Genomic DNA, 482583 nt, shown 5'->3' with positions numbered 1-482583 from the left:
GCAACCTGGTCAGGCTGAACACCTTAGACACACTGTCCAGTGAGTGCAGCAAGGTTCTCTGCTGTTTTGGGGTGGCATTATGTGGGGCTGACGTATGCCACTGGTGGTCATGGAAGACGCCGTAATGGCTGTACGATACGTGAATGTCATCCTTCAACCGATAGTGCAACATATCTTCATGGACGACAATTCGCGCCCCATCATGCACATGTTGTGAATGACTTCCTTCAGGATAAAGACATCACTTGACTAGAGTGGCCAGCATGTTATACAGACATGAACCCTATCGAAAATGCCTGGGATAGATTGAAAAGGTCTTTTTATGTATGATGTGACCCACCAACCACAGGCATCTACACCTAATCACCGTTGAGGAGTGGGACAATCTGGAACAACAGTGCCTTGATGAACTTGTGGATAGTATGCCACGATGAATACAGGCATGCATCAGTGCAAGAGGACGTGCTGCTGGGTATTACAGGCACAACAGTCTGGACCACCATCTCTGAAGGTCTCGCTGTATGGTGGAACAACAGGCGATGTGTGGTTTCCACGAGCAATAAAAAGGTCGGAACTGGTGTTTATGTAGATCTCTATTCCAATTTTCTGTACAAGTTCCAGACCTCTTGAAACCAAGGTGATGCAAAACTTTTTTGATGTGTATACCTTCTTAGAACCATCATTGATACCTCAAGTACAGAATAGAGAAAAAATTCTCTTGTTAACAACAGTGAGAACAGAATTTCATAAACTTCTGAACTGCTGTTTTGGAACAAAAGTGCTGTTAGATTATACAAACTGAAAGCAAGGATCATTACTTTTGAAAGGTTGGCTGCACATGCAAAGTGAAAGCAAATATCATTACTTTTGAAAGGTTGGCTGCAACTTCTGGTAATACCTGGAGAAAATGAATTAATTTATTTACCTGGAAAAATTTTCATGGTAAGGAAACTATTCCATGATTGTGACTGTAGTTCAGATTCATAATGTGTAAGTTATGCAAACAATGACCATCTACAAATATTCTCAATGTAGCAAGTGAATAAACTATTACAGTAAAACTAAGGGTGAAGTAATAAAGCTACTAAATCATCTTCCTCTAAAGACTGAGTACTCCTTGAAGCTTCAAATCATTCTCCATATTCTTTTCGCTGTCCTCTTCATTTCTTGATACTTTTGACACTCTGGTACTTCCATCATACCTTTGATTTTATTCTTTCTTGGCCTCTCCATAGTTTTATTTCCCAATTTTTTTTTCTCACATTATGTATGTTAGAAACTTATTGTGCCTCAGTATATCCAAAAACTTATGCTTTCCTAGTTTGGATTTATGCTATGAGGTTTTTCTTCTCATTGACATCTTTATAACCCCTGTCAGTGTTCTCTATAGCCATATTTCAATCACTTCTAAGAGTTTTCTGACTGTTTTCAACAGTGTCCAACTTTTACATTCATATAGGGGAGTACACTCAAGATGAACATGTTGATGTACTTTTTTTTCTGCACTAAATGCCTAGAAGTTGTCTTCAATCATTGAAAGCCTATATAGTGGTTACAATTTTTTCTGATTTCCATGCTTCCCCAATACTAAAATCTATCAATTTTTTTCAATTTCATTTCTTTCAGTTTGTAAGTTGGGTGTCCTAATTTTTTACTTGGCTACTATCATCACTTTTGACAATTTCAGGTTCAAAATTTTTCATAATTGCTGAAGATTTTGAAAGTATGTTTTGCATATGTTTTTCACAGTAGCTATTTAAGGCAATATCATCTGCAAATGTTATGCAGTGAATAGGAATTTAACTCACTTTAATGTCAAATGTTTTTCCTTTAAAGACAATCACACTTTTGTCAATAAAAGGTTAAACAAATTGGGAGCTAATGAGCACACTTGTCTTACCCATTTACTAATTTTTACTATACATTCTTATCTATTAATCTCTATTCTCACATTTTAGTTTCTATGCAAGTTTAACAATGATCTTCCATATTTACAGTCTAGATATGTGTGTAGCAAGGTCTTTAAAACTTTCTTCCAGCCATTTCTAGCTCAATAAAGAAAATTTGACTATAACAGTGCTTGATGACTTCTCTGGTCCATTTTTTTTAGACTTAAACCAAACTGATCATCAGGTTCTAGTTCTGTTTTACATTTTATTCTGTTGTATATTATGGAGGTGAGCATTGTTGTTGCATGTGGAATTAGGATTATTATTCTGCAGCAGTCCATTTTATCCACTGTTTTTATGAATGAGTACTGTCTTAATTCCCACAAAATCATTGGGAACAATAATTGTAATCATAACAGCAGTTAATAATTTTGAGGAGTTCATTTTTTTACTACACAGTTCTGCCAGAGTTTAGCTGGCACTTCACCTGGATCTGGAGCTTTCTTTATCTGTTCATTCAGTGCTTCTTGTAATTCCATTTTCAAAAGTGGTGATTAGATTAGATGTATTTTTTGTTCCAATTTACCCATAGTGAGGAGACTCTCCAGGATGCAGAACATGTCAGAAGATCAATAATACCTAATAAATATTTGCAAAAACAAATGTGCTAATGTACCTTCCACAGATCCCAAGTGGAATTATAATCATAGACGAGGAATGAATCAAAAAATTATTAATCATACTTTCATTTGTGAGGTAATAAACACTAAATCGAAGAACTATTTTACAACACTTACACTTATTGCATTGCTGCACTGAATTTGTACAGAAGTCAGATTGTACCTCTTACATTATTAGTAACACACTCCCATCAGTTGTTTCTATGATGAAATTCATCAGTGGAGTAGGAGGAGTTGGCGACTAATAAATCCTTTAGGCCCCTCTTAAAACTGCACTTTATTGGTAGTTAAACTTTTTACGGCTGCTGGCAAGTTATCGAAAATGTGTGTTCCGGAATAATGGACACCACATTTTTAATGACAAATTTCATTAATGAATGAATATATTGGAAAAAATATATAATATCTCTAGTTCCCTAAACAGGCCTCTGCAGGGTGTCATTGAGTTCATAGCACAAATAAGTCTTATTACATGTTTTTGTACCTGGAAAACTTTAATTTGGCTTGATAAGTTACCGCCAAAATAATCCCATACAGCATTATAGAATGAAAGTAAGCATAGTATGTCAGCTTTTTCATTTTTATATCCCCTGTGCCTGACAATATTCACATTGCAAATAGAGAATTGCCTATTTTAGGCGTATATTGGTGGGAAACCTCTTACAAGTTCTGAATTGCACTAGTGGTCTTCCCCCCCCCCCCCCCCCCCCCCCCCCAAAAGTTCGGTGACAAAGAATTGGCTAGGAACCATTTACCAATTTCCATGAAACTTTCGTTAACCATCTTTCTAAGACTACACTTGATTTGCTATTTATTACAATGTGTGTATCGTCTGCATACAAAAGAAACTTGGCATCCGGTAATGTTACCGATGAAAGGCCATTGATATCCATAAGAAAAAGAAGTGCCCTATGATGGAATATTGTGTGACGCCACATGTAATTAGTTCCCAGTTGGATGATTCCTGATAGCTTAATACATATATTTTTCCTAATGACACCCTTTGTTTACTGTCAGATACACAGGCTTGGAACCATTTCTGCAGAAATTTCTGTTACACCGTAATATTCTAATTTACTTAAAAGGATATTGTGATTTATATAGGCAAATCCCTGTGACAAATCACAAAATATAGCAGTAGCCTGTAATTTATTGTCTAATACAGGGGTTCCCAACAAAATTTTCTCGAGGACTCTCTCATCGAGCATGATTGGTTCCTTGTCACATCACAGTAAATGCAAGTTTCTGTGTAAAGTGACTTTCAGTTGTCAGCTGCAAAGAGGCAGCACGCGCTGTCTAACAGCATACAGCAGAACTATTTGTCTCTATCTAATTCTAGTTTTGTGCTAGAGTGTGCTAGTGTCAGTAGGCTCTAGGGAGACTCTAGATGCAGAAGTTAGCGTTCGCTAAAGCTCTGCTCATGCAGGAAGTGTCCAAAAAAAAGATTTGTCATCATGAGAAATATATTTAATATATTTTTTACTCTAATAGCATCTTGCGGACCCCTCTGGCATAGCTCGCAGACCCCTGGGGGTCTGCAGACCACCTGTTGGGAGCCACTGGTCTAATGATTAAGTACTTTTTCACTCTATGTGCAAATAGCCTTCTCAATACCAGAACTCTTTAGAAATCCAAACTGAGATCTGGATAATTTATTATTTGCTGTCAGATAGTTAAGAAGCCGACTGGATATTACCTTTTCTAAAGGGAAAGCTGCTGAAATTACAACTGCATGGAAATTTGACAGTATTTCTTTATCTCCTATCAAGCACACTCTTTAATTAACTTTTTTTTATATTTTATCCCCCACCCCAATGAACCATGGACCTTGCCATTGGTAGGGAGGCTTGCATGCCTCAGCGATACGGATAGCCGTACCGTAGGTCCAACCACAATGGAGGGGTATCTGTTGAGAGGCGGCCTTGTAACATTAACCAAAATGGCCTTGCTGTGTTGGTACTGCGAACAGCTGAAAGCAAGGGGAAAGTACAGCCATAATTTTTCCCGAGGGCATGCAGCTTTACTGTATGGTTAAATGATGATGGTGTCCTCTTGGGTAAAATATTCCAGAGATAAAATAGTGCCCCATTCGTATCTCCGGGCGGGGCCTACTAAGGAGGATGTTGTTATAAAAAGAAAGAAAACTGGTGTTCTACGTATCGGAGTGTGGAATGTCAGCTCCCTTTATCAGGCAGGTAGGTTAGAAAATTTAAAAAGGGAAATGGATAGGTTAAAGTTAGATATAGTGGGAATTAGTGAAGTTCGGTGGCAGGAGGAACAAGACTTCTGGTCAGATGACTACAGGGTTATAAATACAAAATCAAATATGGCTAGTGCAGGAGTAGGTTTAATAATGAATTTAAAAAAATAGGAGCGCGGGTAAGCTACTACAAACAGCAAAGCGAACGCATTATTGTAGCAAAGATAGACACGAAGCCCGTGCCTACCACAGTAGTGCAAGTTTATATGCCAAACAGCTCAGCAGATGACGAGGAGATTGATGAAATGTATGATGAGATAAAATAAATTATTCAGATAGTGAAGGGAGACAAAAATTTAATAGTCATGGGTGACTGTAATTCGATAGAAGGAAAAGGAAGAGAAGGAAAAGTAGTAGGTGAATATGGAATGGGGGTAAGGAATGAGGTAGGAAGCCACCCGGTAGAATTTTGCACAGAGCATAACTTAATCGTAGCTAACACTTGGTTCAAGAATCATGAAAGAAGGTTGTATACACGGAAGAGGCCTGGAGACAGTGGAAGGTTTCAGATAAATTATATAATGGTAAGACAGAGATTTAGGAACCAGGTTTTAAATTGTAAGACATTTCCAGGGGCAGATGTGGACTCTGACCACAATCTATTGGTTATGAACTGTCGGTTAAAACTGAAGAAACTGCAAAAAGGTGGGAATGCAAGGAGATGGGACCTGAATAAACTGACTAAACCAGAGGTCATAGAGAGTTTCAGAGAGCATTAGGGAACGATTGACAAGAACGGAGGAAATAAATACAGTAGAAGAAGAATGGGTAGCTTTGAGAGATGAAATAGTGAAGAGAGCAGGGGGTCAAGTAGGTAAAAAGACGAGGGCTCGTAGAAATCCTTGGGTAACAGAAGAAATATTGAATTTAATTGATGAGAGGAGAAAATATAAAAATGCAGTAAATGAAGCAGACAAAAAGGAATACAAAAGTCTCAAAAATGAGTTCGACAGGAAGTGCAAAATGGCTAAGCAGGGATGGCTAGAGGACAAATGTAAGGATGTAGAGGCTTGTCTCACTAGGGGTAAGATAGATACTGCCTACAGGAAAATCAAAGAGACCTTTGGAGAAAAGAGAACCAATTGTATGAATATCAAGAGCTCAGATGGAAACCCAGTTCTAAGCAAAGAAAGGAAAGCAGAAAGGTGGAAGGAGTATATAGAGGACAACATTAAGGAAATGGAAGAGGACGTAGATGAAGATGAAATGGGAGATATGATACTGCATGAAGAGTTTGACAGAGCACTAAAAGACCTAAGTCGAAACAAGGCCCCAGGAGTAGACAACATTCCATTAGAACTATTGATAGCTTTGGGAGAGCCAGCTCTGACAAAACTCTACCATCTGGTGAGCAAGATGTATCAGACAGACTAAACACCCTCAGACTTCAAGAATAATATAATAATTCCAATCCCAAAGAAAGGAGGAGTTGACAGATGTGAAAATTACTGAATGATCAGTTTAATAAGTCATGGCTGCAAAATACTAACACGAATTCCTTACAGACAAATGGAAAACTGGTAAAAGCCGACCTTGCGGAAGATCAGTTTGGATTCCGTAGAAATGTTGGAACACCTGAGGCAATACTGACCCTACGACTTGTCTCAGAAGATAGATTAAGGAAAGGTAAACCTACATTTCTAGCGTTTGTAGACTTAGAGAAAGCTTTTGACAATGTTGGTTGGAATACTCTCTTTCAAATTCTGAAGGTGGCAGGGGTCAAATACAGGGAGTGAAAGGCTATTTACAATTTGTACAGAAACCGGATGGCAGTTATAAGAGTCGAGGGGCATGGAAGGGAAGCAGTGGTTGGGAAGGGAGTGAGATAGGGTTGTAGCCTATCCCTGATGTTATTCAATCTGTATATTGAGCAAGCAGTAAAGGCAACAAAAGAAAATTTTGGAGTAGGAATTAAAATGCATGGAGCAGAAATAAAAACTTTGTTTGCCGATGACATCGTAATTATGTCAGAGACAGCAAAGGACCTGGAAGAGCAGTTGAACAGAATGGACAGTGTCTTGAAAGGAGGATGTAAAATGAACATCAAAAAAAGCAAAACGAGGATAATGGAATGTAGAATAGGAAATGAGACACTTAAAGTGGTGTTGAATTTTGCTATTTGGGGAGCAAAATAACTGATGATGGTCAAAGTAGAGAGGATATAAAATGTAGACTGGCAATGGCAAAGAAAGCGTTTCTGAAGAAAAGAAATTTGTTAACATCGAGTATAGATTTAAGTGTCAGGAAGTTGTTTCTGGAAGTATTTGTATGGAGTGTGGCCATGTATGGAAGTGAAACATGGACGATAAATAGTTTAGACAAGATGAGAACAGAAGCTTTCAAAATGTGGTGCTACAGAAAAATGCTGAAGATCAGATGGGTAGATCACATAAGTAATGAGGTGGTACAGAATAGAATTTGGAAGAAGAGGAATTTGTGGCACAACTTGACTAGAAGAAGGGATGAGGCATCAAGGGATCACCAATTTAGTATTGGAGGGCAGTGTGGAGGGTAAAAATCGTAGAGGGAGACCAAGAGATGAATACATTAAGCAGATTCACAAGGATGTAGGTTGCAGTAGGTACTGGATGGTAAAGAAGCTTGCACAGGATAGAGTAGCATGGCAAAACAGTCTCTGGACCGAAGACCACAACAACAACATATTTTAGCACAACCATTAGAATTCTTTGATTTTAAAGATATTATTATGGACATAACTTCTGCTTGAGGAGTGAGCGTCATACTGATGTTAGTGAAATTATGTGTACTGTCTTGTCTGAGGTACTCCATGGAGGCATCTACCGAGTATGTACATCATCTTCTAGTACAAATTCTTTTTCTTCAATGTATTTTTTCTCAGTGATGTCTGTCCTTTAATAAATAAAGTTCTTCAAAATAATTCCTGCAATCTATTAACTATTACATTTTCCTCCAGTAATATGCCTCCTTGTTCATCTCTTACTGCAGATGGTCTTGTCCTGATCTTTAATTCTAATTTCTTAATCTTTCTGTACACTTTACCAGTCATTCCATTTCTCATGTCCAATTGTACATCCACAAATATATCATTCATCCACTACTTCTTAGCTGCTCCGAATTTTTATATGTTCTTTATGACACTGTGGGACCCAAATCAAACATGACTAATGGGATATTGAACGTACACAAGTGAAGGGCAACACAAGTGGTCACAAGTTTATTTGACCCTAGGGGAGTGTCAAAGATCTGTCAAATGAACAGAACTGGCAGATTCTTGAAGACAGTCGTAAACTATCCTGAGAAACTCTGATTACAAGGTTTCAATACTCTGCTTTAATAAGTCTAGGCATTGGCTACAACCCTGTACATACTGCTCCCATAGGGATTGTGGGGAAAAGATTAGATTAATTACATCACATGCAGAGGCAATTACACAGTGTATTCTTCTCACACTCTATACATAAATGGAACAGGAAAAAGCCTTAATTAACTGCTACAATGGTACGTACCCTCTGTCATGGACTTCTCAGTAGCTTGCAGAGTATGGATGGAGAAAGAAAGAGAGAGAGAATTGTATGGTGATGATGAGGCTGCCAAGTTTAACGCCACAGATCACCGCCAACAGTGTCACATGCCCTCACTTCATGAGACACTGCACAGAGGTTCCATATTTAAGCAGAACACTGATATCTGGTGATCATGGATGGAGAAAGAAAGAGAGAGAGAATTGTATGGTGATGATGATGAAACAAGGGAGAGAATATGGGATCCGTTACCAGGCACATAGCCTACTTCTCACGAATAGCACCAAGGAGGCTGCCAAGTTTAACGCCACAGATCACCGCCAACAGCGTCACATGCCCTCACTTCATGAGACACTGCACAGAGGTTCCATATTCAAGCAGAACACTGATATCTGGTGATCATGAACTTTACACCACCACCACCTCTCCTCCTGTTGCCAACCAAATACTGAGAGTGAAATTTTTTTCCACTACAAGGATTCAAACCAGCTTATCCCCTGGGTAGAGCACCACCACACAAGTGTGCATTAGCAACCTCAGCCACAGAGGTGGGTGCATTACTATTGTTTATCTCTTTCTATAAATATTCCTTTCCAGAATCAAGTTTATTACATTGTCAGTCCTGCATCACTTTTTTACACTGCATTTGGTTTTTTTCCAGCACTTCATCTGTTTTTTTTTGTTACAGTTTCTTTCACTGTATTCCATGATAAGGAATAACTACCACTTTTAAGGATGTTTGTTCTTGTAGCACATTCACTGATGGTTCTTCAATTTTTGTGGAATAATTTGTCTTTATATCTTGCTTCATCCGTGTTCTTACTCCATAGTTCTTGATTTGTGGCACTAGGTTGCATTTTGTAGTTACTTTAAAATGAACATGTGATGGAATAACTCTATACTGTAGTTCTTCGATTCTTTTAATATTCAACTTTTTTTCCTTAATCTTCTTGCTACTTTTGAATCTTACATTACACTTTGCTAAGACTGGCACGAGTGCTGTATATCTCTAAAACTGGAGAGCTATGGTTAGACTTTGATTCTATACCTTCTTGTAACTTATACAAGGATATTATCAGGAGTGCCCCAGGGAAGTATGATAGGCCAGCACATTCTCTATATACATAAACGATCTTATGAGCAGTACTCTGCAGCTGTTTGCTGATGGCACTGACATATGGGAAGATGTGATGCTCTGAATGTTGCAAAATGTAAGTTAATGCAAATGAGTAGGACAATCATGCAGCGTTCGAACACAATATTAGTGTTGTGCCGCTTGAAACAGTCACGTCACCTGCCGGTGTGGCCGAGCGGTTCTATGCGCTTCAGTCTGGAACCGCTACGGTCGCAGGTTCGAATCCTGCCTCAGGCATGGATGTGTGTATTCTCCTTAGGTTAGCTACGTTTTAGTAGTTCTCAGTTCTCGGGGACTGATGACCTCAGATGTTAAGTCCCATACTGCTCAGAGCTATTTGAACCATTTTTGAGAGTCATGTCAATATCTATGCCTGACGTTGCAGAATGACACGAGACGGAAAGAGCAAATACAGATGGTAGTAGGGAGAGCAAATGGCAAACTTCAGTTTACTGGGGCAGTTTTAGGAAAGTGTAGCTCATCTACAGAGGAGAGCACTTGTGTGACCCATTCTTGATAACTACTAAGTTGGTTGGTTTAGTTGCAATTTTTTGTCCTTATTAAAACATCATTTAAATGATAGCTGTCCATAACATTATTTATCTTTTTCTTTCTCTAGACACTAGATATGTTCGTTTTAATGTGGGAACAATCAATTTTTGCCAATTTAGTTCAGGATGCAATGGTCTCCGCGTTTCAAAATTAAATTACTTACGAAGACTACTGTACAAATTAGCTTCTTGAGTTTTATTCAGATATAAACTAATAATATCCTATATGAAATAGTATGTCAGAAGAGATGTTCTGTTGATATTTACTTCCACTTCTGGTTTGGAATTTGTACAATATCTATGACCTGAAGATATAAAAGATGTGCCTGAAAATGAAGCATTCTGACTTAAAAAATTCGTGAAATGATTATGTAAACTGCATCTGGTTACCAATAAAACTAATTTTTACAATAGTGTCTCACAGAATCATTTAGGCCTAATCTAACATACATTTACAAGGTAGTTGCATCACACGAAAGTGCACTATTTAAGGTAAAACTTTTCTTTTATGTTTGTGTCCCTTCAAATACCAGTCAGAAGGTTATATACCATAAATATGTTCACAATGACACTTTTCAGTGCATTCTACAGTATCAGCAGAAAGAAGCTACATTGAAATTGCATAATTTTACATACAAAATTAACTTGCAACCAAGGCAGCCTAAACTTCATCATCACTGTATAATATCAGTAGGTGACACTGTTCCTCTAGTAGAACAGTTCTTACAAACTCTCTATAGAAGATTTGAAATTATTCATTTACCAGGGAAAACAGTGGACTATAGACTACTTAGTGTGAGAGAGAGAGAGAGAGAGAGAGAGAGAGAGAGAGAGAGAGAGAGAGAAGATGGGTATAGAAAAGTAAAAATAATTATAGCCTATTTTAAAAGATCGCCAGGAAATATAAACAATGTTAACAAATGGGTAATAAATTATATTTTATTGGGAAAAGTTTGATTACAATAGAAAACATATATACAATATGTGTAAAACGCATTCAAAGTCATCAACTTTAATTTCAATCATCATCCTCATCAATTTCCATCACTTCCTTTTCTGTACCATTTTCTGTACTACCCTGTTCGGCGTTTTCTTTCAGCATCATTATCAGTTGTTTACGTTTCGCGGTTGCATCTTTCTTTTCCTTCTGGAATTTCTTGAAATCTGAAACAGGCATTGATAAATTTATATTCCGTTTGAACAACGTCACGTAAATTTCAACCTTTTAAGAGGTGTACGTTTCAGGCATTTAAAGAAGATGTATGTATCCACAGGCTATATACTCACTTTCCAAAGCTTCTTCTAAAGGTTCTATGAAGTCAACGAATTCTGTATCATGCATAGCATTTATAACATCACTGCCACTAATCGTTTTCTTGTTATTTTTCATTGCTATCATGTTTGCTGCTGATGTTATGTACAGTACAAACACTGAAGCTGCTTTTGCAATTGCAGTTCTAGATTCTTTCGACACATTTATACCACCAGGCAAACAGTCTTTAACAATTCTGGCTACAACTGCATTCGGCAAATTAAGATCTTCTATCTTTTCAGCCATACTGAGTAAACTGTTCTGAGTTTATGATAGTGTTACTCTTCCCCTAAGACAAACACCGCATACGTTTATCTCCAACACATTCGAACACGACACCGACACAACCTGTTTAGCTGTAAGTCCGGCGTCCCAACTACGCGCCTCCTGCAGGTCAGAGAGAATCTTTCTATTATTCTTTTACTAGAAGGCGGTGAAGCAAAGGGTTACAATGAGTAGCGATATCTGAAAAACCCGCTTGAAATGCTCTGAAGAATTTTATACAGTATATAATTGCATGTTGGAAAACTCTTTAAAAAACAACCATTATTTCAGTCATTTAAATAACGATAATCATTAAATTCGTTCTACGTTTAAGGTATTGTAGAAAGAACATTCAGATATTCTTCCTTTATAGTCTGAACTGACTTCTTTTTTTAGTCATTTTTGTGATTTGTCGCAAGGCATGTGGTCTGTAGAATTAAGAATTCTGATCTTACCAACTTGACTTCGTTATGGCTAAAACTAAAGTAATCGGGCATATAGAAAAATGAAAAAAATAACTGTTGTTTGCTTGTTATGCCTAAGAAGTGGCATGAATGACATAAGTTGTCTATCGATTGGTAGTACTCAAATTCTATCGGCTAAAAACAGTAACAATACGATAACGGCTGACGCTGTATTGCACTGTAAATACTAAATACCCATTTCTTAAATTCAGTCGGTGGTCTCAGTTGCCATTCCACATTAATCAACTTCCATCGGTGTACGCACTTAACGGCCATCATAAATATCCGTGTAATAACGTCGTTAGGTCATCAGACCACACCCTCTCCAGCTGTGTTTGTCAGATGATTCAGTTATCTGTCAATTGATTGGAAAATGTAGTCACATACTATGTCCATAACCATTCAGATGTTTCATCAGCTGTCATCTTTGGCACTTACGCTTACGTACGGTGCTGCCCCGTTCGTTTACTGCCGAAACTAAATAATCGACGTTGATATGTCAAATATGGCGGATTGAGGTAGCGGCTATGTTGGTGACACTGTAGTAAACTGAACACTGTGAAGGAACTGTGAGAGAAATAGTGTTAAGTATTGTTGTGTGTGACTGCTTAGTGAGGACAGAAGTGTAAGAAGTAATATGTATGGATGAAATAGTGTAAAACCTTCTTCAGTACGTCTCGGCGCGTATAGGCTGAGGCCGACTGGGGAATGGTATCGAATCATGGGCGCTCAGCAAGCTAAGGAACGCGTCGTATCGGGAAGCAATCTCAATGTTAGAAATACTATTAGAAGCAAACCAAGAACTCAGAAGGATGGTCGACAGCAAGGATCTAACATTTTCACGGAACATAGTGGTGAGCAGAGTAATAGTCATACAAAATCACCTTTTAACCTAGGAGCCTTGTTTCCAGATGTGTGCTTATTTTCTGTGTCATTGGAATGTGATCTTATTTCAGTCATTTATACTCACATGTATGTCGTCTTGCACATGGAGACGTGAAAGTTTGCGCACTGTTACAGATCGTTGACAGATCACTGTCACATAATGGGGAACTTAGTTACAGGTTGCTCTGCAGTGCGATTATTAAGTGCTTGTCAGCTGTAATGCAGTGAAGGCCCCGTGATATTTCATTTTGTATTGTAACTTTCAGCCACGTCTTATAAATGTGTGTGTCCCAAAATTAGTACTGAGATTAGAAGGCGCCCTAACTGCATTTCTGTACTTCCATTCCAGAATCGATGGCTCTGATTGGGCGTACCTTTAATACTTTAAAATGTAGAGAGACCGCAACAACTGATATAATTAATGATAAGCCAGTGTAATGTCATCGTGTTACTGTATAACTTAAAATATTTTTAGATGATGTGTGTTCGGTAAGCACTGTATTGGTTTGTGGATGATAAATTATGTCTTTATCTTCGCTGTAAGGGTAAGGTTTTTATTCAGAATTTCGTGTAAAACATATTTATGCAGTAGAATATTTAAAGAGAACTGCTCCAAAGGACTAACATAATTAGATCTAAAGTAAAAGGAGCAAGTTGAATTAATTGCAATGTAGTACTTGTCCAACAGCGCTAATGATCAGAGTGGGGTAGTTCGAAACACATTTTTAAACTTTGAGTCAATCTCTTCACCTAGCGCTTGTGATACATACTGTGCAGTGATCGGCCTTCCATAATAATGGTTACCATTACTGGTTGTCATGTCCATTCTTTTCTTACCTCTGCGTCCTCTTGGCAGCATTTTGATGAAACGTATAAAATTTTCTCGTCAGAATTTGAACGTCTGTTTTCTTGACGGGAGTAGGGTTATCCTGATTACAAAAGTGTGTCAGAAACTGTTTTCATTTTAAATTTGGTTTTCTCACAATGTTGCCTATCAGAGGATAGTTGGCTCGGATAGTAGCCTACATCATGGTTCATTCTGTGAAGAAGAGATCGTTATCGTTGAATTATTATTATTATACCCTAACTCCCCAATTTCTTTATAATTACGTTCGCTGCAGGTTTTTTTTTCGGTCTCGTAGTGTTAATCGTCGTCGTCTTGAGAAATGAATTTTCTGTGCTTAAATATGTAAACGTTTTTGTACTGTTATTTCGATATTTTATTGCTGGTACTTGATTTCCGATGACGTGCATGTTTCCGTAATTATTTTTGTGGAATTTCAAGAGTTAGTGTCGCTATTCAGGTTCTGGCGAAAGAAAGTAGAAAGGAAGAGAGGTTTTTCACCTGCTATCGATCTATGAAGAGTGAAAACTTAAAAGTTGTAAGTTACTGGTATTTAGATGGTTTTGGAAACGCCCGTCATCATTAGCAGTTTATATAGTTTTCTGCTTTTTCGAATCGGTTTCTTATAGAAGGCTAAGACCTCAAAAAAGACTCAAATGATTGTTGTTACTTAATGTGGGCAGCTGATAGTGATGGTGTATTATTATTATTATTATTATTATTATTATGAGTTCTAAATTCGTTGCGCAATTCGTTCTGCCCTTAGGTTGTTAACTGATACTCAATAGCGTATAGTTTCACTCTGGACAATTTCTTTATCTGAGTTGAAATTAATACGGTCTTACATTTTCCAGAATACTCTTTACTTTGTATAGTTACAAAATTTAAACTGCAAGTTAATTGATTTTGAGCCTGTCATTCAACTGCAGGCCAAGTAAGAAGATCGTCGCTCACAAGGGATGAATGTGCGCTCGTTACAAAACCGGAATCAGTCGTTACGAAGTCGAAGTGCAGGGAGGGTCAGAAAAAGAGTTGCGTGATTTGTTTACCCAGCACGGAAGTATTTCATATGTCCTCAGTGGTTAATAAAAGACCTGAATGAAGGAAGGGCGCTACATGTTTCTTGCCATCGCTGAATTAGTTTTGTGTGGGTAAATATTAAAAGAAAATTGAGCAATTGTTTATGTACTAGTTGGGCTTCCTGGTTGAGCTGCGTGAGATTACAGTTGACGTTTTTCTAATTAAATATAAATTACATATTATAACTTGCCTGTTATATCCTTAGGAATGTAGGAAAGACAGTTTATATAAACTCGCGTCAATTTCGAATGAGTTCTGGCCATTGTGAGAATTGTGCTCTCTCAAGTTCAGTGTTCGTAAGATGTTTTATTTTTTATATATTTTGGTTACGACAAACCTTTTATAATATGCTATTTTTTAACCTCATGACAACTTGGCGTGAAATCTAACGTAAAATGAACGTTTCACAATGAAAAGTTGTTAACACCTGAAGATGACCAAATTCTATCGAAACCGGTTGTATTAAATAAAGAAACATGTATGCGTTCTTGCTTGTAGATTTTTTTAAACAACAGTATCGGATATACGTATATAAAATACCAGCAAAATAGGATAGAATTTGGCGAGGATAGGGTAGAATGAGATGTTATCCATTTAGGATGTTGATTGTCATTGTGATTGTTGGTTTACATACGAGAAACTGTATGGTAATGACTGATGCAAATTTAAGTATCCTATCAAATCTCTTTGCTGTGTACATTGCCCGCACTAAACGGAGCTTCAGATATGCGGTATCGTAGTGCCAACCATTTCCACATTACTAAAAATTACTAAAAAAAGCAAATAACCGCCAGTATCCAGTTGTACGTCGTTGCTTCGCAAAATATTAGTCGTTATCACTCGTCTCTAATGCCTATGCCACTTACCATTAATCAAATCATATTCGACTTTGTGCTTGCGAGAGACCCGAAATATGCATATGTGATATACCTGCAGAGAGATTATTTTGCTACTTTCCGAATATGCTAATCATTTGCATATCAAGCCACTCCTGAAACTTAAATCCTAGGGCTCCATGAGATGGTTCAAGTACAATAAAAGGTTCTGATGCGAGTCTGTCGACCATATATAACAATAATTTGCCCTGCTGATTTGCGAATTGTAAATAATATATTGTGACCTCAGAAAGAGCATCATTGCAGAAAAACTGCAAAGTATTTCTGACGGAAGAAAAGTTTTGAAACTACTTTAAATGCTCAGCAATCTGCGTTACCCCTTTTACTAGCCACTTTTGTGACGATTATTCGTTTATTTTATTGATTTTGTATAAAGTAAACAGATAACCGATAAAAAAACTTTCAAGTAATAGGAATAAAAGATTGCTGAGCAAAAAAAAATGGTTCAAATGACTCTGAGCACTATGGGACTTAACATCTGAGGTCTCAGTCCCGTAGAACTTAGAACTACTTAAACCTAACTAACCTAAGGACATTACACACATCCATGCCCAAGGCAGGATTCGAACCTGCGACCGTAGCGGCCGCGCGGTTCTAGACTGAAGCGCGTAGAACCGCTCGTTCACACCGGCCGGCTGCTGAGCAATTAAAGTAGTTCCAAAACTTGTGTTCTTTAAGAAACACCACGCAGTTGTGTTCTTTCTGACAAATAATATATTTGTGCATGATTTGTAAGCAACATCTCATTTCATACCATTGATGAAATAAATAAATCTCACCACTGAACGAAAGCTGTAAAACATATTCTTAAATATTGGCGCTCTGGTGAATTAGGGAGCCCCAGTGTAAAAAGTTCCAACTGTAAAACAGGAAATAAACACACAAACAGTGTTAAATTTCGTCGTTGCTATTTTCTAAGTCGTCTCATCTCCAAATTATTTATTGATGACGCCAAGAGTCAAACCATCCCTAGCACAACCAGCGAGCAAAATACTATAAAAGAAAGCATATAAGGGGGAAAAAACGTAGAAAATCGCGCAGAAAACGCAAATTGCCTGCATTGGCAGGCTACTGAAACTTAAATCCTAGGGCTCCATGAGACGGTTCAAGTACAATTGGTTCACTGCTGCGTGTCTGTCGACTATATTGGCTGTCGCCCTAAGGAACTGCTTTCGGAAATTTTACCCTGTTTACACAGTTTATCAGCGGCACAATTGAACTGGCTGAAAAATAATCATTATGATTAGTGATGATGTGTACTATTGAAAGCACTAGCTTTGTAAGCTGGCAATTAGAAAAAACATAATCATGACATTTTGGCTCTGTTACCGACAAGACACTTGCTGCCAAGATCTCACCGCGATCAACGCATTTGACGTTCATTCGGGCGGAGCGGAATTCATATTCGTCCGTCGACCTGAAATTTCTCTAAAGCAAATCACACGAAACCAAGATGTTTCCGTCAATTCTTTCTCACATTTGACTAGCTCCATTACCACTCACCCCCACAATACCCTCGTTGTGGATGAACCAACTTGAAACCGTCCTTTTACTCACATTATTTGGAGTAGTTTGCTATTAAATCTGCGTATATTCGTCCTTGCCTTTGTTTAATTTATGTCCTCTTTGTCGTTTGTTAGCGCTTTGTTCAACACACTTTCGGCATCGGGGACATTAGATAAACTTAACTGTGATCTTCTTAGAACCAGTCACAAATATTCCAAGAACTAGCCACTAGCATCCTTTTCACAGGGAGAAAAAAATCGTAATTACAAAAATGAGATCGCGAACCTTAATTATATCGGAAGTCGGTTTCTAGCTCTTCCGCGGTGCACAAATTCAATACCTTCAATTCTTTGTTAGAATTGTGGTCTTGATAAATTTTATAGGCCTTCTTGTAATTAATCGATGATATTTGGTTTGTGGGGCGTTCAACTGCGCGGTCATCAGCGCCCATACAAAGTCCTAATCTTTACACAACCCAATCTAGCCACTTTCACGAATGACGATGAAATTATGAGGACAACACAAACACCCAGTCCCCGGACAAAGAAAATCCCCAACTAGGTTGGGAATCGTACCCGGGACCACGTGATCCAGAGTCAGCAACGCCACACACTAGACCACGAGCTGCGGACTAATTAATAGAGTGTGCGTCATTATATTCTTGACGCCGTTCGCTGTTGCGTTTCCCGAATGAAATTGCATAGTGAAGCTAGAATCAGTATTTATTTCGTTTTAAGGTGTTTAAATGTAGAGCATTGAGTGCTGCAGGAACATCATCATGAGAAACTAGTGTATTAATTTTCCTTCGTGGGAATTCAACGTCGTGAACTGAAGACAATATAAAGATACATAATGTGATCCAGTCCATTTTCAGGGACTCCAAATATTACGTTTAAACGTGACGAGAATGATTGGAGGAAAAAAGATTGACGTTCCACAATTGGGATTGGCAGATAATGGCGGTGACAAGGGTTGGGAAGCGATATTCTGTGATTCCGTTCGTAGCTATTATTATCGTTGCTGTTGAATATCCCGTCCTTAAAAATAAATTAGATTTGGCTGTAAACATCACTAAAAGTGTAGAATTTGAAATTAGGCCTTAGAACTATCGGCTCAAGATCACGCACCGGGAAAGAGCATCTTATAGATTTCCTACGTTTCGCAGTTACAATGGGCTCATCTTTAAGCAGACATTGCATAAATTTCCTTTGAAAGTAATGAATACGTGGACTATGTCTCACATCCTTTTACACTGTTTTCCAATTTCTGTAGCACGACAGCGTGAAAGAGTATAATTAGCACTCTGTGGAGTCTGCTAAATCCACGTCGAGATGGTTACAGAGATCCTATCAAAGTGTCAGTAAGGCATTCTTTAGAAATGAGATGGTATACTCCTAATAGAAAATAATTTTCCACACATGCACCTAGCGTGTCTGCTGTTGCTTTATACCTCCCGATATACAGGGGTTGGACAAAAACTTGAAAACACCGCGAGAAATGTATACTTGTTGCTGGTGCTAGCCAAGAGGCTGCACCTTTGCATCTGACCACAAACGTAACCTGTGCAATGTCCTCAATACGTTCAAAGTGCCAGTCAGGGTCAGTATTCTGTGTACTTTTGAGTGCTTTATGTCGGAGCCACTTGAATTCAAATGTGGGGAAAATTGTTGGTGAGCGTATGGTGGATGCTTCCCTAATTAATGGAGCCGAAGTGTTCGCTATTTCAAGAGGCATTGTATCAAAGATTCATACCACAGACAGTGAAAGCGGAAAAATATCCGCCAAGTCACAGGGGGGACATTGAAGAAGAGTGTGACGAAGAAGCTGCAAATCACTACAGGACTGGAATGTCGCACTCGCGAACACCATCGGCGCCAAACAACACGAAGGGAGTTCTATAGGCAGAGAATTAAAAGGCGAGTGGGAATTCCGAAACCACTTATCAGTTATGGAAATGCCTGTAATAGGAAAAAATGATGCTGAAGCCATAAAATCTGGACTGTAGAGGAGCAGAAGAAACTCATTTGGTCGGATGTGCCTCCTTCTGGCCGAGTTTACACGCCAAGAGTGAAACAAGGCGGGGGTTCAGTGAGGATTTGAGCAGCCTTGGTTACTCAGCAATGTCCCGTCAACTGTCGAGAATTATGTGACCATTTTGGCCGATCAGGTCCATCCCATGGTACAGTGTTTGCCTCCAGTGATGATTCTGTGTTCGAAGACGACAGGGCTCGCATCGTCATAACTTGTTTTGTGAGGATCAGGATGAACTATCGTGTCTTCCCTTATCATATCTCAGTATTATTGCGCCATTGTAGTGTATCCAAGAAAGAATGGCCCCTAATCTCTATCAGCTTCCCTCATACTTAACCTGAAGTTGCCAGTATTTTGCAGGAAGAATGGCATAAGATTTCCTTGAAGAAAAAGGGGGGGGGGGGGCTGTATTTATCCATTCCGTAGACTTGGAGCTGTTTTGAACGCTAGCAGGTTTCCTACGCCGTATTAGGCATGGTAAAGTGTTTTTGGTCCATATTTTTGTCCCAGCACCGTATCAGATTCCTGAGTACCTGTGTCATTACACTGCTAGGCCGAGCTGAGCAGCGTAATAGCGAAACTAAACATATGTTTCCATGCGCGAGACAGTGGTGTAATGTATGATTTAGTAAGACAGATTTGTAGGGAAAAATGGTGTGTGTGTGGGGGGGGGGGGGGGGGGAGACATTGACTCACCTACTCAACAATCCACTGGTTATCATGCCTAATTTTACATAATCGAAAGTCTACATTTTAATACCCACTCAGCTGTCTCATGATGGAGATTTTGGACTCGTGCACCGAAGAAAAAGAAAATCAGATGTGCATGTTTGTTAGTACATTCGTTGAGAAAAACCTGGAAACCCTGGTGGTAACGAATAACCCTGTATATGTAAATTCTGGAACACTGCAACGACTCGCTGTTGCTTTATCATCATCAAGAAAAAACAGCTTTTGTTGTTGAGGTAGCACCAGTGTTGGAGACGAGATGTTTCGAATGTTCTTTACATGGTTACGAGAGATTACCCAAAGAAACAGAACTTATTTATTCATATTTTAAGCACAAATCTTCAATTCCCTTCAAAATATTCTCCACTTGCACTAATACACTTGTCTAATCTTTTATTCCATTTTTCGAAACATCGTTTAAATTCATCTTTTATTATTCTTGACAGCTCCTCCGTCCTTTTTTTCTTCACCACGGGAACATCAGCAGAATTCTTTCCTTTCATGTGTCTTTTCATTCTAGAAAACTAAAGTCGTATGGGGTAAGGTCGGGAGAGTATTTGGAGAGGGGGGGGGGGGGGTGAGAAACAGGGTCATACCACTTTTGATCAAGATCTGTGGTAAGACAGAGCTGTGTGAGCAGGGGCATTGTCGCGATGGAAAAAGCAGTCGTCCGACCGCCACAAATCACGCCGCTTCCGCTCCACACAGTTGTGCAAACTACTTAGAATATACAAGTAGAAAGCCTGGTTAACTGTCTATCCATGCGCAGCAAACTCTGAATATTCGACTTCTTTCACATCGAAAAAGAAAAACAGCAAATCAGCATTGTTTTAATGTTTGATTTCACCAGATGAGCTTTGTTTCAGGGAGACGAACTTGGAAGTTTTCTACTGGCTCGGTATTGCTTTGATTCAGGATAGTAAGCGTACCACCAAGTTTCGTCATCTGTTATAACTTTTGGGGAAAAAAGGTTTGGATCATTTTGGAACTTTCCTTTCAAAACGCAGCATGCTCCCAAACGCCTTTCTTTCTTTCTTTTTTTTTTTTTTTTTTTTTTTTTTCAACAGTCTTGGCACGAATTTGGCAGCCACTCTTTCACCCCCAAACCTTGTAGTAAAATTCGTTGCACTGAACTCCAAGTCATTCCCGACAGCTCCACAATTTCTCCAGTGGTCCGTCGTCGATCTTCGTTGATGATAGCACGGTGGTGGTGTGGTTAGTACATCTGCCTAATAAACAAGAGACCCGGGTTCGAAGTCCTGGCGCTGGCACAAATTTTAATTCGTTACTTCAGCTCCTATACTTATCGAAGATAAAGATGACTCATATGTCTTCAGGAAAATGTTTACAACAATGTCATGTGTTCGGGCTCGTTATTTGACAACCAGGACGAGGTTTGTCATCAGTTGACATTTCACCATTTTTGAAACGTGAAATCTACTCCAACAGTTGAGTTTTCTCGTAGCATCGTCCGTGTACGCCGTTTTTAACATTTCAAGAGTTTCTGTTCCGCTTTTTCCGAACAAAAGGCAGAATTTCACCTCCGCACACTGTTCAATAAAATCAGCCATTGCAAAAAGGACAGTCACAGAACTGTTGTCACTATAAAATCTGCCGACACTAGTCCTGATCTCCTTCGGCGACGGCACTCGCCTTACTGGCTGGAATGTTTGCTCTGTGCGCTCCAAGCGTCAAAACACTTTACTACAAAAGTTCCGCCCACCAGAAAATTAGTGCGGTTTCTTTTGGATACCCCCCTCGTACATTTGTAGGCAAGGTATCCAACACAAAAGTGAGTAGTGACTCCCAGAACGGCGACATACATACTGGTCTGAAATGCAGACGTTGCGGGAATCGGCGTATTTTAATATATTTTTGACGTACTTTTAAAGTGTCTTGTTATCTCTTCCGTTACGAATTCCACACATTTGTCGTCCCACCTTGCTGCTGTGATCGCATCTCGTGCGAAGTACGTCGTTAGCTGCCTGTTTGTGTTTTGCGGGCGAGGTGATTGCCCTTATGAAGGAGCAGCTGCCTGTGCCGTGTCGCTTCCAGGAGAGCCCTCGTACTCCAGGCGGGGTGCTCCAGTAGCGGCTTCTCCAGACAGCTTTATCGCCCTCTTGGTGCGAGACTTTGTGCTGTGCTTTGCTGCTTTCAGAGCTCTCTTGACGGAGTTGCAGTGTCGGGTTGGTCTACTCACCAGGCTGGAAATCCTCTTGTGCCCTAAATGTCCCAGATTAACATTTCCTTTGTTTCACTTGGGGAGACTAGGCCGACACCTCGCTATATGCTCCGCGCGGCGCACTTTTCCTCTCACAACTCGAAGGGTGATGTCGCAAACTCCATTTGCGTTTTTGTAGAACTACTTCAGTTTTGCTCGAACAGTCCACTGGTATACTGCCGGTTCATAGTGTGCCCATTGGACACTATGAAACGGCAGTATACCCGTGGACTGTTCGAGCAACAAATACGCCGGGAGAAACTGAAGAATTACTTCAATCTTCTTCGCTATAATGACTCCCGAGCGTTTTAATTTCAGCTCATCTTACCTGTGATTGTTCCTCTTTTGGCTCTTGTGTCGTCGCAAAGCGTTGCAGTTCATTTCTGAGATGCAGGAAACGCACCCCTAATCTTGCTTTATGTGGGTAGTTCGTTTCTCCACCTTTATACACTGCTGACTCGTGCTTTCTTTAGCTTTTAACGTGAACCTATTTATCTTTCCCAAGTACTGATCAGCAAAATGATGAGTTCAGATGAAGCTAAACAATGGGCTACCGCAAGGATCTGTCCTGAACCCTGTCCTGATCCGTTTGTACATATCATATATGCCTGGAACCGCATCAAAAAAAGGTTGATTACGCTGAAAATTCGGCACTCATAACAAGGTAAAATGTCTCGGAGCTAGCGAGATCGTATTGACTAATTTTCTATCAGCTATTGTCAAATACACCAACGAAAAAAAATCAAAGTACTAAAAATAATTAATGTAGTCATGAAATTTCGGGAATATATTTGTCTAGGTAACAAATATAACAGCGCAAAGTCACAGGTTAATGTAAGCGTTAAAAAGTCATTGCAAATGTAAAATGCTGGTACATTGTATACGGTGTAACCATCAAAATGTTGAATTCAAGACTATAAACGTGCGTGCTTTGTGTTGTGCAGGTGCCGGATGTCAGTTTGTGGGATGGAGTTCAATGCTTTTTACACTTGGTTGGTCAATACAAGAACGGTCACCGCTGGTTGTGGATGACACTGGAGTTGTCCGATTATGTCGCATATGTACTAGATTGCAGACAGATCTGGTGATCTAGCAGGCCAAGGCAGCATGTAGACACTCTGTAGAGGATGTTGAATTACAACAGCGGTATATGGGCGAGTGTTATCCTGTTAGAAAACAGGCAGGCAGGTTGCTTGCAAGGCCCTCAACCGGCCCCTCTTGTAACCAACACACAGCCATCACTGGCATCGAGGCAGAACCAGCTTTAAACAGAAAACACAACAGACCTCCACCGTGCCCTCTAATAAGCTTTCGCTTGACACCACTGAAGTTGCAAATGTCGGTGGTTTGGGGTCAGTGGAATACACGATACAGGACGTCTGGCTCGGAGCTATCCTTGCAATAGCCGACTTGTAACAGTCCGTTGTTACTATGGAGCCAGCTGCTCCTAAAGTTGCTGCTGCAGATGCAATACGATGGGCCAAAGCCATACACCAGGGTGTATACGAGCCGGGACAACCGGGAGATCCAGGAAAAACCCGTGAATTTTTTCTTCCGGGAGAATACCGAAAAAAACCCGGGATATTTTTAGAATTCCGGGAATTTTACATTGTTTTAGTTTTCAGTTAAATTTTTGTAATTTTGATTGGTAACAACCGATACTCTGTTACAAAGGATATTACTGTACACCGCTACTGCAGAATAATTCAACAATAAAACATAAACGAGAGAAAAAAATGAAAATAACTTAAATTGCAAAGGAAATGCGCCATATTAAACAATGACACACAGTGCTCATGCAAGCATCTGCCAATTGAAAATGTGTGAAAGGCTTTAGGAAGACTATGTAGTGCTTCATAAAAACAAATTGCCTCCAATAAGCGTGAAGTCCCAACTGTTTACATTTGATTTGTTTTAGCAGTTACTCGCGGACCCTTGCGCAAGGGCAGTTGAGTCACGTTTGAGTAGCAGATTCTCCCGCTTCTGGGTACAGGAATGTGGCTGTTGGCTGTGCAAGCAGTCGCAGCAAGCAGTTAGATACTACCGGGAAAAGGGGGCGCCAAATTCATATTCTTGAGGAAAAAAACTTGTTTCACAAAGCGCCTAGCATCCAGCGCACGCGTGTCTATCGATTATTCATATGATTTTGAAACAGATCCCTGTTGGTTTTTGAACACATTTTAAGTTGATTTCTGAATGAATCATAAGTTGACTTTTGAATGCATGCATAGTGTACGTGATGTATCTGTCAGGAGAATCCTCGTCGCATCTAGAAATGAACTTTCCGCAGACAAAAGGGGACGGGGGGATATACGAGCTGAGGGAGTAAAACCGAACGGTTGAATGTCAATCGCAGTCTGATTATATGGTTGATTGGGTTTGCGAATGATCAGCGTTGTTATAATTACTAGTGAAACCCATAGATTCAGACTACCAGAATGGAAATAAACGACTGACGGGCATAACAGGTGAGAAAGATTATGTATTATCTTCTCAGCGTATCCAAGGAAACGAAATTTTCACAGAAAATTTTTGGCCAGATCGCTACACTAGTAAGGACCAGTTGTACAGTCCCCAGCTAGCAGCCGCGTGTAAGTTCTATTCTGGAAGTGACGCAGAAAACGTGTTGTTCGAACACGTAATAACGCCTAACCGGAAAATAATCACGGGATAACTAAACCTGTGATTCTGGCAGTGTTAGTGAAGTTAATCGGCGAACAAATTTTGACAGTGGCAGCTACAGAATTGGTGATGGCGAGATTGTTTGTTAGAAGGAGGAAGAAGGAGAAACAGGGACATCACACAAATTATGGAAGAATAATGTTGTGGATTGGCAGGAGACCAACCCACTAAATTTAGAGGAAGCCGAAAGGCACGCGTTTTAGCTCACGCAGGCTGGCGTGAGGTCTGGAACAGGACAAGGAAATTAGAACTTAGAAAAACGGACGCAGATGGTGGAATACTTAACTTTAATCCATAAATGTTGAACGTAGCTCTTGTCTGTACATTATTTACAATATCAATAGCAACTGATAATGGCGTCTTGCTAGGTCGTAGCAAATGACGTAGCTGAAGGCTATGCTAACTATCATCTCGGCAAATGAGAGCGTATTTTGTCAGTGAACCTTCGCTAGCAAAGTCGGCTGTGCAACTGGGCGAGTGCTAGGAAGTCTCTCTAGACCTGCCGTGTGTCGGCACTCGGTCTACAATCACACAGTGGCGATACGCGGGTCCGACGTATACTACCGGACCGCGGCCGATTTAAGGGGCTCCGGAAAGACTCAAAATCATGAAAAGTTCAATTTTTACTTTTTTTGCGTTTTCTGAATCTGCAGACTATTACCTTTTAATAGATATATAATTTATTCAATTCCGAAGACTACAACTATTTTTAAATTTTTTTTGAAATGTGTTGCCGGCCGAAGTGGCCGTGCGGTTAAAGGCGCTGCAGTCTGGAACCGCAAGACCGCTACGGTCGCAGGTTCGAATCCTGCCTCGGGCATGGATGTTTGTGATGTCCTTAGGTTAGTTAGGTTTAACTAGTTCTAAGTTCTAGGGGACTAATGACTTCAGCAGTTGAGTCCCATAGTGCTCAAAGCCATTTTTTTTTGAAATGTGTTCTACATGGGCGTGACCCACTGTGACTCTGTTAAACTGCTGTTAAATGGTGTTATTATTAACGTCCGTGTTCATCAGGTACATTTTAGTGATGTGAGATAAAGTATGTGTTGTGGCTAACCTGTGATGGTTCAATATATATCGCTGGTGTGATTGTCGATTGTTTCATGTTTATTTACTCTGTCGTTATCTCGAAAATATTCGTAATTAATTCTGTTTCTTGAGTCTCTGTTTTGTTGAAGTATAATAATGAGTAAAAGTAAAGTTATTAGAAATCCTCTGAAGGCTTTTAAGAAAAGGAGAAATGTTGGAAAGCCAAAGGTGTGTGTTATTACTGTAAACAATAAAGACGGTAACCAAGTGAGTGAACCTAACCTCTCAAGTACACCTGCCCATAGCAGTCAAAGTGGGAAAGAAAATACTTCACAGAAGCAGCTTGGTTCAATGAGTGAAAACTATGAATGTTTTATGGGCGAATCGGATGTGAATGAAATAATTGATATGTCGGTTCTCAAAGGAATTTTTTCAAACTGTGTAAGATGTATTCATTGTAGTGAAGTTGGTCTGGAACTCTCCATAATAAAGCACGTAGGACTTGCTAGTGAAATACAACTGAAATGTGATAAGTGTTCATACATGACCACCTTTTGGAACAGTGTTGCAGTAACTGCAACTGAAGAAAATGGTAGCAAAATCTACGAACACAACAACGAGCGATCCTTGCTTTAGACAAGGAACGCCTTCGGGCTGCAGACAGGGCTGTAAAGAGTCTAGAAATACAAGCAAAAGTAAACAGGAGGAGGAACAAGAGGAAGCTGGAGGAGGAGTTTGCAGAGGATGAAGATAATCCATCCTATGGACCTGGAATGCACTAAAAAGTTAATCCAATCTTTGTCGCTCGATTCCCAAAACTTTTATTCTCTCATACTAATTACAAGTTTTCTAAGGATCTTCCAAACATATTTGTTTCAAACTTTCAGTAAATGTTACACAGTACCTTCTGCATAATTTAACACAGCCTTTTTCCAAGAAACTGTATATTTTTGAGTATATAAATAAAAAATTGCAAAAAATGTTGTGAATTTTCATTACAATTGAAAAAAAAATCATCTTTAATAACTGAACTAAAAATTTGTAAAATCCCTGTGTTAAGTTGTAGCACATATTCCAATAAATAATCTGTAAAAAGTTCAACTTCCTACCTCAAATACTTTGTGAGGAAAGATGTAATTTATAAGCGTTATTTTAACATTGCAAGTATAGGGCGTTCCGGAGCCCCTTAAAGGCTACCACCTAGCAAGTGTGGTGTCTGGCGGTGACACCACAAATAAGACGATTCCAAATTTATATAAAAATTTTGTAATACTACTTTTCGATCTCATGCTTGAGAAGCTGGTGCGTATGAATGAAATGTGAAACAATTTCCTAACATAAAGCTTTTTGCTTGTAGTAGACCTAATAGGCATTTGATATTGGTACTTCGTGGATTATTCTGTCGTGTTGTAAAAATGGCCATATGTGCCAAAACAGTCTTTTTTATTTGGTGTGTGTGACAAAATTGCTGCCATATTAGAAAGGCCTATTTTGTTTTATCTAGCAGACAGTGACAAAATAGACGTCATCAGATCGAGAAACCACACCAGTCTTGGATATTATTCGTATTAACAGCTTTTTCAGTATTAGATAACGACATTTCGATTTTTCATGTGGCAAAACGTTTGACGAACTTTGATGAGGTAATAGATTCTTTCACAGAAAGGAAAGCACGCCATGTAAAGCTGTAGCAAGATTAGAGAGAAAGAAATGCTAGGAGCTAAGGTTTGAAGAAATGTGTAATTTCTTGTTTATCTCTTGTCAGTATTGCTTTTATATATCTTATATTTAATTTTATGTCACACAAAACAGCACATTATTAACTAATAGGCAATAAAGAGTTCAGACTTTCTGAAGAGTTCTTCTTCTCTCGATTACAAATAATCACATCCGCTATTAACTACGAGATTTTTTTTAAGAGGGGCAGACTGTCAAACCAGCCGACTGGGAGCAGGAGAGGCACCACAGGACATTTCAATTTCCACTCTCCTGAATAGAGTTTGGACGTGCGATACAAAAATGCTTTATGAAGAGGCGCGGCACTGCACTTTGGCATAGTTAAGACCAAATAATGTCTTAAATTTCCTCGAATACGTACGTTTTATGCTTCAGACTTTTCAGAAAGATGTGCGCTACAAGATGAACATATTTTGAAAATTCGATTCTTTTTAGTATTGACTCGGTTCGCAAATGTCGTAGATCCGGGGCTGATGCGTAGAGCAGTCTGAGTTATACTGGGTAGTCTCCACGTGACCCGTGTTTACATTTAGTGATTTTGTTGTTTCCCCTTCGTTTACTGTCACGTCAAATGAAAACAAAACGGATATCTGTGGCCGGGAGCTATCAAGTGAATTAAAACACATTCACATAATTACGGAAGGCTGAAATATGTCATTTGTTTCAGATTTGATTTTGTTTCCGCCTTTCTGACGGTCAAGCATTAATCACCTTACGCAGCAATTATTTTTGCCTGTTTGCTGAAGAAATTTGACTTTTGTTAACCTTTTCCGCAGAGGCATTATTAAATCACAGAGCGTTTGACTCTCATTTAAAAATCAACTCTTTGATGACGAGCAATTTAGAAAAATTTCGAACCCTGAAGATCAGACATTTATGTCATTATTAAAAACTTTACTGGCGCAATTGTGTGATATATCTTAAAGTGTAACACGCGCAAAAATATCAACAGTGTATGCGAAAGCTTAGATTCCCTATTTGCAGCTTGAGATCAATATTATATGTGAAAGCTTTTCTTTTCTTGTAGCAACACAATGTATATTAATTTAAACTATTACCTTTCCCTGTTTGTGTGTTCGTGTTACTTAACAGTGATGTTGCTGTTGGCTGATTACATCACGTGTCCTATGCTCTGAATACACGCGTCATCGGCTGGCGAGATCACGTGACATGAGCTACGAACGGCTTACAAAAGCGCATCGAAATCTCGGTTTCAATTATTCGGTAAGTAACATGCGGTGTTTGGTGGAATTCCATTGTATACTTCCGTAATATGAAAATACGCACCGTACATGTTGCTGCACATCAAAGATATTTCCAAAACGTGTCTTTTTCCCTGAGTTTCGTTTTCTAAAGTGCTGGGAAATTGTACACCCGTATATAAAACCATAACCATTCAAAGGATTGATAAGGGAAAATACACTGTCACCCGGGAGAAAGTGTATTTTTAACTGGGAAAAATCCGGGAATTTTTTTTTCCTTGTCCACGTATACACCCTGTACACCGAACACGATGTTCTTACCTCTCTGTAGTGCCACGTGGCCGTCCGGAGCCCGGTCGTCTTGCGACCGTACATTCTCGTGACCACCGATGGTAGCAGACATGTACAGTAGCTACAGTATCGCTGAAGGAGCATCCAGCTTCTCGTAGCCTTATTATAAAACCATTACACAACCTCGTTCAAATTCACGGAGGTGTTGGTAATGCCATCTTAAAGGCATTCTTGACTAACCTTAACTCACCATGTCCAATTTTAAATGTGACTAACGTCCGCGCGACCTTTACAGCGTGTATTAAAGCAAACCTGATTTGGATCCTCATAGCGGCGCTTCTTCGCCACCATTATGCGATTGGCACGAAATTTGAACATCTTTCAATGTAGAAACACGCCTGCCAACTTTCGTTTATGTCGCAACAGCTCCACCGTGTTGCTGCGGTGGAGAATGCAACCAAATGCTGCAAAGACAGCAGTCCCAACTTTTCACCTAAACAGTAAGATGGCCAACAAAGAGATCACTATCCGCCTTGAAGGAAGAGTACTCAGATATAACAAAATTCCAAAATATCTAGTGGTCACTCTTGATAGAACACTCATTTACAAACATCATCTATTAACAATAGCCGTCAAAATCAAAACTCGAAATAACATCCTCCAGAAACTTTATGGCATATCTTGTGGATCAACATCATCAATCCTCCATACTTCGGCTCTCGAGTTGTTTTACCCAGTTACGGAATACTGCTTACCAGTCTGGATAAATAGTTCGCACAAAACTTGTTGATACACAGCTCAGTCATACCATGTCTTATAACCGGTACCATCAGACCCAACTACTTTCTGACTGCCATACTTAGCGACATGCCACGTCTAGTTCTGCGGCGGCAAAATGGACTTGTACGGGAGTAATAAATACAGGAAAATTTTTTACCTCCGTGTTAACGGAGACATTCCGAGCATTAGTAAAGCCAGGTTTCGCTCTTGTGAACCACCCCTGGAAACTGCAAGAATGTTAGTTGGAAACTGTTTTAATACTGACGACTGCTAGAGATACAATGTAGCAGATTGTCACGACCGAACGACTTTAAGGTGCAGTACATATCGACCGAACGACTTTAATATGCCATGCATATCGACCAAGCCACCTGGCTTTGAATTGCGACGGAAGATCTGGTCGGTTCTTAACCGATCAGAACCAAAACTGGACGGTGTGTCGACCCTTTGGCAAGTGGAAGAAAATAGCTTCATCAAATAGTGACTGTGACGTTGAAAAGCGGACTTCGCCATGTGATTCAAGAATGTCCTCTGAGAGTTTTCACCGTACATCATCCAACAGAGCTCGTGGTGATGCCGGAGGGATCAATAGATCATATTCGTGGCCTAGATATTAGAGTGTAGTTTGAGATAACTGCAAAAGTTAAAAGGGGTGAACAAAAATATGGAAATACAAAAACGCGTAACGATGTCTAATTACGATGTAGGAAACCCATTGTCATTCAGAACAACTTCCAGTCGTCTTGGAATGAGTAAATACAGGTCCTACGCGGTCTTCGAGGAAATCTTACACCATTTTTCTTTATGTAAAAAGGTGTGCAAGTTCAGATAACGATGACGGGAATGGATAGCGTTCACATACCCTTCTCTATAAAGTACATAAAGGCTCAATAATAGTACGATCTGTTGACTGTAGTGTCCATGGGAGAGGCGAGAAGTCCTCATCGTGCTCACGAAACCAGTCGCGGACGATACGGTCGGTGTGAACACTGGTCTGTCGTCTTGGAACACAGTATCCCCATTGAGGAACAAACGTTGTACCATGGGACGGACTTGGTCAGCCAAAATGGTCACATAATCCTCGGCCGTAACGCGACCTTGCTGAGAAACCATGGGGCACGTGGAATCCACGATATGGCCGCCTAAATCATCACTGAACCCCCACCATGTTTCACTCTTGGGAGGTAAAGAAAGCCAGAAGCTGGAAACAGTGTGAAACAAGACTCATCCGACCGACTGAGGTGGCGCAGTGCTTAGCACACTGCACTAGCATTCGGAAGGACGACGGTTCATATCCACGTTCGCTCATCCAGGTTTAGATTTTCCGTGATTTCCCTAAATAACTCCAGGCAAACGTCGGGATCGTTCCTTTGAAAGGGCACGCTCGATTTGCTTCCCATCCCTGAAACATTACGAGATGTGCTACATGCCTAACAACCTCGATAATGAGGGACGATAGATACTGATCTTCCTTCCTTCAAAATTCATCCGATCAAGACGTTCTTCCATTGCTCCATGGCCCACATTTTATGACTTCGGCACAGTTTTCCTGTTACGGGCGTTTGCATCACTGGTAAGTGGTTTTGGAATTTCAGCTCACCCTGTAATTACCTGCTTCTGGGGCTCCCTTAGTGTTGTTTTGGTGCTGAGATGTTTCGCGCGTGCGACATTCAATTCGGCAGTGACTTTTTCAGCTGTCATCCCCTTATTTTTCATAACAATCCTCTTCAGTGACCGTCCATCACAATCATTCAACATATTCTTTCGTGTGCGTTGTGACGGATGATGGATGACGTTTTTCCGCTTTCTCTGTATGCGGTGTAAATCTTTGATACGGTGCCTCATAAAACACCAAACACTTCGGTTCTGTTGATTACCAAAGCACTCAAAATACGAGCACCAGCAATTTCCCCAGTTTCGAATTCACGTAGCTCCAATATAATTCACTCAAAACTACGCAGAGTACTGTCCTGACCAAGACTAACGGTTGCAACGTTTTGAGGACATTGCACAGTTGCCGTTCGTGGTCATATAAATCAGCGCAACCCGAATGCATGGCTAGTATCTGTAACTATGCATTTCTCGCGGTGCGTCCATATTTTCGTTCAACCCCTGTAGGTTCTGTAGGAACATCTTTACGTTATTGTATCTGACCTCATCTGCAAACTCATCGATTGTGGAAGTACGCGCAAAAACAAGATACATAAACCTCCTGACAGATTAAAACTGTCTGTTCGAACGGGACTCGCACCTCTGGGACCTGTTTCGTTCGCAAGCAAGCGCTCTACCGACTTAGCTATACGCTGCATACTGAAAATTCATTTATGAAATCATTCCATTTCTCCGGAGTATACTTTCGTCCAGGAGTGCTTGGCACACATCATGTGCAGGACTTCTGTGAAGTTTATAAGGTAGGAAGAGAGTTGACGGTGAAAGTGAAGCAATGAGGGGGGCTCATAAGTCGTGCTTGGATAGCTAACTATGACAAACGTCCATCAAGTTTTGCGACCAAATGGAAAATTTTTCCCCGACTTTAAGCACGACGCCTTTGCATGTCTTGTTGGATGCTTGGCATATTTTCTCGCCAAACTCAAAGGCACTGAAATACAAGAATTGTCATTGCAACATTGGGAAATTCATTTGCTAATTAGTTATTAACTCAATGAGCAATTCGTGCTTGTGATTCTCGAACATGTTGAGAAAGGAATCGTGATGAATAGTAAGTCATTAATACAATCTCCTGATGGAACAAGACAGTTCGAAAACCCTGCTAAGTTACACAGAAAAAAGTTAATTGCAGACTGCTTTCTGTCTGCTTGAGAGATACAGGGTAACAGTTATTCAACTATATGAAAAAAAGAAGCACAAATTAGTTACAAACTACGGCGTGCACACACTTCATTCAACATGTAAACGTCACGGATTTAGGTTATGACATGCTCGATATGTCTGCCATCATTGGCTATGATGTGGCGCAGACGAATAGCGAAATTCTGCATGACCCAAGTGTCGTAATATCGATGCTTTCGATGACCTCCCGAATGGCTGTTTTCAGCTCAACAATTGTTTTGGGGTTATTGCTGTACACCTTGTCTTTAATATAGCCTACAAAAAAGGAGTTGCATGTGTTCAGATCCGCAGAAAATGGCGGCCAACCGAGGCACATGCCAGTGATCTCTGGGTACCCCTGAGCCAGAATGCGGTCCCCAAAGTGCTCCCCCAGGACATCACTCTCCTGTTTCGATGGGGTCGAGCACCGTCTTGCATGAACCGCATCTTGTTGAAATCAGGGTCACTTTGGATAATGGGGTGAAAGTATCTTCCAAAACCTTCACGTACCGTTCGGTAGTCACCGTACCGTCAAGGAATATCGCACTGATTATTCTGTGACTGGACATTGCCTACTACACAGCCACCCCTTGAGGGTGAAAAGACTTCTCGGTCCCACAAATGAGCCAATTTGGCTTATTGGCGATTCCATCCAGAAGAAAGTGGGCTTCGTCGCGAAACCAAACCATCATGCCTCTCGGCCAACCATGCTGTTTGAACATCCTAGCGCAAACCGTTCAGAATTTGACTATTTCGTTTCATATAGTTCAGTAATTGTCTCCCTGTATTATAAATGGCGTGTAAATGATAAAAATTGAAGAAATCGCTTCGTCTACTATAAATTTGAACAATTTATTCCCATTACAAATAAATATCACATGTTTATTGTTTATAATACATGCGAAATTCATACTTTGGGAAAAACTAAATCCCTGCAGCATTTTTTGCAATTCTGCTGTTTAATTTCTCAAATTTACGTATAAAAGCAGAAAAACACGTTTTTTTGTTACGCTGTTGTAGACCCACAGTGTACGGTACTGTAGTCTGCAACTTTATTATTACCTGAATAAGATCTGCTTTTCCAAAAGTGGACTGTCACATGCATCTTATCATCGCCTGTGTTGGGTGTTAGGGATGTAAGTGCAGATATCGTGATCATTGGTAGCTTAATGTGTAGCCATTTCAGTGTGTTAGTTTTTTCTCTGCGTCTAACAGTCATCCCGGAAACACGTCTCATTAATTTACTACCTGATATTTTCTGCACGGTCGTGTCTGCACCACTGAGTTGACTACACCTGTCAGCATAGACTACCGTATTGCGCCCACACTTCAACACGTGACCTGCTGCCCAGGGAAAAATGATCATTAATGGCTTGCTCTTGCCACATTTACTTGGAGGTACTAACCAACCTAAAAGATGCTACTCCTAACACCTGTAATATTAGTATACAGGCGAAGTATTTACTATGTAATGTTTTTAGTACCCTATCCTCACTCACCACTTAATACTGCAACAACCTGTATATATCGTTCTCAGCTGGAACACATCTCTGCCACAGCACGATACTGGAGCATTCGCGAACAACTTAGTACATTCTACAACATTCTAGGGGGAACGTTCTGGGCAACCTGGGCCACTTCACTACTCGATTCCCAGCTACTTGACCGATTTCCCACAAGATCATTGGTGCATTGCCCACTTTTGATACCCATATCATCGAACACAACCCCTGCAGTTCCAAACCAAAACCAAACCTCCCCCTTATGGGACTGGAGGGGTACCATACCATATATCCGTCTTGGGACTGCGGAGTTACAGCGGCACATATGAGTAAATGCATTTGATGTATATATATTGGTTAATTCCTTGCATAATGCAAACAGTTTGAGGTATACAGCGATGATGGTTAAGCTATACATCAGCATTTGTAAAACTTCGTATTAGTTGTTTTTCAGTGCAATGAAATAGTTTAGAAAAAAAGGCTCAGTTGGTAGGGCATTTGCCCACGAAAGCAAAGGTCCCAGGTTCGAGTCCTGCAGAGGCAAACAGTTTTAATCTTCCAGGACGTTTCACTCCACAGCAGAGTGAGAAATCATTCTGGGAACAAGATACGTGTTTTTCAAGAACCAAACTAGTAATTTACACTTTTTTGAACTGCACAAAGCACCTTGGTTATGTTGTTGCTGTTTGTTTTGTGAAAAATTTAGTGTTATTGGAAGTTAATGCTCAAAATAGTCGCAAATGAACCGACTACTCGCAGACTGGAGTCTTTCACGTATACTTCCGTATACAGTTTATATTCACAAACCTCTCCGTGTACGTCAGATAGACGAACCGTTGCTCGAAATAATAATACTAGCCGAGATACGGAACTCATTGTTCCGGACGATCATATTAGTCTTCGTAACACCCAACCATCCGCATCGATTTTCAGTGCTGTTAACAGGATATCGTGTGAAAACACTGTTCTAATAAACTTGATTGAGATCGCAAACGTGTTGACATGAATGCATAACTATCTTTGACCGCCTACACCAGAGCATTCCCTCGCGTACAGTATCCTGTTGTCTAACAAAAGTTCTAAAGGCCACAATGGTACTAGCAGTTCGACAGCACATGAAAAGCCTAAGTCACTGACTATTCGATTGACTTGTTTCACTGACCGGTCCTCTGCTCGCCCCCTCCCTCCCACACCCCTGAATCTACTCCACGTTTCATTGACGCGTCTCCCTCTTCTCTCCGATTTGTTGGCCCAGCATCTCGCTCAGTGGGCATTATGTATTGTCAGACAAGTGGTACTCTTGAGTTGTAAAGTGTTCCGCTTCTGTTTCCGAATAACTTGCTTGCGTTACGTGGTCATTGGTCAATAAGTGCCCAGTTACTGGATTTTGTGGTATTTGATAAAACATGGGTGACAAGTTAGGCACTTCCTGCTTTATATTACGCCACGTCCTTACTGCATTAGTGGAAACCATTCCAGAGATTTTTGCACTATAAACATTTTATGGGATCCATTCAGTTTCATTCACCGCTGGTGAAATTGAGTCGGTTCAGGCCTGTATCTTACCCTGCTGCAAGGGATACACAGTGTGATTACAATTAATGTTCCAGTTTCAAAACGTTGTCGGTGCTCGGCATGACTGTCAATGCAGGCTCATGCGCTGTTGATAAAGGTTTCATACAAGAACGGTGACTGCGCAGCAGTAGCTCTGCAGAAGTTCTGGACATTCAAACGTATGAAATAAGGCGTTGGTCAATTCGAAAAGACAGGTTCTTTTGAAATGCAGTGTGGAAGGAGGAGGGAAACAATTGGCCAACGTTAGTAGATTATGTGCAGATATGGTCAAAGCACTACAGGAGGAGTCGAGAGGTGTTGTGCAAACATACAGTGCACGGGGAATTGGCCGCACGTTGGCCATGTGGTGAGAATGGTAGGTACGAAACGTCTTGCAGTGCTATCCATACAAAATTACCCACGTTCAGGAGTTGCTTTATGCTGACCTGCCAGTAAGACAAACGTTTGCCCTAGAATTTCTTGCTCGTGGAAGTGGGCAATCAATGGCCGTGGAACATCCTGTGGACAGATGAAACCCATTTCTGTCTCCAAGGACATTTCAAAGTAAAGAACTGCAAAATGTAGGCAACAGAAAATCCGCTCATCAGCCGATGCCGCTTTAATTCTGTCATGGAACATGCTGTTTCTCCATTTCAATTCGGGGATGAAAACGGTGTACAGATGTCTTGCGCAGGTGTCACGACGATTAAAACCGAATTCATGCTTGTTTCTCACGCTGTTTTTGGCCTTGGGTCAAATAAAAACGATTTTTCCATCTGGTGTAGCACGACCTTTCGTGGCGAATGGGCTTATCTAGCAAACAGTGCCACAACTCCTGAACACCAATGATGTGCGCTTATGAACATTACACAGTACTGTTGCTTTAATGTACGTCCACACCATAGCCGTCGTATTGCGATTCATCTGTCATTTGTAGCCGAACTCATTAACTTTATGATACTGACAGCGCTATCTCATGGGAACGTTTTTGGTTTTTTATTTTTCAAATAGTTTCTCCCTTCACCGATAATATTCTGTTCAAATTTGACGTCATTCTGAGCAGCGATTCTTTTTTTTAATTTTAATCACCCTGTACGTGAAAGTAATGAAATGGACTTCAGTAAAACGTATGGGGATGAAATATGTGAAGATTTAGTGATATAAAAGTAATAACAGTGAAAACCATTTAGAAATACTGAACCTGTACATAATTCATTTCATACTGTAAGTTTTTTTTATTGCACCGCCATACTTCGTATTGGTATGTTTATCAGATATTGTAACGGAGTGTTGTTTCTCCGAAGGTGTAGAAAAGCTTCGTAAATCGTAGCTTACATGATGATAGAGATGTGGTGTGGTCGACTATCCTTGACTGTTTGATGTTTAATCGGGTTTGACCCCTGTCATACTAGCTTGTAGATGACTGGTTAAGATCGTATGCAATAGCTTAGTTCGCCTGTTCGTTCAAGACAGTGTGTGACTGTCTTTGTAAATATACTGAGCGAGGTGGTGCAGCGTTTAACTCGCTGGGCTTGCTTTCCGAAGGAGCGTATTTCAAATATCCGTCCGGCTACCTACATTTCGGCTGTCCATGGTTTCTTTAAATCACTTAAGACGAATGCTCGGATAGTTATTTGAAAGAAACACGACCAATTTTCTTTATTTTTAGCCAGTCGGAGCTTATGCTGCGTCTCTTTGCAAACTCGCGGCGCTACGTTAAATCCTGATGTTATTCATTCCATCCTTCGGAATATACCAGTGAATAACTGAATAACGGATTAGTTGACCAATGTCGATAGCAGTTACAAGCCAGTGCGGCCACTAAATAAATATACAAAGTGAATGTTGATTCGAAAGCCGTGTTGGCTTCAAGCTGGAAATTTGCAGAGTCTATTGCATCGAATAATGCCGCTCTCGCGTTACGACAATGGAAGTCAGTGACCGTTGCCGTAACTTGACATAGTTTTGTAAGTTATTCATAAAATACGGTGCGTGAAGTTTGGGTCCACCTTGCAGTGTGTGTAGATGCGTATTCATAGTATTTGTTACTAAATTAAGAAAGTGGGACATTTAAACAAGGTAGTAACTACGAGGGTAAGTCATTATCCGTAAAGTAGTTATAAAATTTAGTTGTAATCAAATCGGAAACTTACAAGAGCATCATTTTTCGACATAGTCTCCTAGTGTTTCAACGCTCTTGGTCCATCATTGTACACAAGCTTCCTGATGCCCTCATAAAAGAAGGTCCTCGGTTGAGCTGCGAGCCAGGAATGCACCGCTTCTTTCACTGCTTCGTCCGAGGCAAATCGACAGCCTGTTGGGTCTTGAAATTTTTTTTTTTTTTTTTTTTTTTTTGCACGGCGAATTTGGATCTTTCCATTCCATACTCTGCTCGTAATGATTGATCCATGTTTCGTCACCAGTAATGATCCTGTCTAAGAAGTTGTCCCCTTCGTTACCATAGCGATCCAGATGTTTTTTGCATATGTCCAAGCGCGTTTGTTTATGCAACTGTGTGAGTTGTTTTGGGACCCATCTTGCACAAACTTTATGCAACCCAAGTCTGCTATGGATGATGTCGTAGGCAGAACCGTGACTAATTTGCAGACGATGTGCCACTTCGTCAATAGTTAATCGTCTAAGAGAATCATTTCACGTAAACGCTCAATGGTTTCTTCATGTGTGGCGATAAACAGTCGTCCGGCTCCTTCATCGTGCGTAACACTTGTGCGACCATTTCGGAATTTTTCAGTCCATTCATAGACGCTCCTTTGTGGCAAAACACTCTTCCCGTACTGTACCGAAAGTCTTCGATGAATTTCGGCCCCTTCCGACCACAAAGAAACGGATCGCTGAACGTTGCTCTTCTTTGGTGCAAATAGACAGTGGTGCAGTCATGATTAACAGCACGGCAGCGATAACGAAACTAACCTAGCAGCTTGAAAATTGCAAAGATATAACAAGAAATAAACAAAGCATTCGTCGTCAACGTAAAACGACAGTACTACCAAAATAAAGAAAAATATAACTAAATTGCGGATAATAATTGACTTGCCCTAGTACAAGAATAGACAAGAGGAATAACCCCTAGTTTTTTTGTACAGGAGTCATTATTTCTATGTCGATTTTCCTGCCTTTAACTAACGCTGTTTTTTTTTTTTTTTTTCTCTCCAGTGTAATGTTGCTGTGAGTTGGGCATTCAGCTGTAGATTCCCGCCATTATCATTATTACACCAATTACGTATCATGGAAACAAAACATTTCTTTCGTCACATTTACTTCGTTATTTCAGGTCACTAGGTCTGTGGAAGCTGACTCCCTCCCGTTTTATATGTGCATACATAGTGACATACATTTTAAGAGCCTTACACGTTTCGGTACGAGAAGCGGTTAAGCTATCCCTTTCCATTACGTTAATTGAGGTTAATCTGTTTCTGACGACCTGCCTCTTTGTGGGTCGTTGAACTCTTAATTACTCGTTCGAATTTTATTTTCCCGTAAATCTTCGGGTGAAAGTTAAGAGACAAAATCAAAACTAGCAACTGCGACTGAAATTAACTACTGATGTCTCGATTTCGTGGCAACCAATGCATTGGTATGAATTTAGTGCTTGAATCGTAATCCAGGGATAATTTGCGAGTTCCGTACAGTATTCTTCGTCGCATTTTCTCAGGAACGGCTTTGCTAAGCGTTTGCATGTAGGCCCGAACTCGGTTTTTCATTATTCGTATTCTAACATTGTTTTTCGGAACTACTGAGTCAAGCTTCGTGGGAACTCGCCTCCACTTTTCTTTTTTCTTTTATCGAGCAGACTTAAACCACTGCACCAAGCTAAATTGAATTACAGCAGCAGATCGACAAAGTAATTTATGAACGAAACTGCTGAGGTGGCCCGTAAAATTCGCTGATTGCAGATATATGAGGATCCTGACGCTGCAGTTGAGAGATATACGTACACATGAATATCATGAACTAGAGAAGCGAGCGCTTCGTTCATGTTCTTAGCTGTTAAAACATTCAAAAGACCCGTAACCCGAAAAGTGCCTGCCATCATTAGAAGTAGACAAAAACGTCAGAAAAGTTAGTGCCCGTGATAAAAAAAAACCTTTCGGATTCTCTTTTCTTATTTCAGATTTCCTTTTTGTTTAGACATTCGTACCTGTTAATTTATTGCAGAATCTGGTTGATACCGTGAAAGCACTGGAAAATTTATGTAGGGATTGAACTGGAACATGGAGGCAACATTTTAAAATTCTTGATGAATGACTCCGTGGCTGCTTGTTAGTCAGTATGTAGTCCGTTTATCGGATAAAGCAAGTAAAACAGTTCTCAACCCGAAGGTCACTTTCAACATTGCACTCCATTACCTGCTTTTGAAGCTGGTATGCCCATCCCTTTCTCCGAATTTGGAACTGATTTACCGAGCAATTTATAAGGAGACCTACAGTTCAACGTAATGCAGTGCTGTTTCTCATTTTTCACATTAACAAATATTGCCGGATGTGAAGAAGCGATAAATAATAGGAAAGAATCGTTGGACGAAATAGTGATTAAACCCCAGGACACACTGTACCACCAAACCACACTTACATCGAATACGACTTGTAAAAATTATGAAGATAATTACTAACAGTACGACGAGTTGCACATTTTCTGAAAAGTTAAACTACACTCATGCATGTTTTCTGTGATGCAACGAAGCAAAAATCGATATGTTTCACTAAGTGCGTATGTGAAGCATACCGAAAGTAAGTTTCGTTGAATACCTATAGCGCTATTAACCAGGACGATTTATGCGACGTAATGGTAATGGCAGTATTCCCATACTAAAAAAAAAATAAAAAATAAAAAAAAGACACTATACAGGGAAATCGGACATAATCATTAGAAGATGCATTTGCCGGTTGTCTCTTGCACTATGTCTCGCGATATTTAGCTGACATTTGTTTAACGCATTTTATGACTATCGTCAGCCATACATACTGTCGAAAAGTTAGGAAAAACGATAATACGCCAACAGGTGGCCGCGAGAGCTTTAGCGAATTGATATGAAGTGGTGTATTTGGGATATTGAACAGTAAAATGCTGCTGAAAATCGGTTGAATGAAACACACAACGATCAGAGGTGCGGCGCCAGTCACATTTTTAGATGGGACAGGGAATGGAAGTAGCAAGTTCTTCTCCACATTAGGTGGTTGCACGTTCTGCGATTTTCTTAAGTGGCCGGGGACGACGCCAGATCTTTCTCCACCAAATTGTTTGTGGCGTTGTCTAAACCGCGAAATCTACATAAGTTCAGGAATCTTAGAGATCCGCGAAACACGAGCCACGAGGATGACACGTACACTGCAAGTAAAAGGTGCTTTCGTAAATTTGTAACTCGTGATATTAACTCGCGATACTATGTACGTCGAAACACCGAACAAGGGTTGTGGTTGTAGGGTGTCCATCCGTCGGTGGCATACGGAACCTCAATATGGCGTGTGACACCATATTGTCCCAATACAGGTTGCACAACGGCTCCCTGTATTGTATCGAAAATCTCCTATCGTCCGTGCTTCGGAACTTCCCTAGTGTTGCGCCAAGTCCCGCTTGCAAACGCGGCCAAGAGTCGCGTACTCCAACTGTGTGCAGTGCGCGAGATAAATTGCGCGACATATGGCTCCGCAGTTTTAGTCGGAAATATTTATAGTCGGACCCGAATTTATTCTTTGCGCCACTACACCTATAAAATCAGTCCAATGAGGGCTCCTCTCGTTCACTTTGACCTGTGAGACATAGTTAAACCTCTCACTACTCGAAAACTATTCCTGGAACCCCTGTAGCTATCCTGTTACTTTTAGGAAAACTCCCTGATCCGGCCCCTGGACTGGGAAAATGCACAAGGCTAACAGTTTTAACAGCTCCTCCAGCTGGCCTCTAGCAACTTCCTCTGTTCATGTCAACAACAAAAAAACACAGTTTGATGTAAATAGAAAAAAGACAAAAACATCGCTCACCAGCTTTCACAAAAGCAAGTGTAATTTATTGGCTTCAATCAAATATAGCCAAGTCTGTATGAAAACAGCACAAGTCATGCACTGGCTGTAGGTCTTCGGGCACGTAAAGGAAGGTAACGATCCCGACGCAGGGTTGTAGCACCTGGTTGAACTTGTTAGGAGAGCCGCTGAGTTCCGCTCTTGAAATTTTATCAACAGCCGAGATATAATGCTGCGAGCGACGAAAGTGCAGAATTCCCGACTCACCTAGCGCGAGTTGTGGCCTACCCCAAATTTCCAAACGACCAGCAGTGAAGCATTGTAATTTCGTGGATCTCGAAGATCACTGACTTTTTGTTTTGGAAAAAATTAGTACAATTACACTTGGAATTGCTTTTTTTAAATACTCGTATCCAGACATGCCCTCACAGCTTTACCCCGGTTGGGCGTAATGACAAAGTTTAATTATTTAATTGTTCAGCTAATTCAACCTTTACCCGAAGATGTACCTTTTTTATCTTACTCTAAGAAATACAATTTCAGTTGCTATTGCCTTGTCTCTCTGTCTCCTGCTGTCCCCTGCCAGTTGAAGCTTGTGAATTCCTTCAGTTCCTTATTCCAGCGGTCGGTTGTTGTCTGCCTTGTCTCTCTCTCTCTCTCTCATTTTTGTTAGTCTGTAACCGTTCCACAGCATCCTGGACTCCTGTGTAACAACGAACGCAGGAAACATATTGTACCATTCAGGAGAAGGGGATGGAAACTTTTTATATCACCTCGGAATAATAAAGTATATGTAATTAACTTTCTATTTGTTTGCAAATACATTTTTGCAGTCGCGGTACACGTTGATATTCCCCCTCCCGGTAGTACCATAGCACGCTTCGAAAGGAAACAAAACAGAGTGGAGAAGCCAACTCATGTTTTTGTCCCCCTGGCGGCAAACTACGTTACTGTGGCGTAGGAATTTCACTGCGTAACAGGACTACTGAGAAGTGCCTGCAAACAAACAAATTAATTACCTAACTTAATTTTTAGATGTGATACTTAAAACTTTGACTTCCATACGAACTTTCCCAACTTCACCGAAGCTCGGGGCATACTTTGCAGCTGTACCACTCCAGGAAGAAGGCTATTTATGGAGAAATGCCATTTCTTCAGGATTTCTAGTCCTGTAAGGTATATAGGTAGGAGAGAATGCAGAAGCTGTGTGGGATGGTCGTGAGTCACGCGTCACGCACAGATAGCTCAGGCGTAACAATATTGTCCGCGAAAGGTCTGAGTCCCAGTCTTACATTTTATTCTTATTTATTGACTGGCTGTGCCTGGCGTACATGTACACAAAATACAAACATTTAATGTACAAAATAAATTAAATGCATGTTGTGAATCTTCTGGTGGAAAGGGATGATTTTTGTGCGTTAAATAAAATTTGAAAAAGTTAATTCGCCTGCTTTCGGATACACAATACATCTGGTCTTTCCGTCTTCTGCAAAAATTAATACATTTTTTGGTTGTCCCGCTTATGAGGCGACTCTCGTGTATGCCAAATTTAATGGAAATAGCTCAAAGTTCTCCTCAATTATGCTTTCTTGTAACCCGTTTTCACCTCAAACCTTCCGCCATTGAGGTGCTGGAGGTGTATTACAGTAAATTTTTGCACGAAGGTAGTAGTGCTTGTGCCAGTTTTGGTAGAAATTCCTTCAGGTGTTACAGAGATACGCTGATACGTTACTATCTTTGCGCTCTCTCCCCCAACCCTAGGGAAGAAAAAGGTCATCGCGACTGTAACCAATAAGTCTAGCGGCCACTATAACTATACATTTACATTCTTAAATAAAAATTTATCGAACGTTTTTATAAGAGGCAGTCAAATGGAAACCGAACACCCGCTACAGCGGCACCTTGGAATGGTTCCATGCAAAAGTTCCTGGTTCTTTGAACGCGGTCGGCTGCTGACGGCTCCACAGCCGCACCCACTCTTGTACTTCCTCGTTCGACTGCAACCGACGTCGACGCATGTCTTCCTTGAGGTCGCCAAGGGTTTGAAAATCACGCACTTAAAGATCAGGACTGCACGGAGGATGCTGCAGTGTTTCCCAACCAAATCGCTGTAGCTTAGCCATCGCCCGATTGGCAATGTGGGGCGTTTGCTATCGTGCAACAGGATGATTCCATCCGACAGCACTCCTGGGCGTTTAAACTTTATGATGCGTCGCAGTTTCTGCTGAGTGTCTACATAGTGCTGCACGTTGATCGTGGTTCCACTCTCGAGGAACTTGACGAGCTGAGGGCCCCTGCAGTCGACCACCTTTCGTGGTGCCACCATTTGGAGCCCGAGGACAAACAGTGGAAACATCGCACATTTCCCACGCCAAAGACGTCCAAAGCTGTTCACGCAAGTCCTAGTAGGACCATGATGACCTCTTCCTCCTCCGACTGCAGGGGTTCTCTGCTCGTCGAGCGTCGAACCACTCTCAGTGCGCAGCGCTATGAAGATAGCAGAATTTTTTGCGGCGTGCCATGAAGTCAAAATGCCTAGGAATGTTGTCGGACGGAATCATTCTGTTGGACGATATCCCTCGCCCCCATACTGGCAATCGAACTAAGGCTACGCTTCAGCGAATCTCTTCAGTCTGCACAGCCCGGATCCTTTATCTTGTTATTTTCATAACTTTGGTGACCTGAAGAAAGACATACAAGGATGTCGGTTTTAGTCGGCGAGGAAGTACAAGAGTGTGCGCGGTTGTGGAGTCGTCTACGGCCTACTGCGTTCTACGAAACAGGAACTGATTTTCTCGTCTCTCAATGGAATAAATATCTTTGTGGTAAATACTTTTGAATGGAACCATTCCATGGCCCCGTTGGGGGCGAGTATCCGGTTTTCATTTGACTACCGCCCATACATGGCACGTCTTTTCACTCTACCCCTAGCGGGGGTTGAGGTATATTACCCCACAGTATTTTTATACAAATAATTAGAACTATAATAAGTCATGTACGTACAAAATTTTATCGAAATTGCTCCAGACGTTCTTGAGCTGATCTTGTCACCCCCCTTTTTGCCCCGCCCTATGGATGATGTTACCGCCACAGAAATATCTGCGGGCGCGCACGCAGCAGCTCACCTAGGTTTAATAGTAATCGTATGGAAGGCATAGGAACGCTTAGAAGACGAACAAACAAATATTAATTTTTATGTATTAGATTTCTACCAGGTTCGTTTCCTCGCATTACGTACTTACTGAGATTCGCCATTCACACACTGGTCAGTATGTACTCAGAGCTCCGTTGTTCCTAACATAAGAACCTTTGCTAGTAACCGCAGCGCTGTACTTCGCCCTACTAGCTGCCACCGCTTCGCGTCCCACAGAGCAGATGCAGGCAGAGAGATGCGCCGGCCCAAAATACGCGCGCGGCCGGGTCTCTTCCGGTTCCTCGAGGTGTTCCCGCCGGCCGCCAGCTGTGTTAATTGAGACTGCGATCAATAGGGCGCGCCGGACTCACTGCCATTCGCGCTCCCGCGGCCCGCCCCGTATTTTACGCTGTGACCCCATACTGCGTGCGTGGTGCTCGGCAGCCGCGTGGAAGAGCGCAACCTGACACCCAATGCAGCGCTACATTTTCCAGTTCCGTACTCTGTTCGTCGTAATTTTAACATGAAAGTGAACATTGTGAAAAGTATTCTTCCGCATGTGTTGTTACGTCATCGGAATCCTCTTCCGTGGGATGCAAATGACGCCCTGACGAATGCAGTCGCGCACTTTGTGGTATGTTTGCTCTCAGCTCGCACGTCGATTTACTTACACATTTCACTATCGATCCGTGCATGACAGTACACGGTACCAACATGTTCCAAAAAACCACGCGCAAAAATACAATTTTTCAGGAGTCAAATGCCGTGTTCTAATTGTTACAGAGATAAGGGATCAAGTGTTATCGAATAGCTGTTGGCCTAGCGACCATTTGCATACCCTCACTTATAGTAACAAACAACTAGCGTACCCTAGCTATCCTACAGTAGAGGGTCAAAACTGAAACATTGCGCACTTCCTCCAGGCCAGACAAATTGAGCAAATCAGTTGGTTCTTTTGCCTAAGGCAGAGGTTCCCAACAAAATTTTCTCGAGGGCCCCCTCATCGAGCATGATTGGTACCTTGTCGTATCACAGTATCAAGTACCTAAAAAAGCCAAATTAAGTTCTCTTTATACATTTTCTATTTTTTGTACTTAGAAAAAACATTGACATATTCATTATTGAAAAAATATTGAGCAGCCAAAACAAAAAAATCTTATCATACGAAATATATTTAATGTTTTTTATTCTAATAGCATCTTGCGGACCCCTCTGGCGCAGCTCGCGGGCCCCTGGGGTCCGCGGACCACCTGTTGGGAACCACTGGCCTAAGGTATAGTGTAGGGCGGACCTCAGGCGGCTTGTAAAAGCACCATTTGTTCATGGGTGGTTCCTGAGAATTGTGTACGAATAGTTCCAGTTGTAGGGATGGCCACTTTCATATAATTACTGTTCATGGCAAACCGTCGTAATTTTTGCCATATATTCTTAAGATGATCTCTGGGAATCTGGATACGTTGTCCGTTATCATTATTAGTTACCTTTGCCCCGGTATCATCAGTTACGGAGATCCCTAGGTTCAAAGCTAGAGTACTTATGCACATAATATCCGGTCTGGGGCGTAAATGTAGTTTTAACTGACGTAGTGAACGCGTGACAAGGGTTCTGGGGTCATAGCAAACGTTCTGAGGTCTCCAAACGATGTTTTTAGTGGCCATTTTTTACCACTAAAACTTGAACGCTCGTCGCTGTATAAAGGGAACTTCACCTCTGTACAAATACGCTCAAAGTGGTACTGCTGCAAAGTGGGCAAAAAAGGATCTTCACAATCCTGAAAGGAACTTAAAATCACTGCCAAAAATTATGTAAAACTGTGGAAAGGCAGCAAATTCTGTAAAATATTTCTCATAACGTTTTTACTCTTTTAAGATATGAATCATAATCCAGGCGTTTTCGACTAACTGCGATCGATGATCGAAGTTTCAAGAAAAGCATATAAATCAAACGATTTTGTCTTAACCTTATATTTTTCGTACTTGTATCAGAGTATACAAACATATCGAGTATAAGTAAACTGTCAAAACGTTACTTAACTGTAGACTTCGTTTTATATCAGCCGTACACCTTGCTGTAACGGGGAATAACGGCAACCAGCGGAAAAATGCTCCTGTCGGAGCGAATACGTTTCTCTTTAAAACTCTAATAGAAAAGTGGAGAACTAGCTGCCTCAGTCCACATTCCCCACCAAAAAAATTTGATATTTGAACATATTGCCGCATTGTTTTGCTGTAAGAGAGTAGCAGGGAGACACTGGCGGTGGATGAGAAAGGAAGAGGAGGAGGGTGTTAGGGGATATATATATATATATATATATATATATATATATATATAATGAAAGCCGTAGCAGTGGGTGCCAAATAGAGATATAGGGAGATATTGATGGCCAGTGAGGATTGACAGTAAAAGAAAAGAGAAATTGATGAAGATAAACGTAGTGGGGCCAGAAGAGAGGGCAGAAAGAGGAAATAAAATACATGTTAGTGGAGCCCATGCATAGGCTTGAGGGGTTGGGGCCTGGACCCTCCCAGACCGGCATACTTCAATATCGAGGTATAAGGGAAGGCGCCATTTGGGCCGAAGTTTGAAACACATGCACTGATTCGTTTAGGAAGGCTGTCAAAAAGCCGTTACATGCTCTCCTCAAAAGCTTGCCCCTCAGTGTGGGGGGAAAATTGGTTGGCTGCTCCCGCATCCCAGAATTTTTGAGCTGCTGGGATATGGTATAAACAGTGGCAGTGGGAAAGAAAGGCGAAAGGAGACAGTGTAAACGGGGGGGGGGGGGGGGGGGACAGGGGACAGTGGCAGTGGGAACGAGACAAATATTTATAATGGCAATTAGAGGGAGATGCTGAATATGAAGGCTCAACTGCGTAGAGAGTGGGTGAAAGGATTTAGAAAGTTCTTTCTTAAAAGAACGCGAATATATTCACATGCGAAAATTTTTGGAGAGGGAGGCGAAATGAGGATTGAGGCAGCTGCCCACCCTCCCCCACCCCGCCCCCTTTGTCAGAATCTCTTAAAGAGAAACAATTTCGACTTCTGTTGTGCTCCAGCAGGAACATTTTTCCGTTCCTGTAGTATAAACATTGCCAATATCTCACCCAACGCACTGGAACAAAGGTTATACACATGCGACACTGTATATTGGTGCCATGAAGAGGAAACAAAAAGCATAAAACAGTATTAACATGCAATACATCAGCATACTTTAAAACCGGCTCAGTCTATGACTCATAAAATCTAATGCGCAAAAAAAAGGCAAGAAATAAAAAGCATCGGCAGAGTCGCCTAAAGTTACACTAATTTGGACATGAATTAACACCAAAAACGAAAGCTAAATATCTCTTGCCTCTCTCTGAATACTACACAGTCATGGAAATTTCACGTAGATGACATCAGCAAGATCAAAACTGATTATAGGACGCATTAACGTTGCTTCATGCGAAATATTAGTCCATACATACAATGCATTCATTAGACCAATGATCGAATAAGCAGCGCCTGTCGGGATGGCTAATAACAAACCAAACAAAAACATTATTTTGCGTCTCTAAAAATCTGAGAGGACTAACAACAATATCTAGTACATATACGCCAAACAATGTCACATATGAAACAGACAATATAAAACCTTTAAAATACCGAATCACGAAACTTGCTAGTAAAAGCGGACTGAATAAAGTACCAATACACTGACAAAGGACCCACTTAAAAGATAAAACCATTATTTTCAATTTTCAAGTTACTCGTCACACATAATAGCCCAATTTATAACGGAAGCAGGCGAAGACTACAACTATAGAACTGCAAACAGGTCTTGCCAGCAACATCAACCACCTTTTACAAGAAAACAAAAACAAAAAAAACGGAAAACAGTCAAACCTCATGTCCACAACATAATCACAGTTTTGGTTTTAGTGGGCTTCCCTTACTTGTAAGGCGAATGCCGGGATTTATACCACACCCCCTCAAAACCAAAAAGGACATTAAGCACAATCTGTTTATTGATGCTCTCTAACGATTTACCACGCCTGTAGTTCACAACAGAACAGGAAGTAACTTAGAGTATACGAACGACAAGGCATGTGAGCCAGATTGCCGGGTCAGAGAAAGCAAATGTTCAATAAAATTTAAAACAAGAGCTACTTTATAACTTTTATTTTTTAATTTTACCTGTCATGCTGTGTGTTGCAGTTGTGGCTTTGTTACTTTCGTAGAATATGGAAGGAAAACTACTCTTATAAATTTTATTTTTTGCATTTCTAGCCCTGACAGCTTATCCGCCGTTGTTCAACAGAAGTGACGAAAAACGGTCTGTGAATCTGAAGAACTTTCAGAACTCTAGTTGCATCGTGCAACTCTATAAAAGTCATTATTCATGTCAGAAGGCGGAGCTCCTACTTTCCAACTGTTATTTTATTGTTATTATCCTTGTGTCATCTGTACTTTTCGGTTAATACGCTCACTTTTTGTAAGCGGCACCTACCTTCTTTGGCTTCATGGCGAAGTTCGGATTGTGATAATTGAAGAAAGCTTCACGAGTCACGATCGCTAAAAAAAGCAATTTATTGGCTGACCGGTTTCGACATAGCTACACTGTCGTAATCGGATCTTATGCTTTAAAAATTTTACAGCATATTGCTCATCAGTGTTGCAAGTCGTTTTACATTGCATATGCAGTTACCACTACCATGAAGATAACTACACATCCGCATGTCACACATAAAAGTATTATGTACAAACATAAACATAGCAGTTGCCAGCTGGTGGTAAACATGAGTGATTGGGCTCAATATAGTTGCCTGTATGTTTCTATATAATACTTTTATACTTGAAAAGCCGATGTGTAGTAATCTTCATGATGTGAAGCGACTTGCAAAACTGATGGACTATATGTTGTAAAAATTTTAAAGCATAAGATCCGATAAGATAGCTTTGTCGAAACCGGTAATCCAATAAAATGCTTTTTATTAGCAATATTGGCTTGTGAAGTTTTCTTCAGTTATCATACATTGTAGATCGCCCTCAGACTGACTATGCCAGGAATATATGAAGTTCCGATTGGTATTGAAAGTCAGCCGACACTGGTATCGTGTATCGAATCAGAATTTCTCTAGGACGGCTAGCTACTATGTGTAAATTATAATTATTGTGCGGTAATCGGTTTCCTTCTCTGTTTTACTGTGAAATATCATGCGTTTTATGCAGTGAGTGTGTACCTAAGCGAAACGTCGTTGACACTCAGATTACAGATCTGAATTATGTCTACAGTAAACCACGTAAAAAAAATTAAAAAGTTACATTGCATGTGCACTTCTACAGAAAGCGTTTATATGTTAGAGTTGAGATATGTATGTGTTCTGTAAATGTTGGAGGGCGAGACAGTCCCGTGTATGATATTAAGTGATTCGTCAAGTCTTATTCGTCTTTGTCGTTTCTTTCGTAATTTTGAATGTTTCGTTGAGTTGTTTCAGTATCCATAGGCACAAACGACCTTATTATAGAAGGCGCAGAAGGTGGTTTATTTTTAGAAAAAGGCTTTACAGTGACAAATTATTGTCGCCTCCGGTGAAGTAATCTCAGTGAGCTGGCAATATGTTTCGCTCTGTAAGAACCAGCTTTCCGGTGTTCATTTATCCAACAGACAGAATCGAACTGGGGTTCTCTGGAGGGAAAGCTCCCTGCCCGTATGCGGACGCCAACCCCGGACACTTCAGCCTCGGGGATCCATTGTCCAAGGCTCTCTTTTTTTCCCCCTCCGGGTGCATTAGAATGTCTCATCCCACGAACGACTGCCGCCCCTTGCTTTATGACACGACTGTAGAAAATATTACCGTCTGGCCATCCGAGTCTCTGTGTAGAAAAGCGATAACTATGGTGGAAATGATTGATTTCGGTTATCGAAAAGGACGTTTCCTTTTTTTGTAATTATAAAAATATGATTGGCAATAATAACCTTGACTGTAGCTGCTGGATTAGTGATTTTATACAGGGTGTTACAAAAAGGTACGGCCAAACTTTCAGGAAACATTCCTCACACACAAATAAAGAAAAGATGTTATGTTGACATGGGTTCGGAAACGCTTAATTTCCATGTTAGAGCTCATTTTAGTTTCGTCAGTATGTACTGTACTTCCTCGATTCACCGCCAGTTGGCCCAATTGAAGGAAGGTAATGTTGACTTCGGTGCTTGTGTTGACATGCGACTCATTGCTCTACAGTACGTTTGGGCAGGCATTGTTGGTGATGTCTTGATTGGGCCCCATGTTCTTCCACCTACGCTCAATGGAGCACGTTATCATGATTTCACACGGGATACTCTACCTGTGCTGCTAGAACATGTACCTTTACAAGTACGACACAACAGGTGGTTCATGCACGATGGAGCTCCTGCACATTTCAGTCGAAGTGTTCGTACGCTTCTCAACAACAGATTCGGTGACCGATGGATTGGTAGAGGCGGACCAATTCCATGGCCTCCACGCTCTCCTGACCTCAACCCTCTTGACTTTCATTTATGGGGCCATTTGAAAGCTCTTGTCTACGCAACCCCGGTACCAAGTGTAGAGACTATTCGTGCTCGTATTGTGGACGGCTGTGATACAATACACCATTCTCCAGGGCTGCATCAGCGCATCAGGGATTCCATGCGACGGAGGGTGGATGCATGTATCCTCGCTAACGGAGGACATTTTGAACACTTCCTGTAACAAAATGTTTGAAGTCACGCTGGTACGTTCTGTTGCTGTGTGTTTCCATTCCATGATTAATGTGATTTGAAGAGAAGTAATAAAATGAGCTCTAACATGGAAAGTAAGCGTTTCCGGACACATGTCCACATAACATGTTTTCTTTCTTTGTGTGTGAGGAATGTTTCCTGAAAGTTTGGCTGTACCTTTTTGTAACACCCTGTATAACTTCTTTTGTGAGAGTACGCACCGTCACGTCGTACAGGTACCCCTGAGGGGGGAAAACCCCTAGATTTTTGAGATTTAACATGCTCGAACCTCTGCTGCAATTGGAGAGTTTTATAACAAGTGTATGATCAAAGTCGCAGGTTCGAATCCTGCCTCGGGCATGGATGTGTGTGATGTCCTTAGGTTAGTTAGGTTTAAGTAGTTCTAAGTTCTAGGGGACTGATGACCAGAGATGTTAAGTCCCATAGTGCTCAGAGCCATTTTTTTTGTATGATCAAAGCTTTAAAATAACGTTTTAAGAAGTCAAAATTTCAGTAACACCGTCATTTTCCAGAAGCGAAGTACAACTGTGAAGCCTTGTTCGAGCGGATGTGAGGATATCTAACAGAGTAAAAGAGCGATTGTACAAATACCTGGATTAAAATTTTAGTTCTTCAGTAATCCAAGTTGTTCCAAAAATTTATGTACTTACCATCTTGTTATTCCTTACTTTATTAAGCGTCCTAAACACACCAATTTCGAAAGTCAACTAAAGGAATCGAACACAGGTCCTCCGCTCGGCCGGTGCCGCTTTCTTTGAAGGACGATTATCTTACGGATACATAAGTGGAAGTCGCAAAAGTTTCTTTTCTTAATTTCTCGGAAAATATGCGTTTGCAAATGTATATGATTGTGACAAGTGCTCAGTATTCAATTATCCATTGATCCCATCAATTTAGAGTCGAGAGCGCATAATGAACTTCAGGGATAGTTTTCTCGAAAACGGCGGCATAAAGGGGTGGTATACAAGCGACATGTGTCAAACATGAGCCGCAATCGGTTGGCCGTGTATGAGTCTGTTACCTTTTTCTGAACTGTTCATGCCACTGCTTTTTTTTTTCATCCATCGTGTTCCCACAACCGTAGGGTCTATAGTTCCGAAGAAACATTGTGACGAACTATTTACGTTAATTTGCCCATGAAGGATGGCCAATGCTTGCGCAGGACACTGAAATGATAAAGGATTTGATTCAAAGTCATTTAAATCATTTTTTTCGTTCTAATATGTGCGCAGAATATTTGTATTTGGACACCACGTTTTAACATCATTTCTCTGCTGCATTTGGCTTTCCTGAAGACAACTTAACGCTTTTATTACGCACTGTCTTGCCCTACTAAATATCGTACAGCCAATGTTCTGAGCTTTATTCATGTCTCATGAGGCGGTTGCTCAAATAAAGTTCCTGTCCGATAAGAGTAAGATATGACCATAAACGAGGTTGTTACGTAGGGTATCTTCGATGGTTTGTGCCAGCGCATCGTAAACACACACATCACTACTGAAAAACAGGATGACGTTGAAGTGTCCGATTAGTTTGAAGTGGTAATAAATTAATGTAGTTATGCTTGCTGTGCAGCTGGTAATAAATAGAGCTAACTACTTTCGGGGCAATAGTCTATCACCAGTGTTCAATACAGCAATTTGTAAGCTCGATAGTGTTAACATATTCGTGGTAAGTCTTGTTGTGTAAGTCCCACTGTTTCTGTGCATAATCTTTGACGGATCAAAGTTGTCTCAGATACATTTCTTCCTGCAGGGGAAGTGACTGTTACAACTAAGTATTTGAAAACAGCTTCAAGTCGCACTGACTGTACAAAAGTACTTGTAACGTCCATCCTAGGATAATTTACAACTGCAGGAAACAAAATTTACACTTTAATCGCCTCTCTTACGGGTGTTTGTATAGACGTCTCATATCTGTACACATCTACTTATCTTTCAAAAAATGAGTACTTCTTTAAAAATTAGAATATCTTTCAAAATACGTTACAAAAATACATATTTAAAAATGTCTATATAAAAATGCATTCAAAACTAACGTTTCAAAAATACTTCTGTTAGGATAATACGGCAGGTATTATATTTTGGTTGCTTATCCACAACACTTCAGGAAATAACTGGAAGAACCCATGTAAATTTAATTCGTTTTGTTCATTTAATAAATTTTGCAGATCTTTCCTCTTTTCTACGAAAATTTCCAATTCTTGCAAAACATTTAACAGAGGACAATTATCTGCGAACAAACTGTAAAAGCAATCTTTGATGCTGTCAACCAACTTTAAACATAAGTTGCTATACTGGAAGTAGAATATGTTCTTTACGTAATGCCAATGTAAGTTTTCCGTATTATCTCAATTTGTATCTTATACAGTGTATTTACTGGTGATGCTCTTCTTCATTCGAAGAGAAAAACGTTCAATAAAAAATACGGAGCGCGACTTGGGGCTGTTTTCAAAACCTTACTTCTTCAGAGGTCATTAGTTCCATTTTTGAAATTTAAACAACCAGAGCTGCTCAACTGTTGATGGTGAATCTAAGTGCTGGATGATTTTTTGTTGAGCTGAGCGGTATCATTATCTAGTTTGCTTTGTTTCAGCGACTTCGACGACAGTCCGAGGGATTTCATTTGACCAGTTACTGGTATGGTTTCGCGAAGGTCATCTAATGACATTGCAGTCCATCCTATGCCATCAAATCTGAGCCCTCGCCTCGTAAAGGTGGCACAGTCCCCGAAGATAACCCTGTATGCCGCACTCACGAAACTGCCCGCAGTTTAGTGGCACACTTTTTGATTTGGCATATCAAAGAGCATTAAATTTGTCAGGTAAAAAATAATGCTATCGTTTCGCTAATATGAAGAAATTCCAGTGTGACGTACGAAGTACCTGAGAATGTTTCATGTAATGATAATAGTGACGAATTTCTCGGTGCCCCATAGCTCATGGCTACCACAATTTCATCCCGCAAACACTTTAGCTGTTCGATCGTGGCAAGCGTCATATTTTACTTTGGAGAACGTTTTATTGTGTTTCGGGAGATATGAAACCACGGAGAGAGTCTACCGAATCTGTCATCCAGGTGGGGAAAAGCATTAAAATTACAGGTAGTTGGCTGACAGATTTGTAATACCCTTTTATTTAACATAAGAGTTAATGCAATAAACTCAAAAACACCAGCATACGAGGGGCATGTTGCGGAAACAGGATGCCTTACAACGAATGGAATCAGGCTATATTGCTACCATAAATGGTAAACTATAAACCATGTTTGTTCATAAGATGCCCCATTAAAATTTTGTATTGTCCTTTGCGAGGAATATGATCACACTTTTGTCACGATGGCCAGGCGATGTAAGTCTTGACTCACTTCTGGAAGTAATGATACGATTTTGTGCATTGAAGGCAATGAGAAACGCTATATACTTTGTAAGAGATAAGAAAAAGTCGCTACCATAATTTCGAGAAATTGGCTTCTACGAGAATCCCTTCTGTGAATAATGCAAAGACGTATTTAGGTGACTACTTCATCCACCAACGTAAGTTTGAAACGTCGTAAATATGCATAGAATAGGAACATCGTCAGCGTTTTCATCGCTCTTTAATGTTAAGATGTCAGATAAAAGCGATATTCTTAGAGATTATTTACCCATGTAAATTAAGTAATACATATTTGATGCAACGCAGTCTGTGTTACGTGAGTTTGATTAGAATCGAAACAGGCGCCGTGGGGTAGGAGAGACATTTGTCTATCGATGCATTCGTGAAGCCGCCTAACTGCCCTCTGAGCACCGTATAAAGTTTCCCCTACAATTCCCCTGCAGCTTAAGTCGAAGGCAGCTCCAGTTTCAAGAGTATAATGTGACGGCGCGTCCAGATAAGTACTTTGTTTTCGCCGCCGCAGCCGAGAATCCGCGTCAGGAAGCTACAAAGCAAATACACTACCAAACAATCGGTCTGTGTAGTAATTATGAAACTTCGTGGCATGCGAGTTATCACGTTCAAATCTCGAGCTACTTCAGGAGAGACGACAAAACGAGGGCACACTACAGTGCGAAAGTCTCTTCCATTAATTCTGTACATTGTGCAAGCTCTGAAGGAAACAAAAGAAAAATTTAGAAAAGGGGTTGAAATTTGAGATTGCCTATAACTGTTGTCAGAGATGGCGAAGGATTTGGAAGAGCAGTTGAAGGGAAGGGTAATGGCTTGAAAAAAGGTAGATGATGAGCTTCAACAAAAATGAAAGGTAATGGAAGGCAGTAGATCTAAATCAGGAGAAGATGAAGGAATTAGATTAGGAAATGAAAAAGTAAAAGCAGTACACGGGGTTTGCTATATGTGTAGCAAAATAACATAATCAAAGTAGAGAGGATATAAAATGCAGATTAACTGTAGCAAGAAAAGTTTTTCGGAAAAAAATTAACACAGAGTATTAATTTCAATGTTAGGAGGCATTTTTTGAAGGATGGGGTGTAGACGTGTTTGGAAGTGCAGCGTGGTCGTAAATAGTTCACATTAGAAGAGAATGGAAACTTGTGAAACGTAGTGCTACAGGAGAATGCTGAAGACCAGACAAGTGTATGCGGTAACTAAAGAGAAAGTAATGAATCGAATGAGGAAAAGAGAAATTTTTGGCTGAACTTTACTAAGAGCCATGGTCACTTGGTAGACACAACCTGAGACGCGATAGAATCGTTAATTTGGTAACGGAGGAAAATGTGTGTGGTAAAAATAATACATGGAGACCACAGCAAGGAGGTAGAAACGGTCTTTGGTTGCAGTAGTTACGCATAGATGGAAAGGCATGCACAGCATAGATTGCACAGCTAGAGCTGCATCGGATCAGTCTTCGGACTGAAGACAACAGCAACATCAGAATTTAGAGAAATTGACGCATAACTGTGTAACTTGTTCTGTGGCATTGTCTTTCTGCGAGAATCCCTTGTAAGAACAGTGCTCAATATGACGAGCTGCTTCACCCATGAACAAGAGTTTGTTCTGACGAACTGGAGACAGGCCGGTGAGTTAGAGATGTGGATGTCCACTCTGCGACGCAGGAAGTGGCTATTTACTGAATAGGCCGGCGTGTGCTCAGATGCTGTGTCGCAGTCTACGAGGAAGCGCGTTTTATCACTGTGACGCGTGCGTCCCGCTCCAGTTCCCTGACTTCTGCAGAGATTCCGATAAACGGCGGACGCAGCTGGCCTCGCAAATACTTTTCGCTGGACAGGGACGTGTACAGTGTGTATGCAGCTCCTGTAACGACGCGCATTCATTTGTGTGCACCATAGTAGCATAGTCATCAATCTGAAGAATGTTTGATGCAACTGTCCACCATAGAATATACTGTGCAAGCCTCTTCATTTCTGCATAACTATTCCGACGTACAACCATTTGAACCTACTTATTGTAGATAAAACGCGCCCAACAACCAAAATCGTCTTGTAGTTAAACCTTGATGCCCCTCTATAGTTTTCATTCCTTACCATTCCTTTCATTACTGAAGTGGCCATTCTTTGATGTCTCGGAATGTGTCGTATTACAAATTCCTGCTTGTAGTTAATTTGTGCCACATTTATTTTTTCCGTGCTTCTATTCTAGACCTCTTCATTAGTCGAAAGTTCATACCCATCAAGCCTATAGCATGATTTTGTAGCACCACATATCAACAGCATTTACTCTTTTCTTATCTAAACAGCTTGTCGTCCACGTTTCACTTTCATACAAGGCCACACTTCATACAAATACATTTCAGAAAAGACCACCTAGCATGTAAATTTATATTCAATGTTAACAGATTTCTGTTTCAGAAAAGACACATTCATATCTTCTCCGATGGTTCCATGTCTAGTACAGAATTGCAGTGCTACAACCAATCTCTTGATTTAAAAGTGTTCTACCTCATAGTGATTTCCTCGTAAGAAGACATTTAGCGTTCTCTTATCTATGAACAAGATTGTGATAGTTTACACACGTCTTTGGGTCACTCAGCGTTGTTGTCGTTACCATCCTTAGGCAAATATTAATATGCTAACGTAATTTAAACAAATAAACAGCAATCGTCGATGAAATAAAATCCCTTTTTTCTATTTTTATTTTCCATTGCGCATGTTGTTATTGTCATTCAAAAACTAGTCAGTCCTATACGTCGACTGGCGTGAAGAAGATACGTGGTGCACGAAATAAAATATGTGCTATTGGACGATAAAGGGAAGATACAATTCAAGCTAAAAAAATTAGGCTGATATTATTTCTCTTTTTATGAATAAAACAGCATCGGTCTGATTTGTTTCGTTGTTGTTTTAAGGTTAAAGTCGCCATTGCATTTCCCTCCTCCGTAGTCTCTTCCCATTCAAAACATGACACCACCTTGCTGCTTCCCATGGTTCGACACAGTTCTCCTTTTCACAACAGAAAGAGAGCCATAAATAGAGAGAACCTTCAAATGCAGAATTCATAAGTTTCTTTTAAGTCATTCCATTATTGCTTACATTTTGAATAATGTGGCATCTTAATTATATAGAGCAACAAAACATTCATGAAAATATTTGAAACATGAAAAGTCGAAAACAAACGAGTGGATGAGGGGAGCGAGAGGCGAGCAGTCATTGGGCTATGGCGCTGCAATTTGTAAATCCGGTTCCGGATTGAGCTGATCATGAGTCAGTATTCCGTATTCCGAAGTGACAAGTTTTAGACCTCAAATTCCTTGAAATCACAAGATGCAAAGGGAAATTCGTGGAAGAATTTTCAGAACCGTTTAGTCAAAGCTGGGGTAAGACTAAGACTCTTTCCATCAATATTCAATTTCGTGCTTGATAAAGCAATACCAGAATGGCGCAAGGACAATTCTGTCCTTAAAATTAACTCACATTAGTCAGAGGGAAGTTGAGAAATACATTTCCTTGCTTTTGCATCCATGCCTCTTGACATCAGTCCGAGCATGGTGACGGAGTTGCAAGACACTGCACTCCTATTCGGGAGAACGGCGGTTCAAATCACCTGCCGGTCATACAGATCAAGGTTTCCCTTACTTCCCTTATCGCGTCGCGCGATTGCCGGGATGGTTCCTGTGTAATGGGCGCGGCCGGTTTCTTTACTTATCCAGCTACAATCCGAGCTTGTGGTCTGCCCCTAACGACCTCGTCATCAACCCTGATGTTCCTTCATTCTTTCATGACATCCCAGATTGAACGGTTAAGTTGCAGAAAAATTAGAGTTTCAGATTTTATATCTTGCAAGAAACAAGCACCAAAATAAATGGATACAAAAGATAGAAAGAAGTGAACAGAGGGGTCAGATCATTGAACGACGCAAGACTAGAAAACGTGCCAGTGTTTCTGTATGCACCCACGAAGTGTAACTTCTATGCGATGCAAAAATTTTACAGGCGGCGAAGCAATAACCAGACTGCCCTCCCTCTCCCTACCACCAAAAGAATATAACATTTTAGTGCAAGAATACGTTACATCAGTCGTTCATAAATACTTAGGCGTAAGTTGACGAGACAGGCAGTGCTTTGGCGGGAAAGTCTCACATTGATTTGATAAGTGAGTTAGTAGATCCTCGCGAAGTAACGGACGTGGAGGTCATACTGAACGTTGGCTCATCTTACGTGTAACGAGTTGCCCTCTGTGATGAAATGTCGTACTTCATCATCGAAATACACATTGAGCGTGTGTTGCAGTAGTAGCATTTTTTATTCATATCTGACAAGAAAAGGAATCTGTTTCATTTATGTGACATTAAACTAATTTCTGTATCAGCGAAATATCTTTGTGAAATAAGAGATGCGTTAGGTAGCTGTAGAGTAGTCGGAGAGACTGAAACAAATTATTTTATTAAAGCATGTTTTGAAAGAGAATGTGACGTGTCTGAGTACGTTTCCTTTGGGCGACGAAAACGCTGCCACATTGCCCTACGTTCTGCACCCTCCAAACGTTGAATATACAGGAAGCACCCCGAAGAAGATTGGCAAAATTGTGTCATAATAACTTTTTATTGTTCTTCAGGGTACATTTGTTTCGGTACAAAAACTTGGTTAAAATGTACATAAGATTCTATGCTTCCGTTAGCAAAATTTGATATTTTTTATATCGCTTCACTGAATAAACAATATTCTCTTTGTGTTGTTGTGGTCCTCAGTCCAAACACTGGTTTGATGCAGCTCTCCATGCTACTCTATCCTGTGCAAGCCTCCTCATCTCTGAGTAACTACTGCAACCCACACCCTTCTGAATCTGCTTAGTCTATTCATCTCTTGGTCTCCCTCTACGATTTTTATCCTCCATACTTCTCTCCACCTTGAGGCCTCAGAACGTGTCCTACCAGCCGACCCCTTTTTCTAGCCAAGTTGTGCCACAAATTCCTCTTCTGCCCAATCCTGTTCAGTTCCTCCTCATTAGTTACGTGATCTACCCATCTAATCTTCAGCATTCTTCTGTACCACCACATTTCGAAACCTCTTCTTGTCTATATAGAGATAAAAATTAATAATGATTAAACAAGAGAACTAGGTGTTCACTCCGCCACCGTCTATTCGAAAGTGGAACGACCAAGAAATAGTCTGAAAATAGGTTTCTGTAAAACTTCTCCAAACACGTAAGTGTGAATTTCAGAGTAATCTATATGCGGATAGATGACAACACTACATACATATTGAATAACATGGGAAAAAGGCAACAAGTATTCCTCACTCGTTTTCAGCTACTGTCGCCCTTTTCATGTACTTCGACTCTTATAATTGTACAAATTGAAGATAAACCTTTCGATCAGAATTTCGAAGGATGTATTAAAGCCAATATTGCCAAATGTCTTTTTCTATTGCGCAAATTATGTAATAAAAAGTTGGTTTCTTGAGTAAGTAGTTGATACTAATGATATTTATACCGGGCTGCTAGAGTGATAGGAATTCCGGTTTTTCGTTATGCAGCTCGGAGGTTGTTAAACTCGGTGTGGCGAAGCTGCGGACGTAGAATTCGGGTAGGAAAGCGCACGTGCTGGGCTGATTCATGAGGCGCCGCCGTCAGCTGTACGGCCGTCAGCGGTACGCCGAACAGGTGACTCGCTGGACGCTGACGCCGGCTGCTGAGACAGTCGAACGCCGAGGATGGCAGAGCAACGGCACAGCTCTCCACTCATAAGTGTAACGCGTATCTCGGCCAGCTGCGAAGGAAAGTAAGCAGAAATTTGGACAGGAAATTACGTGCAGGGAAAAAAAGTTAAAACATTGAGATTTGCCTATGACACTGTAATACTGTCAAGAGGCGGCGAAGGGCTTGGGAGAGAAGTTGAACGGAATGAATAGTGTCTTCATGAAAACGTAGGCCATGGATTAAATTCGAGCGCAATCGGTTGGTGACTTAATGGAAAAGTTTACTTTTTCAATGTCTGCCTCCGTAGCTGGTCAGTGCACATGGCTACTATGCGGTGGACACAGGTTAGATTCCCGCTACAGCCAGGGAACGGGGTGGACTCGGCTTCGTGATTGAATTGAGAAGCTACTTGAGTAAGAAGTAGCGGCTCCAAGGTAGAGGAAGCCAGCGACGACCCGGAGAGCGGTGTTCTGACCCGACATTCCTCCAAACAGTATCCAGTGACGCTATTGGCAGAGGACGACAAGGCGGTCGGTCGGTCGGTCAGAACGCGGAACTTCCCTTTATCCTTTTATTTTCCAGTACGTTTGTACTAATTAGAACAATAACTCCTACTGGAGTCGGTAGCGGCTCGTAACCACACAACCGCAGTTATCTCACAAGTGTCTCTCGCGGGCCCGTGTTTGCTGAAACGTTTTTGCTTCTGTTGTCATGTATTTTCACTTTCCACTATTAATTTTGGTACACCATATACAAGCTATGCGCGCGGACGCAACTCCTAACATGGCCAGGACCGAAACAGGCTTATGGGGAGTGTGACTTACATATTGTTAAGAACTTCAGAATGGTAGTGAAACAAGAGACTTTAGTCTTGAAAATAAAATTGAAAGCACCTCGATATACCGATAACGACTGCGATTCTTTTCCTGTGCGATATGAGCACACTATCACTGTCCCGTAGGTCGTCTGTCGTGATATCTGTAGTGATGTGGACAACTTAAGTCTTTTAACTTGGTTAAGTATTGACTCAAAATACTATTGAAAATCCGATTTGTGGTTATAATGCTTTTGACTAATTATTGCAAAAGAGAAAACAATAGTGTTAATAAAGTATATTCAGAGAAAAGGAAAGACTCGTAGACATTGTGGTCATGAAAAACGAAATGAAGTAATATTAGTATTTAACATCCCGTCGACAGCGAGGTCATTAGAGATGGAACACAAGCTCGGAGCAAGGAATGATGAGGAAAGAACGAAATCACCCTTGCCCTTTCAGAGGAACCGTCCCAGCATTTGTCTTATGCGATTTAGGCAAGTACGGAAAATCTAAATCTGAATGACCGGACAGGGATTGTAACAATCGTCCTCCCAAATGCGACTCCTGCGTGCTGATCACTGCGTCATCTCGTCGGTCAGGCGCAGCTCAAGCTCGTTTTGAGGAAGGAGATCAGTCATCTTTCGGGAAGAACATCCCCACATTCACTTTACCCGATTTGGGACAATCGTCGAAGACGGCGGATGGGTAATTTGAATCACCGTCCTTCTGAATGTAAGTGCAAAACTCAGCAATTGCGCCAATTCACTCTATTAAACGGAATCGGCCATCAGCCCGAAGATGCATTAGATTCATAATTACAGTTTGAAAATAATAAACATCGAACACTTACATAAATAACTTATTCTTGAATCTGAATTTCCTCCATTGCTGTATTGTCTCGGACGTTTAACCTTTAATTCTAGCGTGCACTTTACGTAGGGTATCTATTAATATGAATATTTTAATGTAATCACTGATAAAAGCATAACAGTACGAATCTTCCACAAGTTCTATCCAACTTGTAGTGACATTAAGGCAAATGCACAAGGCAAGAATAAGAATAATGTACTGCGTTCTAGTGTGCCTAAAGTTGACGCTTAAGTCGTAAGAGTTTTGTATAAAAACTTTTTTGATGGAAACCTTCCGAATAATCTGCACGTATTTCTTCTTGTTATTATTTTTCAGTACTTATTCGTTACCATGGGAAACGACCACGAAGTAATCCAGCACAGAAAGGTGGTCAGCATTGGTCGTAATGTCATCCGTCTTTCTTATTGCCATGCAGGTCTAGATTTCAACTGACAGTGCAGCTATTATCAGTGCGTCATTAGCAGTCATATAGACTAAACGTAGTTATAACGATACGTATTCCAGTCTAACTCAGGTGTGTACCAGCATTAGTCCAACTCAGATGGGAGTTGAACTAATGCTTATATATGCTTGAGTTAGATTGGAATACGTACCGTTATAATTACGTTCGACCCGCCGGGTGATCAAAAAGCCACTATAAATTTGAAAACTTAATAAACCACGGAATAATGTAGATAGAGAGGTAAAAATTGACACATATACTTGGAATGACATGTGGTTTTATTAGGAAAAAAGTTCACATAATGTCCGACATATGGCGCTAGACAGCAAAACGTCAGTGACTGCGCATGACAATCGTGTATAAAAGGAGCTGTAATGAGTATCAGATGCGCCAGCAGTCGCAGCATGTTGACGTTACCTGAAAAGGCGCTTTTAGTGAAGCTGTATTATCAGAATGGGGAATGTGCTAGTTAGCGTTACGATCCAATCGCCATAGGAAGGGGATTCGAACGGGTAAAGATCCGTTGACAAGTGCAGCTGTGGCGAGAATGATTTCGAAGTACGAAGCCACGGGTTGTTTAGACGATAGACCCCGTAGTGGCCGACCGAGCACAAGGCGTAATGCTGTTGAGACAGTTGAAGAAGAAATGGAGACTGTAGCGAGTTCGTCTATGCACGGAAAAGTCAGCGCTCTTGCAGTCGCACGTCGCACCGCCATTCCATACACTACTGTTTGGTTGGCACTGAGGCGTACCCTCCGATGCTATCCGTACAAAATCCATCGTCATCATGTACTGTTACCTGGCGATTTAGTGAAGCGGAGGGCATTTGCGATGTGGGCGTTATAAAAGATGGCGGAAGATGACGATTGGTTGAGTAACGTGTTGTGTCTCGACGAAGCTCATTTCACGCTCCGAGGGTCTGTCAACGCCCACAACTGCAGAATTTGGGCTACCGAAAATTCTAGAATTGTCGTGAAAACTCCTTTGCACGACGAGAAAGTCACGGTATGCGTTGGATTTACCACATCTATCGTTATCGGGCCTTTTTTCTTCGAGGAAATGCGTGATTTTGGTTTTGTAACTGCTAACGTGACGGGTGAGAGGTACGCCGATAAGTTACAGAATCGTATCATCCCCAGCCTGGCTGATAAACACCTGCTGGAACGTACGGTGTTTATGCAAGATGACGCTCCATCCCATATTGCTAGACGCCTGAAAGATCTCTTGTGCGCGCCGTTTGGTGATGATCGTGTGCTCATCTGCCACTTTCGTCATGCTTGGCCTCCCAGGTCCCCAGACCTCAGTCCGTGCGATTATTGGCTTTGGGGTTACCTGAAGTCGCAAATGTATCGTGATCGACCAACATCTGTAGAGATGCTGAAAGACAACATCCGACGCCAGTGCCTCACCACAACTCCGGACATGCTTTGCAGTGCTGTTCACAACATTATTCCTCGACTACAGCTATTGTTGAGGAATGATGGTGGAAATATTGAGCATTTCCTGTAAAGAACATCATCTTTGCTTTGTCTTACTTTGTTATGCTAATTATTGCAGAAGAAGCGCCATATTTCGGACATTTTTGAACTTTCGTATTTTTTTGGTTCTGATAAAACCCCATGTCATTCCAAGCATGTGTGTCAATTTGTACCTCTCTATCTACATTATTCCGTGATTTATTCAGTTTTCAAATTTATACTGACTTTTTGATCACCCGGTACATGACTACTTACAACGCACTGATGGTAGCTGCATTGTCAGTTGAAGTCTAGATCTGCAATGGAATAAAAAAGATAGATGACTGTGCGACAGAGGCTGACCTTCATTCTGTCCTGAACTTAGTTGTTAGTTTTATCGGTGAGAGTTCCGGTTAAGGTTGACGCATGTTCGTTAATTTATCGGTACAAGTTGCGGTTTTCTCTGACACTATCATTCTTTACTTTTCATTATGTATTAAAGTTTCCAGTCGTCATAAGGACCGGAGAAGTTTTTAGATGCGGAAATGTGCCAGTATGACACAGCATAGGTCCTACATAGTAGAACATGCGTGCACACCACCACCATCATCCAACAACAACAATAAGTAAACCATCACTGAGTGGTTCTGCCCTCAAATATTTTGTTCTCTCCCTCATTTCTTTGGCCAACTGATCAGCAGTTCTCGTTGTTTTGGCTAGTTTAGCAGTGAGTTTGGTTTTCTGATATCCTTCATTCTTGTTACATCCTTTCCTTTTGTTCGTATACTTCATTTACTTCTTTCAAATTTTTAATATGTTTCTTACGTAATAGCTTCATTTCTTTCGTTATCAACTAATGTATAACTGTCCGCTGCTCTCAGAAAACTCATCTCTGCACTACCTGTCGTTTTTATCTGTCGTTTAGCAAGTGTTCTACATTCACATATTTAGAAGACTTGGTACAACTGACAGAAAAAAGACAAACCGTGAGGTTACAGCCTCACCAGTTCATTAAACCTCCACAAGCACTCGTAAGACGGACAGGAAATATTTCCTAGAACCATCTAGCTGTCTCCGACAAGACTGATGGAAAAGGGGGGAGGGCGAAATTAAGGGAACGTTGATGTGGGAGCTAATGTAAATCTGAAGACCTATAATGGTGTCACCTGATCATCTTGTTATATTCACCCTTGTAGGGAATCAGTAGAAAATTGTCCTACAGCCAGACAAATGCAGTTACGTTTGGTCTGTCACATCTAAAGCGAGCCTTACATATATTTTTGTCTTGACATAAAGACGATTACATCTCTTGCTCTATACTCGTATTTTGCACTTCATAGGAACCCTTGAAGGAGCTGAGACAGCGGCTTCGTTAAATTCTGTCCCACGTGGAGTGCAGTGTGCTGTGCTCGGGAGGCCGTAAATTTGAAGCTGACAGGTCAGGGTAAAAGTTAGCGAGGGTGTGTGAAGCCCCGCTGGCCTGCTGTCGCGAGACTGGGGTAGGGCTGGGGAGGGGAGAGCAGACCCCGGCCTGGGGTCGCGGCGCTGGGGGAGCGCATGCACAAAGGCAGGCGCCGGCCCGTCTGCTTGGCCGAGCGGCACGCGATGCAGTGCTGGCTAGTCTACCCGTATCTGTCCTAGAGCTGCTGTCGGCAAATTCCACGCCCTCGGCCGTAGGAATTTGCAAAATCATTTCTTAAACTAAGCTTTTCTATAAAAAGTGCATGAGAATTTTAGCGTGCTCAGGCATCGCCTGCAGGGGGAACAGCGACCGTTAGAAATTGAAATTCTGTAGCAGCTACAGGTTGTATATAGCATTCTTTTTCGAACTTGTATCACTCGTCTGTCGCAAGCAGCTGCAGAAACGCTCGCTTCTGGCGAGCGAAACGTGTCAAAAAAGGAGAGTTGCATGCGATTTATGGCTGCTGCAGTGAAAATGTTCTTTGATCTGAACTACGCGTCCCGTGGAAAGCTTCCAACGTCAGGTATCTTTACATTGCATCATAGTCACAAACTTCTATAGCCATTTGTATTCTATGCAAACTGAAGAGTGAGCGGGCGAGTACCTACTCTCACTACCTAGGTACGCTACAAAGGTATACCGACCGCAATCCGGCGCCTTTTAAATTAATGAAGGCGCAATGCGTAGACATGCCCCGGAAGTGTTTATTTTCTTCAGAATACGTTAACACTATACGGAACATAAAAATTAGAGACTAGTATAACTAACGCAAATAAATTAACAGGAACAGAATCTACGTGAACCACCGCACGTTTCACTGCACTGCTAGACGGAAAATTGATTCTTAATCATGCACGGCTACTGTGGCGTTCTTCCGGGAAATACCATTACACCAAATACAAGCGCTACTCTCTCTCTCTCTCTCTCTCTCTCTCTCTCTATCAGTTTTCTCAGACACGTACACCACTCACTGCTTCGCGATGTCCTGAAGAACGTATCAAGAGGAGACACAAAGACCCACCGCTCGTCAGTGGAGTTGGAGTTTCAGCCTTAGTACAATATTAGTCGTTGCTTGATAAGTGGGCACGTCAGAACCGAAGCTCCAAAATGACAAATAACACACGTAGACACCTGCCAACACACAGTGTGTTCGTAATACAATTTTGGGGGATAAAAGTGCTAATGTGGTATTGGAAGTTCGTCACGTAAGTGCGAGGAAGAAATTGAAAACTAAACAAAATGAAATGGATACATCATAGGGAACGAAGTGATATCAGTGCAAACCGATCTGCCCCGAGCTTCCAATGTAATGAGTATACATTGCAGCTGAAAATTTGTGCCAGAGCTTGACGTGAAACCGGGTAATTTGCTTGGCACGATCTGTCGCCCTATCCATAACGCCGTCTCAGCACCTCTCCATAACTGACTCAGACTTTCACTGTCCTTCATGTTTCCACATATCGCTTCCTAACACCAACCAATTTTCGTTGATTTCATTCCCCATTGATTCCGTCATTTCAACGAGTTTAATTCAATTCATACATATCCCTTGATACATGGTAAGCCATGGTCGTTCACTGTTTCCGTTAAGCTAGAGGTGCTGTTTTCACACACCCTGTGGGAGAATCTCCAGTAATAGTTTTCAGAAATTACAGGTAGAAACCTCAGTGACAATTGAAGTTTGAGTTTCGCGAGTTGGTGTGCTCGGATACCCTGATGGTTAAGGCATTCTGGTTTCGATTCCCGGTACGGCGCATATTTTCGCTTATCATTATGAATTCATAATGCTGAAAAGTTTCATACAGTGAACCATTTGCGCACCAAGAAAAATAGATATGGAGTTAAACTTCGAACCCTAGAAGGCTAAGAGCCAGTAAGTAGGTTGCCAAACGTGCAGCCTCGTGGTTTCCCATAATTATCTACGACGAATGTCATGGTGATTTCCTTGAAAAATGTCTTCTTCTTCTTAGCGTGCCTGTCCGCTTCGGAGATCATCATGGCCCTTCTGTCTTTATCAGTTGCAATGCGAAACAGTTCCTCAGAGCTAATATTAAACCAAAATCTAAGGATGTCGAGTTAGGAAATTCTTCTTCGTCCCGGAGGTCTCTTTCCTTCGATTTTTCCTTGCAGGATACATTGAAGCAGCTCATATCATTTTTGATTGCTCATGAAGTGCCCAAGGTATTGCAGTTTGCGACACTTCAATGATGTTGATCAGCTCTGGGTTCTCGACGGAGAACCTCGAGGTTTTTGAGTCCTTGATATTCTCAACGTTCTTCTGATATCCAGAGTTCAAAGGCTTGGAGTCCGGCAGTGGTTGCCTTTGTAAGAGTCCATGTTTCCACGCCGTACAAGAGAATTGAGAACATACAGCACCTGAGGAGCCGCATTTTTGTGTTCATGGTAAGATCGTGACTCTTGAAGGCTGAGCTCATAGCGTTGATAACACTCCGCGCCTTTCCGATGCGACACTTTATCTCCTGCGAGTTGTCCCATGCTTCGTTAATGATGGTGCCCAGGTATAGGTACTGTGAAACTCGCTCTATTCTTGTGCTATTGGTGTACAGATTCAAACCTCGAATGTTCTTCCTGCTGATAATCATAAATATTGTTTTGTTTGTGTTGATGTCCAAGCAGTATTTCATGCTTGTCTCAAAAATTTTATCAGCTTCTGCAGCCCTTCCATTATATCCGCAAACACCACGTTGTCATCAGCATGACGAAAATTGTTGAGGGTGACCCCATTCACTGAGATTCCTTCTTCCACATCAAGTAAGTCTTGTTCGAATATGTGTTCTGAATACAGGTTACAGAGTATTGGTGATATTATACAGCCCTGCCTGAGGCCACATTTTCTCACTTGTTCTGATTGGTCTTGATCTATTCTCATGACTGCAGATTGGTTCCAGTATAAATTGGCTATTGTTCTTAGATCTTTCCCATCAATTCCTGTTTCCTTTAGTACTTCTATCATTTGTTCATGCTTCACACGGTCAAATGCCTTCTGATAATCAATGAGGCAAGCAGATATCACAATTGATGTCCCTACATCTTTGGAACAATACTTGTACACTAAATACGGCTTCTCTTGTGCCAACTGCATGTATAAACCCGACTAGTTGGGCGCTATTTGGTCTTCACAAATCTTGTATATCCCGCTTGTGGATTACTTTATGAAACAGTTTTAGCAGTTGGCTCATTAAACTGATGATACGGTAGTCCCCACGTACTTTGGCATTCGGTTTCATAGGTAGAGTAATGACCTCTTATGTAAGCCATTTTGGAAGGATTTTGCCTGATGAGTAAATGTGGTTGAATATTTCTGTGATGATTTTTACTTTTTCTTTGAGTAGTTTGAGGAATTCTGCTTGTATGCCATCTGGCGCAGCTGCTTTCCCTTCCTTCATTTTATGTATGGCCGCTTTCACTTCACTTACTAGGATATATGGTCCCTCTGTGTTTAATATCTCTGGTTCTTGCCTCCTCTGGCCATATTTGAATAACTATTCTAGATATTTCTCCCACGCTGTCTTGTTTTTCAAAAATGTACATTCGATTTTCTTCTCCATCGTCGTAAAACAACTTCAGCATGTGCTCCAATTGTAATGATCACATCATCGACGGGACGTTAAAGAACGTTCCTTTTCATAGCGTCTTTGGCGTACGTTTCTGCCTTGAAATGTATCCAATTCCTGCAGTACTATTATGGAAACGGCTGGTCAATGAAAACATTTTTAGAGTAACAGTATCTAATATTGTACTTCTATTAAATTGATTCGAGAAGAGCACGCCCAACAGATAATTAATAGTACTTGCCTTCAGCATAATTGTCGTTGGGGATATCTCTTCTGAAATCATATTAATTTTCCGGGTTTTATTTCAAAATTAAAACACACATCGTTTTTTCCGATCGAAAATAACTCTTGTACATTCGATATTGACATTAGGTTTCATCTCTGTATTAATTACACTCAAAATCCACTTGGCTCTGCATCGTCATGACTCAGAACAGATTGTTTACAAAGCTGGTCATAACATGACTGGCTCTCATAGACTAACCGGCCATTGGCCTCCTCCTGTGCGGAAGCACACGCATTGCCTGAACTCTTACGGGACTCGGTAAGATTGTCTGCCGCGAGTAATGAGTGTAGTGGGCATGGCCACAACGAATGTAGTGTGTGGACAATATGTTGGGAATGTGGGTCTCACGGGAAGCGTGCGAGGTATAAATCCCTGCAGTCGCACTATCCTCTGTCGTCGGTGGCTCAGATGGATAGAGCGCCTGCCATGTAAGCAGGAGATCCCGGGTTCGAGTCCCGGCCGGGGCACACATTTTCAGCTGTCTCCGTTGCTGTATATCAACGCCTGTCGACAGCTTAGGGTCTTGATTTTATCATCATTTAATTCTTCAGAGAATCCATTTTCTTGTGATCTGAGAATATCAAATATTCCTATTGTCTTTAAATAGGGTAAACAAATATTTAATAAACCAAGTTCACCAGCATAAATTGAGAATCGCGCAAATACAAACATAACGGTATCGGTAACACTAGTAGAGAAACCAAACATCGATTGATTCAGTATAGAAAAGAAACAACCCGAGCTTGTTAGAATTTATAAATATCATTCCAAAGAAAACCAAAATAAATTCTAATAACCTGCAGAAATTGGATGTGATCTGCAGTGTGATAAGAAGCCAAGACGCGATCACAAAATTTGGGTAGCATTACCATATCCTCCTTACGACTTTGTACAGTGTGACAAACGTAAAGCTGGTAAAAATTAAGAATATCTTCACAGAATGGGACTCGAAGATACGCGCTTGTGAGAGCTGCAAAATTGAAGCTAAGACGCTCCGAACCAGATTGTTACCGTACTAACGTGGGGCAATCGTTTCATGGTGACTGGAGCAATCTAAAAGAACGGAGATTGTATGAAGTAATCTTTTTATTCTGAAGCATGTGTCAAAAACAGGCGTGGGTGTAAAAGTTGAATAAAAAAAATCGTCGAAACTTGTTGTAGCTCGCTGTATCTCTGTAGTATGACTTTTTTGAACTCAAACCATCACCATAATGTACACATTTGCCAGAAAAGTGACCAAGTGCGTTGCATAATTACATGATTGCGTAATTTTACTCATAACCATAGTGATTGACTACGTGGTGCTTACAGTTCGAACATCGTGATATATCGGGTCATGCTTTGAGCTGTACACATAATACCGGTGTCGTCCGAACAGATCGATTGTGCCGGTGGCAGGTGAAGTGTCCCACTTATTGATATTTCCAGGAACTACTACATGTGACGTAATTAGTCAGCTGTGTTGTTACAGCCGCTTGTCTCCTGAAACTTTTAGGACATGGCAGTAATATCTCCCAATTGACATTGTTGGCAACTGTAACGGTTTTGGTTACACCATAGAATTGTTAGCACTTTCAAGATATTTTGGTACACGTCGCCAAAGCTGCAGTCACAGTCTAAAATTTAAAAAATGTCGTCGTCGTAGTCTGCAGCAGCTGCAGCTAGGTTAAGGTGATGTTAGAAGAAAATCCGGAGTTTTATTTGAAGTTAATCATTGTCGATAAAACGTTTTGATCCTGAAAAACAGCAAAACTCAGTATAGAAATCTCCATCACCAATCCCCAAAAAGCAAAAGTGGTTCCTCTTGCAGTTAAATTTATCATCTCGTTTTGTAATACTCGGGGTATGATTTATCAGTGTGGTGTAGTTGCACGCACATCAATAACTGAACAATGCTATAGGGATGTCGGAAAAACTTTGCAAGTCCAGATCAGGCGCAAGCATTTTCTCTCATCAGAAGCAGTAGTGAAGGTTGCATAGGCGATGCTGAAAACAGTTCAAAGCCTATCTTTGCAGACTGGCAGAAGTGTTGGGACTAGTGCATCTTATTCAAAGGAGGGTATTTTGGGAAGGACCATCAAAATTATGTGGGGGAGTAAAGGTCAAAAAAATTAAGGTCATTCTTTATTGACACAGCGCTCACGTTTGTCTAGAAAATGTGATCTCAAGCCGCACGTTGTGGAAAACTGTTGTAGCTTTCTCCATCTCGCAGAATTTTGGGCTTTACAGTTCTTTTGGGAAACAAGGATCTTTGCTTCATTTCGGGAACGATTTGGCGCGATTCTCAACTTCCTAGTTCGCCACAGTGTAGAATTCCTTATTGACTGTCATATCTCTATCTTTCAGTAGATTAATGGCTTGCTCTACCACACATTGTCATGTTTAGATGTCAGTCGAGTGTTTTATCTTGGAACAACTTACGTGTACAATGATCAGCCAGAACATTATGACCACCGACCTACTATCGATATAAACCCGTCCAGGCGGTAACAGCTTCACCTGGCAAGGAATGACTGCTAGTCAGACATGCACGGTGCATGTGAACGTGCTGGAATGGAAAAATCGCGCGATCTGTCTGAGTTTGACCGAGGACAGATTGTGATGGCCCGGAGACTTGGCACGAGCATTTCGGAAACTGCGCGACTTGTGTGTTCGAAGAGTGCTGTGGTAAGTGTCTTCTACACGTGGCGAAACCGAGGTGAAACCACGTCCAGACGTCGTGAGGTTGGGTGGCCACCCATCATTATAGATGTCGGACGTCTTGGGCTGGGCAGACTGGTAAAACAAGACGGGAGGCGAACTGTGGCGAAACTAACATAAGGCTTTAATGCTGGGCAGAGTAAAAGTGTGTGTGAACACATATTGCACCGAACACTCCTAACGACGGGTCTTTGCAGCCGACTATCCATGCATGTGTCAATGTTTACACTACACATCGGCAAATACGACTGGAATGGGCTCGTTTCACAGGCACGTTGACGTTATCTCAGTGGCAGAGCGTTGCATTATCTGATGAATCCCGACACCTTCTTCATCACTCCGATGGGGTAGCACCAATCCGTCGTCTTCCAGCGAAACAGCTTCTTCGTACCTATACTGCGTAACGGAGACAAGGTGGCGGTGGCTCCATTATGCTCTGGGGAACATTCACGTGGGCATCCATGGGTCCAGTGTATCAAGGAGTATCGTGCACTGGTTGCAGACCATGTATACCCCCTTCATGACACGTTTCCCGACGGCAGTGGTGTTTTTCAACGAGACAATGCGCTATGTACAAGACCAGATGAGTGATACCGTGGTTTGAGGAACACAGTGGCGAGTTCCAATTGATGTGCTCACACACACACACACACACACACACACACACACACACACACACACACACACACACACCCTCGGCTCGCCAGATCTGAACCTGATCGAACACGTCTAGGAGGTGAATCAACGTTGCATCAGATCTCGGAATTTACGGGAATTGACTAGTGTGCAGATTTGGGCATATCCCTCCGCGACTTACCAAGACATCATTGCTTCCATGCCACAACGCGTCGCCGCTGTTATCCGTGTCGAAGGTGGACATTAAGGCTGTTGTGTAGATGGTAATAATTTTCTGGCTGATCAGTGTGTCACACCACATGTCTCTATTACTAAATCGCAGATTGCCAATCTAACGGTTTCCAGGATAAAAAGAAATTGATTTTAAATATTTCGCGTGATTTTTGGCTGCATTTAAAAATTTAAAATGCTGTCGTAATCTACTAATTGGTTCAAATGGCTCTGAGTACTATGGGACTTAACTTCTGAGGTCATCAGTCCCCTGGAACTTAGAACTACTTAAACCTAACTAACCTAAGGACATCACACACATCCATGCCCGAAGCGGGATTCGAACCTGCGACCGTAGCGGTCGCGCGGTTCCAGACTGTAGCGCCTAGAACCGCTCGGCCACCACGGCCGGCCTAATCTACTAATTAAGAGGCATAGTCTTATTTTAAAAGTTTAACACAGTAAGACAAATAATAGTCAGAAACACTGCATAGTACGTCTTCAGGCAGCATAACTCACTCCATGCAAATACACGGAATATATTCATCCAGTATTCGAGACTGAGAGCACTTAGCGACTTACAACAAACCTTAGACAAAATTTAAAACCTTTACGAAACCTTTTTTTCGCTGAGACTCCACACAAAATTATGAAAGGAGAAAGTTCATCTCGTACGTTATTAGTTCTTTACTACTGACACTCCACTCCTAACACATTTTGCAAACAGTACCCACATACACCACTGAGTATACCTGCAAAATTGTCATTGTGCGACACACAGTTCAGTTAAACATTGTGTTGCATCAAAAACTTGATTTTGCTTAAAATGAAGCTCAAATCACCCAGACTAAATTCATCCATTATTTCATAATGATAACACTTAGCTATTTCCAGAAAAGCTGTAAACGTAATTTCAAACCTTTCTTAAACACTTTCTCCATTATATGCTTAAAGTCAAATACTTAACACATTATCTCATTTGTATCGTATCAGATGTTTGAAGCTGTTTTAGACATGGGAGTTATTCTTTAAAGAATCGAGTCTTTACTGGTGATTCCTAAAATCTTCGCGAAACTGGGACATTTTGTGCCGTGACATCAGTATCACGTGTTCGGCCAAGTCATTCCATGTATAGTCTTTACCTTCTTTAATGTATCTTTCAAACGCGAGATTCCTCGGGCTAGTATTGTAAAACGCCTTGCCCTTTCACGTTAATCCCAAGCAGCCAAGTCGCGAATACAGTGTGAGGACTTAGCGTGTGATTTATTGAATCATTGTGTTACGAAGCCCTGTAATTCACTTACAGGAATGTTGCGGAAGTGTGCACTCTTGATTCATTCACGACGACACAAAGGTGACAGTCCTGATTGGAAGTTTCTGATTTTCATATGGCGGAATCGGACTTGGCACATCTGTTCAGCATAGTGGTGCATCTGGTATAGCCAATATCAATAGTCGTGAAATAACAGATTTTTGGAATTGTTTGAGGATGGTTGTGACCGATATTTGAAGTCGTTCGGATACTGTTGTTAGCTGCCAATTCATACTGAAGTTTACTTAATACCTTCTACATTGATATCATTCTACAGTATCCTTAATAATAATAGCTGACAAATACTGCATACAGCAATGCGTGATCCGCATCCAGTCAATCTGTATATCTTGAGAAGAAAATTGGCGTGGAGTGAAAGATACATATCACTGGTAGCATTTGCGCGCAATGTGTTAAATTGCGCGCAGTGTGTTAATATGCGACTGCAGAGTTCCTCTCGCCTTCCCTCCCCCCTCCCGTCTATCTCTATTCAGGTATTGCCATTAGATGTTACTCGTCAGCTTTTCTCACGTATTACTTTAGCGTTATCTGTAATGCACTTATGACAAAAAATTTATCGGACTTTATATAGCGTTTGGTGGTTGGAACCACAAAAATACATTTCAAGACGGCGAGTCCGCTTGAAACGTCCACATTAGTTGAACGGCGTTCTGTTATTCTTTTTTTTTTAGTTGCTGAAGGCGAGAAACCGGTGGATATATACTGTGGAATGTCTAAAATGTATGGTGAAGGTCGTATGAATCGTTCAAATTTCTACAGGCGGGTAGAGCAGTTAAAAAGTGATCGCGACTCAGTGATTGACGAACACCGTTCTGGCCGACCAGTTGCAATTTCAGCTCTCACTCTTGAAAGTCTAATTGATGGCGTTATTCGTGCCGACTGCCGTGTGACTGGAAATGATAGTTGCTAAGGTTCGGGTTAGTACTGGTACAGTTCATAACATAATCTGTAACAAGCCGAAGTACCGCAAAAAATTTGCAAGATGGGTCCCAAAGGAAACCAACGTTATGAAAGATAAGGTGAGCACTTTCTCAACAAAATTTTAGCTTGTGATGAAACTTGGGTTCACTATTATGAGCCAGAATCAAAAAGACAAAGCGTGGAGTTGAAACACACCAATTCACCTGTCACGAAAAAAATTCAAAATCCAAGCATCAGCAGGAAAAGTCATGTGGACGGTGTTTTGGGATGCTGAAGGTCCAGTTTTTTGTGTTTATCTCGAAGAGCAGCCTACAATGAACAGCCAATACGACTCAGTAAGTGAAGGTGAAGCCATCCCGAGACGTCCTGGATCTCAAAGCAGAGGTGGGATTCTCCAGCTAGACAACGCACGTCCTCATATTGCTCAACTAACCCGTCAAACCATCGACAAAATTGGCTGGGAAGTACTTCCTCATCCCCCTTACAGTCCTGATGTAGTATCTAGTGATTTCCATTTGTTTGGTACACTGAAGGAGGCACGTGGGAAGAGGTTCCAGGACAATGAGGACGTGGAAAAGTTGTGGGTAATTCGTTCAAACATCAAGATAAAGAGTTCTTAGAAGCTGGAATAAAAAAGCTTGTAGCCCATTGGGACAAGTGCATAAATATTCAAGGGAATTGTTGGAAAAGTAGAAAAAGTATTGTTTTGTAAAAATAAACGCTGTTTTCTCCTGACCAGTTTGTCTCTCTAATTGTTGAATGACCCTCGTAATATATTTTTTATCGATGTTGAGGAGTATTTACAATTGTATAGGCTGTCTTCGCTGAAAATCTCAGCTGCATACATTTGGAACACGAGAGATATTAATAACTATTTCGTACGTAATATGTGCATCTGTGGCCGGCCGCAGTGGCCGTGCGGTTCTAGGCGCTACAGTCTGGAACCGCATGACCGCTACGGTCGCAGGTTCGAATCCTGCCTCGGGCATGGATGTGTGTGATGTCCTTAGGTTAGTTAGGTTTAAGTAGTTCTAAGTTCTAGGGGACTGATGACCACAGCAGTTAAGTCCCATAGTGCTCAGAGCCATTTGAACCATGTGCATCTGAACGAATATTCATCTGTTTTCTCTTGAAGTAGCTTCCCATACAAGTCTCGTCGAGAGCATCGCTATAATCATGTTTATCTCTCTCCAGTTGTGAATTTTAAAATTTTCCCGGCGAATTGACTGTTCAGACAAATTTCGGGCTTGCAGCCGGTCGTCGTTCAATACTTCGCACGATATTTCAACTGGGCACTTGCCAGTCATCTTCAGGTGAGCCGTCGCAGACTGAAACGGCTCACCTGAAGATGACTGGCAGGTGCCCAGTTGAAATATCGTGCGAAGTATTGAACGACGACCGGCTGCAAGCCCGAAATTTGTTTGAACTCTCTCCAGTTTCTTTCTTTCCCTTTTCAGCAGATGGTTTGTCTTGTCTCCTCGCCTCATACTTCAACTGTTCTACACGTTCGGAAAAAAATTATTACAACCTATTAGAGGTTTCCAGTTCGCTCAAGATGTATTGTTCCAATGCTGCGTATGGAGTACATGAAATGATAACATTTACCGATCAATAACACATGCGGTTCTGAGGTATCAGGTACCGACCCACGCCGAAACACCCAAATTAGTCCGTGGTGTAGTCTATTTGGGCGATAATGCAGTCACGGGCTCTGGAATCCAATCGATCGCCGAGCTGGCGAATAACAGTCCTGGGATACGTTATTCCATGCCTGCTCATCCTGTCAATTAGTTCTGTAAGAGTTGTTGATTGACGAGTCATTTCTTGTCCCATCATATCGCGCACGTGCTTGACTGGAGGAAGTTCGAAGATTGTGCTGACCAGGGAAATTGCTGCACGTCATGGAGGGCACGTTGAGTTTCACGGGCAACGTGTGGACGAGCATTGTCCCTTTGGAACAACACATCACCTTCCTGCTGCAAGAACGGCAAAAGAAGTAACAACATTCTGCACGTACAGAGCGCTATCTAGCGCCCACTTCACAAACATCAAAGGTGAACGAGAGTTGAAGCTTATCACACTCCAGACCGTAAGGCTTGGGTGGGGCCAGTGAGTCGGAGTATTGCACTCTGAGACAGCGCTCAGTAGGTCTACGTTGTACATGCAAACGATTTTCACTTGAAGACAGAATCTGCTTTCATTGCTGAAGGCCACAGTGCGCCATTCCATCCTCGAAGTGATCCTGTGACGGCACCAGCCGAGCCGTGCACGTCTATGCCGTGGTTTGAGTGGAAGACGGGCTAGAGGTGTGCGTGCCACTGCTAAGAGCGTCGTTGTACAACTGACGCAGCACGTCAAACTTGTGTGGCATTTCTCCGAAAGGACCATCCCGCCACTCGGAAGGCCACTATTTGACGTCTTTCAAATTCGCTCATTTGGCTGTAGGAAACACGAGTGCATCTCCATAGCATGATTGCATCCTTGCTTCACACTTTTACGCACTACACCGAGCCTTCTGGCTGTGAGCATTCCATATTAAAGGGTAGAAGCAGTTGCCGTTCTGGTAGCTATGCTACTACGCTATCTATTGCGGACGACCTGGAAACCATTATCAGTACATCTACACTGCTGGCCACCGTAAATGCAACACCAAGAAAGACAAGAGGTAGCACAACAAAATTTATTTTGTAGATAACATGTTGACCAAGTATCAAATGATTACGTTTACAGACGTCTGTGACATGTGGTTCCTGCCAGAATCGGTAGCCAGAGTAGCCGCCATTGTTGGAGATCACCGCTGCCACACGTCTCAGCATTGAGTCAAAGAGACGTTGGATGTGTTCCTGGGGTACAGCAGCCCAAGCAGCTTCCACACGTTGCCAAAGATCATCTGGTGTGGCAGCTGGGGATGTAATCTGGGTCACTCGTTGAGCAACCATGGACCACATGTTTTCTATCGGCGAAAGATCCGGAGAGCGAGCCGGCCAGGGAAGCAATTCAATCTGGTTATTGACGAAGAACCTTTGGACAATGCGTGCCACGTGTGGTCGCGCATTATCCTGTTGAAATATGGCTGTGGCCGAGCCCTGAAGTTAAGGAAGGACAACTGGATCCAGCACCTTGGATATGTAGCGCCGGCTATTTAAAGTACCGGCAATGCGTACTAGAGGCGTGGGAGAGTAATATCCAATACCGCCCCATACCATAATACCCGGTGCAAGACCAGTGTGGCAGTGCATAATGCAGCTGTCCAGCATCCTCTCTCCACGGTGTCTCCACACTCGAATCCGACCATCGTGGTGCTGCAGACATAAGCGTGCCTCGTCAGTGAAGACAACGTCATTCCATTCTGCCGTCCACATCCGTCTGTCATCGCACCATTGGCGACGGAGACGTCTGTGGTTCTGCGTCAATGGTAGACGAAGCAATGGACGTCTTGCGGACAGACCACTCTGCTGTAAACGGCGTCGAATGGTACGCGCAGACACTGGATGATGCGTCACAGACGCAATGTGCTGTGCTATGGTTCGGGATGTCACTGAGCGATCCGTCACTGCCATGCGCACAATTTGCCTATCAGCACGTGCAGTGGTGCACCGAGGTGAATGCGATCGACCACGTCGGTCCGTCGTACCCTCCTGCATCCAACGGTCACATATCCGCATTACAGTTATTTGGTTTCCAACACGACTAGCGATTTCTCTGTATGATAATCCACAATCTCGGTAAGCCACTATCCTTCCTCTGTCGAACTCGGATACTTGATCAAAAGATGTTCGCTGTTGTCTACGAGGCATAACTGATAGTCTTGTGAAACAACCACAAGGTAAACACACGTGCCGAACGTACACTCGTCGAAATCGCCAAGCCTTAAATGGCGCTATGAGGTGGCGCCACAGGCGCGCGTGATGTGCGTCTGCGCTGAAATTCTAATCAGTTGCATGTCTCATCGCTGCAAACCCATGGTGTAAGTTTCACTTGATTCGGATGCTTCCTTCCGGGTGTTGCATTTACGGTGGCCAGCAGTGTACTATCCGCCAGATGGCATATGCCGTTATCGAATCAAAATCGATGTTTTTTTTTTTTTTCGAAGTGTATTAATTTTTTCCAGCAGTCTATTCAACACAACAACAACAAAATATATCGAGCAAGGTCGAGCTGCGACGGATAATGTTTCAAATTCTTGTCTGAGGGTAGCCACCCTAAATAACTTCAGGCGAATATCGAAACGTTCCTTGAACATTTTCATAGCAAACTATTCCTTCCAAACCAAACCAATCAGACTCGTTCATAATATCAATGTCGACTGGACGTCGTATTGTTATTTTACTGCCTTCTGTAGGAAAAGTGGTCAATTGTATTTCAGAAGTAGCAGATAATTTCTTGACTGGGAAATGTCGTCTCAGAAACTACCATGAACGGAGACAAAGATCAGAAGGTTATTTTCCGGCTTATAATTCTGGAGCTAGTTGGCTGCAACGCACGGTATTTGGACTTGTTGCTGTTGTTGTTGTTGTTGTTGTTGTTGTTGTGGTCTTCAGTCCAGAGACTGGTTTGATGTAGCTCTCCATGCCACTCTATCCTGTGCAAGCAAGCATCTCCCAGTACCTACTGCAACCTACATCCTTCTGAATCTGCTTAGTGTATTCATCTCTTGGTCTCCCTTTATGATTTTTACCCTCCACGCTGCCTTCCAATACTAAATGGGTGAGCCCTTGATGCCTCAAAACATGCCTTACCAACCGATCTCTTCTTCTAGTCAAGTTGTGCCACAAATTTCTCTTCTCTCCAATTCTATTCAATATCTCCTCATTAGTTATGTGATCTACCTAACTAATCTTCAGCATTCTTCTGTAGCACCACATTTCGAAAGCTTCTGTTCTCTTCTTGTCCAAACTATTTATCGTCCACGTTTCACTTCCATACATGGCTACACTCCATACAAATACTTTCAGAAACGACTTCCTGACATTTAAATCTATACTCGATGTTAACAAATTTCTCTTCTTCAGAAACGCTTTCCTTGCCATTGCCAGTCTACATTTTATATCCTCTCTACTTCGACCATCATCAGTTATTTTGCTCCCCAAATAGCAAAACTCCTTTATTACTTTAAGTGTCTCATTTCCTAATCTAGTTCCCTCGGCATCACCCGACTTAATTCGACTACATTCCATTATCCCCGTTTTGCTTTTGTTGATGTTCATCTTATATCCTCCTTTCAAAACACTGTCCATTCCGTTCAACTGCTTTAGAAAGTCCTTTGCTGTCTCTGACAGAATTACAATGTCATCGGCGAACCTCAAAGTTTTTATTTCTTCTCCATGGATTTTAATACTCACTCCGAATTTTTCTTTTGTTTCCTTTACTGCTTGCTGAATATATACACTCCTGGAAATGGAAAAACGAACACATTGACACCGGTGTGTCAGACCCACCATACTTGCTCCAGACACTGCGAGAGGGCTGTACAAGCAATGATCACACGCATGGCACAGCGGACACACCAGGAACCGCGGTGTTGGCCGTCGAATGGCCCTAGCTGCGCAGCATTTGTGCACCGCCGCCGTCAGTGTCAGCCAGTTTGCCGTGGCATACGGAGCTCCATCGCAGTCTTTAACACTGGTAGCATGCCGCGACAGCGTGGACGTGAACCGTATGTGCAGTTGACGGACTTTGAGCGAGGGCGTATAGTGGGCATGCGGGAGGCCGGGTGGACGTACCGCCGAATTGCTCAACACGTGGGGCGTGAGGTCTCCACAGTACATCGTTGTTGTCGCCAGTGGTCGGCGGAAGGTGCACGTGCCCGTCGACCTGGGACCGGACCGCAGCGACGCACGGATGCACGCCAAGACCGTAGGATCCTACGCAGAGCCGTAGGGGACCGCACCGCCACTTCCCAGCAAATTAGGGACACTGTTGCTCCTGGGGTATCGGCGAGGACCATTCGCAACCGTCTCCATGAAGCTGGGCTACGGTCCCGCACACCGTTAGGCCGTCTTCCGCTCACGCCCCAACATCGTGCAGCCCGCCTCCAGTGGTGTCGCGACAGGCGTGAATGGAGGGACGAATGGAGACGTGTCGTCTTCAGCGATGAGAGTCGCTTCTGCCTTGGTGCCAATGATGGTCGTATGCGTGTTTGGCGCCGTGCAGGTGAGCGCCACAGTCAGGACTGCATACGACCGAGGCACACAGGGCCAACACCCGGCATCATGGTGTGGGGAGCGATCTCCTACACTGGCCGTACACCACTGGTGATCGTCGAGGGGACACTGAATAGTGCACGGTACATCCAAACCGTCATCGAACCCATCGTTCTACCATTCCTAGACCGGCAAGGGAACTTGCTGTTCCAACAGGACAATGCACGTCCGCATGTATCCCGTGCCACTCAACGTGCTCTAGAAGGTGTAAGTCAACTACCCTGGCCAGCAAGATCTCCGGATCTGTCCCCCATTGAGCATGTTTGGGACTGGATGAAGCGTCGTCTCACGCGGTCTGCACGTCCAGCACGAACGCTGGTCCAACTGAGGCGCCAGGTGGAAATGGCATGGCAAGCCGTTCCACAGGACTACATTCAGCATCTCTACGATCGTCTCCATGGGAGAATAGCAGCCTGCATTGCTGCGAAAGGTGGATATACACTGTACTAGTGCCGACATTGTGCATGCTCTGTTGCCTGTGTCTATGTGCCTGTGGTTCTGTCAGTGTGATCATGTGATGTATCTGACCCCAGGAATGTGTCAATAAAGTTTCCCCTTCCTGGGGCAATGAATTCACGGTGTTCTTATTTCAATTTCCAGGAGTGTAGATTGAATAACATCGGGGATAGGCTACAACCCTGTCTCACTCCCTTCCCAACCACTGCTTCCCTTTCATGCCCCTCGACTCTTATAACTGCCATCTGGTTCCTGTACAAATTGTAAATAGCTTTTCGCTCCCTGTATTTTACCCCTGCCACCTTCAGAATTTGAAAGAGGGTATTCTAGCCAACATTGTCAAAAGCTTTCTCTAAGTCTACAAATGCTAGAAATGTAGGTTTGCCTTTCCTTAATCTATTTTCTAAGATAAGTCGTAGGGTCAGTATTGCCTCACGTGTTCCAACATTTCTACGGAATCCAAACTGATCTTCCCCGAAGTCGGCTTCTAATGTTGTTTAAGTTGCCCAAAACTGTTACGGTTATCGCATCGAAAATGTTAAGACATGTTTTCTCATTATCGGTACGAGGTGGTCAATTCCATCAACATAGCGATGATTCCGTAAAAAGTATGAACCTAAGAAACCTTTTTCGTGGAATGAGAGAAAAATAGCTCCGCCTTGTGAATACACGGGGATGGTAGACTGTGCAGCGAGACAGTTTGACTAGCGATTGAGGAAGGTAAAAAGGAGTTACGTCCTCGTGTTCACGTGGTCGTAGCCAGGTGCCTCCGTATCTGCGGGGGCCCGAGCGGTCGTTCCCACCCGTCAGCAACCGCCAAGGCCGGCCGCAGCCTCCCACTGCATATAAGCGCCGCAGCCTGCTGCTGGCTGTCGAGAACGAAACGCTCAACAACACTACCAAGATTCATCTCGATCTTCGCATTAGTCGCTTTAAGTTAGCACATTGGTGACATGAACTATTGACAATTGAAATTGCAACACTCATAAGGTGGCATGCAACAAACGTCAAATTGGCATGAAGTGTGCACTGTCTATCCGCACCTCTCGCCACACGAGGCTACGTAATGCACACAGATACATTTTAGAACATGATCCTTTTGGTGGTTTGGTTACGATGTGGGGAGGCATAACGTTACACGGGCCTACTCACCTGCAAATCTTCGAACACGGTACGCTCACCAGTCATATGTGAAATTGTACTGCTTCCCCATGTACGTCTTTTCAGGGGTGTGTTCGGCTCTGGAGCAGGTGGAGCTCTTGGAACGAAAGGATATTAGGCTATCGGACTGGCCTGCCCGTTCACCCGTCTCGAACTCCATCGAGCACATTGGGGACAGCGTATTGCAGCACGTCCACATCCACCAAAGGCTATCTACCGCGCTGGTGAAGGAATGGAACTCTCTACCATAAGTACTTCTTACCAACCTTGTGGCCAGCATGGGACCACGGTTCAAAGCAAGCATTGCCGTCCGTCGTGGTCACACGCCGTATTAAGAGCCATGTCCCGCATTTTTTAATGTCCAGGGCACCATCATAAATCGCAGTGACTTCAGTGTAATTATTATCTTTCAATAGAATTGTCTTTTCTGTTCGTCTAATTGCGCATTTCTCTCAACTGCTTTGTGCACTATACAGGCTGATTCTTATTAACGTTTAAAAAATCCCGAAGCGCCGTAGAAGTCGCTGAGACAAGTAATTTAATATAAGACGCATAGGGCCGCAAATGTAGGAAAGTACACCAAAAGTGGATAAAAAATGTTGAACATGTTACGTCACTATATGTAATCGAGGAAAAGCTGTTCTCATTTTGGGTTTCTTTCCTTTTCTCCCCTTTTTTCGGACTTTAAGTAAAGAAGACGTAGCCATTTACTGGTAACGACGCAGTTCGGAAGCTTCTATTGATTTACTTGTGATACAGTAGGTAGGTTTTTGTTATACTGCAGTTTGCAATAAACAAACGGAGACCACGAGACTGACAAATAAAATAATAAATGTTATCTCAATGTGCACACACAATTACCTAACGCAGTGAGAAATTACTGCCTGCGAGACGCAGTACTCGAATCCTGAGATCCACGCGCTGAAGTCGCACACGTAGGACGGTCACACCGGCGTGAATACTTGACTTGGTTCAGGATGATCAGGTATAACAGATAGATAGGCTCTACCGATGCACGTGCAGCGAGGTTGCCCTACTGGGGACGTCACATGTTTAACATTCATAATCCATTTTTGGGGTATTTCTCGACATCTGCGGCCCCATGTGCCATGTGTTAAATTACTTACCTCAGCGTCATATACGTCGTTTCGTGAGGGTTTTAAACCTTAATAAGAATCAGGATGTCAAATTAAACACTTTTCAGCCGTCTAGTTTCCAAACTACTTGTATTTGGCTACCAGTTTCAGCGTTTTACTACGCCATCTTCAGGCCCCTAACCGCCGTGGAGTAAGATGCTACTTCGGTCCTGATTAAATCAGGGGGCAGCAATACCAGCTGAAACTGGCAGCCAAATGAAACAAGTTTGGAAACTAGACGGCTGAAAGGTGTTTAATTTTACATCCCGTATCGAAAAGCCGAGTCCCGCAACCGTCTCTAAAAAGATGGACATACGGAGACTTAATAAAAATCATCATATAGTGTAGCAGTTCTGTGTATGGTCCGAGTGTCATAGAGCTGTGTTACTTGGCAGTGAAAGATCATGCGAAGGTACTTTCCTCGTTAAGTTTTGCACACCAGTGCATAGATCTTACGAGCAGATATAAATTGCCTGAAATGTAAATACATTCAGTGGATTGATTGGCACCATTCTTCCACACTAACGATTTTATCTAGTCTCGTTTGTATTTGACCATACAGTCATATAAATTAACCGTAAAGTATAAATTCTTGATTTCAATGTGCTTAGGTACTTCTCAACACAAAACAGCGTCTCGTACTAGTATCACAACTATAATTAGACCTTTGTGTTACTTGTCCCAGTTTGAAGTATTTCGGATTGCATCCGTAGCAGCAACAGTTATTCACCGTTGCTGGTACTAATAAATAAACATGTAAGAAAATGCAAAAAAAAAAAAAATGGTTCAAATGGCTCTGAGCACTATGGGACTTAACTTCTGAGGTCATCAGCTCCCTGGAACTTAGAACTACTTAAACCTAACTAACCTAAGGACATCACACACATCCATACCCGAGGCAGGATTCGAACCAGCGACCGTAGCGGTCCCGCGGTTCCAGACTGTAGCGCGTAGAACCGCTCGGCCACCGTGGCCGGCAGAACAATGCAAATGTATGTTTAATATAGTAATAAAGGTTTTGTTTTACAGTAAAATGTAAACAAACAGCGTTATACAGAAATCGTCACAGTCTGGTTTGATGAGGTACTGACGGAAGTAAAGCAGTGAAGGCGGGTGGTAAATCGGATAGCTCAGTCGGTAAAGCACTTAGACATGATAGACGAATGTCTCAGATTCGATTCCCGATACTGCACACAATTTTTAATTTTCTTGGAAGTTGCAAACATGCGTGCATTTCGCCGCAGAATTAGAATTCATTCTGGAATCTGGTTTGATGTTCGCGACATGTACAGTACGCTATCCCAACGCCATATCCTGTGGTTTCAAAAGAAAGTGCACAGAAGAGTGATAAGTGCTTTGACGACTCCCTAAAGCCAAAGACTTCACCATTCTGATTCTGATATTACTTGTGATATCAGAGCAACAGCTTATTGTCTTAGCGCGCTATACTGCAGTAGCCTTTTTCTAGTAAATTAATGAGGGATGAGGCTCTTGATGCATTATAGCAAGCCGCTTAATTGGAGAGAAATAATTGTGTAGGTGGCATACTAACTAACCCAACAGAGCCCCTCCTGTCAGGAATGTTGTTTTGCCCCAGCTGTGTTGGTTTGGGGGGAGGGGGGGCGGGGCGATCAGCAGCCTAGCTCACTCATGGTTCCTTGCGGCCGCTCTGCCGGCGTTTTTTGTGGCGCTGGTAATGTTTCCCTGCGGGAGGACGAAAAAACGTTGCGCTCATGCGGCTGGTTCAGTAAAGCTTTTTTAGATCGTCGCGTGCCATTACAACAGCTTACTCATCATTATTTTGAATGTCGGTATCAGAACGCTAGTAAAAGTAGTCATAGCACATGGATAAAAGGGCTGACACAATACAACAGCAGCTGCTAGAATATAATTTATTACAATTACTGTTGCTATGTAATTTGTTAGTCACGGGTTTTATGTAAAATAGATGATCACAAATTTCAAACGGATCGTCTTCAGATCTTGTTAGCCTGATAACAGCATAACACGTCAACTACGTCGCCGTGTTACAATGTAACGCAGCATAAAAGTCAAGACGATCGCTCATAACGTCAGAAGCAGGTTGCCTATAACAGTGATAAACTGTTACAAACATCAATAGGCAGACACCATAGTCTGTTGTTGTCGGGCATTTCTGTACTCTTTCGGTCTTTCCTGTTCGCAATTTTAAAAAATGCGTTGGAACTCTATAGCAGAAGGGGGTGAAAAATGGTTCCGACACTGTGCAAGTAGGCAACCCGAAAGATCGAGGGGTGAAGTGGGGTCCTTCCTCCTCCCCTCCCCCTCGCATCCTTTGCTACCGTCGACCGTTTATGGTGAGTGGTATTGGCCGTCAGAAACATAATTATTGCCCTGTTACTAGACTTCATTGTCAGCCGTGACGTATCCGCATTCGATTAATGTATGCATAAAAGGGCGGGCACTTCATGGTTTACAGTGATTGATATGAACAGTTTATTCGTAGTAATAACTGTGTAAGTTGCTAAATTAGGGTTTTTTGACATACACGTTTCCTGTTATTCGCTCAAGAGTGTGGGCAGAATGTCGCTTGACATCTGGACTAAATGCGTGTAACAGTGTAAGGTGCTAAAATACTTAGGATCTGAACCTCCCAGACTGATCTTTGATACAGCAGTAGTACTCCTCGCATAAATTGCAAAGTGATAGCTACGTAATTGCCACCGGGAGGAACATAGACTCTACGTTGAAGAGTTCACTCTCCGTGTTCAGTAAAGAACGATGGCAGATACCGCTTTGGACGAGCGATTAATGACAAGTGTGTGGGTCCATGAAAGGAAGCACGACAACGAAAATATGACAGTTCGTGGATGGGATTTGTGAACGATTCGGAAAGGAGACACAAAGTCGTCAGATTTTAATACCGTGTGATAAGAATGCTTTCTCCTGGGAAGTGTTTTGGGTGGCTCCCCGCTGTGGTCGTCCACCACCCCGAAGGGGATCGGGACGAAGCTAGAGCGTCAGTGATGCGTTCACTTTACAAGACAGCCCGAAAGCGTGCTGCAGAGCTTGGAATTAAGAGAGAGCACAACGCAACTATACATGAAAATTGACATAACTGCCATTAAGTGGATGAGCAGGAGCATATAAAAGCGTATCACGTTGTGGTAGAATAATCTACATCTACATCTACATCGATACTCCGCAAGCCACCCAACGGTGTGTGGCGGAGGGCACTTTACGTGCCACTGTCATTACCTCCCTTTCCTGTTCCAGTCGCGTATGGTTCGCGGGAAGAACGACTGTCTGAAAGCCTCCGTGCGCGCTCTAATCTCTCTAATTTTACATTCGTGATCTCCTCGGGAAGTATAAGTAGGGGGAAGCAATATATTCGATACCTCATCCAGAAACGCACCCTCTCGAAACCTGGCGAGCAAGCTACACCGCGATGCAGAGCGCCTCTCTTGCAGAGTCTGCCACTTGAGTTTATTAAACATCTCCGTAACGCTATCACGGTTACCAAATAACCCGGTGACGAAACGCGCCGCTCTTCTTTGGATCTTTTCTATCTCCTCCGTCAACCCGACCTGGTACGGATCCCACACTGATGAGCAATACTCAAGTATAGGTCGAACGAGTGTTTTGTAAGCCACCTCCTTTGTTGATGGACTACATTTTCTAAGCACTCTCCCAATGAATCTCAACCTGGTACCCGCCTTACCAACAATTAATTTTATATGATCACTCCACTTCAAATCGTTCCGTACGCATACTCCCAGATATTTTACAGAAGTAACTGCTACCAGTGTTTGTTCCGCTATCATATAATCATACAATAAAGGATCCTTCTTTCTATGTATTCGCAATACATTACATTTGTCTATGTTAAGGGTCAGTTGCCACTCCCTGCACCAAGTGCCTATCCGCTGCAGATCTTCCTGTATTTCGCTACAATTTTCTAATGCAGCAACTTCTCTGTATACTACAGCATCATCCGCGAAAAGCCGCATGGAACTTCCGACACTATCTACTAAGTCAATAATGGGGATAGACGTACGGAGTTTCAGGATAAATAACTGTTTCTAAAGTGACAGTGAAATAATTGCATGTCTAAAACGACATACTAGCCACCCGCATCTTCTGTTTCTAGTTGACGAAGGGGCTGTTGCCTATTTGCACATTTTAGACAAATTTTGCCCTTGATACTTGTTTTATTGCCCATTTTTAGATCTCCGTACCTCAGTCGGTGAAAACGGAACCCTTATAATCTGTCTGTCCACCAGGCCGACTGTTAAAAACGCATTTACGCTGCTTTGCAATTCGCTGTCAACGATAGACAGCTGCAAGGTGTCACATTTACCAATCCAATCCCTTTATCCTCCAACACTACATAGTTAAAACGTTACACGTACAAGTTACACTTATGGATCGTATTTTACGTAGTAGCCCACTCAACAATCGCAAATGAGTACTCAATAAAGTGAAAATAGTTCCACTTCATAAACACGAGGTCTGTGAAGTTATTTTGTCTACTCACAAAAGAGAACTGAACAGGAGATGCTTAGCAGATACAGTCCGCCTGTAAACTGAAAAACGAGCATCCCTCATAGCGGGGAAGTTGCCTTTCCTAGGAGAACACTACAGCTGTCGTACCAGATGACCAAGAACCAATTTCCCCTCCAGCGGTGTAGAACAGTGTGCAGAGATTCTGTCCATATGCATTACCTGTGTTTTATTAGTATTATTGCATGCAGCTGGGGACCTAGAAACGACGGAGAGGCTTCGTCCCCGCCGTAGCCCTCAGTGGTACGCAACCCCACAACAGGCCACAGCAGTCCACTCACCTCACCGCCCCATTGTGCGGTTTGGCCCCCCCAATGGAACACCCCCCCCCCCACCCACACACCCACACACACACACACACACACACACACACACACTCGCACTCGCACTCGCACTCGTGGAAAGTTTCACACCAGACGAGTGTAACCCTGTACCCTGTAACCGCAATGTTTGTGTGGTAGAGTAATTATCGTGTACGGGTACGTGGAGAAAGTGTTTGCGCAGCAATCGCCGACAGGGTGTAACTGAGACGGAATAAGGGGAACCAGTCCGCATTCGCAGAGTCAGATGGAAAACCAAAATCATCCACAGAATGGTTGGCCGGGCGGATTCGTGCCGGGGACCGGCACACCATCTCGCCTGGAAAGCAGTGCGTTAGAACGCACGGCTAACCGGGCTGGCGTGTTATTAGTTACTCGTATCTGTATTCCATGTGTGGTAATGCATTTTGTGCACTATAAGCACTCCCCGGGCGTGTCTACGCACATCTTCGCCAGCGAATCATAAGGCGCACTGTGGAAGGCACGATAACTTTATGCAACACCTTCTTGTGACGTAGTAGGGCAAATAGAGTGGGGAATGACCAGTTCGACCCGCAGTCTGCAGATGTATGGAGGGGGGGAGTCCTTAAACACAATCCGGCGCCCACCCTTCCCTTCCCTTCCGCTACTACTCCACACACCTCCTCCCACTTCCCCCTCCTGTTGCGCCCTAGGAACAGAATTTATTGCTCAATAAGGCTGTACTGCACTTAGGTGTGACTCAGTCATTGAATATTTGTTTTTAACCCACTTCATTTATAGATAAAGATTAATTTTATACCGTTAGTACAATATTTTAATTATCTGATATTTTTCCATTCCTTGAAAGCGGAACTGTTAGTCCTCTACAAAAAATGAATAAAACATTTTTGTAGGGAATTTAATGTAATTCGATCTTATACTGGGTAACATTTTCGCTAGAAGACGCTGTTTTCGATTTATTCGAGAAAAACAGAAAGCAGAGACCATTTAACCCATCCCCAACCAAACGATCACACCCCACCTGACAGGATTTTTAGTATGTTGCCGATGACACACTCATCTACCACTGAGCAAAAATGTGCGACCACACGATGTTTTTCGCCTCATTTTCCTTCGTTAACAGAACTAAACAGGCGTCATATGCTACCGTCTTTCTGCCACTCTTGTTGCACAGTGGAAGAAGTTGCCGTAATGTTCGTTCACTCCTGTAGTCACAAACACTTGCTTATCTTGCAGTCGTGATCACGCTTTTGAACTTAATCATCGATTGATTGGTAACAACTAAAGGACCAATTACGCTGTCACAGATGACAAGTATAACAAGAGGGATCATTTGGAGAAATTAGTCCTGTGTTAGAACCGATCTAAGAATCAATACTGTGATTCAGTTAAATTAGCTGCATTTTGTCTCTCCTTCTCCCCTCCCCCTTTCTCTCTCTCTCTCTCTCTCTCTCTCTCTCTCTCTCTCTCTCTCTCTCTCTGTCTGTGTGTGTGTGTGTGTGTGTGTGTGTGTGTGTGTGTGTGTCGATATCAGGTGTAATTAGCAGTTTACGCAGACGGGTATACGCGTTCTTTGCCCTCGTCCTCTTTCTGTCTTGTCTTACTCAATGGCCTGCGAGTTGCCTATTCTGCTTGTGGAGTTAAGAACCTTGTCCGATTAGTTCTCAGCAGCTACGTTCAGTCTGTGAATGGGCGCCTTTTATTGGCTGTAATGTTTTCTGCAGCCGGTCAAGCCGTAAGTTCATCCATGCGGACTAGCCTGCAGCCAACTAGTTGGGAAGTAACTCTATTAAACATAGTTTTGACTTTGAAATGTCAGTCTTCCAAGTTAACTGCTAGTATTTTTATTATATTTTGCAGAAACTCCTATCTCGGCGGTACTGCTTTGTCAAGTACACATGCTAATTTTACGGTTTGGAATACCTTTGCTATATTTCTATACGGAGTTAGCTGTATATACATGCTTTACGTCTAGCCGGACGAGACGTATATATTGCATCATCGATGAATCCCTTTGTCAGTTGTTGCTGTTTTGTGATGGTAAAATAGCCACGTAGTAAATGGCAGCTAGTTGACAGTCCTCAGTGATGCTGTATGTTTAGAAAGTGATTATAGCTAGTCAGCGATATTATTTGCGTTACAGATAACTTATTTATGTAATATTTGGTTATTTATTTTTTGTCATGTTGGAGAACGTCAATAAAATTCTCCAGGCAATACTTACATTTAAATTCGATTTGTTTGTTTAATGTGTCGCGTGGATAATTTTTCAGTTTTGTACTGTTTGTCCAAGGTAAAATTTATTACAACTAAATTATCTGTAACTCAAACAATATCGCTGACTAGCTGTAACCACTTTCTAAACGTACAGTATCATTGAGAACTGTCAACTAGCAGGGAAATCACTACGTGACTTCGTTTTACTATATAAAACAGCGACAACTGACAGAGGATTCATCGATGATGTAATATGTACGTCTCGCCCAGCTAGACGTATGTTTTATACTTATACAATTAACTCCTATATACAAATACCGCAAAAGTAAATGAAATTGACGAACTGTAAAATTCGCAGGTATACTTGACAATTGCAGTACCGTCGAAATAGGCATATTATACCAAATATAGCAAAGATATTAGGAGCTAACTTCGAAGATTCCATCTTAAATGTCATATTACGACGTGTTCCATGCTGCAGAGCAAGAGCTACAGAAAAATAGCTTGTAAATATCAAGAATAATTTTTCGAGACTTGTAATTTTAATTGCAGTTTATTGCCCGAAAGTGAGTGAGATATTTCGAAATTGATATACGTAAAAGTATAAACGCTTCTTGTGTAATATTTTGGGAGCGAAGGGTGTCATGAGCACCCCGACGACTCCACACCCAGACCGCTTGGATGTGCTTGTACTTAAAGGACGAAATTAGGTAACTTGTATAGAAATGATACATAGAGGTTGAAGAAGATAATGTAGAGCAGCGATGTTGCTTGCAGTATTGTTTTTCCAGTAAAAAAGTTTGATACCGAAATTGCCATTTTATGACTTGCCTCCTACGTGTGGTATATACTGGATTACTTTTGCCCTGCTTTACCCGCCGGATAGCACGGAGCATGTTGGGAGGGGCGTGCCGATGTCACGAAGGGCTTCCGGCTACCCCCTGCGGCTAACGTTGCCAAATCCAGATTGACATGCCGACCACTCAATGATACGGGGTAGGAAAATGAAGTATAGGTTATGCCCTGCTTTCGAACGATGTGAACGGTGATATCGCCGTGTTTTGTAGCCCGGAGATGATAAAAGCGGCACGCACAAGCTACTACCGGCGTTGGCTGTTGTAAACGCGGCGGACAGCCAGTCCCGGTTGTGGAGTGAACTGAGAGTGTCGGCAGTGGGCGACGAGTCGGGCATCCGCCTCGCGGCCGGAAGCGGCGCAGGACAATGGTGGTCGCGCCGCGCCAGCCCGAGCTTGCCTTGGCTCGCGCCGCGCCGCTGAACGCCTGGAATCCTGCGGCACCGTGCGGCGCCTCGCACGCTCCCAGCGGCGCAATCCGTAATTATGCCGTTCTCACGCTGCGCTGCCAGCGCTCCGCGACCGCCCCACCGCACACTGTCAAATGGGACAGTTTCCACGACGAATTCCAGCGTGAATTCCGAAAACATCGGTCTCGGAGTCACATCGAAAGGCACGAATCAAAGCAGTTAGTTAGATGCAGTACTTCTTCCGAAAAGTATTTGATTACATACCACACACACGCTTATTATCGAAAGTATGATAATACGGGATACCCAACGAGATTTGTGACAGGATTGAGGATTTGTTGGTGGTAGGATGCACTATGTTATCTTGGATGAAGATTTATCGGCAGATGTCATAGAAGTAACTTCAGGCATGCCCCAGGGAAGCTTGTTGGGACTCTTACTCTTCATTTTTATGTTAGTGGCTCTGAGCATTATGGGACTTTACATCTGTGGTCATCAGTCCCCTAGAACTCAGAACTACTTAAACATAACTAATCTAAGGACATCACACACATTCACGTCCGAGGCAGGATTCGAACCTGCGACCGTAGCAGTCTCGCGGTTCCGGACTGAGCGCCTAGATATATTAATGACTTGGCAGACATAATGTATAGTAACGTCAGACTTTTCGCTGATGGTGCAGTTATCTTTTATGAGATACTGTCTGAATAAAATCTGCACAAATACAAATGCCGGAGATTAACAATTTATGGGGGTATGAAATGGAAAAAACTCACATGGCTGAGTTGTAAAGTAGGTGGCAGGCTGCAGTTTATTTCTAAAATGTTAGAGAAATGCGTTCAGTCTACAAAAAAGACAGTTTTCAAAACGCTTGTGCAACATCCTAGAAGTATTGCTCAAGTGTGTGCGACCTGCAGCAGATAGAATTAACAGGCATTGAATGTATACAGAAAAGGGCAGCATGAATGGTCACAGATTTGTTTGACCGGTGGGTGAGCGATATGGTGATGCTGAAAGAACTTAAACTGCAGGCACTTGAAGACGGAGATAAATCACTTTGTAGGTCGGAACCACATCCGTTTCCCCAGCGAGGATGGAAACCAGGAAGACAAACGTTCTTACATAAGACAGCAAAATCGTTGCCTCAGGTTGGTTGGAGATAAATCTACATGCTCTTATTTGTAGTCAATTGCCGATCTCTCTCTCTCTCCATAGAGAGTGCGCCAAATATGAGACTTCAAATCACTCGCGCGGTTTAGTGTGTGTCAGATGAACTTAATCGTGAGGTAATACACTTACGGCTACATATTTTTGCTAAGTGATGCTTTACAGCTAATATATGCTACATGAAACTTCCGTATACGCACACCGACGGCTGATAGGTGAACTGCTTTTGTTTTACTTTACCCAGTTTAGGTTTTTCTCGTCACCTTAAGGTACAAAAACATCAGCACGATATACAAGTTTTTATCAAGTCACAATCTTGTTTGGACAGAAACTTCACACTAGATGATACGAGCTGCTCAGTACCTTTGTCATTGTAGTACATGCAGTACATTGTGATTTTGCTAAATGGTGCCAAACTGCAGTAAACGTTACCAGGCAGAATAACAAGCAATGAAGGTCGTATGAACATATGGCTGGAAATTTGTTCCAAGGGAGGTACACCCGCTTTAAAGTGGAAGTATCAGATCTTTGACACTGTAGGTTTCTGTGGTCGAAAGTACACATAAGAACACACCAGACAAGTGGAAATGTTCTCCCTTTACCAGTGTCTTAGCTCCACACTGAAAAGATCAACGAGCTGGAGCATCACCATGCAGTAGCTACATTAAGCTTTATATCACCAAGGGTACATATTCCAGCAGGGGAGATAGGGCCAAACGCTGGCAGTTATATCTCGCCTTTGAGGCGTTGTGCAAGCACGACTAATCCCACAGGCTGTCGCCAATAAGCCCCTCCCCCACATTGATGCTGGACCGATGCTTGCTGATCGTTCGCTGCCAACGTACCATGAGGATTCTCCCTAGCTCACAGGTGGTTGTTATGACGGTGAGCGATACCACCCCTCGTAGAGGTAGCCTCATGTGTGAGTATAGTGGGTGACAAAATACCAGCACCGTGATGGCCTAGGCGTCGGAACGGCGACAAAACCGTCGCCGCAGGGGAAAGTCCGCAAGTAGTATGGCCTGCACGCGTTGCAAGTGATACGAATAGTGCCAGTTGTCTTGGAGATTGTTTCACACGGTCGTCTGGCTTATTACATGGTAACGGGCCATCTGCCTCGTGCTGAGCCCGGGGTCACTGTCCAGTATCTTTCATTTCCTCCTCCAAGTGGGTGTACCTCTCTTGGAACGAATTTCCGGCCATTGCCCGTATGGTCTCTTTTTGCTCCTTCACCTCTCGAGGATCGTTTCCTGCATTTTTGTCGCCATTTAACAAAAATCAACCTGTATATTGTCGGAAACCATAACAACCAGCATGTTGTTATGGCCGACTTATGTTCTGTTGGCTCCTATAAAAGTTCTCCCATCTACTGACAGTGTAAGCTCATGAATTTTGGGATTTTAAGGAACTTTTGACACCGATTGACATCTTCGGAAATCATTACGTGAACTTGAGTGTATTGTAGTGATCTTTTTGTAAAACATGATCCCAAGGAAACTGCTACAAAAAAATTAGATTCGCCTTGCAGCTGTTAGTGTGACTGTAAGAGCTGAATACAATATGACTAAGTACTGGCCGCACGGTTTGAGGCGCCATATCACGCATTGCGCGGTCTCTCACGCATGGGCGCGCGCGCCTGTGTGTGTGTGTGTGTGTGTGTGTGTGTGTGTGTGTGTGTTGTTCTTAGCGTAAGTTAACTTAAGTACTGTGTAAGTCCAGGGACCGATGACGTCAGCAGTTTGATCCCTTAGGAATTCACATACGTTTGAACTAAGTACTGTTTCTAGCCACCGTTGTTTGTGTGCCCAGGGTTAAGAAGGGTGCAGTGGCGTCCAAGTAGAATTGTGATTAATCTCTAAATGTTATTCCTTTTTAGAAATTGAAGTAGACTTAGAGTGTCGTGGAACAAAAGTCATTGACTGAGAACCGATTTCCTCCAGGAAGTCGTGCCTCGAAGTCATACTGTTGCTACTCACTTAAAGATTTTTCGGTTCAGGAACGCTCTGTTGGAATCATTCAGCAATTTAAACAATGACTACAACGCCCTGGAATAGCTTATTTTTAGCTTTAGACGGATCGTATAAGGTGATTAAGACCATTTTTAACTTCCTCACTGCACGCTGTGCTACAGTAACTGATAAAATGAATGTTCATATTTTCGTAGCATGTGGTATCATATTAAGTTATTTGCTCATATCTGCACAACAGACATTTCACTTGTTACATTTTGTATTTCATTCCCTTAAATACGTGATAACGACGTGAGCTTTCCCGCCTGACCCATTTCATGTATGGGCAGTAACCTGGAAATGCCTACGACTTGTAACGAGATACAGAACTCAGCCCCATTGTGTTGCCACACGGTAGTGAATCAGCCTGAGACGATATCACACCTTTGTGTGCTACGCCAACTCTTCAGTATGACGCGCTGATAAAAGTGTGAAATGTGTGTATCTGACAATGCTGCCACGTAGTACTAGATTGTAAAATAAGAGCAAAACATTTTAGGTCGTAAATGATGTTCGCTCCTCAATCATCTCCGCAACAGTCCGGCAGACTTTGTCAGGGGTATGGTAGAACACGTCGAGGAAAATGTTTTCCAGTGGGCGACTGGAAAACAACGTTGTTAATGGTTTGGACTTTCGACAGGCAGCTCTCTTAAGAAATCTGAAAGAACATTTTCATGAAAAATGTGCAAAAGTACGTGTTTGTGAAAAAAAATTTTACGTCATGAATTTGAAAAGAAATTGTAGATTCAACGTGCCGTCGGCGTACTATAGGACGCGAACTAGCAGTGTTCTACGTAAACATAGCACAGAGGACGGGCAGTCTTGTGAGAATTTTACAGCTTCTGTAGGATACCACGCCATTCATTAACTGTTTCACAATATTTCACCATCCGTCATGCAGCCCTGACCTGATAAACGAATACTTTCTCATTTTCCATAAATGAAGTCTGATCTATGTGTAGGCAAATTTAAATCCCGATGGTTGTCAAGCTACGAATCGTACACATTTTAACTGAGGCTGAAACACTGTATTTTCATAGGTTCAGAAGATTCTACCACGTGTATTAATTTGATATTCTTTTACTCATTTTTTAGAAGCTAAAGGCCAAATAGGTCTACCACTGTTAAATCGATAAAAATTCCTTTCGAGACATTGCAAATTAGCATTTCGACGACGCTGAGGTCATTAGAGACGCAACAGGAGCTCGGGTTGTACAAGGATGAGGAACCTCCCGACATTCTCCCACAGAAGCTTCTCTCGGCTTCCCTCTTCAGATATGTACGACGATGATTTTGCGCAACACTTCCTTACATATACACCCCAAGAACTTTCCAGTACATACTGTGCATATCTTCTATGTTTAAAACTACTCCGTTCTTCAGAATTACTTATCAGAACTCCCCCATCCCTCCCCAACTGCCTCAAGTGTTCTCTTACAGTCCGGCACAGTCGTCCTTCCATAGTACATCGAATTATTTTTCGCTTTTCGAAGCAAATCTGCATACTATTATGTGGTGAAGATTTTTCAAGCCTAGTGGAGTTAGATATTTAAAGTGGATGTTTTGCTAAATATTTGACAGCGCGAACAGCCAGCTCTCGATATTGCACAGGTGGCCTTAAGCGTTAGACTCAAAGACAAGCCTTGTTCCGCGCATAGCTTTTCTTTCGGTAACCAAAACGACGATACAGTACATAGTGAATTTTCGGTCTGCGTCAGTAGCAGCCTTCTCTTCAAATATTCTGCCTGATTTTAACCTAGTTGATCCATTATTGTAATAAAGATAAGTATCGTGACCCATGACAACGCTGTCCTTATTAACAGGAGATACAACATTCTATTTGTGTCGACATTTCATTACACCAGGAGACCCGAAATGCTAGCTGCTGCGTTGTCAAAGGATGAAGTACCCAACTGACTAAAGCTTTCTTGCCTTAAGCGGTCTTGCACTCTTGTAAAATTAAGGTGTTGACAGGGCCGAAGCTTCTCTCTCAGCTGATACCCCTCACTGTGATTCTCCTCCACTCATTTCCGTATTGTAGAAACATTCCCTTTTGAATACTATGGAAAAAGTCGATCAGAGCACTTAGCGTCCTCGGTGGTGAACCGAATCTGATCAAAAGTATCCGGTCACCTACTAGTGATTATTAATATGAGGTATATCCATTCTTCGTCTTTCCAATAGCTTGAACACTGTTGGAACACTTTCAGTGGAGTATCTGAATGTCTGTGAAGGAATGGCAGCCCATTCTTCCTCAAGAGCCGGAACCAGAAAAGGTAGTGATGTTGGACGCTGGGGTCTGAAGCGAAGTGGACGTTCTAACTTATCTCAGAGGTGTTACATTGGTTTCAGGTATGACTCTAGCCAAGCCCGTCCATTTTAGACATGCTTTTGTGCACGAATATTTGCCTCATAGATGTTGCTTCGTGAAACGGTGCATTATCGTGCTGATAGAATCAGTCAGTATCTCCAAACCATTCCCCTACTATAGCCAGTACATAGTGGTGTAAAATATATTCATATCCTTCCGCAGTTAGCGTATTCTTCAGCGCAATAAGGCGACCATACCCAACACGAAAAACATCCCAATACTATAACACCACCTCCGCTGTCCTTTCCTGTTGGCACTAAACATGGTGGCAGGTTACATACTCTGGACAATCTCCAAACCCAGATCTTTCCATCGGAGTGGATTGTCCCAGGAAAAAGCGTGATTCATCATTCCAGACCACTCATTTTGAGCCATCCACTGCCCAGTGGCGTCGTTTTTTTTTTTTTTTTTACGTCACATCAACCGTTGCTTAATATTGACTACAGAGATATTTGGCTTATGAAGATCTGCTCGGTAATTGTAATCCGTTCTTCGTAACTATCTACGCACAGTAGTTGCGCTATCTGGATCTTGGAATTCAGCAGGGTTTCCTTCCGCTGACTCATGCGATTTGTACAATTACCCTCAGCAATGCTCGACGGTCCACGTCCGTCAGGGCGTGTCTGCCTGCGTGCTTATTCGGCAGCTCATTGGGCAGCTTGAGGAGGGTTGAAATGTCCCTGGTGGATTAGCTACTTAGATGACGTCCAGTGACTAGATCGCGTTCGAAGTCGCCGTATCTCTCCTGACCGACCCATTCTGCTGTTCCTTCTCCTGTATTGGCAGCACGGTACTCCCAGCTTCGTTTCGTACTGGCAGTTCCACCAGTCTATGATGCCTAGCCGTCAGTTCTGCATTACATAGTGGTATCCGGATACGTTGGATTAGATAGTGTGCTTGAGCAGTGACAAAGCAGTGGAGGCATTTACGCAAAGCGCTGCTAAACTGCCTGGGTACCATAAGTAATACTGTTCGAAACAGTCCAATCGTCACTTTTATTCGTTGGTGCTAAGATTGATGGCCAGATTGATGAAGTGAATCGGAGCTCTTGGCTGTAGTGCAAGTAATAACAGATGTTAAGTATGGACAGGAGCATGTCTTCCTGGAATCTGATGTAGGAAAACTTTCCCATTGCTCCATCCACAGGGCATTCGAAAGGTGATACCCAATTCTGATTGCTCATCATTTGTGTTTTAATTGCTGTCAGTGGAACAACGTTGTAACGTGTTCGAAACATCAAGGTATCGATCACATTTCCTAGTAAGCAAGCCCCAGTGACGTCATGTCTGTACATTGGGTTGCGCCATGAGCGCCATTTATATGACCGACGTCTACCAATGTAGAGACCCAGAAACCGAATATAGAAAAAGAAATCTGTGTTGCTGTGAGAAATCAACAAATAGAAGCAAATAATAGCAGAACAGAATCTTATAAGTAGTCATTCTATCAGTGCTTCCTCTAAGGATGGTACAGGAAGGATGTTAATAGATAATTCAGTAAAACGTACCCTCTGCCATGTACTGAAGAGCGATTTGTAGGTTACAGCTGTATGTACTCTTGAGGTAATGACTTCCATGTGTCCTTTGGACACACATTGTTCACACATAAGAAACGTCATCAGTTCATGATGTTGACCAATCCCCTATTCTGCATCTAAATCAATACTGCGCAAGCCATCTTACAGTGTGTGTGGTTCCTCCATCTCTTCCCTTCTTTCCTTTTCTATTCGCGAATAGCACATGGGAAAACTGATTGTCGGTAAATGTCTGTGTAACATCTAATTTTTCTAATTTTGTTGTGGTCATTTCGCGAGACGTATGAGGGAGAAAGTAATTTGTTGCCTGACTTTTCTTGGAACGTAAGCTGTCGAAATTTCAACATTAAACCCATCCGTGATGATGCTCAACGCTTGTCTTGTAGCGCCTAAAACTGGAATTTGTTGAGAATCTCCGTGACCCTTTCCCTCCGAGTAAACGATTGCGTGACGAAATGCGCCGCCCTTCTTTCGATCTTCCCTACATTTTTCTTAATTCTGTTCGGGAAGAGTCTCAGGCTGACGAGCAATAGTCAAGAATCCGTAGAAAGTGTTTTGTAGGAGCTTCTTTTGGTTCAATTACATTTCATTTCCTTAAGATACTTCCAACGAATCTCAACGTGTTACATGCTTTTCCAAATATTTTCTTTTTGTTCACTTTAGGTCGCTTCCAGATGGTTACTCGCAGGTACTTTGCGGTAATAACCCACTGATTTGTGTAATCGAACAGTGGTAGATCTCTTCGCCTATTTATGCGGTTTCTCTGCATTGCTTGTTGATAGCATCCTGTTAGGGTAATCTGTGATTGTTAAAACATAAAATCAACTACTGTCTATATGCACTTTTTGGTGACAGCAAATACCAGGTACATCTAGTTTCCTCTGTACATGTATGTTACAATACCATAATTTAGAATTATGTTTCGAATATAGGTCAGTGATATAGGTTGGTACTTCCGAAGATCACGACGCATGAATTCCATATTCAGCGCTTCACCCTGTATCTGTGTGTTCCACAGATTCTGTGGGTATTACTACAGGTAGCAAGTCATCAGTGGGGCAAACAATACAAAAACTGGACATACCTGACTGGAGGCGTGTGTTGTTGACCGACGAGTCGCAGTTTTCTCTCCTTTGAAGTGATGCAAGGTGTCGAGTGCACCGACAGTCCAGTGAGGCGTTTAACTATCCATGTTGGGGGTTTTAGTTCAGACAAGATGTGATGCAGTGTTGTTTTGGAGATGGTTTTCGTACCGAGACCTGTGTCCTCTCGTGAACGTTACATGTATGTGAACTACGATGATTATTTTATCATTTTCGTTGACCAACTATTGCCCTTTCGTCTACATTTTCGTGAAGAAGTGCTGTGGATACGCTTGCCCTCCAAGGTAACAACATCTGTGTTCAGAGGCTGCACGCATACAATCTTGTTTTGACGAACAGTCGGGCACCCTATCACACCACAACCGGCTCGCCAAATCACCTGATCTTAATACCATAGGAAATGATTGGGGCTATTGGAAACAACAGGTGAAACTTAGCAATCAATATCCCGTAATTTGATGGGTTTGCAGGGTCTATAATCAGCCAGTAAACCTCCTTCCCCGACCCTATAAAGACTCAAACTTCCGTGTCTAAAAGGTTCCCAACGTCTGCGTACTTTTACGAATAAGCGCTTAAGCAATAAAATTTTTGAATCAGATTTAAAATACATGTTTATAGATGGCAGAATCGCTACGTACTCTCACTATCAAACAATGGGTGAGTGTAGTCCGCGTAATTTGCGTTTCGTTTTAAAGCTAAAGCTGGTGTTCGACACATCTCAGTGTTTTTGACCTCATATCTTCAGAACGGTGTGTCGTACAGTGATATGATTGTGCAGGTACATTCAGTGATATCTGTAGATACTCTCTGCAAAATGTGTTGCGAGTAGTCGATAGTAAACAAGAAATCAATTAAAACACCATGCCAGATGCTGAAGTATTACTGCATAGGTAGCGAAGATGAACGTTTTTCTTTTCACCATTTTGTGTGAAGAGTCAGCGACTTACAATGACTTTCTACATAATTTTAAAATTTTTCAAAACTTTTTCTTGCTAAGTGTAGTCATTTTCAAATGCTGTATGAATATAGCTTGGTAATTTGCGTGCAGTAAGTTATGCTGCCTCAAGATATATACACTGTTTCTATCTGTGATACTTCCTTGCCGTGCTAAGCATGTAAGTATATATCTTAATGAGTAGATCATTCATAAATCCGATCAGTTAATATATGAGCTAGTGAAAATTAAATTTTTGGTGCTCTGGAAGTCATCAGGCAGGTAACCTGCAGCGAGATCGTGCACCATGAATGAGCTCCTCGCCAGGCCGTGAAGGCCAAGGGATGTCTACCAGCCCCCGTGTCATCCTTTGCCTTGCGCAGTCATACGGATGCGGTGTGGATGAGCATGTCGTCAGTACACCGCTTTCTTCCGTTTTGCAGACTTTTCCGACCTTGGAGCCGCTCCTGCTGGGTCAAGTAGCTCCGTAATTAAGATTATGAAGCTTAGCAGTCGCGGGAATCGAACCCAGGTCCCCCGCATAGCAGCCATCTACGCTGACGACTCAGCTGCGGAAGTGGACTGAACCGGGTTAGCCGTTTAGTAAAACGGATTAGTGACTTCAGCTAGATATGGCATACCAGAAGAAACTTATGAATTCACTTCCTCACCGAACTGAGTTCATTATTAATGCTAGAGGTAGTAGTATACGTTGTTGTTGTTCTGGTCTTCAGTCCTGAGACTGGTTTGATGCAGCTCTCCATGCTACTCTATCCTGTGCAAGCTTCATCATCTCCCAGTACCTACTGCAACCTACATCCTTCTGAATCTGCTTAGTGTATTCATCTCTTGGTCTCCCTCTACGATTTTTACCCTCCACGCTGCCCTCCAATGCTAAATTTGTGATCCCTTGATGCCTCAAAACATGTCCTACCAACCGATCCCTTCTTCTAGTCAAGTTGTGCCACAAACTTCTCTTCTCCCCAATCCTATTCAATACCTCCTCATTAGTTACGTGATCTACCCACCTTATCTTCAGCATTCTTCTGTAGCACCACATTTCGAAAGCTTCTATTCTCTTCTTGTCCATACTAGTTATCGTCCATGTTTCACTTCCATACATGGCTACACTCCATACAAATACCTTCAGAAACGACTTCCTGACACTTAAATCTATACTCGATGTTAACAAATTTCTCTTCTTCAGAAACGATTTCCTTGCCATTGCCAGTCTACATTTTATATCCTCTCTACTTCGACCATCATCAGTTATTTTACTCCCTAAATAGCAAAACTCCTTTACTACTTTAAGTGTCTCATTTACTAATCTAATTCCCTCAGCATCACCCGACTTAATTCGACTACATTCCATTATCCTCGTTTTGCTTTTGTTGATGTTCATCTTATATCCTCCTTTCAAGACACTGTCCATTCCGTTCAACTGCTCTTCCAAGTCCTTTGCTGTCTCTGACAGAATTACAATGTCATCGGCGAACCTTAAAGTTTTTATTTCTTCTCCATGAATTATAATTCCTACTCCAAACTTTTCTTTTGTTTCCTTTACTGCTTGCTCAATATACAGATTGAATAACATCGGGGAGAGGCTACAACCCTGTCTCACTCCTTTCCCAACCACTGCTTCCCTTTCATGCCCCTCGACTCTTATAACTGCCATCTGGTTTCTGTACAAATTGTAAATAGCCTTTCGCTCCCTGTATTTTATCCCTGCCACCTTTAGAATGTGAAAGAGAGTATTCCAGTCAACATTGTCAAAAGCTTTCTCTAAGTCTACAAATGCCAGAAACGTAGGTTAGCCTTTCCTTAATCTTTCTTCTAAGATAAGTCGTAAGGTTAGTATTGCCTCACGTGTTCCAACATTTCTACGGGATCCAAACTGATCTTCCCTGAGGTCCGCTTCTACCAGTTTTTCCATTCGTCTGTAAAGAATTCGCGTTAGTATTTTGCAGCTGTGACTTATTAAACTGATAGTTCGGTAATTTTCACATCTGTCAACACCTGCTTTCTTTGGGATTGGAATTATTATATTCTTCTTGAAGTCTGAGGGTATTTCACCTGTCTCATACATCTAGCTCACCAGATGGTAGAGTTTTGTCAGGACTGGCTCTCCCAAGGCCGTCAGTAGTTCTAATGGAATGTTGTCTACTCCCGGGGCCTTGTTTCGACTCAGGTCTTTCAGTGCTCTGTCAAACTCTTCACGCAGTATCGTATCTCCCATTTCATCTTCATCTACATCCTCTTCCATTTCCATAATATTGTCCTCAAGTACATCGCCCTTGTATAAACCCTCTATATACTCCTACCAACCTTTCTGCCTTCCCTTCTTTGCTTAGAACTGGGTTGCCATCTGAGCTCTTGATATTCATACAAGTGGTTCTCTTCTCTCCAAAGGTCTCTTTAATTTTCCTGTAGGCAGTATCTATCTTACCCCTAGTGAGACAAGCCTCTACATCCTTACATTTGTCCTCTAGCCATCCCTGCTTAGCCATTTTGCACTTCCTGTCGATCTCATTTTTGAGACGTTCGTATTCCTTTTTGCCTGCTTCATTTACTGCATTTTTATATTTTCTCCTTTCATCAATTAAATTCAGTATTTCTTCTGTTACCCAAGGATTTCTATTAGCCCTCGTCTTTTTACCTACTTGATCGTCTGCTGCTTTCACTACTTCATCCCTCAGAGCTACCCATTCTTCTTCTACTGTATTTCTTTCCCCCATTCCTGTCAATTGTTCCCTTATGCTCTCCCTGAAACACTCTACAACCTCTGGTTCTTTCAGTTTATCCAGGTCCCATCTCCTTAAATTCTCACCTTTTTGCAGTTTCTTCAGTTTCAATCTGCAGTTCATAACCAAGAGATTGTGGTCAGAATCCATATCTGCCCCTGGAAATGTCTTACAATTTAAAAACTGGTTCCTAAATCTCTGTCTTACCATTATATAATCTGTCTGATACCTTTTAGTATCTCCAGGATTCTTCCAGGTATACAACCTTCTTTTATGATTCTTGAACCAAGTGTTAGCTATGATTAAGTTGTGCTCTGTGCAAAATTCTACAAGGCGGCTTCCTCTTTCATTTCTTCCCCCCCAATCCATATTCACCTACTATGTTTCCTTCTCTCCCTTTTCCTACTGACGAATTCCAGTCACCCATGACTATTAAATTTTCGTCTCCCTTCACTACCTGAATGATTTCTTTTATCTCGTCATACATTTCAATTTCTTCGTCATCTGCAGAGCTACTGTAGTAGGTGTGGGCTTCGTATCTATCTTGGCCACAATAATGCGTTCACTATGCTGTTTGTAGTAGCTTACCTGCATTCCTATTTTCCTATTCTTTATTAAACCTACTCGTGCATTTCTTGATTTTGTGTTTATAACCCTGTAGTCACCTGACCAGAAGTTTTGTTCCTCCTGCCACCGAACTTCACTAATTCCCACTATATCTAACTTCAACCTATCCATTTCCCTTTTTAAATTTTCTAACCTACCTGCCCGATTAAGGAATCTGACATTCCACGCTCCTATCCGTAGAACGCCAGTTTTCTTTCTCCTGATACCGACGTCCTCTTGAGTAGTCCCCGCCCGGAGATCCGAATGGGGGACTATTTTACCTCCGGAATATTTTACCCAAGAGGACGCCATCATCATTTAATCATACAGTAAAGCTGCATGTCCTCGGGAAAAATTACGGCTGTAGTTTCCCCTTGCTTTCAGCCGTTCGCAGTACCAGCACAGCAAGGCAGTTTTGGTTAATGTTACAGGGCCAGATCAGTCAATCATCCATACTGTTGCCCCTGCAACTACTGAAAAGGCTGCTGCCCCTCTTCAGGGACCACATGTTTGTCTGGCCTCTCAACAGATACCCCTCCGTTGTGGTTGCACCTACGGTACGGCTATCTGTATCGCTGAGGCACGCAAGCCTCCCCACCAACGACAAGGTCCATGGTTCATGGGGGGGTAGTATACGTTATGACAATGATTTCAAATGCCGGGGAGGGAGGTTGACCTTTTTTTTGTGCTTACGTTATAATGTGAGGCAGTAGCTCAAGGTGTTGAATGCGTAACCCCCTTAGTTTTTTTAACACATACGCAAATTCGAATACAAATCAGTCAGCGCTGTTTTGAGACCTCTTCTATGCTGTAGCTGGCTGGCGTGCGCCGGACTGGAAGTCTCGCGGTGGCAGGTAGGTCGCGCCGTTACTACAGCCTCGCGGCTCGTCTCTGTAACGGTGTAGCCCCCGCGGCTCTGCCCTGGCCCGGCCGATAAGGCAGCGTGCCCGTTACGTAAGCCGACGCCTATCAGCTACAGCTGAACTGCACTGCATCTCACCTCCCCTCTTATGTCATACGCGTTATCTCACGCCTTGTCACGTGCATTTCACATCGTACGAAATAATGATACGCTATGGTGTGCCTATATCTGCTATGTATACTCTTACAGCGCGCTTCATTTACATTCGTTGCGGTTGTCTACGACCATTGCTTCTGCTACGTCGGGGTGAATGAACTTGGCTGTAAAGAGCATTTATTAAACGGCGCGTAGCGTGATATGCTAACAGTAGGTCACATATTCCTAGATTCCCGGATAGTGTTTGACACGGTGCCCCACCGTAGATTGTAAACGAAAGACCGAGTCCCGAAACAGGTTCCCAGGTCTACACCGAGGTGACAGAAGTTAAGGGCTGGCGATTTGCACATACACGGGTAGCAGTGCTTTGGCGGAGCTATCATCTGTAATCAGGTGATTCACTTGGAAAGCTATCCTACGTGATTATCGGCGCACGACGGGCATTTGAAAGCGGAATAGTAGTTAAGAGCTAGACGCATGCGACATTCCATTTCGGAAATCGTTAGGAAATACAATTGTCCAAGGTAGACTGTATCAAGAGTGTTCGCAGAATACCGAATTTCAGGCATTACCTCTCACCATGCCGCGCCGAGTGGCCGCGCGGTCTAGGGCGCCATTTCACGGATTGCGCGGCCCCTCCCGCCGGAGGTTGGAGTCCTCTCTCGGGCGTTGGTGTGTTTGTTGTTCTTATTATACGTTTGTTTAAGGGGAGGTTCACTATCTTTTGGTTCAAAATCAATTTCTTTAATTGCATTTTTGAGTATATAAAAGTTCAAAATGGTTCAAATGGCTCCGAGCACTATGAGACTTAACTTCTGGGGTCATCAGTCCCCTACAACTTAGACTACTTAAACCTAACTAACCTAAAAACATAACACACATCCATGCCCGAGGCAGGATTCGAACCTGCGACCGTAGCGATCGCGCGGTTCCAGACTGTAGCGCCTAGAACCGCTCGGCCACTCCGGCCGGCTATATAAAAGTGTTTAGAATCCGCTCCTCAAATGGTTTTTCCGAATACGGAACGGAAATGATTATTATACACGGTTGAACAAAAGTATGCACCTGCATGAAATCGGCCTTCTTCACGCACCACTTTTTTTCTTTCGGAGGACGAGCTGTTATACCGGTGCTTGGGATTTACTGACTGACTTACTAGACCCTGCAAACCCATCAAATTACGGGATGTTGATTGCTAAGTTTCACCTGTTGTTTCCAATAGTCCCAATGATTTCCTAAGGTATTAAGTTCGGGTGATTTGGCGAGCCAGTTGAGGTGGGTTACGGTGCCCGACTGTTCATCAAAACAAGATTGTATGCGTGCAGCCTCTGAACACAGATGTTACCATGGAGGGCAAGCGTATCCACAGCACTTCTTCACGAAAATGTAGACGAAAGGGCAATACCTGGCCAATGAAAATGATGAAATAATCATCGTAGCTCAAATACATGTAACGTTCATGAGAGGACACAGGTCTCGGCACGAAAACCATTTCCAAAACAACACTGAATCACCTCTTGTCTGAAAGCTTGAACGCGTGTGTTTGTAAGTTAGCCCCCCAAGCATTTGTATTCTGGTGCGAAGACTGTGCAGATAGTGACTTTCCTAGCAGTGAGCAGCTTCAACGAAGGGTATTCAGCAATTCTGTAGACCATGACAACGATGGACGTCACCCTGGGACTGTATTCGACGCAGTTCGCAAAGCATTCGGACGACCACCGGATTCAAGCGGCCGAAATCCGCTTGTCACCGGCCGTACGAACGGCTCTGGAGGAGCGCAGGATGGCCCAGATCGAGCCGAACGCCCTCTGTGAGGAAGAGGGAGGATTAGTTTATGGACCCGGAATAGCAGATTGAACGTACATTGCATAATATTGCATTTATATGTAGTCAAAACTACAAACGCGTTTTTCTCGAAACGACTTTTTTTTAGTGCGCGGTGTGGTAACTTCAAATCTACTGAACCGATTGGCATGATTCTTTGTTTCCGACGAAGCTAACTAAATTGTCTAGGCCTTGTGCCACTTTTATGCCGATCCATCAACTATAACTATTTTTGCTTGGCCGACGAAGACGAAAAATCGAGGAAAAAATCGTATTTTTTCAAATGGCCGCCATTTTGTTTCCTATGGTCCAAATAAATTATGCGAGATACAACTCCCAAAGGATCTTATATACTTCCCTAACGTCAACTCAATTTTTGTTTCAGACGAGCCGGCTGACCTGTGACATACCGCGCGTGGTCTACATCGAAATTTTGTTTCGTTCCGACTGCACTTCAGCCTTTGCTCTTAGGCATTTCCGGTCGAAAAAATTCCAGTTTGTAAAGGAAATATCAATAAACATTTTGACCAAATTTGACATTGATATCTATAACACATCCCGAGAAAAAAAATTCTCAAACAACATGCTTTTTTCGGGCCAAAGATAGTAAACCTCCCCTTAAGTAGTGTGAACGCCTAGGAACCGATGATCTCAGGAGTTTGGTCCCGTAGTAATTCACACACATTTGAACCTCTCACCACGGACAACGCAGTGGCCGATGGCCTTCACTTAACGACCGAGAGCAACTGCGTTTGCATAAGTTGTTAGTGTTAACAGACAAGCAACATTGCGTGAAATAACCGCAGACTTCAGTGAGGGACGTACCTCGAACGTATCCTTTAGGACAGTGCAGCGAAATGTGGCGTTTAATGGGCTGTAGCAGCCTTTAATAACAGCACATCGTCTGCAGCGTCTCTCCTGGGCTTGTGACCATGTCGGTTGGACCTAGACGACAGGAAAACCTTGGCCTGGTCAGATGAGTGCTGATTTCAGTTGGTGGGAGCTGATGGTAGGGTTCGAGTGTGGCGCAGATTCCACAAAGCAATGGACCCAAGTTGGTAACAAGGCACTGTGCAAGCTGTCGGGGGCTCCATAATGGTGTGTGTTGTGTTTACAGGCAATTGACTGGATCCTCTGGTGCAAGTGAACCGATCATTGATTGTAAATGGCTTCGGCTACTTGGAGACCATTTGCAGTCATTAATGTTCCCAAACAACGATGCATGTCACCGGGCCACAATTGTTCACAGTTGGTTTGAAGAACATTCTGGACAATTCGAGCGAATGATTTGGCCGCCCAGATCGCCCGACATGAGAATCCCATCGAACATTTATAGGATATAATCGAGACGTCAGATCGTGCACAAAATCCTACACCGGCGAAACTTTCGCAAATACGATCGGCTATAGAGGCAGCACTGCTCATTGTTTCTGTAGGGGACTTTCAGTGCCTTGTTGAGCCTATCCGACGTAGAGTTGTTGCACCATACCGGGCAAAAGAAGATCCGGCACGATATTAGGAGGTATCCCATGACTTCTGTCATCTCAGTCCATGAATGAATGGCTCGGAGACTTCTTCAGTAATAGAATCCAAACGTCGTAATAGAGTCCAAACGTCGTCCTCGACGGCGCGTGTTCATTAGAGACGTGGGTATAGTCAAGAGTGCCTGAGGCAAGTGTAATACGACCGCTCTTGTTACCTATATACATAAATGATATGACAAGATACGGTGGGAAGCGATCTCAGACTGCTTGCTATAGTTAGCGGGAAAGTATCGTCATATAATGAGGAGGGGAGGTGGGCACAGTCGTTATACCGGTGATGACTGTGAGCTGGGGTTTTTAACGCTCTCAATACCTATTCCGTGCCATAAATATTTGCTGGTAGAAATACAGTATAAATATTGCATCATTTGTGAAACAAGGTTCTCCGTTCACTCTTGGATGCAAGGTAATTCGTGTAGGATGTGGCAAGCAAGTATCAAATATAGCCCTGGCGTAATCACGTTTTCTTGTAGAATAATAGTTAGCTGTTAATGCAAAAGATCTCAAACCTGAGCCACATCTTTTAAGAACGACAGAACCTGTAGTCTTCGCAGACAGACGTGATAACAACTGTCCATTTACATATGACACAACTTTAAGCACCGAAACACTCGCTTCATCTATGTAGTTATTGTACAAGGCTGTTGTGGCACCATTCAAATTACTATCGCCTACTTGAATCGACAGCTTACCCGCAGAAAGTAGTTGATTTTCTTCCTGTATTGCGTATCTACTTCACACACAGTGTGTCATATGATACGAACAATAGTATCATGAGGTGGTTTGTCTAGTTTGAGGAGAATCTTTTTGCAACAAAAGAACACGAACAGATGCATAAATAAGAAAATTGGCAAAGACATCAAGTTTTTAATGCACAAAAGTTACCACTACCTTCCAGAGAAGCGGTTCCCGAGACGTAGAAAAGTATTCCACTTAACAGTTAACACAGAATGAAACAATAGATCCGCCTCCGTAGATCAGTGATTGCAGGCGCGGTAGCTCAGCGCGTTCAGTCAGGGAGCTAGCCATCGTCCGTAGTAAAAAATCGAGTCAAGATATCACCGGTAGATTTTGCGAGACGTCATGCGACGTCTGCGCAGGACTGCTCCCACACAGAAGAAAGACAACGAAGAAGAAGGGGTAAAAAGAAAGAAAAAGAAGTTGTCATCGTATCTGGCTTCTGTGCGGTAGACCCGGGTTCGATTCCTGTTACTGCCAGGGATTTGTTCTTGGTGTGAGGACTCGAAATGGGGGTGGGGGGAGACGACGACTCGGCATCACGAGGCTTGTTCAGGATTTACTTGACTGAGAAGTAGCGGAACAAGGCTGACAACCAGTGGGAGAACGGTGTGCTCGACCCCCTGCCTCCCCATCTCACATCCAAATGACGCCATTGGCAAAGGATGACGTGGCAGTCGGTCACGGTTGGCCCGTCTGGGCCAAAACGCGGAACTTTGTGAAAAGGGTAAAGTTATACAATGCACACACCAAAAAGAATTCATATATTGACAATATTAAATGAATGGATTGTTGTCTGCTCATAACATTAACTCTCTGGATTATCTAAATCGTAAACATTGAAGTAAATTACACAAGCATGGAAAACAGCTGTGACAACAGTGGCAACAGCAAAGGAAAGTAAGTCAGAACATCAAATTTTGTCAAATAGGTATCATATACTGAAGCATTATACTCATTTAGAAAACATTTGCGCAACTTACATTCTGCATATATGACGTAAATGAAATAAACATTTAAGGCACTTCAATGTCTGTGATGCGATCTCATGACTGACGTTAGATCAGTGTCAACTTCGGAGAAACGCTCTGAACATATTGTCCTGTATTTTCTCACAATGTCTTGATACACAAACTTTTCCTTGTGTTGTCCTTCGTGAGCTTTTAATCATAATCTAGTGAACTAAACGAAACGGAGAGCCCATATTTAAACCAAAAGTATCAGTGTAGCTAAAGCATTTAGCTGTAGAAAGTAACCTGATTTTCCGCTTGTGTGCCTAAGCCGGTTACTCCCATCAGATTAACTTCCCAGTCCCTAGATTTCGACCTCGATTGAAAGGGGGATATAAGTTGAACATCAACAAAAGCAAAACGAGGATAATGGAATGTAGTCGAATTAAGTCGAGTGATGTCGAGGGAATTAGATTAGGAAATGAGACACTTAAAGTAGTAAAGGAGTTTTGCTATTTGGGGAGCAAAATAACTGATGATGGTCGAAGTAGAGAGGATATAAAATGTAGACTGGCAATGGCAAGGAAATCGTTTCTGAAGAAGAGAAATTTGTTAACATCGAGTATAGATTTAAGTGTCAGGAAGTCGTTTCTGAAGGTATTTGTATGGAGTGTAGCCATGTATGGAAGTGAAACATGGACGATAACTAGTATGGACAAGAAGAGAATAGAAGCTTTCGAAATGTGGTGCTACAGAAGAATGCTGAAGATTAGATGTGTAGATCACATAACTAATGAGGAAGTATTGAATAGGATAGGGGGGAAGAGAAGTTTGTGGCACAACTTGACCATAAGAAGGGATCGGTTGGTAGGGCATGTTCTGAGACATCAAGGGATCACCAATTTAGTATTGGAGGGCAGAGTGCAGGGTAAAAATCGTAGAGGGAGACCAACAGATGACTACACTAAGCAGATTCAGAAGGATGTAGGTTGCAGTAGGCACTGGGAGATGATGCACAGGATAGAGTAGCATGGAGAGCTACATCAAACCAGTCTCAGGACTGAAGACCATAACAACAACAACAGAGATTTATGTCGATTGCAATACACACTCCCCGTGCTAAGACGTCTAACATGTTTCTCGATATACATTCCATGGCTGGTTATATACACTGATCAGTCAGAACACAAGACCACCTACCAACTACTAAAATAAACCCGTCCAGGCGATAGGAGCGTCGCCTGGCGAGGAATGACTTCTAGTCAGACACTTGCTGTGCATACTCGTATCAGTGAGCGTGCTGTCCGTGTAATGGGCAAGGCGCGCCATATGTTTGTTAGACCCACGGCAGATAGTGATAGCCAATAGGATCGGCACGAGCATTTCGGACTTGCTCGGTGTTTGCGGAGGGCTGTGGTGTCTTCAACAAAGTTGAAACGACATCCAGGCGCCGTGGGGTTGGGCGGCCACCCCTCATTTCAGGTGAGGGACGTCTTAGGCTGGACAGACCGGTAAAACAGGACAGGCGGGAACTATGGCGGAACTAACATCAGACTTTAATGCTGGACAGAGTACAAGTGTGTCTGACAAAACAGTGCACCGAACACTCCTAACGACGGGTCTTCGCAGTCGACGACCTATGCATGTGCCAATGTTAACACCACGAATCGGCATCTACGATTGGAACGGGCACGTGACCATAGGCACCAGATGTTGGCGCAGTGGCAGAGCGTTGCATGGTCTGATGAATCTCGATACCTTCTTCAACATGCCGATGGCAGGGCGCACTTATTCTGCGGAACGGAGACAAGCTGGCGGCTGCACCATTATGCTCTGGGGAACATTCACGTAGGCATCCATGGGTCAATTGGAGCTCGTGCAAGGCGCCATGATGTCCAAGGAGTGTCGTACACCGGTTGCAGACCACGTACATTCCTTCATTACGATCATGTTTCCCGACGGCAGTGTCATTTTTCAGCAAGATAATGCGACATATCTCAAGGCCAGGAGTATTATGGAGTTCTTCGAGGAACACAGTGGCGAATTCCAATTGATATGCTGGCCCCCTCAATTCGCCAGATCTGAAGACAATCGAACAATGTGCAGATGTGGTTCCAACTCCCTCCAGCGACCTACCAAGGCCTCATTGCTTCCAAGCCATAATGTTTTGGCTGGTCAGTGTATTTCGGAGCTTTCTTCGTAGGGTTTTATGCAGCTCTGTATATAGTGTAATTTGAGGGCGACAGTCTTCCTGTGTGTGTGTGCGCGCGTGGGGGGGGGGGGGGGGGGGAGGTAAATGAAGGGATTTTGCTACGACTGCTTCTGTAAGTTACTTTTAAAATCTTGTCTTTCGAATGTGTTTATTTTGTACGCAATGTGGTTTGGCTCTCTGCGTATATGTGTATAGACCTGCTCAGAGGTCCTCTAACGATCACCTACCTTAATAACCACCCATGTGGATTGGTGAATTTCACAAGTACTCTGCTAGCCTAGTGACAACTGCTTCTTTTGTGTAGTTCAAGAGGAATCCTACATTTCTCCACCCCATAATGTATGTTCAGACATCAGCAGTGCCGGCCGGAGTGGCCGTGCGGTTCTAGGCGCTACAGTCTGGAACCGAGCGACCGCTATGGTCGCAGGTTCGAATCCTGCCTCGGGCATGGATGTGTGTGATGTCCTTAGGTTAGTTGGGTTTAATTAGTTCTAAGTTCTAGGCGACTGATGACCTCAGAAGTTAAATCGCACAGTGCTCAGAGCCATTTGAACATCAGCACAGGCACAGAAGCAAGCTCACAGTAAAGTCATAGTTCAACCGTATTTTTGATGCTTAAGAAGTCTACTATGTCCTTTTCTGCGTTATTTTTGTTGCGACTATTTCTTAAAACTCGTCTTTCGAAGCGTTGAAATATCCGTTTTTGATACTGCTGTGAGGGTACAAGACTGCGTATCGTGGCAGCATTGTCGTATGCCACAAAAGCTCAACAAGTTTCTCAATGGCACGGCCGTACGACAGCAGTGCGAATATGCAATCTATTCAGGTTCACAGAAGCAGTGATTTGTGAGGAAGCGCAGGGCTATTGAAACCGCCCGCAATGCCTTCTATCAGCAATCCTTGGCTCAGAGGAGCAGTTAATGAGCCTCGTTTGGCTTGTTGGAGAATCGCCCGGTAGGAAAGTCTCCTCTCACCGCTCAGTGCCATTGGGTTGACAGAAGATACTGTGCTTCGCCTGAGCGTTGAGTGAAATGCCTCGAGTGCACGGGAACTGTATTCTCAAATAAGGAAAGGAGGTCGCTGAATCCTTTACTTCGACAAACTTATCTGTTACATCATTATAACTTTTTCCTACGCACACTCTTTTCTTCGTATTCTATTCTGATCTAGCGAACGCAACGAGTTTATTACTAAAACTTCCAGGACTTTGATTTAAGTCACTTGTACTTACATCCCGTACACTGGGCTGCTGTCGTTCTTGTATTAGGGAGGAAAAAACTGATTTGTGATGACTGCTCTTACTCATATATGATATTCAAAGCTGTTGTGTAACAGGTTGGTCGCTATATCTGTTCAAATTGTGTTGCATGTCTCTTATTTTATTGATAGCACCTGAACAGATTTGGGCCTTCGAAGTCCCTCGCACATCAGACTGTGGCTTTACATACGCAGTACTTTTTAATTACGTTATTTGATGACGATTTTAATATGATACATAGTGATACACTGGCAGAGATATAATTACAAGTGATGGCAGAGATATAATTACAAGTGATGTAGAACAAGATTTTGATACATCTAAAGACATTGTGAATAACAATACTGTCTGCAAAGTAATAGCGTTAATAGCAGCGGTGTTGTTATTCCTTTCCCTGGGTGTACAAAAGTTACATTTTCTGACGTAACGAGTTTCATGGGAGACAAGTTACGTAGGTTGGAAAATCAGGAAATCAGTTAGTAAAGAAGGATATTTAGCTAAAGTGGGGCAGGCATTCGTACAGGGCAAAGACAGACATTAATGTTGTTTCAGAAGCTGTGTCACTAACTGTCTTTTAGAAATGGAGATGTGATTCAGTACTCTGGTATTGTGAGGGAATTAGGGAGATCATTCTAGAGTCGGGTTCGTTCCACTGAAAAGGATTTATAATTAGAAAAGGCGCTTGAGTGATGGAATGCGGCAGGTTACTCATGTACACAAGAGAAATAAACGAACAGACCCGCATAATTACAGACCAATATCTTTAAACATCGGTCTGCTGCAGAATTCTTGAAGACCTCCTGAGTTCGAATATAATAAATTTCCTTGAGACAGTAAAGCATCGTCCACACTTCGGCTTGTATTCGGACTGCATCGCGCGAAACTCAGCTTGCCCCTTTTCTCACATGATATCGTATTAACCATGGAGGAGGGTAACACGAGATTCCATAATTCCAGATTTCCGGAAAGCATTTGACACGGTGCCCCATTGCAGATTATTGAAAAATGTCCAGCATACTGTTTAGGGTCCGAGATATGTGACTCGAAGACTTTTGAAGTAATAGAACCCAGTACGTGGTCCTCGACGGCGAATGTTTATCAGAGACAAATGCGTCGTCAGGAGCGCCTCGGGGAAGTGCGATATACGATGTGTTCAATCGACCCCACCCCCATCGTCCGCGTACTCAGAATAGTTTTAGAGAGTTTATCAGTAAGTTTTTTTTTTGCATGTAAATTATTTATTTCATTCGTGCGAACAATAACAGTACCTAAAGACCAGCCTTACTGCCCTCCTTTGCAGTACCTTAGTGAAAGTGGTTTGCCACAGCAGACAAAAGCCGGACTGCTACGTCTGCCTCCCAGTCCTACTGAAACCTACAGCAGACAAAAGCCGGACTGCTACGTCTGCCTCCCAGTCCTACTGAAACCTGCAAGGATTGCTTTTCTCAGCTATCAACTTTTTCTTCCGCGCTGCAGCATTTGCGATATTTCGCCGTCCACATTTCAAATTTTATACAGACATACAGTGGTTACTACACTGTGGTGTAGGTTTGCTTGCCTGGCTGCAAGAACTGCATTGTGCCGGCTGACGTGTTTCTTGGCACAGCCTGGCCACGGGCGGAAGCTATGCCTTATTACAACCGCTCCGCTCAGTACGATGACCAGCTGGCCCCGTTATGCCAGCTGCGCGCATCGCTCTTTCGCGTGTGTGCGTCTTTTTTGTCCCCACAGTCATATGCAGACGCCATTGCTATTGATGGCATGTGCCCTGATGTCTCTTCCTTTAGACGTTTGACATTCCTGAGAGTCATACAGAGCGACAGTGTACCATAAACACTTATTAAACTGGTGTTAGTTATGTAGTTATTGGAAGAAGACAGCCAAAAGTCTTTCATTATATAGCATACGTTAATCTCATGTGTTAAGTATCATATGCAGGGAAAAATAACATCCACCGCTTGAGTAAGACGAAAACTCGCTGCTAGTGGAATTAGTAACAGCGTCATTTGGAAAAAATTTCCCAAATGTTCATGTGCAATAAACTGTGACGTCGAAATTAAAATTTCAAAATTTATCACCTGTAGGCTGGCACAAAGAATTGCCAGTAATGGTGGAACAAATGGACGTCTGTGACCGCCGTTGCCATCGAATAAACTCGTAAATCTCCAGTCGTCCGCTTACAACGTCTTAGCGTATCGCCGTCATTAATCATAATTTTGGGCGCCTATTCTGCTTCTGCTAAATTTAGACACAAATGCGATCATTCATATACTGCTACAGCTTACAAAACGTTGGGGAAAATCCCATCTACTCTGGAAGCTAACTTAATGCTTGTCGTAAAAACACCATTCGCATTTCATTATGAGAAGCGGCCGTTTGGTGTTAAGACACACTGTCGATTGAGGATACCAAGATGAGGTGATGTACATACGCTTGTATCAAGAGTTGCCCTGTAATTGAATGCTTGTTATGTGAAGTTAGTCACACTCAGACGCTTAAACAAGGTGTAGAAGACACGAATTAAATGAATGTCACAACTCAGACACCTAAAACCTCGTTTACACATCACGCCGTGCATGATTTAAAGTACATACGAGGGTACCCGTACACCAATTTCCGCTGTTGTGCAGTTGACGCGAATTGGTTCTCCCACGCTAGTCTCATGCGAAATGACATTCTTGTTTTAGCTGAGCTCCTTATACAAAAAGCTGCGAAAGCCGAAGGCGAACACAGCTTCTGTGCGGTAGGGAAAAGGGAAGAGCAGACCTTAACCACACGTAGGTTAGACTCAAGCGTAAGACCATGTCATCGTTAATGTGAGTGGCAGGATTAGTAGTTGAGAGTGTGTCCCATCGAAATTGTATATAAGGACTTAATCTAAATGAAGAAACACTCGCACCATGCATATGCTCTTTGACAGAAGTGGGTAGTGAGCTTGTGAAATTTTCCAAAGACATTTAACCCTTGGAAAATTCTGTTCAAAGACCTCATCTCTATTATTAAATACGAAGTGAAATTATATTGAGAGCTTGGGCAGAAAAGCTTATCACTAGGTGAAATTATGGACTTAATGTTGCTTATTTATCATTTCACATACCCTGATGACAAGCACAGTTGTAAATTTTCTGTGTAATTCAAATAGTACTTGTAAAGGAGGTTAGTGGCCATGAAATTTTAGCATCAGATTTACCTATCAAGAAATTTGTCCACCTTTGTATCATTTTCTGAGTCATTCCGCCTCGTGCATTGCTGTTTTAATCAGAAAGGCTACAGTTTCGCAGTTATGACGTCTACTGGCAGGGTTCGATCTTGATACCATCGCATTCTCGTCATTTATCGTGTGTCATTAACAAAGCCAAACGATTTTTTAGTTTATTTTAATGTGTACCCATTTACTGTCTCAAAAACACTCAATCTGGGTTTTAGTTACACCCACTGTTGATGCGATATGTCTGCATGGTGTGTTACTGGCGGTAATATTAGTAATTCGCGTCGTCGTTCACAGACGTGGGAAACTTGATCTTTGGAAACACTAGTAGGAAAAATAACGTGATCTTGGACACGCTAAAAATCAACAAAATGTGAAAAGAGCATACTGCTGCAACATGTCCAGTTGTATAATTAAAGTTTCTTCTGAAAAAAGAAGAATGAGCCAAGAACGCATCCATCGAAAACATGACACACATTTACTTCAGGGCAATCGTTCACCATTTTCCCTACAGCATACGTGTTGGTTGTTCATCACTGTACCCCAGCCGCGAGAAATGAATGGCTTTTCAGTTTAATCAAGACCTTACCTATAACAAAGAGAGAGATCTCCATAATAATTTACAAGATCAATGGTAAACACCTTGAGCAAGTCACATCGTGTAAGCATTTAGGCGTAATTCTAAAGAACTATATTAATAAAATGAGACAACCAAGTAAAATCCATCTCAGCATGGTGAATGAAACACTTAGACTTGTTGGAAAGGTTCTGGGAAAGTGCAGTGCTTCTGTGAAGAAAATGAAAATTGCATACAATACGCTAGTGCGGTCAGTTTTAGAGTTTTGTTCCAACGTTTGGAATGCTTATCAATTACGCCTGGCAGCAGATGTCGAATTCAGAGACACAGGATGACAACAGACCACTACAGCCAACACGAAAGCATAACAGAAATCTCGGGGGATCTTAAATAGGAATCCTTGAAACAAAGGCAAAATAGTGCTCGATGTACCTTGGTAGGAAAACTGCATCTGTACTCGAGGAAGACAATACGATACTACTGTATCCATTATGTAGGGATCATGAAAAAGTAAAAATTAAGACGCTTCTATAGGATCACAAACTGAGGTGGCAAGTGTCATGGGATAGCGACAGGCACATGTACAGGTGACGGTTGTATCGCTTACAGAAGTTTTAAAAGGACAGTGCATTGACGAGGCTATCATTTGTACTCAAGTGATTCATGTGAAAAGTTTACCGACGTGATTATTGCCGCTCGGCGGGAATTCACAACTTTGAACGCAAATGGTAGTTGGAGCTAGACGCAAGGGGCTTTTCATCTCGGAAATCTTTACGGAATTCAGTATTCCGCTATCGACAGTGTATAGTGTGTGCTCAGAATACCAAATTTGAGGGATTACTTCTCACCACGGACAACGTAGTGCGCGCGGCCTTCACTCGCAGACCGAGAGCAGCGGCGTTTGCGTAAAGTTGTCAGTGTTAACAGGCAAGCAACAAATTGCGTGAAATAACCGTAGAAATCAAAGTGGGACGTACGACGAAAGTATCCGTTAGGACAGTGCGACGAAATGTGGCTTTAATGGATTGCGGCAGCAGACGACTGATGCGAGTGCCTTTGCTTAATAGCACGACATCGCCTACGGCGCATTTCTTGGGCTCGTGTCATGTCGGTTCGACCCTAGACGTCTGGGGAACTGTGGCCTGGTCAGATGAGTCCGGGTTAGAATGTGGCGTAGTCTGCGCTAAGCCGTGGACCGAAGTTGTCAACAAGTGACTGTACAAGCTGGTGGTGGCTCCATAGTGATGTGGGCTGTTTTTACATGGAATGGGATGGGTCATTGACCGAAAATGGTTATGTTCGGCTACTTGGAGACCATTTGCAGCCATTCGTGGCTTCATGTTACCAAATAACGATGGACTTTTTATGGATGACAATACACCATGTCATCGGGGCGCAGTTGTTAGCGATTGGTTTGAAGAACATTCTGGACAATTCGAGCGAATGATTTCGCCACCCAAATCGCCCGACATGAATCCCGTCTAACGTTTATGGGACGTACACGGGAGGTCAGTTCGTGCCTAAAATCCTACATGGGCAACACTTGCAATTATGGACTGCTATAGTGGCAGCATGGATCAATATTTGTGCAGGGGATTCCAACGACCTAAGTCCACGCCACGGCGGATCGCTGCACTACGCCGGGAAGGAGCTTCGACATGATATTAGGAATTATCTTCTGACTTTTTTCATCTCAGTGTGGACGGCCTTTTTGCGTCACTCCGTGTACGGGTGGAATGAGACTGAGAATATCAAATACTGATGCGAAGTACCGTCAGTCGCGCACTGCGGAATATGTACACTGATAAGGCCAAAAGATTATGACGGCCGCCCACCACCAGACTGAATGCTGGTTGTTGGCGTAGAGGTCTTTTGATGTGCTCAGGAAAGTGTATAAGCCAAACAGAAACGAACGTGGGCAATCATTGTACCGACGATTCGTCTTAACGGAACCCAGTGGAATAGTCCCCGGACGCTATCGAATGTCCCCCCTGCGGGTCCGGGGTAAGAATAGGCCCGAGGTATTCCTGCCTGTCGTAAGAGGCGACTAAAAGGAGTTTCAACCGTTTCGGCCTTCCATGTGATGGTCCCCCTTGGGGTTTGACCTCCATTTTTCAAAATTCTACAGAAGTACGAGCCTTTTGGGGAAGGACGCCTTACGTGGTGTACCACTGGTCCTCAGTGCACTAAGACCTTGGCACTCAGCATTGTAACGGCGTTGTAACTATACCCACTATTCCTCATTTATTTTATTTAGCTTATGGCATATAACACTTCATATAGAAAAGACATAAAAATCATAAGACACAGAAATAAAGAGTAGTCACAGTGTGTAACATATAGTTGTAGATATAAAAATGTTTAAAAATAGTGTATATAACAAACAAAAGTTCACAACCAAATATCCAGATTTGTGACATAGTCTATTGCACTTTCAGTCGCGGTCAGAAACTCATTGGGGTCTCCTGCAAAACGTCTCAGAGGGCAATCTTCCACGATGTGACGAATCGTCTGCTGGTCCGCACCGCAGTCACATCTCGGGGTGGTGATTTTACCCCACCTGTGGAGGCTGTCTGCACATCTGCCGTTATTTGTCCGAATTCGATTCAGGGTCGTCAAAGTTTTCCTTGGCAAATTGAATCCTGGTAGTTGGACATTGATGCATGGCATATTCTGCAGGTTTTGGGGCACAGATTCTCTCCACCGCGTTTTCCAGAGGTTGCCATAATCCGGGTTGAGAGGATGCGTATTTTTTGCCTTTTTTAAAGAGGGGTGTCTTGAGCGCAATCTGTTCATCTCCAGGGCAGGAACATCCTTATGGATTGGCAGTTTTTCGTTGTTGAGCACTTTTCCATACTCGCGTAAGAGAGCGTTCTCTCTGCGCAGGTCCGGTGGGGGAATGTTGCTCAGTATAAGTAGCCAGTGTAAAGGCGTTGGCTTTATTGTTCCTGATATCATCCTCATTGTGTAGTTTAGTTGAGCATCGATCAAGCCTGTGTGTTTACTATTTAGCCATACCGGTGCGGCATATTCTGCTGTTGTGTAGACAAGTCCCAGAGCCGAAGATCTCAGTACAGCCGCGGAAGAGCCCCACGTGGTCCCACATAGCTTCTGTATGATATTATTTCGAGTTTTAAGTTTTACGGGTGTATTACGTAGGTGTTCCTTAAATGTTAGGGTTCTGTCAAAGGTGACGCCTAGATATCTGGGGTAATTATTATGGTTTAGCTGCCTGTTTTCGAAATGAACGTTGAGCTTTCTTTTTGCTTGGGCATTGTCGAGGTGAAAGCATGTCACCTCCTCAAGTTGGGCCTAAACGCCTGATGGGTTGTACAAGTTACGCCCATAGTGCGTCCCCATCTGCACCTATGATCATGATGGACTTTTCCATGGCACCAGAAATCCAGCACGGTAGCCAGCCCGTTGTGGTGGGGTCGTCATGTACCCTCTAGGTTGTAGCCCCCTGACAACACAGGGATCGTACTGCCGATACCTGAGCTGCACCCTCCCCACGTCGGCCAAGGAGTAGATGCCCGTCGCCTTGGGGCATCAGGACTCCCAGCAACGGTCATCCTGCCAGGTGGCCCTTGCTGAGGCTGGGTGGCGCCTGTGGGGAGAGCCCCTGGTCGGAGTGGGTGGTATCGGGGCGGACGTTTCGCAGATGAAACGTCAACACGTATCAGGTCGCTCTGCGGCCGAGTCTTTCAAAAGGAAAGGTACTGTCTCTGGTTCTGGTTCTCCTGGTCTTTCCCCCTTGGCCACTCCCTGGGAGGAGGGACAGGCCCGCCGGCTTGGGGCGAAGTACTTCCCCCGCTATTTGGTCTGTTCCCGAACCGATGGGGGGACGTTCGCCACCTCCAAGCCCATGTTCTTTGTTCAGCACATTGAGGACATCTTCGGGGACCTCCTGCTGCAATCTGATGAGGAGCTCAGGGCCAACCTGGAGCGCCGAGGCGTGCATTTCGTCCGGCGAGTCCAGCGCGGCCCCAAAGACCGTCGCATCGACACCGGGGCCTTTATCCTCGCCTTCGAGGGGGACGTTCTCCCGGAGAAGGTAAAGGTGATGTGCTACCGGTGCGACGTGCGACCTTACGTCCCGCCTCCTATGCGCTGTTTTCGGTGTTTGCGCTTTGGGCACATGTCGTCACGGTGTGAGGCTGAGCCCCTTTGTGGCGATTGTGGACGTCCTCTTCGTGAGGAACATACATGCACCCCACCACCTAGATCCTTAGACTGCCCTGCGTATCAGAAGGAGAAGAAGATTCAAGAACTCCAAACTTCGGATCGTCTCTCTTATTCTGAGGCCAGGAAGAAGTATGACTGCCTCCATCCCGTGACGTTGACCACTTCGTTTGCCTCAGTTGTGTCCACTCCTTCCACGGTATTCTCACCCCTCCGCCTCCTCCCCCCATCCGGGGTCTATGCCTCCGCCTCCCAAATCCCTCCCTTCCAAAGCGATCCTCTTCTCAGGCGTCCATCGAGGAAACGTTCCGGACCCCAGCTTCCGAGGTCCTGCGTTCCAAAACGGACCCCGCGCGTGAGGACCTTCTTCGGGTCCAGCCCACCATCCCTGTGCCTCCTCGGACTTCCAAGAAGGCCTCCAAGAAGTAGTCTTTGTCCCCCTCTCCACCCCGGCGCGTTTCGTCTGACGCTCCATCCGTGAGTCGCTGCTCCCGGCCGTCCTCAGTTTCGCCGGGACGCTCTGCTGCCAGGCGCTCAGCTGGCCTCTCGTCGGCAAATGATGCTGCCTCTCCTACACAACCCGGGGCAGCGGCCACAGCTGGCGACGACTCGATGGAACAGGATCCGCCTCCCGCCGGTTGTCCCGTTGTTCCCTCGAAACCTGGCCCTCCGCGGCCGTCGAGGTGACCAGCTCTTCCCCTGTCTCGTTCCCCCTCTTTTTTGACTAGCGATGGCCTTGTTACATTGAAACGTAAGAGGTATTCGATCTAATCGGGAGGAATTACAACTGCTCCTCCGTCTGCACTGTCCGCTAGTCCTTGGTCTCCAGGAAACCAAGTTGCGCCCGACTGACCGTATTGCCTTTACCCACTATACCTCGGAGCGGTATGACCTCACCCCTGTGGACGGTATCCCAGCTCATGGTGGGGTCATGTTGCTCGTTCGGGACGATGTCTATTACCATCCCATCCCATTGACCACCCCACTCCAAGCAATAGCTCTCCGTATTACTCTTTCTGCTTTTACTTTTTCTGTTTGTACCATTTACACTCCATCGTCGTCCGCAGTTGGGCTGACATGATGCACCTGATTCTTAAGCTTCCCCCGCCGTTTTTATTGTTTGGCGACTTCAATGCCCATCATCCCCTTTGGGGCTCTCCTGCATCCTGTCAAAGAGGCTCACTCTTGGCGGATGTCTTCAACCATCTCAATCTTGTCTTCCTCAATACTGGCGCCCCGACTTTCCTCTCGGACTCTACTCATACCTACTCCCACTTAAACCTCTCGATCTGTTCTACCACTCTTGCCCGTCGGTTCGAGTGGTATGTCCTTTCTGACACCTATTCGAGTGACCACTTCCCCTGTGTCGTTCGTCTCCTGCACCACACCCCATCCCCACGTCCTTCGAGCTGAAACATACCGAAAGCTGACTGGGGACTTTACTCCTCCCTGGCGACCTTTCCGGACCACGATTTTCTCAGTTGTGACAGTCAGGTCGAATACCTCACGGCTGTTATCATCAATGCTGCCGAACGTTCCATTCCTCGTACTACCTCCTCTTCACGTCGCCTTTCCGTCCCCTGGTGGAACGAGGCTTGTAGAGACGCTATCCGTGCTCGACGACGTGCTTCACCTTTCGCCGCCATCCTACGTTGGCGAATTGTATTGGATACAAACGACTCCGAGCGCAATGCCGTAGAGTCATCAAAGACAGCAAAAAAGCTTGTTGGGCCTCTTTCACCAGCTCCTTTAACAGTTTTACTCCCTCTTCTGTCGTCTGGGGTGGCCTGCACCGGCTGTCGGGCATTAAGGCCCACTCCTCGGTACCTGGCCTGACCTCAGGTAATGAGGTCCTCGTTGATCCTGTGGCTGTCTCCAACGCCTTCGGCCGGTTTTTCGCGGAGGTTTCAAGCTCCGCCCATTACCACCCTGCCTTCCTTCCCAGGAAAGAGGCAGAAGAGGGTCTGCGACATTCCTTCCACTCACTGACTCTGGAAACTTATAATGCCCCCTTTACTATGCGGGAACTCGAACGTGCGCTTGCACTGTCCCGGTCCTCTGCTCCGGGGCCAGATGCCATTCACGTTCAGATGCTGACACACCTTTCTCCGGCGGGCAAAAGCTTCCTTCTTCGTACCTACAATCGCGTCTGGACCGAAGGTCAGGTCCCCATGCGTTGGCGTGACGCCGTCGTTGTTCCTATACCCAAACCCGGGAAGGATAGACACCTTCCTTCTAGTTACCGCCCCATTTCTCTTACAAGCTGTGTCTGTAAGGTGATGGAGCGCATGGTTCATGCTCGGTTAGTCTGGATTCTTGAATCTCGACGGCTACTTACCAATGCCCAATGCGGCTTTTGTCGCCGCCGCTCCGCTGTTGACCACCTTGTGACCTTGCCGACATTCATCATGAACAACTTTTTGCGAAGGCGCCAAACGGTAGCCGTGTTCTTCGATTTGGAGAAGGCTTATGATACCTGTTGGAGAGGAGGTATCCTCCGCACTATGCACAGGTGGGGCCTACGCGGTCGCCTGCCCCTTTTTATTGATTCCTTTTTAACGGATCGAAAGCTTAGGGTACGTGTGGGTTCCGTATTGTCCGACGTCTTCCTCCAGGAGAACGGAGTGCCTCAGGGCTCCGTCTTGAGCGTAGCCCTTTTTGCCATCGCGATCAATCCAATTATGGATTGCATTCCACCTAATGTCTCAGGCTCTCTCTTTGTCGATGACTTCGCGATCTACTGCAGTGCCCAGAGAACATGCCTCCTGGAGCGCTGCCTTCAGCGTTGTCTAGACAGCCTATACTCATGGAGCGTGGCAAATGGCTTCCGGTTCTCTGAAGAGAAGACGGTTTGTATCAACTTTTGGCGATATAAAGCGTTCCTTCCGCCATCCTTACATCTCGGTCCCGTTGTTCTCCCATTCGTGGAAACAACTAAGTTTCTAGGGCTCACGTTGGACAGGAAACTTTGTTGGTCTCCGCATGTCTCTTATTTGGCGGCCCGTTGTACACGTTCCCTTAATGTCCTCAGAGTTCTTAGTGGTTCATCTTGGGGAGCGGATAGCACTGTCCTGCTTCGCTTGTATCGGTCCATAGTCCGATCGAAGCTGGATTATGGGAGCTTCGTCTACTCGTCTGCTCGGCCATCCCTCTTACGCCGTCTCAACTCCATCCACCATCGGGGGTTACGTCTTGCGACCGGAGCCTTCTACACTAGTCCTGTCGAGAGTCTTTATGCTGAAGCTGCCGAATTACCATTGACCTACCGGCGCGACGTACTGCTGTGTCGGTATGCCTGCCGGCTGTTGTCTATGCCCGATCACCCCTCTTACCAGTCCTTCTTCGCCGATTCTCTCGACCGTCAGTACGGGTTGTATGTGTCTGCCCTGCTGCCCCCCGGAGTCCGCTTCCGTCGCCTGCTTCGACAGTTGGATTTTGCCCTCCCTACCACCTTCAGAGAGGGTGAGAGCACGTCACCACCTTGGCTCCAGGCTCCGGTTCATATTTATCTCGACCTCAGCTCACTCCCGAAGGAGGGTACTCCGGCTGCAGTGTATTGCTCACGGTTTGTCGAACTTCGTGCTCGACTTGCCGGTCACACCTTTATTTACACCGATGGCTCCAAAACTGACGATGGTGTCGGCTGTGCCTTTGTTGTCGGGGCCGCCACCTTTAAATACCGGCTCCTCGACCAATGTTCCAGCTTTACGGCCGAGCTTTTTGCTCTCCATCAGGCCGTTCAGTATGCTCGCCGCCACCGCCATTCATCGTATGTACTCTGCTCTGACTCACTCAGTGCTCTTCAGAGCCTTGGAGCTCCCTATCCGGTCCATCCCTTGGTTCAAGGGATACAGCGGTCCCTCCATTCTTTCGCTGATAATGGTTCTCCTGTCAGCTTTCTGTGGGTTCCCGGACATGTAGGAGTGCGTGGGAATGGGGCTGCAGATGCTGCAGCCAAGGCCGCAGTCCTCCTGCCTCGGCCAGCCTCCCATTGTGTCCCGTCATCTGACGTTCGTGGGGTTGTTTGTAAGAGGCTGGTGCCGTTGTGGTGGGATGCGTGGTCATCCCTCCAAGGAAACAAGCTCCGGGCAGTAAAACCGCTCCCAACTGCTTGGACAACCTCCTCCCGACCATCTCGGCGAGAAGAGGTCCTTCTGACCAGGTTGCGGATTGGGCATTGCCGGTTTAGCCACCGCTACCTGCTCTCCGGTGACCCAGCCCCGCAGTGCCCTTGTGGTCAGGCATTAACAGTGCGCCATGTTTTATTGTCGTGTCCCCGCTTTAGTCAATCTCGTGTTGTCCTGTCCCTGCCATCTACTTTACCGGATATTTTAGCTGATGACGCTCGAGCAGTTGCTCGTGTTCTGCGTTTTATAACTTTGACTGGCTTGTCCAAAGACATCTAACTTTTTTACTTATTTTATCTGCATCTTTGTCAGGCCTTTCTGGTGTCCCCCCCCCCCCCCCCCCCCCTTGAGTTTTACTAGATTCCATGTGCTCTAACAACTGTGACTGGGCGCTAATGACCTCAGTAGTTGAGCGCCCTTAAACCCGCCCCCCCCCCCCCCCCCCCAAAAAAAAAAGCTATCGAATGTCAGCTCCGCGTCCACAAACCACCAGCCCGTGATTTACGGAAGTTATGCAACCTGCACGTAGGCGTCTCGTGCCGCGTACATCCTGAAACCTATGAAGGACTCGTCATATCCAAGGCACACAGAACTGCTGCTGGATTGAGTTCCAAAGGTAGACCGTAACGCTATTCAGTAGGCGGTCATAATGTTTCGGCTCATCCGTACACGTAGATGGATGTTTCCCATGCTGCACACGTGCAAAGATGATTCGCCTGAATATATGTGTTGTCGGAAATCAACTGTCTTATTTAAAAGTCAAAAATTGCCTTTTTCTATATAACTTGTCAAGCATGTATACAGCAAATTGCATTCGGTGAACTCTGTACACAGTCGACTTAGGAATTTGGAGCTCCTATAACACCTCTCATAAAGATTAGGTTCGTGAATTATACCCGTATGCCTGTCAGATTCACATGTCCTTGGTCGGCCAGAATCACACTTCACATGCACACTGTCTCTCTACGTAAAGGTGTTGCACAACTGATACATTAACTTGCGGAAGAGATCCATTCCATATCAACTTGGGGAGGGGATCTATTCCATATCGTTTCTGTTTATGTCAGTCACGTTAGTCAGAAACCGTCCATATATAAAACGTACGACGGGACTTTACGGCATGGCATCCTTTGATTTTCTTCGTATTTATAGTATTTGATGGTCGTTGATTGGACATTAGTTTCGCAAAGCAATACGATGCACTTTTGAAGACCACTCGAAATAAAATCATCTCTGAAGATCCTAGCGCTGTTAAATGTAAAAAATTTAGAGATTTTGAAAAGGGGCGGCTGTAGCAGAGTGCAAAGCATTATAGTCATGTAATAGCAAAGTAGCTGATTCGGTTCTTCCAAGATAATTTTTTTGTCCAGTTTATTTGAATTCTGTTGACATTATTAAAAACTAAAATATAAATTGGCAAAGATTGATACATGATTTCGGTTATCACATCCTATAACCTTAACGAGTCGGTGTACATAAGCGGACTGACGCGACGATCGAAAATTTGTACCAAGGCCGGAAGCAGGTATAAATTGTCATTCTTCGCCGCAGTCTGTCTGCGTATATACATCATAGATGTTTGAGTTCTCGGGAACTATATAGTTTCATTGGCTCGACAATTCGGATAGTTCCATAAATATTTATAAACACAGATTATGTAATAACAGTTCGGATGCAAATTTATAGAAAACTTGTTCGCTATTAAACACGTCACTCTCAGGCCTGGATGTCTATCGATAAAGCACATACTTGATAACAGAATGGTCGCGTCATCGAATCCCAGCCGAACTACGGGAATTTTCAGTCCACCTTTATTGTAGCCATCACCTCTCAACGATTTGCTCTGTTTCCAGGAACGACACATGGCCACTGAGCCACACGAAATTACGACAGTGGCCGAGACCGCAACGGCGAGAGGATCGGCTCGCTATGGGTCTCTCTAGGTTCCGCAATGGCTAACTCGTCTAATTTAAAGCCACACATTGTCGTTCAAAAATGTTATTCTTTATTATATAATCATGGTTTCATTATTTGGTAATTAACATCTCCGTTTGACAATGTAGAATTTGAATAAAAGGTACTACTCTGGAAGTCCGGATAAACATTGACGACCCTGACTACGGTACCTTGGCAAGCTGCTAGAGTAGCCGAAACAAAATGGCTCAACCTGTTGATAAAGTGTTTATATATTGTCTCTGCTCGTGTAGAGGAGTGGTACGATATTATGGTGCAGGGACTTCAGTTTGTACCATGACAGCAGACAGGTGCAGGGTTTGGACAAAAATGTGGAAGCACCGCGTGAGATGCTTGCTTGAACGTAAATGCAGATATTAGCCAATCCTGCGGGTTGCGCTTTTGTACGTGACCACGAGTGGCACCAGTACAGTGTCCTCAGTACATTGCAGGTGTCAGTCGTTCTCAGAACAATGTTCTGTGTAGTTGTGAATGCATTATGTCCGAACTAAGTGAATTCGAAAGTGGGCGAATTGTTGGTGCTCGTGTGGTACGTGCTTCCGTAACCAAGGGAGTCGGAAATCATTTGTGATTCAAGAGGCATTGGAAAAATATCAGCTCCTAAGTCACAGCGCGAATCGAAGTGCATGTTGAGTAATCGCGACAGACGTCCATTGAAGAGTATTGTGACGAAAATAAGAGGACGACGCCTGCAAACGTTCCTGCAGAAATGAATGTCGCACTCGCGAAGCCTGTCAGCATCAGGCTCCAGAAGCTGCGAATTCCAGGACGAGCTGGAATTCTAAAATCGCTCATCAGTGACGCAAATACCAGTAACAGGAAATCGTGGTACCGAAGGCATAAAACCTGGACTATGGAGCATTGGAAGAAATTCATTTGGTTGGATTAAACTTGTTGGACACAGTTTCTAGCTTTCGGCTGCGTTTACGCTCAAAGAGTGAAACTTGGTGGGGTTTCAGTGATGACTTGGCAGCCATATCTTGGTGTTCCATGGGCCCCACCATTCCTCTGCGAGGTCGCGTTAGTGCCAATGTAACCATTTTGGCTGATCAGGACCATCTCATGGCACAATGATAATGATTGGTTCGTGGGGCGCTCAACTGAGCGGACGTCAGCGCCCGTACAAGTCCAAATTTTTACGCAGTCCAATTTTTTTCGCAGTCCAATCTAGCCACTGTCACGGATGATGATGATGATGATGATGATGATGATGATGATGATGATGATGATGATGATGATGATACAAACACCCAGTCCCCGGGCAGAGAAAATCCCAAACCGGACCGGAAATCGAACCCGGGCCTCCTGATCCAGAGGCAGCAACGCTAGCCGCTAGACCCCATGGCACAATGTTTGTTCCCCAGTTCCAGTGGTGATACAGTGTTCCAAGACGACAGAATCCCTGTTCAAACAGCTCGTGTCGTCCAGGACTGGTTGTGTGAGCGTGTGGATGAATTGTCGCATTTGACCTGCCTTGGCCTCAGTCACCAGATCTCGATATTATTGAGAATTTGTGGTCTACGTTGGATTGATTTGATTTTAACAGGAAAGCTAAAACAGATTACGTATAACCCGCCACTGCCCGCACCGAAACTAAGTTTATTGTGCGGTATCGCTCCCTGTATATCTAGTAAAGCCAACCAGTGCTCTTAAATAGTGCAAGGAGTCCCTCTACCAGTTTTTTTGTTAGACACAGTTTCTTCAGGTTCCGATGTCCCGAAGATTCTGTAGGTTTACTTTGGAGAGAAGGGTGTGAGATCGCTATCCTCCTCCATCATCTTTAGCTCAACTTGCCACTATTTTTCTGAAAAACTGATGTAAGATTACCGTGAAAACCACATAAAATGTGCATTTATCCATTGCATTTAATAATTCATCGTACGGATTCAAGTTTTGACAAAAACGAGTGGTCGCTTACTACGGAATTATTTGTCGTGCCGTATTAGTGCGAGATAATTTTCATCACAATTGATCGACGGCAATGGACAAGAAGTTTATGTATTAGGTGCGCTACTTCCTGTCTGCACAATTCTTTCTCGCGCTTCTAGAGCAGATTTTTAGGGGTTGTGTGAAGACACTCTTTCCGGTTCCTAGACGGAGGAAAGCGGCGATTCAGAAGTATCACGGTTTATGAATGATCTCCTCTCTCTTGCGATACATATTTCATGGAGCCCTTCGCGACTGGTCCCCTCCAGTTGTTTGATCATACTTCGAGGATTAGAAGGTCACTGCCCGGACATCGTTTCTGAAGCAGTGAAAGCTTCGGAGCGCCGTTACGTATAAAAAGTTCGAGATATTTAATACAGCCTCCCGCTGCGTTCTAGTCTTGTTGCTGGTTTTGTTCTTGCCAGATGCAACCTTTTTAATTTGCATAGTATATTAATCATCAAATTGAAATGTTAATTAACAGATATTGAATCCTAATCCATAAATATTATAAAATTGTGCGCGCACTGTACCGATTTCAATCAAACGCGGTATACATACCACTTACTGTCTGGAAAGAAACTCTGCGGATGTGAAAACCACCTACCAATCAAACGAGCGAGGGTGAGAAAGTAGTGCAGCTCACGACGCGCAAATACCCAGACTTCGTTCATCCACTATAGAGATCGAGAGCACTTAGTGACTTCTGACAGACTTTACACACAATTTCAGGCTTTTAAGAAACTTTGTTCTGACAATCCCACAAAGCGATGAAAAGAAAAATTATCGCTTACTACATTTACGCTGTTCATGTCGTTAAACTGCCGCATCGGGCATGACGTTTAATTTATTTCTTCTTGACTACTGAATGTATCCACGGAAAATTTTGCATATGGTATTGACATATACCACTGAATACACCTGCAAGATATATCATTATACGACACATCATCCAGGAGATTTGACGTCATGAAGATAGAGCTGCGTGAAAAGAAAACTGCAGGCGAATTTAGCTACAGACATAGGTGAAATATGTGTACAAGTACTCGTGAAATACGTTAATATCTGTAAAATACTTGGTCTGCGTACATTAGCAAAACAGCGGCTAAAAAACTGCACCTAAACCCATGGATCGATTTCAACCAAACTTGGTACACGGATTACTTATTACCTGGCAAGAGGTACTGTTGGTATGCACGCAGAGCGCACATTGGATTCCTTTCCGTCCTTGTCAGCCTTATTCCTAAAGTGCCTTATTGCACACCTAACGCTGGAGCTCCAAATTGCCAGTAATCCCACTCTGTGACTGCCCAGATCTTGTAGGCCGAGAAGTTTCGCCTGAAACGGCGCAAGTGACTCCGTCTACTTAACGATGCGTGACACAGACAACGTCTGAAACCTTTTCGTCTAACTGGGAAGGCCCTTCGATTGCTGGCCACCCCATCTCCGCCCGAACAACCCGTCCCCACCCCGGATTCACAGCCTGCCATAACTTGCGGCGACCTCCTACTTGACCACGGGTGATGGGTCGAACTCAGTGCGGGCAATACCTGGGGTGGCCACGGTAGCGACCGATTGGGGGGACATGTGAGACGTGCTGGACACCCCTTGGATCCCCATGTCCAGTCCCCCACCTTGGTGTCCGTTGGTGCCAGTCTCAAACTGCAGGACCGAGGCCACCGGTGCCTGGAGCTGTGAGCGAAGTATCGCCAACTGAGGTCGCATCTAAACACACCAGTCACAGTCCTGTCCATACTAAAGATGGCAGAAATATTGTATAGACAGTAAAACTCGAAACTGCGCCTGTAATTTAGAAACACGCAAGAAATTTAAGAGTTTAAATTAAAGGGCACAGAGGAAACGCAGAAAAATTCACTTTGTAAGAGAAGCTGTGTCAACTTACAAACCAAACGGTATGCTTCGGTGCGCTATTACTGTGAGGGAAGCTACCAGTCACCTGAAGGTTCTAACAACTGTAACGCGCACTCCAAGAAAAACAGCGGTATTATGCACTACACAGGTAATAATTACACACTACCTGTTTGTTACATGGATGCTTGGGTACTTAACCAAAAAACAGGGGCCGAGCCATCCGCTCAGAGTTCAGTGACTCTGTCTGCCTAACACTTTAGATAGCAAGCCTGACTCTTGGTAAAATTTTAAAATTTGTGTCACACAACTTCCTTTGTCAGGTAGTATGGCGGACACGTCTCCAGGTAAGCAAGAGTGGACCCATTGTCGATCCCTGTGCTACAAGTGTAGTGATTGTCTCTCCATGTAGACAGGTGTTCTCCGAAAGAAGTTGATAGCCTTCTGGGTGCAACTGAGAGCGCGGTAGTTTTTATTCGCGAGAACAGGCGCACACGGAGAGTGGCGCAGTTGCCGCCAGCTTGCTCAACGGCGCGGCGCGTGCCTGGGCAGAGCGGCGTGGCGGTCCACTCCCGAGCGCCGGCTGGCCGCCACATCCGTTGCCTTAGGCCGCGTGACGCAACCTTGGAACAGCGGCCGCCTTATCTGCCCGCCCGCGGCACAGCCACCCACGTCCCGCGCCGCCGGCCACTTCTCTCTCAGCGCGCGCCGCTACTCGGGCCCACAAGTGTGCACCTCCGCGAACAGAGCCGCTGTGTGCCAGAGACCATACGCCTTCACACTGTCGTTGTCATACCTCAGTGACAGCAAGTTACAACGGCTGCGAAAATAAACGATCCCATTGCTTGTGAATTACGTTCGGTCTTTAGTTTCTCCTGGCGTATGCAATGTTCAAATGACATTGTCGAGTGACGCCGTCGCCAACTTCCGATATCTCTACGGGAGTACACCCTGCCATTTTAAAGGCAAAAGTGCAACAAGTAAGCTCTGTGCAACCGAATATAAAATCCCGGTTTTCAGAGAAACACACACACACACACACACACACACACACACACACACACACACAGAGTAAGCACCAGTGCCATCACAAACCAAAGATAACCGATGTTGGATGGTACATTAGGGACATGCCGTTTATATGAAGCCTACTCTTACTGACTTGGCTCTGTAGGCTGTTGGTTGTCACCATCCGGTGCAACGTGTAATAGTACTTCGTACCTTCGTTCACAGGCCTATGTCATCTCAGACACTGAGAGTTTGTCAGCGAAGATAACCCATCTCGATGTCACATTTCGTTAGAGTCGTTATAGTGGAAGACAGATTAGACGTACGTTGCTCTATCGACCAACTGCGCTCCGGGTCAGTGATAATAACGATGTGACACCAAAGTCTACAGCCTTTTTTTTCTATACGGAGGGAGCATTTCGAGCGGGATTGGTCTTATTTTGCCGATATATGATGTGAAGTATGGTTTTCGACCAGCGTCTAAAATCAGGATCCTTTCATTTTCCGTAAAGGATGAGTTTGGTTTGCGTAAGGCAGGTGTCTACTATAAGCCTTGCAGGTGAGGCACACCATATACTGATCAGACCATCTGAACTGCGGACGACCGGTGTACTGAGCATAAGCGGCACACACGCTTACAACAGCCGAGCAAATCCGTCGTTGTTGATCATAGTCTTGGCAGCGGTGATCCTATGGAATATAACAATATGTAGATTGTGGCATGTACTTCCAGCTATTGGGATAGTGTTATCGGAAACAAGGGTATGGTTCGAAGTGCCCCAGGGAATTGTGATAGTACCGCTGTTGTTCTCTGTATACACAAATGATTTGGCGGTCGGGGTGGGCAGCAATCTGCGGTTGTTTGCTGATGATGCTTTGGTGTACGGTAGTGTCGAAGTTGAGCGACTGAAGGAAGGTAAACGATGACTTAGGCAAAATTTCGTATTGGTGTGATGAATGGCAGCTAGTTCCAAATGTGGGAAATGTAAATTGATGCAGATGATTAGGAAAAATAAACCTGTAATTTTCGGATACAGCATTAGTGGTGTACTGCTTGACACAGTAACGTAGTTAAAATATCTGGGCATAACTTTGCAGAGTAATACGAAATGTAACGAGCATATGACGACTGTTGTAGGGACGGTGAATGGCCGACTTCGGCGTATTGGGAGAATTTTAGGAAAGTGTAAATCTATAAAGGAGAGCGCATATAGAACGCCTTGCGATCTATTCTTGAATACTGCTCGAGTGTTCGGGTTCCGCACCAGGTCGGATTGGAGGAGGACATAAAAGTAATTCAGAGGCGGGCTGCTTGATTTTTCACCGGAAGGTTCTAACAGCACGTAAGTGTTACGGAGAAGCTTCGGGATCTTGAATGGTAATCCGAGGGAAGCTGACTGCCGAACGATTCGAATGCTGCCAACATGTTTCGCGTAAGGACTACGAAGATTATATAAGAGAAATTAGGGCTCATCCGGAGGCATGTTGACAGTCCTTTTTCCTCTCGTTCTGTTTTCCAGTGGAACAGGCAAGGAAATGACTGGTAGTGGTACAGGGCACCCTTCGCCACGCACTGTACGGTGGTTTGCGGAGTATCTACGTAAATGTAGACTGAAGCTGTTGAAATTTAAAATAACAAGTAACCGTATGAACAGAGATGGTGGCTCTTGTTTAAATTCTGCATGGAATCCTGCTCTTACCACTTGTCGAAGAAAAAAAAAAAGGTGGACACCCGTTGATTATTAATTTCACTGTCGATAACTTCTGACGTCGGTCATCTTCGGTTTGTGATGCCGCTAGCGTTTACGGAGTCTCTCTCTCTCTCTCTCTCTCTCTCTCTCTCTCTCTCTCTCTCTCTCTCTCTCTCTCTGTGTGTGTGTGTGTGTGTGTGTGTGTGTGTGTGTGTGTGTGTGTGTGTTTTATCTTTACGTAGTTTCTCTGAAGACCGAGGTTTTAAATTCCATTGCACAGTGCTACATTACTGCCGTTTTGCCTTGAAAATGATAGGGTGTTTTCCTGTCGAAATATCGGCGGTTGTCAAAGATGTGACCCCACTACATTGTCGTTAGTTATTTGAATGTTCAGTCTTTATCACTCGTAATTTAAAGGGACGTAATATACATGAAATTACCCTTGTACTGTGTTAATTTAATGCTGTTCGTCTTATACATAACTGTTACTCGTCTTTTAGAACATAATTTTACTACAGTTTTATCAAACTCGTTTACAAAAATTGATTTAGAAATATTCGTTGGTGTACTGCGACTTAAAGGAAGTAACTTTTTGCTTGATTGTACGAGGGTTGACAGAAAATTAATGCCTCCACCTTCGTAACTCTTCAACAGTTGGCAGCATTGGTATGCGGCAGGTACTGGCTTCTTCCGTAGCCTCTTCTCTACAGCTTCAGTTGGCGGGAAGCCTTAGCATTGAACGGTTGTGTTGTTACATTGTAAAGTATGGAACCCTGCGCAGTCGGTCGGTCAGTGCGATTGAAGATGTTGAGGCGGGAACATTCGAGCTGCGTGACAAAGGGTTGGACGTCCTGTGACAGCAACCACCGAGTTTTACTAGCAGAATGTTAAGATTGATTCAGGACGATCGTCGTATCACTCGGAGAGAAATTGCAAGCACAATCGGCATTTCACAAGAACGTGTAGTTCACATTATTGCTTTGCTTGGCTATCGGTAGATCTCTCCACGATGGGTACCCCGGATGTTGAGTCCTGAAATGAAAGCGTAGAGACTTGAAATTTGCCAGGAACTCCTCTCGGCGTTATGAGAATGAAGGTGACGCCTTTCTCCATTCAACTGTTACAGGAGACGAAAAATGGGTACGCCATTACGACCCGGAGACGAAAGGTCAGTGTACGGAATTTCGACACAAAAACTCGCCCCAGAAAAAGAAATCCAAGACGCAGCCCTCAGCTGGAAAAATCACGGCCACAGTGTTCTGCGATGCAGATGGCGTTATCCGTGTTAATTTCCTTGATCGTGGAACAAGAATAAATTCAGAGCGTTACATCACAACGCTGCGAACTCTGAAACGACGGCTAACAAGGGTCGGAAAGGAAAAGGGAAATGATTTCCTGCAGCAAGACAATGCCAAACCACACACTTCACGTGCCACCACAGCAGAACTTCATACACTGAATCTCACCACCGTGTACGGCATCCTCCATACGGTCCAGATTTAGCACCGTCTGACTTCCATCTGTTCCCGATAATGAAAGACGATCTGCGGGGACATCATTATGCTTCTGATGAAAACGTTGAGAGAACTGTGCGACTGTGGTTGAGGAAACAAAGTGTGGACCTCTTCCGTGAGGGCTTCAGAAAACTTGTTCATCGTTAGTAGAAATGTATCTAATTGGCTGGTGATTATGCAGAGAAATGAATACTGGTAATTAAAGATCACATTCTAAGGATTATTTCTGCGTTTGATTTATTAAAATATTTCCATCATAACGCAATTAACGAAGGTGGAGGCATTACTTTTCATTCAGTCCTAGTAAGTACTGGGATGCTACGAATGATTCATCTGTTTTCAGAGTTGTGTATTTTTTAGGTACAAACAAGATTGATGCATGAATAGAACCATAAACTCACCGAGTTTGCATTGTGTCTACCAGTTGGCGTTAAGAATGCAGTGCCTTGACAAAATGATGACAAAGCAAGAAGGGTGTGTGTGTGTGTGTGTGTGTGTGTGTGTGTGTGTGTGTGTGTGTGTGTGTGTTGGTATATGCGAGATGTCCATCTGTTACAGTAGTGCAGCGTGCATTCAAAAGGAATTATGGAAAAGAACCGCCATGTAAACAGAGCATTGTACGTTGGTATCGACAATTTAGGGACACTGGTTCTGTCTGTGAACAGAACAGTATTGGTCGATCACGTGTGCCAGGTGCATCTGTGGAAAGGGGGAGGCGAAACTTTTGTTGGCTAACCACAAAAAAATTTAAAAAAATAAAATTCATCCCGTGCAGCGACGCAAAGTATATTTCAGACCGTACCATCTGCAGCTCATGCAGCAATTAAAACAGGAAGATTGTGGCTGGCGCCTTCAATTTTGTATCAAAATGCAGGACGCTCTTCAGGGTGAACATTTCACCTCCAAGCCGATATCCAGCGGCAAAGCAACATTCCATTTATTTGGAAAGGTTAATCACTGCAGTGTGAGTGTGGGATATGGAAATTCCTCATGAAATTGTGGTGTGTGAACGAGATTAGCCGAAGGCTAATGTTTTCTGTGCGGTGCCACAGACGAAGCTGTATTGGCCGTTTTGCTTCTCTCAGAATACTGTAACGGGTATCTTGATATGTTGCATTTGTGATTGTCTCTACAACTGATTGTTGATTCCAAAAATTTCATTCTCCAACAAGATCGGGCACCCCCTTATCGGAGCATCGATGGTCGTCGCTACCTAAACAACGAATTTCCGCATAGCTGGATTGTGCGTAGCGGTGAAGATGTCGTAGCTGTTCTGGCTTGGCCTCCCACTTCGCTTGTCCTAACGTCCTGTGACTTTTTCGTTTTGGAGTACGTTATCGACCGTGTTGGCGTATCCCCACTGCCAAGAACACTGGAACAGCTCAGAGAATGCATCAATGCTGCTGTGGTGACCATTGACAGGATGAAGGTTTGGAACGAGCTTTGACTGCTGCTTAGACGTGTGTCGTGTGACCAGAGCGGCACTCGTAGAATATTTGTAGAGTGCCAGACTTAGTGAGTTTACGGTTTCATTCATGCATTAATCATATTTTTGGCCTACATATAATACCCCAGAAAATATAGAGATTTTAAAATGACTCATTTGTAGTTGCCATGTATTTTGTTTTGAGGTACCTGAGTTCTGTATGTCAGCACATTATTTACAAACAAAGGTTTTAGACTGAGCACTTACCGTTTGGTCGCCTATGTTTAAGGTGCCCATTGGCTCTTGTGTAAGTACGATGGGCTTCTTTGCTTAGTTTTCACGTAACTGCCTGTTACAGACGTTATGTTCGCACTGTATGACATTGCTGCTAAGCTGACTGACAAAACCATGGGAACTGTAGAGAACCACAGCAGAATATGTAAATATAGGGTGAACGAGAACTCTAAAGATATTTGGTACGTTGTTCAGGGGCATTTGTCTGATTATTTAATGTAATTATGATTTATTCGGCTTTGTTATCAGAATTATCTGGTGCTTCTCTCAGAGGACTGTGACGGGTACCTTTTCCTCGATATGTTGCATTTGTGGTTGTTTCTACAACTGATTGTTGATTCCGAGAGTTCCATCTTCCAACAAGACGGGGCACCCCCATCCCGAAAATACTTTTCACAGTCTTACACGTGATCACCAAAACCTAGTAACGTGACACGATCCGTTTATTCGTGGGTGCCTATGTACAGTTGCAAAATTACTCTGGTGTTGCAGCCACTGTTGAGACAGCTGTGCATAGTGTCGTGTCGCTTTTTCATTGCGTTCAGTAAACCCGTACACAAGGTGCCTATCGCTTAACTCATCAGTTATTTCCATGCTGCTGGGTATCACTGTTAACGTATATCTAACACTATCGGAAAAACAGAGCCGAGACTGAACCGAGCAGTACTGAATGCAATCGTCATGACCAAGAGTAAATAGGCGTCACTGTTGTCAGTAGCAAATGCCGTGAGTGAATTGTACAAGTTTGTTAGCAAATAAGACACACAGCACATCTCCCTCGACATTTGTATTATTGTGCAGATATTTTCAGTGCAGTGGCGATGCAAGGGGTAAGTGAAAGAAATAGGAATATTCAGCCAGCTTTGCAACAAAGTTTCGCATCTTGAGCTATCAAAAAATGCTAGGAACCAAATGTACCTACAAAATTTCAACCATCTTCTGTAATGCCGGAGCGGTAGAAGGAATATGTATACTGCCATAGCTAGCCCAGAGATAAGAACATGTAAAAGACTTTGTTTACATTGCCACTGTTATGCATGTTATATATATAGCGTCCATAAAAACCTAGGCTAAAAAAAAAAAATCTCTGCAACAGTATACATTAAGTATGCCACTACTGCACTATCTTATTCTTGGATGCAACTAATCAGATCACTAGCTGATGTGACGTCCGATATACACACATTTGTCTGCTGTCTTGTCTTTAGTCAAGGTCACGTTCAACATGCTCCATGTCATGCATGGGAAGACCTTTCCTCAAATGATTACAAAGATGAGACATGGATAATGTAAAAGCTTTTGTAAACAAGAAAATAGTGAATATTTTGTTACATTGTAGGACGAAAACAATGTGAATCTGCACAAGAAATCCTGTCTGCCGTCTGGCGTTCGACTCAGGCCCAAAACTTGGTACGGCGAAATAAAATATTCATAAAAAAATGTGGCTGGTTGCTGTTTCATTCATCAGTGATATTTAGAAATAGTTTGTCTTAGTGATTTAACCTAGCGAGACGCCTTAGTGTTTGCTATTTCGGAAACTGGAGCGGCGAGCTGGTTATAATGCTCATCTAGCCTTCAACGTGTATAGAAACCACACTACAATTATAAAAGCCGGAAGACATGAAAAGGAAACAGTGTTATTCAAACTACACATTGAGATAGCAGTAAAGAAAACCATGGAGAAATTTCGAAAGGGAGTTAATTTTTTGCGAGAGGAATTATAGCTGTAAGGTTTGCCGATGACCTTCTAATGCTATCATAGATGCCAAAGGACTGGGGAGATCAGTTGAACTGAATGGGCGGTGTCTTGAAAAGAGTTGGGCCAAGTCTTTAGTACAGTAAGCAGGACGATAGGACATGTTTTAAGACATCAGGAAGTAACTGCCATGATACTAGAGGGAGATGTAGAGCATAATACTGGGGAATCAGAGTACGAGTGCTACTCTGAGATGAAAAGATTGGCACGGGAGACGAGTTCGTGGCGGGCCACATCAAACTAGTCAGACGACTGATGACTTAAAAAGAAAAAGCAGGTTCAAGTGGATGTAGGTTGCAGTAGTTACGCAGAGATGAAGAGGCTTGTAGTGTGTGGAATAGCTTGGAGAGGTGCATCAATCCAGTCTTCGGACAGGAGACCACGACTGGTGTCAGCCTCACAGAGGTGTGTTTTCCGTAGATTCCATAAATATGTTGAGGCGAATGGTGGCATGGGAGCGAGTAATTGTTGGCTTTAATGCAGCGGTCGTCAAACTTCCTTGCCCGAGAGCCAGTAATGACATTAGGGGATGGCACCTTGGGCTACATAGCGTATATATGTACCGATGTTACTATTGATTGATAATCTTCGTAAATTATTGTGTTATGAACCCCCTGTGGACTAGTTACAGTAAGAGCGCGATAAGTTGGCCATCGACAGCCCCCCCCCCCCCCCCCCCCCCCCCCCCCCCCCCCCCCGCGGTACTGATCGTTAAGTCGGCACCATTCGGTAACTTCGTGTCGAGTGGTGTCTGTTTCAGGTTGCTGCCACTGTCAGCGTGCTCTGAGCTCTATAATTGTTGTGACTCCGTAATTGTCCGACGAAAAGTTGTCTGTGTGAGGAGATGATACATTTATTAATAATGGTAGTTGTACTTTTATTTGAATGACCGTCTCTGTAATGCGTGTTCACGAATCCGTATTATTTGTGTGTCAAAATTTATACCCTAGCGATTGACCGGTACGCTCGTTAATTGTCAGTACTGGAAGACAAACACTATGCCCAGAGAGGTTAGTGGCCAGTTCTATTTAGCTCACGCTCAAATTCACCGTCAGTTTAAATTAAGTATTTTTGTGTGTTACTGAGGAGCAAAACTATGCTCTGAACGTTAGTTGGTATTTCTGGCTGTGAGTTGCCAGATGCATATTATTATAAAAGACGGCTGAGAACCGCAGGCTACACGAACACTTTATTCCTGCCGCAAACGGCCCTTGAGTCGCTGATTGATGACCATTGCTCTAATGGAAAGCTTTCTCTAAGACTTGAAAGACTCAGATCTTGTTATTTAAGCGAGATTGTATTTTGTTTGGAAGTAAGATGATCAAGAGTACGAAGCGCGAGGTTTTAGCTTTCCTTTGAGAAGTCGTATAATGCTGTAGGTGTCCTGTTTGTGAAGGTTAAGTCTTTCATGTCGCTTCATTTATGTTCTATGTCATAATGCAGTTAGTTGACGGCAGTTCTTACCTTTGTCTCAGGCTACTAAGACTAGAAGGTCGTTATTTTCTCGAAGCTCATTAGGAGGAAGATACATCTTCCATTTAGAGTAGGAAATGAGAGGGTCAGCTGTCAAAGAACTATACTGCAGTTTAACGAACGTAGGAAACTCTCTCTTCTTTTACACATAGTTTGTAACTTCGCTATTTGGCTCTATCTTGGTGGAACACTGCTATTTATTCTTCAGAAATACACTGAATTGACATTAGCAGTTAGGATGCGATAGTACATAAAATTCTGCGATGATGTTGATATTCTAACAATTTTTCTCGATGATCAAGTAAATTTTACCGTAAGACTAAACTAGATTACATTTTATGTATATTACCTTCCTGGACACAAAACAGTAAACACTTTGTATATGATGTTCACAGAAATTGTCTTAAACATGAAGCATCTGCAGAGGCATTCCGTGGATTGCAGTCCACAATGAGCTTCGTTATTGTCTGTTAAATAGTTGATGTGTCTATGAAGGAACCGCGTGCCTTCCGTGCAGTTTTCGCCCCCGGTAGCTGAGTGGTCAGCACGACATACTGTCAATCCTAAGGGCCCGGGTTCGATTCTCGGCTGGGTCGGAGATTTTCTCCGCTCAGGGACTGGGTGTTGTGTTGTCCTAATCGTCATCACTTCATCCCCATCGACGCGCAAGTCGCCGAAGTGGCGTCAAATCGAAAGACTTGCACTAGGCGAGCGGTCTACCCGACGGAAGGCTCTCGTCACACTCCATTATTATTATTATTATTATTATTATTATTATTATTATTATAGCAATGGCCCGAATATACGCCGCGGTTTTCCACAAAATTGGGTCACAATGCGACTTGTCAGTACTACGCTAGAGAACCTGACAGAAGGTATAGTTTGGACGAATCTGGATTTCGTGGGGTTTTCCGTTGGTGCCGCAGGTTTATGAGCAGAAGTGGCCTCTCTATGCAGCGAAGCATTCCACTAGGGTTTAGACTTCCAGAATATTTTAGGTGAAACCTATCTTCCAGGCGGACAGTATCTCCAGATTTCATCAGATCTGCAACGCCGACAAGTCGTCCGTCGCTAGCGATATGTTCAGCAACACAGCTGTAAAATGGCGAAAACTATGCATTAAGAACAGTTGGCAATGAAAACCAAGCAATTGCCGTGATGTAGCAGTTAATGCAGAGGGACGACAGCTGCCCTCTTAGGTTATTGTGAAGCTTAACGCTTTGCCCTAGGAAAATTTCGTTAAGAGATAAGTGATTCGTTGCCAAGAAAAAAGTTTAGTGATAACTGAGTTAACGGTGAACTGAACTGACTGACTGACTGGTGCTTGGAATCGAAGACCTTGTGCGTTGGTCAGTTAGAGAGCTATGCTAGTTTCGGTTGAGTTATCGCCTCTCACTTCAAGTAAAAAATATAGTTTCTGCGTTGAAGACAGGCCTATTCGTAATCCCAAGTAGTACGACTTCAAGTCTGCAGGTACTTCGACGGTGTCTGAAAATATTATTTCGGTCGGCGATTGTAATGGGATGATGCACTCGTTCCATCCGGCAAGATTAGAAAGCCATCAGTCACATTCGTTTGTGCGTGGAGTCTCTGCTCATGGCGCACGGTATCTTCAGATTCCACCATTAAAGATTTCAAGAAATGTTGCGTGTCTAGTGCCCTGGATGGAAGCGAGAACAATGTACTTGGCGAGACGACTGAAGAAAATACCGACAGTGATGAAACAAATACTGGTAGCGAAGGTAACAGCAACATCAAAGAAGACTGTGACTAGAAGCATAGTATTTTAGTCTAATTTGCACTCACTACAACATTAAAAATTGATTAAAGGTGACCATATTGTGAACAGTTGTTGTAAATGTGACATCATTTTCATTAGGCATTCTGCCTATTAGCAAATTTCTGACACCATAGCTGTCTCCATCTGGTCTTTTACCCGACCAACTCTAGGTATTTCCAGACCAACTTTTGGTAGTCTGATATATTCTTCTTCCCACTTCATCCGGTATTTTTATTCTTTTCGTTCCTATTTTCTTATGTGCTTCCAAAGTATTTTCTATAGCTGTTGTTGAAATACTTCACAGTTCTTCACTTTATTCACCCATTTTATTTTCTCAATTCTCCTCCAAAGCCACACTTTGACTGCTTCAGTTTTATCTCTTTCTTTTTTTCTTCAGTGTCCACCTTTCGCCGGCCGAAGTGGCCGTGCGGTTAAAGGCGCTGCAGTCTGGAACCGCAAGACCGCTACGGTCGCAGGTTCGAATCCTGCCTCGGGCATGGATGTTTATGATGTCCTTAGGTTAGTTAGGTTTAACTAGTTCTAAGTTCTAGGGGACTAATGACCTCAGCAGTTGAGTCCCATAGTGCTCAGAGCCATTTTTTGTCCACCTTTCGTGGCCACATAGAAAAACTCTCCGCACGAAGCATCCTTCTTAACACCAACCAGTTTCGTTACATGATTAGTTTGCTTTGACATTGCAGTTCTTGATCTTTCTTCTTTTAAAGAACATTGTTCACGATTTACAGCTGTTCGAAATACAAGGGGCGATCATAAAGTTTCCGTTTGAGGGCGTTGCTCCAGCATATAAGCAACGTAGCACGACACCGATACGTTTACATTACCTCCGACATGTAGGCAGGGGATTAGTGTGCATTCGTGTCTTTCCAACTTACGTTCGGTAAATGCGGAAACGATAATAAATGCGGAAACGTGAACTGTGGCAACGTATTTATTTTTATACGTTGCGTATGTGCCATAATTTTTGTCCTCTTTGGATCTCTCTTAGTCCTCCCTCCCCCCCCCCCCCCTTGGCTTATATTCGGGCCAATATCAGGAAAAACAAATTGAAGCCTTCGATCGAACAGTACGCGAAAATCTTCTCCACTTTCTCTTGGCGCCGGAATCATGGAGAAGCGCTACAGTGGCTTGATGACAACGAGCATTTTAAAACAGCTTTGTAGGCCGCCTTATAAGCCCGCGGAGGCAAAGGGGGGCAGAGGCCGAGCCCCCCGGCTACTCCTGAGAGATTGCGGGGCCGCAGAGATTTACGGTGCGGGTGCTCCTGTTTACAGAACTGAATGGGAAGGCGCTGCCGTGATCTTTGTGCTTGCCCGTGCCCGAAATTCAGCGATACTCCATAGCCATGGCGCCTCTGAAGAACTTTAGTCACAGCGCATATTGTTGAATATTGTCGAAAACAACTCAGCGGCAGAAACAACACAGTTATATAAATCAACCACGTAAAATGACATACACCGCACTGAGTTAACGTGGCCGACACGGGTCGCGTTATGCAGTAACCATGCCCCGATACTTGAGTAATCAGTGACCAATACAAACACTCAGATCAAAACTATCTGGCCACTCTTCTAATGCGGAATTGAGACTAGATATATCGCGAATCATACTCGCCAGAAAAAAGGAGGTGGAGTTTCGTGTTGTTAGAGAAACAGTAACAGCAGGATGAGTCGATCAGGAGAGCTCATTGACTTCGAAGATGGACCAGGCATCGGATGTCACCTGAATAACAAACGCATCAGGAACGTTTCAACCCATCTAAAGCTGCTCAATGGACTGTTGTAACTGTGAAAAGGAACAACCCTAACTAAACCAAGACCAGGCAGACATCGTGTACTGACGAACAGGGAACCACCGAACATTGCGGAGGGCGGTTGTGAAAAACCACATGGAATTAGCGGAACGTATCAGTCGTGCGTTCCAAAGTGCTACCAGCAACCCAGCTAGTACGATGACCGTGTGTAGAGAATTACAAAGAATGGCGTACATCTTTTAGACCAGCCTTTTATAAAACAAACAGATTTGTAGTCAGTGCTACACGACGCTTGAGGTGATGTAAAGAGCGACGCCATTGCACAGTGAATGACTGGGAGCGATTGATGTAGAGCGATGAATCATGCTGTATCCTATGGCAGCCCGATGGAAGGGATTGGATTTGTAGAGGGACAGTTCAGGTACGATGATTGATTGTATCAACCATTAAGTCATAAAGCAGCATATGCAAGGAAATGGTTTGTGGACAATAACATTCCTGAAATGGCCTGACCCGCCCAGCGTCTCGGCCAGAACACAAAGGAGCAGCTTTTGGATGAGTAAGAACATAGACTTCGCTCCTCGCCTAAGCTTCCAACATCACTACCTTCTGTAGTTTATTGATGAAGACTGGGCTACAGTTCCTGCACAAACATTGACACACCTCATTGAAAGTGTCCGCAGCATTGCCCAGGCCGCCAAAAAGGTGAAGGGTCGACACACCATAATGTCCACAAATAGGTGTCTGACGTTAAAAGTACACTATTCTACATCTACATCCATACTCCGCAAGCCACCTGACGGTGTGTGGCGGAGGGTACCTTGAGTACCTCTATCGGTTCTCCCTACTATTCCAGTCTCGTATTGTTCGTGGAAAGAGGGATTGTCGGTATGCTTCTGTGTGGGCTCTAATCTCTCTGATTTTATCCTCATGGTCTCTTCGCGAGATATACGTAGGAGGGAGCAATATACTGCTTGACTCCTCGGTGAAGGTATGTTCTCGAAACTTCAACAAAAGCCCGTACCGAGCTACTGAGCGTCTCTCCCGCAGAGTCTTCCACTGGAGCTTATCATCTCCGTAACGCTTTCGCGATTACTAAATGATCCTATAACGAAGCGCGCTGCTCTCCGTTGGATCTTCTCTATCTCTTCTATCAATCCTATCTGGTACGGATCCCACACTGCTGCGCAGTATTCAAGCAGTGGGCGAACAAGCGTACTGTAACCTACCTCCTTTGTTTTCGGATTGCATTTCCTTAGGATTCTTCCAATGAATCTCAGTCTGGCATCTGCTTTACCGACGATCAACTTTATATGATCATTCCATTTTAAATCACTTCTAATTGCATATTCCCAGATAATTTATGGAATTACCTGCTTCCAGTTGCTGACCTGCTATATTGTAGCTAAATGATATGGGATCTTTCTTTCTATGTATTATATCACATGTATGCAAAGAATGTTTTTCTGAACTGTTAACTGCGTCATATTGTAAAAAATGATATGCCGACGTTTCGGCCGCCGTTTTAAGTCCTTCGTCAGGATATGTAATATTACCGGGCAATGCAACTTTAAATGTTAATAAGCGAGTAGTAGTCAGCCTCGTAAAAATTAAGTTACATAGTTATTTTTTCCGTTTGCTGCCCTTGTACTCTTGGACATTGCCGCCCACAGTGTGTAGCAGGCCACTAGAGAAGCTGAAACGAAATGGACAACCGAATGATGAAGTGGAATATAGTGCGGCAACTGGTTTTCGGCAGTAGCGGAAATGTTGCAGTTGTATCCCGCAAATCCAGCTGATATCTTCCTTTAACCGTCTGGACGATTTGACGCAGCTGCAACATTTCCACTACTGCCGCAAACCAGTCGTCGCACGATACACTGTATTATCTTTGGGCTGTACCATTTCCTTGTGGGTCTTCTTCTAGCGGTGTGCTACAGTACTGTGGCTATAGAGGCGACTTACCAGATAGTTTTGATAAATCCTTCTCAGTAAATATAACCTTCGAATGAAAAATAAGTATGGGAAACTGATCACTTTCAAATTTCCCGAATGTGAAGGTATGCGCAGAACGGAGACAGTGAGCTCTGTCGTACGTGTGCTACAGCAGTCAGTGGCACGGGCAGTGTTTCGTGTACTCGTCGTCGGGTTCTTTTCTACCTGACGAAGGACGTCCACTTGAAAGTCGAGAGTGCTGTCCGAACCGCTCAGCCACACCGGCCGGCCCGTTCTTGCAGTCGGACGGAAATGGTATGTGATATCGTAATTACAACAGGGACGGACTTCTCACTTTGTGCGCGTACCGTGAGGCGGCAGATAAATTAACCCGATCCTCAAACTTAAATCAAAACGGTGTGCATGTCTAAATACGGATTCCATGTCAAAATAATATCCTGAATCCCTTCTATAACCCTTAGAAGCAAGTAATATGAATAATGAAACAGGCCAGAACAAAATGGCGCAAGTCATCGATAAAGCGGAATATCCTGCTCTAATTCGTTTCGGTAGCAGCGAAAATCTTGCAGCTGTAGCAGACTAATCCAAATGACTTCTTTAACCGGTTCGTGAACAGTGTTGTGCCAGCAGCTAAAAGCTAAAGTTGCAGACGGAAGCTATTAATCGATCAGCAAATATTGCTGATGCATGGTATATCAGTGCCGTGTCAACCCTTCCCTCTACCGTATGGTGATGCTGCCTGAGAGAACGATCGTGCCGTCTTAATTATTACACAAGACGTCTGTGACAGGAATTAAGCCCTCTCGTAACGTACGGTATTGAAATTTTAAGAGTAAGGCTTCACGCCTCGTGCGGTGCTTTTCCTGCTGTGAGACATGCTTTTCTATCATCTTTTCGCATTGAATAATAATGAAATGTAACGCGTCGTGCAACTCTTATTTCAGTTTTTTGTCTCCTCCTTAATCCAGTTTGGTATAGGTCGCAGGCTGACATAACAAATACTCCCAATGGGACGGATGAAACTTCTATGAACGACCTCATTCGTGGTGTTAGAGTATATGTAATGTATAGAAAGTATTTCAAGTCAAAAGAAAGTTTTACGAGCCTATTTTTAACTGTAGGCATATTTAGTGGAAATGTTACCCCTAAAGATCGAAAGTCCTTAATGTGCACATTATCTAGGTAATCCGCATATTAACTGATTTATTACGTTTACGTGCGGAATCAACAGTTTTCCGCATTTTACATAGGTAATGTGCTCATTAACATTTCCTCATAGTTGAAAAGTTTGTTTCATTTACTTTTCCTAGTCTATCGCCCACCCCACACCCCTCCCATCTACATTTAGTTTGGTTTTGACAGCGTCTTGTCGTCGGTGGCTCTTTTCCTTTCTCATAATTTGACTCGGCTGCCAGTGCACGAATTTGTGCCGTGATTTTTCTGAAGCAGCTAAATTTAGCTCCTAGTACACAAGCAAGCAACGAATTGTTGAGTAAAATGAAGAAAAGGTTCTTCACAAATCTCTTCTGCGAAGATTAAAAATATAATAGTGTTTTAATGACAAAACAAAAGTATAATTCCATAATTAAAGATGTAATACAAATATAAGTTTCCAACAGAAAAACTCTATAGATTATCGAATTAATCAAAGGTGTGATGCGCTAACTGTACAAGGCTGTGTAAAATGCTTTGAGTGGGTACATGGGCGCGAGAAAATGTGAAAAGTTTGTCCATCCCGAAGAATTGTATGACGTATTCTACTCATTTAAGTGGCCACTGTGGAAGAGACAGAAATATCAGGCAATTAAATACACTTCAAAAAACATAACCCAAGCTCAAAGAAGAAAGTTTTTGGATTTATGCGAACCTTGTCAACAAAAACAAAGTGCGAAATAATGGGCTTACCATTATTTCATCGCATTTCACTAACATGTGCATACCAAGTCCACTTAACAAAATATGTTGTATTGAAGCCACTCACATCTGAAGGAGCCTACAACTTGTTTGACATTTTTCTCCATTTTGGCGCTCCAGGTATTTTGCATTCTGATAGTGGACTCAAATTTTGTAATAAAATCTTAGAAAGTTTTAACACAGTTGTGGCCAGGAACCAAAATGGTTAATGGCAAATCTAGACACAGCCAAAGTTAGAGAAGTATAGAACGAGCAAATCAAGACAGTGAAAAAAGTTCACCATTTGGATGGCTGGTTAGTGATAACAAAACCCAGCAAGTGGAGTGAGGGCGTACGATTTAAAAATACAGCGTGATGTAGCCAAGAAAGGCTTAGAAAAGCCAGCAAAGAAAATTTTCGCATTGTCTAATGCAAAGCACCCAAATTTCTATGAAGCTATCACTGTCTGAATTAAAGTATCCAAAGTAGTCAGCAAAAACTGCTCGGTTTATTTTGGCTGTCGTTCTTAGTAAACCAGTTGATGTCTCTTATAAACTTAGTACTAAAATTGGTATTGTAAAACAGTTGTATGCAAAATCTGAACTCAGTGTTTGCGTAGAGAGATTTTTAACCAAAGATAATGTCCTGCTGTGGAAATATCTTTACGTCGAACGAGAAGAAGACAATCCCTAGCTTCCGGGCAAGGTTTCAGAAAAAGTGATTGCAAATCTAAATATACCACAGATAGGTGTGCTTGTCGCAAAAACCAACTGCTGTGTAATTCAAAGTGTCACCAGTCCTTAGATTGCACTAATAGGGAATCATTCTATCAGATAATTTGCAAATTCATTTCCTTAATTGTAATAACATTTTAAACCGTTTGATTGTTTTTAATATAGTTTCGTAATTGATTGATAACTGACTATCAACTAATTTGTAGGCTTTTTAACTTGATTCTTTAGATATCGAAAAATAAATAACTTGATGTTAATTTAAGCGTAGAGAAACGTTGCTGTTGTTTCACCAAAGATCTTAGTTTCCCTTTAACGGTTGGCTAGTAGGTAAGGTGCAAATTATCTAGATAATTGAGAAATGAAACAATTTTCGGCTCTTTAACAGATCATACGTATCAAATCACGAGACAAAGAGTGAATTCGAACGGTTGCAGTTCGATGAATCCTCCATGCTCCACTCGGAGCGATAAGAATTAGTGCTAGTGCAGCATTATAAAGTATAAGCAATTACCAACGAGTGGAAAAGAACACATTACCAGAACTATATTCGAACATCTTTTAAAGCAAATAAACCATTAGTATATTTGTGTTCGACCATCTGCTCACTGTGAATGTCGCTTCTGTGACGTTGAGTTTATGGTTATTCCTGAAGAGTTACTCTATACCTGGATACTAAGACATACATCGGTTCTGACGAATGATTGTAGCATTTGAGTATATGCAGTCTAGTCCAATTACCATTCTTTTTGTCGTCACTTCTAAGAGTTGTAGCAAGTTTTCAAGTTCACAGTTGCTAGGCTGTATATTTTCTAAATAAATAATGGCTTCACAGAGCATCACGCCAATAGTTCTTCTGGTATTACTGCGTGCAGTGCATCCACGACAACAGCACTTGCTAACATAATTCTGCGAGTATTCAGTTATCACTGTAGACGAAATGAAAATTAGACTCTAATAAAGTGTTATTTGTTATTGTTTATCCAAAACGTATCGATGAGCCCATTGTTTCCGGAGGCGTTCTCTAGTTGGTTTATCCAGCACGTATGTGATCATTCCACATCGTAGCAGACGAAAGTGAGTTACGGGGACAGTAATTAGCACACTAGTACTAACGCCACAATGGCTGTGCCGTCATTCGAACTGACGATCGATGGGCTCTCGCCAGAAAGAAGAAAGACTAGGGTTTTAAATCTTCTCGTTGTCTAGGTCATGTAGAGTCTCAAAACAAACTGTTATTGGGAAAGGACGAGAAAGATGCCCTTTTCCAGGCATTTGCCATTTGTGACGTAGGGAAACCACGGAATATGAAAATCTGATGGATTGGAACAGCTGCCCTTCCGCACGCGTGTCCATGAACTTAAAATTGCACCACCTCGTTCACCTGCGTCGCTAGAGCAGGATCACTGATGTTCTGTGGGAAGTTTACTAGTGCTCCTTGAAACAATATTAATAACGTAGCGGTTTCCTCGACATTTTTTTAAATGTGTTAGGATTCCGTGTTAGTTATGATTTAAAACTGAAATAATCAACGAATAAATGAAGATTTTTCTCATTTTTGAAATGTTACCAATTTTACTAGCTTTCAAAATTAACAAGGTATTCCATCAAAGTACCAGGATTCTCAAAGTATTCCGTCAGAGGAAAAGTTTGGGAATCCCTACGCTAGAGGCACACGAAATGTGTGTTGTCCCGTGCAGCTGTCACATAATTACGTCCTGTGCCTAATTTACGAAAGTCAGCAACTTTGTGTATTCCAGTTCAAATTCCTCTGCCTGGTTCGTGCGTCTTTAATCGCCACCGAGGCATAGAGATCTACCATGCAACGTTGACTGTTGCCAGACAACGAGACACAAACGTCTGCTGCTTCTCCACATGGCTTAACACAGTTTTAAACCAATAAGGAAATACAGTTTTATTCTAGTACTTGCGACAGGAGCCACTACTATGAACTCACGTTTACTCTCAGGCGATATTCCGTTCCCGAATTTTGATTCCTACGTACAACTTCGGAGGTACTGATTACCTATCTTCGCACTATTTAGTTTGTGGGTTTCAACAAGAATTTGTACCGTCGTGTGTCACAACTCATCTGAATTATGCAAATGTTCACAGTCAGAAAGGAAGAACTCACACAGACTTTATTGTGGGTGGAATTCCTTCACTGGGCAAACCACAGACCGCCTGTTAAGAGTAAATATCCTGTGTACCACCACCTCCTCCTCTTTCACCTCGTCTGCTAACGTTCCCATACACCTTTCGGCAAGAGAGCACACGAAAACGCTAAGAAGCATTCACAGCAACCGGCAAACTGCATATCGTCTCAGTGGCGTGTCACACCTTCTAGGGACGTCCAATTGTCCCTTCCGCCCCTTTATCTGATACTTCCAGCTCAGTCTTCTCAAATCACTGTAACTCCTCAGCTGTGGTGGCTTGCTATGTGCGCGCTGTAAACAGGTCCCAGAACGCTTTTTTTCCTAACTGTATTTTCCTCTCTTCCGGATTTACACCGTTTGGCCATTTGTGTACCTCCAGTTTGTTAAAGGTGTCTGTTTCATCGTAAGACACCATCCGCAGTATCGCACAACAGCAATCTCGGGACTGAGAGGCCACGTTATGGCCATTCTGATTTCTACAGAATTACAGGTAAAGCGTTATTTTGTCCGTGATTTAACTCTTCACCATAGTGCATGTGTACCTTACAGAAATCTTTAACTGTTAACTGGTAACCTGTAACGTAAAACTTGACTTCAGGTTTATTGCGCTATTTGGGCCACATATATATGTTAAAATCCCGTAGGTATAATTCTCTAAATAGCGCACGCTCTGAAGTTTTGAATCATTGACATTTCCTTCGCGATGTTGCAAAGGCGGGGTGATCGAACTGCTAGGCAGCAAGGTGGCTGCAGGGAGCGAGTAGCAGCTGTGGAGGTAAGGCGGCTTGCCAAGTCACGCCCCCACTCTGCCCGGATAACCTGTTCGGGCACCTGTTGTCAGCTGGGGCCAGCTGACTCAGGACGCTGCTATGCGCTTTCGTCGGCTCGACTTCGCGTAGGCGTTTCGGGGTCCTGCAAATCGTTACTTAAGACAGACGAATTTTGGGCATCTGTCAAAGGACTAGGGATCTCGCAGACCTTATCGCCGCTATTAAATTCCAGTCTCGAGCAGTTAGGCCGTCAGCTGGCGAAATAATGTGTTGGTAGCGCCACAACTTAGCTTCGCGTAGGCGAACCAGTGCTTGTCTGGTTCCGAACATGACTAGTGTAAAGAATGCTGGGCGCATGTCCAGATATTACCCTCAGTAGCGCATTCCTGCCAAAGTACAGCGGGTCTGTAGAAGACTCTCAGTTATAAATTACAATAGTATAAATGTAAGAGTTGTAGATTGTTGGTTCAAGGTCACAATTAAAGAGTAACTCAAACAGTTTTAGATAAGCGAATGCGCGGGTTCTGCTTTGTCGATTTCCCGCGCCCTGGGCCACATACACAGAATGGCTATTTCTGAGCGTAAAGAGTTGTGTGTTCTGCAGTTTGCTAAGAGTGAACTTGTAATTTCTTCGTTTAAAGTTTAACTGTGATCCCCCATGTGACGGAAACATCCACCGATGGTGTAGTCAATTCGAAACGACTGGATGTGTGTGTAAAGGGAATAGCATGGGACTATCAAAAATATCTGAAGGGGGATGTTGACCGTGTCAGAGCATCGTACCTTAGTAGTCCTAGACTTGTTCTGAAAGTAAGTCTTGAACATCAGATGTCAACGACGGCAGTGTTGAAAGTTTTAAGGAAACTTTTACAAATGCGTCCATACCGTAGTTTTCTGCTGCTCCACATGCGCATACTACACAAATGACTGTTTTCGAGAATCAAATTGGCCGTTATTTTTCCTCGCCTATCGTTTTATCAGGTCTATCACGTTTTAATGCATCCATGTTATTGACTGCTGAACTCCATTGCCGTGGGTCAAATTACATGAAAAAAGCAGCAGCTAAAGACGAATGAAAGCCCGAAGTGCTTCATGGCAGCAATAAAAATTTGTGGTTGGTTGCTATACCTCTTAAAGCTATAACATCACGTATTCAGATGACCTTCAAGAGACGTGTAAATTACGGCGGAAAGTAGTGTGCGGGCATACCAGTGGTTGCCAGAGGTGTGAAGAACACTTAAGAGTGTACGCCCAGACATCTGTGCTGTAGAACGGTCATCTCAGTTTACACCGTGACCCCTGCGTCTTCATTGAAGTACTTGTGCAAGTGCAGGCTTGCTTAAATCGTGATCACCTACTACAAAGGAAGACGTGTCAGCCTTACATGAATTGTTCCAAGTTTTGGGAGGCTTCATACTTAGTGACTGCTTCTTTCTGCTTTTGTTTAATACAATTCTGACCAATTACACTTACACTAAAACCTGCTCAACTGACAGGACAACATAATGCAGGGAGTAATATTATCTGTGTTGATGATATTGGTCCAGGAGGTCTGCCAAAATCAACTTTGTTCAGAAGTCAACTAGTTTTTCAGCAGTTGGAAATATTCCCTCAAGTGGTGGCCTTATACAGCACTTTCTTTTTCCCAAGCTTGACGCAAAATTCGATGTAAATTCGTTAGCACTTCCTCATCCCATACGTGGTGTATTAGAACGATGTACAGTATGGACTTGTGTTCGTGACTACCATTTACACACAAGCTTCAGGTGGATAAAGTGTTTAACGTATATATGTACCGTTCACTCTCATACTCTACTGTTTTTGGTTAACTTTATGGGCATCGTTTTGTAGATAAAACTGCTCCGCGAATTTTCTGTACCTATGGGATTTAAAACTGTGATGATGATGATGATGATGATGATGATGATGATGATGATGGAAAAGCAGAATTGAGAATACGACCAAAAATAATATACAGAAACAAAACTCACCTTATTTCTAGCATGTAGAATTACCTAAAAGCGAGTAACTTTTCACATTTTGTTTTGTTCAGCGTCTTGACTAATTTTTCTGTATCCCATAATAGGGAACCAACTACAATCTTTCCTTCTGGATGCCTGTATGTCGACATCTAACTTTCTGTCGCCCAATATGGCTCAAATTAGGTGGATTATAGTATACCACAACACCGCCACGAAGAAAAATGAGAAGTATATATGAAAGTAACAGGAATTAACTTTTCCTCTAGAACCTTTCCTCCAATAACTGCAAAACACTGAAATCGACGTTACGTGCCTCTCAGATGTAGTGCTCGTTACACTGTGAAAACTAATTGCAGGTGCGGGACTAATTCAACGAGTCAGTGTGAAATTTCGCACTGAAAGATATTGCAGCCTCATAACTGAGTATATTGTAGAGACAAGAAGTGCTAAACAGGCATCATTCGTTTTATACAAGAACACCTTTTTATGATTTATTTTTAGATGGTTCTGAACATCGGAACCAAATCCGTAATAAAATTAGTCGCTAGCAGGCACTTAATGACACCAACAGTGCACAAAGAGTTTTGTGTTTGTGTCCATTAACAAATGTGGAATATTAAAACTTAAGAGTAGAAAACTGGCTTATAATTTCGATATTTGTTTACGACGTAATTCCAATATGTAATTCTACTTATATGGAAATCAAGCAATTGAAAGGAATGCATTCGTTCAAAAATGAAATTGGTACAAATTTCATAATGGCTGAGCGAGAATGGCTAGAGGACAAATTCACGCTGTAAGGAGCACATATTGTCGCAGAAGAAGCTGAGTAGCTCCGTATTGTAATGGTTATGATACATTGTGAGTTCAAAACTCACTTGGACTGTACAATTTTAATTTCTATATTCGGTGCGAGTACATTATTGAAGTACCCACAAATGTCAAGAGTCATTGTACTGGAATGTTCTGTAGCTTTATATACACTGTATGTGTTCTGGCCGGAGGCAGTTCGCTCCGCGCTCTTGATTGTGCAAGTGCTGAATAAACCTTCGTAAAGTGAAGTTAGTGTTCGTCATTCATGTAATTACACCTCCTCCTACGTGACAATATAACTAAGGTGGAAAGATAGATACCGCCAATGGGGAGATTACAGCGACCTCTGGAGGAACCAAAAGCAAACGTATGAATATCAAGGGGTCGGATGGCAAGCCAATACTAAGATGCCAGGAGTACATACGATTAGAGAGGCAGTACAAAAAGAAAAGCACTTGAAAGACATTATTATAGAACGTGAAGAGGAAGAACATGATCAGATAGGGCATATGGTACTTAGAAAAGAATTTGACGGAGCACTGAAATACCTAAAACAAAACAAGGCTCATGGAGCAGGCGACATTTCGTTAGAATTATTGAGATCTTCAAAAAGAGCGAGCCAAGACCGTCACACTTCAAAAGGAATGTAACAATTCCAATTCTAAAGAAAGCATGTGCTGAGAGGTTTGCATAGTACTGAGCTATCAGTTTATCTAGTCATTGTGCAAAATACTGACAGGAATTATTTACAGAAGAATGGAAAAACTGATACATCAGTTTTTCTCTGGGGTAAATGCGGGAAGACGCGAGGCAATGCTGACCCTACTACTCATCCTAGAAGATAGATTGAGGAACATGCATACCTACATTTATAGTAGACTGAGAGAGACCTTTTGGCAGTGTTGATTGAATTACACTTCTTGAAATTCTGAAAGTAGTGGGGATAAAGGACAGGGAACGAAAGGTTACTTACTGATTGTACAAAAGCGAAACGACAGCTACAAGAGTCGTAGGACATGAAAGGAAAGCAATAGTTTTGGTGGTGTGAATGTTATGGTGTGAGGAGGCATAATGTTGTATGGGTGTAATGATCTCCTAGTCGCCGGTTAACGTTGTCACCGGTAGAGGTACTCAAGGTACCCTCCGCCACACACCGTCAGGTGGCTTGCGGAGTATGGATGTAGATGTACTCCTTCCCCACGAGCGTCTTTTCAGGGGTGCATTCGGCGCTGATCTCATTGATATGGATGACAGTGGGCGACCGCATCGAACTGCGCAGATGGAGAAGCTATTGAACGACAGAATATTAGGCGATTGGAGTGGCCTTCCCATTCCTTCGACTTAAATCCTACCGAGCACGTGTGGAGTACGTCAGGAAGATGTATTGCAGCTCGTCCACATGCAGTAAGGACCATCCAGCAGTTCTCAACCGCGCCGGTAGACGAAAAGAACACCTTACTACAAAAAACATTCTTGATCTTTACGGCCAGCATGGGAGCACGTTGCAGAGCATGCAGTGCCATCAATGGTGATCTCACACCCTATTAAGATCCACATCCCACCTTTCGTAATAAATCCCGTTGACTTCACTGTAATTATAGTGTTTGAATAAGAGTGTCTTTTCTGTTTGTCTCATTGCGTATTTCTTTCAGTTGCCGTCTTTATTATACTGTAGCAGTTCTTTCTATGTATAACCCAAGATTCCTCGAGCTTCCCGGTTTTGCAGTGAGACGTCATGCGAAAGCTACTTTCGTTTTTACGTTTTGACGCCGTATACGTTTTGGTTCCTTAACAGCATGTTACCGTAATGTGGTAGGGGAATCTCAGTGTATACCAGGATTACAAAACTGTATCAGCAAATAAATAAACAAACAAAAAATTAATTATGTAACCTTCAGGGAGGAGCGATAAGTAACAGTGTAAGTTAGACACTACAGGGTCTGGAAGTAAAGGGTATAAAGGCCTTTATGGACATGTGTTGTACGTGGGACCAAGAGAAGCAAGCAAGCTGTGTTTTTGGCAACAGAGAGAATCAGCATGGGACGCTATCGACGCTGGCACTTCTGCCTAGCCAACTCAAAGGGGCCGCGGGCCAAGGCCGCGCCGCCGTTCTTCTTTTTTTCCATATCTTTCGGCTCTCCGGCAGATGTGCGGCGTTCTGCCGAGGGCCAGTAGTGCCGCTAATAGAGACGGGCGCATTCCAAACGTGGCCGCGCTGCTTCAGCAAAATAGCGCTGTGGCTACTTACAGAGCTGTCCTTGAATTATAGCATATAACGTCGACGCAATATTGCCATAGCTGCAAGACTAATAATAGAAAATTTCACTCAACCGACAACATCTTTCTGAAAGCCAGTACGAGCTGCTTCCTTCGGATCACCGGCTTCTTATCTATTGCGACTCCATTTTGAAAAAAGAAAACTATTACGAATACACACATTACTTCGCATTAAATCCAAATCCACTAGAACTACGAAAATAAAAGTTTAATTTGCGACCAGTGTAGTAAAACGAACATCTGGAGAATTTACAGACTCACGCAAAAGGGGAAAAAATATTTACAGGAAAATAGTCCGGAAACGAAATGTAGACGGTAACAATTCAGACGAGAAGAGAATATAAGCTTTTTAGATGTGGTACTACAAAAGAATGATGAAGTGTAAGTGGGTCGATCGAGTAACTAATAAAAAGGTACTGAATGAGACGTGCCGGCCGGTGTGGCTGATCGGTTCTAGGCGCTTCAGTCTGGAACCGCGCGACCGCTACGGTCGCAGGTTCGAATTCGGCCTCGGGCATGGATGTGTGTGATGTCCTTAGGTTAGGTAGGTTTAAGTAGTTCTAACAAGGGAAGCTCCCCATTGCACCCCCCTCAGATTTAGTTATAAGTTGGCACAGTGGATAGGCCTTGAAAAACTGAACACAAATCAATAGAGAAAACAGGAAGAAGTTGTGTGGAACTATGAAAAAAATAAGCAAAATATACAAACTTAGTAGCCTATGCGCAAGATAGGCAACATCAAGGAGAGCCTGAGCGCAGGAGTCCCGTGGTCCCGTGGTTAGCGTGAGCAGCTACGGAACGAGAGGTCCTTGGTTCAAGTCTTCCGTCAAGTGAAAAGCTTTGCTTTTTATTTTCAGACAATTATCAAAGTTCAGACACTCACACATAATCAACTTCGCTCTCCAAAATTCCAGGACACGTTCAGATTTGCTTGGACATATGCAGGATTTGACGGTCTACACACGGAAAAATTTGAAACCGTTAAAAACATATGTTTTAACAGAGCACAGGGAAAACTGCGCGACTGTGAAACTGTTACATTCATTTGTTGCAGTTTATGTGACAAACTCTTGTTTTCATCATTGTTTTGGGAGTGATTACCACATCCACAAGAAAATCTAAATCGTTCAAGGTGAGGTATCTTTTTACCCATTCGCCAAGTGTACAAGTTAGGTGGGTCGACAACATATTCCTGTCATGTGACGCACATGCCATCACCAGTGTCGTATAGAATATACCAGACGTGTTTTTCTGTGGAGGAATCGGTTGATCTATGACCTTGCGACGAAATGTTTTCGGCTCCCATTCGAGAGGCACGTCCTTTCGTCTACTTATCGCACGGTTTTGCAGTGCAGTCGCAAAACACAGACACTTATTGCAGTGAATAGAGACGTCAATGAACGAACGGACAGATCATAATTTTGCGAAAATAAAAAAGTAAACTTTTCACTCGAGGGAAGACTTGAACCAAGGACCTCTCGTTCCGTAGCTGCTCACGCTAACCACTGGACCACGACGCTCCTCAGCTCAAACTGTCCTTGATGTTGCCTATCTTGCGCATGGACTACTCATTTTGTATATTTTGCTTATTTTTTTCATAGTTCCACACAACTTCTTCCTGTTTTCTCGGTTGATCTGTGTTCAGCTTTTCAAGGCCTATCCACTGTGCCAACTTATAACTAAATATGAGGGGGGTGCGATGGGGAGGTTCCCTTGTAAGTTCTAGGGGACTGATGACATCAGATGTTAAGTCCCGTAGTGCTCAGAGCCATTTGAACCATGTTTGAATGAGACGTAGGTAAAGAAAAACGCAAATATCGCGTACTCTTCTTATAGTGAATGCCACCGCTGAAGTGCGATTCTGTAAGGTCTGCAATAAATGTAGAGTTGCGCTTGAAAAATCCTGGTCTCGGCATTTCACACGCGTCTCAACCACAAGTTTTAAGACTTTATTGATGTTGGTGTTTCTGGAAGTCATAGTTTGCAAAAACTAGTGAATGGGGTACATGTTCTTCTAATACGGTCATTACACCTTTTCGTTTTTCTGTTCCAAGACACCCTTGTGGGCCGTTGTATTACTCTATGAAGAAAATGTTTTGTTCTAATCTAGAACCTGTTTGCTTATTTTTTTCTTTCAATCTCCCACCCACTGGTTTGATAACTGTTACATGTCTGACGTGATATGGAAGAATACTACGTTGAAAAAATCTTTATTGCATATGCCTTTGTTGAATTCTGACCAAACTATACTTACATCTGTAGGAAAGATGTATATTACTCTTCGTTCTGATGGAGTCAGCTATTTCGTGTACCGTTAATCACCAGTCGACCACTACCGTGCATGTTGATGTTGTGATAGGATTGCAGTTGTGGGAAGACCTTGAAGTACATCATTATCAACACAGGTTTGAATTTAACCGCCGATTTCTCAACAGCTGAAAATGAAGGAACGGTCGTTTTATAAACCAGCCGGCATTGAGTTGAATTCCTGTAACAATAAATTGTGAAAAGCTTAACTATTTGAGTAACGCACGCACAACGGTGAGTGTATCAAATAGCCAACCAACCAAAATTGTTCTGTAGATCAAGATTACACATGCCTTGCATCATTGCATAAGGTGAACCAACATGAAAAAAAGAAAAAAAAAGGATTTTCCTAATACGTATGTTGTTCTTGCACTCGAATATACAGCATTTCCTGCTCCAGACCCGTAGTCGCAGGACAGGAATAGACTGCCACATAGTTAATACTGGAGGGCATTAGTAAGCTATTAACTACCTACTAGGGACTGAAGGAAGCAGTTAGACCCCTCACATCATCTTCTTAACTTCTCGAAGGCACGGCAAAAAGTGTCGACAGACCACAGTCAGTAAAATTTTTTTCCACTAATTGAAATTGCGCAGCGTATATTCAGAAGTGATGGAGACCAAAAAGTTCCACTGAAGAGACTGAGGAACGTGTAACGTACATTGTTTCTGTTGCTGCACAACCCCACCCCCTATTTGAGACTGTAAGTGATGCGACAGTTGGTTTTAATTCGTTCGCTTCGCCATCGCAGCCAACTGTAGCAACGTTTCCTCGATGTATGTGGCAACTGCTAGCAGCTGTAGAGAGCTAATTTCACTTCGTGACGAAATACGAATATTACACAGTAGCTATACAGAGATTTCTATACCTCTCTAATCATTTCATAGCATTAAATGCGTGGAATGTAGAGCGTGTGTGTCCGTTATCGTAGAGGGTAAATACAGTTAACGTTATAGGTTTCGCCTGCTCCCTTCCTCACAGTACAATGAAGCTGGAGCAGAGGAAATTACTCTATGCCAATGATTGTATTGCAGTATCTTTATTAAAAAGACAAGTTTTTCATCAATTAACAACAGTGCAAAAATACATTTCACTCCGCCTTTTTCGCAATATCTGTGCCTTGCTTTTTAGATTACAGACGAATGCTCCTCAGAATTGTAGCTTTGCAGTTTCATTGAGACACAGTGGACTGTGAACATTTGATGGCTACTGCTTCAGGTAAGGGGTATGTGGCATGGCGTTTACACACACGACCCCATCTAAGGAGAATACAAATGAAACGATAATCGGGATGTGACAATTTTTAATTTTTCTGATTGCTTTAGATGCTATTGTCATTTTTGTGTATATGTATTAGCAATCGGTTTATTCGATTCATAACTTGAACTATTGGACAGAGGAATCATTAGAATACGGTTGCAACACTGCATGGTCTTCTACCTTGAGAGAGCCTGGGAGTCAGTTAACACAGATGAGACAAGAATTTCAATAAATCATCTTCAGGAGTCGCTTCTTTCATAGCGGATATAGACTTTGTCTGACATTCGTTGAATTTTAAATTTCGAGTCTTGTCTCTTGTATCAAAATTTAAGAAGATACACAAGCGATCTGTGGGGCCTGAACCTCACTGTTGATACACTTGTCCTGGTGTAGGTCTCAGTCATGAATGGATGTTTAGTACGTACATTTTTTTTTTTTTTTTTTTTTTTTTTTTTTTTTTTTTTTTTACCGACGTGATCCTGTACATCAAACAGATGCTGATTCAGAAGTGTGTGTTCTTCCATTGAGAGAGCGCGCACAATATTGTCATTTTGGTGATAATTCGTTTATAAATAAGTACTTAAGCCACCAGAGTACGTTATAATTTGTTTACTCTCTTTCTCCTGTCTGTACCTCGAATTCCTCTTCATCTCGTAGTAGAGTAAAGTAACTATTCGTTTTTCACTACTGCGCATCGAACGCGAGTATTCAGCGCTTTTATGATGGCACTAGCTTTTTGTCTGTAGCCTTGATGTGGGCTGATGCCGTCATCTCTAATTGTGAAGCTCGTTACGTGTGCCGTGTGCTGGCAATTGTCATTGTGTTCTATCTGTGATGGACAGATCCGAGCAGGGTAAGTCTTTCGCATAAGCATTTGTATCCTACAACAGTAATATGCCGAACTTGCATGCGTACTATGCATGTTGATGTAGAAGTAGTGTCATATGCAGCAGTCCAGTCGTTATCCGTTCCTTGAACAACATTGTACGATTCCTTCCATTGTCTTCTATTTCTTCTTGTTCAGTAGCCCACCCCACTCTTCCACAAGAGTGCCGACGTCTTTTAGACGCTTCAGTTTTTGTCCCGTTCTAACGGGTCATAAAACATGAAATAATCGTGTAGAGTGGTCATGCGTTATCTATTGACGAAGGCCCTCTAATTGGAAATATAGTTTTAAAGTGCAATATATTACTTAATCATTTATTGTTGTTGCTTTATACATTGCAGATTAGTAGATATATTTGGTATTTGTAACCTGTTGTGTAGCTCTTCTGTGATCGACAACACAGTCGAGCTACTGAACACTGTAAAAGTTACTCATTTCAGAATCCATTTCTGTACCGCAGAGTTTTTACAATGACATATTTTAACATTTCTATTGCAAGAAACAATCACTTGTACCTGTTCACATACGCCTATGACGCCGTTGTTGAGGTCTTCAGACCGAAGACCGGTTAGATGTAGACCTCCGTATAAGTCTAAGCCGCACAAGCATCTTGAGCTCTGTATGACTACCGCAACCTACATTAATTTAAGCCTGGTTACTTCATTCACCCTCTACGATTTTTACCCCACACACATCCTTCCATTACCAAGTTGGAACGATTCCTCGACGCCCCAGAATGTGTCATGTAAACCAAAACACTTAAGACTCAAGTTACGCCATAAATTTCTTCTTTCACCAATTCGTTTTAGTACCACCTCATTAGTTACTCAATCTACCAATCTGTTCTTAGCATCCTTCTGTAGCACCACATTTCAAAACCTTTTATTCTCTTCTTGTCTGAACTATTTATCGTCCACGATTCCCTTCCATAAGACTACATTCCGGGCAAATACCGTTTTTCGAAAAGCTTTTCGTGGTATTAACAGACTGCATCTTATGCCCTTCACATCGGCAATCGGCAGTTATTTTGCTGTCCAACTCGAAAAATTCGTCTACTAGTTTGTGTCTCACTTCCTAATCTCTTTAAGCATCGCCTGTGTAAGTAGGCTACATTCAGTTAACGTTGTTCACTTTTGCTGATATTCAGTTTGTAACCGCTGTTTCTCATTGTCCATCCCTTTCAATTATATATAGTTTTTTTAATTCTATGCATTCACGCAATACTATTTGCAGTGTTTATTATTCCTTTTCAGTGAGTTAAATATGAATATTTGCAGTGATGGTCGAAACGTATCAGCTGCGAACAGGTAAGTATTTATGTCTGCCAATAGAGATTAAAACAGTGTCTCAGTCATGGACTAATCCGTTGACAAATAGTTCGGTTTTTTTTTCATGATACTTCTATATGAGTAAATTAGGTAAAGCGTCTGCCAGGAAACCGAAAGACCATGGGATCAAATACCGATGGGACCACGGATTTTTCAGTCAGCCTTTTAATGCGGCACTCACCTCTTAGTGATTTGGAGACTCACCATAAATGACACGTGGTTCAGATTTCACATTAAAATATAGGCCCTCTTTCTCCTGTTGCTTAGGGACACACAAGTCGCCAAAGTGGGGTCCCTAGGCAAACTTGCACCAGGCCACTGAGCCGCATGAAGTAATTATGATAGTGAGTTAGCAGTCTTTCCTTACCTCAGTGAAGGCTTCTAAACTGATCTTTCGTACGTCAACACATTCCATAATGCGTTTGAAATGACGGCGTTCATACGGGACGTCAACGTCGAGGTTTCTGTGGAAGTTTTCTTGATGACATGGATAGAATGAGGTTCACTTTGGCGTCGTCTGCTAATATCAGAAGTTAATCTATTTGTGAGCGCTCACTTATGTTACAAAAGTATTGTGTGGTTTTTGCATCAGCATAATATTTATTTTATCATTTTCTTTGTTATCGATAAAAGAGATTGCAAAAGTTTTATCACTACTTGGCTATTTTTCCTATGTTTTTTTTCCGTTCACGAAAGAAGCCAGATATCTGAAAGAGAAAAATGATTTATGTCCCACAATACTTGGGCAAAGGAAAACCTTAAACTGTGCATAAATAAGAACATTAATTCATGAAACAATTTTCGTTGCATAACTTTTCTCTAACACGAAGAAATTAGCCCCGTTGACGGAGAAAAATACAGTTATTTGACGTTACTTAGTACTTAGGAATAAATAAAAGCAACAGAGTAAACAGGCTTTGTTAATTACCTTTTAAAAGTGTACCAGGAGAAATGGTAAATATTCAGAGATATGACAGGAACATTCATTTGAAGCAAAAATTTCATATGGACATATGCCCTATTCAGAACGGTTTCCGAGATAGATCAGATTCAATGTACATCGTTATTTGTGGGACTCCTGGCTTTATACACAAATGGTTTGAATAATACTTCACGAACAGAATGCTAAATGTTGTGCTGAACAAATCAAACAATGTCGGAAAGGCAGAAAAACTCAGTGACGAAGGAGAAATCACAAAGGGTATCCCACAGTATTCAATTTAGAGCCCACTGCTATTTGCATAGTAGAAAGACGTTCCGACCAAAGAGGTTGAAAGCAGTGAGGACAATAAAATATCAAAGAGGTTGGGTGGATAATACACATTAACCCTGAAACAAATGGACATTAAATGTATCTCGGAAACATTCGGAATAGGGCATATGCCCGCGTTAAGTTTTTTTTTTTGCTTCAAATGAGCTTCCTTGTCATTTCCTTGAATACTGACCGTTCCTCCTGAGACATCTTGCATATTTTTCTCGATAGCTCGAAATATTTGTACGACTCTTTCCCAATTCTTTTACTTTTCAACAATGTGGATAATTTACAAAACAATCTTTTTATCAAGAGCATCCGTTATGAAGAATGAGAATTTCATTCTGCAGCGAAGTGTGCGCTGATATGAAAACTTCCTGGCAGATTAAAATTGGCAGAAGTAAAGCTGTGAGGACGGGGCGTGAGTCGTGCTTGGGTAGCTCAGTTGGTAGAGAACTTGCACGCGGAAGGCAAAGGTCCCGAGTTCTAGTCTCGGCCCGGCACACAGTTTTAATCCGTTATGAATTTTGGCTGGACATCAATAAACTACATCATTGGTAATTACTTGCCTCTGATACTGTACTCCGGCATTTTGTATCGCGAATGGTATATCGTAACCTCACTTTCACCGTGTAGTACTAGCGTGTGCGAAGGGACGTTGTGTTGACGTTCGGTGTTGGGTGAACACTCCATTATTTGGCGGTGACGTCGCCTTCTGGTCCGTTCCGTGGTCGCCCAAAGTGAACTGACCTTCTGTGGTGACAACTTGCTCTTGGGACATGAACAACGAATGAATTGGCAAGTGAGACTGATTTCGACGACTGGCGACATGTGTCCGAAATGAATGGGAGGAACGCGGGTGGGGGTGGGGAGGGGGGGGGGGGCTGCAATCTCGGAGTGGCACTTGTGAAATCTGGCCGCCGCACCGGCCCACGGCGGGCAGAACAATGGCTCCACGGTGTGCTTCCGTCACGGCGCGGACTGCGCGGACACAGGATTTCCTGCCCTGTCCTCTCCGTGGATACGCTGCCTCCGCAGCGCAGCGCACCGCCGCCCCGCGCTCGCGCCAGGTGGGTCTTCTCTTCGTCCGTCCAGTTCCTCCTCGAGCAACTGATGTTTCCACATGCAGAACGCTAAGATAAAGAAAATTGATACTTTGATGAAATTAAGGCTCGAACCAGCACCGTCCCTTCCCGTTACCGTGACGAATGGCCCGCGGGAAGAACAGTTGTACGTAGGCATCTACATCTACATCCATACTCCGCAAGCCACCTGACGGTGTGTGGCGGAGGGTACCTTGAGTACCTCTATCGGTTCTCCCTTCTATTCCAGTCTCGTATTGTTCGTGGAAAGGAGGATTGTCGGTATGCCTCTGTGTGGGCTATAATCTCTCTGATTTTATCCTCATGGTCTCTTCGCGAGATATACGTAGGAGGGAGCAATATACTGCTTGACTCCTCGGTGAAGGTATGTTCTCGAAACTTTGACAAAAGCCCGTAGCGAGCTACTGAGCGTCTCTTCCACTGGAGTTTATCTATCATCTCCGTAACGCTTTCGCGATTACTAAATTATCCTGTAACAAAGCGCGCTGCTCTCCGTTGGATCTTCTCTATATCTTCTATCAACCCTATCTGGTACGGATCCCACACTGCTGAGCAGTATTCAAGCAGTGGGCGAACAAGCGTACTGTAACCTACTTCCTTTGTTTTCGGATTGCATTTCCTTAGGATTTTTCCAATGAATCTCAGTCTGGCATCTGCTTTACCGACGATCAACATTATATGATCATTCCGTTTTAAATCACTCGTAATGCGTACTCCCAGATAATTTATGGTATTAACTGCTTCCAGTTGCTGACCTGCTATTTTGTAGCTAAATGATAAAGGATCTATCTTTCTGTGTATTCGCAGCACATTACACTTGTCTACATTGATATTCAATTGCCATTCCCTGCACCATGCGTCAATTCGCTGCAGATCCTCCTGCATTTCAGTACAATTTTCCATTGTTACAACCTCTCGATACACCACAGCATCATCTGCAAAAAGCCTCAGTGAACTTCCGATGTCATCCACAAGGTCATTTATGTATATTGTGAATAGAAACGGTCCTATGACACTCCCCTGCGGCACACCTGAAATCACTCTTACTTCGGAAGACTTCTCTCCATTGAGAATGACGTGCTGCGTCCTGTTATCTAGGAACTCCTCAATCCAATCACACAATTGGTCTGATAGTCCATATGCTCTTACTTTGTTCATTAAACGACTGTGGGGAACTGTATCGAACGCCTTGCAGGCTCGAATCTCACAAATTTTACCCTCACTATTTTTCCTCGGGGTATGCACAGGAGCAAGCAATACATTGATAGATTGTTCTAGGAACGGACGCTCTCGGAACCACACTGCATTGCACTACACCTCTGTTGTAGCGTCTGCCACAAGAGCGCATGAGAATCTACGTGTCACTTTCGCACATACTTAACGAAGCTGTGACGGAAGGCACTGTTCTGCATTGGTACTTTATCAGTTCTGTCTAGTAACAGTAGAACGAGCCTTTTGTAGGCTACCTACTTGTTCGGGAATTGTGTAACCACACAATGATAGGGATTTCCGCCTATTTATGTGCAACATGTTCTATTAGTTTATGTTGAGGATCAACCATGATTCCCTGCATCAAGTGTCGATTTTGTACAGGTCTTCCTGCATTTCGCTACAGTTTTCTAGCATTACTACTTCTCTGTATGCAGCGTCATCCGCGAACAGCCTCATTCAGCTTCCCTACGCTGTCGTCTGTCATTTATATATAGTGTGAACTAGTGTTACACCGAAAACGTGTTGGAAGTTGTTCAGGGGTATTTATTAAGTATCTTAATGTAAAGAACCTTTGGTTTTCGGTATCTAGTTAGAGTAATTCCATTTCTTTTGATATCTTACCCACATTTATGTTTGTAACTTTATTACACTTCATAAAGGTGCAGTTGTCGACGTTTTGCACTGTGTACTCGCTGTTGACAACAAAAATACCCGGTTTACTCTTCGCCCGCACGTTTACTTTCAGTATTACTAAGTTCTGTCTCATCTTTATTTTCCGGCAGTGTCGGTTGTAAGTTAACAGTGGTTCACAGCAGTATGGATAGATTTACTGATTAAGAGTTGGCCGATGTGTAGCTCCTGTATGGGTTCACTAAATGTAATGGAAGAACGGCGCAACGACGGTATTCTGAGATAGCCCTGCAGCGACAGCAGTCACATTACAGAACCTTTGTATCTGAGGGTTGTTGCAGTACTCTGTATTTTATGTTGTACATTTGATGATTGTATATCACACGCTTTTTTGATACGCTGGAGGTATTTTCGCAGAAACAAAGGTAATTCGGGTAACAGATCGAATAGATCATAATTGCCCGTATCATTCTGTGTCGAGCAACTGGAGATCACTGATATCATACACCAAAATCCTTAGACAATATTCCATAACAAATTGCGAAGTTTTATCGGTGGGGTTCCGATTCACTGTGTATATTGTAAACTTTAATGAACCTGTAACGTTCTCTTATGGGGATCGCCCGAAGTTCCTTTTACGTCTGAAACTTTCTCTCAAGTAAGAATGGCGTATTGTCTTCTGTTTGCTAGGAACTCCTCAATCCAACCACGAAACTGGTCTGATATTACGTACGCTCGAACTTATTGTAGAATGCATTTATAAATTGGTGTCCGTAAATGTAATAATGTGTTCCTGACATGAAAAACCTTGCAAAAAGTCCTCACGAACATGGGTCCGAGAATCCTTCGTTAGTGAGTTTCATGTGATACATTTAGCTACATATACTTACAAATATTGTTCGATGTGACCACCTCCTGGAGCGATGCATGCCCTTAGCATTTGTGCCACTACAGGTAATTCATTTCGTGACTCACTAACGAAGAATTTTCGGAGCCATGTTCGTATGAACTTTTTGTTATGGTTCGGTGGCAAGAACACACTCCTCCATTTATGGACACCAATTATAAACATGCTGTGCGTGGCTTTCCGACTGCTAACGCTGCCTGCAGTGACGAGCAATGAATGGTGGCCTCAGATGCAGACTAACTTCACAGATCCTTCTGCCCACAGCATTCTATGAGTACGCTCTTCCTATATTTCCAGTAAAATGCTGATCGTAATTAGGTTAGTATCATTGTGCATATTAGTCAACGGCACGCCTGGTAGCCCCTGTCTGAATCTTGCAGGTGTCGAAACTGTTAGATGTAGTATTCCCACCGTCAAGAACAACAGAACTACGAAAAATTTACTTCATGTCAACTTCTATTTAAATTTAGCCCGCCTCCCAAGTTTTCAATGGCCTTCCACTGTAGTGTTTGGTTGGTAGAAGATGCCTGGACGCCATTCTCCCAGGTTTCCGTATTATCATTATTTTTTCTCATTCTCATAAGCATCAATTGTCATATCATTCTCAACATACTATTTACCTGCAGTGTTCATTGTACACTTGTGCTTCTGATAACTTTGTTACTCCGTCATGTTTCATTTTTGAGTAAATTGCTATCTGATTAATAGTTGTTAATCATTGTGTGATTTTTAAATTATTAGTAACAAATGCCGGTAATGAGCGACTATTTGTTAACACTCTTTCGCTTGAATTGTTGGAATGTATCGATACAGCAGCAATACTTTCCATTCCTGACACCCGCTACATTGTACGTAACTGTGAACTCATTAGCGTGAAAACTGGTTATAAACCAAATATTCGACTTTATTCTGTAGGTGATTAGTGAACTGCAGTGCACAGTCGCGTGTAAAGAGATATAGAAATGTAGCCCTTGCAAAATGTAAACTTTCACTGCTGGAAATGTTGCCATTGATAAACTGTTCCCGGCTTTTATGCCTTGGTCGAATGGGTTTCATATTGAAACCCAACGTTTCGTCGTCCCCATGTACTGAGCCAGGATGTGAATTGGACATTCAAAGAAGCTCCGCAGATGGGAACGACACGTTGAGATTTAATGTGAAATCCGTTCGACCATGGTATAATAGCGCGCAACATTTTATTAATTGTAATTTACCCCCTACATTTAATTTACGTAGTTGCCATATTTCCTCAAACAGTTATTCCATCGGCACGCTAAGGGATGTATGTAAGATAAATCTGCATCACGTTTCTACAAACACGTCATTGTGGTGCATGTAACACCCTTATAGGTTGTGAATCGTCTGGTGCAAGTGGTTGTTGGGCAGAGTGAAGAGAGATACAGGGGGTGGACCAAAATATGGAAACACCAAAACCACACCATATTACCGTGCCTAATATCGTGTAGGAAACAAGTAGGCATTCAATACCGCATCCAGTCGTCTCGGAATGGATAAATACAAATCCTTTTGGTTTTCGAGCGAATCTTACACCATTTTTCCGGTAAAGCAGTAGCAATTTCAGGTTACCATGGTCGAAGATGATAGCGATCACACACTCATCTCTCCACAAAGGCTCAATAACAATTAGATCTGGCGATTGTGGTGGCCAGGGGAGATATGACAGTTCATCCTCGTGCTCACAAAACCAGACCGTGACGATGCGAGATGTGTGAACAGGGGCCCGTCGTCTACTAACACAGCATCACTATTGGGATATAAGCATTGTACCATAAAATGGATTGGGTCAGTCAAAATGGTCACATAGTCCTGGTCCACAATGCGACCTTGCAGAGTAACTGTGGGAACCCATGGAATATCACAATATAGCTGCTCAAATCTTCACCGAACCCCCGCCATGTTTCACTTTTGGGAAATAAACTCATCCGACCAAATGATTTTCTTGTATTGCTTGCTCCATAATCTAGGTTTTATGACTTCGCCACCACTTTACGCTGTTAAGGGTATTTAAATCACTGATGATGAGCTGGAATTCCAGCTCGCCCGACCATATCCAGCTTATGGAATTCTCTTCGTGTTGTTTTGGTGCTGTCGGGGATCGCGAGTGCGACATTCAGCCCTACTGTGACTTTTGCAGCTGTCATTCCGTATTTTTCGTTGCAATCCTCTTCTATGACCATCCGTCGCGATCACTCAACACACACTTTCATCCGATTTAGGACTTAGCAAATGTTTTTCCGCTTTCCTTGTCTGTGTTATAAATCTTCCATACGGCGTCTCTTGAAATACCAAACACTTCTGCTCCCATGGTTACAAGCAGCAACAATTTGTTCACGTTCGAATTCACTTGTCTCCGACATAATGCACTCACAAGTACACAGAACACTGTTCTGACCACGACTGACCCCCAGCGGATCCGGGGCTAAGAAAAGGCCCGATGTATTCCTGCCTATCGTAAGAGGCGACTAAAAGGAGTTTCACACGTTTCGGCCTTTATGTGATGGTCCCCTGTAGGGTTTGACCTCCATTCCTCAAAAGATTCCCGAAGAGCGAGCAAATTGGGGAAGGGGGCCTTACATGGTGCACCATGTCCATCGTGCATTGAGATCTTTAGCCCATTTTCCCGTCGTCCCATTTCAGTCCCGCTCATTCTCCATCCCTTGGGCGAGGACACCTAGCTGGGTGCGTTTTCCACCATGCATTATTCAGTGTCGCTTTCTGCGTCGACGATGGCCACGGACTTCTTTGAACCTTGTATCCAGCATGATAGCCAGTCCATGTAACCTGTTGGTTGTAGCCCCTTGACCACACAGGGATCGCTCTGCTGATACCTGCGCCGTTAACTCTCCACGTATGCCAATGGGTAGATGCCCATCCCCCTGGGGCATCGGGACTCCTGGCAAAGGCCATCCTGCCAGGTGGCCCTTGCTGCAGCTGTGTGGCGCCCATGGGGAGGGCCCCTGGTCGGAGTGGGTGGCATCAGGGCGGATGACACGCAATGAAGCCTAGTTCGTCATCTCTTGCTGGTGGTGAAACACCAGCAATCTCTAGGCGTTCACGAGCTCAATTCAACGTGCAGAAGTAAAATCCAAATCGTTACCCTCCCTGGCCACACCGAGGGAGGAACGTCAGGCTAAGGATGGCAGCAGATCTTATTTACCCCAGTACCTTGTATGATCAAGGGCTGATGGGGAATCTTTCATGACGATGGAAGCCACAGTTGAGCATTTAGAGGACAAGCTGAGAAGGTGGAGGGATTGTCCAAAATGCGATCTGGCTCAGTCTTGATCAAAACAGCATCCTCTGCCCAGTCACATACGTTACTCTCTTGTGACAAGCTGGGGGATGTTTGCGTAACCATCACGCCCCATAAGAGCTTAAATATGGTCCAGGGTATCATATTTCACAGGGACTTTCTTTTGCAGTCTGACGATGAGCTGCGCGCCAATTTAGAGCGGCGAAGTGTAAATTTTGTCAGGCGTCCGAGGGTTAATCATGTTGCCACTGGTGCCTTCATTTTGGCCTTCAAGGGTGATGCATTGCCCAAGAAGGTCAAGGTGATGGTCTACCGCTGCGTTGTAAAGCCATATATCCGTCCCCCGATGCGGTGCTTTAAGTGCTGGAACTTCGGTCATGTGTCTTCCCGCTGTACTTCCAGCGTCACATGTTGAGATTTTGGACGTCCATCACATGCCAATACTCCATGTATCCCGCCTCCCATCTGTGCCAACTGCGAGGAGCACCATTCGCCTCGCTCGCCAGACTGCAGGATTCTCCAGAAGGAAAGGAAAATCATTGAGTGAAAGATCCTGGACTGACTGACCTACACTGAGGCCAAGAGAAAATTTGAACGCCTGCACCCTGTGCGTATGACATCGTCTTACGCCGCCGCTACAACAATTCTGGCACCATCAGCTCCGCCAACCCAGGTCACCTCCCAGAGCCGGAAGACTACACCTACCCCCTTGATGGTGGGGGGCATTTCCCTCCCTGTTGCTCCTGCACTATCTACTTCGGGACCAACCCCCCCCCCCCCCCCCCCCCACCACACCACCACCACCACCACCATCGGGGACATCCGTCCCCACTTTTAAGCCGGGGAAGCGTAAGTCTTCTTCGGCTTCTCTCGCTAGGAAGGAGACCCTTGGGTCACTCCCTTCCGAGGTTTCTGCTAGTAGGAAAGATGATACCCACCAGTGGCTGAAGAGCTCAAAAGCAGCTGGTTGTAGGGCTTCACGCTCATCCGCAGTTCCGGGAACTGAGCCAGTGAAGTCCTCCCAGACAGGGAAACCAAAGTAGCAGCGAGAGAAATCCAAAAAGACGTCTAAGACCAAGGAAATTGCGGTGGCACCCACACCACCACTGCCTACAAGCTCTGCGTCTGAGGATGAGGTGGAGATTCTGGCGTCGGCTGAGGACCTAGACCTCACCAGACCCTCAGACACAACGGATATAGACTGCTAAGGCAATAAATCGGTGGGAGCAGGTGACTCTGAGGCGTAAACTGCCTCATTGAATGTTCCATGCCTTCCCAGTCTCACGACGACGTGATCCTCCAGTGCAATTGCGGCAGTTTTTTCCGCCGCCTGGCTGAGCTACCGAGACTGTTAAGATTTACACCTCCTATCTGCATTGCCCTCCAGGAAACCTGGTTCCCGACAATGCTGACCCCTGCCCTCCGCGGCTGTAAGGGATATTACAGGAACCGTAGCGACTATAATCAAGTATCAGGTGGAGTTTGCGTTTATGCCCTAAACTCGGTCTATAGTGAACATGTGCCCCTTCAAACCCCTCTTAAAGCTGTGGCTGTCAGAGTAATGATGACGCACGAATTAACTGTCGGCAATGGATATCTTCCTCCAGATGATGCAGTACCCCTGAATGTATTAGCTGCACTGATTGATCAACTCCCTAAACCATTCCTACTTCTGGGAGATTTTAATGCCCTTAACCCCTTTTGGGGTGATACCATTCTTACTGGCCGAGGCAGAGATATCGAAACTTTACTGTCGCAATTTGACCTCTGCCTCTTAAATACTGGGGCAGCCACACATTTCAGTGTGGCTCATGGTAGTTAATCGGCCACTGATTCATCGGTTTGCAGCCCAGAACTTCTCCCATCTGTCCACTGGAGAGCACATGACGACCTGTGTGGTAGTGACCACTTCCCCATCCTCCTGTCACTGCCCCAGAGTCAGGCACACGGACGCCTGCCCAGATGGGCTTTGAACATGGCGGACTGGGTAACTTTCACTTCTGCTGTCACCGCTGGATCTTCCCCACACGGTAACATCAATGTGATGGTTGAGCAGGTGACTAACACAATTGTTTCTGCGGCAGAAAACGCGATCCCTGTTAGGGTGCCAAAGGTGTAAGGCAGTCCCTTGGTGGTCGCCGGAAGTCGCTGAAGCATTTAAGGAGTGTCGGCGAGCTCTCACGCTGTAGTGAATCCTTTAACGCCCCATTTACAGAGTGGGAGCTCCTAAGTGCCCTTGCACATTGCCCCGACACAGCTCCTTGGGCCTGATCGCATCCACAGCCAGGTGATAATACATCTCTCATCTGACTGCAAGCGACATCTTCTCGTCATCTTCAACCGGATCTGGTGCGATGGCGTCTTTCCATCGCAACGGCGGGAGAGCACCGTCATTCCGGTGCTCAGACCCGGTAACAACCCGCTTGATGTGGATAACTATAGGCCCATCAGCGTCACCAACGTTCTTTGTAAGCTGCTGGAACGTATGGAATGTCGGCGGTTGGGTTAGGTCCTGGAGTCACATGGCTTGCGGGCTCCATGTCAGGGCGGCTTCCGCCAGGGTCACTCCACCACTGATAATCTTGTGTCCATCGAGTTTGCCATCCGAACAGCCTTTTCCAGACGACGACACCTGGTTGCCGTCTTTTTTGACGTACGCAAAGCATACGACACGACCTGGTGACATGATATCCTTGCCACATTGTATGAGTGGGGTCTCCGGGGCCCGCTCCCGATTTTTATGCAAACTTTTTTGTCGCTCCATACTTTCCGTGTTCAAGTTGGTGCCTCCCATAGTTCCATCCATATCCAGGAGAATGGAGCCCCCAGGGCTCTGTATTGAGTGTGCGTCTATTTTTAGTGGCCATTAACGGTCTAGCAGCAGGTGTCGGGCCATCCGTCTCACCTTCTCTATATGCAGACGACTTCTGCATTTCGTACTGCTGCTCCAGTACTTGAGTTGCTGAGCGGCGCCTGCAGGGAGCCATCCACAAGGCGCAGTCATGGGCTCCAGCCCGCGGCTTCCAGTTTTCAGCCGCAAAGTCGTGTGTCATGCACTTCTGTCGGCGTCGTACGGTCATCCAGACCCAAAACTTTAACTTCATGACGATCCATTCACTATAGTGTAGACATACCGATGCTTAGGACTGGTTTTACACGCTCGATTGACCTGGCTTCCTCATTTTCGTCAGCTTAAGTGGAAGTGCTATCAGCACTTCAATGCCTTCCGTTGCCTGAGCAACACCAATTGGGGTGCAGATCGCTATATGCCGCTGCAGCTCTACAGAGCCCTTGTCCAACCCCGAATTGGAGTGTGGTTTACGGTTCGGCAGCGCCCTCAGCGTTGCATTTACTCGACCCTGTGTACCACTGCGGGGTTCGACTAGCGACAGGAGTTCTTAGGACGAGTCCGGTGACCAGCATACTGATGGAGGCTAGGGTCCCTCCATTGCAGATCAGATGTGCACAACTGCTCGCCAGTTACGCTGCACACATTCTTGGTTTTCGTGAGCATCCGAATTACCGTCCCCTTTTCCCGCCCGCTGCGGTCCATCTCCCGCATCGGCGGCCCAGGTCGGGGCTAACGATTGCGGTTCGCGTGCGGTCCCTTCTTTCCGAACTGCAGTCCTTCTCTTTACCACCACTACTTGCGGCCCGTTCACGTACGCCTCCATGGTGTACGCCTCGGCCGCAGCTTCGTCCGGACCTCCTGCATGGCCCTAAGGACTCCATTAATCCCGCCGCTCTCCGCTGTCACTTCCTCTCGATTCTTGACGTGTTCCGGTGCTATGACGTGGTTCACACCGACTGCTCGATGGCTGATGGTCACGTAGGCTTTGCGTATGTTCATGGAGGACATATTGAACAGCACTCCTTGCCAGGTGGCTGCAGTGTATTCACTGCAAACCTGGCGGCCATATCTCGTGCTCTTGAGCACATCCGCTCATGCCCTGGCGCGTCATTTCTCCTGTGTACTGGCTCATTGAGCAGCCTGCAAGCTATCGACCAATGCTACCCTCGCCATTCAGGAGTCCATTTATGCTCTGGAACGGTCCAGTCGTTCCGTGGTGTTTGTGTGGACCCCATGACACGTCGGAATCCCAGCCAACGAACTTGCCGACATTCTGGCCAAACAGGCGCCGCGGAAATCGCTTCTGGAGATGGGCATCTCCGAAGCTGACCTGCATTCTGTCTTACGCTGCAGGGTTTTCAGACTTTGGGCGACCAGATGGCATAACAGTATGCACAACAAGCTGCGTGTCATTAAGGAGACCATGAGTGTGTGGAAGTCTTCCATGCGGTCCTCTCGCAGGGAATCAATTGTCCTCTGCCGGCTCCGCATTGGCCATACGTGTCTAACGCATCGTTACCTACTCTGTCGTGAGGACCCACCTCAGTGTCGCTGTGGCTCCCAAATGACAGTCGTCCACCTCTTGTTGGACTGCCCACTTTTAGCTGCTCTTCGGCGGATTTTTAAACTTTCCCAGCACCCTACCTTCGGTGTTGGGCGACGATGCCTCAGATGCAGCTTTAGTTTCAGTTTTATCCGTGAGAGTGGGTTTTATACTTCTATGTAGGTTTTAGCGCATGTCCATTGTCCCTCTATGTCCTCCACCCTAGTGCTTTTATGGTGGAAGTTTTAATGTGTTGCAGAGTGGCTGGCTTTTCCTTTTTATTCTCGTGGTCGGTCGGCCATTGTAATCTTGTTTCTAATGTCTCTGTTGTTTTCTTGTCCTCTTTTGTTCCTTTCAGTGTTCGTTGTCTTTCCTTCGTTCTTGTGGTATTTCCTTTCTTTCCGTTTGGTGTTATATGTCTCGTCTGTTTTATTCTCACACTTGTGGCATTGTTTTATTAGGAACAAGGGACCGATGACCTCGTAGTTTGGTCCCTTCCCCACTCTTTAAAACCAACCAATCAACCAAGCACGACTGACACTTGGCAACCTATAGAGGACATTTCACGGGTGCCGTTCCTGGTCAAATACAACAGCGCAACCTGCAGGCTTGGCTAGCATATGCATTTATGCTCAAAGTTGTTGTGCAACCTCTGTGTATTACAGAACAAAATGTGTTTGCTGGTCGAAGGTTTAGTCTTTCCCCTCCGCAAACGCCTGCATCGTCCTTCCACAGTCATAGCACGTCACGCAATATATGAGTCTAGCTTTCTAACACGTCCAGATTTGTTTTGTGTCTGGGATGTTTGGTTATTTCGTGGTATACTTGTCTGCGGAACGTTTATATCGTTTCAACAGAACGCAAGTCGACTTGTGCTTCCTCGAAGATAAGCAAGGTTAACGTTCGCCAGAACCTGTTCTGTCTGCAAGGACGTGTATCGAGACATGATCGCTAGTGTCCTGTTCCTTAAGAAGACACCACTCGTGCACAGCAGGCAGGCCACTGACATCGGCGCGACGTTGTGACAACATTGGGGTTGCGCACTCTTAAGTTAATGGAGAAGAAACAAAGATCAGGAAATACAGAGTGAGAAGAGGTAGATGACACGTAAAGTGCAAACGAAAAACATAACGTTCTGTGTAACAGCGATAGGCTACTTTGAAAACGGCTGTCATGGAAATTTAACTTGGTTACCAGATTAAATACTCCTAAACCGTGGATTAAAAGTGCCTTCAGTATATTATATAAAACTAAAGGGCTAAAATTTTGTCTTTTCACATTAACGATTCATTCTGTCCAAATAAATATAAGTGTTCAGGTGGTGGTACTTCTTGAAATCCGTACCGTTTGCTACTGGGAATCTTCTTTCTGTTACGAGTCTTCAGTTTTTTTATGCATGATCAGAAGTTTTTGAGAAATTGAAAGCATTGATTATTTCTTACTGTATTTATTTCCTTTTTGAGAAGTGCTCTGAAAGCATCGTATTTCAATTTCTGAGAGAAAACATCAGTCTGGGAAATTTCATTACACAAATAACCTAGTAAAAAAAACGATAATTTTATTGCTGACATCATAAGTACAACATTTATTTTGTAGAGAATTGATGACACTGAAAACGTCTTCTGAAGTTGCAGGATGTCGGTGATTTTATCAAACTCGTGTTTGGGCTCTTTTATTAGGCTCAACTGGACGTAAGATGTCAGAAATGTCAAAATTATTGACATCTTACAATGAGTTTTGTAGGAGTAGTCCGGAGGGTGATAGCTATTCACTTACTAACCTAAGGGGCAAGAACTGAATGTGTGTATAAACAGAAGCGAAGTATGTAAATTTATACCAAGGCGGGTATTTTGACCTGGGTCTCCTGGTCACTAGGCATATGCGCTAACAATTACTCCACCCTGGCGTAGTGGTTTTGGACAACACGGGCTATGCCAGCACTCCTCCCTCCTCATTCCAAATTACGCATCAGCCCACATGGTGTTACCCCTGAACTCGAACAGCATCGCCGAGGGTCTCCAACTGTAGTGGAACAGCACCTCAGCATCGGACTCAACGGAGTATCGTGCCTGAACCACAGGTATATGAGCTTTAATGAATTGAAACTTTGTTTCCTGAGACCTTCTAAAGTCTCAAATTTCTGTGATTTATATGAGTAGGCTCAAGCGTCAAATCAGACTGAATTCGAACCTGTCTGCATATGTACATTATAGCTGAGACTTGAAAATGTCTCAAGAACCAAATAGTTCCATTTGATGAAACTGAACATGACCAAACAAACTTAAATTTCAACTTTTGTGTTCGATTATTTGTAAATGGAAACAAAATTACGCCAGGGACATGGAGTAGTCGCGGTTTTTCAACGACGGAAGCTGCGTGTCGCTATTTTTGTGTAATGGCTATCTCATGGCGCCTTTATTATGAAGTCTGCTACCACGGGCAGCTTTTATACACAATATTATTCTGAAAGTCTTTCGTTCTCATTTTCATTAATGCTATTTATGCTTGTTTGATTTGAAGATAAACATTTATACTTCGTTTTATGTAACGTGACTGGGGTTTGTCCCTGAGGTAAAATATATAAATACAGCCCATCTGGCGAGTAGTTTCAATTAATGTTCATGTAGCTGCTTCATTAGATCATACGCGATGCCATTTCGTTAATTACATCTTAAGATATATTTAGGCACTTGGCTGTTTCGTACAAAGTCAACATTTTTGTTGCAGTGGCCTATCGTCTTCCTGTGTCGGTGACAGAGTTCTGTAAACCTTGAGAGATTGAGTGAGTCAGAAACCCAATGTTACGAAATAGCGGACAAAAAATCTGCATGAAAGAACTCAGACGAATTCGACATTGGTTCCTGTAATGAGTTCACAACCAGTTTCGTCCGTTACCTTTCTCGAAACTAGCCAGTGTTTCACTTTTAGTGATACGGTGACATTGAAAATTAAAATGGAATTATAAGAAATTTTTTTCTAGGAACAAGTATCTCAGCCTTCATAAAACACGGAATATGACATTTCAGAGCTCTGGAAAAAGAATTTGAGTATACTGAACTTTTATGCGTTGATTGGGCATTCCAGAAGTTAATTGGACATTGAGGTAAAGATTGTGCTGAAAGGAAAACAAGGTCCCTTTCTCAAAGCCTATCCACCTGTTGCTTATTCCTTACAAGAGCATCAACGTATCGTATAAAAATAAGATAACGATGTTTCCGCGTAATTTTTTCGTTGGTGCCACTGTTTTTCCTATTTATGAAATTAAAAATTCGTTAACTATTATATATTATTGTACATTAATATAAACAATTTCTCATTTTACAGGTAAGCACGGAAAATATTTACAACCAGCGTGTCTAGAAAGCTGTAGCCTCAAAGGTATTTGTAATACAAAATATTGTCATTAAATATCCGTCTTTGTTGCTTTCCTGTCCTAGCGGAGTCATGTGTGACTTTGATACCTGATTCCGTTGAATAGTGATTAATCATATTTTTAACTCAAATGCAAAAATGTAGCAAATTCAAATGGTTAAATAAAACTTAAGTCCGAAATACAGCCGGAATATTTGTTATTGTAGTCCATAATTGTGGCAGATGTGACATGTTCCCTTGTAATGCCAAATTTTAAGCGTTCTGACGTTTTTCATGATTTAAATTTTTTCATAGAAGCAGCTAGACCTTGCAGACACATTTTTTAATTTCTTTTGGTTATTTTACACACACGGATGTATGGACGCTGTTCTCTGTTACACCTTTATAGAAGCGTGCTGCTTCATTATAAAAGACTAGATGTTGCCTTTATGGGAACAGCAAAGGGCTCTTTTGAGCTGAGTAAAATGTCTTCATAGTTCACCGTAAATTGCTACAATGATGAACCCATCGTCAGTGATCGAATATGACCACAACTGCATGTCTGATTATTTGTAAATGTTTAAAAAGTCTACGACGGCCTACTTTTACGCATACACAAATGTGTTGCAACAGACTTGACATTTGGACCACGTTCAGATAATGAATGATAAATAAAGGAAATTGTGATAAAATTTATAAAGTTTAGTGTTAAAAAAGTATTTTGTTGAAAATCCATTGTAACTGGTATTACGATGTGTGGAAAAGATTAGTTACCTGCAATATGAGCCGTCGCCTAGGAATGTCTGAAGCTCTGGCCACTTTACTGTCCCTGATTCTAATACATGCTATGTGTGTGTGTGTTTGTTATATTTACTGTCGCTGACTCGTAAATAATTTTTCTTTCCTGCATTTTTTACTTCAAAGGCAGAATTATCGCGCAGCAATGATTACCGTATTTCACGTAGTAACTATTTTTTAAGACGGCCATCGTATACATTCGGGTGACGCAATGTCGGGTAAAGATAAAACAAGATTTTCGACTAGCAGTATTACGTGAAAAGACGAGTATTCTTATTTTTCATCTATCATGATACTGAAGCAACTGTGCTTCTATGTTAATGAAGCAATTTCGAGGAACAATGTTCCGGAAAGATCTTTATATTGCGAGCACATTCTTGCATACCATTGAAGTGCGTAGCATACGTTTTTTGTAGACATACACGAGAGCTGAATGCTGTCGAATCACACACCGCACGTTTTCAGACCTAAGTTCAAGCCTTTTTTCCTGGCAAATTCCTTCAATTTACTACAAGAATAGTTTAGCTCCTCTTACTTGTATTGTCAACATTTAATTCAAATAAATGGAGTTATGGGATTAGAAAATTCTGTTCATATAATTACGAGAACTTTAGATCCGATCGATCGCACTATTGTAATCTACATAGTGGTCTGATAACGACGAAAAACTGTTCATGGAGGGGAGGTACAAATTTTAATACGTGATGCAGCGGCTTGATTTGGGATTTTGTGGTTTTCCCAAATCGAAAGGATGATTTCTGGCATGGACGACATCTTCTTTCGTTGCCCATTGTTAAGAAGTGTATATTCGTGCTACATTACTATTATTATTGTTATTATTGTTGTTGTTTATTTTCATTAAGGAATTTAATAGCTGTAAGTTTTATTATTTGCGTCTTTATGTTGTGTTATTTTATAACATGTCCTCCATAACCTTCGTTTACACTGCAACCACAATTACGTCATTTCTTTCCTTTCCCATTTTTTCTCGTCTGTGTCGTGATAATTCTCAACCTGCATCTCTCCAGTGCTTATTGAGCAATCCGCCGTTTTTAGGCCTCCCCCCCCCCTGCCCCGTTAAAAGTCCATGTCCGATTTCCATAAGCGAAAGCTGGTAACGAACATCAAAAGCTTGGTTACGGAATCTCTCGTTCGTTTACCAAGAACGCCTTTTATTTTTCTGTTTATTATTTTGCTGACCAACTGCCGTAAATAAAAGAATCGTCAACTGATTGAATGCCGTGATTGTTCAGTAGTACTTTTTTCATTCTGACGTGATAGTTATAAACTATTTTAGTCTTATCATAATTGATAATTACAACTTGCAAACTTTTTCTATGCCCCTCCTTTCGTTGTGGAAGTTAATTTTCAGTAGTACAAAGTATTTACAATTTAACTTTCGCCGCTTGAGCCAGCGCGGACGGAAAACTATTTACCGTATGAGTACCGTACCCAATACTATAGGAACGATGTTCAGACTGCGCACTACATATTAGTAGCTTTAGTGTCATGACCTGTCGTTAGGTGCCGATGCCGGTACTGGTACGGCGATCAAACATCAGTGTGGACTACACATGCAGACAGTTAATATGGGTGTGGACAAAGTGAGCAGTGCCTTACTGGTAAAGCTATTGCATCGTAACAACGGCATTAATTATGCTGCTCTTCGCGGGTATCGACGATGGAGATCCGCCTCAGATTGCTCGTGAGGTCTCTCGGTTACTCCGTAACACATTTGAAGAAAACGGAATCATTGACCGATCGTTCCAAAGTGCGTGGCCGCTAAAGATCATCAGATTTGAAGCCGTGTGATTTCTGGCCATGGAATTACCGGAAGGATAGGGTTTATCAAGTAACACAAGTTAGAGGTTGAAGGTCAGCATAGGAAGGGAGATACGCCAACATCCCACCGGAGATGTTTCGGGCACCCTTGGAGCAATCTCTAGTGCGGTTCCAGGCTGTCTTGGATGCAGATGGTAGTCGCGTTGTGCAACGTTTGTAACCTGGAACGTAAACATGGAACACAGTTAACAAATATTACCACTTGATGTAGAAATTAAAATATTTCTTTCAGTGGTTTATTCGTTATTTCTTTTCCACATGCCCTTACAAATATTCCCACAGTTTCACTGTCTTTTTTTTTTATGGAGGCCCTCCATGTAGCGAAAGTTCTAACCACTCTGCAAAACAAAAGTGGTTCATGTTTATTTGTTCCATTAGGAGAACGTCATGATTTATCGCCAAGAGCTGCTGTTGAAATGTCTTTCTTGAACTAGTTTCGGTCCACAGGCCATTGTTAGGTTCATATAAAACATTTACACCTTCGTACATTTAATCGGAAACCTAACAGAATGATCATTTGCTAGAAGATTTTGTACATGTTCAAACTCAAAGTTTTATTCTGAATTGAGAGTGGGGAACAATGAAATCCGTGGAGTTCTGCTCGTCTACATGCGCCAGAGAAGTCGAAATTCCAGTGATAAAAAGTATTTTTTTAATATTTTGTAAGATGACTAAAGTTGACGTGATCAGCCATCGAATCCATGGTTCCTCAAGTTGGTATGTTGCGACTATTTTGTCTACGAAAACGTGAAATTGCTCGCTGAGAAGACATTCATGCCAAATCAAGAGACCAATGCTGAAGCACTTCTATGTTGCATAGCAGGACGAACTAGAACGTAGAAAACTCTAGTGAGTGGGAAAAATGCTCCACTACAGTGATGTTTTAATCGTTTCTTTGTGGGCTTGTTAGATACTATGAGACTTACTTCGTGTGCCAGTGTTCCATCGCTACTTTGCGACTGTCTCGGCAGAGCGCTGCATAACAGATAAGGCGCATTTGTGTGCGGCTCAGCGAGTCAGCGGCTTCGCGCGTGCGAAGGACAACTCAACTGGCCTCCATCGCCAAGCATATGTAATAATAACTACCGCAGCCGCCGTAGGGCAACAGACCAGTCGCTGATTACGCCAGATTTGTTTCTTCCTGCCGAATGGACGGTTTTGCATGACAACGTCTCTGGTATAATCTAGATTCACGAACTGAAAGAACGCTGAAGTATTAATTTATACAGCAGTTACACATTATCTCTCCTGTACGTCGTTTCGCTTCTGGTTCCCAGGTAAATCAGCAGGGCGCAAAATTAAATGCATACTAACTAATTAGCACATTTTTTCTTGTATGTTTAAATTTATGTAACGACTGAGGTGTGGACGACACTCATATTTTCGTAGTAGTTCAGCATCTTTTGTTCAGAATACAGTGAGGTCATTTATAAGGATGGATAAGTAGAGACACAAGGGCTTCGCCACCTAGAAAATATGACAGAAGTCAGTGAAACCTTCATGTATTTTCAGCGCAGGGATGTAATTAAATGGGAATGTTGCCCTGGGGCGGTTATTGTCAGCGGTGTACAACAGACAAAAGTAAAACACATTCAACTGGTTATTGTATATATTAGAAGAGCACTAAAACATGAAAACAATGTGCAGTTGTTTCACACCTCATAGTTCTTTTTAATCGTAGATTTTTTTGTCGGGAAAATTGTTTTTCTGTACGATGATACGTTGATTAACTAACGTTCATTAATTGCAGCAACAGTGCGGAGCCCCTGTCATTTCAGTTGGCACATAGAAAATCGAAGAACTTCGGTTATGTCGTGAGCTGCATGAAAGTGGGAACAAATATTTAGGAAGATGAAGTAAATGGCCATCTCATATGTAAAATCGGCAGTTATGCGTTTTTTTATTTTTCAGACGTTTAGTATAAAAGTTAGTTTTCTTTTCCAAATGAAGATATGAAATTAGATGCAAATGCAGTTGTGGTGGAGGGTAGGGGGGGGGGGGGGAGTTCGTCCGTATTTCGAACCAAAGTCGGTCATCTTCATGAACATTTCTTGTTGTAAGTGGGCAACTCTAGTTCAATCCGGTATGTTTCCTTAACAGGGACTACGTTCTGGTTGTTCCTGTCAGGGCTAAGCTATTAATGCACCTTTTCAAATCCTCGCTCTCGGCGAGTCGCTGCGTGCTAACGAAATAATCTGATACATTCGCTAAACAAGATATTCAAAAGCACTATGAGGGTTTTGAGAATAATTACAATCAGGTCTTATGCTGTGGTCTTAAGGCGTGATAGTCTTATTGAAACTAATTGATTGTTGTATGAATATTATTGAAAATGGCACTGTATTCTTAGTCGTGATGAGCGTAGTTGCGGCCAGTCGTGCGGTTTGAAGGCAAGCATTGCTCGACGATGAGTTTTATGATTTCTAATAGGGATGGATGCGGAGGCAGGAGTACGCATCTTGAGAGAAGAACGTGACTGTTGGGATTTCATTGGTTCAATAAATTCACACACGCCCGGCATCAGGCGCTACCGAAGAAAATGTGTTTCGTAATTGGGGGGGGGGGGAGGGAGGGGGGCAACTTGCTATTCTCACCAGCGTATTTAGTGTACTTTTAAGGCTGGATCGGTCACCACAGCTAAGATTTTGCGCGAATGTCTTCATGCCCAGATGATTTACAGTCGATGCATATCACAACGTATAATCAACGAACAGGTTGGCCAGCATTTAGACTTTTATCAACAGGGCAGCAACGGCATCTTGATGTACTGAATTATACCTGAGAGAGAATTTGGTGACAGCGCTCAGTGTTATTCATCTTGTAGTTCAAAGCCGTTGTCAGCTTCCAAGTATATAATTATGGAAATATGGTTTTGCCTTGAGCAAACGCAATTTCTATTTTTTTAAATTCCAAAACATGTTTCGTTGATGTTTCACCATTGTTAAGAGGACTTACTTATAATATTTCAGATAATATGTAAAGAAATTTTGTATGATAAAATGCACATTAGTGAGAGTATTGTATTTACATTCATATACGTAATTAATAACAGAAAATGTATACCTTAATGTAACATATTGACGGTTGTGTGACTGTGAGACGTTTACAGTACACCTAATATTTTGTATTAGTTTCTTATACGCAGTTAACCGCGATTTCTCGATTTACTTATCTTTCCCGAAATGTTAGGCCTAAAATGAACTGTTGCTTTTTTATTGCTCCACTTTGCTAGTGCTAAACTACAGTATTGCCATTATTTTATATTCTGCTGTCAACGTTGATTAGTCATTATATTCTTCAATTGTCGTTTTCGAGGTCAAAATCATAGTTTTCGAGAATTAGATAATGCTGTCTTGATTTATTTGTGAATGGCGGAGGAGGGTAGGCTATGTATGATATGATTTGTATGCACTCTTTGTTGATCCCTGTATTTTCAAGTATATGTAAACTGTGCTTTCTAGCTCGTACTACGTCACTGTCTATCACATATTCACCAGTTGCATCATCTTGTTTTAAGTGCTCTGGGCGGAAGAGTTAATATGGTATTAGAAAGTACAGTTTCCATAGAGACATGCAAAAAGTGGACTCAACAAAATGTAAGTACATACAAATTGAACACACAGCTCACCCCGCCGCACCCACCCAATCATCAGTTTATGAAATCACTCGTCAATAACATATCCCCACAACATTTCTCGAAAACCATTACTTCAAGCATACAACCAATAGTTAAAGACAGAATAACAGATCAGTGTTGACAGTAAGATATGAAATAATGGCAGTACTATAGCCTAACATTAGCGAAATGGAGAGAGAAAACAGAAGTGTTTGTTTTAGGCCCCGCAATTCGGTAAATACGTCTAACATAATAATGAGAAATCCTTATTATTTGCCGGCCGGAGTGGCCGTGCGGCTCTGGGCGCAACAGTCTGGAGCCGAGCGACCGCTGCGGTCGCAGGTTCGAATCCTGCCTGGGGCATGGATGTCTGTGATGTCCATAGGTTAGTTAGGTTTAATTAGTTCTAAGTTCTAGGGGACTGATGACCTCAGAAGTTGAGTCGCATAGTGCTCAGAACCATTTGAACCTTCTTATGTGCAGAAATCAGTTGGACTGTAAATTTCCGACGTTTACACAAATGTCAGTAAGTTTCATTGAAGGATATATATCCTGTTACTAATATTATTAATGTGTATACTACAATCTGACTACTGTCCATATGACTGTGCAAAATTTCTTTATTTATCTCCGTACAGATAATAAATGAACCCACAGACGATGAAGAAACTTAACCGAAAGATGTGTGGGAGTTACAAAAGAAGAAATTCTTTGCTCAAGACAGAACTATATTTTCCTAACTATAAACGTGTTGTTTCCACGTGAGAGTTTACATTTCACCACGATAGCGCACACGCCCACGGGCCACAAGCTTTTCTTTACGCCTTTTTTTGTGACACAAGTAGGTCTCGTGCGATCTGTCATTCAAAATTTCTACCTACGAAGTGTTTCTGAATATCGTTGTGGAGCTTCCAGTAGGTAGATTGAGAGGCACTACCATTTCATGCAGCATGAAAGATGGTCATTTAAGAATCTGTCTCCCCCCCCCCCCCCCCCCCCCCCCCCCCGGTTGCTCAGTGGCCAGCGCAACAGAATGTCAATCCTAAGGGTCCGGGTTCGATTCCCGGCTGGGTTGGAGATTTTCTCCGCTCAGGGACTGGGTGTTGTGTTGTCCTAATCATCACCATTTCATCCCCATCGACGCGCAAGTCGCCGAAGTGGCGTCAAATCGAAAGACATGCACCCGGCGATCGGTCTACCCGACGGGAGGCTCTAGTCACACGTCATTTACTTTTACATTTATGTATGTGTGAAGATGGCTTTCTTGAAAGTAGAAAGTTGGGTTATATTGTTGCTTTTTCTGAAACGTTCAGAGTGACACTCTGAATTATCAGGAGGATGTCAATTAGATGAGGCGTCTCACTGTACGAAGAGCTTCGTCAGCCTCTGCAGTCAGGTTCAGTGTCATGTCACGCGAAACCTCTGCGGCCGTGCTGATCGCACGGGAGCTTATCTGTATACATCCCCTTGCGTCACTCACGCACGAGTGCGCAGTCTCTCATTCTCGGAATGCTCTTCGCTGAAAATCTTAGAGTGGCAGCAGCTACAGCTTATTAAGAAGTTACGATAATAGTTGATATTCTTGTGTATGTTTAGGGTGTATAGCGAGCGGTGTCACGGCCAGAAAATAGAAACAAGAGAGGTAAAAGAATACAGAGAGAAAGTAGTAAAATAAAATACGTCAAACAGATTTTCTGGAGTAGAAATGTCATCGGAAAAATCTTTAGGGAAATGTCGAAAATTCTGGCTTAAAAGAAAAAACAGACGACTAGATGCAAAGGTGCAGATTGTGAGCATAAAACAAAAGGTCTTCAATTGAAGAGGGAAGAAGAAAACCAGCAGTTGTGCTTTTAACATGTAGCAGAACATTATGAAGTTCATCGGTGTAGGAAAGATCATATCAACTATTAACCTGAAAGATGTCAGCCCTTGGAACAAGACATCCTGTAAGATGAATACGAATATTGACGGGAATTCCATCAGGGCAGTGCCATTAGATATGCTCGCAATCAATGCCAACAGGTCTGGAGAGCTCGATCAAGTGAATAAAAGATATAAGTACTCTTCCCGTTCCGTAGAGAAGGCTATTTTGACTTATTCAGCTGCTGGACGGGGTCCGCATTCAGTGTTTCATAAGATACTTCGGGGGCAATTTATGGCTGGTCACTTATGGAGAAAGCGTCAAATGTCTGCTAGTTTCCTGATTGAATTTGTGTTAAAAATTCGTATTACAATTCTCTCTCTCTCTCTCTCTCTCTCTCTCTCTCTCTCTCTCTCTCTCTCTCTCTCTCTCTAAGGAAGTTTCCGTGTACTCCATGAAGTTTGGAAAAGAGGAGGAAAGTACTGGCAGAATTGAAACTATGAAGACAGGCCCGAGATGTGCTTCTACAGCATATTCTGTAAGAGCATTTGTCAGTAAAGACAAAGGCACGGGTTCAGGTCCCGGTCCGACATTCAACTTCAACCTGTAATTAAGTTTCACAAAAGCATACATTCCGCTGCAGACTGTAAGGTCCATTCACAGTAACCTGTAAGTTTCGAATTGTAGTGTACTCTAAGCGGATAATCTAACGGCAAAACAGAGTTAAATGGTTCCTGGAATAATTAGTAAATTACGGTACGTGTTAATGTGCAAGGTGTCCATAAATTATCGTTGCAACTTAAGACTTTAATACCTTTAAAACTATACTAGATATTAACAGATGGTTTTTAAGAGGTGATAAAATAACTCCTAAAGTTTTGTTTCCTGATTCATGCACATCAGTGTGTGCAGCCTCAGTGACACGGATATTGTCTCGTCGGAATTTATTGCTCCCTACTTACGACTCAAGATCTCCTCGTTGACATGTTCAAATGCATTGCGAATGCGTACCTTCAAACCCTGTAGGTCACTGACGTTGATTCGGCACATAAGAACCTGTACAAAAACCCACAGGAGGAAGTCTAGTGGTGTGAGCCAGGGGATCGTGGCGGCCATCGAATTGGACCGTCTCATCCAGTCCAGCTGTACGGAAAGTTTTCATCTAGAAATTGACAGCCATTTGGGGACCAGTGGTGAGGTGCCCATCCTGCTGGAATATGACATCATGTTGCAAGTGTTCCAGTTGTGCCACGGCAAAATCTTGTGACGTGTCTAGGAAAACACACTGTTGACTGCAGACTCGTTGAAATTGTGCAGCAGTCCGCGCCAAACTCCGATCTTAGGAGTGTCTCTTCACGTGAACGCCATATACTAACGTTATAACGATTCAGTTTGCTAGATACATGAAACGTTGTCTCACGGGAGAAACAAATGTTTGTTTTCCAAAGTGTCATTGTTTGCGTCTGTCTTGCCTAGCGTATCCGTAGGCTTTAATACTTGAAGCAGCTGCATCTTGTAAGGATATAGCTGCAACTTCTTATGCAAGACACTGTGCACTGTTGAGCGTTTCATTTCCAACTCTGGCTGCCGTACGCTGTCCACATTGGCGTCCAAAACAGATGGGCGATCCTACCCCTTTTTATAGAGAATACTACCTTTTTCCATAAATGACGTAGTACGCCAAGCCCGAATACTTGGTCGGGCTGGTGGCTGCCTTTCATACCGCTTCGAAAGTTTTGTTGCACTTGGGTCACGGACGTCATCTGTATGGACCTGGCCACACACTAAGCTTTCACCTGTGTCGTCCTAATTTTATCGGGTTTTCTAGTCCAATTTTTCGTCAAAATTGTCACCTGGCAGGTAATTAAAAAAACTCAGAGTTATCACATGTTGAAAACCATTTGTTAATATCTAGTATAGTTTTACAGTTACCAATCTTTAGTTGTAGATCACCTAAGATGTAAATTGTAGTCTCAGGAAAACACACAGGGGAGGTGTACAAAACGTGGAATCACCAAAAAACAATCTATTGCCATGCCTCATACGGTTTAGGAAAACCGTTTGATTTCAAAACAGCTGGCCGTCTCGGAATGGGTAAAACAGGTCCCGTGTGGTTTTCAAGGATATGTTGTACCATTCGTCATGAAAAAGGATAGGAAGCTCAGACAACTATAATGGAGTTGGATAGCGAACATGCACCCTTCTCTCCAAAGTTGACCGTAGAGGCTCAGTAATATTGAGATCTGGTGACTGTTGTGGCCAAGGGAGATGCGACAATTCATTCTCGTGCTCACAAAACCAGTCCTGAACGATGCGACCAGTATGAAGAGGGGCCTTGTCGTCTTGGAACACAGACTCACCATTGGGGTATATCATTTTACCTTGGATGGACATGATCAGCCAAAATGGCCACATAATCTTTGGCAGTGATGCGACCTTGCAAAGCAATCATGGAGGTCATGGAATATCACGATATGGCTGCCCAAATCACCACTGAATCCCCTCCATGTTTCACCCGTGGACCCGACCAGAGGTTGAAACAGTGTGCAACAAGATTCATCCGATCAAATGACTTTCTTCTGTTGTTCCATAGGCCAAGTTTTATGGCTTGGGCACCGCATTTTGTTGCTACGGGCATTTACGTTGCTGGTGAGTGGTTTTGGAATTCCAGCCGGCCCTGCAATTTCCTGCTTATGGAGATCACTTCTTGTTATTTTGGCGCTGACAAGGTCCGCCAGTGGTACATTCAATTCTGCAGTAACTTTTGCACTCATCGTCCTCTTTATTTTTCGTCACTGTCCACTTAAGTGATCTTCCGTCACGTCACTCGACACACACTTTCACCTGCGTTGTGATTTGTCCAATGTTGTTTTCCACTTTCCTTGTATGTGATATAAATCTTCGCTACGCGTTTTCAAACATCAGGTACTTCGGCTACCTTGGTTGCATACGAGTACCAGCAATTTGCCCACGTTAAAATTTAATAGTACTTAGATGCGGCATAACGCAGAACACCATTGTCACCACGAATGTCACTTGCAGCATATAGAGGACATTGCACAGGTGCCTTTCGTGGACAGATAAAACAGCGCAGCCTAGCACCTGCATTTGGGTTCATACATGGCCTTCTTGCGGTGTTTCCATATGTTCGTACAGCCCCTGTATTTGCGAGCTATGGAAGATCGATTTGTTGACTAGAGAGCAAGTGGATATTGATAATGCCTATTGAGAGTACCACGAATTAGGCGTTCTATCTTTTTAATTGGCTACTCATGTGCTTAGACGTTATTAACAAATTTATTGAACTCTTTGTGTCCGCAGCTCGTGGTCGTGCGGTAGCGTTCTCGCTTCCCGCGCCCGGGTTCCCGGGTTCGATTCCCGGCGGGGTCAGGGATTTTCTCTGCCTCGTGATGACTGGGTGTTGTGTGATGTCCTTAGGTTAGTTAGGTTTAAGTAGTTCTAAGTTCTAGGGGACTGATGACCATAGATGTTATGTCCCATAGTGCTCAGAGCCATTTTTTTGAACTCTTTGTGCGCGTGTGAGAAACAGTTCTTTTTATGTTCGAGTAATTTTAGATACGAACGTCATGTTCTCGACGTAAATGTTGAAGGTCATTAGTTTTCCAGTTTTGTGTGTTCCTTTTCTATCCTGCTTCATCACTCTTGTGACCTTGCGGTCGGGTCAATGTGCATCTAACGAGAATCATTATGATGCTAATAATGCCCTTGTTTTAATTCTTCGTTGTGCGCTGAACGGGGTTCGACGTAGTTGCGTAAGTCCCGATCATTGCTCCTAATTGGCATACTGAAATTGTGTTATAGAAGATGGTCGTAAGAAGAAAATTCACTTAAAATTGTGTACTATTTTCTGAAGGATGCTGTTGAGACTGTTGTGATCACAATGTCTCATGTGAAACGGGCGGTTTGTACAACCCTTTTGATGGATAATGTGGTTTGTAATTCATTTAGCTCACGCTATAAAAATATTAAGTGGTAAGATTTTTCTGTATTGTTTCCTCCGTTTTGCAAGATAGTTTTTCATTACTTTGTGAAACTGAATGCCAGTCAGTGAAATATGCGTGTTCCGGCTGAGCAAAGGTTTCAGAAAGTAGCTTTTAATCTTAATTTGTAAAATTTCTGTGTCTTATTCATGCAAACAGTTTTCGGATAAAATTTCAGGTTATTGACAAAAAGCACCCTTTGAAAAATAGTGGATGTGTGTATAATATGTCTGGGTCGTAATGAAAAGAGTAAATAATGTTTTTTTTTTTTTTTGTAAGGTCACACTTCTAATATACTTTCAGTTTTCATTGCCAAAATAAAATCATTTATCAAGCTACTGCTTGTATCGTCGTTATAACGCTGTAGAGGAGCCGTAGCAACTCATTGGTTCAAGTGCTCACGGCTGCCGTCAGCACTTAACAACGATCGCCGTTTTCCTGATTGGCCCCCTACAATTGTAACTAATTGCTCATTCTGCCGATGGAATACTTTCCGACACTGCCGTTGTCAGTGAGAAAAGACTGTTATCTTCTCCGCGGTGTGAAACATAATTACGTTTCCCTTTAATGCTGCTTTTAGTTTCCCGCTCGTTTGATATCCAGATACCTTGTTGATCAACGCAGGTATCCACTTCAGCGTTGAGATTATCAGTGCCGGGATAACCGCCCACAGCTGCCTGAGCCTGTACAGCTGCCTGACGAGTCATACTTTCACAGAGATAACCAATCGATGACAAAAGATGGATTCTGTGTTGGTGCATTTCAGACGGTTTTAATATCGTATAAAGGGAGAAATGTTAGATTCAGTCTTGCGAAAGTCGTTTGATGCAGCGTAATAAGAGCGAATCTCTTTTAAAAAATGAAGATAAATCTTCAGTACATAGTTTGTCAAACAACCTACAGCTAATTACAACTGTGTGTGTAGGACGGGGTGTAGAACCCAGACAGCTGCCTTTCGCCATCAGTGCTCATTCCAGCTGAATCCTGGACCGAGGCTGAACCTTAAACTTTCATTATAAATTACGCAAAAGTTTAATCGCCAAAAGCGGGATTTTTCACCATGACGTTAAGGATAGAGGGGAGAGAGACAAATCAGAATCTTAGTTTGCCAAGAGCACGCAACGCCATTTTTTCTCGTCTCTTTATCTATCTTGCTATCCATGCGGTTCTTGTCAAACAATAATTTCATAGAGAAATCGGAATTAACACTGCGGAAACTTCCAGGAGTGGACGCTACAGTTGTAGAAATCGGTGTTTTTTTCCTCTTTACTTTCCAGTTGCAAAGTAGTGTCAAACAGAAATTTCTCCTCAAGTGGAGCAAATTCTAGGAGTCTTAAAAAACAGTAATCAGAATGAAGGATAGTCGAACGACGAGATGTCACTCGTGGGATTCCATTGTTGGAGGGCAATCTAGGAAATAGCTTGTCACGTTGCAAAAGCTGCGCATTTGTAACGTGCATGACGTGACAGTCGTGTATATAGCCAATTGCTGTTTCCGATCTCTGCGAGCATGATTTTATTTTTATCCTGCCGTGTCTAGTGTATGAGTTGGAAGCCGTCTGGATGCATTGTTGGTTCAGACAATTTTCCGAACTCGTCAAAATGTCCGGGTGTCGAGAAAGTAGTGGGCAGTCGTTCATCATCGATGACCTGGTGAGCCGATGCTGTACCGTCTTACAGAGGCCATCGTTTGCCATTATGGAACTCGTTTGCCGTTTCCCAGCAGATAGTATGTTCCTGGAAATTTCAGCCGGGCACATCAATTTCACATGTATAGGGGACGTTTCGATAGTACTAATATGACACATACTGTAGCGACATTGATAACAGCTATTACATAATTTGAGAATATCATAAGAAGTATCGAATGATGTGGAGTAAAATAACACCCCCTTCCCTACTGTTACGCGTGTTCAAATGAAAAGGTACGAAACGTCGTAACAACCAAACCGGTTGAAATTTCCATATGCCGCGTTAGGATAACGCAGTGAGACATCTAGGGACGCGAATGTAGTGCAGTGGAAGCATGCGTCGTCACATCCCCCTATTAGATTCAAAGCCTCAGCAGGCAAAGTGGTGCTCAGTCTTTTTCGACGTCCGAGATCTGATACTCGCCGGGAGCGCATTCGCCCTACAGCCTGGACGTGTGGCCCTGCAACTTCCATGTGTGTGGTTCGTTAAAAAAAAAGTCTCAAAGGGTAGCGCTTCAACTCGGACGACGGACTAAAGGACACAGTGGAGTTCTGGCTTCTGTCAGTCACAGTCACAGGAATTGTTGAAACAGGAATTCTTCGGCTCGTGAAACAGTTGGATAGTTGTGCTCAGGTCTGTGGTGATTACTATTAAACAAATGATTCACTTGTACCCACAAGCATTGTTTCATGCCTATTATTCTTTTGAGCACCCCTTGTAGTTCAGTGAGATTTAAAATATTAGCAGTATCTGCTTATTATACAGGAAATCCAAATGCAGTAGCAAATAGTACATACCATGTGCGGCCTATGATGAACATATCATTGTAGCAACATACTCCAGTAATATTAAGTGTGCACCCACTACCTTGGACAAGTGGTTAGAGTAGTACTTTCGTCTCAAACGCTTACTGTAAATATATACTGTCATCTTAACATCTTGACTGCCGACGGGACGCGAAAATTTTGGTGGATTGGCGATCCTGACCTGTTTCATACGACAGCGTGACAGCAACTGCTCTCGCGGTTTCGTATGAAGCAGCTGCACAACGATTGGAATTGGCTATATCCAGTTCTATGGTGCTATACAAGTTCGTTTATTTGAAAAACGCATGTGGGGCCTGAAGATGGCATACTGAGTTGCCGAAACTGGTTGCTTGCAGAATAAAATAAAATACCTTCAGTGTACGGCTGTTGGTAAAGTTTATTGAATTGAAAAGAGCTTAACTTAGGTGATCTGACGGGAACAGGTGTTAATCATGCGGCAAGACCGTTGGCTGGGCAGTTGAAATGTGTCTAATGGATTTTTATTCAGTTGACGCGTAATGACTAGTCCACGTTCGAGGTCACTGAACTCTCCTGACCGATCCACTTTGCTGTTACTGCATATCTACTGACAAAGCAATACTCTGCCCCCCTCCTTTGTATACTAGCGGGTCCACCAGTTGACATGTAGTGGTCAGTTCCACTTATCATGGGATGTACGGATACTGCTGATCAGATAGTGTATACTCTGAATAGTTGTGATTGTGTAATACTCCTGTACGTCAGCAGTGGTTGGTTGTATGGCGACCTGGTACCAGTTCTGTACCATCCACCAGCATGGTTGTTTAGGCGGTGGCTTATATTTTGTCTAGTTAGCTTATTTTATTCACTAGACTGCAGTGCGGAGCTACCGGGTGATCAAAAAGTCAGTATAAATTTGAAAACTTAATAAACCACGGAATAATGTAGATAGAGAGGTAAAAATTGACACACATGCTTGGAATGACATGGGGTTTTATTAGAACAAAAAAAGTTCACAAAATGTCCAACAGATATGCGTCGTTTGGTGATGATCGTGTGCTCAGCCGCCACTTTCGTTATGCTTGGCCTCCCAGGTCCCCAGACCTCAGTCTGTGCGATTATTGGCTTTGGGGTTACCTGAAGTCGCAAGTGTATCGTGATCGACCGACATCTCTAGGAATGCTGAAAGACAACATCCGACGCCAATCCCTCACCATAACTCCGGACATGCTTTACAGTGCTGTTCACAACATTATTCCTCGACTACAGCTATTGTTGAGGAATGATGGTGGACTTGTTGAGCGTTTCCTGTAAAGAACATGATCTTTGCTTCGTCTTACTTTTTATGCTAATTATTGCTATTCTGATCAGATGAAGCGCCATCTGTCGGACATTTTTGAACTTTTGTATTTTTTTGGTTCTAACAAAACCCCATGTCATTCCAAGCATGTGTGTCAGTTTGTACCTCTGTATCTACATTATTCCGTGATTCATTCAGTTTTCAAATTTATACTGACTTTTTGATCACCCGGTATATACCGAACGCTTTCCACATAGGGTAACACAGTATAAGCCTAGACGCCAGTATCTATTGCCTTCTGGGTCTCATGAACGAACAGTAGAGTGCAAAGTTAGGTCCTGGGTAACGCTAGTATTGCACAGGACGTTTCTGAAGCTAAGGCAGAAGCCGAAGAACTGACTGCCACCAATGTGTGTGTGTGTGTGTGTGTGTGTGTGTGTGTGTGTGTGTGTGTCCTGCGTTGCTTCCTCGCGTGGTAAGTGGGCGGAACGGTAAGGAAGTGCATGCGGACAGTAGCGACGGGGCGCGGCGCTTGCGAGTCGAGGCGCCGGGAAAAAGTGTGTGCCTGGTGGCTGTGGCGGCGGCGGCCAGCTGTGAGGGCGGAGGGCCGCTATCGATCTGGTGGCGGCGGCGCGCCCTGCCCTGCGCCGAGCCAAGCCGCACGTGCACAGTCCAAAGCGGAGCCTCGGCCTCGGCCGGAGCCTCCCTCACCCCACCGCCTAGGACGCGGCCTCGGCAGGCTGTCGTTTTGTAACGAAGTCTCATCTACGTCAGCATTACATTATGACTGCCAGTCGCGTCGGTTGACGGGACACGAAAATTTCCGTAGGCTGCCGATCCCGTCAAATGACGGGGTACGATTTCTACCCCTTAGAAAAAACGAAACAACCTATGTTGACGGGCTCGACCGGTATTCATTATGTTGCGAGCGACATGTAGTTTCTAAATCAGCCGCTAGATAGCGGTGCAGGTGGCCGGCAGCTGTTTATTCAGCGAGACGCGGCTTCACTTTCTTTTATGAGCGATGTAATTTAGAACGATTTGGAATAAGGTTTTGTTGACAGTGACAGTTAAAATGATTGTGCAGCCGATGGCAGAGGGTACTTTGTACCATTGCTAGTCATTACCGTTTTTGGGCTCCTCCCGACGTATCGACCTCCGTCTGACAGGGGCACATTTCGAATTGGTCCTCTTCGTTTTTCTTTATACTTGCAGCGTATGAATATCAGTGGCCGGGCATCCATTTCCTAAAGCAATATGACGCAATTATGAAAAGAAACTCGAAAAAAAAATCCTTTTAACGTTAGGAGACTGCCGCGCGTTTTTCGGTACAAAACATTTCGAGTTTGTTAACGGAAATGCCGGTAGCTAAGCGCGTTCCGTAGATGTCTCGTAATCGCGAAGTCACGTGTTTGAGCCTCTCCATTGTCACCTTTGCAGTTTCATCTAAATTCTATATTTATCATCAAATGTAAATGTCAGTTAACTATCATTCAGTCTGCCGGCCGCGGTGGTCTCGCGGTTAAGGCGCTCAGTCCGGAACCGGGCGACTGCTACGGTCGCAGGTTCGAATCCTGCCTTGGGCATGGATGTATGTGATGTCCTTAGGTGTGCCGCAGTCCTGCTCAATCGATGCTGGAGTACAGGCTATCCGGTTATTCTTCGTCAGAGAACATAGTTAGCGCTGCTTGTTCACATACTGTTGATAGTTTTACTGTTCTTAACGCCTGACGTTCGTGCTGAAGCATGTGGTTCTGTGGTGAGGTTGGTTGTTAACTCTCTGAATGCCTTATCTCCGCACAGGCATACGTTACCGATCTGGGCTGCGGAGGGCGTTTTGTGTTAACAGAGTTCTACACTATCTAACAAATAATATCTGGACACCCCTATGTAGTGCATAATTGACCACTTGATATCAGGACAGGTGGACTCGCCAACATAAAGGAAGTCGGGGGATTATTGTGTTGTCAGTCGGGACGTAGTAACAGCAGAGTAGGTGGGTCAGGAGATCTCAGTGACTTAGAAACTGGACTAATCATTGGATGCCACCTGAGTAAACGGCCGTTGTGGACGAGCAGTTCTAGGCGCTTCAGTCTGGAACCGCGCTGCTGCTACGGTCGCCGGTTGGAATCCTGCCTCAGGCGTGGATGTATGTGATGTCCTCAGGTTAGTTAGGTATACGTAGTTTAGGGGACCGATGACCTCAGATGATAGGTCCCTAGTGCTTAGAGCCATTTGAACCACATGAGTAAGAAATCCGACAGGGACGTTCTAGCGCTTCTAAAGCTACCAAGTCGACTGTTTGTAATGTGATTTTCAAGTGAGAACGCAAGGGATCAACCAAAGCTGTTCCAGGACCAGGCAGACCTCTTGTAGTGACGGGCAGGGACCGTCGAGCATTGCGACGAGTGCTAAAAAAAACGTATGCAATGAGCGAAAAGAAACGTCGTGAGTTCCATTGTGCTACAAGCATCCAGCTAGCACAATGACAGTGTGTAGGAATTACGAAATACGGAGAAGTGTTCCCGAGCAGTTCCTCACAAGCCACACATTTCTGTAGACAGTGCTAAGCATCGCTTAAGGTGGTGTGAGCGACGCTACTGGACAGTGGATGACTGGAAGCGAGTGATTTGGAGTGATGAATCACACCATACGCAGATACAAACCTATGGAGTGTTCTTGGTTTGGCGAATGCATAGGGAACGTTACGTGTCATTATGTGTAATGCCAACCGTGATGTGCGGGGCAGGTGCTGTTAAGACGTGCTAGTGTTTTTCGTGTTCAAGATGTTGTCCCGTTATAGCGCTTAAGAAAACGCTAAATCCGGAAGGACATGAACACATTTTAGAGCATTGTCTACTGTGTACAGTAGAGGAACAATTCAGAGATGCTGACTGATCGTATCAGTATGGCAATGCACCCTGTCCTAGAGCATCAATAGGAAAAAGGCAGTAGGAGTAATCCACTACATTACTGGCCCATATCATTAAAGTCGATATACAGCAGGATTTTGAAGCATATATTGTGTTCGAATACAGCCTCGAAGAGAACTCCATATTGACACACAATCAACACGGATTTAGAAAACATCTTTCTTGTGAAACGCAATTAGTTTTTCACTCACACGAAGTGTTGAGCGCTATTGACAAGGGATTTCAAACTGATTCCGTATTTCTAGATTTCCGTAAGGCTTTTGACACTGTACATCACAAGCGGCTTGTAATCATATTGCGTGCTTATGAAATATCGGTTCGATTATGCGACGGATTCGTGATTTCGTGACAGAGATCACGGATCGTAGTAACTGATGAAAAGTCATGGAGTAAAACAGAAGTGATTTCTGACGTCTGCCAGGATTATGCTGTAGACCCTCTGCTGTTCCGTATTTATACAGGGTGTACATAAAGTCCGGGAACACTTTCAATTATTTGTTGCACAAGAACCAAACATTGTACAGATATCATACATATGTCATTTTGAAGAGAAAGCCTGAAAGTTTTTTTTTTTTTTTTTTTTCGTTCCATGTATACCGCGCTAGCGTAGTTCCGTAATTTTCCGATATTCAGCGCTAATCGTAAACATGGCGAGTTCAGGTGCGGAGCGAGCTTTCTGTGTGTTCGATTTCAACAAAAACAAGTGTGCTACAGCTGTTCAACGTATGGTTAGAACCAAGCATGGTAAGAAGCCATCAACAAGGAAAGCCATTTACCACTGGCAACAACAAATTCGTTATGACGGGTTCTTGTGCCCGGCAAAGAGAAGCGGACGTCCCAGTATGAGTGAACTGAATGTGGAGCGTACGAGAGACGTTCATAAGGAGTCCAAAGAAATCGGTGCGCATCCTGTGAACTCGAAATGGCTCCATTGACAGAAGCAGTCTATGAAACCATTCAAATTGGAGCTAGTGCAGAAGCTCAGTGACGACGACAAAGACAAATGTTTCGGGTTTTGTTCGCAGTTGCAACAATTGAGTGAGGATGGGGATGGCATTGTTGATCGCTTAATTTTTAGCGACTAAGCCACTTTTCACACTAATGGGAAAGTGAACAGGCATAATTGTCTAATCAGGGGTACAAAACATCCACACGAGTGCATTGAATTTGAGCGTGATTCCCCAAAGGTAAACGTCTGTTGTGTCTTGTCACGTCGGAAACGGTACTGGCCATTCTTCCTCGCCGAGAGCATTGCCACTGTATATTGCTATTTGGACATGTTGCAGCAATGGCTGATGCATCAAATGCAATCGGACCCTCCGTCCATCTTTCAGCAGGATGGGGCTCCACCCCATTTTCATCGTGAAGTTCGTGGCTACCTGAACACGGAGTTGCCACATTGATAGATCGGTCGTATTACAGAAGAGGATAGCTGTTTCATGAAACGGCCTCCCCTAGCCCCAGATCTCACCTTGTGTCACTTTTTCTGTGGGGACACATTAAAGATCTGGCGTATGTACCGCCTCTAGCACGTGATGTAGCAGACCTCCGGGAGAGAATACGGGAAGCGACTGCCACAGTCGAGGATGCCATGCTGGAACGGGTATGGCAAGAATTTGAATACCGTATTGACCTCTGTCGGGTCAAAAAAAAAAAAAAAAGAAACACTACTTTGAGTTTCTCTTCAAAATGCGAAGTATGACATCTGTACAATGTTTAATCTTGTGCAATGATTGAAAGTGACTTTGTGTACACCCTGTGTAAACGATTTAGGAGTCAATCTGAGTAGCCGTCTTAAGTTTTTTACAGATGATGTTTATCCTCTGGTAAAGACGTCAGAAGACCAAAAGAATTGCTAAACGTTTCAACAAGTTGGCAATTGACCCTAAATAAAGAAAAGTTTGAGGTCATCTACTTGTGTGCTGAAACGAATCCGTTAAGCTTCGGCTACACGTTAAAGCAGTCAAATCTGAAGGCTGTAAACTCAGTAAATATATAAAAAATGTCGTGGGAATGCGAACCAAAGACTGCGTTTTGTTAACACAACACTTAGAAGGTGCAACAGATCTGCTAAAGAGATTGCTTACACTACGCTTGTCCGCCCCCTTTGGAGTACTGCTGCGCGGTATGGGATCTTTAGCAGATGGGATCAACGGAGGACATCGAAAAAGTTCAAAGAAGGGTAGCACGTTTTGTATTGTCGAAAAATAGGGAAGAGAGTGTCACGGAAATGATACAAGATTTAGGATGGACATCATTTAAACAAAGGCGTTACTTGTTGCAGCGGGATCTGCTGACGAAATTTCAAGCACCAACTTCTCCTCCAAATACGAACATATTTTGTTGACGCCGACCTGCATAGGGAGAAACGATCATAATAACGAAATGAAGTAAATAAGAGCTCGCACGGAAAGATATAATGAACCCTCTGCCAGGCACGTACGTGTGATTTGCGGAGCATCCATGTAGATGTAGATCAATGCAGTAATGCAGTGCGTGCAACACAATTCGCAAGAAAACTGGAAAAAAAATCGCCTTTGAAGATTAGATGATTCTCGATCGCTGTAAGTATGAAATACGTGCTCCTTACTAACATAGTTGTCGGGAGCTTAATACATAACTTAAAAGCTTTTCAATTGTAAAGTTTTTGCATAAAGCCTCTCTAGTAATATCGTTATTTTTACTTTTATTGAAATCCCATATCTTACATAAATGTTAATCAACAACTATTGGATCTTAATTTGTAATAGAAAGTAACATTTTTCGTTACCAATAATATGAAAATGCCTGTATTTTCAATAAAATAAAATTTGGTGGAAAAATTCGAAACGTCATATAGAAAATGATACTTTTTTTCTAGATATGGAATAGGGTTGTTGATGTACATACGTTATTTTCATTTAACAATAAGGCATTTCGCTTGTCTGTATCAAATTTTAATATATCTTTGTACGACTAGTAATTACAAATAGAAAGATATTGCTTTTGCTAACATTATGATTGTGTTTATGTTTGTTAATAAATATAGAAAGTAAATTAAACGATGTTGCTACTAGCGAGATTGAAACCTACGACTAGTCGAATATGAGACTGTTAACGCAATGCACTAACTTAACGACCACTGTTATTATAGTAGAAACGCATTGTAAGTAACAGCATTCGGAAATCTATAAATCGTCACAGGCGGTTTATTAAAAAATAATTGCGTCGCACTGCTTTAGGATGAGGAAAATGGACGAGAGTCGGACTTTCAGGTATTCTCGTGAGACTATGCCACTGAATATTGTTAATCTCAAGGAAATACGACGGATTGATCACTTCTTGCTTTTAGTTTTGGCGAAGGCTCTAAATATGCCTTCGAATCAGTTTTAGCACGAGGTTGATGCGATATCCAGATTTGAATAGATGTTTTTGTTGGATTATAGATTCGTCTGGTTACTTATTTTTCCGATTTTATATTAACATAAAGCTAAGTCAAAAGGATTTCTCCAACGTTTATTTTATAAGGCTTTACAACGTTCTACTCCAATAAACTTCTAATTAAATGTCATTGCAGCTGTTACCAATCATCTAGCGACTCCTGTTGCTGTGGATTCGACACTAATATCGGCCTTTTTATTTACGCACACTTCCTTCCCTAGAAGTGCTGTGTACTATTTACTTACACAATAATATTTTTATATATTATTCTGTAGTTAATACAAAGATGCGGTTAATTTTTCCGGACATTCTGTTGAGTTGCTTCGACGTGTCAACCCTCCACGCCACTACACTTAGTAAAATTTGATAGAGGTGTCTCATCTTAACACCATTGGTTTTCCACATAGCAAGCTATTTGCATACCAAGTTCAAAAGACATTTTTATCAAGATTCCATCCCCACACTTACATCGATGTGTAACAGAGGTGTCTTTACCTCCGCCACTAGTTTTGTCTTTTTTTCAGATAGTAATATCTTCGTTAAAATTAATAAAGTTTTCTGAACTGATTTCTCTTACAAATGGAAAAATTATGTGTCAGGTAAAGGTAATTTATATTGCTTTTAATATTTCTGGACGTTTTTGCTATTATCTTACTTCCGGGATTTCCACTTGAAGCACTACGTCCTGGATTTGGTTCATTAACAATAGCTTATTTTATTTAACAACATTAGCATTTCAACAGTACATCTGTGATGCTGCTGTAGAAAGTACGCGAGAACTTGCGAGAAGGTACGAGATGGAGAGGACAGCCACGTTTTCAGTCACATTCTGCCATTTTTGGTAATTAAAATCATTGTTTTGTTAAGCTCCATAGAACTCGTTGCAGAAGGTAAAAGGATTCAAATTCACTAAGTGTTGGCGCTTCCTATTCGTAGTTACTCAACAAAGCGACTTTTTCGTTTTTTACTTTGCACATGTTTAGAGCCAATTTGTGTAATAACTTTGATTCCGCAAACAAAGATTCTAATGGAAAAACTGACTTTAGTACACCTTCGAAAGTGCTCTAAAAGGGAAAACAAAAATCTCTAGCTGAAAGAGGAAAAACCTAGTGGAGGAGGCAGCGTGAACAGTGGATTGCCACGTACGGGTTAAATCAGCGTGCGCTTTGTCTTTTGAATACTCTGTGAGTGTTTCTATGTTAATCTCTCGCATATTTCTCAGAAAATTACTGTAGTTTTCAGTATGTTGCATTGATGATATTGCCCTTTTCCGAATAATCTGACAAATTAACGTCTTTCTCATCAAAGAAGAGCACTTCGGAGGCATAAAAACTGGTTTAAAGTATGGTTCGTGGTGTCATGGGCAGGGGATTTGTCAGTTACCCCACGATTTAGGAATGGCATTAGATATAAGATGGTGGACAAAAAAAATGGAAACGCCGAAAACGCAACATATTACCAGGCTAATACGGTATGGGAAACCCATTGGCATTCATAACACCATCAAGTCGTCTCGGAATCTGGTTTTCAAGCGAATATCACACCATTATTCCTGCAAAATAGAGACAAGTTTAGGTAACGGTGATGGAGCTGATTAGCGATCAAGCTACTTTCTCTCCAAACTGGGCCACAAGGACTCAGGCCGGTCGGAGTGGCCGTGCGGTTCTAGGCGCTGCAGTCTGGAACCGAGCGACCGCTACGGTCGCAGGTTCGAATCCTGCCTCGGGCATGGATGTGTGTGATGTCCTTAGGTTAGTTAGGTTTAATTAGTTCTGAGTTCTAGGCGACTGATGACCTCAGCAGTTAAGTCGCATAGTGCTCAGAGCCATTTGAACAAAGGACTCAGTTTTATTAATGGCTGAGTGATATTTGAATCCTGCGGAAAACTTCATCTTTTGTCTACATGCTCATTAAACAACGTCTGGCATTCCCAGTACAGAGAATGTGAGCCTAGTTATTTTGGACGTAATACGATGCTGGGCCAATTTCTGCGCCGTTGAACGAATATTATCACCCAAAACGATTTCACTGTTACCCAGGAACCTCCTAAAAATAAGTCTTAAAAGTGCAAACCACTATGTTCTACTGTTAGCGGAAAACCACCTTGACTGTACATTTCACGTAGTTTTCACCACACGCAAATCCGTCCTCAATTACGGATACAGTCATACAATGACCTCTACAGATCACGTTGTTCGTTTCCATTAATTAATAGTCCAAGGCTTGTGTCTTATTTGTATTCATCTTGTTTAAGAGATATTAGCGATAAGGGCTTTGCCATCCACGTTGTGTTTATGTACTTCCCATTACGCGGTTTAAATTTAAACAGTATCCATGACACACACATTAAGCTCAGTCATTTTCGCAGTTACGGTCTTTTTATGAGAGTTAACAAGCTTCTTTAATAGCTTTTTGTCTAGTTCAGTTATTTTGCCATATCTTTATAACAGACGAGGTTCTCTCATTAACTCATGACACTAAATGCAGAAGCTCTGCATTTTTTTTATATGCACATAACGTCCGAATAAGGGGATCCGAAAAACACTCTTTTAGAGTGTGACAGCAAAATACAAACAGCAGAGACAAGATAATTGAGGAGAATGGAGAGTTGCACAAGAAGAGGTCTAGTAAAGAATGAAGATGGTCGAAATGAGTTGAATGTAAATACTATTAATGAGGAAATAACAGTAGAGAGAGATGGGAATAACAAGTAAATAGAGTGAGAGATGGACGACTACCCAAGGAAACGGAGAACTACCATCCGAAAGGAAGGAGAGACAAGTGTGCGAAGGAAACGATCGTGGCTTAAATTTGGCTTGTCAGTATGGAATCCGTACTAGATATAATTGATAAAAAATAGAGAAAATTCAAAGAAAAGCAGTACATTTCGTTAAGTTTCATGTAGTAAAAATGGAAGCGTCAGAGAGATGACCAACGAATTCCAGTGGTAGACTCTGCAAAAGAGGTGTTCTGTATCACGATATCGTCTACTGTTACATTTCAGAGAGCGTACTTTCCTAAAAGAGTCGACAATCATACTGAATCCTACTACGTACATCTGGCGAAAAGACCGTGGAGATGAATATAGAGAGATTCGAGCCCACACGGAGGGCCACCAGCAATCGTTCTTCCCGCGAACCTTTCCCGACTGGAACAGAAGAGGAGAGAAGTGACAGTGGCACACAAAAAGGTGGCTTGTGGAGCATACAAGTAGATCCAGATGTAGACATAGATGTAAACTATGTGAAGACAGAAAAGGCAGATGCGTAATCCTTGTTTGAAAGACGAAGATGACCACGGCATATGTAGACGAACCTAATGCTACAACTCAAGAGGTACAAGAAGGCGTGGCCTCACAACAGCTGCCCACTAACGTCGGCGAGTGTCTAATCTCCTAATGTTTACAGCGCTTAATGATAATGGCATTTTCGTCTGTATGGCTGTCGTGTGACACATGCAGTTCATGTAGAGACCTCACAGAGTCAACATACACACACAATTCTTCTTTGTTGCGGTGGTACTGCCACGTAGTTAGTTTCAGTGTTAGTCGAAATATAGTTTTATGAAGCCTTCCACTAGTCTGTCACCAGTTTGCTATACTAAATTTTATCATACGCCGTTTTATATGAATTACATGAATTTAGTGGTGGCGTCATAGAGCCTGTGTTCTTGACAATGAAGATCAGTTAGATAATGAGGAAATATTATGGTATCAGATGGGTTAAAGTAGGCACGAATCTGACGCTTCGAATTGAACTCATTTTAGTTATTTGCGAATTAAAAGAACTTCATCGGCGCCGTAAGTGTTACTGCAATACCTTCGTAGCTAAATTGACGTGTTTCAAACGTGAAGTCAGTATAAATAGCAAAGAGGCTACCTCAGAACAACGGACTGACCAGTTCTAATCGCCAGACCACTGCTGAGCTGCCTGAATGGTATAAAAAGGCAATGGTCTCTGGAAATTCGTAGACAGCAGATCAAAGTAAAATTGTCATTTGTGCTTCATGCCATTGGTATTCACTCGATTTCCACATCGGAACAATGGTGCGATTTGAAACACCGAGTTTTCTGTAGTTCGTCTGTCTTTTGGTACAAACATCTCCTTTTGCAAAATACGACTTGTCATATTCCGCTTGATGGCGCTTGGCAACCCTGTTCTACTGAGCATGTAAAGTTTCAGTCGAGGTTTCGCAGCCTCCCTGTAAACTACAGTCGCAAAATATAAATGTAACACAACTTACATGTTGTGTTTGGAGAAACATATTCTCCCTTCCCCGAAAATGAAAAACGAAAAAAGCCAGACACAAGCACATGTGCGCGCGACACCCATGACTTCTGTTTAACAATTTCTAAGCAAATATTGGCAATAGACTGCAAACCACTGTGCCGCCGCCATCAGTGGAGCAAGTCCCACAAACATCTGCCCAATTGTCTTAAACACATAACTCAAGTTCAGTTTGTGTGCTTGAAGCCCATCGGTCTGCGATTTGCTGTTGTGGCAGACATACAGCTTGTCTGCTACTACTATGACTCTACGAAACATTTATTAAAAACTCTTATTAAAGATGCCATTACATGTTTCATCCTCAACCACACTTCTGTGTCGATCGTAACATGGTGTAAGTGTGACAATTTATATTGTGTTGTAACCTGACAGTACTTAAAGGGGCCAATTTAGCTAACGGCTAAATAATGAAATAAAATGTTTATTTGAAAATAAAAAGAACAGCATACTCTTCCTTTACGATACAAATCCAAAGGTCCGGAGTTCAATTCTCGTTCGGTCCTAGGCTTTTTGCTTTTGCTTTCGCTTACAGCTTCATTAACCCGTGGTAATAATTTTCTAGTATGTAAAATATGTCAAGCCACTTTGTCAATCGGAGTTCTAGTTTCCCTTATATCGACTGTCACAGCAATAGCTTGTCTCCCACGCCAACTGTTGGTTTTATCATATTTGATTCCTTTCCGGGTGACGTCTGCAAAAACATACGTGAAAGTTATTAGCAATTATTTAAAATTTGCTCAAAAGATACCAAAGGAATATCAGGGATCATCATCTGGTCGGCTACGTAATCATCAGAAACAAAGCACAAGCTCGGATTGGGGAATGATAGGAAAGGAAATCGGCTGTGGCGTTTCAAAGAAACCATCGTGGTGTTTAAGCAACGTACGAAAATCGGGGAACGTTTCAGTTAGCACAGTGCGGCAAAATCTGGCGTTAATGGGCTGTGGCAGCAGACGACCGGGATGGCTGGAAGGATGTATGAAACGTCGTTCCCAAATACGAGTCCACTGTCTCACTGCTGTATTTCATAGCTCTGTATAGATTACAGGCGTAGGGCAAAATATGGAAACACTGCGAGAAATCCATGCTTGAACATACAGTGAGGTGACAGAAGTCACGGGATAGCGATATGCGCATATAGACTGCTGTAGTGTTGCGTAAACTATGTATAAATGGGCAGTTCATTGGCGGAGATAACAGTTGTACTCAGCTGATTCGCGTGTAGAAGTTTCCTACGTGATTAAGGCCGCTCGACGGGCATTAAGACTTTGAAAGCGGAATAGTAGTTAGAGCTAGACGCCTGGGACATTCTTTTTCGGAAATTGTTAGATAATTAAATATTCCGAGATCCACAGTGACAAGAATATCAAATTCCAGGCATTACCTCTCAGCACGGACAACGCAGTGACCGACGGCCTTCACTTAACGACCGAAAGCAACGGCGTTAAGACCGCAGAAATCAGTGTGGGACTTATGACGAACGTTTCAGTTAGCACAGTGCGGCAAAATCTGGCGTTAATGGGCTGTGGCAGCAGACGACCGACGCGTGTGCCTTTGCTAACAGCACGACGTCGCCTGCAGCGCCTCTGCTGGACTCGTGGCCCTAGAATACAGGAAAACCTTGCCTGGTCATGAGAGTCCCTATTTCAGTTAGTAAGCGTTGCTAGTGGGGTTCGAGTGTGGCGCAGACCCCAGGAAGCGTTGGACCCAAAGTGTCAACAGTGCACTGTACAAGCTGGTGGTGGATCCATGATGATTTAGGCTGTATTTACATGGAGTGGACTGGGTCCTCTGGTCCAGCTGAACCGATTATTGACTGGAAATGGTTATGTTCGGCTACTTGGAGAGCGTTTGCAGCCATTCTTGGACTTCATATTCCCAAACAGCGATGGAATTTTTATGGATGACAATGCACCATGTTACCGGGCGACAGTTGTTCACGATTGGCATGAAGAAAATTATGGACAGTTACAGCGAACGGTTTGGCCAGCCAGGTCGCCGGACGAGAGTCTCGTCGAACATCTGTGAGACTTAATGGAGAGGTCAGCTCGTGCGCAAAATCCTCTACCGGCATCGCTTCCGCAATTCTGGACGGCGAAAGAGGTAGATGGTTCAGTATTTCTTCAGTGTACTTCCAACGAATTTTTGAGTTTATCCCACGTCGATTTGCTGCACTGCGCCGGACAAAAGGGGGTCCGACACTATATTAGGCGGTATTCCATGACTTCTGTCGCCTTAGTGTACGCTAGTCATGTCGGTAGGTTGCGCTTTTGTATTTAACCACAAACGGCACCTGTGCAATGTTCTCAATACGTTACAAATGTCAGACGTGGTCAGGACAGTGTTCTGTACAGTCGTAGTTCTCAGTGCATTATGTCGGAGCTAGTTAAATTCGAACTTTGGTGTTTCAAGGGGCGTCGTATCGAACATTTATACCGTATACATGACAAGCAGAGAAACACAAAAAAATATTCCATTCGACCACGGCGGAATGGCCCGGAATGTTTTGTAACATATACGGCCGTGAAATTTTACATTTTGCAAACAGAAAAACATCATCCGCCAAGTAACAACGCGGACGAAAGTGAATGTTGAGTGATCCTGTCGGACGATAATTGAAGATGTGATAGCTACAGAACTGGATATCGCACTCGCTAACCTCGTCATCGCCGAAACTACACGAAGGGAGATTAATAACCAAGAAATTGCAGTACGATTTGGAATTCAAAGACCACCCATCAGTGATGCAAATGCCCGTAACAGAACAATGTGGTTCCGAAATCAGAAACCATGGAGCAATGGAAGAAGTTGTTTGGTTAGATCAATCTTGTTGCACACTGTTTCCAACTTCTAGCCGTGTTTATGTCGCAAGAGTGTAACATGGCGGGAGTTCGATTTGGGCAGCCATATCGTGATATTCAATGTGGCCCATGGCTACTCTGAGGTTGCATTACTGTCAAGGATTATTTAAATATTTTGGCTGGGTAGGTCCATCCCATGGTAAAATGTTTATTTCCCAACGGTGATGCTGTGCTCCAAGGGGATGGGTTCCCTGTTAACACAGTTCGCATCGTCCAGGACTGGTTTCGTGGGCACGTGGATCCATTGTGGCATATCCTATGGCCACTTCACCGCCCCCGTTATCTGAGTTATCGGGGGCCCGGTTTCGATTCCCGGCTGGGTCAGATTTTCTCCGCTCAGGGACTGGGTGCTGTGTTGTCCTCATCATCATTTCATCCCTATCTCCGTCGCGCAAGTCCCCCAATGTGGCGTCGAATGCAATAAGTACTTGCCCTCGGCGGCCAAACTTCCCCAAATGGGCCCAAAATGCCGTACGCTCATTTCATTTGGCCGCTACAGCCAAACATGTTTATATCTTTCCAAGGAGTCTTACCTGTTAAGATAAAGTAATTTCAGTTTGCTAAAATAGTGAAGACGAAAACTTTTTTATCTACATTTATTTATGGGGTTGGGTTGTTTTTGTGGGAGGAGACCAGACAGTGAGGTCATCGGTCTTATCGGATTAGTGAAGGAAGTCGATCGTGCTCTTTCAAAGGAACCATCCCGGCATTTGCCTGGAGCGATTTAGCGAAATCACGTACAACCTAAATCAGGATGGCAGGAGGCGGGATTGAACCGTTGTCCTCCCGAACGCGAGTCCAATGTGCTAGCCACTGCGCCACCTCGCTCGGTCATTTATTTATGTCGTGGCACATATTAGATAATATAAGTACTTGATAAAGACAATTTTTTATTGTTAAAGGCAATATGTCTTTCAATAAAATAAATTCTGAGTATTGCATAAGTTTTTGGAAAAATTAATATTGTTGGTTTATAGCTCATCATTTAGTAATGTATTACTAGTACTGTGCCATGAGTGAAAATTTCTAATTCTTGATAGAAGCCCATTTGGTGTCCCTTGTGTATTTCGTGTAGCATAAGAAGTCATTCACGATATCATGGAATGGGTGCAGTGTGTCCTTTATGTGGCCATCGCTGATTTATCATAATTGAGTGGTAAAGCATTTATATATGTATGGTATCTTCTCTGGAAGTCTCTCCCAATTTGCATGAATTACATACTATTTTACAAACATTGTTTGTTTATCTGTATGTGCGTTTATGTTGTCTCCGTGTGTGTGTTGCAGTTTGTGTTGTAAAGGCAGTGTTAATGTTTAGCGGCCTCAAAATATGTGCTACGACTTTTATAGGAGAGTTTGCCTGCAAATTCTATGCAAGCAGTGAGTTTTTTCGTTTTCTGGGCCGCAGTTGGTTTGTTGTTTTTAATTTTCTGTGGGAGATTGTCAATAAGTGTGCACAGTGTACGGTGAAATGTTACTAAACGATATGCTAGAAAGCAACGAATTAATTTCTTCAAAAACTTCAATGTGAAAAGCCCGTTTGTGCATTTTGTGAAATATACAGTTTTACTTTGCTGAACATTTAAAGCCTCTCCAGCTCTTCGCAATGCTATCACCATCTGATAGGATATATGTCGGCCTTTCTTTCTTTTCGAATTTACTTACCTGTGCAAAAAGTCTAGGGTTACTGGTTGTATTTCCTGACAGGTCATTTGTTGTTGTTGTGGTCTTCAGTCCTGAGACTGGTTTGATGCAGCTCTCCATGCTACTCTATCCTGTGCAAGCTTCTTCATCTCCCAGTAACTACTGCAACCTACATCTTTCTGAATCTGCTTTGTGTATTCATCTCTTGGTCTCCCTCTACGATTTTTACCCTCCACGCTGCCCTCCAATACTAAATTAGTGATCTCTTGGTGACTCAGAACATGTCCTACCAACCGATCCCTTCTACTAGTCAAGTTGTGCCACAAACTTCTCTTCTCTCCAATCCTATTCAGTACCTCCTCATTAGTTATGTGATCTACCCATCTAATCTTCAGCATTCTTCTGTAGCACCACATTTCAAAAGCTTCTATTCTCTTCTTTCCAAACTATTTATCGTCCATGTTTCACTTCCATACATGGCTACACTCCATACAAATACTTTCAGAAACGACTTCCTGACACTTAAATCTATACTCGATGTTAACAAATTTCTCTTCTTCCGAAATGCTTTCCTTGCCATTGCCAGTCTACATTTTATATCCTCTCTACTTCGACCATCATCAGTTATTTTGCTCCCTAAATAGCAAAACTCCTTTACTACTTTAAGTGTCTCATTTCCTAATCTAATTCCCTCAGCATCACCCGATTTAATTCGACTACATTCCATTATCCTCACTTTGCTTTTGTTGACGTTCATCCTATATCCTACCTTCAAGACACTGTCCATTCCGTTCAGCTGCTCTTCCAGGTCCTTTGCCGTCTCTGACAATTACAATGTCATCGGCGAACGTTATTTCTTCTCCATGGATTTTAATACCTACTCCAAATACTTCTTTTGTTTCCTTCACTGCTTGCTCAAAATACAAATTGAATAACATCGGGGAGAGGCTACAACCCTGTCTCACTCCTTTCCCAACCACTGCTTCCCTTTCATGCCCCTCGACTCTTATAACTGCCATCTGGTTTCTGTACAAATTGTAAATAGCCTTTCGCTCCCTGTATTTTATCCCTGCCACCTTTAGAATGTGAAAGAGAGTATTCCAGTCAACATTGTCAAAAGCTTTCTCTAAGTCCACAAATGCTAGAAACATAGGTTTGCCTTTCCTTAATCTAGCTTCTAAGATAAGTCGTAGGGTCAGTATTGCCTCACGTGTTCCAATATTTCTATTTGTATAAAATATGAAAGTACCATTTGAGAAAACCGAGAGTTGGCATAACAGAAACGATGTTTTGGAGGACAGTCGTTGTGGCATTGAGGTGGTCATGCTGTTGGAGATACCTCTTTGTTTCACCTCAGAGAATAATATGAAATGAGGGAGCATTGTATAACAAAGTGAATCATTCTGCCCCAACGTCCGTGCGATGCGTGGTCCATAGTCGTACAGCCGACGCCGCACGAGACGAGTGTTCCCAGGCCGAGGTGTGCTGGCGGGAAGACGGGGCGGCGGCCGCCAGCGCATGCGCCGTGCACGCACCCTCCCTCCCTCCCTCCCACCCCTCTACACAACCTTGCCCCCCTCCTCCCTCTACAGTAGTGAGTGGCGCGCCGTGAACGGGCTGCGGGCGGCGTGGCGTGGCGTGGCGTGGCGTGGCGCCGCGCGGCGAGTATCGGCGCTTCCTGGAGCTCTAGTCGGAGCGCGACTTGCTGCTATTGATCACGCACTGACCAGCCCGTCACGCGCACGTCGAACGCGCTGTCTTCCCGCGGCGGGCGCCAAGACCACCGTCAAGGAAAGCGACGGCTTGCCTTGTCTGCAATATCGAGAACTCTCGAGGAAATTGAATTTACATTTACACAATTACCGTGTAATTCACAATCGAGTGTTTGCCGGAGGATTCATTGAACCACTTTCAGGCTATTTCTCGACCCTTACACTCTCAAATGGCATGTGAGAAAATGAACACCTAAATCTTTCTGTGCCGGCCCTTATTCGTTTCATTACAGTGAACATCTCGCTGTGTGGGTGGACGTCAACAAAATATTTTAGCATTCGAAGGAGTAAGTTGCTGAAATTTACCACCGTGGAAAGACCACGAAAAAACGGAAAACGCCCTTCTCTTAAAGATTGCTACATCAAATCGCTTATCATATCCGTGACACTCTCTCTTATTTCGCGGTGATACCAAACTAACGGCAGTTTCTTGAAGATTTTGTCTAGCGTCAGTCAGTCCTACCTTGTATGGATCCCCTACCTCGCAGCAGTACTTCGGAAGAGGACAGACAAGCGCTGTGTAGGCAGTCTCTTTAGTTGATTTGTTGCGCGTTTTAAGTATTCTGGCAGTAAAACACAATCTTTGGTTCATCTTCTCCCCAACGTTTTTTATGTGACGGTTCTAATTGAAGTTTTTCGTAAATGTAAGGCTTGAGTTGAATCATCAACCGTTCTTCGTGAGAAGGACCTCACACTTTCACTGAAAAAGTCAGGAAAATCTTAGCGGATTACAGAAATTTCTTAGTCACAGAAAAGCGGAGAACTGAACTGCTCATTGACGGAAAGAACTGTTCCGGCTCATTTTGTTACTCATAGCTCTGAGACTGTGTTCCCGAAACAATCGGTTGTGGAATGTCGTAAAGCCACTTTCACACGAAAGACTTCCTTGTCTCAGTCGACTGTCTACATCTACGTGATTACTCTCCTATTCACAATAAAGTGGCTGGCAGAGGGTTCAATGAACCACATTCAAGCTGTCTCTCTACCGTTCCACGCGGGAAAAACGACCACTTAAATATTTCTCTGCGAGCCCTGATTTATCGTGATGATCATTTCTCGCTATGTAGGTGGGTGCCAACAGAATGTTTTCGCAATCGGAAGCGAAAATTGGTGATTGAAATTTCATAAGAAGATCTCGACGGAACGAAAAACGCCTTTGTTTTAATGATTGCCACTCCAGTTCACGTATCATGTCTGTGACACCATCTCCCCTATTTCGCGATAATACAAAACGAGCTGCCCTTGTTTGTACTTTTTCGATGTCATCCGTCAGTCCCACCTGATGCGGATCCCACACCGCACGGCAATACTCCAGAATAGGGCGGACAAGCGTGGTGTAAACAGTCTCTTTAGTAGACCTGTTGCACCTTCTAAGTGTTCTGCCAGTGAATCGCAGTCTTTGGTTTGCTCTACCCACAATATTATCTATGTGATCGTTCCAATTTAGGTTATTTGTAATTGTAATCGCTAAGTATTTAGTTGAATTTACAGTCTTCAGATTTGTGTGACTTATCGCGTAATCGAAGTTTAGCTGATTTCTTTTAGTACTCATGTGAATAACTTCACACTTTCCCTTATTCAGGGTCAATTGCCACTTTTCGCAAGACACAGATATCTTATCTAAATCATTTTTCAAGTCGTTTTGATCATCTAATGGTTTTACAAGACGGTAAATGACTGCACCATCTGCAAACAATCTAAGCCGGCTACTCAGATTGTCTCGTATGTCGTTAAAATAGATCAGGAACAATAGAGGGCCTATAACACTTCCTTGGGGAACGCCGGATATTACTTCTGTTTTACTGGATGACTTTCCGTCTATTACTACGAATTGTGACCTTTCTGACGAGAAATCACGAGTCCAGTCGCACAACTGAGGCAATACTCTGTTCGTGGCAAGTGAGGCTATGGCAAGTGAATCTACTGCAAACCCCCTTGCATATTGTTCCAGTATTGAATCCGCCCTGTCACGAGTGGTCGTTGATGTTTACATGTCAACTTCAAAGTTGCGTGTGTCGTGAGATCTGTCAGCTGTGCTTCTCATGAGGTTATGGAGGATCATGTTTCATACAAAAATTCGAAGTACAGCAACAGAATACGGAACTGATCGTGTCACTGGATTTTATTAATGGCAAAAGCAAAATTAGCCGTTGGTGTTCTTGATAAAGATAGTATGTTGCATTTTCCACACTGCTGAGAACTAAAAGAATAAGACGAGTGTCCTTGATATATATCGAAACATGATCATTTATTCATCCGAGAAACTATGTACACTCAAAGATGTCAAACAATGTTACACCAACGGCTAATTTTGCTTTTGCCATTAATAAAATCCAGTGACACGATCAATTCCTTATTCTGTTGCTGTACTTCGAATTTTTGTATGAAACATGATCCTCCATAACCTAGTACCTTCTTATGTTACCCATCGTGTTGCCTTCTTTTCTTTCTTTCTTTTTTTTTTTTTTTTTCTTTTTAGCGGCACGTAGATGTCTTCTTCCTGATGAAACTATTTTCATTAAACAAGTTTTTCACCCATTTACGTTCTTATATAAATGCAGGGTAGGTATTTCTATCTCCACATACTGGAAAACCTAAATAGGGTTTCTTATTGTCTTCCTAACAATATATTTTTTTCTTCGTTTATAGATGTCGTTTCCCTTATCAAACTTGTTTTCATTGAACAAGCTTTCCACCTATTTACGTTCTTATGTATGCGCAGTGTAGGTTATTTCAATGCCCACATACTGGAAAACCTAAAAACGTTTTTGCATTTAGATATTTGCTATCCATGATGGGAGAACTTAGTAGGAAAAAATCAAGCCCATCTCCCAAAATAATCATTTACTGTAACGTAAGTGCGTGGGGCTAGAATTGATTGTTCCGATAATAGCAGACGACCCCACAGGGCACTGCGTATGCGCAGTCTTCAGCATACTCAGGATTTTAGAGGTCTACATTAAGCACACTCAATTGGTCATTGAAGTCACTGAGCCAGTCGCGAAGCGGTTTGCGGCTGATTTACACGTAGTCACGTGACGAAAACCCGCCACGAATAGCCCATTTTAAGGAGAAAGTCGCTGTTGTAAAATTAGCTTAAGGAGAGATAAAGAAGAGAGTTCAATTGTTGAGCTATTAGTAGGTCTATCGCTGCTACCTCTGGTGTGCTCCGTTAGTGCTCGTAGGTTCTCGGGCTCCAAGACAGTTTCCCATTGCGTGATAGTAGTGCGACAGAGCGAACGTGTACATGATTTCTCACGTAGCTGTGAATTCATATTCACACAGCAGCAAAGGAGTTTCTCAAATGTAAAAACAATAATAATAATAATAAAATAAAAACATGGATCCAAATTAGAACACACTTTTTGTAGATCAGTATTGCACGCTTCCGTGCTTTTGAGTAATTTCCACTCAAAGTAGTACTTCACTGACTTCCTCAAAGTATCATGCTTCAAATTAGCAATGACCATAGTGGGAGCAACGCTGGTGTAAAACAGGATGTGTTGTTCCATCACAGTATTTTGTCATTATATTCCAGTGACAATATTTGGAAGATTGTTCTTACTAGGGCGTCTCATATCCATAGTTAAGATTCTTGCACAGTGACTCGCTTAGAATCGAATCGTGACGGACCACTGGAACGAAGAAATTTCCAGAGGCGGCAAGAGCTTTAACTTAAAGAAGTCTACATCCTTGAATGACAAGTAGCTTCCGCCATCTCTACCTACTTTCATAACTGGCACGCCAGTGGACAGGTGTGATTACTATTAGTTTAGTATAATGCATCAGTATTCATTCCTAGTTCCACACTTTACAGTAGCCTGTTTCTAGTGGATCGGCAAAATATCTCATATCGATTTCAGTGCTCCTTGATTTTCGTTATACATTGTGAAAAAAAGGTGGCCTCAACACGGGGTCACGAGGCACCAAGCGACTCATGTATCAGTCTAGTGCCGCTCCAGTCTTTGCAATGTTGTATTCGCGCACTGAGTGTTTAGCTTTAGGTGCATGGAAGAATGAGTATCCGTACGCCTGTGCATAATCTGAAATTTTATCAATTTTACCATGCTAGTCACGCTATATGAGAGTCTTCTTTGAAGACTGTGTGATATCTGAATTTTCCCGTGATCAGAAAAGCTTTTCTTCTTGTAGCGTGTCCGTCTGGAGTTTCTTAAAAACAAACAAACGAAGGAAGAGTAGTAGGGGCAGGGGAGTATTATGAAAAATTAAGTAGATTACAGAGAGTGTATAGTGTAAGTAGGAACGGTGAGATGAAATGTGGAGGAAGGAATCAAATAAGTTGTAACACTGGATTAGTCGCTTTTTCCATTTTTTCTGTAATTTAACCGTAGCAGTTACGTTTACTCGAATCATCAGCTACCTGGCTTGTGAAAAGGAGATTTGCCAACAATTGTTTCCGCGATGTTTTCTAGTTCTTACAAACTTCACGCGTATGTGGGCCTCCTGCCATGTATTTTAAAAGTACTGTTTTACCTTACAAAAACTTGACGCGCTGGTATTAAGTAGCGGCCGCAGTTGTCCAGCGTTTAGGCCTCGATGTCGTTTCTGTGTATTGTAAAGTCGCTTGACATGCTCGATAATTACCGTCTATACTTCTTGTTCGTCAACAAGAGCTAATGGTATGTTGCGTTAGCATGCCGATGGTTCGTAATACCACATTGTACAGGGTATTGCACAATGTTTCGACGACTTGAATGACACGCGCTAAAAACAAGATCCAGCGACGGTGACACCGCATGTTAGTAGCGCTTAGTGTCAAGTTTCATCCCATGTACAAGTCAGTAATCATGTACTCGTCGAACCAACATCGTGTGTCCGCGGTGGAGTGCTATTTTCACTACGGCGAATCTCCCGCGTGCGTGCAACGTGCCCTTTGTAAGCATTTCAAGATTCAGCCGCGATATCGATTTCTTGCTCTTGGAACAATATTGAATTGGTTAAGAAACTTCGGTGCAACTGCCAGTCTATCGAATCGCAAGTCAATCCGCCCTCGGGAAACCGTTCTAACTCCTGAGAACTTCAGTAGTGTGTGTAGCAGCTCAGAGGCAAGCCCTCGTCGTTCGTATCGAAAACGTACCTAGGAGATTGCAATAGTTAAAATATCGAATTCACCGCATGAACTTTCCAGAACTCCTGCAGCATTTACGAAGTAGTGCTCAAAAGCTGTGAAACACCTCTAATATTGTGCAGCCGCGAATGTTCGTAATTTGTCCGATGTAATATTTCATAAGTAAACTTGAATAAATATTGTATCTTGTGTTAAATGTTCAACTTTGTTTCTCAGTTGATTTGTGTGTTGTTCAGTTTTGAAATCATAAAGATATGGGGAAACACCATGTATAACAAGTCATGTCTTCCTTCACAGGGCTCAGTTCTCGTATGCATTGTATCTGATCCACTGAGGCAATAGTTTCGTTGAAATGACTTCATAGCCAGAGAGTTAGTCATTACGCAAAGGCGTTGACCGTCCCACTAGCTGGAATTGTGTGAAAGGTCAGGCAACACAATTCTTGTGACTTTTGGCCACCGGCCACGGGCAATTCTCCAACTTTTTCTGCAGCGTACATTTAATAGATGGTCTCGGTATCCGGTTGGAGAGAGCAACACTATTTGCGCCACCATTTGTACCACACTACAGTTTCCCGCCATTTAGATCCGCACCGACCGACGTGATGTAGCGGTAACACACTGGACTCGTATTCAGGACGGCGGTTGTTCTAATCCCCGTTCCACCATCCAAAATTTGGGTCTTCGCGATTTCCTTAAATCCAAGATGATTTCTTTGAAAGGGGAAGATTGTGCTCAATCGCTAATGACCATTTTCGATGTACAGTGTGTCATTTGAAGAGTGGAAATGTCAAAAGTTCTAGGTGCTATTTTTTTCACAAAATGCGTTTACAGTGTTGTCGGTACTCAGTTGCGTGTCCCTTGACTTGATCCAGGTACGAAACCGTGGAGAAAGTCTTTCAAACATGCGATAACAGATGGCGCATGCTCTTTGTGCCAAGCTGTGCTTCCGTCTGGAGTTTCAAAATTTAAAGATAAGAGATGTGGTTTTTGTTGACTACTAACTACTACTTAAAAACCTAATGGTATATATGTGTACCTGTATTCTTACAAATAAACCGCAATGCCTCAGTATTAATGTCAGCTGGAACAAAAATGTTCTTCCTTCTATTTTGTCGAATACTGATATTTTTGAGACAATGGCTGTGTACAAGATAACGTTAAATCTTGTAAAGAAGAAAACACCAACTATCCGCTGTTAATAAATGTTATTTATTTACACAAATAGCGCCGTTACCACTTAAGAGCAGACAGTTTCCTCTTCAGACGGCTGTTCACATATGTGTTCAGTTTGTTGTTGTCTAGGTTACTTGTTAGAAAAAAGGAGCCAGCAACAAATGAAATCAGCAGGTGTAATATAAACGAGAACAGCCATGTGAAGTTGAATCTGTCTGTCGGAAACCGTTAAAAGCACTATTCGTGTAAATAAGTAGCGTTATCACTGTATGCTTGGTGTTTTCTTCTTTGCTAGACTCGTCGTGCGTTAGCTTCCTTCTTAGCACTTAAAACAAGCCACTTTCCCGGTATGGCTCCTACAACGTTCTTAAAGTATTTTATAGTTTGTCTCGTTTTTAGATTCTGTGAGCAGCGTATTCCTTTGGTATCAGAATGCTTTCTCAATTTTTTTTTCTTTGGTTGCAAATCACATACAAACAGAGATACACTGTTTTATCATTCCTTCAGTCCGGAACCGCGCGACTGCTACGGTCGCAGGGTCGAATCCTGCCTCGGGCATGGATGTGAGTGATGTTGTTAGTTAAGTTCAAGTAGTTCTAAGTTCTAGGGGACTGATGACCTCAGAGGTTAAGTCCCATAGTGCTCAGAGCCATTTGAACCATTTTTATCATTCTTCTGCCAAATGTCATATTTGGCACTTAGGTATTCCATTTCCACTCTTCATTTGTTTTTGCTAAGTGATGACAACTCCCCTATTGTTTTTAAATTAATTTCTCTCTCTCTCTCTCTCTCTCTCTCTCTCTCTCTCTCTCTCTCTCACTATAGTTTTGTATAGTTCTTTTGCAAAATTAGCAGGTGTCTTTCAGTATATATTCTATTTTCACATCTTTCTTTCTTTCTTGTACCTGACCTTTAATTCATTTCTCTTAAACGTTCCGCAAAAATTGAGCGGCTTGTGTAATAATTCGAGGGTGTGATACGTTCATTGTAGTATCGTGTGCCGTATGTTTTTTCTTACACCACCAGTATTATGTGCTAACTGACGCAACGATTTTCTCGGGTAAAACCAGCTCGCCACTTGACGGTGCTCGATGAGCGCTTGGGAAGCGTAGGCCTTCCTTCTGGGTACTGGTTGCGCTCTACGGCGTAGACAGCGGTTGCTCCGTACGTGGGCCACCACGTGTAACATTGCATGGGGTGAGGAAAACTGTGAAAACCGACGATACATATCACATGAAGATGTGCAGTGCATTTGAACGCAACCATCGTCGCGCTGCCTATCAACTGTCTCATTTTAGACATGATAAGTTAAAGTCTTCTACAATATGTAACAAGATTAAAGCTTCATGAGAGGGGCAAGACTGCAGGAGTCGCTTCTTGTTGTTTTTGTTACTGATTAACCTGGACAGTCAGAATAATATGATCTTGACGAGACCCCCGTCTCGACATTTTGTTGAGCTGTACTTACAACTATTTTTTACGATGCAACAGGACATGCCACGTGAAATTCTTTTTTTGGGGACCCTCACTCGGCAAGGGTGCCTTCTGATTTGACTGCCCCAGAGTTTTTTTTAGGTTTGAGGGTTCCCGAAAAATATATATTTCGGGATATATCTGCAAAGTTCAGCATTCCAAAAAGCCCTTTTTCAGTAACGTGTCAAAAAGGTACGTCTTTAAGAGTAAGCCGTGTGTGTCTTACAATTTGTTACATTTCATACGCCTCCAAGTTTTGAATAACACACTGCAATGCATAATTTTCTCGTTTGATTTTTCGCTACACAGTATCAAAAACATTTGTACAATACTTCATCGTCATTAGCAATATTATGTTAGTGAGTTGTAATCTGCATCCACGTATTGAGCTTGAAGCAGTCTTATGTATTTCCTAATCGCAAATTAGAAAAAAGTTATCACTTCACCTATGAATGCGCATAAATCGCCCACAGAAATTACGTACAAAATAAGTTTCGTTATTTATATGTCGCTTTGCGTGTTCCGTAATACATTAATCAAATGGTTCAAATGGGTCTGAGCACTATGCGACTTAACTTCTGAGGTCATCAGTCGCCTAGAACTAATTAAACCTAACTAACCTAAGGACATCACACACATCCATGCCCGAGGCAGGATTCGAACCTGCGCACCTAGAACCGCACGGCCACTCCGGCCGGCTACATTTTATGAAGTAGTTGGTTGCCTCATAATTCTCAACATCTATTTCCCTCCATGGACGCGAAAGGTGAAGATATGCATAGCCGCTCTTATTCTCTACGATACATGGATTAAAATAACTTACCTACTGATCTTTCATCGAGTCATGTGGCAATCCAGTCGCCATCCAGTCGTAATTCTTTCTCTAGCTCCAAGTGTTCCCTGTGCTGGATGTTTTGTTGGAACTGAAAGAAACAAATCCAATGTGGTTGGCTGCACTCCTTAACCACTGCCCTGCACGGCTTCCTCGGAACACTGTAGTCAGTTACTCGTACAATGCTACTTCATTCGAGCTGTATGCGTAATTTTACTGTCACGCCAAGGAAATAAAAAATCTTACAAGTGCTACAAACATATATGCTGCCCAATTTTTTCTGCGTGTCATCACCAGTCTTTGTAATCGTTTTTAACATTTATCGAATTCGATCATTTTTGTGCTCAAGGCTTCTGAAACATAGCAATATACCATTAAGTTGAAACTACGAAATGAAACGCAAGCTCAGCCGATGGCAATGTGCGCCTGACAACGTGCCTAGCGGCAGCCCGCGTAGCACATGTGGTGGGCAGTTTGCAGGACCCGTCTGCGGCCGTGCAAACGAGTTCTGCCACATGTTGTGCGCCATTCAGGCTTCCGTTCACCTTATTATTATAATAAGCGTTCATAAAATCTAGCTACATCTACTACTGACACGCGGTATTACGAGCTGGATGTGTAAACTTTTTCGGAAAGAATCATTCCATTACTTACTTCAAGCCTTCCATCGGACAGTCACTTGGCGTGCTTTAGCAAGCACCTAATTTTGTATTTTAAACCCAAATTAAACTGCTGCTAGAAAACACACGTCAGCAGTTTGGAATGACAGCTTCTACCGAAAAATGTTTACATGTCCGATAGAGCTCTACAAAAACGATAAATTAGGATAGAGTACCCTCCGCCTTGATGCCGCCTCAGATGTAGACTCAAATCGTATTAAGTCAAGGGAACAAAGTTGCCACTCCGGATGCGAGATGTACTCTTATTGCGAGTACTGGACCATGTGGCCGTTATCATCGCTATCAGATGGAACTCAGGTCCTTAATGTATGTACAGACAGGCTACAGGTTCACTCTAGCAAGACACATGTACTCTGCAAGCCATTTTGCAATACATGACATAAGATATTTCATGCACCGTTGTCACTTCCTCTGCTTTTCTGTTGTAATAGCTTATGATGCGCGGGAAGAACAGCGGTTGATAAGCCTGATCCACAATGCCTCTCTTGTACCCTCTGCCGCCTGGGTTGGTTGAACATATCGCTGGTGCGTTGGGGCTTTGAACGAACTCGTGGCGAAACGCGCTGCTCTTTTTTTTCGGATATTCCCTATTATCTGTATAAATATTACGCGGTATAGTTCGCAGATAGGAGCAGTGTTAATGTACAAGTCGAGCGAGATAGACGTAAGCTACACATTGCGTGAGAGGGCCGTACTTCATGAATCGCAGTCCTCCCGAATTAAAGTGCAGTATCTTAACTAATGCGCCACCTATCTCAGTCTCGGAACAATACTTCGTAGGCCGAAAGAAGAGCCCTGACATCTTCAGCAATGTTTCCAGTTTTCACATGCGAGGCACAAACCGCTGCTGGTGAAAAAATAGTCGTCCGCACAACTAGAATGTTTAGATAAGTCTGATAAAAAATTTGTATGATCTGGAACAGTACACCAAAGACAAGAGAGGAAAAAGAATTTAAAGTATTCGTACGCCGATGACCAACCGGCGAGTTCATTTTGTTCGGTGAAAGAACAGCCCACCCGGTTGATGTGGGCTTAACACAGCTACATCGCGCGCTACTACAATCACGTAACGTGTTTTCATATACGTCCCGATGATAACGTCTCACTGTTGTCTTATACTTCCGTATAAGTCGGACTGACCATTTAAGTTGATTTGTAGAATCTGAGAGTCTGGAGACATAGCAGGAGGCTGTCGGATAAGTATATAAACATTTAATAACATAGCAAAGACAGATAAATGCGAGGACTATCGAACAGTCTTCTTAAAATCTCATGAATCCAAGTTGCTCACAAGAATAATATACAGATGAATGAAAAATGAAACATTCTGCCATTGCAATTGATAACGGAAGCAAGGCTTCAAAAAAATCAAGATGCGTTCATAGGCTTGATCGACCTAGAAAACACGTTCGGCAGTGTAAATTAGTGTAAGATGTTCGAAATTCTCAGAGCAGTCGGAGTATGCTGTAGGGAAAGTCGACTAATGTACAGTATGTGTTATAACCAAGAGGGAACAATAAAAATGGAAGACAAAAGGACTAAGTGCTTGTATTGAATAGCGTGTAGGACAGGGATTCATTGTTTTCCTCTTACTATACAGTCAATACGTCGAAGAAGCAACAACGCAAATAAAAGAAGTGTAAATAACGAGATTAAAATTCAGCGTAAAGCTTATCAATGATGAGATTCGCTGATGACATTGCCATCGTCAGTGAAGGTGAGGATTTGTTAATTGGACAGAACAGTCCAATTAGTAAAGAATATGGTCTGAGGGCAAACCGAATAAAGACGAAAGTAATGAGAGTGGCAGAATTGAGATTAGTGTTAAATTTTTACACAGAAGAGGAATTCGTGGGTGGGCCGCATCATAACAGCCGGGAGTCTTACGAAAGAAAGAAGGGGGGACCTCAATTCCATGTTTGCCTTCCGTTTGGTCATGCCTGCCAGACGATAAATAAATACATAAATTGATTAGGTTGTAGAATAATTACGGCTGCCATTCACAATAGGTGACTTTATTTAACACAGCTTGAACTCATCTTCAGGTGGTTTACATTCAGGTATATATTTCCATACTCAGTGTTGATCACTGTTTAAATAAAAAACAAATGCGATGATGACTAAATAGACATAAATGAAACATTCGGAAATGAACAAGCAACATGTGTTACAAAATATTACAGTACTTATATAAAGCGATGTATCCATATCGTTTTCACAGTAAATTTATCACGTTTTATGTACAGAAATATTTCCTTTGTTACATGTTAACTGTACATTAGTCACCATGCTAATTATTGTTGCTTCCATATTGTCTGTGATAAAGTAGTGGTGCTTTAGATGTTGGTTCAACTGGCTCTGAGCGCTATGGGACTTAACATCTGTGGTCATCAGTCCCCTAGAACTTAGAACTACTTAAACCTAACTAACCTAAGGACATCACACACATCCATGCCCGAGGCAGGATTCGAACCTGCGACCGTAGCGGTCACACGGTTCCAGACTGGGCGCCTAGAACCGCGAGACCACCGCGGCCGGCTTTAGATATTGGTAACTTCATACATGAACTCACGACACCCAACATGTTTACGTTTGAAAAATAGAGGTTATCGCCAAAGAGATGAAACCAAATAATTACAGAGATATTACATACAGGGTGACAATTACTGAACTGTATGAAATAAAATCGTCATAACGTCTGAACAGTTAGGACATTGAAACTGCACGGTTGGCTGAGGGGCATGATGGGAATTAGTAAGCGCATGCATGGTCTATTTTAGCGTTGAAGGCCACTTTCATTTGGATGGGTTCGTCATTAAGGAAAATTCGCGCGTTTAGGGGACTGAGATTCCGCATTTCGCGATCGTGAAGTCTCTTCACCCTCAACACTTGACTGTGTGGTGTGCAATGTCCAGTCACGAAATAATCAGTGCGATATCCCTTGTTGGCACAGTGACAACCGAACGGAACGTGAACACTTTGGAAGATGATTTCATCCCCATTATCCAAAGTAACTCTGATTTCGAAAAGATGTGGTTTATGCAAGACGGAGCTCGACCCCACCGAAGCAGGAGAGTGTTTGATGTCCTGGAGGAGCATTTTAGAAACAGTATTCTGGCTATGGGATACCCAGAGACCATTGGCATGGGCCTCGATTGGCCGCCATATTCTCCGGATCTGAACACGTCCTTTTTGTGCGGCTACATTGAAGATGAGTTATGCAGCAATAACCTCAAAACAATTGCTGAGCTGAAAACAGCCATTCAGGAGGTCATCAGCAGCATCGATGTTCCGACACTTCAGTGGGTCATGCAGAATTTCGCTATTCGTCTGTGTCATATCATCGCTAATGATGGCAGGCATATCGAACACGCCATAACTTAAATCCGAATATCTGTAGTGACCTTCACATGTTGAATATACTGTGTGCACGCCGTAGTTTGTAACTAATTTACGTTTTTTTCCATATAGTTCAATAATTGTCACCCTGTATATAAATACGTAACATATTAAAAAGTATGAAGATGAAATTGTGACATGGTTATGGAACCATGATTTATGATCTCTCAAGTAGACATTGCAAACAAGTCATTTCAACATATCTGTAATGAAATATTTAAATATCAAAAACTGTAACTCATGGGTCTCTCACAACTTGCATTGTTCGAAAAGGGAAGGGGGCAGAGACTGTCTGTTTAACGTTAGGGCCTATATAATTTACCAGCAACCATTCTAGATATTATAAATGACAGTTGTGGTTCCGTAATCGTGCCACAATTTTACTGTCATAATTTGTTATATCCGTTATGTATTAATAAGTGTAACAGCACTGTGATTTTTCGACTTAAGTTCATTGACCATTACCTCTGTTTTTTTCAAATTTAAACATGTTGGATGCTGTGAGTGCATGTGCGTGTGAAGTTACCAACGTCTAAAGTGCCACTACTTAATCAAAGAAGTAATGTGAATGCGTCAATAATCAGCATACTGACTAATATGCAGTTAACATGTAAAAAACATTTTTGTGCAAAAATATAATAAATGTATTGTGTAAAAAATAGGGGTACTTTATATAGATACCGTAGCATGCCGCTTAACCACTTACAGATGTTTAATTTGTGACTATTTAGTCATTGACAAATATGTTGTTTTTGGTTTAAACTGTGATCTCCAACACTGAGTATGGAAACATGCACCTGCAGGGAAACGACCTGAAGAGAGGCAGAAGCTCCCAACCGGTCCTGTGCTAAATATGCTGAAGATTCAAAGAAACTGGTATACGTGCCTAATGTCGTGTAGGGCCCCCGCGAGCACGCAGAAGTGCCACAACACAACGTGGCATGGACTAGACTAATGTCTGAAGTAGCACTGGAGGGAATTGACACCATTAATTCTGCAGGGCTGACCATAATGCATAAGAGTACGAGGGGGTGGAGATTTCTTGTGACCAGCAAACGTCGCAATGCATCCCAGCTATGCTCAATAATGTTCATGTCTGGGGAGTTTCGTGGTCAGCGGAAGTGTTTAAACTCAGTGTGTTCCAGGAGCCACTCTGTAGCAATTCTAGTCGTGTGGGGTGTCGCATTGTCCTGCTGGAATTGCCCAAGTCCCTCAGAAAACATAATGTACATGAATGGATGCAGGTGATCAAACAGGATGGTTACGTACGTGTCACCTATCAGACAGTGTAGTATCTAGTCGTATCAGGGGTCCCATATCACTCCTGCTGGATACGCCCTACACCATTACAGTGTCTCAACCAGCTTGAACAGTCCCGTGCTAACATGCAGGGTCCATGGGTTCATGAGGTTGTCTCCAGACCCGTACACGTCCATCCGCTCGATACGATTTGAAATGGGACTCGTCCGACCAGGCAACATGTTGTGTCGTGCAGTCGTCAAGGGTACACGAGTGGGCTTCTGGCTCCGAAAGCCCACATCGATGATGTTTTGTTGAATGGTTCGCACCCTGACACTTATTGATCGCCCAGCTTTGAAATCGGGAGCAATTTGCGCAACGATTGCACTTCTGCCGCGTTGAAAGATTATCCTCCGTCGTCGTTGAATCCGTTCTTGCAGGATCTTTTTCCGGTCGCAGCGATGTCTGAGATTTGATGTTTTCCCAGATTCCTGATATTCACGGTACACTCGTGAAATGGTCGTATGGGAAAATCCCCACTTCATCGCTACCGCATCGACGCTGTGTCCCATCGCTCGTGCATTGACAATAACACCACGTTCAAACTTACTTAAATCTTCATAACCTGCCATTGTAGCAGCAGTAACCAATCTAACAACTGCGCCAGACACTTGTCTTATATAGGCGTTGCCGACCGTAGCGCCGTATTCCGGCTGTTTACATATCTCTGTATTTGAATACGCATACCTATACCAGTCTCTTTAGCGCTTCAGTGTAAAATCACCTCATATTGTGAACGGTAGCGGTTATTATTCTACATCCTACAAAGGAACAGTCACGGAGATCAGCTGCATCCGTTATAAATAAAATACATTAATTAATGACTTGGGTGTGCGAGTTAATTTTGTTGTTCGGGCGAAGAGCCGCTCTGCCGGAGCGCCGGTTACGGGCAGCGCTCGGCGGCCAGGGCCTCGCGACCTTGCACGGCTCTCACCGCGGGCCATCCCTGTGGCCGCAGCCGCGTGCCAGCCCGTGACGACGCGCTGCCCGTACGCGGACATCCGCCTACGCCAAGGCTCTTCTGGTCCACTCCTGCCCTCTAAAAAACAACCACCTGCCAGTCTGGACCGCTCCAAGGAGGATGGTTGACTGACTGCCTGCCTGCCTGCCTGCGTGAAGTATTCAGCCCAGAACGCATAAAAAGATACACCATGCGCATTTCGTATCACGGTACAAGTCACAGAAATATCTCTCTATCTTCGTTTGCTGGCGAAAGCATCATTGCTCTTTGTCTTCACTCCGAGCACTGCTTTCACGCAGCTGTCCATCGTACGTGTTCTGTGCAAGTCTCTTCATCTCTGCATATCTGCTGGAACCTACATCCATTTGTCGAACTTAACTGCGCTTATGCCTTCGTCTCCTTCTAAAATTTTACAGTCCCCTCCACACACACACACACACACTCCCTCCTACACACTCTTCCCTAAAAAATGAATCTGACGATTCGATTACGTCTATACGTAAATTCCGCAACCCACCGTAAGGTGACTGGCGGTGGGTATCTTGTACCACTAGTACTCCTCTTCTGTACGTTCCACACGCAGATTGAGCGAGGGAAAAATGGTTGTCTGTATGCCTTCGTACGAGCAGGGTGTCTACGACGCGGGACAACCGGGAAATCCGGGAATTTTTTCATCCGGGAGAAAACCGGGATAAACCCGGGAATTTTTCGGAATTCCGGGAATTTTTCATTGTTTTAGCTTTCAGTTAAATTTTTGTAATTTGGACTGCAGAATTGATTCTCTAGCAAAGAATGTTATTGTATCCTGCTACTGGAGAATGATACTGCAGCAATAAAATATAAACGAGAGGGAAAAAATAAAAGTTTAGTGGCAAAGGAAATGTGCAATTTACAGCAACAAAACACCGTGCACGCACAAGCGTCTGCAAATAGCAAAAATATGTCAGAGGCCGTAGGGCGCAGACTGTAATTCTTCGTAACAATAAACCGCTTGCTATGAGCATGACGTCACAACTGTTCACATTAGGTTCGTTTGACCAATTGCCAGCGGTCTGTTGCGCATGCGCATTTGACTCGGGTATTATCAGTACCTCCTCCCGCTACTTGAAGTTTGGCTGTTAGCTGTATCGGTAGTAGCAGCAAACAGCCAGATGCAAACGAGACTAATTTTTCTCGCGCACCCTAGCTGCCAGATTCACGCTTGCGCAGAGTTGTGTGAGTTGTGTGAGTTGTAGTGGGGAGGGGTTAACCTCCACGTGACCCGTGTTTACGTTAAGTGATTTTGCTGCTTCTCTTCGTGTACAGCTCTCACGTTAAATGAAAGCAAAACGGATTTCTGTGGCCGGGAGCTATCAAGTGAATTAAAATACATTCACATAATTACGGAGGACAAAAATATATTACTAATTTCAGTTTTCTGATTTTGTTTTGTTTCCAAGTTAGTAGCAGTCAAGCATTAATCGCCTTGCAGAACAGTGAAGTTATTTTTGCAAATTTGCTAAAGAAATTTGGCTTCATTAATCGTTGAGCTGAGGCAATAATTTTATTTGAAACGAAGTGTTTCATTCTACAGTATTGGCTATTTCCAACTGTTCGCTGAATTTCAAGCGCACGTTATCATCTTCTGCCATATATGGCATTTGTTGTTGTTGTTGTGGTCTTCAGTCCTGAGACTGGTTTGATGCAGCTCTTCATGCCGCTCTATCCTGTGCAAGCTTCATCATCTCCCAGTACCTACTGCAACCTACATCCTTCTGAATCTGCTTAGTGTATTCATCTCTTGGTCTCCCTCTACGATTTTTACCCTCCACGCTACCCTCCAACAGTAAATTGGTGATCCCTTGATGCCTCAGAACATGTCCTACCACTGATCCCTTCTTCTGGTCAAGTTGTGCCACTAACTTCTCTTCTCCCCAATCCTATTCAATACTTCCTCATAAGTTATGTGATCTACCCATCTAATCTTCAGCATTCTTCCGTAGCACCACATTTCGAAAGCTTCTATTCTCTTCTTGTCTAAACTATTTATCGTCCATGTTTCACTTCCATACATGGCTACACTCCATACAAATACTTTCAGAAATGACTTCCTGACATTTAAATCTATACTCGATGTTAACAAATTTCTCTTCTTCAGAAATGCTTTCCTTGCCATTGCCAGTCTACATTTTATATCCTCTCTACTTCGACCATCAGTTATTTTGCTCCCCAAATAGCAAAAGTCCTTTACTACTTTAAGTGTCTCATTTCCTAATCTAATCTAATATATGGCATTATGCCATAATAAGGAACCAAAAATGAGATCGTAGAGTACTGGTACTCCAAGAAAATTTACATCCCAAAAACCGCACGGAAAAGCTTAATATCAGATGGGACCTACTTCATTGTGAATCTGGAAAAATCCAATTTGCATTTCAAGCCGAATTATGCATTTTAGTATGGTTTACGAAATTCTGATGCTCTTTGGAGTATCCTCTGGTGTCCAGTTTCTTTTATGGTGTAATGTAAACTCTCTTAGTGCTTTATACACACGAACATACGGGCTTCCTACACCACTGCAGTTGCACACGCACAGTAATGCCTGTTTTCTTGCGCTCTCTGGCAACTGGTAAATCGAACCTATTTCTAACAGTCTCCGGATAGTCTGCGAACGGTGGTTAGAAAAGCGTTACTTTCAAAGTACATTTCTTTTTACGCAAGATGCATTATGTTACGTGTGAGAAAGTGGGATGGATATCTAAATCACAGAGCGTTCGAAACTGAACAGTTTGAGGACCAGCCACTTACAAGAATTTCGAGCCGAGACATTTATGTCATAATTTTAAATTCACTGGCACATTTGTATGATGTATCTTAAAGTATAACACACGCAAAAAAAGATCAATATTACATGTGAAAGCTTAGCTTCTGTTGTAGCGTGTTAATCTTAGAGACTAATATCATATGTGAAAGCTTAGCTTTTCTTGTAGATATACGGTACGGTGAACTTTAATGTAATCCGTTAACTTTTCCTCTTGCGTGTTCGCGCTATGTAACCAGTGATCTTGCTGTTGGCTGACACGTGTCCTATGCTCTGAATAGCTGCTGTCATCGGCTGGCGAAATCTCGTGGATTGAGATATGACTCGCTTACAGGAGGACATCGTAACCTCGGTTTCAACGCTCCGGAAACTAACGCGCTGTGTTTGGAGCAATTCGAATTTATACTTTCGTAATACGAAAATATGTAGCGTATATGTTGCTGCAAATCAAAGGTCTTTCCAAAACTTCTCTCCTTTTCTTTATTAAAAGTCTCTCCAAAACTTCTCTGCCCCGTCTTTTCTTTTTGTTCCGGGAAGATCTACGCGATTGTATAAGACGTTTGCCATTCAAAGGATTGATACGTTTTACAGTTCCGAGGGAAAATTTACGGAAAACCTCAGTAGTCATTACACATCGCGAGAGAGATGAATGGGGTGCCCCGCGGAACTCACGCACTTTGAACGTGGTCACGTGATTTGGTGTCACTTGAGTCACACATGTGTACGAGAGATTTCCACACTCTTGAACATCGCTAGGTCCTCTGTTTACGATGTGATAGTGAAGTGGAAACGTGAAGGTACAGGGACAGCACAAAAGTGTACAGGCCGACCTCGTCTGTTGACTGAGAGAGACCGCTGACAGTTGAAGAGGGTCGTAATGTGTAAGAGGCAGAAATCTATCCAGACCATCGCGCAGGAACTCCAAACTGCGTCGTGATCCACTACAAGTACTATGATAGTTAGGCGGGAGGTGAGAAAACTTGGATTTCATGGTCAAGCGGCTGCTCATAGCCTAAGCCATACATCAGGACGGTAAATGCCAAACGACAGCTCGTTTGGTGTAAGGAGCGTAAACATTGGACGATTGAACAGTAGAAAAACGTTGTGTGGAGTGACGAATCACGGTACGCAATGTGGCGATCCGACGGCAAGGTATGGGTATAGCGAATTCCCGTTGAACGTCATCTGCCAGCGTGTGTAGTGAGAACAGTATAATTCGGAGGCGATCATGTTATGATGTTCTCGTGTTTTTTTATGGATGGGGCTTGCACCCGTTGTTGTTTTGCATGGCACTATCGCAGCATAGGCCTACATTGATGTTCTAAGCACCTTCTTCCTTCCCACTGTCGAAGAGCAATTCGGGGATGGCGATTGCATCTTTCAACACGATCGAGCACCTGTTCATAATGCACGGCCTTTGGCGGAGTGGTTACAGGACAATAACGTCCCTGTAATGGACTGGCCTGCTCGGAGTCGTGACGTGAATCCTATAGAACATCTTGGGATATTTTGGAACGCCGACTTCGTGCCAGACGTCACCGACCGACATCGATACCTCCCCTGAGTGCAGCATTCCGTGAAGAATGGGCTGCCATTCCCCAAGAAACCTTCCAGCACCTGATTGAACGTATGCCTGCTTGAGTGGAAGCTGTGATCAAGGCTAAGGGTGGGCCAACATCATATTGAATTCCAGTATTACCGATGGAGGGCGCCACGAGCTTGTAAGTCATTTTCAGTCAGGTGTCCGGATACTTTTGATCACATAGCGTACCTATGACACACACTTTTTAATCCGAGCACTTAGTTATTGGTCTATACCCTTTTTAATCCAAGCACTTCGTTCTTGTTCTATGCTCTAGTTGTTGTGGGTATTTCTCTACAGCATACTTAGAATTTTGAACATCTTGCACCGCCTTACACCGTCAAGCATAATTTCCAGGTTTTTTTTATTTTTTCTGAATCTTGTTTCGATTATCAGTCGCAACCTTAGAAGTGCCTCTTTGGTGCCCTTGCCTTTACACAAGCCAAACTGATCGCCATCTAACAGACCCTCAGTTTTCTATTCTTCTGTATATTATTCTTGTCAGTAACTTGGATGCATGAGCCGTTGAGCTGATTATGGGATACTCCACGCACTGCCATTGTTATATTCGGGACTGTGTGCGTGATATTCATCGTATACCTGGCGTGTGTTCTGATGGTCGAATAGTAGACATATTGCAATTCTCTACCTGACGTTTGATTTATCAGGAATTTGCATTACAGATAAGTAACTACTGTGCACGTGCAATAAGAATCAAGCGGGACTGCAGTATTGTTATTAAGAAAGTGAGGAGTACCTTCAGTAGGGTTCTTCCTTTCGCTTTCAGAGAGGATTAAAGAAAATAACACGTATCCTTAACGGCGAAGAAAGCTTGTCACTGTCTTTCTAATTGGATCTGTAGCAACCAAACAAACCTATTGAAAAGATCTGAGGTAGGTGACCATTCTGTTGCCTACTACTTGCATAACACTCCCAAATTAAGCGTCTCAGTTGGAGAAGGGTGATGTGTAAGATGTCAGCCGCGATCTTACTGATGAAATCTTTCTGGTATCCGCGTGCTATTGGGGAATCAGGGTAAACCAGACGAGAATTTCAGCTCCAGACTTCCCCAACACGATTGCAGTCGTTCTCGCTGTGCTACCTCGTTCTGTTGGATGTAAGGATGGTAGCATTAAAGAGAGTAGAGGAGAACAAAAAAATCGTGAAGAAAGAAAACGGTGAATTCAGAGGAAAAAAACGTAAGTCGATACATCAGAATTGTAATCTAAACCATCTTAGGACATTATTTAGGAAACATTGTATTTACGTACTCCGGGTAACTATCGCTTGCATTCTGTTATCTATCGGTAAACTCTCCACCTCGGATTCTTTAAGGAATCGAACTCACTTGTAGAAACCGGATTCCAATATATGATGACCTTATAAATGAATTAATGTGTTAAATATTTGACATTAAGCAATCAGAAAAACTTTGAAATTATTTTTAAAGTTTGTTATTAGTCCATGAGTGCTCTTATTCAGCACTGGATGCGTATCGTGTGGGTAATTGGTCTCCGGCCACGGAGTCGCGCGAATGTAAATCTGAATAGGAGCACTTCGGTTTAAGGACAGCTTTACCGTGTGAACAAACACGGTTCCATTGCAGGGTGGACTGAACTGAGTGGTTCCTTCTTTGACCATTACCCCGAGTGCAGCTTGTACCCCTGCCCTCCTGCCGACTGTTGCCTCCACTCCCATTCCCCAATTTATCACCAACTTTAGCACCTAACTAAACTATAGAATGAAAGACTTTTATTTTTAAAATAATGAAATACGAATGATATTTAGTTTGTTAGAATGAATGACGAAGGAATTAGTGGTGCATCGTAAATGCTACCCACAGCTCCCCTTCAAACAAGAAAGCTAACAACCATAATAAGGGTGGACACTTGTTAAAAACATACTTCTCCTGCATTACTCCTTTACGTTGCGGCACTTGTTTGACCTCCACTGTACAACCCCATTTAAAATCAAACAAGTTAAAATGTGTGCACTATACTTACCGTTCGTAAATCGCTTGATTGCTGCACTCCTTACTTCTGAACTGGCGGAAATTGGAGGACTACAGGGTATGAATGCTTTGTGTCTAACCACTCTAATAATAATAATAATAATAATAATAATAATAATAATAATAATAACACTGTGTACAGCACCATAGTAGCCCTTATGTGGTTACTGCTGTATCGTGTTGTCAATTAATTTATTTATCTGTTTCGAAGCGCTTAATGAAGCATTTTCTGGACGACTGCTGATACTATCTACAAGTAGGACGAGAGATTTTCTTGAGATATATACCATTTGTCACGTATGTGTGTCATTTTTATCATCATCGATGTACGAGACAAAGCACGTGTAGTGGGTGGACTATGTGAGTAACCTATAACATCCACCGTATTATGCTACTAACTGAGAAAAAGTAATTATTGATATATAATCTGTCTTAGAATCGCACAAAATTGTGATAATAGTAATGATCTTTTGAAAATAATTTAGTTTCGTGACTGAAACAGAATCGAATAGTTTAGTTTTTACCCCTCAGAAAACTGCACTTTACCTCTGATGGGGTAATTACCCCCAGGTGGGGAACCACTGATCTAAACGAACATAAGCGTAATAAAGACAGTGGCAACGGAGATGAAAGTCCTTGTCCCTTGTCGATTCATTTCGGGGCAGAATGTACGTCTCGTTGCATCCCAAATGGGTAAGAGCTGAATCAATGAAATGAGCGAGCAGCAGCAGCAACAGTGGTGAGAAGAAGCTAGATTCACCTCTATGACACTCCATGACGTTACTATGACCTGACAGTTTCGACCGTCGGGCACGTCTATCGGCTTTCGAGGTCGTATCGAGTATGAGAGCCCCCCGTAACACTAAACTCACATCTGGCGTAGTTGCTGCCGTAACTTAATGATACTTAGAAATCATGTGATTGATTGCTGTTTTCAGTACCTTACCACTTCCAAGTATGAAAGTGCTTAGAATATGTTCATTTCTAAAGCGCTGACTGGAAATGCGCAGTCATTGTGTATGTCTCGCAAGGATTTATAAACTGAAACGTATCTATAGATTGTGCACCAGTGGATGAATAACATCTTCCCTCATCTTATTCGATTTGACCCTGTTATTGGCTTCGTTGTGACTGATATATTTATTCATATGAGGATCATATACATAATGTTATGTCGACCAATGACATATACAAAAAGTAAATGTGCTGTGAACACCAAAATAATAAATGCAGAAGTACCATAATAATCTACAGAAACTGTATAAAGATTGTAAATGCGGAATTGGTTGTGACTGTGGTAGCCATTCTTGTAAAGCAGAAACTCATTATCTCTAATTGCATTGCAATTTTGGAAACTGTTGCTACCTTTCCTTTCTTTGGAAATGAGAACCTACCACCTTCATACTCGTTATTTTTATATGTACTACGAGAAGTGCTTAGCAAAAAGCTACCCCCCCCCCCCCCCCAGGTAAAAATGTACTGGTTGTGTGAAGTATATTCAGATTTGAGCAACATATTATAATTCAATGCGAGAACAATGTATTTCTTCCTTTGCACTTGAAAGTAACTGAAACAACGAGAAAAAACAGCAGCAGGAGCATTCCTGTATTGGTTGGTTTATTTGGGGAAGAAGACCAAACAGCGAGGTCATCGGTCCCATCGGATTAGGGAAGGATGGGGAAAGATATCGGCCGTGCCCTTTCGAAGGAACCATCCCGGCATTTTTCTGTGCCAATTCCAGAATATATTAAAGTCTGCATAAGTATATTAATTGAAGACATTCTTGTTTGGAAAAGAAGTCTGCTAAAATAACTAGCTTGTAATTTTTTTTGTATTATTTATAGACTGTGGAGACTAAGTTACCTTTGACTATTTTTCAAATTTTTTTATTTATTTATTTATATTCTGACCTACGTGGTTTGTTTCACCAGATGATAAACGCGTTTCGAGCTTTTACTGGCATTTGCGTGTTTCGTGGTTAAAGGGTGAATTGTTTATAATGACAGCTCACTCATGGGAGACAGCGCTCTTATATGTACAAAACACCGAATATTACAGAACATACTTTCCTTAAATTAATAAGAAGGTTGCATTGATTGACTGAACCGTCTGTTCTTGGTAGAATATTTTATACATTATGAATGAAAACAGAACGCCGATGAAATATTGTACAATATCTATTATTTGTGTGTCACACAGGTTTTCGGCTGTTACACCGTCATTATATACAAAGATAAGTATGTGGTGCAGTGAATTTTTGTTGGAGCTGAGATTTTAAACTAGTGCAACTATAGACTGTCTTCATTTCCAGAGATGAAAAATGTTAACGTTAGGTTTAGAAATAAAACAAAAGGGATTATTCAGTGGAAATGCGTTTAATCCTAACGTTAACAGTTTCTTATGTCTGGAAATGGAGATACTCTTTAGATACACTAGTTTAAAATCTTGAATCTAACAAAATTTCACTGCATCACACACTTACCTTTGTACGTGATGGTGGCCTAACAACCGAAAACCGGTTTGTGAAATAAATACTAAATACTAAATACTGTAGAATATTACATCACTGTTGTGTTTTCATTCAACATATTAAGGTCCCACAATCTTTTACCAAAGCGAAAAAAAAAAATTAAGCAGTAGCAGGATGATGGCATTGAAACAGAGGATGACACGCGTAAAGCTGAAATACTGAACTCCTTTTTCCAAAACTGTTTCACAGAGGAAGACCGCACTGCAGTTCCTTCTCTAAATTCTCGCACAAACGAAAAAATGGCTGACATCGAAATAAGTGTCCAATCAATAGAAAAGCAACTGGAATCACTCAACAGAGGAAAGTCCGCTGGACCTGACGGGATACCAATTCGATTCTACACAGAGTACGCGAAAGAACTTGCCCCCCTTCTAACAGCCGTGTACCGCAAGTCCCTAGAGGAACGGAAGGTTCCAAATGATTGGAAAAGAGCACAGGTAGTCCCAGTCTTCAAGAAGGGTCGTCGAGCAGATCCGCAAAACTATAGACCTATATCTCTGATGTCGATCTGTTGTAGAATTTTAGAATACGTTTTTTGCTCGCGTTTCATGTCGTTTCTGGAAACCCAGAATCTACTCTGTAGGAATCAACATGGATTCCGGAAACAGCGATCGTGTGAGACCCAACTCGCTTTATTTGTTCATGAGACCCAGAAAATATTAGATACAGGCTTCCAGGTAGATGCTATTTTCCTTGACTTCCGGAAGGCGTTCGATATAGTTCCACAGTCGCCTGATAAACAAAGTAAGAGCCTACGGAATATCAGACCAGTGTGTGGCTGGATTGAAGAGTTTTTAGCAAACAGAACACAGCATGTTGTTATCAATGGAGAGACGTTTACAGACGTTAAAGTAACCTCTGGCGTGCCACAGGGGAGTGTTATGGGACCATTGCTTTTCACAATATATATAAATGACCTAGTAGATAGTGTCGGAAGTTCCATGCAGCTTTTCGCGGATGATGCTGTAGTATACAGAGAAGTTGCAGCATTAGAAAATTGTAGCAAAATGCAGGAAGATTTGTAGCGGATAGGCACTTGGTGCAGGGAGTGGCAACTGTCCCTTAACATAGACAAATGTAATGTATTGCGAATACATAGAAAGAAGGATCCTTTATTGTATGATTATATGATAGCGGAACAAACACTGGTAGCAGTTACTTCTGTAAAATATCTGGGAGTATGCGTGCGGAACGATTTGAAGTGGAATGATCATATAAAATTAATTGTTGGTAAGGCGGGTACCAGGTTGAGATTCATTTGGAGAGTGCTTAGAAAATGTAGTCCATCAACAAAGGAGGTGGCTTACAAAACACTTGTTCGACCTATAATTGAGTATTGCTCATCAGTGTGGGATCCGTCCTAGATCGGGTTGACAGAGTAGCTAGAGAAGATCCAAAGAAGAGCGGCGCGTTTCGTCACAGGGTTATTTGGTAAGCGTGATAGAGTTATGGAGATGTTTAGCAAACTCAAGTGGCAGACTCTGCAAGAGAGGCGCTCTGCATCGCGGTGTAGGTTTCTGTCCAGGCTTCGAGAGGGTGCGTTTCTGGATGAGGTATCGAATATATTGCTCCCCCCTACTTATACCTCCCGAGGAGATCACGAGTGTAAAATTAGAGAGATTCGAGCGCGGACGGAGGCTTTCCGGCAGTCGTTCTTCCCGCGAACCATACGCGACTGGAACAGGAAAGGGAGGTAATGACAGTGGCACGTAAGGTGCCCTCCGCCACACACCATTGGATGGCTTGCGGAGTATAAATGTAGATGTAGGATTCGAAATACGAACTAACTGCACTCTACATTTCAACTCAACATCTCTACGTACTACGCCGTTGTGGACTTCAGCAGATTGCGTCTGTTTTTGTTCTTGAAAGACTGACATGTTTTTACCTTACATTATAACATATATCAATAACGACGCGTTTTCAAAAGCTTCTTCATATTTGAAGCAGCATATATTCATAGGACGTACGCCGTAATTTAAAACTTAAATACGAGATTCAATTAAGTGTCGAAATCCAATGTAGCTTCTCCCGCTTCTCAGAACTCGATACGACCTCGAAACGCGATTGACATCCACGAGAATCGAAACATGGGCGTATCACGTCATAAGGAAGTCCGGGAGAAGTGTTGCGGAGGTGAGTCTGGCTTCTCCCGCTGCAGTGGCGTTGTAGAGGACAGCACGGCGGTTGGGCAGGCGGCAGATGTTTTTCGAATTGAGCGCGAGTGCGGGCACGTGGTGCGTTGCGGCCGGGCGGCGGTGGTGGGGGCGGGCAGGGCCTGTGGCCGCCACGGCCACAGCTGCGGCGCCCGACAGTTCAGCGCCGACGGCCCCGGCGTCGCGTAGCGCCGCGCCGCCATGAACCGCTGCGGCTGCTGCTGTTGCTGCTGGAGGCCGCACGGGGAACGCTCCGCGACCGCCGCCGCCGGACGGAAAGTGACAGGCGCTCTCAGGCGTAAGCAATGGTGAATACGACGCTGCGACTGTGTCTACTTCCAGTCAGCCGGAGAAAGTGTAGTGTGGTTTTTTGCGTGTTCTGTCGATCATATTCGCGACAACTCGCCGCGATGTGGAACATGTCAGTTAGGTTTACAAATAAGACACACATTCCCTTTTGAAAACATGGATACTTGATGATCAGTTACGTAGCTGGACTTTCTATTTTATCCTAGTCCGTCACATCATTTGATAAGTGTACCCTTATTACATGAGAGGTGTGATCAGAAAGTAACTGGAATTTTTGTTGTTCTTAAAGTATCTTTATTTATTCATCAGCAACAACTTTGTCCCCCTTCAAAGTAATCCTCAGATATAATACATAATATAATAAATAACAGAAGATACCGAAAAAAATTCTGCCAGCGCTTTCTGCACTCTTGGAAGCACTTCTGGAACTCACTTTTCGTTACGTTGTTCAGCTCTTTCAGCGATTCTGTTTTTATCTCATCAATAATGACAGAACAACGTCTTTCCACGAGTCTCTTCAACTTCGCAGGGAGCCATGTACGGCGAGTGCGGTGGCCTGAGGCAATAAAAAAACAAAAAAAAAAAAAGCGTTGAGATGTGAGAGGGAGCATTATCGTGATGCAATTTCTAAGAGTAGTTTTGGCACAATCCTGGTCATATTCTTCGGATTACTTCACACGAACGGTGCGTATTCTTATAGCTCGTATTCCTTAATTGGCCGTACGACAATAAGGCAGGGACTCGTGACGCACTATACCTTTTAATCGAAGAAAACAGTGAGAAGAATCTCTTAACAAGTGATCGAACTTAACGATTTTTTTCCCCAGTCTTCGCTCTTCAAGGTATTTCCATTGGGACGATTGGTTCTTGGTTTCGACGTCTTACCCGTATATCCGCGTTTCGTCACCTCTTATAATCTTCTTTAGAAGTTCTGGACCATTTTCGACTTCATTCAGCAATTCCTGAGCGATGTCTGCGTGACGTTTTTGGTCGAAATTTAACAATTCGGAACAAACTTTACTGCTACATGTTTCATACACAAAACACACCAAAAAAAAAGCTTGGAATGAGCCAAAGGATATACCGACATCACCACCAACCTCTTTGATAGTGATTCGGCGATTTTCCAGAATTTTATTTATTTTTTCCACATTGTCGTCAGTAATTGATGGGTTAGGTCGTCCATTGCGGTCATCGTATTCACCGTCTTCTCGACCCTCTTTGAGACGCTTATACCACTCGTAAACTCTTGTCTTACTCATTGTTGATTCGCCAAAAGCCAGTCAACATGTCCACATTATTCCATTTTTAAGCAAAATTTAATGCAAATTCTTTGATCCATCATTTTCGTAAGTAAAAATTCGCCGAGCACTCGAAAGCAAGAAACGCTTATCGACTATCAACAATAAACTAAATATTCAAAACCATTGAAAATACAAACGCACACCAGGAACATGTTTACCGAGAAAATAAAAAAGGTTTTGAAAATGTGTCCAAAGCCCGCGAAATTAAGAAATTCCTGTTATTTTTTTTATCACCCCCCTCGTACATATAGTCTGTTCATAGATGCGTCTATAAGCATAACGAGTTGTCAAGTAGCAAGGTTTTCTATTTGTTTTTTAATCGTTCATCATCTCCCAGCACTGAAATTCCCAAGCGAGGTGATCAAGAATTATTTTAGGTGTATACTTTCCGTCTTTCTGTCTATGAGCTAGGATAAATTGTGGATAATGGAGACTATCTTTGTTGCTAGTCTTGTATTTTTATGAGTGCTGTTGTTTTCAGTTCGTACCTGAATCTTCATAACAGATTTCATAAGAGAGTGAATATATTTGGATACTGTTGTCTATATACCTGATTTTTAAGCAGTTGCCGAAATGTAATTCGAGGGTGGACACCAGATATTATCCTTAGAGCAAGTATCTTTGATAAATCACTCCCACAGAATTCGTCAGTGAATGGAAGTATACAAAATAAGCCAATTATCGTATACTTTCATCATTAAAATCAGTAATTATACTTACAACATTGTAGGACAAGCCTTTGAGAAGATCCATCGTATATAACTTCCAATTCTGATTGTTGTGCAGCCCAGGAATTTTGTACAATCAATTTTACATATTCCCGTATGGTATTGTTATTGATTATGGTATACACATTATTGATGATGGTGTACACTCGTGAATAAAGTTATGAGGTATCTCCTAATACCGTGTCGGGCTTTCTTTTGCCTGGCGTAGTGCAGCAACTCGACGTGGCATCGATTCAAAAGGTCAGTGGAAGTCCTATGCAGAAATGTTGAGCCATGCTGCCTCTGTAGGCGTCCGTAATTGCGAAAGTGTTGCCGGTGCAGGATTTTGCGCACGAAGTGACCTCTCGATAGAATTCATGTCGAGCGATCTAGGTGGCCAAATCATTCGCTCGAATTGTCAAGTATGTTCTTCAAACTAATCGCGAAAATTGAGGCTCGTGACATGACGTTGTTTGAACATGAAATCCATGAATGGCTACAAATGGTCTTAAAGTAGCCGAACATGGCCATTTCCAGTCAGTGGTCGGTTCCGTTGGGCCAGAGAAACCAGTCCATTCATTGTACACGCAGCCCACAACATTACGGAGCCGTTGCCCACTTGCACTGTGCCTTATTGACAGCCAGGGTCCATGGTTTCATAGGTTCTGCGCCACACTCGAAGCCTACCATCAGTTCTTACCATCTGAAGTCGGGACTTATCTGACCAGATCTGGGGTTTCCAGTCATCCAGGATCCAACCTATATGGTCACGAGCCCAGGACAGGCGCTGCAGGCGGTGTCGTGCTGTTAATATAGGCACTCGCGTCGGTTGTCTGCTGCCATAGCCCATTAAGGGGAGTTGGAATGCCGGAAAATGGAAAAAATTCACATTTTCAGTTTTTAACCTTATAACTTAATTTGAAATTTTCTGCTTAAAATGGTGCAAAATTTGTTAAGAAATTCCAATTGGAAGTATTTTTATTTAATTTTTCAAAATTACATGTGCGCCCAGCAAAGTTACCCATCTTGTGATTTGTACACATTTAAATCTTCGCATTTCCGAAAACATTACATATAGAAGGCTGTGGATTTCACTCTTCAGTTGTAGAATCTTTGATCCTTCCATAGGTACCATTGTTTTTACGACTAGCTGTGTTTATTGTTCAGTTTTTGATCTGTGAGTGTTTGTTTTGAGCCTCGAGTTTAGTTTGTCGCTCATTTGGAGTTTGTTATCTGTCTTGTTTTGACTTTCAGTGGTGAGTGCGTAGTTTCTACGATGCCTAGGAGTGCATCATTATTTAAAAAGCGAAAGTTTCGCGGTAATAGATTTACAAATAACGTTTGTTCAAGTGATTCTGCTTCAGCACCTGTTGATGCTGGTGAAAGTTCTGACGTTTGTACAGCTGAGATGTGTGAAGGAGACACGCCCACCAGTGCATCAAAAAAGAAGTTATCAAACTGTGCAAGTGAAATTACAGATGAAGCTTCTAATGAACAATATGTTTTAGTCGACTTTCCTGTTTTTACTGAGTTTATGAAGAAATGTTTGTGTTGTAATCTTTGTGGAGGTTCTTTTGATATGAACATAACAAAATCTATAGGACTTTCCTGCAAAATTGCTATAGTTTGTGCCAGTTGTGAAAATGAGACCTGTTTTTGGAGCTCTAAAACATGCAGTAGCAATTTGTTTGAGAGTAATATCAGGCTAATGTATGCAATGAGAGCAATTGGTAAAGGACATACTGCTGCTCAAACATTTTGTGCCATAATGAATCTTCCACCTCCACCTGCTAAAATTGACAATTACACTGAAGTGATAGGAGATGCTGTTCAGTCTGTAGCAGATTTATCAATGAAAGCTGCTGCCAGTGAAGCAAAATATATAAATGAAGGAAACCCAGATATCCCTGTTGCTTTTGATGGAACCTGGCAGAAAAGGGGTCACACATCCAAAAATGCTGTTGCTACTGTTACTAGTGTGGACAGCGGTAAAGTTTTGGACTATGAAGTGCTCACTAAACATTGTTACCATTGTGCATCTGGTAAGATAGAAGCAGCTCACATATGTAGCAAGAATTATGAAGGTACGAGTGGAGGCATGGAGGCTGCCGCTGCTGTGAAAATGTTTAGCAGATCAGAAAAAGAACGGGGAGTATTTTACACAAAATTCCTTGGAGATGGGGACTCCAAGGCATACAAAAGTGTTACAGAATCCATGCCATATGTCAATAAGACAATAACTAAACTAGAATGTGTCGGTCATGTTCAGAAACGAATGGGCACTCGTCTAAGGAAACTGAAACAGAATCTGAAGGACAAAATTTTGTCAGATGGTAAAACCATTAGAGGTCGCCTGTCAGATAAAATTATAAATGAATTACAACAATACTATGGTATGGCAATAAGAAATAATGCAAATAATTTGCAGGAAATGAGACAAGCTGTATGGGCCACATATTTACATCGATCATCAACTGATGATAATCCTCAACATTTTGCTTGTCCAGATGGTCCTCAGTCATGGTGCAATTATAGAAAATCTCAAGCTACTGGGGATCCTTATCACCATAAAAATTATATTCCATTGGCTGTTATGGAAGTAATTAAACCAATATATAGAGACTTGGGGCATCCTGATCTTCTGCGAAAATGTCTTCATGGTTGTACCCAGAATCAAAACGAGTCGTTCAACAACCTCATTTGGACTCGTGTACCTAAGAATGTATTTGTTGGGATAAAAACATTGAAATGGGGAGTCAGTGATGCTGTTATTTCATTCAATGATGGTCATATGGGTAGGCTAAAGGTCATGGCAAGGCTCGGCATTGCTCCTGGTATCAACACCATCAGAGGTCTTCAGCTTCTGGACAGCGTGCGAGTAAGGAAGGCTCAGTATGCAGCTGAATTTAATACAAAAAAAGCAAGGGCAGCAAGGAGAAGAAAGCTTCTAGGTGAAGAAGAAGAACTAGAAGATGACCCTGATTACTCTGCTGGACACTTTTGATAATAGAATAAAAGGTATTTGTGAATTTTCATAATAAATTACTTTAATCGCATTTTCTGGCATTTGACATTTTTAGTGTTACATGTACCTTTATCTCATAAACCACTCAACCAACAACATTCAAATTTTCAGAAATGCTGCAAAACAGTTCAAAGAGGCCACTGAACTAGAATCATGACAAGAACTGGCTTATTCTCTGAACTAGGGAAGTTTATGTTATACTTTTTCCAATAAAAAATGGCTTAATGGTAAAAAATTCATAAATACTATACCAACAAAAAGAAAACATTGGTTCTAGTTCAGTGGGCTCACAATATATGCTGAAAACCTCTGCCAGAATTTCAAAGTTCTGAAGATAATAGTTCCAAAGAAAAAGGTACACAAAGTTAGCAAATTTAACATTGGCGAGATAGGGCATTCCAACTCCCCTTAACGCCAAGTGCCGCACTGTCCTAAGGGATACGTTTGCCGTATGTGTCTCATTGATTGTTGATAGTTTGAATAACTAATGAAGGGGTACAGAACCGAACAGGTGAAAACAGAATTACGACACAACTGGACTCAAAGCAGGCATCTGTTGAAAGGACACATACCGAGGCATCAAGGAATCGTCAGTTTGGAGTTGCAGGGAAGTGTGTTCGTTGGTTATGAGCGGAGGGGGGGATCAAACCGTAGACCAAAGCTTGAATACTGTGAACAGGTTTAGATGGATCTAGGTTTCTCAAAGACAAAAGGTCTTTCACGGGATAGGCTGGTGCGCAGAACTGCTTTGACATAGTCTGAGGACTGAAAATCTTAACAACCCAGTACGACATAATAGGAAGATATCTTCTTATTTACACTTTCTGATAAATATTTCAGATACAGCGTTTGTGGAAGAAGTGTTTACTTTTTCATTGTGCAGCTGTGTGGCTGCAACGCGCCTTATCGCCGCCTCCGCCGCTGAACATAGCGGCCTGCGAATTGACCCGGTTGCATCACGCGCCAGTGTTTCGACACATTGCACAGCGGGGTCGTGCGGAGAGCTGTCGTGCTGCTGCTGCGCCGGCCGTCGGGCAGTTCCCATTATGGAACTATCTCGGCACTAGTTCTCGTGTCGGCGAGCACCGATCCGCAGAGGTTCCGGCACCATGGCGACCGGACAGTGACTGGCTGGCTGTTTTTCCCTGTAAACTTCTTACGGATTGTGGTATTCATTCCTCAATGTCCGTCACAAGTTTTCGATGCCTTATTTACGTTGCACTCGGAGACTATTACTTCACCCCGTTTAGAATTATTGCTCTACTCTGCCTTGACAAATTTGCAATCCGGAATCCAACTCATTTCGGGGATGTTCTACATTTCATCTCTTCTTGTCCTCTCCATTCCAATACAAACCAATGTATTCTTCACAGAGAACTGCGAAAGGTTGGATATTTCTGTTTGATCTCATCGTCATCTGTAATACTAAGGATTTGCATCTACCGATATGCGTGACGTACTCCCCAGCAGCATTGACAGTTTACACGCACCATTTTTCTTTTGTGTAAAGTTTTCGCAATTTCCTGCGCATATAGCATTCGCCTTCACAAAGATGACATTAGCAGTTTAATTACGTAAAATGCCTCTTTATGCAATCACAATCGAAACTGAAGTGCAACTGTGTTACTCCACTATCTTCCTTTTAGCGTGACGTTTCAGAGGGTGTGTCAGCTAAGTCGACAATCCTCCAGAGCTTCCAAAACGAATGGATAAGGGGTGAAAAAAGTACATCAATAATAAACAGAATCACATTGCTAGGCGAAATGACGTAGTACGCAGTCGGGGGAGGTGAGTTACAAGTGTGACACTTGTACGATATTCCACTTATTATGTAAGTAAATGAATCAATTCTACGTCATTTTCGACAAGTCTTTAACTTTTATACCTAACCGCGTCTGTTCTGTCCCAATTCGTTACATTATACTTACTGTCTTGGAAAAGTGCGTGACGATAACTTTCGACTCCCCGCCTCAGACTCCTAGCTACTCGATGGTAGGTGAACTCATTTGCTTTCTGATCGGCCTTACAGTAAGCAGTACTACTTATAACAACGGAAGATGTGTTTTTAAACAGTACCTGACAAGCCCTCTTTCTTTCATTTGTGTCGTCGATGTGGTCGGAACTGGCGCACGATAGCTCATATGTACATGGTGACTCAAAAGTCCGTTACATTTGAAAATTCAATACTTCACGGAACATTGTAAGTAGAGAGGTAAAATTGATACACGTGCTTGAAATGACGCGCGGTTTTATTGAAACCGAAGGAGTGCACAAAAGCACAAAATGACTAACAGATGGCACGTAATATGATACAAAAACAATAATTAGTATAACAATTGGTTTTTAGCAAAGACGTTCTTTATAAAGAATGCTCAATTTTTTGATTGTCATTCATTAATACCTGTAGCCGAAGGACAACGTAGTGAGCAGCACGGTGTAGCATATCAGTAGGTAAGGTGAGAAACTGCCGTCATATGTTGTCATTTACCACCCCAAGCGGGGTCGAACGACCGCGATAGACTAGTGAGTTCTGGTAACCCTTAAACCAATAATTACACGGATTGATGTCTGTGAATCTGCGAGGCCGTGCATGACGGACATGGCTTTTCGGGCGATCCTCTCCATACGAGGTGCGAAAGAGATCTTCCACACGTGTAGCGAATGGGATGGAGCGCCATCCTGCATAAAAGTCGTGTTTTCCAGCAGGTTTTTATCGGCCAGTCTAGGAATGATCTGACTCCCTCTTTAACTACAGCTCATTTCATACACGGTTCTCATACGGCGTCACTGGCGTGTTCTGTCCAGCGCCATCTGTTGGCAATTTTTTGCACTCGTGTTTGGTTTCAGTGAAACCCCATATCATTTCAGTCCTGCGTGTCAATTTTTATCTCTACGTACACTCACGTCCAGAAAAAAACAGAATATCTTGAACGACTAGAGACAGGACCTCCGTATTCACATGACAGGTACGACAGTTGTTCTGCAGAAATGATTAGCATTTCAGTCACCTCGGTTCGGGCATGTGTGCTATTGCATAGTAGGTACAGGGTCCGCCATGCGCCCTCACAACTTGTTCCATTCGTGATGACATCCTGTGTTATAGCAATCCATGCTACATTCACCCGGTTCCAAATGTCATCTTTGGTGGTTGGCATAGGGTCACAGCGCTGCACTTGTCGTTTCACCATACCCCACACATTTTCGATTGGCAAAAGGCTGGCATCCTGTGACGCCAAGAAGGCATGTAGTTGTGCAGTGCAGCAACGTGTGGTCGTGCATTGCCTTGCTGAAAAATGGCGTCTGGAGTGTTGTGCAGAAAGGGTATGGCTACGGGTCGCAGAATGTCATTCACGTAGGTCACACTGGTCACAGTGCCCTGAACACACTCCAGCTGTGACTAGAGGTTGTACCCAACAGTACCCCACACCATAAGACCTTGAGTTGGCGCTGTATGTCTTGTGCGAATGCAGTCACTATGATGCCGCTCCCCTGTGTGCGGCGAATCAAAATACGACCATAATTTTCAAACATAACCTGGATCCGTTCGGAAACACTATCAGATGTCATTCCTGCCCCAGTGACCATTGTTCCACACACCATTGCCGTCTAGCATTTTGCTGTACATTCGTGAAAGGTAGGCGGAGAAGTGGACGACGCGCACGTAACTCATGCCGTAATAAATGGCGACGGACTGTCACCCCTCATAGTGTACGACGTGTTCCAGTGTTGCGCCAGAGCCGAGGAGTACGCAGATCTATCATTCAATGACATTCGGATAAGGTGTCGGATCTTCTTGGGGGGGGGGGGGGGTGCTGTATTACGTGACCCATCCCGTCGTGTTCTACGGCCTTCCGTGCACTATTTGGCACACACTCGTCGCACTGCCGAAACACTTCGTCCCACATGAGCAGTAGTTTCGTATGGATGCATCACATCTCTCATGCCATAATGCGCTCTCTTTCAGACACACGTTTTCACGGTACGGTTAGCGAATAGGTCTGCGGAGCATCCTGCACGTCTGATGATGTCACACTGATCCATTACCTTCGGTTTAAAGCGACGAGAGGCGCATGCGCGTTTTACCGGTAGGTGGTGTTCCGCTGCGATATCGAATTTGACCTTGAACCAACGGGCCGACATGGTTCAAATGCTAATCATTTCTGCAAAACAAACTAATGTACGTGTCCTCTGAATATGAACGTCGTATCTTTATTCGTCCTAGGTGTTGCGATTTTTATGGACGTGAGTGCACATTATTCCATGAATTTGTGCATTTTCAAATGTTAAAGGACATTTGGTACATCGCGTACTTTCCCAATCGCGTCAAGTGCCTGCAACGTATCAGGCAGCATTCAGCCATCAGTGTATTTTAAACTTCTCAAAGCGCAATAATAGAGCGAAAATACACGCAGTGACTGGAACCCAAGCGATATGATTCTGAATGAGTTTCTCAGTCGGATAATTTTCTAGGCGAAATTTGAGACACATTTGTGACGTCTTCACACTGTTGAATCTTGGAAGGTTCAGTAAGAAGCTGAGGCTGAGTTCAAATGTAATATCGATATCAAGATACAGGTATCGCGTGATTTGTTAGGCAAAGCATCAGCTGATTCTTTCCTCGATTCAACTCCAAGCTTCTTTCAATCTATGTCTCGTCATATTATTCCTGTCGGAACTCAACATTACTCTGAACTACGCGGTTATTAGAGGCAGATGCCCTAAAAACGTGTTGCTCCTTTCTGTGTCAAAGTGGGTGTGTCATTCGGACTCCGTGTACGCAAACGATAAAATAACTTATTGGTTGACGACTTCCATTTTTGTTTATTTTTCTTATTTATAATGCCGTTGACAATTTTTGTGGATTTTCGTCATCCACGTCAGTTTTCTCACAAATGTTGAGAGAAGATAAGCGCAACAAGTCGACCTTTGATTTTTACCCTCTTCCAGAACGTGCTACGACCCCAAAACCATGCAAAAGGGGTAGCTTGATGATGTCTGTTGTAATCGGTAATCTCTTCTTGAAACTTTAAGAACCAGCGTTGGCTTCGTAAAATGGTGCAGACATAAGAGGTATCGCTATGTTGTGAGGCGATCCAACACGCTTTGGCGTGAGAGACTACTGGGAGCGCACTATTCCAGTTTTGCCAGGCGCATCAAAATAGCTTTGGGTTCAGTTTGCTAGAGCTCATTGCCCTGTGACGCACGGCTGCCTCAGGCCGCTGCCACTAGCCCGCGGCTGTTCCTGTCGTGATGCTTCCGACTCACCACCCTTCGTTGATGCAGTTTTGAGGACGCTCTTCAGTTTGCAGCTACGTGACATACGCTATAGCTGGAAAACAAGCTCGATGTATTTTCGGGCAAGGGGTGTACCCTACCTCGACCTGCTGAAACCACATGACAGACAGTTACGAAAAACATATTCACAAAAGCTGGACTGAGGTGGTATGTGGCAAAAAATTAAGCTTCTGTTTCTGACCACCCTGTATATTGCTTCGAGCAGTCTGAAAAGGTTCTAAGGATTCTGCAGGACGGGTTGTGGACAGAGATGATTTTTCAGAAAAAAGTTAGATCGTCGCTAGGCAATGAAAACCTCGTAACTCAAATTGGTCAAATTTTACAGGAGAAACAAAAAAACTAATTATAGAAATCACATGGGGACCTGATTAGTCAAATGTAGTGGTTTCTGCTACACGATATGGATCCGGTCATTGATACATAAGACTTCATTATGCACTTCAAATTGTCTGCCGTTATCAGATACGTTCCGCCGTTTCCGACTTACTGAACTTTGAAGTTACCAGTCAGGTCGTCGAGCGCGCAAATTGAAGTAAACTGCCACACACAGTGTCGTCAAACGCATTTCCTCTAACCGGACAAACGTAGCTTTTGCTCACCAATCATAATTTTCCACTTCCGTAAAGGCACATTTTAAGTGGTAACGAGTGTTTAAAAAAGTGGTAACCTACTGACGCACAGATATCAGTGCATTACCACATTTTAGCCCGTTCAAGTGCTCGAATCTGCGCGCACGACGACCTGTTTGTCTAACTTAATCATACATAACTTGGAAACGGCGCAACGTGTCTAATTTTTTTCGTGACAATTTCTCGGCGCAACCTCCCCTCTAACACCCTTACAAGCTTTTCAGACTGTTCCTGACCACCCTGTACATTACTAAGGTTCAAGACTGACGATCTACGGCCTAAAAGGCTTACAAAGAAAACAAAAACTTGATTTGCAATATTTAATAGTATTATTGGTCAATTTTATAAATTTAAAATCTTGCCATAATCCACTCATTAACAAGTATAGTCTTACATTAAAGTTGTAACACAGTGATACAAGTATTGTAGTGACAAACTGTGTATAGGTTTTGTAACAACGTAACTCACGGCGTGTGAATTACCCATACTATCTTCACTCATTATTTGAGAATGTGAGCACGTAGCGATTTTCAACAAACCCTCTGCATATACCACTGAATGTACACGTAAAATCACATTGTACGACACAAAGTTAAGGAGCTATGACGTCATAAATATTGAGATGTGTTAAAAGCCAGCTTTTGCTTAAAACGGAGAGCAAATTATCTGACTACTCTTCCAGCGTTTATTAATGAGAGCATTTAGCGACTTCCAACAAATATTAAAAGTAATTTCAAACCGTTTATAGACTTTTTATGGCTTACATGTTTAACGTCAAATATTTGACAGATTCGGACATACGTGAGACAATTAGACGTTTGCAGCTGTTTTAGACATGGCAGTGCGACTCTTTAAAGAATCAGGGATGGGTGGCTTACTGGTACATGTTAGCTTATGCAGTATTAACAGCCATATTTCCCAAAATAAAAGTTGAAGCGTTGCATGTTCTTCCTTTATTCATCGTCGTAATATAATTGCAAAGTCCCAGTGAAGTCTTTAAAACACCGCGCAATAGAACAGCTCGTGGCAAATATCGGGACTGTGTCATCACTGTGACCTTTAATGTTCGAATGTTGCAGTGCGGATGTACCGCTCGAAGACTTCTTAAGTAACAGAAGCCATATGTTGTGCTCGACGGCGAGTGTTCATCAGAGACAAAGGAATCGTCAGGCGTGCCACAGGAAAGCGTGTTAGGACCATTGAAAATGGCTCTGAGCACTATGGGACTTAACTGCTGTGGTCCTTAGTCCCCTAGAACTTAGAACTACTTAAGCCTAACTAACCTAAGGACATCACACACATCCATGCCCGAGGCAGGATTCGAACCTGCGATCGTAGCTGTCGCGCGGTTACAGACTGTAGCGCCTAGAACCGCTCGGCCACTCCGGCCGGCTGTTAGGACCATTATTATTTTCTATAAACATAAATAATTTGGCGGGTAGCGTAGGCAGCAATCTGCGATTGTTTGCTGATGATGATGTGGTGTGCGGCAAGCTGCGAAAATGAGTGACTGTAGGATACTCCAGGATGATATAAGATCCCGTATACAAAATTTCTGGTTGGTGTGGTGAGTGGCAGCTAGCTCTAAATGTAGAAAAATGTAAGTTAAGGCGGATCAATGGGAAAAACAAACCCGTAATGTTCGGATACAGCACTAAGTAGTATCCTGCTTGTCGTAGACACGTCGTTTAAATATCTGGGCGTAACACTGCAAAGCGATATGAAATGGAACGGCCACATGAGGACCGTGGCAGGAAAAGCGAGTGGTCGACTTCGGTTTATTGGGATAATTTTAGGAAAGTGGGGTTCATCTGTAAAAGAGATCGAGGACGGTACTGCGACCTATTCTTGAGTATTGCTAGAGTGTTTGGGATACACATCGGGTCGCCGGATCGGATTAAAGGAAGTCGTCGAAACAATTCAGAGGCGGGCTGCTAGATTCGTCACCGGTAGGTTCGAACAACACGCAAGTATTACGGGGATACTTCGGAAACGCAAATGGTAATCACTGGAGGGAAGGCAATGCTGTATTAGAGGGCGCTATTGAGAAAATTTGGAGAACCGGCTGTTGAGACCGAATGCAGAACCAGGCTACTGCTGTCAACGTACATTTCGTGGTAAGGGCCATGAAGATCACATCAGAGTAACTGGGAGTCGTACGGAGGCCTATAGACGGCCGTTTTTCCCTGGCTCTATTTGCGAGTGAAACAGGAGAGGAAATTACTAGTTGTGGTACAGGGTACCCTCCGCCACGCACCGTATAGTGGTTTGCGAAGTACGGATGTAGATACACCGAAAATGACGTAGGTTGTCTACATGTTTCTTATTCATCTTTTATGACTCTAGTGAAGTTACTGCTCATAATATTGTCGGTAACATTTCATTGTTCCTTTAGTGATTCGCCCTCTCTAGTCTCTTATATTCGTTAACCTCGTAACGTGGATTATTACTTGTGCAGAAGTTTACGGTAAGCGACATCGATTGGTGATAGAAGGTACACTGGCGTGGTTCTGGCGCCAGTAGTGAGCGAAGCGTGTTGTCGCGGGGGGCCAGTTGTGCAGTCGCGCGGGGTCTTGTGTGTGTGGACCGCCGGTCGCTTTTTATAGCCCGCGGAGCCGCCTGCTAGCGTGAATGGCGAGGGTCTGGGACAGCTTCCAGGAATCCGCCGCGCGCCGCAGGCTCACTTCCTCGCGTAATTACAGGTCTCGCCGCGCGCTTTGGGCCTGGTCGCTCGGATAGTGTCGCCACTCTGGATGCCGACTAACAAACTCCCTATAGGCCTATACGGTTAGTGCTTGTAGGTGCCACTGTGGGGGAATTCCGATCAAGGGCAGCGATGAACGCTGTCCTTGACGATTTCTTGAGCGTCCGTCCGGTCGCCCGGAATAGAACCATGGACCGTTACATATCACTAAATAACCTTCTTGCTGCGCCGTGTACGATGTTCTCCAAATCCAAAAGGCAAGCTATTGCGTTAGCCTAAATTACGGCTATATCAAGATCACAAAATGATACTGTTTGTTCTTTACGGGACAGCTTTAGTTGTTTACAGGACAGCTGCGATAGCAACAACCACTCAGAGAACGAGCCTGGACATGTTGCTGTTCTGACCACAGTTGTCATAACGTACGGCTACCTCACTTGCCAAGTGACGCAGGTAATTGCAGACAACGTTGGTTTCGTTGTTTTCGTAGTTTGTCTTCGCGGCGTTTTTATTTTGCGCGACAGAACATCCTAAACTAGTAAGGAAGTGCACAGAACAATGGTAAGATTGTCACCATCCTGTTGATCAAACCAATACTTCACGTAATCCGACAGCGTGTGAATGTATTCAAATTGAAACGCCCAGATGTTGCTAGCGCAGCTATATGGTGTACGCAGACAAACCCTTACCAACAACATTGGCCTCTACTATGCTCGTGTGTCAGTCACCACTCCAGGCAAATGCCGGGATGGTTCCTCTGAAAGGGCACGGCCGACTTCCTTCCCCATCCTTCCCTAATCCGAACAGACCGATGATCACGCTGTCTGGTCTCCTTCCCCAAAACCAACCAACCTGTCGGTCACTTAGTTATTTTGATCGTGGTACACGTTAACACATTTCTTAAATACATCGAACAAAAAAGCCGATTAAAAGGAGATGGCATTCCTCAACGAACGGACTGGACTGCTCTCTATTGTAGTATACCACCATTGTTGGCACCCACTGTGCTGCCACCTAACGGCGCCCAAAACATTGTGGCACCCTGCTAACAAGTCCGAAGCTGTTCCGAATGGGAAAATTTCTCCCGTTTCAAGAAAAACCGTAATTAGTCATAATTATGTATAAAGACAGAATTTTGAAGCGCGTACACTAAAGATCTAAAACATAAGTGAGTTGCGGATAATTACCTGTTTTCTTGTAGGACTAAGAGACTTCTTACGAATCAGTTAAGCAGTGAAGGAAACCAACGAGAAATTTAGGAAATTAATTAAAGTTTAGGGAGAAAAAATAAAAATTTACTTTTGAGATTCTACAGAGATAGCTAAGAACTTCGAACAGCAGGTGAACAGAATGGAATGTAATCGAATAAAATATTTGAGGTATTAGATTAGGAAATGGACACTAACTGTAGTAGAGTTCTACAGTTAGGGCTGAAAAATAACTGATTTTTGTCGACATAAAGAAGATATTGATGGAGACTGACTCTAAGAAGAAAAGCATGTGTGAAAACGAGAAATATGTTCCATCCACCGTAAAGATAATAAATAAGAACTCATTTCTGAATATACTGATATGGAGTGTAGCTTGAACGTACGTGAAAGCAATTCATAGAAGAGAATACAGTTTTCGAAATAACATGCCACAGAAGAATGCCGAAGATAAGATGGGTAGATAGACTAATTAACGAGTAGGTACTGAATCACATTGGGGAAAAAAAGATATTTATGTCACAGTTTGACTAAAAGAAGGGATCGATTGAGAGGGCGCAACCTGAAGCATCAAGGAATCTTTAATTTGGTATTAGAGGGAAATATGTGTACGTGTGGATGTGAGTGTTGGTGTGCGTAAAATTTTGAAGGGAGGCCAATGCAAGCTTACAGCAAGCAGTTTCAGACTGATCTATATTGCAATAGTTACGCAGAATGAAGACACCTGCACAGCATAGACTAGCGAGTAGAGTTGCTTCAAGCCAGTCTTAGGACTGACGACCAAAACAACGAGTCAGTTATTAACGTAAAACATGGATTTTTCAAAACTTCTACATACCGAAACGCAATGCAGTATGCAACTTTGGAAAGATTGGACACCAAATAAGGTAATTTGCTAATCAAAGAAAAGAAAAAAACTCAATTCAGTGAGTTCAGTAGTTTTAGAGATACGATGGAAGTTTGATGCTGATTCTTTGGCGGGAATTTTTCACCCGTTTCAGAAAATTTAACGTAACTCCGGCCCTAATTAAAATATAGTGAACTTTTTTTATATTTTTAGAGAGCCCGTATCATGTGAGTAGTTTTAATCGTGATTGTTGTGGATAATTGAAACTTTAAAATGATTTCTATACCCATGGAGAGGGCATCAAATGGCTCTGAGCACTATGGGACTTAACTTCTGAGGTCATCAGTCCCCTAGAACTTAGAACTACGTAAACCTAACTAACCTAAGGACATCACACACATCCATGCCCGAGGCAGGATTCGAACCTGCGACCGTAGCGGTCGCGCGGTTCCAGACTGTAGCGCCTAGAACCGCTCGGCCACTCCGGAGAGCGTATCGATGCTGCGGCTGCCTGGAGACAGTACAGGACAATAACTTCGAATCTCCAACGCCAGATGGACTACTCTAACTTAGACCAGACATAACGTAAATTTGACGTCTTAGCCGTCATTACGATCTAATTGAAAAAGTGAAACACTTGAACTTTTATAAATTCCCACGCAATTGACGTGTCAAGAGATTTCAGAATTTATATACGAGAAGAGCTCTAACTGTAAGTTCGGAACGTCCTACCAGTCGTTAAAGTCCTCCACAACAGAAATCCGCTACTTGGGCACGGATCACTCGAGAACCGTGTGCGAAGGCCCTTATCGTTGGAACATGTTTTTCTCCGAGATGATCTTCCTTGATTGCCAGGGCATTGTGCTCGGTGCCGACGACATTCCATCCCTATCAGCGTCAACGAAGTTCGTGCGACCTTGGTCAAACTGTTTGCACCATGTTGCAACGGCTAGATGCGACATTGCATTTGGTCATTGTATAACGCCAAAATTTCGCGGCAAATCTTTGGGCAAATACACTCCTGGAAATGGAAAAAAGAACACATTGACACCGGTGTGTCAGACCCACCATACTTGCTCCGGACACTGCGAGAGGGCTGTACAAGCAATGATCACACGCACGGCACAGCGGACACACCAGGAACCGCGGTGTTGGCCGTCGAATGGCGCTAGCTGCGCAGCATTTGTGCACCGCCGCCGTCAGTGTCAGCCAGTTTGCCGTGGCATACGGAGCTCCATCGCAGTCTTTAACACTGGTAGCATGCCGCGACAGCGTGGACGTGAACCGTATGTGCAGTTGACGGACTTTGAACGAGGGCGTATAGTGGGCATGCGGGAGGCCGGGTTGACGTACCGCCGAATTGCTCAACACGTGGGGCGTGAGGTCTCCACAGTACATCGATGTTGTCGCCAGTGGTCGGCGGAAGGTGCACATGCCCGTCGACCTGGGACCGGACCGCAGCGACGCACGGATGCACGCCAAGACCGTAGGATCCTACGCAGTGCCGTAGGGGACCGCACCGCCACTTCCCAGCAAATTAGGGACACTGTTGCTCCTGGGGTATCGGCGAGGACCATTCGCAACCGTCTCCATGAAGCTGGGCTACGGTCCCGCACACCGTTAGGCCGTCTTCCGCTCACGTCCCAGCATCGTGCAGCCCGCCTCCAGTGGTGTCGCGACAGGCGTGAATGGAGGGACGAATGGAGACGTGTCGTCTTCAGCGATGAGAGTCGCTTCTGCCTTGGTGCCAATGATGGTCGTATGCGTGTTTGGCGCCGTGCAGGTGAGCGCCACAATCAGGACTGCATACGACCGAGGCACACAGGGCCAACACCCGGCATCATGGTGTGGGGAGCGATCTCCTACACTGGCCGTACACCACTGGTGATCGTCGAGGGGACACTGAATAGTGCACGGTACATCCAAACCGTCATCGAACCCATCGTTCTACCATTCCTAGACCGGCAAGGGAACTTGCTGTTCCAACAGGACAATGCACGTCCGCATGTATCCCGTGCCACCCAACGTGCTCTAGAAGGTGTAAGTCAACTACCCTGGCCAGCAAGATCTCCGGATCTGTCCCCCATTGAGCATGTTTGGGACTGGATGAAGCGTCGTCTCACGCGGTCTGCACGTCCAGCACGAACGCTGGTCCAACTGAGGCGCCAGGTGGAAATGGCATGGCAAGCCGTTCCACAGGACTACATCCAGCATCTCTACGATCGTCTCCATGGGAGAATAGCAGCCTGCATTGCTGCGAAAGGTGGATATACACTGTACTAGTGCCGACATTGTGCATGCTCTGTTGCCTGTGTCTATGTGCCTGTGGTTCTGTCAGTGTGATCATGTGATGTATCTGACCCCAGGAATGTGTCAATAAAGTTTCCCCTTCCTGGGACAATGAATTCACGGTGTTCTTATTTCAATTTCCAGGAGTGTATAAACGTTTTGCTCACAGTAATCGTCTGTTCCGCGCACTTCCACTATGGAGTAAGTTTCCCGTTGCCGCACCGTATCAGTCGCACACTGAGATGTACCTGTAATACGTAACGCAGCAAAACTGCCTCTGCAGTAAATCCGGAACATGTACTGTCTTTACTTTCTGAAGACCCTCGTAGTATTGACTCCCTCAACACTGGCTCTAGTGAGGTGAAGCAGTGGTTGAAACACGGCTCGTTTCGGGAAGGAGCTAAGTTGAAATATCCTAAACTCGATCATTATTAAAATTTCTGCTGTTTGGCTCAGTCACCCCTACCCCGCGCGGCCTGGTTTCCACACCAATCGCCGCAACTGCAGATGCCTACATCCCACTCCACTCAAAACATCAGAACAGGCTTTTGCTCCGCCTCTGTTGACTTTCCTTATGGCAGGACCTAGAAGTATACTTCCAGAAATCGTTGGACCTCCATTACAGAGTACAGTCCAATTGAGTTACTCAGAGCGTGTTCTCTGTCACCTGCTGTCAACGACTGTCTTCTTGTAACATATTCGGCAAGACATTGCAGGCATTTAGCTGAGGAATATTGTCAGGCGAGCAGTAGTATTATCCAAATAATGCCATTTCGTGAATTTAGTCGAAACACAGTTTAAAAGTCAGAGAACTCAAGAACTCTTTCATTTATTCTTCTATTTAAAGAAGTGCGGCACTCCGTTTGTGAAAATTTTTGCATTAGATGATGCTCCTTCGGAACGCATCGTGTACTAAATTCTCAGTGTGTCGAAGTACGCTCGCAAGTGCCACACCGCTGTCAGTTCAAAAAGCACAGGGACTAGGGTAACAAAACTCGCGCGTCACACACACCTTGAAAGGCGATTATGTCATCAAAGCATTGACCCTTCATGTGAACTAACTAAATTTTGTGCATTTTGTCGTTACGTGTTGATAATATCACGTCTCGTCACCTGCGATATTTTCAGAAAAGAATTGTCCGCGTTTTTTGTTTCAATCAAGTCGCGGCATGCGTCCACACTTTTTTTTTCCGGGAGCCAAAGTCTGCGGAGCATACTTTGCACACACATTTCTCTTCTTCAGAACGTTCTAGAGAATGTCCTGAATACCTTATTCAAAGATTTTGCACTATTGCGATTTGTGACAACGTTGCCATGCTAAGGCCGCACGTCCACTATTAACACAGCCTGCTCACAGATGACTGCTCGACTGCACATCAGTTGTTTACAGATGTTAGTTCAGGTTGTATTCGTAGTTACTGCGCTGACATAACTTATACGGCAGGAATAAAATAAGTCTCCAAACTTTTTGACATACTGTGTGTATTGTTGGACGACAGCGGTATATTATCGTCATTAACTTAAAAAACAAAACGCAGGATGCCTGGCACTGCTCAGGCCCTCCTATGTCGCCTCAATAACAGGTTTGTGGAGCATCTGACGAGATCGACTACTTACTGTCTTATAAAGCTGAATGGTTTTGTCAGTTACAAATTCATTTAAGAAACTGTGTTTACGAATTCCCATTGCTGTAACTAAAGAATTTAGCCTATCTCCATAGATCGCTGGTACATAAAAAATGCATATATAGTTATATTTACGGTTCTAAGAACAACGAGGTGTTACCGATTTCCGCAATTTGAATTAAGATTTGATGACTTAACACGATTTCGTTTCGCGTCAATTATCGCAAAAACTGAGTAGTAGTTTTGTGGTCGTTTATGTACAGCACCGATGAAACAGTTGTTCATGGGATGACGTCTATGTGACGTGCTCTGGAAGTCGCTTCGCGAGACATGTGTTGGCTCCATTGAGCGGAAGCCTGCGCACGTGCTAAAAGCGCTAAGCGGAGCAGACAGCTAAGTAACAGGCGTTAACTAAACAGCACGCGGCAGGCGGCATTGGAAGTCAGCCTCAGCCTGAAAGAACAGCAACCACACTGTCGGCGTGAACTATTATTTGAAACTATCTGAAAAGGACACGCTTCGTATGGTCTCTCTCTCTTTTTTTGTCTTCTGAGTTGGAGACAGTATGAACTTTATCATCTCATTTTTATAGCACCTTCCTCAAAGTATATTACAATAAATCACACTTTGTGTTTTGCTTTTGCGTGCCAAGACGAATACGTTTTCTGATAACAACACGCGAACATACTACATTCGAGAAACACGATTCTTTAAAATTAATTCCACAATATTGAAACATTTATCCTCGAGTGTTATTGATAGTCATGCAGTACCGAATCTTACCGGAAATTGGAGCCTTTTAAAACTGAATGGTAAGTCACTTGAAATGAGTTGAATTCGTGATATGAATATTTACTTGCCTTTTTCTTTTGCACTTAATATTTTCACTTGTGTGATGTTGTTCGGGAGATTTTTGCGTGGACATACCGGGAGCATTGAGCGAATTTAGGAATATTGTTAGGAAGTTGACTATTTTCTCATGTTTTATGATTGTATCAATTTATTTACATATTTTTTTCTTCCCCAGTTATCGTATTCTGTATTAGCTAATTTGTTCGTTGTACTGCGTCGTTTTTTGTTACAAAAATTGTTCACTCACACCACAGTTCTTTGTTTACGTAATTTCTCTCTACAAGAGTACACAATTTCGATGAGTTGTTCCTCTGTACTGCGTTGCTCAACTCCTCGTCTCCCCTATGATAAAATCGTGTAATAATTTTGCCGCAGAGCCCTTAAATTCCAATCTATTTTTTCTTTTTTTTTATCTCTGGTCGATTATTTTTCTCCACAATGTACAGATTCGTATGAATTAATGAATCTACCATAAAAATTTACTATAAGGAGTGAATTGTCGAGGCACCGTTGAAAACGTTTAAGACTTTTAGATTCGCTCTCGGCTGTTTTGGAAGTGTAGAAAACCATCGTCGATAAGTGCTGTCCTTCCGGCTCCACACAGACAGTTACTGTCGAGCGGACACCATTGAGAGCCCTCCCACCAGCACTGATAAACCGAGTGAGTTGAAACTTGTGCCGCCAAATCACAAAAGACGCCGCTAGTCGACCGTATTTCCTGGAAACGAAGGGACGGCCGTACCCATTTCCAAGCAAAGCTCGCTTGATTGTAGCATGCATCTCTCGATCTGTTACTGCTGCTATTTTTATTCGTGTGGACTAAGTTAAGACGTGAACAAGATATTCTGTTATTAACTTGATGTTAAATGGTAAAACTAACAGCAGTAATGGACTTTCTGTTGCAGTGTTCAGTCCGAAGACAGGTGTAATTCATTTCTCCATGCTGGTCTGTCCTGTCAAAGTCTCGTCATATTTGCCTATTCTCACATTCGACCTCTTTATTATAGTCAAGCCTTGGGCCTTCCTGTTAAATTTTTACTCCGTACGTCCCTCAGTTATCAAATCAACTGTTCCATGTTGCCTCATATTGTGTCTTGTCAACGTACCCCAAGTTGTGACGTGAAGCTATTTTCTCTTTAGTTAGATTCAGTGCCAATTTATTAGTTATCAAGTCTATCCATAAATCATCCGCATTTTCTGTAACACCGCGTTTCAAAAAACCACTTACAGCGGATGCGGAGATAGTTCCATTGAAAGCACACGGCCTTTTCCAGTACGAGCTTGTTCTCCGTCTGTATTGACCTCATCGTAGACAGTATATTTAACAGTTGGCCAACGCTTCTCAAGCTGTCCTCTAAACATTTATTGGGAGAGAGACAGTGGACGAGTCATTGTATGTTGTGACAACCTTTCCAGCGGCGCATACTCAAAACTTTTATTATGAAAAGTGATTCTCCAATGCGTACACAGATACTGAACTAGACTGTTTTTGCTTCTAAATTAAAGTTTAGAGAAAGGTTGCCGAGTTGGAACCAATGTAAGCAAACGCCGTGTAAAGTAATAGAACAATGTACTTCATTATATTATTAACAACGAGGATCGTTCCGAAAGTAATGCTTCTTATTTTTATTCATGGAAACTGCAGGAGATGGATAAATCACAATAGCACAGCTAAATAGAGCAATTTTTCAGCTACAAACCGTTATTTTTCCATGTAATCACCACCATCCGTTATGCGCTTTTCCCAACGATGAACTGGAGCCTGCATGTCGCACTTGTAAAAGCCAGAACCAGTTGAATCTAACCACTTCCTTACAGCTTTAGTAACAGCATCAGAGTCTTACTAAATGTTCGCCACATAGTCCAACTTTCAGAGGCCCAAAGAGATGGAAGTCTGTAGCCACTACATCGGGACTGTACGGAAGATGTGGTAAGAACTTCAGCCAAATTTTGCAGTGAGTTGCTTGGTCACAAAACTGGTGTGAGGACTGGCGTTATCATACTGGTCGTCTTCTCTGGTCTTACCGTGGAAATTCGGGCTTTCAGCTTAGTCAATATCGTCTTGCAGCTTGCTGAATTGACAGTTTCCCCAGGCTCCAGGACATCCAAAAGAATCACACTTGGCTATCCCGGAAGACTGTGCACATCACTTTGCGTGCAGGCGGCTGTGTCTTGAATTGCTTCTTTGACGAAGAATTCGAATTCGCCATTCCGTGGACTGTCTTTCGAATTCCGGCTCGTAGTGGTGGCACCATGTCGCATCCCCGGTGACGATGCTATTCAGAAAATTGTTACTTTCAGCTTCATATTGGTCCAGCAGGTCCCGACAAATTTCCATTCGATCAGTTTTTTATTCTTCAGTAACTAACCGCGGGGTCCATCTCGGACAGACTTTGCGATAACCAAGATGTTCCAACATAGTTTCCAAGGCGTTGCAGTCGACATTCAGCTTTGCACACAATTCTCTGGTCGTTATCCGCCGATCAGCACGGATGAGTTGACACAGGCGCTCCTCATTGCGAGGGATGACAGCTGCACAGGGCCGATCGGGTCGTGACTTGTCATGCACATCCTTTTCACCGCCTTGAAAATGGCGTACCCATCGCCTCATATTGCTCATGTCTATTGTATCGTTCCCACACAGCTTTAGCCAGCGTCGATGAATTTCAATCGACGCAGTTCTTCAGCAGTGAGCAATTCGGTCACACATCGCTGTTTTACACACGCGTCCGTATCAGACTCCATTTTGGAACACATGTCTGCTGGCGCCAACTACCGCAGAACTACGGAACCACCTGGAAATGAAAGAGGGAGGTTCAGGCATTAGCAGTACACCAAAGACATCTGGAGTGGACATCCAGTGTCACCACAAAAAACTAGAAATGACCCTCGTAAATCACATAAGTACCCTCTCCAAATTACTGAGTCATTTTTCTCTTAAGCACCCGTACATATATCTAGTCTCGGAAGCTTCGGATTTTTGGCCATGGTTTCTTCCGGGTGCTCTGGAAGACATACTTTCAGTAACGTGACAGAACATCTGTTTTATTCTTCATAGAAGGTGTGTATATTTTGCAGCGCATGTTGGTGAATTTGTGCATTTGCACTCAGGACAACAACTTAATAAGTGTGTGCCAGATTTCTTGACTTGTATTGTTTCGGTTGGACATGACCGCAAGCCAGTATTTCTACCTTGCACGTACCTCATCAGATGAACAGCTGCGGCCTGGTCGCTATAAGGGTCGTGCCAAGTTTGTCACCGCAACCGCATTCGCTCGTTACGCCAGTGATACCATCAGTTGGCGACTTGTTAGTCATGTGAAGCAGAACAAGGGGCTCAGTAGACATGCCAAATTCGCCTTCCGTTTCAACAAGGAGTCGATGGTCGAATGTGTGTGTTAAAGAAAGATGTGTTCAGGGTATATGGCCGTCACTAATTGCAGAATGCATGCAGTGGTAGAGCCGTGGTTTCCAGTAGTGTAGGATAGCGGATGAAACGTTTACGTTGAATAGGAACGAACTATTGACGATGAGAGGGACGTCTTTTAGATATTGAGATTGTCCTATTGCGATCTTTTACTACAATAACGACGGTACGGACATTTTCAGCAAGATTTGCACAAATGTGTCAGGTGTGATGACAGGCAGCAAAGGCTGGAAAATCTCATGGCCTCCGAGATAGCCCGCTGCCCCTCCGTGTAATTTTTTTACTTCAATAATTTCTACACACTCAAAGACCTACAACAGAAAAAATGAGCTTGTCGTCGTCGCAGAAGAGCTATTGTTCTTGTGGTTGGTGGTGGTGTGTTTCATTACATAATGATTACAAAATAATTTGTTTCATAACATTTCATGAGAGTACGATGTAGCCTCGTCCTTTCAGACTACGTGTCTCGGTCGTTCCCATCGCACTATACAGTTCAGTTTTCCACTAAGTGAACAGTGGTGTGCCACTTACGACTTTGTAATGCCTTTCCGGTGCTAAAGGTTACACATTGCGCTTGCTTTCCACGTTTTTTTTCTCTAATCACATACAGAAAATTCACGTAGTATTTGCACTGTGATATACTTACAGTTCCAGCTCTTAACCATATGATTCTCAGTGCAATGTAGATTACGTTACGAGATAAATGACAGAGTGATTAAACGATGAATCACAATCAAGAGAACTCTGTTCTCATTGAAGTTTCCTGCTAATTCCCGAGAGTAACTTCAGCTGAATGACAGAGCGGTTCGTTTTCCAAGGCCACAGTCGTTCTACACGATTCTTGTCGAGGCTAAGCGAGCGCTGCGTTCGTGTGGATGAAGAGGTTGATTGTTCCCAAAATACCATTATTAGTTTCACTCGCTATCTTAATACAGCTACAAAAACCTCGCTCTTAGTTGGGCGTAAATGACGAATCTACGCAACAGGAATTTTGGAAAGTTATTCGAATCAAGAAGTCATCTACGCTCGACGGAATATGTATGTACCTTAGAATCTTAAGTGTTCATTAAAGTTACTACAGGAAATTCGATCAACTTTTAAAAATTTTATTGCATTCTTTGTAATATTTTAGGGGTATCATTTTCCGCAGGTTGGTACTAAAAACTTAGCGTAGTAAATGCCAATCGTTGACGTACTAAGCTATACAGATTCTTTATTTTACTTGATTTTTGTATTAATCGGTGCACAATACAATCCACATTTGGAATATTTCATCAGGGTGCTTTGTTCGGCTAAATAATTTGTTTTGAAATATCCATATCACACTGCTGGACTACATCCAGTTATGAGCTGTCATACTGGTATACCTGGGTCATGATATTCCACCAACAAACTTTTCAGTTCCTGGGAATTCATTTACTTGTGAAGCTGTTTTGCCACGTATGCCATGGTCACAAACATTACGACTATTGATACTTGAAAAACGATAATGTATCACGGTTTACCCAGTGAAAAATCAGAAGTGGAAACAGAACGGATAGTTCAATTAATTGTTATCCAAACGGTTAACGGTTGTCTGAAGAAACTGTTCACTTGTGTGCGTGTGCGCCACCTTTCGAAGAGACAAGTGAATAAAGATCTATTTTAATAATCTATAAAAGTGTCGGTTACTTAAAAATCAACCTAATCGAAGAGACATTTAGCACGTACTGGTCAAATCATTCTAGAATTACCTAAGAAGTCCAGCAGCGTAATTCTATTTGCGAATAGTAGCGCATACGCCGAAGAGGCTGTCACAGATGGGCAACTAAATGAATAATTTGCTTTGGTGTGTGTTCTCGGTGGCTCCAATAAATTGTATGATGCTGCAGCACGTAACTCTTAATCGTTTGTTTGCCAGTGGTTGCTGTGAGAACCAAGTTCCTTTTAGATAGATTACATAGTTCACCTGTGGCCACATCCAGTACTCAATTTTGGCATAGCGCATATTTCTCGCCTTTTTTAGCTTTGAGATTACCGCTGAAGCTCATCCTTCTTCTGTGCTCCGCTATCTGTAAGTTGTCTTTTGTATGTGTTCATAAAATTAAAAAAGATTCAATTTTTTCTGTACCCAGTGGCAAATATAGATTTAGTCATGTCGTCTACTGAGTCGTGGATTCGTGGAACCTGTGTGCTGCTGACCTGCCCAGTCACATGCGTTAGCAGACATTGAATGAATTACTAAGTGACTAGAAAGCAGTGACATTCGACAGCGACAACGAAAGTAAAATGGCGACGCCGCTTAATGTTTCATTCTCTTGATGTGACTGTGATTACGCCAGCCAGTGTAATTTTCAGCGAAATTAATGCAGAGAGAATTACTTACCGTTATTACGAGTTTGTAAGGGCATCAACGTGTTGGCCAACAAGAGCAATTAAAACACTACTCACAAACTATTACAAAGTACACGTTCCACGATCTAAACGGTAAATGAAGCTGAATACATGCTTTCAGAAGGGACATCTTGAAGTGTGTAGCACAGCGAGACACCCCGCAGTCATACCAAATCGATGTGTCAGGCATGTCACATTGGACTGTGCACGAGTTACAATAATTTTTGCGTCATAAAAAATTAACAGTCCCTGGTTTGCCAGTGATTTCACTGTGAAAAACTTACAACAAAAGCCGTGTAAAACACTTCTTTCTGATTATACTTGTTCTTATGTTAATTTGACATGTTCTTGATTGTATCTATGTTAAGAAAATAATAGTGACACAGAAGATTTTATTACTGGTAAAACAACGTAGACTTGAGAGGATGGCTGTACAGAAAATAGAGCGAGGGAATTTTAAGCCCCCTCACTTCAGTGGCGAAGGACAAAATGTACCGCGCGATTCGAATTGCTGGAGGCGTTTCGAAGCGCTGTTTTTATTTGGCCTTTCGCTTAACACCCGCACACAACGGTCAAGGCCGCACGGTAGCGTGGCGAGCTCTGCGGTGGTGCGTGAGGAGGAGAGAAAATGAAGGTCAGGAGGCGGGGCAGTCGTGACACGGGCGGCTGCAGGAATTTCACGGAGCAGGCAGATGCAAGGCTCCCGCGCCGGCTGACATTTGACGATACCTGCGCTTCCTTGGAATGCAGAAAGGAATGCCGGTGCACCGAGTCGGTGCTTCGCGGTGGTTGACCCGCAGCGGAGAGAGCTGCGTCTTGTTTATCCCCAGGCTCCCTTCATTCTTAGAGAGCGAGGCTGCGGTTTCTCTGATGAAACCCACAGCACTTGCTAAAGTCACAGAAACGGATGGGCGAGCAACAAGAACTGTTCGCTCGAGTGCTTGTATGGCACTTTGCGAAAAGACGAGCAAGTGCAGACGTAAATGATCGAAGTTTGCCGAGACGACGTCCTTACATAAAACATTCTCGGTCTTCTCGTCGCTTCAGGTAAAATCTAGAGATTTCGACTAAAGAATCGTCCCTCTTCGTCGTCGTCAGCAGCAAATGACTGTCGTGGCTCTCTGCACTGGCTTTCCTCAGTTACGCTCTGCAGTATTGCCATTATGTCTAGTACTGCCAGCGTATAAGTTACTCAGTAGGCGCGGCCAACGTGTGGAATTCAGTCTCTGCGCTCGCACAGTATACCCTATCTGACAGAAAGTATGCCGACACCCATTAGTGGACATCAATGTGGATGATGATGGTGATGGTGATGATTGGTTTGTGGGGCGCTCAGTTGCGCGGTTATTAGCGCCCTACACATTACCGATCTGTACGCAGTCCAATCTAGCCACTTTCATGAATGATAACAGAATGATGACAACACAAACACCCAGTCCCCGGGCAGAGAAAAATCCCCAACCTGGCCGGGAGTCGAACCCGGGACCCTGTGATCCAGAGGTAGCAATGCTAGCCAGTAGACCACGAGCTGCGGACCATAAATATGGAGTCCACTCTTCGTCTTTTGACAACTTCAGTTCTGCAGCTAACACTTGCAATAGGTATAAGAAGGTCTTTGCTGGAACGGCAGCCCACTCTTTCTGAACAGCCGAAGCCAGAGAATTTAGTGATGTTGGACGCTGGAATTTGAAGGGAAGACGACATTCTGAGTCAACTCAAAAGTACGATATTGCAATGCCTTTGTTATCCTGATTACGATGCATGTCCAAAGGAACTTTGCGTTGTAATCAGAATAACACAGGCGCTGCAATATCGTATGTCTCTGCCGATACCGGGCAAGCGACTTTCAAGTACAAAGTTTGACCTGTACGGGAATATACATAATGGATGTAAGAGTCCAGCTCGTAGGCGCATGGTTGACGACATGTGGATGTTTGGATCTGGCCGTGAGTCGTGCACGGATAACCAAATGGTAAGGCGAACACTCGCGATAAGGGGGAAATCCGGGTTCCAGTCCCGGCGCCTCACAAATTTTCATTGTCGTCATTTCATTCTATAGCTGATGGTCGTCATTCGCAATTGCAAATACATTTAACGCAACTCAAAAGTGTTCCGTTGGATTCAGATCGGCACTCTGACAAGGCGAGTCCATTTCATGACTGTTTCGTCCACAAACCATTGCCTCACAGATGCTTTTTTACAACAGGGTGCATTGTCGTGCTGATACAGTCAGTCGTCGTTTCCGAGCTGTTCCTCTGCTGTACCTTTGCAGAACGCTGTTAAATGTGTTCACATTCTTCCGCATTTAATTTTTCTTAAGCGCAATATGGGGACCTCACCCTAACCATGGAAAGCACCCAGATACCCTAAAACAACCTCCACCGTACTTCAATTTTGACACTACACATGATGGCAGGTAACGTTCTCCAGGTATTTGCCGAATCCAAAACCTTCCATCGGATTGTCACAGGTATAGCGTGATTCATCACTTCCTTCAGTAGCGTCTGTCTTTACACAACTTCGAGTGTTGTTTAGCATGGACTACGGAAACATGTGGCTTAGAAGGAACTCCTCGTCCATTGTACTCCATTCTTTTTAGCTCCCTAGGCAGAGTAATTGTGTTAACTGGACTGCTGGAAGCAGTTTGGAACACATCTTCTGATCTTGTGCGATTTTTTACAACCACTTTCCACAGTGCTCGATGGTCCTGACCCGTCAGTACGTGAGGTCTGCTTGGTCTTGGTTTAGCTTGGTGGTTCTTACATCACGTTTCCACTTCACAATCACAACAGCCGACTTGGGTAGCTTCAGAAGAGTTGAAATGCCCTCTGATGGATTTGTAGCTCAGTTGACATTGCATTGACTACTAGTCCACGTTCGAAGTAACTGAGCGCTCCTGACGGACTAATTCTGTTGTTACTGCTTCCTTGCACGCAACAGAAATGCCCCACCTTATTTTATACTGGCGGGTCCATCTCTCGTCACATCTACTTATCAATTGTGTCTTACATAGGGGTGTCCAGATACTTTCGATCAGAAAATGTTGGGGAAGGCAGAGGACACGGTTTTGAAGACGCTACAGACGGTCAATAGACAGTCGATGTACGTGTCTGCCGCACTGCCCCCGACAACCGCCAGGGAGTCGAAGATTGGGCTGACGAGCGTATCTTAGAGTGCAATTTGCATTTGAGGTGGAAGCGTGGTCACACGATTCAGAACGAATATAGGTCCCGCTTCTTCCCGAAGTCGCGTGGAAGAGGCCCTCGATATGTTGCTTCTAGGTTAGCACGCGATCGGTGGTAATGCCTAGGGATTGACTTTGCTGCCCCAGGACACAGCCGTTTCCTAGACAGTGATCAATGGTAGTGCTGCCGGTAACTATCAAGGAGCAACCACAATGCTTCGCGTCTTTTCTCCATTGAGTTTCAGACGCCATTTGGTGGCCCATTGTGTCAAGTCCTCAACGGCTTATTGTAAGCGTTGCCGAATGTGGATGCGACTGTAGAGCGCTGTAAGGACGGTCTTTTGATGACTGTCATTTTTGCTGTTGTGGTGACCATTTATGTTCCATAGACGGCTTATGATAGTCAGCGGCTTATGATTAGTCAGCATACGTTATGAGTACGCCATACCGTGGGAGATGCGTCCTCATAGGGACGTCAGAAATTAAACTTATTTTCTCTTTGTCCACAGCGTCGTGAGTTCACTTTCACGTACCACTAAGATGGTAAGCTTTCTCGGATAAAGTTGTTCTCGCAGGTCCTAATTTTTGCCGATGCTTTACCAAGGGCCCAGTATTTAGGAGCACTGGACAAAATTTTAAGTCTATTACACATTATTCTGTCTTTCTTTGAGAGACTCAGTTCCGCAATTGCTGCTTTTTTTTTTTAAATGTGCCTGCGGTGTTCGCCACAGCGGTCGGTAATGTACACTTAGAATGACCGACGTAGTTGCTTCCGCACTCATACAGAATCTTTTAAATTTCAGATGCCATGAGACCGAGCCTGTCCGAAACCGGGCGCAGCATCTCGTTTAATTTTCTGGGTGGTTTTAAAGAATAAGAAACGATGCCTCACGTATTACGTGTTACTTAGAACGAAAATTTTGGATTATTATATAAATTTCCTTGTTTTGAAGGCGTAGATAACGAAAGCATTCGTGGGTTATTGAATAGCGATGGCTAGCTAGCTAACATGGATATTGTGAACAAAGTGTGTTCGGTAGAGGAAGAGAGCGAAGACGAGGTGATCGAGGAACCAGATATCATTCACACAGAGGAAGTGAAATGCAGAACAAAATTCCTTTGACTTTGATTATGGTTTTGCTCCCCGGAAAAAAGTGCATGAAAAAGATAAGATTTAGTTTTTTTTTTTCGCAGATACTCCGGCATGGCAACCTTCTAATCAACCGAATGCTAAACTTGATCGCGATTTTTCTCCCCCTAAAGCTCTTCGAACTCATTAGTGTCTTCTTCTAGCTCATCCTGTCTTGCGATTATTTTTCCATTCCTACGAAATTAGGTATTTATATCTTTGCATGCTCTCTGCACTTTTTCCTTTCTGTTGTGTCTTCCAGTTTCAAGATAAATATGTTTGAATTTCATTGCACATTTTTTTTCGTAGGATTCTTTCCTCAGCACTTCTTTCAACTCGTCTTCTCTTAATTTTCAATGTCTGAAACAGACATTGCATTTAGATTCTTCATCTTCGATTTACCAATGATGACGCCTTTGTTTTAGATAACTGTTAATTTAGCAGTTCTAAGCCGTCCTTTTTTAGACACCGATCGCCGTGATTGAGACACTGAAGCAGCTCTTGTCACAGTCGCCGTCCAGTCCCCGAGCAGCCATGCACTTTTAAGGCAACTGTCAAGATGGTCTCTCTTAAAGTTACACGGCCGATTTCCTTTCCCCGTCGTTCTTCAACCTGTGGTTGTGCTCCATTTCAAATGACCCCGCCTTCTACTGGAAGTTAAACCCAACCTTCCTTTTGTTGGCTTGTGCGAACCTTAGTGCCAGTATCTGTTCATGATTGGAAAGAATGGTATTCACTAAGATATATATATATATATATATATATATATATATCACTGATAAGAGAGATATATGTCGCGCCACACTTCGCATTACCCCCATGCAGCTAGTTTGTTCGGGAGGACCCAATCAATATACCACAAAAACAAAATTGGAAATACTTTTTGGGAAAAAAAGAAAGGAAGGAAAAGGTAAATGCATTTGCTGCATAATGGAAAAGACGCGCGTTCTATTTTTTCTTAAGTAAATGTCAACGCTGAATATGCATTTATGTTTGTAAGCGCAAAAGCGGCACGAAAATGCTCAGCCAACTTCAGTGACGGACGAGACAAGAGAGGCGTTGTGCCTTACAGTGCAGTTTACTGCATCTTCCTACGAAACTCAAGCGACATATTGCTTCCTACTACATATATATGGCGCGAAAAGACCATGATGGTAAGATTAGTTAGATTCGAGTTCACATACAGCTTATCAACAATCGCTCGTTCCTGCACCATTCGTGACTTTAACACGATAGGGTGAAGTGACACAGGTACGCCAAATGCCCTCCGCCGCATACAGAAAGATGGATTGCAGAGTACGGATTTAGATGTCGAGTCCCTACAATAACTAAGAAAAACGAATTTCTTAATTATATTTAAATCTGTCTAGTGTCCTTTGAAGATATCATCCATCTGGTATACGTCTCTTTATCCACGACACCGACAATTATTGTTAATTTACAGTCTAACTTTTAGCCGACAGTCAAACAGTTATGAGTAGTGCCATAAGACGCCCAACGAAGGGAAAAGGTGTCACTGTATGGTAACAACGTGGACAGTACCTCATGAAGAAGATCGCACCAGAAGTGTCTGGCAACAAAACAGACGATCGGGACGTGCACTTTTTTAAATGAGGCTGAGAGAGTACGGTAAAGCGGTTGGAACCACGAGAGGTACCTCTGTAGCATAGCCTCTGTGAGGCAAGGCTCTCTAAGCACGTTGCAGCAAGACGAGCCTGCAGGGTCCCGCAAACCGCTAGGTGAGCCGCCGCTGCCAATCCGGTTCTGCGTGCCAAGAAACCTCGTTCCAACTTGGAAAATGTATACAAGCGCCCCCGTTCCCTCAATGATCATATTCAATGGGCATGCTGTTTAAAGATGGTGCTGGACACACACACACACACACACACACACACACACACACATATATATATATATATCTCAACAAATCGGGCGATTTCACCGTTTGGTCACTGGCACATCCGACCAGGATAGCTCATTTCTACCATTCTGGCACGTATCCACGTTGACCCATCTTCCTGCGCTGCCATATGTACTCACCACTCCATTTCCATGACTTATACCAGCAGTGCAGGATCGCAACACCGACTGGTACCAACTAGGACAGTTAGTATTTCTAAAAATTTCGGGAATCCGATACATCGATATTTAAGAAGTATCGTTATCTGCTCTCGGTGTATAGATGGAAGAAGAAATATCGACGTGCATTCCTATAAAAATTATCAGCTGCACATTGTAAATATACTGCCAGTTTTAGAACTGTATTCTTTAAGTACTGATTCATTAGTAGATATTCTGTACGTCAACAAGTTAACAGCCTGCCTATCCACGTTAGAGCAAGAATTGGAAGGAAAACGATGCATTTTCACTCTTTGCTACAACCACTTTGCTGACAATGCTAACTGCATGTAAGTGGCACAGTAAAAGGAATCCGATGGGTCAGTCGTTCGGTTTCGTCACATATCTGATTTGTCCGGAGCACCTCATGTCAACTTCCCTGTTTTCCATTTCTGCCAACGCCGGCGTCCTAGCAGTTGTAGTGTCAGAATTGCGTGGTGAAGCTAAACGTTGCAGTTTCTGTTGGTAGCATGGAGCGTATCGCCTGCGCCCACCGCAAAGACTAATCTTGTCATTTTGATGTTTGTTCATCATTTTCAACAACTGTTTTGGAAGGATGCCGATGTGAAGAAATAGCACACTAGTTGTATTAAAACGCATCTGGTATGCGAGGAAATTGTAAATAGGTTCTGTTGTCCCAAACTAGACATAATGCGTTATTACCACAGGGACACGATTTTAGGAATGAAGAAGCGCTTGGGAAGCGTAACAGCTGTGATCTTTCACTCGCTCGAATCGCGACCGAAGCGAGCATACTGTGCTTTCCGGAATTGACTAGTAAACATTCGATTCTTTAACTAATCGAACTCGTATTTATAAAACAGCTTCAAATGGCTGATTGCAAATGAGTTAATATGTTAAATATTTGACATTAAACATTTTAAAAGTTTAGAAATTGTTTAAAATTATGCCTTAAGTTTGTTAGGAGTCGCTAAGTGCTCCAATTATCTAACACTGGATACAAATAATTTGGATAATTTGCGCTCCATTTCAATCGGGAGCTGGTTTATCACAGATCTCAAAGTTTGACAGATTCCCTGAACTATGTGACGTAGAGTGATACAATTTTTTAGGTACGTTCAGTAGTAGATGTGGGTACCGTTTGCAGAGGGTGCGATACAGTTATTGATGGAATTTAAAAATGAATAGTGCTGTCATTATGTACCTATTAAGAGCTGTAATCTACATCTTCGGCCCGCAAGCCACCCTTCTAGGTGTGACTGAGAGCACGTAATGTACCAGTGTCACTTCGCCCTTTTCCTGTTCCAGCCGCGCATGGTCCACGGGTATTAAGCCTGCGTATGGGCCCGCATCTCTCTAACTGTAAATTGATCTTTTCGTGAGATATAGGTAGGAGGAAGCAATATGTTCGTCGACTCTTTTAGGAACGTAGGCTCGCGGAACTTATTAAAATATGGACCTTACAAACAACTTCTTCAGGTAGTGGAACAAGTGAAAATCGTTCGGTACCAATTGTGGACTGTACGGCGGATGGCACGTCATTTCCCACCCAAAAGACTTGGTCAGATTTTTGATGTGAATGGCAGCAACAAAAGTGGAGGGGCTCAGTTTGGTCTGGTAGGTAGCAGGTTCCATAAAAAAAAAAAAACGCCCGAACAGGTCATGAAGGCCAAACGGTAGCGACTGGCCGCCGTGTCATCCTCAGTCTACAGGCGTCACTGGATGTGGATATGGAGGGGCATGTGGTCAGCACACCGCTCTCACGGCCGTACGTCAGTTTACGCGTACGAGCCCGGATTCGCTACTTCTCAGTTAAGCAGCTCCTCAGTTTGCCTCGAAAGGTTTGAGTGCACCTCGCTTGCCAACAGCGGTCGGCAGACCGGATGGTCAGTCACAGCAGTACCCAAACCTCCCGATAAAGTCCAAGTACCGGCAGTTAATAGCCCCGAGCTCTCCGTGCCTCCTCGCAGAGATAGTTTGTGGGCTCAGATTTCTGTCTACAGCAGATCGCTTGATAGTGAGCACGACCTCTGACGCTTTTGCAATGACTGAGAGTAGGAAGGGGAAGGAAATGCTACTTCAGGAAGGTTACGCTTTCTGATTTTAAAAATGGTTACAAGTGGTGTAGCACTATGGACGTTCAACATTAAAAATAGCAAAAGACAATTACAAGCACGCAGAAATAGATGGTGATAAAATTCAGACAGAAAATATTTTAAGAACTGAAGAGGAAAGCTACAGAATAATTACATGAGAGGCCATCAGAACTCATATATAATCAACTGAACGGAGAACAAACGAATAAGAACCATTACAGCTGTAGACAGATGTCGTAAATCCATTTAAAAAGATAGACGGGAAATTCTACCTAAATTACCTATAGTTACTAAGGCGGTTGATGTTCTGTTACAGATTAAGTGTGAAAAATACAGATGGGCGCGGGTTTATTGTTGCATAATGATGTTAACGCGGACATTGTAATACATTCTATGAAGATGAAAGCCTCAAAATACGTAGTGTGGGACAATATATGTTCATGGAATTTTCAAGTAATGCACAAAGCTTTTTGGCAGCTGTTTACGATCCATGGGCTTGCTAATGGACATTATATTCCAATAGCTTATTCATCATTGAACGATAAGAAAATTTCACCTTATCCGCATGTCCTTTCAACCGTTGTTGATAAATGATAATCTGTGTCTGAAATTATTTCAGTCAACAATGTTTTCAGATTTTGAAGTAAAGATAATGAAAGCTGGACATGAAGGGTGGACGATTGTAAGAATCCAAGGATGTAAATTTCACCTAACACGGGCGCTGATAACCTCGTTGTTGTGCGCCCTAAAACACTAATAATCATCACCTAACACAGACCTGGCAGCGAGGGGTACAGACTTTGGGATCTGCACATGACTACTATTCCAGAAACGAAATCTGGCAATTTCTGTCTTATATATTTGATTTTCCAATGCTGGATAGTGATATGGTCGGTGACTGTTGAGGACTTAATGTCGGCGATGCCTGTGTGTGAACTACAAACGTTCTGCGTCTACGTATTAGATACTTAAAATAGACGAAAAGCGCAGTCTTTCCTCCTCCTATGTGGATAGAACCTAGCTGTAAAGCGACAGAAACAACCAATGCTTACGAAAGTTTCCACAGCAAGTACAACAGTCCTACTCCTGCAGCCCAGATATATACAGATTTCTTGAAGTTCTGAAGCTAATTTAACTCGACCCAAAAATTGTCATCAATTTCTCAAAAAACAAAAAGGAAAGGTCTTGTTCGGATCTAAAATTCGTAAAGCAATAGGTAACATACTCCAAAGATGGAAAAATTAGTAATGCAATATGTGAAATTGGTTTCTTATGAAGTAAAAATTGAAACAGTTCGCCTCTCCGTGGTGCAACCGGGGTAACATTCAACGAACTGGTACAAGAACCATTAATTCATATTTAAGTAATAGCAGGGTAATCGGAGTCGCTTTTCTTATTAGTTACAACAGAAAAATGTTCTGCATCCTCGATTAGAAGTACGTAATGTATATTATAAGCTGCTTTGAACGGGAGGACTGGGTTTCTTGCCTGACTGCAGGAAGCTTGGGTCATGTGTCCCAGGCGGATCATTAAGGATCTGGGAGGCATGGGTCCTATTTTTCTACTGTGACTGTTGATGTCGTGTGACGCCATTCCAATGACTGATGTTTAGACTCTGGGGTCGTATGAGAAACCTACGTCTCGTCCCCTGTGACAATGTTCTCTATAAAGTGATCTGGTTCATTATGATAGCGGTCCATAAAATCGAGAACGCAAGCCATTCTTTCCATTTTGTGTTAAACGTTTTGAACAGACACTGTAAACAGCACACTGCGAAAAAATCAACGCAGACATCATCCGTGACCAGCAAGGCATGCCTTGAGTCGGTGCACATGTGTATTTCAACGTTCGCTCGACATTAGATTTGTTACGTTGATTGGGAGTTTACTTTCGAAATAACTTTCGTATTTTGTGGAAGTACTTGCTTTTGCTGATCGTTCCACAATTTGGTAATCGTACAGCAAAGGGTCTTCCTGTCTGTGTATTCTAAATATGTTACATTTATGTTGTGGGTCAATTACTGCTCCTCGATCCTATGCAAGTCTTCCTGCATTTCGCTCAAAATTCGTAGCATCGCGATTTCTCTGTAGACAACAGCGTCATCCGCGAGAAGTCTCAGGAAACTTTCGACTTTATATACTTGCTCATTTATATATACTGTGGAAAGTAATGGTCCTCTTAAACTCCTATGCGGCACGTGCTAAGTTACATTTACTTCTGAAGACTTCTCTCCGTTGAGACTGACACGCTTCACTCTGTTTGCTAGCTCTTCTGTCCAATCACACAGTTGGCTTGATATTCCATACGCTCCTATTTTGTTCATTAGGCGACCGTGCGGAACAGTATCGAATGCGTCTCGGAAGTCGAGGAATACGGTATCTACTTGGGTGCTTGTTATCTACAGCTTTCTGGGTCTAGTGGATGAAAATAGCGATCTGGGTTTCTTACGTCTAAAAGTTTAACCCAATAAGACAGGTACTTCAGTTAAAACCTGTGTGTTTGAGTCAGTGTGATAGATAGCGCGCAGATAGCTGGGCTTCATTCATCCAGTATTTGAGAATGAGAGTACTTAGCAACTTACAACAAACTTTACATATAATTTCAAACCTGCTCGAAACCTCGCTGACACATCCACAGAATGATTGAAGGGAAAAAAAATCTTATCGTTTACCAAATTTTCACTGTTTATGTAGTAAAACTGCCGCATCATGCATGACGTTTTGATTTATTACTTCTTTGCTACGAACTGAGTTCGCACCAAAGTTTTGGGGCAAGTATCCACATATACCAATGAATGTTCGTGCAAAATTATATCATTGAACGACACACATTTCGGGAAACATTTTTTTTATGCAGGAAATTCGATTCTTTAAAGGACCGCGGGTGGTATAGTTGTAAACGTGTAGCTGCGTGTAGGAAAAGAGTTGGCTCACGAGCTGCGGAGCTGATGCTGGTGGCGGTCGGTGACTGGGCGGTCGATTAGGCGTGCGGGCGGGGCCGAGTGCAAATGCCGGCCGGTTTATTCACACCGGAGAAAGGGGGGCGCGGTGCGGCTACGGGCACCTGTAGCACCGGCACCAGCACCCAGCACACCGCTCCCTGCCTGTCGTCGCGCGCACTCGCCGCCTTCACAGCCGCCTTGTTCTTCCGATTTATTGCCCGCACACACGTCTCCCCACTTGCCGTCGCTCCTGCAGTTGTGCTGCTCTGTTTCCAGGCAGCACTGCCACGTAGTCGGACACAACGGTGGGGCATAAAGCGTCTCGTATAGACTTGGAATCTGTACCTTCGTAGCCGCGAGTACTACATAAAGCGTCACCTTATTTAAAGTAATCTTTTGCAAGTCCTGCCCCTCTGCCGTTCTACAGGTTATCCTTTCCCCATAACATGATCGCCGAGACTAAAGTACACTACTGGCCATTAAAATTGCTACACCATGAAGATCACGTGCTACAGTCGCGAAATTTTACCGACAGGGAAAAGATGTTGTGATATGCAAATGATTAGCTATTCAGAGCATTCACGCAAGGATGGCGCCGGTGGAGACACCTACAACGTGCTGACACGAGGAAAGTTTCCAACCGATTTCTCATACACAAACAGCAGTTGACCGGCGTTGCCTGGCGAACGTTGTTGTGATGCCTCGTGTAAGGAGGAGAAGTGCGGACCATCACGTTTCCGACTTTGATAAAGGTCGGATTGTAGCCTATCGAAATTGCGGTTTATCGTATCGCGACATTGGTGCTCGCGTTGGTCGAGACCCAATGGCTGTTAGCAGAATATGGAATCGATGAGTTGAGGAGGATAATACGGAACGCCTTGCTGGGTCCCAACGGCCTAGTATCACTAGCAGTCGAGATGACAGGCATCTTATCCGCATGGCTGTAACGGATCGTGCAGGCACGTCTCGATCCCTGAGTCAACAGATGCGGACGTTTGCAGCAGCATGGACTATCAGCTCGGAGACCATGGCTGCGGTTACCCTTGACGCTGCATCACAGACAGGAGCGCCTGCGATGGTGTAATCAACGACGAGCATGGATGCACGAATGGCAGAACGTCATTTTTTCGGATGAATCCAGGTTCTGTTTACAGCATCATGATGGTCGCATCTGTGTTTGGCGACATCGCGGTGAACGCACATTGGAGGCGTGTATTCGTCATCGCCATACTGGCGTATCACCCGACGTGATGGTATGGGGGTGCCATTGGTTACACGTCTCGGTCACCTCTTGTTCGCATTGACGGCACTTTGAACAGTGGACGTTACATTTCAGATGTGTTAGGACCCGTGGCTCTACCCTTCATTCGATCCTTGCGAAACCCTTCATTTCAGCAGGATAATGCACGACCGCGTGTTGCTGGTCCTGTACGGGCCTTTCTGGACACAGAAAATGTTCGACTGCTGCCCTGGCCAGCACATTCTCCAAATCTCTCACCAATTGAAAACGTCTGGTCAACGGTGGACGAGCAACTAGGTCGCAAAATACGCCAGTCACTACTCTTGATGAACTGTGGTATCGTGTTGAAGCTGCATGGGCAGTTGTATCTGTACACGCCATCCAAGCTCTGTTTGACTCAATGCACAGGCGTATCAAGGCCGTTATTACGGCCAGAGGTGGTTGTTCTCGGTACCGATCTCTCAGGATCTATGCACCCAAATTGTGTTAAAATGTAATAACATGTCAGTTGTAGTATAGTATATTTGTCCAAAGGAAACCCGTTTATCATTTGCATTTCTTCTTGGTGTAGCAATTTTAATGGCCAGTAGTGTACATCTTGGAAGTCAGCTATCTACTTGAAATAACTTCTCACTTGCAACAGCAGTCATGAAGTTTTAATTACCATTTCGTGAAGACTCAGGTTGCGACCAAGAAACTGGTCCTTCTCTACACCTTCATCGTTAAATACTACACACATTTCCCAGCTATGGATGACTTGGCAGCCTTGGAGCTTACATGTAAAAGACTTAGTTCTGGGTTCTGAGAAAACGTTCCACCTCCAGAATCACCTCCTCTTCATTCTGGAAATGCCTGCCACGTAATGGTTTCTTTGTATGAGGAAAGAGAAAGAAGACCGTGAGTGCTGTGTCAGCAGAGTGCGAGAGGGAAGGCAACCGAAGGAGCAGCATTTGTGACTGTGTCCTGTGCAGAAAGAGCTGGGAGCAAAAACATCCCCTTTGACGGTTCCCTTAACCTAGCCAAAGGATTTCGACAGTATGTTCCTGTGACGGTTTGCCCCGTACGGGCATAATTTGATACCACTACGCCATGGAAATCCCCAAAAAACGTTACCATCTTTTCCGATGATGGTTAGATGCACTAGGTGACAAAAAGTAACCGAACACGTGGCTGAAAATGACTTAAAAGTTCATGGTGCCCTCCATTGGTAATGCTAGAATTCAATATGGTGTTGGTCCACCCTTAGCCTTGATGACAGCTTCCACTCTCGCAGGCATACGTTCAGTCAGGTGCTGGAAGGTTTCTTGGGGGATGGCAACCCATTCTTCACGGAGTGCTACACTGAAGAGAGGTATCGATGTCGGTTTGTGAGGCCTGGCACGAAACATCCCAGAGGTGTTCTGTAGGATTCAGGTCAGGACTCTGTGCAGGCCAGTCCATTACAAGGATGTTACTGTTGTGTAACCACTCCGCCACAAAAATGGTTCAAATGGCTCTGAGCGCTATAGGACTAAACATCCGAGGGCATCAGTCCCCTAGACTTAGAACTACTTAAACCTAACTAACCTAAGGACATCACACGCATCCATGCCCGAGGCAGGATTCGAACCTGCGACCGTAGCAGCAGCGCGGTTCGGGACTGAAGCGCCTAGAATCGCTCGGCCACAACGGCCGGCGCTCCGCCACAGGCCATGCGTTATGAACAGGTGCTCGATCATGTTGAAACATGCAGTCACCATCCCGGAATTGCTCTTAAACAGTCAGAAGCAAGAAGGTGCTTAAAACATCAATATAGTCCTATGCTATGATAGTGCCACGCAAAACAACAAGGGGTACAAGCCCCCTCCATGAAAAACACCACCACACCGTAACACCACCGCCTCCGAATTTTACTGTTAGCACTACACACGCTGGCAGATGCCGTTCACGAGGCATTCGCCATACCCACACCCTGCCATCACATCGCCACATTGTGTACCATGATTTGTCACTCCACACAACGTTTTTCCACTGTTCTATCGTCCAGTGTTTACGCTCCTTACACCAACCAACGTGTCGTGTCCCTTCACGTTTCCACTTCACTATCACATCGGAAACAGTGGATCGAGGGATGTTCAGGAGTGTGCAAATCTCGCGTACAGACGTATGACACAAGTGACACCCAATCGCGTGATCACGTTCGAAGTCCGTGAGTTCCGCGGAGCGCCCCATTCTGCCCTCTCACGATGTGTAATGACTACTAAGGTAGCTGATATGGCGTACCTGGCAGTATGTGGCGCACGGTGCACCTAATATGAAAAACGTTTGTTTTTGGGTATGTCCGGATACTTTTGATCACATAGTGTATTAACGTTTTTCGGCAGTTGTGAATCCGCAAGTTCCCCACTGGTTGGTTTGCCCCTTTGTCTTGGGGTCGCAGTGACTCCTCTAGTTCGGACATCAGAGTATACTATATGCGTTAACAAGATATTCTTGGCGGTGGTTTATGTCATCGATCACTGTTCTAAAATGTCAGAAGATGAAGTCGTAATAGCTTCGAAATCGAAGCAAAGAAATTGAAACAATTAAATCAGCTGAGTGGAATAAAAGTAATAAGAGAATAACCTAGATAGGCAGTGAAGTATTTAGATCTTGAGCTTGTCTTACCTTATGTATGTGGTAAGAGATTTCTTGCCGCAATGGAATAGACATTGTCGTGCAGAAATATCCAATCTTCTCCAGTTTTGATAGGCATCATGTGAGGGTATATGTAATGTGTATCAAGATGTGTCTGTAGTACCTCCCACGCGTAGGTTGTCCAACAGAACGCAACGTAAACGTTCACCAGACCTTACGTCCACCGACTTCAGTTTTTCCGACACTTCACTCCTCGATATTTACCGTCGGACATGTCGCCTCCATTTCATCCTGTGGAGTCAAGAACGTGATTAATCGGAGAAATCCCTCAAACACCCATAACCAGCAGTCCAGTTCCATATACTGTCGAACAAATTGAAACCTAATATATTATTTTCTCCATTTTGGTTGAAGAACACCGCAGCTGTTTCCGTAAGTTACACTGTAGGAAATAATGCAACTAGCCTCAAATTTTCTTGAAATGATTTTATTATGCCATTGCTGGTTTTGGGCGTGAGCCCATCGTCGGATGATAGAGTTGACTTCTTGCAAGTTTTACACTTGTCCTGCATCCTGCATAGATTACTAAAGATTTTACATTTGCCCTTAAATTTTATCAAATTTTCTGTGATTACATAGTTTTACAACTACATATGCAATATACATTGTGCGATGTATGTTGTACATATGTGTAAAACTGTGTAATCGCAGAAACTGTTAAAATTTAAGGGGCAAATGTAAAATCAAAAATCTTTTGTAATCTGTGCATCACAAAAATTTTGTTATTTTTAGGATACTTGCAAGAAGTCAACGCTACCATCTGGCAATGGGCTCAGGCCCGAAACTAATAATGGTGTAAGAGAATCATTTCAAGAAAACTTGTGGCTGGTTGCGGTATTTCTTACAGTATAGCAAACCTATTACGCCGATGTACCTTTTACGATTGTAGCCACATGCTTCTGCAACGGGGACCGCTACCCAATAGCGCTCCGTTATACGTAATAGAACGAATCAGATTACCTCATGTTTTTTAAGGTAACTGTTTCGATTGAGTATGTTATTCTGTCTGGCTCCATGTGCCGCCGTAGCCAACATGCTCCTCGAACATCGATGCCACGTCCACTGCAGACTTTCCACCACCGTACTGACAGCGTCATCGTATGTACCCATCCATTGCATATGACGTAAGACACGAGTTACACACAGCATCACGGGAATTCGCTGACACACAGGCTGTGAGAATTGAAGTACACCTTCGAACTTTTGGGTGTACGTTTCTCTAACACAGGCAGTAATTCACCCGCCAAATTTCGGTTGAGCGTAATATAATTCATCTCGAAGGCAACAGTTTCAGGAGTCTGTTTACTGCAAACGTCTTGACGTGAACATAAAGAACCAAGGGTCTGCTGTGTTTTGTGCACCTCCCGGAGTGCGAAGCTAAATTATGTACTGTCTTGTTGATAGTGTAGCCCGTATTTACAAAGGAACCGATCTTTAGTAGTATACATCCATATAATTTACTGCCGTGTCTGTTGTGGACGGCTACGAAAAAATACGGTAATATATTTGAGTTCATGCGATGCGAAGAATATTTTGGTTAGCTTGATTTACCCTGAGAAACTGTGTAGAAAATACATTCGTGCACACCGTTGCGGCAGTTTAGTGTTAACGCGAGACCTTTTATCCAAAAGTAGGCGGGTTTATCGTGCTTTGTGATAACCTGCTTACTCAGAACAGCTGTGGGCGTTTAATGGCACAGAGTCCTCTCCTTCGCCCTGACTTTGCGCTCCTGGTTGTTGCTGATCTGCTTTGCGTGATAATGTTATCCAGAAAGCGTTTATCATTGTTTGTGCTGCTCCATTGGATAAAGAGCGAAACCAGAGAAGTAGGAACCATTCCTGTTAAGCTACCCCTTCTGAAATCAGTCGTTCTGTTTATAAGTCTTCGAGAGTGACTTAGTCATCACCATCAGTAGATACAATTTGCATAAATTAAGATAATTAATATTCACAGTAAGACGGCAAACCTTCGTCCGGTTTTTGTCTATTTATTTATTTATTTATTTATTTATTTAATTCACCTGCTTCACAAGTCGTGAAGGAACGACATTCACCTAGCTACTACCCATCGTTACGCCGCACTGATGCAACAATATAATGTAGTTTATGTCGGTTTTTTACCCCACTTCACCACCTATATCGATCGCCCTTGAGGACACAACAAAGATAGTGACATAGTTCCGCTGTAATATTTGAAAGAGAGAACCATTTTAACATTCCACGATCTAATCATCGAAAACGAGTTATTTGCTTGTCTCTTACAGAAATCATGAGCCGGAAGAGGCACAAGTTAATCGACGGAACGCATGGGACGGTATTCTGTGCTTCCATTTGCAGAATGTTGTCATTCATACTTGTCTCACAACAAATTCAGTGTTTCACCACTATTATTTTATTTTCGTTTTTAGTTAAACTGATGCAGTATTTTACTTGGAGTGTTGAGTTTTCGCCGTTTCATGATGGCAGCATTCCAAAAATGCTGCGCCGCGATGTTTCATATATATGATAAATCACTGCCAGGGGTAGTCATGATAAATCGTGTCCCTCTGGTCATCCTCCATTGCTTTGATTTTAGCTTGAACTAGTTTTACGAGACAGTGACTCAGCCGTTTTCGTTTTTTTTTTTTTTTTTTTTCATAAAAATACACGGTCCAGTCACATTAATGTGGCAGCCGCCTATGTTCGGCGTCAACGTCCAATAACCAGTTGCAGACTGCAGGTGGCACCACTAACATTGGAGGGTATGGAAAGCGTGTCGCGGGAACGCGGAAAACAACGCAAATGTTGTCGTAATGTGGAAAATGAGCTATTTATATGACGTCAAAAATGGCATAATCATTGGCTTTCGTGACAAGGGTGGAAACATTTCCGAAACGGCTGAGTTTGTACACTGTTATCTGTAGCCGTGGTTACAGTACACCTTGCATGGCGAAATAGAGCTTTCCAAAATCGGTGCCGAGGTAACAGTGGTGAGAGTGAGATGACTCTCATTATGGCTCGTTATGAACCCACATGAGCGTAGAAAGATGAACTTCACACCGGTAAATATCACGTAGAGCTACGAAACTGTGGGGTGTAGATTACTACGTTTCACCCGTCTATCCAAATAGTCCGTAAATTTTCTGTGGATGAAGATCGTATTATTTAGCGGGCCAGTCAAGCTGCGATATAGTGGCTGATTCTCACGGCGGCGGAGATAGGTACAGGCGGTTAGACGTGCAACTGTTGAGCAACGGACTGCCCAGGTGAACCAGCGGGTTACCAACAGTGTGTCCTCGGCGAACGATGCTGCGTATTGATCTACGCAACAGGCGCCTTGTTCTCGCACCCGTTCTGACTGTTATTCAGTGGCAATGAAGGCTGGGCCCGCATCTCGTGGTCGTGCGGTAGCGTTCTCGCTTCCCACGCCCGGGTTCCCGGGTTCGATTCCCGGCGGGGCCAGGGATTTTCTCTGCCTCGTGATGGCTGGGTGTTGTGTGCTGTCCTTAGGTTAGTTAGGTTTAATTAGTTCTAAGTTCTAGGCGACTGATGACCTCAGCAGTTGAGTCGCATAGTGCTCAGAGCCATTTTAGCCAATGAAGGCTGGAATTTGCACGTCAATACCGCAACTGAACATACATTGAGTGGCGACAGATGGCCTTTCCAATTAATCACGCTTTTGTGCTCCATCGGACAGATAGCCGTTGGGGTATACGACGTGAAAGCCAATACCCTTTATCAGTCGCCGTAAGGGTCCAGTCAGGGAGCAGTCGCTGAGTGATCTCGTGATTCTGGAAGATACATTGGATAAACACAAGTACGCATCTATCCTTGGGGACTATGTCCCTTCCTAGACGCACTTTGTTCTTCCTCAGTTCGATAGCATCTACCAGCAGGACAATACGACGCGTCATGCAGCTCGCAGTGTACATGCGTGGTTCGTAGAGCACCATGGTGAGTTTACCGTCCTCCCACGGCCATCAAATTCACAGAATTAAAACGCAATCGAGAATGTGTGGGACCACCTCGATCGGACTGTTCACACCATGGATCCTCAGCCGAGAAGCCTAGCGCAGCTGACGACGGCACTGGATTCGGCGTGGCTACACGTCACTGTTGGTACTTTCCAGAATATCACTGACCCTCTTTCTGCACGTCTCGCAGCGGACTGCGCTGCAAAAGGTGGTTATTAGCGCATTTAATGTGCCTGGACACAGTAGCACAGTACGTTGCTATGAATGTCCCCCGTGATCAGAGTCACCCCTACCTCTTCAAAGCGTTGTTCCCCATGGAAATGTGTGTTACTTAACTTGCATATAGTTTTGCTGCTCGTCTGAGGTGTCGTAAACACTTGCAACTTTACACGCCGTTCCTTATTGGCGCTGTTGCAGAACAAGACTGTGTTCTTGGTGCACAATCTCTGTCGTAATTTCCGCTCTTCACCAGTCTTCACATATTCGTTACTTGATTCAGCATCCACAGACTTCGTCATGGATTACTGTTGGATACGTTACTTTAAAGTAATGCAGTTGACATTTTTCTGAACATACGTATACATTAAATTAGTTATCATTGTATAATTATTTACGATCTAGCACCTCTGCGTTTACTTAAACTGCTGGGCCGTTGGAATGCTTCGGCTGCTTGTAAGATATATGTTTCGACAGAATACCAAAGTTCAAAAAACTAGAATACAAGAACGATGTCTGATCCAAGTCATAAAAGCTTTTTTTCTCCGGGTTTAATTTCTCCTCGTGATTGTGCCACGAAGATATTTCTTTTATTAGAGCACTCACGAACTGGCGTGGTTAGACTAGTAGCAATTCAGCCGAATCCCGGCAGATTCCAATAGCTCTCCGGTAGTTAAATCGTGTAAGTAATATTTATAGTGTTATTGTATGAGGATAGTGTTAGTTTTTTGAGAAATTGTGAGAAGAGACCTTCTGTTTTACAAATAGATTTATCGTTTCTCAAAATATTCGCCATTAAAATTTATACACTTTTGGATACATTCAAACTAATTCTGGAAACACTTTTTTCCTCTGTCACTTGTACCTTAAAAACATAGTTGTGGAGGTATTCAAAAGCTTATTGAGGTTATGGAAATTTACTTCTATGCATTTTTTGTTTGATACGAAGGAAGAAAAAGATGGGTTAGCAATAAATCAGGTGAATACGAGCAGCGAGGGAGTAATTCCACGTTTTCGTCAAATAATCCATTGACGTACTGTATGACAGCTTGACTTGATGAAGAATGACGCGAGGTTTTTGGTTGTTTTTCGTGATTTCATCGATGGCTTGTAACAAGCAAATTATTTCCCGTTCATTGTCAACCGTTCGTCTAAACAAGCAACGGTCGCGGCATGTCCAGTGTAATAAAGGAAACAAGCTATTAACTTCTTCGAGGCGCTCTGCTATTAGATCATTTCTATTGATTTCGGATAATCTTGCGTCGCCCAAATAGTTGATTGCTCCTTAGTTTCCGGCTCGTACGAAATCTACTTTCGGGGTAAATAGCAAGTAGTGTTGCATACTGTAATGCAATATTATTTTTATTTTCCTTTTTGTAGAGAGTACATTTGTTTTCTTCGAGTATCACTGTATTGCCCAGCTTAAATTATTCCTAGCCTTACCTAAAAATAAATCTAGTTGCTACCTTTATCCTGTTTCTAAGATATTGAAGCAAAAAACTCTTCCGCTTCACGCCTTGGCCGCTCAGTACTGTAAATATCGCAAATAACTGGTTACGAAAAGTGATGGATACTAGAAACAGCCTATCCTAAATAAAGCTGTTACTTGCTTCCTGTAGTTCCAGACCAGAATGTCTACTTGCATAGCACACATCAATAAGTAGACTGTTTGTATTTGGGGTCTTGCAACATCTCGAACTAATCTGGATGGCATTAATACTAGCGTCATTTACACAATCCAAATACCACCGAGTCTATTATAGCTCGGAATAATCTTCGACAACAACACCAAAAGAGAAAAACAGTCATCATTCTCAGTAGACACATTGCTGGCTATAGATTAGCTGTGAACTGTGAATAACGATCGATGCAATTACCGATCCAACAACTATACCTTAAAGATATCTATCAAATACTGTTTGTCCCAATACAGTACTGAGTTGTCTGGAACAAATATTAGTGTTGCATGTCACGGTTTCGTCACTTCTTTGCGAAACTTGGAAATACTAAAAAAAGGAAAAGATTTTAATTGAAACACAGATACTGAAACAGCAATTGTATCCAATTTAACCGAAAGATATTTACTTTTCTGTTATCTGTTAGCAGTTAGATTACTATACACAGCCGACAAGTTTACCCAGTCGACTCAAGACCCAAAATTCAGCTGTCTTAAAAAGAATCATTCTGATCATGAGTAGAAATTAAACGAAAGCAAGGGAACAGGGCTGCTTCTATGTTATGGCCGACAATTGGTTCTGCAGCCGCCCAGTTTTGATGACGTGGTCTTTCTGTTGCGTCCATGACGCGTAATCCAACATTTCATAGTTCAGACGATTTGGGAGCTCCTTCCTCCCCGGTAAACGTCTATAGAAATGTAATGAAATTTACACATCAATTCACAATAAATGAAAAAAGCCACAATTTACATAATTTAGACGAATTTTTATTACTATCCAGCGTAACGTTTCTCTGTATATAAGATTGCGCACATACCCTTGTTTCGTGACGCATTTTTTAAATTTTGGCCCGTTTTAAACTGCCATGACCATGGAGACGTCAACCTAATATCGTGTAACACGTATTAGATACCGAAGAGCTAACAGAATGTAAGGATGTTGAGTGCTACGTTTCTACCCTCTTTCCAAATGGGCATATACATTTTCTATGGATAAAGATTGGGTTATTTATCGGGGCAGTCGAGGTGCGGTGGAGTGCCTGATTGTTTGTTAAATTAGAAACCTATGGATGCAGATCTGTGAATGCGGCTGTTGTCATTGTCGACGATAGGGATTTCCACAGCATAATCATCGTGAATATGTAGAAGGAAAGACAATCTTAATCGCTGAGAATGTTAAAATGAACGTCCTGGTTCATGTTCACGGTAGCCCAACTAAGTGGACCCACGTATTGTTACTAAACAGATTCCGAAGACATCACGGAACCCCCTAAAGACTCAGCGATACAGATCAAGCACTGCATGGTCGATGCATCATTTGAAAAGAGAGCAAAATCGCAATCATCGGAGCGCTGTACACACGCTTCTAGTTAGCTGCTGTCCAGTTTCTGTTTCGTTTGGCCCATTGAAGACGTGCTGCTGAGCCATGGCCTTTTACGAGGTACTCGACTTTAACTGTCCATGGCAAAAACATCCTTAGCAATGTTTGCTCGGAAACTGGTTAACCGGGCCTGTATTCACTGGCGGCAGCAATTCCAGGCAAGTTTGTAGCAGAGTGTAACTGACAAGACTCGACTTTCGTCTCCAGGTCCGCAACTGGTGGTCTAGTGGCTAGCGTTGTTGCCTCTGGATCACGGGGTCCCGGATTCGATTCCCGGCCGGGTTGGGGATTTTCTCTGCCCGAGGATTGCGTGTTTGTGTTGTCATCTTCATCATCATCATCATCATCATCGACAGTCGCTGGATTGTAGTGTGTGAAGATTGGCTGGGGCTGATGACCGCTATGTTGAGGCCCCACATACCAAACATCATCTCGTCTCCGGTCCCTGTCGATTACATCGCTTTTCATACACTTTGTTTACTTGGCTGGGTGTAGTTCACTATTCGTTATAGAGACGTTGGATATTCCGCGATGATGAACAAATCTGGCAGCTTTATTAACGCTTTGGTTACAGGCACGTCCAAACACGATAGCTCATTTCTGTTGTTCTGTCGCTGGCTTCGTCTCTGATTCCACGTAATCAAGTGTTCCATACACACCATTTCCCTGCCATGACTTAGGTCAATGGTTGAGGGTCGCATGACTGCCTAGTACAGTGGTCGTCAAATTTTTTTGTTCAAGAGCCAGTACTGAGATAGTGGAAGAACACCTTGGGCCGCAAGTGTACCGATCTTATTACTAATTTGTAACCTGAATGAGTTAGTATGTTGCGAGCAAGTTAGTATGTTGCGAGCACCCAATAGACTATCTATATTAAGGGCGCGATAACCTGATCGCTGGCCTCCAGGTACCCACTTTAAAAGGAGGCACAATTCGGAACACTTTTGTTTATTGCTGTCACCCTCAACAACCCCATTGTAATACTACTGTAACTACCGAAGGGGTGTCATGTTGCCTGTTTGAGGGACTGATTAACTGATTAGTAACAGCAGTTGTATTTATTTCTTAATGTATTATGCAAGATGAGACACGATCTCACAGATGTACTAAATGTTTTGAGTGCTATTTTTCTTTTACTCATTGTGCTGTAACAGGCTTAATTTGATTTCATGTTCAGCTACTCAGCATAAATTGCGCACACCCATGGATCGTCAGCAGAAAAACAACAAAGCATCCCTCCCCTCACATCATCTAACCCGGAGTGACCGCATTAGTTATCGCTTTGTCCGTAACTTAAGTGGCCAACTTATCTCGCGGCCGCAATGTAAATTACAGCTAAGCACACCTCATAATAATATTTCTGTCTCTGTATTTTTGTTAGTGAACAGCAAAACAACAGTGTTAAGAAGCTCTTAATGTTAATTGCCATTTTTGGATTTGGCTCTTAATCGCTAGATGCGTATTACTGTAAAATATTGTTGCGAATCACGGGCCGCACGAATACATGGTTCGGGTCGCATGCGGCCTGCGGCCCACAGTTTGACAACCATTGGCCTAGTTGTCTACCGTGTACAGGGCTCCAAATCGACCAGTGTTCTTTTTTAAGGAAGTGACTAATATTTTGTCCGATGGGCTTGCAAACATCGTTACCCTCTAGACTTAAGGCTGCAAAAGTAAAATTATCCAAGAATGCAAGTTCCAGTATTTCCCAAGTTCATATTTAAAAAAATTGATCTTTAATCGCTATAGAATTTGGGCGTACTGGTAATCGGTCTTCATGACGCAGGACTCGATAGACACACGTGTCTCAGCGCGGAATGGTGTACGGTGGTACGGTGAAGTGCCTCCTGGTAGAGAGGTGCGCTGTTCGGTGAGTCACAGCTGTGGAAGCAGCGCAGTCGTGGCATGAGGCGAGATCGACGAGACGTTCGCAGCCGGCCGTGTGCGCCTCCGCATGAGTGGGCTCAGCGCAGAAATGGCTGTCCACGCGTGGCGGGCGAAAGCTATCGCTCCCCGCGCTCTAAATATACACGCCATTTGCGGTTGCGCCTGTCGCTAGTGAAGGCCACGCGTCGACGGCGCTCTGCGCGTCGCGTCTGTACGTGTGCGATGGAGACACGTGTGTCAGCGCGGAATGGTGTTTTCGTTATTAGGATTTAGCCATCTAGAGCATAGGTGGAGCTGCGTGGTTTAGCTAGACCCCAGAGAGATGAGAGCGGTTGAAATAATTATCGTCCAGTTGTCTCACGGACGTCTTCGTCTAATATATTCGAAACAGTAATGTACTCAAGCATAGGCGTTCGCAGAAATTTCTCCAGAATGGGAAAGATTCCAGAAGTTCTATTTTTGATACAACTCATTAGTTGAATTTCAGATTGTGCCATGCCCAAAGAAATAAATTTGACATGAAGTGCACAAAGCTAATTATGTCTAAATTTTTTAGGTAGGTAGAGTCATTTTCTTATATTATTATGGATCTACGTAACTTTCGAATACAACCACCAAATTCGTCGGTAGAACACTCTCTTAACAGCCTAGGACTCAACCAATAAGGCCTTCGTCCTCTTGGTTTGTCACGTTATTGTGTAGCACGGCAGAGTGGATTACAGAACTCGTAACTCTGTAACTGGATGTTGCGCTAGGTTACACCCCGTATAATTTAACAACTATATAGTTTAAGAAGGTCCAAACACCCCATGTAATTTAACAGCCATATAGCTGAGGAAGGTCCAAACACCGTTTCGACCTTAATATTTAACCATTTCTTCATTTCGTTAAGAGCAGAAATTATTTTTTTCTGTATTTACGCTCACAGATCAAGTATAGGTGAATGTACCTACCGCATAGATTGGCCGTATTCTTCACACTCTACTACAATCGGTCTGTCGTGAAATCTGAAAGTAGTCTCCGCAAGCCTTGATACGTCACTTGCAAAGTTACGGTTGAGATTAAGATGTGCGCAAGCGAATTGGCATTCCTTGTGGAAATTGGGGACAGGCGCCGGCCAGATTAATGCAACCATGTTCATACTGTGCTAGATGCTGGAGCACACTCTTTTTGTTGCCCATTAAGGGCTGCACGGGGAAGCGCCAAGAGAAGATTTGTTATCTATTTCGGTAATTTTCTGTAGAGATTCACGTTCCCTAAGATTGAAAAACAACCCTGGAACCGCTGCTACGCCAAGAGAACGGATAATTGGCTTGAACAACCAAACAATGTAGTTTTTACTGAAGCCGCCGTGTTACTCCCTGCATGCGGCTGAGTAGATTGAGAGGGAATCATTTCTATAAATATTCTGAAATTATGAAAGTTCACTACATACTCCAGGAGGGAGCAGATGCTCCATCTTGGTCCCCTCGCAGAAGCCTATGTATTCAAGAGTAGTCTCCATTTGAGCAAAAACAATTTGATTAGCACATTGCAGTTTGTATTAAAGAAGGTTGTTCGACTGAGAAAGCAGTTTATGCATTCACACTCCAAGTAAAACAAGCCTTACATAGTAAAATGCCAGTTCTTATTCTTTGTGATTTTTTCCAGTGGGTTTGATTGCGTAGATCATGTTCCTTTTTCAGAAGTTTTTTATGGAGCTGTTGGCTTCACAAACAACTATTTTATATAATACTTATCATTGGCTTCACAAACAACTATTTTATATAATACTTATCATTGGCTTCACAAACAACTATTTTATATAATACTTACCAAACAGAATGAACAAGAATTTTAGTGACTAGGGAGAGATCACGAAGGAAATCACACAGGGTTTGTTTTGTGTTTACTCCTATTCCTTATATATGTAAATGACCTCCCACTTAACATTAAGCAGGCGGAATTCATGCTTTTTGCAAACGATACTAGTGTTACAAAAAATCAGATTAGAGGGGAAGCAGCAGAAGAAAATGTTGATTTTCAAAGAATTTACTTATCTGAAAATGGGATCTCCTTTCATTTTGAGAAAACATACTGTATTTAGTTCTCCGCAGTAAACAGTCGTATCCAAAATTGATGTGGCACATGTATAGGTGGCAGTAAACAAAATGGTTTTTCAGTGTACGTATTCATGGAAACTTGAACCGGAAGAAACATATTGCAGAGGTGCTCAATTGAGTACGATCTTCGATACAGTTCAGGCTTAAATACAATTCGCGCTGTTGGATCCGTAGTAAGACGATGTTGTCGTCATCAGCGATGATTGCAGGGTGGGGTGAGCGGCGCTGCGCTGCGCTCTGACGTAAGTAATCTTCCTGCAGCGGCGGCCTGTGGAACCGCATCAGGGCGTGTCTACGTCGGCGTCTCTCATTCGTTGCTGCGTGGTTTTATAGCGAGGGACGCATCACTTAGAAATAACATATTGATCACAAAAAACGACCACTCTTGGTAACATGTATTATTCATCTGTAGTCGTCTTGTAGGCGTCAGCAAGACAAGTGAGACATTTAACTCACTCAGCAGCACTATTGTGCCATGTTACGGAAGTTGTAGAGTCCAAGTGGACTTTTTGATGCAAGTCTGCCCGTGTTGTTTGCAGTACGGGCTTTTCTGGAAGAGAGTAGGCGAGAAAGGGAGTTGTTCAGGTTGGACTACCTTCTCAGCACATAATTTTAAAAGTGTCTACAAATGTCGAAGGCAACTGTTCGCTCTTATACGGTGTAATCCTTTCATAGGTACGCAGGCACGATTTTAGGATACAGTTCTTGGGGAAGAGGGGGGAGGGGTTCCCTCCTGTCAGTCTTTGAACGTGCCATAGATGCTTAGAATTATATATTACTTTGTTTACATCAGTGCTTAGTTCGTCGCCTGTAGTATAACTACAAATTCCGTAATTTGAAAAGTTTCATCCGAAAATTTGAGAAGTACATATGGCACTCAATTTATTTAAAAACAATAGTAATTTTGTCAGCCTCATAATTTATGCGATCGAAATATGCACTCACCATTGCTAGTGTTTCACCAAACACGACTGTAAGAACTTCGTTTTGCTGGTTATGAGTATATGAACATGTTAACAGTGGGAAAGCTGTCTTTTCTCATAGGTTCGGGAATGTAGGTCTTTGTGTTATTTTTTCCTTCGTAGAAGGTATTTTTGTATTGTTCTGCCTTGCCCAACTTCACTCCGTCTATGAACCACGTGTGGTTTATGCTAGTGCGGCCAGCCTTTGAATGTGCGCCTTTACCTGGCTAGAATGTTACCGGTCAGGCCGCGAGCCTAACCACAAGGGCAAGCCATCGGGGTACAGTGGACAGGCGCTCTATATTTCAGAAAAGGTCAGAATTTTATGAACTTTTGTTATGTTGTGGTGTAGAATCCAAACTTTCGATTTCGATAACGGTGTGTTAACGTAGGGGGAGCTGCAAAAGTGCGAAATTTTCTTAATTTTTCAGTTTTTTTATCTTATTTTTTACCCTTACGTCGTGCAGAACGTAAAATTTTCTGTATTTCCCCTGGTCAAACTTACTTTCACATCATATACTAATCAAGATAGGGAGCTTCAAAGGAACGTAATGAAACTCAGATACTTAAATACAATTTCTCATTTAATTGTAGAACTTTTGAAAAAGATAATTGTACCTGCCTCTAACGATCAACACCTAACAGCGAGAGTCCCCTTTCGCCCCATCCTCCAGGGGGATGCTCATTTATGCCTACGGCTACGTAAAAATGGCAGGAAAAAAATACGTCCTCCCAATGTAATATTAAACATACAGTATGAACGTGAGAGATGCGGTATTGCTGGAGGTAAAGCTGTGAGGGCGGGTCGTGAGTCGTGTTTATATACTTCAGTCGGTAGACAGTTTGCCCGCGAAAGGCATAGGTGCCAGGTTCGAGTCCCGGTTCGGCACATAGTTGTAACGTGCCAGGAAGCTAAGCTCCATTGCAAAGCTTCTTAGGACAGATAATTGACTGCTGGAGGCACATGCTGTTATGTGTTTAAAAGTGTTATAAAATTAAAATTATAGTAACATCTGCATTTATTTTTTGAGATGTCGGACGTGCCTTTGAAGCTCTATATCTTGGTGAGCATTTGGTGTCAGGACAGACATTAAATCATTGCAAATTGTAGGAAATATAATGCTACAGGTAAAAGGTTTAAGTGTTTTTTTATATCGTGGAACGCAAGGGGGAAAAATTTGGAGCAGACGTCGAAAAAGTGCCAAAATTTCGCGGATTTTTCTTCTCTCCGTCCCCTCCCCCCGCCCCTTCCCCACGTCCCCTCCCCCCGCCCCCAAAATAGCTCAGGGTCCTCGAGGTCGAAAACATGAATTCTGTGCTGCAGACCACCTGTATACAACATACTGAAAGTCCAGAAAATTTTGAGCTACTGCCGACTGGACTGCTCACGCAAGCTACTGAAAATATGCGGTGTTAAACATAGCGTGTAATTTTCCAGAATTCCTTGTTATTTTTGATTCTTTGCTTTCATACTCCTGTATTCTCCTGAAAGTTAGCCCAGAAACTTTAGATTGTATATCGCTTTTTTCCATGCCAGTTTAAGCTGACTGTTAGAACCGCTCGATATAACCGGTTTCCGAAATTTTCTGTTTTTTATTCCTATTCCTTCCTGTAATAAACTTAAAAATCGAAGAAAGATTGAGAAATGTGGACTGTTTCAGTTTCAAAATACAATCAAAATAATAAAGTAAAGAGGCAAATAAAAGAAAACTTAGTCCGTCCGCCATTCTCTGCTTTTTTCGAAAAGTGATAAGTGGTTGAATACAAAAAAAAAAAAAATCGCCAGTATTCTACCATTGATTCTAATTTTTAGAAACTTCGTACAAAATCTATGTTGTAGCCGGAGATTATATCACTATTTTGGCATTACGCATAGTTAATTCTAGAGGGTGAAAACTGCTGGTAAAGAACTCTGCTTTTCGTATTGATTTGGTCATTTTCAAGGGCTACAAGCTGACAAAGGTATATTATGTAGACACAGGCAGCAGATAGGTACTTTTATTGTATACTATGAATGTATTCTTAAGCTTTTCGTGTATTACTGTTTCTGTAACGTTCTTTCTTTTTTGTTATCCCACAAAAATGGCAGACAGTTATTTAATCTTTTGGAGCAAATGAAGATTTATATTTAGTCGCTAGGCACTTCGTAAAAATATTTCCAGACTAGGTTTGATACCATTCTGCAATACAACGGATGTCCGGCGACGAAGTCTCGCACATTGCACGTACACGCATTGCTTAAGCCACGACACACGGTAACAGGGACATTGTCTCAGCAATGCTATGCCATTTCTTATGCCATGTGGTTATTGCTCGTTTCTGTCAGCGTTGATGTTAAAATAGCACTGACAACTTTTCCCATTCTTTATATAATGCAGTATTTCAAACCAATGTAAATTTAACAAATTTAAGTTACTCCTTTCTTCTAAAAAAATGTTTGTTTAAAAATGAAAAATTTTTGCCCTGCTGCTATGGCAAATAGATATACCAGTATTTTACCCGGTTATTAGTAAAAAAAATTAAAAATCTGTTACAACTTGAGACCAAACAAATTCCGAAAAATACCGGTTATTCAGAACTAAAATACCGGTGTCTGTTTTGATTGGTCAGTTTTGCCCACCACTTGGATGATACCCACTGTGATAGCCCCCCCCCCCCCCCTTCCCCCGCCGTTCCTCTCAAATTCCCTCTAACAATTGGACTTAAAAGCAGAAAATATTGCCGAATAGTTGGAGGCCACAGGGAGGCCAGCAATGGAGTAGAGGGGGAGGGGGAGGAGGAGGAGGAGAGGAAGGCAGGCGCCCCCGTGCCGGCGCCGTGGCGTCTGCTGCCCGGCTGAGTCACGGCCTGCCGAGTTGAGTCGATGCCAGACCCTCCGCGGCACCCCTGCCCACGTCTCGTGGCGGGGCAATTGTCTGAGACAAATACAGCGCACAGCGGCGTAGCTCCGGTCGCTGCACGCCACGCTCCGCATAAAAAAGGCCGCGGGCCGAGTCCGTGTACCAAGCGTTTCCGTAGTAGACGTTGATACAGTGCTCTCTTGTACAGGATACATTCACTGCTGGTAATCTGGATCAAGGCGACCCGAAACTGCGCGGATATCCGAAAACCACGGATATTACAAAATACACCTTTTTGTCGCGGGAGTCTTCTGTATTTACGAAATGTATATTATGTCACGAATGAAAACTATGTTACTTATACGCATTACTCGCCTAATACTGAGAAATTACGTTCAAAGTTACACCTAAACACGCTGTAGTGTACTAAAACTGCTGTTAGTTCACTTCCGGGAAGCAATCGTGCAATTATTTTCTGTTCATCTCTTTCATCCACTTTTTTCCACATACGACGTAATCGTTTTCCGGGGAGTCAATGCATCAGTTTACGTATAGTGAAACGAATATTGCCCAACAAACTCTAATGATGATCAAAGCATTTCAGTGCCTCGGTTGTGCGTGATAACGGGAGCCTCAATTACCTTGTCACCGTTCTCTTTCTGTACTGAACACACTTTATTCACTATAACCACGTCATCTAGGTACGCAAATTCCCTTTCGTATGCGTCACTGTTAAACAACGCGATGAGGTTTTCGTCACCTAAGTCTCAATGACCAGCAATTTGTATTCTGAACGAAGATATTCGTTCCAACTTAACAAACTATTTAAGGCTTCTTTCTTTATTTTTTCAAAAATCGCCGAACTATGCATGGATAATTCGCTAGCCAGATAATCCGCTCCCAAATAATCGATAATTTATTGAACTTGAAACTCTGCAACCCATCTTAAGGGTGTGTGCTGAAGTGTCCTTAGAAAAACCAATGTCGTCGTCATCGTGCCCCCCTCCCGCCCCGCTTTCCTGTTCCATCCGCGAAAATGACGTGGGAAGCATGACTGTCATACGGACTGACCTCAAATATCCGGTTTGCGCGTCATGGTCATTTCGCAAGATGCATCCATACAGGGTGTCCCAGGAGGAATACTCTGTGTTCAGGGATATGAAAGGAAAGCTCATTTGAGGCAACAACAAAAAACTGTTATTGACATATGCCCTATTTCGAATAGTTACCGCGAGAGCACACGTTTAAAATACGTTAGTTTTCGGACTAGTGGCGCACTGACGCTTATCTCTGGATTGGTGATGGTAGTACAGTTAACTGTCCACCAAGATTGCCAAACCTTACGCCATTAGATTTTTGGTTTGGAGCTGGATGAAATCTGAGGTGTGCAAACGATAGGTGATTACGCGAGATAAACTGCTTGGTCGCATAATGGAACTGTCGCCCTCATTAGGGAACGTGGAGAGAAGGAAGTAATACTGTTACCAGACAAAGTGTTAGTGACTCCCTCAAAAGATCCATCCGTCGCTTCGGGTTGCTGTTGGCGCTCTAGTACTGGTACCAGGCGGTAGTTGCAGTGAAGTGGTGTATATATATATATATATAGAGAGAGAGAGAGAGAGAGAGAGAGTGTGTGTGTGTGTGTGTGTGTGTGTGTGTGTGTGTGTGTGTGTGTGTGTGTGTGTCAATCAGTTGTTAGAGTTAGTGCAGTATGATGAGTCGACGGAAGAGAGAGAATGGCAGTTAAGGGCCTGTAGTTCACAATGTGCGTGTAACCACACTGTGAATGAAGTTGCGTGATTCGTTGGTGTAGTATTGTGGACTGTCCAACACATTGACGGCGAATGGCGTACCACTAACAGCCATGTAATACGGCGTAAGAACAGTGATGACGAGCGTCACGCCTTGTCAATGACGATCCGTTTCAAACCAAGAATTGCTGTTGTCACAGAATGCAGGTCCATATCAACCATATCCAGCCGAAAATTGTGAAGGGAACTGGACGCAACGGACTTTCGTCGATGGGTACATCGCAAGAGACCATTGCTCAACGCGATACAAGAAGCTGAAAGTCTTCGGTGGGCCGAACAACACAAAACTTAGTAGTTGATTCGAGGCATATAGTGTGACCCGACGAGTCGCGATTTTGCCACCTTTGAAATGACTCCAGGCTTTGAGCGTACCGACGCACAAATGAGGTGCTTAACCGGCATTGTGTTGAAGGTTTAGCTGATGCCTAAGTTGGTTCTGTAATGTTCTGCAGGAACTTTTCGCACCATGATTTCGGTCCACTCATGCAGGTTAGGATGAACCGGAATGTTTATTTCAACATTATCGGTAAGTGTGGTCGACAGCCGCTTGGGGGTATAGGGGTTGGAGAAAAATGTGGAAACAGAGATGCATACGATGCTGTATTTGACCACGAACGACACCTGTGCGGTGCCCTTAATACGTTGCAAGTGTCTGTCGTGGTCAGATCACTATTTTGTTCTAGTTGTGAGTGCATTATGTCGGAGCTAACGGAATTCTGACATGGGCAAATTGTTGGTCCTTGCATGGTGGGTGCTTACGTAATCTACATCTACATTTATACTCCGCAAGCCACCCAACGGTGTGTGGCGGAGGGCACTTTACGTGCCACTGTCATTACCTCCCTTTCCTGTTCCAGTCGCGTATGGTTCGCGGGAAGAACGACTGTCTGAAAGCCTCCGTGCGCGCTCAAATCTCTCTAATTTTACATTCGTGATCTCCTCAGGAGGTATAAGTAGGGGGAAGCAATATATTCGATACCTCATCCAGAAACGTACCCTCTGGAAACCTGGCGAGCAAGCTACACCGCGATGCAGAGCGCCTCTCTTGCAGAGTCTGCTACTTGAGTTTGCTAAACATCTCCGTAACGCTATCACGGTTACCAAATAACCCTGTGACGAAACGCGCCGCTCTTCTTTAGATCTTCTCTATCTCATCCGTTAACCCGATCTGGTACGGATCCCACACTGATGAGCAATACTCAAGTATAGGTCGAACGAGTGTTTGATGGACTACATTTTCTAAGGACTCTCCCAATGAATCTCAACCTGGTACCCGCCTTACCAACAATTAATTTTATATGATCATTCCACTTCAAATCGTTCCGTACGCATACTTCCAGATATTTTACAGAAGTAACTGCTACCAGTGTTTGCTCCGCTATCATATAATCATACAATAAAGGATCCTTCTTTCTATGTATTCGCAATACATTACATTTGTCTATGTTAAGGGTCAGTTGCCACTCCCTGCACCAAGTGCCTATCCGCTGCAGATCTTCCTGCATTTCGCTACAATTTTCTAATGCTGCAACTTCTCTGTATACTACAGCATCATCCGCGAAAAGCCGCATGGAACTCCCGACACTATCTACTAGGTCATTTATATACACTCCTGGAAATTGAAATAAGAACACCGTGAATTCATTGTCCCAGGAAGGAGAAACTTTATTGACACATTCCTGGGGTCAGATACATCACATGATCACACTGACAGAACCACAGGCACATAGACACAGGCAACAGAGCATGCACAATGTCGGCACTAGTACAGTGTATATCCACCTTTCGCAGCAATGCAGGCTGCTATTCTCCCATGGAGACGATCGTAGAGATGCTGGATGTAGTCCTGTGGAACGGCTTGCCATGCCATTTCCACCTGGCGCCTCAGTTGGACCAGCGTTCGTGCTGGACGTGCAGACCGCGTGAGACGACGCTTCATCCAGTCCCAAACATGCTCAATGGGGGACAGATCCGGAGATCTTGCTGGCCAGGGTAGTTGACTTACACCTTCTAGAGCACGTTGGGTGGCACGGGATACATGCGGACGTGCATTGTCCTGTTGGAACAGCAAGTTCCCTTGCCGGTCTAGGAATGGTAGAACGATGGGTTCGATGACGGTTTGGATGTACCGTGCACTATTCAGTGTCCCCTCGACGATCACCAGTGGTGTACAGCCAGTGTAGGAGATCGCTCCCCACACCATGATGCCGGGTGTTGGCCCTGTGTGCCTCGGTCGTATGCAGTCCTGATTGTGGCGCTCACCTGCACGGCGCCAAACACGCATACGACCATCATTGGCACCAAGGCAGAAGCGACTCTCATCGCTGAAGACGACACGTCTCCATTCGTCCCTCCATTCACGCCTGTCGCGACACCACTGGAGGCGGGCTGCACGATGTTGGGGCGTGAGCGGAAGACGGCCTAACGGTGTGTGGGACCGTAGCCCAGCTTCATGGAGACGGTTGCGAATGGTTCTCGCCGATACCCCAGGAGCAACAGTGTCCCTAATTTGCTGGGAAGTGGCGGTGCGGTCCCCTACGGCACTGCGTAGGATCCTACGGTCTTGGCGTGCATCCGTGCGTCGCTGCGGTCCGGTCCCAGGTCGACGGGCACGTGCACCTTCCGCCGACCACTGGCGACAACATCGATGTACTGTGGAGACCTCACGCCCCACGTGTTGAGCAATTCGGCGGTACGTCCACCCGGCCTCCCGCATGCCCACTATACGCCCTCGCTCAAAGTCCGTCAACTGCACATACGGTTCACGTCCACGCTGTCGCGGCATGCTACCAGTGTTAAAGACTGCGATGGAGCTCCGTATGCCACGGCAAACTGGCTGACACTGACGGCGGCGGTGCACAAATGCTGCGCAGCTAGCGCCATTCGACGGCCAACACCGCGGTTCCTGGTGTGTCCGCTGTGCCGTGCGTGTGATCATTGCTTGTACAGCCCTCTCGCAGTGTCCAGAGCAAGTATGGTGGGTCTGACACACCGGTGTCAATGTGTTCTTTTATCCCTTTCCAGGAGTGTATATTGTGAAAAGCAATGGTCGCATAACACTCCCCTGTGGCACGCCAGGGGTTACTTTAACGTCTGTAGACGTCTCTCCATTGATAACAACATGCTGTGTTCTGTTTGCTAAAAACTCTTCAATCTAGCCACACAGCTGGTCTGATATTCCGTAGGCTCTTACTTTGTTTATCAGGCGACAGTGCGGAACTGTATCGAACGCCTTCCGGAAGTCAAGGAAAATAGCATCTACCTGGGAGCCTGTATCTAATATTTTCTGGGTCTCATGAACAAATAAAGCGAGTTGGTTCTCTCACGATCGCTGTTTCCGGAATCCATATTGATTCTTACAGAGTAGATTCTGGGTTTCCAGAAACGACATGATACGCCAGCAAAAAACATGTTCTAAAATTCTACAACAGATCGACGTCAGAGATATAGGGTTATAGTTTTGCGCATCTGCTCGACGACCCTTCTTGAAGTCTGGGACTACCTGTGCTCTTTTCCAATCATTTGGAACCTTCCGTTCCTCTAGAGACTTGCGGTACACGGCTGTTAAAAGGGGGGCAAGTTCTTTCGCGAAGGTGGCCGAAGTGTTTGGGGTTTCATGAGACACAATATCGAAGATTTATACCGCATACAGCGAAAGCGGAAAAACGTCATCCGCTAAGTCACAAAGCGGACAAAAGTGTGTGTTGAGTGATCATTCCGGACGGTCGTTGAAAAGGATTGCGACGAAATACAAGGGAACGAGAGCTGCAAGAGTCACAGAAGGACTGAATGTCGCATTCGCGGTCCTTGTTAGCACCAAAAGAACACAAGTTGGAAAATGCCGGACAAGCTGGAATCCCGAAACTACTCATCAGTGATGCAAATGCCCGTAAGAGGATAAAGTCGTGGCAAAGTCGTAAAACCTGGACTATGGTGCAACCAGTGGAAGAAAGTAATTTGGTCGGATGAGTTTACTTCCCAAGAGCGAAACATGGCGCCGGTTTGGTGATGATTTGGGCAGCCATATCGTGGTATTTCACGGGCCCCCTAGTTTCTATGCAAAGTCACGCAAGTGCCAACGATTATGTGACCCCCTTGGTTCACCTGGACAGTCATTTGCTCAAAAGTTGCTTGTATGTTCGCCCGTACACATTTCCGCAGCCCGTGGTGCACCACAGTGGTTCAAAATGGTTCAAATGGCTGTTAGCACTATGGGACTTAACATCTGAGGTCATCAGTCCCCTAAAACTTGGAACTACATAAAACCTAACTAACCTAAGGGCATCACACACATCCATGGCCGAGGCAGGATTTGAACCTGCGACCGTAGCAGTCGCGAGGTTCCGGACTGAAGCGCCTAGAACCGCTCGTCCACCGCGGCCGGCGCACCACAGTGGCCTGGCCCCGGGTTTCGATAGCGCCATTTTGGCATGCACTGTATATTTCAACCAAGGCAGCACGCGAGCAGTTTAGAAACTTAGCCGCTTCTGAAATGCTTCAAACCTTGGTCCGAACGTCAATGATCATGCCCTTCTGGACGTCAGATACTTAGCTACATTTCCACAGTACGACTGCAGAGCTTTCCGCGTCGCCAAGCACGCTTTGTATACTGAGGTGACAAAAGTCATGGAATACCTCCTAATATCGTGTCGAACCTTCCTTCGCCCGGCGTAGTGCAGCAACTCGACGTGGCATGGACTCAAAAGGTCAGCGGAAGTCCCCTGCAGAAATATTGAGAATGCTCAATTGCAAAAGTGTTGGCCGGTGCATTATTTTGCGCACGAATTGACCTCTCGATTATGTTCCATGAATGTTCTATGGGATTCATGTCGGGCGATCTGGACGGCCAGATCATTCGCTCTAATTGTCCAGAATGTTCTTCAAACAAATTGCTGACAGTTGTGGCTCGGTGACACGACACATTGTCATCCATAAAAATTCCGTCGGTGTTATGGAACATGAAGTCCAAGAATAAATGCATCATTTCCAGTCAACGATCGGTTCACTTGACCACAGCACGCAGTCTGTTAGCTCTGACAACTCTACGTAAACGGCGCTGATCTCGGTCGTTATGTGAAGGTCGTCGGCCACTGCGTTGGCTGCGGTCAGAGTTAACGCCTGAAACTTGGTATTCTCGGCTCGCTCTTAACACTGTGGGTGTCTGAATATTGAATTCCTTAACGATTTCCAAAGTGGAATGTCTCATCCATCTAGCTCCAACTACCTGCCATTCCGCGTTCAAGGTCTGCTCATTCTCGTCGTGGTCAGAAACTTTTCAAATGAATCACCTGAGTACAATGCACTGCCCTTTCGTACCTTGTGTACGCCGCACTGCCGCCATCTGTATATGTGCACATTACTGTCGCAGGACTTTGTTCACCTCAGTGTAATTTCTGTCCATATTTTCCCTCAACTTCTAAACACTTGCTCCATATCTTGACAAGCTCCGTAATTTCGTGCTGGAGGGAGGTGTGTAGCATCGTGCCAATTAATTATCGCTGCACTCCATAACCTCGTCACCAGACAAAAGCTTGGAATTAACCAGGTGTTCCCTCATCGGACCAAGAAGTTAAAAATCACTTGGAGTTAGGACAGGACAGTAAGTGTTCCAGCAGCCGAAAAAGATTGTTTTGAATACTGAGGTTGGTTTCTGAGCTGTATGAGGTCGGGAATTATCATGAATCAGAATTACACCTGTTGAAAACTTTCCTCACCTCTTCGTTTTGATTTTGAGTTTTAGTTCTCCCCATAGCTCTTAGTAGCTGTCACTATTCACCTTTTGATTGTTAGGGGTGTAATAATCAGCAATGGACTTTTCATGTTACAAAACATTGTCATCAACTTTCCTGCAGAAGCTCGGCGTTTGAATTTTTTTGTTGTAAACGAATAATGATGCTTGTCCCTCCCCTCTCATTCCCCCTCTCGCATGCCCACACCTCTCCCCAATTTTATGCTGCTTGCTTTGTGGTTCGTTGTGATGGATAGACTTGTCGTCAACGGTTGTTATGAGATTGAGAAAGTATTCCCCCTTCTACAGGACGCGTTAAATGGGAATTGACATTTCCAAACGACACGGACCTTGTGATAGTTCAGATATTCATATACGATTGCAAATCGTGAATCGTGCCTAACATTCCATTTATGCGCAATATCATAAGTTCTGATGCGACGCTCAGCTGTCTCGATGTTACTGCTCATTTACGAAGTAGATGGCATTCACGAACGCTCTTCGTGGGCAGAACATTCCCACTTTTAAAGCCATTTATCCATTCGTAATTTTTTCGCTCGCTGAGTTGGCAATCGCCAGACTGCAACTGCATTGTGCGAGCAAATTCCGAGGCTTTAGCCCCTTGAGAGTACAGAAAATGAATCACTGTCCACATTTCTTCGTCGGTGCCTACAGACAACGGAGCGCTTATAATACGAGGCGTGAAGTACCGTTTTGAAATTAAAACGTGCTAAGATATCTCAAAAATTTTATTTTTACATGTAAGCTTGTACCTTAATCTACTTTTCTACATAATTTCCGTCAATATTGAGGCACTTGTCATAACGTTGTACCAGTTTTTTAATACCCGCCTCATAGAAGTCTGCCGTCTGACTTGTTAACCACTGCATCACCACTGTTTTGAGTTCGTCATCGTCTTGAAGACGCTGACCGTCCAGGTGCAGGAACAGATGGTAGTCACTGGGCGCAAGATGGGGCCTGTACGGAGGATGATCCAGAGTTTCCCGTCGAAAAGATGTGATGAGATCTTTGGTCTGATTCGCCACGTGCGGACGGGCATTGTCTTGCAGCAAAACGATGCCCATACTCAACTTCCATGGGCTGTTGCTTTGATTCTGGTGTGAAGTAGCCCACTCATGTTTCATCGCCCGTAACAGTTTGGCTTAAGAAATCATCACCGTCGTTGTGGTACCGCTCAAGGAAAGTCAATGCACTGTCTAAACGTTTGGTTTTGTGCACATCCGTAAACCTTTTCGGTACCCAACGTGCGCACAATTTTCGGTAATTCAAGTGCTCGGTCACAATGCCATACAAAACACTACGAGAAACATAAGGAAAGTCATCCTGCAAGGAGGAAATCGTAAAGCGTCTGTTTTCTCTCAGCTTATTGTCCACTTCCTGCACCAAACTTTCATGAACGACCGAAGGACGCCCACTCCATTGTTCATCATGCACATTTGTGCGGCCATCTTTAAATGCTATTACCCACTTTCTTACCATTCCATCACTCATAATGTTTTCTCCGTAAACTGCACAGATATCACGATGAATATCGATCGCTTTTAGGCCTTTAGCACTAAGAAATCTTATAACAGCCCGTACTTCACAGTCGGCGGGACTCACGATTATCGGAGGCATCTTAAACACTCAGTACACAACGTAAACAAGGAAGAATCAGACTGTAATGGCGTCAGTGCGTAGATTAAGGTACAGGCTCTCATGTAAAAATAAAATTGAGATATCTTAGCACGTCTTTTTTTAATTTCAAAACGGTACTTACTTAAAAAAACAGGCCTCGTAAAAGGCTCACCCACAAGAACAACCTAGAAGTTACGGCATGACAATGTTGAATTCGTTCTTTCAACCAAAAGAGCAGAAAAAAAACTTTACTTATTTACTTACCATCGTGTAATGCACGAATGAAATATTTGTACCGTTGTTTTCGTTTTCTTTCTATTCATGAATAGCGCTCGAAAAAAAATAGAGCTCGAAAAAAAAAGGGCGTTATGTGTACCTGCACCACAGTACTACTGACATCATCGCTGAATCGTTTGCTCCGGCGTCACGTCCGTAGCGTACAGGCCGCGTATTGATTTTTTTTTTTTTTACTACTCGTGCCACACGACCATTCATACCGGCAAGCTCCCTCCCTCCCTCCCAACTTCTTTCATCTAGATTTGTAATGAATGTTTGTCCTTCGTTGCGCAAGATCATAGAAAACGCGTATGTACTCGGCGCAAGCTGCTTGCTTCAGCGTATTGCTGAGCATGAGCTTTTATGACGCTTTTAGTCACAGGCAAATGGCCTTATAGCAGTAAATGGGAAGAAATTGAGCCGCGCACGGTACGGCTGTGATGCACTGCGATCTTGCAGCAGTCACGGGAGACTTGGACAGCACGCACGTGTTCACGGATGGAGTCGCCTTGGATGTAGAAATTCTTACTGAAGAGGTGAAGAAATGCCCTGAAATATGGGATACATCTCACAAGGAGTACCATTATAATAATGAAAAGAGCGGCATGGTTTCAAGTAGGCCAATGTGAAAAGTGTTGAGAGAGTTTTGCTGCGAAACCGCGTCAGGAGAAAAATGATCTGACCAGTTGTTGTCGCTGTTCAGTTATTTTGCTTTTGTGTTCTAGTAGTGTTGTTTTCGCTTGAAAGTGGCCATTCAGAAGTTGAATTAGCTCGACACAGCACTCTGGCGAGACCCCTTTCATCTGAATGTACAACTCTTCAGTCAATAACAACAGTTTAAAATATGTTATTTTCATAGTAATCAATGTTTTAATGCGTAACAGGCACGCTGTCTCCTTTCTTCTGCCCATACAGGTTGCATTCGTCTGGCGAGATTATAGCTGCAATGTCGAATCTCCTCTTTCCGCGAAAAGTGTCCAGTATATTGTTCGAGTCCGAGAGTGAAACTAAGAGCAAAAGTTTTTATTCTTTATACAAAACAGGTAGGCAGCATCATCTTAATGAACATACTTTGCCACTTTGTCTCCATTCTTTGGACACATTCTTCTCCTTGTTCTGGAAATTTGAAAACAACCACTGACAGCTTTACAATAGAACTCCTTTCCAGCTTCCTGAAGATACTGACGAACTGCTTCTCAAACATCATCGGCCGTCTCCTTATACAAACCTTGCATATTTTCCTTAACAAAACCGAAATAATGGCAGTCACAGGATACCAAATCAGGACTAAAAAGATCATATGAAAGTGTTCCCCACCCCAATGTCGTAATGTTCTTCACAATGACACGAGTAGTGTGAGGACGCGTGTTATCCTCTCGCAGGATGATAATTGTCTGCATATAGCGGGCAGCATGAATGGTTTGTCTAGGTGCAAGAAAACCAAACTGCAACTTTGTGCATCCTAGAAGACAGTGCCAGTAACTTTTGCAGCAGATGGCACTGTCTTCATTTCCTCCTTCGAGGCGAATCCATGTACTGACATTCCATACTCAGGCATATTGTTTCTGGCTCGGAATCATGGAACCAGCTTTCATCACCTGTTGCAATACTATAAAAAATAATCACCTTCATTTTGAAATCTCTGAAGGTTTTGGATGATTGTTAATTTCCGAGATTTTTGTTTTCAGTCAGTAAACATGGCACCCAACGGGCACAAACTTTTCTATATAACCTAAGCTTTGACTCATTACTTGCACTATATCGTGTCCTACTGCAAGTTTTGTAGCGATTTCATTCACTGTATCACGCCTGGCTTCTCTAATTATGTCATTAAATTTTTTTAAAATGGAGACTCATTTTAGATACTCGTGTTTCCACCTTTGAAATGTTTTACTCATCTCATAATACGACTGGCACCAAAGCAGACATCTTCATAAGCACGTTGAAATCCGAAGTCAATTTCAGCCGTAGAATTTCACTCTTTAACGAAGAATTCAATGACAGCACGCTATCGATACGAAGTACTGCCTGTGGTCACGCGAGACTCTGATGACGTCAAAACATACTAGCATGGGATGATGTTTGTGGATAACATTCCTGCAGTCGTTGTCTGTTGTTATTGGTGGTTGTTGTCTTCAGTCCGTAGACTAGTTTGATACAACTCTCCATGTTACTCTGTCCTGTGCAAGCCTCTTCATCGCCGAGTAACTACTGCAACCTACATCTATTTGAATGTGCTCACTGTATTTATGTCTTAATCTTCCTCTACAATACCATCCCTCCCTCCCCTCGTCCCTCCAGTACTAAACTGATGACCACTTGATATTTCAGAACGTGTTCTATCAACTGATCCCTTCTTCTACTCAAGTTGTGCCACAAGTTTCTTTCCTCCCCTGTTCTATCCAGTACCTCATTACTTACATGAACTACCCATCAAATCTTCAGCGTTACTCTGTAGCACCACATTTCAAAAGCTTCTTGTGTGAACTATTTATGGTCCACGTTTCAATGCCATTCAAGGCTACACTCCAAACAAATACCTTCAGAAAAGAGTTTCTAAAATTTAAATCTATATTAGACGTTAAGCAATTTCTCATCTTCCGAAACACACTACTCGCCGTTGCCAGTCTACATTTTATATCCTCTCTACTTCGGTCTTCAGTTGTTTTGCTGCCCAAATAGCAAAACTAATCCGTTGTTTCAGTATCAAATAAAACTAAGAGTGTCGTTAAATAAGTAGTGCCCCACATTTAAAAAAAAAATCCATTTATATACACAGATCAAAGTCCTTGTTGGTGCTTCACATTTGATGTCTGTTCTGTGCGCCGGTGAAGTTTCGAACCGTTCTGGGAGATGACAGAGCCGTAATACAGTGTCAAAATGACGTCTACATATGACTCAAGTTACAAGCAGCGTGCTGTTATTGAAGTCTTGTGTGCACAAAAAGGAACCGTGGTGAACATCCATAAACGTTTGTGTGCAGTGGATGGCGATGCTGCAGTTGGTAGTACAGTTGGGCAATAGGTAAAGAAAGATACAGCCTCAGGAACTGCAGAGACGTTTGTGAGGCATTAATTATTGAATGACCCTCGTATATTGTTCCAGAGACCTTTCGAAGTCTGACATGTGGAATGTATACATGCAGACAAAAGTGACGAATGAAAATTATACCAAGTCCGGGATTCGAACCTGGGTCTCCTGCTCACTAGGCAGACGCGCTAAGCAGTACGCCACCTTTGGCTTTGCACAACAGCACGGACTACCCTAGCACGTCTCCCTCCTCAATCAAAATTTCCATTCACGCCTCAGCCCACTTGGCATTCCCTGTAAACTCGAACAGCATTGTAGAGGCTCTCCAACTGTATTGGTAGGTAATCCTGCAACAAACACCAACTGACATTCCAATTCACTGTACTTTCATTTTGTTAATTTCAGTAGGCATTGTGCCATTTAAAAAGTGAATATTTGCACACAAAAATAAAGTTTATAAGTATTATTACAATCTGTTTATTAGCTAACAATACGAGCTCCTGACTTCCAATCCATTCTGTGAAACCCGCACATCAATAGCACTTTCCATTTTCGCAATATTTGCTGTGAAAGTTTTAGGTGATTTACCCTGTGTGCATCCCTCAGTATCGCGTGATGTAATTCGACTACATTCCGTTACTATTGTTTTTCTTTTATTATTGTTTATCTTATATACTCACTATGAAGACACCATCCATTCTGTTGCTCTCCCAAGTCCTTCGCTGTTTCTGACCGAATTACAATGTCACAGTACTCCCTCGCAATTCTCCTGAATCCAAACTGCTTCTCCCTGTGGCCGATATCTAGCACTTTTCTGCATCTACACACAAACCTGCTAGTTACCGTACGATCCGTGGCAGAAGGTAGCCTGTACCACTACTAGTCGTTTCCTTTCCTATTCCACTCGCAAATAAAACGAGCGAAAATCGGCTATCTATTTGCCACCGTTTGAGCCGTAAGTTCTCGTATTTAACTTAGTGATCTTTATGCGAAATGTAATTTGGCAGTAGAAGATGTCAGTTCCCTGAATTTTCTCAATAGTGTTCCTCGAAAAGAACGCCGCCATCCCTCCAGAGATCCCCATTTGAGACCCCCCACCGCTGTAACGCTTGACGTATTGTTCAAATCTATCGGTAACAGATCTCGCAGCCAGCCTCGGAACTGCGTCGATGGTTTTTTTTTAATCCGATGTGGTAAGTATTTAAAACACTCCAGCAGTACTCAAGAATAGGTCGCGCTAGCGTCCTGTTTGCAGTCTCCTTTACAGGTGGACACTTTCCCACTTTACAAGTGGACACTTTCCCAAAATTGTCCCAATAAATCGAAGTCGACCATTACCACAATTATTCTGTAAATAATCCGTGACAATATTTTGCAACCATGACGTTTTAAACTTACAGTTCGCTATCGTTTTGTTACATTGTTGGAACTGGAACAATTTTAACAGTGGATTGCTCACGACTTTCGATACCGTAAACCGGGTATACTTGGTCCGATTTTCGGATTGAGATGTGATTGTCAAGACTATTTTTTATCTTGTGTGATATTTGTGATAGGAACATAAGGGATTGTATGAAAGCGTTGAAATGCAAAGGAAATTATGGATCCGATTGCAGGTGGTCAAAAGAAGAGATTTGGGGATACATTGACTGGACAACACTTTCACCACAACAGTCAACTACCAGTCAATTTTGTGGTCAGTATTTGAAAAACACAACGAAACATTGACCACTCAGAAATAAATACTGATCTGAAGTTTTTTAAGCGCTTTATTAAACCTCATAAAAGAAAAGTATAGCCTAGTGCAGCACGTAAGTCACAGTGTGATCGATCATCAAAATTATAAATATAATGAAAGTTACTGCTGGGATGGAGTACCACGCACATAGCTCCAAATTTAGTTGAGTATAATACTTCCAATTTCTTCTATTTTAAACCTAAATCCTCCCGTCAGAACATCCGGTGCAGTTAGAGCTAAGATTATCTGTTATCCGTTTATCGAGTCAGTAGCTGGCATTTGTGGCCAAACAAACTCCATTCCTTGACATCATATCTTATACCTGAATCACTGTCTGAAACACAGTAGCTCGCAATTGAGCAGTACATGACTGACATTTGTTTTTCTTATTGGTGGGTATATTACCAGTTAGAAATGAGCCTTTTTCTATACGCCGAACGTTATTTTTTGTGTTCCTTAGTTCCACACTGTCATTGCATCAACACTAATAAACGGTGTGTGTGTTTGTGTGTGTGTGTGTGTGTGTGTGTGTGTGTGTGTGTAATCCTGAGGTAACAATGACCAGTGCTTAAAGAAACTCCAAAATAGAGAAATCATGCACGTGACCTCAGTATTCGTAATATAGTGGCAGATATATAAATGTGATCAAAAAACTAATCAGTGATCTGGTTTGAGAATTTATCGAACAACAGAATGAAATGTTCACTCTGTAGCGGAGAGTGCGCTGATACGAAACTTCCTGGTAGATTGAAATTGTGCGCTGGACCGAGCCTCGAGCTCGGGACCTTTGTCTGCCGCAAGCAAGTGCTCTACCAGCTGAGCTATCCAAACACGACTTACGACCCTTCCTCACGGCTTTAGTTTCACCACTACCTCGTCTCCTACCTTCCAAACTTTACAGAAGTTCTGCGAAACTGGCGGGAATAGCACTTCTGGAGGAAAGGATATTGCAGAGATGGCTTAGCCATAGCCTTGGGGATGTTTCCAGAATGAAATTTTCGTTCTGCAGCGGAGTGTGCCCTGATACGGAACTTCGGTTGAATCTTGAGTCGTGACTGGGTAACTCAGTTGGTACAGCACTTTCCCTCAAAAGGCAAAGTTCCCGAGTTCGAGTCTTAAGTCCGGCTCATAGTTTAGTCTGACGGGAAGCTCCATACATGATATAGGTGAAAAGGCCAAGCCATTTGTAGTTAAATAATACTAGTGGGACTTACTGGCAGATTAAAACTGTGTGCCGGACCGAGACTCGAACTCGGGACCTTTGCTTTTCGCGGGCAAGTGCTCTACCATCTGAGTTACCCAACCACAACTCACGCCCCGCCCTCACAGGCTCACTTCTGCCGGTACCTCGTCTCCTACCTTCCAGGCCGGCCGGTGTGGCCGTGCGATTCTAGGCGCTGCAGTCCGGAACCGCGAGACCGATACGGTCGCAGGTTCGAATCCTGCCTCGGGCATGGATGTGTGTGATGTCCTTAGGTTAGTTAGGTATAACTAGTTCTAAATTCTAGGGGACTAATGACCTCAGAAGTTGAGTCCCATAGTGCTCAGAGCCATTTAAACCATTTTGAACCTACCTTCCAAACTTCACAGAAGCTCTCCTGCGAACCTTGCAGAACTAGCACTCCTGAAAGAAAGGATATTGCAGAGACATGGCTTAGCCACAGCCTTAGGGATGTTTCCAGAATGAGATTTTCACTCTGCAGCGGAGTGTGCGCTGATATGAAACTTCCTGGCAGTGAGGCTGTGAGGGCGGGGCGTGAGTCGTGCTTGGGTAGCCCAGATGGTAGAGCACTTGCCCGCGAAAGGCAAAGGTCCCGAGTTCGAGTCTCGGTCGGGCACACAGTTTTAATCTGCCAGGAAGTTTCATATCAGCGCACACTCCGCTGCAGAGTGAAAATCTCATTCTGAATACTGGTGGATTTTGCACAACCAGATTTTAATACAACTATTCGTAAAATATTATAAGTCGCAATAGTTTCGCCACCTGCTGCACAAGAAAAATGGCGTCACGAAAACACTAAACAGGCAACTGAGAGCCAACAGAGAACTGTAAAAGTTTTGGCGTATGAGTGGCCAACGTAGCCACTGGCGGACGAAGTATACCCGGTGAACGGTATGGGCCTCGTACGTATATTAGTCGATCGAGACAAGAAAGTCGTTCATTTTTAGGGATGGGCTTGTAGAGTGTAAATGTGTTGTCGCTGCCTGGCCCCCGTGCTGACGGAGCACGCTTTGTGTTGCACGCAGGCTCGCCGCTAGAATGGCAGTGGGTGAGCGACGGTGCGCGTGTTGCAGAGGCGTTGCTGCAGAGCCGGCCCCTGCCGCACATCCCGGACGTGCCCGACGGCGAGACACTGGGCCAGGTGGGCTCCGTGTCGGGGGCCGGGGCGGGGGCGGCCACGGGGGCCGGCTGCGTGCCGGCCGTGGGTGGCGGCGGCGGCTCCGGCGGCGGCGGGGGCGGGTCGGCCACCGCCGGCTCGGGCTCCGGCTCGCTGGACGCCGCCGCCCGCTGGACCTCCAAGGAGAACCTGCTGCAGGCGCAGGAGGACGACGACCCGCAGCTCTTCGTCGCTCTCTACGACTTCACGGCCGGGGGCGAGAACCAGCTCAGCCTCAAGAAGGGTGAGCACCTCGCCACGCGGGCTGCTTTCCACTTAGTTTTCATCCAGTTTGTGCAAATTTCCACACCGATATACGACGTCTAACATAATAGGATGTAATTACAGCTAAACGTGCACTTCTGGTGTCGGCGGCTTTGCTGCTGTTGGTAAATTGGCGCGATTAATCGTGGGAAGTCAACATGACGAATCATGAATCAGATGTATATTGAGGTGACAAAACAAGCGAGGTGGTGCAGTTGTTAGCACACTGGGCTCTCTTTCGGAGGACAACGGTTCAAATCCGCGTACGGCTATCCTGATTTAGGTTTTCCGTGATTTCCCTAAATCGCTTCAGGTAAATGCCGGGATGTGTCCTCTGGCAAAGAGCAGGGCCGATTTCCTTCCCCATCATTCCCTAAATCAGAACTTGTACTCCGTCTCTAATAATGACAACGGGACTTCAAACACTAATCCTCCCCCCTCTGAGGTGAAAAGTCATGGGATAGCGATATGCACAGATACAGATGGCTGTAGTATTTATTGCCTGCACGAGGTATAAATGGCAGTCACTGGTGGAGCTGTCATTTGTACTCAGGTGATTAATGTGAAGGACTCCGACGTGATTGTGCTCAACGGTGGGAAGTAACAGACTTCGTACCTAGAAAGGTAGTTGGAGCCAGATGCACTAGATCATTCCATTTCGGAAATCGTTTCGAAATTCAGTATTCAGAGATCCACAATTTCAACGGTGTGCCGAGAAAACCGGATTTCAGGCATTACCTCTCAATAGTGGCTGACGGCCTTCGCCTAACGACAGAGAACAGTGGCGTTTGCGTAGAGCTGTCATTGCTAACATTCAAGCAACACTGCGTGAAGTAACTGCAGAAATAAATGTAGGGCATGCGATGAATGTATTCGTTAGGACTGTGCGGCGAGATTTGGCGTTAATAGGCAATGCCTTTGCTAATGGCGCGACGTCGCTTTCAGCACCTGTCCTGGACTCGTGACCATATGGGTTGGACGCTAGACGACTGGAAAACCGTGGCTTGGTCCGATGAGTCCCGATTTCAGTTGCTAAGAGATAATTGTAGGGCTAGAGTGTGGCGCAGGCCCCACGAAGCCGTGGACCCAAGTTGTCAACAAGCCACTGCGCAAGCTGGCAGTGGATCCATAATGGTATGGGCTGTGTTTACATGGAATGGACTGGGTCCTCTGATCGAACTGAACCGATCATTGACTGTAAATGATTATATTTGGCTACTTGTAGGCCATTTGTAGCCATTATAGAGTTCATGATCCCAAACAACGATGGAATTTTTTGGGTGACCATGTGCTATGTCACTGGGCCACAATTGTTCACAATTGATTTGAAGAACATTCTGGACAATGCGAACGATGTATTTGGCAGGGGACTTTCAACGACTTCTCGAGTCCATGCCATCTGGAGTTGCTGCACTGTAGCAGGCCAAAGCGGGTCCACAAGGTTTTAGGAGGTATCTCATGACTTTTGTCACCACAATGTAGGGAGCCAGTGAGATTCTCGTGCGTAATTTTTCTATGGCTCGTAAATAAAGGTAGCTGGCGTTTTGTCATATTGATTTGGAATTTTAACTACGTTCCCAGAATTTTCGGCTAAATCGGAAATAAGACATAAAAGTAGGTTATTGCAATGGCGATTGTATGAGGTGTGTGAGAAAATTAATGAGACTGACTTTTTATCTAACATAGTTTCTATTTTTTTTTCAGACAGCATTGACCCCTACAAAGTACGAGTAGCTGTACAGCAGTGGAGCCATTGGTCCCAGGCTTGTTAGCAGTGCTGAAAGTTTCAACTGGTAGGGCCTTTGACATGTCGGATACATTCTTTTGAATGTTCTCCAGAGTCCTCAAGTGAATTAGAGGGTCTGTGAAATAATTGTAATGCCTTTTGAGGTCAAAAACTCCATAATGGAGGTGGCCGTGTGACAGTGGTGTTGTCATGGTGCAGCATCACCTTGTCTGCATGTTTTGTCTCACTCGATTCGCCATTTTCCTGAGCCTTTCAACGATATCTTTGTACAACACTTGTTGACAGTCTATCCTAGAGGAAGAATCTCATAAGAGCACACATATGTTCGACATTTTCGTCAGTTTTTAAAGTTGAAGGTCACCCTGAGAGGTCCATCTTCAATGTGTTCTCGGCCTTCCAAAAATGATTTGTGCTGGCGAATATCTTGTGCTCTAGATAATCAATGTTCCCCACAGGACTGTTTCAACTTCTGTGAGAGGTCACACTCGCGGATACCCCAAGTTAAACACAAAACTTGATGGTGTAATGTTGACAGTTCCATTTTCGTAACTCGCAACAAAAACACAGTTTCACTGGTGGTGCATCTCAAAAATCAAGTAATAGCTGCACAGAGCTAAAACTTTGACAGTGTGGCTGGAAGAGATGAACGCACCAGTCTACACAAACAGAACAACACAGCGCTTGCCAGATCGCTCACAGAGTTGTCAGTCTCATTACTTTTTGTGCTGGGTTTCATAGGCTTCGCCAACTCGCAATCAAATTATGTCATTCCAACGTAACCTAGGCCTTGAGCTATGCTGCTGGTCAGACTGTCCGCGCTAGTTTTTTCCAGTCACCAAAGAATTACGAAAATCAGAAAGCAACATTAAAACTTATAATAACCAGATCTGTAAAAGTTACTATGGGTCTCTCCATATTGAAAACAAATGTAATGATTTCATATCATCTGCCTAAGGAAGTCATTACATTCAGCAATTCTCGTTGGCTACTTCATGCTATCACCCAGTTGGCAACATCCGCACACAGTGCAAGAGCCACTGACACTGTAAGTGGACTTCAGCCAAAGTATGCGACAGTAAAAGCAAATACGTTCCAGTAAACGTGGATGTGTAAACAAACTGTTCCCGAGGTAATTGCAGATTGTGGTTACAAGCTGTCACAGACTTCAGTATGAAATATTGCCGTAGTTTGTATGAATATATTTAAAATGTAAACTTCATTATTAAGTCACAATCTAATTGGATGCAAGTTTTACCTATGGCCCACGGATGGGGAATGTGATTCATGCATGATGGAGACCATCACATGTTAGGTTGGCAACCTCATTTGAGAGCCTGGAATTCCCAGGAAAATCTCAGGGGATACTGACTGGCTCTAGAGGAAGTTGAACTGCTTATTAATGGAAATGTTCAGTCATTTGTTACATTCACTCTGATGTACTGCTTTGGAAACTGTTGGTTGCGTTTTCGCATAAAAAAAAAGGTGAAGAAGTGCAGTGAACTGTTAAGTTTGTTGCACGATCATGGCTGCCTCTGTTGCATTCATCACCCTTTGGGAAGCTTGGGTTCTTGGCCTCCAAGTACGTTCCACTTTGCGCAGTTTCGAGTGCGACTGAGTATAATGCATGCATGATAATACGTCATTGTCAGAAATCAAAGGTGCTTTTTTAATTTTATAAAGGTATAAGTAAGTGTGGATCCATATTTGGACACAAATATTTAATAGATTAGCATTAATATTACACTGTTTGATTTTACTAATTCAGTGCAGAGTAGTGACCTGCAGACATTCTTGCAGTGTTATGCTTAGCATTAATAGTGTCTGTAGTGTGCATAGCGTCCAGCTTGGATGCATCGATGCTATGAAAGTGTGTTGACATTATATTCCAATGACAACAGTTTGAAGCATGCTCAAATGAGAATTCCTCATGTACTCAAGGTTATAATACAATAGCATGCCAGAGCACAGGATAAGATGGTAACACTAAATCATAGCAAAACTTGGAACACTCAGTAACAAGTGATGTACCACCTCAAAAAAATTCATTTGCAGCCATGGTAGCCAGTAAAGTAAATTTCGTCTCACATACAACAAAAATTGAAACGGGGAAATTTAGTATTTCAACCTGGACAAACGTTGAAATCTTGGAAGTCTTTTGATGAAACGAAGTCGCTACCGCGAGTTCAGTGCTCAAGTAAGACATAATGCATGGTGCAAGATGCATAAGTACAGCAGGGTGTGTAACTGATCCTCTGAATTTTGCTGTTTTTGGTCACCACAGAAGTGAAGTGTGCAACACTCCCATTGTTATGGTTGACAGATTGGAGCAGCATCTTTCCAAGATTTGAGAGATGATCCGAGGGTGTTTGAAAGAGTTTGCATCTCACTGCAAAGGTGAGTGCAGTACCACATCCGAATGCAGGAGCAATTGATCGAACATCTCCTTTAATAGCTTATTGTGTCCATTAAATTATGATATGTACTGTGCTGAAATAGCATTGTACACATCCCAGTCTGGGGCACGGTTTTAATATGCCAGGAATTTTCGAATAGCTGATAGACCATCTCAGACACATTCAGTGTATGACATATTGGGGAAATGTCCTGCTCAGGAAATCAAATGCCTTGTGTCATTCTTTGAACTAGGTTTGCAAATTTCTTGCTAAGTGTAGCTGCTGAAGTATGACATGTCCAGTTGCCTGAAGGAGTGTCAAAACTCCTAATGTAGCAGTAGCTGTTCAGAATGCTTGCAATATATATGAGTGAAGACTGCACTGGAAATCCTCCCACTTGGTGTTTGTTCACTATGATGCGCAGCAGTGTGGGCTAAAAGATTGCAATCATGCTGATAGGGTGAAACACTTCTGCAGCTATCACTGTAGGGAGATTAGAATCGGATGTGTCTGAAGGTTTGCATTTTTGGTTTCTAGGGAAAAAAAGTTGGAACAGTGGCACACTTGGCACTGGTCCAGTGTACATTTGGTGAATTATTAAATTCCTCTTAATCTTGACTTACTACTAACTGTGAGACTTCCGATAAGTAGTGCGTTCATCAACCTTTGACACAGTACCATAGTGCAGAGGTGCATTGCTCACAGCCATAATTTTACCCTGTACCCTTTTTTACTTTCCAAGTAGAGCATTTTATGCAATAACAAAAAGTGAAACAGTACTTGATCCAGTGTAGTAACCACAGCCATGAGTCTTCCTACAGAAAATTTGTTTGATACATGTGGCTGAAAATATTAACTTAATATGCTGCAAATACAGAGAACAAAACCCATTTCCATCTTCTGCTGTTGGTTGTATGCATGAGACAAGTGAAGCTAACCACATCCAGTCCATTAATTTTGGGTTTTAGAGAAGGTTACACTCTTTAATGAAGAGTTATGATGATTTGAGAGTTTCAGTGCTTCTTGTTTACAGATTGATTGTACTTTAGTTCATTTATAAAAGTTTTAAATATTTCATTTTAATGTTCTTGCTTATTACTACTACTACTACTGCTGCTCTTGTCCTGACTTTTCGTCTAGATTTCTTAACAGTGTAGTTCGTAGCTCATGCTGGATATTCACCTACTTTCCACAGAATATTGTCATACATAAATATTAAAGCATTTACACAGGTTAGGCATACTACCTTATCATCTTTTAAACAAAGTTCTTCTGTTGTATTTTTCAGCCTTTCCTGGTTCATATAGTCGTACTTTGACGTATTACTGTATAATATACTCCAGTCATCTGACAAAGATGTGCTGCTAAGCCAAAACTGCATACCACTTGTGTGACCGAAGGCTGAAAAATTCAATAAAACAATTTCATTAAGGTATATGTTGGGCAAAATATGAAACTTCCTGGCAGATCAAAACTGTGTGCCCGACCGAGACTCGAACTTGGGACCCGAGTTCGAGTCTCGGTCGGGCACACAGTTTTAATCTGCCAGGAAGTTTCATATCAGCGCACACTCCGCTGCAGAGTGAAAATCTCATTCTATATGTTGGGCGTTTTCACATTGTGACATGGTCTGTGTTAGCTGGTGTGATTTACAAAGTGATTCACTTTCTCACTAAGTCCATTCAGAAAAAAAAATCTGTGCAGATACAAGCATAAATTATATGAAATCTCTCTGTTATTTAGTCCATCAGTAACATGAACAGATATGGAGGTGAAGCACTCTGTTACTGGAACACCTTATTTTTAAGCCAGTCATAACTGCCATTTGCTAAGTACACACACCTGCAAAGTATCTCACTTGAAGGTATTAAATTCATAAAGAGACAGATGGGCTGGCAGATACTAATCTTCATGAGGCTCTACTTTCAATACCAACCCCCCCTCACCCCCCCCCCCCCCCCCGACACACACACACACACACACACACACACACACACACACACACACACACACACACACACACACACACCAGTGGTATTTCTCTATCTTTCAGAACCATCTTCAGAGCACATATCTAATTTCAATCGGCTATAAAACTCAGCTAAAATACACATTCAAAACCATATATAGTTTCCACTCCTTTGAATTACTGAGTGGTCTAAGCTGTTGAAGAACTTACTGGATTAGTTATTGCTCATTTTGATAGTGGAGTAGAATAACTGCTTCTGAAATTAGCTTGTAATTGGCCACATCATATTTACGTATCCTGTTATGTATCTGAATTTGTTGTTACATATTGAATGATTAAGAAAATGTTAATCTCCTGCTTGAAAATTGCCTGCTTTCCTATACAAAAGCCCTGACAATCAATCTGATGTACTTTATTCTGTTATTCTTTCAATTTTGGTTCATCAGTATTAGTTCAACGTTATACCTGAAGATATAATTTCCAAACAGAACTTTCATTTTTTATGATTTCATGTTAACTGTATGGTCTGTTAATTTGACTAGCATCAAATTTGGTAACAGATTTGTACTTGTGTATGCATGAAACTAATGAGTGATGAGATCACTGCATCAAGTTTTGTACAGCACAGGCCTTGTGAACTTTTAAAAAATGAAAAAAGTTTCCGTACCTCTAGAGGTAGGGCCTCTTGCATTCAGTGGTAAAAGTTTCCTGAAAAAAATGATTCATTTGGTTACCAATGCATCAATGTAGGTGAACCAGAGGAAAATGGATTACATTTTATTTCGAACTGTTGAGCATAATACAAGGAGTTAACCTGACACTAGTGTATAACCAATTGCATCACATGTGACACACTATTTTGTCTTAGTATTCTTGGCAACAACTTATATTATGAGACTATCTTTCTCTCCATGTAGCTCTCAGATGGGCTGTATCTTTGATATTTTTCAGTTGTCTTCAGCAACCAGTTTATAGTGGCTCTTCTTTTTCATTCTTTGCAGTTTTCAGTAGTACCTCAGGTTGTCAGTCTTCTTGCTATTGCAGTTACTCTAATATAACAACACTATACCTCATTTTCTATAGCTACAGTACATCATATACACTTAGCTTCATGTGATATGTACCACATAGAATCACTCGTACAATACCACATTTGCATTTAACAGGAATATTTTTTCCAAGAGTTAACTGCTTTCCTGTTGCATTGTGAACTTATCTTAGATGGTATCAGTTTTCATAGCCTGTAGTTATATAACAATTATAGTTTGCGTACTGGTCTTCCAGGGACAATTTTGTGCTTGATTTGGATGTGAGTTCATATCTACCATCATGTACTCTGCTGAAAATAATTTTCTACTACAGTGTTCATGAATCGAAATCTGTTTGCAGGCAAAGGGTACTTTTGCCTTATTCCTGTGACAGTTGAAAGTCTGTATATTGGCAATTCATACCACAGTATTTATTATATTTTATTTTGATGCTTACATCTCTCAAATAAACTTAAAGTCAGCCCTATTATAATTAACCATATCATCTTTGCAGGTGAGCAGGTTCGTATCCTGAGCTACAATAAGTCGGGTGAGTGGTGTGAAGCCCACTCAGCCTCCGGCCAGGTTGGCTGGGTGCCTTCTAATTATGTGACACCTGTCAACTCACTGGAGAAACACTCCTGGTACCATGGGCCAATCTCGCGAAATGCAGCCGAGTACTTGCTTAGCTCAGGAATCAATGGGAGCTTCCTTGTACGTGAATCAGAAAGCTCACCCGGTCAGAGATCCATCTCACTGCGCTACGAGGGCAGAGTGTACCATTATCGAATCTCTGAGGATAGTGAGGGGAAGGTAAGAATTTTATTTAGTTTGTGTATTTGAAGTTGTTTAATACGTTTTGTTTTGCTATTGTCAACATTTAATTATGACCAACTGAGAAGAATATCTGTCAACAACGAATGATTTACCTGTACCCTGTAACAACGTGCAAGAAAGGAGAGGTGCTAAACTGAATAAAGGGTCTCAAGTTTCATAAATAATATGCAGAGGCTGGATTTTCTGTGGTAACGGAGAGAGTGAAACAATTACTCTCTTTTGTTTGCTAACATAGTGTGAGTTGGTTGAGAAGAGGCTGAATTCAACATTTATGAATTGCGCACATGTGTTCCAGATAACATACGTGATAAACCTCTAGGCCAAAAAAAACTCGTGTTTCCCTACACTTCCTCAATATAACATTATAAAAAATACATTGAATTTGAAACAAACCTTTCATCTGTTCTCGGATCTTCTATGGCATCACACAAAATTACACTCACGGATACAGAAGAATCCTCCGACTCCTAGTGTCAGACAAATTATGCAACATATTTCTGCACACATCTATTTGAAAATGCTAATTGACAGACCTGGATATACCACCTGTGCTGCTACAATGTTAAATCATTCTAAATAAGGATAACCAGACTTGCTTTCATTCACAAGACAGAGTTAAAATAGTCACAACTCCAAAGTCAATAGTTAAAGCCCTGTAGTTATCTTAATCATCAAGGTCTGACCAGCTTGATACAGCTCCTCCAGCTGATTCCTGGCAACTTCTACCAACTATCTCCTTAACAGGAATACACTCCATAGTTAGTTGAGATACAATACACAAAATCACACTTGAAGTTTCAATGAAAATAAATTGAATTTATTAGCTTTAATTGAAGCTGTCCAAGTTGGTCAGGCTTATCCAACACCACCTCCAGCAACCTACGGCTTTTGCAATCTGATAAGAGACCTATACCTACCAAGCATGTGCTCACTCACTAAATCACTCCCACATTTGACAAGGGCTGCCAGCTACTTCTTTTTGATTTTGCGAGCTTCAAACTGCTCCACAAAACTGTTTATTAACATCTAGCCCTTTCAGCCAATCAGGACCAGGAACAGACTCAGATATTTACAGTGACCATTTCCTGCCCTTGCGAAAGCTCTCTTTGATGAAGAGCTGCTTCTTGGCCAAGCTTCTCAAAGCTTAATTCCAATTGGCCGTTGTCCTTGGGAGGCTAAATTTCACCATTTATGACCTGCAGCACCTCTGCTACAGTTGATTATACATGCTGATTTAGCTTGGTAAATTCTGTGATTAGAAATAAATATTCTGTTGTTCTAGGCTGAATTGTGGATTTGTAGAGAAATTAATGAGTTCTCATTTTCTATAGACATGCCAGAAAACAAACTCTAAAGCTCTAAACTTTATCCTTTAATATTGTTTAGTATAGTCATTAAGCATATGGACATGCTGTCTCTCCTGAAATTAAGATTACCTGTTACAATTTAACCTGCTTGGTGTTCAGATAGTATCATAAAAATAAGTGGCAGTTACATTTGACATTTCTGTTTGCCCTCATCATTTATTGAATGAATGCCCACTGGATGGATAAATTGTGATAGCCATTTTTATGATAGAAGCCATAATTGTCTCACTGTCACCTGCCGGCCCTCACCCTTTTTGCTCCCCCCCTCCCCCATTTATCCACCCTCTTGTATTCTGTTTTCCACCATTTTGTCAAATATTCTTACCCTGTTTCCCACTCAACCTTAAAAGTGCATGCCAGAAGATCCAAAAGGGACGTATTGTCTGTAGACACCTGCCTAAGCTATTATGTATGGTATTTTGTTTGTCCTATTGTAATTTTGCTGTATGAAATTCATTATTTTCTACAGCTTTTCAGCTTTTCATGTCAATCAGGAATTTGTTTCCTGTGTTGAGATTTGGATTCCGTAAGACAAATTAATGAATCAATAAATGGAAAAACATGGAAGTGACAAAACTGTCCATTATTCGTTTCATTTGCATCAATAAAACCTCTTCGTGTAGTGCCAAGATTATGGAACAAATTCTCCTATCCTTCACACAGCTGTACAAAGTAGCATTTACTTGCTATTAACACCATACTTTCAATGCAAAGGAAAACTTAATTGAGAAGTTTATTACAATTGTATGGGGACAGATCAAGTCGGTGGTGTTTTTTGACCCTACACTATCTAATTGGTACCTTTCACTCACTCGTCACAATTATTTTTTGCAGTCGGTAGAGCTTGCCTGTGAAAAGCAAAGGTTCTGAGTTCAAGTCACAATTCAGTGCATAGTTTTAATCTGTCAGGAAGTTTCACAATTAGAGGTTGTCTCAAAAGGTACAGTACAAATTTAACGTGTTACAGCATCCAAATTGATTGAGATATTCACACCATATTTGGATTGGGTGACACGCTATCTCTCCAGCTTTTTATGTCATTCAATCAATTTCAATGTGTGCACCTTTGGTGACAAGTGCAACATACAGTCCTGCCTCAGTTATAAAACGTTGAAGTTATAGTGTACTTTTTGAGGTACCCTGTATTTTTCACTCTCTTTGTTAACCTCTCATAGAAGGGCAATTTGCTACTGTAGTCTCGTGTGGAAGATTCCCCACTCTCATAATTGGCCATTTTTCATTATGTGGTGGTTTTCCACATCCCAGTAGGTGAATACCAGGCCAGTCCCCACGTCCTGCCTCAGTTACATGACTCGCAGACATTTGAAAATGTTACCACTATTTCATGGTTTACACTAGTCACAGACAGCTGGAGTACACTAATTTCATCCTGGGTGGTATGGGGTGGCGACAGGAAGGGTATCCGCCACCCTCTGACACTAACATCACCAAATCCATAGTAACAAGGCCGACCCTGCGTTGAAATGGGACAAAGGTCCAAAAGAAATGTTGTTGATCCTGCCTCCATGATTTACAGAGCTATGAATGTAACATACAAAATAATTTCAGAATAAAAATACAAGAGCATTGTGAAATTTTATTCAGTACTTAGAAAATTTCATAGTAGCAGCAGAGTTGAAAATATCTCTCTCATGCATGCTGCCAGATGTATCCTTTTTTCTACTATATGCTTTGTGATTATTAATTTCTTACCAGATATAAGTGTTGATCTATTTAGTAAGTTTAATTTGTATTTCTTTACGATTGCTTGCAGGTGTATGTGACAACAGAGAGCAAGTTCAACACACTTGCAGAACTGGTTCATCACCATTCGATGCATGCAGATGGCCTTATTACGCAGCTTTTATACCCAGCTCCCAAACACAACAAACCGACTGTGTTTGCCCTTAGCCCAGGTGGGGGTTCCCTTCACATACCACTTGTATCAAGTTAGTGCCAAAATATTTTTTTCAGAATGAGCTTCTGCAACTAATGGCATGAAAAATGGTGCACATGGAAACTAACCAGGCTGGTCCTTAACATGTTTTATTTTAATTTTGTTACTAATTTTAAAAAGTCCATTTAATGTAATCTTTTTGTTTCTGTGCATTTCAGTATGTTGTGCTCATGCTGTGAGAGATGGCAGGAAATATATTTCTGAGAAATTTGTTGTAGAATATCTGTCACAACCTGTTTTAATATGTTATTACGGACTGATACATTTTTTCCTTTGTAATAGTATACTAGTAATATGGGTCTGCTTTTATGAACAAGTTTATTCTCACGTGATAGTGAAATTAACGTGATAATATGAAAGTGTTGGGCATACAACAGAATTTTGGTGAAAACTGCAGCTTACCCATTATGTTAATCTAACAAATTATCATGCAGGACATGAAAGCAACTAAAAGTTGACCAGTTCCTTATGTATTCTCTAAAAGTGTATTTGATTATTTAATTGCATCAAAAGGAAAGCTGACTTGCAAAAGCTTGACAATGGTTGACTAGTACCTACCTCAGAATGCAAACCTCCAGCATTTCTGATTGACACACTTAAAACTGGAGAAAAGCAATTCTGATTTTGAATAGGTTTCTTACTTTCTCAGCTTTTAATTTTGTTATTAATTTCACTTCTCATTTCTCTTCCTCTGTCTATCTGTATTTCTTATTCTGTCCTTAAATTATCTGTTGTCTGCAGCTTCTAGCACTGTGCTTATTAATATACTGTCTTTGTTGCTCTCCGTCTTCCTCTCCTCATTCCTCATCTTTTTTCTCCTTTTCCTCACAGTGGGTGGCCCCTCCCATCATGGGATTAGAATATCCCGCCCCTACTTTCTAATCTGCACTGGTCTGTCTCTCTCCCCTCCCTGAGAAAGGAATTAATAGTTTTAAAAACAAGAACTAGTTTTCACCTTTTAAGTGTGTGTATTGACAGTACTGTGCTTCTGCCTGATAAAGCTGGGTACTGACCAACCATTTTATTTCTTTGTAATTTTTATTTACTATGATACTGGTACGTGATTAAACTGTTGCTTCAAGTTCTGCATTTTATAAACCAACAATGAAATAATTTCAAAAATTGAGACCAATAAACAGTCTAGGCATTGTATTAGCTCTAAGTGACAGGTCTTGTATGTGTCATTTTATTGTATATAAATTAAAGGGTCAGCCATCACCTTAGCTTTTTTTAATTCCCATGTATCTACTAGCTGCTTGGTTTCGGCACTACTTTTAATACGGTGATGTTGGACAGCATTTCTTTCATGCAGCTGTTTAAGGCATGCATTTCTAAATCATCATCACAGTAAGCAAAGTGTCATTTTCATTTATAGCAAAAAAATTTACAGAAAAGGTATATATCTTAAGATTGAATTTGATATCCTATTTGAATGAATGGAAAAAGACAAGGAAAAACTTTTGGAATGTTGAAAGGAACTCTTTATGGTTCACATCTCATTAGAAAAAAAAGTAACTTAATTCAAGTGCAATATTGGTAGAAATAATATCAGTGCTGTTTTATGTTTTTGAACCACGGTGGGTACGAATGACAACTCAAAAAGTTTTTATACAGACAACATATTTAATACTAGTGGTGAAACTGCACCGGCAAAGTTATATTAGCTAAGGGCTTCTGGTAACTTACTGTCAAGGAACTTATTTTCAGCTTCATGCTGCTTTGTGTACAGTTCTTTCTCTATATCTCATTTCCATTTATTCCCACCCCTCCCAACTTCCTCTCTACTTCCTCTTCCTTTCTCACGTCCTCTCCTCCCCCCCCCCCCCTCTCCTCCTCCTCCTCCTCCTCCTCCTCCCACATGATCACATCCTTCCTCCTCTTCATTCATCTTTTTCTGTCTGTCTCAAACTATGGATATGTATTATTGCTGTTGTACTGGGGGAGAGTGTATGTCACTTGTAAAATATTAAATACAGATTATTGTGGTGGCAGGAGGAGTGGCTGGGGAGCTGATAACATTTTTGGTTGTTTGAATTATTAGATATGGTTTTTAAATTGCATACCTAAGATTTCCACCAGTATTTGAATGCTCAGTGTCTCATTACAAATTGTGCAGTTTCATTACCACTGTCCTTGACTGAAATTCAGCACTGTAGAACAGAAACACTATTAATGATTCAAATGATTATTTCCTAACACGGATTTTAGTTAAGTGTTGAATATTGGTTAAAGTTTTCACAAATCATGTATTTAATAGTGGTTATTGCAAACTGTAAGTCTCAGTGAAACATGTGTATTCACCAGTATATTATCCAATTCAAATAAGTCATAAATATGTTGTTAGAATATTCAGTTACAGAGATAATTCTTTTTTTTTCTCATGTGTTTCACAAAATTATTAAAGAGTTTTGGCTTTGTAGGCTGACATCAGCTAATAATTGACTCTCTGTATGTAGATACTGTTGTTCTACAGATATATATCTAACATAAGGGAGAGAATTTGGAGGTATGAGTTTGATTTTCCTTACCCCTGTCATCCCCCATACTCCTCCACCCCTCTGCCTGCCTTCCTGTTCCATCTGCCCGTCTTCCTTCCTTACCTCTGCACCCGACTACCTCCTCTCTTATCTCACCTTCGCCTTCCTTCTGTATAATTTCTAACTGATGACCGCCCCATAACCTCTAACCAATCCTTACTCGGGTCAAGCAGTCTGAACATTTTGATCTCTTTGTCTAATCTATGACGGTTAATATACTCGTGAGACAAACAAAACAGGTGCCGCTGCTGTTACAAAGCAAAAATTATATCAAATACTGTTGCAGTGTGTCCATATTAAGAGTCTTCAAAGCATCATATGGAATCAAAATATGTAGAAATCTTTTCCGTCATATATTCTTGCTAACTTTCCTTGAAAGTTGTTCATAATTTGCAGGCAGCAGTTTGACATACTGAGGAGTGAACATCCAAAGTGACCTGGGTCCCCCCACGTGCTCTCATTTGTATTGGCACATGGGTGCCATAATTTAGGTTGAATATAGAACCGTACTTTGTCAAACATTTAGAATTTATCTTTAAGAGAATGAAAGAATGTGCCACTTCTTTGCATTGTTACTTTTTAAAATAATTTGCATTTAGAATTTTATCTTCAGACCAGCTTTTACCCATTTCTGCTTGTTTTAAATGTAGTGATTCTACCCCTTTCAGATTTGTTTTCCAAGATGTGAATCGAAAATTTGATATTCTGGTTGTAACTTAGTTCTTTTTATGTTTTAGTTAATCTGTATGTCCTCCATATTCCTCAAAGCCTGTTTAAAATTATGATGTAGCCCTTTTCTACACAAATTCTAGAATCCTTATGCTTTGAATCACTTGCACTTCTATGCCATGGATATGCTTCTCATGATTTTATATGTAGCACCCAGGCATATGAATGCAAAATAGAATGATTTTGTTCCTGCTCAGTTATCATTTTGCTACTGCCATTATTATTTTTGCACAGTTAAATTTGACAAGGGAAATAATTTTGGATGCATTGATTTTCTAATGTAAATAAATTCTATCGAGAATATAAGCTATTGCTCATTGTCTGCATATATTTGAAATTGGTACCTTCATGCAATCTTGCTTGGATCCCAGCAGATTATTTGGACAGATTCCATGTGATACAACATGTTGAGGTTTCTTGGCAATAGGATTTCTTAAAAGTTGTCACTCCAAAAGCTACAGATGTCAATGGTCTCTATATTACTTCCCACCAGTCTTTATGATCAAAGTATTACATGTTCCAGAACCCGATGAATGGGAGATCAACCGCACAGACATCGTCATGCGACATAAATTGGGCGGAGGACAGTATGGTGATGTGTATGAGGCAGTTTGGAAACGTTACAATGTAACTGTTGCAGTCAAGACACTCAAGGTGAGTGTATGTGCCTTGTGGACATACAGTGCCACAAATTACTGTTCTCCACCCATCACATACATAGTTATTACAGCATACTTTAAAAATACTGTTTACTTTGTAATGAGATTGACATCTGAGATAACACAAACACAATTTTACAGTATTATTTTAATCAGCTCTAATGAGATGTAGATTGTACTCAGAATTAAACAATGCAGAATTGTGTTGAAGCAGCTTGCTTTATGCCATAAATTATTTTTATTATTCAGCCATTATTTTTTTGCTATGGAAATGATGCTAATGTTCTAGTAGGCTGTAAGTTGGTGCATTCTGTTGCTGTGGTGGTTAAGAACATTTTATTTAATTATGTTTCAGCTTAGTGTGGGTAAAATCATACATACTACAATCAATGCTTTGTTAAGTTAAGCTGATTCATTAAACATACATTCTCTGTCCTTGATTAAATGTACATTTAAGTTTGAACAGCTGACTAAAATATATAATTAATACTGATATTTTGTGTTAAGATATACATAGCTTAGGGAAATGGTTTCTGTTTGTTTGGAGTAAATGTAATGCATAGGTAGAAAATGGAGATCTACTTAGTTCCGTCTGTGTGTGGGTGTGGGTATGGGTGTGTGGTCTGCTGTTCCAGATCACTCCCAGGTTGAGTGTGGATTTTCAGGAATCCATTTTTACCAGAACTGTGTGGAGACAAATGAACAGCATAGGCTTCAGCAGTTGCTGTTTGCCTCATGTCTATTTACTGACACCTCGACACAGAGCTCAATGACTGCTAGGGTGTGTGAATATAGTCACTGAACCACACAATAGTATGTGGCATGGTCTGATGAAGCCCAGTTTCAGTTGTCCCAAGGTGGTGAGTGTGTGGCACAAACTCCCTGAAGCTATGGATCTCATGTGTCAACAATGTTGACTTCAGGCAGGCAGTGGAACAATTACGGCATGGGCTGTGTTCACATGCTCATGATTAGGTCTCATTGTCAGTTTGTAAGGACCAATGATATGTGCACATCATATGAACTTTCTTGCTCACCATCTGCATCCTGCTATGGCTCAAAATACCATGAAGGTGATGACAAGCTTTAGCAAGATGGTTTGTGATGTCACCGTTCTTTTATTGCACCACCATTGCTTGGCCTCCTGATTAACCGATCTTAACCCTTTCAAGCATTATGGTTTGCTGTTAATATCTGTGTATGCTTGGTGAACCCAGCACATTAGCAATTGTGGGTAACACTGTAAGATAAATGGAATCTGCCTCATGGATAAACGACGAGGGCTGATTAACTGGCCAGCTGCATTTGGTTTTTAGGCAGTTTCCCACATCCAACTTGGTAAATACCTGGCTGATACTCATGTCCCACCTCAGATACACCCTACATAAACAGTTAGAAAATGTTCCCACACTTGAATGTTTAATCCAGAAACAGACTGATGGGGTATACGTATTCCGTGATTGGGGGGGTTATGTCAGGAAGGGCTTCAGCCACCAACTGTTAATACCATTGCCAAAAACCATATAATAGTGCCAAACCCATAGAGAAACAGGAAAAGACAGAGAAGAAAAATAAGAAGAAGAGACTGTATGATGCATGGATTAATATCTTTGCATAAACATTCCAACACCATCTAGAGTCTACCAGGTGTAGAAGTATGAAACTGGAATTTGTTTGCAGTAATTACATGTCTGTTGTTCGAAGCTGATAAACACCTCTCTGGCAGGCTATGAATGCCATGGGGGGGGGACAATTCTTTTGAAGCAAACCAATCAGCAACCATTTTCGTGCATTTTAATATGAATTGAAGCATTGTTCAGCGAGAGCGTGTCCCAGTGATGAAAGTAGATAATAATCAGATGAAGCCAAGTCTGAAGAATAAGCCACATGCCCTAGATTTCCTAACTGAATGCCTCAATCGTTTACCTGACCCGTTTTTCTGTGTATGATTGAGCGTTATCATGGAGCAATGTGGCTTTGTGTTGCCTTTTTACATATTCCAGTCATTTTTCATGTAATGCTTAATTTAAATCAATCATTTGCTGTTGGTAGTGATCAGTGTTAATGGTTTCACCAGATATTAGCAGCTCATAATAGATGACACCCTTCTGATCCCACCAAACACAGAGCATTGTCCTCTTTCCAAAGCGATTTGGTCTTGCAGTGGATGTTGATGGTTTGCCTGGATTCATCCATGATTTCTCAATATATATCCATTTTTATTCGCCTGTCACTATTCGATGGAGAAATGACTTTCTTTTGTACCTGGCGAGCAGCATGTCACCAGTGGTCTTTCAGTTTACTTGCTGTCTTTCATTCTGTTCATATGGAACCCGTTTTCCCACTTTCTGCACCTTTCCCCATAGCATTCAACCAAAGAGAAACGGCTTTCTGTGTCACATTCAATTGTTCCACGAGTTCCTGTTGAGTTTGAATATCATCTTCAACCAGGAAGGTCTGCACTTTGTTGTCTTCAAACTTTTTCAGTGGTTTCCCACGCTCGTTCTTTCTCATGTCAAAATCACCACTTTTGAATGTTTTGAACCACTCAAAACAATGTGTGTTCCCAAGAACATGTTTGCCGAAAGCTTTAACAAGCATTCGATGCGATTCTGCAGCAGTTTTCTTCTTGTGGTAACAGGAAACCAATGCTGTCTGCAAATTTTATTCATAGGCACAAAACTCGACATGTTTACGGGTTTGAAACAGATACCAGTGTATGGAAGTTGGGTTACTGTTTGTTGACATTCGTCATCAGCCATTACAGGAAGCAGATGGCGCTGCAGACGTGGTCTTACAGGCCCTACACTGACATCTAGCACCATCTGTAGGAAAATTCTGGTTTCATACTTCTGCAGCTGGTATGCTTAGTGTCTCACTATTGGCATCACAACCAGTGCCTTCCCATGACTTTTGGCTACTCAGTTTAACAAGAAAGGGTGTAGAAATGACATTGTAACCTTACTGTACTGCGTGAATGCCTAAGAAATTGTAGGTACATTTGAGGCTCGTGTCAGTTGATGGTTAACTAGATACATTAAAAAAGGGGAAAATTAGTGTTTTCTGTTAGTGATTAATATCACACTGACAATTAAGGCCTGTGTTGAACACTGTCTCAATTACTGTCACAAATAAAATGAGATATTGGCAATATTGAAGGAACCATTCTCCCACTGTTCTGAAGTAATTTAGGGGATCCACAGAATACCAGAATCTGAAGTTAGTTTGGGATTTGAGAGACCTGAATATGAGTGTAAATCTATTGCCTTTACACCTTACACACATAGGATGAACCTGAACTCTATTGACAAAATTTCGAAGGTTGTCCAGTAAGATTTTGTGAGTATTTTGATATACGTGAACCAAGCAATGCCAATGCAGTCATAAAGTCAAAGAATAAAGAGGGATTTAGTGTTATCAACAAGTAAAGTGAGCGAATGTAACAAGTGTTTCCAAACAAGACACACTGTGCATACTGTCGACATTTGCAGTGTTATACAAGCATTTTCAGTGCAGTGCAGGTGTAAAGACAAATGAGGGCAATAAATCAAACGAAATGCAATTACTCTACAATGATCCACTGAACACCATGGGTTTCTTTAACCAAAATCCTGAGAAAATATCACTGAACAACCTCCGGAATTTTGTTGCCAGAGTTTTGGTTCACACTATACGTATGTGTGCAGCCCTGTGAAGATGGCTGTGTCATCTTGGAAGAAAGGAATGCCCACAGCACATTCACAATGAAAATATAGAAGACAGCATAACACTTGGTGACTAAGAATGGTTGCGTAAACAGTAACCTGAATGGGTGGGTCCAAGTCATGGTACAGAAAGTGTCTCCAGAACATCACAGAAATCTTCAGCCTAAACTATGACACTCCACATATTGCAGGTTAAGTGCCTCATTAGGCCATCACTCTCGTCGATGTCTTGAATGTGTTAAAGACCAGTTCAACAACGTTTCGTCGTAAGTGACACATCATTCGGCACCTGTCCCATTTTGTTTTCACAAGCCCAGTAGTCAAGACTCCATGGTATTTTTCATTCTTTAAATACCACATTACTTTTATTCAATTAATTAAAAACGTACTTGCTAGTTGTAATAATAAAGAATTGTACTAATAAAATACTGTTATCCATATAAAACTTGTTATTTGCGGAAATATGAAACCAAGTTTAGTAACAAAGAAAAAAAAAGTGATCCGTTACCACACCAACAATGGTTCAAGTATTCAAGTGACAATTTTAGCTGTAGGTAAGTCACCACCTAAGCTCACAGTATTTACGTTTGGAGAAATTAGGGATTCAAAGCAAAGGTAGACGAAGTCCATATTTTACTCTTCCAAGAAAAACTGATGTAATGTTAAAGTAATATAGTTAAATACGGGTGAAGAATTAATCATTCATTTTTTTACAGTCACAATGAACAAATACAAGCTAATTTCCAACACAATGTACACCGACACTTTCATTAAAATAAAAGTTCATTTTCTTTTAATGCATTGGGCATGGTTCACTAATGCCCTGAAAAATGCTGACATCTGACTTCAGATACAACGAAATGTGCATTCATTTGTTTATTTCCCTATTGTAATGTGTCCTCTTAAAGTATGTTTTCTTCTAATTAATTATCCAAACTGCAAGTCTACAAGCAAGTTCACTTAACATTGCTTCTTCACACAAACATCATTTGATCACCTTATAATGAATCATCGTGTTCATGAAAATCTTACTGGTTGTTTTGTGATCTTACTGTTGTAACAATCTCTGCAGTTAAAATATTCTTATAGTAATGTGTGGTGTAGTGGTGGAATGAAAGTACTTTCATCATGCATATCAGATGGGCATCCTCTGTATATGGTGGCATCACAGCCCAAATGATGCAGCTTATTGTTGACCCACAACTGCCCACTGTAATAGATACCTACAACCACTCCTTAACCACAGGTGTTTACCCTGAGGCCTGTTAAGCTACTGCCTAGAAAGGATGTCACAGTGCTCTCTGGTTACTAACATATTTGCATTCTTCCTGCACTGTTCAGGGCCTTACGATATGTAGTCCATGACAACCTAACAAACTACCTAACCACAAACAACCTACTAGACGAACACCGATCAGGTTTCTATAAACATCGCAGCACATCATCTGCCTTAATAAAGGTAACATATGATCCGAAACTTGCCATGGATGCACAAGAGGCAACTATCATATGCTTCTTAAACTCCAGCAAAGCATTTGACAATTTTGACTTTTGACATTTTGTTTGCCAAATTCAGCAGCCTAAATTTCTCGGCAAGTGCAGTTCAGTGGTTTCACTCACACCTGATGTATTGCCAGCAATTCGTTGTGTCCAGCACCAGAAAGTCACAGTGGAGGCAGGTAGTCTCAGGGGTCTCTCAGGATTCAATATTAGGTCCTGTACTCTTTTCATTGTGCATAAATGATGTTTATCAGTTCTGTCGTACTGCAAATACCACAAGTACGCTGTCGATCTACAATTGTATCCAAGTGAAAAAACCAACAAACCTCAAGGCAGTTATAAAGAATCTAAATACTAGCCCATTTGCACTAAAATGGCTGCAGGATATAGGGTTTAAGTCTACATTTGACTAAGCATGAAACTACAGTGTCCAAGAAGCCATCAGCTTTGCTCCGTGCCCTACAAATTGTTAAAAGCTATTCCCTCATGACCTGAAAAAGAAACTTATACAAACACTTATAGTACTGATTATTGATTGCAGTGATGTTATCCTGGAAGAACTTTCTTAGGAAAGTGTGTGGCACCCTCAAATAATATCTTTACATGATTTCCCAACATATTTTCATTAGTTAATTAGGTTTTACAAGTACATTAAAAATGCAGAACAACTTCACAAGAGTGCTGTCACCTTAGCCAGAACATTACACTATACTGTACCCTGTGTGACACAGGATGACACTTCTGTGCATACATGCAGAGTGGATGAGAAGCTTGGAGCAGATGAGATCTGTTCATGCGTGGCAGCACAGCACAGAGTGAGCAAATAAATTCCATGTTGCTGAACTGTGTTGCAGTGGACAACAATCAGGTTCTTTTGCATATGATACATTGTATTATACATTCAAATCTGTGAGGGGAATAATAAATTTTAAAACTGATTTCAGTCAATCATCTTCAGACAAATCTTACTTCATGTCTTGATGACATTGCATCCACTTCTACACAGCTTTGTGAAGACATCGAGTACAACTTTTCTCAAAAGTACAACTGTCTATTGACAAGGTCATTGAATCTGCTTGCAATAATTGTCATTTATTGTGACTTGGACAGTATTACAAGTAAAAATATAATACACTACAAAATAAACTTCAAGCAGAAACCAGAATAATTATATTTGCTTGACAACTGCTTCTACTCCATGGAATTTTTAAATATGTGCATAAGGCATGTGTGTGGGTGTCTGAATCTAGTTAAGTGTAAACACTGCATTTAAAAAGAGCGTTAATGGTAGAAAAGAGTAATCTAAAAAAACTGTTGTAAAAATGGTCAATATGTTGTCATATTTTTCCCTGTCAATGGGTGTTATGAGTGCAAACTAACTTGTTCAGCATTACTGTGGGAGACAGCATTTATAATGCATTGAACAAGCAAACAATTAACCATCGTGTGCAGATAACCTGAGGGAGTGCTGACTGATAACATCGAAAACCATCGATATCTTGGCAGGTAACCATCCCTGTCATTTTAAGGCATTTCCAGTTCTTGCCTTGAAAATGATGGGGGTTTATGTCTGGAAATACTGGAGTTTTTGACAAATTTATTCAGCCATCTTCTTGCGAGTTATAAGAGCATACAATAATGCACTGGGAAAAGCTTTACTTCTCCTTGGATGGTATGTTGAGTATTATAGCCTGTGTACTTCCTAGGACACAAATTCCTAATCAGTAAAGACTAGGAAGTTCTCATATACTATGTACACCACTGATATGTTGACAAACACATTTTTTAAATAGTGAGTCTCCAAAACTAAGAAATATTATTACTTTTCTTTGTTTCGAAGCCTACGTCGTAATACCATAGTCACTGCTATATGACTCTTTGTCTGAAACATCTGATTTTAAATTGTGATGATAGGTAAAGGCTTATGTCCATCTTCATCTTGCTATCAAAGTATTCTTCTGGAAGCTTTTCAGCATGCCACACAATTGTGGCCACACTGAAGGGGAATTTATTTATTCCTTTTTTTTTCTCCCCACATAGCTTTTAACCTTTGCCCAAATTAATTCTATGGTACTACACTGGTGGTAACATGTGGGGAAATGCAAAACTGTGTGACCATATTGATGTGCAAGGAAATCAGATCTGTACCTTCTGTTGCGTGCCTGACATAAATTAATGCACTGCTGGAGTTCAGCATGAGTCTTGTGTACGCTGTGTGAAGTATTTTTATATTTAACCCAGGGCAAAATATCCGCTCTCTTGGTGTTTTTTACGTGCTGTTTTATTGGTAACAGTTGTATAGCAACTAGCCTGGTACATGAGAGTGATAGACTTTGGACAAAGATATGGCAAGAATAGTTCAGTTAACCACTTCACAGAACTGGCAGCATTCGTTTCTGAATAGCAGTCACTGGTGTTTTTCTTATAGCTGAATAAAAGTTCACTGTCAGGAACAAAACTAGAAGAAGAGTCAGCATGTGGAATAATCGCCCGAGAGCCTACTCTTATGAGAGCTTTAAAACTGCCAGTACCCTCACTCATTTTCCAGCAGGTCTCCCTGGAATGATTGTGATTCACCCACATATCATCAAGATAATACACTGTTGAACTGCCTCCTTCTTTTGATCTCTTTTAGAGGGATGTAGTTAGTGTTGCACCTGTGTCACTTCTTGCAACTAAAAACACTCTTCTTAACAAATTTGAAAACAATGTCTTCCAAAATTCTTTATATTGATGGACCACTACCTGTGAAGCCAATTTTCTCATACATAATTGTAACAAGTTTTTGTGATATACCTGTGTTAGAGGTTTGTTGTGATTATGGTGCTTGCCAGGCGACACAAAACCAGTGCGTCCTAAGGTTCCTACAGCTCTGACGCTTTCATTTACATTTCTATTTCTTTCGTTTACAATTCTGTTTAAAGTTCTTTTGCCGACACCATAAGCTTCTGTAGTTCATTATTGTATTTTCAGATGTCAACTGTATGAGTCCCACTTTCAAATTCACATTCACATTTGAAAAAAGTATAAATGCAGTAAATAATCCCCCTCGCCTACTTGTGAAGCACTTCATGTTTATTGCTGTCACCTGATACTTTTTTAATTGCAATAAAATATTTACAGATAAACATTAGATAATTGGATGAGTAATCTGACAGTCATAAAGTATGGCAACAATGCAACATGCAGGAGACAGAAAGAGAATGAATCTTATTGACTGCTAGTGGTTAATGGAAGGGATGTGCAGAACGGCTGAAAACTGGGCTGCCTTCCTACATGACACAGATCTTGGAAGGGGGACAGTGGCACTCTAGGAGACCAATTGAACACTATGCTGCAGGCTATTGAACACTACGCTGGGAGCTAAAATAAAATGTTGCAACTCATTGCTTGGATGTCGTTGTTGTTTCTGCTGTAGGGAAGGGAGGAGGGAAGTGCTGCAACTGGCTAGGGTGCATTATTTTGTGTCCGTAAATAGTTTGTCCGTCATCACTTAGAGTCAGTGAAGCACTCAATATCTTGCTGTGAAGAACAGTTGAATTTATTAGTGAAAATTCTCTGGTGTAAGTAATCTGCAATAGGAAGAGTTCTACTCGTGTGGCAAATTTGATAATCCCCCTCCTTAGTTCACTGGTAGCGATAACACTTTTTGTGCAGTGGACCGGGCAGCATCCACTCTGACACACCCCACACTAAAATGGCATTGTATGAAAGTATTGGCACCAAGCTATGAGCCACATGAGATTTATTATTTATTTATCTAGAAACATAATAATAAAATCTGTTGTTGTATATACAGGTGGATCACAATTAACAGCAGCATACAATAACATAGTCATACTGAAGTTAGTGGTTAATCATAATCCCACACTCATAACTATCTCACAAGTGGAATGTGACAATATTATGAGAAGGAAAGTTGTTACTCACCATATAGCAGAGGTGCTGAGTCGCGGATAGGCACAACAAAAAGACTCTCACAATTAAAGCTTTTGGTCATTCGCCTTCATCAGCAATAGGCACACATATGTGCGCACATGCAATTGCACATGCAATTGCAAATGCAACTCACAAACATGACTGCAGTCTCTGGCAGTGTATGCGAGCAGCAGCACCAGTGTATGATGGGAGTGGGGGGTAGGGGTAAGGAGGAGGTTGGGGTGGGGAGTGGGAGGGATAGTATGGTGGGGGTGGTGGACAGTGAAGTGCTGCAGGTTAGACGGAGGACAGGGGAGAGGTGGGGATGTGGGGGGGGGGGGGGGGGGGGGGAGTAGTGGAAAAGGAGAGAAATAGAGAGACTAGGTGTGGTGGTGGAATGACAGCTGTGTAGTGCTGGAATGGGAACAGGGAAGAGGCTTCTCATGATATTGTTACATTCCATCCTGGATTTTCCATTATCTCACAAGTGGCTCATTTAGGGGCCCATACACACTTTTTATGATTTAGAAGGGATGTGTATATTTCAGGGAAAATAGAAGATCCTTTTACTTGTTAGTACTAGTACCTATTTGTGCTGTAATCCATACTCTGTCATGATTGCAGTTGAGTATTTGTGCAGTGGTCCTTGTCCATGTTTATGTAGTTTTTGGTACCTTTTCTCAGTGGAGTTACTAATCGTACATATGTTTTTTAATTCATGAATTCTGTTAAATGAATACCTGTTGTAGTTTTTGAGTTGTTTGACTATTGAGTCAGCGGTAAATTCCCAACAATTCTCTTCTTATGAAGAATTTATTGCTGCTGCTACAGGAAGAAAATTAATACACTTACAATGAAAAATCTCTTTTAGAATGCTGCACCCCCAGGCATAAGTAACTATGCAGATCAGTCCTTACCTCCTATTCAAATACAGTAGCTGTCCATCAATGTTTCTTATGGTACTTCAGATCTTTAAAATTTACTACTCCTTCTGGGAAGGTATTATATAGCTTTGAAGTTTTCAGTATTGCTGTGGTGAGTTGCCACCTTGTAAAAGTGTTGGCCTTGCTTTTCATACATTTTTTCAACAGCAGCTTTTCTGTTTGATTCAAGCTACTACTTAAGAAAAAGTGGAAATTGGAGATGTAATGTAGCTTCTGATACAGTATAATAGTAATTGTGTATTTACGCTTTAAATACACATTCCTTATTTATGTATTACAGTAACACTCATTATACTCAGTTTAACACTGAAGACAACTATTGTGAATGTCAAGTGGATTTATTTTTAGAGAAAAGTTAACAATACCCACTGCTACACTTTTCTAATTTGGTCATTTGCTGGAGATACATAAGCTCACTTAGTGAACCATGAGAGTTGGTGCCAAGTTTGACACAGGATTATCATTTGTGGGGGACCAGGATTCAGTTTTCAGTTCAGAGTCCAGGCATCGATTTGATTTTCCCGTGGTTTTCCTGAATTGAGTGGAATGAATACCAGGATGGTTCCTTCAGAAGAAACATGGCAGGTTGCCTTTTTCATCCATCACAAATCTGAACTGAGCCCCAAACACTAATCTTGTCTTTTATTTGACAGAAATTTAGTCACTTTTAGTCTTGACAGCAAACACCACTTCTATGAGTGTACATGACAGCTACAGTTAATTACAAAATGAACTCTTAAGCGTGTCGGTGTAGGAGGCAACCATTTACGCCACAAGAAGTTGTGGTCTTTGACCAACTTGTGTGGGTGCTATTCTTCACAGTTGGAGTATTGTTAAAGGTGATCAGAGAGATTATCAATGGGATTAAAATCTCATGACACACTGCCCCATTATAATCAAAGAAAACTATGAGAAGAACCTTGACATGTGATCAGAATTGTTGAATTTTTTTATCTTCACTCCTCAAGCAGTTTCCATTGGGATGACTAGGCCTTGGTTTCGAGGTCATACCTGTATACCCATGTTTTGTCATCTTTTACAACCTTCTTTGGAAGGTCTGGATCATTGTCAACTTCATTCAGCAATTCCTCAGCAATTTCTACATGACATTGTTTTCCGTCAAAATTCAGCAATTTCAGAACAAATGTGCATGCTGCATATTTCAAGCCCAACACGTGTAAATTTGCTCAGCATGAGCCAAAGCATACGCCATCACCATTATCTGCAACATCTCTGTCAGTGATCCAGCAGTTTTCCAGAACAAGTTTTTTATTTCTTCCATATTGTTGTGCTAGGGTGTCCATGGCAGTTGTCATCTTCAATGTCTTCTTGACTCTGTTTGAAATATTTATACCAATTGTAAACTCTTGTCTTTATCATAGTAGATTTTTCAAAATCCACAGTCAACATTTTGAATGTGGTGCTGCACTTTACTCCATTTTTCAAGCCAAGCTCTTGAAAACACATACAATGTTTTCAACTGTCAAACTAAATACTCAAAACAGCTGAAAATGTAAACATACATTAGAAACATGTGTTGTTGTTGTTGTTGTTGTTGTTGTTGTTGTTGTATTCAGTCCTGAGACTGGATTGATGCAGCTCTCCATACTACTCTACCCTGTGCAAGCTTCTTCATCTCCCAGTACCTACTGCAACCTACATCCTTCTGAAAGGAGCATGTGTACCAACATTTGATTTTCACATCATACATGATGTGATTGAAAAGTAACAGGATTTTTATTTCTAATTTTGTGGGCTTTATATATCCAATTCTCAATTTTTTTTTATTTTTTTTTATTTTTTTTTAGGAACATGTGTACCAACATAAAAAAATGAGAATTGGATATATAAAGCCCACAAAATTTAAAAAAAAAATCCTGTTACTTTTCAGTCACATCTTGTATGATGTGAAAATCAAATAATGTTTTAGAAGTCTTTATCCTTGGATAAAGTGTCTTTCTTTTAAGGCCTGAAAACTTTTCGGCAATAATCCGATACAACTTAGAAGCACATACTGCTTCTGATAATCATTTTTTGTATATAATTTTCTTAGTCCTATGTGTGTGTGGTACCTCTTGAACTAGGTTTAGAGCGTTGATGACATCTTCATTTTCGTGCCACTGGAAAAGTAGCCTCTGTCCCCCTCTCCCCACACCGCCTCCTCCCCTCCCCAAAATAAACAACTAAGTGAATAAATTTAAAGAAGTGCCATTATAAAAGCCACCATACCATAATATAGGTATGTGTTTTGCATGTGCAGGCTGTTAAAATCACCATATAAAGACTGCACTGAGATGTTTTAACAAAGTCTGTGATCTGAAAGTTTTAAGCAGTATGGTTTTTATCAGTAGCCCTCAAAGAGAGGTCAGGTAACAGAATACAAATCAACCAAATTAGTGTAACAGTAAATGCTGGCCTTCGGGTCAGGTGTATTTCTTTGTTGAAATTGTGTAGTCACCCTGATTTATATTTATCTAGATTACAGAACCTGCCTCAACAAGAAGGAAATAAAATGTTACGGAATTAATGATTTGGACTATGATATTTCATTTTGCAGAATGCTTTATCTATGTAAGATAGTTTAGGTTGCATCTACCACACACTAAGTCGCAAAACATTTTCATAATGATTAAGTGTACCGCAGCAAAATTTTTTACGGTAGCTTATAACACAGTAATAAAATTCAGTCATTAGCCATAAATGCAGAAATATAGAACAACATTAGTAGTACTGTTAGTCTATTTGGTAAATAACCTGTCAGTGTGAGTGATTATTATTTGATGAAACTGACATTTGTTAATAAGTAATATCATGAGAAAAAACTCTTACTGATATCCAGTGTCAATTTTTAAATGTTGTGGTGATAAATCTGCTTGGGACTGAGCAAAATTGCATGATACTTGTCAGCTCTGTAACCTAGTATAATGTTTCATGTTTGATTTTGTGTGTGTATTTATGTCACTAGTTACAGAATGAAATTTCCTTGTTTGCTTCACAGATTTAAAGCGAACGTTTTAAAATTGGATTTCAGAACATCTGTCTAGTATTTATATTTGAATGGCACCATACATGTTTAGTATTTCTGCTTTTTCTCTTTTTTGTATGCTACAATTCTTGAGCTATTTTAATGTGTTTCTTTAGACAGCTTGAGCCATTAAAATTTTGATGGGTAGAGAAGGTGGGGAAGGTGGGCAGGGGGTGATGTGGCCAGTAAGCACGGTAGTCAGTTACATGACTCCTCAATTTTAGTTTAATTAAGTTGTTACTGTATTCTAATTGTAAACAGTCTTTGAGTGATAATTATTACAAGACTATCAGAATGGGACTGCAACTGTGTTCACCTGGAAATTACCCTGTGGGATCTTCTGTTGCAGCTGTGTTCTTTGACAGAATATACTGTAATATATATGAATAAAATAGATATTCATTGTAATTTTTTGTTGGAGTTTGTTAAATTTTCTTGTGCAATGTGTTTTATGGTGGAAACCAGAATGAGGTGTTGTTGTTTAACTGAATAACTCTTTACCAAATTGTGGTTGCTTCACTTCACTGTATTACAGGAAGACACCATGGCATTAAAAGACTTCCTAGAAGAGGCTGCCATCATGAAAGAGATGAAACATCCTAATTTGGTTCAATTATTAGGTGAGTTTCTTAGGGATTATCAGATTTATGAAATTTATTTGTGTATATTTAATATTAAATGCTTGCTTCTTGTTGTCATTCCCTTCAATATTACAATTTATCCTATTTGCTATTTTAGGGAAACACAAGATTTTATATTGACTCACCTTGTACTAGACAAAACCAGTGACTCAAATTCTTCGTAAAATAGTGCATTCTGCATAAAATAGTGCATTTCATTCCCATCAAATCTAAAGTTCTCAAGACCTGTTTTAAATATTTCAACTTAGATCCTGTTACTACTGACAATTAATTATATGAGGACATGTTGAAAAGTAGTGCTCCGAATTTATTATTCTGTTCTCGTTATTAGTTGAGACATCACACGCTGTGCATATTAGTCGGTCATATTTCCCACTTAACTGACGCATGTTGCAATCCTCTATTGCTAAAGGGCTCTGAACTGTAGCATGTAACGAAGTGGTGTGTAATGCAACTATGTTGGTGCATGAGAAGGACCATGCTGTAATCAAGTTTCAAAATCGAAGAGTTTGTCCACACATGGAGTGCCTTCTCATTCAGAATGACAATAACAGACCAGACCAGAGCATTTCAACATCTGCAACAATTCGGCACCTTGGATCACTGTCGTCGATCATCCTCCATACAGTCCCGACTTGGCCCCATCTGATTTTCATCTGTTTCCTAAACTTGACCACCACCCCAGAGCACATGGCTTTGATGTTGATGAGGCTGTGCAAGCAGAAGTGAAGTTTGCCAATGTCAACAAAATCGGACATTCTACAGTGACGGTATCAACAAAGTGGTTGCTCGTTTGGAGAAATGTTCTTGTTGCCAATGTGACTCATGTTGAGAAATAAATATGTAAACATGAAGATAAAGATGCAAGATGTTAATAAAGTTTATCTTACTTAAAAAGCTTCAAGAGTTTTTGCACAAAAAATGCAGAGGTATTACTTTTTTTCAGCACACCCTCATGCATTCAGATTTCCTAAGCCAGGGTAAATGAATTTCGATGATATGCTAGCTTTGTGCATTATTGATGAAGGAGTTTTTGAATCCGTTAATTTCATCAGTCATTTCACTACTGTGCAGCTGTTGGTGGATGGTACAGAGAACAAGTGCTTGTGCACAAACCGTACTTTTAAATGAAGGAAATGATCAAAGTCTAGGTTTGTTTTTAGTTGATAATTTATTTCTTATAATGGATTGTTTCATCTTGACACATCATAATACTGATTCCTTTCTTGGGGGACATACAGTAACGTTAGTAGAAGTCGTCTCGTATCTGTTTGAAAACTTGATAGAGGTGCCAGTGAGCTATAATAAAATAAGTGGTAAATTATTTAATCATTTTAGTTTATTGAGTCCACATGGCTTTAATAGTATAAGATAGAATGTGATGGAGAACAAGTAGCAATTACAAAGGTGTATATACAGTTCATCTAAACAGTTGTGAGATTTAATATAATAGAGGGAAACATTCGACGTGGGAAAAATTTATCAAAAAACAAATATGATGTGACTTACCAAACGAAAGCGCTGGCAGGTCGAAAGACGCACAAACATACACACAAAATTCAAGCTTTCGCAACAAACTGTTGCCTCATCAGGAAAGAGGGAAGGAGAGGGAAAGACGAAAGGATGTGGGTTTTAAGGGAGAGGGTAAGGAGTCATTCCAATCCCGGGAGCGGAAAGACTTACCTTAGGGGGGAAAAAGGACGGGTATACACTCGCTCGCGCGCGCGCACACACACACACACACACACACACACACACACACACACACACACACACACACATCCATAGACACAAGCCTTGTGTCTGTATATGTGTGGATGGATATGTGTGTGTGTGCGAGTGTATACCCGTCCTTTTTTCCCCCCTAAGGTAAGTCTTTCCGCTCCCGGGATTGGAATGACTCCTTACCCTCTCCCTTAAAGCCCACATCCTTTCGTCTTTCCCTCTCCTTCCCTCTTTCCTGATGAGGCAACAGTTTGTTGCGAAAGCTTGAATTTTGTGTGTATGTTTGTTTGTGTGTCTTTCGACCTGCCAGCGCTTTCGTTTGGTAAGTCACATCATCTTCGTTTTTTGATAAATTTTTCCCAGTTGTGAGATTTGTTTTATTCGTGGTGTGTACGTAACATCAGCATAGTAACTATGGTGACAGCTTGAACTAACAACTGTAAACAACACAATGTGCATTCAGCTAGTCATTTGTGAGCAGGCAGTGTTAAGTAGTGGATGTTCAACCACAGTCTGTCAACATTGTTGTGTCACACACAGCAGTGGAGCAACATCCCTAAATCAGATGTGCAGGGCATTCTCCAGAACAGTTTGAAGAAGAGAAGAGAGTATGGAAAGTTTGTCCTACATACCTTGACTCACAAACAAAAATTACAAACATGTATGTATGCTGTAACTTGATTGAAATGAAAAACGCAGACAATTTTTTTCTGTGAAAAAATGGTCACAGGTGACGAGACTTAGTGTTACCAATATGATCTAACCACAGAAAGACAAAAAATGCAGAAATTCACATCGTGGCTTAAAGCTCTAACAATGTAATAGACATTAGAGCCATTGTGACTCGTAAGTTGAACAGCATTCCAAAGGAGGACTTTCCTGACAGTTTGACGTGGTCGATTGAAAAACCTGTGCACTGTACTGAAGTGTGGATGGGGGGACTACTTAGAACACTTGCAGCGTTAAAACCACCATGTTAACTTTTATCAGTTTTTTATTACCCCAATCTCAAAACTTTTAACTGACAGGGTATGGTACATAAATAAGAAAAGCAGAGCAGTAATCAATCTCAAGGGGAATTTGAATACTGGTGCATTAATAGACATGATTTTATGTGAAGTGGTGCACAAAGCACAGCTAGAAGAAAAACATTAACTGCCAGAAAAACATTGAGTAATGTGTGCAAGCAGCTGGAGACCAGACGTAAAATTTCTCAATTTCTAGGTGATTCACAGATACACGTTTATGCCTAACAGACCCCTTCATCACGGCCTAACACCATACAGAAGTGAGCACTAGGCTGATTTTCTCTGCCAATAGTTAGTAGTAATTTATCAGTTATTATTATCTTACCATATTTAAACAGAGTTTTGTTTGTTTCACATTTGATACATGTTTTTCTTTTTTTACTGAAACGTGATGTCAAGATTGTTTTTACTCCATTTTCCAGTTGTGACGTGAACTCATCATCTTGCACATTGCTTATTTATGGTGTTATTAAATATTTTATGATGAATTGTGTTAGTGACCTTAAGAACATAAGAATTTCAGTCATTTTGTTTCCCTTGCTGAGTACTTCAATACAGAAAGAGCAAGAGGAAGGGAGAATGAAGGGAAGGCAGAAAGAAAAGAAAGTGCTAACCCATTTTGCCAGTGTATACCTTTTGTCATTCAGTAGTTTTCTCGTGGAGGAGGAGAAATCCTGTTGGTCAAAGATCTCATTCACTGTGGTTCGTTGAGCACATTATTCAGTGTAACAACAAAAACAATCAATCATTGATGAAATAATTTAATTCAATAGATAAAAAATTACTTGCAAAGCAGCGGCAGAACACACACATAAGACAGTTATAACTGGCAATCTTCTTCAGGCAGGGGGCTTGTCATTAAATGTTACAGACTACTGAAAACACCATTATGTGGAGATAACACAAGCATATCTATGGAACACTTAATAAAAGACAGAAGCTTATTACATCCAGTATTGTGTTCACTATTGGTTTATTACTCTCTCAATTTGAGAAATTCAGTGTTCATGAATTTCAGACTTTTGGATCCCATCAAATTTTATGTATAATAAGTAAATAGGTATGAAGTGCATAAGAAAGTAATAGTTCATAGTTTTTAAACACTTGAGTTCATGCTAAATATTGCTTATTCCTGCTCCTCAAATTAATATACTGCAGTTTTCAAAATAGGTGAGGAGGAGAAATCCTGTTGGTCAAAGATCTCATTCACTGTGGTTCGTTGAGCACATTATTCAGTGTAACAACAAAAACAATCAATCATTGATGAAATAATTTAATTCAATAGATAAAAAATTACTTGCAAAGCAGCGGCAGAACACACACATAAGACAGTTATAACTGGCAATCTTCTTCAGGCAGGGGGCTTGTCATTAAATGTTACAGACTACTGAAAACACCATTATGTGGAGATAACACAAGCATATCTATGGAACACTTAATAAAAGACAGAAGCTTATTACATCCAGTATTGTGTTCACTATTGGTTTATTACTCTCTCAATTTGAGAAATTCAGTGTTCATGAATTTCAGACTTTTGGATCCCATCAAATTTTATGTATAATAAGTAAATAGGTATGAAGTGCATAAGAAAGTAATAGTTCATAGTTTTTAAACACTTGAGTTCATGCTAAATATTGCTTATTCCTGCTCCTCAAATTAATATACTGCAGTTTTCAAAATAGGTGAGGAAACGAAATTTTCCCATCAGATCATATTAAGCTTAAATGAACAAACATGTCACATAATATATTTTGAAGAGGAAAGATTGACGAATAAGGAGAGTGTGATAAGGGGAAAATTTGAATAAGATTCCTGTGTTACTTGCATGCTGTGGTGATCTTAATAATGCTTGGCACAGAAAGATAGGTGAAAATATAAATTTGTGTCAGCAAAATTGAAATTCTAGATGAATATATACTAGCAAGCCAAGTGTATCAGTGTCGTTATTGCTATAAAAATGCAGAAGTCATAAGAAGGTGAGAGTCAAACTCCTGAGATAATTGTCCTGAATGTTAGTTCTCTGAGTATGCTTAAACAAAATGAAAAAAATGAAAATTTGTCAGATATAGACAGGGAGATGCAGACATTTGGAATAACTCTTCAGGTAGAAACTATTAAGACATTGCATTAAATATCTTTTCCAGAAATTATTATTGGCAGTTAGTCTGACAACCCATTCAGAAAGGAATATCTTAGATGTAATGGCAACAAAAAAGTCTGAGTTCTTTGATTCAGTAAATGTAGAGATAGAAATCCCAAATCTAGTACATTATCATTGTTCACTTGTGCTGAATGGAAATGTAAGAAAATAATGGACGATTTCTGTAAGTGACTCAAAAATATAAATACAAAAAGTTGCTGTTGCTATCGGCCACTGAAATTGATTGTAACCATCAAATATGTTGTAATAATGATATGGAAAGGATAAATTGCTACTCACCATGTTGCTAATCACCACATTGAATTGCAGACAGCTGCAATAAAAGAGAAGGTAGTCAAAACTGTGGCATCTCTCATCATGCTGTAAAAGGAGAAATATGCTCCCCACTATCTCCCCACCCCTCACACAGTGTCTGGCACCCATGCAATCTACGCAATATCCTTGTCCATCCTTACTGCACTCCTGTTGACATCCCCTTGCCTTGTGGCTAATGCCCCTGCAGTAGACCTAGATGCAAGATCTGTCCCATTCTCCCACTATCACCTAATCCATTCCTGTCACGGGTATCTCCTACTCCATAAAGGCAGTGCAGCCTGTGAAAACAACCGGACTTAGCAGCAAGCACTGTGTCACAATCTGTGTGGCCATGACAACTAACAAGCCCTCTCTTTGATTGGACTGTCCAGCTGCTTAACATGCTGGCCATAGCAATGTGCTTACTTTAATGACTGCTTGACAATGTGTCCCACCTGGATTCTTCCCATCAGTGCCAACTTTGAAACTTCCTGGCGGATTAAACTAGTGTGCTGAACCGAGACTTGAACTGGAGACATTTGCCGTATGCGGGCAAGCTCTCTAGAGCTGTGGAGCACTTGCCCGTGAAAGGTGAAGGTCCCAATTTAGGGTCTCAGTCCAAGACACAGTTTTAATCAGTCAGGAAGTTTCACATCAGTGCACACTCTGCTGAAGAGTGAAAATTTCATTCTGGAATACCAGCTTTTCTGAACTGTGCAGGTGGAAACTCTACGTGATACATTGTTCCAGTAACATCTCTGGCTTCAATCTTTGCTAGTCTCTATCCTCTACCAGCCTGTCCCCAATCCTGCTCCTATTCCAATATCTCACACGCCTCTATCCCACCGATGCACCTACATAACACTTCCCTTGCTGTACTTATCTCCTCTCTTTCCTCCTCCCCCCTCCTGTATAACCTCCCAATGCTGCATGTAGGAGCCTTCTCTTGTCCCCACTCTCTCCCCCTATGTCCCTGCACCCTCCCACAAGCAACACTAGCATATTTCCCCACCCTTACCCTGCAACACCTCCCTGTCCCCATGCCACACTTTTTCTTTCCCCAACTACCCACACCCCAGATTGCTGCTCATCTCAGACTCAGTTTGGCCTTAGTGCCAGAGATGGCAGTGATTTTGTGTGTGTGTGTGTGTGTGTGTGTGTGTGTGTGTGTGTGTGTGTGTGTGTGTGTTTGTGGTGGTGGGAGGTCTCTTTTTCTTTCTTGGTGGGCTTCTTTTCCTCGGGGGGAGGGGGGGGGGCTTTGGGCTCTCCCCCCCCCCCCCCCCTCTACTTCTGGAGGAGGACTTTGTTGACAACCTGAAATATTTTTAGCATTCTTTTTCTTCTTTTTCATTGTGACTCAACGCCTTCTCTATGCGGTCACTAGCAGTTTATCCTTTCCACATTACTGTTATTCCATCCTGGACTTTCCATTGTTCATATATGGTGTGTAATCTAAGCAAAGTGGTAAAGAAATCTATCATTGGTTCATTCGTTTGATGTTGAAAATTGACAGGCATCAGTCAGTGCCAAATTGACAGTGATAAAAATAACAGTTCCCGTTCACCTTCTTTTTGCTGCAGAGCTGCAAAAGAATTTATAATTATTAGACTCGGGCAAAACAATAGTTTTAAATAGCTGAGAGTGACAATGGCTAAGTTGTCTTTCCTCCCAGGTTTTAAGTTGTCATATTGGTCTCCTTCAAGTTATCTCCATTCATTTCTTGTATTTTTTATTGACACTGTTATTTTGTAACTTCAGTTCTTTTTCATACCATGATGATATTTAAAAATATTCTTGTTTGTTTTTGACAGGTGTTTGTACCCGTGAACCTCCTTTTTATATAATAACAGAGTTCATGAGCAAGGGTAATTTACTGGACTATCTGCGCACTGGAAGTAAGGAGCATATAACAGCTGTTGTTTTGATGTATATGGCCACCCAGATTGCTAGTGGTATGAGCTATCTTGAAAGCCGCAGCTTTATACACAGGTGAGTTTTTATGATCTACAGGACTTTTTTTTTTTTAAGGAAAAGTCAAGAATTTGAAGTAAATAAAGAATTGTTTTAGCTGTGTGTGTGTGTGTGTGTGTGTGTGTGTGTGTGTGTGTGTGTGTGTGTGGTGTTTGAGGAAAATGCATAAACTCTAAATACATCAGATTAGATTAGATTTACTTTAATTCCAATTGATCCGTAGTGAGGAGGTCCTCCAGGATGTAGAACATGTCATAAAAACAACAATACATGACAAATATTTACAACTCAAACAAATAAACTTATGTACCATTCCACAGGTCTCAAGTGGAATGATCTTCATTTTTTAATGAACACTATATGAAAGGATCATTTTACAAATACTAATGCACTGAATTTAAAATAAAGTTTATTTATTTATTTATAAGGTAATAAACATGTAATACAACTACTATAATACTTATTTACAATGAACACATTACTGCACTGAAATGGTGCAGAAGTTAGATTGTACTTAAAAAAAAAAAAAAAAAACACACACACACACACACACACACACACACACACACACACACACACGCACGCACAGCTAAAACTGAGAAATTCATCAATGGAATAGAAGGAGTTGGCCACCAATAAATCCTTTAGGCTTCTCTTAAACACTGAATTTCATTGGTTGTTAAGCTTTTTATGCCTGCTGGCAAGTTATTGAAAATTAGTGTTCCTGAATAATGCACAGCTTTTTGTACAAGACTAAGGGACTCTAAATCCTTGTGAAGATTATTCTTATTTTAGTATTGATTCCATGAATTGAGCTGTTGGTTTGAAATTGTCATATATTTTTAATGACAAATTTCATTAAAGAATAAATATATTGGGAAGCAGTAGTTACTATTCCTAGTTCCCTAAACAGGCTTTTGCAGAAAGTTCTTGAGTTCACACCACATATAAATCTTACTGCGCATTTTTGTGCCCAGAAAACTTTAGCTTGGCTTGATGAATTACCCCAAAAAATAATCTCATATGATATTATGGAATGAAAGTAAGCATAGTATGCCAGCTTTTTCATTTTTATATCCCCTATGTCTGACACAATTCGCATTGCAAATAGAGTGTTGTTAAGATGCTTCAGCAGATCTGTGGTGTGCTTTTCCCAGTTGAATTTATTATCAAGCTGTAATTCCAAGAATTTAACACTGTCCACTTCTTCTATCTGCTTGTCATCATATGTTAGGCACGTACTCGTGGGACACCCCAGACAAGTTCCGAACTGCATGTAGTGTGTTTTTTCAAAGTTTAGTGACAAAGAATTGGCTAGGAACCAGTGATTAATGTCCACAAATATTTTATTAGCTGATCTTTCTAAGACTACACTTGATTTGCTATTTATTGCAATGTTTGTATCATCGGCAAACAAAACGAACTTGGCGTCTGGTAATGTTACTGATGAAAGGTCATTGATAAACGCAAGAAAAAGTAAGGGCCCTAAAATGGAACTTTGTGGGACCCCACATGTAATTAGTTACCAGTTGGATGATGCCTGATAGCTTGATACATGTCTCTTTCCTAATAACGCCCTTGCCAAACCAGCCAATGTGGAATGCAGGAATGAATACAAAAAAGCCATCCTGCAAGCCAAAAAAACCTAAAATGCCAACAGCATAAGTAATTCCACCAATAAATGCAAAACCGCTTGGAAAGTAATTAACAGTGCGGCCACAAATACTAAAAAAAAAGACAAAATTAATATCCCACCTCAAACACTCAATGAGTTTTTTATTAATTCGGTGAAAGAAATAGGAGACACAATTATCAAACCAGACATTAGTTGATCAGAGTTACTCTCCCAAAATTGGGGTAGACAGTCACTAAATACAAGCATGCTAACCTTCTCCGAAGCATCACCTAGATTTGTACAAGGGGTCGTAAAACAACTGAAATCATCTGATAGCTTAGATATATATGGCATATCATGCAACCTGTTAAAAAAAGGTGTGTGATTGCATTCTGTACCCTTTAATCCATTGCATAAAAAAGTGCTTACTTGAGGGATATTTTCCTGATGAGTTAAAACTGTCTAGGATCGTCCCAGTATACAAAAAGGGAGATAAAGACTCTCCATCTAATTACAGGCCTATTTCAATAGTACTCGCATTCTCCAAGGTAATAGAATGCTTCATGTACCAACAATTATCATCTCACATTGAGAATCTAGGAATAATTAATGCTACACAATACGGGTTTAGGAAGAATCTATCGACCATTGATGCAATCAACACGGTAGTCAGTTACATCCTTTTTTGTTTTTGAGAAAAAAGGCTTTGCTCAGGTCTCATTCAGTGATCTAAGCAAGGCCTTCGACTGTGTCGAGCACACACCACTACTAGAGAAACTACAATTCTACGGCATCAAAGGAAGCAGTCTCAGACTATTAAAAGCTTATCTTGGCAACCGTAAACAGGTAGTTTGTGTTGGTAAGAAAATGTCAAACATAGAAAATGTTAAAGTAGGTGTGCCTCAGGGGTCTGTACTGGGCCCCTTCCTGTTTCTGATAATGATCAATGACCTCCCCTCGTTTATTAGATCCACCACTGTATTGTATGCAGATGATGCAACTTTTCTTCATAGCAGTAACAATCTTAATGATCTTAAAACCTGTGCTGGGGCCAACATGTAAACTATATTAGTAGTAAGCTATCTAGAGTAATTTATTTATTAAGACAGCTCAGAAATTGTGTACCTCAAACATACGTCAGATAATCTTATTTTGCGTTTTTCCAAAGTATAATATTCTATGGCATTATATTGTGGGGTAACTGTAGTCATATACACGACATCGTACTATTGCAGAAGAAAGCCATTAGGAGAATTACACATACTTCACATAAGGCTCACAGCAAACCCTTATTTACTAAACAAAAAAATTATGACAGTAATAAACCTCTATATACAGGGTGTTACAAAAAGGTACGGCCAAACTTTCAGGAAACATTCCTCACACACAAAGAAAGAAAATATGTTATGTGGACATGTGTCTGGAAACGCTTACTTTCCATGTTGCAGCTCATTTTATTACTTCTCTTCAAATCACATTAATCATGGAATGGAAACACACAGCAACAGAACGTACCAGCATGACTTCAAACACTTTGTTACAGGATATGTTCAAAATGTCCTCCGTTAGCGAGGATATATGCATCCACCATCCATCGCAGGGAATCCCTGATGCGCTGATGCAGCCCTGGAGAATGGCGTATTGTATCACAGCCGTCCACAATACGAGCACGGAGAGTCTCTACATTTGGTACCGGGGTTGCGTAGACAAGAGCTTTCAAATGCCCCCATAAATAAAAGTCAAGAGGATTGAGGTCAGGAGAGCGTGGAGGCCTTGGAATTGGTCCGTCTCTACCAATCCATCGGTCACCGAATCTGTTGTTGAGAAGCGTACGAACATTTCGACTGAAATGTGCCGGAGCTCCATTGTGCATGAACCACATGTTTTGTCGTACTTGTAAAGGCACATGTTCTAGCAGCACAGGTAGAGTATCCCGTATGAAATCGTGATAACGTGCTCCATTGAGAGTAGGTGGAAGAACATGGGGCCCAATCAGGACATCACCAACAATGCCTGCCCAAACATTCACAGAAAATCTGTGTTGATGACGTGATTGCACAATTGCGTGCGGATTCTCGTCAGCCCACACATGTTGATAGTGAAAATTTACAATCTCATCACGTTGGAATGAAGCCTCATCCGTAAAGAGAACATTTGCACTGAAATGAGGACTGACACATTGTTGGATGAACCATTCGCAGAAGTGTACCCGTGGAGGCCAATCAACTGCTGATAGTGCCTGCACACGCTGTACATGTACGGAAACAACTGTTTCTCCCGTAGCACTCTCCATACAGTGACGTGGTCAACATTACCTTTTACAGCAGCAACTTCTCTGATGCTGACATTAGGGTTATCGTCAACTGCACGAAGAATTGCCTTGTCCATTGCAGGTGTCATCGTCATTCTAGGTCTTCGTCAGTCGCGAGTCATAGGCTGGAATGTTCCGTGCTCCCTAAGACGCCGATCAATTGCTTCGAACATCTTCCTGTCGGGACACCTTCGTTCTGGAAATCTGTCTCGATACAAACGTACCACGCCACGGCTATTGCCCCGTGCTAATCCATACATCAAATGGACATCTGCCAACTCCGCATTTGTAAACATTGCACTGACTGCAAAACCACGTTCGTGATGAACACTAGCCTGTTGATGCTACGTACTGATGCGCCTGATGCTACTACTTTAGAGCAATGAGTCGCATGTCAACACAAGCACCAAAGTTAACATTACCTTCCTTCAATTGGGCCAACTGGCAGTGAATCGAGGAAGTACAGTACATACTGACGAAACTAAAATGAGCTCTAACATGGAAATTAAGCGTTTCCGGACACGTATCCACATAACATCTTTTCTTTATTTGTGTGTGAGGAATGTTTCCTGAAAGTTTGGCCGTACCTTTTTGTAACACCCTGTATACAATGTCTTAATCCTTACAAAGAAGAACCTACGAGATGTGAAACGTAGAGAAAATGTACATTATTACAACACAAGAAGCATCAAACACATATACACGGCTTACCACAGATTATCAAAATCAATAAATAGCTATGAAGTCACAGGGCACAAACTATTTAATAAGCTGCCACATGCTATACAGGATCTTCCTGATCATACACTCAAAGAAAGACTGCATGAATGGTTTATTGCCCACCCATTCTATGATGTCAATGAATTCTTCAACTGTGAAATGCAGTAATCCAACAGATGACCCACTGTACATTTATTGTAATATAAGCTAAAATATTTCTGTAGGCAATACCTTATCTCACTGTATTATAAATTAAAACTTCATTTGACGTTGTCAATTGCTGTAATGGCCTAAAGACAATAAAATCTTTATTATTATTATTATTATTATTATTATTATTATTACTATTATTTGTTTCCTGGCAGCATTTCCTGTTACACTATAATATTCTAATTTACTTAAAAGGATATTGTAATTTACACAGTCAAATGCCTTTGACAGGTCACAAAATATACCAGTTGCCTGCAATTTTTTATCTAATGAATTAAGCATGTGTAGATAGCCTTCTCAATATCAGAGCCATTTAGAAATCCGAACTGTGACTTGGACTTATTTGAGATAAGATGGTTATAAAGCCAATTGTACATTACTTTTTCTAAAATTTTTGAGAATGCTGGCAAAAGTGAAACTGGACGGAAATTTGTTGCTATTTCATTATCTCCCTTGTTAAACAGTGGCTTAACTTCAGCATATTTTAACCATTCAGGAAATATTCCATAGATAAACGACTGGTTACACAGATAGTTTAATATGTTACTTAACTCAGAATCACATTCTTTAATTAGCTTTGTATTTCTGCTGGGGTAGTGAGGGTCAAATTCATATTATGGAAGTTACTTGAAATATCTGGTCTGAGGTATTCCATAGCAACATCTACAGAACCTGACAACTCCATCTTTTCAGTAACAGTTATAAAATGTTTGTTAAAAAGTTCTGCAACACTATACACATCTGTCGCCAATGTATCATTTACTCTTAATGCTATTTGTCCCTCTTCATGTTGGTTCTACCAGTCTCCTGCTTCACTCTATCCCATATTGTCTTTATTTTGTTATCTGATATTACTATATTTTCCTTGTATTATATTTGCTTTGATGTCCATATTACAGTCTTTAATATTTTGCAGTATTTCTTGTAATGTGCTATAGCATCAACATCAGAATTGTTTCGGATTGACAGATACAGTTTTCTTTTTGTTTTACAAGATATCCCTATTCCTTGAGTAATCCATGGCTTCTTTGTAGACTTTTCTCTAACCTTGGTAAGTTTTTGGAGCAAACAGTGTTCGAATAAGGTAAGCACTTTATTAGCAAAAGTGTTCCATTTTTCGTTCATGCCATGAGCACTGTAAACATCAGTCCAGTGAATGTCTCTGAGGAGTGTCCTAAAATAATCAATTTTTTGCTTATTGATTACCCTCTTGAGCTCAGATTTTAAGATTTTATATCCTGTTAAGTATTAACATTTAGCAGAAGGAACTGCATGTCATGATCTGAGAGGCCATTGACTATTGGTTTTGTAATATAAATTTGTTCATTGGACTTATCTATAAAGATATTATCAATGGCTGTTTGTGAACAATTGGCTACCCTAGTGGGGATATTTACAGGGGGACTTAAGTTGAATGATAGTGTTACTAACTCAGAGAAGTTCTTATTGGGATAGTCTTTAAGGAAATCTACATTGAAATCACCAGCAACCACTATTTCTTTGTTTTTGGTTGTTAAATGGGCCAGTACAGCTTCAAGGTGGTTTATGAACAGATTAAAGTTACCTGCAGGTACTCGATATACACTTAATATTATGAAGGATTTTTTGTGAAATTCTACTTCTGTTGCACATGCTTCCATATGCTGTTCTAGGCAAAATTTATGAATGTCTATGTTCTTAAATTTATGACAGTTCCTGATGAGTGTGGCAACTCCTCTTTTCTCCATTTCTGATCTACAAAAGTGAGATGCTAATCTAAACCCTGTATACCAGTGGTCACATGATGTTCAGAGAGGCAGATTATGTCAGCTGGGTTTGAAGACTCTAATTCATTTATGCAGATAATTAATTAATTAATTTTATTTCTCAGTCCTCGAATATTTTGATGCAATAAAGATAGCTGACATTTCACATTGACTGAGTTAAAATTGGGTAGAGTTAAAATATCTGCTGACAGTTGAAAATTCTTAACCAATGGCTGTTTATGCTGATGTAATAAGCTAGAATTACGTTTTTTGGTTTCTTTCTCAAACTGAAGGTTTGTCTCAGTCCTAACCTCTCTTAAAAATTTGGTTTCTTTCTCAAACTGAAGGTTTGTCTCAGTCCTAACCTCTCCTAAAAATTTGGTTTCTTTTTGTCCTCGCTACCCTAAAAAAGGGTCTTTTCTGAACCCTGTAACCACTGGTATTTTATCATTCATGACAGTGCCTCCCCCCCCCCCCCCCCCCCCTCAACATACCTGTTATTTTCCCAGCCAGTTTACCCTTCCCCTTCCTGTTGAGGTGAAGGCCATGCCTAGTATAATCCCACCTATTGAGAGAATCAACCTGGCATAAGCAACCATTCCAACTCCAAATCAACTCTCTTGACAGAAGAGTTCAAATGAGATCGGTCATGGTGCCCAAGAACAGATACAAACTCAACTCTAGTATGCTTCGAAGCTGATGCAACCTTTGCCAGGTCACACTCTATACTGTACCCAGGATCTCTGTCAATACTATTAACTGTCCCACTCACTATAACCACGGTGTCTTTGCAAAGTGATCCTAAATCCTCGGTCACCTGCTCCAGACCAGCACTAGGTTTAAAAAAAATTGGTGACCTGGTATTCTGATCCTAGTTCATCCTGCAAAAGTTGGCCAACACCTCTGCCATGGGAATTACCTAACAACAACAACAACAACACTTTCTTTTTCTTTACTGGTTTCCCTACATTCTTACTTTTTAATTTACTGCTGAAAGTTTGTTGTGCCCTGTCTACACCTGCAACTGCTTGAGGCTCACCAGCTTCTAACTGAACCAACAGGTCCAATTTTTTTTCCACATTCACCATGAAACTGTCAGACAAAGTTCTAGGCCTGTTCCTCCTGTTGCCTGTTGCCACTTCCCTCCTCTCTTTACCCTTCCCCCTCCTTAACCTGTCGAAGATCTCCCCTGGCCTTGTCTAACTCAGCCTGATGGGCGGCAATTTTCCCCTCCTGCTCTAGTATCTTCCTATCTCTACTACAAATCCTACAAAACCACTGATGAGTCTCATTTACTTCCCCTACTCCCACGCCACTACAGTCACCCACATGGAAAAAACTACAGCACCCATCACACCAAAGCCCCGACCTAACAGTTCTACAGCAAGTCAAGCACTTTTCACTCATGATAGACATAATAGTTTATTAAGAATAAGTCAGTTAAATTACCGATAAACACAAAAATATGGTTCCAAAAATTTGGCCTATACACAACTGTGTGTAAACAAAAACAACAGTTCAAAGTTTCCGAAACAACAACTTAAACTTTTCACTACTTTCCGGGAATGCTAGTTAAATAATAAAGAGGTACGCTGCAGTTAAATTGCTGGAGAGAGCAAAGAACAGCTAAACGAAATTCTATAGATTTGCTGCAGCAAAACGTAAACAGTAAATACGACAGTACGATCTTTTCCCGTTTTCTGCTATATTACGTAAAGAAAAATGAAATCTTTAATGGTACACTTAAAAGGCACACTAATACACCTATTTACCACGTAATCAGTAGTAAACTATATGTTTTATAATCTAAAATGACTTATCTTTACTAGAACACCAAAACAGAGACATATATTTCGAGCTGGGCTATAAAGTATATAGTGGCAAGTCACCTTCATAACTGTGTGAATGTGTTTTCTTTGTGTCACTTAAGAACTATCCCTTAAGTGAGTATTTCAGAATAGAAATATATACACTCCGGTATCCTCGCACCATCATTTCTTGTTATTAACTTTTTCTGACACGCCTACTTGAACATATAAGGAAATGATGATAAATTAACTTAGACGATGCATGAACTGTTAGCCTGTTGAACACAGGTGATTTTCAGCAACAGTTTTTCTTGTCATGAACCCTACAGGTGTTGGTTTATCAAAAGTGGTAACATAGTAATTAGCCTCTTTTTCACCCAGTTTAGGCACTTCACTATAATGGAAAGAAAACTTGGGATATCAGATAAACACACAATGTCAATAAATGAACACATAACTAGTTTACAGATTATTATCAGTACTTTAAAAATGGGTATTTCGAAATTACAGCTTAAAAAAAATGAACTGAACATGGTGACGATAGTGCGACCATTAGGCAAAAATGGACAGATGTGACGTACAATAGGAGCAAGGAAAAAGTCCTAAATTGAAAAAACCATGAAAGTATCATAAGCTTTGTACACGAAAACTTACTGCAAGTACTTTCTACTGGCGATGTGGACGTGCAGGCCTATGTAGTACTCGTGAATGAGGTGAAGAGGAAAATGACAATGTGAATATAACAGGAGAAGAAAATTTATTGACGCTGACAAATAAAAAACCAAGCATAAAACTGGCCAGTGCAAATCTGCCGACCCAAAATTGCAGTGAAACGTTTAGTGAAATGACATAAAACAAATTCCAGTCCGTAAAATCCGATAGCAAACTATTTGTGCTTTCAGACAGCCAGAGTGTAGTCTTGCAAATAAACTAAGTGAAGGTATATTCATGTGGTCTAGTGAAACCAGAAGACCCACTTGGTGAAATTAAAAAGGTGATAGCATCTACAGGGGTAAAAAATCTACACAATAAATACTTTTTTGTACTTTTGGAAAGTTTAATGATGTATACAAAAGTGAAATGGCGAGTGTTATGTCTGAAAAATCTCACACATACAAATGTCGTAATTTTGAATATTCTGCATTGCTACGATCTTATGAGGCAATCGTGTGTTAAAAAAGAAGTACAGAGTGTCAATAATCAGTTTGCTAAAATTTGCAGGCATGTTAAAAATTTGAACTGTGTTGATGTGAGTAATATAGGATGTAGATTCCACACACAACATGGACTACACCTGAACAGGTTGGTTAAAGAATATCTGGTGAACCTGGTAACCAAGGAAATAAAAAAAACCACCAAAATAATTTCAAAACCAAACCCATAGTCACAGAGCCACCACCAGATCCAACAAGGACAAAAAACACATCAAAAAAATAGAGGTGATAAAACTATCAGCAATAAGAGCAAACTACGCAAAAATCTGTGAGGAGTCAGCAGAAACAGTAGTGGGTAGTGAAATGAATGACTAGGAAACTGTAGATCCTCCTCATCTAGGAAGACTAGAAAAATGAGAAGGCTCCAAGGTAAGAAGTGCTAAGTGTTCCTCGGTTCTCCACCAAAATACCGAGTCCATAAAAAATAAAGTGTAACAGCTAGAAGTGAACTGCATGCTATTGATAACTCTCTTGTTTGCATAACAGAACACTGGTGTGGGGTCCTGAAATAATACATGTAACTCTAAACTCATATAATCTAGCACGCCATTATAGTAGAACCACTATGAGAGGAGATGGATCATGAATACATGTAAAGGAAGGGATTATGTATGAAGTTAGAAATGACATTATTTCATTAAATGAAGAAAAACATTTAGAAATATTAACTATAGAGATACAAAAGCCATATATATTCCAAAGATTAACTGCACTGAGTATTTACCATTCTCCCAGTGGTGACATAGCTACATTATTCCAAGTATTGGACATGGTTACAAACCCTAAGGGCAAAATTCTCATTTGTGGAGATTTAAACATCAACATATTGAATCCAAATGGGTTCTGCAACACATTTTTGAGCGTTATGTACAGCTGTAAAATATTGCCATTGATTAACACAGCCACAAGGATAACTAAGCATTCAGCATCAGTTATTGACCACATGCTAACTGGCTTGGAGAAAGAAAACCGTGACATTGTCGTAGGTAACCTGGGCCTTTCAGATCATCCCAGTCAGCTCTAAAACTAAACCAAACTAAAATCTCGCATAAAGAAGGGTCTTCTCTAAGAAAAAAGGGGCTGAATTTACCACTCAAATGAACAGTAAAACATTGGAAGAAGTGTACATGAAGACCAGTACAGGTATGAAGTTTTCAAAGTTTATATTTAAATTTAATTTCAGGTTCAAAAAAAGTGTTCCCAAAAGTACTATGAGTTATGTGTCACTAAAACACGAAACTGGGTGACCAAAGGGATAAGGAAATCCTCTGTAACACTCAAACACCACAACAGCTTAAAAAACAGCCGAAATGACACTGTATTTCAAAAATACCACCTAACATATAAAAATAAATATAGAAAAATTATAGCACCAAGCTAAAATGTCTCAAAATAATAATAATTATAGAAAAGGCAGAAAAAAATAAAAAGCAGCCTGGAATGTTACCATACAGGAGACAAATAGGAAAAAGACAAAACAAGTAAACACACAATTGTAGCAAAATGGTACCATAATACGTGATCCAATAAAAATTGAAAACTTTGCAACTCACCACGCTACAACACAGTCGACAAAATATAGCCTATACAAACACTGAACTGTGTTCCAAACACAATGATGCTGCAACCCAACACTTCAGAAGAAATAAGTAATGTTATTCGGGAGGTGAAAAACAAAACTGCAGCAGGTATAGATGAAGTGCCTGCGTGCTTTCTGAAGGACTGTATGGACAGTATCAAAGACCCTTTAGCGCGTGTCACAAACTAATCATTCACCACAGGTTGCTTCCCAGGCGCGCTAAAGCATGCAGAGGTGCTGCCTCTACATAAGAAAGGGGACACAGAAAGTATAGAAAATTTTGGGCCCATCTCTTTACCGTCATCATTTTTAAAAGTAATGGAAACCATAATGAAAATTGGAGTCATGGGGTACTTAACAAAGTGCAATCTTCTGTGTGAAGAACATTTTGGGTTCAGGCCTGGTAAAGGCACACAATCAGCTGTTGCTCATTTTACAAACATTGTTCTGGAAGCACTAGATAAGGGAGATCATATGACAGGCATCTTCCTCGACTTCAGCAAAACTTTCTATACAGTACACCACACAGTTGTATTACATAAACAGGAAGCTCTATGTATAGGAGGGGTAGCAAATAAGTGGTTTTGTGCACACCTAAAAAACAGAGTGCAAGGGGTAGAGATCTCTCGAACTCCAATCAGCAATACCTTTCTGACTCAGTATTAGTTTCCACAAAAGCAGAAAACCCAAAAATATTCTTTAAAAGTGAAAGTTGAGTTCATAGATTGTATATCACAAACAAAATTTCTAGGTTTGCATGTTAGTGCACAACTAAAATAGACTGAGCTTGTTACTGCCCTTGGGAAGAATATCTTCAGCATGCTTTGCACTGAGAATAATAAATTCAGTGTGTAGTAGCTCGTGCACCAGAACAACGTATTTTGCATATGTTGATTCTGTGATGGCTTTTGGGATAATGTTTGGGGGAACAAATGAGCAGAACAGACAAACAGTATTTAAGCTACAAAAAGGTCTGTATGAATTATGACAAAAAGTAGCAAGAGAAGTCACTGCACTGAGTTATTTAATTCCATGGGAATTATGACTGTTCCACATGACTATATTTTGCAAATGGTAATCCAAATTAAAAACACATTGATCAGTATCCAACGAACAAGTCTCTACATGTACATGGAATCAGATCGAGCCATTACTTAAGTCTAAGTAGAAAATCGAAACAAAAACCCAAAGTAGTGTGCTGTATAATAGAATTAAACTATACAACAAACTACCATGAGAGATCAAAGACAGAAGTGAAATACATGCCTTAGGAATACCCTTAAAAATTATTTGTTAGAAAAGTGCTTTTATACTGTAAAGGATTACCTAAAATGATGGGTACATTTTGTTTACAATTGTGCTAATTATTAATTACTGCAGTTAAGGGACATTTCACAATATATTCAATAGAACAGTGAAATACAGTGTCCAAAATATGTAACTCTGTAAGACAACAATAAGTGTGTTAACATATGATTTAGTGTCAATCAATACGAAATATCAAGAACTTCTGAGGAAATATCAAGAGCTGGAAATGAAATATAAAGCAGTGGATCGGAGTTATTGCCTAACACAAGACAACGCCGTTGTTAATGATCATTCCACGCCGAAAATGTGGCGTGTCCCCCCTTCCACCCCCCACCCCCCACCGCCACCCCCCCCCCCCCCAAACAAAAAAAAAAACAAAAAAATGAAAATAAAAAAAAGCAAGAACGACATGTAAGTACAGCCCCAGTGATACCATTATCAAACAAATTCTCAGCACTAGTAGCGGATTGTGGTAATACAACTGACATAAACAAACCAGAAAGTAATCACAAAACTCCCACTAAAGAACAAAAAAAGAACTTTCCAACCTTAAGAAGTACCAAAGGGCTCCTTCTGTATGCCGACAGTCATGGAAATGATCTATCCAAACGTTTTCGCGAAAGTATGCATTCAAAACATTTAGTTTTCACGAAAATCAAGCCTGGTGCAATGTTAAATGCAGTGGTGGAGAATATTACAGCAGAAACAAGTCAACTGAACAAAGACGCTCATGTTGTGATATTGGCGGTGGCAACGACGTATACAAAAACGAAAGCAAGACAGCCCTGTGATGTTTCCATAACATATTACCAAAACTATTTCAAATGAACATTGTCATCACAAATGTGCCAGTGCAATGTGATTTACCACTGTGGTAGTGTGTAAACAAAGAGTTTCGACACTACAATTCCGAACTAAAGAAACTGTGTGATAAATTTAGCCATGTACATTTGATAGACTTAACTAAGATGAGTCGTGATGAACACACAAAACACGGATTCCACTTAAACAGGAAAGGGAAAGCCACACTAGTTTCCCACATAAGCAAACTGTCTGAGAAAGAGAGTGTAGAGAAAGCTGCAGTTGATCTAGGCTACAACCACGAGACTATTTTAGAATAAAGGACCATAATAATAGTTTTCACGGATGTATTTCGGATATGACTGAGTCCTGTTCAAGCAAAGAAAAGCAAGGCTGTGAAATAAGTGATCAGTCATTGCAGGACAGTTCTATAAAACCAGTGTATGCAAAATGTTGTATAAAGTGTAACTCAAACAATTTAGATTCGTGCAAGATGGTAAATCAACAAGAAGGGATAGCACCCTTAAAGTTAATGCACTTAAATGTGCAATATCTTATAAACAAACTAAACATACTACAAATATTCATTGAAGAACACTTGCCACATGTACTAGTAATAACAGAACATGGGCTAAAACATAGTGAAATAATATATTATAGATTAGAAGGTTACATACTAGCAAATGGTTATTGTAGGCAAAAGGTAGTGGTGTGGCAGTTTGTTAATAAGGTTACAGAAGCTAAAAAACTTTCCTTTCTTGAACACCATGCCAAAAAAGGATCAATTGTAATGACAGGTATTGTACTCCACAGTAATGATCTTAAGTTACCCATGCATAAAGTGATTGGAGTATATAGCCCACCAAGTGCTGATGTAATGCTGTTTATGGATAAACTGAGTAGTGTTGTTGGTCAGGCCGGTTCTAATGACCTTACTAAATTAGGCGACTTTAATATAGATGTAAACTCAAATAGTAAACTTGAAACTCAGTGATGTACTGACCTCCTACCATCTTGTAAATATAGTGAACTCTGACACCAGAGTAACGGACACATGTTCCACTAGAATTGATTATGCTATAATCAACAAAGATGTTATAAATAAGGTAAATTACAGTAACTTAGATTTTCTTTATTCTGGGCACTTCTGTAAGGTGATAGAATACATAAATTCAGTTATGCATTAAAAAAAAATATGCTACAGAAATGAATGCTTAATACCTCAAATATTAATGCTCTTAAAGACAAACTAGCGAATGAGAAAAGGGATTCTGTGTACCAGGTAAAAGGGTCAGATGAGAAATGGAATGAATTCTACTCAACCCTACTGCATCATTATGAATATAGTTGTCCAGTCAGAGAAATCAAGAAGGTAGTTAAACACTGTCAAAATGGAAGTAATCCTAGACCAAAACTTCTACCAAATATGATTAGGCTCAGGCAGCAAGTACATGATCTAAACCAGCTTTATAAAGCTACTACTATGCAGGTGTTCAAGGAAAAATACAATAGGGCCAAGCAAACTTTCAAAACTGAAATTGTTAATCTAAGAAGCAGATTAACAGCAAAACAATAGAACAGTCTGACAACATAAGCAAAGCATCTTGGAAGCTGATTGACAAATACCGAAAAGGTCCCAACAAGATGAACATGGAACCACTCAGCATAAGACATGATGGTAACACTATGAAAAACCCCAGATACTGTATGTAATATTTTTAATAACTACTACATTTCTGGCAAACAGTCAACCCATTTTAGAGTTTCACAGGTAGAGACCCGATGCCATTCCGCCCAGTGTACCGAATTTGAATTTGTGGAAGTGAATGAGCAGGAGATTCGCAGGGCAATATACATGCTAAAGAAAAAAATTTTCATCTGGATGGGATGGCGTATCCAGTGCTAATACTAAAGTGTGCGCAAAAGAAATCTCTAAATCTCTTAATCACCTGATTAATTGCAGCATTAGAGAAAACATGTATCCAACGGTTCTAAAAACGAGTGTAGTGAAACCAGCATATAAAAAGGGAAGTAAGAAAGATGTCTCCAACTATAGACCAATAGCATTAATTCCCACTTTTATTAAGATATTCGAAAGCATTATTCTTTCTCAGCTACGTGCCTTTTTCACAACACATAAACTGCTTGTAGATTCCCAGCAAGGTGTCAGAAAAGAGCTAAGTACAACCACAGCAGTTACACAGGTATATTTCTGACAAGAGCATTTGATACAGTAAACCATAGGGTACTTCTTAAAAAGCTAAAATCTTATAGTATTGGGGATCAAGTCATGAATCTTCTAACCACATACCTGCTGAATCATATGCAAAGCACTAAATTGTCATACAAACTAGATAATAAAATCATGAACTCCCTGTCCACCGGTGAACCTGTAATTACAAGGTGTACCACAAGGCTGAATCCTTGGACCCTTTCTCTTCCTTATATATATTAACGACATTGCACAACCCATTAACTCCCATATTGTAAGCTATGCAGATGACATGTCGATCTTATTCTATGGAAGTGAATCTGATGAGCTAGAATCTCTTGCTACTGGTGGTGTAACAGAAGTAACAAAATACTTCACTGATCAGGGACTCAAGGTGAACGTCACCAAATGTCAACTACTGACATTTGAAACAGGCAGTTCTCACCAGAACAATATGAATAGTGTGTGTAATATCTCTGCAACAGAAAATGGTAACTGTAAATTCCTGGGTGTGTATGTTGATGAAAATTTGCGGTGGACATACCACATTAATTTCGTATGCGAAAAAGTCAGTTGTGTCATATATCTCCTCAGCCAGCTCGCAAAGATAGTTCCTAGCCAAGCACTGAAATTAGTGTATTATGGAACACTTTACCCCTTTCTCAATTATGGAATTGAACTATGGGGCTTTGCACTGATGTACATTTAAAAAGACTACTACTACTACTACTACTAGTACTACTACTACTACAGAAAAGAGCAACAAGACACATACATGGGATGGGACATAGAGATTCATGTTGTGAAGTGGTTGTGCAGCACAAATATCTGACAATATATTCTCTTTACATCTTCAAAATAGTTGTATTTTTTATAAGTCAACCAACAGAGGCTATCAAGGGCAGTGATGTACATGATCACGACACTAGAACAAAGTGTAACTATTTCCGTAACAGAACAGCGTTAAAAGTGACTGATAGAAGTCCATATATCAGTGGTTTGAATTGGTATAACAAGCTACCAAACGCTCTAAGAACGTACACAAGAAATGTTTTTAAAACAAAATTAAAATCTTTTTTAATAGAAAAATGTTTATATAGATAGTGATTGTAAGAAACATTAGCATATCAGTTGTAATGTGGTAAATGTAAAAAATAGACATAAGAAGCAACAGCTACAGAATATAGTGTATTTTATAAGTGTAAATATAACCATAGGATTAAGTCTGATGTTTTCAAAAGCCATCGTTACGATGGCTCCACGTAAAGAAAATTTAAATAAATAAAAAAATAAATAATTAAATGTATTTATGTGTGAAATTGAGTGTGTTTATGTATCTCTGTGTCTGTAGTTTGTGTGTTTATGTAGTTTATGTGTTGAAAACATACATACAATTTACATTGCCTATGGATGTATAAATAAATAAGCACATAAAATAAACAAACAAATAAATAAAAACCGAGGTTTATCTCAGATTGCAAAAACTAAATGTAACGTTATTGGGAACCTACTTAAACCCCTGGCATGAGGAACTTTTTTGTGTTTGTATCCAAGAGATCCATTTATAACCATTAGGTATGCTTGTGACACTGAACAAAAACTACTTCAAAAAAATTGCAGTGGTGTAAGTTGGAAGATGGCATAAATCCTATTGCTAGTGTGTGTCATGTCTCACAGAGCACCCTTGGTGTAAGAGCACCGCTGCGTTTATGTGTATACTTGGAGATGAACAGACAGTCCATTCATTCCAGCTACCATCTTGTGATGCAGCACATGTAGCTGGAGTTGTGCTAATGGTATCAGCTGTATGCTCTTGAACAAAGTAAATTTACAACTTGTGTTATAAAATTTAACTGCAATTACATTACATGAATTATGTGGAGTTATAAGCCCTGATGGTATTGAAAAGGATTAAATCATAAAACATTAGGAATACCTCAAAGCACTTGATGGTTTTGATTAGGTACTGTGCAAACGGCATTAAATCGACTGTTGTCTTTAATGTATTGTCGAGTAATTCCCAGGTACTACAGGAACTGTCACCACAGTCATACTGGAGGTGGTATACCCCTACCTTCCTCCAGCTTTTGATTGACCTTAGTCAATTATAAGGGCTTCTGCAGTTTACACTGAATTCTGAACAATTATACAGTTTGATATCTTTCACATTTAGAAAACATTGCCAGAGATGAAACAAGTGGTGACTGAGAAATGCCAGGAACAGTTGTGGCTAGAACCCCAGAGAAATGTGTTTCTAACATGGCACTTACCAATGAGCCTTAGTACTTCTTTCATCTGTGGCAATGATTTGTTAATTAAAAAGATGCCAGGCTACAGTATGGTTTGGAGTTCACATTAAATTGTGTGTCCCCCTGTAACTACCTGGGTAAGTCGGCTCAAAATTCAGGTAAAGGCAAAAGCATACCTTTCTCAATAGAACCATGTCATGTAAAGGACTGCAGTTTTTAAACCAACCATTGGGTTATGGACAACGTTGCTTTTTACTACAGGAGGGCACAGGTTGACAACATTTCAATTGTGGGCACCCAGTTTCATCTGTTGCTAAAATCTAAAGTAAATTTAGATTTTAACGTAATGTTTTGGCTTGACCAAAAACATTTTTATTGGTAAAAAAAAGACCATTCATAAACCACTGATGCCATGAATTTCAGTTTACACTATTCTCAAATTTTCTGAAAACTGGATCAAAGTAACAAGGCAGATATATATCTGTCAGTTCTACAAAAACAGCCTTACTGTGACAGCATTATTCGAGATATAGATTGCAGTAGATCGTTGTGGATGGAGAGTGAACAACAGATTTCAATGTTCTTCAAGGAAGTAAAGTACAAGGACCACACTGAAACTTTTGAGAATGACAAGGATTTAGCACTCTTACACTAAGTAAGATAGTTGGTTAAAGCATCCAATTTTTATAATTTCGTTGATGCCTTTAGCTGCCATTCTGTTTATTTCATGTATGATTGTACAATTTTGGCCTTAGCCCTTTTCAAGTATCTAAAACTTGAAAATGGCCTAAGGCCAAAATTGTACAATCGTACTTGAAATAAAGAGCACGTCATCACAAAATCATTCAAAAAAATTCATAGCAGTTGCAGACTCTTATCACACTGAAAATTATAGCACCCGGTTTTGTTTGTTGATGAAAATTTCGCATGTATCTACATATATATTCATACATTGCAAATTGCTGTGAAATATGTAGTGTGTGAAGAATGATTGCTTAGATATCTGTGCAAGCTGTTATTAATGTAATCTTGTATTTGCCATCCCTGTTGGAGCAATATATAGGGGCTCTAGTCTTTCCTGAAACTTGCCGCTTAATACTGATTTTTTAAACTTCGTAAGTAGACTTTTGTTTGCTGGTTCACATTTTTCAGTATTTCCATGCCACCCTCCAATAGGTGAAACAAACTTCTCATCATATGTACTGCCCTCTTTTGTATAATTGTGGTATCCTGATCGGTATTTTAAGGTGGGTCGTACAAGTGTTTTGTAAGGAATCTCTGTTGTAAGCTGATTGCATTTTCTCTTATCATACCAATGAACTGAAGTCTGCCACCTACTTTTCCTGTGACTGACTCTATGCTTAGGTGCCCCCCCCCCCCCCCCTCCTCCCCTGGAATCTGGAGTACAGGTTTTTTATTCATTACAGAATTCTCATAAACATCTAGGAGTGATTTCTCAAAAAATCTCACTTATAGCCAATAGTAACATTATATGCCTGACTGAAGTGAGAAAATGCTATAGCAGTTACCATCTTCTCTTTAGAAAGTGTAACACCAGCCATAGAGTCAGCCATTTCTTATTTTGCGATTCGTTTTCCCTTCCATAGTAATGAGCACGCTGCATTACAGTGGGTCAAACGAAGGCTCTTGTGTGCTGTGGCAGCCTTCCTTTATTGCCTTCTTCGATATATTGTTGTACAATTGTTTATGAGGCATATTGCAACTGCGTTGGAGCAAATTCCCCATCAGAGCCTTCTTAAAGTAATCAACAATAGCTAAGTGCAGTGCTACCTGATGTGTTGTTTGGTTTCACAGAATGCCACGTGCTTTACTGTGTGCACTGCTATTTGCTTTAACGATCCCTTTCACAACCATTTTGCTGCCTTCATCATGAGAAATTATCAGAAAGTATGTTACACCATTTGATAGCGCTGGGAGGAGCTGTAAACCTGCCTGGGGAAGCTTAGTGTGTTAACTTAGTGTATTATGTTTATGTAACAATGAGGGAGCTCTTCTGCCATGGCCACACATTCAGACTTGAAACGAGGCTAATTCCGTAGCCTTTAGTAGACAAAAGCCTGAAGCTGTGATCATTCATATTTTTTGGGACTGGCATGGCCCAGCAGGAGTCAGTTACTGATATGTTAAATAGCAAACAATTTGCCAAGATTTATCAACTGACTCCATTTCTATGTAATTCTGACCATAGTGGAGAAGGACAAGCGGCAAAGCAGTCAGCTTTATACTCTGTGAGGAGTTCTTCAGAGATTTACTGTGGAATAGATTTGTGCCTGATATCTGTAAACTTCTATTAATTCTCAAAAGGTCACCTTCTGTCATGCAAATATACACTGAAGTTAGGAGGAGTGACTGGATGATACTACTGCAATACTTGTAGAAAGCACAAATGTAGTTCACGCATGATGACATAATACCACTTAGGTTTTTCTAGGTTTTTCTCAGCACACAATAACACACACACACACACACACACACACACACACACACACACACACAAGAAATTCACAAGCTTTGTACTTAGTTTCTACATTAGCCTGCCAGTGATGAACTCTGTAGTGTCAATCTATCCCACTAAATTCATGAAATGCCCTCCATTCACACAGCCTTCATTTATTACCAGCTGTGGAATTAATTCACCAATGTTTGTGTGTGATGATTTTCTACAAATTTCAAAGATCTCAAAATAAATAAGTTTCTTCAGTGATTATGTTTTGCATTTGAGTAATTATTTTCTTTATATTGTTGTACTCCTTTTATTTAATGAATTTGTATGGGTGAAAGTCTTTGAAAGATTTAAAATCTATCTTTATGCCCTAAAACTGGTGCTTAGATTAGACATTATAAATTCTGTGGAGTATTTTAAATGTGTAAAATAATTTGTGAAAGGATATTTTGTATATACATGTACATCTTGAGAACAGATTTAGTGCCAAATTAGTATTGTGCAATTAATTAAGCATGTAATACGTGCTCATAAATTCTGTAATTAAATTATAGTTGTAGGATACTACTGGTGGTAGTCTGTTCCTGTAAAATGATTGTCTTTAGCACAGAATTTTTCCATATTTGTTGTAAGCTACAAAATATTTCTATCACACATGTGGAGCATTAAAGTAACTTGTATGACCACCACATTTTGTTTTCTTTGACAAAGATTCAATTACAGCTGTTAATGGATGTTGAGCAGCTTTATACTGGGTGATTCTCTGATGATGATACAAAGTTTCATGGATGATAGAGAAGAGTAAATGTATCAATTTGAGGTAAGGGTCCTTGGTCTGAAAATGACTGAGTCAAAAGTTATAAGCAAAAATCTTTCTGATACCTCTGATAGTGGAGTACATGTGCTAGTATTGTTGTTGCTGAGATTTTAGGGTAAGCAACTTTCAGAGGTGGCAGTATGGACCAAAACAAGACAGTATGAACCAAAACAAGACAAAAATATGTAGTAAAATGAGCTCTAAATTGCTTAACTTAAGAGCTATGAGCATTTGTCCATCATCTGCATATCTCTTCTACTGAAAGGCGATAGTCAAGGAAACTGAACTTACTGAAAAGGGGATTCTGAAATACTCTGGGAATTCTGAGAGAGTCAAGGAAGAGCTGAACTGCTTGTTGATTAAAAGTATTCTACTGAGTAGTTTTGTTGCCACTCATTCTTTGATTTTGTCCAGAAACAGTTGGTTGTGTGGTGACATAAGGAAAGGGTGAAGAGGTGTACTGAAACTGTTGTAATGTTTGTTACTCAATTGTAATTACCTTCAGCATGCTTGCCGATTATGGAATGTTCATTATTGTCTGTGGGTTTACACGCTCCAGGTCCAGTTCCCATTGCATAATCTTGAGATGACTCTATGTGATATTTGGTCACATAGCTGTAAATTCATTTTTTTGGCAGAGTTTATTGCAAAGTAGTATTTTGTTGGCTTTGCACAGTGTCATACTTAAAGTTAACAATGACCAGAGTGTGAAGAGCATCGAATATAAAACATGGTGGGTTATTGTTATCAAAGTATAATAATACTACATTCCATTGGCAATGGTTCAGAATGTGTTCCTGCAAGGATTACTCAAATACTTCAGGCTATGCACAGAATGGTGATGGGTGAAGGTAACATAGCATTTTTCGGGGAGGGTTATAACTCACAGAATAATTGATAAAACTGTAAATTCTAGCCAGTCTTGAAATAATCGCTAATAAGTGACATGGCAACTCAAAATATTTCATTTATGTTCATAAAAGGTAGTAAAATATAACTTTCACTCACAACAAGAATTGGTTCTGCGAAATTTGAAATTTCAACATGGATGAACTGTAAGTCTCAGGGAAATCTTTTGATGAAACAGTTGCCATCTTGTGTTATAAGTTTCACTTCTTGAAGGAAATGTGTTACAGGGATTTGGCTGCTCGGAACTGTCTTGTTGGAGAGGATCACTTGGTCAAAGTGGCCGATTTTGGACTTGCACGCCTAATGAGGGACGACACATATACAGCTCATGCTGGGGCTAAATTTCCTATTAAGTGGACTGCACCAGAAGGTCTGGCATACAACAAGTTTTCAACAAAGGTGTGTAGTAAAAAGTTCAAAAATTGTGGAAGCAACAAATTTGTAATTCAAAGTGCCAGAGTGTGATTGTGTTAATCCTGTACTTGTGTAGAGTCAAAGTTAATTATACTAGCAGAAGCTGACATAAAAGAAAAACTAATTCTTTCTTAAATAAGGTATGTGAAAGGATACTATATTTGTTTCAAATGAAAATGAAATGAATAGTAGTTTAAAAAGAAAAAGAAAATGTGTAACATTCATGGTCTCAGGTGAAGTTATACGCATCATTAGTTGCACCCTGATCATTATTTCAAAATCAAATTTTGAATGTTTCTTGTATCTCAAGTGTGTTTGTGACCATTGATTATTACAAAAGTATTTCACCATATTTGCACATGTTTGGTGTTTCCAGTTTATTCATTTTTTTAGATTTTGTTGTGTAATCAGATTTGTATTTCTATTGGTGTGTTCTTTATACGCATGATGTAGGACCATAAAGACTATTATGATGAAAAAATGCAGGCACTGGCTTTTAGAGTAGGAGATTTGTTGATCTGGAAAAAAGGTGCAGTTGGTGGTAAAAGGGCTTCTCTAGGATAAACAGGAAAATACAGCATTCCAAAAGAGAAAAACAGTAGGACAGACTTGGATGAAAATAACTAATTAAATGTCAAAAAAAGTGGATAGCACTTCAAAAGAGAGTAAGAAATGGAAGAGAGAGCACTTTGGACCCATAAGATTCCATCTTCAGTTGCAGAATGGTACAGTGAAAAGACCATTAAGCACATAGCTCCTTCAGAAAAGCAAAGATGCACAAATTCTTTCACACGAGCAAGCACATCTCTCTCTCTCTCTCTCTCTCTCTCTCTCTCTCTCTCTCTCTCTCTCTCTCTCTGTGTGTGTGTGTGTGTGTGTGTGTGTGTGTGTGTGTGTGTGTGTGTGTGTGTGTGTGTTTTTCCATTTTCAGAAAAGGCTTTGGCCAAAAGGTAAACGTGTAACAATCTTTTCGTAGTGCCTGTATGCAACTCAATGTGTCTTCTTTATGGTGAGTTAACAATGTACCTTTTTCCTTAAATTGTTGATATTCCAGCCTGGAGTTTCCATTGTTAGAGTCCATCTTCAGGCACTTGTACTCAGAGTGATCTAAAATCCACATTTATATATATATATATATATATATATATATATATATATATAAGTGCTGGCAGGTCGATAGACACACAAACACACACACAAAATTCAAGCCTTCGCAACAAACGGCTGCCCCATCAGGAAAGAGGGAAGGAGAGGGAAAGACGAAAGGATGTGGGTTTTAAGGGAGAGGGTAAGGAGTCATTCCAATCCCGGGAGCGGAAAAACTTACTTTAGGGGGAAAAAAGGACAGGCATACACTCGCTCGCGCGCGCGCGCGCGCGCGCGCGCGCGCGCGCGCGCACACGCACACACACACACACACACACACACACACACATGTAAATGCAGAGAGGTTGGGCAGAAAAGATCTCTGCCCAAACTATTTGCCTTTACAAATGTCTGCTTGTGTCTGTGTATGTGCGGATGGATATGTGTGTGTGTATGCGAGTGTATACCTGTCCTTTTTTTCCCCCTAAGGTAAGTCTTTCCGCTCCCGGGATTGGAATGACTCCTTACCTTCTCCCTTAAAACCCACATCCTTTTGTCTTTCCCTCTCCTTCCCTCTTTCCTGATGAAGCAGCCGTTGGTTGCGAAAGCTTGAATTTTGTGTGTATGTTTGTGTTTGTTTGTGTGTCTATCAACCTGCCAGCGCTTTTGTTTGGTAAGTCACATCATCTTTGTTTCATATATATTGTGTGTATATAGAACTTTGCTTCCGCCATTTGTCGATGGGTGGCGACAATGGTAAGTAGCTGTCGAAAGAAGCAGATCACAGCATCAGGCAGTTAGCATGGACCTCAGTCAACATAACCTCATTCAAACATTAGTCGATTTTTGTCTGCATCATGAATTTTTGTCTGCATCATGAAGTTGTTCTTGATTAAAAATGTCAGTTTACAAGCCTAATTCTCGTCATTTGTGGGAGGTGTTACTGTTTTGTTTCAATATGAAGAAAACAGCAGCTGAGTCTCATTGAATTGCTCTCAGGTATGTATGGTAAGGATGCTAGTAGTGAAAGAATGTGTTGTGAGTGGTTTCAACGCTTCAAGAGTGGTGATTTTTAATGTTGTAGACCATCATAGTGGTGGAAGAGATAATGTTTTCAAAGATGCAGAATTGGAGACATTGCTGAGTGAAGACTCAGGTCAAACTCAAGAAGAATTGGCATGATTAGTGGGAGTAACACAGCAAGCCAATTCAAAATGTCTCAAGGCTATGGCATGATTCAGAAAGAAGGAACTTGGGTCCCATGTGAGCTGAAACCAAGAGACAAAAACAGAAGGGATATCTGCATGGCATATGATGGGGGTCGAAAAATGTGTTCATTACGATAACCCTAAATGCAAAAAATCATGGGGAGGTGCCGGCTATGCTAACACATCGATGACCAAACCGAATATTCACGGCTCCAAGATCACGTTCTGCATTTGGTGGGACCAACTTGGCATCATGTAATATGAGGTGTTACAACCAAGTGAAACAACTACAGGTGCTTGTTATCGAACGCAATTGATGCGTTTGAGCAGAGAATTAAAAGACAAATAGCCACAATACAGCGAGAGGCACAATAAAGTGATTTTGCAGCACAACAATTCTCGACCCCACGTTGCAAAAGAGGTCAAAACGTACTTGGAAACGTTAAAATGGGAAGTCCTACCCCACCCACCATACTCTTCAGACATTGCTCCCTCTATCGATCATCTGTTTAGATCAATGGTGCATGGCCTGGATGACCAACACTTCCAATCTCATGAAGAAGTCACAGATTGGATCGATTTGTGGATCGCTTCAAAAGATGAACAATTTTTTCGACGCGTTATTCGTACACTGCCTGAAAGATGGAAGAAAGTAGTGGCCAGTGATAGAAAGATACTTTGAATGATACATGTGTAACCGATTCGTTTCATTAAAGCCTCAAATGTTGGGGAGAAAATGGCAGAAGCAAAGTTGTACACCTTGTAATAATAATAATAATAATAATAATAATAATAATAATACACTTACACATGGAATAACTTATCTGAAACCTAAAGATCAAGCAGACACAGCGAACCCAGCTAAATATCGCCCCATAACATGCCTACCAACAATATACAAAATATTAACTTCAGTCATTAAACAGAAACTAGTGACACATACAACACAGAACAAAATTATAAATGAAGAACAAAAAGGCTGTTGCAAAGGAGCACGAGGATGTAAAGAGCAACTGATAATAGATGCAGAGGTGACATATCAAGCTAAAACTAAACAAAGGTCGCTACACTACGCATACATCGATTACCAAAAAGCTTTTGATAAAGTAGATCCTAAATTGATACAGTTCCTAAACATAGTAATGAAAAACTGGAAAACCACACTTAATATCCAAACAAATTCAAATAATATCACATCACAGCCAATACAGATTAAGCGTGGAATATACCAAGGAGATTCATTAAGTCCTTTCTGGTTCTGCCTTGCTCTGAACCCACTATCCAACATGCTAAATAATACAAATTATGGTTACAATATTACTGGAACATACCCACACAAAATCACACATTTGCTATACATGGATGATCTAAAACTACTGGCAGCAACAAATCAACAACTCAACCAATTACTAAAGATAACAGAAGTATTTAGCAATGATATAAATATGGCTTTTGGAACAGACAAATGTAAGAAAAATAGCATAGTCAAGGGAAAACACACTAAACAAGAAGATTACATATTGGATAACCACAGCGACTGCATAGAAGCGATGGAAAAAACGGATGCCTATAAATATCTAGGATACAGACAAAAAATAGGAATAGATGATAGAAATATTAAGGAAGAGCTAAAAGAAAAATATAGACAAAGACTAACAAAAATACTGAAAACAGAACTGACAGCAAGAAACAAGACAAAAGCTATAAATACCTATGCTATACCAATATTGACCTACTCATTTGGAGTAGTGAAATGGAGTAACACAGACCTAGAAGCACTCAATACACTTACACGATCACAATGCCACAAATATAGAATACATCACATACATTCAGCAACAGAAAGATTCACATTAAGCAGAAAGGAAGGAGGAAGGGGATTTATCGACATAAAAAACCTACATTATGGACAGGTAGACAATCTAAGAAAATTCTTTCTAGAACGAGCAGAAACTAGCAAAATACACAAGGCAATCACTCATATAAATACATCGGCTACACCACTGCAATTTCATAACCACCTCTACAACCCTTTAGATCACATAACATCAACAGATACAAAGAAAGTAAATTGGAAAAAGAAAACACTACATGGCAAGCACCCGTATCATCTAACACAGCCACACATCGATCAAGACGCATCCAACACATGGCTAAGAAGAGGCAATATATACAGTGAGACAGGAGGATTCATGATTGCAATACAGGATCAAACAATAAACACCAGATATTACAGCAAGCATATTATTAAAGATCCCAATACCACAACAGATAAATGCAGACTTTGCAAACAACAAATAGAAACAGTAGATCACATCACAAGCGGATGTACAATACTAGCAAATACAGAATACCCCAGAAGACATGACAATGTCGCAAAAATAATACATCAACAGCTTGCCTTACAACATAAACTTTTAAAACAACACATTCCTACATACAAGTATACACCACAAAATGTACTGGAGAATGATGAATACAAATTATACTGGAACAGAACCATTATAACAGATAAAACAACACCACATAACAAACCTGACATCATACTCACCAATAAAAAGAAGAAATTAACACAACTAATTGAAATATCCATACCCAATACAGCAAATATACAGAAGAAAACAGGAGAAAAAATTGAAAAATACATCCAACTGGCTGAGGAAGTCAAGGACATGTGGCATCAGGATAAAGTTGACATTATACCAATTATATTTTCAACTACAGGAGTCATACCACATAATATCCACCAGTACATTAATGCAATACAGCTACGTCCAAACTTATATATACAACTTCAGAAATCCGTAATTATTGATACGTGTTCAATTACCCGAAAGTTCCTAAACGCAATGTAACATATACCGTACAGTTAAAAGGAAGTGACGCTTGATCAAGGTCCGCGGCACTTTCATTCCGAACCAGACCCAAGGTCTGAGAAAGGAAAGATAATAATAATAATAATAATAATAATGATAATAATAATCCCCGTGGAGGCCCGGGAAAAGAATAGGCCTCCGGTATGTTCTGCCAGTCGTAAAAGGTGACGAAAAGAACAAACCACTAATAGGGCTAACCCCCCTTTTAGTGTGATTAGTTGGTTCAGGACAGAACTAAAGAAGCCTCGGACAAGCGCCGTCGTGGTCGGGGACGACGCTTGAACCCTATGCCCACCCACAATGGTAACGACACTGCTAGCCAACAGGAAAATGATTTAAATTCAAATAGAGGTGTTTTGCAGGATATGCTTCCTGCAACCACCCTAGAAGGAAAACAAAGACAGAGGATGAGATGGTCAGATGAAGTTAATCGACACCTCACGTTCTGTTATTACCAAGCAACAAACCTAGGAACCAACACAACTGGATACAGATCACAAGTATACACAACATTTATTACCAGATACCCAGAATTAAAATTTTTAACAGAACGACGACTAGCTGATCAGATCCGTGTAATAATAAAAAATAACAGGATACCCCAGTCAGAATTAGAAAACATCAAACAACAAGTACAACAAATACTGGAACAAAATAATGTGCAATCAGAAGAAGAAGAAAATACAGTAATGGACTCAAACATCCCAGAGCAAACAAACAAAGAACAACACACACCAATTAAACAATCAGAGGAAAACGAAATCTTAAGACAGCCACCAGAACAAGCACAAATAGAACACAAAGTGACACAGATGTTAGATATAGAAGAAAAATTTCAGCTAACATATATAGAATACAAAGACACAAATACAGGCATTAGACCATTCTTGCACAGACCACCAAATAACCCACAAGTCGAAACAACAATAAAAACTATCAACACAATCATACACAACAAAATAAATGAAAACACAACTATGGAAGAGTTACAACTACTGGTTTATATAGGAGCACTCACTACACTAAATATACACACTAGGCAGAGATCAGAACCAACCAACACACAGAAGAAACCCACAAAACCAGCATGGCAACACAGGCTACAGATCAAAATAGAAAAACTGAGAAAAGACATCGGACAGCTAACACAATTTATAAGAAATGAAATCTCAGAAAAAAAAAACGAAAAAGGTTAGGTAAAATCTCACAACAAGAAGTGACAGAGCAATTAGACGAAAAGAAGCAGAAATTACAAGCATTAGCCAAACGACTCAGAAGATACAAAAAAAGTGAAAATAGAAGGAAACAAAACCAAACATTCAACACAAACCAAAAAAAAAATTTACCAGACAATAGATAACACACACATTAAAATAAACAATCCACCAAACATAACAGACATGGAACACTTCTGGAGCAACATATGGTCAAACCCGGTACAACATAACAGGCATGCACGATGGATACAAGCAGAAACAGACACATACAAGATGATACCACAAATGCCTGAAGTGATAATTTTGCAACATGAAGTCACCTAAGCAATTAATTCTACTCACAATTGGAAAACCCCTGGAAATGATAAAATAGCAAATTTCTGGTTAAAGAAGTTCACCTCAACACATTCACATCTAACTAAATTATTTAACAGTTACAATGCAGACCCATACACAGTTACACACGGAATAACATATCTGAAACCTAAAGATCAAGCAGACACAGCGAACCCAGCTAAATATCGTCCCATAACATGCCTACCAACAATATACAAAATATTAAGTTCAGTCATTAAACAGAAATTAATGACACATACAACACAGAACAAAATTATAAATGAAGAACAAAAAGGCTATTGCAAAGGAGCACGAGGATGTAAAGAGCAACTGATAATAGATGCAGAGGTGACATATCAAGCTAAAACTAAACAAAGGTCGCTACACTACGCATACATCGATTACCAAAAAGCTTTTGATAGTGTACCCCACTCATGGTTACTACAAATATTGGAAATATATAAAGTAGATCCTAAATTGATACAGTTCCTAAACATAGTAATGAAAAACTGGAAAACCACACTTAATATCCAAACAAATTCAAATAATATCACATCACAGCCAATACAGATTAAGCGTGGAATATACCAAGGAGATTCATTAAGTCCTTTCTGGTTCTGCCTTGCTCTGAACCCACTATCCAACATGCTAAATAATACAAATTATGGATACAATATTACTGGAACATACCCACACAAAATCACACATTTGCTATACATGGATGATCTAAAACTACTGGCAGCAACAAATCAACAACTCAACCAATTACTAAAGATAACAGAAGGATTCAGCAATGATATAAGTATGGCTTTTGGAACAGACAAATGTAAGAAAAATAGCATAGTCAAGGGAAAACACACTAAACAAGAAGATTACATATTGGATAACCACAGCGACTGCATAGAAGCGATGGAAAAAACGGATGCCTATAAATATCTAGGATACAGACAAAAAACAGGAATAGATAATACAAATATTAAAGAAGAACTAAAAGAAAAATATAGACAAAGACTAACAAAAATACTGAAAACAGAATTGACAGCAAGAAACAAGACAAAAGCTATAAATACTTATGCCATACCAATATTGACCTACTCATTTGGAGTAGTGAAATGGAGTAACACAGACCTAGAAGCACTCAATACACTTACACGATCACAATGCCACAAATATAGAATACATCACATACATTCAGCAACAGAAAGATTCACATTAAGCAGAAAGGAAGGAGGAAGGGGATTTATCGACATAAAAAACCTACATTATGGGCAGGTAGACAATTTAAGAAAAGTCTTTACGGAACGAGCAGAAACTAGCAAAATACACAAGGCAATCACTCATATAAATACATCGGCTACACCACTGCAATTTCATAACCACTTCTACAACCCTTTAGATCACATAACATCAACAGATACGAAGAAAGTAAATTGGAAAAAGAAAACACTTCATGGCAAGCACCCGTATCATCTAACACAGCCACACATCGATCAAGACGCATCCAACACATGGCTAAGAAAAGGCAATATATACAGTGAGACAGAAGGATTCATGATTGCAATACAGGATCAAACAATAAACACCAGGTAATACAGCAAGCATATTATTAAAGATCCCAATACCACAACGGATAAATGCAGTCTTTGTAAACAACAAATAGAAACAGTAGATCACATCACAAGCGGATGTACAATACTAGCAAATACAGAATACCCCAGAAGACATGACAATGTCGCAAAAATAATACATCAACAGCTTACCTTACAACATAAACTTTTAAAACAACACGTTCCTACATACAAGTATACACCACAAAATGTACTGGAGAATGATGAATACAAATTATACTGGAACAGAACCATTATAACAGATAAAACAACGCCACATAACAAACCTGACATCATACTCACCAATAAAAAGAAGAAATTAACACAACTAATCGAAATATCCATACCCAATACAACAAATATACAAAAGAAAACAGGAGAAAAAATTGAAAAATACATCCAACTGGCTGAGGAAGTCAAAGACATGTGGCATCAGGATACAGTTGACATCATACCAATTATACTATCAACTACAGGAGTCATACCACACAATATCTCCACCAGTACATCAATGCAATACAGCTACATCCAAACATATATATACAACTACAGAAATCCGTAATTATTGATACATGTTCAATTACCCGAAAGTTCCTAAATGCAATATAACACATACCGTACAGTTAAAAGGAAGTGACGCTTGATCAAGGTCCGCGTCACTCCATTTTTAACCGGACTTAACGTCTGAGAAAGTGAAGGAAATAATAATAATAATAATTACAAAACATAAAATGTCCCAAGGATTCAGCTTGTACCAGGATCACCAACAGGATTTGGAAGTAGTGGACCCACCTTCATTCTACCTGCACCAGAAATTCTGCATATGTTGACGAGTATACTTGCATGACTGGGGTGATGTGCTACGTATTGAGTATATGTGGAGGCTTTCTTGATTTGTTGGTTTCTTGAAAGGGTTTTAGCTTTTGGGATCTTGTTTACTCAGAGCATCTTCAACAGGCACCTATAAATGGAAACTTAAGATTACAAAATTGGGTGCAGTATACTTGTAACGTGGAAATAAATGACACGTCTAAAAGGACAATATATGTGAAATCATAATTAAATTACAACTGAAACCCCCCCTCCCTCCTCCCACCCCCTCACCCTGTTTTCTTACTCCATTAGTGGTGAAATCAACACAAATCAAACAAATAAGTTAAGCGTTGAAGTAGGCTGTTATGTCACAGAGGATGTCTGTTGAAAGAGTTCTTGCAGTCGATTGAAATACTATGTCGAGCAAGATCCAAAATTGAGTCTGACTTTGATGTTACCTGGACATGAATAACTGCCCTTGGTGAATTCATGTCAATCATTGGATATTTTTACTGGCCATCTGACTCCACTATAACCGTTGTAGAATCATTCAAAGTAAGTCTGTGCTCAGGAGTGCGGGAGTTCCCCGGCCGTCCAGTGTTACTTGGAGGTGACTTGAACCAGTTTAGTATAGCCTGAGACATTGATGGATTCATTGCAGGTGGTGTGGACAGTCAGTCCAATGAAGCAGTTTTGGATACATTTTCTGAAACCTGTCTTGAGCAGCTAGTTTGACAGCCTAAAGGTACTGGAAATATTTTAGATCCTGTAGCTACAAGCAGGCCTAACCTTATTGACAATATATTGTAGAAACAAGGCTAGTGCTTATGTTGGTTACTAAGTTAATAAATTCATCACAAAGGCTAGGAGAATTTTTATGCTGGAAAGAGCATGTAAGCAGCTTCTAGTATCGTACTTAGACAACAAATAGACGTCATTTAGTTCCATTATAATTGATGTAGAGGAATTATGGCCAAAGTTGAAACTGACTGTAAAGTTTGCTCTGGAGAATTATGTGCCGAGTAAGTTGATTAAGAAACGAAATCACCGAAAGTGATTTAAAAACATAATTTTGAAAAATGGCGAGGAAACATAGATTTTTGTACCCTCAGTTCAAAAAAGAACACTGAAATATTTACATGCAGAAGTTAGTACAGATTCGTGTGTCTATAAAAATGACGAACCATGAAGCATACAATTACTTACACCACTATTACACTGGCAAAAGATCTTGCTGAGAATCGACAATAATTCTGGTCCTATGTAAAAATTGGTAAGTGTGTTGACTGCTTCTATTCAGATACTCGTTGACCAACGTGGTGTTGCAATAGAAGACAGCAAAAGGAAAACTGAAGTTCTAAGTTCTGTATTTGAAAAGTAATTCTTGCAGGAAGATCGTATAGACGTATCATTAACTGACCATCGCACAGAATCCCCTACTGAGGAAATGGACATCCTTGGTATTGAGAAGCAACTGAAAGAGTTGAAAACAAATAAGTTGCCAGATCCAAATGGCATACCAGTACTGTTTTACAGTACTCTTTGGCATTGGACCCTTACTTAGCTTGTATTTGTCATAAATCTCTAGCCCAGTGCAAAGTCCCAAGCAACTGGGAAAGATTGCAGGTGACATCATTATATAAGAACATTCAAAAGACAGACCTGCAAAATTACAGACCAATATCTGTAGTATTGGTTTGCTGCAGAATTCTTGAGCATATTTTAATTTTGAATATAATAATTTTCCTTGAGTCAGAAAACCTTCTGTCCACATATCAGCACGGATTTAGAAAGCATTGCTTGTACAAAACTCATCTTGCTTTTTTCTCAAACTGTATTCTGTGAACCATGGACGAAGGCAACAGGTACATTGGATTCCATGTCCCTAGATCTCCATAAATCATTTGATACTGTGCCCCACTGCAGACTGTTAAGGGAGGTCCGACCATACACAATAGGTTCTTGAATATGAGAGTAGGTTCAGCGGCCTTTTGAATAATAGAACTCAGTGTGTAGTTCTGGATGGCAAGTGTTCATTGGAGACCAGGATGTCATCAGAATTGCCCCAGGCAAGTGTGCCAGAATTGGTCTGTACAAATGATCTGAGAGAGTGGGTGGCAGCAATGTGTGACAGTTTGCTGATGTTGTGTAGTGTACAGCAAAGGTCATTGTTGAGTGACTGTCATAGGATGTAGGATGTCTTAAACTAAATTTCTGTTCAGTGGCAGCTTGCTCCAAATGTGGAAATATTGTAAGCTAATGCAGATGAATAGGAAAAAAAAATTGTAATGTTAGAGTACAGTATTAGTGGTGCGCTGCATGACACAGTCATTTCGATTAAATAACTAGACACAACATTGCAAAGCGATATGAAATGGAATGAGGACATTACATTGGTTATAGGGAGGCCAAATGGTGGACTTTGGTTTATTGGAAGAATTCTAGGAAATGTTGCTGATCTTTAAAGGTGACTATGTATAGAATACTTGTGTGACCCATTCTTGAGTACTGGTAAAGTGGTTGCTATCCTCACCAGATTGGATTGAAGGTAGACATCGAAGCAATTCAGAGATCTGCTGCTATATTTGTTAGCGGTATGTTCGACGAAGTTTCTATTATTATGGAGACGCACCGAGAACTCAAATGGGAATCCCTGGAGGGAAGACATCAATTCCTTAGCAAAATACAGTTGAGAAAATTTAGAGACCTGGTACTTGAAGCTGACTGCAAATAGTTCTGCTGCCACCAACATGAATTTTGCACAAAGAGAAATTAGGGCCCATACAGAGGCTTATAGACAGGATTATTCCCTTGCTCCATTTAAAAGTGGTACAGGAAAGGGAATGACTACTGCTGGGGCAAGGCACCCCATGCCATGCATTGTAAGGTAGCTCATAGAGTATGTACGTAGGTGGAGATGAAAGTATGTTGTACGTTACCACTTCAGACTATACACATGGGTGTTCATCCATACTGGTTGCTGACTATTTATCATAGAAAAATGAATAGTGATTGCACAGTAACGGTTACGTAAAGTGTATAATCTTATGCAGAGTCTCCATGGGGCCACAGTGTGATGAAGCACAGAACACATTTTGTGTTGGGGGATGATGGTGTAAACCAGCTGTCAACAAAACAACTTGGAGAGCATATTTGGAAGGTCTGAGAAGGTTAGCGAGCAACATAGGCTTCATTTTGGACCATGATTTAAAAAAAAAAAGGAAAAAACCTACTTGTAGCAGAGAAATGTGTTCAAGCATTTTAGGCTAATATAGATTGTATAATGTGAGGCATACACTTGTTTGTAGGTTTTGAGATGAGTTATCAGTTTTGAAATATTTTGACTATATATTTTGACTAGAATATGAAATCTATATGTGAACCAGCCTATTTGGTCGACAGCAAGAGCTTCAAGATATGAGACTCAGCTGTTGAACTGATTAATTTAGCACAGATTTATCAAGAAATTCGTACTGTGGTACAGAGCTGCTAATGAGAAAAATGGAGGTCAGTGTTATGGGAACCAGATAAATCATATGAATGTAGGTGCATAGTAAAATCATCTCAGAACATGATCCAGATTATATAGAAAATATGCTACCTTAGCTTCACTAGATTATCAAGCAGCGGAACTGCAATGATTATTTGAACTTTTGGTATTCCGCTCCATAGTGACAGGAAAACAATGTATTTTGAACACACTGAAAATCTTGCATGACATGTGAATTGTGTTATTTTTGGTACTACTTCTATGCTAAGTAGCTTGACAGTTCTGTTAGTAGCATTGTCAAGTGTGGGTCACATGTCTTTGAACTCCCACGAAAGACAGAAATCAATATTCTGCAGATTTTTATTTACCGAATTGGTTGGGAGAAGAAAAATAATGCCAAGATCTGCACCCTGCACCCTGTTCAAAGACACGAAACTGCTGCTGCAATTGTTAATTGAAAGCATAAGAAGGTAAAGAAGAAAATAAAAAAAAGACCACTTCAGAAAAAAATAGTTGAAGCTTTTGCAACAGCAAACGTCTAGTCAAAAAGCTCTAGAGTCACCACTTGTTTGTAACAGTCAGTTTCAATGCAGTAAGTCTTTGTCTTCAGGCAAAATCTGTCACAAACTGTCATTTGTATGCCAAAAAAAATAATTGTGAATTTTGTCAAAAATAGATGCAAAATTTTCATAACCCTTCTCATTACTGTGGAGGGGGAGAACACTTGTTTTGAAGTATTTTGAACCTTCTCCCCTTGTACCCTCCCTCTCCTTTTCTCGCTGTCATGCGTCTACCCTGCCTTCATAATTCCCCCTCCACTCCCATGAATATGCATATGCATGCCATTTTCATTTACTGTTGCCAATGTTTGCACAAAACACATGCAGTTATAGAAAATTTACACTTGTGGAAGATTTATTACAGAAGTTATAAGATACTGTAACTCAGTTAAGTAAAGGCAAGGCTAGAATGATGTGTGAGAAGGAATAAAAACATTTGCTAATTATTTGCAGAATTGAACTGGAAATTAACTGTCTAAGTACTGTCATAGGATACTTCAAGTGGCAGTTTGGAAAGAATCGTCATACAGACATTCTTGGGTAAATAGGAATGCTATTTTCCAGTTAAGTGCTTGTTTTCTTCCTGTTCAGTTCTCAAAATTTTATGTTGTGACAAGAAATATAATTCTGTTTCAGTCTGATGTGTGGGCATTTGGAATCCTCTTATGGGAAATAGCAACTTACGGTATGTCACCATATCCAGGGGTGGACCTTACTGATGTGTATCACATGCTAGAAAAAGGATACAGGTATAAATTTCTTGCAAATCATTACTTTCTTGTGGAAGTATTAATTTTAAAATTACCATTAGGATTAATGTAAAATTTTGGTTCTTGTTCTTCTTTTCATTGTGAATTAAATAAGTTTCACAGTATACAATTAATCATAAATGTGATTGGTTTATTTGATGAAAGAAGTGAGTATCTCTTTAAAAAGAGGCATTAGTATTAACTATCACAAAAATATGAAAAGCAAAACTGTATCTTGTATGTGAAACCTGAATTTCTCTCAGCATATAGAATGTTAAAGTAATAGGAATACAGCCACGTGGCATCTTCAACAGCCGCTGATATTTCAGTAGGTCCTCATTGTATCATCTTGTAATCAAACTGGAAGGCAAAACCTTTAATGTTTTATTTTAGACATGTTTCTCAGGTCATGTCATACTGGAAAATTGTGGACGGAATGCAATTAGTGGAATGAGTGATGATCAACAACCATTGAGTATCAGAAGCATTGGTTAATAAATGGGTGCAGGAATGATAGCTGAAAGCTGGTAGCTCAGGTTGGGAATTTTCGTTTTTGTTACATGCATGTGGGCAGGGCGTTTGTGTAAGGAAAAACTGAAGTTTGCAAACTGATCTACCATGTTTCTGTTCTTGCTTTATGCTCAAATCTTCCTTTATACAGTAAGTGGTTGGCTTTACTAACATCATTGTTTGGCCTGTAATAGTTGTGCACCACTCTCAGGGCCCAAGGACATTGATTTATTGATTAAATAAATTTTACTGGGATGCTCGTTCCAGTCTATTTTTTATTCATTACTTGTTTACAAAAAATTATGTCAGAACAATTCACAGAGCAGTTAGTTGTATTAAGTATAATTTTTTCCTTGTGTAACGTCAATGCAAGATTGTAATAATTGTTGAAATTGGTCAGTTTGAGCTTTGTCAGTTATACATATGTATCTGTTCCCGTTAACTTTTTCCGCTCTAGAAATGACTGTCTCTGTTAGGTCTGACTGTAGAGATAACTTAAGCAAAATAAACAAATTTTGTTGTTTCAGTGACTATTTATTTGTTAAATTGGCTTGATGAATTTTAGTACTGTTTTCATACTCGAGTGTCTTACTAATTATGAAGTTGTTTTGGTATGTATGGCCAGCAGTTTGAACAAGATTTTTGTTAGAAGGCTACATTAGATCTTTACATTGAACAAGCAGTTCACAGATCTCATAGGTTCTTCAAAACAGAACATTCCTGATCAACTGTTGAGAAAAATTAAAACTATTCTAGGGGATGAAGTTCCTATGGTGTAAAAAGAGTCATTGAAGCTCTTAAATATAAGCACAAGATGTTAGAAGTAGCTGTAACTTGACGAGTGGTGTCAAGTGTTAGCAAACAAGATTTTGATTGAATTTTACTTTTGGTGCCAAGAAGTGCTTGTTGAAATAAATAAATGCATCAAGAAATTCTGTGTGTTATGCTATAGAACAAATTCATCAGGTCTCCCGTTGCATGGGGCACAGACCACTATTTCAACTGGATCTGTTAATAGGGAAACAGTTGCAGTTTTCCCTCAAAGTGCACTTCATGGTGACAGTAAATTAATTACATGATCAAACACTGAAACGCTCAGGTTGTTCACTTCAGGCAGGACTACATTTCCCATGGTCAGCTTTATGCTATGTGCACACATATAACTCACCACACACCTAAATTGTTTTCCTGTCACTCTTGATAATAGTTGGAGAAGACATATTATAGAAAGCCTGACATACAAAGAGGCATTAATAACATTTTGATATAACTGTGAAATGTCCTGGATGGAATGTAAATAATGGAAGGATTAAAGGTAACAATTGGCTACATAGTTCAAGCATTGAGTGGTCAATATGCACACAAAACAAGACTCTCTCTCTCTCTCTCTCTCTCTCTCTGTCTTTGGTCATATTAGATCTAAAGAACCTTGTCTGATGTCTGAAAATTTACCAAATTTTTTCAAACAGGCCCAAGTAGCTCTCATTTGTTTAATGTCTCAACTATAGTGTGATTAGTTAACTTTACTCCTTCCATTACTTACGCGTATCATTTGGATACAGGCCATGACAAGTATTCCAAGACAGTTCTATAATTTTTGTACTTACAATTCAAAAATGTACGCTATGTGATCAAAGTATCCGGACACCCCCAAAAACATAAGTTTTTCATATTAGGTGCATTGTGCTGCCACCTATGCCAGGTAATCCATATCATCGCGACCTCAGTAGTCATTAGGCATTGTGAGAGAGCAGAGTGGGGTGCCCTGCAGAACTCAAGGACTTCGAACGTGGTCATGTGATTGGGTGTCACTTGTGTCATACGTTTGTATGTGAGATTTCCACACTTCTAAACATTCCTAGATTTGATGTAATAGTGAAGTGGAAACATGAAGGGACACGTACAGCACAAAAGTGTACTGGCTGACCTAGTCTGTTGACTGACAAGAGACTGCCAGCAGTTGAAGAGGGTCGTAATGTGTAATAGGCAGACATATCTCCAGACCATCACACAGGGTTTCCAAACTGCATCAGCACCCACTGTAAGTACTGTGACAGTTAGGCGGGAGGTGAGAAAACTAGGATTACATGGTTGAGTGGCTGCTCATAAGCGACACATCACGCCGGTAAATGCCAAATGATGCCCTGCTTGGTGTAAGGAGCATAAACATTGGGCAACTGAACAGTGGAAAAACGTTGTGTGGAGTGACTAATCACGGTACACAATGTGGCGATCCAATGGCAGGGTGTGGGTATGGCGAATGCATGGTGAACGGCATCTGCCAGTGAGTGTAATGCCAACAGTAAAATTCGGAGGTGATGGTGTTACGGTGTGGTCGCGTTTTTCATATAGGGGGCTAGCGCCCTACACCTACATCTACATCCATACTCAGCAAGCCACCTGACTGTGTGTGGCAGAGGGTACCTGGAGTACCTCTATCGGTTCTCCCTTCTGTTCCAGTCTCGCATTGTTCGTGGAAAGAAAGATTGTCGGTATGCCTCTGTGTGGGCTCTAATCTGTCTGATTTTATTCTCATGGTCTATTCGCGAGATACATGTAGGAAGGAGCAAAATACTGCTTGACTCCTCGGTGAAGGTATGTTCTCGAAACTTCAAAAAAAGCCCGTACTGAGCATGTCTCTTTACTAAATAATCCTGTAACGAAGCGCGCTGCTCTCCGTTGGATCTTCTCTATCTCCTCTATCAACCCTATCTGGTATGGATCCCACACCGGTGAGCAGTATTCAAGCAGTGGGCAAACAAGTGTACTGTAAACTACTTCCTTTGTTTTCGGACTGCATTTCCTTAGGATTCTTCCAATGAATCTCAGTCTGGTATCTGCTTTACCGACGATTGATTTTATGTGGTCATTCCATTTTAAATCACTCCTAATGCCTACTCCTAGATAATTTATGGAATTAACTGCTTCCGGTTGCTGACCTGCTATTGTGTAGCTGAATGATAAAGGATCTTTCTTTCTTTGTATTCGCAGCACATTACACTTGTCTACATTGAGATTCAATTGCCATTCCCTGCACCGTGCGTCAATTCGTTGCAGATCCTCCTGCATTTCAGTAAAAGTTTCCGTTGTTACAACCTCTCGATATACTACAGCATCATCCGCAAAAAGCCTCAGTGAACATCCGATGTTATCCACAAGGTCATTTATATATATTGTGAATAGAAACAGTCCTACGGCACTCCCCTGCGGCACACCTGAAATCACTCTTACTTCAGAAGACTCCTCTCCACAATTGGTCTGATAGTCCATATGCTCTTATTTTGTTCATTAAACTACTGTGGGGAACTGTATCAAACATCTTGCGGAAGTCAAGAAACACGGTATCTACCTGGGAACCCGTGTCTATGGCCCTCTGAGTCTCGTGGACGAGTAGCGCGAGCTGGGTTTCACACGATCGTCTTTTTCGAAACCCGTGCTGATTCCTACAGAGTAGATTTCTTGTCTCCAGAAAAGTCATTATACTTGAACATAATACGTGTTCCAAAATTCTACAACTGATCGTCATTAGAGATATAGGTCTATAGTTTTGCACATCTGTTCGACATCCCTTCTTGGAAACGGGGATGACCTGTGCCCTTTTCCAATCTTTTGGAACCCTACGCTCTTGTAGAGACCTACGGTACACCACTGCAAGAAGGGGGGCAAGTTCTTTTGTGTACTCTGTGTGAAGTCACAATGGTATCCCATCAGGTCCAGCGGCCTTTCCTCTTTTGAGCGATTTTAATTGTTTTTCTATCTATTTCAAAATATGCCATTTTGTCATCTGTGTGACAATCTAGAGAAGGAACTACAGTGCAGTCTTCCTCTGTGAAACAGCTTTGGAAAAAGACATTTTGTATTTCGTCCTTTAGTCTGTCATCCTATGTTTCAGTACCATTTTGGTCACAGAGTGTGTGGACATTTTGTCTTGATCCACCTACCACTTTGACATAAGACCAAAATTTCTTAGGATTTTCTGCCAAGTCAGTACATAGAACTTTACTTTCGAATTCATTGAACGCCTCTCTCATAGCCCTCCTCACACTACATTTCGCTTCGTGTAATTTTTGTTTGTCTGCAAGGCTTTTGCTATGTTTATGTTTGCTGTGAAGTTCCCTTTGCTTCCATAGCAGTTTTCTAACTCGGTTGTTGTAACGAGGTGGCTCTTTTCCATCTCTTATGATCTTGCTTGGCACATCTAATGCATATTGTACGATGTTTTTGAACTTTGTCCACTGATCATCAACACTATCTGTACTTGAAATAAAACTTTTGTGTTGAGTCATCAAGTCCTCTGAAATCTGCTTCTTGTCAGTTTTGCTAAACAGAAAAATCTTCCTACCTTTTTTAATATTTCTATTTGTGCCTGAAATCACCGATGCAGTAACCGCTTTATGATCGCTGATTTCCTGTTCTACGTTAACTGTTTCAAATAGTTCGGGTCTGTTTGTCACCAGAAGGTCTAGTATGTTATCGCCACAAGTCGGTTCTCTGTTTAACTGCTGAAGGTAATTTTCAGATAATGCACTAAAAAAAATTTCACTGGATTCTTTGTCCCTGCCACTTGTTATGAATGTTTGAGTCTCCCAGTCTATATCTGGTAAGTTAAAATCTCCACCCAGAACATGGTCGGGAAATATGCTCGAAATATTTTCCAAGTTTTCCTTCAGGTGCTCTGCCACAACAGCTGCTGAGCGAGGGGGGCCCATAGAGACTTCCAATTACCATGTTTGAGCCTGCTTTAACTGTGACCTTCACCCAAATTATTTCACATTTCGGATCTCTGTCAAATTCCTTCGATATTATTGCACTTTTTATCACTATAAACACGCCTCCCCCTTCACTGGCCAGCCTGTCTCTGCAGTATACATTCCAAACTGAGTTTAGAATTTCATTACTGTTTACATCTGGTTTCAGCCAACTTTCCGTCCCTAGTACTATGTGGGCATTGCGACCATTTATTAATCAGAGCAGTTCTGGGACCTTTCAATAGACGCTCCTGCAGTTTACTATTACCACATTAATATTCTCATTCCCTGTTGCGTTTTGCCTACTGCTACCTTGTCGCGTCTCAGGAGGCGACTTGTCGGACCTAGGGAGAGAATTCTCTAACTTAAAAAACCCACATGTGCACTTCACACATACCGTATTTACTTGAATCTAAGTCACACTTTTTTTCCGGTTTTTGTAATCCAAAAACCCGCCTGCGGCTTTCAATCGAGTGCAAAGCAAATGGAAGTTCTGAAAAATGTTGGTATGTGCCTCTGCCGTCAAATATATGTAGCGCTACACAGGAAAGCTTTGCAGGCACAAAGATAAATACTGGCGCCAAAACCTCTGCGTCAGTAAATAAATTTAAAAAAAAAAAAAGGTCGAAGACTATCTTTTTTCTCCGCCCCGAGTTTTGACCACTGCATTTTCATACATTATCGAACGAACTAAATACAAATTCCGTATTGCTCATCTTCGAATGTAGCAGCATTTCAATGTACTACGAAAATCCACTGGCAAGACTGTTTGGGATGTTTGTCAATCAAAATGGCCAATTCTACGTTCTGAATTTTTTCCTACCTGTGAGAAGAGATTGGTGCTAACAGGAACTTTTATGAATTGTGAATCACATGCAGTATTCTCTTCACCGTAAGAATAATACGAATATAAACATTTTGCCATGTATTGTTTCGTGTTTGCTGCTAACTCATTTAAATCCTGTCTGCCTAATAAACCACGAAACTAGAGCGAGACAGCAGCAAACACGAAAGAATATACATATCGTGTCATATTTATATTCGTATTATTCTTATGCCTAATAGTGATACAATCAGAAATGAAGCACGGCAATTGACTAGATTTTTAAATCTAAGATGACTCTAATTTCTGTGCAGAATGTAATGTACTAAAGAGGCGCCTGCAAAGATTTTCAAATTGAGAAAAATTTTCGCTGAACTCTCGTTCAGAACATCTTCTATCATACGCAGTCTATTATTTCGTTCTTGTTGATCATTATCAAAGAAAGCAGCAGTGTAAGTAACAACAAATAGCAGTCTCTTGCCATTGTTTCGCTAATGAGACGATTCCTCTCTATTTTTTTAAAATTGTAAGCGGCGGCAGCGCGCAATAAAGCAAGCCATGCCGCGAGCAGCTACAGGTCGTAAACACTCATCATCAGAATGCGACAAACAATGGATGACACAGTACAATAAGGCATTTTCAGCTTAGAGTGACGTAAACACCTATAACAAAGAGAACAGCACATATTAGATGAAAGACAAATAGGCAATGAATTCAAACGAGACGAAGCACGTGAAAAAGGAAGGGTACCCATATAAATACGGACAGAATGCCTGAAGCATAGCAATGGCTACCTGGTAAAGCTTAACTGCTAAGCTTATGACTCAAACCAAACTACTGTAGCTGTGTCGTCATTCATTCGACCTAAATTGTGTCTCATATTACAATGGACCAACTTTGTTTCGATTTGGAGGTGCAGCCATAAACTTTGCCCTCACCTTGAATTTCGAGTCTCAAATTTCAGGTACGACTTAGATACGGGAAATTTTTTTTCCTTGATTTCGAGTCTCATTTTTCAGGTGCGGCTTAGATTCGAATGCGGCTTAGATTCGAGTAAATACGGTACTCCTCTACCCTTGTAGCAGCTTTCTGCATGTAGTGCATGCCTGATCTATTCGGGGGCACCCTACATTTCTCCACCTGTTAGCAGAGGTCGAGAAATTTGCACCCCAGGTCTCTGCAGAATCATCTGAGCCTCTGGTTTAAGCCTTCCACTTGGCTCCAAACCAGAGGACCACGATCGGTTCTGGGATCGACACTACAAATAGTTAGCTCAGATTCCACGGTGTGACTGAGGCTTTCCGCCTTCACCAACTCCGCCAACCACCCGTATGAACGGAGGATGACCTCTGAACCCAGACAGCAGGAGTGATTGGTGCCGACATAAGCAACAATTTGCAGTTGGGTGCACCCTGTGATCTGTATCGCCTCCGGCAGGGCCTCCTCCACATTTCGGATGAGACCCCCTGGCAAGCAGAACAGAGTGAACACTGGCCTTCTTCCCTGGCCTTTCCGCTATTTCCCGAAGGGGCTCCATCACCCACCCAACATTGGAGCTCCCAATCATTAATAAACCCCTCCCCCCGTGTGCCTGCTCGGATCTTGTTGTTTTGCATGGCACTATCACTGCACAGGCTAACATTGATGTTTTAAGCACCTTCTTGCTTCCCACTGTTGAAAAGCAATTCGGGGATAGCGATTGCATCTTTCAACACGATCGAGCATCTGTTCATAATGCACGGCCTGTGGCCGAGTGGTTACATGACAATAACATCCCTATAATGGACTGGCCTGCATGGAGTCCTGACCTGAATTCTATAGAACACCTTTGGGTTGTTTTGGAACTCAGACTTCGTGCAAGGCCTCACTGACCAACATCGATACCTCTCCTCAGTGCAGCACTACATGAAGAATGGACTGCTATTTCCAAAGAAACCTTCCAGTACCTGGTTGAACGTATGCCTGTGAGAGTGAAAGCTGTCATCAAGGCTAAGGGTGGGCTAACACCATATTGAATTCCAGCATTATCGATGGAGGGCACCACAAACTTTTGATCACATATTGTATACTCTGCTATACACCGGATTCAAAATAACTAATATTACTTCAGCAGCTAACTCTATGAAAATGTTTAGGAAACTCAGTCTGCTATCACTGGGTAATGGTGTAAAGCTTTGGCTATAGGCGAAGACTGTTCTACAAACATGTTACTTAAGTGACAGAGTGTTCTTGTCTAAATTCTGTTAGGGATGCGTATTTAGCTGGTTGGATATAATAGCGAGTATGAAGTCTAGGGTCAGCTGTTAAGGGTTGTTAAGCTCAGAAATACGGCTGCAGTGCTCAGCCTATGTTTACACGGTAATGTCAACAGTTTCATAGCCAAATAGCCCTAGTTTCTCATACCGTTATTAGTTTCTCTCGTGTGTCATTGAGTTAAAAGAGACTATGAAAGTAAACAATCCCCCACCATATTTGTCGGCCTTCAGTAATGGATGATGGGAATAGATGCAATTAAGAAAAAGTTTTGTTAATGTTCAAGAAAAGAAACTCGTTTACTTGTGTAGCTTTTTCGAGCATGCGAATGAAAAAGCATTGAAAAATTATTCCTTCACAACTAGGCAACGTGTTAATAGTGTTTCCACACAGCAAAAACCGAGCGAGGTGGCGCAGTGGTTAGACACTGGACTCGCATTCGGGAGGACGACGGTTCAATCCCGCGTCCGGCCATCCTGATTTAGGTTTTCCGTGATTTCCCTAAATCGCTCCAGGCAAATGCCGGGATGGTTCCTTTAAAAACGGCACGGCCGACTTCCTTTCCCGTCCTTCTCTAATCCAATGAGATCGATGACCGCGCTGTCTGGTCTCCTCCCCCAAACAACGCAACGCAACACAGCAAAAATGTCACACCAAACTGAGAATGAGGGCCTGAGTTATTAGAAACCATCTGTCATCAAAGGTGTTGACAAATGCCCACAAAAGCGTTAGATGTACATTTTTGGACTGATACCAACTGAATGGAGAAGCATATTGTTTCACAACTGGTGCATAAACTTTGATTTATTAAGTCAGTGTTAAGTTTAAACTGAAGTTTGTGTTGTGGTGTCATTAAAATTTACCAAACTGAAAATATCAGACAAACACAGTGTGGGTCTTTAATCACTGGTTTGATATTAATAAGACCAGGAGTTTATTTTCAAACGTTTCCATTACTTAGATTTGTTATTAAGAACTACCATTATGAAAATCTTAAATCTGGAACTGTCTTTATCAATGATAAGGAATTTTGGAACTTTGCATAGGACCTTGAGCATTCATTCCATTTTGCTTACTTCCATATGTTACAAGGAATTGAAATCTGCAGTTCTAGACTGGATGATACCCTAGATGTTAAAGAGTTTAAAAAACTTCATCAACAGTGTACAAATGGGTGGATAGTAACACTAAATGTGTGTGAAATGATACAGTGCATTAAGAGAATCATAATAAATTATAAGTTGAGGTGGGAAATAAAACTCACTAGTGTGTTTTCTTTTTTGTGGCATGGTGGTTGCAATTTGTTAAATTTTCTAATTTGCTTAGGTAGTATGTGTAAAGAGTATAAGTGACCACTAATTGAGTGGAAGAGGTGTTGAACAGTGGAAAAGCACATAGAAATGATGATAAACTGCCAGTATGTATTTCATCAAGCCAAAAAAGTATCTGATAGTTTTAGCAAATTTATTTTCCCTCTTATCACCACATTTTTGGCACTCGAAACCAACAGATTTGTGCTGTTGTGTTTGTATATATGTAAATATGTTTTTCTTTAATGTTGTAGGATGGAATGTCCTCCAGGCTGTCCACCAAAGATTTATGAGCTGATGCGCCAGTGTTGGCAGTGGAATGCCAGTGACCGGCCGTCCTTCCAAGAAATTCATCATGCACTGGAAAACATGTTTCAAGAGTCTAGCATTACTGAAGGTAATCTTGCTAAAGGTCATTTTAATAATTGTCTACCACACAACATTCAACAGAATGTAACTGGGTAGATATAAAATCTACTCACCAAGTGGCAGCAGTAGGTTATCTATTAAGTTACATTACATTTTTAAAAATTTATTATTTTCCTTGACACAACCTTAAACAGTAGCACATGCATCCACATTGATTATGTTAACTATATAATTAATATCAGCACTGCAGTACAAGAATATTTAATAATCTTTGGCCATTTGATTGTAACATATTTAAATAAAATGTTTATTGCTGACTTTTTCATGTATCAGAGACCTTACCCCAGGGATTCCATGGAATATGACTAATTTAAAGTAAGTGAGTCAATTCAAACTTGTGAAGCTGCTGTAAATACTAAAAATATTGGTTACTCTAAATGTCAACAAGTATACACAATGTGACTGGAGGTGTAGTCTGTGCGCACATTTAAATATTGAAACATAGTGATAATGTTCAACAATGACTTTTTATATTGAGCCACATTTAACAATCATATATTTAAAAAAGATCTTTATTGTATTTGAAAACTGTAGCTTGTACTCAGTAATATTCAGTTTCTATGTTATACCTTGGAAAATGTCGTTATGTGAAATAGCTCATGGAAAAAAGTACGAACTTCATCTCTAAATGTTATCGTGGAAATGAAAATGTAACACTGTCTTGCAAGTGTTGTCCAACACATTCACAATACATCATCTTTCTGCAATGAAATCCCTCTTCAACAATTTTTGTGTTAGCCTTTATGTACCATTGTAGAACAATGAACACACAGGACATCAATGGATGTGGAACTCTGTAGTTTGCATGACTGTTGTTGACAATGGGGTCATTGGTGCAGTTCACAGATTTCACTATTTCTGAAATTTTGTCCTTTTAACTGAAAAGACAATGATCAGTCTTTTTGGTAATTCTCTATTTACGTTCTTTACCCACAGCAGGAGTTAACAAAATGCCCACAAACAGGTTCCAAAGTCTTGTATAACAAATTTAGTATTGCACATCATGTGTAAGCTATAGATGTCGCCTGTAAGAATTAGTCATACAAAATGGGCACGACAGTGTCCAAAGACACCACTATCCAACAACACCCACCCAAACAAACAAACAAAAATACACACACACACACACACACACACACACACACACACACACACACACACACACACACACACACACAATTAATGTGTATGGGTCATATTAATTATATTTATAATGTAATAGGTTTTTGTTTTGATTAGTTTGCATCACCTTAATGTTGAGAATTTTAGTAATTTTTGCATAGCAGAAACTTGTTATCTGTAACTAGCAGAAAACCATACACACATACAACTATGTTGAAATATTCGTTCTTTCCTAATGACCCTATTTCCTAATTTCCCAGACAAAATACATGCATTACTGATATCTGTTTTTTTTCCCTTGATGAAACAGAAGTTGAAAAACAACTTCAAGGTGGAGGAACACTTCAGCTCTCATACAAGAAACCCCATGCTGGAAGTACAGGCAACATCCATGGACTTGTTGTAATGTCAGAACAGATGGCATCAGCTGGTGTTGTAACAGGTAAGGCCCCACTGGAAAGAAAAGATGATTGAATAATTAAAATTAGTAAATTATAAATATATGGCAACGGCCTTGCCACAGTGGTTACACTGGTTCCTGTGAAATCATCGAAGTTAAGCACTGTCGGGCTTGGTCGGCACTTGGATGGATGACCATCCAGGTCGCCATGCGCTGTTGCCATTTTCCGGGGTGCACTCAGCCTCGTGATGCCAATTTAGGAACTACTTGACCGAACAGTAGCGGCTTCGGTCAAGAATACCATCGTATTTTTTCTGAACAACTTCCTTCATTTAAAGAACTGGTGTATGTAGCATCTTGGAAAGGGGGGGTGCACAGCTGCACCTTGCATTTTGTCGTGTATGGCAGTTATTGAAAGATTATCTCGATTTTATTGTCTGTAATGGGTAGTATTTGCCTAATTTGTGTTCATACAAGCAATACTTTTCATCTTGATTTGAAACCACAAAAAATTGTTGTAAATTTGTCTAAATAGAAAAAAGAACAATGTAATGTTGAAAATAATGCTCTTTAGTTAGGTTCGTGTTCCATGATCATTTTGCACAATAGATCATAATGATATGGAATGAGTCAATTCACATTAAGATTGCAAATTAATTTGTACGTATTCTGAACATCTCTAAGTTTTTATTTTTCAAAAAGAAAAAAGATATGCATATGTTGTGAATTAGCAAGTTCTATCCACTGCCTTTTACACATTTCAGTAATAGGAATTCTTTTGTGTAACAGAAGGATTTGCCAAGGAGAAAATTCTCCTGTTTTCGAATTTTACTATGCTGTGTGTCAGAAATTTTTTGTCACTGGGTAAGTGATCAAAAATTTTTATTGCAACATTGTGCATAACTTTTTGTGCCAAAGAAGACCTTAATGTGGAGTAATAAATGTCATTTTTCCTTCTGGTATTGTAATTATGTACATAATTCTTCCTTTTGAACTGTAGTGGATTATTCACAGCAAACTTCATAAGGGAATAAATGTACTGTGAAGCAGTAGTCAGACTGCCTAACTCCTTAAACAGATGTCTACAAGATAATTGTGGGTGAGCACCACATGTTAGTCTTACAGCATGTTTCTGTGCAAGGAAGACTTTCTTTCTTAAAGACGAGGTAGCCCAGAACATTATTCCATTTGACATTATTGAATGAAAATATGCAAAATATGTCAAGTTACTGATTTCTCTCTCCCAGAGATCTACAGTGATTCTAAGTGCAAATGTGCCTGAACGTAGCTTTTGAAGAGTTCCAAAATGTGCCTTTTCCAGTTGAAATTCTCACCCTATTTATTATTTCCGCACCATGTCTGACGTTCATCATTGATGTAGTACACCCCCCCCCCCCCCCCCCCCCCAATACTATTGAGGCTCAAGGGGCTATCAGCCACAGTAACAACAGCAGAGCTGTGCCTAACATTAAAGATTCAATTTCCTTTATGTAGATTCAAGTCTAATCTGAGTTAATTTTTGGGGAAATATTTTTTAATTTTTTTGGGGGGGGGGGGGGGGGTGGAGTATATCATTGAAAAAAGTGTTGTATTTTACGTTCATGTCATGAACACTGAGACATAGCTTCAGTCCGTATTCTTGAGGAGTTTCTTAAAACACTTAGATTTTGGTCCATTACCAATCCTCTTCAGGCACTTGCCTTGTTAATTTGTTTTATACAATACTTAACATTATGATGAATGTCCTTGTCAGAGAGTCAATTGACTGTTGGCTCTGTAATATGATACTGTTTACTAGACTTGAGCATAAAGATAGTATCACTGATTGTTTTGGAGCAGTTAGTGTAGTTATTTGACTGATCCATATATCATTGCACTCTCTTGCTCTGATGTGGAACAGTAGGAGCCCCAAGAAGATATTATTTCAGTTGATGTGTTCAAAGTTAACTTTATTTTCTGTTAGATGCTTTATCTCACTAAATAACTCACTCCTTTTTGTGCCACACTGCAGTTGAATGATCTATAGTGTAAAGTAATTTCTTTTTCTGGTGCTATATTAATGAATGCTGCTTTTGCTCATGAGGGAGTAAATGCACTGTGAAACCGTTGCCAGTATACACAGCGTTAAAAGAATTTTCTGCGAGAGATACTGAAGTGAACACTTACTATTACATGCTCCAAATTGTCGTGTGCATAAAGAATTTTTTTTCTCAGTGACGAGTTTCGTCAGAGTATGATGCCATAAGACACTATACATTGCTGATGTGGGGTGACTGGTGAGCCTCAGTGATAAAGATAGCCTTACAGTAGGTGCAGCAACAATGGATAGGTAGCTGTGGAGAGGCCAGGCGAACTAGTGGTTCCTGAAGAGGGGCAGCAGCAGCAGCATTTTTAGAAGTTGTGGCGGTGCAACAGTTTAAATGATTGCCAGATCTGGCATTGTAATATTAGCCAACAGGTCTTGAAAGCAAGAGGAAACTAGAAGACATGCAGCTCTACTGTACAGCTTAATGATGACATAGCTCCATTCAGCAATACTAAACAGTCCTCCAAAGTAGTACGTTCAGTCAACGATTTAACAATTGCAAATTTCAGGGAAAGCCTACAGCAGTTAGACTGGGATGAGGTGTACCGTGAACCTGATGCCAATTTAAAATATAATTTATTTCATGACATTTTTGTAAATGCATTTGAAAACTGCTTCCCCAAGAAAATAGTTAAATATACTCGTAAGAAACCTTGTAACAAACCATGGCTTACTAAGGGTATAAAAATATCTTGTAACCGGAAAAGGGAAATGTATCTGACAGCAAGAAAGAGTAGTGACCCAGAAACTATCAAAAATTATAAAAACTACTGTGTTATATTAAGAAAAGTTATTAAAAAATCCAGGAGTATGTGTATCATGTCTGAAATCAGCAACTCTGATAATAAAATTAAAACAATTTGGAATATTATTAAAAGAGAAACAGGTCAACCAAGAGCAGAGGAAGACAGTATTACCATCAAATTGAATGAAAACTTAACAAACAAAAAGTCAGAAGTTGAAAATATTTTTAATAATCATTTTCTAAATGTTGTGGATATAGTAGGATCCAGGTGTTCATTAGAAGATGCTAGGCTGTTAATGGAAGAGGCCATACCTATGCAATTTGATACAATTGAAATCTCACCCACTTCTCCCTCTGAAATTAGGAAAATAATAAACTTGCTTAAAAGCAAAAACTCACATGGAATTGATGGCATTTCCAGCAAAATACTAAAAGCTTGTTCTCAACAGATAAGTAAGATTCTCAGCCACCTGTGTAATAGCTCTCTGGAACAGGGCATTTTCCCTGATAGACTGAAATATGCTATTGTTATACCTTTGCATAAAAAGGGGGCTAGATCTGATGTCAACAATTACCGTCCAATCTCCCTTCTAACAGCTTTATCCAAAATTTTTGAGAAGGTAATGTATTCAAGAGTAGCTTCACATATCTGTAAAAATGAAGTACTAACAAAATGTCAGTTTGGTTTCCAGAAAGGTTTTTCAACAGAAAATGCCATATATGCTTTCACCAGTCAAATTTTTGAATGATCTGAATAACCGAACACCTCCCATTGGGATTTTTTGTGATCTCTCAAAGGCTTTTGATTGTGTAAATCATGAAATTCTGCTAGACAAGCTCAAGTGTTGTGGCATGAGTGGGACAGTGCACAAATGGTTTAATTCGTACCTAACTGGAAGAGTACAGAAAGTTGAAATAAGTAGTTCTCGTAACATGCAAATATCAGCACATTCCTCAAACTGGGGAACTATCAAGAATGGGGTTCCACAAGGGTCAGTCTTGGGTCCTTTGTTGTTCTTATTATATATTAATGACTTGCCATTCTATATTCATGAAGAGGCAAAGTTAGTTCTCTTTGCTGATGATACAAGTATAGTAATCACACCTGAGAAACAAGAATTAACTGATGAAATTGTCAATACTGTCTTTCAGAAAATTACTAAGTGGTTCCTTGTAAACGGACTCTCACTGAATTTTGATAAGACACAGTACATACAGTTCCGTACAGTGAATGGTATGACGCCATTAATAAATATAGACCTTAATCAGAAGCATATAGCTAAGGTAGAATATTCCAAATTTTTAGGTATGTCCATTGATGAGAGATTAAATTGGAAGAAACACATTGATGATCTGCTGAAACGTTTGAGTTCAGCTACTTATGCAATAAGGGTCATTGCAAATTTTGGTGATAAACATCTTAGTAAATTAGCTTACTACGCCTATTTTCACTCATTGCTTTCATATGGCATCATATTTTGGGGTAATTCATCACTGAGGAATAAAGTATTTATTGCACAAAAGCGTGTAATCAGAATAATAGCTGGAGTCCACCCAAGATCATCCTGCAGACATTTATTTAAGGATCTAGGGATATTCACAGTAGCTTCTCAGTATATATACTCTCTTATGAAATTTGTTATTAACAACCAAACCCAATTCAAAAGTAATAGCAGTGTGCATAACTACAATACTAGGAGAAAGGACGATCTTCACTATTCAAGATTAAATCTAACTTTGGCACAGAAAGGGGTGAATTATACTGGCACTAAAGTCTTTGGTCACTTACCAAATAGTATCAAAAGTCTGACAGATAACCAACAAGTATTTAAGAAGAAATTAAAAGAATTTCTGAATGACAACTCCTTCTACTCCATAGAGGAATTTTTAGATATAAATTAAGAAAAAAAAAAATATTAAAAAAATAAAAAAAAAATAAAAATAAAAAAACACAAAAAAATAAAGTTGTTATATTAACTTAAGTATGTTGTTAAATTAACCTAATTATGTCGTGTATTGGAAAATTTGACTCGTTCCACATCATTACGAAATATCGTATTCATGATCCATGGAACTAGTAGTAATCTAATCTAATCTAATCTAATCTAGTGGGTGAAATATTCCAGAGATAAAGTGGTCCCATTCGTATCTCCAGGCAGGAACTACTCTGGAGGATGTAGTCACCAGGAAAAATGCAACTGCCTGCCATTCTACAGTTTGGAGTGTGGAATGTTAGATCCCATAATTTGGTAGCTTGGTTAGAGAATTTAAAAATGAAATTAATAGGTTGAATTTACATACAGTGGGAGTTAGTGCTGAAATCAGTACACATATACAAACACAAAATCAAATAGGGGTAGTGCAGAATGCATCTAATATTGAATAAGAAAATAGAATGCAGGTAATCCAGTATGAACAGCATAGTGAATGCATAATCATAGGAGGATAAAGTCAGCACTCATTTCAGTAGTACAGTTTTGTATGCCAACTATCTTTGCGACTGATGAGAATGAAAGAATGTATGATTACTTAAAGAATACTACTCATTTAGTTAAGGAAGACAAAAATTAAATTGTGGTGGGTGACTGAAATTTGGCAGTAGGAAAAAAAGAGGAGGAGAAATAGAGGGATAACATGGACTCGAGGAAAGGAATGATAGAGGTAGCGACATGACAGATTTTGCAGAGCTCAATTTAATCAGTGCCTTTCATTGATTGAAGTGCTTTAAAATAAAGCCAAACATGCCCGGTGTAAATAAAACTTTCGTTACAGTCGCGAAAGACGGAATATTTCTCAATATTACATACAACACCTATGTGGTGCTTGAATTAAATGAGATATTGTTATACAGTAAATTTTATATGAAATTTCGGTATCTTGTCCACATTTCATTCTCAACATTGTGGCAACTTAAATCGACCATACGGAAAGTATACCCTATGAACTTTTACCTCTGCAAACTCTTCAAAATTTCGTGCAATGGTTATCTATATTTAACGCTTCGTAATAACTGCGTTGAACATCGAAATAAAATTAAGTCATTTGTGGGGGGAAGGTATCAGTCAAGAAGATGTGCAAAAATCTAATTTTTGGGCCAAATAGTTTTTGTGGAATCGAATGATAAGTGTCAAAGCAGTCGGAACACCATGTGTCTGCACAGGCGAGCAGTGCAGTGCAAAATCGCGCACAGCGCGGAATGCAGGGAGCACGTCTTTGTAGCAGCGAAAGGGTTATTGCGGCCATGGTGGCTTTACTTCATGTACTGCGCGCTCCCCCCTAAATGTAAGTTTGCGAACTATGCTGTCCTACGGCGCTGCTTCTCTTGGCGCGTGCGTCGTGTGCAACTGGCAACGCAGCAATCTCCTGCGTCTGGGCGGGCATGCGCGAGCCGCCAAGATAAAAGAATTCAACTATAGCACATCTGGAAGAAAGGTTATTGTGGAGACATGGATCCTTCCAGAAGTGCTAGTCCTGAAGGTTTGGCGGGAGAACTGTGAAGTTTGGTACTAGGGGAAGTAAAATTGTGAGGACGGTGGTGAGTTGTGCTCGGGTAGCTCAATTGGTAGACCACTTGCCCATGAAAGGCAAAGATCCTGAGTTTTAGTCTCGGTCTGGCACACAGTTTTAATCTGCCAGAAAGTTTTTGACTTCAGCACGCTTGTAACCACAAAAATAGAAAAAAAACTTCTGCTTCTCCATGGCAGCACAAACTTCATTGTACTATTCTTCCTCATCCACCCTACAGTCTGGATCTCTTACTTTCAGACTTCCATGTCATTCACTGTTAAAAGGTGGGCTAAGGCTATTGTGTTGAACGAGAGTGTTGAAAATAGGGTTTTTTAGCCAGAAGGGTGGGAAATATGAGGGTCATTGCAAACATCATGGTAACTATCGTGATAATGGTAAGGAATTAAAAGATTGTGAAATATGCAAATGGAAGGTTAGTTCATATGTTAACATTATATGCAGAGCAATGGCAGATCTTAATGCACTGTCCTAAAGATAGAGAACAAGAAAAAAGACGAAAAAAGTTTGTCATTGCTTAAGTGTTTTACTGTCAATTGCAACAGTACACAATAGTCATTATAAACTATGCACATTCCATGGTATCAGGAGTCTCCCAAAGAATCCACAGTAACATGATGTGACATTAGATGCTAGTCCTTTCAAGGAGAATGAAGTGTGAAGAGAGACCAAAGTGTGAGTTCAGCAGCCATTCAGGATAGATGTTACCCAACTTGAACAGCACTCTTATGTAAGATTGCAGTTCACGGTGGAAGGAATGGGTGACAATGCCACGAGGAGCTTGTGGAAATGGTAGAAAATACTGTTCTACCGTACTGAAAGATTGCTTGGTGGATAGATGCATTCAGGGATGGCAGAACTGCAATGGCTGGTATGCACTGATCCAGGTGGCCTTTTAGTGTGCATACAGACTGTGCTCATACCCAGATTGTCTAATGCTTGGAGAACAATTGAAGATGAACGCTGCAGGAATTATGTGCATACTGGTACTAAGAAGACTTGGGGTATGTTTTCGTGGCATTCCCTGGGTGATCTCGTTATTCTGGAAGGCACAGTGGATCAACACAAGTATGCATTTATTCTTGAGGACCATGTCTACACCCGCATTGCAGTTTGTGTTTCCTCCGCACAATGGCATCTATCAGCAGGGCCTTGCAACGTGTCACACAACTCAGTGTACATGCGTGGTTCGAAGGGCACCAGGATGAGTATACCATACTCTCCTGGCCATCAAATTCTCCTGATTGAAACCAAATCGAGAATCTATGGGATTGTCTCGAGTGGGTAGTTCGCGAGATTTATCTTCAACCGAGAAACTTAATGCAGCTGGTCACTGCACTGGAGTCGGCATGGCTCCACATCCCTGTTGGTACCTTCCAGAACTCTATTACCGAGCGAGGTAGCGCACTAGTCAGCTCAGTAGACTCGTATTCTGGAGGATGACGATTCAAACCTGTGTCCAGCCATCCTGAATTAGATTTTTCCGTGATTTCCGTAAATCGCTTCAGGCAAATGGCGGGATGGTTTCTTTGAAAGGGCATGGCTGTCTTTGTTTCCCATCCTTCCCTAATCCAACGGGACCAATGGCCTCACTGTTTGTTCGCCTCCTCGAAATCAACCAACCTATCAACCAATACCCTATTGACTCTCTCTCTGCACGTTTCACAGCAGTCTGCACTGCAAAAGGAGGTTATTGAGGATGTTCATAGGTTGTGACATTAAAATGAGTGGACAGTTAAGAAGAAACTATCCTGACATTTGTCTGAAGTAGTTTCGGGAAACCACGGAAAATGTTAATATGGGTGCCAGAGTCAGGAGTACAGCCTCCATCCTCTCACATACAAGATAAGTGTATTAAGAACAGCGCAATCTCGTTCGATTTATAGCTATTGTACAATAGTGTATTCTTTACACATTCATGCAACTTAAAATGCTAGTGCTTAACACTGTTCATTTCTCAGCATCAGTCACTTCATATGCCAACAGCCTTGCTGCCGTGGCAACACCGGTTCCCGTCAAATCACTGAAGTTAAACACTGACGAAGAAAGTCTACATGATTTTATACATTTAGCTGCACATGCGTAAAGTTGCTGCAAAGTGGGCACCTCTTGCACTAAGTGGAGTGAAAAAGTGGACATGTTACAAAAACTAGTCATGTGCATCTGGTGCATTATGAGTAGAGGGAGACAATATGCTTGCGTGAATCATCACCATAGATGAATTTTGGGCCAGAGCCTATTAGCCAGAACTGAAAAACCAGTCCGCATAATAGTGTCATGCAGGTTCACCATGCAGTCAGAAATTCTGAAGCAATCCTTTTCCTGTCAAGTTAATGGTCATCATAGCCTATGACATGAGAGAAGTAATTTTGTGCCATTTGGTCCCATATGTACAAATTGTTAATGCACTGCACTACTGTCGCACTTGCCTGCAACACCACCTACGATGGGCTGCTTGGGTGAAATGTCCTGAACATCTACACAATGCGTTAATTCTGCAGGACAATGCAAGAACCCGTAAGGCAGCATATTATGTGCAGAATCTGCTCATGCACTGGGGAAGTTCTGGAGCATCCCACATTGCAATTTTGACATCATACTGAAACTGAAAGAACCATTGTGTTGAACGCACTTTCAAACACGTAACGACATTGCTAAAGCAGTGACACGTGACATTCGACGATTTGCTCATGGCGAGACCATAAGTATTCGGCATCTTCCACAGCATTGGCAGGAGGGGGCAGGGGTTACTAAAATGGTAAGAGGCGGCAAAGGTTCGAATAAAGGTTGCAGGTTCAAACAGACGTAGGATGTAGTTGTCATGCAGAGATGAAGAGGCTTACATAGGACAGACTAGTATTGAGAGATGCATCAAACCAGTCTTCAGACTGAGGTCAACAAGAGGAAGACACTAATGAATGAAACAGAAAAAGCAAATGAAGATTTTGCATTTTCATCTCTTAAATGCGCTATTATCTGTAATTCAGAAATTGAAGGGCTCAGGCACTTAACAAAATCTGTAAGATGGGACGTCCAGTCCATGTTCTCAATTTAAACACCAAAGAATTTGAGAGCATTCTGTTTCTTTTATTGATTTACTCAGATGCATTATTTCTAAAGGTGAGGTCAGCTCTTGTGCAGAACAGAATTGCATGTGTTGTGTTTTGTCCAAGTTGAGTGGTAGTCCATTTACAGAGAAGCAATTATTAATTTTCAAGAAAATTTGCTTTGCATTTTCAAGTGGTGTAGGTTCTCCATTGACTGTTTTATGATACTTGCATTGTCAGCAGAGAGAACCACTGTTCCTTTTTGGATATAATGATATTGGTGGCAGATAACTTACACTGATCAGCCAGAACGTTACGACCACCTGATAGCCAGTATGTTCACCTTTGGCATGGAGAACAGTGGAGACGCATTGTGGTATGGAAGCATTGAGGCCTTAGTAGGTCGCGGGAGGGAGTTGACTCCATATCTGCACACAAGTCACTTAATTCCCGTAAATTCCGGTGTGGGGGCGATGAGCTCTGATGCCACGATCAGTCACATCTCAGATGTGTTTGATCTGGCTCAGACCTGGCAAGATGTGGGACCAGCACATCAATTGGAACTCGCCATTGTCTTTCTCTAACCACTCCATCACATTCCTGGCCTTGTGACACGGCACATTATCTTACTGAAAAATGTCACTGCTATTGGGAAACATGATTGTCATGAAGAGGTCTAGGTGGTCTACAATCAGCGTACAGTACCTATCATCATGTCTTGCACAAGCTGCTCTAGATCCATGGATGTCTACATGAGTGTTCCCCAGTGTGCAATGGAACTGCCGCCAGCTTGTCTCCATCCCACAATAGATGTGCGAAGGAGTTGTTCCCCTGGAAGATGATAGATTCGCGATCTCCCGTCGGCATGATGGAGATGGTATTGGGATTCAACGGACCATGCAGTGCTCTGCCACCGTGCAGTCGGTCATGGTTGTCGATGTTGTGACATTAACATTAGCACATTCATGAGCCATCAGCTGCGGAGGGCCAGTGTTAGGAGTGTTTGATACTTTGTTGCCAAAAAACAAAGAGTAACAGCAAGTTTTTGCTTCACATAATTGCTTTACTAAGCTTTGTGTTGTTTTTGAAGCAACTGATCCTGTAATATTCATTAGAATTTCAAAACTGCACAGCATCATCTTAGTGAAATTACAAAAACTAGAAGTGTCTTCCAAATTCAGCTCACAGGCATGTTATTCTCGCCACTCTATAGTACTAGTAAACTTTCTGTTCTTTAAAGATTCAAACTTCCCTGTGTCAGACAGCCTCAGACATTTGATTGCTTTACAAATGAGTTAATACATTACATGTTGTTGTTGTGGTCTTCAGTCCTGAGACTGGTTTGATGCAGCTCTGCATGCTACTCTATCCTGTGCAAACTTCTTCATCTCCCAGTACCTACTGCAACCTACATCCTTTTGAATCTGCTTAGTGTATTCATCTCTTGGTCTCCCTCTACGATTTTTACCCTCCACGCTGCCCTCCAGTGCTAAATTGGTGATCCCTTGATGCCTCGGAACATGTCCTACCAATCGATCCCTTCTTCTAGTCAAGTTACGCCACAAACTTCTTTTCTCCCCAATCCTATTCAGTACCTCCTCATTAGTTATGTGATCTACCCATCTAATATTCAGCATTCTTCTGTAGCACCACATTTCAAAAGCTTCTATTCTCTTCTTGTCCAAACTATTTATCATCCATGTTTCACTTCCATACATGGCTACACTCCATACAAATACTTTCAGAAATGACTTCCTGACACTTAAACCTATACTCGATGTTAACAAATTTCTCTTCTTCAGAAACGCTTTCCTTGCCATTGCCAGTCTACATTCTATATCCTCTCTACTTCGACCATCATCAGTTATTTTGCTCCCCAAATAGCGAAACTCCTTTACTACTTTAAGTGCCTCATTTCCTAATCTAATTACCTCAGCATCACCCAACTTAATTTGACTACATTCCATTATCCTCGTTTTGCTTTTGTTGATGTTCCTCTTATAGCCTCCTTTCGAGACACTATCCATTCCGTTCAACTGCTCTTCCAAGTCCTTTGCTGTCTCTGACAGAATTACAATGTCATCGGCAAACCTCAAAGTTTTTATTTCGTCTCCATGTATTTTAATACCTACTCCAAATTTTTGTTTCCTTTACTGCTTGCTCAATATACAGATTGAATAACATCGGGGATAGGCTACAACCCTGTCTCACTCCCTTCCCAACCACTACTTCCCTTTCATGCCCCTCGACTCTTATAACTGCCATCTGCTTTCTGTACAAATTGTAAATAGCCTTTCGCTCCCTGTATTTTACCCCTGCCACCTTTAGAATTTGAAAGAGAGTATTCCAGTCAACATTGTCAAAAGCTTTCTCTAAGTCTACAGATGCTAGAAACGTAGGTTTGCCTTTCCTTAATTTAGCTTCTAAGATAAGTCGTAGGGTCAGTATTGCCTCATGTGTTCCAATATCTCTACGGAATCCAAACTAATCGTCCACGAGGTCTGCTTCTACTAGTTTTTCCATTCGTCTGTAAAGAATTCGCGTTAGTATTTTGCAGCTGTGACTTATTAAACTGATAGTTCGGTAATTTTCACATCTGTAACACCTGCTTTCTTTGGGATTGGAATTATTATATTCTTCTTGAAGTCTGAGGGTATTTCGCCTGTTTCATACATCTTGCTCACCAGATGGTAGAGTTTTGTCAGGACTGACTCTCCCAAGGCTGTCAGTAGTTCTAATGGAATGTTGTCTACTCCCGGGGCCTTGTTTCGACTCAGGTGTTTCAGTGCTCTTCACGCAGTATCGTAACTCCCATTTAGTCTACATCTACATCCTGTTCCATTTCTATAATATTGTCCTGAAGTACATTGCCCTTGTATAGACCCTCTACATACTCGTTCCACCTTTCTGCTTTCCCTTCTTTGCTTAGAACTGGGTTTCCATCTGAGCTCTTGATATTCATACAAGTGGTTCTCTTTTCTCCAAAGGTCTCTTTAATTTTCCTGTAGCTGTATCCATCTTACCCCTAGTGAGATAAGCCTCTACATCCTTACATTTGTCCTCTAGCCATCCCTGCTTAGCCATTTTGCACTTCGTGTCAATCTTATTTGTATTCCTTTTTGCCTGCTTCATTTACTGCATTTTTATATTTTCTCCTTTCATCAATTAAATTCAGTATTTTTTCTGTTACCCAAGGATTTCTACTAGCCCTCGTCTTTTTACCTACTAAGTCCTCTGCTGCTTTCACTACTTCATCTCTCAAATCTACCCATTCTTCTTCTACTGTATTTATTTCCCCCATTCCTGTCAATTGTTCCCTTATGCTCTCCCTGAAACTCTGTACAACCTCTGGTTTAGTCAGTTTATCCAGGTTCCATCTCCTTAAATTCCCACCTTTTTGCAGTTTCTTCAGTTTTAATCGACAGTTCATAACCAATAGATTGTGGTCAGAGTCCACATCTGCACCTGGAAATGTCTTACAGTTTAAAACCTGGTTCGTAAATCTCTGTCCTACCATTGTATAATCTATCTGAAACCTGTCAGTTTCTCCAGGCTTCTTCCATGTATACAGCCTTCTTTCATGATTCTTGAACCAAGTGTTAGCTATGATTAAGTTGTGTTCTGTGCAAAATTCTACCAGGCGGCTTCCTCTTTCATATCTTAGCCCCAATCCATATTCACCTACTATATTTCCTTCTCTCCTCTTTCCTACTACCGAATTCCAGTCACCCATGACTATTAAATTTTCGTCTCCCTTCACTATCTGAATAATTTCTTTGATTTCATCATACACTTCTTCAATTTGTTCGTCATCTGCAGAACTAGTTGGCATATAAACTTGTATTACTGTAGTAGGCATGGGGGGTGGGGGTATGGGGAATACATTACATATTTGACATTAATGTGCAAGCAAGAATGCTTTACATGTGAGTTAATATGTTACGTATTTGATATTAATGTACAAGCAAGAACAAGTTCGGGAAAAGTTTGAAATCCCACTCTAAAGTTCATCAAAAATCACTAAGTGCTGCCATTATGAAACAATGGATGAATATAGTTAGGTAAATTGTGTCCTATTTTAATCCAAAGCAATTTTTCCTGCATCTAAATCTCTATGAAGTAATATCTTCTAAACCGTATATCACACATTGATATGCTGTTGTGCAGATACATTCAGTGGGATATGTGGATACTGTCTGCAGACAGTTTTGCGAATAGTGTCAGTAGTAAAGAAGCACTAAATTAAAATGTCATGCCTGATGCTGAAGTTTTACTGCATGAACAGTGAAAATTTGGTAAGTAAAAACATTTTTCCCTTCATCATGTCAGGGAGAAAAAGTTTTCTAAAAATTTGAAATTATGTGTAATTTTTGTTTGAAGCTGCTAAGTGCTCTCATTCCACTGACCATCAGTAAATCTTATTCTTCGTCTACGTATTTCATAGAGTATTATCAGCAAAGCACCACAGATCATTAATTCTTGCTCTTCACTTATTATAACACAGCTCTTGATGCAAATAAATAACGTGAAACATTTGCTGCCATTTCAGCATAGCAGCTGATGTGAATACATATGCAGAAATTTTTGTCGCTAGTGCAGACAGGACTGCGAACAGTGAACATTGTTGCCAACATGGTGCTGACTTTTGTGGAACAATTTTGCAGAAACATTGTTGTGAACAGAAACATGTTTTTAAACTAAATGTAAATGCGGCTTAATGTGGACAGGTTGTCGTGTCCATCCAGTCATATGTTGTGTGATTTTGGTACTAGTGATCCCTATGTAGAAGGCCATGTGGTGAACCGATCTCAGCTGGTGAACAAAATGGGTAGGAGATCGCCCAAGGATGCAGAGAAATAGAAATTACACATTTACAAGCAGATGCAGGCCCTACAGGCTACTTATGTTATATATGCTATTAGCCAGTTGTAGCTCTTCCTTTTGTACTCTCATTGTTAATTACAGGAATTACGCATAGATTGCTCTGTTTTATATGGTGGTGTTTTGTAGCGCCACAGAAGGCAGCAGTTATTAGAAGAGACTGACTCACAGTTTGAAATATGTTGTTCTGTCTGTTCTAGGGTGTAAAATCGCATCCACACTTCGTAATAAAAGTCATTTGTGTCCAAATGTATGAATCATTGCCAGTTGACATTAACTGCATGAGTGTTACTGTGTATAGTGTTTGACATTATTATTGTTCTAATTTCAGATGGAGCAGTAAGCAAGTTGAGCACATTTTCAAGTGGTCCTGTACATGCTAGCAGCAAAAGCAATCTTGTGCAGCTTAGGAGGCCGACCAATCGTAAAGGCAAACAGGCTCCTGCACCACCAAAACGTACCAGGTATCTATCCATACTGTTTAAAAAGTTTGGCTGTCACGCTGCCAGTAGCCATTTGTGAATATTAATTTTCATTTATCAGGATTAAATATAGATATTTGTTTTAACTCATACTGTTAGGGTTGTAGAACAAAATTTTAAAATGATAATCAAACAAGGACAGTAAATCGCCCTACTTTCTATGTAATATTACAGATAAATACAAAGAAAAATGATAGGGTATATAGCTGTGTCTCATTAGATCCTAGGTTCTGATGGGTCTCTCTTAAACTTACTTCGATAGTATTCCCATTTATCCAGATTTTTCACCTAGTTTACCATATTGAAGGTTCTCTGCCTTCAAAAGCTTGCACTTGTCAATTCTTATATTTCTTTGTCTGCCGTCACTCTATAGCTACAGTTTTTATCTTCTTTTGATGGAAGTATAATAATTTTTAGGAGAATATAGCAATTCCTCATATAAATCTTATTATAAAGTAACATAATTAGAATTAGAAGCAGGTGGCTCATCACCTTTACTTGTCGAAACATTTTAATTCTTTCTAAAACAATTTTTCAGTGGTAGACGATAAAATGATAAATGATACTAGTAATCTAGTATGTACCGGTAATGTAAATTGAAGTAACTAAGTTAAGTGAATAAACACAAAATAGCGGTTGAATCATAAGCTTATAGAAGTAGAGTTCATTTATCAAGAGTGGTATGCACTGTGAGATGATTTAGAAAAACCTCTGGGAATATTTAAGGTCATTTATTTGTTAGAACTAAGAAGTAGTATGGCTGTGTAACTCCTGAGATGAATTAGAGTGGTGTGGACATAAAAATGCAGGTGTGTAATAAGTTTTAGGGAGAGAGAAGGGTGGGGAGTGGGTGGCGGTGGTGGTGGGGGGGGGGGGGGGGGAGTACACTTACTGCATCACCAGTTTGCTGTCATATACAGTGTTTCTATTCAGGACTCTCTCTCAAAATTTTATATAAATGGATTAGGAAAGTTCTGGCAGAATGTAAATAATTTAGAAGTAAAAGAGACCATTCACAGAATATCAGAAGCATTGAGTCATTGGCAAGCACACACAAAAGAATAAGTACTTGGCCGCAAAGGTGCCCACATCCATGCAGGCGCACCCCCCCCCCCCCCCCCCCCCCACCTCCCACACCACACACACACACACACACACACACACACACACACACACACACACACACACACACACCTGTGACTCTACACCCTACATTATTGCACTGGCTGGACACACGATGCCTAGGTTGCACTTCAGCTGGTGGGCTAGGGTGGGGTGGCAGTTGTGTCAGGTGGGGTGGGTGTAGGGGGAGAGAGGCAGGGAGAAGGGTTGGGGATGGGTAGTTAGTAACTTGGAGGGAGGCAGCAAGTTGACTGGTTAGGATTGAGAAAGGAAAGGGTGGTAGATGCAAGGGCTAGGCGTGTTACGAACAGATAGTAGACCTGTTGAGGTATGGTGCACAATGAAGGTGACATGGTGTGTGAATTGGGAGGAGTTGACCAGATAAAGAAAGGGGAAGATACTGGCTGAAGGAGTGGAGACTGTGGGTTAGTGGAGATTGAGGCCAGGAGGGTTGCAGCAGTGAAGGACATGTTGAGGGATAACTCCCATGTTCGTAGCTCAGAAAAGTGGTGATGGAAGAAAGGATACAGATGGGCCACATTGTAAAGCAACCATTGAATTTGAGTGTGTTGTGCTCAGCTGCAGGTTGTACCATTGGGTAGTCAACTTTGTTCTTGGCCACGATTTGGCAGTGTTCATGTTCTTGGCCACGATTTGGCAGTGTTCATTCATCGAGATGGACACCTGGTTGGTTGTCATACGGACATAAAAATCTATACAGTGATTGCAGCAGAGTTGGTATATGACATGGCTGGTTTTAGAGATGGCCCAGATCCGGTGCGATAGTAAAAGCCTGTTACAGGACTGAAGTAGGAATTGCTGGGTGGGTGGATTAGAGAGATCATACATCTGAGTCTTCTACAGGGATATATAATCGCTGTGCCAAGGGCTGGGAGTGGGAGTTGCGCAGAGATGAACCAGGATGTGCATGAGCATGGAATAGCCTGGTGCGTGTCCCTTGCCGCTCTTAATGAATACTACAGTGGCATAATGGCCAACACCGTACAAGCAGTATTATAAAAAGTCAATGCTAAATGTTGAATTCATGGCAGACGGATACTCCAGTACTGCAGTATTGTCTTGTGTGGCACTTTTTACACTGCCTACTTAAATTTCGTCTTCTTCGCGGTATCTCTCCCACATCTTTTTCTCTCTCTTACCTGGCTTATAGTTTCTGACAAAAGAACTTGTCAAAATTAACAGTCTACATCCTGTCAGAATATTTCTGTACTGGTCTTTTTTGATTGCGAAATATACCATTTTATCTATTTGTGTGTGCTGTAAAATGAAACTTTTGTTTGCAATTCATACAACTTCTAGTCTTGTATTGTTTTAAGAAATAGTATAGGGAAGACATCTAAAGAAAAATTTTTTTGTTTATGGATTTCCGTTATAAATTATGAATTCTGTTTTATCTTACAATAGTCATTAATTGTTAAGCAACTAAACATAATAGACAAATATAATTGTATTTAGTACTGAAGATCTGTTTAAAAAACTTGTTTTAATATGTCACTGATAACATTATTATATAAGTATTTATTGATTATTAATGTATTAAGAGAGTTTATATTTACAGGCTTGCATTGACCCCTCGTAGTCTGCTCTCTTCTTGCAGTTCCTTCCGTGACAGCACCTATGTTGACCATGACCCATTGCAGCCTCCAGATCAGCAAGACGAGACAACCTCTGATTTAAATGGTATTGATAAGATATTTGAAGGTATCCATTCTGCAAACTTTCTGCCTGCCTGCAGTGGACGTGCTGCTTTGAGTGTGCCTGCATTTTTTATATCTTCTGCATTTTTATATTTGTAGCTGCATCTGAATGAAGTATATTGTTGCTCGGAGTGAAAATTGTTCAGACTTAATATTTTGAGCTGTCTGTTCAAAGCAACTTCAACTTAAATTGAATTAGACATATCGTATTTAGTTTGCTTACCTGCCAAATTATTTTAAAGTTATATCATTTTCATTTTTCGTGTCATAGAGTACGTGTCTGTCATCATGAAGGTAGTTTTGATAAAGACAACAGACAGAAAGCTAATATGTTAAAGTATATAATATTAGGAACTGATAGTAGATTCAAACATAAATTTGAAAGTAAAGAAATCTTCAATAGGTGCACATCAGAAAGATACAAGAGACTCCCCAGAAGGAGCAGGATTTATTGCGACAATTAGGAACACTAGGTGCATAGAGGTCTAAAATTAATCAACGGCAAACTCATATAGACTATAATTACCATATGTTTCTAGCATTTTTCTGGATGGGTAGAATATTCCGCCATCCTTTGAAGCTGCATATGAGATAGTATTATTTCTTCTTCCGATATTTCAGCTGATGTCCATACATCCTTCTTCAAGGTGAGCTGCTGACAGAATTTAAACTAGTTGACACAATACTGTGGAATAAATATGGATGCGTAAGAGAGGATACGGTTAGAAACAAGAGCATGAGGCGTAGCTAAAACTATGCATCTAAGAGTAAAACATATCAAATGCAGAGTCAGTGTCTCCATAGTACTTGCAAATTATGTGACTTATTATTAAAATGGATGGCACATGTTGGAATGCCAGACAGCAAAGGCCCGGAACAATAATTTCTCTGACAAGTAAAGTGCCTACCTCCAACACTCAGAACTGCATAAAATGTGCTTAGAATATAAATTACTCAACCCAAAAGCAGTGGTATGAATCATTCGCACACAACATTGTCTTACCATGAGAGACATTTGGAAAGTATAGATTGGTACTCACCACACAGAGGAGACATTGAGTCACATACATACACAATGAAAATGACTGCTAAAATATTGAAGCTTTCATTCCCGTCCGTCTGTCCGTCCGTCCACCCTACTGTCCTACTTTGGAAGGAGGACTTTGTTTGAAAGCTAAAAATTGTAGCAGTCTCTCTCATTGTGCCTGTCTGCAACTTGATACCTCATGTATGTGATGGGTAGCAATCTATCCTTTCCCATCGTGACATTCCATTGTTTGTTTCACAAGAGACATTGGAATGGTCACCCATTCAAAGTCTGAGAGAGGAACTTTTGTAACACGAAGAAACAAAATACAGACATAACGAAAAACACACGTGTTTCAATGTTGTGACTTACCACTATCTTCCCCTCTGCTTAAAATAATTATTCCATCTTAATAACAAACATTTTCTACTTACCTCTTAATGTTGGACAGCTATTCAATCTTGGAAGTGCAGGAGGTTTTTTTTTATGGAAGTGGTATAAGCAATATGGAGCACCACAATACACATCTGAATAAAACCACTCTTTCACATTTGATATCACTTTCGAATTCAAGCAGTCTGATATCAAATGTCACACTAATTAGTTTTTCAAATGATATTGGTATGTCAATTTTCAAATGATATTGGTATGTCAATGCTCTAACTCCGTTTTTCACCATTCATATTGTATGATATGCTTGCACTTTTGTCAGGAAAGTTGATTGTATAGCACAGAGTGAAATCTGATCATGAAACCATTAGTTGTGTTTTTTGACATTTTAGTCTTAGAAAATCTGCAGTAATCCTCACATACAGCTTACATTGCGTAAAGAAATACACATCAAGAGGTTGGTAATATTTTATTATCTTTGGTGTGTTGTTGATCCTATCATATGGATATTTTGCTTGTTTGTGTTGTCAAAGTCCGTGTCGTAGACCTTCTATGTTTCTCATGGTAAGATGCATGGTTTTGCATGTGACTGACTCATAGCACATTTTTGTGCAGTTCGGAACATGTTTCATGATTTGTTGAGCTTAAGTCCCTCTCTTGGTTCAGTAAGTGGTCTGCTAATTTTCATTGGTCATTGCATGGATTACAGGAAAGTCAGGATACTGGTCACAGCCTTAGACTGTTGATATTCAGTGGTCAAGGAAGCTGTGGAATTAAAATTAGCTGACAACCTGCTCAACTGAGATAATGGTTTCCAGCTCAACAAATTAAGGAAACCACTCAGTCCACATAGGTGTTCTGTGTCTTCTCTGTATGGCTTTCTAACACATGCCCTCCACTTTAACAGTCAACCACATAAATTGTGGGCACTGTGGAGAAGCTGACCTTGCATTTCCTATATTGTACCCTTAGGTGCATAGTTTTATTCTTGTTGCTTACTCTGTTACCTATGATGCATATGAATGGACTCCAAAGTATTGTGTCAGGTGGTTTGTATTCTGTTAGCGACTCACCTTGAGGGTGGATAAGGTTATCAGCTGAAATATCAGAAGAAGAAATAATACTATTCTGGGTTCCCAGACACATGCTCGAGAGATGATGGATAATTACCATAGTTGGTGTACTTGGATTGACAAGATGATGTTTTTATCAGCTGCCAGATGAGACAAATCAGTGATAGTCATTCAAATATATCCAGAACCTGACATCACAGTACTAATAGAGGCAGAATTTAACTAACCTATTAATAATGGATGCATTAAGAAAACGCTGCTGTGACCAACTAGTCCAACAGCCCATTTTCTAGCGAGATAGTTTAGACGTATCGGCTACAGAGAGATCTTATCTTTTTGATTATTACCAGAAAGTCAAGATCATCAACCACAATGCTGTTATAGTGGCAGCACTCACTAGGGGAAGAAAGTTCATCAAGTAAGATAGGAAAACTTCTGTGTTTGAATGAACTGATAGACATTTAGTAACCGCCTACTCAATACGAGTTAACAAATCGCAGAAAACACACAAACACACACACACACACACACACACACACACACACACACACACAGATTTGTTGGCTACATTGTGCCAGGTGAATATGCTGTCCTGGTACAGTTTATTTACTGTGCGCATGAATGGGATAGCTTGAAAAAGGATTCATCCAAAAAGTACCAAAGATTTGATGTCGTTTATGTGCCTGTCAATAACTCAGCACCTTCTCTATTTGCTGAGTCATTATCCGTTCACCTAAATTATTAATGTTCTACCAGAACATTCCATTACATAATTGCCACTTATTTGTTGTCAAAGCCTAAACACATTATTACTGACACTCTATGAAGAACAAATTTTCAAGAGTCAGCAATAGATAATATCTTCATACCCAATGCAGCTAATATTCAAAACACCCTGCAATTGCAAGTAAATTTCATGATGTTTGCCTGTTGTAAAGCTATTCTTAATTTGAAAATAATGATGTCCCTGGAGGAAAAGATGTTCTGTTGAAAAATGTACTCAGGTACAGAAAAATTAACCTAGTAAATAGTAGATCTACATTAACTGGTAGATTTTGTTCCTCTAGTTTTCAGAAAAGCAGTAAGTGTTATGCGACACTGCCGACTGGTCACGACAGCTAGCAAATACAGGTGACCTGAGTTGTATGACTATGAGTGACTGGGATCATCCACTGTAAGAGATTTCACGTGACTGTCATTTTGTGACTTGGGTTTTTAGGCAGATGATGAAATCATTACAGTGAGGCAGTTCAATTATTGTTGTGGATAGGTCTTACTGTTTGGGCACTCCATACCTGATAAGATGTCAGATGGAAATAGTTAAAAGAAAATGTAGGTGTGGGGTAAATCCAATACTAGTTAAAAGGAAAGCTATGGGAGAATTCCATCACTTCACAAGGATTTTGAGAGCAATTCTGAGAAGTTCTGGGATTATTACCGGATGTGTGCAGAGATTTGCACAAATGCTAGTTTCAGAGTCAGTTATGTCACTTCATGTTCTTTTGGGGATATGAAGCATATCGCTGAAAACATATCTAATGAAGCCATTTCCCACACAACTTGGACCATCAAAATAATATGTAGTAAACAACTTTCAAAGACAAGGCACATTATTGAGTGTGTCTTTGGTATTGCGACCAGCAAGTGTCAAGTGCCTCAAACGTGTACTGAGGTCAATCCTGATTTGACTGATGCAGTTGTGAAATGTATGTGCTTGTTGTATTGTCATCAATAAAGAAGGTGAAAGATATGCTGCATCATTAGAACAACAATCACAAACTGAACATAGGGAAGCTAACATCAGAATTACTTTGCTAGGTGAAAACATAAATGCCACTACTGCTTATATGATCAGAGGCAAATTTGCAGCATATTTTTGTGAACGTTAACCAGGTACGTCAGTATTTGCATGTGTGTTAATGTATTTCATTAGTCAACTAATTACTCCAAAACTCTTCTGAACTATTAAGATGACATATGTACACTAAAAAAAGTGACTATATACTTACAGTTGCTGACAGCCACTTCCTCTGCAATTTCATCCATAGTTTTCACTGAACATCACGAGAATGATACTGAATGTCTTTCATGTTCCACAGGTGTGATTTCTGCACAAACTAGCCTAATTAACTTCTCACAATCTACATTAATGACATTTCTGGTTGTAAAAGAGTCTGTACTAACAATGAGATTCTAATCCTGCTGGAGGTAGATTTATCACTGTTTGCTTCTTATCACCCATAGTAATTTCAAATATCTACTTGTAATGGACATTATCCTGTAACACTGTTTGTAAAGTGATCTGTCACACAACTAGCCTAAGATAAGATACAAAAAAGTGATAGGCTCAAAGACAATTTCTATATTGGATGGCAAATGTTCAGCAGATAGAAAAGTAACATAGAGTATCTAACAAAGAAACCCAATACAACTGCTAATGCTCTCAATACACATAAACAGCTTATCAGGAAGGATCAGGAAGCACTATCAGTTTTATTATGGACCCTATTGTTTGCATGAAAGTATCATAAGTGGATGGCGATCGGGAATGCAGGACGCCTTTGACAGAGAGAAAGAGAAATGAGAGGGTAGCATCTGATGGAAAAAATTGGTGGTAAAGCTTAGGAGCCTATCACATAGTGTGAATATTTTGGGGGATTGTTAAGGGCATTTAGAAAGTGGATGAACATGGATGGGATGAAGAGTAGGGGAGGCAAATGTGAGATGTAGATTTACTGGAGTATCCCTGGAAATTCCAGTGAATCTGTAAATGAAACCACATGCAAGATTTTGCTATGACCATCTGTATATAGAACTGCTCCTGCATTGAGAATCTTTGCAAAGTAAGAATGTCAGCAGACAGCTTTGGAATTAAGATTTGCTGCCAAGATTGTAGCAAGTAAGAACTGCATATTCAAAAGCGTAACAGAGATGCTTGGGGAACTTTGGAAGAATACAACATCGTTCTTTTGAAACCATGTTGGGCAAATTCTGAGAACCCATTTTTGTGGAAGACTGGGCAACAGCTACAATGCTTCCATCATATATCTTGCGTAAGAATCACAAGAATAAAACAAGGAAGATTGGATGTGTACTGAGGTGGCTAGATTAGCTTTTTCATCATCATCATCATGAAAGAAATAGGCATGAAAAACTTAACTTCTGAATAACATATTGACAGTAGTTTTCCTTACAATGTACGTATGAGAACAGGCACATGAGAGCAACTTAGAGAGAAAATTATTAAGTAAAAATGTTCAACACTGTGAAAAGAAATTCTGGAGATGGAACCGAACTGGATGAAACAGTTGGAAAATTTCTTGACAGAAGTAAATGTAAAAGGATATAAAATGTCAAACAATATTACGGACTGGCATATGAATTTGTTATGTAAAGATTTAGGTATGGGAAAGGATTGTTAACACTGGGAATCAGGAGCTATAGGTTCTGTTCATTTTTGCAACCACAGAATAAATTGAATTTGAAAATTTTCAACTATGCTATCATCTAAATATATGTGATGATCGGTTTTGCTCCTAGCACATTGTGTAGGAAGAAAACTTTTTTGTTATTAATAGAAACTTCTTGCCTGACTTCTCTTTCACTCTCACTATCCCCATGGGGTTTAAACTAAGCTTTAACATGGACATAGGGGTTCTTTAGTGTACTAATATTATTTGAATTAATGTTTTGTTTTACAAAGTCTGTTAGTACAGATTTGTTTTGAACTAAGTCAAAGGCTTTCGTAAAGTCTGTTTATGACAAACAAATAGCTAGGTAGGTAGGTAGGTAGAGAGAGAGAGATAATGAAATGGCTTTATGTGAATCCATGGCTTTGCGGCAGTAAGTATTGATAACATTCTCTTGAGCTTCCAGCCGCATTGTTTGTTTAAAATCCAAATGGCACTGTTGCTTGGGAGAACCTAATAGTAAAGCCTAATAGTAAAGAGTTCCCTCTCTGGGTGCAGTGGGTTCTTTCCTCATCATATGTGAAAGTTGTGGCCAAAATGTATATGTTCATTGTAGGTGATAATAATGGATGTGTGTACAATGATACCATATTTGTGTTGTATTATGGTGAAAGTAGAAAGAGGGAATGAAACATGGCTCAGGAATAAAGCTTACACCTCTAGAATAGGATGCCATATTTGTGTTGTATTATGATGAAAGTAGAAAGAGGGAATGAAACGTGGCGCAGGCATAAAGCTTACTCCTCTAGAATAGCACAAAGAGGACCACCAAGCTTAATGTCCATATCTGGCAAACAGATAACAAGCAGATATCAAGTAATCTCACTCCATGAGACACTGTAGAGATTCTTAGAGTCCTGGGCATATATCAAGTAATCTCACTCCATGAGACACTGTAGAGATTCTTAGAGTCCTGGGCATTGGCACAAGGTCTGGTGATCAAGAACTTCATAACACCATCTCTCTTCCCCTAGCTGGCCACTTATTAGTGCGTAAAATTTCCTTCTTCATCATGATTGAAACTGGTTGCCACCGAGGCAAGTACTAGGAGTGTGCACTAGCGATCTCAGCTATGGAGGTGGTTAGACAAAGTGGTAATTCATTCTAATTGCTCCTTTGAATAATTATTTTCACAATTTGCAAATGGTCTATTAAGTTGCACCAGCAACTGAAACCAGCTTCTTGTGTTGCTAAATAAATGTCTAACGTTTTTTCCTATGCTTGCTAATAATTTTAGTGAATATCTAGCTCATTAAAGAAAGTATGATAATAAGTTAATAGTTTTTTTCCATGTCGTTTACCAATTTGTGAAAAATAACAGTTGCACCACCATAAGCATTCCAATTTTAAAAAATTGTTATCTTTCAGACACATTTTGCAGATAATTTTGCAAGTTTCTACAGTTATATTTTCTTCAAACTTTTATTTTCTGTATGGAGACACTATTATCTTCTGGGATCTTTGCTTTCTTTACATCTTGAATGACTTTACACGCTTCACCTGATATTACTGCAAAAAGTCATTATTTGCACTGCTGAGTATCTTATGCTTCTGATTTATGTTTTGAACTGTACAGTAATTTTAAGAAATCTTGAAAATCTAGTCCAACTCTCTTTGTAATCAGTTCAGCCTATTTTCTTGAATGATAAAATGTGATCTCCAACCAGCATAAATTTCTGTTATGTTTCTTTATACAGTTTTCAATTTTTTTTATATAAAAATGCTTGTATTCATATACTCTTGCACAAATTACTGAATAGGTTTTAATCATTCAGAGTATCTTGTCATTTTTATTCTCTTTAATAACTACTTTGAAATTCTCACCTTTTCCTTAATAATTGTCTTGTTTCATGTCAGATTTACTTTTCTCTTGCCTCCTTTATAACTGTTACACGTCTTTCTCTTTTGCTTGTGGTTAAATAATTGTCCATATTTAAGCTCCCAGTTGTTAAATATCTTGTGGTAATCTATATTTTTGATTATCCCAAGTCTTTTAGCTTTGTGTACTTTGGATCTTACTAGTCCGTGATCTGTTGACATTCTTATGTGATTTAAGATTGTCACATCTTATATGATTTCATTATTGTTTGATCAAATGTAATCAGTTTCATATTTTTGTTCCATTTGGTCTGTGCCAGATCAATTTGGTATTTTTTTTTCTGAAAGACTGTGTTATGGACAAACCACATGCCTTTTCCAACTGTTTCACTACTTTGTGACTTGTGTCATTTCTGGTATCATATTCAAAGTTTCACACTGAAGAACAATAGTTTAGCTTTCATTCTACTTTCACATTAAAAGCAATCTTATCATGTTGTAGTACAATGAACTGTCCTTAATAAAGTTTCATCACTCTACATAGAGATCTAATACATTTTCATCACAAGACGAGTACATTGGTGTATATACCTGAATAATTTTTGTGGAGTATATTTTATTTATTAAAACAAGTTCTGCTACTTTTCTTGAGATGCATTTAGTTTCAGTACTGTTATTTTCGATTGTTTTGTGTGCAATAAAACCTTTTACAGAATTTTCTCCATGTTTTGTTTTTCTGTAGTAAAATGTATATTCTGGAGTTAAATCTAATTGGTCTTCATTTTTCTCCTTACAGTTCTGATAACTGTACTTTATCCCATTTAACTCCCCTCACAACTCACCTAACCTGCCTTCAGATTCCAGTGTCCTCCAGTTTATTGTTGCTAAATAAAAAATAGTAAAAGCAGTTGGGTATCTAAGGCCCTTGTAGTTGTCTATTTAGTCAAACATTGTGTAATAAGTTATAGGCACAGAAATTAGTGGATGTGCCTCATGACCTGAATCTACTGCTCCCAACATTCTTTCACTCAATCCAGAATACTCATATTCCAATAACTCACACATGGAAGTACAGCCTGTGACAAACCTGGCCATAGTATTCTAGGGAGCCAGAGCATGAAGTTTTCTAAGACCCTTAACATTACTAAACCTTGCTAGAACTGTACTTAAGCAGTCTTATCTGAAATTTGAGTGCTTCTGGAAGCCTGGGATCAATATATCCTGTTTGTGCTAGCAAGGATCTCAGGTCTCCAGTCATGTAGCAGTTACTACATTTTTGTATCAGATCATAATCCATTTGGATCACAGGTAGCGTATTCCTATTACGCCTTGCTGTGTGCAGTTCATGGGGTTAGAAGCCAATACTTGTGTTCTGTGCTTCTACGCAAGCAGGACAGAAGCATGATAATCCCTTCTAGCGTTGTGAGAATAGTGCTCAAATCCCACAATGGACTAGGATTAACCTCCTCTCTCTTTTCAAAATAGGAAATGAAAACAAGAAGTAGTGCAGAGCCCAAAGCAAAGCGTACACAAAGTGTTCGCTGACAGTTACAGTGCATCTGTTTGCTGAGGTTGATAGTGTTGTAAATGTGGTACTTCAGGCCCATTAGCTACTGGAATCTTATGCAACTGTAGCTCAAAACATCCCCTCCTAAAACTGACATAATAAAGTGCCCAGGTTTCATCAGCTGCATAGTTTGAAAGTCTTGAATGGTTACTGGAATCCGGATGGATTGGTTCTCTTAACTCTCCTTAAGAAGTAATTAAGGGCTTTCCCCCCATATCTTAGAGTCACTGTTTACAGCCACCATTATCAATAAATAATAAATTTCATGTAATTCTTGATATATATGTTACCTTCCTGCTATCCTAATTAGAAGCTGAGGGCTCTTCTCTAACATACTCATATTACTCATTCCATGTACACTGTCTTCCATCTGTTCACTGTTGTGCACAATATTCTAAATACAGGGTGTATACGACCCGGGACAACAGGGAGATCCGGGAAAAACCCGGGAATTTTTTCTTCCGGGAGAAAACCAGGAAAAACCTGGGATATTTTTAGAATTCCGGGAATTTTTCATTGTTTTATTTTTTAGTTAAATTTTTGTAATGTTGACTGGTCAGAACCGATAGTCTAACAAAGGATATTACTGTATCCCCCTACTGCAGAATCATACTTCAACAATAAACCATAAACGAGAGAAAAAATGAAAATAACTTAAATTGCAAAGGAAATACGCCATATACGACGACGACACACAGTGCTCATGCAAGCGTCTGCCAATTGAAAATGTTTCAAAGGCTTTAGGAAGACTATGCAATGCTTCATAACAACAAATTGCCTCCAATGAGTGTGAAGTCGCAACTGTTTACATTCGATTTGCTTAGCAGTTACGCGCGGGCTCATGCGCATGCGCAGTTGAGTCACGTTTGAGTAGTAGAATCTCCCGCTACTGGCAACAGGAATGTGGCTGTTGGCTGTGCAAGCAGTCGCAGCAAGCAGCCAGATGCTACTGGGAAAAGGGGGCGCCAAATTCATATTCTTGAGGAGAAAAACTTGTTTCGCAAAGCATCTAGCATCCAGTGCACGTTTGCCTATTGATTATTCATATGATTTTGAAACGCTTCCCTGTTGGTTTTTGAACACATTTTAAGTTGATTTCTGAATGAATCATTAGTTGACTTTTGAATGAATGCATGCATAGTGTAAGTGATCTCTCTGTTAGGGGAATCCTCGTCGCATCAAGAAATAAACTTTCCACAGACAAAAGGGGACGGGGCTGTACGAGCTGAGGGAGTAAAGCCGAATGGATGAATACCAATCGCTGTCTGATTATGTGGCTGATTGGGTTTGCGAATGATCTGCATTGTTATAATTACTAGCGAAATCCATATGTTCAGACTACCAGAGTGGAAATAAATGACTAACAGGAATAACAGGTAACAAAGAATCCGTATTATCTTCTCGGTGTATCCAGGAAAACGAAATTTTGCCAGAAAATTTTTGGCCAGATCACTACACTAGTAAGGACCAGTAATACAGTCCCCGGCTAGCAGCTGCTTAAGTTCTATTCTGGAAGTAATGCGGAAAGTGTGTTGTTCGAACACGTAATAACACCTAACCAAAAAATAATCGCGGGATAACTACACCTGTGGTTCTGGCAGGGTTAGTGAAGTTAAACAGCGAACAAATTTTGACAGTGGCAGCAATAGCTACAGAATTGATAATGGCCAGATTGTTTGTTAGAACGAGGAAGGAGAAGAGACGAGGACATCACACAAGTTATGGAAGAATAAGACGATTCCAAATTTATATAAAAATTTCATAGTACTGCTTTTCGATCTCGTGCTTGAGAAGCTGGTGCGTATGAATGAAATGTGAAACTATTTCCTAACACAAAGCTTTTTGCTTGTCGTAGGCCTAATAGTCATTTGATATTGGTACTTATTGGATTGTATTCTGTCGTGTTATAAAAATGGCCATTTGTGCCAAAACAGTCTCGTTTATTTGGTGTGTGTGACAAAATTGCTACCATATTAGAAAGGCCTGTTTTGTTTTATTTAGCAGACAGTGACAAAATAGACGTAATCAGATCGAGAAACCACACAAGTCTTGGGTATTATTTGTATTAACAGCTTTTTCAGTATTAGATAACGACATTTCGATTTTTCATGTAGCAAAAAGTTTGAAGAGGTAATAGATTCTTTCGCAGAAAGGAAAGCACGCCATGTAAAGCTGTAGCAAGATTAGAGAGAAAAAAATGCTAGGAGCTAAGGTTTGAAGAAATGTGTAATTTCTTGCTTATTTCTTGTCAGTATTGGTTTTATATATCCAATATTTAATTTTATGTCACACAAAACAGCAAGTTATTAACTAATAGAAAATAAGAGAGTCCAGATTTTCTGAAAAGTTCTTGTTCTATCGATTACAAATAATCCCATCCGCTGTAAATTGTGAGATTTTTTTTAAAGAGGAGCAGGCTGTCAAATGGGCCAGCTGGGAGCAGGAGTGGCACCACAGGACATCACAATTTCCACTCTCCTGAATATGGTTTGGATGTGCAGTAGAAAATTGCTTTATGAAGAGGCTATCAAGTGAATTAAAACACATTCACATAATTACAGAAGGCTGAAATATGTCATTAGTTTCAGATTATATTTTATTTTCAACTTTCTGACAGTCAAGCATTAATCGCCTTGCGGAACAATGAAGTTATTTTTGTCTGTTTGCTAAAGAAATTTGACTTTTGTTAACCTATTCCACAGAGGCAGTCAATGTATTTGAAACGAAATGTTTAATTCCACAGTACTGGCTAGTTTCAACTGTTCGCTGCATTTCAAGAGAAAGTTTTCATTTTCAAGCACGTGTGGCATTATGCCATAATAAAGACCCAAACATGATATAATACAGTACTGATGCTCCAAGAAAATTTACATCCCGAAAACTACACTGAAAAGCTTAATATCAGGTCTTGGTCTACTTCATTGGGAATCTGGGCATACAAATTTGCCCTTTAAGTATGCACTTCAGATGTGCACATTTTAATATGGTTCACGAAATTTCGATGCTCTTGCAGTATCCTCTGATGTCTTGTTTCTTTTATGACACAATGTATGATCTTTCAATGTTTTACACGTACATACATGCGGGCTTCCTATGCCATGATAGCTACCCAAGCGCTGTGTCGCCTGTTATCTGCGCTCTCTGGCAACTGCTGAAACGAATCTATTTCTAGCAGGTCGCAGGAAAATATTACGAATAATGGTTTGAAAAGCGTTACTTTCAAAGTAAATATCCTTTTACGTAAGTTGAACTATGTGCTAAAATGTACCATGAATTTATTAAACCCCAGAGCATTTGACACTCATTTAAAAATCAACTCTTTGATGATGAGCCATTTATAAGAATTTCGAACCCTGAAGATCAGACATTTATGCCATAGATAAAAATATTACTGGCACATTTGTGTGATGTATCTTAAAGTGTAACACGCGCAAAAAAGATCAACAGTATATGCAAAAGCTTAGCTTCTCTTGCAGCTTGAGACCAATATTATATGTGAAAGCTTTGCTTTCCTTGTAGCAACACTATGTATATTAATTTAAACAATTAACTTTCCTTGTTTGTGTGTTCGTGCTACTTAACAGTGATGTTGCTGTGGGCTGGCTACATCACGTGTCCTAAGCTCTGAATATCCGCTGTCATCGGCTGGCGAGATCCCGTGACATGAGCTACGAACGGCTTACAAAAGCGCATCGAAATCTTGATTTCAATTATTCGTAAAGTAACATGCGGTGTTTGGTGGAATTCCAATTTATACCTTCATGTTGTTGTTGTGGTCTTCTGTCCCGAGACTGGTTTGATGCAGCTCTCCATGCTACTCTATCCTGTGCCAGCTGCTTCATCTCCCAGTACCTACTGCAACCTACATCCTTCTGAATCTGCTTGGTGTATTCATCTCTTGGTCTCCCTCTATGATTTTTACCCTCCACGCTGCCCTCCAATACTAAATTGGTGATCCCTTGATGCCTCAGAACATGTCCTACCAACCGATCCCTTCTTCTGGTCAAGTTGTGCCACAAACTTCTCTTCTCCCCAATCCTATTCAACACCTCCTCATTAGTTATGTGATCTACCCATCTAATCGTCAGCATTCTTCTGTAGCACCACATTTCGAAAGCTTCTATTCTCTTCTGGTCTAAACTATTTATCGTCCATGTTTCACTTCCATACATGGCTACACTCCATACAAATACTTTCAGAAATGACTTCCTGACACTTAAACCTATACTCGATGTTAACAAATTTCTCTTCTTCAGAAACGCTTTCCTTGCCATTGCCAGTCTACATTCTATATCCTCTCTACTTCGACCATCATCAGTTATTTTGCTCCCCAAATAACAAAACTCCTTTACTACTTTAAGTGTCTCATTTCCTAATCTAATTCCCTCAACATCACCCAACTTAATTCGACTACACTCCATTATCATCGTTTTGCTTTTGTTGATGTTCATCTTATATCCTCCCTTCAAGACACTATCCATTCCGTTCAGCTGCTCTTCCAATTCCTTTGCTGTCTCTGACAGAATTACAATGTCATCGGCGAACCTCAAAGTTTTTATTTCTTCTCCATGGTTTACCTACTCCTAATTTTTCTTTTGTTTCCTTCACTGCTTGCTCAATATATAGATTGAATAACATCGGGGAGAGGCTACAACCCTGTCTCTCTCTCTTCCCAACCACTGCTTCCCTTTCATGCCCCTCAACTCTTATAACTGCCATTTGATTTCTATACAAATTGTAAATAGCCTTTCGCTCCCTATATTTTACCCCTGCCACCTTCAGAATTTGAAAGAGAGTATTCCAGTCAACATTGTCAAAAGCTTTCTCTAAGTCTACAAATGCTGGAAACGTAGGTTTGCTTTCCTTAATCTAGCTTCTAAGATAAGCCGTAGGATTAGTATTGCCTCACGTGTTCCAATATTTCTACGGAATCCAAACTGATCTTCCCCAAGGTCGGCTTCTACTAGTTTTTCCATTCGTCTGTAAAGAATTCTTGTTAGTATTTTGCAGCCGTGACTTATTAAACTGATAGTTCGGTAATTTTCACATCTGTCAGCACCTGCTTTCTTTGGGATTGGAATTATTATATTCTTCTTGAAGTCTCAGGGTATTTCGCCTGTCTCGTACATCTTGCTCACCAGATGGTAGAGTTTTGTCAGGACTGGCTCTCCCAAGGCCGTCAGTAGTTCTAATGGAATGTTGTCTACTCCTGGGGCCTTGTTTCGACTCAGGTCTTTCAGTGCTCTGTCAAACTCTTCACGCAGTATCATATCTCCCTTTTCATCTTCATCTACATCCTCATCCATTTCCATAATATTCTCCTGAAGTACATCATCCTTGTATAGCCCCTCTATATACTCATTCCACCTTTCTGCTTTCCCTTCTTTGCTTAGAACTGGTTTTCCATCTGAGGTCTTGATATTCATACAAGTGGTTCTTTTTTCTCCAAAGGTCTCTTTAATTTTCCTGTAGGCAGTATCTATCTTACCCCTAGTGAGATAAGCCTCTACATTTATCCTCAACCATCCCTGCTTAGCCATTTTGCACTTCCTGTCGATCTCATTTTTGAGACATTTGTATTCCTTTTTGCCTGCTTCATTTACTGCATTTTTATATTTTCTCCTTTCATCAATTAAATTCAATATTTCTTCTGCTACCCAAGGATATCTCCTAGCCCTCATCTTTTTACCTACTTGATCCTCTGCTGCCTTCACTACTTCATCCCTCAAAGCTACCCATTCTTCTTCTACTGTATTTCTTTCCCCCATTCCTGCCATTTGTTCCCTTACGCTCTCCCTGAAACTCTGTACAACCTCTGGTTTAGTCAGTTTATCCAGGTCCCATCTCCTTAAATTACTACCTTTTTGTAGTTTCTTCAGTTTTAATCTACAGTTCATAACCAATAGATTGTGGTCAGAGTCCACATCTGTCCCTGGAAATGTCTTACAATTTAAAACCTGGTTCCTAAATCTCTGTCTTACCATTATACAGGGTGTTTCAAAAATGACCGGTATATTTGAAACAGCAATAAAAACTAAACGAGCAGCGATAGAAATACACCGTTTGTTGCAATATGCTTGGGACAACAGTACATTTTCAGGTGGACAAACTTTCGAAATTACAGTAGTTACAATTTTCAACAAGTGATGTGAAAGATATAGAAGTCAACGCAGTCTGTGGGTGCGCCATTCTGTACGTAGTCTTCCTGCTGTAAGCGTGTGCTGTTCACAACGTGCAAGTGTGCTGTAGACAACTTGGTTTATTCCTTAGAACAGAGGATTTTTCTGGTGTTGGAATTCCACCGCCTAGAACACAGTGTTGTTGCAACAAGACGAAGTTTTCAACGGAGGTTTAATGTAACCAAAGGACCGAAAAGCGATACAATAAAGGATCTGTTTGAAAAATTTCAACGGACTGGGAACGTGACGGATGAACGTGCTGGAAAGGTAGGGCGACCGCGTACGGCAACCACAGAGGGCAACGCGCAGCTAGTGCAGCAGGTGATCCAACAGCGGCCTCGGGTTTCCGTTCGCCGTGTTGCAGCTGCGGTCCAAATGACGCCAACGTCCACGTATCGTCTCATGCACCAGAGTTTACACCTCTATCCATACAAAATTCAAACGCGGCAACCCCTCAGTGCCGCTACCATTGCTGCACGAGAGACATTCGCTAACGATATAGTGCACAGGATTGATTACGGCGATATGCATGTGGGCAGCATTTGGTTTACTGACGAAGCTTATTTTTACCTGGACGGCTTCGTCAATAAACAGAACTGGCGCATATGGGGAACCGAAAAGCCCCATGTTGCAGTCCCATCGTCCCGGCATCCTCAAAAAGTACTGGTCTGGGCCGCCATTTCTTCCAAAGGAATCATTGGCCCATTTTTCAGATCCGAAACGATTACTGCATCACGCTATCTGGACATTCTTCGTGAATTTGTGGTGGTACAAACTGCCTTAGATGACACTGCGAACACCTCGTGGTTTATGCAAGATGGTGCCCGGCCACATCGCACGGCCGACGTCTTTAATTTCCTGAATGAATATTTCGATGATTGTGTGTTTGCTTTGGGCTATCCGAACCATACAGGAGGCGGCGTGGATTGGCCTCCCTATTCGCCAGACATGAACCCCTGTGACTTCTTTCTGTGGGGACACTTGAAAGACCAGGTGTACCGCCAGAATCCAGAAACAATTGAACAGCTGAAGCAGTACATCTCATCTGCATGTGAAGCCATTCCGCCAGACACGTTGTCAAAGGTTTCGGGTAATTTCATTCAGAGACTACGCCGTATTATTGCTACGCATGGTGGATATGTGGAAAATATTGTACTATAGAGTTCCCCAGACCGCAGCGCCATCTGTTGTTGAAAATTGTAACTACTGTAATTTCGAAAGTTTGTCTGCCTGAAAATGTACTGTTGTCCCAAGCATATTGCAACAAATGGTGTATTTCTATCGCTGCTCGTTTAGTTTTTATTGCCGTTTCAAATGTACCGGTCATTTTTGAAACACCCTGTATAATCTATCTGAAATCTGTCAGTATCTCCAGGCTTCTTCCATGTATACAGCCTTCTTTCATGATTCTTGAACCAAGTGTTAGCTATGATTAAGTTATGCTCTGTGCAAAATTCTACCAGGTGGCTTCCTCTTTCATTTCTTAGGCCCAATCCATATTCACCTACTATGTTTCCTTCTCTCCCTTTTCCTACTACCGAATTCTAGTCATCCATGACTATTAAATTTTCTTCTCCCTTCACTATCTGAATAATTTCTTTGATTTCATCATACATTACTTCAATTTCTTCGTCATCTGCAGAGCTAGTTGGCATATAAACTTGTACTACTGTAGTAGGCATGGGCTTCGTGTCTATCTTGACCACAATAATGCGTTCACTATGCTGTTTGTAGTAGCTTCATAATAGTTTGTAGTACCTTCAAAATAAGAAAATATGCAGCGTACATGTTGCTGCACATCAAAGGTCTTTTAAAACGTGTTTTTCCCCCCTGAGTTTCGTTTTCTAAAGTGCCGTGAAATTGTACGCCCGTGCATAAAACCATTCAAAGGATTGGTAAGAGAAAATATACTGTCACCCGGGAGAAAGCATATTTTTAACCAGGAAAAAACCGGGATTTTTTTCCTTGTCCACATATACATCCTGAAATAGAAACCAAGTGTACTTTGTATCTAATGCACTCATCATTAAACATCTCCTTTCTATGCAGAGTATAGGTTGATTAAAAAAAGACAGATGTGCTCAATTCGGTAAAGTATTGATGAATTTCAGACAATAGAAGAAAATTAAAGTTTGAAAGAGCTAACTGAGGGGTGGGCATTGACCTAAAACTTTACTGAAAATTAATAACCTCTATTTTTTATAGCAGCAGAAAGGACACAGAGCATCATCATTTGAAGGTCTTATACATCTTTTATGTTCATTGAAACATAATTGGAAAACTGTGCAATTTGGTTGTGAAATCTCTATACATTTTGTGGCATGGTATTATTTCAAACTTTTTAAATGCATCAAGTTGTTGAGTAGCAGCACGTTTGTTATGTAGCTACATTATTGCATGTTGGGGGCATGCTATTGGATGTTCTGCAACAGATGACACAACATTTATATTATTATTTAATTGTATAGATAAAAAATCTACTCACCAAGTGCCAGGACACATATAAAAGACTGTTGTGATTGGCAAGCTTTCGGAGCCAGTGGCTCCTTCTTCAGGGAGGTGGGCTAAAGGGGAAGGAAGAAGAGTGAAGGAAAAGGAATGGAGAGGTCTAGGAAAAGGGGTACGTTTCACGAAAGTCACCTAGAACTGCAGTTCATGGGAGACTTACTGTACGGGATGCGAAGGAAAGACTGATTGTTGGGGACTGCATCAGACGAGATTTGAAAACATGAGACCTTAAAGGTGGAAGACAGGGTAATATGCAAGACAGAGATTAATGCTAGAACATCGTGCACAAGCTAATAAGAGTGAAAAGCTAAGTGCATTGTACATAACAATGGTGGGAGGGGGCAGTGAAAAATAGATTTGAAAGACAGTGAAAGACAGAGAAAACTGAAATGGAGTGAAGCACAGAGTAGTTACACTGGAGAAAAGCCGAAACAGAACAAATTAACATAAATTAAGGCCAGTTGGGTGGCGAGAACCAACATCATGTTGTAGTGCTAGTTCCCACCTGCGGAATTCCAAAAAACTGGTGTCTGGGGGAAGAATCTAGATGGCACATGTGGTGAAACAGGCGCTGAGGTCACGAATGTTGTGTTGTAGAGCATGCTCTGCAACAGGATATTGCGAGTTGCCAGTATACAGATTTTTTTATCTATTCAATTAAATAATTTTATCAATAATTGATTGTTTTTGATGTAACAATTATTTTGTGATTGATGCTTTGTCAGTGGCTTCATGGTTTCATGAATATTTAATGCAGTGATAGTCAACCTGATCCCTACCACTCACTAGTGACATTCCAGCTTTTGTGGTGGGCAGCAGGTGGTAGGAATTTTAAACATTTTCATTCAGTTTTCATAAAATTTTGGCGTAAAGTATTTGGTAAGTTATTATTATTTGGTTTAACTTGCTAAAACTTTGCTTTATAATTTTTATAAAGAAAAGTTACTTCCCAACATTATGAATTGCCATTACTGTTGAATCAATGGGCGGTAAGAAAATTTCACTATCAACAGAAGTGCAAAAGTGGGTGGTAGGTAAAAAAGATTGAATACACCTGCCTTAATGCATGTAACAATATATTGCAGTGCATGACTACTGGATGTGTTGGGACCATTTTTAGAAAATTTCAATATAACACAGATGTTTCAGCTTCAAGTAATTAAAAGAAACTATACATTTTGAAACTATACATTTTGATCTGTCCAGATGACTGAAATATGTATTTTTCCTTGAATGAAATTTGTATCTGTTGCTATATTATAACATACTATGTGATTTGTGAATCTCTCTCTCTCTCTCTCTCTCTCTCTCTCTCTCTCTCTCTCTCTCACTCACACACACACACACACACACAAACACACACACACACACACACACACTCTCTCTTACACCATCCACCTCCCTCTCCTTGTCACCTCTCATCCTCCCTGCCCATCCCATACACCCCATTTCCCTGTGCTCGCTCTTTTTATCATACTTGTATCTTTTTAAGGATTGGTTGCTTATCCGATGAAGTATTTTACCTTCTTACATGTGTCAAATATAAAAAAGGAAAAGAAGAAAAAAAAAAAGTCTCCAGCAAAAAGAAGTTAGCAGTGCATTGAACTGTTTTCGACATCCTCCAGTTAACCAATCAGAGTGAAACTCCATTTAATAAATTTCTGCCGTTAGTGAAAAGACATCAAAATACTGCATTTCTTTTGTAATTAGTGCAAGTTGTGCATCCAGGGTCAGCAATTGGAGGAACAGATACATTTCGCCTTTTAAACCGGGAATATTAACTATACAGCAATGTCTACTTTTTAATGTCTACTTTTTAATACTGTAGTACAAAAATGAATAAGTAATAATTTTGTTTATCACAAAAACCATTGCATTAGAGTATATCTGTGGAATTGTTGTGTAGAAAATTTAGTAAAACTTCATTGCAATCTAACGAACTTTTAGCATTTATCAGAAATGAACCTATATTTTTAGCTTGCATAGAACAGTTAAAAAAAAATTATATATATATAAAAACAAAGATGATGTGACTTACCAAACGAAAGCGCTGGTACGTCGATAGACACACAAACATACACACAAAATTCAAGCTTTCGCAACAAACTGTTGCCTCATCAGGAAAGAGGGAAGGAGAGGGAAAGACGAAAGGATGTGGGTTTTAAGGGAGAGGGTAAGGAGTCATTCCAATCCCGGGAGCGGAAAGACTTACCTTAGGGGGAAAAAAGGACGGGTATACACTCGCGCGCACACACACACACACACATATCCATCCACACATATACAGACACAAGCAGACATATATTTGGTAAGTCACATCATCTTTGTTTTTAGATATATTTTTCCCATGTGGAATGTTTCCCTCTATTAATTCATATATATATATATCTCAATATAATAGAAGGAAACATTCCACGTGGGAAAAATTATATATAAAATCGAAGATGAGGTGACTTACCGAACGAAAGCGCTGGCAGGTCGATAGACACACAAACAAACACAAACATACACACAAAATTCAAGCTTTCGCAACAAACTGTTGCCTCATCAGGAAAGAGGGAAGGAGAGGGGAACCCACTTCCTTTCGTCTTCCCCTCTCCTTCCCTCTTTCCTGATGAGGCAACAGTTTGTTGCGAAAGCTTGAATTTTGTGTGTATGTTTGTGTTTGTTTGTGTGTCTATCGACCTGCCAGCGCTTTCGTTCGGTAAGTCACCTCATCTTCGATTTTATATATATATATATATATATATATATATATATATATATATATATATATATATATATATATAAAAACAAAGATGATGTGACTTACTATACGAAAGCGCTGGCAGGTCGATAGAAACAGAAACAAACAAACACACACATACACACAAAATTCTAGCTTTCGCAACCAATGGTTGCTTCGTCAGGAAAGAGGGAAGGAGAGGGAAAGACGAAAGGATGTGGGTTTTAAGAGAGAGGGTAAGGAGTCCTTCCAATCCCGGGAGCGGAAAGACTTACCTTAGGGGGGAAAAAAGGACAGGTGTACACTCGCGCGCGCACACGCACACGCACACATATCCATCCGCACATGCACAGACACAAGCAGACATTTGTAAAGGCAAAGAGTTTGGGCAGAGATGTCAGTCGAGGTGGAAGTAAAGAGGCAAAGATGTTGTTGAAAGACAGGTGAGGTATGAGTGGCGGCAACTTGAAATTAGTGGAGGTTTCTTCTCGTTATCCGCCAGGCCTCAACCTCTGCTAATTTCAAGTTGCCGCCACTCATACCTCACCTGTCTTTCAACAACATCTTTGCCTCTTTACTTCCACCTCGACTGACATCTCTGCCCAAACTCTTTGCCTTTACAAATGTCTGCTTGTGTCTGTGTATGTGCGGATGTGTGTGTGTGTGTGTGTGTGTGTGTGTGTGTGTGTGTGTGTGTGTGTGTGTGTGTGTGTGTGCGTGCGTGCGAGTGTATACCCGTCCTTTTTTCCCCCTAAGGTAAGTCTTTCCGCTCCCGGGATTGGAATGACTCCTTACCCTCTCCCTTAAAACCCACATCCTTTCGTCTTTCCCTCTCCTTCCCTTGTTCCTGATGAAGCAGCCGTTGGATGCGAAAGCTAGAATTTTGTGTGTATGTTTGTGTTTGTTTGTGTGTCTGTCGACCTGCCAGCGCTTTTGTTTGGTAAGTCTCATCATCTTTGTTTTTAGATATATTTTTCCCATGTGGAATGTTTCCATATATATATATATATTTTCTACCTACAAATTTTGATTAGGGTGACAATTAATGGACATTCAGTAGCCCAAAAATAAATCTGTATTTGAAACCTGGCAAAAAAGTTGTAAATTGTTTTCAAGCTGTCAGTGAGCTGTATGTGTTTGTAGAAAGTGAAATTGAAAGATTCTTTGCATCAAATGTGTAACTGCCATAAGTTACACAGAGTAAACATGAAAATCTCCTGTCGCACAACTCAACATGAACTGAAAGTGACCAGTAAAGTAAAAATGAGCCAGAGATTGATCAGTCACATTTTAGTTCTTGCAAATTATTACATTAACCCCATAACTTAACAATTTTTTTCCAAATTATGTTTCAAAACATAATATTTTTTATTAATAAAAACATACTATAATGAATGACATTGCATACAGACATATAAAGACAGCTTTTAAAGCTCAAAATAATGAGTTACAAAATTTTGAAGATCAACAATAATAAAATCACTAGTATACTCATGCACTGGACTGTTTAAAATACCCTGGAACTTAGTCATTTTTTAGTTTCTATGTAACTATGAAGTCTAACCATGTGTTTCACAATGGTTTCCTGTGAACATAACTCTTGGAGAGGCTGGATGAAGCACAGTCGATGTACCAGTATTTATTTCATACCACTGGCAAGCACTTGTCACTCAGCTGACGAAATGTCGTCATTTTCAGTAACTAATGAAGTGACATCACAGTCTTCTTCATTTTCCGACCTGAATTCAATGTCAAATTCAGGATCAGTATAGCCATCCCTTTTTTTAGAGCATTGTCTAAACAACCATACAGGTGAGTGTCTGAAAGTGCACATTTTGTTATCAAGTATCCACAGCTGCACACAGTGAATATGATATCCAGTGGCCACCACCTCAACCAAAACACAACATTCAGGGTACAATAACTGTCAGTGGTGCACTGAATAAAAGCATAGTTGTATTTTTAGAGGTCTTTCCTTAAGTTGCCTGAGTGTACTTAGGCTTTTAAGTTTCTGTCAAAATAATAAAAACACGATAACTCGGGGCTTTAAGTTGAGGGATTAAAATTGTTCATTGTGGTGCAACTAGATTTTTATTACATAAATACCATGTGTTTAACCAAGAATTGCTTGTTTAGACATTAGTAAAATTACTTCTCTCTCAAACCTGATGTTAGCTAATGAGTACCTTCAGCATCAGTGGAAAAATGCTCGTATAACAACACAAAAATGGCTAATATGCTCATGTTTAAAAGACTCTGACTGAAAACAGGGTTCCAACTGCCTCATTCAACCTTCTTCATTCTTCAGCACCTTTAAAAATTTTCCCAAAAATTTTGGCATGGGAACATACTTCCGCTCTTTTTAACTGCTCACTCCCACAAGCTCCCCTAGCTGTAACTTGCATTCACCCACTAATCCATTGCTGTCACTCAAACCCATCCGCTCCCATATGCCCATTTGCATTCGTTCGTTCAGCCCAGCCCATTGTCTATATCTCTTTATGTCCCTCTGTCACTGTCCCACAGCCATAGTCTCCTTCACTCTGTCCTACTACTACTACTACTACTACTGTCTGTTTTTGCTGTCATTGTCTCCTTCTTGTCTCTCTTACTGCTAGTTCTTCATTCATTCCTTCCCACTGCTGCTGTCTGCTCTCTCCCTCTCCCTCACCCTTGCCCCGTCCCTCTCCCTCTCCTGCTCCCCCTCCCTCTCCCTCTGTTTTCGTTGTCATAGACTCTCTTTCTCCATATCATTGGTTCTCACTCACTTCCATTTCCTCCTTCTCTTTATTCCTCTCCCAGTGGCACTGTCTCCTTCACTCCTGGCACTGTTTTGTCACTGTCAACTGTGTTGCACAGCCACTCTGCCCCTCTCTTTCTCTCACACTGCCATTGTCTCCTTTGCTCTGTACTACAGACACTGTCTACAATCTTCCAGTATTTATTACTTTTCTACATCTTTCCTACTGCCACCATCTCCTTCTCTCTCAGCATACAAAGTGCAAATGTGTTCCCATGCCAAAATTTTTAAAGGTGATGAGGCAGGTAGAATGAGGCAGCTCGTACCCCATTTTACACTCACTCTTTTAAAGAGGAACATATTTGCCTTCTTGTGCTCTGATAGGAGTATTTTTCTGTTGATTCCCTTGTTTTCCTTGCCACAGCAGAGAATGTCACTTATATATAAAGAACTTTATCTTTCAGTAAACTTTTGATAGTTTATGCAAAACTAATGTTACTCCTTGATTTTAGGTGCACTAAAATTTTTCATGTCCTTCAGTACAACAGGGTACCTAGAACCCTTCTGAAGATAATGCAGATATTTTAAATCATATTTCTTCATACATCATCATTTTATATACTATGTTTCCTCCTCACACCGGATTTTACATGTGTATTTTATCTGTACAAGAAGGGTAACTCTGAGCTTCTGTACCTTGGAAGCAAATGAAGGTATTAAGGAAATTTTCAAGGTTGTTTGAGATCAGGATCATAAAAATTTCAGCCATTTGCTCTTGGAATCTGTGGCTCAGCTTTGGTACAAAAAATGGTAAAACAGCTTTTTGGGGGTTCTCTAAGGAACTGTCAGTGATCTAATAAGTTTGGACTTCTGTATCTTGGAAACAGATAAAGATGTCTAGAAAATTTACAAAAATGTTCGAGATTGGGATGTTAGGAATATACTGTAAAAAAATTTCAACCATTTGCTGTGCATAGCCATCTTGGAATCTGATTTGCCGAAGCAGGAGAAAGTGTGTCGTCATCATACTTTGACCTGTATTGTAGGATAATGACACTAAAGGATCCTTCGTTGGGTATACAAATGGTCTCTTGCCCAACGGCTAATATAAAACACTTGCCCTACCTTTCTGTCACCAATAGAACCCTGGAGTATGAGCCCCAGAAGAATCCTATTTTGGGACATGTTAGGTAGCACATGCTGTCACATTTGTACCAATAGAGGTGGAGGGGGAGTAACAAGAAGATAAATCATTGAGCTGATCAGTAACGAGTGCACTCATGCTTTAGTTCTGGGCTGACAGACCATTTTTAATTGTTACAAATCCTCGTAGCAATAAGATACCCACATATCTGCTTCCCATTTTGATTTTCATTTTTCCCAGAGCTTAATGTTGAATACAGTCTCTGCTTGGAACAATTTGACTCCTGCTGTATCATCAAAATAGTTTCTTGTATGTTGTGCTCATTGATCTGTAAGTTGACTAACTTGTGTTGGATGTGTTCTGAAAATAGAGAAACTGAACAACCGTTTCTGATTATCTGTAATTTTACAACAGCCTACAAAGTTTATCTCAGAGTAGTATACTCATTCACGTTCATTGTAAATGAAATGCAATATGCAACAGGTTTTCCTATGCTTGGACAAAAATAATTAAATTTAACTGATATAATTATGAATTGTCCAGTATATTTATTGTTTTAAGTTAAGCAATTTACTTTTTTGATTATGCTCATTACAGTAAATAATTCATGTGGTGCCTTGCTAGACCCAAGCAAAGCTTTTCATTCTGTGTTCCTTGTATTTATACTTGTTTCTTCTTGCATTCTTTGATTTCTTGTTGTGAAAGACTAGCCGCATTTCTTGCCACTTGACCAGAATTCAATGTTTCATTTCTTGTAATAAACAGGAACATTGTCTATATAGCTTTTGAACTTGATGATCTAAAAGGTGAGAAAGACTTTTCTTCTGAAGTAATCTGACAGTGGTTGTCATTGTCAGTTTCCTTTCATGGTCACATTTTTGTCAAACTTTCAGCTCAAACCCTTCTCCTAAAGCAAGCAGGTGAGAGTTGTCAGGTATCATTCTATTTGGATATAACAGAAAGTGGTGTACAAATGATGTTGATTTATTGTGAGATAAACGAGAATACATTACAAGGGCTTTGTCCCGAAGAGTACAAACACAATTTGATCAAACTTGTCAGGACACACATTAGCGGACAACATTAACATGGGGCGTGTCCACCCTCGTTCTTTATGACAGTTTCAACTTTGCTGGGTACGCTTTGATTGGTGTGTCTGAATGTCTGTGGAGAAATGGCATTCCATTGCTCTACAAAGAGGTGAAACCAGAGGAGGTAGTGATGTTGAGGTCTGAAGTGAAGTTGGCATCCTGACTCATCCAAAGGCATTCCATTGTGTTCAGGTCAGGACTCTGGGCAGGCCAGTCCATTTCAAGAGTATTATTCTCCACAAACCATGCCTCACAGATGCTGTCTTGTGACAGGGTTCAGTCAGTCATCATCTCCAAACTGTTCTCCTGCAGTACACAATACACAATGCTGTAAAGTGTGTTCATGTCCTTCTGCATTTCACCTTTTCATAAGTGCAGTAAAATGGCTACACCTTAATCACAAAAAATACCCACAAAATCATAACAGCACCTGCACCATACTCACTGTTGGCACTAAACATGATGGCAAGAAAAGTCCTCAAGACATCTGCCAAGTCAAGTCCGTTTCATCGGATTGCCAGAGTGTTTAACATGTTTCAACACTCCAAATCGTTCATTTTCAGTCCTCTGCTGCCTTCATACCAGCTCTAGTGTCACTTAATAGTGACTATAGTAATGTCTGTCGTATTAGGAACTACTTGACCATTGTACCCATTACTTTTGGTCTGCTGGTAGCACTTTGAAACTCATGAATGATACCCTCTGCTAATTTCACACTATTTTTTTGCAACCATTCTCTGAAATACTTGATGGTTCCTGTCCAGCACTTCAGTCACATCATCAATGGTCCATTTAAGCAACTTTAGAGGGACTGACTCTCCCTGGTGGATTTGTTACTCAGGTAACATCCAGTGACTAGTTTACATACAAAGTCACTGTTGCCTCCTGACAGACCCACTCTGCTATTAAGATCCTTTACTTACAACACAGTACAATAATAATAATAGTAGCAATAATAATAAATTTACATTCACAAAAATTTCAAGTAGAAAAAGAATTATATAAAGAAAAAATGAGAACAAATTAAACTATCAGTATGATTAAAATGATGTGATGAAAGGGCAGAAAAAAATTACATTTAAACCAATTAATTGAATAAATATAATGATGAAAGTAAATTCAATAAAAATTTAAAATTAAAAAAAAAAAAAAAGTACGAGATGAGCTTCATGCCCACAACCTTTTGCACATGAAGGTATTACCCTACCTATTACACCACCCAACCACTCCATAAAATATCACTTTTTTTTTGACGCTGTTGAGGGTTAAGTAATATTGCAAATTTTTTCCATTGATTACTTGCAAATGAGAGCTCACTCGTGTGAATGGCTGCAGGGCATTATACCTAGGATCTTGACCTACATCACCGTGTAGATGATGTTAAAAAGTTGATCCCACCACTGGGGACCTCTCCTTGTATGTTCCAAATCTTTCTACAATCTGTGTATACAGAGTGTTAAAAAAAAAGTGTTGAATGCTTAAAGAGATGGTAGTATGCATCGAAACAAGAAAAATATGTCCAATAAATGCAGGCCTGGAAATGCATACTTTCTGTGATAAACATGTGTTTATAGGAAGGGCTGTGCGACACTTGGTAGCAGACATTAGCACAGTCATTGCATTGGTGCACAGTCAGATGTCAGCAGGGTATTGTGATGTCTTACTCACAGTACTCTACCTACCATTGGGTTGTCTGCAGTCAGTTGTGTGGTTCAAGTCATGTTGCAAGCTACACTAATTTTTGTCATGTTTGTGTGCCTTATTGTACAGTACTGTCAACCCTGGATATGCATCATGGTGTTTTGCCTTCTTTCAAATGTGGATTCACGTATGTATTTACTGTTATTGAAGGTTTTGTACGTATAAATTGTGTAATACATTTACATTTGTCTCTTCCACCATTTGTTAGCAATGGAAGCCTACTACTCAACAAGTGAAATGACAGTTATGGTACTCTGCTATGGTTTAGCAAATGGACAGAGCCTGTGAGCCCATGCCCTCTACACTGAAAAATATCCACAGCACAGAGTGCCCTAAAGTAAGCTGTTAGGCAGACTTTTTCAGCATCTGAGGGGCACCCTTGCACGTCAGAATACTGACAGGGGAATGCTTCGCATTGTCTACACACGTGACATGGAGCAGCATGTGCTACATTCAGTGGAAGAAACCCCTCGGACCAGTGCTCAGCAGCAAAACGCATGTCTCACTCTCCTGTCTGAGGGCTACTTCATGGACAATTCCTGTACCCATATCATCTTCAGTACTTTAGGCCCTAAGGCCACAGATCATCATGGCAGACGGCAATTCTGTCAGTGGCTGCTGCAGAATTGTGCAGCAGATCCACTGTTCACATCCAAGATTTTATTTACTGATGAGGCAGGATTCACAAGAGAAGGTGTTGTGAATTTCCATAACCAGCTTGTATGGACAAATGTAAATTCCCAAGCAGTTCAGGAAAGAGGACATCAATACAGATTCTCAATCACTCTATGGACAGTCGTACTTGGCTATAGATCAACAGGGCCCTACATGCTACGACAAAGCTTAACTGGGGCACTTTATCTGGATTTTCCCATTAAAGTATTGTGTGTCATGCTGAAGGCTGAGCCAATGCACCAACGAATACAAATGTGGTTCATGCATGATGGTGCACCAGCACACTTTTGTCACAATGTGAGCAAACACCTGATGCAGACATTTCAGGACCGGCAGATTGGTCGCGGGGGCCCACAATTTGGTCTGCTCATTCGCCAGACCTCAATCCCCTAGACTTTGGTTATGGGGACACTTGAAGGGATTGGTCGATGCCACGCCAATCAATGATGTGTGGACACTACATGGTCGCATCTTTAGTACATGCCTGCAGGTAGAGCAACAACTGGATATACTTCAAAGTGTGCATATTTCTTTACACTGGAGACAGAGGGGTGCATTGTCATGAGTGGCTGCCACATTAAACACCTCCTGTAAACGTGTTTATCACAGAAAATATGCCTTTCCAGATCCAAGTTTATTGGACTTACTTTTACTCTCAAAGTATTAGACACTTTTTTTAACACCCTTTATAAAGGCAATGTCCTGACTGACTGACTCATCATCGCATAGCCCAAATCGTGAAGCATAGCAACTCAAAATTTGGAGGGGGTGTTGATCGTGTACTGTAAATTTTTCGAAATAGGTGATGAAAGATTTATTGAAAACGTGTTGCTGTTAAGGCAATTTGAAGCTAGATATTTGATTTCTCATTCCAAAATAAAGAAATACGTGTTCCAACAGTTTCGAAAATTTGGCTATGTTGGGGTTGAAATAGTGTGTGAAATTAAAAAAGAAAAGTCTATGAAATCTGCTATTTTACTTCCTGGTTACAAATAGAGAAAAATACATGTTTTAGTGTTTTTGTAAATTCAACTCCTATGGGAGTCAAATAGGGCCAGACTAATTCACTGGTATATCATCACCCAGAACAAACTGCAAAGGATAGAAACTTGAAATTTGGAGAGGGTGTGGATCTTAGACTGTAGGCACAGTTTAAGAAGAGATTGTTTGAAATTCCACTCCTAAGGGCTGAAATATGGGATTAAAGGCTTTTGAAAATATATCACCATTAAGGCAATGTTGTAGCTAGAACTATGAAAATTGGTATTTGGTTTCTCTCTCAGAAATTTAAAAAAATGTGTTTTTCACCATTTTTGGAAGTTCAGTGAGTAAGGGGGTAAAGGAGTGGGTGAATTTCTTAAAAATAAATGTTTATTAAAAAGCTACTAAATCGTTTTCAAAGCTACATCAAAGAAAGGCTTCTTGGTCAGGAATGGAAAAAAAAATTGATGTTTGTGTTTTTGGATATTCAACCCCCTAAGGTAGTGAAAAAAGGATGAAATTTTGAAGGAAATATTTCATTATATTAAAAAAATTTAAAGCTATATCTATGGAACTTGGTATTATTAATACAGGAATTATTTTTTCTCTTCTTATTCTTATCACTACCCACCACCCCGTACAGCAATTCCCCCTCCCAGCCCAAACAGAATTGTGTACCCTATGTATCTGCATCTAGTGTTATCCAAATGTTTGTGAACCGTGTAAGTGGGTACCAGCCCAATATATACCTAGTCAGATATTGGTAACTGCCTAAAAACCATATCCTGGCTGGCCAGCATAATTGACTTCCTCATTAACCCGACAGGCGGATTTGATCTGGGATCAATTTGTCTCCCCGAATCCCAGAAATGACGTGTAACGTGGACGACTACCCAGACAGGTTAATACAGGAATTCATTATTGTCTGTAATATTCCAGCACTGTTTTTGGTAGTGTGTGAGATAGGGTCTTGAATAACCAAGACATTAGTCTCAAACCAAACACTGTGTGTATATTTGTGGATGTGAAACGGGGACTACTTACAGAATACATCCGAAGCATCTTCAGATATATCATCAATGATGTCATAGAAGGATCCTTCAATAGAATCGTTGAGGCATGTACACAAATGTCAATTCCATCAAGAATAACTTAAAGATCAGTAGCCCGTGTTCACATGCCTAATTCTTATGTTCCACAGGAGATTATATACTGATAAAAAGACACCAGGAGGGCAGCAAAACCAATACAAAGGTGTCAATATGAAGAAATGTCAAATTAGTGTTGTTAACTGCGAGATTATTGCTTCTATTCTACAAGTACGTATATAATTCGCAGGCCAACCGTCCCTTCCATGGAGAAGGATTCATTACATCACTACTAATCATTTCCCTTTCTGTTCCACTCACAAATAGAACAAGGGAGCAACGACTTATCTGTATGCCTCTGTACAAGCCCTATTTTCTCATACCTTATGTTCATGGCTCTTATGCAAAATGTACTTTGGTACAGCAGGATCATTCTGCAGCCGTTTTAAATGTTGGTTCTCTAAATTTTCTCAATAGCCTTCCTTGAAAACAACATCACCATCCCTCAAGTGATTCCCACTTGAGTTCCCAAAGCATCTCCATAATGCTTGCATGTTCATTGAAATCTAGCAGCCCACCTTGAATTGCTTTGATGTCTTTCTTTTATCCAGCCTGGTGGGGATCCTAGACCTTGAGCAGCACTCTCGAATATGCCGCATTAGTGTTGTATATGAAATATCTGTTACATATGAAACACACTTTCCTATAACTCTCCCAGTAAACTGAAGTTGCCATATGCCTTCCCCACTATGTTCCATACATGCTTGTTCCACTTTGCTATGTTATGCCTACATATCTAATCAACATGACTGTGTCAAGTAGCACACTATTAACGCTGTATTCAAACATTATGGGATGGTTTTTCCTGCTCACCTTCAAAACATACATTTGTCTATATTTAGAGTTATCTGCCATTCATCGCCCAAACTAGAAATTTTTTCGATCAGTATATTGGCTATGTGTCGCTGAAGACCCGTGGCATTTCAGAGAATGACATTGTAGACAAAGCAGCTAAGTGAGAATAGTTGCAACTTCAATCCCCTTTAACTAGTGCCAGGCACAGTCAGCATGGACCACCACTATGAATGAGTGTGTGGTTTATGACTTGGGACCCCAGATCACCTAAGGAGCAATAATCACAAGAGAAATAGAGGAAGAGCGTCAATCTTTTACTGGGTAATAACCTATTATTATTATTATTATTATTATTTGATGATGATGATGATCATATAACAGAAGTAGGTTATATATTCATCTTGTTTTATGCTCTATCAGCCTTTCACTTCTGAAATACCCTGTAACAATACAAACTCAACATTACACTGCACATGCACTTGGTAGTATCAACAAAGTTGGACACATCAAAAAATCTAGACAGAAAAAGGCAACAGCAGACCACCTGCACTAGGACCATGAGAATGCCACATTGCCAGTATGTTCAGTCACCAAGTAACGTGATTCATTTTCAAAGAATATTATTTAATGCAGTGTCGTGAACATTAGGACTGTTTCTCTTTTGGTTGTCATGTAAATATCGATGAGCATGCGTAACACATTGTATTACTGTCACAAATTTTGCTGCTGTAGTTTTCACTTGTTGCAGGACTTTCATGGTATTAACTTTGAAGTCTCCATTACAATATCTAAATTCTGAGACTGCAAATACATACGCATTACACCTGTGATTCATGAATAGATAGGAACTTAAAACAATTTGGAGCAGGTTACACCTGTGATCCATGAATAGATAGGAACTTAGAACAATTTGGAGCAGGTTAGTTTTCAAACCCTATTCTGTCCTAATTATTAATTTGAAACAACATTAAATGATGAGTTCCAGACACAGTAGAGCACCACAATAGCATCTTTAAATTGATCATTCCAAAAGCAATCTGTGTATTTGTTGATTACTTTGAATTTTCATTTGGGTTGAAACATGATGACCCTTTATCTTTTTAAATATGTCAAAATCAAAAGTCACGAGTAGTTTCTTTACCAGTGCCATAGTGGTGTGTGTGTAAGAAGGTGGATGTTGGGATAGTGCACAATGATAAGGGGTAGTGTACCACATGATGCTCCAGCCAGTAGCATCATTCTACCACACCTGACCAAAGCATCTACTCCAGGGTGTCAGTAGAACGTTTAGCTTTGATTTCATGTTAGTTAGGCATGGTGAAGGTACTTTTGGCACTGGAGTGTTGATTGTAGATGGGGTAAAGCAAACAAAACAAGTATAACATTAAGAAGCTACATTGATAGTTTTATGAGAATATAAGTTTAAATAGTGACCCAGTGTAACATTTATCATGATACGGCCAGTTATAAGGATAGGTAATGGCTGAAAAGTACGGCATGAGACAAAGGCAGAGACCACCCTGGTGGCAGCGGTACTGGGTATGCTCAGCTTTGCCACCATGCAGCTGCCTTGTTACTTGCACACCACTATAGATCACTTCGATTCACTATTCAATGTGACAAAAACTCTGTTTTTAAAAATGTCAGTGTATGTATATAAAAAATAGAGGGAAACATTGCACGCAAGATGCTTTAACTTACCAAATGACAAAGCACTGGTACGTTGATAGACACAATAAATAAATAAAAAACACACACAAACACACACACAAATATTCAAGCTTTCGCAACCCATGGTTGCTTCATCAGGAAAGAGGGAAGGAGAGGAAAAGATGAAAGGATGTGGGTTTTAAGAGAGAGGATAAGGAGTCATCCCAATCGTAGGAGCGGAAAGACTTACCTTAGGGGGAAAAAAGGACAGGCATACACTCGCTTGCCTGCTCGTGCGGACACACACACACACACACACACACACACACACACACACACACACACACACACACACACACACACACACACAGGCAGACATATGTAAATGCATAGAGGTTGGGCCGAGATGTCAGTCGAGGCGGAATTACAGAGGCAAAGATGTTGAATGACAGGTGAGATACGAGGGGCGGCAACTTGAAATTAGCGGAGGTTGAGGCCTGGTGGGTAACGGGAAGAGAGAATATATTTAAGGGCAAGTTCCCATCTCCAGAGTTCTGATAGGTTGGTGTCGGTAGGAAGTATCCAGATAACCAGGACGGTGTAACACTGTGCTAAGATGTGCTGGCCGTGCACCAAGGGATGTTTAGCCACAGGGTGATCCACATTACCATCAAACACTGTCTGCCTGTGTCCGTTCATGCGAATGGACAGTTTGTTGCTGGTCATTCCCACATAGAAGGCTTCACAGTGTAGGCATGTCAGTTGGTAAATCACGTGGGTGCTTTCACACGTGGCTCTGCCTTTGATCGTGTACACCTTCCAGGTTACAGGACTGGAGTAGGTGGTGGTGGGAGGGTGCATGGGACAGGTCTTGCCACATTGTGGAAATCATCAGTGAAAGTTCGGAGTTGCAATGAACTCTTTTATTACTGTGTAGGTTGTGTGCAACAGTGAACCATTGGGGTTACAAACTGAATACATCTTGACACTCTGAAAACTGGCTACAATCTGCATCATAACAATGCTGTTGCACATCTGCACTTACAGTAACACTCAGTAGTACTGTTTAAGATATAGATTTACAAAATTACAACAGAATATTAGGAAACAGAGATAAACTGTGCACAGAATAATTTAGGTACACTATTTCCTAATTAGTATGTATAGGTAGTTTTGAAATAAACAATTCAGAAGCTTGAAACCCGATAATATACAGAAATTAACAATGTGAGTTACATTTGATTAATTTATAAGCAAAGTATAAGTTGTGTCATTTTCCTAACAAAAATTGGAGTTACAAATTAAATATGAGTTTATTCAATAGTAGCCACATAGTTCAAAATGGTTGCTGGCACTGAAAATCAGTATATGTTTACATTTGTAATAAAGGGCTGCATAATTTGCCTTTAATTACAAATGATATTGCAAGTATTTTACATTGCTGATGTATTATATGGCAAACTTTGATTAAATAATGCATACAATGTGAATAGAATATGAGGCAAATATAAATTCTAATGAACATTGGTAATCATTAAAGAACTTAGCTAATTAGTGGCTTCACTGTTAACAAAAAATCTTCCTACCAGTTACAGAGTCTGGATATTAAGTATACTCGAATCTGACATCGTCATGAACTTTCTGTTTTGCTTATAACCAGAACTTCTTTATTAACTACTTGTAATTCACATAGTAATTAGCATCAAACTACAGTATTTTATATTCATGTTTGAGACTTAAATGGCTCATAAGAGGGTGTTCTGGAACAGGTCGAATACTTAAAACATGTTACAAATAATCTAAGACTAATGGATGGACTAACTGTTGGCAAACATTACTCAGATGGATGCTCATCTGCGTATTTCTGGCTCTTCTACTTCTTATTCCCATTCTCTGTATCACAGTCATTCAGTTTTTCAAGATTTTCATATATTTCCTTTTCATAATTTTTGTAATGCGATCACGCCAATCTGTTTATCTGTAATGGCACATTCCTCGGTTAAAAGTTACAATTTTGATTTTGATGTGAGTGTGGTGGTGGTGGTGGTGGTGGTGGTGGTGGTGGTGATGTTGGTGGTTATTGTTGTCGTGATGGTAGATGAACATTTTGAGTAGTTGTAGTAACAGCTTTTTCCTCTCTATGGAACTGCTCCATGAAAAACTGCAGTGTTGTGTTTCTTCACCCAACTATGTCTTATCTATCCTCTGAAATTTTTAGTAAGTTTTTCTCTATTTATTCAGTTACATCACCATGTGATGTGATAAGCACATTACATGTTTAGCTTGGATACCCAATAGTTAGAGTACAAGGTGATTCAAAAAGAATACCACAACTTTAAAAATGTATATTTGTTATACATCATTACAAAGAGTATTTAAAAAGGTTTTTTTTCACTCAAAAACAAGTTCAGAGATGTTCAATATGGCCCCCTCCAGACACTCAAGCAATACCCGATACTCCAACTCGTTCCACACTCTCTGTAGCATATCAGGCGTAACAGTTTGGATAGCTGCTGTTATTTCTCGTTTCAAATCATCAATGGTGGCTGGGAGAGGTGGCCGAAACACCATATCCTTAACATACCCCCATAAGAAAAAATCGCAGGGGGTAAGATCAGGGCTTCTTGGAGGCCAGTGATGAAGTGCTCTGTCACGGGCTGCCTGGCGGCCGATCCATCACCTCGGGTAGTTGACGTTCAGGTAGTTATGGACAGATAAGTGCCAATGTGGTGGCGCTCCATCCTGCTGAAATATGAATTGTTGTGCTTCTTGTTCGAGCTGAGGTAACAGCCAATTCTCTAACATCTCCAGATACTGTAGTCCAGTTACAGTAGCACCTTCGAAGAAAAAGGGACCAAAAACTTTATTGGCTGAAATGGCACGGAAAACGTTCACCTTAGGCGAGTCACGTTCATACTGAGTTGTTTCCCGCGGATTCTCAGTGCCCCATATACAGACGTTGTGACGGTTGACTTTCCCGTTAGTGTGGAAAGTTGCTTCATCACTAAACACAATCTTTGAAACGAAAGATTCATCTGTTTCCATTTGAGCAAGGATAAAATCACAGAAATCGATTCTTTTAATCTTGTCAGCTGCAGACAGTGCTTGAACCAATTTCAGACGATAAGGTTTCATAACTAACCTTTTTCGTAGGACTCTCCATACAGTTGATTGTGGAATTTGCAGCTCTCTGCTAGCTCTGCGAGTCGATTTTCCTGGGCTGCGAACAAATGCTTGCTGGATGCGTGCTACATTTTCATCACTCGTTCTCAGCCGTCCAGAACTTTTCCCTTTGCACAAACACCCATTCTCTGTAAACTGTTTATACCAACGTTTAATACACCACCTATCAGGAGGTTTAACACCATACTTCGTTCGAAATGCACGCTGAACAACTGTCGTCGATTCACTTCTGCCGTACTCAATAACACAAAAAGCTTTCTGTTGAGCGGTCGCCATCTTAGCATCAACTGACGCTGACGCCTAGTCAACAGCGCCTCAAGCGAACAAATGTACAACCAAATGAAACTTTATAGCTCCCTTAATTCGCCGACAGATAGTGCTTAGCTCTGCCTTTTGTCGTTGCAGAGTTTTAAATTCCTAAAGTTGTGGTATTCTTTTTGAATCACCCTGTATATTGTTTCTTAATTTATGTGTCATTTGTTGGTGACAAGTTGAGAATTTGTGATGTAGAGCTTTCTGGGTATATCAGAATTAAAATTTGGATTTGGCTAATGTTTTGAAGATACAAGGTGTGTGTGTGTGTGTGTGTGTGTGTGTGTGTGTGTGTGTGTGTGTGTGGGGGGGGGGGGGGGTGAGAGAGAGAGAGAGAGAGAGAGAGAGAGAGAGAGAGAGATCACATAGTGTGTGTACATGTATCTAGAGAATAAACACAGGATACGAAAAGTCATTGTTATTTTTTCACATGTATTAAAAGATTTATTTTTTGAGTTAGTTTATTTAGCATATCTTATCTGTAATTACACTTATTGAATGTAATTGCAGACACTGTTTCTCTGCAGGTATAACACGAGATCTGCAGAGCTTGGCAGCTAGCAATAAAGGTGACAGTGAGAGTGACCTTCAAGATCAAACACCGGATACTGATGACTCAGGGGCACACTCTTATCCTGATGCACCCACAGGAGCTTTCTTTCCTTCCACTAGTTCCTTCAAACGTGCGCCAATCATGGGTAATCGAGGCTTAGAGCAACGAGGAAAGAAGTCTCGAGCCTCGGCCACTAAAGAATCTTCATCCCAAAAGGTAAAACTAATTTCACTACTCAAAACACTAATGTCAATATAAAAAGAACATGTATAGAGATTTTTGATGATGGTGTACCTTGAATTTTAATTAGCAAACCAGGCTGTATGTTACTCTTCCGTCAGTATCAAAATGAAACTGCCATGTAACCAGTTCATTTAGAATGAAGGCAGTAGGGCCCTACTGGTTTCCACACAATTTATTTTCTCCTGTTCATCACTGTTTGAAGTTACGGTACACAGAAAAGAACCAGATGGTACACCATGGCCTACACACATAAACTCACACACAGAGTTGCAAACATCCTAAAGAGACAGGGCTTCAAAATAGCATATAAGCCTGGGCAAACCCTCCAGTCACACCTAAGCCAGCCAGCTACCGAGAGGGACAAATTCCAGCAATCAGGAATATATAAACTTGAATGTCAAAGTTGTGATGCAGTATACATTGGCATGACCTGCAGGAATTTTGAAACACGATACAAAGAACATATCGGATGTTGGATGTATGAAACAAACCATTCCACATTTGCAGAACATTTAAAACACCATAACCATCGTCCTACAAACTTGGAACAAGAAATGAAAATAATGAGAATAAGCAACCATGACAAACATCTTATACAAACACAAGAAAACTTCCACATCCAGAAAGCCAAAGCAGGAAACAAACACATGATAAATGAACAAACACACATCAGCACAGGCTCCCTACTACACTTAATAAAGGAAATGATAAGATAAAACACAAAATCTCTTCCCCCTTCACCTTCTGGACACACACACACACACACACACACACACACACACACACACACCACAAAAAAAAGTGTATCACACCAAAACACACACAAGCAGAGCCAACAATATATATACTGAAACACACACACACACACACACACACACACACACAGGCACATGTACACAAACGCACACAGAAATACATACAAAAGTAAATCACAGATACTTCAATAATTACACTTGAATGTTTGGCAATAACATTCGTTCTTTGGCAAAAACATTTGACAGTCAGCAACAGAAACCAAAACATTGCACTGAAACAAGCATTCAGTTCATAGTGCTGTGGAATGGGAGGGGGGGGGGGGGGGCAAATTGGCTTTCATAAGAAGAAGAACACCAAAAATGCAACAAGAACATAATATGTAAGAAATTGTCCACACAACCTGTAAGTACAGTTCAAAACATTACTACTTAATAGGAAATACCAACCACCAGAACTGTTCGTAACCTATAGGTACAGTGACAAAAATGTAAATTAAATAGCAAGCATATGTACATATTCCAGGCCACTGATGATGCATTGCAGGAAATAAAGGCGAAACGCGTATGATACTAAAATTGTGTTTTATTCAGTTGCTGTCAGATGGTCCATAAGTAAAAATTGTCAATATACTGTAATATTACACGTAACTAAGGAAGACCGGACTACAAAAGTTGAAGATGTCTGTTTGAAGTTAACCATTCTGCCTCCCAACTTTTACTTCACTTTTTAAAAATGCAGTTCTTGTTACGTCATATAAATAGCATCATTTTTTTCTCAGAATGTAATACTCAAAGATATCTTGCAGGTTTTCCTGCACTTTGTGTCTCATTTTTCATTCTAGCCTACTTGAAAAGTGAAAAGTTTTAAATCTTGTTCACACTTTCTGAAAATGGGCAGTTGTTTAAAGAAAGAACATACAAAGGTAGAGCAGAGTTCAAAATGAGTGTCTGTCGTGACACCAGTATGATAATTCACAAAAGATAGTGTTATTAGAGGTACCAACTTCAAGGTTCTTAAAAACCCAGTAACATGTAGAATGATATCCAAAGAATTCTTACCTATGAAAGCACTAGCTTCCACAAGAAGAGTAGTGACGGACTCTTGCTATCATATAAACGTTGACATTCCATGCTTTTGAGATGAGTGATGTAGCCCCTCCTTTGCATACATTACACTCCAAAAAAGACGAGTGATATAGGACCTATTTTTGTCGTTTTTCAGGTTTGTGAATGTACTCCAACATTTCTCCTAAGTCTGTCATCTGTGTAAAAGTACTTTATGATACTTCTGCTGCCACGAGAAAATGCAGTTGGAAGCACATGTCACTCATATTGGCGAGAAGGGGTTAAGACAACAATGCAACTTTTTCTTTTGTGGCATTCATGTTCCCTTTGTTGCCACACATCATACTCATACCACACAACGTCATATGCAGTGCAAAAGACGTCAGTTGTCGTCTGCTGCTTGCTTTGTATGTACTTTCAAGAAAGCCTTACAGTACTGTGCTGAAAAATAGAATAGGGCTAGCTAAGATCTAGTTGGCCAGAAGCTTAAACAAAAATGAACTTAGGTTTTGCAGACAAGATGCTTTGTTGTTTATGAAATGGAAAGACACTAAATCCATATGCAAACTCTGCAGGCTGCCATATGGTGCATGGTGGAGGGTCCCTGTACCACTTCTTGTCATTTCCTTTCTTTTTCCCCTTTGCAAATAGAGCGAGGGAAGAATGAATGACTGCCTATATGCCTCCATACAAGCCTTAATCTCTCTTGCCTTGTGTTGATGATCCTTATGTGAAATGTACGTCAGTGGCAGTGGACTTGTTCTGCTGTCAGCTTCATATGCTGGTTCTCTAAATTTTCTCAGTAGTGGTCCTCAAAAAGGATGTCGTCTCCCCTTCAGGGGTATTTGAGTTCCTAAAGCATCTCCGTAATACTTGCATGTTGATCAAACCTGCCAATAACAGATCTAGCAGCCCACCTTTGTATTGCTTCAATGTCTTCCTTTGACCCAGCTTATCAGGAACCCCAAACACATGAGCAATGATCAGGAATGGATCCCACAAGTGTTCTGAATATGGTGTCCTTTACAAATGAACCACAATTTCCAAAAACTCTACAACTGAAGTCGACCATTTGCCTCATCTACTATGATCCTTACATACTCATTCTATTTCATATTACTTCGCAAAGTTATGCCGAAATATTAAATTGACCTGGTTGGTCAAACAGCTCACTACTAATGCTGTATTTGAACATTCCGGCATTGTTTTACCTAATCATCTAAATTAACCTACATTTCTCTACATTTACAGCTAACTAGCTTTCACCATACCAACTAGCAGTTTTGTCTAAGTCATTTTTTATCCTCCTACAATCACTCAGTTTCAACACCTTCCTGTACACCACAACGTCATCAGCAAACAGCCACAGATCGCTGCTCACCCTGAAGTCTTTGAGCTGTCACGTATCTGGGAACCTACTCTGTAGGCTCGTATCTTGAAGAGTCTGCAATGGAGTACCGTAGGAATTCTAGGAATGTGGAATCTGCCTGTTGCCCTTCATTCATAGTCCACAGTATATTATGTGAGAAAAGGGCAAGCTGAGTTCCATATGAACAGTGCTTTCTAAAATTGTGCATTGCCACCTCAAGGATCTGTATTAAATTCTAACTTATGCTCAAGAATTTTGCAGCAAACCTATGTTGAGGTTTTTGGTCTGTAATTGTGTGGGTCAGTTCTTTAACCATTCTTATATACAGGAGACATGCGCTTTTTTCTAGTCACTTGGGGCTTTGCGCTGGGTGAGATTCACTATAAGTGCAAGCTAAGTAAGGGGCCAATTATGTCCTCCATATGGGAGTATGTGTGATGGTCAAATAACAGTATGTTTGTAAGATCCTCCTGCATGAACAGTTTCTTCATTGCAAAATTTAAAACTTCAGCCTGCTTTTTGCTGTCTTGTACTGCCACACCAGATTGGTCAATGAATGACTGGATAGAAGCCTTCAGTTACCTTCGTGATTTTATGTAGGACTAGAGTTTTCTTGGGAATGTACTAGGAATGTATTTCATTTGACAACTAAACATAAAATGATTATATCTAAAGTCAACATGAGAAATTTGAAAATGAAGAAACCGCAGGACAGTTGTTTAATCCACAATCTTTTATTGTGTACACATGACTGGTTTCGGAACAATTAAATTTGTATCGTCAAAGGGGTTAGGATGGTCTCGGTGATTCAGTGATTTTCTTTTCTACACCAGATGATGGAACTTCAATTGTTCCAAAACTGGTCATGTGTACACAATAAAAGATGGATGATTGCACGACTGCACTGTGTGAGGAGCATTTTTTCAAAACTTGATGCCAAAAATTCCAAAATTGAGTTAGGCATGGTAATGATATAATGTTGATCTTCTACAACAACTGCTGGACCCAGTTTTAGCAAAACGCGATATATACATTCTTACAGTTACAGCAAAAGTTGACAAATGCAATGTAATTACTCTGTGGTATCTCAGCTCTCTTTCTGCAGCAAGCAATTAACAATAATAGGGTATATTGGTTGCATTAAATAATGTTACTCAGTGTTGTAACATTATTGACTGATGGGAATAGTGTTGCAAGCAGATTTCATTGTTCATTTGACACTCACAGTACATCTACGAAGATGTACTGCAACCTGAAGCAGGGTGGATGATGATTCTTGTGATTCGAAGAACGTCTTACAGATCGAAGAATGTTTCGATGGGAGAAAATACCAATTCAAAAACAACTTACATCGATCTGAAATGAGAATCAAAAAGTGTAGAAAGGAATCTATCGTCAAATTCAATCATGGACCTGAAGTTTCGACTTCAGTAGCTAAGGAATGAAGGAATACAAAGCTGTTGAACTCTGTCATGAAGATATTTCTCACTTTCATCATTACATGACACCATTAAATAATAAAATGGACCAAGATAAGTTTCTGTTAAAATTTATTAATATTTCTTCACCTCAGTGCAGAATAATGGACACGAAGAATGGAAAAAGGAAGAATACAATGACAGTGAAATATACCATTAGCAAAACGCGATATATACATTCTTACAGTTACAGCAAAAGTTGACAAATGCAATGTAATTACTCTGTGGTATCTCAGCTCTCTTTCTGCAGCAAGCAATTAACAATAATAGGGTATATTGGTTGCATTAAATAATGTTACTCAGTGTTGTAACATTATTGACTGATGGGAATAGTGTTGCAAGCAGATTTCATTGTTCATTTGACACTCACAGTACATCTACGAAGATGTACTGCAACCTGAAGCAGGGTGGATGATGATTCTTGTGATTCGAAGAACGTCTTACAGATCGAAGAATGTTTCGATGGGAGAAAATACCAATTCAAAACAACTTACATCGATCTGAAATGAGAATCAAAAAGTGTAGAAAGGAATCTATCGTCAAATTCAATCATGGACCTGAAGTTTCGACTTCAGTAGCTAAGGAATGAAGGAATACAAAGCTGTTGAACTCTGTCATGAAGATATTTCTCACTTTCATCATTACATGACACCATTAAATAATAAAATGGACCAAGATAAGTTTCTGTTAAAATTTATTAATATTTCTTCACCTCAGTGCAGAATAATGGACACGAAGAATGGAAAAAGGAAGAATACAATGACAGTGAAATATACCATTAAAAAAATAAATGGTGAAGTAGTGTCTGTATGTACTGCCACTTTCCAAGGACTATCTGCCATGTCAAAGGAGAATTATCGTATCTAGCAAGATGATTTCCTGTAAGAGAGATGTCCAAAGGAAAGGAGAGGAGGTGTCAGAACAGAGAAGGGTCAAAAGGAGATAACTGTTGTCATTAAGATTAATATTAAAAAAATATAGATGCAGAGAGAACCATCATGAAAGGAGGAAGTCTAAGAGATTTATTTGCCTTCTGTCAGTCAAATTTTAGAGAGATTCTGTGAAGAAAGGAAAAAATTTAGAACTGGAACAATATTCCCTACCAAAATACTAGCATATATTTTACAAACATGTCAGTCTATCATTCAGGACACCTCATAGTGATTCCTGCTCCACTTGTAAGGTCGTTTTAATGGAAATAAAAACAGAAACTTACCTGCAGAAGAAGAATGAGCTGTAAACTAGATACAAATTACATAAAATTTGTGCAAAGAGGTTTTATGATACAATGAAGGAAGATAAACAAACTGCCCTTAAGATTAGCTTTGGCATGTAGCAAAACCAGCCTATTCCAAAATTATGATCAGTGATGTTTTGTATGCTAAACAAGTATGATTACACAATCCATGCACCATGACCCATGTTAAGGAGCAAAAGACTGAAAGCATTGTTTTCTACACCCAGTTGGAGACAAAATCGTCAAGAGGATGCAATCATGTTGCTTCGGCTTTGCTGGACTTCCTTTCTGACTTAGATAAGAAACAACCAAATGATGGTACCAATACTATACACCTGTTCTCACATTGTTGCAGCAGCCAAAATAAAAACATTTGTACGACAACAATCCTACAGCATTCTTGGAAAAGAGTACGAGGCTACAGAATAGGTTCCCAGATACGTAACTGCTCAAAGGCTTCTTAAAATAACAGGACCGAGTGTTTTTCTCCTAAAGAATATTATGATATTTTAGAAAATCATGATACTCGAAGTCCTAAACACTGACTGGACTGTTAAAAACCTAGAAGATAGTGCACAGAAAGTACTAAAATCCAAGCTACCTTTCAAAATTAACAATCAGCATTTCATCTCAGACAAGAAAGAAAAGAAGATTGTTAATGTGTTTCTGAGTGATACATACTGTGGAGATCCAGCACAAGTTGACATCCTGAGATGAACGAAACCATGCCATCCAACAGTACTAACATACACTGTTCTACCAAAACAAAATATGATGAGCAAAGAAAAGAAGAAAGATGTAATTTTGAAATTACAGATGATGCAAAGAAAAGAAGAAAGATGTTTCTGCCTTGCTAAATATTTTGAAGTTGCAGATGATGCAGAGGAGTTTTATCAAAATGTCCTAGAGGAATAATGTATGGCTGTAACAGGAAAAACTTCACAGTAAAAAATGTGATTGCAACATGCAAAAATTTTTGTGTTACTTATTTCATACTTTATGATAATAATGATATGAGTTAAACAATTATGTTAAAATAGTTACCATTGCTATTATTGTATTTCTCAACAAAGTCAAAAACTATACATTAAAAAAAACTGCTTTATATAATAATATATGCAAAAATGTGCCTTTTACAATGATGCAGGCATATAATAAACATTATAAAAAATTAGTTGTGGAAAAATTACATTTAAATAAAGAAGGCAACATAACTGATACTAGCAATGATTATAAGCATTTATCATCTGTTGAAAAAACTGGAAAAATCACACCTTAATATTCTGTTACAAAAATCAAATTTTCATCTTATTTCATTGAACATTTTCTTAATATCACTGAGATCTAGTAGTCATCTAAAAATTCAAACACTCAAATGTATTTAAGTGAAAACAGAAAAACTCATTTCGTGAAAAACAGTATCCACTGTATTTATGAAGTTTTGAAAAAATGCTCCCTCAATTTGTAAGTTTTATATAAAAAGTAGAGGCTTACTATCACATACCTTTTTGAGTTTGGTACTGAATTGTAGCATCTTTGATATACAAAGGCTGTCTAGTTGAATTAACTTCTACCCCAAATAGTTCACCAGTAAACAGACTCAGTGAGATACATTTTCTTAAATTGATTCTGGCTGCAGAAATGTCTAAATGGCCTTGGAGGAGATGTAATGTTTGTGCAGAATGAAGCAAAGCAAGATCTGAGAAAGTGACAAGGAAAGATACCTGGTACTATTGTGAAGAATGTGACACACAACTTAAGTTTTCAAAATGCAACCAATTAATTTTCAGTAAAAATTTACCCTTTAAAGGGTTTTATTTTCATTACTAGTGACTTGGAATTCTATCTCAATTTAGAAAATGAAAGATTTAAAAAGATTGCTACTTTTGCAAAACAATCCATTTTCATTTCAAAATAACTGAAACAAGTCTGTTTCTTTGCGGTATTTCACAGAAAAAAGACCCTTCTTTCAAATGCAATAAACTGATGTAAGTTACATGCAGTAGAACCTGCTGCACAAAATTCAGAAAAACTATGAAATAGCACACTATCAGTCAATTGCACTACATCCCCTTTGCCCTGTCATGAAAGTGTTAATATTCAATTGCCAAGAAAGCATGTTCAACCACTGATTTCAAGACTCCCAGTGGCTAACAGTGAGTTGCAAATGTGTTTATATTACAGTTATCCATGGTAAGGAAGAACACAAAAATATATTTAGAATGTTTTCACAATACAGATAGCACTGAAAATGTGATAAAAGCCCAGGAAATGGGTCATCAGCGAAATGCTTGTAGGGCCTTGTAGCATATCAGAAATGGAGATAGCAGGACAAGTTTTGATTACTGGGTTACAAGAATTGGCAACTCTTTTGGAATCGTCATGGTAGGAAAATGGAGAAATAAACTTGTCATGAAAAGGTATTGGAGTAATGTCCAGAAAGATGCAGAACAACTCATTGTTCAAGAGAAATGTGACTTCAAGGAGTGAGAGAGATTATGCCAGAGAGGTAAATGCACTAAGGTGATCGTGAAAATGAACAGCTGATCGATTTGAGATACAGGAAGCAGAACAGTCTGTAGGGTCCTCACATCAAGAAAGAAAAAAAAGTGTTGCACTTGTGGCATTCAAAGTGTCTGATCCATTGTACCAGATTGTCAAATTCTCATCTTGGCAGAATACTCATGCTTTGATCAGTTACAATTAGTTATTGCTCGTAACGATTATATTATGTATTACAGACTACTAGAGAAGTATTAGGGATAGTGAACGAGAGATAGACGACAGTGACAGGAATCATTCCTGAATTGTGGCTGATGGAAATTCACTACACATTATGTGCTTAGCTACCATCTACAAAGTTTTTTGATGGCAAGAATTCAGATATATGTAGTAAAGCAGACAGCAACCACTTGGAAATTGTGTTACAAAATATGTTCTGCTGTAGGGTATTGCATGTAAAGTTTATAGACATATTTACCTATTTTTGTTGAGTTGCAGCCGGGCACAAGAAAAAGAGTGCTATACATTTAAGGTTTCGGTCAGACATTCACACAAGCACAACTTACTCATATGATCTCTGTCCCTGGTCATTGTGGCTGAACTGTGTATAGCAACTGTGCCTAATGTGACAAGCAGTCTTTGGGTGGTGGAGATCAGAAAGAGGCTGGGCTGGGGAGGGGAAGGTATAGCAAGCTAGGGTTGAGGTGGGGGAGGGTGTAGTGCTGCTTATGGGGGCTTGCAGTTACGTGGTGGAGATGGGGCATGGCTGCCAGGTACAGTTCGGAGGTTTGAGGAGGGAGGGAGGAAGTGAGCAGAAAGGAAGAAGAGGGGAAAAAAGACTGGGGGGGGGGGGGGAGGTGAAATAGAAGACTTCATAGTGCTGAAGTGTGGAGATAGAAAAGGGGATAATTGGGCGAAGGACAGAGACTATTGAAGGTTGGTGGGTGGGGGTTACAGGCAGGTATGTGGCATATACTGCAAGGAGAGTTCCCACCTGCACAGTTCAGGAAAGCTGGTGTTGGCAAGAAGGATCCAGGCAGGCCTTAAAAGAGGCATTGAAGTGAAGCACATTGCTGACAGACAGCTTGTTAGTTGTCTTGCCCATGTAGAAAGCAGCACAGTGGTTGTAGCTTAGTTTGTAAATCACAGGACTGCTTTCACAGGTAGCCCTGCCTCCGATGACATAGGAGAGACCTGTGACCAGACTGGAGTAGGTGGTAGTGGGAGGACATATGAGACAGATCCTGTATCTAGGTCTATTGCAAAGGTACAAGTCAGGGGGGCAAGGGGTTGGAGTGGGGATGGACAAGGTTATTGTGTAGATTTGATGGGTGGTGGAATACTACTGTGGGAGGAGTGGGAAAGGTAGCAGATAGGATAGTCATTATTTCAGGACACGACAAGAGGTAGTCATGTAATGCAGGTGGGAAATCTCTCTCCTATATATCTTATGTTCCTGTAAGCATCCTGGCCTCAACCTTCATTGGTCCCTGTCCTTTCACCCACTTATCCCCTACTGTGATCCCATTATTCCAGCACTACGTAGCCTTCTGTTCCACCAGCACACCAACCAGTCTGTTTTATCCTCCTATAGTACTCTCCTTTTCTGCTCCCCTTGCCCCTCCCCTCTACCTCAAATCCCCCAACTGCACCTAGCAGCCCTGTCCTGTCCCCACAATGCCGTGCATGCCCCCACAAGCAGCAATACACCCTCGTCCACCCCTACCCTTTTATTGCTCCCTGTCCCTGACCCAGCCTCCTCCTCACTCTCTCCTCCCTCCTCCCAACTCCACTTACAGATTGCTTGTTCCATCAGGTGCAGTTGGTGTACTCAGCCTGGCCTCAATGGCCAGAGACAGTGGTCATGTGTGTGTGAATTGTGCTTTTGTGTGTGTGTGTTTTCCACTTCTGAAGGAGGTCTTTCAGATGAAAGCTCAGATGTATAGCAGTCTTTTTGTTGTGCCTGTCAAAAACTCAACGTCTGCTCTGTATGGTGAGTAGCAAATCTTATCTTTTTCATATGGTCATTACTCCTTCCTAGATTTTCCATTGTTGATTTTTACCTATTTTTGATCATTTAAGTTAATGGTTTCAGAAATACAAAGTTTATGCAAGGCATGTTCATTTTTTAAAAACATTCTTAGGAGTATTGTAATCTAGAACTATCTGTCTGAAATTTATGTGATCAGTCCATTTGTAGTTTTTCCCCTCCAGTTACCTGCCAGTATATGTTTAGTCTTCTGCTGGACTAGTAACCATTATTTTTTATGAAACTTCCTGGCAGATTAAAACTGTGTGCCCGACCGAGACTCGAACTCGGGACCTTTGCCTTTCGCGGGCAAGTGCTCTACCATCTGAGCTACCGAAGCACGACTCACGCCCGGTACCCACAGCTTTACTTCTGCCAGTATCTTGTCTCCTACCTTCCAAACTTTACAGAAGCTCTCCTGCGAACCTTGCTGTGGGCACCGGGCGTGAGTCGTGCTTTGGTAGCTCAGATGGTAGAGCACTTGCCCGCTAAAGGCAAAGGTCCCGAGTTCGAGTGTCGGTCGGGCACACAGTTTTAATCTGCCAGGAAGTTTCATATCAGTGCACACTCTGCTGCAGAGTGAAAATCTCATTCTGGATTATTTTTTATGCTTATACTTTCAAAAACTGTTAAACCTCATCTTACTTTGGTTTTCATTTAATATAACACTTCGGTTAGAATAATTTAGTAAATACTGATCTTCTCTCCTTCATTCAAAAACAAAAAGGATTCCTGTGTCCCATGAAACAGTATGTAATTTTATTATTACATTCTTCTGACCAACTAAAGCCATCGAACATGCAAGGGCATAGGTGCTGGTAAAGTAAATCGGTGTGGAAAATTTAACAATTTTGTAGTTGGTCTGATCTGATGATAAGAATCCAAAACAATAGGCATTCCTTGGGAGATAAATGTACACACAACGATTTTCAACAATGGCAGTGTGAAGTGGAAATGTTACTAACATGCCCCGCAAATTATTAGTCTTGTACATCTAAGAAATGACCTAATATGGACCCTAAACTCTACTTCATACTGCACAAAAAAGTCATCAGATGTGTTTGTTGGCTATTGCAGAGTATGTCTGTTACAAAGAGATAGATCAATCAGTGATACAAGGATCACTTTAGAGATGATGGAATGACTCAGTTGTTATGGTCTGGCTCCCACCAAAAGTCACTAACTACAATGTAAGATTACGTTCAGAGCATATTGAATAAAACCGCCATTGGCCTGTGGAGGAATTAAAAATGTTTTATGAAGTAGAGACAGTGTTGAATGTCAGTGCAAATGCTCTGTGTGGCTGTTATGATATTGATGCAGACAGTGGTGACCGAAATTATGTTATTTCTGAAGTTGGCTACAGTGCAGTTAGGAGCAGTTGCTGATGTCTATCCTTGGTAAGATGCCTGAAGAAGACAAACTTATTTGGTGCTGTTTGATTGTGGAAATGGATGCACAGAATAGCTCAGAATTGGACCACTTTCAAACATAATGTGAACAATAATTATTGTTGATGTCAAAATTAAAACACTGTGGAAACATTTTGAAGGGAACCTTTTATTTCAATGCCATGGTAGTCCTCTGCACAAATCAAGAGCATCATAGTTTGAAGAAAGTATGTTGGAGTTTCTGGGCTAATATACTCAAAGCTTTTGGTTGAATCACGTGCATATCTATGGGTTGACGCAAACTGTTCACCATTTTTGAGAAAGGATGGTAGCAGATTTAGCCTTCTATATATCAGAACTCATTCTGCATATCTGTACCAGAAATTATTCTGCATACTCTGTACCAGAAATTATTGTTCTGTTTATCAGAACCTGCCCTTAAAGTTAAACATTATAATAATAGCAAAAGAAAATCTCTCATGTTTGTTAATGGGTCCTTGGACAAAATGACATAGGGAATACAAGATTTTTTTGCCAGTTAGTGTATATAGACTTAGTCTCTTCATGGCTTTTAGATAGTAAGGTAAAGAATGGCTGTATATGCATTTGCAATGTGATAATCTATATTAAAACCACTATAATTATTGCTGCAGTAAAACTGTGTAACTCTCATATTAAACCTATTTACACACTTGGCAGATCAGTTCAGAAAGAGTAACACAGAAAATGTCAGGCAGAGAACCTGGAGTGTTTTTAAATTTATTTATAAGTTTCATGAAAGGATCTAGAAGAATTATTTAAGTGGTTAGCTTTATGGTACAAATAATATGCAATATTTGCTTAATGCATTGGAGTTGTGTTTCAAAAACTTTCCTTTTTCAGGTTGTGCAAGTTGTAGCTCTTGAGGTGAAAAATGTAACACGAGCCATAAATCGATATGGCACACTACCCAAAGGAGCCCGCATTGGAGCATACCTGGAGTCATTGCGGCAGAGTGGTCTAGCAGGAGGAACAGATGCTGATGAAATGGACCAAGGAGAAGAAATGGTAGAGCAGCAATCTATGAATGATCTTCCTACTCCCCATCGTTCAGTGTCACCAAGAACTAACATACGTACCCAGCCTCAGATGATACGTAGCAACTCGTCTGGAGGAACTGTTGGAGGCTTCCATCAGCATCACCATCCACCTTCTTCACCAACTGCAAGCAAATTACAACGACCTCGCGCAGCTGGAAATACTCGTAATCATGGGCCGGAGATGCGTACGTTCCGTGCACCAAACACCTCAACTTTCCGTGGGGGCAGTCCTTCAAGAGTGCTTCAGCCTTCATTGGCTGATTTGGAGTTTCCACCACCACCTTCAGATCTACCCCCTCCCCCAGAAGAGTTTGACTGTGTTAGTGAAACCCCAATGACCCCAGAACCACCTCCACCTTTGACTGCTGCTTCCCCCAGCCCAGAAAGACGACGACTCCGCTCTGGTGCTGCTTCTGGCAAGCCATCAGGACTTTCTTCACCTCGTAGTTTGCGGAAGTTAGCTCACAGTTCCAGTTTAGATCAACCTTCTCCTCATTGGGCCTCATCAAATGAGGCTGAACGGAACTATCCAATTGTAGAACCCATTTTTCCGCTGGATCATAGTGACCAAGAGCGGGATAGCCCTCATACCACGCAAACCAGTGATGTTCGAAACACTGAACCATCTGTAGAGGAGGCAAGTTCTAGATTTGGTGTGAGCCTGAGGCACCGTGAACCATCTACTGACTCCTGCAGCAGTGTTAAGTCAGGAAGAGACAGGGAAGATTCCTGTCAGTTGACGCAGAGTGGTCGCCGAAGTTCGAAAGGACGGCCTCGTGATCGCCCTCCAAGTCCACCAAGATCCAGCAGAAGTTTAACATCTCCAAGTCTTGAAACAAAAAGTCCTCTCTCCCCTGGTAGTGATGCACCTGCACTGTATTCACCTCCAGCACTTCCTTCTGAAACTTGTTCCTCCCCAACCCAGAATAAGGATTTTCCTAACTTCAGTGAACCTGATTGCCATCATCCAGACGAAGAAATGTGCTCCCCAAATGAGAATGATGAAACAGAGAGGAGACCTTCTTGTAGCAAACCTGCAAAAAGTGTACCATCAGATGTGAAAGACCTGTTGGAACTTAAATTGATGGCAGAGATTAAAGAGAGAGCTGATAGAGGCTTTGGACGGAATGGGTCAAAAGAATCTCCACATGGTGATCAACCGTCTGCATTAATTGACCCATCAGCACAAATGGTTTCAGAACTTAATGAAACTCTGCTGCAAGAAAACAGCCGACAAGAATCAGCTTCTGATATTAGCTTTAATAAAACTTCTCCTGATTTAGGAGGAAAAGCATCTGGTTCTCCAGTTGATATAAAATCGAATCTGCGTAAGTTCAGTCGAGGATCAGACAGTTCAAAATTGTATGATCAGCAGACGAGCTCTAACCAGGAGCCAGTAGGTAGTAACTTAGGTGGGTTTAAAGCTCAGCTGAAGAAAATTGAAGCTGCTCCTAAGAGAGTGGGTGCAAAGGAGGAGAATGAGGACCATTCTGTTTCCATCATAGACTTTAAATCTCGTTTACGTAAGGTAGATAACACTGGAGATAAATTATCTGAAAAGGTCTCAAAGAAATCAGAAAATGAAAAAGCAGAAGAGGAGCAGGGACAAGAGGACGAGAAGCGTCGAAATAGTGTACATTTAGATGGTGACTATCATGAGGACGACGCAAAAAAGAGGGACAGTACAGTGAGTGCCCATAGTCTAGATGGAGGATCATTGAAAGTAGACGAAACAGAGGACAAACGACGTAGTACAGGTAGCATAAGTAGTTTAAAAAAACTGTGGGAAAATAAAGAATCAACATCCGAGTGTGCCCCTGGCCAAGTGAGTCCAAAATTAACGTTAAAGACAGCAGTCAAGCCTGAAGTTCCTTCTCGAACGTGTCGTGACACACCGTGTGATGATGATGATAGGTCTAGGAGTGAAGAAAATAACAAAGATCATAGTTCTCCAGAAGATGCACCAAGCAGGATTAACAAGGTATCTGTAGGTGAAAGAAGAGTGTGGCCCCCTACAACAAGTGATGAAAAACCTGCAGTTCCTACTAAACCATTAGTAAAAGCTTCCAAGCCAGTTATATTTTCTTCCAAACTTCCTACAAGCTCAGCAGCTATTTATGCAACACCTTCTATGTCAAAACCTTCTGTCATACCAAAAAGCAGTAGTAGTGATAGCAAAACAGAAGAAGAGACATGTGGGAAACTGGAAAGTGAAAAGGACGCTAAAGATGAGCGGGAAAGTGTTCTCGAGATTTCACAAGCCTTAGAAACGAGTTTATCTGTGTTAAGGTCATCTCCAAATGTATCGACAGGCAGCTGGCTGCAACTGTCAGACAAAGTTGGTTTGTTCCATTCTTCATGTGTAGGTTATGCTGATAGGGTACCACCTCACACACGGTTTCATTTCCGTGAATTACTTACTAGACTGGAAACTCAGGCTCAACAGTTACGCTCAGCCAGTGTTAGAAACTCAGCTGATAATACGCGGCTTTTCACTGAAGTACAGAATACTGTGAAAGATGTGATAAATGCTGTGCAAAGATAGGTCCATTAAATGTATGATAAAGACTGATTTAGTTTATGGTAACTGCACCTACTGTAGAAGATCATTGATGTGTTTCACGTGTGTGTGTAGGAATGAGCACACTTCATCTGATCTCTTCTGAGATTTAAAATAGAGTCATCCGTGTTCATCTAGGTGAATGTGTGTGTCTTTTTTTTAGGCATTATGCGTACTTATTGTACTTGTGGAATTTTCTGTGATGTGTGTGAGACTCAGTGGTTTTTTCCTCAGTCGTGAATATCCATTGTAAGAAGTGAAGAGCAGGTTATAGTTTCCTGGTGAGGAATGTAATCAGAAGGTTATTAAAGCAGGAAATACGTGTTAAGATGGTAAAATGTTTGTGCTGAGAGCCGAAGTCTGGTAAGTGTTGAGAAAAATATCCACTTTTGAGTCATATATTCAGGTTTTACCAAAAAAATATGAAACTATAGACTATTTTTCATACAGTATTTGCTGATACATTGTTTTACAGCATGCATCATCCAGAGAGGTATGTATGTGTGCTGTGTGTATGCTTCACTGTATTGTGTGGAATTTACTGCATGTATTAAATTTGAAGGCTTGAGCACAACTTCAGTCTGAATACCATTAAACAATAGCTGTTATTTATGAAGCTGCTCTAGGTAAATGCAAATTAACAAAAAAATATCTGCAATTGATCTTGTTTTGAGTTCTGTTGTATTTGCTACCCCTCCCCCCTTTTACCTGTGATAACGTTGTACATTGGATTAGATGCTTGACAGATATGAATAGCACGTGCTCAAATATAATTTTATGCAGTATTGAATGAGTGTTGTTTGTCTAACAAAAAATGCAAGCAAGAAATTAGGACAGGGACCATAATGTGCTATTTGTTTCCAAGGAGTATTTTCTTCCGGGGCTGCAGTGATAACTTTCTCCCCTATAATGTTACTGAAGAATGGAATTCAGAAATAAGCAGTATTTGAACTTAAAGGACTATTATTTTATGCTAAGTACAATTACTGCTTACATTCTCTGATTATTTGCATAATTTGCATTGTTTATGCTAGTCTATGTAATGTATAGTTATATTGAATAGAGTTGAGAATTGGGATGTAACATCTTGCAAAGAGTTTTTATAAACCCAAAGATTTTAAAAATAACTTTTCTTACTGTGCACATACAAATATTCCCACTGTTATTGTGTAGTGACTAATTCATCCTTTTTTAAAATGAATTCATAGTTTGTTTAAATGAGCCAAAAATGTTTTTCAAAACAACGAACTGGAAATCATGTACTGAAAAATTCAGAATCTGCCTAATATTGCAGGTTTAGTATTTGCTCATGCCATTTCTTGCATACTTTTTTAAAATTTCTTTTGTAATGTAAATAGGTTTTGTATGAAAACATTTCCCACTTGGCGCTCATTAACAAAGCAAAGAAAATCGATTGTGTACTGTGTTAATTTAAAACAGACTGTGTATGATACTTTTATATGGCAGTGAATAGCAACTTTGGAAAGTGTGTTTGTGCAAAATAAATCGGAAAAAACATTATGAGATTACTTGAATACTCTGTGATCTGTTGATGCTAATTTGGTTCTTTATGTTATATATTATTTATTTTTCATTTAACTTCAGCAGTAGTGCAAATTGTACCAGCTGTCTTGTAATCCTGTCAGTGGATTTTTTTAATAATATGTACTATTTTTACACTAGCATTATATTCTAGGTACAGATTTTTTTGTTCCTAGATTTCAAACCAGTGAAACTTCACATAGGTAACTGTTAGTATAGTACCAGTATCATGGCTCAATATTTTAGAATGAAATTTTGAATTTGAAAATTTTTTGGAGATTCGAGAGAGAACTCTGTATGTCTGATCGTAAGGATGAAGATGGAAAAATAGTCTTGATTTTGTATTTCTCATGTTTACACTTTATAACTGTGAAGTAATTTTCGCAAGGAAATTCTGTTTTATATATGAAGATTATATATATTATATATATATTTCTCTGTACGAATGCCAGATTACTTCATTATGGTTTCTTTACTTTGTATGTTGATGCATGCATTTTGTACAGGTAAAAGTGTGTTCCTTTGTCAATGTGTATTGCTGTATGGATGTTTGTACAATGATTATAAATATAAACAAGAAGTAGAATCAAAATTCATTTGTACCCTTCATGAATACTCCTTCAGAGCATTTTCCTTTCCATAAATTGCAGTTCATAAGCCTGTCATTTTGTCTGTAATTAAAATAACGTTTTCAATTGTGTTATGGTTTCTCTGTGTATTTCTGCACCAGTGTTTTACTAGAATGGCACTGTTTTTAACTGCACTTGATCAGTTAAGGGACGTGTAAATGCTACTCAGCTGAAATACTCTAGTTCAGTTTATTTCTCATTCAGGATACACAGTTCTGAACAGGAATGCAGATCTCGTTTTTCACATTCTATTCACAAACACAAAGAACTCCATTTATTTAGTTTTCTTTTTTTTAATCGAAACACCCATAATGAAACTTCATAGTTAAAATTACACTATGCGATCAAAAGTATCCGGACATCCCCCAAAAAGAAATGTTTTTCATATTAGGTGCATTTTGCTGCCAGATACTCCATATCAGCAACCTCAGTAGTCATTAGACAGCGTGAGAGAGCAGAATGGGGTGCTCCGCTGAACTCACGGACTTCAAACGTGGTCAGGTGATTGGGTGTCACTTGTATCATATGTCTGTATGCGAGATTTCCACACTCCTAATAAACACCCCTAGGTTCATTGTTCCTGATGTGATAGTGAAGTGGAAACGTGAAGGGACACGTACAGCACAAAAGCGTACAGGCCGACCTCGTCTGTTGACTGAGAGGCTGCCAACAGTTGAAGAAGGTTGTAATGGGTGATAGGCAGACGACCTGTCCAGATCGTCACACAGGAATTCCAAACTGTGTCAGGATCCACTGCAAGTACTATGACAGTTAGGCGGGAGGTGAGAAAACTAGGATTTCATGATCGAGCAGCTGCTTACAAGCCACACATTATGCCGGTAAATGCCAAATAAAGCCTCGCTTGGTGTAAGGAGTGTAAACATTGGACGATTGAACAGTGGAAAAACGTTGTTTGGAGTGACAAATTACAGTACACAATGTGGCGATCCTATGGCAGGGTGTGGGTATGACGAATCCCTGGTGAACGTCAGCTGCCGGTATGTGTAGTGCCAACAGTGATATTCGGAGGCGGTGGTGTTATGGTGTGATCATGTTTTTCATGGAGGGGGCTTGCACCGCTTTGTTCTTTTGCATGGCACTATCACTGCACAGTAAAATTCGTAGGCAGTGGTGTGGTCGTGTTTTTCATGGAGGGGGCTTGCACCTCTTGTTTTGCGTGGCACTATCACAGCACAGGCCTTCACTGAAGTTTTAAGCATTTTCTTACTTCCCACTGTTGAAGAGCAACTTGGGGATGGTGATTGCACCTTTCAATGCAATCAAGCACCTGTTCATAATGCATGGCCTGTGGTGGAGTGATTACATGACAATAACATCCCTGTAATGGACTGACCTGCACAGAATCCTGACCTGAATCCTATGGAACACCTTTGGGATGTTCTGGAATGTCGACTTTGTGCCAGATCTCACCGACCGACATCGATACCTATCCTCAGTGCAGCACTCCATGAAGAATGGGCTGCCATTCCCCAAGAAACGTTCCAGCACCTGATTGAACGTATGCCTGCGAGAGTGGAAGCTGTCATCAAGGCTAAGGGTGGGCCAACACCATACTGAATTCCAGAAATACCAACGGAGGGTGCCACAGAATTGTAAGTCATTTTCAGCTAGGTGTGTACCTTGCCACATAGTTTGTTCTTTTTATTGGCAGGTGAGGGAACAGAAATAAATTTTGTACTCATCCATACAAGGAGGCTAATTTGGAATTTATTTCATATATTTGCTTCCATAATCTTTTCTGAATATGATCCTTAAAAACTTCGTAAATTCTCCTCCCTTCCCATTTCCTGCCAATATTCGCTGAACCAGCATGCAAAGAATGATAGCTGAACCATTTGAAAGTATATAGTGTATTAGATTATCTAATAAAATAGTCATCTGAAGACACTCGAGGATTATAGCTGCTTGATATTTTCACATGTACAAAGTACATTTCCAGCAATTAAAGTTATGTTGGGAGTCTGTGGAATTCAAACTTGAATACTTATCTGCTGATTCATATGGCAGTGTTATGTCATAAATACCTTAGAAGGAGATGCTGGTAGTGATTAGTAGCAACAAAAGCAATTTTTGTAGATTTAAAAACCCTTTTTTTCATGAGGGAATGACTTACACTATTTGATCAGAAGTATGTGGACATCTCTATGTAATGAGGAATTGACCACAAGTGGTAGATCAGACAGTATAAAAGGAGGCAGGTAATATTGTGTAGTCCGTAGAGAAGCAGTAACAGCAGACTGGGTTGATTAGGGGAGCTCAGTGACTTCACATATGAAAGTCATTGGGTGTCTCTTGAGTAACAAATTCATCAGATTTCAGTAAGTGGCAAAGAGAAGGAACAACCACAGCTCAACCAAGACCAGACAGACCACATGTACTGACAGACAAGGAACATCCAGCACAGTGGAGGGTTGTTGTAAAGAAGTAGCATTAAATCAGCAGAAGGAATCACTCTTGTGTTCCCATCGGTGTTACTGTCAGTCCATTTAGCATAATGACTGCGCATTGGAAGTTAAAAAGAATGGGGAACAATGGTCGAGCAGCACTTAGTAAGTCGCATATTTCTATATTCAGTGCTACGTTATGCTCAAGGTGGTGTAAAAAGTGTTGGCACTACACATAGGATGACTGGAAATGAGTGATTTGGAGTGATGAATCATGTGGCATTCCAGTGTAAGGTTTCGGGTTCGCCACATGCCTGGAGAGTATTACATGCCATTCTGTGTAGTGCCAACAGTGAAGTACAGAGAAAGTGGTGTTAACAGTGTGAGTGTGTGTCATGGCTAGGGCGTGATCCCCTTATTGTGCTTAATAAAACACTTAATACAGGAGGATATGAACAAATTTTACAACACTGAATTCTGTGTACAGTAGAGGAGCAGTTCCGAGATGAGTGTTTGTGTATGTGCCTTGTCAAAGCAGCGTCTGTGAGGCAATAGTTTGTGGAAAATAGTGTTCTGGAAATGGACTGACCTGCTCTTACTCCAACCTAACCCTTGGGGTGAGTTAGAATGTAGATCTTCAGGAACGGGCTGCCATCCCTCCACGCACAGACACCTCATTGAAAGTATGCACAGCAAAGTTTGTCGTCATAAAGGGAAAGGATGCACTCACCTCATGTTAATGTCCACTAAAACATGTCCAGATACTTTTGATCAGATAGTATACTTCAGGAATTTTCCCCCACTGGGAAGTGCTGTAGGATTTATAACCACACTGGAATAAAAATTTATGAACCCCAGGAGACGTATACTAATACCATGTAACAAAACCACTATCCTCAATAATAGTCTCATTTGATGAGGAAGAGTGTCTTCAGAAATTCTGCATCTAGTTGAAACCACTCTTTTGTTATTAGACTCCATAGAGCTGTCAGACTGTAGGAATGTTGAATGCTGCATTTCATTTGCTGTTCTAAATAATACCAGACATACTCTATGAGATAAAGACTGTGTAATTCAGTGGGCCCACTGACGTGCAGTATAGTGCCAGAGTGCTCATCAAACTAGGAACTGTGTGTGTAACACAGTGAACACGGCTGTCCTCATCTTGGGCAGTAAGTGTGTCCACAGTATAGCCATCATCAAAATGTAAAAGAAAGGGCAACACTGCGTCACAGAGAATGTTGAAATAAACACCTGGTGGTTCATGTTCCTGGTGCCAAAATGAGTAGCCTCAAGTTGTGGAATGGAAAACATACCCTAAACATCTCAGAACCGTCTCCAGCCAAAAGTACACCTTCCACATGCTACAACTCCACATTGGACTACCAGTGCACTCAGCGCCTTGCATCATTTGAAAGGAGGAAAAATCGTGACTTGTTGGACCACATTACATGCCTCCAACCAGTTACTGTCCAGTTTCTGTTTTGTTTAGTCCACTGAAGACATGCAGCTTTTATTGTGCTGCTGTGAGCAATGGCCTTTAGCGAGGTACCCGACTCAAAAATGTCCCTTTCATGCAGTTACTCTCTGTGTTTGCTCAGGAAGTGGTTGAGATGTAGGCATTCACTGACAGCAGCAATTACTATTGGGTTTGAAACCTATTGCTATTGGCAGGGGGTGACACTCATGTGCAGGCCTTGTTGGTTAGAATTCTTTTATATGGGCAGTCCACACTGAGGAATAAATTCCTGAAACACCTCATGCTCCACGTGAAATCATAAATGCTGCAGTGAGTTTGTTCTTTTTTCCCTATAAAGACTTTCAACCTCATGACCTCACCCTGGGCTACACAGTGGTTGACAGCTTTCATTTAATAACTTGTGTAGAGCTGTCAGTCCTGAAAGACAAGCAACACTCCATAAACTAACCACACAAATCAATATAGGATGTTTGACAAATGTATCATTTACGACAGTATGACAAAATTTGGCACTGATGGGCTAAGGCAGCAGACAACTGACGTGACTGCCTTTGCTAACAGTATGACATCGCCTGCAGTGCCTCTCCTGGGCTTGTGCTCATATTGCTTAGACCCTAGATGACTGGAAAACTGTGCGCTGGTCAGATGAGTCCTGATTTCAGTTGATAAGAGCTGGTGATAGGGTTCGAGTTGGACACAGACCCCACAAAGCCATGCACCCAAGTTGTCAACAAGGCTCTGGTGGTTGCTCCATAATGCTGTGTGCTGTGTTTTATGGAATGGACTGAGTCCTTGAGCCAGCTGAACCTATCATTGACTGGAAATGGTTATGTCTCGCTACTTGTAGACCATTTTCAGCAATTCGTGGACTTCATGTTCCCAAAGAACAATGGAATTTTTATGGACGAAAATGTACCATGTCACAATTTTTCATGACTGGTTTGAAGTACGTTATTGACAATTCAAGTGAATGATTTGGCCACCCAGATTTCCTGATGTGCACCTCATTGAACATTTATGGGACTCAATGGAGAGTTCATGCACAAAATCCTTCACCAGTAACAATTTAGCACTTACAGACTGCTGTAGAGGCAGTATGACTCAATATTTCTGAAGGGGACTTCCAACAACTTGTTGAGTCCATGAAACATTGAGTTGCTCCACTACACTGGATAAAAGAAGGTCCAACACAATATTAGGAGGTATTCCATGACTTTAGTCACCTTAGTGTATTTAGCTGTTAGACTTAACAAGTCTACACTGTATCGTCAAGTGTCCAGACTGCATTGACTGCACTTTCAAGTTAAGCTTGGCATAACTGTTTATATAGATTCAGGCACAGTAAATCTGAACTGTGGACATATTTCTGTCAGATTAAATCACCAGAGGGAATTGAGTAAATTTGAATGGGAGTGTGATTTTATGATTGTACAATTCTACATGTACATATTCCTTAAGCCAGCTTAGAGCACATGGCGAGGGTACCTGGTACCACTACTATTCAATTCCTTTTCTCTTCTACTTGCAATTAACAGTGAGGGGAAAATGACTGGCTATATGCCTCCGTTAGTGGCTTAATTTTGTTACCTTAGTCAGATTCAAATGCTGGTTCTCTAAATTATCTCAATAGTTTCCCGTGAAAAGGAAGTGGTTTTCCCTTGAAGGGTTCCCACTCAAGTTGACGAAGCATCCGTGTAATACTCCTGTGTTAATCAAACCTATTGATAACAAATCCAGCGGACCGCCTCTGAGCTTCAAGCATTGTCAGTGAGACTGTACGAGAGATAATAGTGCATATGCCCCTTGTCTACTGTTTGTGATGATATTCATATCAGAAATGTTAGAATTGTAGGTCTAATAAATTAATTGAAAGGGTGGCCAAACTGCAATGTGTATTGTATGAACCAACTGTCAAGACATTCTTGTCAATAGCCCATGCTGTTGCTGAGAACGCATTGATGACATGTGAATACGTAACTTGTACGTACAACTCTCTCATTGATCCATAGAAGGGAGGAAGGTTTTATGCACAGATGAATTAACTGCATGATGCAACAGTCTAATTAGATGAGCAAATGTATGACTAATAGTATTTACTTCAACATATTGTAATGATGGTCAAAGTTGATAAAAGACACATGATGATAGAGAACAGATGAATTCAATCTACTCTCTGCACACAGCAAGACAGCAATGGCATCCCTCTTTAGTCTCAATCAATGCATCTATGTCTCAAGAAACTGAAACAACCTGCATTTCCAGTTTTTGAGAAGTTATCCCCCTTTAGTAATTAGCAATTCAATTTGTTCTTAGAATGATGCACTGAATTTACAAATGATTTTAGTGAGTTCTAAGTGTACGTTTACTACACCACTGTATATAAATGGGCACCTGACTTTTTCACAACTACATTCCAAAGAAATGTAAGTTGCTAAGCTGCATTTCACTACTTCTAGCTGCAAATGTTAGAAAGTGTATCAAAAGTTTGACCTGAGCTTAAGTTACAATGTGTGAGACTGCTTTTCAACAGGTAACAGTTCATAGTAATTGATGGAAAGTCATCTAGAGGGAGCAAAGTGATATCTTGGGTTCTCCAAGGAAATGTTGTAGACCCTGTGCTGTTGTTGATGTACACTGAAGTGCCACAGAAACTGGTATAGAAATGCATATTCAGATACAGAGATATGTAAAGAGGCAGAATATGGTGCTGCAGTCAGCAGTACCTATATAAGACAAGTGTCTGTCGCAGTTGTCAGATCAGTTACTGCTGCTACAATGGCAGGTTATCAAGATATAAGTGTGTTTGAACATGGTGGTATAGTCGGCACACGAGCGATGGGACACAGCATCTCTGAGGTAGTGTTGATGTGGGAATTTTCCCGTATGACCATTTCACGAGTGTACCGAAAATATCAGGAATGCGGTAAAACATCAGCTCTCTGACATCACTGCGGCTGGAAAAAGATCCTGCAAGAACGGGACCGATGACTCCTGCAAGAGAATCGTGGAATGTGATGGAACTGCAACCCTTCTGCAAATTGCTGCAGATTTCAATGCTGCGCCATCACCAAGAGTCAGCGTGCAAACCATTCAACAAAACATCATTGATATGGGCTTTCAGAGGTGAAAGCCCACTCGTGTACTGTTGAAGACTGTACAAGACAAAACTTTACACCTCGCCTTGGCTTGTCAACACAGAGATTGCACTGTTGTTGAGTGGAAATAACTTTCCTGGTCAGACGAGTCTCGTTTCAAATTGTATTGAGCGGATGGATGTGAATGGATATGGAGACATCCTCATGAATACATGGACCCTGCATGTCAGCAGGGGACTGTTCAATATGGTGGAGGCTCTGTAATGGTGTGGGGCATGTGCAGTTGGAGTGATATGGGGCCCCTGATATGTCTAGATATGATTCTGACAGATGACACATTCACAAGCACCCTGTCTGATCACCTGCACCCATTCATGTCCATTGTGCATGCTGACAGACTTGGGCAATTCCAGCAGGACAGTGCAACACCTCACACATCCAGAATTGCTACAGAGTGGCTCCATGAACACAGAGTGGCTCCATGAAAACTCTTCTGGGTTTAGAAACTTCCATTGGCCACTGGACTCTTCAGAAATGAACATTATTGAGCATATCTTGGATGCCTCTTACGGATTTATGGACGGCCCAGCAGAATTCGTGGCGTCAGTTCCCTCCAGCACTACTTCAGACATTACTCAAATCCATGCCACATCGTATTGTGGCACTTCTGCATGCTTGCGGGGACCCTACACAATATTAGGAAGGTGTACCAGTTTTTTTGCTCTTCAGTGTATATGCACTATTTAGGAGATGTGCAGCCCTCTAAATTTTTTGCAGGTGGTGCTGTCATTTACTCTCTCATTAAGCCTTCAGGAGATAAAACAAATAGCAAGATGATTTACACAAGTTATCTACATGGTGCAAAAAGGGGTATTTGACCTTAAACAATAAGAAGTGAGAGGTCCTCAAATGATTACATACTAGAAACTGAAAAATTGATGATTCTACTAAATACCTAAGGATTGAAATGACAAACAACTTAAATTGAAAGCATCACACTGAAAATGTTGTGGGATAGGTGAACCAAATATTGCATTTTATTGCCAGAACACTTAGAAGGTACAATGAAGAGACTGCTTACTTTACCCTTGCCTGTTGTCTTCTGGAATATTGATCCATTGTTCTAACCAGATATGGTTGACTGGAGACATTGAAAAAGTGCTGAGAAGGACAGCTGATCTTGCATTATCATGAAACAGGGAAGAGAGCATCAAGGATATGATAAGTGATTTGGGATGAAAATCATTAAATCAAAGGCAAAAACTTACCACAAAATTTTGGTAACATGCTTTTTCCACTGAATGTGAAAATATTTTGTAGACTTCCACCTACATAGGGAGCAATGATCAGCATAATAAAATAAGAAAAATTAAATCTAGCATGGAAAGATTTCAGTGATTAGTTTTCCCACTTGTTATCAAGAGCAAAACAGACAAGAAATAGTCTGAAAGTGGTCATATGAACACTCCACCAAACACATACCACATTGGCTCAAAAAAATAAGGCACCACTCACTGTATATAAGCCACACCCCTAAATTTTGAGGGAAAAATAAATACCTGAAAATAAGCCCTGCACTTACTGAAAGGAGAAAAATTACCAAAAATTTATTTTTACTTACATATAAGACTTAGGTAGGTACCGCAAACATTTGTTTTAACATTTGATACAATACAAAATGTTGGTGACATATTTTGTCTTATTTACTCTCATCAGTAACAGTATCAGTAGCCACTTCATTACTCTCGCTACTACCATTTTCTTCATTCTCTTCCCACAGTACATCATCCTCACTGCCATCCAGCACATTCAATATGCACCATTTCTTGAACCCCTTGATGATGGACTCTGATGATAATGAGGGCCATGAAGCAAAATTTGACTGCCCCTGCACAACATTCAAATATCTGTTCAGTGCAGTGTCTTGATACGTCCATGGACTCAAATGGAATACTGTTTTTTACATACATAGCCAATGTTGGGATAGTGTGTCTGGTGCATAAGAAAGGAGATCTATTTGAATGCAGCAACTGCAGAGGCATAACAATTTTAAATATTATATATAAAGTACTATCAAATATCCGGTTTAGTAGGCTTTCACCTATAGCAGAAGCTATTATAGGAAGCTATCAATGCGGGTTCAGACCAGGAAAGTCAACTGTAAATCAGATATTTACTCTAGGACAAATAGTAGAAAAGACTAATAAATTCAATGTTGGTATGCATGATCTTTTCATTTACTTTAAATCTGCATATGACACAATAAACCAGGCCAAACTTTATGAGGCAATGCGGGAATTTCGAGTGCCTGGAAAATTGGTGCATTTAATAGAGGTCACCCAAAAGTATCCCCAGTGTACCGTGTGAGTGCAGTCAAGCCCATCACCTCACTTTCCCACTCGAACTGGGCTAAGGCAAGGAGACGGGCTTTCCTGGTTACTTTTCAACTTGGCACTTGAAAAAGTGTACGTGGATCGGATACTGAGATAGGAAGAACTATCTACTATAAGTCTGTACGATATGCTGGGATATGCAGATGACTTGGATTTAATGAGCAGATCTACAGAGTGCATTTTCAGCTCTAAAACTGAGTTGAGAGAAGATGGGTCTGAGAATTAATGAAGGAAAGACGAAGTATGTATAATGGACATTTGAGCTAGTGGAATGTGTAGTGTTACCTTTGCTCGGGGTTCTGCCGTGAAAATATAAAATAGAAAATCTGATTGGGTCTTGAATTTTGGTGGTTTCAGTTATGAGTAAGGCGGACTTCGTATTATTGATTGAGATAGTGCTGTAATTTGACCGTGCATGGCAGACCGGGTCGGCAACACTACAAAAAGCGACTGTACGGAAATAGCATCAGAAACTAGTGGAAATTTACCTTATAATCTTGTTAGAAACGCAGTACTAATTACAATATAGTCTTCATGGCTGTCGTCCTAATTCCCTTGTAGGACGACCCGTCTTTCACTTTTCTCCGTCTGTGAAAACTTCTTCAAGTTGTCACTGTCATGATCAATTCACAAATTTGGTGATAACCACATCGAATCAGTATTGAAACAACCTTGCTTTGTAATATAATTTTAATTTACACCCAAAAGCACATTCAACACAGTGCGGAAAAATACACGTCTTTCGTATGAAGACAAGAGAGAGAGAGTGTCCTCAATTAGTTGTTAAAAACAAACACCTATGCAAAAATAAAAAAAAAACAAAAAAATTATTTATAAAAATCGGTCGCTGGCGCAGCGCTCTTCTGCGTGCGCGATCGTGAATTATATCTTTGTATTGGCGGAGGCGCGGTAGTCAAAGTACCATTACAATGCCTCCTCTACTGACATGCTCCGCAAGCGAGCGTGGCAGTATAGAAAATTTACATACATACATATATATGAGAAAATAAGAAATTTACATATTACAAAAAATATTTCTGAGAACGATGCTCTTTGCATATCAGTCTTTGTATAGTCTTTTTGATGTGTATCTATTTTAGGAGTCGTAACATTAATGTCTTTGAACTGCGGCTTATTATTGATGCTTAGCACAGCGTTTGAATTCAGTTCATATGATACGTGTTTACAATGGAATTAATTCGAACAATAAATGTTTCTATTATATTGCTCCAGTGTCTTTAAACGTAGTATCGGCTTCTGAGTGTGTGTGTGTGTGTGTGTGTGTGTGTGTGTGTGTGTGTGTGTGTGTGTGTGTGTGTGTGTGTGTGTGTGCTGCCTGGCTCTCTTCCATGTGACTTGAAGAAAATCCAAAGTTTGGTCATTGTGTCAACACGAAATTGTGATCCCCAGCAGTCGAATTTTGGTGGCGTCCACCGGGGTATAAATGGTCAATGAGGGCACAGGAAACACCTCACCGCCTACGACAGGTGATGAGCTTGTCCTTTACACCAACCTGAAGACCTTCCGGCTTCCACTACACCATACACTTTAAGGCATATTGACACTACGTAAATATTTCTTGACCAGTGTTCCATCACGTTGGTGTCTTCATTGCATTTTCAGTTCCATTTATACGAATCATGTGCCACATGCACAAGTCCTTTGCAGTTCATTAACATCTCCTTAAAATACATTTCTTGATATAATAAGTACATAAATATACAAATATTTACAATTAATCATTACATGAGATATTTACATTGTTGTCATATAGTACATATACAGAACTAAATGAAAAATATAGTAAATTTTTACGTTACATTCAATATCATTGTGCTGACATGTGAATTACATTCAGATTGAAATATACATTTTATTTATTTTATTTGTTAGCTCATTCCATTTACTTTCTTTCCTTTCTTCGTTCCTTTCCTTTTCGTTACACTTGCAACATTTTAAGATAATTGTGGCAACTCGCTAGAATATTCAACTTAAAATTCTTCTTGCCTCCTGGAATAAAATTTACACATATTTCAAGCTTCAAGACAGCCCTCTGTAGGAGGATAGGTTCATGGGATATTTGCTAACTACTTCATAAATACTAGTAAAGTTATCTCCTACAGTGGGCTACACAAAATAAAATATGATAGACAAAATACATGTTTACTTAATATAATGTAAAATTTCCTATACCTAATATATATAAAGGAGAAGTCTCCATGGTCATGGAACGAGTCAATACATGAAATTATAACATGATATTAGATATTAGAAACAGATAAAATGAAATATAAAAAAACATATTCAGGCGACAAGTCGTAAGTTTAAATGAAGAAAATCAACAATGTAACACTGGAATTTGCTTAATTTTTTAGCTCTTCCAGGAGCTCCTCGACAGAATAGAAGGAATGAGCCATGAGGAAACTCTTCAGTTTAGACTTAAAAGTGTTTGGGCTACTGCTAAGATTTTTGAGTTCTTGTGGTAGCTTATTGAAAATGGATGCAGCAGAATACTGCACTCCTTTCTGCACAAGAGTCAAGGAAGTGCATTCTACATGCAGATTTGATTTCTGCCTAGTATTAACTGAGTGAAAGCTGCTAACTCTTGGGAATAGGCTAATATTGCTAACAACAAACGACATTAAAGAAAATGTATACTGTGAGGACAATGTCAGAATTCCCAGATTTTTGAATAGGGGTCGACAAGAGGTTCTCGAACTTACACCACATATAGCTCGAACAGCCCATTTTTGAGCCAAAAATACCCTTTTTGAATCAGAAGAATTACCCCAAACAATAATACAATACGACATAAGCGTATGAAAATATGCGAAGTAGACTACTTTTCGTGTTGAAGTGTCACTTATTTCAGATACTGTTCTAATGGTAAATAAAGCAGCATTTAGCTTCTGAACAAGATCCTGGACATGGGCTTTCCACAACAGCTTACTATCTATCCGAACGCCTAGGAACTTGAACTGTTCCGTCTCGCTTATAATATGCCTATTCTGTCTGATCAAAATATCGGTTCTTGTTGAATTGTGAGTTAGAAACTGTAAAAACTGAGTCTTACTGTGATTTAGCATCAAATTATTTCCCACAAGCCATGAACTTATTTCATGAACTACATTATTTGTTACTGTTTCAATATTACACACAAGATCCTTCACTATCAAGCTGGTGTCATCAGCAAACAGAAATATTTTTGAATCACCTGTAATACTAGAAGGCATATCATTTATATAAATAAGAAACAGCAGTGGCCCCAGCACCGACCCTTGGGGAATGCCCCACTTAACAGTGCCCCATTGGGACTGAACATCACTACCACTCTCAATATTGCGGAGAATTACCCTCTGCTTTCTGTTCTTAAAGTAAGAGGCGAACCAATTGTAAGCTACTCCCCTTACTCCATAATGGTCCAACTTCTGCAGTAATATTTTGTGGTCAACACAGTCAAAAGCCTTCGTTAAATCAAAGAAAACACCTACCGTTCGCAACCTTTTATTTAATCCGTCCAAAACCTCACAGAGAAAAGAGAATATAGCATTTTCAGTTGTTAAACCATTTCTAAAACCAAACTGAACATTTGACAGCAAATTATGTGAATTTAAATGCCCCAGTAACCTTGTATGTACAACCTTCTCGATAACTTTAGCAAACACCGATGGCATAGAAATAGGTCTATAATTGTCAACATTATCCCTGTCTTCCTTTTCATAAAGTGGCTTCACTACCGAGTACTTTAATCGGTCACGAAACCGACCACTCCTAAAGGAAAAGTTACAGACATGGCTGAGAACTGGGCTAACATACATAGGACAATACTTCAGTATTCTGCTAGATACCCCGTCATATCCATGAGAGTTCTTGGTCTTTAGTGATTTAATTATTAACTCAATCTCCCTCTTGTGAGTATCATGGAGGAGCATTTCAGGTAACAGTCTCGGAACACTTTTTTCTAAGAGCGCTATATGATTCCCTGTTGGGACTAGGTTTCTATTTAGTTCACCTGCTATATTCAGAAAGTTATTATTAAATGCTGTACATATATGCGACTTATCAGTAACACGGACATTCCCACTACGCACTGATTCTATATCCTCGACCTGTCTCTGCAGACCACCAACTTCCTTTACGACTGACCATATGGTTTTAATTTTATCCTGAGACTTAGCTATTCTATCTGCATACCACATACTTTTTGCCTTCCTAATAACATTTTTAAGCACCTTACAATACTGTTTGTAATGGGCTGCTGCATTTAGATTTTGACTGTTTCTAACGTTTTGATATAATTGCCACTTCGTTCTACAACATATTCTTATCCCTCTAGTCAGTCACCCAGGCTGCCTGTTTGTGCTAGTACTCTGTTTTAAACGTTCTAACGGAAAGCAACTTCCAAAGAGCATGAGAAAAGTCTTGAGAAAAGCATTATATTTATCGTCTACTGTATCAGCGCTATAAACATCTTGCCA

General features: G+C 41.5%; 2 protein-coding genes and 1 non-coding gene across 7 annotated transcripts; 2 read left to right on the top strand and 1 right to left on the bottom strand.

Moving 5' to 3' along the window:
* Nucleotides 1-10939: 10939 nt before the first annotated feature.
* Nucleotides 10940-11724, bottom strand: LOC126481131 (DNA polymerase epsilon subunit 3). The gene is made up of 2 exons (XM_050104678.1): nucleotides 11306-11724; nucleotides 10940-11182 (listed from the first exon to the last, which is right to left on the bottom strand). The coding sequence occupies exons 1-2, from the start codon at nucleotides 11574-11576 to the stop codon at nucleotides 11037-11039; spliced, it is 417 nt and encodes a 138-aa protein (XP_049960635.1). The 5' UTR covers nucleotides 11577-11724; the 3' UTR covers nucleotides 10940-11036.
* An 847-nt stretch (nucleotides 11725-12571) lies between these two features.
* On the top strand, nucleotides 12572-468695 carry LOC126482387 (tyrosine-protein kinase Abl). Of its 5 annotated transcripts, none has more exons than XM_050106495.1 (15): nucleotides 12572-12912; nucleotides 312124-312450; nucleotides 320122-320420; nucleotides 323586-323727; nucleotides 327558-327688; nucleotides 341320-341404; nucleotides 348445-348622; nucleotides 370794-370965; nucleotides 384810-384922; nucleotides 394821-394963; nucleotides 396428-396559; nucleotides 411133-411265; nucleotides 413985-414127; nucleotides 450828-451069; nucleotides 463805-468695. In XM_050106495.1, the coding sequence occupies exons 1-15, from the start codon at nucleotides 12780-12782 to the stop codon at nucleotides 466544-466546; spliced, it is 5115 nt and encodes a 1704-aa protein (XP_049962452.1). In that variant the 5' UTR covers nucleotides 12572-12779; the 3' UTR covers nucleotides 466547-468695. The 5 variants fall into 5 exon arrangements, with proteins under 5 accessions (XP_049962452.1, XP_049962451.1, XP_049962449.1 ...); XM_050106494.1 differs by having other exon boundaries at nucleotides 312076-312450; nucleotides 414006-414106; XM_050106492.1 differs by having other exon boundaries at nucleotides 312076-312450; nucleotides 414006-414127.
* Trnat-ugu (transfer RNA threonine (anticodon UGU)) lies at nucleotides 70099-70173 on the top strand. The gene has a single exon. It is a non-coding gene; the product is annotated as a tRNA-Thr (tRNA).
* Nucleotides 468696-482583: the final 13888 nt, after the last annotated feature.

This window comes from Schistocerca serialis, chromosome 5, assembly GCF_023864345.2.
Source record: "Schistocerca serialis cubense isolate TAMUIC-IGC-003099 chromosome 5, iqSchSeri2.2, whole genome shotgun sequence".
NCBI classification, from domain to species: Eukaryota; Metazoa; Arthropoda; class Insecta; order Orthoptera; family Acrididae; genus Schistocerca; species Schistocerca serialis.
The sequence above is the reverse complement of the archived record's forward strand: the minus strand, read 5'-3'. Positions and strand labels throughout refer to the sequence as shown.

Excerpts from the sequence above, each read along its gene's own strand:
- LOC126481131 (XM_050104678.1), bottom strand. The coding sequence starts at position 11,576 with ATGGCTGAAAAGATAGAAGATCTTAATTTGCCGAATGCAGTTGTAGCC. Across the intron at positions 11,183-11,305 it reads TTTAGAAGAAGCTTTGGAAA|ATTTCAAGAAATTCCAGAAG; the intron begins GTGAGTATATAG and ends TGCCTGTTTCAG.
- LOC126482387 (XM_050106491.1), top strand. The coding sequence starts at position 12,780 with ATGGGCGCTCAGCAAGCTAAGGAACGCGTCGTATCGGGAAGCAATCTC. Across the intron at positions 341,405-348,444 it reads TAATTTGGTTCAATTATTAG|GTGTTTGTACCCGTGAACCT; the intron begins GTGAGTTTCTTA and ends TGTTTTTGACAG. Across the intron at positions 414,128-450,827 it reads TATTGATAAGATATTTGAAG|GTATAACACGAGATCTGCAG; the intron begins GTATCCATTCTG and ends GTTTCTCTGCAG.